At 39.1% G+C, this 536,537-nt stretch overlaps 8 protein-coding genes, 1 long non-coding RNA gene and 1 other non-coding gene across 14 annotated transcripts; 3 read left to right on the top strand and 7 right to left on the bottom strand.

The window, feature by feature from the left end:
- The first annotated feature begins 24,043 nt into the window (after window positions 1–24,043).
- Window positions 24,044–26,400, top strand: LOC148219859 (uncharacterized). Its single transcript, XR_015799668.1, has 2 exons — window positions 24,044–24,354; window positions 25,370–26,400. It is a non-coding gene; the product is annotated as an uncharacterized LOC148219859 (long non-coding RNA).
- LOC148219860 (small nucleolar RNA SNORA47) lies at window positions 25,015–25,143 on the top strand. Its single transcript, XR_015799716.1, has one exon. It is a non-coding gene; the product is annotated as a small nucleolar RNA SNORA47 (small nucleolar RNA).
- On the bottom strand, window positions 26,331–50,572 carry AGGF1 (angiogenic factor with G-patch and FHA domains 1). The gene is given in 16 exon segments (XM_088157214.1): window positions 26,331–27,440; window positions 28,243–28,342; window positions 29,226–29,353; window positions 30,384–30,466; window positions 30,706–30,871; window positions 31,222–31,323; window positions 33,295–33,346; window positions 34,611–34,722; window positions 36,241–36,592; window positions 41,063–41,092; window positions 41,094–41,132; window positions 45,297–45,485; window positions 47,756–47,902; window positions 48,626–48,831; window positions 49,293–49,389; window positions 50,378–50,572. Coding segments are annotated over 16 exon segments (2,184 nt in total). The 5' UTR covers window positions 50,558–50,572; the 3' UTR covers window positions 26,331–27,239.
- Window positions 50,573–84,433: 33,861 nt separating this feature from the next.
- On the bottom strand, window positions 84,434–93,119 carry CRHBP (corticotropin releasing hormone binding protein). Its single transcript, XM_014894309.2, has 7 exons — window positions 92,968–93,119; window positions 92,441–92,534; window positions 91,677–91,834; window positions 89,346–89,556; window positions 87,672–87,820; window positions 86,579–86,696; window positions 84,434–85,160 (listed from the first exon to the last, which is right to left on the bottom strand). The coding sequence occupies exons 1-7, from the start codon at window positions 93,046–93,048 to the stop codon at window positions 85,003–85,005; spliced, it is 969 nt and encodes a 322-aa protein (XP_014749795.1). The 5' UTR covers window positions 93,049–93,119; the 3' UTR covers window positions 84,434–85,002.
- Window positions 93,120–104,643: 11,524 nt separating this feature from the next.
- Window positions 104,644–106,115, bottom strand: S100Z (S100 calcium binding protein Z). The gene is made up of 2 exons (XM_014893273.2): window positions 105,960–106,115; window positions 104,644–104,808 (listed from the first exon to the last, which is right to left on the bottom strand). Exons 1-2 carry the CDS (start codon window positions 106,098–106,100, stop codon window positions 104,650–104,652), a joined length of 300 nt encoding a protein of 99 aa, XP_014748759.1. The 5' UTR covers window positions 106,101–106,115; the 3' UTR covers window positions 104,644–104,649.
- A 20,232-nt stretch (window positions 106,116–126,347) lies between these two features.
- On the bottom strand, window positions 126,348–132,413 carry F2RL1 (F2R like trypsin receptor 1). Its single transcript, XM_014889043.2, has 2 exons — window positions 132,255–132,413; window positions 126,348–128,238 (listed from the first exon to the last, which is right to left on the bottom strand). Exons 1-2 carry the CDS (start codon window positions 132,331–132,333, stop codon window positions 127,130–127,132), a joined length of 1,188 nt encoding a protein of 395 aa, XP_014744529.1. The 5' UTR covers window positions 132,334–132,413; the 3' UTR covers window positions 126,348–127,129.
- Window positions 132,414–157,905: 25,492 nt separating this feature from the next.
- F2R (coagulation factor II thrombin receptor) lies at window positions 157,906–165,834 on the bottom strand. The gene is made up of 2 exons (XM_014888794.2): window positions 165,582–165,834; window positions 157,906–159,386 (listed from the first exon to the last, which is right to left on the bottom strand). The coding sequence occupies exons 1-2, from the start codon at window positions 165,640–165,642 to the stop codon at window positions 158,176–158,178; spliced, it is 1,272 nt and encodes a 423-aa protein (XP_014744280.1). The 5' UTR covers window positions 165,643–165,834; the 3' UTR covers window positions 157,906–158,175.
- A 3,872-nt stretch (window positions 165,835–169,706) lies between these two features.
- Window positions 169,707–294,109, bottom strand: IQGAP2 (IQ motif containing GTPase activating protein 2). Of its 4 annotated transcripts, XM_014888344.2 has the most exons (38): window positions 294,048–294,109; window positions 272,161–272,260; window positions 229,477–229,633; window positions 228,248–228,325; window positions 226,456–226,532; window positions 221,862–221,929; window positions 221,381–221,494; window positions 216,976–217,154; window positions 216,307–216,394; window positions 215,585–215,748; window positions 215,000–215,087; window positions 212,443–212,606; window positions 211,743–211,903; window positions 209,295–209,419; window positions 207,131–207,294; window positions 198,796–198,886; window positions 194,282–194,443; window positions 192,960–193,102; window positions 191,831–192,001; window positions 189,045–189,128; window positions 188,271–188,342; window positions 188,039–188,108; window positions 187,526–187,734; window positions 186,672–186,821; window positions 185,737–185,900; window positions 184,865–185,089; window positions 184,135–184,275; window positions 183,689–183,773; window positions 182,010–182,242; window positions 180,171–180,303; window positions 178,697–178,799; window positions 177,669–177,810; window positions 175,873–175,960; window positions 174,762–174,974; window positions 173,751–173,911; window positions 172,050–172,193; window positions 171,076–171,184; window positions 169,707–170,637 (listed from the first exon to the last, which is right to left on the bottom strand). In XM_014888344.2, the coding sequence occupies exons 1-38, from the start codon at window positions 294,091–294,093 to the stop codon at window positions 170,524–170,526; spliced, it is 4,980 nt and encodes a 1,659-aa protein (XP_014743830.2). In that variant the 5' UTR covers window positions 294,094–294,109; the 3' UTR covers window positions 169,707–170,523. The 4 variants fall into 4 exon arrangements, with proteins under 4 accessions (XP_014743830.2, XP_014743990.1, XP_014744158.1 ...); XM_014888504.2 differs by lacking the exons at window positions 215,000–215,087; window positions 215,585–215,748; XM_014888672.2 differs by lacking the exons at window positions 209,295–209,419; window positions 211,743–211,903; window positions 212,443–212,606; window positions 215,000–215,087; window positions 215,585–215,748.
- On the top strand, window positions 200,410–204,843 carry F2RL2 (coagulation factor II thrombin receptor like 2). Of its 2 annotated transcripts, none has more exons than XM_014888919.2 (2): window positions 200,410–201,058; window positions 202,771–204,843. In XM_014888919.2, exons 1-2 carry the CDS (start codon window positions 201,001–201,003, stop codon window positions 203,856–203,858), a joined length of 1,146 nt encoding a protein of 381 aa, XP_014744405.2. In that variant the 5' UTR covers window positions 200,410–201,000; the 3' UTR covers window positions 203,859–204,843. The 2 variants fall into 2 exon arrangements, with proteins under 2 accessions (XP_014744405.2, XP_088012972.1); XM_088156846.1 differs by having other exon boundaries at window positions 200,621–201,058; window positions 202,777–204,843.
- An 11,117-nt stretch (window positions 294,110–305,226) lies between the features above and the next one.
- SV2C (synaptic vesicle glycoprotein 2C) lies at window positions 305,227–417,867 on the bottom strand. Its single transcript, XM_088157318.1, has 13 exons — window positions 417,714–417,867; window positions 386,707–387,389; window positions 367,826–368,006; window positions 355,761–355,912; window positions 335,927–336,060; window positions 335,682–335,771; window positions 331,331–331,441; window positions 329,519–329,607; window positions 328,997–329,161; window positions 326,186–326,319; window positions 324,754–324,953; window positions 323,734–323,897; window positions 305,227–314,711 (listed from the first exon to the last, which is right to left on the bottom strand). The coding sequence occupies exons 2-13, from the start codon at window positions 387,272–387,274 to the stop codon at window positions 314,528–314,530; spliced, it is 2,172 nt and encodes a 723-aa protein (XP_088013444.1). The 5' UTR covers window positions 387,275–387,389; window positions 417,714–417,867; the 3' UTR covers window positions 305,227–314,527.
- Between the last annotated feature and the right edge of the window lie 118,670 nt (window positions 417,868–536,537).

Genomic DNA, 536,537 nt, shown 5'->3' with positions numbered 1-536,537 from the left:
TCACGTTGCGGCTTACACCCTGCATTTGCTACACACTTGCCTGTTTGCCCACTGCCACGGCGCTCTGCTGGCGGCTATCTTTGAGGACAACCTTGAAGATAGGCTCAGTATAAGTAAAATGAAGCAGACTGTGTTTTATCACTCAACCATGCAGCCTTTCTTGCTGCTTAGACTGTAGTCCTGGGTGAGGCCTCACTGCCTCCCAGAGCACAATGCACTTAGTTGCAGATAAATGTGTCCTGAAACCCCACTTAACAGAAGCAGCCAGTTCTGTGCATTCATTGCAATACTCTCAAGTCTCTCTTCCTTTCTATTAATGCTTGGGAAATTTAAGCTGGGGATTTGAACTGCCTGCCCTACACCACAACTGACATTTGGAAGAGAGCCAGAAGCTCAGGAATGCCACTCAGAACCCATACACTTGTGAGCTACACCCAAAACCTATCAGTTTTGGGTAAGTAGTGTTACCCAAAAGACCTGTAAGATTAGTTGACTATCTAGTCGGAGACTTTTTTCATAGGAATTTACCCACCCCATGTATCAATGGCATTTAGAATTTTATTAAAAGATGTGAACATAAACCATATTTTGACTTTGCAGACTGAGCTTGGTGAATATACTATATCATACCCTAAATGGTTTTGCCAGCTATTCACAGTCCCTTTTTTGAATTAACATAAATTCTTAGATAAGTTATTTTGTTAGTCAGTCAGTCAGGTTTCCTTAATGTCCTAGTATTCCGGTTTCTGTCCTGTTCCCATTGAATTCAGTGAGAATTTTGTTACTGATTTCAGACAGCATTTCAGGAACCTGCCCATTCTCACATGGATTTCCCTTGCTTGGGTATATATTTGAGTTGATGCCAGAAAATAAGTTGTAGGAATAAGAAGACACAATTCTGGAGAACCATTGCTAAATGCAGCCCTCAAGCAGCAACCCTCATGCTGTTTACTTTAGGTTAATGGTGAAAGAGCACAACTAGAGGATGAGCCTCTCTGTGCAATGTGCCAGAGTGCTTGAGAGGAGTGAAGGCTCTTGCAGGATGTGAAACTATGTGGACTGCTGAAAACCAACAGGAAAGTGTGAAGAGTACCAATGCCTGCTTGACAGCAGGATGAAAACATTCTAGAACCAAAGGACAGTTGAGTTTGAAAGGGTCATCTGGTCAAATCTCCCATACACCCAAAAAGGGCCATCTACAGCTGGTTGCTTGGGATGGGCATAACTGGATGTATATTTTAGTATCTCCAAGTATAAAGATGACACCTCTGGACTCCCTGTTCATTCCAGTGTTCAGTCACTCTTACAGTTCCCTGATGATGTTCAGAGAGGATCTCCCATTTTACAGTTTCTTTCACGTCCATTGCCTCTGGGCCTGTCACTGGGCACCACTGGAAGTGTCTGTCTTCTTTGCACCCTCCATTCAGTTTTAGATTGATGAGATATGCTCTGAGTCTGCTCTTCTCCAGGCTCAACAGTCTCTACTCTCAGCCTCTCCTCAGAAGCACGGTGCTCAGGAGGAACTTAGAGAGACAGAACAAGCAAGTGATGATCAGTGTGAGCAGAAGCTGGAGGGGAGCTGAGTGAGTGGCTGCAGAGGGGAAGTATGTTTGTCACTGAAGTAGGAACTAAAGGAAAGTTAAAACACTCCTTTTCCTACCATCAGTGCTCTTTCTGCATCTTGCCTGTGAGAAGACAACCATGGATTTACCAAACAATGAGAAAGAGGGAATATTTAAAGATGGTGTACATTTGCACCACCTCTTATAGCACACTCCAGTCATGCTCCTGAAGTAATCTTGCTGCAGTACATCCTGACTGATGAGCACTAAAGCAGAAGGCCTTCCTGTGAGCAGCATGTGATAACCGAGGATGTACAGAAGGGACAGCTATATTGGAGTAGAATCTGCCCTCACAAATGAATATTTAATATGGTTCCAGAATGAAGTCAGTGCATCCAGGCACTGGAAAATATTCACATGTATCAGTTTTTCCACTACTAAAGAGCCTTTGCAGGCTTTAACTGCAACTTTATAAATCCTAGCAAATTTTATGCCAAAAGGAAACCAATTTTTTACACATGACTAATTTCAGCACGATGAATTTAAGCATATGAGTGATTTTGGAAGCCAGCAGTGGAACCCTGAAGCATCTTGTATTTTTGTTTTCTTCCAGTAGAAAGCAGTGGATATACATTCTCTATGGTGTTTACACCTGCAAATCCCTCCAGAATGAGGAAAATATACTCCTCAAAACTTTATATCCCTTCCAAAGCCAATCATAGACTTCACCCTGACCTCAATTTTAAGGCTTTATGCGATGAGTAGATTGCTAAGTTTATGTTGGTATTATTGGAAGTATCATCTGTAAATCCCAGTTCATTGCAGTAATAATAAACTACTTCAGAGGTCGTATTTTACAGAGACTTGAAAATCTGGTACTTGACAACCCGCTATTGAAGACAGTTACCTCTATTCATGGTTCATTTACTGTAAAACCAGTTTAAGAATGTATAAATAAGCCTGTACAAAAAAAAAAAAAATTGCTAGGCTCTTAGTAGGCTCAACAGTTTCATAGCCCTTTCATATTGGTCCAACAAATTTCTTAACTACAGTAAAAAATAACATCCTGTACACCCAGATTAAAGTCAATGCCTAAAAATTATTTAAATTATCCAGACTACATGCACTGTTTTTAACCTAAACTAGATATGAGAAAAATGATCATGACAGCTAGAATAGAACTTTTCTCTGTACACCTCTGTTTTGTTAAAAAAACCCCATCTTTATAGTACTTTGATAATATATAACATATATAACTTAATGCTTTTACTCATCAACAATACAAGAAATCATGGCACCCGGAAATCAAAAATATAATAAATATAAAAGGTGAAGGTTACTATTACTTGAGAAAGAGAAAAGTATGGTTTTCAGTCCACAAATCCAATGACTCACTCAACAAAGAAATAAAGAGGAATATCACTGACAGCAATGATCTCTCTCAAACTCAACCAAAAAACAAAACAATAATTTTTAAAAAATTCCTGGCCCGAATTCCTTTGATTTCATAACTTTGAAAAATCACTCATTGCAGCAAAACCGTGTTTTAATTTTCCTTGGTTTTGTTACACTGTCTCTGGTACTACTGTGAATAACAGTCACCCAGTCGCAAAATCCCACAGAAAAGATACCCTCCAGTAGGGATTGTTCATTAGAACGAGGTTCCTGGAATTGCTTGCTAATCTCACCATCGAACCTGACTTTGATCTTCCTTTAACAGTCAGATTTTGACGGGCCTGCACAATGCCACTTAGTTCAGTTTTGCCCAGAAGTGCATAAATTATTTTACATTATGGATATTTTGGAAGTGAGGAAAGAAGCCTGTTTCAAGGGAGCAAAGCTGAAGAGGAAACTCAGTCTAGTTTCCTCTCCACTGGCAGCCCTTGCTACTGTATAAGTCTCCAGGCACAAACAGTTCCTAGAGTGCACAGAGGGGCAGGCAGACTTCTTTCACTCTCTGCCTTCTCCATCGCTTGGTGTGCACGCAAGGAAGTTGGACTGGCTCCTGCCCTTCTCTGTCCACAGTTGTTTGTCCCTCCCTACTAGCAGGAGAAGATGAGGTCCTGGTATTTTGCTCCTCTCTGCTGAGAGGTGATGAGCTGCCCCAGGGATGCAGATTCCCTCCTGGGGATGGACACCTGCAGTCATTGCCCCTAGAATGGGCCAAAATGTCACTGTCCTTACTATAAACTTTATTCTGAGACACACAGCAAAGCTTTACTACACCGTTTTGAAGAGGAAGAGTAATATATAGAAACCCATAGCAACAACAGTCTTCAGCCACCAGCACTAGCAATAGGTGTCAGCATTAACCCGAGGAGCATAACTTCTGGCAGGACAGTGGCCACATACTTCAAGTTATGAGCAAGTTTTCTAGAACAACACTGATCACACCACATTTAAAAGGCTTAGGGTGCTGCTCTTGAGCAAACCCTTTGTTTTGCCTTTGGTTGGCTGGATTCAAATAGTTCTCAGCACTCAAAAGTTAAGAAATGCAACTGCAGCTCTCCTGACAGCACTGAACAGTTCCCCCAGGCAGCACTTCGGTGGTCGCTTCCTTACAAGCAGCTTCTTCTTTGCTCGTTATTACTTCAACAGCAGAACTCTTCTCCCTTGATTTATTCCTTTCGGGAATACCCGCACAGCAAATCCCTTTCGGGTGGTCACGGCACCACCGGAAAGGTTGACTCCTTGGCTTTGGGGCTCCGGGCACTGCTGAGCACAACTCCCAGCCAAGCCGAGCCGCTCTGAGCCGTGGGACACATCTCCGCCAGCCCCTCCGACTGGAGCGGGAGAACGCCCGCAAAGTGTCAGCCGTCGTGTCCCGGCTTCGAGCACCCTGGAGCCGGGGGCAGCCTCTGGGGTCGCCTCGCCACCCCCTGACCCTCCCGGCTTCCCCTTACCTTCCTCCCCGGCCCGTTCATCCTCCAAGGAGCGGAAGGGAGCGGCGCCGGAGCGCTGGCGCCTGTGCCCAGGTGAGCAGGGCGGGCACAGCGGCCGCCACCACCTTCGCCGGGGCCGGCCCGCCCCCGGAGCTCCCGCCGCCGCCCCGAGCCCGGCCCCGCTCCGCTGGCAGCGCTCCAGCGGGATGAGCTTGGCCTCTGAGCCTCCCGCGGGGAAGGAGCGCAAAAAGGCTTCCCCGAGTTATCCTGTCCAGCCCCTGCGCTGTGCTGATGGCTGCTTGCGCTGACCGGGAACATTTAGTAATGGGGTAAAGCGCCCGGCGAAAGTAAGGCAAACCAAGTGCCCTGAGGCTAGCATGGTTCACGTGGCTAAGAGTTACACAGCCTTTGAGAGAGAGTGGTAAATCCACACGCAGAGCTGATACCTCGTGGTTGGTGCTTTTCAGGATCCTCCAGCAAACCCAGACTCACACTCGAGGAGAAGGGACACAAATTGCCTGGAGTTGAGAAAGAGTAGCATAACCACGATCTGGAGCAAATCTAAACTGCCACAAGTGGGACTGGAAACATACTTCAAACAGCCTATTTTCATCTTTGAGATGTTCTGGTATACCCCAAGTACGCAGTAGGTGGAAGCATCATCTTTGGGCTTGATTCTCCCACTTTGTTACTTTTCCCCCTCATGCCTTAAAAACAGCCAATGGCTGTTTTTCCTTTTGGAATATTGCTATTTCTGCAGAGTTCATTAATATTGTCTATGCTTTGTAAAGGTACACAAGGCCTCAATAAGGGACCTCTATCAGACACATAGATAACACTATAAAAAACAATCCCTGCTCAAAAAAATCAAAGACTTGCACACAATGCAGAAGAGATCATGTTAATGTCACAAAAGCAGAGCAACATTAAAGATGTCTGAGAGCTTTGGGACAAGTAGTGGTCAAGTCACAGCAACTGTCTAACCAAAACCACCAAAAACCCCAACTACTACACAAAATAAACCTAACACACTAAATCTGTGCAGTAAATTAGTTCTAGACAGAAGAAGAACCAGCATCGATCAGCAAATTATGTCAGATTGAGGCTAGGGACTATGAAGATCTGCCCTATTTCTAGTGAAAAATACACGCAATCAGCAAATACAATCCTTAAGCTCCCCAGAAATGCTAGACAGTGCACATACTGAAATGTCCTCAAAAGCAGGTCAGAACATCCCCTTTTTGTGGCCAGATATCTGCAAGAGCTGTTGTCTGGGAGCTTATGTGACAGAGTGACCTTGACACTCTCTCAAAGGTCCTGGTCCTCCACGGATGAGCTGTGTGGGAGGTTAGCTACAGCCTCAGCTGCACACAGCCGTATTCTTGCATATCTGGGACTGCAGCCCTGATGTGGTCTCAGAGGAGGTATAATTTTTTTTCTTCAGAACTTCTGCAAAAGTGCCAGGTGTCAGTCAGCCAACCAGAAATCTCAGAATCAGCTTTGCCCAGTTATTTCCAACAATTATCAGAGAAGAAAGCATCACAGTCTGCCCTGGTACCCTGCTTCCCCAGGTGGACAAATTCGGGACAAATTAATTAATCTTGCCATTCTGTGCAGCCATGCTGTCTTTGCAATGAACACCCAGAAGTATCTTACCCAGCCATGGCATCACAGTAAGGACAGGGTCCTCATCTGGACAAAGGGACTCAAAAGTACCCCCAGCATGAAGTTTTGGATACAGTAACATAGACTTTTTGCAGTTTCCTCACAGTTCTTTCCCTGCATTTCTCCTTCATTATTTTTTTAATGTGGTCCTTATATACCAGCTGGAATTTACTCTCTCCTCAGATGTTCACACCATCACAAGAACAAACAGGGAAAAAAAAATAATTAAGGGTTGATGTTAGGAGGTGTAGTAAACAGATATCTAACAATACTGTCCAGTAGAGCACAGCTGGATGAATAGAACACCACTTGATGGAGATTTATCACGTGCTGTGTGCTCAGAAAAGTATTGCTTGTGGCTAAGAAGGAGCCGTTTTCTCAGAGAACAAATGACATTCAGTAATATTATTAATAATAATAATAATAATGTTAATAAATGGTAACAATAATTACAGATTTACATTCCCGGACAATTCACTGCTATTTTATATAAAAGACAAAGGTGACAAAGCTGTGGGCTTTATGCTGTTTTTAAGGTGGCAGCTTCTTGGTTACTCCCAGTCCCTCTTCTTGATCCTGGACTTCAGAACCACAGGGGATGAAATGGAATTTCATGGACCCGTGGAATGGATCACTTGAGAGTAAGGGGTGTCAGTTCAAAGAGTTCCCAGGAGATTCCATACAGTCCTGATAGCATTTGACTTTGATAGGACTGCTGACATAAGTGAACGGCTGCAGTGTACTTCACTAATCCTCTTATCTATAGGCTTCAAAATGTATCAATTTACCATAAATGTATTTAATTTTCCATGGTTAATCTTTCACAGTGTGATCTTTGTATGCAGTCAATTCCATAATATTTTAAGTACATATCAGCTGATGTTACAAATTGCATCAGTTGATATATACAGTAGCTTCTTGTCTTGCCTTGGAGTGGTTCATTTGTTGATAGACAATTTATTTATTGTTACACATGTGGTCAGATGGAATTATTTTATGTTCTTATGAATAAAAAAGTAATTAAATATAAAAATAGTATAAAAATAACAGGAAAATTTGTAAATGACAGCGTAGAAAGCCACAAATATCACAGAAGAGAAATACTCATGAGGGATATTACTTCTCTTTAGATTTATCAGAAGAGATAAAGATATTTTTGTCTAGAATAGGGAACATACATTTCACTGCATATTTCAGATGATATTTTCTTACTCTGAAGTATATTTAGGTCACCTAAGGATAGGTCCTTTGGTCATCATGAAGATATCGTTTTGTTCTATCATCCTGCATCATTGGTGGATCATATGGTCCACTCCTGGTTCTGTAGTAAGCTGTGCCACTAATAGAATCAGAGGAAGGAGACATTCTCACTGGGAAGCAGTATAAAGGAACTCACTAATTCCTCACTTGCACTGTATTCTTCAAAAAATAAGGAATTGCAGAGCAAACTCATATTAAAAGTAGTGTAAGATAAAAATCCTCTCTAGCTCAAACAAAGTTCTCTATACTTTTTGCTGTCTCCCACAAATGAACAGTAACTAATATTTTTGTATCTAATCTTTAGTATCTTTAGTAACTAATATCTTTGGGAATTTGCTGCTGAATATTCACTGACATAAATTTTGCTATAAAATAGTATTAGAAGTATTCATCTTAGCCATTGTAGGGAGAATCTTCTCATTTTGGCAGGCTGTGTACTTACTGAGAATATCTTCCATCCTAGAAAGACATGAACATGGCTTTCAAGAGCTACAAATACTTGGCAGAATCCTGTTACTTGGCTGGGGCACAAAAGAAGAAAGCAGCATGAATCATTCTGTGCCTGTAATCGCTCAGGGTAATGCTTCAAACACACAAACATGAATTCACTATTTTAGAGCACTCCACAACAGGACTGTGTTGTAAGCAATCCTTTGTCAAAGATGATTATTACATCACAGACTGTGTACTTGTGTGACACCCATGCATGGATGGACAGGCACAGGGCTCATTCCAAGGTAACTATGATGAATACAAACTCCACATGAGTCACTGATATTTTAAAAACTCATCAGTTCTGGGACAAAAGACAATATACCTGTTCAAAATGTGTGTTGATATGACGTTTACAAATTAATGCTTTTGCACCTGCTAGAATACAAATATTTTAACAGGTGCAATTTAAAACTCTCCAGTGTTATTGCTTAAGATAACACCACCTAGCTCATTGTACAGAAATAATCTACTATTTTCATCTCTTTGCAATACTGCAAACACATGCACAAACACAATCAGTCCTGAACAACTAATGAGACACACACAGCAGAAAAAATCCTTTCTGATGCATTTTATAATGTCTAACGCAGAACCATTGCGCCAAAAAATAATGTATACAGATGTGCAAGTCATGACTTTCTAGATAGGCTCAGTTTAGAAAGTCTGACCCTCTTTTTGGCATTTTTGGTCTCTATTATACATTTAGATTAATTAGTGCAGCACATACAAGAATGAGTTATTCTAGGAATGACTAAAGTGATTTAATCTTAGAAATACAGTGAAGGTTCCTTAGGTCCAGCAGTTGGCAGAAAAAAAAGTGACCAAGCCATTCTATTTCATGTAACATTAAAATTGCATATGCTTTGCACATACATTAGTTGTAGTTACGTCAGGTTTGGAGAAAAAACAATTTCCAGAGGAGGAATTGAAAAGCAGAAACACTTAAAAAAAAACCCAAAAAACCCCCATAAAGAACATAATAAAACATACCAATTTGTGAAGGATCTGGTGGTGGCAGAACTACACATTTCTCTTTGAGCTGCACAGTGCTGTCTTTAGTACAACAGCTGCAATCTGCTTATTTCCCCAAGCAATAATGATGACTTGTGTTGCCCTCCAAGAAGCATTCAAGCAGCATCTTCACTACCTTCTTCCCAGTTATGGTAGTAGGCGTGTTAAAAAACATACCTGCATAAAAGGCACAGAAGGCCTTTGCACATGGCAAATGACAGAATAAAAAACTGTGGTATGTTCAAGGCATAACGCTCTAAGGGCAGCCACAAAGAGGTGCATTTGCCCCTTTGCACCTCAGTCCTGAAGGCAGCCTGAAATTTCATATACCTGGGGGACAGAGCCACTGAACAGCTTGCTGCATACCAATAGTTTTACTCACAACGTGGCAACATGACATCTGCCAAGCCAAGAACTCCCAGTCTGGTCACAGCCTGCAGTTCATCCAGTTTATAGACTCCGCTCGGATACGGGTGGATTGCTGGACGGGTGGTAACCAGTCCTACGTCCTTTGCCATTGTGCTGGGCTGCTGTGTGTGCTTGCAAGGCTGTGTAGTGCCTTTTGTGCTTACAGCAGCTGAATGTTCTCTCCTTTAGGAGACTGGCTGATTTCTCACAGGTCCCCTAGGCTGGAAAATCACAGCACAGACTGTGAGATCTCCAGAAACAAAGCACCCCTCACAGAACTCACAGATAAAGGCAATGGTGCTACTCAGTAGAGTGACAACTTCTGGTGCAAGCACAACAGGTATGAAAGCTACCGTTTTTCCTCAGCTTATTTATGGTAACAGAATAAACACGAGATTGCAGGTCTGGGGGCAGTTCTACCTACTTCTGGAAAACACCTCCTAGAAAAACCTAGGGAAGCAAGACCATTTACAACAATATACAACTCCTTGTGACTTGTTAGCTTACCCAGACAATTTTCATCCACAATACAGGTAGATAAAATATTCTTTATTTGCAGCGGCAAATCACTGTGTGCAATATTTACAGGCTTGTATCAATAAACCAAGTTCAAATCAATTTAAAAATCTGACTTTAAAATGACATAATGGGTTTGTATGAGTGCATTGTAGGAGAAGGATTATTTTTCCGTAGTGGATTATTTCAGATACTAACAAATGCCATAACTTCAGCTAACAAAGGAAACAAATACAAGTAAAAAAAAAATGCTGCCTTAGACTTATGACAGTACCCTTTAATTTTTATTAAAATGTGCTTTTTCAGTGACTACCTGGCTTCGGTTTCCCTTCAAACTTTCAAACTAATCCCATTGCTACTGCCTTCCTTGTGTCTTTTTCCACCTCTGTAAGTATTTTCTCTCTTGCACTTTTTGCTGTTTTGCCCCACCTGTCTACAGGGTCACACCTTGGCTCTCTTTTCCAAAAAACCTTTTCCAAAGCAATAATAGTTTGTAAAACTACTGCCTTTTCACACCATCTTTCCCTCATCTCCAAGATTTTGGAATATGGTATTTTCTTTCTCTACCTAATTTTTCTGTAATTAAGTGGTGACCCCTTTAATCAGCTTTCTGCTCTCTGCTTTCTGGCTAATCCCAAACAGTTCTTCCAAAGGCTGATGATATTCCAATCTGAGTCCTCCATATTGCTGGAAGAGTCAATAAAGGCAGTGATGGTTCACTCACAGGGCAATCATGATTTCCAGTTGATTGAGTACAACCGTAAGTACGATTCTAAATACAAGAAAGATCAACGGGAAAAAAGAAATGATCAAATAAAACCAAGAGAGAAAAATTATCCCAAAGCAGTTCTGCCTTCTCCTATCTGCGACCATCATTACATGTTCATCCTCTCTTATGACCAATAGTAGTAGGATGATCAAAAATAAATTAATCCAACTGCATACATACCATACTTCTGCCCATTGCAAGATTATAATCTACAGCTACTGCTGCTTTTTTGCTCATATGACTCTGAAATAATACTGATCAAAAATACTGGAGGCAGACAGATGACTTTCTCATCTTCCTTTGTAAAAGGAGGAGTTTAGCACTAGTTACTATTTAATAAGACCACAATTATACAGATACATTTGCTTCAGAAGAAGGTCAACAAAACCTCTTTGAAGAAATTGCCATACCCAGTTCTACACAGGAAAATGAAAAAAAGAATCAGAAGTACAATCTCTTCTCAAATTGAGTGAATTCATTGAAACTCTAAAACTCCTTGTTCCCTGAGAAATTACATTCTAACCCAAGTAACTAAAAACTCTGGCTTACTCTGGAATAATTTCATCCACAATATGCCTGCAGAGCTGTATACAGCAAAGGCACTCAATTCTGTATCCATAGGGTGGTCAGGCAGTTTTCTGGAATGCTTTCTTTACAGAGACTTTATCTCCTTTTCCTCACTCATCTTTGAAAATTGCCAATAGGCTACAGTCATACATACTTTTCTTCTTTGGGTGCTCTCTGTCCTTCCAATCCATTCATCCCAGGAATCCCCTTAAAGGTTGGCTTGGTTTTGGTTTGGGTTTTTTTGACCTATAGTCTCTCAAACCAATCTTTAATTAAATAACGGTTCTTTACAGTTTCTTGGCCTATCTTGCAGACTGAAGCAGAAATGGGGAATAAAAATAATATTGTTTGGGTTTTGTTGGCACTGTCAGGGTATGTGGTGTTTCACAGATTACTCAATTACTGCCAAAGCCTAGTTAATCTGTGAGGCTGGTTACTAGCTGTTCAGACGTCCTGATTATGTAAAATTTCCTATCTTCGTCCCTGGAGAGTATAGAAGAGAGTACACACAAAGTTTTTGAAGTCACCACAAATGTTTCCACCCGGTGGAGGTTTTTAACACAGGATGACAGACATTACAGAGTGCAGTGAAATGTACTTACAAAAGAGTGGCAACACTCATCATGCATGAGGCTTATGCAAGTTCTGTGCATTTGCTTAGGCTTTTTATATGGGTGACAGAGTGAATAGTTTTAGGACATGGAATGTCTCCTTGCATGGGAAATGGAAGTTGGTAAGTTTGGAGCAGACATATATGCTTATTTCTCAGAAGGGGACAGAGAATGGAGTGAGGCATGTACTACTGGTTTGTTTACCCTGCAGTGGTCCTGGATTCCTGGATTCTATCACATCTATTTTAATCATTTGGAAGCTGTTGCTTAATGCTGATTTCACATTTGCAGAGTAGTAAGGCATGTCTGGCCATTCAGACATGAGAGATGCAGAAACAGTATTTGTGCTGTGCTGATCATTAAAAATTAAAATAACGCCAACATGATGAAGAACTAAGTAATTCAGCAAGAACCTCCCACCTTACAGAAGCTCTAAATAAAGAGACACAGAGAAAACAAACAAGCAAATAAACAAACCAGCCAAATCAAGCATGAATTAAAGGCATGGCTGGCCGCATAAAAGCCCCACATTCCCGAAAGGACGATTTACGAATTCCCAGTAATTCTGCAATCTGAGCACCCCCTGGTGGCCGAGAGCGAACAGGCCCAGAGAGGAAAACGCGGTCCCACAAGGGGAGGAACGCAGGGGAACGAAGCGTCTCACTCGCTTTGTTTGGATTGGAACACGGGGGAGCAACTCAACATTCAAAACCTATTTAATTATTTATCTTTTTGTGTTGTGTTCCCGGCATTTCCTTAATTTTCAGGTCATCTGACAGATTAAAAACTTCTGTTCTTTTAAAACTATGTTACTAATTTGTTTTAAACTAATTTTCTCTGGAATGTGAGATTAGAATCAAATGGAAAATAGTAAGACAGTATAACAATACTGAGAGGGAGATATGGAAGAAACGGAAGTAAATTTTGAACTGCTTTCCAATATACCAGTGGCATCAAAGTGTATTTGAACTTAATTACAGAACATTTCTTTGGTTTCAGTGCAAGGACGTATTCCACTTGTATTTAACCTGGAAAAATACTGGACAGTGATCTAATCTGTCGTGTTCATACATTACTGCTTTATAGTCCCATATTTTTCAGGAAAAATTTAAACTCAATTTTACATATGTACAAAATATGTTTCATGTTTGCTCTTTTCTGCTATTATTTGGCTTACAGTCTCTTATCAGTTGGGTTCAACATTCAAGAAGTGTAAAAACAGTCTACTGTTTGTCCTGGTTTCAGCCAGGGTAGAGTTAATTTCTTCTCAGTAGCTCTGACAGTGCTGTGTTTTGGATTCCAAATGAGAATAGTGTTGATAACACACCAATGTTTTGGCTTTTTCCTAAGTCCTGTTTATCCTAAGCCAAAAACTCTTTTTTCCCCTTGTCTCCTGCTCTGCCAGTGAGGAGGTAAAAAAAACAAACTGGGAGGGAGCATAGCTGGGATAGTAATCCAAACCGCCCAAAGGGCTGGTCCACATCACAGAAAATAATGTCCAGAATATAAACTAGGGAGAATTACTCAGAAGGGGGACCAGTTTGGGTTTGGGAGGGATGGTCTGGCATTGCTCATTGGGTGTTGAGCAATTGCAGAGTGCAGCACTTGGGGTTATTATTATTATTATTATTATTATTATTATTATCAACCATTATTATTATTATTATTATCAACCATTATTATTGTGTTTTATTTTATTTTCAAGTATTAAGCTGTTCTTACCTAAATATACAAGTATTATTTCAATTCTTCTTCCCATTCCACCAGGATGGAAGGGGAAGAGACAGGAGCTTGAGGGAGTGGCTGCATGGTGTTTCAAGCCTACCTGAACTTAAAAATCTGATATCACATGAGACCTCTTTTTCCTATGGAAATCTCATATATTTACGACAATTCTAGATCCACCAGCCATTATTCCTGGAGACTTTGCCATAATAAAGGCACTTGTAGTTAGGAAGAGTTGAATTAGTGCTGTCAGACACAAATCAAGCTCTTATTTTCTCTCACCTCTACTACAGCTTACCAAGTTAAGTTTCCCACAACATAAAAAAAAAATCATGCATATATTGCTTGGGTTCCTATGGGAAACAATTATATTCTCAGGCTTATGGACTGAGAAGAGAAAATGGAAAATATGTGCCAGATGAAAAGCATGGAAGACAATTACTCTCCTAAGTAATTTAAAAATCCAGGGCAAAATACTACTCCAAAATGGTCAACAGGCTGGAATGTGGAGATCTAAATGCTGGAGTATTTCAGATAGCTCACAAAATATTTCGACCTGCCATAGCTCAGAATCCTGAATACAGGTCCACTAAAAATGCATATTCCTTCTTAACCAGTCATTTACTGAGAGAAAAATCAAAGTGAGAACCCCAGCAAATGTGTCGAGTTACCAATTATCTTTTAGCTTCTCATCTTCTCCTTAAATACAAGAAAGGAATAAATTATACCTTGATTATAAGATATGAAGCAGACGGATCAAAATCTTTGGTGGACCATGTATTTCAGAAATACAAGCAGAGAAAAAATCTTCATTACAACTAATTACAGTTAAAATGGATTTGGAAGAGAAACTATTCATATTTTAAAGGCAGCCATGACAAATGTATTGAGAGCCAGATCCTGACCTACACTTACCCCAGTTTGCACTGGTGCAAGCCTGCTCCCTTTGAAAGACTTTCTCTCCCTTTACACTCGTCCCAGTGAAATGGGAATCAGACCAGCACCCTACCTGCCCACCTTTGCCATGATTATGATGAGAACAATAGTGAAAAATTAATGGACCTGAAGTCAGTATTAAAAATTGCTTGTACCTGATACTTATTTTCCTCATGGCTGTGAAACCTTCTTTTTGATGAGGAGAAAAACAGAACAGTTACCAGCTGTTCACATAATGACGAACACTAATAGGGGAAGACATGCATGTTAATGAGCTGGGGGAGGGGAATCAGAAGGGGCACTCATCAGTGCAGCTGTAAGTGCAAATCATTCCTCCGAGTATTTTGGAAATCTGATGGTATGTCGGCATATTACACTGGCAAATAGACTTGAGACTGAAATCAGCCTCAGGTAAGGAAAGCAGCACTTCTATAGTCTACTTTCACCCCTGGCCAGGTGATCAGACTGTTTCACCATGCTGCTAATGGTATTAGGACAGGTATTCTGTCCTAATGACAGATGACATACAGATGGCCACGAGTCATCTTCTAAAAAATTATTGCAGTTACAAATGAACAGTCAAACTGAGATGACCTCATGGGTCCAGCAGAGAACAACAAGTGAAGAGAGAGATGTGTGGATCAGAGCTAGTGGGGGAATAAGGACGCCCTTTGTATTGTCTGGTCTGTATATCACACAAACAAATTGAAGCTTAAATGCTTGTCTGCATGCAGAGTTGTGGTGTCTTCTTTCAAAGAAGGGATTTAAACCTTGTAGTTTTTCAGTGAAAAGCCAGCAAAAGTCAGTCCTCCTTTAGTTTAAACCCAGCATTTTAATCAAGTTTGGGTCAGAGAAGCACAGACTTATGATAAAATAAGCCATTCAGCCCAAAGCAAAGTCTGCATTTAGGTTTGCAGTACTCTAATTAGCCCACCTCAGTTGTGAAGACAGGATCTGCTCCCACGACTTGTGGGTGTAACAGACATCAGACTACCACAGGTGGAAATCCCTACTTGGAATTCACTTTCTCTGAATTTTCAAAAAGCAGTCTGAAGAAGCATTAGGTTCTTGGGGGACCACAGCAACGTGAGTCCTGGCAGCTTTATCAGAAGGCATATTTGTTCTGTTTGTTCACACTGAATGGTCTTGGGAGCCTAATCATCAAAACTGAGCAATGTAGATCTGGAGAATGAGGCCAACGTTAAAGAAAACCATGCTCCAGAGCTTTTGACCTGCTGAGGATTGCTCAGGCAGGTTCACATATGCCAATCCACATATTCACGAATTATAGTCATACATTGCTAGAGGTAAGATTGCCAATATGAAGGGCAGTGTTTGGTTCCAAAACACAACAGGCGGTGTAAAACTGCATGGCTGGATCTATGCTGATTTACGTGCAAGTCTACATCTATCCACTAAAGATGCCTTTGAGTTTCTAGATGTGTAAATAGGCCTTGACAAAAGCTCACTTTTCAGGTTTTTATTTCTCAGTAACAGACGTGGTACTTCAATCAGTAGTGCAAATTGTTATATCATCCTCCATGTCGGGCTCAGATTGAACACAAGCTGCTAGGGACACATTGTTTCCTGATTAATATGAAGAAAGTTTGTTTTTTTTTTGTTTTTTTTTTGTTTTTTTTACTATTTTAGCTGCGTTTCTACAAGAAAAACGTATGCTACACAGCAGTCAGCACTTCTCAGCAGGAAAAAACTGAGACTAAGAACACAGAGATCTATGAAATCATAGATTAAATGGAAAACATGAGCAAGAGAAATAAATTAGAAAAATAAATTAGAAAAAAAATCGATTTCCTACTAAGTTCCACTTAGTCTCACAGAATACCCTGAAATGAAATGCAAAACAGGAAGTCCAACTCCATCAAGATAGAGTATAGAGGTCAGTGGCATCATGTGAATTCATTTATCTCTGAAAAACTGTTCAGAAAAGTAAGTTCAGAAAAGTAAAGGTTTCTGTTGCTTTAGCAAATGCCTGAATTTGAGGGATGTACCAATAACAGGATGAGGTGGATGGTAAAAAAAGCACACCCAAACAGAAGTGTTCCATGACTTAGAGCTGAAGACAGAGGGCACTTCAAGAGGTGATCTGCTGGCGACCTGACTGACCCCCTACCTAAGTGATCTAACAACTTTACTAGGTTGTTCTTGTACATGCTCCCTGCAGCACACAACAGCTATCAGAATAGGCTGGAAGAAACTCCTGGACATCCACCCTGACCGCCTTCTTGGAAGCAAGACCTTGTGCAAATCAAGAACTCATTGCACATGAACAGCTTTGCAACTTTCTATAATAAAAGTGCATTCTGCCTGGAGATTTCATGACACCCATGAAAGGGGAAAAATTTCCAAATTCAGTCATCTTGTACTACACATTAGACTCATTCATACTAGTTTGTTCCCGCATAAATTTGGTAAACAACTGGTTATCTTTCTCTTGAACACCATGCCTGCAAACTCTTTGTCCATGCACTGTTCTCTTTTTTTTTTTTAAGAACTAATAAACCAAATTTTTTAGCTTGTCATCCCAACTATATTTTCAAGACCTCTAGTCATTCTTATTATGGTCCTGCAGACTACTTCCAACTTCTGGCACAGTAGGAACTGAGAGGAGGATATGCACAGAAAAAGAGGTTTCTGAAGGCCAAATAAATGCTTAGATTATTTAGATGAAGCTGTAAATAATCAGAAAACCCACTGCCATTCTCTTGGTGAAATCAGCCTTTCCAAAATTTCTAGCACTCCTCCTACACGCAGACCAAGGGCTTTCATTCTGCAGAAGCATGAGGACAGAGATGTGTAAGTCACTTTTCTAATTGGAGAAAACCCAGGTCTCATGTCCCTCTGACCATTAGCCAAACAAGCAGCTGAATTTTCAATGGTGGCTGCAATTATAAAGAGTGTTGAAACCACCAGATTGGTGATAGCAGACTCTCTGCATACCTTGAGGGTGCCTCTATCTCAGCAACCTTCAACAGGCCATGTCAGGCTAGTGCAGAAATATTTTCTGCTCCTAGATGTTGTTTGGTTGTGGTCCTCTGCGACATTACTCTGATCCTAATCTCTACTTATGTGGGCATGCTGGAAATAAAGTGGTCTCCACCTTTTGCACTCTTGGTAATAATGTCAGTATGCTACAGGAACAAGGCAATTGCATGCCACTGCATAGCTACAGCATGATCACTTCTGACATGAAACAACAAAGAAAAGCATAGGGAAAGTCTGACACACGAAATTTATCCAATGGGAATTGCAGTCCTCAAGGTTGAAATTTGGACAAATTCTTCCATGTGTGCTGAAAGCCTTATGGAAACTTTAACAGTCCAAAGATCTTGGACTTTCACTCCTTCTGGAAGAGTGCAACACAGCAGTCTTACTGACCATGTATTAATAAGAGCCTTCGAAGATTGGTTTTGTGAATCAAAGCACTAAAGCTTGTTCATTGACTTTATATGTATCAGCTCCCAACATGATAATCAATATGGCTTCATTAAGGGCAAATAATGCCTGACGAATTTGGTGGCCTCCTGCAATGGGCTTACAGCATCAGTGGATAAGGAAATGTCATCTAACTGGACCTGTGCAAAGCATTTGATGTTTTGATGCACACCCTTGACTATACAGTGGAGAGACCTGGATTTGACAGGTGGATCACTCAGTGGATAAGAAATTCCTCAATGGTCCAGCTCAAAGAGTTGTGGCCAATGGCCGATTGAGATTGGCTGATTGAGTGGAGTGACAAGTGGTGCTCCTCAGGGGTCTGCACTAGGGCCATGTCGAGATTGTTAAGGGTTTAGGTCTTCAAAGAGGCAAAAGCAGTTGTTGGTTGCTGTAAAGTTGTTTATATGTAGAGGCACATCAGTCTTAAAGAGTCCAAAGCTATAAAGTCTATGTTAAGACTATTTGGCATAGAGTCCTGAATTAAAGCAGAAGCTGCAGCCTAGTACAGAGTCCTGAGCAGAGGCAGAAACTCCCTGGTCTTTCTTCTTCTGTTCTTTTCTTCTCGTTCTTCCTCTTCCTCTCTCATGTGATGGTAGTAATGATGATGATGGTGAAGGAAAAGAGAGAGCCAGAGCTCTCAGTCCAATACATGGATTTTTATTTACAAATTACCCAATGAACTAAAAACACGAACCTGAAGCATTTCTTCTAAACCTATTAGAATTCTAGTTTATAATACAAAAGTGATGTTAATTCTTACACATAACTTACACATATAGCTCTATCTATTTACACAAATGGTTCTATCTTGTTCTAGCTAAAGAATGGAAGCAACATTCTTACTATGTTTTCATTATGTCTAGAACTAAGTTTCTGAAGTCTCACCAAAGCTTGCTCTTTTACTTACTTAAAACTAAAGCTTACACTTCTACTTCATGTCTGTGTGGCTTAATGTATTTTAATTTCTCTAAAGGTTTTAATGCAAAGCCTGCATTCTGTTCTCTCTCTGAGGGACTCAGGCCTCTATTTTTTGCACTCCAACAGTACAAAGCCTGTGATGGTTCCATGCACGCCCTTGACTATACAGTAGAGAGACCTGGATTTGACAGGTGGATCACTCAGTGGGTAAGGAATTCCTGAATGGTCCTGCTCAAAGAGTTGTGGCCAATGTCCAGGAGTCTGGATCGAGAGGAGTGATGAGTGGTGCTCCTCGGGGCTCTGCACTAGGGCCAGTGTTACATAACATCCTTGTCAGGGACACAGACGGGCATCAGGAGCAGGAGCAGATTGGCTGCTGACACCAAGTTTCGTGGTGTTAAGTGCTTGAGGGTCCAGAACAGGCTGGAGGGGCCTCCAGCATAAGACATGAACCTGCTGGAGCAGATCCAGAGAAGGGCCACAGAACTGACCAGAGAGCTGTAGCACCTCTCTTGTGAAAAGGATGAGACAGTTGGGGCTGCTCAGTCTGCAGAAGAGAAGGTCATGGGGAGACCTCCCAGTACCTAAGGGGGACCTCCAGGAAAGATGGGGAGGTTTTTTTATCATGGAGTGTAATTACAAGACAAGAGGAAATGGCTTTGAACTGAAAGAAGATAGTTTATATTAGTTACTAGGAAGAATTCTTTACTGTGAGGGCACTGAGGCACTGGAACATGCTGCTCAGGGAAGTCGTGGATGCCCCATCCCTGGAAGTGTTCAAGGCCAGGTTAGACAGGACTTTGAGCAACCTGGTCTAGTGGAAGGTTTCCTTGTCCATGGCAGGACTAGGAGATCTTTGAAGTCCTTTTCAACCCATACTGTTTTATGAACCTATTATTCTATCACTCGAAAATAGTGGGTAGCTGATGTGCTTATAGTTTAAATCATAAAAGAGTAATTAATTCAATTGCTTCCACTACTTACTGCAGCTTCTTCAGCTTCATGTTCATGCACTGATTGTAAGTGTGCTGATGTCAAGTGCAGACCAGACAGCACTGGAATCCCAATGATGAAACAGGTCATCCCGGTTTAACTAAGTCTGGTTTTCACTTGGGGAGTGGCTGGTGGTTCCCTGTGGGGACCTGCTGGAGTCAATCAACTGGCTAGTTTTGAAGACTGCCACCCGGTTAGAACACTTAAAAGAGTTGAACATGCCTCTGTGGAGTAGGCATGTAGAATAGGAGACATGACTGGGGAAAGGGAAACTGAATGTAAAAAATCTGATCCAGTTGCCTGCTGCTGAATTCTTTCTGTGCAGATGGCATGAGAATATAATTATACGCTAAATCATGAAGCAAAAAAACTTCATTAAGATGACAGTGTTGGCATCATGCAGTTAGAACAGTCAACAAATGGAAACTATAATTCTTGCATTTTTGCAGCATTTGAGGGCCTTACTGCAACGATAACAGTGTACTCTCCATGTTGATTTTCTTTGTAATGTATCAATGTGCTCAGCCATGTTTTGGCTTTGCTTGCCATCTTGCATTCTGATGATCTAGGGCTAGGAACATATTTCTGTTCTTCTTAATGATAGCATATATTCCAAGTATTGCACTGAACTCAAAGAGGTGTCATCATAAAAAAACCACAATAAACAAATACATGCAACCATCAATGAAATAATACCCTATTCTTACATAATCAACAGAAACTTACAAGAGGAAAGTAGCTGGCAAAAAATGCCATTCTGAAAGCCTAAAGTGAAGACTCTTATCATTGCTTTGCATAAATGGATTTTTTTACTCCAAATGAATCTCATGGATTCCAAGATACACTTTGTAAAATGATTGCTAACTGTCAATTGAGTCACTTCAACTGAAGCCAGTAGAAAAAAATCATGCCAGTGAAGCTGTCAAGACTTAGGTATTTCAAGGCTCTAGATTATTTTTAACAGTATGTAGATCATTAGGTGATGGTGGACAGTGTGCACTCACTGAAGTCATAGTGAAATCCCAGTTGAGGACCCTACCCTTACATTCCAGAATTTGTAGGTTGCTCTTTTGAGCTGCCAAACTCAGGCACACTGTCTAGTGGGCAGAAACCTGTTTCTTTCAAAGCAAAACAAATAAAAACTATGGTGAAAAAAATGACATGACTCATTAGTTAAAATCCCCCAAGAAAACACACTCTTTACCTAAATTAGTAGTGGCAGCTATTAATAATTCTGCCAGCTGTTACAGGAGGCCTTTGAAGTATACTGAGATCTCAAAGGTCTCCTGATAACGCATCTATTGCAGCATTTTAAAAATCAGCCTTGCACTCAGTTAAGCCTTCTTAATCTTTATTTGTAATGACTAAAGTGATTTATCTAGGCTTCAACAGTTCGTTAGGTTTAATGGTGAATACTGGGAATTGGCATATTACTGTAGCCAGGTGTCAGTAGTGTCTGGGGGAAAGAAAATACTTTACTGAAGGCAAGTCACAGGACAGTGAGGAAAGAGGTGAGATCATGTCACATTTTGTAGACAGTTGTTTAAACATTTTTGCAATGTTCTACCATCACTCAAGTATCTCCAAATAAACAGACATGGGTTTTGCAGAAGACCTGAGGAGGAAGGAATGTAGCAGCTTGTACGTACTTCCAAATTGTGAAAGGTTACAAGCTTAAAAACCACATTCAGTTTTCACTCAACTCTGGCTGTGGCAAAATTCAATGTAAATGGGCACTTGAGCAAGCAAGTTGCAGACTTCAATCGTCATCCTAACGGCAGGGTGTCTGCAGGGTGCCACTTGTACAGACATATGGGAAAACAGGTAAAGCGTAAAGTCACGGCTGAAAGTCATCTTTCATATGTATCATCTTTCATATTTCTCCATCAAGTCAAAGCATATAAAGAGTATCTCAGTTTGTAATAAAGCCCCACATATTGCAAATTCAACAAAAATAGTATCCTTCTTTAAATACAGTAAAGACACAGTGGAAAAAGCTATTTTAAGGAACTTGTGAGCAACTTCCAAGTTGAGTCTTTATTGTATAAAGGTGAAAGTCTCAAATGAAGCATTTATATGGTCAAATGAAAAACTGAATGACAGCATAAAAAAATCCATTCCTTTCAAGAACATTTGAGTGATACTCTCCTTCTCATCAAGTGCTTTAAAAAGCTCTAAACTGCTGGATAGGGGACTTGTCTACCCAGTTATGTTGTGCTCAGTCTGAACAAACAGAAGCAGCCCATTTCTGATGCCCCCTGGTTACCATGCTCACATTATGCTGACTTTGTGGTAGATAACAACTGCTCATGGTCAAATAACACACCCACACAGAAGCTCTAGTCTTTCACATCAATCACAACCAAAAAACCCCAAATCTTTTGGTCAACACAGGTCAGAAAGTCTCTCAGAAAGACTTCCAAACAGAAAACGCATCTCAGATATGCCTCAGTGGGGCTTTTTCTGCACTGTCTTATGGAGGATGAGTGCACCTACATTACATTGTGCAACCATGCATTAATAGATAGTTGCATGCAGACCTGCTTCTGAGCAAATGTTTGGGAACAGCAGGACTTTGCACAATGTTACACAACAGAGAATGCCTCTTTAAAAAGCAAGCAGCAACATGCTTTTTAAAAAAACAAAAACAAAAAACCAAAATGGTCCACTGCTGTTCCACTTACTGATTGTATCACCTTTTTTTTTAACCTATATTTCCTTGTTATGCTCAGTAGTGGAACGCTGGACTTGCCAGCCTGACAAACCATTTCCAAAACTCTAAGGTTTCATCCTTACCATTAATCTTTACCATTCAGATTCATCACATGCTTATTGTTCTTGCAACTTAACCTCTGTAGGACCACGAATCCCAGCTTCAAGGATAGCTGGTGAAAGGTAGAGTGGTCAGCAGATTTCTCCTTGCTGGCAAGTCTTCAACTGCCCACTCTCCTTGGGCTTCTTGTTGGTTTTCTTACTATTGTGAGTTCAGTACTTCCTTCTGCTTGCCTAATATGCCTATGGCTTCCACCCTTGCAATATCCACATGCAGTTCCTCACTGCTCCTTCTGTGGTAATCACAGAGTTGCAAAGCAGATGAAGTTGGTTCTGATCTCAGCTGGTCAGAACCTCTGGTGGTCATCTTGTCCAACTCCCTGCTCAAGCAGGGCCACGTAGAACTGGTTGCTTTTTGAATACCTCTAAAAATGTTAGAAAATAGTATTATTTCCAGTGCATAGCTAAAGAATCAAACTGAGATTAGGGATTTGCCAAGGAAGTTATGAAACAGAAACTGTAATTTTAATTCACAATTAGCCTTACTCAGCATCACTGGGCACTTCAGACTATTCCTACCTGGTGGTAGTACAGACTGAGTAAAAAGGATAAAAGGCTGAAAAAACAAACTCAGTGAGCAATCTGATGGTGGTAACTCAAGCATCACGGTTTTACTTAATCACCACTTTGGTTTTTGACGTGTAGAAAGCCGCTAAATGAAGAAATCTGATTATCTAGAAGAAAAAAAAATAAGCCAGAGGAAACAGCAAAGGAACAAAGGACTGAAGGAGGAAAATGTTGGAGGTGTACAGGTTTTTGTGCAAGATTTAAGAGTCCTACACATTCTAGCTTGAATCTGTGAACTTTTCAGTCCCACGAAGTCCAGCAGTTGAGGTTTGGCCAAAGCACACATCTGCAGTAGGGCCCAGGCTTGACCCAAGACTACTAAGACAACACCATTGTTCTTGGACAGAAAAGGGAAGGAAGACGAAGCGAGGGCCTGGGTAGCCTGAGGAGCAGGGGCTGTAAGGCTTTTTATAACAGATGGGCAGGGCATGGCAGATTTAATGTAAGAGTGTGTGTAATCAGCTCTGTGTGAATGTGCTTTGAGACTGCTGCTGTGCTGGCTCCCTTAGTGGGCCGCGCTGGCTCTCCCTGGCATCTTTCTCAATACCACTCCTGAGACGCCACTCATTCATTCTTAGGATAATTTCTAAGTCTAAATGTTAAAAAGCGCCATATAGGTGTACTTTTAAACTACCATCTATGGCTGCCGTTTTCGTTTGTCTGCTTGTCCTCAGGTAATGTGACGCATCCCCTACTCCCTTCACTCATCCCGAGCTGCAGGAGCAGCACAACAGCGGCCAGCTCCGGGGCACAGCCCGGGGGCACATCCCGAGGGCACATCCCCGCGGCCGGCGGGCCAGAGGAAGCCGCGGGCGGGGCGGTGCCGGCCGAGGCCGTGCCGGGCTGGGCGGGTCCCGCTCCGCTCTTCCCCCCCCGCCCTGAGGCCACACAAGATGGCGGCGGGGCGGAGGCCCGCAGGCCGAGCGGGAGCGGCGCAGCGGCGGGAGATGGTGTGGGGCCCGGCTCCCTGCGCGGCCTCCCCGGCACGGCGTAGGCAGCCAGGCTGTGATCCCCGTTTCTTCCCGTACCCTGTTAAACCAGGAGCTGCGGGAGCGGCAGCATGTGTCCTCTCTGCAGCGCTGAAATGGCACCGGGACATGTAGGCACGGAGGAAAGCGGATAGTGCTCTGGTGCGCTGAAAGGCTGAACAAGGATCGCTGCTACCGTAAACCATTATGCAGGTATGTTCATCAGCAGAGAGGCATTGCTGGATTAAAATAAGGTGCAGATGAAACCCGTTTAGAAATCAGAAAGTCGCTGAGGAAAAACATCCCACGTTGAGGTCACAGCACTTGGAAAAAGACCACATAGAAAAAAAAAATCCAGTGGAACGAAAGTTTCAATAGGTCTTGTTGGTAACCAAGATGCTGGTTTTGACCTCTCTTCCTGATGGTGTGGATTTGTTACCCATTAGCAGAAAACCTCAGTCTTTCTCTTCAGACAACCAGCTGCAGCAGCTTTGCTCAAACAAACTCCAGTTTCATCCTGTGGTATGTTTTGTAAAAGCAGTTCATATGCAGATAATTCAGGGCCTTCTACACAACAGACTGCACTCCCTGTTTTTATGTGCCAGCTGGATTGTTCAGCTCTTAAAATAAGAATGTACCTACTACTCTTTAATTTAAATTGCAGAAATATGTTTGCTAAGTTCACAAAATGCACTGTAAGGACTACAGAAAACAGGTTTTTTATATAAACGGATTAATTTTATCCTTAAGAACTTTAGTATTCTATGTATTTACTAGCAGTATTTATATATAATACGAACTGCTGAAACTTGACTTTGGCTGTATAAAAAAGCAACTCTAAGTATCATAAGCTGGGAAAGGCAACAGGATGGTTGGAGGACTGAGAAGGTAAGACAGTTAAACTTTATGCTGTATCTTACTGGTTATGGCCTCCAAAATTATAATAGTGCAATAGCAACTCCTGTTCCCCTTCTGACATGAGGGAAAGCAGTACTGCATTTGCACATAAAGCTTGCACTCCACTGGTGGTTTTCACCTCGCTTGTTTGTACCTAGGACTTTGTAAGAGGTCACTAAGGTAAAGGATGCAAAGTCCTGTTTAGCTCAATACAAGTCTTCCTCCTCAATAAAGGCACACAACTGCTTGATGAGGATTACTCAAACTTGACTTCCAGTTGTTTTTGTTAACAATCTGTGTATTAATGGTACTGCTTTTTCCACTTCCCTAGGCAGCATCAAGAGCACCAACACTGAATCAAGACTGAGCTTCAGCCGTTTACATGGAACTGCTGAAAGAGGAAGTTGCAATACTTGCAGAGAATGCAGTCAGTCTTGACTGCATGAGACCATGTCTCTCACAGAAGGCAAATGATGTCTTATTTCAAAAACTTCATGAAATGCAAACTCATTGATTCACTGTTCTTACAGTTGTTACACTTGAATAACTGGGGAGAAGGAAAGTTATGGTTCCTACTCACATCCAATTAAGATTTATGGTTCGATTTTCTCTGAAGACTACAAAAGTAAAAATAAAAAAATGACAAAAACATTCTTTTAGCATACAGGGGCTTTTTCCTCCTACTAGCAGGAAGATCCAGATAGATATTGATACCAGCAGGAAAATCTAGGTATCTAGATTTTAGATAAATGGTGAACTAAAACTTAACAAGTACAGAACAGAACTTAACATTTTTTCACAGCTAGAAAAAGCCTCTGAAAATGTGCAGTTGCCAATAAAAAGGAATGCAACAGCTAAATACATAATACAGCAATAATAGATTTCTATCAGTGAATCAGTAGAAAACTAACTGCTTACAAAGGCAAGCCGTGACCTCATATTAGTTACGGTGCTCCCTGCATTGAGTACGTATAATTCTATCTTCACTTCTGTCTGGAGAAGTAAAGTGGGCTTCAGGTTCTAAACTTGGGCACTTTTCATGATTGAAATACTGGATGGGACCTTTTGCTTTTTACTGTATGTGTCTAAGACAAACGTGTGGTAACTTGTTCTGGTGTTACTCCACAGTGCTTCGCAGCTGCCTGCGTGATCTGGTAGGACGGCAGAAGTACGACGTTTCCTTGGCCAAATATTGCAACTTCAACTTGAACAAAGTGGGATTTAGTTTTACTCATTTTAGAAGAGCACTCCTATCCAACATATGGACGAAATAGTATGAAGCAGCACACTGCTTAAATTGACAATGATTTATTGTGTTTAGGAACATTCAATAAATACCAATCTTTAGCTTCAGTCTGGAAATCCTTTCCCATCAAAAATCAGTTGTGGGTTTTTTTTCTGGCATAAATTCCATTGCCAGCAATGGATGTATCAAAAAAAGAAGTTAATAAATACAAACAGACAGCAGTTTTCTAAACATACCTCCTCTTTTAAAGGCATCATACAGATTTACTAAACAAATCTCAAAACAAGTTCTTCACAGAAGAAAATTTTGCTACAAGCTGTCTCTGAACATTGTTTTCTTCACTAATGCTGGTATTTTATTTCATTGAGTATGGTACTTCTGAACAGTAATGATGACTCTTTTTAAAAGAAGTCTTTTCCTCCTTTTCCTTTGCCAAATGTATGAGACATGTAGCTAGTACAGAATTGTATGAATTTAAGAGTGGTGTGCCTCTTGTCGAGCACTTAATGGCAAACATGATGAAACAGCAATATGGTACTTTTTACCAGGGATCTGAGGAATTTATTTTTTCATCTCGATTTAAAAAAAAAATCATCTTGATTTTAAACTACTGTTCAAATGTTAAAGGTGTCACATTTAAGAGTAACAGATGTTTTGTGTAATTTTCTGTGAAGTGTAAAATCTTCAATGGAAGATTCCTGCTTGTGATGAAAATAATTTTCAAGTACTTAAATTTGAATATCCCTCTGAACTCCATACCTTATCAAAAATGTGTATAAAAGCATGAAGACTACAGAATACCAATTAACATAACAGAGTTAATCTTGAGTTTTTTCCACAACTGTATTTTACATATAAACAAAACTCCTGCTTTAGCAAAAGCAAAAAGAATAAAAAATAAATTCTCTCTCAATGATTTATACTCAGGAATTACCTTGCTGTGGGACTAGATACTTCAGTCTACAGTCCCTCTAACCCAAGGTGTACTCTTAGGTGTATCCCTTTGTGATTTAGTGTCTTGGAAGTTTTCAGCAAACCTCTCTCTTGCTTTATCCCAGTTCTTTTTATTCTTGCTCTGGACAAGCTGAAGATCTTCAATTGAGGTTGGTCTCCTAGTACCTAAACCTGCATGCTTCTGATGCAACTCCAGTTGGATCTGTCAAAGACATGAAATAGTGTTGTAAGTAAGGTATTCTAAATACTACAAATTCTGTTTTTCTAATACATATTCCATCCCCTCTCCCCAAATACATTTGTGTTCTAAAACACCTGGATCATACACAAGCAGTACCATGAAAATGATGTGTCACATCACCACCTCTGGAACTATGAATAATGTTCCCTGCCACTAACATTACTGTGAAATACACCTCACTGAGTGAGCAGCATATGATCCCTGTGCTGGCTAGTTTGACAACACAGGGCATGGTGTGGCTCTGAGCAGTACTACTGCCAAAAGACAACACATCTCTGGTGACAAAAATAGGGCTAACTTGGCTGCCACAGAGGCCCACAACTTGCTGGCTACAGTGAATTCTGCTAGCTTTTCCTCTCAATGCCCATCATCTAGCTTGATTTTTGTGCTATATCAGCCTCTGAGAAAGAATTCCATGCTAAACTGATCTTTGATTTGCATCAGCTAAATTATTTCAATTTTCCTCCAGACTTTGCATTCAAATATGAAATTACTAATTCAATGGCTAGAAACTGTCTGTCCTCTTTTGCTTAGTTTCCTAATGAATATGCTGCAGTGAAGGGACAACATAACTGAAAAACTTCAAAACACCTCATTATTAAAAAAAAAAAAAAAAAAAAAAAGAGATTAGTCCTACTGAGATTATTCTTTCCTAACCAGGCCTTAGGTAAGTTTCAAGTGAATAGTGGCACACACTTAGATACTTTTCAGTACAAGCACATTTCTATTATTTTTGTTTCAAGTGAAAACCAGAAAGACCTACCGGATCCTTCATGCCACCACCATCCTTTCCCAGACCTTCCCCCTTCTTCCATCCCATCTTCTCCAACATTTTATGTCCTTTGTTGCTGTTGCTGATTTCACTTTGAAGAAAGTTTAAGATAACCGATAAGCAAGAGCTAATATAAAGAGTATGTCTTCAAATACCGAACAACAACAATGTGCCTACATATAGAAACCAGAGATCAGTCCATCAAGAGCTATCCAGAAGATCCTTGCTCCTTTCTCAAGTTCCTCCAAGAATATCTTGGGTTAACAAGCCTCTAGTCAATATCAGCTTTCTGAAAACTCCTGAACTACTTGCTTTCTTCAAGAGTTAAAAGATATATCATGGGTAGGAGGGTATAGATTACACTACGGAAAAGGCAGTATCACTGCCAAATCATCCTCCTGCACCTATTTCATCATCTCACACTTCCATTTATTAATTTACAAGCCTCTACAAATTCATGCTTCTTAAAAAAGCACTCCAACTACAGCTACAGAGGCAAAGTAACAACTTTGGAAGGAACATCAAGTGTCATTTGAGAGGTATGTAAATACATGTAGTATGAGTGTCCTATAGTGACAGTGAGAGAAGCTGCAGGTGAAAAATCTGCATGTGTACTACTACTGGGGCTGAGTAGGAAAAATAAAAATTATCCATTTGAAAAACAGACACCATTGAAGATGTCAGTAGGGCAGCTGGGGAGTTCTTTCCATTTTAGAGTTGGTAAGGAAGTGATCTAAGTGTCCTTACCACCATTCTTAACTCCTTCCATATATTTTTATATGGAAGGTGTGGAGTTAATAAATAAAAGTGCATGAAATGGGAAGTGTGAAAATCTTAACATTTTCCGTCTCTCCTAACAAACTATCTAACAAACTAACAAACTAATCTAACAAACTGCATGCTAGTAACAAACTGACACTTATAATTTTTTTAATATTCACAAGAGAAGGACATGGGGGATATTTTCCACTTACATATGTACAGAAGCTGAACTATCATCTCTCTGGAAAGTTCCTTCACTTCCAACAGTCTCTCTGCGTTTTCCTGCTCTGTCTTTGTACTTTGGATTTTTCACTGCCTTGTTGTCTTCATATTCTGTGTTCTTTCCAAGCAGATTAAATTGCATCAAGACAAAGATAGTGGGGTTTAAATTCTTTATTTTTGTTAACTTCCCTTTTTCCCTCCAAAAGTATGGAAGCTTCAGCCTTTTTTATTAATTCTAAATCTTGTAACAAAACCTGCAGTCCTCACTTAGTATTTTCTTAGCTTACAGGCATACCTTGAAAAACCACATTATTGCCTTCATCATGTAACATTGCCAAATTCAGTAATTTCTCAGAAGCTGTAAATAAAATAACATTATCTTGAATCTTCTCTTGGTATGAATAGTCAATCTCTCCATATTAAGGAGAAAACCATGTGGACGTGCCACTGGCTTTTTATAGAAACATTTAGCCTGTTCCTCAGCAACTACTTTTTTTCAGTAAAAAATAACAGAATTAAGTATGTTTACAGATTCTATATCAGTATTATTTTGGAAGAATTTGATAGAAATTATGGCATTCTGTTTTCTATGTGAATGCTTAGTAAAAATGCTGGAAGCAATTGCATAGTTAAAATTATCCCTACAACACAAGTAATTTGAATACATATATATTATACTGCCTGTATGGTCATGTTGGAATTCTTCTGTGGACTTAAAAACCTGAAAAAAATTCCCATTTACTTCCTTAATTTTTTCAGCTGGTCATTATATTTCCTTATGAAAGATAGGACTGCAGTTCAGTGAAAACTTAATCTACAGAAATAAAAACAGAAGTATCTTGCAAAACCTTAACTTCAAAAGAATTAGGAATTTTATACACTTTGAAAGGCTCTTCTTTCTAATTTTCAGTGGATCTTTCATGCCCCTCTTACCATCATCTTTCTTTGTGGAGGTTTGTAAAGAATAATAATTTACCGTACAAAATCCAAACCAGGCTAAGTTTAAGGGCATTTGAAAAATTCCCTTAATTCAACTAAGTCTGTGGCTTAAAACAGGAATCACAAAGTACTGAAAAACCCCAAAAAAACAAACAAAAAACCCCCCCACAAGATTACAAAAACTTAATCAACTTCTACAGCAAACTCACCTGTAAACCATATTTTACCCGTATTTGTTTTAATGCTTTTCTTCTGACTAACTCTCTCTCTTCTTTGCTAAGTGCTGGACAAACTAAAAGGAAGAATGCAGGATTGAATTTGTAACTGCTAATGTAACAATGTTTTGAATCATAAGATAAATGAAATTATTTTTGTTCTGGTATTATTATACATAGACACATGTACCAAGAAGAAAAGACATCATTATGTACAGTCAGTTGACAAGAAAATAGTATGAGAACTGAACTAATTATTATGTTTATAGAGTAAATAGTCATAATAAAAAATGTATCCTATGATAATATGACTAACCAGAAGACTCTTTCTTCTTGTCCAGGCGAAGATGTGCTCTAACTTGTCCTGGTTCACATCCATCACAAGTATCACTGCCAGGGTGAATGTGAAAAGAAAGCACAGTTTCACCAATCTTCACCTCATCTCCATGCTCCAGGATGTACGGATCACACTTTGTTTTAGGCTACAGCAAAAGAAAGTTTTGGCAGCCAAGTTAACTACTCATGAAGGACACAAACTCTATTTCATGCACACTGCTTACAACTCAGTAGTTCAATTTGGCCTCACAAACGTAGGCAACTGTTTAACTACAGCAGGGATTTCACTAGCAACTGCAACCATAGGGGACTTTCCTAGTATAACCAAACATTAAATACTCCAAGTGGTCCTAGAATTAGAAGGGAAACAAGGCAGGCATTAATGTATGAAAGAAGATATACAATAGCATTTTAAGTGATTTGCTGTAAAACATTTAAAATTACGACAAGATTAGTCTTCTGCAATGTATAGAACACTAAAACAATAGGTACTCACCTGGAAAATCTGATTTCCATTAACGACTGTTCCATTCTGACTGCCTTGATCCACAAGAACGTAATTTTGCAAATCGTGGTCAAAATATACTTCTGCATGAAACTGACAATCAGAAGCCTAAGTTAAATGTTCTTGATAAGTAAATACTTCAAAATTTAAATGCTATTTTAAGTTAAGATTTCAGAATATATTTTGAGACCTCTAAAATGAGTGGCTCTTGTACTCTAAGTAAAGTTTTCATATCTTATGATTTCATTCCTGTGAAATGTAAATGAATGGGCTACAACAGCATGAGCTAATGTATACAGTTAATAATGTAACTATTTTGCTCAGAAGCTGATTCAGTACCAGACAACTATTTTCTTCCAATGTGGCAAGTATGCTTTACTTAAAGAACTGCAAGATGCAGTAATACAGCCTTCTTAACTGTTCTTCTAAATACAGGGCTTTTTGCTCTTAGGGTATTTTATAGCACTCTCATTTAAAAAAAGATCTCATTCTGTTTCCATTTACTTGGCCTTTCATATCTGAAATAACTCCCTAAATGCCATGCTTTCATAACTTTCACATAATTCACCTTCTCCTGCATCTTAATACTTAGGATGCAATCAGTACCAATCCTTGGTTGTTTCTTTTATCTCCTTCTGATATTGAGACTAATAAGGTTTTTGGGTTTTTTGCTTGTCTTGTTGCAGTTCTGTATAGGTATTGCTCCCAAGCCCACACAGACCAGAAAAAGCACAGCTCCTGGCCAAATTCAACAGTATACGCACTACCTCCAAAAAAGGCCACTGAACAAACCAAAGTACCAACTTCTCTAACCTACTAGAACTTCCAGTAAAAGCAGTAAGTCTAGAGAAGTGACTGTTTCAAATTTGACAATTTAGAGCAATTGTAGTTGCTGCTTTCAGTTAAAAAAAAGTAAAAAACAAAAAACTGAAGATTGGCGAGCATTTCTTACAACATGGAACACACTCCCATAATGATGGAGGCTGACTAGGTGGTTCAAAAGATGTTCTATTTTCTACTTCTGCTTTATTGAATAGAACTAAAACTTCTAAAGAGGCTAAATTCTCAGGATGTAGTGTTTTTTAAATATCACTTCCCAGTCAAGAAAAGCAAACACCAAAGCTGACCAGAGCTAAAAAGTAAGAATAGTGAGGAAAACAAACTAGTACATAACTTTTTATTTCTGCAGATATGTAACTTATCTTTTCACCTTTGACTCCTCATCCGAAAAGTGAAGTAACTTCTTATATAAACTGTCACTACCTGTATAAGTACTAAAATGGTAACTTACAGAAAAACAGAAGCCTTTTGGCTTCATTATTTGCCCAGTTTCAAACATATGCCTGAAAAAGTTATCAACAGCAGGGAATTATTTACTTTGGAAATTATTTAGTATGAAACACAACATCTCACTAATGAGAATTATAATTTTAAAAAGACATAGTAAAGTGTGTTTCATGAGATACTTTCATTTACAGATTTTTTTAACCAACTTTTTGTTTGCATGACACAACTTTGTCAATCTACAATTTTCTTTTATTAGGAGTGATATATTTAGGGTCTGTGTTGAAGTATTTAGCAAAACAGAGCACAGAATTCATATTAAAAATTTCCATTCTATCTACCATTGAAAGGAATTCTGTTAATTTTTCCAACTCCCTCTACATAATTTCTACAATTTCTGCTTGGAAAAAATTAAAACCTTTTGTTTTGAGCATAACTGCAAGGTTTGCATTACCTGGTAAAGAAATTCTTACTATCTGATATCAAAATTTTATATATCTTTAGTATTTAACAGGGTTTTTCCTCAAGCTCAATAACTATGAAATTAAAGACTAAAAGGCTTTGAAAAGACACTGTTGTTTGTGTTAAGTTCCCATTCAGTAAAATAGTGTATGTTTTCCTTTTTTTTTAAATTCAAGACTGGCTAAACCCATACCTCATTCCGAAAGTTCTTTCAAAAAATTAATATGATGTTCCAAACTTAAAGCCATAAAATCTAAAGCCTCATTCATACATTTATGTCTTCCGATCCACCTTTCAGCAGACATGAACCAGAGTTACCTTACTGACTCCAACTTCAGGAATCTGAAGTGTGTGTCCAACATCTTTTTCTCTGGAAAGGCAAGTTGATACACAAATCACAATAAAGTAGAAATAGGTCTTATAATTGGCTTATGAAAGGTATATTTCAATTGAAGTGTAATATCATACTTCTCTTCTAAGCTATTATCAATTTTCACAGATAAAAACATTGTGTTACTGTATACACAATGTAAAGACTTGCTTCAGGTCCCTTCTGTCATTTGTACAAACTATACAAAGCAGACAATTAATAAATTATCAAATGGTACCATTAAAGTCTTATCTATAAACCTGTTATTTCTATCTGAAATGTCATGCAGTGCCTTTAAATAACAGTCTGAACTCTGTATCCTTCAGGCTCTTCAGTACATCTTGGCATCAAGTGTTCAATGGTGAAGTTAAATTCTTGGTGGCATTCAGCAGATAATACAAGTAAAGAAAGAGTTATCTGTACAAAGTGAGTTTTGGTTTGTTTGGATTTTTTCTTACCAAAACAGTGCAGTAGGAAGAAGGGATTTGTATATTCAATTCTTATACTAAAGGGATTAAGAAGCAATGCAGCTAGTAAAAGACCTATATGCAAATTTAAAGTAAAGTTGTCTGTTGATCTTCACATACATGGAGTCAACCTTTAAGAGCTGATCAAAACACGTCTATGAGCATTAGACAGAAACAACTTTTCCAGGGTGAGGTTTTCAGTAAGCATGGAAGAAAGCTTTACAACATCAATAAATTCATCATCCACAACGAATAAACCAGATTTAGAACTGTAAGAATGAATACAGTCTAGCACAAACCAATTTATTATCTAAAGCAAATGAACAACACTACTGAAATTTGAATGTATGACGAAGTCTAGGATATGCTTCCTAGTGATTCTGAATTTCTGAAGGGCATTCTTCCATTTCTGAAAAAGAAGTACTTCAGTGGCCTGGGAAAAAATTTACTTACTTTCTAGGAAACAAGTTTTCAAAGAAGGGCTTGCAGCTATGCTGCCATTGGAGCTCAGTCGCAACATCAAGTTATCACTAACAAATTTTCAGGTCTGCTGAGCTGCATTAACTGCATGTGCTGCTACACTATCATGGCAACATGTTGTTATGTGACCCGACTTGAATTTCTTACTGTGGACTAATCAAACTCAGAGTACCTCACAACTGCTGCAGGCTAGGAAGACAAGCATGAAGACTAGAGATAAGCAATCCTAAGTGCTTTCCACAGCTTTCAAAGAGAGGTAGTTTCAAATATATACATATATATGTGTATATATATTAAAAAATGTCATTCAGTTTTACCTTCCAATTGTAGCAGGTTTCACAGCAGTGATAATATAAAGTGACCCGGTCTGTAGAACTGGTGATCTTACTACAATTACTCTGATACAAGGAGGCCAGATCTTTTCTTCATCTAAAATTATATAGGAAAAAACCCACCACCATTACCACCAACACATTACAGTTTTAACTTTAAAGTCCATAATTTTCAAAAAACTGAAGAACATTCAGCCATTACCTGGCCGAATAGTATGAAACTTTTATAAAAAGAAATGTGTAACAACATCTGAGAGAAAACTTTGATTTTTGTTTCAAAGGCTTTCTGACTGCACACAAAGTATACAAATGTTTTCCTAATTCTGGTTTATATGTGCACAACTCTTTAGCTATAGCAGTAAAATATATATATATATTCACAAAAATTTACTAGTATATTATAAATTTATGGATCATTAATTGTAACAGATTGGAAAACAATTTTACCCTGCGAAAGGCAGCACCTCTTTGTTCACATCACAGACCTGCTGCATATCAAACTTTTTATCTGTCAATTTCTATATCAAATGTATTTTTACTATTTTTTTTTCTCTTAGGAGCGCTATTCATCAACATGGATAAGAAAAAACAATAGAACCTAAAGATGCATATGCTTTTTTCCCTGATTATCTATTAAGATACTATATTCTGACAGCTGTATGAATTCTGTACTTGGATGGACATTTGTAGAAACAATCTCCAATGACCTCAGCTAGGAGTAGACATAGATGCGAAGACACTACCTTAAAATATCTTAGGGGAAGAGAAACTGTCCCCAGTTTTTATTACTTAAGTATTACTGCAAAACTGGATATTAAGAAAAGACAATTTAGTCTGAAAGCCTGATAGTAGCAAGCGCATTTTGGTTAGCATTAATCACCTAGAATCTGAGTAGTAAACTGACAATAAACTGTGAGCAGGGCACAGGCGACAGTATGGTTTTCTACAGGTTGTATTTCATTCTGTGATTTAGAATTTCCTTTGCACATCCATAGTTCTGACTGGCTGCATCAAGCTTTTCATAGGTTACCTTCATATTTTAGTTTTTAAGGACCTAGCAGAACTTTTTGGTAAAAAACACTATACAGGTTTCCTGTCTATTTCCATTTCTTACAAGTTGCCACTGGAATATAGACAAAAAAGGATTTCAACTAGAACTGACTGCTCCATATTGCTTTTCACCACTGTACACCCATCTTGCATTCAATTGTAGACAATGGTTTACAAAGAGTATCAAAAATACTGTATATTAAGAGAGTCACTATACAGAATTACTGTGAATTACTGGTCTAGAACCCTTATTTTAGCAGCAAAGTTTCTTTTCGCCTTTCACTTTCCCAATCAAAATAAATTTTTGCAATCCCTGAGGCTTCTACACAAGCACAGATGCTATACTCAATAACAGCTTTTATACTTTTATAAAAATACTACTGCTTACTTTCGTGCAAGTGAAGAGAAGGAAAGAAATGCTGGTAACATATAGCACTTTTTCAGAGTATCTCAAATCATATGCTTTTGTATATTTTTAAAAATTATCCAAACTGTTTTTTTTTAATAGGCTCCTGGAAAAATACAGTAATACCATCAGTAAATACAGTAATCCACAATAATTCACCTTCGTTTTCTGAGTATTCTGAATCACTAGTTTCTTCACTTGTTAATTCCTCCTCACTGTAGGTTTCACGCTCAGAATCTGTAATTTCACCTTCTTCTGGTTCACTCTCTGTGTCTGCTGTTCTACTGTCATCTGGATATGCTGCAGCGTCTGGTGTGCTTTTGTGCAAATGTGCATTTATACCATCCTTAGAAATGGATTCTTTGGCTGTTAGAATGTTACGTGGTTTTGGGTCCATTTTAGTCTTCTTTCTCACGTTTGGACACTCATCTTCTTCAGTAGAACTTACTTGCTCAGTAGTGGAAAAGCAGTTCATACTGTTAGATGATTTGTGCTCTTCTGCATCCAAGTCCTGGAGGGGAGTTATACAATGTTACAGACTTCACAGACTGAGTTTTCCTAAAGAATAACCCTGGAAGTAAATTCTTCACTTAGGAAGAATTACTTTTAGAACTATGAAGAAATAGTTTAATTTCCAGAAAGTTTTACACATGCAGACATCAGAACTTTTACACTTCAGTAAAAATATTTTCACATCCCATTAGATGTGTCTGAGACCATTTTCTGTTTGGGAAAGTGTGACTGCCCTCCTCTTCTAAACTTCACTTACTTCTCTTCTAAACATCACTCTTTTCTCACAGTTTAGAAATGTTCAGAAACTTTAGACTTGTCCTCATTTTCAAACTTGTACATCACTTCGAATATTTTCCTATTTTGCTTTTATGACACTCACTTCTGGCCCTCTCTTATTCAATTCTTGCAACTTGCTTAGAAGGTCTTTAATTGATCTTCATTGTCTCTTCTCCTGTTTTTTCTTCTTTTTTTATTACCAGAGTCCAGAATATCTGAAATGCCCACTCATACTTTAATTATAGACCTGTTCTTTCTCCTTCCAAAATCACATCTTTAACAGAGCCCTTAATCAAGATAGCAGATACAGAGTACAAACTTATCCTGTGCTATGTGGAACAGTTATACAAAAAAATCCATTTTCTACTGCAAAAAATGTCTCAATTTCTCTAATGAATATCAGATAAACTGGATCATCAGACAGGTTCTTCCACTTCCACTTATTTAATCATCAGAAATAAAAAACCCACAATATTTTTAAACTGAGAAATCTAAAGTTTCATATTAATTTTGCCAGAGTACCTTGAAAATATAATTCTCAATCTAGTAGCTTGACAACTATCTTAAAAAAAAAGGAAAAAGAAGTGGAAATAGAGAAAAAAGAATAGAAGCAGCTTTAAAAGAGAAATAAAATCTCAGATTAAATTATGTGCCATTTTGAGTTCAGAGTAAATGCCTTCAATTGCCTTGAATCAATATTGCAATACAACAGGTAAAAAATACATCCTTGACATTTTTCTGTGTGTTAATGTGAATGTTAACATAATGGAAATTAAAGCACTTTTGAATTGTAAAAACGCATCAGTGGCACAGACTACGACAAACACAAGAATTCCTCTCAGCTGTTGGATGGGACCTTCGAAACACCTTCAGAAAGAGCTGGTTCTCAGGTAAAACCAGTGTTTTTTAAAAAGGTTTTCATGCTTTAACTGAAAGACTATCGGTTTGTTCAGGGTCTCCCTATAAGGCTCTAGCCCTCCTTCCTAAATCCCCTGAGTCCTTGAATAGAAAGGAACAGGACAGCAAGGTCACTGTGTAATATTGTTTATTTTAAATAAAAAATGTAGTAATCCTGCCACAAATAAGCCAACAGTTTAGACATGATAAACACATTAATTCCATTAGAAATATATTTGGAAAATCTGATTTTTCCCTTTTTGAGTTATATTTTTCAGTGTTTTTGTCTTTGTCTATATTTATGTTTGGTGTGGGTATTAGATTGATTTGATACCAAACATACCAAGGTGTTCTGCACTCTAAAATGTATTACTTCTGTAATAGGGTAAATTAACAAAATAGCTCAAGATATTCTGATCTAATCTAATCTGAAAACAAAGAAACTACACCATCTGCTCAAATCACAGGCAAGGCAAAACAAGACATGACTGTGATGCACTGATGCCCAAGTACAAGGCTCCAACCAGTTAACTCCTACTCCACAGTTAATCCCAGGATATTCCATTATTTTTGGCATCACTTCAGGTATTTTAAACTAGAAAGTAAGAAAGTGCTGTTTCAAAGTCTGGCTACTAAAGAGTAGACTCTTGGACCTGTGCTGAAAACAGGAACTTTTAAAACACTCTCATATCCAGACCAAGGATTCCACACATACATTCATTCTATGATTTTGCCAATATGACCATTAAGCCTTTTCTCAGAAGTTTCTGTATGTTTTTCAAAATTGCAACATTCAACTGTTAAGAAAGCAAATAAACAGCACAGTTAAGTACTGAGAAAAATGCAGTCTTCACGCTTAGGAAACCCTGTATGAAATAAAGGATTTTAAAACTTAATATGGATTTTGAGCACTTCATGATTTCACAGATCTGTACTACACAGATCTGGACAAAGTGTATAAACATTAAGCATACAGATAATGAATGAACCCTAAAGCATTTTAAACAATCTTGTGGTGAAGAAATCCTTTTCCATTATCTACGACTATATACTGGTTTTGGCTAGGGTAAAGCTGATTTTATTCATAGTGTCTAATGTAAAGCTGTGGTTAGAATTTGTGTTGAAGATATGCCTGATAATACAGAGAAATTTCTTTATTTATTGCTGAGCAGTGCTTACACAAGCAAAGGCCTCTTCCGTTTCTTGCACCACTCCACCAGCAAGGAGGGTGGGAGAGCACAAGGAGTTGGAAGCAAGACACAGCCTGCATTGCTGATCCCAACGTCCACAGGGTATCCCATACCATATGGGATCATGCTTATCTGTAAACGCTGGGGGAGGGACAAAGAAGCAGGAGGGGTGTTGAGAATTTGGCCTCTGTCACCATTACCTGTGCTGGAACCCTGCTTTCCTGGGGATGCTGAAAACCTGCCTGCCCAGGCAGGGAAGCAGTGAATTAATTTCTTGCTTTTTCTTTTGCTTGTGCATGTGGCTGTACCTCAACTCAAAAGTTTTCTTACGCATATCCTTCCAATCCTCCGCCCAATCCTGCTGGTGGTGGATTGAGTGAGCAGCTGCCTGGGGCTCTGCTGCTGGCTGGGGTTAAACCATGGCTGACTACAGTACTAACACCGAACGTGTGTAGCATGTACTAAAGCCCAGTTAGGGAAAGAGCACCTAATGCCTTGCCTCCACATAGTCATCACTTAAACACCAGGAACTGGCAGTAAGCACAACATTTGGTAAGTACCGCCCTGAACAATGCAATAAATTCTAGTAATGCACTTAAATTTCTCAACGACTAACTCTTCATCCCAAACTCATGCCACAAGATATAAAGCATTCAAGTAGACGCTCATTATAACTGTTTTTAACACCATGATATTAGGCACACACATTTTTTCATTGTTGCTTTGCCCAATACATGTAGACAGACACCAACAGTCAGGAGTCAGACATGGATTGACTCAATGTGATCCAGGTTGAAAAGCTTTCTATCTACTGGGTATTACCACACGATCTCTGGGTTTTTCTCACTAAGCTGAAGCTGAGAGGTGTGATCAATCTGATCAATAATAAACTGTTTTTTAACTGCAGAGTTGAATTAGTTCATATTTCTGCATCCCTGACAAAGTCAGCCAAAAGTACTTTGAAATCAGGATATTTATATACCCTATGAGGACTAATCTTATAAGAATAACAAATCATGCTTATTTGAGCGGAATTGATGGTTTTACTTTATAAAGAATATGCCACAAACTACTGACTACAATGACCTTTTGAAATGCAGACCATCCTACCTAGAAAATATATGTTATCATTGTCATTGAACTGTTTTAATGAAAAACTCCAAGTTTTTCATTAACTATAAATTCTGCTTTACTGTTACAGAGAAAGACATTTTGTCTTTCAAAACTTCAATTTTTCTGTACTGACCAACATCCATATTCAGGCAATTCTTCAGCATGCCCATAAATGAGAACTTATTACTGTGAGCATAATTAGTGCAATTCTAAGAACTGCACTGTTTAAATTGTATTTTTTCTAAATTTATTTTATACAAAGCATACAAATATATACAAATACAACTTTTCTCAAATCTGCAGCCTGTTTTTTTATTTGCTAGAAGTTCAGTAGGTGATTTAACAGAATCATGGGTTCTCAGCACTCTTCTACAGGACTGAATAGTACACCTTTAGCATTGACTCTCTCAATTTGAAATATTAATCTGAAATTCAGTATTTTACTAAAGAAGTATTTTCAAACACTTAGAAATAGCTCTTTCACTCAAATGACTAAGCTTTCATGTGCTAAAAGCATTCCACAACTACTTCAGTTACTCTCATCCACCCTACACAATACTCAATTTTTCAGTGTAAAAAATCTAATTAAACGCCAGAAAAAAACCCCTCTTCCTACAGTGTAAAGGAGCCATTTTGTACACTGGTGCACAGCTCTGAACTAAATAACCTTACCTGAAGAATGAGTAGTTTCTTTAGTCCAGACCCTTTATGTTATACAGGGATGCTAAATGCTTCTCTCCCCAAATATTCTAGAATGCCATCAAAGTTTTCTTCAGATGTTACTTACACAGTATTTAAAATCTACAATCTACAATCTTCAAAGCTACTTTGCAGGTGAACGGATTTTGACTAAATAGCATAAAAAAATGATTAAGTCCTTTAGGAAAAGATGTATCTAAACATGAATGACTAGGTATTCTTTTTCCTTTAATAAAAATATCAAGGTTAAAGGCAAATATCCATGGACTAATGTGTGTTTGTCTCAACTCTACCTTTACCAGAAGCTGCCAATCCAAAAGAAGAAATCTTCAGATTAGCCATGGTTTCTGTCAACTGACGTACCTAAAGACGGGATGAATATCAGCAAAAAGTAAACTAATTGTGATAAAAAAGTAAAAACCACTGCTTCAAGAATTCTATGGGAAACAGTACTAAAACCACCTTGTCTCTCCTACAGAAGTAGCTATGATGCATCTATAATGGAAAAGAATATGGCAGAAGGTAATTTTGAGTACCACACTGAAATAAAATTTACTAGGTGGTAGTTTGAAAATTAAAAAAAAATTAAATTTAAGAAGAATTTATGGAAAAAAATAGCATTTGCCAGACCTTCCTTCTAAATTTCTCTATGCATTTCTAATGGCCCCAATGCAGCAAACAGAACTGCAGGATCACTACTGCACACAGTCTCTTCTCCAAACTATATGGAAACCCTCGATCTTGATATTGGACCAGGGATCCTATTTGCACTTATATCACTTTTTTTTAAAATTTTGTACTTATTTAAAGGTTTTTCTTATACAGAAGAAAATACCCCGTTTCCTGTCCCATCTTTTTTCTGACCTACCCCTACAAAAAGATACTAGAACCAATCTATGTGTCTGAAAGTTTCAAAGTATTCTACCAATCTTTTTATATGACCTGCACAGAGGTTAATATTTCATCCTACCAAAAAAGAAAATCCTGATTGTCAATTACAAGCAAGCAGAGAGAGCATACTTGTTTCACAATTAAAAGAAAACTATTTGTAATATAGTTTCAGTTTGTGACTGAAAAGAAATGATGTCCTAAAGGAAAGTTCTTGTATCAATTAGGAACATTCCCCAGGTGACAGTAAGCACACAATTTCCCCTCCGCTGTTTTTTTATAATTAAAAGTACATTCATTTTAGCTGACACTGATGAGTATTTTCTTGTTTGGTTATTCAGTTTGTTGAAAATGCACCAATAATTTAATATATTAATTTTATCCTTTTCATTCTCAGAATTATACTGGGTTTTCTTTAAGAATGCTACAATATTTGTAGACAAGTCGTTTCCCATCCCATTTCTGTAGTGTTAAGTATCCTAATTTACTACTTACAAATAAATACTGTATGTGAGATAGCTGAGCACATGAACTTCCTCACAATAGCTAGAAACTATACCACAACAAAAAACCCTCCTGTGACCAGAAACAGAAAGTTAATGGATTGTTCCATTTACAATAGTTTTTTAAATAAAAAGGTATTAACTTTGGTTTTAATTAAATCATTCAAAAATCACATGCAATTTTGGTAAAATCATTGCTTACCAATACTGTCTACCTAAAAATATATGCTTGATTATCTACACACACAGCTGCTAAATTTCCTTATTTCTTGTATTTGACAATTTTAAAGTAATAATAAATATCTATAAATATTTCTTTACATTTATTCCTTTAACTAAAAAAGAAAAAAACAATTATTATGATTCTGTAAGTACTGCTGTCTTCCCCTGCTCTACATGGATATTCTTACAAATCACCTCAGCTTCACCCAAGAACTATAAAGTTCTGGGGGTGAATGACATGTTCCAGAAGGACACCCTGCTTTCTTAACACTAGTGGTCCACAGCCCAGGCATTAAACCAATCCCTTCTCCTACCTGTATCATCTGTAGAGTAAGAAAGACAAGTAAAACCGACTTTGGTCAAGAAATGAGGCAATGTTGTGACCATTTTTCAGACTAGCAGCACGATTTAATAATCGATTGGGAAAAGCAGTAATGAGGTACTAGTCTTCAAAAGCATTCTCACAGCTTTAACAATCTCAACAGCATTCAGGGAAAAAAAAGGGAGAAGGCTGGGCAGTAAGTTTGGAGAAAAGCATTTCAATAAACAATGCTTCAACTACAAAGTCCTATTTAAAACCAGATGTTTTTAGTTTTATTCTATCATGAACTAATTAGTGCCTTTGCCAATACAAGACTAAACTGGACAATTATACTGCCAAAAAATACCATGCATCTATGCACTTGACTGTGCAGCTTACAAACGAATTTTCCAATTTTACAACAGAAAAATACCATATTTTATTCTAGAAAATCCTAATATTTTACATTAATGTAACATGGTATCTTTAAGCGATTAATAACCACAGTACAAAAATAAAATGTTGTAACTCAGGTACGTAAACTATGCCAGTAAAGTACTTTTTCTTCCAAATCCAGCAGTGCATTTACAAAGAAGTGCATGGACAAAAAGGCATTCTTTCGTTTTTAAAGTTTAAAATGGAGAGTGTTTTATGTTTCTCTCTGTATTCTCCTTGTTTTTGTTTAAAAAAATTAAAAAAGACCATGATTACTTCTTTGACATAGGCTTTCACTCCCTGCTGACAGAAGAAAAAAATCTGTGCACTACAGTATACTTTAAATGTTTTCCCTGTTATTTTGTTGGTCAAACAAATTAATTCACCAACAAAGCAAAGTACTCAGTTCACCATCAATAAAACACAACAAAAATGTGGATGTTTACCTCCTACCTTGTGACTGTGGAACTCTCACAGAAAAGATCTGCTAACAAGACTATTTAAATAAAAACATTGGTATAAAGTAAGCTAAAGACAAACCTCTATTTCTAGTATAATGAGATTACAGAAGCATACTGTGATGGGATTCTAAAAAGTAGTCAAAGTTGTTTAATAGGCTAGCTATACACGCCTTTTAAGTTTTATAAACACTCTGGTTGGTTTAGGTGGCAGTTCATCACAGAACTAAATTTAAGAGACTTACTAATCAGATTATGATAAAGACTTATTCCTACGAGCTTTACATGATTCTTTCCTGGCACACGATGGATAAAGTTCTGTATTGACCAATGCCTTTTGAGAGCAGCAGAATGCTAATTCAGCATTCGCACAGAGCAAGCCCAGAACTTGGGTGCTGGTAAAACTGCACTTCCACTGCATTAGTTCTCTTAAGTCTAAAGAATCATTATGCTTAGTCTTGCTAAGTATCCAGATCAAGCTTTCTGAATGGAAGGGTTCATGTGATGTTTCCTCAAGGAGTAGAAATTCTGGTGTTAGACACAATTTGTTTATAAAATGTCTAATCAGTCAACAACCACTATCCATTTAACCTAATTAACTTTTTCTTTATGTAAATAATTTGCATTTTCAAGTCTTTCAGATGATCTCACTCTGATTAAATTTGTTAACTCTGAATTGATGTTATGTGACTATGATGTACAGGTATCTGGACAGTAACAATTATTTCAGATTTCAACCAAGCTGCATGTCTGAGGCCTACATAATGAAACTGTGTCATGGTTAAAGCAATAGCTTTGAAGAATGCAAACCGAGGAGAACTCCAACTAGAGAAATCAATATATTCAATTTTATCTTAAAATAATAGAAGAAATTGGCAGAACAGAACTCAACATCAGCAAGTGTTCATGATGGAAACGCTGCCTGAGGTTTAAGAGATGTGTTAGTACTTCTTGGCCTTCAGGAGTGAGTGATGTTTTTCACGGCAGCACACCACATGGTGTGCTTTCTTAGCACTCAGAAAATTAATTACAATAGACATTTATTAACATGTACAGCTTATCCACTCACTAATGACAATGAAAATACAGTGACCAAGTATCAACAGGATACCACAATATGTGAACTAACAGAACTTCAAAAACACCAATAGCAAATATAGTAGAGATACAGTAAAATGCCAAGGGACTAAGCTCTGGAATGCAGTCACAGAGGAAAGAGTGTCTATGAGTGTATTTTCAAAATTTACATTTTTTTGATTCATAATGTGAATCTGAAAAACCCAACCAAACAAAAAACCAACACCAAATAAAGCCAACACCAAATCACAAGCCAAAATACCAAACCTAAGACATTGCCACTAACACTGAATTTCTGACGTAAATCCAGCCCACGCAACACTGAATTCATTTTAGTGCGCCTGCTATTAAAAAAACTTCACTGACACTCAGTTTTAGACGCCTTAACAGTTGGGTAGTAATAAAAAAATATTGAAAAAGCAAGGAGATCCAAGATAAAAATTTCATTCTTAATCACTCAATGGGAAAGTTATGTGAACACTACACGTTAGTGACCTGCTGCATATAGTTTAAGTATATTTAAATAGTTAAAAAAATAAGTATATATTGTCTGAATAAAACCAAGTCCCCCAGCCTATAAGTTGCATCATGGACAAAAAACCCAAAAGATTTTGCATTTTCTCTCTGTCAGTTCTGAAGTTACCTTATACTCATCTGCAGCAATCCACTCTGGTTCTTTTCTCTTCTTTTTCCCCTTTTTATCCTTGGTGTGCTTAGTACCAGAGGCCTGGTAAGACTGCAGATCCACTCGAGAATGAAACTGGTATCGGCCGCTTTCCACATCACAGTAGTAATAAATTCCAGTTGCTGGGTCATAATACAGTTGATTCTCCTTTACAAAAAATGAAGAACAATGCTATCATCACTTTGATAAATATATTGTTCAAAGAAACATCTGATTAATAAAGAATCACATTTGAATTTTGATAAAATGAAGGAACTGTGGTGGCTTGATCCTGGATGGCTACCAGATGTCCATCCAACCACTCTGTCAATTCTCCTGAACAAGACTGGGAAAGAAAATTAGATGAAAAGCTCCTGGGTCAAGACATGGAGGTCACCATCATAAGCAAGCCAGATTTGACTCAGAAATAGCTAAAATACATCTGGATGAAAAGGATCAAATTAAAAACATCTCTCCCCGTCTATTTTTTTTCACAAGCTCAACTGTACTACTTCATTCCCAGCTCCTCTCCCTGTCTTCCCTCATGTGAGTGGTACAGGGAAATGAGGAGTAGAGAGATTGAGATCAGTTCATGGAAAGTCCCTCTATGCTGCTACTTCTCCCCTGCCCACCATGGGATCTTCAAGCATGGGCCCTCCACAGGCCACAGCTCCTACCAGGGAGACACGCTATGAGCTCTGGCATGGGCTCTCCACAGGCCAGTCCCCTAAGTGATGCCTTAGGATTTTAGCTTTTATATTTTTCATGTATTTGTAATCCTGCAATTCTTTAGTGAATAACTCTAAACTCCATATAGAGTGTTAGCTACTGCTTTCCCATTTTGGTCAGAAAACCAATTCCTCTCTAGGCCTGGGAATCAAGAACAATTTACAATCTCAGGACACGAGAAACGTACATAAACATGAGTTTCGGGGGAGAGCAAACTTGGGAGAGCAAACTTCATTACCTGAAGCTGTAATTGGAAGATCAACCCCCAAAATGCAAATGGACCAAACTTATAAAAATATGAAAACAAGTGACCAGTTGTCCACTTTGGGTATAGCCCCTTGGGGGGGGGGGCTTTGTCTGCCCTAAATGCACCTGAAGGCCCTTCAATAAATATAACTGCTTTTTATTCCCTTAATTTTGCCTGGCCTGTATTTTTAGGTAGCCAAAAAAGGCATCATAAGGAGCTGCTTCTGTGTGGGATCTTCCATGGACTGTAGCATGAGTAGCTTCAGCGTGATCTGCTCTATGGATTGCAGGAAATGGCCTGCTCTGGTGCTTGGAGAACCTCTTCCTGTTTCTTCTTCTTTGCCCCTGGTGTTCACAGGGTTATTTTTACACTCACCCTCCCATACAGACTCCACTGTGCAGAGTTATGCCCCCTCCTACACTGGTTTCAGAGAGGCACCACCAGCTTCTCTAATGGCTGTGCTGTGCCTTGCAGTGGAACTAGCCATGTCCAGGCAGCAACTGGCCTTCTCTCAGAGAGGCTACCTCTGCAGGCCCCAGCTCCACCATCAGAACCCTGATGCATAAACACAATGCAAGAATATTTCCTGTAATTCAGAACATTTATGTACCAAGGAAAGAGAGTATTTTTGATAGTTCTATCATAAACTGTAATCTATAGACCCAAACATGTATAACTAAATCCACAAACTATGTCAAAAGCAATGGTATCCTTTAAGACCTTAAAAATTAAGTCCAGAAGCATCCTGAAAACAAGCAGTTGTGTACCTCATGCATTTTTTACAGCTGAGTTGAATATAACACTGCAAACAAACCCTCTGTTCTCAGTGTATACTTATCTATCCACAGATCTGTATACATATACAAACACTTCACAGGACAAAAAAGAAAACCTTTGTAAAAGCTATTTAAAAACGTACAGCAAAAAGTAACCGTTAAGAAATTCTGATTCATCATCTAATCTTCTTCTAAACTTCTAAAACACTTCTAAGAGTACTGTTTTCTTTCCGTAGAATCAAACTAGTTGGTAACAGTACTCGAGTAAAAGCATAAACATTTTGTGCATTTTCTGCCAACACTCTTCATTGTGGAGAAGACACCGATTTACTTCAGAAATGCCTTTTTCTAAATAAAACATCTTTAAGCTCAAGCTTTTAGGTTTGAATGAGTTACAGATCAGCTTTAAATAATAAAATTTGTACAATCCCAAGTAACTTAGAGATCTAGAAGACATGAAAAATAACTGAATTAAAATCTAAATTTGTATCTTAGCCTGTTATCTTTAATTTGACTGAAATATTTAAAAAACGGATTAACAAACTTTTGACATTATTTATCTTCAGTAGCCTGTTTTTCAAAACGTAAGATCAGCTTGGATCTTAGTTCTTTGCTCATATCAACTTTTACTAACAAAACTTTCGTGATAGACAAAAAATTCCAAGGATTTTGGAAATGATCCTTACTGAATTGTAGTAGAATCCAGTGCTATGGTCATAATACAATCCTGTATTTTCATCATAAATAAATCCAGTTTGTGAAACAGCAGCCTCTGCAGCAGCTCTCAAGCTCTCTGCCAAAGAACCTTCCGGTAATGATGTTTCTTCTGTTTCCTGATAACAGAAAGTAAGAAAAGTAAATGCTCTATGAACTGGGACTGTTTCAGAAGGCAAAAATCTGACTGTAGTTACTGGTAAACTCCTGCTGATTTCAACAGGACCAAGACTTCAGCCTGTGTCTTTTGTTTTTCCCAGCTTTATTCAAAAATGACTCGCATCAAAAATACACACAGAAAACATCTTTCAGAGCATTCCCAAGACAGATTTCTGTACTCTGTCCCATTTCAGCTGCTAGATGCTAAGACACAAACTCAAGTTTGTGTCAAACTCACTTAAGTTAAGTGAGTGACCTAAGAGAAGGCTGGAGAACGGGGAAGAAAAATAAACAAATAAACCCCACCACCAATGTTCTTTTCCTTACATTGTGCTTCCTTATGTCAATGGAAGAAAAAATTAAAAGCACTATTTAAGAAAATCAGCATGGACATACTGGACATACTGTGCTGATAAAAAAGATCCTGCCTGCAGGCTGGGTAGGATATATGTATGCCTTTTTACAAAAGCTCTCAAACTCCAAGACAGAAAGCTAAGAGCATGCTCCACTTGGAACATACTTCAGAAAGAATTAGTCTTGAAGTACAATGGTATTATCAACACTAGACCATCACAAAAAAATCATTTTGCATAAAGCCATCAGGACTGCAAGCACATATTTTAGATAGAACATTAACAGAGTACTGATTTCAAAACTGGTAAAACTCCACGCAGTCCAAAAACCTGCGAATTCTGGACGAAATTTTCCTCTTCTCCACCTTCAATAGCTTTGGTGCTATCCTTCCTTAGCAGAATATTAACACCTATCTCCGATTCTTCCGTGGAATTATGCTCAGTGCCTTCAGTGCCGTGACTGTGCTGCACTGGTAGTTCAGATGCACAATCTTGAGTATCAGTGTGATTGTAATAATTTTCATAGTAGTAATAATCTGCAGGGGGAGAGGGGGAAGAGAAAGAAAAGTTGAAGTTGCATAAATTAGCACAGCAGTATTTTATTAATAGTTTAAGAATGCTAAATCTTAAACTGGAAATTTATGCAAAGTAGTCTAATGAAAGTCAAATATTAGGTAGGGCCTCTACTTTGAATTTATTCTAATCCTACTGAACAAATTGTCTTGCTTTAATATACTTCAAAAATTGGTAGAGCGTGTATGTTTGCAACATGAGATTACTACCCAACCAATTACAGTGGCATGAATTCTACTAGTCCATGCTATGTATTAGCCTGAATTAATGCCTTGAATAAATAGGAAGCTGTCTGAAAGATAATGTCAGGTTACTGAATTGAATTCAGCAAAGGATACAGACTTGAAATATACTCTGTATTACGACATTTTCACACTAAGATACTGTTCTATATCCCCATTTAAACAGTCACCACCCGCTCTACCTGCTTGTGACCATGCAGCACAGTCCTCTGTCTGTACTTCTACACTAGACGTATCTTTCTGCTTTCTATTATGGATTTCTTTAGTGAGCTCTTCTACCTGAAAGAAAAATTTCATGTTAAAAATACAATACTGCATTTTAGTGGTCTGCCATCTCAGAAAAGAGAGTCAGCCTATTCTACATTCCAGAATTTAGACAAAACATAATGGCATCACATGTGTTTTAAGTGATTTTGTTTGGCAGGAGACAATTTTGTACTTGAATGGTTGACATAAAGAAACATGTAATTTCTGCTCACAAAGGAGCAGAGAAACTTAACCAAGGATATTCCTAAATGGCCACCCTGTAAAGCCAGATTTCAAGTAATGATCACTGCTCTGTAGTGATGACTGTGGCATTTACAAATCACAGAATGTTCTGAACTAGAAGGAACCCATCAGGATCATCGAGTCCTGCAGGACATCTCCAACAATCACACCGTGTGCCTGAGAGCACTGTACAAACGCTCCTTGAGCTCTGTCAGGCTTGATTCTGTGACCACTTCTCTGCAGAACCTCTTCCATTGCCCAAGCATCCCCTGCGTGAAGAACCTTTTCCTAATTTCCAATCTAAAACACCCTTGACACAACTTCAGGTCGTTCCCTCGGGTTCTGCCAGCGAGACCAGTACTGTCCATTTGCATCCCCTTACAAGAGAGCTGTACACCGCGATGAGGGCTCCCCTAAACTTCCCTCTTTTGCCAAAAGCATTCACAGAGAAGTTCTGCCACTCTTCCTTTACCTCACACTTCGTTTAATAAACTTCTTTACCTCTGCCATATGCAATTTTTTCCTTCTGACTGCAAATCTAACCCTGTGGTAGAGAAAGCGTTATCGTTCTCAGCACCAAGCTCTGACTCGAGACCTCAAACCGGCTCTGGCCGCCCGCAGGCCAGGAGAGCCCGGCGGGCTCCGCCAGCCGAGGGACCGCGTGGAACGGGCACGTCGGGTGGAGGGGACAAGCCGGGGAGTGGCGGCCGCGGGGGCTCCGTGCGGCCGGGCCCGGGGGAGGCAGAGGGTCGGAGGCGGCGGTGTCGGGGGGCCCTACCTGCCTCCTGAGCGCCTCGCCGCCCTCCCGCTCCCGGCGGTACAGGCGCTGGGTCCGCCGCAGCCGTCGCCGCGCCCGCTCCAGCTGCGCGCGGCAAGCGCCCAGCTCCGCCTGCAACGCCGCCACCGCCTCTTGCTCGCCCGGGTCCGCCCGGCTCTCGGCGCCCGACGAGGAGGCCATGGCCGCCCCTCTGCCCCTGCGCCGCCGCTCAGCGCCCGCCCTCCGCCGGTCCCTTAGCACCCGCACGACCCCGCCCGCCGGCCCCGCCCATGGCCGTGGCGCCCGCCGGGTGCGAGGGCGGGAAGCGGTGCGGGGCGCTCGCCGCCGCCGCCGCAGCGAGAGCCGTCCCGCGCGGCGCGCGAGGGTCCGTGCCGAGGGGCGGGAGCGCGGCGCGGGGCCCGGAAAGGGAGCGGGAGCGGCCGGAAGCGGCGCGCGCGGCAGGGCGCATGCGCGCGGCCAAGGGCTGCGGCGGCGGGTGATGCTGGGGGCGCGGCGGAGCGGGGGCTCCCGGGGACGGGCCGATACCGAGCTGGGGCCCCTAAGGCGGGGCGGTCTCGGCTCCGGCCGTGCTCGAAGTCAGATAGCGACCTCCACAATTGCCTGCGCTTGGTCGTGCCGGGCAGAGTTTGCTGCTGCTGGGCCTCAGGGTTCCAGCTGCATCATATCACAGAATGAAAAGTAATTCTAGCGCGTACTTCATGCAAAAGTAGAGCACATTCTTGTTTGAGGGGTTTTTTTGTGTTTGTTTGTTTGTTTGTTTTAGAGTGGGGAGGGGGGAGCTTCTTGGGAGTTCTCAGTCAGCAGTGTGGCAAACCACACCATATCCTGGCTAGAAATTGCTGTATCTGGAGGTTGTTGTAGTTGGAGCCATATAAACAGCACTCAGAGTCGGTGCTGAGAGCTGCAGTACTGAAGCCCTGGATACGTTTCTGTTCTTGAGATTTCTAGAAGCAGCTGCTGAAGGTCCTCGGACTTTTCCCCCCGAGCGCGAATCATAATTTTCTAAACTTAACCTCGCAGGCTTCTTCTTTAAAGTGTGCTTTGTCTCTGATCATCACAGTGCTTCTCAGTTTTTAATAAACTCTGTGATACACTCGCTGCTTTTGTGTCTTGCTGCAGAAACGAGAAGTAAGTATGTCATAGTAGGTCATAGCCTAATAGCTTTTAGATCTGACAATAGTGAGTGTGTTGCATACATGGACATCTACATCTGCTTTCAAGTATGTCCTGAATGATGCACCACCTTTGCACTTCGGGTTTCACCAGATTTCTTCAAGTAATGTAATAGTTTCATTTACATGCATATATTTTTAATATATTCCATTTATAAAACTATAGTACAAAGACACCTGAGTTTGAAAACCACAGTACATGGCAGTGCTAGTTTAGCAAGAATGCTACTGTTCTCTGCAAAGACATGCAGTCATGCACTGTTGATGAAGTACTGTTCTGACTGGAAACTACCAGAATCAAATGCCTGGTCTCTGTAAGGTGGGCTACATAAATAGGCAAGAAGCAAATCTACTTCAGTCCATATCCAAACTCAAAGGAAATAGGAAAAAAAATACATGTATTTTGTTGTCCTGAAAGCATTTTGTAAAAGGATGCAAAGCCCTACTGTGGACTCGAGGTCTTAAGAGAGACTAAAATACCTAACAGTTTTAGATCTCCGTTTTTCTTCTCTGTAATTTCTCATTGGAAAGGTATGTCTCATCAGTTGAGAATTAGTGTATTGTCTCTATCAAAAAGTGTAATGGGTTTTGTTTGCATCAGGGTTTCAATTAGCGTGTATAAGTAAAAAAGGACCTGAGTTGGAGGAAGATACTTCCTGAAAGACCAGATTTCATTCACTGCCCAGTATTAAACTGTGTTAAGTTTACGGAATAGCACTACCTTCTTTTTAAAAGACTGACCTTTGATCTGTAAATTAAATATTCAATTGTAAAAGTAATGGATGTTGCAGTTTAGGCAGTAAAAAGAAGATGAAAAGTGACATCAGCTCTCCAAAAAGTACCTATTCCTAAAGGTTTGCAGCAGACAAAAATGGAGAGGGTGGAGGTGACGTGTGTCCCTGCCACCAATCTGTCAATGCCTCTGAATATGCCACTTTCCTACCAGTGCTGTTAGTGGGCCCTGGACGTGGACTGATGAAATGCAGTTGCCACCACCCTGTCCATACTCCTCCTTGATCCTCTGGGATTGGGTAGTTATGCTTGGAAGTATAGGTGGCATCCCAATCCAGATAGACAGAAAACAGATGCTTAGCTCTCGTGCCTTCTGTTTAAAAAGGAGGTGAGGACTTCGGTTGCAGGGGCATTTGCCACCAAAGGACAAAGGACTGTGGAATAAAGATGAAGTGGCTTTTAGGGAGTGGGGACAGCAAGGCTGCTGAAACACAGACTCTCTGGGCAAGGGCATTATCTCCAGAAGGGCTTTCCTCAACAAAAAGTTGTCACGAGCCCAGACCTGCATGAAAGAAAATGCCACAGTGCGTGCTGCCTGCACAAGCCCAACTCTGTCAGACGGGGCCTGGAAGTGAAGGAAGGGTGAAGACAGAACTCTGTTACTGCCTGTTCTTTCCCTATACCAATGCTACGCAGGCTCAACCAAAAGTTGCAGGAACTTGAGCCAGCTCAGCTTGCGTGGCTCCAGGATTGCTCTCTCTGTTTCCCCATTCCCCTGCACCAGAGGAGGATGTGGTCCTCATCTATTCCTTTTTTTAGGTTTCTCCTGAGGGGAGTGCAAAGAAGTGGACGAGTGCTTGAAGCCATCATATCACCTCTGAGGTGGTAAAGAGCTTCTATAAATATGATTACGTGTGTTGTCTATTGTAAAAATGAGCTTAAACATAGTGATTCAAAATTCCTTGAGATTTGTAAGCTTGATGCTCATAGTCCTGTATTCTTGTGTCTTGTCTTCTCTTTCTCCATGTGGGTGCCAGCCCACTGCACTTCAGGTTTTGAGGTATATCTCTGGCTGCTCTTTTCTGGTTTGAGGTTTCTTAGGAAGTGGTGATCATGGGCTTGGCATTAGCCCATTATTCGAGCCTTGCAATGATATGGACATTCTGTAAAAGTTCTTCAGGTGTTTATAGCATACCTTGAGATATGGATTTTCACAGTGAAATCCTCAAAAATCTTCCTGGAACTTAATGGTTCTTTCATCAGCATATCACATTTGATGAGGCAATGACAAATGCAAAGTTCAGTGCCCTAACATCCTATTTACAGTAATAGTAGCACTACTGCACACAGCCTACACATATATCTTAAAGACAAGTCAGCTACAGGGAAATGAAAGAGAAAACCAGATGAAGTAGATCAAGCTGCAGATCTTTTCAGTAGGGAATCCATAGATTTTCTTCACTGCCAGCACTCTCCTTTTCATATGGATGTATATTACTTGAAAACTAGAAGCTTCCAAACTTAGTCTAGGCTCTCTGGTGTGGTCCTAAGCTTTCTTTAAGGTAGGAATATTGTCTAGAGTAGCACTTCTTAGAGAAGAAGTTCTTTAGTACATGCACTGGAGTCACATCGTCTACCTCTTGCCATGATGCTGCTTTGAAGAAGGCATACGGCTTGTGAGTGGATTAAAGGCTCTGTTACTGTAATGTGGAGTCAAAACTACAGGACAGCAGAATGTGTCATGCCAGAGAACTTCGTGCAGTTCCTCAGAGGTTGAGCAGATCACTGGCTCAGCTTTACTCTTATCTGAGGTCCCAGCTGATTGGTGATCAGGGGTCCCAGCATCATCTTCTCAGAGACATGAGGAGTATTTCTGCAGAAAAGCAGCCCCAGAACACTATATATCCAAGCAGAAGACAACTGGTCAGTGACCTCTGTTCTGATAGGTATTGAGAACGTTGTGGCACGGGGGTTTTGTCAAGCAGGTCCAGAAGTGCTTGTGAAAGGCTGCAGGTACCAGCAATTTGAGCTGGAATTCATGCTATGTATACTGTTTCAGCCAGTGTTGACAGCTTATTTTGCCACGCACAGAGATTTCAAATAGAATCAGTGAACTACTTGCTACAATCTTGCTGCAGTAACTTTGAACCAGTTTTAAGACATCAGCATTATTAATAAGGCTTTAAAATTTCTGCATATGAGATTTGTTTTGTACCTGCACCGTGGGTGGCTGTCTCCCTTCACAGCATCTTAAGGCTTCTGGGTTCACACGGACACTAACTGCATATAGTAGGCCTATATCCATTGTCCTACTGCAAGGATAAGCTCCCTGGTTTGCAGCTGGGGTACTGCTCCCATGTTGAGGCATTTGAAAGTGAGACATTACAGCACACAGCACTGCAGAGCTTGAGCTCTATAAACATATTTCCAGTATTACTAGAACTTCTAACCGTGAGACTTTCAGGGGTAAGGATGTGAACTCAGAAAATCCAAACAGGTGACTCCATGCAGTGGTCCTTTTCCATTTGTGTTTCCCCGTAAAGCTGGTATGTTAAAAGAAAATAGCTTTTACCGCTAGGTGGCATTTAAGGATTGGGTTTGGTGGTTTTAGTGTGTTTTTTTGGTTTTGTTCGTTTGTTTGTTTGTTTTGCTCTTTTTGTTGCTTTGTTTTTTGTTGTCGTTTTTTGTTGCTGTGGTTTTTTTGTTTTTTTTTTTTTTTTTTTTTTTAATGCTGTGAAAAACAGTGTTGAAAATTGCCTAATTAGGCTAAGTGGATTGCTAACTTAATTTCCTCCTTCCCTCCAGCTGCTGGAGACAGTTACTGAAGTTGGCTTGTGGCTATTCCTTGGGATGATCTGATTTAGGGCTGCCAGCAGAGTAAAGGAGCAAGATTTGTCTATTGTGTCTATCTTCTCTTTAGGAATCTCTACTTCTGGGAGATACCTGAATCCTTAGTGCTGTAGAGTGACCAGATACCTTAGCACAGCCACCTGAGCAGCTCCAAAGTTGCAATATTCTTTTCTGAACTTACTGTTATTGCAAAGGAATAAATATGGATGTGCCTTTCCTGCTTTACAAGAGATAACACTACATGCATTTTATCATTACCTCCGGAGGAGCTTGTCTCAGCACAAGCACATTCAGAGCATGTGTGAGTCACCATCCACCTGCCAGCAGGGACAGGTCACAGGGACAGCATCAACCTAAACTCTTTGGCTTTGATGTAACTTTGCTTACATGTTTTATAAAGGCTATTCAGCACATTTTTTTCAATGGCATAAAGCTTCTAAATATCTGACATCTTTGCTTAGTGATGTAAATAAACTTTGAAAACTTTGCTCAGTTGCAAAGTTAAAAATAGATGAATGCAGGTAAGAGTCAAAGTTGTAAATGAACGCTGGTCTCTAAACACAGCAGAGTTCAATATCTGGGGCTCAGGCTGAAGATCCCAGAAAAAACATCATCTGATGCTAATGATGCCAAAATAGTTGCAGGTAACCCTCTCGGCAATGCTGCATCCCCATTGCAGAAGGATCCCACTGGCATGACAATCATGATGGATTTGTTAGCTTGTGTCATGCATGCCCCTTTGTCAGTGCAGCAGCAGGAGAGATAGTTCTTACTTTTCTTTGGGGTATGATGGTGTGGTGTTCAATACCTGTCATGTGCTCGCACCTAAGGAGCATGCCTTCCCACTGTGCTCTTTCCAAGGACTCTGTGCAAACCCACTTCATCTGCTCCATCTACACTTCTGCACCAGCCCTGCTGACATTTCTCTTCCTCTTCACCCCTGGCCTCTGGCAAATCTTAGGCTAATAATGGCCAGGCAACAGCAAAGAAGTGTGTGGTTTGCCTGCACATTACCTACAGGGCCTTTCTCATGCCTGTAGCATGACCCCACAATCAAAGATGAAAGTGCTTGTTACAGGAAGAGAAACATTCACACAGATCAATAAAAGGTAGATGGCTAAGACCAGGAAAACTGCCATGTGGATTTTTTTATCATGTGATAGCAGGGCAGAAGGTATGCTCACCTCTCCATGACCAATCATACAGTAAGAGCATGTGAATTTTACACCTGTTTGATCAGCAATTCTTAAATATTCGTAATTGCTACTAATAATAGTACAATACTTATTAATTATTACACATATTTGTGGAAGTTGCAGTATTCCCACTTCCTCTTATCCTGCTATAGTTCGCATAATTTTTAAGTTCTGGTTTTAGTAAAGAATCAAAAGGAATACAGAAATACTAGATGATGTGCAGGTGTGAATTTGAAACACTAGGACAAATTGCTGACAATTAAAAAGCTCTCTTTAAAGGAATTTTGCTTGCAAATGCAGTTTTCCATCTGGGTAACAGTGGGAAAATGAAAAGAAGAGAAGAGAAAAAGAGATAGTTTTGTGAGGGAAAATAGAAAGCAAAGGAAGCAAGTTCATCATTGGGTTAATTAAGCTGGTTTCTTCAGCTGACTCATATTGCATGAGAAATTCTAAAGGTATTATCTGTTAAAAAGTAGCTGGAGAAGTAATCCCAAAACTACTGTAGACATTTATAGCTGTGGACAGACGGATGTAACTATTCATATTGCAGTCTCGAGGCTCTAATTAAGAACAAATCAGGTATGATATGTTTTAATACATATGCCATATGAATTACCTGACATTCTGCTGGAAGCCTGATGAGTTAAAATTATATCAATAGCTTTACTATCTGAATTGGAGCCAAATGGAATTTAGTCTCACTAATACAACAAAAAAAGTCAAATTTTAATATTGATTATTAGATAATTAGTTGAGAACCAAATGCAACTCAATGTCCAGGCTATCTGTGGTTTTGATAAGAAGCCAAATTTTAAATTTTTACATGTCTTTGAGTTAACCTAGGCAATACATCTTCTTTTTATCTAGTATATTTTATTATCTTGCATATTATATATCTAATATATATTTTTTTTCCTGCAAAAATTACCATCTTTCCTATTTTATGGTAAAATAACGTTTAGGATTGTGGAGTTTTTAGCTTTTTTCATTCTCGGCAGCCTCTTGAGTCTTCTGATTCATTCCTCACATCCAGAACAGCTTCCATCCCTGTGGAATGGAACAAAAGTTGTGTCAGATAAGCAATGTTCAACATGATATCCTGTTCCCAATTATACCCCTATGATTTTTCTGTGGTTTCTCCTTCTGGGGGCCCATTTGTCCTGAAAGAGAACATTCAGACTGTTGTATTTTCAGTTTGCCATGTGAAACAGTTCTTTCAGTGTAAACTTAAAAAAGGTATTTGTGAATTTACTGTCAGAATTTGTATCTGCATTTAACTTGTATTTTCATGTCACACACACACACATGAGAATCGAAGAGGATTTAAAGCTTTTATCATGCAAAATGCAGGCAGAATTGAGTCACTCAAACATAGTGACTTAAGGGGCTTATCTTATTGCCCCCACATAATCCTTATCAGAAATATTGGTATCATTTTCCCAGTATATTCCATCAAGTCCTAAAACAGATCTGGAATAGTATTTACTGCAAAGAAAACACAGTGCATGAGTAGGAAGGTTGTGCTTTCAAAGGGACACGCTGTACTTTGGGACAATAGCTGAGGTTCAGCTCCACTCCAAAAACACTGCTGACAAGCCAGGGTAGGGAGATGTACTACATGTTTCAGAGGCTTCCCTCTGCATGATGCTGAAACTTGTGATGTCTTTCTTTTCTCACCACTCTGCTTAGCTGGCTTCTCAAACATCAGTAAAACACAAAAATCAATGTTTTTTTAGTATGAGCAGAGCTCTGAAAATGTTCTTTTCTTGCTGTGCATTAGAAAAGTGCAGCAAGTAAGCAGGAATGCATCTGTGTTTTGAAAACAGGAAGGTAAGTGGTGAAAATTCCACCAAGACCATGGTCCCAAAGCAGTCCTCAATTCGTATGGCTTTTTGTCTTACCCAGAAACTATTAAAATGGTTTCTTTCCACATGGAGTTTCTTCTTAATAATCAGCTGCTTTGAAACTTTTGGGTTTACCAGGCCTTTTTTCTTTATTGGCACCTCAGGGTGAGTGTGTAAAGAAACATGTCAGAGAATGTTATTCCCCAGGTGGCAATGGCTACTTTTCTCTCTTTCGAAACACAAATACACTAAATTCCTTTGCTAGGATTTCCTCGATACTGACTAGCCTGTACTGTTTGTTTGCTACTGTATTATTCCCTTGAATTTCTGTTGAGATTTATATGTGCAAATACACAAATGACCACAAAATTTCTGTCCAGATCCCCATTAGCTGCAGAGCATAACAGCTACCTCTTGTTAATAATCACACGAAAACTCACTATTTGGACTTCTTGTTCTCACTCCAGAGTGCCAGTTCGCCTGCCCAGTTTTTGAAGAGTATGAGAGTGAGACCAACAGAAAGCCAAATTTCTCATTGTTACTACAGTTTTGAATACCTGATCCAGCTACTGAGTTAGTGATGACAAACCAACTTTGAAATAGTAGCAAAACTGAATGAGAGCCTAAATTATATATGAGGTCACTAGCTTTTTTTCCTTCTCTTCCTCTCCTCTTCCTTGCTGCTAGTGTTACCTGTGCCGAATCATTTATCAGTCCTCTTTTTCACTGCAGATGGAGCACAAACACTTCCAGAAGTCACTATTCATGCCCACGATGATGTTCAGAACCCATCTACTCATGTCAGGAATACTGTAGTACTAAAGTGTAAAGCTACTCACTGTTGTGCCTCTGTTCAAATGAGTTCTTGGTCAGTAATCAGCCCCAGCATCTCAACTCTGATGCAAACATCTGTATTTTCCCTCTGCAGAATGAGAGGGTTAAGGAGAGAATTTTATTACTACATTGTAATAAACTAATCATCTCTACCCTGAGGAACGTACTAATAGCTTTTCAGATGAAAGGGGAAAAGAATCTGCTCTGTGCTAGCTAGATTTCTCAAGATACTTTAATAGGAAATAATTAATCATTTGCCAAAGTAGCCATGAGGGACAGAGAGATAAAAATATTGGGTGATTTTGGTGTGAAACTAGACAACAATTAGGAACTTATTTCAACAGCTACAGTGTACTGAGGAATAAATACATTCTCAAACCTTTAAAAGTCTGAGTGGGGCCGGATGGCTGCCAGTGACAAAGGTCTGTGACTTTGATACCCTTGTCCAACAAGGTTTTTCTTCAGAGAAAACTAGAGAATTTCACAACACAAACATTCTTCCTTATAATCAAGCATCTCAGACCACTCTGTTCTGTGGGATGGGAAGTTTCCCCCTGACCACTTGGATCCTTTCTCTCTCTCCAGTCTTTCTGGTACCCTCGAGGTTCTGTGAAGGAACTGGGGAGCTGGACTGCCAGGCCTGACTGCAGGTGGTTACACCTGATGGAAAAGATCTCTGTAGGGTTCAGGGCTCATACCTGCGGCCAGGGGCTAGCTTGTTCAAAAGCCATCAGCAGCAGCTGGGAATCTGGGCCCTCAAGCCTGGATTTGGTGAACAAAAACTGCGAGGAAAGTCAGTCCCTCTCACAGGAGTGGAGAACTGACAGAGCAGGCAAAGACCTCTACTGCAGCAGTGGCTGCATCCTACATGGCCCCAGCCCTCAGCTGCACAGCTCTTTGAGTGCCTCTGGTGTATGCAGAAATTGAATGGGGAAGAGAAAAGCTGGTCCTTGGTGGTTCTGTGCTCCTCATGCTCTCACCTTGGCTGTGGCCAGAGCCAAGAGGCCCTGGCTCCTCTGCCAGCTGCCCACCACTGCAGGACAAGGGCTGGTAGGGTCCTTCCTTCCCGTGCAAGGGCAGTGGGGTCACAGGTACAGCCAGTGTGATGTACAGGTGTGCTGTCCTGGGGAATTGTGCTCCTGGGAATTGTCCCCATATCTGCTTGAATTTGTTAATGGTGATGCAGCTGGGGTGCATCACTATTCAGCCCTCCAAGGTTCTCCTCAGCTTCTGGAGGTACACAAGCAAGCCTACTACTACTTCCCTGCTCTCACATAGCTGTATACAAATACTGAATGTATGTGAGAGGACTTTTCAAGACTCTCGTGACTCTCCCCTCTTGAGACTAGTTGTCTTGAGATGTTGCGGTCAAAATTTGAGATTAAGGAGATTTTTTTCAGGGATTTCTAATAAAATTTGTAGGGGAGGAGTACTGGATACTCTGTCTCTCAGAGAAAAGGGTATTGCTCCTTAGAACTGCAAGATCCTATCATTAGGGCGATGTGCAGGATCTGGTGGCCATAAAGGGTTGCAGCTCAGACCTGAGCATGGTTTTATGTTTGGACTTAGGAAATATCTGTTGCTCTGCTTCATCCATCATCTGTGACTAACCTTTTATGTACAGAACAGTAGTTCTCCCTAACTTTTTAATCTCAAAACATTGCAGACAAACCAGGGACTAACTTGCTTTAAATAGTTAGGATATTATTGTATGCCTACATTCCAAGTCTTCACTCGAGGGAAACCAATACAATACCTCTAGCTGGAATTCAAATCCTTTAGTGAGAGATTTAAGGTAGAGCTAGCTCTTGCTACTGCCTTTAATGTACTTGGATCTGATCTATGCACTAAAATGTAATTTAACTTGGTCAGGTATCACAGTACCACAGCTGAACCACTTCTAGAGCTGATAACAGACACTGCCAGGGCTAGCACTGTGCTTTGTAAATAAACCTGCTTGCTAGCAGCCACTCTGTAAATCCCTAATGTAAGCCACACGGTAGGGCACAGATAAAGCTTCAGAGGCGGGTCTCATAAAGCATCCAGCATACACAAGGAACAGCTGTGATATCCCTTCAGTTGCTTCCCTAACCAGATTAGAAAGTCCATTGTAAAGTACTAAAGACATGACAGACTGTGTGTATGTCTTCTGCATTCGCCTACTAGCTTAAGTACATTATGAAAAGTTTTGCATGCTTCTCTTCAAAACAACAGATGAAGTATGAAGTTACATAGATGGATCTTATTTCATTAGGTTATCTCTACACAGAATGGATATATAAAGGTGGTGATATTCACAAAGGATTGGCATTAAGTGTTGTCCTGTAAATGAAACAGAAACTTCTTTAGTATGTAAGTATACAGTGTTTCTTAAGATACCTCAGAGATACCTGACTACAGTGGTTGAAAATATGGTTGTTCTAGTCTGTTCAGAAAAATCTTTTGATCCTGGTAGGTGCTGGTTGACTGTGGTGCAAGTACATGCCACTAATAGCATGGTTTTCCAAGGTGATACAAGCTTATTTCACCCCTCTGGGTGAGCCCCAGCCCCTGGCCTGTAAGCACAAGTAGAATTGCAGCAGTTCTAATAAGCTTACAGCAGGGTGAGTCATTTGATAGTCAGGCTTATATTTTCTATCATAGCCAGAAAATCTGCCAGTCACTGACTGAAAGAGGAAAAGAGAGGCTGGGGCAGGATTTGAAGGGAAAAGGAATTTCCTATTTGTATGATCAATGGCCTTTGATGTGCAAAGATCTTCCCAGTCACAAGAAATGAGAAGGAACAGTTCTCCTGAAATGCCCCACGGATGCAGAAGATTGGCAGAAACCCAACACGACAAGATGTGGAAGAACACATCAGCAGAGGGTGAAGGTGTCTCTAGCTGAGAGAAGGCATGCTCTACACATGTAGGATATGAGCAGTGATTGCACACTTGAGCCCACATAAGCCGGTGCAAACAGTTCTGTATGCGCCAAGTTTACTGAAAACATTTTTCTCCATTATGTAAGATTTCAGCTCCAGACTGTTCGGGGTTTTTTTCCAAACAAAAAGGCAGGGAAGCTTGAAATCCATCTTAACTATAAGAAGGAAACTTTAGTGTTCAGTACTCTGTGGTGATGTTATCAGCACCTGTAACTCATCTTCTCAGTCACCGTGGTGATGGGTCATGGTAATGTCCCACAAGTTACATATTCTTCCCTATAGCCAAAAATTAACTATGCTAATAAGATGCTTCATCCTGGAAAATCTCATCGTGTAAATGTCTTTCCCTGCATCAATTGTTCTATGAAATCCTTTGAAATAAAAATTTTTAAAATTTAGAGCTGTGGAGAGTTCTTTAGGTGATGCTTCCCCTCGGAATCCATTATGGCAGCATCTGGCATTTTTCTGAGAAGATTTTCAGCTGAAGTGAACCATAAAATTACTCCCAAGTAAACATTCATCTCTACCTAGAAATGGCCTCATTACTCAGCAGGTTGTACATTCATTACTGGTTCTTGTCTCGAGATCTTGCAGAGTCACCTGGAGCCTCGTCTAAGTGTTTTAGCATTGGTAAAAATGGGTATTAATGATTGGACCTAATAGGGCCACATTGTAAGATTTGATTTGAATGCCACTGAGTAACTGGGCCACTTGGAGTTGACCTGCCTGAAAATGTCAGCACAGCATGTGACTATTGAGAGGGTTAGGCACTGCTATTTCGATTAGTCATTTTATGACTCTGTCCTTAAATCCATCCATGCAGCCTTTTTTGGGCTTAAAGCCAACCCCAGCTGATCAGACTGGGAACTGCTTTCTCTTAGGAAGACCAAAGGAAATGAGTTGTGCTGTGTCTATTTGAATCAAAGATCAGCAGGTGAGACTTCCTTCCTGTCACAAGTGAGTTCAAGGCTGTGGGTGACAGGTAGGCCACCACTGTACCTTATGATTGCAGTTAAATCCCCAGCTGCACATTTTAATTGCAGGTTAAATTTGGATATTGTACAAAGAAGGTTCCAGATCTAGGTGTCTTGCTCTCTTAAAATAATCTTTAAAAAGCATCACATGCCTAAACCTCTAGGACGTGCTAAAACTTTTCTGTCAAGCCATGGCAGGTACCAACAGGCTATGCTGCGTCTGAATGCAAATCTGACTCCAACTTTAACAATTAAAAGATGCTCTTTTGAGATAACCATCTCTGGAGTCATCCCTTTTATTTAGAAGTGGAGTTCCACACTAAATATAGAGATCAAAATCATAAATAAAGTGAATTTTGTGAATAGAATGAAGTCAATTGTGGTGACTGATTTCAGGAAAATGTGATCACTTTTCAGCAATAATATCCATATAGTCTCTGTCTGATTATGGAATTGAAGGATAATTCAAGTCATAAAGGGCCTTTAGAAGTCCTTGGAGTAAATTCCTGCCTAGAACAGAGCCAGCAATGAGGTCAAGCCAGATTATATAGGATTTGTCATGTTACTTCAATGTCCATTAGTTTCTGCAAGAGTTTTGATCTTTGCCCTCATATTCTTTCCTCCTGCACAATCTGAGGATCACATAAAGCAAGGCGGTTGGACTTGATGATCTTGGAAGTCTTTTCCAAACTTTATGATTCTATGAGAGTCTCCCAGGTTTGCATATATTGCATATTGCATAATAATGTGAATATATGATTATCCCAAGTTTGCATATATTGCATATGTTGCATATTACATAATAATGTGAATATATGATTAATATATATATGTTAGGAAGGAAGTGAGAACGTAGACAAGTCCTGCCTTAGGCTCGGATTTCTAACAGTAGATTTATTTGAGGTGACCTGAACCCCAAATTGCTCTTGCTCAAGGTCTTAAGGATGGCCAGTTAGGTCTATTATAAAATGAATTATGTGTTGAATAGACACGAGATTAACAGACAAAAGACCCTTTACTACAAAGGATAAACAAAAGAACTACTAGTACATACACAAACAATGAATGATAAAGGTACCTGTATTACAGCGAGTGAAGAAATAGTATAGATTTAGGAAATCAATGTAGCTTATCACTGAAGTAATGGTGGAGCACACGACTTTCCTGTCACTCAGTTCCCAGGAAAGTAACTCAAGACAGGTGTCCTCATTTAGAGGAGAGGTCTCTACACATTTCCAGTGAATGTGCAGAAGACTTCTGCCTTGTGAAAGTTTTGTGTAGCTTTTATGGTTTGTAGAGTGAAGTGTCTGTCAGTCAGAAATGCAAGGCTTACTTCCCTTCAATTTGCTTTCAAGGCAAGATGTTTATTGTCAGCTGGGAGTGCCACCTCCATGGCACCACAGACAACTCACTACTGAAGAGCTGTCCGACCTGGGTTCTCACCAGCTAGCAGATTCACGTGAGGGGGAAATGCCCTGAGTTACTGCACCAGCTGATAGACAAAACACACGAGATCTTCTGTGGTAGAGAGAAAATCCTGCTACAATATATTAGCAAAATACTGGAAATTTGAACTTGAAATGCCTCTGTACTTATTCGTACCTTATTAAGTTGGTTCAGTTCATCCTTAGTTTTGATTCTTGAGTGACCACCTTTCTTCAGCATTAAACAGAATCTCACAGAGTAACAGTCAATTTATGCATTTAAAAACATTTACAAAAATGCACCATGATTTTTGCCAGGTAGCTTCCACTATAATAGGAATGTCTCAAAAAAAATCATTTTTTTATACACAGCAGAATTAAATTTCTGAATTACACACTAGTCAATGGTCTGTTTCAATTGGCTTGACAGCTCTTTCACATATGTCTTTCTCAAATACAGACTTTTTTTGTGTGTGTGATAAAAGATGCCTGTTGTTAATACAGTCCAGCTTGTCAATTGATTACAAGGTTTCAGTACATCATTAATTTTCCTTGGAAAGATCTTAAACAGATGATCATACTCATTTAGGCACTTTGGAAAGATACCTCCATTTATTAATCCGTGAATTACATATCTTTAATGAAATACTGGCAGAAACATTTTCAAATCATCATGTCTGTGCAGAAGCTGATCTTTGAGCAAAACAGAGAATGAGCTCCACCCCTGAAGCAGCCTGGGTGCTCTCCCCTCCTGCTTCAAAGATGCCTTCAAAGACTTGGCTCCCAGATGCTTGCAAATAAGTAGTGTTAATGCTGGAAGTTGCCAATGATGGAAGTTAGGAGAAAGCAGTCACACAACTTCTTTTGCCTATTCTTCAGATTCTATTTACAAGCAAGCTCTCATCTTGGGCTGAAAGCATGACTCAGACCTATGTGAAAAAGCATTTCAAGAAGCTCATGAGTCTTAATCATTATCCTCCACCAGATGTCAGGGAGCTCTCAAAGTTTTTCAGAGACAAAACACCAATTTTTATCCATCTGCTCAGGATTAATTAAAATATGGTCTGGACAAGACAAAAACCTATGTTGAATAACTTAGCACAGGAAAAAAAGTGATAGCAAGACAACTTCTGTGAACAATTAGCACTCTGCAGGCCACAAACATTCAGAGCTATTGTTGCCATCCTTTTGCACAGTAACATTAACAGGCAATCCTTTTGTCTCTGTGCCTGTGAGGAGTGTCTTTAAACGGTCTCATTACTTTTAATATCTATCTACAGGCCCCAAAAGTCCACTTTGGACAACCAAGCCTGAGCTGATATGCGTTGGTAGATTTTCCATAACTTTGCTGCATCATGGTGCAGGCCAGTATGGAGAAGTCTTGTGGGTTTGTCACAGTGCAAAAGAAGTCTGTCATCATTGCCTGAAGGCAGGAAATGTTGAAACAGCATCTAGGAAAAGGGAGCAGTTGCTGAAAAAAATTCGTCTAGAGGAATTGCATTCAAAAACAGAATAATGGAGGGATAGTTTTTGTCTAGTAGGAGTAAAAGAAGAGGCTTTTGTCTTTAATTGTTAGTATACATAAAAATACACATTTTTATGAATATCTGAGAGAGCAAGTAGTCATAATAGAAATCTTTACATAAAATCCAGCTTCTAAGTGTAGAAAATATAATTAGTAAATATAAAAGGTTGTTTAGCCTGAAGAAGAGGAGACTCATGGGACACTTTATCACTCTCTTCAACAACCTGAAAGAAGGTTATAGCCAGGTGGGTGGTGGCTTCTTCTCCCAAGTAACAAGCACTAGGATGAGATATTGGCCTCAAGTTGCACCAGGAGAAGTTTACTGGATAGTAGAAAAATGTTTTTCTAGGAAAGAATTGTAAAATATAGAAACAGGCTTTCCAGGGAAGTGGTGGAGTCACCGTCTCTGGAAGTATTTTAAAGACATGTAGAGGTGGCACTTGGTTTAATGGAAGACTTGACAGTGCTGGGCTAGTGGTTGAATTTCATGATCTTAAGGGTCTTTTTCAACCTAAACAATTCGATGATTCTGTGGTTCTAAATGACGATTCAAAGTGAAAACAATCTGTATTGTTCCGTACAGTAGGCTAAAAAAAGGGATATAAATCACAGAGGATTCACGCTGAAATTTCATTCCGGTGACTCAGATAGTTGTTTCTAGAAGCCCCATACATAAAATGTATGATAAGAGAAATAAACTAATAATTTTTAAAACCTGTAAATTGTAGAGACTCATTTCCCCCTCCTTTCCTTATCTACTTCACCAATGCCATCACAAAGCTATCACCCAGCAAGCAGAGCAGGTAGCACTGCAGCAAATATGTGCAAGGAATTGGGAAGCAGGTACTGTGAAAAAATGTCATTATGCATAGAAAAATAGATTTGTTTTGGGACATTAATATTAAAGTGACAGCTACATCCTAAGAAATACAGCATATTTTTCTAAAATGTGGAAGTTAGAAGTTTCTCTGCAAGATTCTATCTAATGTTGAAAAAAACAGGCTTGATTTCTAGACTAGCTGATGAACGTATGTAGCAGTTTTCCAATTTGTTCTGTGGAATGGCAAGACTCTGGCATAAAAGAGTAAAAATGGAAGATGTATTCAGTAGCTCCTGGGAAAAGTTGGTGTGAGGGCCAAAAAAAAGGGAAATGAGAGAAAAGCTCTGCATTCCTGATGTGAGCTCTGGGCCTTTTTATTTGGATTTTGACTGGCCAGGTTCTGTACATTCTACATGATCTTTCTCCTTAAGGTACAAATTATTAAACCTAAAGGATTCAAAAAGCAATAACTAAATAACTAAATGACTAAATAAAGAATGTCTTTGCTGTATAACTATTGTGATATATTTAATTATATGAAGATACAGCGTTAGCTAATTAGTTGACAAAATACAATTTTTAGAGCTTTTCCTATGGATTTTTTCATGGAACTGAGGATGTTTGTTTTTTCTTTAGTTGCCTAAGAACAAAAGGCTTCAGGAAACGTTCATCAAGAGAATAATGACTATTTGGAATATGCATTTTTCTTCTGAATAATCTTTTCAAGGGAGACTAACATATATCTTACCAAAACACTTCCCATGATTTCCCATGGGGAAATGTTCACTGCCGCATGTGCTGTCTCTACATAATTGCTTGTGTTCGGCTCTTTAGGGAAGTAAAACTGAATCGATCAATTTCATGGATACCTTGATGACTGGTAATACGTGAATATCAGTAAATAGTGGTCTGATTTAGGGTTTTTTTGCCTTAATACGTGAGATAGCAGATATATAAAAACCCAAACACTATGAACTCATAAACATTTAGTCTCATGACAAAATTCAAGAGACAACGTTGGAGAAATGGGCTTATATTATACTTGCAGAGTTCTATTTTATTTCAGTACTCATCTTTCTTGATTCTTCAGAGAATCCAAAGGCATCAGCTGGGATCTGTGGGCTTTGTCATACCTACAGCCAAGTGATTAATTTGAAATTTGGAAGGACTTTCTGGTTGAGTCATAACCTCCAAAGGCACCTCTTCTGCAATGCCAACAATTATTTCCACCTTCAGCATGCAGTCACATATTACCATAACACTGTGAACCTCCAGTTTGAATCTGTCCAACATTTTCTGGCAAGAGCTGGGGAAAAAAAATAAGTTGCTTTTATTCTGCCTCATTTTCCTGTTCTGCTATACAGTGTTGCCCCTGTGTCACTGGGTGGTGGGAAGTAACCAGGTGGGATCTCCAATTCCCATCCCAGATGACACACTCAGTTAAGCCCTTCCCCAGCAGGAAAGATGGATTTCAAAATGTTTTTCCCTTACAGCTGCTTCTGCTGTGATGCAGCCAGGCAGAAGCTGAGATGGTGACTGGACCAGTTACCAGAGCCAGGGGCTGCTAGAAGTCCCATCATATGCCCATGCCCCCCAGGAGGGGATTTGTGTTTACAGCCGTAGGCATGTAGAAGGCAGGTGCAGTGGCTCTCAGCTTGGGGGACCATGCTGATTGCGATGGGATGGAGCCAGGGGCCTGCCTTCCTTGCCGAGGGAATCCATAAAACTCCCATGAACCCGGGGAGGCTGGGAAGAAGCTGGCAAGTGCAGTTATTCTCAGCTCGCAGCAGCTGCCTCCAAATACCACCCCTAATTTCTTCAGCCTCGACTGTCTGTTTATTAAGCCAATTTAATTCAGCCTAAAGTGTAACTTATATTAAGATCTTTTCCCTTTGCAGAAGGTATCAGGTCCCAGAAGTTATCTTACCTGGGGAAGTGTGATTCTGGAGCCGAAAAGCCTCTCTGTCACTATGGGCTTCTTGCAACATGCAAAGTCTGGTTTGCAACTCAGGAAGGTGAGGTGTTGGTCAGAAAAAGGATAAAATGGCTGTTTTCCTGTCACTAATATCAAGGTCATGGCTAACATTTCCTTTTCCAGGAATACAGCTCACTTGTCTTCAGTTTCTTTTCTCAGTCTGCTCTAGAACTTTTGTAATGGTGCTTTCTATACTTTATTACTGACTCATTGGCTTTAAAATGGGACTTTTACAATGATGTTATACTAATATCTAATTGAAAATGTTTTAGTTGAAACTTAAGTCATGTTGACATTTTAACTTCACCTCTGACTCAAATAATTAATACATTAAATGGGCAGTAAAATATCATGAACAACCACTTTTGAAGTAAAGTATCTGAAATTGAAAAGAAATTAAAACTAACTGAACATGACATATCTTTCAGAAATTTGAAGTAATAGCTCAGATGCACTGAATACCAACCCCCTTCCTTCTCCCGAGCACAAAAAGTATTTGTTTCTTTTAAACATCAAAATGTCATGAATGTGCCTTTCAACCACATTTGTTAAGAAATGCACTGAGGGGTGGCTAGAAGTAAACATGAGTTTTAAATGTTCTTAATTGTTTATCCTGCTCATTGTACAGTCTTGGAGCTCGTTCACCCCAAATGAGAAAACAAACAACAGTTATTTCCATGACTCACAAGCACTCAGAAAAAAAAAATGGAGTGTTTAGATACTAATCTGAAATTTTCTTGCTCCTTGAAGTAAAAACATATTCACAGCTAGTAAAAGAACACTTTGGTCAAAGCTCTAGTCATAAAGGACTACTAGCAATTGCATTCAGGAGCTCAAAGTGTTGGTGCTGCTGTTGGCTCTCTCTGCTCTTGTACCCCAGTCTTGGTCTTCGCCAAGGAATGGATAAGACATAATCAAGTTTTTCAGTAAGATAAATAGCCTGCTCTCCCCCTTTGAAAGTTAAATAAGATTAAGGGGATGGAATAGACATCTTTACTTGCTTTGCAATTTGAAAACAATTGCTGTTAATGAACAGCTTTCTTACAAAACACACAAACCACTTTTCATTCCCATTCCTATTCTGCCAATGCAGTAAAAGGCATCTGAAATGTCAAGAATAGTTTTCATTTAATCAACATTAGTATTTATTCAGAAGCTGAGAGGTTTATTAAAGAACTGTGTCTAGAGGAAAGATGAGGGGGGCAGCGGATACATCCTTTTGACTATGAAGCCTTAGACAAGACAAACAAGCAGAGACCTTGAGAGGGAACAGCAGCAAAGACAGAAGCCTCGGTTCCATTTCAGGCATCTCTTATTCTTAACTTCATTGCAAGCAAAATTCAGGTGTAAAGCATTTAAACCTGTTTTTCTGACTTTCTCTGGTATCACAGAGTCATATGGAACTTTTAAAATCGCACATCTTATGGATTTCTGGGTCAAAGGCTCAGCTCACTGGCAAAAGATACAGACTAGGGCATGCTCAGAAGAAGGAGAAAGTCAACTAATGCAATAAAGGAAAAAGATCTGAGATGAGAGAGGACACTCAGATCTCCCACCCCACTGAGGACAGAGCTGTTTCTACAGGAGCTGGCAGCATCTTGCTGAGCACAGTGCCCAGTTCTGGATAGTTTCATATGGTCACTGAGGCCAGCCTCGGAATACCCAGGCCGTCTGGTTCTCTAGGTTTTGGGCGCTCAGTGACCTCTCCAGAGCATACCTGGTACCCCCCAACACATTTGAATACAGGCACCAGCTTGTGACATCAGCTTCTGCAGCATTCTCAGCAAGGCTAGTGTAAAGGGAGCAGCAGAGGTGGGGCAGCATGGAGGTAGCATCTTTTATTGACCTCAGCTGGATGACATCTTCTAGCCACGGGTTTGTTGTCTGTTTTAATATTGGAAATGTTAGTTTAAATTGCAATCATAATGTGGTTTTACAACTCTTGTCCCTTGTGTCCTACTGGTGTCTGATTTTTGGCAGAATAAGCTAGTCACATGCAGGCTGGTCCATGCTGCCTGGAAGAAACTGCTCTCTGAAACATGCACAGGTTTTGTACTGAAGACCTCTGGTACAAAACAGAGGCTGGCAGCAGGTCAACACTTGCCCAGACTAATGGTTCATCAGCCCTTTTTGGTTGCTGGCACCCTCTGGTTAAATGATACAAATATTTTCAGTGAATCTCAAGAATCAGCATTTGGGATAACAAATCTGTGCTGTTCCATCAACATATCCTCCTGCTTCATGAACTTAAGTGAACTGCCAAAAAAAGGGGAAAATACTTCTCTGTGTTTTAATCTCCCCAAAACAGCTGTATTTAAGCATACAGTTTTGACCCATAGAGTTTCTCAACTTGCAATTACCTTATTTGATGAATGCAAATCAGGTTATGGCTTAAAATAATTCTATATTATCTACTTGAAACATCTTTGCTGCTGAAGTCCTGTACCACTAGACTCCAGTTCCTACACACAGTGTACTATCCTCTTCTGCTTTATTTAAGTATCAGTAAAAATAAATGGTCTGAAAAACCTAGTATCATTACAGCTAAAACATGATTTCTCTATGTATCCCTGCAATCATTCTCTTTAAGCCAGTGTGGAGGGAAGAAGGGTGGTAGATTTTGGACCCTTGCCGGGATCTCTGTTAAAGGTCAATTTATTCTTCATTATTTAATAGACACTGTTGAAAACAGAAATATTGGTGGGATAAAAAAAATTATTTATGTAAGTAGCAGTGGGAAAACTCTGTGGTAAACCAAAGGTGAGACTAATCCCCTAAGAGAGAGGAGTGAGTAATCACAGCTGAGTCAGACAGAGCAAAGTTTCACTGGGTCATGAGTGCGTCCGTGAGGAGCTGAACATTTCTATTCCTGTGACAGTGGTCACTACAGGCAAGGCAGGACCTATGAGAGCACCAGAACAATTGGGAGAAGACAAGGGAAAAGGCTGCTTGAATTTCTAGTGAAACCTGACCAAATGGCTTTTTACTGTCTGTGTAATGAGGATTACCACTGAGAAATATGTTACTGGGGGTAAAAACGCTCCCTGTCAGTCCTGCAAGAAAAGCAAAAAAGAATCATTACTATTAATTTCTTTTAAAAGGCCAGATAACCTTTTCAGAGTGCTATTAAGCCAGGAACAGCATGATCTAGAACAACAGACGTATTTCCAATGCTCAGCTAAGATCGTGTCACTTTATAGCTCTTGATAAAGGTGTGCAACATCGGGAGAGAGTTTAGTATGCCATTTCTCAGGGGAGCCATTTGCCTTATGGTATTTGCAGCTTGCATAAATAGAGGATGAGAAGGATGTTGATTCTGAGTCTTTTTCCTAAGTATTAATACTGAAGAAAACAAAACAGGTGGGAGGCTAGGCCCCAGAGTGTGCTCTGAAGATTGCAAAGGGAAATCATTTCCTTTAATATATCCATTTGCAAGCTTCGCTCTAATGGGCTGTCCCTGGAAAGCAAAGGTGTGTTCCAAAGCAATATCAGATCCTTAGCTGGCTACTGTTCCCAACAAACTGGGATGTCTCAGGCTGTTCCAGCAACCTGTCAGTGCCAGAAAGGGGAGATTGTGTTTCCACCCTCTCCCAGCCTCAGTTACTCATGCCTGGCCCTGAATCGCAGTAACTCACTGAGTCTTTTGCTAAGCTGAGCTGTCTTGACAGCTTTGGCAGGAGTGATGTGACAGATTCTCCATGTGAGTGGCACAGAGGAAGGTCAGACAGACTGGAGAAGCCAGAAGGAAGGAAAAGGAGGACATGAGTAATACAACTCCAGCCTCAGTCACCAACATCTTCTGACATCTTAGCAGAGCTGAAGAAACCTACTCTTTTCCTGGCTTCTTTTATTTTAAAGAAGTAAAGGGGCTTTAGACCTTCCCTTCTCCCTGTCTCCACCAAAATGAGGGATGATGATAATGATGATGATTGTTATTGTTGGGGTAGTTGTTGAGATTGAAGCAGGTGAAGAAGCAGGAAGAGCCTTTGCAGGGGTTTTATTTCAGCCATGCGTGTGCACAGTCCAGCGTTCAGAGGCAGAGGCAGAGGCAGAGGCAGAGGCAGAGGCAGAGGCAGAGGCAGAGGCAGAGGCAAAGGCAAAGGCTGGTCTGAGAGCCCAGGTTAAGTACATGGGGGTTTTGGGGCGGGGGAAGTAGCATCAGAGACCGATTATCAGGGACCATGGGGGTGTTACAAGGATGGGATTAGGGCATGGGGGCCAGCAAGGAAACAGGGTGGAGTGACTGAAAGGCTGACAGACAGGGAGAGGCCACGGGTCTGACCTAAGGAACAAGACAGGGATTGTTCTGACCTGCTAGAACAGGATTCATTATCAAAAGAAGACAGCTGAGAGAAGCCTCGTGTCTTCTTTTGGGAGTGCCTTTCAAGGTCTCCACAGATGATAATAATGATGCTAATGATGATGATGATGATGGTATGAACACAACTTACCTGCTGACTTCATTTGCTGGTGTTTCTGTCTAGGCTCCTAGCACCTCCCCTTGGATAGCTTGGGATCTTTGTGCTCCCTGGTAGAGCTGTGGTGCTCACTTACCTTCGTGGCTTCTGAGGCTTATCCAGTCTTGAAAAAGCAGAAGGGTGAAAATAAACCATGCTACAGATTCCAGTCAGATGTTCACTTCTAAACACAGGCTTGACAAATAATGCTCTATCAGTATCAATGCACATCAGTGACTATATTGTTCAGTCTTGCATTTGGGAGTACTTTCCAATTTAAAGCAAATCACTGAAAGAGACTTTCAAATTGGTTTCATTGAAGAAGAAGAAATGAAGGGAAGCTACTTGAGATCTGACAATAGCTGGAGTGATTTGTAAGCATGAAGCACACAAGATAACATTTAATTAACAGTGGCAAAAATAGAACATCACTTTGAATTTACGTAAGTTCTCTTGTTCTACATATGAGCAATGTTCTTTATTTAAGTTCCTCTTTTCAGAAAAATGTATTAACCCTCCATTCCTGTAGATGATATACCAGTCACAGGTTGGGCAACATTTCCCCTCCCTTTTTTGATGATTTCAATATTCTCATGTAGGGTATCCAGACAGTATGTTCCAAAAGATCTCAATCAAATAATTTTCCCTAAAGCAGTGAAAATGACTGTTTGTATAGTAGAAATTACAAATAAATCCCTGTATCTAACTGTGCAAAGACTTGTTTATTAACTGCTGCATGAATTTGAAGGATCTCTGTGTCTTAATCAAGTATTATATCCAGAATATAGAAGCTGAGATGCCTGCAACTCAGATGACAGTCCTGGGCCCCCTGATCATTAGAGCCAAACAAACAGGGTTTTGGTGCCAGTCACCTGATCCATTTTGAATGCCTGCTGTTCCCAGGCACTGTTTCTCACTGCTGACCAGCAAGAGGACCCTGTGTGGATGACTCCAATTATTCAGTGAGACAGGTCTTGGGAGGGTCTTGGCTCGGAGCACACCTCCCAGCCCCGCAATTGCTCCAGCAATCCCTATGGATGGGATCCCACAGGCTCTGCTCAGCACACGGTGTGACAGTACTGCTGTCTGCATCTAATTTCCATCCTGCATTAGAATGTCAGTGTTGAGACACCACTGAAATGGTCGTTAGGCTTGCTCCAAGACTCCCTCCAACCCCTCTGGCCTGCTGCATCTCCCTTTGCTGTGAAGCTGGGCAAGTTGCCTCTCTAAGGACACCATTCCTGCCCACCAGCTTTGAGAGTCTATGATGGCTGATGACAGAACAGCAGCTGTTTAGTAGGACCTATGGTGCTGGACAGGGCGCCTACCTTATTCACTTCTCGTGCAATTCCCTTGTGATGGAGAGGGTTTTAGAATACAATTGGAGGGGCTATATAATGCTGAGTAGCCAGGTTATTGCCTCCCTGTCCATGGAGAACTCCACCCTTCACTGGCTAAGGCCTGGAGCAACTCGGTGCAGCTATGGAGCAAGCACCCAGAGGATGTGTTGGGTCCTCTCCAGACAGAGCATCTCTGAGGGGCTGGGGTCTGCAGTGAGCACACAGCTCACTGGCATTGGAACACGCTTGGTTTTACTCCACTTTTGAGTCTTGCAAGCTTACCTCATACTACACTACTACACCTCTGTATATTAGGAAACACCAAAGAAACCATATTCCAATGTGTAAAATAGCAGTAATTAGTAGAAATAGTAAGCTGTATAGGAATTTATAGTTAACTAACTAGGAATCAATAACTAATTATGCATGGCAATAAATCAATTCTACAAGAAACATGAGCATAGGTGGGATCTATTTCCATGGTCTTATTATTCAGAATTAAGCTGTGCTCCAGTTTTTGTGGCAGTTGTTTTGAGATTGCTGATAGAACTGATGGCTTTTCAATGATGGTGTCCTGTAATCATATCCCTGGGTTATGATGAACCAGCTTTGCCTTTTCCAAATTATTTTCCTTTTGCATTTGATGCAATGCAGGCTCCAAAATCTATTTGACTTTGATGTGTCCTCTGTAAAGTATGCAAATACACATTTGCCACAACTTTTCCCTCCTGCTCCACTATTCCTTAATAAGACAGCTAGAACAACTGTCCAAATCAGCCAAGAGATGGGAGCACACTCTGATGGATCATACTCCTCAATCAAGCTGGTTCTGGATGAGAGTAAGCCTCAACACTGGGACGAGTCCCCCAGGATTCAGACTAGTTCATTCTTCATTTTAGATTAGATCTTCTGAACACTATTTCCCCTGTATCCTCATCTCCCCAAAAAAATGGTACCATTCACTGCCTGTAGAGATTGATAGCTCAGATGAGCTGAGAATGAGCAGGTTTTTTATTTTTGTAATTCCCATTATCTGTGTTCAATCTAACCAGATTATGATAGTACACACAGAGCAATTTCCATTTTTTTGTGAAGAATCTATTTCTAACATGAAAAATACTGTATTTGGGCAGGTAGGGCTGATACAGCTGTAGTGAAAAATGGATCAGCCAAAACCAATCTCCTTCCAAAAATACCTACATGTTTGGATGTAATGAGATGATAAATGTGGGTGTCAGCTGCATTAAGAATGGACTTTACTATGCAGGGATGGCTCTATGAAGCTTTCCAGATTTACTTATTTTCTGCCTCTTATTTTGAGGATCCAATTCTTCCTGCTTCTAGGAGGGTTTTTTTATTTTTGTCATCTCCTCTACTCAAAGGAACCCAAAGGAACTCAAAGTGTACTTTAACAGGAGTCTTTTTTCACCAGTTACACTAGTAGTATTGCTTCTTCTCAGAGCTTCAGCTCAGCCCTGGAGCTTGCAGCAGCATGAAGACAAAGGATTTTTAGTACAATAAGAAACTACCCACACATTCCCAAAGGTGAGGCTGGAGCTTGACTGATTAAACAGTCAGAGACCCTGTTTGGTTACCACTTCATTTGGTATACTTCATTTTTGGCTTCCAATTGATTGTTGTATCTGGCAGGACTGCAGGAGGACTGAAAATTCAAATTCAAGTATGGCAGAAAAATGTCTTATCAATCTCCTTTGCCTTGCAAACTGGCCAAATTTCCAAACTGAAATATTTTTAAGAGAAACAAAAACTTGGGTCTGTGTTTGGGCTTCCTTCAAAGGGTGCCCAGTTTAATGCTCAGTTTACTACAACACTTGAATTTGAGCAGGAATGAGACCAACAGCTACTTAGAGATACTGCTGATTTTGTCATGTCTTGTATCCTCGCAGAAGAGAAAACAAAGTGCTTTGAACCAGTTTGTTGTCCTGTCTGCTTGGTGTAGTCCTTCCAAAGAACTCATCAGAAGAGAATTTTTCCCTTGTAAATATAGACTTTTTAATCAAAAGGTTGTGAAATCTTTCCAGAGAGGTTAAGTTTTGACTGTATCCCTATACACCCATCTCCATATTGAAGGGCTTTTTGGGATCTGCAAAATCCCCATACAGATAGTTCTGATATGAGGAGGTGCCTAGTTTGGGTTGCAGTGGGTGACAGCTATAGGTCATGGAGCTGCATCTGTCCAGCTCCTGCTGAGCCATGCACCTGGTGTGACTTCTCACCACCAGAAGGGACTTTGGGGGAAGCCAGGTAGGGTCACCTGAGACTCTCAGCAAATACCCCCATCACTGTAATTGAACTTCTGACATCTGAACAGAAGAAATCATCACCATCCAGATTCTTTGAGTTTAGTCCATTCTACTGTGCTGTACATATCTGCTGGTATCTGTCACTAAATTACAGCTGAGTTTTCCAAAGACAGTGTTCTTCAGACAAATTCTTGTGATTTTTTATCATCTGCTGTTATGATAATTCTGTAATTTTTTTTGTTATTGTGTAACAACTCAGTTGTACTCAGTCATCCTCTCTACAATTGCTTCATATTGTTTTAATAACTGAGCTTTATATGATGTTTTATTTAAATGCATGCCAGTGCCTGCCCTTATCTGCACATGTCCAAGGTATGTGCAGTGGTCAGTTTGTCCTGATGATGGTCAGACTGAATGATAGAGCAGCTTCTGCTGCTCTACTCCACAAAAAGGAGCTCTCCCCAAGCACCTCCTCACCACTAGCAGTGGGAAGCATGCCAGGGTAGGAGAAATCCTCTAGGAGAAGAGCCAAGATTATCCTTTCTCGTGAGAGCCGGGGATGGCACCAGGGCAAAGGTGGAGAGCTGGGGTGCTGTGCCTGTGAGCTTGAAGTTCAGAAGATGTTTCTATTCCAGCTTTAGGGCATGTGAGCTCTTGGCAGGAGCAGTGAGAAGCGTTTCTCATAAGACTTCTCCTCTAGGCCCTTTCCTTTCTCCATAGCCCTCTTCTGGATGTTCTCCAATAACTTCATATCTCTCTTATGCTGTGACACCCAGAACTGTCCCCAGCAGTCGAGGTGAGGCTGCCCCAGTGCAGAGCAGAGCAGGACAATCCCTTCCCTTACCTGGCTGGTGATGCTGTGCCTGATGTCCCCCAGGACACAGGTGGCCCTCCTGGCTGACAGGGCACAGTGGGTGCCAAGTGCTGGGGCATCCATGAGAAATGTGCCCTTCATGAAACAAGCATCATGAGCTTGACCTGAAGTGGGGGGTTGTCTTCAAAATACTGTGAGAGTCCTAATGAGGGACACTGAGGACACTGAGCACCAGTATATAGATTGAAGGCAAATTTTGGTTATAAATTTGCTTGCTTTCCTGTTGAGGGGCAAAGTTATAAAAAAAAAACTATTAGTCAACACTGTAATTGATGGTTTGATGGTAATTTGCAGCAGCACGGTACCATGAATATCAATTTTATTCAAAAGAACAGATAATGAAAACTTTTCATTTTGTAGTGACTCACGTGTAATACACTGCATTTCCTTTAATAGGAAATGATGTGAGTACAAAATCCCTAGTTGCTATGATTAGTTGTTGCTGATCTTTAAAGATAAGAAGCAAAGTGGGGGGAAAAACTGAAAACTGTGTCAATTTATCTACAAGAAAGTTACTCAGATACCATAAGTAATGAGTCTCTGAATAAAAATGACTATAATGAATCACTTCCTTGAAGTATAATTTAGCTGTGTTTAGAACTGAGTAAGTACAGCTTTGAGGTCCTAAGATGTGTGCATTTCATGAAGAGAAATTTCTTAGAGTCATTAAAAATTAGCTTGGTCTCTGTAACATAATTGGTACTACATATATTCCAGTGAAGGATAATGGAGTCTAGAGCTTTTTGTACCCTATGTGCAAAAAACAATGTAGTCCCTGCAGATACACAAGATCTACTTGGCATGTGAAGCCAGTGAAGTGTGATGGCACAGGAGATGTGTTTTAAATATGTAGGAGCAGATATTAGGTGGGAAGGAGGTTATACAGTCAAACACTTAGTGTGTTCTGCAAATCTACTTTCCTTACTACTTTCCTTTTCCTTACTTTCCTTACTTCCTTTTGTGAAACTCCTCCCTGACTGTTGATTGAAACTTCACCGCAGAGAAAGCAGGGCATGATTTCAGACTCAAAGTTAGCAGAGCAGATATTTAGAACGTGTTTCAGAAGTTGCTTATGCTGCCATTCAGAAAGACCAGACATGCCTTGCTCTGAGTGCTTATTTTCATTGTCAGTTGTTAAAAATAAAAGCCAACATAATTTTAGCAGAAAAACTTCAACTTTAAAGAATTATCATTAATTATCGCAGGGAGTAGCACATTACCACCAATAAATCTATGTTTTTGTTACTGCTTTATGAAGGGAAGAATCTAATTCTGGGAATGTATGATCACTCCACAAAGCAAGAAATCATTGCAATATCTCACTATTTTTGGTCTTTCTAAGTTAAAATTGTTCCTCTGAGTTTTTACCTCCAAAGACAGAAATCAATGGAATTGAAGAATCATAAAATATCCTGAGTTGTAAGGAAGATGCAAGAAACAAAGTCCGTGCCCTGGCCCTGCAAGAGACATCTCTGTGAATCACACCATGTGCCTGAGAACATTGCCCATAAACTTGTTGAACTCCGTTGAGTTTGGTGCTGGAGAGCCTGTTCCAGCACCCAACCACCCTCTAGCTAAAGAACTTTTTTCTAATATCTAACCTAAACCTTCCCTGTTACAACTTAAGGCCATTCCCTCAGGTTCTGTCACTGTCAATACAGAGAAGAGATCAGTGCCTGCCCCTCCCCTTCCCCTCACAAGGAGAGGATGTAGACTGCCATGGGGTCTCCTCTCAGTGTCCTCCAGGCTGAACAGACCAAGTGACCTCAGCCTCTCCTCATACAGCTTCCCCTCAAGGCCCTTCAGCATCCTCATTGCTCTCCTCTGGACCCTCTGTAGCCTTACCTTAGGCTATTGTGGCAGCCAGAACTGTCCCCAGCACTCGAGGTGAGGCTGCCCCAGTGCAGAGCAGAGCAGGACAATCCCTTCCCTTGCCTGGCTGGCGATGCTGTGCCTGGTGCCCCCTGGGACACAGGTGGCCCTCCTGGCTGCCAGGGCACTGCTGACTCATGTTCAACTTGCCACAGACCAGGACCTCCAGGTCCCTTTCCATGTTGCTGCTCTCCAGTCTCTCATAGTTCCTCCAGTCTCTCCAGTTCCCCAGTCTGTGCATGCGTCCAGCCTTGTCCCATCCCAGGTGCAGAATCTGTTGCTTGCCCTTGATAAGCTTCACATGGTTGGTGATTGTCCATCTCTCTCGTTTGTCGAGGCCTCTCTGCCTTCAAGGGAGTCAACAGCTCCTCCCAGTTTAGTGTGATCGGAACGACTTCAATAAAAGATTTCTAATGCACCTTACTTATTGAAAATAACTCTTAACTTCTAAATGGTTTTTTTTTCCCCCTTAAAAATCCCAAACAGCTTGAACAAGTCTATATCTGTTCCTGTATCAAGTCCTATTTTATAAGGCTCTTGGCTGAGATTATCTCATTTCGTTAGAGCACAGTGCAACTTTGTGATCCTTGTGGATCCCTTTCAACTCAGAATATTCTGTGATCTGTGATTGCTCCGTGTTGGTGGGTTCTGTAACAATGTTCCCCTTTCCATTGCTCGAAAACATGTGACAAACATTTTTCAGTTGACTAATTCTTTCAAATGCCTGAAGTCACTTCTCTAGGGACAGATTTTTTTCCCAATACCTCCAGAATATTTCCATCTTCTCTCCTGAATAACACTATTGTTAAGACGTTGTTGTCTTAACAACAAAGACTCTGCACTCTGTATTAAATCTCTGCATTATAATTCACATATTTTGCTTATAGCTGATATAGATGGAAAGAAAGACTCCAGAATTTCAGCTGAAGAATTATTATATGGTTTTAAGTAAATGAGTTTTCATGGTCAAATCTCAGTGGATTTGAGATTTTTTAAGGTGGGAAATTTAGCTTCCCTTTGGGCATTTCACTACATTATTTTTTCTAAACAGCCACCCTGGATTTAATATTGATTCATTAATAATTAAATGTTAATTAAATTAATAATGTGTGCTGTGTCCCTCTGTCTTTGAAGAGGTTTGTTTGAAGTAAGAATCGTTGATTAATTCCTTTCCTTGCAGACAACAGCTCCAGACAGTAGGATCTGTAGAAGCTTTTGGGGTGGTGAAGAGGTTTTCAGTCATTGCTTGAGTGTTGGCTAACCTATCAGTTCAAGTCTTGTGGTTTTCTTTCTAAGTCTAGCACAGTGCTCTTGTGCTATGTCCTGTTGTGGTATCATGACCTCTTTTATATCACTTCCCTAAAAAAAAGTCAATGGTGATGCCAAGTAAAAAAGGTGAAGAGAACTGGTTTATTCTCAGACACTGGAGTCTGCACTAATGCTGTCACTCACACCTTTCCTCAAGGATTTTTTTGGTTTTCTCGTAACTTGTGAGAATTGATGATGCCTGCAGTGATTGATGACAGGGTGTCTAAATACTGGACGTACAATTTGTTTTCAAAGTCAATATTTCAAAACACTTCCTCTTCAAAGACTTTTATTACATTTTTATTGCTAGGGGCTTGATTTCTTTCTTTATTCTTAGGAGGCTTTCCATTTCTTGCCGTTCTCCATTCTGCAACCTTGCTAATTGATAAATGCTTTCCTTGTTTCTTTAAGCAGATATTCTAGTTATTCACCTATTTCTAATCCTGCTTTTTTTTTTTTACTCATTTGCAAAATTTCCAGTTGCCTTATTTTTTATTTTTCTTCTTGCAGTGCTTTAATTGTCTTTTTTCCCTTTTTTTCCACTTATGAGGATACTTATTTCCTTATTTCTCCAGTACTAAACCCTTGAGGATTCATGCCGTTTGACATCTAAGAGCTGGTGTCTTCTGACTGAAGTTCTGCAACTCCTGAAATGATGAGGGCCTCCATAAATATACATACACAGATTGAAGTGACTTTTCTGCATGAAGTAATTGTTAAAGTACAGATCAGAGAATGTCTGGTTGTCTGGGATCCAGGTTTGTCTAAGAGAGCCATCAGAGAGAAGTGATACCATCGATGGTGCTTCCTAAATTTATGTTGATTAAAAGACAGCCAGTTCCGAGGAAACCACTATGTACTCGAGTACTTCACATGAAAGAGTATCAATAGGTGGTGCTGCCCATCATATGCAGAGTGTAGTTTTTCGTTTTCCTTTATCTATGAGAGTAAGTTTTCTAATTAATAAAGTTCACTCTGTACAACATGGAATGTGAAATCTCAAATCTCTTAGCATTAAGAATCATTTCTACAAGGCCTTGGTGTTTTGGAGGTATTTAAGCCATGTTAGTATTGAAAAAAAGTACCACAGGAAGCTGAAAGGTGGAAAATCCCACTATGAAACTGCATGAAGCAAAAGACTCTGCGTTTACCTTCACCACTTACTTAGTCCTCAGCTTTTGGATCTGAAATACGCTGTAGAAGTTTCAACTCCTCTGTTTCCTAGTGGCCAAGGTGTAGTGTTTTAAAGGCCTCTACCTCTTCCCATGAAGAGAGGCGTATGAATGGGAACAGTTTGACATAAGAGCTTATTCCCAAATAGTGCAACCCAGAAACTTCCTGGTTCACTGAAGGGTGCTCAGAAATGGCTGGTGGGATTACTTGCAGTTAGGGCCACCCTGACAATGACAGGCACCCAGAAAGGATGAACACAGCAAGATGTCTGGGGACAGAGATGAGCTGTCACTTCCAGTTTCCTCAGAAAAAAAGCTTTTTTCATTGAGCCCTGATTTTTCTCTCTCTAACTGACCAAATCAGTGGACTTCTATGATGGAGTGACTATATCAGTGGACAAGGGTAGGGTTACAGTTGTTATTTATCTGCTCTTCTGTGAAGTGTTTGACACAGTCCTCCACAACACCTTTCTCTCTAAATTGGAGTGAAAAATTTGATAGATAGATTGTTAGGTGTGTAGAGATTGTCTTGACAGTTGCATCCGGAGTGTAGAGTCAATGGCTCAGAGTCCCAGCATACATCAGTGACAAGTGGTGTCCTTCAGGAGCCTGTACTGGGACCAGTGTGATTTATTATCTTCATTAATGTCACAGATAAAGGGATCAAGTGCACCCTCAGCAAATTTGCAGATGACACCAAGTTAAATGTACTTGATGCCATCCAGAGGGTCCTGAACAAGCTCTAGGACAGGGCCCATGTGCATCTCACGAGGTTTAACAAGACCAAGTGCAAGGTGCCGCACCTGGGTCAGAGCAAGCCTGGTACCAGCACAGGATGGGGATGGACAGATCAGAGCAGCCCTGCCCAGAAGGACTTGGGGGTGCTGTGGCTGAGAGGCTGGACATGACCCAGCCATGGGCACTCCCAGCCCAGAGAGCCAAACGTGTGCTGGGCTGCATCCAGAGCAGTGTGGGCAGCAGGGCAGGGAGGGGATTCTGCCCCTCTGCTCTGCTGAGACCCCACCTGCAGGGCTGCATCCAGCTCTGGGCTCCCAGCACAGGAAGGACATGGACCTGCTGGAGGGAGTCCAGAGGAGACCAAGGTGATCAGAGGGATGGAGCACCTCTCCTATGAAGATGGGCTGAGAGAAGTGGGGCTTTTCAGCCTGGAAAAGAGGTTTAAGGGTGACCTAACTGTGCCCTTCCAGTACCTGAAGGGACCCTACAAGAAAGATGGAGAGAGACTTTATACAAGAGCATATAGTGACAGGAATAGGGGCATGGATTCAATCAGAAAGAGAGTAGGTTTAGATTAGATACTAGGAAGGAATTATTTACTGTGAGGGTGGTGAGGCACAGTAACAGGTTGCCCAAGGAAGCTCATCCCTGGAAGTGCTCGAGGCCAGGCTGGATGGAGCTCTGGGCAGCCTGGTCTAGTTTAAGGTGTTCCTGCCCACAGCAGGGGGGTTAGAACTAGATGACGTTTAAGGTCCCTTCCAACTCAGGCCATTCTATGATTTTAGGACTACAGAATGTGATGTTTCTGATGCTGGGTGGTGACACCAACACTGCCAGCTCTCCAGCATGGCTCAGAAAGCCCACAGTGGTGTGCATGAGGCTGGAGCAGGCATGTAGTGGCCAAGAACCCCCCCACTCGGGAACCCGAGTTGGGGTTGCTTCATGCTGTGGAGTAGCCAGCAGCACTTTTGTCTGTTTTCATTGGAATTAAATGAAACATTCTCACAATCCCCACTTTTTCCATAAACACAGCCCTACAGGGTAGATACTCTCATGTGAGTCTGACCAGTCTGGCAAAGACATCCATCTGTTCATGGGTCAGTCACAAAAACAGGGCTTCCAAAACCAAAAGAGGGAGAGTCTGAGGCATCCTGTGGTTTTCACTCACTTCAGTCCAGGAGATTAACTGCAGAGCTGCTGAATGATCAAGACACTTGATTTTGGATGAATGACTGTGAGATTAAGAGCCATAATTTAGAGTGAAAGATTTCAGGAATGCAGCTGGACTAATTAGGTTTCACCATTAACTGAGCCCTGGAGGAGGAACAGCTTGCTCTTGTTACTGCCAGGTATCACTCCCAGGAAACACACCAGTCGGACCTTGCTCTCAAACCTAGGACACAGCTCTGGTCTTCTGCTGTTCTTGTGCTTCCCAGAGCTCTTCAAGGCTGACACTCTTTTTATGGGACACCAAAGGCCTGGAAAAAAAAAATCTATATTTTTGTATCCTGGCCTTCACTGGTCAGCAGGACACCTGACCAAAAAGTCTGAAAGAGGGAAGGTACCAGTAAGTGTACTGCTGAAACTTACTCTGTGTGGAGGGATAACCAACCTAGAGAAACCAAATCTTTGGTCATAATAGTTCATGGTTTTTCAGCAACATATATTCAAAACCTTCATTTCCAGAAAACTGCACAAGACTTAGGAAGTTTAATCAGAATGTTATAAGAACCCTTCAGAAAAAAATACAACATAAGAACTCTTTGCCAACTCTTTGAATGTATTTATTTATGTTTGGATTTGTGTAAGGAAGTCTCATGCTATAAATTTTTATTAAAAACATGTCATTAGAAATAAATAGTACATTTATAGTCATAAGTAAAACAGTAGTCTTTATGCACACTAATGTTGGTCTTCCACTTACAAAACTGGAGTTGTGTTTCACCATCTTTTTTTGCTTGTTTATACTTGATATAAAAGGATAAAGCTGCTGCATGAAGTTTGTATTTATTGTGGGTTTCATATATCCCCAGACTACGTTTTTTGTCTATTTTCCTAATAATATTTATACAGGAAACACACCTTTCTATTTTTGCTATTGATTTTCGATATGGTAAATGAGCTTAAACATTGCAGAAAGAATATAATGATAATAACAAAGATTAATATACTTGTTGCTTTTTCCTGCTTGCTGATGGGAATGACTGATTTGTATGAAAAAAAGAATGATACTTATAGAAAGGCTCAACACTACCACCTAGTTAAAGGAAAAAATACATTATTATAGAACATCATTTTCATTAGCTATGTGAAGATGTGTGTCCTGGTTTTTCAGATACTAGGAAAGCAGAATTCCTCAATGCTGTTCTCCTTTCTTGTTTCTGTTTCCTGCAGATCCAGTTGATGATACTCAAACGTCACACGGTTGACGTGTTTGCCACTGGAGACCATTCGCAGCACAGTGTTGTCACAGCCAATCTTCATTTGGGCTATTTGGGGAAAAGAGATATAAAGGTACCTTTACATGAGAGAAAGTGAGGGAAAAGAGATGTATAGTGATGGGAATGATGAAGCACCGATACATGCAGTTTTTGGAAATAAAGCAAATTCATGTGTCATAATGGCCTGCTGGCAGTGATACTGCTGATTAACTTTTGTGTTTGTTAGTTTTCCTTTACAGTGCTTGAGTGTTTAATCAAGTATCCTTCCCTCATGCAAATGCTACTCCATGTCTATGTTAGATACCATGAATGATGGGTAAGGGTAATGGCATTCTATCCTGGAGACAGCCAAAATTAGCAACATCGAAATGTTTCCCTTTAGAGGGATAAGTGGGTTTGTGTGTAAGGACATTCCTCACAGGAATAAATGCACGTAAGAGTGCCATCAGGACAAATTCAAATGGTAGTGCCCAGCATGTGGTCTCTGAGAGAAATCGACTGTGTCACTAGCTGCTGCTTTAGGCAAGCCATTTGAGTGGAGGCTTGGTAAAGCCTTTTTGTTTGGGTAACTTGGGGGAACTTCCTCAATTGAGGAGAAATCTGGTATGTCACTGGGAGAGCAGGAGCTGCTGAGATGGATTTTCAATTCCTTCACACCACCAGAAAAACCTATTTTAATCTCATTCCAGTGCTCAGTATTATCATTCAACAGCAGCACTTACCAGTTGAATTTTTGAACAGTGCCTGGACTGTTCAGTAGTGGTGTGATGCAAGGCAAGGAAGACCACAAGGGCCAGGCACATTCCTGCTCTGCAACTCTGTGGAAATGCTGCTTCTCCAGTGCCCTGTTCATACTCCTGAGGTATGACAGGTGTGCCACAGGGGTTAGTCTGATGTATCACTGCCACACTTTGCAGTCTGCTATTGAATATTAGGGAAAATTGAAGTTCTTATTTTTATGGGAAGAAATAAGTTACTGGACTGGTATGACAGCGAAACAGGTTCAGAGCCCCAGCAGGTTCAAAGCAGAGAATGGGAACTCTGAGGTTTCTGACGTATGTGTTACACCTGCAGCAGAAAAGGCCTTGGAAACACTGAGTAAATGAGAGAAAAGCTACTTAACTGAAAATGTAACAATCTGCCTTCGTGTGTTGTGAATTTCCAAACCCTTTTATGTGCTGACCTTCTAACATATATTTTTGTCATAGGACAAGAATTTTTAAAATATGTCTATATATTCTATAAAATTCAGCCTTGTCATAATGATTACTAAAGAGGCAAATGAAGGTGGTCATGGGTGTGCTGTAATGCACAGCCACACTACAGCCTTAAAAAGCTTTTGCTCTCATCGTCTGCTAAATGTGAAGTTCATTAGTCTAGCAGGAAATCCAGATGTATGTGGGGGTCTCTGCATGTCTTAGTATGGTTAACTGTTTTATTATGTGGAGGTAATTGGAAGTTCTTACCAGAACCATGAAAGGAGTGACAAAGGTCAGCTAGTGGAAACATCTTGGATGGGTCTAAGCCAGCTCCTCCAAGAAGCTCTACAAAATCTCCCATGCCTGCACAGCCTGCAGATGGTTTCTTAAAAAGGCAGAGGCTAAAAGTTATTTAACATTCATCTTCAAAATGTAGCAGTTCTGCAGACATTATTGAAGCTAACAATAGGTTTTAGAAATCCCCTGTGCTTAAAGTTGTGCAAAATCAGTTTCTCATCCTGAGCAGTACTACCTTGATTTGACATTAGTAAGTTAATTTTCTTAAGGGGTTCCAAAGAAAGACCTAAGTAGACTCTGAAAATTACTGACAAGTAGAAAAGATTCAACTGCTTTTAATGCAGATAAGCAATCTGGTTCTGGATGCTCAGACATGTAATCAAATTAATGCAGGCATGGGCTGTACGTATGCCTACATTCAGCTGGCAGGCAGGAACTTCAGTTCCACTATACCATACTTATTCCTAAAAATATGCTAAAATGCAATTTTAGCAATTTTTTCTCAATTAAGGGAGAAATTAGCAGAAAGAGTATTTTTTTCTGAAAATAATAGCTTAATCTATATTAAACCCACAATTTTCCTGAAATTAATGTTGTTTGCCAGAAATATCTTGCGTGGACAGCTTGAGCACCTTTGAGCTGTCACCCCTTTGCTGCTGTTTAAGTGCCTGGTTTCTTTACCTTTGCTGATACTTTGCTATTAATGACTCCTTTCTCTCTTCAGAACGTTTGGTGCTTTCATTAATTTAAATACAGACAGACAGTCTTGGGGAGAGTGCTCCTTTCTTTATAACGAAATTTACTTTTTGTTATGGCAATCAATCGTTACATGCATTCATGCATAATTTGGCTGCCATTGCAATATTATAGAGACAATAGTGACAGAGACAGCCCCAGCTCTCCTCTCTGGGAGAAACGAGAGCCCTTAGTGTGCACACAAGAGGTCCAGAGCACCCATACCTTAGCACTCAGTGCCACAGCCTATTCCTGCTTCACCCCTTCCTGTTTCTGTGCCCGGAAAAATTGCACATGCTAATATTTCCTTAGGAAATAAATCTCTCACCTTTAAAAAGAGACCATTCAAATGTCCCAGGATAAGATCAGATATTTTTATCACCACTGGGTAGATTATGGAGAAGCTGCAGTTTCTGTGTTGATGAGGAATGACCATGGTAAACCTTCCTGAGGGGGTCTGAGAGATGACATTGCAAGCTGGGACACAGGAGAAGGTACAAGAATTACTTGTTCAGTCCTCACTGCATGTAGCAAAACCACATAATTACAGTCGCAATAAAGCAGAGATAGTTTAATTGCTGTAAGTTACAACGAAATACTGAAAAAAATGTGTATGGCATTTTCTGAGGTTCTTGCATTGCATTTGTTCCTTAAAATTTAATTCCCCATTGTTTACTATGTAGCATGAGGTCTGGCAGAACCTGAGGGTGAAGCAGTCAATAGAAGAGCTCACACCTGAAATCTGCACATCAGGAGCTCATGCTGTCAAGGGCTCTTACAGTTTGTCAGTTTGCAGGAGGGTAAACATGGGTGGACGGAAGGATTGTGTTTAGTTTGGACAGCTTTGATATTGCCAGCAACCCCCTAAATCCTATTCTGCTCCGCTGAACTGGAGTTCCTTACACTGCAAAATACCTCATTGAAATGAGAGCATGACTTTATCTTTAAGTTCAAACTTTAGAGTTCAGGTAAAGGAGTAACTTACCATCTATGTGAGTAACCCAAGGGATCCCTAACATAGATCTGAGGTCCTGCAGTTGCTTTAGCAGGATGGTGAAAGACATCAGCCACCACCAGCAGCTGGATACAATAATCAGATCCATGGGCATAAAGCCACAGCAGAGTGGGGACCCAGCTTGCAGCCTTAAGTCTGAATAACTTGGAGTAAAGACATAGCAAACACTCTGTCACAGTTTGGGTTTTCTGAGGGTTTTGTTTGTTTTGGTTGGTTGTTTTTTTGTTTGTTTTGTTTTTGTTTTGTTGGGTCACTTTGAATAGTTTGGTAGATAAATCAGACTGGCCTGAACAGTATTTGTTAACTGTCCTGTCCTCTCTGGAAAAAAACAATTCAAGTGAGGTACTGGAACACGTTGTCCAGTCAAGCTGGGGGTGCCCCACTGTTGGAAGTGTTCAACACCAGGTTGGATGAGGCTCTGGACAGCCTGGTCTAGTGTGTAGCATTCCTGGCCATGGAGGGGGAGGAGTTGAAACGACATGATCTTCATGTTCTCTTTCAACACAAGCTGTTCTATGATAATTTGTGCCTCACCAGCTCAGAGGAAAAGACTTGCAGATAGATCCCTGTGATCATATATCTCTCATAACTACCACATAACCATTCAATACACTCATTTTACTGTTAACATTTCAAATATTTTTCCCTCATTGTTCACCCAGATCTAGAAAATGCTGAGATTAAAGTTGATAAATTAATACGATTTGTTCCAGCTAAATGTGTTGGAACATGCCAATATTAGATTGGGAGGAAACTTATTTGAAAGAAAGAACCTTATGGTCTTCATATTGCAGCCTGTGTGATCTCTTAAGCTCCTTTTTTTCTTGGGACACACCCTGAGCCTGAACCAAGCCTGGGTCCACCTGCCTTACTGCAGCCATGGCAGTGCAGATAACCACAGTGAGGAAATTCAGTGCAAAGCAACACCTTCTTTTTGCTTCCTGCCCCAAATTCAAGCCCCTTTGGTGGTATGAAATGCAGACTTACGGAAGAGATTGCTGTTTTTCTTGACTGTGACAGTAAATCCATTGCCCACTTGCTGAATCCTGAAGAAGATCATTGCCACGTTCTGTGATGATCTGATGCTCCTCTGAATATTCCCACTTTCACAGAAGTCTACATATCTTTGAGAAGTGGTGAGCGGATGGTCCAAGGAACTGGGAAATTTCTCTCCCTTGAGTATCCATCCATCAAACACCTACACAGGTTCAATAATATAAAACAAGGTTTTGCTTATTGCTCTGTTAGCAGAGAACAGAAATATGAAGCATAACAGATGCTCTTTTCTTTTGACACCATATAACCTGTTCAAAGCCAAAAACTGAAAACAAGAATTCTTTGTATTTATTGATTTCCTAAAATTTAACTAATTATTCGTGCTTTAACTGACGTTTAGGAAAGAGATACATACAACTTTTAATGTTGTTGTATTGTTTTTATCTGCTTCGGGTGACAACTTTTGTGGGTGTTTTGTTTTTTTTTTTTTTTATTTTGGTTGGGGATTTTTTTGTTGGTTTTTTTTGTTTGTTTTGGTGTTGTTTTTTGTTTTTTTTTCAGGGAAGTATCTTTTTTTGCTTCAGTATCATCATGTTCTTGTTTTTTGCAATTTCAGTGTTACTATGAGAAGTTTTTGACCAGTTTGATTTGGGAGCCACGAGAAATATAAGTAACTTTTTCAAACTCCAGGCATTTTGTCGATTGATCTGGCTTCTAATTTTCCACCATCCTTGCTTTACAGCTTGTCATTAGTGGTCCCAGGGGCCTTCCACAGATATTGGAATACAAAAAACATTGGGGAGGAATTATTGGCAGAGGTATTGCTCTCACTTGTGTCTGCTCTTTCACCTCATCCTAACCACTAGAAAGCAAAACAAGTCCTGCATTATTTGTCTGGACCTTAAGCATCAGCTTTTACAAATCTTTCCTTCATAACAAAAAAGTAACAATTTTCCCTCACCATCTTCAGAAAAATGTGTCAGAAGTAGAAATGTGTATTAGTTCTAGCAGTTACCTATAGAGCTACCTATACAGTTACCTATAACCTATCGATACAGTTGCTTGCCTTGCTGTTTCAATTCCTTCCTAGCTGCTCTCACATGGTAATTCGTTTAACACTTCAGTCAATATTCCCAAAATTCAAGTTTCAGGTTTAGCCATCTCTTCAGTCAATAATTATGAGGTATGTGGAACTTCCTGATGAAAAAACATCAGGATCTGTCTCTGGATTTTCCAGAACTGTAGGTTTATGAAGTAATGAGATGCAGGTGCTCAAATTACATGAGGGAAAAGCTGCCTGTATATATAATCAACATAACAGAGAAATTTGGGACACCATTACCAAAGAGAAGAAATCTCAATAAAACAGAAAATATAACTTGGTATATTTTTCTAGCCCCCATAAGTGACCATAAGTGCGGGTACAAAAGCCTTAGACCCACAAGAGACTGAAAATCAGTCTCTTGTAGCCACATGTGGAGAGATCTCAGCCAAGACACGGAATGGAAGGACAGAATTCTCCAGCGTAAAGGGAGCAGGAGACAAGGAAAGGGCTAAAGGGCAGCTTTCCTCCTTCTCCCTGTCCCTGGACCTCAGCTTGCCCCTGAGGGATGTGGTCTGTTCTGTGCCTTGCCAGTTCAGCACAAAGGGCAAAGTGCAAGGCGAGGGGAGCCAGGGACCATCGAGCCTCCCCTTCTCTCCTTGACTGCCTTCAGATCTTGGTGAATGCTCCTGCCTGCCAGAGAAATGTGCTGGTAAAATTTCTTAACACTAGAATATAAATGGCTCTAAGTCTTGAGCCTCTTTATGTTCGGAGCCAATGTCCTGAAAAATTCTACCAGGAAAATTTTAAAGAAAGCCTGCAATGATCACTATTAAACTCACTATTAAACTGATGCTAAGTGACCTGTGAGCAGAGGTCCCAGAGCAGTAACAGCGATCCAGAGATCTGTATCATTGTCTGCAGAGCTCATGTGATTCACAGTGCAATGAGTAAATCGTACTGACCAAATTCTCAGCCATCCCCCCGGTATGGACACTCCATAGAGGTGCTTCTGGAAAAGCTCAGAAGAGCCAGTACTGTCATCTGGAGAGGGATCCTCGTCCTGAGGATCTGAGCATCTGACCTTGCTTTAGAGGTGTGTGGTGACTGGGGGGACACAGAGTGCCTCAGGGAGGAGAAAGCCACCCCCGAGGTGGCTGCTTTGCGAAAGCCAGTTTTGCACACACAAACACACACAAAACACAGATGTGCACAGGAGCCCACCTGCCCCAGCAAACACCTCACAAGGCAGGGGAGAGCCGAGACTCGCAGCCCCTTACCTTCAGGAAGTCCCCCCCTTGGCAGTCGATGTTCACGAAGTCGTAGTGTATAGTGATGAGCTCCTCGGGCTCCCCGATGAAGAAGGTTGCGCAGTGCAGCTGTGGCTGGTCTGCGGTGAAGGTGAACTGCCCCTCTATACTCAGCATGTCAATGCACCCTGGAGAAGCAGGGACAAAGGGCTGCTGCCTCTGCCTGCTCTGGAGGGAGACTCAGTGCCATCTCCCGCTCTGCAGGGAAGGGGGGATAGGAGAGGCCCCCCCGCTGGGATCCGGCTGGCAGTGAGGACAGGGACAGCCAGCTGAAGCAATTAGGAACCTGCTGAGCATCAGAGGAAACATAGTGACTCGCAGGTGTGAGCACAAACGTGCGATGGGGGGATGAGGGGGATGGCGTGTCAATGCATCTCTGAGCAGAAAACTCTGTGTGTATGTGCACAAGTGCACGAACACTCAATTCTTTCAGATTTCTCTCCAGTCACAGCTGCTAAGCCTGCCCCACCCCTTGGCAATGTGACCCTGCCTAGGGACACGGGTGGGGAATCCCCATCCTACTCCAGTTATTTGGGACCATCAACTGTGAACCCCAATGCTCTGCCTCAAACCACACGTTTCTGCGGGTCTAATGCTTTGTCCTTCTTCTCCCTAGTCTTGCAAAAAGCTTCTGCACCTCTGTCATTCCCAATTAGCCCTTTCTCCGCCCTGAGATACCCCCAGGGATTCTCCCACCTGCCAGTAGTCCCTTCCAGAGCACCAAAGAAACTCACGGAGCGACCGCCGGTAGATCTGTCCTGCAGACAGCTCTCGCTTCAGATCTTCACTGAGTAGTAGGAAGGGGTCATCTTCACCAGCATCCCTCACCTGGTGAAAGATGGAGGGCAAAAAGAGTCTGGGGCAAAGTGAAATGCAGCCCTCTCCCTGCACCTCTCAAGAACAGGCACAGCACATTACATCCCTCCTCCAAGAAACAGTGCAGCTGGAAGAGCTCAGGCAGAAAGCTGCCAACCTGCAGTAGAGGGGAAATAGACCTGGCATCTAAGAGGCAAGCCCAGCAGGTAAGTCCACTGAGAGTCTCTTAAATCCTCAGCAAACTGGCTGAACATAAAAAAATAGAAGGGCAGTACAGAATACATGGGACTGTTGCTTTAATGTTACCCAGGTGTAAGTTTAATGCAGAAGTGGGAATAGGAAAAGGAGAGAGAGTAAAGCACAATGCTTGAAAGCTGAGAGTACAAGTTAGAAGATAGCAGCTAAAAGCACAGTGAGATGTTTAATCATCAGCTCTATTGCTCACCTCTAAGTATCTGGTTTCTCCCTTGGAGGCTGCCAGGAAGATGAGAACGAGGTGGCATTGAAACTGGAAAGCAGACGGCATGCTGACACCTTCTCTGCCGGCCGTCCCGCTGTGGCCAAGTTTCTCCGGGTCTGTGCCGGTATGCAGAAGCCGCTGGGGTGTCTTGGAGCGACTCTTTTTATAGAGCTGTTGGGAGGGGAGGCACTTGGTCCCCGTACTGATAGGGTAACCCATGGTAACTGAATTCCTCTCGCAGTGACACAGTATGTGGGCATGACAAGGGTCCAAATTACAGCCACAAATTTTCAAGACGGTTGAATTCCCCTCTCCGGCAGACGTCTTTCCTCCTTATCTATCTGGTGGAATAGCTGTAAACCTCTGAGGAAGAGAACCCATCCCTGTGCATACGGGGGACTCACGCACTGTATTTATTTCCAGTTAATCTAAAGTGAGCAATGAAGAGCATCCCTGCCTCCTCCCGGGGCAGTCCCAGGTTATTTCAGACCTGCAGGGCTTCCTTCCTACCCTCTGCTGCTCTGTGACATGCAGCCTCTGCAGTGCCTATGCCTGCCTAGGGAGCTTCCTGCTGGCCAGGACTGGGTAGGCACCCCTGCGTCCCGGGCAGGTTTGCAGCCTGTGCCAGCATCCCTCCAGGGCTCTGCAGCGGCACACAGGCAAAAACAGACAGCTCTTCCCATCAAAAACAGCTTTCATACAAAAATTATGAAAACTTGGGCTTCCCAAGGGCATATTTGTCACAGAACTCCTGATGGTGCTTCAGTCTTGGTCCTCAAGTGAAACCTGAGAAGACCTTTAAAAGTTGAGCCTGTGAGTGAAAATTCGTAACTCTGCAGAGTGCTAAACTCTATGTAGGGTATATAGCTGAACTCCATTGAAGTTCCTTGGGAATCACAAGCTTTGCTGGAAAACGGCAGAGTTTAGCCCTATTTGCATTAGAGGATGGCTGGAATGTTAATCAGGAAGGTGAGAGGTGCCTTGGAGACCATGAAGATCAGAAAGAACTTCAGAGGCGCCCAGCCTTACTTGTTATTCTTTTGCTCACTTGCCAAAGAGATTGATAAGGTTAAAATTATAGCTTGATCCCTCCAATCCCTCCGTTGGAAGCATTTTGCAGGATCCAATCCCAAATTCTGGCTGCAGTGTCCCACTTTGCCCTGCCAGTCCCCAGCCCATACCTCAGACGCTGAGTGCTGGGGAATATTCAGCGCAGGTGTGCAGCTGCAGTGAGAGCTCTGTGGGGCAGGAGGCTGAGCCTAAAGGAAGAGGCTGTGAACTGGCAGCCTTTTGAATTCCAGAAGGCCCAGGGACCTGTGGCACCAGCCAGGTGACCAGACACTCAGAGATATAGGAAGAGTCGAGGACTCAGCTGGAAGACCACAGACCTTCACACACAGACTGTGAGGGTGTAAGCCCAGGTGCTCTTTGTTCAGCGTCCCTCTCTGGAGGCAGCAGGATTCTCTTCTGTTGCTGTAGTATTATAAAATTACTTAAAGGACACAGAGGTCTGAGTCTCTGCTGTGGGAAACCTGGGTTTGAACTGGTGAGGGAAGCTGGTCTGCCTGAGTGGGATGTGTAGGGAGTTGAGTGAGCACCCATGGGCTCACAGGAGCTGCCCGCTGTGCTGGGGCTTGGGTCCCAGCAGTTAAAGTCTCCTGTGGTGGGAGTGTGACTGCCTCAGTGCCTCCTGAATGGTCAGACAGGAACATTATCTTGCTGTGAGTCCTTGAAGATGTTCAGTGAAGAACAGCATGTTTGATTGTGTGTGAATTTGTTACAGAAGATTTCAGATTTCAGAACTGAACTCCAAAAATTAGTGAAGGACACATGGCACTGCAGCCAAAATATTATGACTGTTAAATCAGATGTGAGGTGATCTACTCAGAACGAAACATACCAGCAGTGATGTCACTGTAGTTTAAATTCTTGGCTATGAATAGTTCAGATGTGAGCTTAGTGCCACATTCACCCGTGGAGGTGCCCAGAAAAGCAGGAAGCCCCACAGTCTGGAGGCCATGCTGGCAGACCAAGAGAGGGGTCTGTCCTTCTCCAATAAACAAGGCCATGAGAGGGACAGTAGGTTCCACCTCCATATCTACTGTAATTTATTGTTCACACAGCGCCTATAGTGACTTTGAAATTCCTATGCAACACCTTGGAGTTTGCTTTGAGTGTAGAAATATTCTGTGTAACATGGTGCAAAAGTTGAACTTCGATATTCTTTGCTGTTGATGCTGAACTTAATTTTAACAGGTGTGCTAAGTTGGGTTTTTTTCTGCCATTTTTCAGCAGGCTCTGGGCTCAGCAGGAGCTGATGAAACATGATGACATCCTGACCAGCCTCATCACAAAGCCTCCCAGTGCCTGGGGTACCTCTCTGTATCTTCAAACACAGCGTTGCCCTCAGCCCCCAGTCTCATACGCATTCCTTTGTGCAGCTCTAATGCTAAGAGAAAGCAAATATTTAGGATGGAATAGGGAATCACATAAAGAGATGCAGCTGCTGCTGCTGGCTGGGGCTCTGCTGCCTCAGGTTGGAGCTCAAGCAGATAGATCCCCAAAAGGGACCACTCAAAGGGGAAAGAGGGGGTTCATCTCCCAGCCCTGCATCCCAGCTGTCAGAGGGTGAGGGAGGATGTGAGGGCATCTTCTCACTCAGCTCTGCTGCCTCCTCAGTGTATCACAGGTCCCCTTCCCCTCTACCCTCCCTTTGCCTGCTGCAGCACTGATTTTGTTAAAAGTCACTTGCAAAAACTGAGATTTTCAGGATATGAGAATGTGACTAATGAAGCAAAGAAAAATTGCTTTGAACTGGGTTCAAAACACCCCTGCAGCATTTCAGAAGGGAAAAGCACCTTCGATGTGATACAAACCCTTGGTGAATGAGGAGAGTGTAATTTTTCTTTCATGGAGTTGAGTCATGTTAACACTCTGAAGGACAAATTTTTCTGTTAGTATCAAATTGTTTAACACAGTAAAATGCATTCCCAGTGACACCCTGCCACAGGCTAAATAATCCAGTTGATTGGCATCTTGATCTGCTAACAGCTGTAGCTTACCCTGAGAGAAGCCCCTTTCCCTGGCAGAAACGATGGAAAGCCATGGTGCTGGTGAGAGTCCGAGCTGAGTGCAGGGCTCACTCACTCTGCTCTGCTGCAGCTCACGATGGTATTGTTTAGGCACCCCAGCCTTTGCAGAGCCTTGGGCTGTAAAAGCAGTGCTCATGGGTGGGCTTTTCAGGAATGTGCTTTGGAGGACCTGCCTTTCCCACTTGCCCTTGGAGTTTGTTGGTGTCTTGTCAACTATTACAGAAAAGAAGAAATCCCAGCTATTGTAAGAAGTGGAGAAAATAAAGCTGAGTAAAGACAGTAGTGAAACAAACTCCATTTACCCTCCCCTACAGTGATCAAATCATGCTCTGTCCTATAATACAGATAATAAATGCAGTTTCTTCTCTTAAAAAGTAAAAGTAGTTGTTTTACTACTACTTTTACTTTTTTTTGTACAGAAAAATACACATGAAGTGCTCAGTAGTGAAATTTCTTAGCAAGAAGTGCTTGAGCTACAGACAGTCCTTAGGGATCCCTCCCTATAGCAAAGTGGGGCCAGGTTTTATGAATATGAACCCTCCCTGCCCTCAAAAAGGGTCCTGTGTGAGCCCAGCTCATTAATACATTTCATCTTACACCTCAGTGGCAGCCTGACTTCTTGCACAAGCAGCTTGAAGGATCTAGCATCAGGATCTTAAACATGAGTTAATATTTCCCGTATAGACACAATCCCAAGGAAGCTCCACACCACAGGGATCAGTGTGGCTGCTGCATGTCTCAGGGGGGCTCCTCTGCTTGTCTGTGACCGGTGGTTTCTTGAACTGAGAGGAGCAGCACTGAGACTGCACTGCAACTGCTCCAGTGAAGAGGAGCAGTTCTGCCTCAGGCACTCTGTCCTCAGCTGTTCATGCTGATTTCTCACTGCTGCTCAGTGCTGGCCGAAGAGATGCCATGTGGGGTCATGCACAGTGTGAAACATCTGACTGGACTTTAAACTTCATATCATGTCAGCTGCTAAACATTGTGCTGAGCTACATTTATGTCTCTTACGCTCCTTCTCACTCTAACTGAGAAGTCATTTTCAGGGGTTAGCTTTTAATTTCCTCCATAGTGTCTGGGAGATGTAGTATTAGTCATTCCTGTCTTTTTATCGTGTGGCTGCAGGTCTCATACCAATATCAGTGTCTTTGAAGAGTAGGAGGTTGCTACACATCACTTGTAGTTTATTATACATGTTCAACTGTTCGTGAATCCTTCAGTTTATTGTTTCTAAACAATGGAATTGGTTAGCTCAGATAAAGGTGAGAAAAAAATCTGATGTCTCTATAGCATCACAAATGCTACAGTGAAGGCTAAATATTTGTCCCATCTTTCCTAAATCACAATCAGTCACTGCTTAGAAATAACAACACAGAAAAGAAAGCAAGGGGAAGACTGTACAGGAAATGACAGTCCTGAATGCCGTTTGGAAACCATGTCCTTAATATAGACATGCACAAGACTTCACTTCAGACTCTGCCTCAGCTAAAGACAAACATGTAAGAAGCTCCTGTTCCTGGCTCCTGGCTCGGTTTAAGTACCTGGACTATGGACATACAATAGGAAAGGTAGAATTCAGTATGGCTAAAATAAGTAAATTGGCCCTGTCAATTGTTTGAAGATATGTCCTTTTTGCAAGAACCCAATCAGAGTTGCAATGACAGCTGAAGAAGAGCATTTCCAGCAGCAGAAACACAGTCTGAGATCACTTTTTGTGCTTCAATCCTTTATTCTTGTGTTTGTTTCAATATCAGGCCGGCGTCCCAACAGCTCATGATTCAACCTGTGCCCAAGACTCCTCCCTCTGTAATCAGTGGGCATCTCCATCACTGATTTCTGTTGCTACCTGTCTGCCTCAGCTTTGTGCTGGGTATGACAAGCCTCTTCCAAATCTCACCACACATCTCTCTGTAACATCTCTTCTATTATTTCTCTGTGTGTCCAAATTGGCTTTAAATATAGCTGAACTTTCCATAAGGTGAAGTAAGAGTAGGTTGTTAACTCTGGGCAGTTTGACACAAGAGATGGTGTGATTTGTCACATTAAGTGGCTTAGAGGGATGACAAACGCATGTGATTTATGAACTGAAAGCCTATCAGCATCATGCAGGCTTGACGATAAGTGTTGCATTAACTCTATTTATGGCATTGGCTAAAAGCAAAGATTGTGAAACTCACAGTTTAGCGGGTTACAAATAATCAAGCAAACATTATATTCAGACACTGAAATTACCCTGAGGGTGGTTATCACTACCAGCTCTGCCTGTGAGTCAACCAGCATCTACACAAAGCAGTCAGGGCCAAGAAATGGGAGAAAAGTTTTTTCCCAGGAAGGAAAAACAAGATTTAAGAATGGGTGACTGGAAAAAGCACAGCTCTGGTGTTAAGAGAGGTGCTGGATGTTTGTTGAGCTGTTTCATTTTAGCCTGGACTTTTGTCCTCTGTGAATCCTCTAAACACAATCTCTGCCCCCAAGGGTTGCTGCAGGAAAGCTTCCACCCCAGAGTCACACACAGGTGTCAGCATGGCTCCCAGGCAGCCTCTCCAATCCCATCATATTTGCCAGCTGCAGCAGCTACTCTGATCAGAACCAGTGCCCTTGCAGAAGAGCAGCCTCCTTTCCAAAATATGGCACAGTAACTGCATATAGACTTTGCTTGGAAGTGTAACCCTCATGGCCCAGGTCACATCCCGTTCTAGATCTCCTTTCCCACAGCTGCAACTTTCTCCCAGTTACTGTTCCCAAAGCAACAGCCCCTATTCCTTCTCTCCCAAATTTCCTGCTCAGTTTGGAGCTACTAGAACATTTGTCCCCTTGTTTTCAATGCTTAATCAGTTTATACATATATATATATATATTTATATATATATTAAATTATTATTTATCACAGAATATAATCTCAGATGTGTTGAGAAATCCCTGTATTTCCACATATAATGTTCCAAAATTTGTTTAATCTCTGAAGTACAAACTTTGTCTTTGACAAAGCACCACTTTCCTAAGTGATATTTTAAGATGTTTCGGGATTTTTTTATCCAAGAAGGACAAGTATTTCTTAGCTGATATGACTCCCTGAGGAGAATCATTCTCATCCAGAAAAAACTGTAATTCAACACAATTCTGGTAGTATTAGACATCACAGTAATGGACCCAACTTCAGAAATACTATGAAGTGTTGCACAATTCAGGCAGTCAGCATGAGTCAGATAAGAGATGTCAGAATACCCAACATAATGGTATATTTATTCTTTCAACTGCTCCCTCTGTGTAGTCCTTTGTTTTTCATGTGTGTAATTCCTTACCTGTCATCCCCAGTACTGCGCAGCCTGCAGTGCCAATTGGATCAGTTAGGCTCCAAATGTTTTTAGGTAAAAGTACAGGAATATCTTGTGTTAGTGTAAAAATCACATACGTAGAAGGACCTTGGATCACCTGGTCAGCATTTTTGCACCCCTCAAAGTCTATGGGCAGCTTCACCTTTGCTAGAGTAATGTCATAGAGCATCTTTAGCTGAAGTGCAGTAATGGGCTTTTTAATTTCAAACATAAATTATTCTCTTTCCTATGATACTAATCCTAGGGCACCAAAAAAATCCCCTCCCCTGAACGAGAGTTTTTTCCTAAAACTGCAGATTTAGGTCATTAGTAAAAGGGCAAAACCAGTTCTGCTCTCATCTACTGAAGGCATCAATAGTTCAACAGGATGGAACTCTCCAGCCCTGTGTCTCATTCAGACACATCACTCGGCCACAGGGATCTGTTTGCTACTGCCACTTGATGTCCCCAGCCAGAGCTGAGGAATTTACTTTTTTCTGCAGCATTCTTAATCTCTTGCCATTTTTCAGCTCCGAAAAAACAATCTTAAGTAGTGCTCCAGGTGGTTCAGTAACTTTTCTGTCCTTTATAACTTGTTCTATACACAGATCTTTTTCCTGCTATACCTTTCTTCTGTAGTACTTTTCTGAGTTCATGGAACAACTGGGAATGTAAAATCAAAGCAATACATGGAGTTTTAAAGCAGAGTCCACTGACAAATATTTGAAAGCTATACTATGATGATTGCTCTGCACCCCATGCAGTCAAACAGGAACTGAGAGGGCAGCTTAGAATTTAAAGCAAATGTGTAACAGGAACATTTTTCATTGATTTTTCCCCCAAAGACCTGGGCTCTGAGCAACTACTTCTTCCGTCTTCCTCTTTGCTGTCTTGTTGCAATATTTGCAGTTTTACAGACATGTCCTTATTTAGCCAACCAGCTTACAGAAACACAACTTTCCATTGAAGGCTAATTTAGAGTCTCAAGCACATGTTCTCAGCTGCTGCAAAATTATGCCACTGAGTGCAATAGGCACTGTCATTTTATATCAGCTGAGAATCTGCTTGCAAGGGCAAAATAAGTGGATGCAGCTGCAGTTCTCTTCCTTGGGAGTTGCCCCTTATACACAACTGATAGCAGGTGGCTGAGAGTTGGTATTTAAAAATGACAAGTTTTTTGGTGTTTCTTTTTTTTAAATATTTCTGCTGAAGTTCATTCATATGCTCTCTTTGATGGCTGGCCAGGACCTATAGCCTACCATCCTCCAACTCAGAGGAAAGGATGTGGACAGAACTAATTTAGAAAATGGATTTCCAGATAATAAATTAAAAATTCTCTCTCATGCTCTATCATGTGGCAGAAGAAAGATAAAATTGAAAATGTGACCCCTTTTATCTTCAAACAATACAATGCTATTCAACAGACTTAATTATCCCTAAAGACACATGCAATAATTGATGGCCTGCCAATCAAAGCCCTTATTAGACATGCACATGATGTCACATCACAGTCTAAATCTTAATCTAAATCTAAACCTTCCTGCCAGTCAAGAATCTTTATATAGATTAATCTGATTTCAGATACAAATTTTGTGCCTTTTACCCAACCTTTTAAAGGCTGTGATCAGAGAGGAGCTGAATCTTTTATGTGTGCTGCTGAGCTGCTATGATGGACTCTGAGCAGTCCCAGAGAGTTTTTCTCCTGGCCCCGCCCTGATATGCTGTGCTGTGGAGCCTGGAAAAGGGGTATCCCTTGGATGGCTGAGGGACCTGGGGTGGACCTGCACTGCTACGATTGATGGATGGCAATTAGTAACATTACTGGCTACTGGAAACATCACCTGTTCTCCTGGGGTCTCCAGGGTCGCTCTCTTTCCCTTCCCACAACCCCAGGAAACTTTGTCTCTCATCTTTACTGGGAGAAAACAGTGTTGTGGAAGATTGTTTTCCCATGGCACTTGGCACCATCCACACTGTTTGGGATTATTATCCCATTACACTTTCACACCTTCCGTTGAAGAGTAGGAAAGGTGGAGCCTTCCTACTGCACCTAGCTGGTAAGTCACAGCTTGGGGGCACAGCTCCATTACCAGCTCCTTGTCTTCATGGGGAAGGCATACACAGCCTTTCAGGATTGGTAGTTGGATAATGAATCTGAAGAAGTTATAAATTTACCAACAGGTAATGCATTAAGCTTTGTGTTGCTATTTGCACTGGCACTTCAAGTCTCTTTTGAACTGCAATAAAAGCAAATGGCAGACGCTGAGGCTTTCAAGATAATGGAATTTATCTTCTGTAAATCTGCTCTTTAGATGTCAAGCAAAGCAATTTCACAATATATAGAAAATATCTTGTCTGGTGTTGTATTTTTATTGGTGTTTGATGTAACTTGAAAATATTAGGCCATGTTTTGGTGTTCAATTCTCTATAAATTTTTCAGACAGCCTGATAAAACAAATGGAAAAAATGTCTGTAATTGGACGTCATTCTGAAAGCTGAGGGACTATGGAGAAAGCCACACAGCAAGCTTGATCTGCATGTAAAACTTCAAAGTGCTTCCTAGATTCATGAACTACAGAAACTGACTTGAAGTCAGCAGGAAAATGTCAGTAACCAATGAGAAAAAAATCCTGCCTTCAGGTTTGAAGGAGAAGGAAAACCCAAAATGTTCACATTCAGCAGGACATTGTGTTCATGGTGAGGCTGGCCACATATGCATGTATACACATATGTATACCTTGCATAGCCAATGTAAGTGGTTTCAATGCCAACTTCCTTCCTGAGGAGTGCTTACAGAACAGAGGATTGCTCACATTTTTTTCTGGCTCGGAGGCAATTCAAAACTTTTAGGTGATCTTCATATATCTTTCTTAGAAGAAACTCTACTAATGGAATATTAGTTGGCTCCTGTGGGAGAGGAGAGAGGCCACTGGTGCAGTGGGTCAGCCCATATTTAGCCCAAGAATAGCCTTTGTGAGTTTGAGATTTTGAATGTGTTTTGTGCATTTTCTTACTTAACTGCTTGGTTTCTAGTCTTTGTACAAAAAGGTTTCTTTTGGCAGAATAGACAGAGTTTAACATTTGTCCTTGCAGTTAAAACAGCAGCAAGGAACACCTAACAAGACAAGCCAAAAACAGTGATTTACGAAGTTTTATAAAACTTTGTCGGGAAAAAGATCATTTGAGCAATTCTCCTCTGATTCACCCGCAGCTCATCTGCAAGTAAGCGCCTTCCACAGAGCAGTTAGGATGCACACAGTCCCTAGTAAATTCAGCTGATGAGATGGCTCCACTGGCCCTCTCCATCGCAGCAGTGACTCTTGCTGCCTGACTTCAGGGCACATTGTTGCTGCCAGCTGTGACCTACCATAATTCTGCTATGCACAGGGGCTGCCACAGGTACAAGGGTTCATCAGGGATGGGCAGAGGGTTTATGAACTTTCTGAAGCTTCTTTCCAGAAAGCTTCTTGGTCAAATTTTTTTAAAGAAGGAACTGGTTTGTACTGGGATGATCTTACTCCTTTTAGCTTGGAGTTGAAGCTTTAGACTGCTCTTCTTTCCCTTCCTCTTGGAAGACAGGGCTAGAAACAGCCTTGAGAAACCACAAAAATGGTCTTATGTTTTCTGGCTGATACTTTTGCCATCCTAGTCCAACACTTGCAATGATATTGAAGTGCATGACATTAAAGAGAACAAAAAGTTGCCCAGCTGTTGCCAGTTTTACTTTTGTACTTTCTGTCGTGCTGATCTAGAAGATATTCTGTGAATGCTGTATAACTTTGTCGCTGAAGAGTTAAAGCATGCTGTGGCTCTGTCACCACTGCAAAGTTTGCTTTTCTTCTGGGATAATACCATTTGGTGGTGGCCCCTTTCTTAGGATGATGTTTGACCCTCGTTATATTTATTACACCCTGTAAAATTCCCTGCTTATAATAAATTACATATTCTTAATCATATATAATTTCATGCAAATGTACACTTTACTAAATTATGTTTGGAGGTCTGTGAAGGAGAGACAAGTGAACTACATGCCTCAAACGTTGCCTACCAGGGCACATCTTAACTGGGGAGTGGTTTTTTAATAACCTCTTACACAAACAGAAAATCTTCATTTAATTTAGATTCCCTTTATTATAGTTTGAAGTTACCAACAAAATAACAAGGAAATAAGAGAGCTCTCCATGCAGGAAAAAAAGCCATAATATCCTGCCACTGAGGACTTGCAGGGCTTCAGAAGTATGCTTAATTCAAACAGGAGTGTGAAAATACTCTTAACTCAACCCAAGAGCAAACTAACACTGGAAGGGGTTGGCTTGCTCTCTCTTTGCCTGGCCATAGGGTCCAGGGAACCCCACAGGGTGGGGATTAGTGTAAGATGAAATAATAGTTTTTCCATAAGATGACTCACATTACAAAGTTGTACCCTGGAATTTCATCATTAAATCCTCCACAAGTGGTCTTCCTTTTAACCATTCCAGAGCAGTGAAAGCAGAAGGCAATTACACATTTCCCCCAAAGACCCAGTCCTTCCACCAGCCCTCCAAGCCATTTGCTGACAAAATCGTCTATGTATTTGAATAATTCATGATACAAATAGATTAATCTATGCCAAGTGAAGAGGTTGACTACTGGGATACAGCAATACCAACAGAACAAAATTGAAGCTGGAAACATGGAGGAAATGAACTCGTAACAATGGCAAGCGGCATTGTATGCTCCAGCAGCAAGAGACAGCTGTGACCACATCTGAAATATGAGCGTGGGGAGCAGCAGCTAAAAAAGGTTTTAGAATAAGCAGAGCTGAGCTAAAAGAATCTGCTGGTTTTGAGATGCAAAATAAGATTATTATAAAATGGCTGAAAACTAAATTGCAAGTGTTATGTCTCATTCCAAAGTTTTTCCATTCAGAAAGTTTATAAGTAACACTCCCGTATCTTTTACTTTCCACTGACATTGAAGAAATAGAAGTCTCTGCTCGTGCCAAATGATCTGTCACCCCAAGCCCCTGACCTGGGCAACTGATAAAGGCATGTTACAGATGCATGGAGTGCAAAGACTGGAAATATTAAAAGCTACATCTCAAGTAGTGTAAGCTGGCTGTGGTCCAGCTTATACCAGCTGCTGATTAGCTCCATAAATGTCTTAGAGCAGTAACAGTTGGAGGAATTATGGTTTGCATTCACTAAACACCAATGAGGGCTACCTTTGAGGGCATGCTTTGCTTGCATTTGTGGATTGAAGAATGATTACATCAAGGATTTTTAAAATCCCTCATTCTTTAGCTGTTCTTCAAAGAAATCATTACATGCCACAGTCAAAGCAGCAACCAGAATGACAAATTCATTAAAGTCCACTTCATTGTCCTTATTGGAGTCCAGGTCATTCATTATTTTATCAACCAGGAGGGGGTCCTTTTGGCCCTAGAGAGAAAGAAAAGTGACTTAGCTGTGCAGATCTGGAATGTACAATTCTGTCATGCCTGGCACCACTGCTATGTTACAATGCTGGTGTTATTAAATAAAAGGCTGCATCAAATATGCACCTTATGAACAGTAATACATCTCTAGTCACTATAACATCAGAAACTAAACACAGTGTAGCCCCTATAAGGTATATGGGTACTAAATAGGCATTGAAATGAATCAAGCAGATTTTAGGAGATACTGAACATGGAGCCCTTTTGTCAAGATGGATCTGTAAAGCGCATTTCTCTGCATCATCCCTCGACAAACAGTACTTAGATTTCCAACAGAATACTCATAAATGGTCATATTATATATCCCTTCATCACATTCAGAAGACCTCTGGTTGGCAAACAAGCATCCTATTCAGTGGGAGCAAGAACATTGAACCTCATAATAATAAATCAATAGCCAAGATTAAAAGAAAATCCAATCCAAGGAAATGGATAGGATGTAAAGAAAATCCTGCTGGTGGTCATATGGTCCAAATAATTTTTACAATTAAGAGGAAACATTATTTTTAAAGCTTATGATTCCATAAAAACATCTATGCTATGTAATGTAGAACATAACAAACATGCAAAGAAATATTTAAATCACCGGGTTATCACTGAAAGGGTTTTCTTAGCACCTCTCTGCAGGGCACACAAGCAGCAGTACCGTGTGGCCAGTGTGCATAAGCTATTTTCTTGCCTCATGAGAACTGATTGCTGCATTTAATTCTTCAATGGACTTATCTATGCCCTATTATTAAAAACAAACAAACAAGCAAACTGACCTTTATTTAGTATATATCTTACTACTACTTCTCGGCTGGCCTAGCCCTCTTGCTCAAAAGCACTATGGAGTTTGCAAAGCACCACTACCCATGTCTGCTGCCAGTGTACCATGGGAGGGTACTGGGGCTTGACCACCCTCTGAAAACCTATTTCTCAAATGAGATATTTGACATCATATTCTTCTGTACAGCTCCACGAAAAACTGCTATCTGAGAGACTGTGACAGGATGGGACTTGCACAAGGAGGTGCTATTCCTATTCAAGAACTTGGATAGTTGCTTAACCCACCCATGATACAGTCACTCAGGAGGTTCAAAAGCTGCATCTTACTGAAAGGAAGTCAGTGAGCTCACTGGTGAGAAGCTCCTTGAGTTCTCCTTTACTGAGCTTGTTTCTGTCTCCTTCTTTGCCAGAGTAGTGATAGAAAATCCTGATCAAGGTGTCCATTGCATCTTCCAGTGGAGTGGTCATAGCAGTGAGCAGGAAAGCTGTGGGGCAGAGGTACCATCACTGACATTGCATGGAGTCAAACTAAAGGCCAGTCTCTGGGAAGGGAAGGAGGGCCAGATGAAGACAGAGATTGTTACCAGTGCTGAAAAGTTAGCCTTTCAGCTGATCCATCCTCTTAGTCATGTGCGAGCAAGGAGGGACTGTAAGAAAAAACCCCCATTGTCCTGAACTCATAAGAAATTGCTTCAAGAAGGTAAATGGAAAGAAAGAATTTTAATTTAAGAAAATTATCTACTGTGTATCCACTTGATAAAGCTTCTGGAAAAGAAAATCTTTTGTACCCTTACCTGAAAGCACAGGAGGAATGAAGGCATACCTTCCTACCTGCTAATTTAAAAATTTTCTCAAAAAAATGTCTTCAACAAATTCTACCTGTGAGAGCAAAAGTGCATTTATACAGAAAGGTCCACACCAGTTTAAAGGTGGTCAGAGAAATATCTCCTGTAATAAAGGTAAATATAATCTGTCAGTTTCTTTGGTCAGGTTTGCTTGGGCTGAGCCTTTTTCCTATAAATTGCCTGCAGTAAACAGGTGTGAGCTGGTCACCCCCAAGGTTTGCTTGATTGAGCATACAGTAAGAAGGTACACAGAGAAGCAGCATCAAAACAACAGATGGAAATGCAATTACATGAAAAGCAGTGGACTCAAAAAGTAACTGAAAGTAGAAATCAAGTGTAAGTGAAACATTATGTTGAATAAGCCCCAGAGAAAGATTAAAAAACCAGAATGCACTTCAGGGTAGGACTGGAGTCCTGAACAATGTCATCATGCAGAGGTTAAGACTTACCTGCTTTACAGGCTAGTGGAGGTAGCTAGCAAGAAAATACCCAGATCGCAGAAGGTGATGGTCACCTTCCTTTCAAAACCCATGCACAGGCTCTTGTTTATCAGGCTGAGAGGGTGGATTACACAAATAGAGACAGACGTATAATTGTCACAGGGATGATGGGTCTTCTGTTTCCCTCTGCATTTGCCTACTCTGTTCAATAAAAGCCTCTTGCTGTAACTGGGTCACTAAAATATTCACCAGGCAGAGTAGAGGCTGCATTTGGAACACATGGGATACTTGTTATCATTTGACTTTTTCCAAATATGCCCATTCAGAGCCTTGAAGGTCAAAATTAGAAAATGCTAACATCACCAAGTCGATCTAAAACTTCATTTAAAAAAGAACACTTTCTAATCTGTCTTTCATCATTTCTACAGTCTGCCTCAGTGCTGGCAGACAGAGTCCAAAGGTACCTTGGTACCTAGGGGTAGTCTTGTAGGCGAGTTTGCCACGTACCCTTTGAGACATCTACTTTAATTGTCAGATATCTCCATACACCTAAAACATTATCTCTTGCTGAATGAAATTCTTGCTGTAGTAAATGTGTCCTCAGAAGGAAATCAGGGAACCAGTTTCAGTGGAAGGTGTGCCTGGAATTACAGTGTACACTGAACAGCAGTCCTGGCTTCATTTTTATAGTCTGGCACAAAAACTGTAGTCCAGCATCTCTTTCTGAATAAATGACCTTGCCTCAGAAGGGCCATAAGTGACCTCTGCCCCAACCCCAGGAACTTGCTGATGCTGGGAATGATGGCTGAGGCATGCAGGGAACAGCAGCTTCACCATAGTAGTGCCTACTTACCAACCAAAATAACAAATAACTAGAGTTTTCATGACAGACACATGAAACAGAAAACTGCTTGTGAGTTTGCTTGAGGGTTTAGTTTCCCTCAATAGAGCCTTATACCTGCTGCATACACGTGCCCAGCGAGCACAACTGTGCAGATGAGCAGGGCATGGAGCGGCAGCTCCTTCATTTCATTCCAGCCAGAGGGAAAGAAAATGAAGTGGGCAGGGTTTTTAGCTCTGAAACCCCCCATGAACTCCTAATTTTGACTGCTATCATATATCTCAGCCCAAACCTCTGCCTGCCTCCTTTGCCTTTTGACATATTTCTCCTGCCTGTGCTGTTGTGACAAGTTTCCACAACCTGGGAGCCTTGTGTGGGCCTCTAGGGAAAAAAGGAGGGAAGAAGATGGGGTGGAACACATAAAAATAGTAGATGCCAGTGATAAGGGAAGTGACTATGTGTAAAGTGTAATTCCCAAAACAGGCAGGCCCTTCTGGCTAGAGATCCCTGCACGGCATGCAGGGTGCTGTGTGCAGGGCATACGCCTCCAACTGCCATCCCTGTGGCCAGGAGCACTCACCGGGAAAGGGGCTAGCCAGTGCTCAGGGAATTATTATAAAAGGCTAAGGTAGAAACCAGAGAAGCGAAAGGAACATATATCTCCTGGAGTCAGAGAAGAGTGAGGAGGAGAGCTGCTCTCCATACCTCTTCTGTATTTGGGGAAAGCTCATGGGTGCCTGATTTTGTGCAGCTGTCGTTCCTGTGCTCCTGTCCTCCTGTAAGCACTGGGATCTAGCTGGATCATATAGAGCACATGTGAAAAGAACATGAGTGATATCAGGCACAGCGCATCTCTTCCACTCAGTTCTGGGAATCCTCTGTGCCTGCAGATGAGAAGAAAAAGCACGGAGCCCCTTATGTAGCTATAGCCATAGCAATCTCTCTTGCCTGTGATTCATTAATGCTTATAACAGTTGCTCGGAAATATTATTTGGATAAACATCAAAATACTTGGCTTTTTTTCGTTGTTGGGTTTATGTGGGTTTTTGCCATTTATTCAACAGAAGCTTCACCCACAACAAGAAAAAAAACCCTGACTGATAGCTGATTCAATATATAAGCATTAAATCCTTCTGTTTGTCCATGTATTATTACACTGATCCTCTGGCTAATGAATATTGCAAATGAATTATCTAAGCAGAGTCTACAGGAGGTACAACTTCAAGGAAGCAGGTGTAAACTTTCAGAGCTGCCATCCTCAGGACAGAAGAAAGAAGGGTTTCCTCTATTATCTCCAGAACATCAGCTCAATAATTTATACAGTGATATAATATGTGCAGACTCTCTCTACAGCTACTTTCACTCCAGCTAATTGTGCAAGGAACTTTCTTTTCCACACTAGTGGGTGACATACATAAGGGAGCAGCCGCCCTGAGCTGGTTTGTCGAGGGGTCCACACAATTTGCTGTGTCCAGTCCTTTCCTCCCCGGCTACTGCCAGTGACAGCAGATGTCTCACAACTTCTATGAAGGCAACTCCCAGCAGTGTCTACTCAAAATTCATTATTATCTATCAACTGTTATATACATGCTCATCCAACACTCCAGCACAATCTGATTTAATATGGTAACTAGTTGGCACTGAAGATAGCTAAAGTCAGCAGAGACTGCAAAGCAGTTTAGTATCAAGCCAAGACCAAACTCTGTGTCAGCAAACACCATTCTCCCATCAGTCCTCACCCTGCACTCTGGTTTCCAGCAGGTTAGGCACAGGAGCAGCACCAGATGTGGTTGACAGAGAATGTAGGACTGCCTGTAGACATGGTGAAGGATAGTGCCTTTCTCATTCATACCCAAACTTTGTACATCAGAGCCTGCCAAATCACAGCAGTATTGGTGGGAAAGAACCTCTGGAGATGCTTAGCCCCACTGCCTGCTCAAAGCGGGATAATCTCCAGCATCAGATTTGACAGACAGTTTTCTTTAGGTAAATATTAAAAACCTCCAAGAATAGAATTTTCACAAGTTCTTGGATAACCTGCTCAGGTGTTGCAGTTGTAACTATCTCCCTGCCCTAATATCCAGTCTAAACATCCCAAGGTACAGTTGTGAGCATTGGCCCTTTTTGCACCACCTACCACTGCCACAAATACTTCAACTTTATAAATTACCTTCAAATAGTCTTGACTCCTCACTCAAACTCAACAATAAATATGGAAGCAGTCTATCCCCTGACTCACCCAATCTATTTCCATGTGTTACTGTCCCTTTCATGTTATGTCCTTGATCCTTATATACTTTCCAATGAGTATTTCAGCATTAAAGTGTGCACCGTGGAAGTGATGGCTGTCAGAAGGGGAAGGGGCAGAGTTTTTACGTGGCCTGGCACAAATAGTCTGTAAGGCTGAATTCTGACATCTTTTCTCAAGCAAGTGACAGACTTAGGCTAACTAGGCTTAGGCAATAAGTCAGTCACTGTGACTTCCAGAAGGTGATCAGAGGGATGGAGTACCTCTCCTGTGAGGACAAGCTGAGACACTTGAGGTGGTTCAGCCTGGAAAAGAGAAAGCTCTGGGGTGATCTAATTGTGGCCTTCCAGTACCTAATAAAGGGAGCTGATCAGAAGGCTAGAAAAGGACTTGTACAAGAGCATGTAGTGACAGGACAAAGGGTAATGGATGCAAACAGACAGAGGATTGGTTTACATTTGATATAAGGAAGACATTCTTTTCTGAGAGGGTGGTGAGGCACTGGCACAGGTTGCCCCATCCCTGGAAGTGCTCAAGGCCAGGCTGGATGGAGCTCTGAGAAAACTGGTCAAGTGAAAGGTGTCCCTGGCTACTGCAGATGAGTTGGAGCCAGCTGATCCTTAAGGTGCCTTCCAAACAAAAGCTTTCTGTGATTCTGTGATTTCACTGGATGTTGAGAGAAGGGGAAGTTGTTCCTCGCCCTCTAAATCTGAGAAAGGACCTAACATGCAGGACTGTTTCCTTTTATTTTAGTTAAGGTAATGTAAACATGCACCCAGCTGGCAGGTTCTATGGTGCTGTTCCTCCCCTCTTACTTGGAGATGGGGCAATTACACCATAGGTAGAAAATCTTATCACTGGTCTTTGCTCCTAAAAAAAAGAGCAGAGTTCTGACTTGTTTGAAAGTAGTCAGTCTTTGATATAGGTCTATAGTCTTCCTCCACAGCTGGGAAGGCACTTTTTCACCAGGATTTCCCCTTGATCTCTTCTTGAGACAACATGACACAAGCTGCCTTTAAGCCAGAGCAGTTCATAAAGTGCCACTCTAAGCCATAGTAAAATAGTACTCAGCTTAAGTGTGAGAACTTGTACTTAGGGCATCTGGCTCTCAACATTTGCCAGAATGCATGTGGGGAACATTTTCTCAAAAGTAATTATTGCACTGGGAAAGGCAAGTCAGCATCCCACCCACATCCTGTCATTATTTATTTTTCCCAAACTCACACAGCTCTTGGTATGCATATATTTTGAATCAGTGTTGTAGCCTCAAAGTAGGAAAAGGTGAGATTGGAAGCAAAACTGCAAGACTCATAAGGACATTTATACTACAGAATAATAATTTTATATTTGATTAGAGCCTGGATTAGACTAGACTATATTAAATATATTAATGAGATTATGAGACTTATATTTGAGTCAGAAGTTCCTGTTAAATTATAAGGAGCATTTTCTCATTTTGGGATTGTTAACATTTTCATTAATGCTTTGTTTCCATATCTGGGTGGTTGATTGATCTATTCATTTAGGTAAGAAGTATCTCCCTCCCCTGCAGGCTTTTCGGCTCACATCTTCAAAGCTGTTTTAACTGCTGTGATCCCATAGGCAGCAGAATAGCAACGAATAGTTAAATGTCTTGCTAGTAGCTTTTACCACCTAGATTTGTTGATTAAATCTCTAGGTATATTTTTAATGAGTTACACTTCAAGAACTGCCCAACTGAAGTGTGTCCTATTTTGAACAATTAGACACCTCTTTTCCAATTACTTAAGTGCCTTTTTCACTGAACTGTCCATATCACTGAACACTGCTTGCTCCCATAGGGGTAATTTCTCTTGTGATACCCACTTAGGACAGAAATTGGAGCATTGTCTGTATTTGAAGTACTGATTTCAGTTACCACTTACTGCTTTATTCTCCTCCTCATAGAAAATTGTTCACCATTTCCTACCTCTGTGAACAACCATCCATGATTAGCCTGTGAAGGCAACATCTATCGTATATGAATGTACTGTTATCTGTAAAATAGTGTAGAAAACTTTCATTAACCCTAAACTAGAGTTTAGAAGTATTTCTGGCTACAGTTCTTTCTTTCTCTTAGGCGTCTGAAGCAGATGGATCTATCCAGCTGTGTACCAGGCAAGAACTACATTAATTTAATGCTGTCTATCAATGCCAAGGAAGGATGCCAAGCTAGTGTAGAATACCTCGGTGTAGACAGAGAGTCCGAGCCAGTTGTGCCCCAGGTAGTGGCAGAGGGTCCCGTTACAGAGCAGCCTGGTAACCAGAGACCACACACCCAGTGCCAGCTGGCTGTGGCAGCTCACATTACAGTTAATACTTTGCAATACATCACCATCTGAACAAAGCCAGGATACTTACTCCCCTTGCATTCGATCTGCTGATCAGTAGGGCAAACCCATCCCTTGGAGAGAGGGTGGCTGTGACTCACTCATGCTTTATCCTAAATCAAACTCACATCAACATGCAGTAGTCTTCATCCTAATTCACTCCAATGTCTGGTTCCTTCCACAAGGTTTTTGCAGCTAGGTTCAGGTTATGTTTCATAATTATTGGATCTCTCCTTGCAGAGGGTGGTCCTATGTCCCAACATGGTGAGCAAGGCACCTACCAATATGCAGTGGTAACAAAATCTTACACGTTTTCCATGGTCCTAGGCGGGTTGTTGAGTTATTCCTGCCTCAGCTCCTCCTTTCTAGCTTCCAAATACTCATGCAGCAGCTGCTGCTTTGGCAATGGGACTCCAGGGCCTTGTGTGACTAGCTCTCTGTTGCCAAGGAGCATCTCTGAGCAGTGAGAGCTCCTAGCCGATGCAACTACGCATTGGTACATGTGCTTGGCCATGCCATGGTGCGTGGGGTGGCCACCACAGCTCCAGTTGCAGAACTCACTGCATTTTTTCATCTTCTCTACCCTCCCTGTGAGCTCAAGTGGGCCCATTTGCAGATGACTGGCAAATAAACTCACACCTTCTTCATCACCAGTACCAAACTAAATGTAAAAATGCAACAGCAAAAAAAAAGCATTCCAGATGAAATTTATTCAGTATTTCTGGGCACTACTGATCTTAAATCAATACAGAAAAATGAGGCAAATACAGTGTTCTCTTAATTTGTGTGTATATAAGAAAGTAGGAATATTCTTTTGGTCTGGGGCTGCCCCTTAGTGTCCTGCTGAAGAACTGCTTCTTCCAGATCTCAAGCTAGCAACAATTGCCAAAGCTGCAGGAACCAAGGGAGAAAATCTTCCTTCTGTGTGCTCCAAGGTACATATAGATGTTTCACTACTGCTTTATTATCATAAGCTCTGTACTAGGGTCATCATTGTCAACGGCAAACCAATCAAGAAGCATTATAATTAAAAATTATGGAGGAAAGAAATAACCATTGCACACAGCCTTGTTAGCTAGAGGTATAAATTCTGCAGAGAATTTAAGTACTTAATACATGTCAGCGTTAAAATAATGGGATTTAAGCACACGATTTGCTGAAGTCAGGCTTTATATTCCACTAATAGCCCTTAACAACTCATCCCAAACTTACTTGCAGGGGGAAAAAGAATGTTCAGAAGCACTTAAAGTCAATGCTCCTGTTTGGAGGGCAAATGTAGGAAAAGTCTAGAGTAATGTAATGTTCTCCAGAAATGTTACAGGAGCATTCTGCAAACAGCTGCAAATTCTTGTCCAAGTGCAATGGGATCAAGAAACCTCAAGAGGGCATTGAGAGCCAGTAGATGGTGAGGGTATAGAAGGAAGGCTTAAAAAACAAGTAAGGCCGCAGCTGAAAGCCTAAGTAAATATTTTGCTGTGTTTTTACGGTGGGGGAGCTTGGAGAGGTTCCCAGAGGGCAGAGAAAGGGTTGTGTTATAGGATCTGTCTCAGTCTGAAGGGAAGGTAGAAGATATTATAGGACAGATCCTCAAAACAAGAAGTAGCAAGCCAGGATGGGATGGAATCCAGCCTGGAGCTCTAGAAGAACTTGAAGTGGATGAACAATGGGAGCCTCTGGCTCAGGACCACAGCAAGGAAAACTGGCTAGTAAAATGCTAAGTATTATCCAGAGAGTTGATGAACATTCGGTCTGCTATCGTGTTGGATAAGAAGAAGAGACCCACCTGAAAACCAGAAGGGTGGGAACATGACTAAACACAGTATACTGGGGAAAAGTAAAGAAGAGTCATAATGCAAATCTGCTGGCACTCCCTGAAGGAGCTCATGATGACTGACCTCCCTGATTACTGCCTGGTTCCCAGCAAGCATTCCCTCACTCTTAAGGAAATTAGGCTGCCATGGGATGCAATGAAAAGAATCACACTGATTCTTTCAGAATCAGTTAGACGTCTAACTGAAATATAGGTAAAAAAGAATAAATTATTGGGCTTTACAAGGGAACAGAACAAGAAACTGGGTCTCACAGACACAGGTTCTGGAGGTAGTGCTAAAGGTCAATATGGTCATTGGTGATTGGGAAGGAAAGGGAAAGAAGGAAAAGGGAAGGAAAATGAATGGATATTTTTTTGTTGCTAATAAAATTTATACAGAGACAGAAGTTAAAGTTCAGCTGTGAAGGATGCAAGAGGGCCTCATGAAATTAGGTGATATAGTGTCAGATAAATTCAACAACGAAGTGTCATGGGGACATTATAAGCTCTGAGCTGACTATAAGAATCCATGAGAGAGATCTTGGGGTTACTGCAAGTGAAGATATTGCTTCAGTAAGAACCTGAAAACAAACAAGGCTAGGAAAGAAATGGAACACAAAAAAACAGAAATGTTTTCATGCCACTAAGTTCAAGGGAAGCCCATTTATTCAACATCATGGCAGTCTTCCTCGCTTCATCTTACACTCAGTATAGCAAAATTATAAAAGCAGCAAAGAAACAGCTTCTACGTTAGAACGAGCTAAATACACAAGACATCTCAGCCTGCAGAAGAATGTAACTGGGAATGCCAAAGAATTATCTATATTCAACAGTGGCACAGTGAAGGTAGGAAGTAAACATTCATCATTTTGCATACAGTACTCCCTGGATGTTCTTACAGCTATTGCAGCTGTAGTTTCTCTGAGGGATCTGCTCCAGAAAAGTGAATTCCTGATGGTGCTGGACCAACTCTACAGCAGCAATGCATGTCTCAGCAGGACCCAGCTGGAGTATTAGAAGCTGATGTGATTTAAGAGGCAGAGGCAGAGTTAACATACAATTGATTTAAATGTCTTTAAAATACAAGGAAATTTGTTGGTTGTTCCTGGTTTAATGAACACTATAAATGGCCAAGAGATATTTTGCATGCATGTGAAAATCAAGAACAGCTGAGATGGTGGAAGTAACTGAGAAAGTCAACAGGCATAATTTCCTCTTCACACCTTAGAATGTGAGGCTGCATGTTTTCTCACCATTTGGAGGAGAAATTGATAATACACTATGCTGTTTAGATACACTCAAATACACCAGCAAGATGCACCACCCCTTCTGTTGTGCCTCCATCCTTCCCTTTGCAGGGCAGTAGCAGGAGCTCCTGCCTCCCAAAGCCCTGGCAGGTACCACATGCAAGCTGTACCTCATGCAAGCTATACCCGGCCAGTCAGGGAGTTCCTTCATGGCAAACAATGTGATGGTCCCTGGGTTTCCTGTTGGTCCTCTGGTTCACACCCTGGCCACACACTGCCAATCTCATACCACAGTCCTGTGTCACCTGGCATCTCTGGTGCTGAATGGCCAGGTATGAGCTCAGCATGGTGACGGAGAATGCACTTGTACTTGTGTGTCCCTGAAAACAGCACAAACACATTCGCAAGCCTTTGCCAGCACTTGCTGGGTACTGCTGTTCTGATTCCTCTGTTTCACTTCTCCTTGCTTCTGCATCTCCCATAAATAATACTTGAAGCCTTTCAGCCCCTGCATTTGCAAAGGGACTCCCCTGACTCTAGCAGCCTTCATCACATCTCAGTCTGCACCATGAATTTCCCTCATGGGTCCATCCCTCAGGTGCATCATTTCCCATCATCCTGCTACAGGAAGCCTGTTTTCTATGGGTGATCAGTTAGCTCACTTTCAAGTCTGCTACGTTAGATAGACAAAACTAGCATGATTGGAAAAAAATTAGTGTTCCAGCAAAGACCTTCCGTGCATAAAAACAAAGACACAGATGTTGGAAGAGACAAAGCAAACACAGGTGGCTTCAGAACTATTAACCAATATACATCATGATTAAAATATATCATCAAAATTTGGAAAAAATCTGAAATAAAATCACCAAAGTGAGTTAAAATGGATGAGTAAAAGTTTTGAATGATAGAAATCCTACAAAGCAATTACACTGAGAGTGCATTGTCTATGTCCCACTAAAATAAGCCATCATGTCTGCTGCAGGAAATAGAGCAGTCATCCACAAATCCACTGCTCTGTTGTGTTCTGAAAGGATGTTAAGTTTTACTGCTCTTGCTCCATTTCCCAAGGACTTCTATAACAAAGCCTTGAAAAAGCTTGAGTTACATTCACAGCCTCCTCATCTCCTCCCTGCCATGCTGAGTGGTATCACACCTTTTATCAATGTGTCTTCTCTTTACTTCAAAGAGTGACATAACATTGTTTAAACTCCTTCTTAACCACAGGACATTGTACTGGTTGTGATTGCAGTAGATTCTCCACGTCTGTTAGTCCTGAGAGTTTAATAACATGAATATTTTACCTTATAAGAAGCATATATTACTCTGAACAGAAATTCCTTCATAATCAGATTAATGTGAATTTTTGTTATTTGCTTTTCAGATATTTGAAAATATCAGAGTTCCTGAGCTATGAAAAGGAAAATGTCAGTGACTAATATAGTGTGCAACATTTTAAAATTTATGCTCTTAATTCCCCTACAAGTATATTTTTTGCCTTTTTTTTTGCAGTGATTTTAAAGTGACATTAGATTTTACCTGTATGGAAAGTCTTTTCCAAACTACCTCTTTTGCCATCATTTGAAGGTTGTTTTAAAGTTCATTGTCACTCTGTTATTTCCAATGAAAGCAGGACCATACGCTGACACTTATGCAGAGATTGGTGTTAAATGAGATTTTAAGTGTAGTTTTGATGATATAAAGCACTGCCATCCCTGAATTAAAAAGCTTGATGATATCACCATCTCTATTTATTCCCTTTTTCTAGAATATTCTGATTTCTTGGGGTAACTGGCTGGTGGGTTTCCAGGAACAAGTTTATGCTACTATCTTCTTTCTATTGTGTTGAGTTGGATATTTAAATATGTTCATTTTGGTACAAAAGTGAAAGCATCCTTATTTTCAGATAGAAAGAAGCAATCTCAAATTCCTGAGGTTGTTAAGTCTCCTTGGAGTCATACTCTGGCAGAAGCATGTCAGAAGCATCAGTAGTGACTGATGCCTTAACTGTACAGACCTCTAATTATTTATTACCTTTATTAATTACACATGTATCTTCCAGTGGTCATTGACAGTAACAGGCACTGATGTCTTTTATTCTAGGGATTATCTGTGTAAAATTATGCCACCCATGGAATTTTCCCACAACTAAAATTACAGATGTTGCTGATCTGTGGAAAGTTTCTAAATGATATAACAAAGTATGTATTTTTTTTTGTCAGGTGACTTGAGCACAGGTATTCCCCATTCTTCGTTCTTCAGGTCACTGCCAAGAGAAGTGTGCAGTAAAATGAAAGGCAGATGCTCTCATTTCCTCTAATAATGTAATCCCACGAATGGGACAGGTCCAGCACTCTCAGTTGTTCCTGATTCACCTGATACGATGAGTTGCAGCCCAAGAAATGCATCCCAGCCCACATTCTGCCTATGATATCAAAGAGACAAGGACTTGCAGCATCTTGCAAGAATATTACAATTCCTGATTGAAGAAGATGAAAGTCTGGCAAAAACCAGTACATATAAGGCTCTGCTTTTCCTCAAAGATTGATTCCTTACTCAAGAAGTAAATTTTTTTCTTAAGTCTAGTCTTTTAAAGTAGCTTCAGCCACCACCCTCTGCAGTACAGTTATTTGTAACTACAATGAACATGGTAAATATGCATTAAGTTACAGGTGGAAGTTGCGAACAAAGCAATATTTCCACAATGGAAAGCTTCACATGGGCTCAGATGCTCTGGAAATAAAGACAGAAATCAACTATCACTGATAATAAATGTCTGTATGTCATACTATTCCAGAAATCTGAGATTACAAGACTTATACGCAGCACCTCTTCTTGCTTAGATAAGCTAATGCTTAGAAGATTTAGTTTGAGCAGTGATTTAAGTCCAAGAAAAAACGGAGATTAAAAGATATCATGAGAATATTCTGCTTTGAAAGTTACACTCCAGAAGCCCCATATATCCCCAGCAATCTGCTTCGCTGATCCAAACCTAGCAGGGATATTTAATATCACCTGTTAAGTCCTTCTTCTCTTACATCAGATATGTATGTGTGTTTTGAAATGGGGAATTACGAAATAAAGCACAGCACAAGGAAACAGGATTGTCTTTCATGCTTGTGCATTTGTTAAAGAGAGTGCAATAACAGTTAGATCAGAAGAGGGAGCCTTTAATCACAGTATCAGCTCTGCAGATATCCAGAAAGTTAAACAAAGCACGGTCCTGTAACATTTCTTCCCCAGATGATGGACAGTCCTCAGCTAGTTCCTGAATACCACCGACCTCCTTAGGCTTGGACTGACAACTTGTTTGGCGTGTCACACGCACCTCTCCCCCTTCACCGAGAAGCTGTGGTCCTGCACCATGCAGTGTCCCTTTTGTCTGCCCAGACAGCAACAGCTAGGAGGCTGAGATGCAATGGTGGGTGTTCTGGGTGTGGGTGTGATTTCAAGGTGGGCTGTCTACTCCACGGAAACACCAAGAGCCAAAGACCTTGCATGTCTGACTTTAGTGCAATGGCTTCAGCTCCTCATGGGGAAGCAGATGCTCTGGGAGGGAGGAAAGAAACTGCCGGGTATGATGAACTACCTTCTGCAGGTGTCTGCCTACTCATTCAGGATGTTTACATACCGAAGCGGAGATGTGTGTCTTGAGTCCACTTCTGATTACAAACCGTGAGGAGCTCTCACTTTGAAGAAGGAATTAATTGCTCAGGAAAGGGTACCATGAGTTCATAAGGAAAACTGTGCATCAGCTGGCATAGGGTGTGTGCCTTATGCACACTAGAGTGACACCACTACCTAAATAAGAACACAAAGGGTCCTCAAGCCACAGTGCCCTGCAGAGTCCGTGTTCTTCCCAATCACATCTGACAGGTCTGGTTCAGTATCTTTGGGTGCTCCAGCCAGCAAGTGACTCTGGGTTGGCATTCATGCCAAACATTGTCCAACTTAAACCACACATGGAAGATAAAAGGCTCTTGAAACAAGAGGGCTGATGACATCTCTCTTTTCTAAAGGCCTGCTATCTTGATTTGAGGTGTAAGCAGTGGAAGCCATCACCTTAGCAGCAGTCAAGCTCTGCCATGTCCCCATGTCTGGCAGAGGTTATCTCACTCTGTGCTATCCCATGTCTTAGAGACAGAACCTTCTCTATCCACTCGCCCATGCCCTGCTATAGCACAGTTACCAAAATGAAGGTAGCTGAGGGTGCTCTCTCTCTCCACTCTTTCTTGCCATCTCTTCCTCAGCACCTTCTTGGCTCCTGCTGCAGAATTTGATTACACAGAGTTCACTGACTTTTGCTGATGCTGGAGCCATCTCTACACCCTTCAATAGCAAATCTGAACAAAGGCACCTGCATTCTTCAGAGACATCAGACCAAACAGATCCTTGACAATCAGTGCAGCTTTAGAGGCTTCCTTTGTCATCTCCATTGCTGACCCTGCTAACCAAAATACCATGCTTGCTGGAAGTGCTGCAAGGCTCCTCAGCCTTGTCTGCTCACCCAGGCTCTGGCAGCCACTCGGACATTTACTGAGGATCATCTTACTGGCTATTGTTGTAGTATTCATGACTCTGCCTATTTAACCAGTCAACCAGTTACCAGGGAGCTTCCAGGTAACCAGCCTAATACACACAACACAGTCTTCATAAATTATGACAAAGCAGTTCTTTAACTTCCTTTCATCATTTCATTTCACCATCAAATCACTCGTCATAGCAATACCACACTTCACCCCAGCTCACAAATAATATCACCACAATACAGTCACCCCCAGCATTTCCAGCCGTGCTCCTGAAATTAATGGAGACACATTAGTGACTTCAAACAAAAGTGGGCAACTTTATTTGAATGGGATGCAGCACCACTTGCCTCCATGTCCTGAATTAGTGCTAAGGGATTGTCCTAGATACTTTTACACTTTGAACCATGTTGTCCAGCTCATTCATTCACAGAAAGCCAGACTGGGATTTGAAGCTGAAATGTCCAGGGTCATGTTGTGTCAGTCTGAAGGTATGAGTTCTAGTCCTGAGTCACCACCAGCTAAATCCAGGGAACACCACAGAGTGGCGCTCCCTCCCGAGTCAGTGCAGTCATTTTGACTCACCATCTGCTTTCTTGTGTTTTCTTTATATCCCCCTGGCTTTTTTAAGTGTATGACACAAGATACTCTTCAGGACATTAAGGAAACTCCTTCTACCCACCCATCACATTTTATCTTTTCATTTATGTTCTTTAAGTTAATTATTTCATTCATTTGCTTTTATTCAGTGGGTTATCCTCTCCAAATAAGCAGATATCCCTTTGTTTTACCTACCTAAATTACTCCTTTTTCCCACGTGAAAAGGACATATCCAGACACAGACTCCACACAAACAAGCTCTATCTCTCCCCTTGCTGCAGTCCACAGGATTATGTGAAAGCAGTCCACACTGCAGTCATTCAGCTGGGGAAGCATGGACCCAGCTGCTTAACCACAACACATACTGTCCTGAACTCAGGCTCTGTGGAGAAAGCAGGAATACTGCTGGTGTTCCATACTGCTACACTGCCATATAGTTATAGGCAGCATAGCCCAAATGTTCAAGACTTCACCGAATTAAGCCCTTACTATGCAACAGGAACTATATACATATCATGAACTGTGGAAGAGCATTCTCCTCTCCAAGAGATCACATGGATATTAAAAGCCAGGTAAATGCTATAAACAGCGGAAGGGAGGAGAAAAGGTATTGTCAAATAAACAGCACTTTAGACTCAAACATACTGAACTCTGTTCCCAGCAGTTTGTTTCTTGAATGAGAGGCACAAAGCTGGAGCAGTTGCTGAACCAAATGTAGCTGATAACTGCAACAGAGATATCCACTAATGCCACTCATATTTGTTCTCATAGAGCACTCCCTACTTAATGCATGCTTAGCAATTAAAACCCTGCCAGCCTTAAGAATTACTACACATTGATTTTTAGAACTTTCATAAAATACAGACATCCTTCTTGCCTATTGTTTCCCTGTAGGAATCTGTATGAACTGACTGGTCATGGGAGCTGTAATACCTGGAGGTGACCTACTGATAGAGCTGACAGTTTTTATCTAGGCATTTCTCTCAGGTTCCATATGTAGACTGGTCAAATTTAGGCTTTTCTTCTCCTTTCATATTTTGTTGCCTTGCATCATTATACAAGTGCTCATCAATGCTCTTTACTGCATGTTACTAATACTTTTGAAACAAAGGATTGAAGCTTAGTCTATGCTACCTGTAGACCATGTTGTTGACATGCAGAGCTCCAAATGCAGACCTAACTTTTGCAGCAAGACTCTGCTTTACAACATGCATAATAATCCCATGGAGACCAGGTGTAGCAAGCTCTACCACAAAGGTGCAGTCTCTAGGTTACAGCTACATTAGGGCTCTAGCTATGGGTCACGTGATCAGAGATTGCACTCCTCCTCTCCTGTGGACATTCCTATGCTCTGACAAAAAGCAGTATCCAAGTGAGCACCATGCTGACACAAGTGGCATGTAGCACTCAACAGCTATGTGGCAGGGAAGCAGGGTACCCAGAGATACGGGAATGGACACACTAGTTATCTCTGCATTTGGAATGCTGCATCCATATTGAGGCATAGACACTGGAGATTGACTCTGACAGCATTTAGTCACAGATGATACCAGGCACACCTTGGCACCACAGAGCTGTTTGTACCACAGGAGCAATCCCAAGTTCTTTATGAACTCCAGTGCAGTTATGAACCTGCCTATCTCCATGTCCACACAAATAGACCTTTCTTCCTTTTCCTAGCCTCCAAAGAGCTGGCCAGACCACCAGGGAAGATGGTTGTGGACACACCTCAATGACTGAGAAGTCCAAGTCACAAAAGCTAGCACTGGATTGGTGAGTCCTCATGGATGGATGGAAGTTGTCTCAGTATGTCTGCACAGCATTCCATGCATCCTTCACAATCTCTAGTCCCTTTTTCCATTATCTGAAGTATCTCCAGCTCCATTGGCCTGGATGACAGAGAGCTGACTATGTAGCCAGCCTGTTGTACTGGTTCTGCTAGCAAACAGTGCCTGGAGAATGTTTACCTGCAAACCTAAAGAAGGTTATCACTCCTGAGACAAAACATGTAGGTAATACATACTCTCCTAGCTGTTGTTGAATGAAAATGATGACTACTGTGCTTCTGCCATATTTAAGAATGATGCTGTTTATTAACCATGTTCAAAGAGCCTATGACAGATCAAATACATCTGTAATGAAACTTGGGTCCCAAATGGCTGTTATTGTAGGTAGGCATTATGCTGCTTATTTTCCAGGGCAGTTACAACATAATGTGTTAAATATCTTCAATCATCATAGCACAGTCAGACAAAATGAATGCTAAACTTGGTGGGCCCAGGTGGTATTCACTGAGGAGTTATGAAAAAAATTAAACAAAATAGATGAATTAGTAACTGAAGTGTGTTATCTCTTGCCAAAATTATACCTGAATACTGGGAGCCAATGCTGTAATCAAGAAAAGATTCGGATATGTCAAGGAAAACATAGTTCCATAAGCTCAAGATATGTACTGAGCAATTAGTGAAGAATCTATGAAGGGACATCACTATGGAACTTCTTGACCTTTCTGTTAAAGTCACCACTGTTTTTGTAAAGAGAATTTTGGACTTAAAAACTTCGTGGAGTTCTTGGAAGAGGCCAAACACAAGTGGAGATAAGGGTGATCCAGCATATCCAGTCTACATGGATTTCCAAAAGATTTTTGGCAAGATTTCTGATCAAAGACTTTAAAATAAACTAGGCAGCCATGAAATAAGAGGGAAGGTTGCTTTAGAATAACTGATTGCAAGGAAAGAAATGTAGCAGAAAAACAGTCAGTCTTCACTATGCCAGTAACTCACCAGTGTGGTGCCAGACCTGTACTGTTCTGCACGTTTATAAATGGCCTGAAGAGGGTAGAGCACTGAGGAATAAAAGTTTGCTTCTAACATTCTAACTTGGCATATAGAACTACGGCTTGTGAAATGACTAACCAACCACGAGAGAGACGTAATTACAGACAACTACATGAAAACATCAGCTCATTGCTCAGGAGCAGGTGAAAAAAAATTAAACAAACATTGAATGTTAGGGACTATTGGGGAAGCTACACAGTGCAAAACAGAAGTCATTACTGTACAATCCACAGCTCAAATACTATGTGTCATTTAGAGACTGTGTATGGAAATAAGGTCTCAGAGAACGGAAACAAAACTATTGTTGAGAGTGGCTGACTGGGAAGGAACTGGCTATGCCACCTCAATGTGCAAAGTATCTAAAAGGGAACATGATACTGGCTTACAAAATTTCAAGTGGATGGACAAGACAATTAAGGAGTTATTCACACTATCTTCTTTACGAATGAGAGGCCACCCAATGAAGACTGTGGGTCCTGATTTAAAGCGAATAAAGTGAGTTCAACAACATGACACTCAAATTAGGCAGCCAAATTACTTAAGGAAATTCTCATGCTGAATGATCATCATCAGCATGATGTTGAGACAGTATGATGGGGGATGTGATTCTTGGCTGTGCTGGTTTTACTCCTACCTGGGTATCAGCTTTTAACTTCTTTCTCTTGCTGTTACACATGTTCTTAGCCACACATAGTCCTTCTTGGCAGCAGCTTTCCTCATAGGTGGCAAGGAGCTGAATTCCCCCAGCCTTTGTCTCCTCTCTTTCCTGAATGTAAGAGCACATTTAAACTATGCTCCAAAGTGCAGCACAGAAGTGGTGCTGGCCACATCTTCTGTGCATCTGGTATGCTGGCCAGGTGCCTCGTGCAGCCGTCCTGCTGTTTTCTTGACATGTCCCTTGATGTCTTGCTGCCTTGTTGACCTCCAGAGGCACAGGTGAGAAGATTACTCTGGCAGAGCTGGGTCTACTCTGAGTCAGAGTGAGCAGAGCCATTCCTACAGTCATGGGTGGAGGCTTGCTCCCTGCTGCTTGGGAGGTTAGGCAGAGGCTTTGCAGCTACTGTGCTTTGACTTGCTTTGCAGTTGGACAGTGGAAGTGTGTTGGTGGTGACACAGTCTGAGCCTCTCTCTTTTTCTGAACAAAGAGCTCATCCAGCAAAACAACCAAATACTGTTCTAAGACAAAAGTAAACTTTTCACATCCTCCTGGTTTAACTTTAACCCAGAAATGATTCAATCCACCCTAAGGTCACACTTGCTTACGACAGTATGAAGAAACAGCGTGATCACATCGTGGGTTAAGGGAAAGGCTAATCTACCTCTCAGGTGCAGCATAAGCTTAGCTTCTTGTGAAAGCCTGACACAGTGCACATAAAATACACCAATTTTCAACTCCCCGATGTTTTCATGAATGTGGCACTGATTACTTTTTTAGCATCTAAACCCTCAATCAGCAATAACTAGGGAGAGTTTTTTGGTTCTCTTAGTGTTTGAATTGCAAAGCTGCTTAGGAATATATTTATTTCAAGCTGAAGACCATCACCTCTATACCAACCAACCCTACCGAAGGGTACAGCTTCCCCTTCTGCACTCCCCCCCAAAATAAGGTTTAAGCAACCACCTCCACCCTCCTAGGCTACATGTTCTTACCCCACCACTATGTGGCTGCACAGGCACATAATTGCCAATTCAAGGAACTGAATCGAATTAAATGAACAACCAGCCTAGTCTAACTGCTCTGTTAATTGAAGCAACTTAATTAATGCTAAATTCGGAATAAGGATTTGCAACATAGCTACACAGGGAGAAAACGTCACTTAAATGACTGTGAGCTCTTTGAATAGTATTCTCCAAAATCTGTCACACATCGTAGCACCTCATTTTAAAAAGAAAAAATTCTATTTATTAAAACTTCTTTCTCAAGAAGCTTTCAACATAGTACAGTGCAATTTAAGTCTTACTCATGTCATTGGCAGACCTCCACTGTCACCACAGACAAGAAAGATCCTTTCTTGCAGCCTGCTTTGCCAACCTGCAGATGAAGGCTACAAGGGGGAAATGGTCAGGAGGACCAGCACTTTCCTTCATATCAGCTGCAATAGAATTGTCTGATTATTTGACAGGAATGACAGGAAAGAAACAATTAAGGGAGTATAGATATACAAACAGGGCTCAGTGTACTTCTGATTAAATAATGACAAGAAATAAATCTTGTCCCCCAAAAGACAGGCTATATATAGCATATCATATTTTAGACATTTAACAGTCATCTGTGAATCATGAGCAGTCTCTTCGTGGCACTATACAGACACACACTGATAATTTATCATCTTTACAACATACAGCCTATAACCTTTGTACTCCTGACAGGGTACAGGTAGGTCTGTAAGTGCATGAACTGGATGCCCTTTCTTCATATTGCTCATTATGGCATACACAGCAGGAAGCATACTGGGCTGCTTAGCAAATAAAGGGAACAGAATGCAGTAAGAGTTCAGACAGCCTAAATCTCTTCATTCCAATTCTTCTGGTGACCTGTGGCCACTTATGTACGGTTATTTTCCAGTAAGGGTGCTAACACCTTCAGTTCAGTAATAAATATGCAATTATTTCCCTGCATTTGTCAGGAACCAGGAAGAGAAAGCTGTTTATGTCCGAGAAGCATCTGTGTTCCATGTCATTTAGAGCTGTAAACTCCCTGCTCCTTAATGAGACATATGTTAATATACATGGCTACTTTAGCTTGGTCCTCTGAAACACTATGACAAAACATCCTACTTTCATTGCTCTCTAAATAAATGTGTCATTAGGTAAATTTTACTCTACCCATTTAGACATTACAGCTACAGTTGCCACGCTTGTCATTAACTGTTAGGAATATCATCTTCGTTATGTGAAGCCAGGCAAGTTGAACTAGTCAAGTTGAATTACTTCTGAAGTGCATGTAAAAGAACAAAAGAAAGCACCAAACTCAAATGTGTTATAAAAAAAATCTTATTTAGATGTCTTAAAAATACAAGGCACATTTTATAAAATCGAATAACTATCCATCAAAACTTTGTTTTATATCCCCATGTAAGATCATGTACTGGCAAACGTTAAGTAACAGTGGATAATTTCAACTAACATTTTATCCCAGTGCTAGCTGATAACAAGATCAGCTTGTCAGCTCAAATAGGATAACATTATAAGCTTTTGCTATGTTACTATTTACAGCACAGTAACTTGGAAAACAATATATAAATTGTATTATACCAAAGATAATAAGTAGTCTAATCCAAGATGGTGAAATGGTTTCTCTTCTACTTCTCTCTAGGGCTTCAAATAATGTTCAGTGTAAGCAGGTACACAGAGCAGCACACAGTCTGTTCAGATGCCTAATACATTACAGTTACAGCTAAACAAACCAGATTTTTCTGGTAATTAAAAATACTAACAATACTGCATAACATTCCAGAGACATTTTGCTTTTTAGCAACTTTTATATTCAACAAGCATGTCTTCAGCCACAACTCGCTTCTAGGCCAGCAGCATTTTTGCACAGCATCTGAAATGTCTTTTTTTCCCCCCAGTTTCTCAGGAAGATTTATCTGCTTATGATTTCTACACAGAATAAGCAACTGTCAGTTCCAAATTCCAGGCTTCAATGTAATTAAAAGGCAGAGGTGTTTCTTCAGACTCTCCTGTACAAAGTAAGTCTATCGTCACTAACATCCTTTCATCAATAATAACAAAAGTTCACTTTTCTAAGATTAAACTCAGTAGGTTGATTTATTGGTCCTACTTGAGTTTGAAGAATAAGAATTTGATTTCTTGGAGTTCCTGCTTGATGAAAGAGATACTTGCATTCTCTGTGTAGTTCGCACACTTCGGCAAAGAAGAGCATATTTAAGGTTGTCTCTAAAGTCTTTTGAAATGTAATAATAGATGAATGGATCAATACAACTATTCAAAGTGGAAAGACACAGCGAAGTTATGTACCATGCATACAGATGGCTCTGGCTGTAGGCTTTGAGGAGTGAATAGTGCACAATAATCAGCACATTGCTAGGTGTAAAACAGATGAGATACATGGACAGAACAACGATAATGAGTCTGATTGCTCTTTTTCGTTTCTTCCCAGTGCTTACATCGATGATGGAAGCACTCAGGGTCTTAATCATTAGAACGTATGCAACAGCAGTGATGATAGCTGGGATTAAGAAGAGTCCAGTTGCAAGTGAGAGGAAATAACTAAACATATCATGAGCCAAAACATTTTCAGGCAATACATCATGGCAGGTTGTGATGTTAAGGTTTGAAATATATGCTGTCTGATTAACAAGATACAATGGAATGGTGCCCAACAAAATCAGTATCCAGATAGCAATGGAGATGCCCAAAGCAATTTCTGATTTCTTTTTTGAATTCACTATGGGGTTCACTACGACCCAATACCGTTGTACACTGAGACATGTCATAAAGAGGATGGAACAGTACATATTTCCATAGAAAAACCCAACAAATACTTTGCAGAGACCTTCACCAAATAGCCAGTTATTGCCATTTAGATGGTATGAAATCTTCAGTGGGAACCAGACAATAAAAAAAAGGTCTGCCAATGCCAAGTTAACCATATAAATCACAGCCGGATGTTTCTTCTTTGTTCGGAAAAAAAAGACCCAGAGGGCCATGGCATTGCTTGGCAAACCAATTATAAAGACAAAGATATAAACAATGGGAAGAAAAACTGTAGTCAGCTTTCCTGTGAGGACTTCAGCTACAAATTCATCCACTATGTATTCATCCACCTCTTCAGAATTATTTACATTTAGAACCTTCTGGCCAATGAAACTTCTTCCTTTCGGTCTGCTGGATCCATTGTTCTCTGAAAAAAAAAAAAAAAAAAAAGTTGTTGAAGTATAGATTTTTTTCCCTTTTAAAAAATAAACTAGATAGAGTGATTTACTCTGAACATTTACAGACAGCCTTTTCAACAGAAAAATTAAGACTAGTGTTCAAACACTTGACGATTTATCTTCCCTTTCTTTTAAATTTATTATTCAAAAGACAACCTTTACCCCTTTGAGAATTCAAGGATTCTGCCAGAAACCAAAACACTTTTCCATGTCACCAGTAATATTAAAAATGCCTTGTTAAAAGTGCCTTGTTAAAATGGGCTGTCGGCTGCTCCTACTCCCTGAACAGTTACAGTAGAAAGTGCTTTAACTACCCCAGGGCACTATTAGTTTTTCCCACAGCAGTGCCAGATCACCTGAATGCTGGGACTTAGAGAACTTCACAGAAGGCTAATTTAATTGCAGTAGAAGCCTCATCAATTTAGATGCCCCAAAAATCAGGTATGCAGCAAAAAAATGAGAACGTATTACCTTCAGACAAGCTAAAATTAAAAGTCAGTGCACCATATCCAAAGCCACGCACAAATGATCTTTAGGTCACACATTACAGTGTATCTGAACAGAAACTTGAACACACTAACTCTGTGCCTGAAGTTGCAATGTGGTCCTCATCTGGGATGTTCTTCAGGGAAGATGCTCCCTGTGGTTTCTACTCCAAGTATCAGGTGGTAGAACTGACAGCTAAGGCTGCTTCATACACAAACTGCTGTCACTAGAAGCATTGCTCTGCCTCTTGGAACGCTGTGGCAGTTTACAAACCATATGGGTGAGGCAGGTGCACCTGACTGCTGAGTCCTGTAGGACAGACTTTGGACAGCCCAGTTTGGACCCTCTGCACATACAGCACACTCCTCCTCTGCTAACAGGCTAAACTGCACAAGAAATGTCCCAGAATGCACACCATTCCAAAAAGTCAAACATTCACCTACAGGCATCCATGTCCATACAGCTAAACTGTATGGACACGGAAGCTGACTGGTTTATGGAGGATTATTTCTACATTTGGTTTCAATCAATATTTGTGGATTTATTTAGCCAAAGCCCTCCAACTGGAATATAAAGAGTCTTTTTGAGTAACTGAACAGCGAACAACCTTAAACAATGTTGAAGCATGACCTCTTTGTTAATAAATGATACAGTTCCAAATGAAAAAATGCTTCCACCTTACATTTTAAAGAATTCTTACACAAGAAATATGTAAATACATAAGTGTGTGTTTCCCAGTACAGGTTCCCCAAAGTAGCTCACTTTAGATATCTGTTCAAATTTATAGCTGTTTTTTCCAATGTACTGCAAAAGTCTGATGTACAGCATTAGACTCCTGACTAGACTCTGCAATCTTCTGAAGATGTATACAGAAATACGCATATATTGACACTCTAAAGAGTTTTGAATTAAGTTAACTTAGATCCACCTGAGCACTTAAAAATCTCCAGGCCCAAGCAGCCTTCACCAGAAAACTGACATGCAAGGAAAACTTTTTGCCTGTACAATGACATGGACAAATCTTTAAAGTAGAGTGCATGAAGACATAGGCTTAAATTACAGTAAATTCTGCATGAAGACAGAGGCATAAAACCACCATCCTAAAGAAAAGTAATTCAAATGCCAAATAGTAATTTTGGCCTATATGTGAGGTAATTACAACAAAGCAGAATTATAAAAACTGTCCATTCAGACATTCAAGCCCCATGATCACATCAGCAATACTGTTCAAGACTGCAAAGTTTAATTATAATGCAGCAATCCTAGTTCCCTAAACTGAGCTGTGAATAGGAGAACCCATAAAACCAACCTAAAGGACATATGTTACAGACACCAGATACTGAAGTGATAACGAGCTAAGCAACGCAGATTTTCTTAGGCTTACAGCTTAGCTGAGAGAGATCCTGGAGAAGCTTGGAAGCAGACTCTATATACTAAGTTGATACCAGTGATTAGGATAGAGTAATAAAATGCACCATACAATGCTATGTTAAGCACCTATCCATCAGAAAGTGGTTGATACCATCAAATTGCAGTCATGCTATTTTTATTCCATTCCAAAGACTCAAGTTATTGCATGGAACTAGAAGAGTAAGTACTACCACTTTGTTCTTACTAATGTTTTGTGTTCAGATAAAAAATAATGGTTTGCAATTGAAATTCAGAGGTTAGGTAGAAAAAATATAAGCCTCATCAAAAAGTCCTAAAGTGTTAGTGTGAGACACTACAGTAAGAGCTACACTAAAGTGGATGGACAGATACCTGAACCACAGACAGGACTTTGTATTGCAAGAGTGTCAGAACAAAGATTTGCTTTATTGTACTTCGTAAGATAGTGATTTCAGAGATCAAGTCTTGTTTTTATTCTGACTTTAATTCGAGACTCTAAAGTTCTGATTACATATACTGGGCAGCTTTTTTCAGTCCAACTAGCAACCTATACATGTAAGGAGACAGTGTCCTGTTTCCCTGCAGTTAACACTCCCTCACCGTGCAACCAATCCTTTGTTAGGTATGCGCATTCCTACATCCTTTTCTTACTCTTTCACCACTTGCCCTTTTCCATAACAATCGAGCTCTTTTCCAAGACAAGTTTCACCCTGCTTGACTCATATAGAGAGAATGCAGTTGACTTGCTAATCTGCCCACGGGAAAAATGTACTCTCTCCTCCCACAAAAGACTGTTTCAACACCTTTGCCATTTGTCCAGAAGATACAACCACTACATACCAAACACAGGATTATGCCTACCCTGCAGACACAAAAGAGACAGCAGCAAGGAGTACTGAAAAATTAACCAGTTTACTCATGGTAGTAATACTCCCAACAGGACTAAATTTAAGATTATCCTGGCTTTTAGATCTGCAACCTCTCTCCCTTTTCCCCCAGAATTCCAAATTCCTCAGAAAATGAGGCTATTAAATGGCAGTTTAATTTCAGGAACTCCACTCTGAACAACACAACTTGCAGCTACCTAGCATCTGTCTCTTGAGAAAATATGACGCATGCTTGGCTTCAATACCTCTACAAAGTACATCCTATGCTCGGCTTCAATATTTACACAATCTTTACATGTACGATTTTATTAGGTAAATAAGCCCTGTATGAAATATAGAGGGACACAGTGCAAAGGCATGCACAAACATGGCAATGGGGTTTATTATAAAAGGTGGTGAAAAATTAACTTCATGCAGTGAAATATTAATGTGAATGACTGTTTAGGGTTTTTTCCTCAAACCGCACTTATGTTCAACAAGCAATAGCAAAGACTAAAATTTTAAAAAGAATCCTAGCTTTTTAGATCAGGGGAAAAAAATAAGAACATGGTCTTTAAAGATTTTTCATGTTTATCGTAAGGGGAGGGGCGGGAGGGGGACCACAAGAAGGTTGGAGATGGGCTTTTTATAAGGCCACTAAGTGACAGGACCAGACGGAATGGTTTTAAATAGTTTTAGACTAGATCGTAGGGAGAAACTCTCTATGTGAGGGCGCTGTAATAGGTTGCCTAGAGAAGTTGTGGATGCCCCATCCCTGGCAATGTTCAAAGCCAGACTGGACGGGACACTTCGCAACCTGATCTATGGCAAAGTGTCCCTGCTCGTGGCGGGGGGGAAGGGTTTGGAACTAGATGGGAGCTTTATGACCCCATCCAAGCCAGACCATTCCACGGCTCTCTGCAAGGCGGGTGAAGCCAAGCCCCACGCGTCCCACAAGCCCTGAGGGGACTGCTCGCCGCGCCCGGCTGCTCGCCCGCCAAGCGCTTTCCCTCCTCGCCGGGGAGCACTCGCCGCGGGTCCCGACAGCCACACCGCCACCCGCACGAGTTTTCCGACCCGCTCGACTCCACGGAACCCCGCCCCGTCCCCTCCAGGCTCCCCGAGCCCTAGCCAGGACAGACACCTGCCCCGCCTGCGGCTGAGGGGTTCCGAGCCCGCCGGGGTGCCGCGCTGGCCGCCCCGCCGATCCCAGCCAAGCTGGCAGCTCACGCCGCTCCGCTCACCTTTAGCAGTGGCGGCAGCTCCCAGCAGCGCACAGAAGAGCAGCACCGGCAGCAGGCACGACTCACGACGCGCCGCCATCCTCTCACCGCGCTCCGGCCGCCACCACTCCGCCCGCAGTCCCCGCCAGTTTCACCTGATACCTGAGCGGGGCGGGGCGGAGGGCGCGGCCGGGCCCAGGACCAGCCCCGCGGCGGGCGGGGCCAGCCCGGGCCCTTCCCTCACGGCGGCGGTGGTGCTGCTGTCCCCGAAATGGTGGGAGTCGTTAACCGCCCGCTCCGTTCTGCCCGGCGCAACATGGCTGCCGCTGCCCGACGGCCGCAGCCCGGTGGCCGCTCGGGCGGTGCGGGGCGGGGCGCAGCGGCTCCCGCGGTCCCGGCTCTCACCCTGCTCTCGCTGCGCCCGCCCGTCCCCGAGCCCGCCGGTGCGCCCTGCCCGCGGGCGCTGCGCTGGTAACGGCCCCGAGTGCCCGGCACGGCGGAGCGGCCCCGCGGCTGGAGCGGCCCCGCGGCTGGAGCGGCCCCGCGGCTGGAGCGGCCCCGCGGCTGGAGCGGCCCCGCGGCTGGAGCGGCCCCGCGGCTGGAGCGGCCGCTGCCCGTGCCAAGCTGTTGCTGCCGCGGAGCAGGATTGTTCTGGGTCACACGGGCAGGGCCAGGAGCGTTTAGTGGGAAGCTGTTACTGTAGCTGCCTCGTAACATACTGCCTTGTGCGTTCCAGATTTCTTCCGTATTGTAACATCACAGAATCGTGGAATCTTAGAACAAGTCAGGTTAGAAAAGGCTACAGAAAGTAATCTGGTCCAGTCTCCCTGCCCAAGCAGGGTCCTCTGGAGCGCCTTTTTTTTTTTTTTTGCCCTTTTTTTTGGTCTTTTTGTGAGAGTCATGAGATAACAGCTGGGAATAGATGGGAGTACAGAGAGGCAGATTAAGGTGAATGGCACTGGGAAGTTTTGGGTGTCAGAGCTGGTATTAAGGGCCTGTTGATTTTGAGTCTCTGTTAGAAGTTACTGCATACTTAAAACACAGGTCCTGTCTGTCATCACACACTTCACGGATTTCTCATCTATGTCTCAGCCTTCTTGCTAAACACTTGGAAACTCATAACCCATCCCTCCAGCCTCCCTCCCTGTCTCTCTGTTTCACTTTCAATGCTGTTTTATTTACTTAACCATTATAAACCACTTCATAGGCATTTAATCCTGCTTTTAATCACCTTGCCCAGTGAGCTGTAGTCTTCTCATCTGACTTTTTATCTAGCCTCCCTTTACTAGTCTCCAGAGTTTTTCCTCTCAGATCTCTATTACTAAGGAGTGGTCAGTCTTTCTCTCATCCAATTCTGCCATAGCCAGCGCTCTCCTGCCAGTGCCCAGTTACAGTTTTCATTCTTAGTTCCCTCTTGATTTATTCCATCCAGTCCATCTTTTTGTCCCATTTACATCAAAGCAGACAGCTCCTTCTCTCTTTTGCTTGAATCCAGCAACAGTGGAAAGGACTGAGCACACATGGGAAAAGTATTCATTGCTGTTGCTGAGTAAAATCTGGTCCTGGCTGTCCCATGACAGGCCAGAGCTGCAACTGGAGAAGCCCTTGTGGCTTAGTGTAGAAGCAGGTGTCACTGCAAGTGGCATTGCACTGCAAGTGCAGCTCTGGAGTTTGCTTCAGGTGAGGGTAAGGAAACGATGCCAACATAGGTTTGTAATTTGTCTAGTTTCTCATAGAGGTGCCAGAAACAGGTAATTGATGTGAAGATACTCTTCCTTCAAAATCTTATATTAATATAGATTCCCAAACAGAAAAGGCGCTTATAAGAGGGGATGTGAGGTGGCTTCTGTATCAGGGAACTGTATCAAGCTGTCTTATATGAGAGGCCTTATTGCTGCCTTATGTAGAGGGGGCTTTTGAGAAAGGTGGGGAGAAACATTTTACCTGTAGTGATAGGACAAGGGCTAACACATTTAGCTAAAAAGAAGGTACATTTAGATAAGAGATAAGGAAAGAGATTCTTTACTGTAAGAGTGGTGGGACAGCAGAATAGGTTGCCAAGAGATGTTGATGGGACATTTCTGAAGAGTTCAAGGCAAGATTGAATGGGGCTATGAGCAACCTGGTCTTATAAAAGGTGTGCCTGCTCGTGGCATGGCATTGTACTAGATGATCATTTAAGATCTCTTCCAACATCAATTACTGTATGATTCTATAGCAAACTAATGGTCTTTGGCACTTGTAAGCAGTTCCTGGTGCTTTGTCTGTGCAGTGCCAGCCAGGCATTTGTTCTGATTTTGTTTTACTCAATTTATTGAGAAATTAGAATTCCTAGTTTACACTTTCAGAAGGGATAATATTTGTTACAAAGATTCCCCATATGTAGTCTATAAATTAGTTTTTCCTCATGACTTAAAAAGTATTTAATAGAAACTAGAAATGGTCTTACCCTGCTCAAATCTCCAGGACTTCTCAACAGAGCAATATCAAAACTTATGACAGTGCTGAATTTAGATGTCTTTATTGAAGACAACTGATTTGTCAAACCTATTTGCAGCCATAGCATGTCAGTTATCACAGTTTGGAAAGAAAATTTGACAATTTGTAAATAAACACAAAGCAAGTGTGTATTTCTTAACACTTGTTTATCAGTGGATAATAATTGAGATAAATACACCTGCCACAGGAAAAGTAAGTATATGACTGTAGAGGCTTATGAAACCTTAATTCTCTATTACAAATTGGTAGTTTCTTCGGTTTTTTACATTTCTTTTTCTGTTACATATCTATATCTAGATACATCTCTCTGTGTCTGTGTACATATCTATATATAATACATATATATATAAATATTATATATATATATATTTATTTATATATATATATATACACTCCTATTTTATATTATAATGAGTTGGGGAAAATCATCTTTAATACAGTGACTTGAAGAGAGCTTTGACCTTGCACATCATTGCTTATCAAAGCATACCCAAAGCTGACAAAAGATAAGTGAACAGCTCGTAATTCCCTGCTCTGTCAATGTTTGTTTGGAGCATGTTGTCATGAGAGTCTCGTGCATCTTGGGACAAAGGCCATTACTGAAAAAGCACCCTCCCTTGAACTTTGAGTAGCTGATGAGTGTGGTTTAGCACGGGAGCTCCAAAGGGACCTTCTGGGATGTACTCCTTGGGTCTTGAGTAATTTTAACAGCATGGTGATGTCATGTAATCATGATAATGTCTTAGTGCCAAATATACTTGTTACCCCTTTATTAATGAGAAATGAACATGGTTTCATTGCAGGGCACTTGTCAGTTTGTGCTAGAATAAATGGGTGGGAACATTTTTATTATGTAGAGTTTGTTTTGTGTACTTTCTTGCTCCATGGGAGTTTCTGAATTCAGATGACAAATACGTTTTTAGTGTGCAGCTTACTTTAATTATATGGCGTGTCTGTTGTGGGAGAAGGTAAGGGATGGTTGTGCCATATGTCTGACACAAATAGATGGATTTTTTTTTTTATTTAAGGAGCAAGAAGAACTCGGTTTTGGAAGGGAGAAGAAATAAAAATAACTTAAAAATCAATATGTCTTGTAGGGCTGGCACATCACTTAAAATACCCTTCAAAGAATGTGGGCAGTGCAAGTCTTCTTGGAGGGAGGGTGAAGTTTGGGTCAAATGAAACAATGTGAAGAATTTAATTTAAAAAACTAATTTAATTCTTGATTCAGAAGAGCTGATGCATTATCTCTTGGTGCTTTAGCCTGCCCTCAGGCTAGCCACCTGTCTTCTTGGAAACTAGAGGAGTACCTGGGTACTAAGTTACAGCAAGGTTCTGCTTTATTAGTGCAAGAACAGGACTGTGGATATAATAAGGATTTTGGATGACTCATTTCAACCTGGTTAGTTCTTTATAGTTCCTCCTTCTGTATCTCATTCTTAAAATCCTCTGTGCTATCTTAAGTAGTCTCTCTTGCTCATTTTCCTGAGTCTTTGAACAGGTCTCTATTTCCTGCTCAGTTGGTTGGCCTTGCTGCCAGGTACTACATAAGGGTTGTCACTAATGCCCTTGCTCTATATGTGTCCAGCAAAGGAGCCTAAGAAATGAGAGATTATGGACAGCAGCTGTATATTTTCTGTTTCTCCGTGGGCAAGGATCGATTTTATTTCATTCTGTATTTAGGATGTATGTTCCATTCTCTCCCTCACCCCATCTACCCCAAGATTATTGCAGATTTTTAAATTCTGGCCATGGAAAAATATGTTCTTTATAAGAACATATTGTGCTGATGTGTTATTATGTTGTTATTATTTGGGAGTGCCAGTGTGGGTGGCATACTAATTTATAGCATTTTGGGGTCACTGTGCTGGCAGAACATTTATGTAATATTGGTTGTTTTAGGTGATCTCTTAATGGTTACTGGGTACCATCTTGATTTTTCTGCCCTTCTGCCAGCAGTGTCCTGTTTGTTTGGCTTTTAACTCCATGTATTTTCACTTTTCTCAAAAGCAAGATCTATGGATGGGGCTGGAGACACGACAAAGAAATGTGGTTAAAGGTCTACGTTAAAATATTAGGTATTCTCAGTGCCTGAGGGGTAGAAACATACATGGCCCAAACCAGGCTTAATGCTGACACAGAAGTACAGAGATGACTGCTGTTCACCATGACCTTGCAATGGTAGAGACTTGTGCATTTAACAAAACAGTTTGGTCTAAGCAGAACATAAAGCAGTGCTTCTGTACTTGTGTTGATGGTTGTTTAGCCTGTGGTACCTCTGTCTTCAAGTGTCCCTGCAGCTACATGAAAAAAGCATATCAAGGTATTAAAATCAAGCAATTGAAAGTTAGGATATGCTCCAATTCGGGCTTTTGTTCAATCTAAATTTAGCATTCTTGTGCATATGCATTTTAAAAGGGATTTTGTTATAACATCATATTCAGTCTTTCTGTTGTGCACTCCATGGAGTGTGCACGTGAAAACAGGTGATCTGGTACTTGCACCTCTACTTATATCTACAGATACACTTGAAATACCACTGTTCAGCTAGTACTTATTATCCTGCTGCTATTGAAAACTGAGGAAGAACTCTCTCTGCATAGGTAGAATGCAGAGAAAGGGATGCACAGATTGCTCACAACTCATCAGCACAGCCACTAATTTAGGCTGAGTTTGTAAAGTTGTCTTGAAAGGAATTGAAATTTATTTTCAGTATGGGTTTATTACAATTCTTGTCTTGTTTGTACCTTTGTGCTGGAAGGAATATAGGGTGGAGCATATAAAATAACAATTCCTTTTCAGGTAATCTGAATCATTACATAGTGAATCATAAACATACCGTGTGCCCACGGTGTTGCCTTGCATCAAAGAAGTTGTTGTCTGTAACATACTTCTATGTAGTTTCTTTGCTGCTTCATTGACCACCAATGCATTATTTGTTGGATATTCTTTACTCCATAAAAATTTTCCCTAAAGAAAACTGGACAAAGTCCAGAGATGATGTAAACAACTGGAACAACCTGAAGAACATTTGTATTCTAACGACTTTGTTTAATCTAAAGAAGATTGTGGAGAGACCTGATGATGTACCTAAGATATGTGCAGGGCTGTGGCATATTTTCCATGTTCACTGAGTAGGCTGAAGTGTTGGCAAAGCTAGATATTAGGAACAATGTTTTCACAATCAGCACCAGTTCTACTGAGCACTCATTTTCTAAAGAATCTGTAGGATATCCATCACTGACACTTTTAAAGTTTAGACAAGCAGGAATGATGTAGGTATGTCTAGTTCGTCCTGGCAGGAGAATTAGATAATGCCTTGAGCACAGAAGTAATGCCTCCAGCACAGCCATTAATGACTCCACAATGTTTCTAGCCAAATCAAATCCCTTGCACTTTATTGCACTGACATCTGTGGTCTTTCTTTTGTTTAGAATCTGAATACAGTAAGATTTCACATTGTATTCTGCCTTGTGAGTCACCCTCAGTGGTTTCACAGAGGTGTACCTCTGTTAAAAAAAAAGAAGTCATTGAAATACTTCCTAGACCGTGTCTAATCTGATTCTGGCTAGGAACACTTCAGATCTTAAGGTCATGCTCAACATTACTGAGCAATTGTGAGTCAGACGACAAGGAGGAGTCTTGCTGAGATCATCCTGTTTTTACCTTTTGGAAGAGAATTCAGTCCCCTGCATTCTTGCTTCCCTACCATGCAGACAATGACAGTTTCCCGTCAAATGAAAGACCAGGAGCCCAGAGGGAGAAGCACCAGAGGAAGACCACCACCAACTATGTTTCAGAGTCGGAGCAGACTTCTGAGGACTCCCATGGGATCTGTACCCGTTTTGAAGAGCTAGACTACAGGCGTGGAAAAATGCCAATCACAAGCCACAAAGTCTGCTGAACACTGGGATTAACTGCTTTTTGAGTCTGAGATAAAGAGCATGAAGAGAGTGACACGGAGCCACACACACAGTCACTTTCAAAGAGCATGCATCTCATGCATCTAGTTCCACCAGCCCTTTCATGTTTCTCAGTTTACTAGAAGTATATTTTTGAGTGTTGTGCTTCTATTCCACTATTACTAATCCTCACATCACAGTTCTCAGAATTTTTGACTCCTTGTAGCTCATCTGTAGGGGATGACTGTGGAAAAGGAATTCATAGATCAAGGGAAAAAGCAGTGGTTTATGAGTGATGACTTGGTGATACTTTTTTTCTTTCCCTCTCAAGATCCCTTTATCTGCCTGCCAGAATACAACATACTGTGCATCATTTAAGTAAACACACAGCAAATCTGCAGGGCAGAAAAGTGTATGTGGAAAAGCAGGGATGGGCTGAGAAGGAGTTGTGTGAAAGAAAGAACAGTCTTCCTCAGAAGAGTCTCATGAAATCTACACCAAGTTAAAACTGAAAACTTGCTTTAACCTAAGCCATAGTCAGTAAAAGGCAGGTGGTGCTTTACTGCTGAAGTGAACAGCTGATAAAATGTGAACTGTGATTTGTCCAGTGCATTCTGCACGTGTCAGTTTCAGATGGTGTTGGTTTCGATTACCTCAGTTTTGTTGACATTTTGTAATTATCACAGTGTAGGTAAGTCGTAAGACAGCTGTAGGGATTGACGAACTCTGAGAATTGTTGATGGTTCCTTGAACTTCGAGTTTGCCAAAGCAGTAATGCCATTCTCAGTTGTGAATGAATGCCAAGAGTCAGCATCCATTTAATGCAACAATGAAATCCTGTGCACAGCAATTAAGCACTTCCTAATGCTGGGATATGTCTAATCAGAGAATCTTTTTGGATTCCAAATGGTACTTGCAAAGAAAAAAACAGAAAATAATTCTGAGAACTTCATGGAAGATCTCTGTGCCAAGATTTTAGTTCAGCTGAACAGACAAATACGTGACATTCATTCATGACAGGGCTGACTGATGTGAAAATTACATGAATAATATGAATATTGTAAAATAAAGGAGGGCTTAAGGACAAAACTCCTGAATCTGAAAACTTCTGCTCTAAACAGTTTTTCTCTTTGTAGTTGCTTCATCAACTTTCTGTTTTTAGGACCTATCTGTTACTCATTCTTGAAAATTGATACTTGTAATAAATAATTAAAAGTCATAACTTCTAGGAAAATATGATTTGAATCACAGTATCATGTTTAAAATGGAATGAGTCTAAGGTTTCTACTGTATCTGATTATCTTCCCATTTTTATTCTGCAGCCTTTGGAAGTTTATAATAGCTGCTAGTCTGAATTGCCCTGTAAGTTTCAGGTATGAAATACAACATTTTGGCCATATCTCCTAACCAACTGTGAAAATTTAAACAGAATTACTCATTTATTAACTTCTGACAATGAATTTGACTTGACTATTTAGCTGGTATATCTATGTTATATACATATGTTCTTAATTTAGTGATCTAAATAAGATAGGAACAATTGTAATTTTTCTAGTCATCATGATAATGAAATATTGCAACTGCCATCTGGTAGAAGGATAGGAGAAAAGAAGAATACTTGAAAGGCCCTATTTTTTTTTCCTTCATGATGTGCATTGACTTGTACTATCCCATACCATCCCTATGGATTCACCCATAGGCTGGGACAACTATGTAAGAAGCATGGCATACTTATCCGAAGAGAGGAAGAATTTTAACAGCATCAGTTCTCCAGTCTAGTTGATGTCATGGCTGTATTGATGTAAAAGAGCGAGTTTCAGATGTGTGCTTAAAAAGCCCAAGGGCAATGAGTGAGTCAGGCAGTTCACGTGGCAACGGTCCTGGTTTATGATACTTAAAGGATGCATGATGTTAGAGTTCAAAAGGCAAGGAGAAGAAATTATTGCTTTGGCATTGTCTGTTTTGGCAGGGACTAATATCTTGACTATTGCAGTTTTATGCCAATAGATTAAGATCAAGGAAGTTAAGCAATAGACATACCAGTGACTCTTTGCAAGCTACATTGAACAGGATTAAAGTTAACTTCCACAGCTGGGCATAACATACAAAATGGTCACATTTACATTTTAGGCTTTGACAAGAGTCCAACATTATTTATGGCATGTGATAGAAAATACTGAATCACATTTGTATAAGACCTGACTAGGCATCTGGGAACACTTCAGTCTATTCACAACTGGTTCTACACAACTAGGGGCTAGGGTCAACCACTCAAACACTCTGGACCAGGTTCAGATAAAAATCATGGCACAAAGGACATCCAGCAGGTGGGAGACGTGAAATTTTTTGACAAACGATGGTGGGCATACAGGAGGTTTCCATAAATTCCCAGGAAGATGGTGCAACTCTTGTGGATTACTAAAGAGACAAACCATAACTAACTTGTGAATTTCCCTGAGCAGAATATAGTATTTGAGTGAGAGAGTAATTGGGGAAATACCATTTGTGTTTGTCCCCTTTTTCTTTTCTGTGCATATGCTTATGGTGACTGTTGTGGCTGCAGGGGGTCTTCCTTTGAGTAGTATGGTCATTTGCCATAGTTCTGAGGCTCTTCTGAGGTATAGGTTGAACTTAAATACGTGTCATTATGGTTGTCATTCAGGTTCCACTCTGATGCCCTCCATTGCTTCTCTATGTTTCCTTCTGTGTGCCAGCAAAGCCACAATTTGCTGATGGAGAGGACTCCTGGATCCATTCTTTGCTCTCCAGAGAGACCAACTGTATCATGCATTGACAGGATCTGCAGGTTTGGCTGGGCAAGCACCCACAACAGTGGACTGCCATAAAGATCACCATTTGAGAGAGGGGCTGGCACTTTATAACTTTGCAGAATTCCCTCCATCAAAAGTTAACTGTGGAAGGATAGGGCAGATCTGTGTACATGCTGCCTTGTGATAGTCCTTCTTTGCAAACAGATACTGTTAGTTCTGGCTTCAAGATGGGCAAATTAGAAAGGCTGAAGGAGAAATCTATGTGAATCCATGTATCTCCCAGTTCTCTAACATGGAAGAGCTATGTCATTTGGTTTGAGCATATGGTGTTTTCATAGTTTTGGTGTCATCCGGCTCTCTAACTCCAGTCAATGCTGTTTCAACATAATTCAAGTGGTTTGCAGATAACTTTTTTGGGAATTCTTGCCATCACTGTCATTAAGGTGAAAGGGGCCTACTTTTGTCCTACTTAGGGATCATTTATTTAAAAATGCAGAGACTGGAACTATTTCTGTAATTATTTTATCAGTGGGATTGTGGTCTATCTAGAAGCAGAGCCCAATGTCCACAAAGAAATTAGTTTAATGGAAAAACTGTGTCAGTTGACCAGGACGCCTGAAAATTATTTGGAAACTCCCAATACTAAGAAGAATGTGAGGAGGAGATCCATGCAGCTGTGCTGAGTCACAGGCTTTCCACATAGGCATCCTGTCTGTTCTCACAGTGTTTATTCAGTGTGGCAGGATACACCCTTGTCCCCTCCCAGTGTCTCAACCCACCTCCCACTGTCTGCACAATCAAGAAAAAACCACAAACACTTTGTCATATTCAATACTGTTGACTGGCCCAAAATTGAACCCTGCCACCATATTAAAGAAAGCTAGTGTTATGACCAAAAATAATTTTATTATGAATGGTATAACTTCTTTTTAAGTTTAATGAACAACGTAGTAATCATTATCATTTATATTTAGAAAAATATTTTTTCTACTACTCAGCTGAAATTTTTCTAACTTTTAAACTGCAGATACATAATGTGTGTATGTCCTAGATATGTTGTAGATGCTGATTATGAAAATGTTTAGTCAATGCATATTTAGAAGCAAAGTGCTTTCAAAGAAGCAAAGAGCTGTTAGCATTTGCACGTTATTTGCTGCATGTGCAGACCAGTCACTTTCACCACTGAAGAGGTGAAAATGAAAGACTGTTAGAGGTTGGGAAGGACAGAAGACTTCCATCTGCCTTGCTGCAGGAGGACCATGTAGGAATGTCATACCTCCAGACTGTCCCTTGTTCTACCCTGACTTCCTTCGGGGTGGCAGGGAGAAGCAAACCCATGCAATGCTGTACACCAGCAACCCTACCCTGATCACCAGAGCACAGCACAGCAGTACTGGAGCCCACCACAAATGTGGGGCTATTGCTGCAAGGCACAGAATCAGGAAACATTTTTTTTCTCTACTCTTTCTGCCGAGAACTGTTAAATGTCTTTGGGGGATGCACAGGGAGGAAGCAGGACTTGGATGGCTAATCAGCCCCCAGTGCAAGGAGCAAGCAGTTAATTCCTTCAGGAGGGGTGAAGTAGTTTCTTCTGACTGTTGTATTTATTCTGGTTGCATTGGATTGTACCAGTCCCCAGGCAATTTTCACTGCTTTGGTTGCTAAGTGACTATGTGAAGTGAGATGCTTCACCCCAAGATGCAGGCATAAGAGCATTCAGTGAGAGCCTGTCTTCCCCAGCTTCTAGTGAGGAATAAGTCTTGTTTTCTTGATGGCCTGTTGTTTCCAGTTCTCAGGTAGTGGTGTATTTGGCACAAGCCAAGGTCTGTTACAGAGGTTTCACATCTCTGCTTCTACCAAGGTTCTAGTTTAGTATTGACTGCAAGTCTGGGCTTGGCTTCTGCTGGCACAGTTGCTTCTGAGATGCTCTTTCTCACAGAATCACAGAATGGGTCAGGTTGGAAGGGACTCCAGTGGGTCAGCCCAGAGCACACGGTGCAGTATTGTGTCCAGATGGTTCTTTAATATCTCCAATGAAATTCTCCACAAACTCTCTGGTCAATCTGTTCCAGTGCCTGATCACCTGCACAGCAAAGAAGTTCTTTATGTTCAGGTGGAACTTCCTGTGCATCAGTGTCTGCCCATTGCTTATTGTCCTATTGCCTGGCACTATTTCTGCTATGCTTAATGCAACTACACTTACAATTCTGGCTCTTGATGAGTGAGGAGCTGTTTCCCCCTTCTTCCTCTCTCCCAACCAAGTATTGCTGCAGCAGGGGGAGGTCAGAGATCTCCTGCCGGTTTCCCTCACCACTGGGGGAAGGTCCCAGATGAACTCACACCCACCAGCTTCCTTTGCTAAATCCAAGTAAACTATTTACACTACGTTTAATGATTTTACATTGAAACAATATGATGTTACCTCTGTATTGTCTTTTAACAGTCAAGAAATACCTTTTTGCAAAACAGTATAAAAGGCTAAAGTGTAGGAGTGGCAGTACTTGGATTTAAGCTCCCTACAAGTTCTTCATGGTTGTTACACCTACTCAGCTATTGTCACTCGGTTTGATGGCAAATTAACCAGGAGTATGGGTCTGGGAATTAAGAAATGTTTCACAAATGTTTGCTCAGTAAAAGGTATATTCCTAGGGCTGCAAAGGTTAATTCTGAATATTTAATTCCACATATCATTTGATGCTGGCAGCTTCAACACGAGCCCTATTGCTGTGCACTTTACCAAAATGAAGCCCAGTGCTTTTCTACCTACCTACCAATCTGTGGTTCCAGGAATTTGAAATAAAGAAAATGTTGGATTTTATTCTGCCCAGTGTTCTTAGGCTTGTTTAGACTTTAGCAGAAAAGCTGGTTGATCTGGTTTTTCTAGGATGGAGTCATAACTGTATTACCTTTCCTGACCTGATGAAAGATAGAGTTTTTTTATGCATGCATACTGTGGTATACACTTGAAAAGAATTGAAATATGATTAATTTACCTCTACTTATATGGAAAAATTACATTAAAATATATAATTAATATGTAATTAAGTATTCAGTACTGGTCATAGGAGAATACAATGAAGAATTGTATGAAGATCTGAAGGATTTATGAAAAGTATTTAGGTAGTCCAGATAAAAACCTGTTCCAAAGAGATAAAACTCTTGGTATTTGGCTTCCAACTCCCTGCAAAGAAAGTAGTCTTGTTCCTGCCAGCCTCTCATGCTGGGCAGGGCAGCAGGAAGCTGCCCTATCGAGCTTGGACCTCTGGATGAACTGCAGGCAATGCTGTCCCTGCTGGAACAAACTAGCTTCCTTTGGCCTTACTGGGAATTACAGATCCCCTCTTGCGGAAGATTGGTGTGAGTGGAGTTGGGGGAGAATATGCCTGGCTGTTTCTGTTCTGTAAAAGCCTGACACTAAAGCAGACTGCAAAGACAAAAACTACCCCAAAATAGCAGTATGCTTTGGAATGAATGTCCTTACTGCAGGCACTGAGTTATGGCCCTCCATGCCTAAGGGCTTAGGGAGAAGCTGCTGAAAGTAAAGGTGCAGCCTGCTTCATGCCTAAGAGACATCAGGTCTCTAATCCAAAAGATTCTGATTCTGCTTTACCATTGGATGTAGCAAAAAAAAAAAAAAGTTCTTCCTTGCTTTCAACCTTCTTCTTCCCAAAAGAAAATTTACAGAGAAATAGAAGGAAGAGGAACACTGCCCTTTTTTACCCATTACCTTGAGGAGTGAGATATGTAAAGGAGATTTTCAGCTCTTCATCCTAAGAAATGCTCCTATCACCAAGTTAAAAAGTAATATTTGGACATTTTGCATTCTATTTATTAAGAATGACCTGGCAGGATGTGACCTAACACCACAAAATTTACAAAAATGTGAAATAAAAATATGAAGAGTCATTCCCTACATCACTTTCCACATTCTCCGTATCTGCAGCAATGAAGTAAACAATTTAAACATGCAGCAAAATTTTACAATATTATCAGGTTCATCCTGACAGCAGTGAACTCCCCTATTTTATTACTGACTTTGTAACATAAAGGCAAACATGACATCCCCAGACAGTACTTTTTTAGAGTGCTTGTTCATGGAGCTGTAAAATAATGCTTGCCATTCATTTTTACTAGTATATATTTTCCCCTTTTTTAGGCCTCTCGCTTTAGTTCCCAAAACACTACCATCTACCAGGCAACTGGAAAAAAACCCCACAGATCTGTTGAAAAATAGGCCGTGGCAACAGCATGTCTGTAGTTGAGTTATAAAGAAGCTCTTGACAGTCACCACATAGGCTGATACTATTTTGCAAATAATAAACATAATTCTTCATTTATTGTCTGTACTTTAAGCCATTAGAATATATGCAAGTTGCATTTTTAAAGGATGTTTACTTTTTTAGGAAAAGTCAGGACTTTAAAATTTTACACAAAAGCTGGATTCTCACTGTAACTAAGTTCAACATTAAAACTTTAAGAAAATAAAATAATTATCATCCTCATAATAAAACCTCTTGGATGATAATTAGCTCTTCAGGGCAAGGATTGCATAGTGACTTACTCAGTAGGCGTACTGTTTGTGCTTGTTTTTTCTAGGTGCTATCAAAATATACATTCAACTCACTTACTTTTAAGGAAAAACCCATCCTGAAGTGATGAAATTAGGAGGTAGCCGGGAGTGATGCCAGTGTGTGTGCTGATGTCAACACTGAGGTGTTGGCACAGGAGCTCACTGTGCATGGAAGGTAACAAGGATATACATTGCTGCCTATGCCTTTCTCTTTTGTGTTTTCTGTTCCCCGCCCATGTGTAAGTGGTACAGTAAAATGAGTCAGATAATACAATGCCGTATCTGCCCTTGCACAGGATACAGGATCCCTTCCCCACTGGACAAAAGAAAGGACTTGATGTCTCAGTTCACCTAGCGAGCCTGTGCCCAAGGAGACTATCTGCATCCTCTGATGATTTTCAGCAGTCAAATACAACATGACATGAGCTGAAAGATGGGCTGCTGTCGCAGACTGCTAGCTGGTCGGTGGTGGAGTGAGAGCCAGCAGGGCTGCAACCTTCTGGAAGCGCCCCCAGTACAGAAGCCACTCGGTGGCACAGGCATGCACACACCCAATCGCTCAAGCACCCACTCCAGATAGCTCCTGTGCAGTTGGCTGGCAACAAAGAAGCGGGAAGGGTCTTTGTATGGAATTCCAAGGAGGTTTTTCCCAACCACACACAAAGGGATCTAGGGACAAAGACACAATGGAGGGTCCAGGTTTAAATACGGGGAACAGGGGGGTGGAGCAAAGCATCGGGGCCAACGGGCTGAGGGCTCATGGGGGCACAAAGGCGGGGCAAAGGGGGCAGGATGGGGCCAATGGATAGGCAAGGAAGGAAGAACACTGTAGGGAACATACATATTAGGGGAAAAAGGAGTGGAGAGGCCAATGGGCCAACCAGGGAGGTAGAACTGGGGTGCATTTGAATACACAACAAGGCATCTTGGGAAAGGCTCTGTTCAGTCACCCTGAACAGAGATTTTTCTGACATAGGGTCTGTCCCTCCAAGGGACCACAGTAGACCCTTGTTCTGTAGGCCCGCTGGCCTCCACAGTTAACTATTGGACACAATGATATTAAGGGTAATTTCTCATTTAAATGATTCTGTGATAGGCAGTTCTTTTATTTTTATTTGTAAATTCTCAGATTTAAAAGAACAATAATTTGCAATTAGTGTTCCTCTTCAGAATGGTTTATTATTTCACTGTTTTTGTCCAAATGATTGTAAGGTTCCAGTAGATGATAATGGCTAATTTCCATCATGCATGTTTGATACACTAAGCTGAATTCTGACCTGGGGAGAGGCAATGTAAGATCTATGCACTTAAATAGGAGGAGAGTTTGTCAGTGATGCTGAGTGACTTGAAAAATCTGCACTTTCACATATAGTTAAAAGCAGACCTTCTGTAGGTGAAAGGCTCTTCAGTCCTGCTCTAGACTGAAAAGAAGGGGGAAAGTACAGAAAATACCTTGAATGCATAGTTAAAGCTAATGAAAGGGTGAAAATCTCGTGGTTATTAATGATTGCCATATCTTCAATTTAGATCAAAAGATAATTTAAATGAACTAGTAGAGGATGTTTCTATACTGTCAACTTTCTCCAGCCCTGCTTATTTATGGAGTCATAACACAGTGACAAAATGCACAGCAAGAATAACATATGGAAGGAAGAAATCTGCCAAATGGCTTAGTGTTTGGATGGTTATGAAGTCGTGATTCCTACCTGGCACTGAATTTTACATTTGCTATTACGGGGTGAGTGTTGCTCTCAGTTTTGGCAATTCATTGTGCTGAATCTCGCATTCATTGTGGTGAAATAGCACAGTGTAATAACATGCCTTTAATTAAAGAAACAGTTATACTTGATAGAACCAACTGCTACACCCTACACACAAGCCCATGATACCAAAACAAGACACATGCAAAATATGTTGGCAGCGACTGCAGCAGATACCGCAGCAACAAGGCCTAAGAAACTTTTCTGGATAGAACTCTGACTACGCAACAAAAGGAGCTATTAGCAGAGAGAGAGAGCCCTGCTACTCTCTATCTAATGTCTACCTTCTTTGTGCAATTAAAATCTGTAGTGCAATGAACAGAACTGCTACAATAAACATCCAACTGCGTAATTTGTGCCTATGAAAGAGTTGTTCAGAGAAAGCTCTCAGCTATGTATGAGAAGGAGAGCACAGCTATTGGGTGGATGATTATGATTAGATTAATACAACTGATATTAGATTGATACAATAATATTGCCAGGGAAGTATAGCTAAATAACCACTCTGTCATCTACTGCAGTAGACTATAATATAATTAGGTCATTGTCCCTCCTGTTGAGTCACAAGCTTCAGTGAGACCCCCTTACTTCCTAAATTTCTCAGGAAAGTCTACCTGCAGCTAGGTTGACCAGTCTTAAACTGGTCAACAGTTGATCTCTAAAGTGCTGTAATATAAGCAGGGTCGGCTAGAAATTAATAGGTTTAGAATCTTTGGCCTTGCAGAAGACACAGTTTCAAAGCAACAAAGCACCTATGCTGCTACTTTAGGATTTTATGTCTGTATGGTAGTGCTTTTTACTCGCCCTCCAAAAGTGAGTACTGATTGCAGGTGTCCCTGCCAGGGAAGGGGTCCACCCTGAAGCTGTCTGCAACATCAGAAGACAAGTTTGCCCAGTTGACTGTGTCTCCATCAACACTCTACCCTTATGCAGGTTGATGTGCATCAAAGTCAACAGAAAACATCTCAGCTCCTCCATCTCTGGAATACAGTAATTATGCGAACATCCAGACAGTTCTTTCTGCAATACCTGCCTGGCGTTTTTATCTTAGGACAAATCACATTGACCACTAGAGGGAAAGTGGCATGGTGGGGAAGGACACACGTAAAGATCTGATTGTCCTTCTTCATCATCACAGTGAACTGCCTGCAACACTCAATAGGATTTTGGAATAAGCAGTAAATGTACTATATACTGAAAGTTGGTTATAAAACCAGGGCTGTGATAGCAAGCTGTATTGGTTATGACACAAATGAAGCTGCCCTTAATGTGCTTCAATCAAAATATGTTACAATTATAGTAGGTTCTTGTCAAATACAACAAGCAAGAGCCAAAAAACTCTCCAAGCAACCACTTACAGAAAGAACAGCAATGCTATCTATTTGTCCCTACTTTTGTCCCAAAACATTTGTTCAATGACTTTAAGAACCTACCACGACCTGCAAGGACTCACTCATGGTATTTCAGTTTTGTTTACAAAATGAGCTCCAAATGTTTTTCCATGTAGAATTTGTTCCCATTGAACTATACTGAAAGATCATCTTTGAAAATTTAATGCTTTTTTTGCATGTAGTCTCATTGCTGAAGACTGTAACTTGTGGTTTGCTAGAGGGGCCCTGGGTTTAGGCTGTGGGGCTGGATGTTGTTATCAGTGTCATTATGAACAGTGATTGACTCTGGTTTTATGGCTCAGAAAACATCTGCTTCTCTATGTGAGAAAGAAAAACAGGAAATGCCTGCTTGAAAATGCTGCTGTTGCTGTGACAGCAATAAATTAAAATAAAACTGATAAATGACTAGTACATACATATATCGTGCAGGGCAGGGGGCTGTCAGGATGGGTTCCCATCTTGCATACACTCCAGAGTGGCTGTACCTTGTGCTTTAGTAGCATTTGATATGGTTGCTCTATAACCTCACATGCCTGCAGGTCCCAGGCCAGCAGAGAGACTGTTCCAGTTCATTAACCCAAGGGTAATGCCACCTCTAGCTCCATGTCCCATTCCCCTCACATAAGACCTTCCTCCTACTTTCCCCTTGTTAGGAGAGAGTAAGTCTGTGTTGTCTGTATATTGCTCATGCTGGACGAAGAAATAAAAGAAAGCTGGAGGCAGCTAGTTGTTTTTCTTTAGCAGCATGGCCAGGAGAGGTTATTCCTCAGTCAACAGAAACTCCTGAGTTACCCTATTGAAGGTTACTCAAATAGGCAAACCCACAAAATTTTAGGTGGGAGAAGCCTGTTTGCTGACAGTTCATTAAGCTAAGTCTTGTTTCTTTCACCAGAGGCAGCTAAATCTTAGAAGCCTGGTTTGTGGCACAAGCAAGACTATTATCTGCCTGTTAATGAGGACAGCAAAAGTTCCTGCCTTGCATAAGCTAGAGGAACCCCAGGCTCTGCCTGGCTCTAGCAATCTCAGGCACAGCTGTTCCTGTGTTGGGGCCAGAGACTAGGCAAGCTCCTGAACTTCAGAGGAACAGGAGGCAGAGCCTTGCTTGCTGCACATCCTAGAGCTTGTATGCTGCTGCATATGGGCCCAGACTGCAGCAGAGAGCATCAGACGGAGGTATGTGGATGTTGATTCATCCTTCCTGCCTCTCCTCCTCCTCCTCCTCAGTTTGGGTGTGCAACTGTGCTTATGAGAGTTGGCAGATGGGGAATCAAAGGACCATAAGGGCCAGGACTGCCAAGGCAGAGGCACCTGCTGCCACCCCAGCTGTCCCCATGGACCTGAGGGCTGTTTGTCCCCAGTCTGAGCTGGAGGACGTGATGCTGGGCTGGGTAGATGAGGCAATCAATGTAAATGCAAATCATCTGCTTGCTCTGGTGAGTGGATTTGCCTTTCTTTGATGATTTTGAAAATCATGACAATTAAAGAAAATCTAAAATCCCATTTAAGTCTCAATATCGCTATCCAGCCACTACAGGTATCTCTCTCCCTAGAGCACCTCACAAAGCATGCAAAAAAGTTGAAAAGAAAATACCATTAATATATTTATAGAGTTTGCCATATATTCATAAGAGAACTGTAACCCTCATCATGTGGGCGATGCTTTTGTCCTTAGTTTACTCCCAGTGTAAAAAAATAACCCCGAATGGAGAAGTGGCTTTTTCTTAAGTGTCTGTTCTTTGCTCACTTTGGTTCTTATGTTCTGGTCTGGAAAGGAGGAGTGAGGAAGTTAAAAACTAAAACATTTTGTTTCATTAGAGTACAAACAGGAGGTACTGTGATGAAGCAAAGATAAAATACTTTGCTCAAAATATCAGTTGCTCTTAATGACTGATTTTCATGGTAGAAAATACTTTCACTGCTTTTACAGATCGTGTCAGTACACTACTAATACAAGTTCATAAAATAATAAAATACAGACCTGAAAGATACCCAGAATGGTTTGAAGAACACACAACACTGTATTTCTTTCCTACCACAATGTATAAGATATACTTTTAGACAAGCCTGTCTCTTAAGCAGTTTTAAGATTTGAAATGTAATTTTGAAAGAATTGTTAGTGATAATATTCAGTATATCTGCTGTAGATAGAAAAGGTTTAGAAACCATTTAATGAAAAAAGTCCCTACAGTTTAGCAAATTAAAGTATATGTTTTGTCTAGTGAGGGAAATGAAGTAAGTTCTTCCTTACAAAAACTGTACTAACGCCAATATGTAAGTAAAAATAAGAAAAAGAATTAAAGCAAAGTAAGATACCTATGCTGTATTTCAGAGCTTCTGTAAATATAGTTTTCAGTATTAGGAGAACTATATTATATTCTTACAACTCCTAGCTTGTTTTTGAATGACAAAAGCAGAAATCTTCAGCATATTTTTCATTTCCTTGGTCATTAAAGCTATCGTAAGTAACTAGATGTATTATATTCTTTGCTGGGTAGGATTGCATATGTTTTTTGGAGTCAGGAAAAGGACACCAAAAAAGTGTGAAAATAAACTGAAAGAAATGCTAAAAGTGGCACTAATATATAGGTTTACTCCTTATATGACTGTGTTGATTTGGCACACCTGGTTTTTGGTAGCAGTGGGGGCCACAGAGAAGCTGCTGGAAGCTTCCACCATGTCTGGCAGAGCCAATTCCCTGATGGCTCTGAGGATGGACATGCTGCTGGCCGAGCCTGGGCCAATCACAGATGTTGGTAACACCTCTGTTACGACATATTTAAGAAGAAAATCAAGACAGTGCCAGGGCAGTTCTTTCCAGGGAGGGTGAGGTGCTGCCGCCAGGGCCATCTCGGCACAGCCCACGGTGAGTCTTGCCTGCCTGGCCACCCCTAGCCAGCCCTGCTGCAGGCAGAAGGGCCGGGCCAGCAGCGGCTTCTCCTTCCCAGGACCCTGCGTGAAGGGAGGCATTGAACAACACCAGCACCACAGCTGCCACCACTGCCTGCTCGGTGGTGATGGCAATGGAAGCATGGTGAGCGATTCGCCGATGTGGAACCTGGATGAGATCAACTTCTTGGCACTGGGGGGTCCTGCAGGTATCTTTGAATTGGTAGGGACCATTGGCAATGGTACCTACAAGCAGCAATTTTTGTTCTAGTCAGAGAAGAAAAGGAAGTGAGGACATGTGAGGGAAACACCATGGAGACACCAAGGTCAGTGCAGAAGGAGGGGAGGAGCTGCTCCAGGCACTGGAGCTGAGATTCTCTGCAGCCATGGTGAGACCATGGTGAAGCAGCTGTGCCCTGCTGCCCATGGGGATCCACGGGGAATGCAGAGATCCACCCACAGCCCGTGGGGATCCACAGGGGATGCAGAGATCCACCCACAGCCCATCGGGATCCACGGGGGAATGCAGAGATCCATGCACAGCCCATGAGAGAAGTACTCACGTGGGAATGAGTGGATGCTGGAGAAAGCTGTAATCTAGTGGGAGACGTGGTGGAGAGACAGAGCCCTGCTTCCAGGCTGGAGCAGCCTGTCCTTGGAGGACTGCACCTTGTGGATGAGTGACCCATGCAATAACAGTTTTGGGAAGACTGTTTGCCTGTGGGAGGGTCCTTAGGGCACTTGAGTGACAAACTGATGAAACGCCCACACCCTGTCTCCCTGTGCTGTTGGTGGGAAAGAGGGAGGGGCTGGGGGCAGAAAAAGTGTTTTAAAGGCTTATTTTACTTCTCATTATCCTCCTCTGACTCTGTTAACAATAAATTTACCTTATACCTTTAAATTTGAACTTGTTTTGCTCTTAGAATTTTTATTTTCCCCAGTTCTTATCTCAACTCATAAGCCCTTGGTTAATTTTTCCCCGTGTCCTCTGCCCAACTGTAGCAAGAAAGAGTGAGTGAATGGCTTTTGTGGATGTCTGGCATTTGGCCAATGTCAAATCACGACAGTGACCTATAGGAACAGCATTCAAAAAATATTCTTGGAATTATTCAGAAAGAGGGAGAAATATTAACACTTGAACAGGCAGATAAAACAATGTAGAGGTTTGGCTAGCAGCATTTTCTCCCTCTTTGTCTTCATTCTTCCCTGTCTGGGACTGAGTTCTCTGTACACATGCTTTAGGCAACCTGTAAAGGTTTATCCACATTCAAGTTATACAATTACTCTAGTTATGCTAGCTGGCCTGATTATGGAACTTAAATTTCTTGCATTATATGCTTCTGATAAAACATGTCAGATGTGTATTACTTTACAAATCCACAGGTTTACTGCAGGCAGGAAGAAATCTTAAAATAAACAATCCTTACTGCCTATTCAATCTTCCATTGCTCATCAATATTGTTGCAAATAGAAGAATCACAGAACATTCTGATTTGGGAAGGATCTACAAAGATCATCAAGTCCAACCCTTAAGTCAGTGGTCAAAAAAGGAATCCAACCCATGACTGTTGCATTATTAATACGATGCTCTAACCAAGAAAAGAGAAAAATGAGAGGAAAATCACAGGAGTCACCATGTCAGAAAAGAAATATTTGAATCTCTGAGTTAAGTTGTTGAGTAATGACTAACTAGGTGACAGTAAACTCTGTGTGCTTTGAAAGTAGATCTCCCAGACATCTTGCTGTGTAAATAATGATGGGAACTGTGTGGGTTATTGTCTTGGACAAGAAACACTCAGTGTGTAGGGAGGTTTCAGTAAACAGGACATAGTAGGAGGTGGCAGCGACAAAACGCACGCTTCCAGAGCTGGATGTCTGTTTTCAATTAAGTGCTGTTCTGTGAGAAAGAAAGTGTTCAGCAGCATCATTTCCCATCAGTGTTACCACTGGCTTGTGTACCACTATATCTATTTCTAGCAGGTACACAGGGTCTAAGGTCTCTCCATCCTCTGGAGTATAAACTAAGTAGATGGATCTGGATGCCTGGCTGAAACAGAGATTTGAAATGTTTAGTCTTAGGAATATAGCCTGCTTCCTATACTGCTGAAGGTGAATGCTCTTTTCAGTTTGTAAGCAAAAAAATTTCATTATTGAAGCACATATTTGAATGGGGAAGAAAAGAGCATTATTAGGAGTCAAAAGTCATAAAATTTTTAGAGGTGATCTGGCTCTGCAAGTCTATTCAATTATTTTCCACTGTTATGTTCCCTTCTGAGGAAAGCATCTGTAAAAGAAGCCTGCCATCTGTAGAGGAGTCAAAGGGAGAGATGTGGCAAGCCAGCAACAGGGCACTGCAAACCCCATGGAGGCATGAACTGGGAGCCTAGGTACTGTGGCACCATCTTCACTACTGCCCTGGGCACAAGTTGAGTGCAATCCATGAGGATGAGAAAACAAACATACATAAGACCTTCCCAAGAATTGCCAGATCTAGTACATAATAGCACGGTGCAAAAAAATAGTGAAGGAACCAAGTTCCTTCCTAACACAAAACCAAAGTGATCCAAAGGTAAGGACAATGACTTTCTCTAAGGGATGAAAAATTTGACTCAATGTCATTAACTTTTATTTTAGTGAGGGAACCAGCAGGGTAGATTTTTATTGTAGGTTGACATTATCAACTCTGACCTTGATGGAGTTATGTTGTGTGCAATGCACTTAGTGACATGTTTTAAATGTCAGACCCTGCTTTTGAGGACAGAAGCTTGTTTAGAGGCTACAGGCACCACTGCTGTAAGGCTGGTAGCACAAAGATAAGAAAAACTATTTCCCAAAACTTTGCTGAACCTGTTTACAGGTTCTGTTTACAATAAAGCCATTTACTTTTTTAACAAAATTCCTGTATTTTTTCACCTTTCCCGGTACACATAGTGGTTGAGAGGGCTAATCAGTATTTTACAGTCCAGCATGATACTCATATCTGGTTTCTAGTGGTCTCCTCCCCAACAAGTCAAATTACCACAGCTATATCTTGTTATTTTAATGCTCTCTAGTGTTGACTTGGATTATAGCATATTATTTGTTCATCCTCTCCAGCTGTATTAGCAATGACTAAACTATTTCTACAGCATTTGAAAATAATGAGAAAGCATTTATTTGGGTCATTAATTTAAAACATGTTACTTTCATTTTTTAAAAAAATTTGCTCAGCATCTTGTAAGATTAAACTGGTCAGATCAAAAAAGATGAAAATGATCAAAAAAAAAGGCCTTATTCAGGAATTTATTTAAATATTGCACCCAGCATGTTAGACCCTTCTCATTCTTCTCCCAGCTCTTGTAGAGCTCAAGTGCAAAGCTGCAACTGATGATCTACTAGCTGGCTTGTACTTCCTTTCTATTTCTGGCTCCTGTCTAAAGTGGGGAGAGATCCAATGACCTGATGCTGTTTGCCGGGTGCAAAACATTGTTAGCAAACTTTGCGGCCATGCTCACATTTCTGGCTAGGGTTCGCCTAAATAGGGAAATAGAGCTTACAGCCAGCAGACTGTATTTTTTCTGCAGTCAGGCTGCGGGTGGCAGGCTGTAAGGCAGGTGCATGCTCAGCATTACCTGATGCAACTCTTCTAGTGAGAACATACCAATCCCTGTAAAATCCTTGCCATGCAAATTCTCCCATGTGAAATTAGTTGCACCAGTGACAGCTGGTATATGAGGTATTCTACCAACCAAAACCATGTTGATTACAAATCTTGCCTCCACCAATATTGCTGTAACATGCAGCTGGCACAACTGGAAGATTAGCAAGCTTCCTTGCACGTTTAGCACCTGACACATCCTTGTCTCCAAATGTTATACTGCACAAGCTTGTTAGCTTGCTTCATATAGAAAATTATGCACCTTATCTCCAACATTACAGAAAAAAAATGAAGGAAAGACTGAAGAACAGAAGGTAAGGGTAAAATAGTGTATACATAAATGGTTTCACTTCTCTTGGTCAGATGTTTACTCCTTCCTCTTCCCCCTGAAACAAGCTGTTAATTTTCTTTCCCAGCTAGCAGTGCAAAGTGCACTAAGCATGAAGGTATGGTGTATGGTTTGTTTTCCTGTTAACTTAAGCATGTCAGTCTAAACTGCAGTACTTTCCTGGTTCAGTTTATTCAAAAAGCTACTGCATTCTGCTTTGCTACATGGCCATGCTCAGCAGTTCATAGAATCATCAAGTCATAGAATGGCTTGGACTGGAAAGGACCTTACAGATCATCCAGTTCCAACCCCCTGCTGTGGGCAGATATTCCTTCCACTAGACCACTAGACCAGGTTGCTCAGAGCCCCATCCAACCTTGGCTTGAACACTTCCAAGGAAGAAACATCCAGAACTTCACTGGGCAAATAATTTCAATTCCTCACTAACCTCTCAGTAAATTTCTTTCTAAATCTAATTTAAATCTACTGTCCTTACTCCATATCCTATCCTGGAAGGTCCTGATAAAAGTCTCCCTGTCTTTCTTATCAACTTCCTTCAGGTACTGAAAGGCTGCAGTAATGTCACCCGGAGCCCTCTCCAGGCTGAACAGCCCCAGCTCTCTTAGCCTGTCCTCACAGAGAGGTGCTCCATTCCTCTGACTGTCTTCATAGCCTTCCTCTGAACCTGGGCTGAAAAGCATTCTCCAGTCTGTAACGCCAGGAAGCACAGAGGTAATTCTTTTCAGCCAGCAAAGAGTGCGTGTCCATAGTTTCAAGATGGGTTTTGCTGAAAAACAAGACTGTCCCTAATGTGATATTAAACAAAGTGAGAATGTAACTAGAGTATGCCCATTTGTGGGGTCTTAGGCTTTCAAACTACATATACATAAATTTTTATCACTCATGTACTTAAAAATGGCAAAATCTTGAGAACAAAAATCTAGAGAAACCCCGGTAATGCAATAATTAATCATGCTTAAATCCATTAAGGAACAGATGCAAACCAACAAGGGATCATGGCTAGAAAGGCTCTCACTGTCACACTGTATGCAGAAAGATTAGGTCTCGTACCACTTGTGCTGAAGACAGCTTTTTTCCACTGCTGTACTTCTTGGCAGATTTCTGTGGCAAATCCTATAAACAAATTCCTACTTAATTTGATTTCCATTTTCATATACAGTCCTATTACCTACATACTTTCTTCTAAAACTGAATTTCTGTTATTTTTGTTTTACTGTTCTTTGTAGCAAAAGGCTGCTCCATAGACTGAAGTTAGCTATTGATGAGCTAAATACCACAGCCATTTCAGTAGATGTGGACACAGTGTAAAATATGAAAAATGTCCATCCTATATTATCAAGTCCTAAATCTATGCATGATGACTAACCATATGCAAGAAAGCACATTTGGAAGCTGCTAACAAGATGATGAATAGAGCTTTTCCAACGTATTTTTGAAGAGCCATTGATTTACTATGAAACAAAAGCTCACAATTTTGTGAAACTAATTGTCAAAAATACCATATTCCTAACCAAAATGCTCAGCATACACTAATGGTAGGAGCACCAAAAACAAGCTGCTGGAAATTATCTCCCATGTCATACATAGCGCCAAACAATTGCTGGGTTTTGGTTCCTCACATTCTGAAAAGCATACAGACTGTTTTGAAGTGGAATATGTAAAAACATAAAATTAACAATTTCAGTATCCCAAGATTCAAAATAATGCTAAGAAAACAAGTTAATAGATAATTCTAGAAATAATGACATATAGGAGAGGGGAAAAAAATCCTGGAAAGGTATTTTCACTTTTTTTCATGAACAACTGCATGGATGGAGTGATTCCATATATAAGAATTTATTCAACCTGATAGATCAGTTCAAAATACTAAAATGGGATTTCTACAATAAATGGAACAACACAAAGGATTTGTCTGAAATAGGTTTATTTGAAAAACACTCAACACTTATTAATAAGAAATTATTTCCCCCTACATTAACTTATTTACATATACTATACATATTTATATATATCTATGCACATTGACACACAGAGTTTTAATTTGAATTGTGTATTACTATATTGGATCTATAAAGCTACGTATCATACAACAACTTGGTTTAAAGTTTTGCATTACTTGGGTATAAGAGGCTTCTTTTTGTCTGCACCTGTGTAGAAATTAAACAATTATAAGACACTCAATGCATTGCTAGTAATTTCCTGTAGACACTGTTATTCACATTAGTAGTCAATGTAGCCCTTCTACTACTAGTGGTAGACATCAACTGGCCACTGCTGTTACTACTGTTAGGATCGAAAGTCTTTTTACAACTGAAGAGACTGAAAAATTGTCTCTGATACTGAGAAGAAGCATAGTAGTAAATAAAGGGGTCAATGCAGCAGCTAATGCTGCTGATAGAAACACAGAGTAGATAAACAAAGTAGAGGTACTCTAAGCTGTTGTCATACGAAAAATGGATATAATGAATTAAAAGGAGAACATTTGTTGGCCCAAAGCAAATAACGAAAACAGAAAAAACAGCCACACACAAGAGCAAGGCACGTGTCTTCTTGTTTTGCTTTGCAACAATGGTGGAAGAACTAAGGCAGCGAATAATACATACATAACAGACAGTAGAAATTATAAATGGCACTATGAAAAACACAGAAGAGAAGACAGAGAAGAAGTGGACGTAATAGCCATGAAGTTCAGATTCTCCTAGCACATCGTGGCAAGTAGTTATGTTTAACCTGGGTATTTGCATTGTCTGCTCTCGCAGGAGAAAAGGTATAACCCCAGTTATTGCTACCAGCCATATGATGAAGCAGACCAGCGAGGCACGAGGTAGTGTACGCCACCCCAGGGACTGCATGGGGTACACCACTGCTAGGAAGCGATCGAAGCTTATGCTCGTCATCAGCATTATTGAGCAGTACATGTTGCAGAAGAAGGCAGCAGTGATGAAACGGCACATCTGAGGCCCAAAAACCCAGTCATTTCCAGAAAAGTGGTACACGATCTTAAATGGAAGCACACTTACAAAGAGAACATCTGCAAGGGCCAAATTCAGCATGTATATTACAGCTGGCTTTTCAATTTTCATCTTTTTCAGAAACACGAGTATTGCTGTAATGTTCAGAGGGAGACTTAGCACAAGCACTAAGGTGTAAACTGAAGGAACAAAACGAGTCAGCCACAGACTAGTGAGGTATCTTGCTGTTTGAACTGACATCATCATTCGTTGTTCATGTGGAAATGATCCAGTCTGATTGGTGGCACCTGATCCAACTTCCACGTCATTTTCAGTATCGCCATCAATAGGTATAAGATCAGCCTCTGGACTGGAAGAAAGACGTATGGAAAAACTTCTGGGGCCTGGTATTATGCGGCTGCTGTTATTTGGAAAGCCTGGAAAGTAAGAAAGCATTTAGATTAATAGGCCAATATTTAGATGGTATGGGGAAGTGAAAAACATCTTTCGAGAAGGAAAGTTAAGATTAAGGGAAACAAAGCATTAGGTGAACAAAATAATAAGGTTAACTTCTGATTCAAAGTATATGTTGTCCAGAGGTCAGCCATTTTATTTTAGCTCCTCCTGCTACACGTTTGGGTAAGATGTCCTCCTTTGTCATCTATCTGTTAGCTTGAAAGCCTTTATTAATAGTGATTCTAGCTATGGTTAAGGATCCAATCTAATCTATGGTCTCTTTGGGCAACTTAAACACAACAGGGAATTTGCCAGCCTTCACAAATTTTGTAAGAAATGAGATGCTGGCAAAAATACTAGTAGTCATCCACAAAATTCCTACTAGAAGTACTCATCACCAAAATCACAAAAAGTGAGAGTGCAATTAAAACATTGTGGTTTTGAAGTATTTCTGTATGCTCTGGAGACATCTTACTCAACCTGGAGGCTCCCATCAAGAGAAATGGCAGAGGCATTTTCAAGGTAGATGTGGATCGACCTTTTGCTTACAACAGAGAGGTAAGCACGGATTGCACTGAAATACTTCCTGAGTTTTACTTATCCTAACCCACACTGTGCAGGACAGCATGTGTCTGGCGTACCCGTGGGGCACTTCTGAAGCCTACAGTTCCCTCTACAGCAAGGTCTTCTACAGTATGGTTTGGTAGCTGAGTCAGGACAGGGTGCCTCTGCTTTTTGCATATAAGCCAGGAAATCAATGCAACAAAGCATTAAATGTGTGTCAGGGGCTTACTTATGTAAAAAAAAAAGCAAAAACAATCAATCAAAAGATATATTCAGGCATTATTTCAGCAAAGTTGTTTATATGGAGAAATATTTTGTAAGACTGTCATTTTCAGTTTTGGCGTACTCTGCTTTGGCATAGAATAATTCAAGTGTATTGTGGGTAGACAGAAGTGAGAAAGTTACAAGTACTCAAATAGCCAATCACCTGTTTGGCTGTGCAACTGACCCTTTGTTGGATCCTAGACAATTAAAATAAAAATGAGGGTGTCTTAGCTCAGATCTGTGAGCTGAAAGTACGTGGTAATGGTTCACCTGTGTAAGATGCTGCTTGTTAGAAGCAATTTTTTGTTCTATAGTAATTGAAACCAATTTTTTTAACCAAATCATCTGAAGGAGGCAGATGGCAAAGAGAAGAGTGGCTGCAGCTTTAAGCAAGCAGCCAGTTACTTCCCTTTGTGCACAAGCAGTGAGAGAAGGGCCCTACCCGGCATGGATTTTTGTGAAATTCAGACTTGAATGTGGGGGGAGATCAGAGAACTGGTAAGGCAACTTGGTGATTATATTTAGAGTGGCTGTGCTTTATGTACCACACTGTGTCACAGCAGCATTATAGGGGCAGAGAAACAAAAGGGAAGTGTTTGAGAGAACAGTTTTCATATGCAAAGTGACTAGACTGCAACCTCTGCTGGTTAGGAAAAAAGCTCGTTACAGGGACTGTAGCAGAAATGATGTAGTTTGAAGCAGAAATGACAAAAGTGCATGAGATTTGGTGACTGCACAGAAAGGCACAAAATGCATTTATACAAGGGTCTTTTCTGTCTTTTTAAAGAGAACACAAACAGGCAGAACTATACAGCCTTAATCTATAATACTTCTTTATAAGTTTAGTCCAAGCAGTTGGATGGCTCAGAGTCAGCTCTTAGCTTGGCAGTTAAGTTGCAGCACAAGTCCTTTTGTATGACACCTCGAACTTCAGCCTGTGGCTGACATTGCTAAGAGTTTGGAGATTTTCGGTATTTAATGACCATTGCAATAGAAATATATCACAAATAACACCACTGGTCATCATCTCTTTTGGTAGGATTGTAACTGTACTTGAATTAATGTGTTCCCCCCGATTTCGTATGCCCAAAAGCTTGTCTCCATGGTGAAGATATCACTAAAAGTGAGGAAAAATCTGCCAACCATACCTATTGTATCTCTAGTACACGCAGGTTTCATGAATTTAAGACACTGAATTCTCTGAGTATTTCTTTCCAAACTAGAAAATTATTGAAAGAGAAGACAATGATAATTTTAGTCCCCCAAAGTTTGACATGTCCTTCTTGCTTTCTCCACCACTGTAGAACAGTGTGGAGAACCAAAGAGGTGACATGGTTCCATGTGAGGAATGCGTGTTTTTGGGAACACAAGATATAAACAGACTTGAAGAGAGGGAGGGACAAAACCTGGAGTTAGGAGCTGTGTTGCCAAGATTACCACTGCATGACATGGTAACTGAGGCACTAGCACCTCTCTCATCCCAGTATCCCTGAACTCTGAAGAACCTGAGCTGTGCTGCAGTTTCACACTTTTGAGAACTAGCAAGCAACCCAATCAGAGTCACTGGCCTTTAGTGACTGAGGTTAAGTCTCTTAGTGTGGATGTCCTGGGTGATAACCTGATCCACTTTTCATTAATAACTCCTAACTGAGAACAGTATAAAAATATGCTACAAGAAAAATATACTATGATTGAGACGGGTACCTTTTACTGACTACCAGCTGTTGTCTTAGCTATTGCTTACAGTTAATTGAACATTACTAATAATTTTAATTATATCCTGAATTCTTGGAGAAATCTTATTTACAAGTTTATTAGATGAAAGGATTTAGAGTCACTTTTACCCCATTGCAAACATTTTCTAAAAACAGAATCCTATTATAATAAATCAGAACAAAAAATTATAAATAATTTAAGTTTAGTTAAAATTCTCTGGAATACTACTCTAATTTTGTAGAAATATGTGTTCTTTGTATATGCAGAGGCTTTCTAAGTTGAGAGTTGAACTCAACCCCTCCATTCTGTGAATACCACCTCCTCGCTGACTCCTGTTCTCAATCCTGTTCCCATCTTGAACTTAGATGACATGAGGTACTACTTGCAAGCCAGATTTGTGGAAAAATGTAATGGGCACCACACTTGCTATTTCTGCGCCACTTGATAATATAAAGAATGGTGACTTAAACTTACTTGATGAAACTAAATTTAATTTGAAAGCTTGAGAGCCATATATCAGCTCTTATCCTTTGCCAAACCGCTTGTATGGCACAGTGTCTGCATAAGTCTAGAAAAAAACAATACACACTCCATACTTTCTGAAAAAGAAAGCAAGACAGATACTGCCTTTTGCATTCCTTTGGTGCCAGTGTTTATATGAAAAAGCTGAAGATAGAGATTTATTTACAGAAGGGAACAGGATGAAGTCATGTCATATTTTTCAAAGGATCTTAATGAACCTTTATAGCAAACAAAAAGAGGCATTACATTTAGACTGGGTTAGTACAAGACTGCCAATATACAGTAGCTCTACAGAAAAAGTTTTGAAACTACTGATAGCTACAACTACACCAGAATCTGTGAAACAATTCTTTCCAGCTGTTTTCAAGCTACAGATATAATTTTTCTTAAACATATTTCCCTACAGCTTAATTATTTTTAATAATTCAAATAATCTGTTAGGAAAACAGAAGTAAAGCTTGTATAATGATCATATATGTTCAAAGGGTCATCCAGTCATTTTGGAAGAAGACAAGCTTGATTGATTTCTCTTTTTATAACAAATAGTTACTCTGTCGTATCAGCAATGAGACTATCTGCTCTATCAAAACCCTTTAAAATTTAAACAGCTATGAAAGAACAAGATTAGTAAACTAAGTATCAACACAACTAAGAAAACTATGAACAAAGAAACAGCAGGATAAAGCATTGAAGTTTTATCCTTGTGGTTTGTGTAGTCAGGACACTGAATGATAAGCAGAGTCTTTTCTTTGCCTCCAAAAAGTACTTCAAAAGGCAAAAATTATGTAGAATCAGTTGCCCGTAGACACTCAAGTTGCCCGAAATCTTCTTTTAGTCCCTGTGTTTTTTTCATCAGTTCTTTAACAAGGACATAGAAGAACTATGTAGAAAGCTCAGCAAGTTTGTGATTGTTTAATTTTATCAATCCATAACGTGCTATTTTCTATCAATATTTTCAACAATATTACATTTTGTTCATCTCACAATCAGTATACATGTATGATGCTTACCCTGACATTTTTTTAATACAGAGATATAATTTCTTTTCATGTCTACTTTCATATCCAAGAGACTACTCTGCATACCACTCTGGGTAAAAATTAGAGAGCGAAAATACAACAGCTTTGATCAATCTTAAAAAGCACTCTTGAGTTTCAGAAGAAACTTGAAAAATATTTCTGTAGCCCATAGGTATGGACTGGATGTTACAAACCAGCAGGCTTCACGTCCCAAGGGATATCTTTGTCAAGTGAGAGACTGGAGAATGGGTTTCTACACAAGCCAATTAAACACATTCCCCATGTAGACAAAAATTAATGAAGAAATTAATACTGATTTCTGGGCATTAGATGACAGCTGCATACTAGCTTATAACAAATAGTTTTCTTTTATCTCTCCTTTGCATAACCTGAAGTGATAAGCATCTAGAATCTAAATTACTCAGTGGCCCATAAATTAGGCATGTGAAGTCAGACTATGAAGTGCATGCCAGACACAATAATGAGCAAAATAAGACACGATCTTGTAGGAGTGATGACAGTTATTTGCTTTTATAAAAATAAAACTGAATTGTTTATGAGTTCACATCTCCATTTACAGATAATTCATTATTAGATTACACAACTGATGTGAACACATTTTCTTGAACTATTTTCTTGCAACTGGCTGTCTGCTCCTTTTTGCTCTCCTTTCTCATCTCTTTAACTACATATGCTAGCTTCAAACAATAATTGGTCAGATAATCTGTAGGCACTTAGCAACAACCTACTGCCAAACCAGTGCTTTTTCACCAGCCCAAAGGAACAGCACAGGTCGGTAACTGTGCATAGTGAAGGGTGGGAGAAAAGCAGGAGAGAAGCTGCAGGCCAAGGCCAGAACAGACCTCAGGATACAACAGTGCATGGGGAACAGGAACCAAGTACATTGTGGTAAAAATAAGGAAGGTTATCTAGGACAGTGGGGAAATTATATTATTACAGGGGGAGTGTGCACAAGTAGAGCAGAAGACATATTCAGAAAACCAGGATTTGTTCTGTTGTGCATGAAGTAACTGGAAGAATAGCACCCAACAGTGAAATCTTTTTCCTAGCATTAAGATGTATAGTTTGTCTATTACACCACCACCCCCTTTTCTTAAAAAGATCTTTTCCTTAGACTTCTCATATGAACATGATCTCGACAGCTTCATTCCACCTGTCCTTATGCCAAAAAGTTGTCCAGCAAAAATTATTGGCCCTCTCTGATGTTTCCCTTCCAGCATAGCTACAAACACTAGGTCTATCCCCTTTCAGTTTAGCTCAGTAGTCAAAGTATGCTATGCTGTGAAATTTCCTCTTAGCTGCTCATCTAATCAGCCCTTTCACGTATGGAGGACCTGAGACTTTACTTATCTCATGGGACTAAGTTATTTCTACAACAGCACTATCACCACTAGCTGATTGAAAGAAAACTTAAACTGAATCAAGCAAAATAGTAATAGAAAAAAAACCCTGTGCTAATCTCTAAATGCACAATCCTTTGTACAGCTGTACCTCTACCATAAGGTATGAGGTTACTTGCATGCATGTCTCCTCTCACCTTCCTGACCTCAGCATCTCCATCCTCTAACAAGCTCTGAGCTGGACGGATTCATGGGCTCACCGGTTAGGGTACCGATGTGGCTATTAGTGAATAACCATGAAAGTCAACTATCCACTTGGGGTGGATATTCTGAACTGTTTTGTGCTGGCTGATCTTCCGAAGTTTGCACCGCCTAGAAATTCAGCTGGCAGTCCCTTTTCTTACGTTGTTAATGAAAGGTTAAGAGAATCCAGCAATGTCTCGCCAATCTGGTCCGTTCCGCCACCACCTGCTACTGCCCGCCCGCCTCCTTAGCTACGGCGTCACCCCAAGCCATCCTCACCACCAAGAACTGCCTCTCCTCGCCGCTGCCATGAGCACAAAGAGCCCAGGAAAACTGGGGCCGAACTCGTACTGGAACTCCCGAGCGGGAGGCCCGCGCCGATGCTGAGCGCTAAGGACGCTGTCTGATCGCTGTTCCCGGGAATGTCTGATCATTGTTCCGGGAGCACGCCGGGACTCCGGCCGGCCCCCGCCTCCCCCGCACCCACCTGGCCGGGGCGCCGGGCAGCACAGCAGCGCCAGGGCGCACAGCAGCGCCCGGGGCCGCATGGCCGGGCGATCCGTCCGTCCGTCCGTCCGTCCGTCCGTCCGTCCGTGCGGGCAGCGCGGGGCTGGCGAACGCAGCCCACACACGGCTGGGGCTGGCCAAGAGCCGCACCGGGACTTCCTCCTGCCGCAGGGAGGGGGCTGCGCGCCGGGGAGGGGAGGGAGAGGAGAGCAGGGAAGGAAGGGGAGGAGAAGGCGCTGGCGCAGCCCCCGCCGCCCCCCGGCCTCGCCTCAGGGCCCGGCCCGCAGCCCCCGCCGCCCCCCGGCCTCAGGGCCCGGCTGGGACACGGGAAGCGGTGGCGGGCCCGGGCGGGTCCGGAGCTCCGGGACAAAAGGTTATGCTCAAGGAATTATTCTAAGCTAAATTTGCCAAATTCGCAGTCCGAATGCCTCACGGGAGCAGTTCCAAGGCCAGATGAAATGCCTCATTACTCACAGCTGAAAGATCACGCTAGTTCAGAAAAGCCCCTTACAGTTGGTGTACTTCGTATAAAGGAGATGACGTCCAAGCTTGAATTGCATGTATTCAGTAAACTCACTGCTCTACAAACACAGGGCAACCCGAAAGTGATTCATTGGCCAGATCTGCAGCCCTGTCCGCTGTTCCAAAATCCCCGAGAAAGTGGTGCCACTCCCCAGGCCAGTGGCTTGTGCCGTGGACAAACTGGAAAGCTTCTGCACTCCTTTAGAGAGGCTCATGAATTGAGAGATGCTTGAAACGAAACCTACGTGAAGGTTGTACAGGAAAATACTTTGGTAATTTTGCAGCTATTATTTAGATGCTTTGCTTTAAAAACATCTCACTGATGTTTAAGTGCTTCGTATTTATTAAGCCTGTAAGACAGAAGCTTTAAAGTGGGCACTCTGACTTGCTAGGGTGGGTGTGCTATCCATGCCTCAACTGTATATCCTTCTGTTTACAGCAGTACGATCAAAAATAAGAAGGGGAAGGCTGATTTAAACTTGCTTATATATATGAAGTGCCTTTATTACTGCAGAAGTACTGACCTTTGCTTTTAATGGAGAATAAAAACCATGGAAAACAAATTTCCATAATCATAAGTAGTGGTTCCCAGTAAGTTCTGTCTCTGTGGTGTTCCTCTCACAGTGCTACCACTAGTATGGTTGAAGCTGACTCCATTTGTATAGAACAAGAAATAAATAAAAGTTTTACAGCTAACCAGCCTTTCTGCAGCTCCATCATCCCACATGCTCTAGGGAACCTAGAAAAAATGCCTTATACTTAATGGAACTATTCATCTGTTTAGAAAATACCTTAATTAGAGGTAATTATTTAATGTGGGAAGAGAAAGTGAAGCTATTCTTGGTCATTTCTGTGGTCTCACAGTTCTATAAACATACACAAAAGTCGCTCTTATGATTTTCTAAACCCAAAATAGAACTGAACTAAAACAGATAATTGAAAAATTACTCAGGTTCTCAAAATAGCATATATTGCCAGTATTTTTCTTACATTTAAAGAAGTCTTAACCAGTGGGCCAGTGCTTGAGGAATAAATTAGATTACAGAGTTTGTGAAACGTATGAAGAGAAACTCATATTGAACCTCCAGGAAGTATTTTAGTCACAGACATTAGAAACAGTCATAGGGCTATGCCCTTTCATCTTCGCAACCTAGTTATGTAAGCTATGCTTACTAAATTTTATGTCTGCATACGAAATCCAAATTTAAATTTTGTATCCTGCAGTTTTGTGAATCTGCTTGCTCCTTTCCTCTCAAGAGCAACTTATTGTTAGAGGTGAAGAGTTCATGACTTCTGAAGCTTTAGTTTTTTAATTCTACCTCTTGCACCTTTTACAGGTTTTTTTTGTTAGAAGTATGGTACAGAACAAAACTTGTTAAACACATCAAATCTACCAAAAAAGACTGCATCTATCTAGTGAGACTGCTACATCATTAGTGTTTGTGGAAGGAGATCTTTCTTGCTGCCAATACACTGATTACCCTGGTGCACGTGAGAGGTGGGTAGTTACTGCTGAAAGATGAGCACAGAAACATACCTCAGGCAGGGAAATCAGTCATTGAGGTAGACGGTTGTTTATCTCTTTTTAAACTTTTTGGAATCACATGTGACTGTCAGTGTTCGGATTTTCTGGGAAGGAAGGTTGTTGTTTTACTCCTGTATTTTTTAAAAGAGAGATGGACAGCTAAAGGAGGTCTGCAGATCAGTGCAAAGGGAAAGAGCAAATCTAGTGCTTGTGTTGGTGTTTCTGTCTGCCTGGCCCCAGCAGAAGGATGTTGTTCTACAATTTTGTGGATAGTTTTGTATCTTCAAGAGGCCCTTGAAAAGGTTCCAAAATAAACTAAGTTCGGGGCCAGCAGTCTTAGTCAACTCTAAAGACATGTGATAGAAAAATGCAAGCTGCAGGGTTAACAGACTAAGACCAATGCCTATTATAATTTCTCTAGCACCAGTTAAGGAGGACAAAGTTGAGAGACAGGCAAGTTGTCAAAGGAAATATGCATTTTCTCCTGTACTAACAACTGATGCATAGGCCCTATTCAGTTGTACTGGCTTTTTTTCCTCAGGTTTTGAACCAGCAATGCAAGTCTCCATGCCACCATTTCATGCTTGAAGCTGGTTTCAGCAAGTCCTATATAATGTTGAAGTCCCCACATTGCATCTTACAGTAGCCTTTGAAAAGTCTTTCTTTTTTGTTGTACTTCGTATCTGTCAGCAGCACTGGGCAGCAGTGGGTGATAGCAGAATCACTTTGCTCATTTGTGTGGTACTTTGTACTACCATCAATCTCACTTGTAGGTAGAAAACATTCTGGTCAGTCCTGTTCAGCAGGGTTCATGTTATTATTCAGTGACAAGGCCCTAAATGGAACTAACTAATTAAGGAAAAAAGCTTATCAAGGAATTTAAAGCAATTAAATGGAAAGTACTCTTTGATATGCACTAGGAAGAACTGGAAGTCCAGGAAATGGCTGGAAAAGGGGCATGCTGTCACACAGACTGTACCATTCACACTTGTCATTACGTGGGGACCAAAGAAGCTTTTCTAAGCTTGCCTGCTCCAGGAAATAACCAAGGAATGTGCTGTTTGCATTAGAACCAGGCAGGAACTAGATGTGTCAAGTGTATCACACAAAATTGCATATCTAGGAGTGAGTTGCTCCAATAAAGGCTGTGACGTTCTGGCATGTCTCACCAGCACAGCTCTGGGCTTTTGACACATTACTTTAAGAGTCTGTTCCTAGGAACATCATCACACCTGTGGCAGATTTAGTGCTCAGCTAGAGTGTGTTAAGAATATAGCCATTAATCAAGTCTGTTGCAAATAAAAAGGGGAACAAAAGATGGTGAATTTAATTAATATTCAAATAAAATGCACTTCTCTTCTTTGGAAGGAAAAGAGAAGTGCTGTTTTTGCTTTTCTATCCAGCTATTTTAAGTGAACCATGGTATCAATACCGCAGCATTTATGTCATATTAAAATGGCTTATACATAACCAGCTAGAAGAAAAATGGAATCATGTAGTAGTTTTTTAATTCCTTAATTAGGGATATTAACTGTTTTAAAGCAGTCACGTGTTCAAACAATGTCATGCATAAATTGATATCTCTGGCAAATGTAATTATTTTTTCAGATTGTGTAACACCACAGATCAGTCAGCATATCAGCTGAGTTTGTAATCCATACATCTGCCAGTGACTTAACACTGTTCTAATCCCCTACCAGAGTTAATACTTATTTAATATTTGCTTTCATAATTCATTCCAGAATGTCTCACTGTCTATCTTTTGAAGTGTTTGTCACAAGAAAAGTGAGAGAAGAAAGTATTTTCTATTGATCACATTACCTATGGCACAAACTTTTGCTTTGTAGGTATAAGTGATAGTTCCTAAGCAAAATCATCATCACTTTCAATAGCATAAAGGCCATGAAGTCTTCACTGCTGAGCAGCTTTCCCCAAGTGTACTTAGGACAGTCATGCTTAATTACATGCAATTTTATAAACACTGAAGGAAGTTCTTTCAATTACCATCTTGGTTGCAGCTTTAATAATTCCTTGAAATGAAATATAGGGACAAGCCAGTTTAATTAGGTAATGTTTATTTTACATCAAACAATCTCCAAAGAATATTTAAAAAACCCAATCTAAATACTGATTTTATTGCATTTATTTTTCTTAAAAAAAAAAAAAAAGACAGACAGGCACAATTTAGGTATTCATATACTTCAAACTGAACAACTGTTCGCTATTCAGATTTCCCCAATACCACTCCAAAGGCTGTGAAAGTAGAAAACGTCATTTTGCACGAGGCAGTAGTGCATTTAGTAGGTATGAATCGCAAAATATATTTTTGTGAAGCAAGTCGTTATTGTCACTTTATAATTACCTATAAAATTTTTTGAATTGCACAATAAGTTTGCTTTGCAATTGACAACTGCCACAAAATAGGCCTAGTATGTAACTAAATATTTGCTCAAACTATCCCTTAGAAACAAATTAGGTGTTCTTTTGGTAAATACTTAAAGTCTAGTATCAACTATATTATATATCTGAGGTAATTTTAAAATGTTTCAATAAGAAGAGGTTTATATATTTAACTAAATTCAATTTCTGCCTACCTTTAAATCTACACAATAGCTCTGTGTCCTAAAGAATATTTTGATTTGAAAGTACCAACACCAATGAAATCTGGAACTGTTTAAATGCATTGATTTCTTGGTTTTCTGTTTTGTTATCAATGCTGAAAAGGCACTGTGTACATTCCTCTGAACATTTGGTGTTTTAGGGTGTGTCTTTAAAAGTTAACAGGCATCCAACGACAAACTTCAAATGTTTATAAGCAAAAAAATACTGAATAGACTTCCCACTGATTGATGAAGTCCATGATATCTGAAAGTACTCATTTTCCATAGAACTTCTTATTCAACAAGAATATGAGCAAATTCACATTCACTTTAGCTTTATCAAACATTTTCATTACAGCCACACCTTCATACTGCATCTGAAGCAAATCCTGAAATGAAAAAAAAAATCATTAGTGTCTGTCAAATCCATATCTTACAGTGACATCACCAACTCCAGGTTCTTCAAAACTTAAACAATTGTAAGCAATTATTGGGGTACATGTAGAAAACATTTTGTGTCCTCTGGATCCTAAGCTGCAGATGGTCAATAACAGAAAACCAGAAGAAATACTGTTTTCTGTGTATTTCCATTTCCTTTTAGTATTTCCTGCTTGTCACTGAACTAATGTGGTGGTTGATTCCATGTAGTTGTCCCAATATAAGCATTAATTCAATGCATCCTGAAGAAGTTATATAGTTACTCTACACATGAGCTGCTGCTCTGTACTGATTGACTGGTTCATGCATACATGTGAAAAAATACTGAAAAAGTTTGTAGTTACAGGAAATGCAACAGCAGCTATGTAGCAAAGTAACAAAATTCAAACCTGGAAATGGAGCTGCACTTTTTCCATCTCAACGCCTAAAAATTTTGCTTTGATTTCGAAGTCACCCACTTCTTCTCCAGGTGTGATATCAAACATCACGTTCTTAAACCTTGAAACAAGAAAAGTAATTGAATGCATAGGCTGTGCCATTTCATATAATCAAGACAGTTTTGGGGAAAAAGCCTGCAGAACACAGAAGAATTTTGACCACAAGCAGTGTTGCTGGAGTCAAAAGAATCACTCCATCCCTCCCTGCACTGCTCTCCATGCAGTGTCTTCTTAGAGACTTTTTGGTAGTATGAAATACAGAATTTGGAACCCTTTTATATTGGAGAAACAACCCCCCAAAAAAACCCAACCCAAAAAAACCAACCGAAAAAACAAACAAACAAACAAAAAAAACCCCCATGTACCAACCGAAACCGAACCAATAAACAAAAAACAAAACAAAACAGAAAAACCAACCAAAAAAAAAACCAGAAAAAACTTTTCCATGCAGAAGAGAGATGGGAAGGTGAAAAGAATGGAAGACTTTCACTACCACATCCTCAAAATGGAAGAGTACAAAAGGGATGTTAAATCACCATATCCATTCATCCTGCCATAGTGACGAAGAGCAGAAGACCTGGGGTTTACTAAGTTATTTGAAAGTGACTGGTCAATATATGAAAAAAAATTGCTACAACTGCTTATAAAGGTGGTCATTAATAGTGAGTCTACTGCCAAACTTGTACTTGTCCACGTAAGATGATGCTAGGGCTGGCTTGTGAAAATATTTTCCCAAGGTAATCATAGAGCAAAGTACAAAGTAAAAAATTAATTATGACAATTAGACTGTAGCATCCTTCTGAATGCAGAAGTCTGAGGTAATTTTAGCTGTGGCACAGGAAATTAAGGTTTATTTTATCAAAAGCCAGGCCCCTTTAGAAATTGTTGATTAGCAGATGCTCAGAATTGTTTTGTACTGCACTTACTGATTGGTTTGTAGATCTTCAATTTCTAGGATGACACCTTTTTCATGAAGTCTTGCAGCTGTGTACTTTAGTGAGGTCTGTTTCAGCTTTTTGCTTCCCTTCACCTCCTCTTTTCCATCTAATTTAATTGACCTCCGTGAATTTCTGGAAAGAGAACAAGAAAATTGGCTTTTGGTGTATTTGTCACATCCTTAATACTTCAGCCACTCTTCTAGCCATATTTAACTTTCTTGCACTCTTTCTTGAACTTCTCTAAAAAAACAAAATTAACATCCCAAAAAAATCAAGAAAATAAAACATCCCAAAAAGGAGTTAGAGGAATTTTCAGCATGCATTGAATCACCTATATATCTTGCCAATGATTTTGAATCATCTTTTAGCACGTCTTTCAAATCTCTTGTGAAATGCAACTCTAATCCTAAGGAGTCCACAATCCTTAGTTTAAAATAGCAATTTGTAAACTTAAGGTGACTGTTGGGGGTTGAATTGTTCCCTTTTCTTTCTGTGGAATTTTTCCCATTGTTACCCTAAGTATTTGTGGCTACACCTTAGTAGCAACAGTTTTCTCTCACAGGGGGTGGGGATAGGGGGAGACCAGAAAAGGAAAGGTGGGACGGGGCCTGGGCTCTCTCTCGCTCTCTCGCTTTGCTCATGGAGTGGAAGGAGAACAGCCCGTGCTCCGATCCGGCATCTTCCCCGCCATCCTAGAGCCGGGAGCCACGTTCCCTGCCACCGAACACCGATCTGCTCCTCTCCCACTTCATCCTCCTGCCTCCGGACACTCTGCCGAGCACCACGACCGACACCGTGAGGGGGGAGCGGCTCCTCCATCCCTCTCCCCCCTGGGCGCTGCCGCCATCACCCAGCGCCTTCAGCTGCGCGGGCCCTGCCCTGCCCCCAGCACCGGGAACTGAGCGCAGGGAGAGAGGCCTTGGCCAAAGGGACTGGAACTGAGCTGCACTGCTCTGCTCTGTTGTCAGTTTTTATAGCTGGTGTTGTTTCTGCTGTGTGCCTTGTTAGATATCAGTAAAGAACTGCTATTCCTATCCCCATATCTCCTGCCTGAAAGCCTCTGATTTGAAACTTTAATAATTAGAAGGGAAGGGGTTGCACTCTGCATCTCAGGAAAGGGGTTCTCGCCTTTCCTTAGCAAATATCTGTCTTTCAAACCGAGACAGTGACATAAATGGAAAATACTCTGTAATTAGAGTTAATCTTTGGATCAATGAAGCGTACACTAGGAAAACTCCTATTCATGTCAATAAAATGTTTTCATTTCAACACCTTGGTGGCATTGATGGGGGATTGCTTTCAAGTAACTGCATTATACCTGAAAGGTAAAATTATTTGGGCATTTATTTACCCCATTTCCATTCTAAAGACAGACCCCACACCTTTAAAAGAAGGAAGAAACCAATAATTACTTCCCAAAGCTTCATGGCCTCTAAGCATGCAAATGGATCTGCAAAGTAGCACCAATTAAATATACTGAAAACATCTATACATCTCAGACATTTTAAAAGGCGCTCTTAAATAAATACAAGACTTTAATTTCCAGATGCAGTTTACAACTCTCATGGACCTTTTGTAGATTGTCAATCTGTTGGAAGCAAAACTTTAAACTACAGATTAACACCTCCTCTCCCTCTTGATTAAACACACTAAAAGACACATTAGAAAAGAAAGGAAGACTCAACTCACTTTCTTGTTAAGTTGTCCAAGCAAGTTTTTATATAGGTGTTGTAATAATTAATTTGTTCCTCATAAAATGCTGTCTTGGAGTTAAGTGCATTCAAAGTCTGCTGGAGTTTCACCAATTCAGCTTTTCGATGATGTCTGTATCTTCTTTGATTCCGGATATCCTAAATGAATTTATTAATGTAGTTGTTTTACTAATTTTAAATTTTAAAAAAGCCTCAGTTCATTACCGTTCCAGTTTATAATTACAAAATCTGACTTAATTACTGAGAGAAAGCACAAAACTATCATGTTAGTTCTTACTAAGAACAGTACCAGTAGGGAGTTCTACAGTTTGTTTACACGGCAGTCACATTGCTACTCATATATACAAGTGGTGTTGAACTTTTCTGTGCTCTACAGGCCTAGCAGACCCAGAACTCATAAGGAAGATGTCATTGTTGTGCTAAAGAAAGTTCAATATACTAAGATTCTTATGGACAGTATGCATTGTGGATGTGGAATAGGATTTGTTGAGAACAGTCCCCGTGTTTTATCAGCATCAGGATGGGCACTGCATTGGCCCACTGTTCTTCTTGCTTCCTGCCCAACCACAGCAGATTGGTGTTCATACCAATCCAATAATACTTCATGGGGATTTAAAACCTCACCAAGTTTGAAACCTTACCAAAGCCGTTTTTAATGGAAACACCCCTGAGCAATTCTAATTACTGTTAAAATATACAAAGTTACATTGAAACATTATAGGGGAGGAGATATCAGTAGCAAATTCAGTATCAGATTTGGATTACAAAGGTTGCAGTTGTATGTCATTCAGTTCAGACAGGTGTGCAGGAGTGTACTGTCTTTCACTTATTTTGTCTGGAAACAAAAACAGTTTGCTCCTTATGCAGATACTTCACTAGTTTAGGGTAGCATTCCCTGAAACAGATGTATTTTACTTCTCTAATTGGAATGGATTCAGGCTAGACGCTAAACAACATCTGTACATATATAGGGAAACATTCCGTTTACCTTAGCAATCTCATTTATAATTTCTTGGTATTTAGTTGCTGAAGACACTAGTCCTGCTTGTTCCAATGTCCGGAGATTTCTCTGAATTTTCCTTTTCTTTTGTTCTATTGGTAGCTGCCCATCTTCAAAAATAGACTGACTGTGCTTCATTTTCTCTGGAGTTTTGGAATCTAAGATGGCACGTTTTTCTACAAGTTTCAAGTTCTCAGATTCCTGGTGGAAAAAAAAATCCAGAACAGTTATTTTCCAGATCTTGGTAACAGTTAAGTGTTCGAGTACATTGAATTCTGAAAGGAGATTATCAAGAATCAGACTGCAGACTTTACGTCCGATTACCACTTGGTCTCAAAGTACCCCATTTACTGTACCTTTGGACATATCTTAAGTACATAGTGACAACACCTAGACATGCATTTGAATTAATCAAAATGTTTAATTCTGCCAAACTCAATGACTTCACCAAGTTGTGGGAAGACTGTCCAGATCTCACAGGTGTTTCCTACCTATGCACACACTGAGGTTAACTAAAATCTGCATGTTAGTTAAATGCAGTTTTGTGTGTCAGTGTCTACAGGAAAGACTTCTGCTGTGAACTCTTCCCACTTGATTCCCGTACTCAGGGACCTACTGCTATCCTTAGATTTGCTTGTATATATTAAGCAAATAAACTAAAAGGTCAGGGAACATGAGTTACAATACTGACTTTAATTGGGGGGGGGGGGGCGGGTAAAGACAGAGGAGAAAGATTCACTTCAGGCTATTTGATTGAGTTATATAGGAGAGAAAAACCATGTTTACAAAAAACGTAAAGGAAAAAATATTCTAGTCACATTGTAATGACTCAAATACAGCAAGAAAAATATTCTAGTGTAGTCTAGTTCACAGCAAGACATATTTTGTTTCTCTTTGAAACTGTTTCCAATTATAGAGTTAAAAAAACCCCTATACAAGTCTCATATTTTGAAGACTCTAAATCTGAATAGTCTAAAACCATCAATAAACAATTTCATTGTTATAATGTGATGGAGTAAACTGCCAGAGATCTGTGAAGGCTTTCAAATAGCTAAAATAAAACACTTCATTTCCTATTCAGGCACAGTGTAACTCTTACCTGTTGTGCAGTGGCTGGCGTTTCTAATATTTCTAAGAGCGTATCCCCTGGTTGTGTTCTTATCACATCCACAATGAGTCTTTTGGTCCTTTTGAAAAGGATATATGGATATTACAAAACAGTTATCACTAATGACTTGTACATGTCATTTCTTCAACCACAGAAATAGCAAACTCTCCCTTTATTATGGGTTCTTGGTAAAATATGCTTTCTAGCTTTTTATGTTTCACAGCTTCCCTTAATAGTATTGAGTATCTGGTTTCTACACAATCTGAATAGAGAAATACATGTAAGTTTCCCTCCATTTATTTTATAAAACAGATAACCAACTATCACAGTGAAATAGTTACTGTTAATAAAAATACAGGCAACAACTCACATGTGGGTTTTAATTGTGAACATGACAAAACAGCAGAGAGAAATACAATGTTTGAAAAGCCTGAGCTATTCATCATTCCATTAGGGGTCATATTTACTGAATAAAGTGGAAATGCACTCAGAACTGCTGAACTTTTAAGGAATTTTACATTTGATGCAGTGCATTTATGCAAACCACTTAAAGACAGATATTTCTCTAGTGACAACAGACGAGACGCAATTCCTTGCTAAAAAGGGAAGCTGCTACACCCTGATATGTTAACCAGTTCTTTTCTTGGTAAGAATTTATCTCATTCCTGCTGCCTATTTGTACATAATACTTCCAAGAATATCCTGCTACAGAATTCTATTAACTTAGAGGACAGAATTACTGAAATAGCTCATTATTCTTAACAATTAACAGAAAATTAAAGATGCAGCTTAAATTTCCAAGGCAAATGTCTAAATACAGTCAAAATTTCTGTGACAAAACCTAATGGTTTAAAGTGATAGTCTACCTAGGTACAGCTGCTTCTTCAGAAGTAAAACTTCACATCATCAAACAACTCCAGAATACTTATTTCTGATTAAAAAAACCCCAAACAGCTTAATAGATCAGATTTTAACTACAGCCCATGTCTGCCCTCCTAGTTATTGCCCACCTACTTATTGGTGCTACCTTTCCCTTTAATGTGAACTTCTGCCTTCACACATGTGGAGTACGTATAAGCACACTAATAGAGGAGAGGAGCATCCTCTCCTCCTTACTCAGGTGGTACTAGGATCTTGAGTAGGCCAATCCCTTTTCTGGATAGCTTGAAATAACTTCAAAAGATGGGTGACAATAATGTGGAACTAAGTGCTGTTATAAAATTAATATTTACTATAAAGTAGCCTTGTATTCCAGAGTATCTCTGTAGTCATTTTTTAATTTGTTCACCACACAGAATAAACATAATTTTCTTTCCTGAATAAAAGCATGCAGCATGCACTATTCCTGCCGAAGTAACAGTTGCATTCTTTTCAAATGGCTAATGACAGTATATCAGGGAAGTGTTTATATTTGAAGAGGAGGAAAGGACATGGTAATACTGTCTGACCCTTGTAAGTCTAGAGTGCTTTTCATCTCTGCTTTCCCAAGGCTGTGGCATTTTAAAACAGAGTGCTTTTACAGCCTCATGAAAAAGCACTTCCTAGGTTAGATAATGATGCAGTCATGCTCCAAAACACAGATGGCAATATGTTTATTTTTCTGGAAAAACTGACAGTTCTTCTGATTTTTTGAAAAGTTTGAGTGGCACTGAATACAAACTGGCTTTTGAAAACTGAATGCACTCAGCACCTCAGAAATGCACTTAAGCAGGGCAAATGCTTAAAAAGCAATGTTTAAAAACAAACAAACAGCATTGCTGGGATCTGAATGTTTGAGCAAAACTTACTTTATCATCAGACTTTTGAGATCCTGATCTTCACCTTCTCGTAACTCATATTTGCTTGTTAGAGACAGTGAAATCTCTGTTTTTGCAAGTTGATTCAGTGTGCTTTCCCTGTTGGGGTCATTGGGATCAACAGCTCCTTCCCCTAAAAGGAAACATATTTTACTCCAAGTTTTCCAGTTTTCCCATGATCCAGTATATGAAGCAAACAAGTACCTAGGTGCATTATTGTAGGTAATCAGAAATATTAAGCTTATTATATAGCACCTCTATTCCTTCCACTTAGAAGCAGTCTTTTTTTGGACATTGAGTAATCAAAACCATAACTTAGCTATTTATAAGCCTACAATATTTTGGAAATTACACCAATCTTTGCTTTTCAGGCTCCTGATATGCAAAAGACTTTCAATGTCATCTTCTCAAAGAATAATACCAACTATATAACATCCTTTATCCTAACATGCAGTGATAATGAAGAAACAGAAGAGTAGCAGCTATGTTGACAGGCTTTTCACTTGAATGTTGGTGTTATCCATGACTCCTAGCTACTTTCTAAACAGTTTTCTACAACAAATGCAAATTAAGTATCAGTCACATGCATTACTCTCGAATAAATTTGCATTATTTTTAAAAAGTGATTTTTATTTGGCTAATTAAGTATCAAAAGAAAAAATGGCTGGTTTTAGAATTCTCTATATACTTCTTCAAAGTTTCGACCCAACACTAGCAAATCTTAAGATTGGGTTGTTAAAAAAAATAACCCACTTGTTTCCTATCTGCACAACTGGATCATTCGAAATATTACTGATGTTTGGATACTGAATCACACATTAATTTTTAGAGTGAGTATTGCAGCTAGAAAAAGGTTCAATTTTAAGGTGCAATGTTACAATAAGTGTTTGGGAAAGAATTCTGTATTAAACAGAGAAGCAGGAGGTATTGCTCTGAGAGACACAAGAGTATTTAAGTCAAGCCTCTGTTTATTTCTGCCCCTAGAATGAAGTTACCCGTAAAGATAAAAAACAGCATACCAAGGAAAGATTCTATATCAGGAACAGGTCCCAGACCTTCCAGCAATTCATTCAGCAGGTCATTAGTCTCAGGGGCAATGGCATCCTGGTGTTCCAAAAGCAGCTATAAACAAATGTGAATGAAATCATTATCCAAAAGCTTTCCTGATATCATTATACTTGAAAATAAATCTGGAAACTAAATGTTGAAAAACGCAGACCTAGCACGATCAAGAATATGGAGAACCTTCCCAAGGCCAGGAAGCACCCTGGATTCTGGGCTAGAGTTGAGAGTTGCCCATGCTGTAAAACAGCTTGTCTTGCTCCTCCAGCAATTGTCTCTGTGGTGCTAAATATCATGGCTGAGGAGAAGATTTGCAATTAGGACTAACAAAGTCCTGATCATCACAGAATAATCCCAAATAGAGCATTTTGGTGCTGCATCCTTGACACACAAAGGAATAAAGACAGTGTTGGTGATCCATAAAATTTTCTGTATATCCATTCCAGTAGCTTACAACAACATCAGTGATACTTTTCAGAGAGGACTATATTTTCTATGTGAGGAACCAGCTCTGCAGCACCCACTGCACCTAATAGACATGTTATGTCAGTCATTAGACTCATTAAAAGGAGTATTTGATCAGGATTAATGTTCACATATAACTTCTGGTCATTACAGGCATAGGTTTATCACTTCAAAAATTAAAAGAACAGGCACAAGGACAAAACAGAAGTTTTGTTTTTAGCAGATTTAGTTCACTTGAATAAAACCGACTTATAGCGTGGCCTACTGTGAATTCTACCTTTTCCATAGTGTATCTGGCAGTATTTGAGATTCTTTGTGGTGTTTGTGGGCTTTCTTTTGATGGGGGAATGTGGTTGTGGGGTTTTTTCTTGATTTGGGTGGGGAGGACACACAGGGGACATTGCAAGACAAGAAACAGGTAGTAATATCCCTGTTCTAGAAGGAACTTGTGGTAAACATTTAACCTACACCCTATTAAGTCATACTTCAGACTGCAGTTATTCTATTCTTTACCCACAGTAAGAACAGGCACGATACCACAGCATCAGTTTTTCTAAATCAGACGTTTGCATCTGCTTCCAAGAAGTCATGTGACAGAATGCCAGAGCCACAATATACAATTTCTGTTTCCAAAGGCTCTCCTTCAAATTGCTTTCACTTTCTTACCCAGAACAGAAAATTGTTTTAAAGTTAGAACTGTCACATGAGACTAGAACATAATTGTTCTTTCCCCTCATCAGAAAATATTACATACTAATTATTCAAGATGATCCTTTTGCAAGAAAGCAGCATTTGCATTTTGCCTAGGAAAAAAAATCTAATACTCGGCTTTAGAACATTTCAGAGATGAAGAAATTACTTCAAAAGTAAGAATGAAAACTAAGCTTTCCCCAGAGAGTGTTAGATGTAAATATGTGATAATTTGTTTGCTATAGTCCGTTGAGTGGTCTGTTTTCATTGACTTACTGAATGGGTATTGATAATTTCTTCAATGGAGATATATATGACAGGCTTGCTAAGGGTCACCATATCAGAGTATTCATCAATATTGAACTTCTCCTCCGGTTCAGGAACATCACATGCTGCTTGAAAAAAATTCCTAAGAGAAAATGAGAAAGGCTTCAATAATTGTCCCTTAAAAATTCACTTTATTTCGCCTGTATAAAAAAGCCACAGTCAAGTCTTTGACATGCATTATGTTTCTCTTATAACCTGCAATCTACCTCAATGTTTCAAGGAGCCTCTTGAAGTCACCATGCCAATAGGAATGAAGTGCTCTCTTTCCTGGGTAGCTGGTGGAAGGCTGTTTTAAAAGGGTTGGGTTTTTCCCCTCTCCTTATTAAACAAGGAGTTAAAACTTCGTAAATTTTAAGAACTTAGAGAAATATCTATTTAACGCCCTGAAAGTTTTAAAAAGATTTCTCTTTTATTTTATGAAGGCACTTTGCAGTATGAGGCGTCCTGAGAAGGAATTGATTGAAATGGATATACAAAATTTCCATTTGTCCCACAAATGTTTACATTGCTGTCAGGTAGAAAATGAGCTGCTCAAAATGAGAGAAAAATGTAGTATTACTTATAAATATAAGAATCCTGAGAGGTAAAAATGAAGAATGTGGTTGAAGTGTTGGTGAAGTCCAAAAAATAACGGCCAGTAGGGTATGCAATAAAACAGCAGGAAAACTTTCATTTTAATTTGCTACCAAAAGGTAGCAAACTTCTAAATATTGCTACATGAGGAGTTGTGGAGGCAGATGACCTCAAAGACTTAGGAAGGGCGTGGACAAATTTCTGCACAAGTTGATAAACGCCAAGTAAAAGATCTAGGCAGGCTTAATAGCTCTTAGCATATGATTTTAGCATATGCATTTTAGCATATTTAGCTTTTTAGCAATGTTAGCATAGCTAACATTGCTAATATTGTTCCAAAGGGGAACAGGCAGCTAAAGGCAGCCACCATTGCCATCTAAGAAGTGCTTAGTTGAAGTACAGAGCACAGGCATACAGACATTTAAATCAGGTTAATTAGGAGAGGATTTTTCCTTTTGTAGTAATCAAGGTCTGACTAAGGTAGCACTCTTCTATTAGCATTTGTTATTCTAGCTATAACACTTTCTGCCTTATAGCTTCTTCATGGTTCTGTTATGTCCTGAATAATTTATTGAAATTACTAAATTGAATGATCTCTCTGTCCATGGTTGACATCTCTTAAGGAAACCCATTATATGAATATAGTGCATTGGCTTTGATGAAGGGCAGACACTAAAGACAGAAATTCTGAGCGCAAGTTTGTTGCAAAACCCAGCAATACCACAAAGTGATATTAATCGCCCTCCAAAATGGGCAATAACCCCAAAGAACTTGTGTCCCAGAATGTAGGAAAACATGCAGTTTCCCATGACTGCAAGATAAAAGAATAATATCTACAGAATCTGTCGGCAAAGATGACAGAATAAAAACAAACCCTGCAACTTTTTCCTGACAAATATTTTTTCCTTCCTCAGACAAAATGTTCAAAGCAGACACTGATTCTGCTGGATAATGAGTTACCTCAGCCTGTTCTCAGTCTGTGCTTGCAGTAAGGAACTGCAACCAAGACAGCAGAGATGATCTCAAATTAATGCACAAGCTAAAATACAACCTGTTACTCCTGCTCCAGTTTCCTTGTCAGTGAGCATTTCTCTTTGCCATCAATTAACATTTTTAACCATGAACAGGAAGTTCCTATCAACAAGGAGTCCACCTTCCTTACTCATCCTAGAGGAAAGCTCTTACTCTGTAGGTGTGTGTGAGGGCTCTGCATACCTGAACTTCTGGTAGGTCTGTGAGAGGTAAGTGTTCATAGATGACAGATGCTCGCTTTCTCCTTCAAAGAGTTTGTTAGAAGCAGCATGCTGGAGGACTTTTGCCACACAGCCTAGGTTCCTCCTCTGGTCAGGGTGTATCTGGCCCCCAGCTGTTATATCAATTATATCAAAGCCATCAGGAGCAACTATGGCAGGGTTCATGTAGCGATAGTACAGAAGGTTGCCAACAATCTAAGGAAACAGAAAAAAGTTAGGCGATCTTCTCTCTGTGTACAATAATGACACCTTACAAAACATGACCAATCGTTTGTACTTCTAAATTAAACTATAGGAACTGGTGCTAGAAGAATCCTTAAGACACACATTACCTGTGGAGTTAAGTGGAAGAACCTGTGATCTTTTACATGATACTCCTGCAACACCTCTGTGAACATCAATGAGGGACTTTTACAACCACATCTCAATTTGATACTGGCTGTAGTTCAGCTAATGCAAGGCATGGATTTAAATATAGACACAACTCTTCTAAATTTTGCAAGGTTCTGCTCCCAAGGCTCATTATCCAAAGTGCTGCAGATACTGGCAGCATTTAATGTACTTGTTGATAAGGGGACCCATTATTCCTCAAAGACACTGGACTGCAATGCAGTCCTAGAATTGTAGAGAACAGATTTCCCAAATTGCAGTTTCTGTAACAGTAGCTTTTGAAGCTGGCAACTGCAAAGAATTCCTGGTCTCAGAATCAGGCAGGACTTTGCTTTCTGCAATTTGCTTTAGCATGTGTGTATGTGTATGCACCTGTAGAACTTCCAACTTACACATTTAAAGGCTTTCAAGTGGGTACTCCATTTGCTATCTAAGTTTTTTAATGTGTTGAGCAATTTTTTAATCCATATTGCTGGAGTGATGGACAGTGAAGAATAATAGGGAAGTTCTGTTAAAATGAAAACCTTGTACTTTTAGAACCATGTAGTTAAACACCAATAAAAGGGTCTTTATTGAAGTGCAAAATAGTCCTAATTTGACAGGGTTGTCAGTCTCTCAGCTGTTTGGAAGGCTTATAGAGCAATTCCACTAAGTCCTCTGAAGAGACACCATGGCTGTGGTAGGGTAACAACAGCAACTGTGCCAGTACCATACGTATCACTCACACTTTATTTTTCAGTTGGTACAAATTCCCTTTCTACAACTTTTACAAGCATCTTAAGTGTAATGTGATGCAAGTGTAGTATAATCTACTCGAACTTTTCTTTTAGAGACCTTCCTGATTGGATTTAAGTTACAATTTCTTAACACATTAACAACTTTAGATAGGGGGGGGAAATGGAAAAGCACTACAGTGTTCTCAATGAAAGGACTGGTGATGACAAGGACCTTACTACCAACCCAAGTTCCAGGATGATTAAGATAAACTCTAACCTTTTAAGTACAGTTGCTATCCAAAACAGGTTGAGTACCCTCTTCCCTAAGAATTGCTGAGCACCCAGATTAACATACCTAGATTGTGGCAACAGAATTCCCTTCTCCTCTTCCTCAGCCCCTTTGAAACTCAGTAAGAAATACCAAATTCCTTCAATAAATGCTGCTTTCCCAGTTCCATAGAATATTTAGTGTTAATAAAAATCCACTTTGGCATTAAAGCAACAAGCTGTTTGCAATTTGCCCTAAGAAGTCTACCTTTAATAGTTCATCTTCTGTTGCATCCGGGAATTTCTCATGGAGTGAGCTCTTCAGAACTTTGGCTATGTATCTCATTCCATAACTATATGTAGAACAGATAAAAAGGCAAAATATTGGAAAAGGCTTGGATGAAAAGACTTAAATGAAAACACAAACCAATCATTCTAGTCAGCTTAAGTTACTGGCTTTTTGCGCACTCCCTTGAAACATAAGAACAAGTTGATAGCGGAAAAAAACAAAATGTTTCAAGTACAGGGAGAGGTTTGCTGGGCTGCTAAAGCAGGGCAGAGGCAGAGAAAGCACTCCCTCTGCTGGGCAACTTTTTTGAGAGGCAGTATACAAGCCTTTGAAAGCATGGAAAGGATTATAAAGGGTCTCCACCACAGAGGTTCAAGTGAACTATACATGAACTGCCACTTGGAGGGTCCCAACTGAGCACTTACGGCATCATATTGAGAGAAGAAAATATGGATGTGAGAACTTTGTCAGTTACTGCACGCAAACTCTGAATAGATGATTCCAGTTTATTCACCACTTCTGTGTGTGTCAATGCTTGTTCTGTGGTCACATCGTATGGCAGTTTGCTACAAAGCAAAAACAAACATTAAACCAGGTAAATACATTTGAGAATAAAATATTTTTTTTCTTCATAAGGGCCATCAGTGATCAAAAGTCTGAAAAATACAACTGAAGCTGGGTTTTGTTACTAAAAGTCTAAATGCTTTGGCTTCCTCTTTTTGGAGGTAAGTAATTTGCTTAGTTGGAGGTGCACATGTTATCATGTACCTTCCCTTAATAACAAAAACAGAATAAAAATATAAAGCATGCATCTCCACATCCCCATCCCAGCATAGCTCATCAAAAGCCTGGGACACTACTGACATGCTGTTAGTAAAAAACTTGAGAAAAGGACTAAGTTTCATGGCATAATCTATTATACTTATAAAGATTATGTAATTGACTTTGAAAGGTCATGCCCATGAAAGTGATCCTTTCGTTGTTCAGAAGAAGTTAAAGCACCTCTTTGTCAAATATCTCTCCCCAAAATCTCTCTGCTGAAGGAAGATTGAGAGGGGACACAAGTACAATACAGTTTGTCAGAGAAAGAATAGGAAAGCAGAACTGAGGGTTTCCTCACGTGTATGGTACAATATGTCCAGTTTCCTCACTCACCTGGCCTCGCCAGTCTGCATTTCTAGCTGGTTTACCCATGCCTTGTAAACATCCACAGGACTAGTGTTGATTATGAGAGTCTTGTCCTCCATGATTTCCTTCACCACCGGGGCCAGGAGCTGGCGCAGGGTGTTCTGTCCCCGAGCACTCCGATTGAAGCTGACAACCATCTTAATGACGGTGGGGTTTCCAGTGACAATATCCTGAATCTGGTCTACCTTAGAGCTGGAGCAGCAGCACAAGATGCAGTTATCCATATTTTCAAACATGCAGTTTATCCATATTTTTCAAACCCTATTTTAAAAGTACCCTATTTCTATGTTGAAACCTCTTCATATAGTCAATTTCTTAAGGCTTTTATATAAGACAAGGTGATATATAGAGGCTACCATCTGAATTCTGCATGTGTTATAGTAATGTCCTGGAATACAGCATAGTCCATAGCAGCTAATTTTTACCTGATTCAGCTCCAAATACCTGTTCAGCCATTATCTATTAAAATAATAAAATAATATCTCCTTATTTCAGAATAAGCTACCAATCTTCATTTACAGAACATAAGATTACATAAAGAAAGAATACTTTCTCCACCCTTACATACTCAAGCACAAACCAAGAAGTCCTAGCACCTTTTTGCAGGCCGTTTTTTCATGAAGGAGTATGGTCTGCCATAGAAAGATTATTTTTTTCCTGAATGAGCAATCACTTGAGTTTAAGAGTAACACCCAGAAAACAAAGGTATCTTGTAATAAAATTATATATGTAATTTTATGGTAGTTTAAAGATTAACCACCAGTTTCCTTTAAGCACTAATCATTCATTGAGCTATCTAAAACACAAACTAAGTAAATATTTTCTGTGATGGCACATACTTTATTTCCTCTTCTAGAGCAGTTTTGAAAAGTTTGAGAAGCAGATATTCTTCCCGTTGATTGGAGGCATAGTTGTATAGCGTGAAGATGACTGTATCCATAAACTTTGTTGATTTGTTTTGTGGCATCTGGAAAATCAGCTTTGCCAGATACGTGGGATTAGTCTACAAAGCAAAAAAAATTATTTGCATATGGCTGCCCAGAACAAATTCCCCCCACCTGGAGGGGGGCTCTCTACATTTGCTCATGCCTAAAGCAGTTATGTCCACTCCAATATATGTCACTTTTCCACACAGGTTTTACTTTTCTCCATATCCTAGTACATAAGAAACATAGAATACCACACGATCTGTGAGAAGCTCCATTAAGGATTTCATATGTATTTCATATGTACTCTGATATGTAGTCTATGTATCTGATGACAGAATTTACCATATGACAATAGCTATCTACCAAGAAAACTTTGAATATTTCATGCCTACTTTGGAGGGCATCTGCCCTGGGAGGATCTAAAATTCTTCTAGAAAATTGTCAGTGAGATGAGATCAAAAAAGCACGAGAACAGATACATCACATTCTGTGAACGGCATTGTAGACCACTCCCTTCCACCGCATATAATTTATGCTGCTAGTGACAGTAATTTACATGGACTGTATGGAGGCAAACATTTCTCCTCAGACAGAAATGTTCAGTATAGACTAAAGTATACTCAAACAAAAACCAGTCATATTTGCTGCACACTTTAAAAACAATAAATATTCTCTCAGTTACAGAAAGTATAAAAAATTGATGGTAGTGCCTGCTGCAGTTTACATGTTATTTCAAAGTATTTTCATAATCACTACTACAATCATCAAAACAAAAAGCAGTACGATATATTCCTAGTTTTTCTTCAAAAGTTTGCTGTCATGTTAATTTTTGCATTAAAACTTACCTGTAGAAGGTAGAACAAGTGTTGATAAGCCTCCAGTTTTTTTCTTCTCTCCTTACTCAAACCTTTGATGCCCTGTTTGTCAACCATAACCATCTCCTCCAGTTGGCTTTTGCTCTTTTTGTTAAGTTTCTTACTGTGCAGTACCACATCCTGCAGAAAGATGATAAAAATATCTGGATTATATATTCACAAAACAGGCAGATTGGAAAATTGGAAAAATGGAATTTTTCCCAACCACGTTAAAGCACTATTACTTGAAGTGCATTAATTAGCAACTTTGTAAATTTTGCTGGTCTATTCACTACCCAATTTTTTACATCTTTATCTTTCACCACTGTGTCTTGCTAAGATGATTGTATGACACCTGATCTCCTAGACAGACTAAATTTATGATTAATGAGCATTGAACAAGCTGTTCAATAGAATCAAAAGTCTACTCAATTCTAGCACAGAAAAGTGGTAAAATATTTTAAATCTGCCAAGTAATTACTATTGTCCACAGCTAGTAAAACACAGTGATGTACAACTCAGGACAACAGAACAACGTCTAGCACAAGGTAGAAACATACAAAGATAGTGCTTAATTTACCAGGAGTATTTTGACTAATTGAGGGTGACTGAGCACTAGCACAGGTTGCTCAGATTGTGGAGTCTCCATTGCTGGAGATAATCAACCATCTGGACATGGTCCTGGGTAATCTGTTCTGGGTGTCCCTGCTTGTGTAGTGGGTTTAGACCAGATGACCCCCAGAGATCCCTTCCAGCTTCAGCTGTGATCGTGTAACCCTGAATTCCTTCAACATGGGAAGTGCTCAGTGCATGCTACCAAGGGAGCCTGAACAGGGCCTGCTGACCTGAAGAGTGATTCTGTTTTTCACCAGCAATCCAATCTTTATATCCATTAAGTTCAAATCCTTCTCCAGCTGCTGATTGGATCGAATTTTTGTAACCACTTCTTCCCTTAATCTTGTTACTTCCAATTCTTCTTGGAAGTCTAAGTCACTTTGGTCCAAGAGGTAGGCAAATTTGCGCAGAACGGTCAAGGGTGGATTTTCAGCACCAACTGTAAGTGAAGAAAACAGGCGTGTTAGTTGATGTAATACTGAACTCCCCATAAGCCCTCAGGAAATGGATCACATGCAGAAAAGTTTGAAGTTTATGCCAGTTAACCGTATTTTTGGCACACTTTAAAAGTACAGCTGTGCAAAATAGTTCCAGCTGTAGAACAATGTGTTACAAACACTTGCACCCATTTTTGAAGTTAAATTAGAAACTGAGAAATCTCATGTGAAACTTATAAAAACTCCTGACTGAACACAGTAACATACTTTTCCCCAAACGCACAACATTCAACTGTTACTACTTACTTAGTGTTCTGTAGTCCTCCCTGGCCTTGTTTGCTCTAAGAAATGCTTGTATCTTCACAATTTGGTCATTCTGAACAGGATCAAGATTAGGCAAAAGAATTAGTTGTGACACACTTCTGCTCAGAAACATACAGCAAAATTTGCACTCTCTTTCCTGTTTTCCAAAACTGCTCCTGCAGTCATACTACCATACTTCAGTGCTTCATGTTCTAAACGGAGAAAAATCACTTACATGATCCTTGAAGTATTGTAGGCGTTTCCTGTAAGCTCTCCTCGCTAGCCACATTTTGACCCATGACTGAATCTGAAAATTAAATAAAATTTTATAAAAAGTTAAGGGACCCTGCACAAACTTTTGTGTGTATGTTTTAAATTTACTTTTGAATGTCTGCTTCTGCAGGCATGCTGTTCTCATGTGCTGAGGGCCACAGATGACTGTACCACCAGGCTCCTACTGGCCAGTGACCAGATAAAGGGGTTCCCACTAAACCACTAAATCAAGCTGAGTTAAAGTTTTTTCCATCTGTGCGTAACATTATCTTTGAAAATAATTTCTACCTTGAGGTTTCAGGTCTCAATTCTAAACCAGTCTCCCTCAAAACCAGGAGATCCTATAACAATATTCCATCTGTGATCTACAATCCAATCGTGACATAACGGTCCCATTAGCATCTTAGAAAAGTGAGTGCTTTTCAGAGAGACAGATTTGACAGCTTTTAGGGAAATACTACACTGTCATCCCAAATGTTTTCTAGTTTAGCTTTGGAAAGAGAAATGTAAGGAAATCTCTTTCAAGAGCCCCTTAAGTTCTGCAAAGCCAGTTGGAAGTCAAACATGAAGATTTCAAGAAGCAGTTTGCTTAAGCTATCAATTAAAAAACTTTCAATGCCATGCAAATTTCTGGAAAACCTCCGGCCTGTGCTCCTAAATCTGATTCCCAGGTGGTGAAGGACTGCATCAAGGGATAAAACATACTTGGCCCCCAAAACACACTGGGCATTCTTACCTTAACAATAGCAGCAACATTGCCTTGAAGCACCTTTAATCTGTCAACGTAGCTTTTCCTTTGTTTGAATCCTTTCCAGAAAGCCTATTTTAGAGAAGGCAGGAGACCATTATCCCTAATAAGAAACTAATATTTATTAAATCTATGTAACACACTAAAATAATTAACAGTGTTTATCTTGTAGAAAAAAATCTGCCATTGTGATAAAGAGATAACTAAGGTATAAGTAAGCTTGCCTCTATTTTTTAAGGTACCCTAATACATTTCTTGTTAATTTTGACCAATCTCAGCGCACTTTATTGTCCAATGCTATTTCCTTCATCCTCCTGAATTCATTCTTACTCTTATCACCAGTACACCTACATCCTTAGCATCCCAGTTACTGGCTTCATCCCACATAAATTACTTCCAGCTCTTGCCCATTACTCAGCCTCACCTCCCGTTCCTGGAACAGCAATGGAGTGCCTCAAACTGGAGACCATCTCTGTCCACATGGATAACATAGTTACCATGGGTTTGCTAAAGTAAGCATGTAAGGGTAAGGGGAGAGCAGTGGGTATTCTCTACTTGATGTCAGTAAGGATTTCAACAGTCTCTTAACAACACCCTCATAGACAAACTCAGGGATGCGGGCTGCATGAATGGACAGTGAGGTGGATTGAGAACTGGCTGAACAACAGATCCCAGAGGGTCAAAATCAGTGGCACAGGGTCTAGGTGGAGGCCTGTCCCTAGTGCTGTCCCTCAAGGTTCAATGCTGTACTGTTTAAATTACTCATCCCTGACTTGGATGAAGGGGCAGATTCCTGCTCAGCAAATTCAGAGGACACAAAGCTGGGCACAGTAGTTGATACCCCAGAGTGCTGTGCATGCTTTCAGAAAGACCTCAGCAGGTTGGTGAGATCGACAAAGAAGAGCCATCTGAAATTCAGCAAAGGCAAGAGCAGGGTCCTGCACCTGGGGAGGAACAAGCCCAGGCACCAGCACAGCCTGGGGCTGACCTGCTGGGGAGCAGCTCTGCCGAGAAGGACCTGGGGGTCCTGGTGGACAACAAGCTGTCCATGAGCCAGCAGCGTGTCCTGGTGGCCAAGAAATCCAATGGGAGCCTGGGGGGCATTAGGAGGAGCATTGCCAGCAGGTGAAGGGAGGTGATCCCTCCCCTGTACTCAGCTGTGGTGAGGCCTCACCTGGAGTGCTGTGTCCAGTTCTGGGCTCCTCAGGACAAGAGACATGGAGCTCCTGGGGTGGGGCAGCAGAGGCTACAGAGATGATGAGGGGTCTGGTGCATATCACTGACAATGGAAGGCTGAGGGAGCTGGGGCTGTTCAGCCTTGAGAAGAGATGACTGAGAGGGGACCTCATGAATGTCTATCAGTATCTGAAGGGAGGGTGTCAAGAGGGTGGATCAGGCTCTTCTCAGTAGTGCTGAGCAAAAAGGACAGACACTGATGCACAAGAAGTTCCATCTGAATATGGGGGAAGAACTTCTTTACTGTGCGGTGACTGGGCACCAAAAGAGATTGACCAGAAAAGTTGTGGAGCCTTTGGGGACATTCAAGAACCATCTGGATGCAATCCTGTACTCTGGGATAACCCTGCTTGAAAAGTGAGGTTGGCCCAGATGACCTGCTGTGGTCTCTACCAGTCCTACCCATTCTGTCACTCTCTTGCATCCAGAAGTTGTCCATTACCTATCAGTACCCACACTGTTCTTGCCCTGGCCTCTTTTCCAAGTTAATTCCTTCAGTTGACTCTCTGTTTGCTGGCTCAGAAACAAACACTTGTCAAGGAACACAGTGACAGGGATAACAGATACTTCTACTGCTGCTTTTGCCTGTCATCTCTATCAGCCAGTGATACCAGCCTTGTCCTCTATTGTCTTTCCACAAGTAATTTCTGATTTAATGTCAATAGAAAGAAAACAGAGAACAACTTCATTTACCTACATTTCTCCATACTTTGAACCTATTCATACCGCCTTTGAATTTCTCAAAGTATAAGTCCTTACTGGGCTAGGACACCATGCTGGAAAATGAAAAGTCAATCCCAATAACAGCCAGTAGTGGCAAAGCTGTTTGTCATAATGAATTGTTAAATATAGCTCCTGTAGATTAAAAAAATAATTTGTGTATTTTTCTTTTTTTTTTCCTCTTTTGAGAGTGGGTGGTGGAATAAATTGCTCTTCATAGGAGCTGGATATTTCACCATTTAAAACCAGTGTGCATGCCTCTGTTAGTGTTTGTACCCTCAGCAGAACATTTCCTTTGTTCCTTTGAACACCTTTTGGAGTTCAGCAAGCTGGAAACATCCAAGAAATACTGCCAAAGAACACCAGGGCAGCTGCCACTCCCTGTTCAGCTATGACTTCATGGAGCAGAAGAAAACCACTTACAACTAGGGATAGTCTAGTAAGGAATGTATTTCTTAAGTCATGCTTTGCCAAGGAATTTTTGCATCGATACTTAACAAATATCTTCTGGTCTTGTACTGTGCATAGTTAGACACACCACAAAAAAATCTGAGCACATCAGAACAAAGCCAGGGCTGTGCATTAATGAGCTTCCCCAAGTAACTTACACTGGAGGTGGATATGATAGATTATTTTAAAATTGGATATTTGCTATGTGAAATCATTATATTTGCAGATGTAGAATTTCAAACTGCTGCTGCTGAAAACAGGGAGCCAGATCTGCTTGAGAATTTTACCAGTGGTAGTAATCAGTTGTGTCACCTGTTACATGCAAAAAGATGCCCAAACCACATTACCTTCTTGTTCTAGAACAATACCTGTATTTTGATGGCAGATGGTTCCTGGTTTTGAAGATAGGCTCTTCTCTCCTGATAGTTTTTCCTGACTAAGAATCCCCTTGCTCGGGCTTGCAGCCCAACAATCAGATTTTCATTAGCAAGCCACAGCTGCTTTCGATTGTAATCTGCTGTAACTTGCCCAGCAATGTTCTGTTAAGAGATGATGGAAAAAGGTAATTTAAAAGACAAAACCACCTTGGAATTTGGACTGTGTTCTCTCCATCTCTGCAGTTCACCCGACCCAAGTCCCTCTGATTTACCCGCACATTTTAATCAGTAAGAAGAAAGAGCTACATTGTTACTGCTGAACTCTACACAACCAGTAATTGAACTGCTTTCAAGCTTCGGTTATTCAAGTGGGTATCCTATTTTAAGACAGTATTCTTTTATACATTAGCAGGGTTCTGCTTTCCTAACACTCACAAGTGTCTTGTACAACTCAGACATCTAGAAATTCTAACCGAATCAGGAAGATCTCTGCTGAACTGCTGCATTCAGAATTTCAGAAGGACTTACACTGAGCCAAGTTCTTTGTGTACAGCAGTAAGCCTGCAACTTAGATAAGCTGCATCTATATAGAAGAATAGAAGAACAAATTACTCAGAGGCTTGTGTGATCTGCTTTGCTTGAAAGTTATATTTCACACTAGAACAAAACCTTTACAGCAAAGGAGCTAAAATAGCACACTCATCCACTTTAATCTGGAGATACAAGAATGCTGTCAGAGGATTAGATTTAAACAGAAAATGATGGTTCCACCTGCTCACAAATACATAATAAAACTATTTGTTATCGGTCAATGCAAAGTCCTGTAAAATATAAAAGGATATGGAAGCAGTCAGAATTTCCTCCATTGGTATCTGCTGATGGTCATTAAAAGAAATGCTGTAACTTCCAGTAAGGAAACACCTAAATCATGGCCAGACACTAGGCAGGAGGCTGTGCTATCACTGTCTGCTTAGACTTGTTGCTGCTCTTGTCAGAAGCAGATACTGATAAAGTGACCTTCAGTTTTACCCACCACATCCTCTTGATATTTTCATGTCTCACACTCTCTCAAATATTTATATTGCTTTTTGCAATAAAAGACAATGTTTTAGCCACCTACCTGAATTTCTTCACCAGTTAACCATGACGTTTTTGGTACAACTCCTCTGGGGGCAACACAAGTACCTTCCTCAGTTTCCACATTGTAATAGTAATCGTACATGGCTTTCATTACAAGTTTAATCCATGGACTTTCACTAGAACCTAAAAGCAGTGCATACCATTAGTACAGATTTGTGTCCTGCTTCACTGATAAATTGCAGCTCTCCCTACTCATTTCCCCACCTTGTACTTGCTGAGAAGACCTTTGACACACAAAATATCTATCTTGGGCCTTTTTGTAGTAAGGACTTTCAAAATACTCTGCTAGGTGGATGAGTGTCATTTCTCTAGAACAAAATGTCGATAAGGTCAGTGAAACAGCTGCAAGGTTAGTATAGATCCACTACTAGCCTCTCCAAATCCTAACATGCCAACTTAGTGCTCTGAAACTGTGTGTCCTCCATCTTCCATCATCACTCATAAGTGAAACAGACTTTTTTTATAAAAAACACACTATTTTTAAATAAAAAATATTTTTCTTATCTTCTGCCTGAATTCTGGACTTACTGACTCTTACCTCACACACATTTCCTATATCCAGGTAATTTTCTTGTTTATTGCTTTGGTGTGCATCCTGACAGGCAGGAAAAGCCTAATTTCCTTATGGACAAAAGGCCCCAAGATAAAACTAGTAAGGCCTTCAAAATACTCATGTTGCAAAGTGAAACATGCCCATTACTGTAAGAACGGGTACTACATTGACAGTTATTTTTTTGGTAACCATTGTCTAATCTTGGCTGCTGTTAGTTATGACTAGCTTTTGCAGCTCTAACATGACAAAATATCCCATCATCTGCTAAGATCACATTCTAACCTCAGATTTTGTTGGTAACATGCTCTAGCAATGCACAGGTACCATAATTGGGCTGTGTACACTGTCAGATATTGGCTTGATCTTTGACAGCAACCTGTAAGACTGATGTGTGCATCTCTGCATCTGCTAATATGAAAAAAGTTGTCAGTGAGCAATATGGTTTCCTAGTCTAGAAGAGAAGCTGCCCTAAATTCACTCAGAGGTGGGTTTGAGATTCTAGAAAGTCTCAGCTAGACTCTGGTAATCACTAGACCTGCTTCTCAGCAGGTACTGTGGTCTGCATTGTGTGCACAACAGTAAAATGTAATGTGAAATGCACTTGGAAAAGTGTAACATTTGTCAAAAGATTTTAAAGCAGCACTACCTCCCTCAATTTACAGTGATTTTAGGTAAACTTCCTGTTCTAGCTTTCTGATTGCCTCAATGATATGGACATGTGGAACTGTCCTGTTTAGGAAGTTTTTTACCTTCTGTAGTTTTCATGTTCTTGGCTTCAGAGAGGTTCCTGAAGTAGGCTTCAGCACATTCAGGAATGACTCGTAATCCAAACCTTGACTGTAGTATCATCAGGATTTGCTGTGAATCACCTTTCTCCAAACTCTTGTTAATCATTGATATTCCAACAGCCACTAGGGTAAAATAATAACAGAAAAATGAAATACCTTATAGTCTATGTACCCATAACTCTAGCCTCCAGAAACTTTGAAAATGAACTTCTAATGCTGGCACACACAGACAACATGGCATAGACAGCGATTCAGTGCTTTACCCATTTTCAGCCTCCTTCATGCTTGTAAGGACACGTATTCTGGAGAACAGCAAGTGTGTAGGTAGGAAGTGTGTGCTCTACCCGGGCTCAGATGCAGCCACAGCACAACTGAGAGCAGTCTGAGGGCACAGCTGCTCCCCACCAAGTGACAGTAGGGCAGGGGTTGAGGATGGCAAGCACCCACACACTCAGCCTGTCCTAACAGAGAAGCCATCATCCACTGATCACTTGGGAGCCTTCTAGAGGTACATGAAATAATTTGGTTACAAGCTGTAAACACTGACATTCATTTCTACTGTACAAAATGGGAATTAAAACTGATTGCCTTGAGTAAATTCTTGCAGCAAACTAGTCAGTATCCTGACGCAACCCTTTCTTGAACTCACCTCCTCAGGATCCTGTTTGAAACTGATTCATGCCCTCGAATTTGCCAGAGATGTAGCTTTTGCTTCCAGGGCACATAAAAGCACTCTGAGAGGTGATGCTATGAAGCATGTGCAAACTTTGGTGGTATATGGCATTACCCATATTCTGATTCAAGCAGATTCCACCATCACTGAGGGAACAGATTCCACCACACCTGGCAGCTTACATGTGGAAGCATGCCACTTCAAAAGTAGTGTACCCACTAGATGCTTGGGCTGTTTTAGAAATAGCTGCTCTGGTCTTTAAAGGTGTTCCTTCACATCTAAATTCAAGATCCATGCACAGAGGAACAAGTGAATAGAACTAGAACATCCACATTATATATCCTAGCTTGAAGAAATCTGGCTACCTTTGCATCCCACAGCTGCACTTCATGCTGCAGCACCAAACATTCCCTGATCTTGTGTCTATCCACATCAGTATAAAGGAGGTCCCTGCATGCACTCTGCATGCACACTGCATACACAGAGTTGACCCAAAATGCATTCAGTATCAGAAGCCCATGTACAGGACTCACTCCAGGAGACTGAGCAAGCAGGAAAGGATTTCAGTAATAGAAACAGTTTTTCTTTATTGTTAGTTTGACTAAGGTGGAATAGGTGGCTTTGGTTAGGCAGTAGTAGATCAACCAAAAATACTCTGCCAGCCACATGAGAAACACAAAGCAGACGAGCAATATCACCACTGTCTGGATTTCTGTCAGATAGCATCCTGCCAGTTTTCTCTGCTTTGAAAGAGACCTCTGCCCAGCACACATATGTACTGGAGATGTCTTTCTACCATTGCTTTGGCACTGTGATATCCAAGCATCTGGCCTCAGCAGCAAGGAAGCAGAAAAAACTGAGAATACACACTTTACAGCTGGCTGCTGCTGGCCCAAACTCATACACAGTCCCATGTGCCTCATCAACTCTGTTCAGCAGTGTTTGAATGGTTTCCTTCCTCTTTTACATCATGTAATTAAAGGTGCTGAAAAATATTTTTACAAAGACAAAAGAAAACATGAGCTAAGATTCGTTTATGTAGGTCCACTATCATCCGGCTTTTCCTCATCTTTTAATAAATTATGCCTGTATTTTCAAAGGAAAATATAATAAAAGTATTTATTGGGAAAAAACTTAACTCAGCAGAAATTACTCTTTCCAAGTGCTAGCAATTAATACTCTGCTGTTGCTCTAGAGAAAGGCCATTTGGACCCTGGAAAATCATAAGATAACTGGGGATTAGCCATCCCCAACTGCCAGAAAACTTTCAGCTCCAGTCTGCTTCTCTAGCAGTTGGGATGCCAGTACCAGATCAACACTGCAAAGGGCCCTTTTCCACACCCATCCTCCCTTTTAAACAGCTGTGATACACACAGCCACAGCTGTCTGGTGTGATAAGCCTGAACTCTCAACAAGGCCAAAGATCAGCTTTTTCCTATAACTTGGACTCTCTCAGGACACACAGACTTCCTGCTTTGAAAGACTCTTCCTGTGCAAGACTGAAGTCAGTGTTCAAATCTAGTCCTGAAGGCTCTACAGCTGATATTTGGCTGGCCTCTTTTGTCCTCCACTCAGATAAGAAGTACAATGGTTGAACTCATTCAAGAAGTGAAGCAAGGTGATGCAAAACACACAGCAAGGGCCATAATGAGATAGGAAGTGCTCCAGCACTTACTGAACACTTCTTCCTAAATAAAGGTACAAGATACAGAGTCCTTTACTGACAGGGAAGATTGTAAAAGCCTTTCAGAATTTTAATACAGTATCATTTAGTATTTATATAAGGCATGAAAGTTAGTTTGGAAGCAATCAAGACTGTTTCAGTACTGCTGCCAATATCTTCTCTTATTTTACTGCTTATTTTATTGCCATTACTGCAGCCATCTCAAAACCACTTTTTAAACTGAAAAATACATCTTTGACTACCTTGCAAAAGTTTTGGAGTTGTTTGCCTTTTATGAATAGTGCCCGTGTGATAGATAAAAGTTTCTTTCCAAGTTGTGATCAAGCTAAACTTAGCCTACGTGAACACAACATGCAAACTTCCTGAGACAGGATGTGCTGGTTGTAGGAAGTATTAGGGTCTATGCCATGGGGAAATGTTAAATCTCAAGCTTTAGCTGCAAAACTTTAGATCTCTTTAAGAATGTGCTGTGCTGACAGTGCTTCCTTTCAAGCCACAGGGCAGAGTACACAAGATTAGTATTTTTTTCCAAAAAGTGAAATGTTAAAACAATTCCACTGAGCATCCCTGATTGTGTAAAGCTGTGCATTTACTACCAATACAGATAACAAGAAAAGATTTTAGTACAACGACTAGGTAGTAGATGGACCAATGATTTACCATTAGCAATAATGTATGGTATTGCCATATAAATTGTGCTCTCCTAGTTTCTGCAGGCTGCTTAGGGTACATATTCTTAATGCTTTTACACCAGTGAACACAAATGAGGGTGTTTTCAAGTTTCTCTTTAGGTTTAACTCAAATCCGTTTATAAGCTACGCATTTCCTTCCCTTCTCTGAGCTCATGTTTCCTCATGGCTCTGGGAGGCATTTGTGGGAAGCAGGTTTTTCCATAAAAGAAGGTATCAGCACTCCTCAGTCCAAAAACTTGGTCAAGACAATGTGCTTGTATCTGACCCCATCACAGAAAACACGAGCCCAGTGCTTTCCATGGATGTGTGACCTACAAAAATACTTCAGCTATCTTCAGTGTATCTGCCTTGTTACGTGAAGACAACATTTAGTTGTTTAGATCAATTCCAAAGTAGTAGTAACACAGAATGCAATGTTCCTGTAGCAGGGAACTATTTGTGACGGCCAGCTGTGTTCTCGTCCACCCACAGCTTCCCAAGCAGTAACTCCTGACGTGCCTGTGGGCTCACTGCCCCAGGGATGGCTGAGCACAGCGCTGCAGGAATGCACCGACTTCAGCACTTGCATTCACAAGCTCCCGAGGTGCCACGGAAGGCGACACTGACTCACCCAAAGCCAAGTGAAGCAGAAGGCTGACCAATGCCCAGTGCCTTGTCTGAGCTGAGCTGGCCCTGGGCTGGGACAGGCAGGCACATCTCTGTGCTCTCCAACGTGCTCCATAAGCCCAGCAGCATTTGCTTCTACATTACTTGCCAAAGTTCATTATCTATTATGAATAGTTTTCTAAAATTATTATATTCAGCCAAAGCTTTGACAAAAGGTGCTGAGTGCACTCAGTACACAGCACTCTGACAGATTAAGCCTCAGCATTTTTCCTGCAGATTTCCTCTTCCTTACAGATTGGAAGAGCATATACTTTTTGAAAAGACCTAGTATTCCTTGTACAGTGCTTTAAAAGTTAATAAGCTCCTGATTTTTTTTGTCAGCATGTCCATAAAAGACAATATAAAGAAATATGAATAAGCAAAGTTGTAAACATAAAAATTTGCCCTTACAATATACATAAAGATTTTAGTCTTATATATAGCAAAACAAGATCCTGAACAGGATATCCCTGCTCATTCATATATTTCAGGAGCTACAAGAAGATACACTGACATGAGAAAGATTGGTCATGATGTTAACCTGTATAACCAAATCCTGAATTATTAGCCACACCTTAAAGATTACCACTTTAGATAGAACTAACGCCACTCCTGTAGTTTTAAGTCATTTCTGTTTAAGTATGACAAAGAACATGTATTCATTTCTCTTCATGCATTTAAAGGGCTTCCACCTTCCCTGAAGTGGAAGAGATAAATTACCGATTTCAGTTTCCCAAGACCAAGAAAAACAAGAGCAGTGCAGATACAGGTTAATGCTTACAGTTTGCTGCTTCTTTTATGTTGTTATTGCTGTCATTGATTCCTCTTTGTATTTCATCCAGCCACAGGAGCACTGATTCATCTTGAGATTCCTGGAAAAAGGACAGTAAAAAGCCTTGAAAAAACTGAATAGAGTTGTCTCAATATGGTGATACAGCTCCAATATACAATCTCTGTTTTGCAAAGCCCTTGAACACAAAAAGGATTTGATTATTTAAAAACATCAGTGAAATACATTCATATTCTATTTACTGACTTGAAATAGATCCTGTTCAGATACAAAGCTCTGAAAGTTTTGATGTCTAGAACAGGAAAATTTGCGATACTGCTGGCAAAGAATTCATTCTACTGAAGATCAAAAAAAATGGAAACATTTTTGTTTCCGTGATATGTAGGCAAAGTAGTCTGAGTCACATAAAACACACATTATCAGGCAGCACCGTGATAGTAGGATAGAGTAGCAGAAGACTGCAGGAAGTTGGCTTCCTTTCAAAGTCTTATTTGGAAAGGATCCTTGTGTATTTCTAAGTGCATGTTACATTAGAAAATACCAATGAAAACTAATATGAGAAAGACAGCTCAGGTTTAGTAATGATGACTTAACTCATGCAAACATTTGTGTAATCAAACAGCAGAATAAGTACTACTCTTCTTTCAGGCCTGAAGTCCATGACATTAAACCCAAGTTAAAATAGAAGGTGTCGTAGAGGGGGCTCAACATCCCCACTTACCAGCCCTATTGCCCAGGTTCACTGGTGATACCAGCACTTCACCAGATAAAACAGAGTTAAACTAATATTTCTAATCGAATCCATTAGGTGCGTAGGAAATTCAGGCTAAAGAGGAAATAGGAGTGGCAGGCCTATAATAGACTAATGATGAGAGAAGCTGGAATGTGTCAATTGAGAGAGATCTATGGGATAATATACACACAAGTATTTCAGGGAAAAGAAACAGCTAGAAACACATTCAAACTGAAACAGTGTGGACAAAAAAGCAGGTTTGCAATGAGTATGCCTGGATAAGCACTGGACCTCAGGCCAAAGATCTAATAAATCTGATATCCACAGAAACTACAAAGAGAAAACAGGGTAAAAAACCTTAAAGACATACTCTTCAGCTTGCATCATATATGTAAACAAGGTAGCAGAATACATAAATAACATGGACACATACTGCTTATTTTTTTACCAAGTGAGAGTTAGAGTTAGCACTTGAGAGAATGTTTAATAAATTCCTAATCTGTCACTGAATTTTGAGAAAAGCATTGAGAAACTGAAAAAAAATTCTCATCTGGTATCCAGCTTTTACACATTAAATACATGAAGAGACACAAATGCTGCTCTGGAGCCAAGTACAGTTTATGCTGAGCCTCGTGACTAGCCTGGACCAAAACTTGGGCTAATTTTGCTTGCTGAAACAAGTCGTTGTTATTTGGCACTGAAAAGGGAAAAAAAAAAGGAGGAAAAAAGAAAAAAAAACCAAAAAAGGCAGAGAAAAAGGAAGTGATCAATAAAACAGCAAAGGAAAATAGGGGAAAGGTTTTAGAGGCTGCAGTCTGTGGAAGGGTGGAAACTGACTCGGGGAGGCAGTAGGTGGACAGAAGGAGCCAGACAGCTAACAGTGGGTAGGGAGGCAAAAGGCAAAGCAGAAGGCAGTTTTCCTAAGGCATGTTTGTATGTGTGGCTTCTTTCCATCTTCACCTTTTGCTAAACTGAGAGCATCACACGGTTCTGCAAGTCTGGCTTCTCCCTGGAGAAGGGTACAGAGTTCAGCCACGTGACATTTTGGTCTCCGAATTAGACCCTTGGGGATTTACTAAACATGCCCCCCTTTATTTTTCCAGAAAATACTTTTTACTCCAAACACCTTTATGTAAAAATTCCAGCAGAACCGTGCATACCAGCTTCAGGCTTGTGGAAAATTAGGAGTTAAATATTGCTGCTGTAAAGTAATTTTATCTCTGTGTTGGGCTGAGGCTGAAACTGAGTCATGTGTGCATATTTGGATACGTCACACCCTCTTGCTGTAGTAGACAAAGAACAAATTAGCTCCTTACCATAAACCTCATGCTTACAGGATGCTTCTGGAGGACAGATCAATCATTCTTTAGTCCCTTACAGAGGGGAAAAAACCCTCACAAAATGCCTCTTAAGATGAACTAGCACAGCACCATCGTTCAGCTGGCTGGATTTCACACACTACAATGAAGATACTGTTTTTCACTGGACTGCTCTCTCTTACCTCCAGTCTTTGCACTACAGGTGAGTCCTCCGTTCTGTATCTATTCCATATTTTAGTCAATAATGTGGACTTTTTGATAATGCTGTTGCTCTACAAGCTGCAAACTTGAAATGAGTTGTACATACATGTACCAATTACAGAAAACTGCTCCAAGATGTCTCCTCTTAAGCAGATTTTTATTTTCATTTCAGTGACATCTTACCTCTGCCAGTCATTTTCTATAAAGAATTTTATTTAAGGGAACTTTCTGCACTTACTGAATAAATGTATTTTATCTAGTATTTTTGTAACGATATGATAATTTTAAATTTGTCGTGTCTTGTCTTCCAACTTCACAGATGGTGTTATTTAGAAGGAAATGCTCAGATGACTATTGTGATAAAAATAACTAAAGGAAATGATCAAATAATAAACGTGGGGTTTTTTTTTCCTTTCTAGAATTAAAACTGTTTTCAAACCAAGCTCATTTTGAAATCTGGCATACATATATATATATGTATACATATATAATATACATATGCATTTATACCTATATCTTCCTATATATCCACACACACGCCAGCCCATGCAGGTACACGTATGACTTAATGAGTGGTTAAAACTAGCTTTCTGGAGTAACCATCCAAAAACTACTAAAAATTATGCAGTGTACTAATTATAATTTTAAAACATCCTACTGTAAATCTGCCAGTGAATATTAATAAAACTGTTTTCCTTATTTTATTCAAATATGGAGAGGCAAAAAAAGGTCCAAGTATTTTCATCCATATTTCAGTTTGCTTCTGAATTAGTTTCATGGTGCATGCTGTAGGCTTTACAGTAACTATTTTTGCATTAAATGCACATAAGTAAATTGAAGTCACACAAATACTTACACAGTTGTTTACCGTGCATAATCTGTTTTACAACACATGGCTTTAAAAAGCATTTTGAACAAATTTGTGCTTCACGTGGAATTTTCGATGTCTTTACAAATTTCTCTACTAAAGACTGAGGAACAGGTGCTAATAAAATAGTATTATTGTTTTTGCACACGTGCTGACAATATTTACATACTGAAAATTTTCATGCCGCTTGAAAAGTTTTATTCACTTCTCAGTAAATTACACCTAATACCTGCCCAACCATTTGTTTTCAATTTTCAAGACACTGCCCTTGCTCAGGTACGAGAAAAGATCTGGTTTGCTATAGCCAGAAGCTTAAGAATAACAATTTCACATGTGAGACCAAAACACTAAAGGTAATTTCAGGTTTCTAGTTTAAAAGTTTCAGTCTGTGTTAGACTAGATAGTGCTTTTCGCGTCTCTTGTATTCATGCATTTCATACGTGAAGTGACAAGGATGGTAATAGTGTTTGATCAAGCCTAATCAAAAACTGCTTATATGATGAATGACCAACATTCCTTCTACTGGGAAAAACCCTCCACTGGTCATAAGCATTACAGAAGTGTCTGATATTTTTCACCAAAGATTACTGAAAACACCCAAAATGCAGAAAGATCAGCTAATTACATTAATGATGAATTTTCAAGATTTGGTGTGAAATGATAAATGAAGGCTGTTGTTCTGCACATTTGAACACCCAAAGAGAGGAGAATGTCCCCACATCTTTTAAACTTATATTGCTTTTTTGTATAGAGATGATTATCTGTCTCTGTTCCTGCAGGTGAGTTATATAGTTAACACAGTACTTTGTCCTTTTTAACAATTTTAACTTTGTTTTATTTCTAAGCTTCAGAATATTCCCTGAATGGCTCTGCAATTAAAACAGTGTCTCTTATCAAAACTTTTCGTGGAATTTCAGCAAGAGACTATGATTACATCCCCCCTTATGCCATAGAAGGGGAAACAACAACCATCCATATCAGAGAAAATAAATGCACTTCAAAAAAGTCAAATGACTCCACATTAACAGAAGTGAGTAACACCACTCTGGAGTACCTGACCAGCTCTCTGAGCACCAAGCTAATACCTGCCGTCTACGTCAGTGCTGTTTTATTGGGTGTACCATCGAATGCCATCATCCTGTGGATGCTCCTCTTCAGGATCCGCTCCGTGTGCACCGCCGTCCTCTACACAAACCTGGCCGTTTCAGACCTGCTCTTCTGCATCACGCTGCCCTTCAAAATAGCCTACCACATCAACGGGAACAACTGGATATTTGGGGAGACCATGTGCCGGGCCGCCACGGCGGTGTTTTACGGCAACATGTACTGCTCCATCCTGCTGCTCACGTGCATCAGCGTCAGCCGCTACGTGGCCATCGTTCACCCCTTCACCTACAAGAGCCTGCCCAAGCGCGCCTACGCCAGCGCAGCCTGCGCCGCCGTCTGGGCCGTCGTCTTCTTGTACATGCTCCCGCTTGCCATCATGCAGCAAAGCTACCACGTGAAGCAACTGGACATTTACACCTGCCACGACGTGCACAGCGCCTGTGAAACCCTATCGTCCTTCCAGTTCTACTACTACGTGTCCTTAGCTGTATTCGGGTTTTTAGTACCGCTCGCGACTATCGTGTTCTGCTATGTCTCAATTATACGAACGCTCAAGACTCACGAATGGTTCTGGTATGTTAAAGTCTGTCTTTTGATTCTTACCATCTTTGCTATTTGCTTTGTGCCAAGCAATATTATCCTTATTATCCATCACGTCAACTCTTACTATTACAACACAGATGGGTTGTATTCTTTTTATCTAATTGCTTTATGTCTTAGCAGTCTAAACAGTTGTCTTGATCCTTTCCTTTATTTTCTAATGTCAAAAATCAGAAGTCAATCCAATATTTATCTAACAATGGTTAAAATATCCAGGGAAAAATGAATTTATTTCTATTACTGGAATTATGATTTTGTATAGTATTAACACAGACAGCAACAAATCTCAGGTATGACATTTATACTTCAAGTAAAATGTGTTAAAAAACACAATCTCAGTTAAATTTACTTCCCTTAACACAAGGAATATCTCCAAAAATACACTTTTCCAGCTCTGTAACTTTATTACATGTATTACAACACCTGTGTACCCAGATACAGGGAAGTAGATCTGCACCTCCATTTCTTTCTGAGATCACTTTCTGGCCATGGAGAAACTCCCAGAGTATCAGTCACCACAGCCTCTAAATACCAGAAGTGGAGTCAGCATCCAAATAGCACTTCTAAGGCAATTCATGACACTTCAAATTAGCTCTCAGCCAACAATCACTGCAGGAACAGTGATACAAAACCAAGGTTTTGGCCTGGTGAAAATGAGAACAAGTAAAAGCACTTTTCACGTGCCTGGGAGCAGTCAAGAGCAAATAGTGCCCTGGATGGGAAAACAGTAAATAAATCTACAGCCGTGGACACAGACCCTGACTCTTCCAAGGCTACCATGAGGCTGCTTAGCCAGCTCTGCACTGAGACTTGTTCTTCCACTTCGTCAGCGCCTGCACTCCCCTAACCCACAGGGATTGCTGGGAGCTAACCCTTATCAGTGTGAATCCAGGCTTGCTTGGTAAGCAAAACAGGGAAGCTATTTTGTAGTATTCTCTCTTTCCACATCCGCACAGGAAATACCTACAGTGTTACAAATACTGCAACTAGTTACCATTGACTGTTAGTAAAACAATGGGTCGACTTTTACCACTACAGAAACTGAAAGCCTACATATATGCTAAGTTCTTAGAAAATTAGCCCAGTGGTTGTCATTTGAATTTGTAACTGCGGCATGCAAGTGGGGATAAAAATGTTTTACGTTGTTTTGATAATAGCATTGTTAAAAAACTTAAATAAAATAAGCTGCACTGGAAAATGCCTCAAGGGAATTTGCAGCCTGGTGAGGCTCCCCTTTTGTTATTTCTTCTGGTTCTTGATTTAAGTTAGTTTTAATCCTGCTATTCCTTCAAGAATAAATTTTAAAGATAACTCTAAAATAATTCAAATACTACACAACTCTTGAAAATATAAACAATGTGAACCTAACTAAAACCTCTATACTTTTTACACAAAAAAACCTAAAACCAAACATAGTAATTTGGTCCATCCGTTTAGCTTTCCAGTTATCCACAATATGCTCCCTAAAACAGGGTTTTTCTTACTGGGACCTGAATACATTTGGTTTGAATAGGCCTACAGAACTGTTAATAGCTGTGGTTTAAGATTTACAGGACAAAATAAATTCCAGGTTTGCATTTTCAGTTTCAAGCAAGGAACAAATAGATCAGATCTGAGATAAGGACCTGTAATGGGTTCTGGCAAATTTGGGTGCAGACTCCCCCAAATCATCACAGCTATGGGGAAGTGACAGCAAGCTGATTAGTATAAGTAGGTTTGACACATATGTTTTTCCAGATGTTGGGGCAGGAAGTTTATAGGGAGGCCTATCTGATTCTTGTAAATCAAATACTTCCTTTTACCACAGCTCACTCTTAAAACATGCTAAACACAAAGTAAAACAAATCTGATTTATAAACAGGGATCAGAAAAGTAGAAAATAGACTTCAGAAATTGCACTACGTTTACAATTGTGTTTGGAGCTTTTTTAAGGAAATGTTAGTCTAAATCATATTTTTACGAAAACATTGGTCATATCTATGATTGAGCACTGTAACGAATAAGTATGCATCTGAGTGTGTCTTTTGGGAGCACTGTGTCTTGCTCTCTTCTGAAACAGGGCAACATTGGCTCACAGAGAAGGTGCTCTAAGTAGTTGTCAAAAGAGTGGAAAACCAAAATATCCCAGAAGATAAAGGCCAGCAGAAGTCTCTAGGAAGATCAAAAATCCTTCAAAGACTTCAAAGAGATTGTACAATTTTTGTTCCGAAATTTGGAAACAGTAATTTGTTTCCTATGAGCACATTCACACCAGGATGGGAGTAGGCACCAAGTTTGTGCCTGGGGAGCTCTGAGGCAGCTGGCAGGAGTGAACCAGGGTAGGACTGCTGTGTGCAGGCACCTGTGGGCTGTAGGTCTCTGCCTTGGGGACATCCTGGCTCCCTGTGCATACACATGGCATGTTCTGGGTCAGCACTCTACAGCCAGCACCTGCACTGTGCACAAGGACTGACCCTGGCCCATCCAGGACAGGTGAAGTCAGGATGCACAAAACCCTCCCCAGCACACATGCGAGGGAGAAGGCTTTTCAGCACTGAGGGCTCAGTGAAACCAGCCCTTACCTGGGAACCCTGGTGAGAAACTGACTTGTGCAAACACCTCTTAAACGTTCTGACAGCAGATTACAGAAACACATGGTTTCACAGCAGGTACCCCAGGTGACATGACACAAAAATGCTGGAAGATACTTTACAAGCCAAAGTTTGCAGACTTCCCCCAACTCGCCATGTTACCTTAGAGACACACTGTGTGAATTTTAATTATGTTTTCCAGACACTGGACATTTTAAGTGCTGTGCTAGCAGCTTTAGCTAACCTTGTGTTCAGTCACATCCTGCAAGCTGCTAGGCTGATCTTTGTTTATGCTTCCCTAAGCTGTAATGCTAACCAGGCCACTGCTTTTGGGGAAGCAGATAGCAACATCCTGCTGAGATAGGTTTAAACTGAAGGCACGTACAAGATCATCAGCTTGCTATTGCATGATAAAGCTGTAAAAAAAATATGCACAAAACTCCACTATAATAAAACAATTTAACAAAGGAGAGCCCTCAAGATACTTCACAGAGATTTGTTAAATAACACCATAACTGTGACTTCTTTCTGGCAGAAACCTCACTTTCCATCTATATTGTACCTATCTGCCTGGCACAGTCCTGTAACTGTATCCTTACACTAATTCATAACTATGTGGGTATTGCTGCTGCCCATATATTTTAACAGCTACAGCAACCTAGTAGAATTAAAATAAGTGAGATTACAGCAGTAGCAAGACATATGCAAAACATATCTTAATTTTAATACTTTGAGAATTAATCCATTTTGCCAGTCAGAATAAGTTATAGTGCAAAATTGCTTAGTGCCAGTTTGTTGTCACTGGCTTATTTACAACCTCACTGGGCAAAGGCAATGCAAACATTGGGGGACCAGGACAGGGATACAGAAGCAAGTGAAAAGAATTGACATTTCACTTCTCACAGAGGACAAGAGTAAAAATTCTAACCTTGCATTTCTGTGTTTTGGCGTGGTGCAGAACATCTTGATAATGCCTTGCATTTACCGGTCTCACATCTTGCAGCTTGGCTGTGGGCAATAGCAGGGCTTCTAGAGTTTTCTCAGGATTTCCTTGGTCAACTGCTTCATTAATGTGTCCAATTGCAATGATTCCTATGAAACAGGAAAGTTATTAAGGGTGCACTTATCAAAGAAAGTTGCAACTCTTCTGATACCACGTACAAACAAAGCAGTAACATGAAGAACAGAAAAATCACAAAACAAGAAGCAGAGGCAGCAACAGGAGCTGATTTTAAATTATTTTTGTTCTCATATTCATTTGAAGCTATTATGCTATACAACTTTCCTTCCAATCACAGTTATTGATACATCTGAATAAAACTCTTCCTAAAAATCAAAACCATCCGTGACAAAAAAGGGAAAACAGATTTTCCTATTTTTCGGGGAAGAGGCACCTACAGGAAGCTTAAGAAAAAGTTAGGTGTCACGTATTTATCTATTTAACATATTGGCTCACAGCACTGAAAGTTTTATTTTCAAATAATTTCAGACCACACTACTTGAAACCCTGATTTGGACAAATACATATATACTGCACTCCCAGGTAAAGCATTACATAGGAACTTAACCTAATTTCTGGTAATTTCACTGTAAATAACCAAACTGACAATGCTGAACAGTGGCACTCAGTACTTCAGTCAGGAAGTAAGGCTCAGTGTAATTAATAAAACCTTAACTCATTTTCTTCAGACTGGGACCAACAGTTTCAAATTGATTTCTTCCTGCCCCTAAACAGTACTGAAATGCACTGAAATGCACTGCTTGTGGTCCCTAAAGCCATCCCAGAAAGACACCAGTCAAGGGTTTCACCATCACCTGTGAGGGATGACATTCCTGCTCCCAGTGGATCATCTCTCAGTAAGTGTCTCTAGTCCCACCACAACCCCCCTGGTGAGGTCACAGATCCAGCTCATCATAAGGCTTGGGGAATGAGTCGTTTATCCAAGGTGGTCCAAAAGAGGGAATACGCAGATATGGGACTTGCTTATGGAAACAGAGGCCACCCTTCTTCCTCTTCTCTCTGCCCATCTGCCCTCTTTAAACATTCCCAGGCAGAGGTCAGTGTCACTGAGAGCAAGAGCAGCTATTTTGGTACTGAAGACTTTCACTGCTACTAAAGGTCTGTTCCAAGCCCTACTAAGTGCAGAGGTTCAGACAAAAAAGTGACTCTGCCAGTCAAAACTGCTCTGCACCCCACCTTGCCAGAGGGCACACGTGGCAGCCAAGCTGTGAGCATTCACAGCAAGTGACTAGATTTAGGAAACAATAATCCAGGCAGCTCTAGAAATTCTGCAATATAAAATTTCCCTTACCGTATGAGACAGCAGCACGCATGACACTAATGGCAGTACAGGAAGGGAAGGCTCTCAAAGTGCACTGAGACTGCTTCCAAAATGGCAGGCAGTCTGAAAGCTGCCTCTCATTTTCTTGCTCTAGCAAATTTGGCATATCTTGACAGTTTCAAATTTTTACATGCGGTAGTAGAACTCGGTGCTTTAGCTTTTTTGAAGCCCAGATGACCAGCTATCATGTTTAATATAACACCATCCTCTCATGGCAATACAATTACATTCAGCTTCAAAAATAAACTCTAAATCCATTCACATGAGAACATGTGAGCATAAGAAGCTACTCTCGGACAGGAAATCAAGTTACCCAAAAAGAGACCAAGACAGATATTTGGATTGTCTAACTTCTTACTGACTCCCTTGTGAAAAACAATCACTTGGAATCATTTACACAATAAAACACACTTTTCAATGTAACACTGAATTTCCTCCCTATGTCCCAATATGCTCTTCGCTTACAACTGCAAAATCCCCAATGTGAGACCATCCAGAGCTGGAAGATACTGCTAAGCAGGCAGATTTAGCCTGCATTTTTAACTGCAGAAGGCAGGCACCTATGATATCCTTCAGCCTCTGAAACAGACAGGAATATTTCAAGGATATTTAAAGATCATCAGGCTTTCAAAAATTTTAAATGCTCTTCTCTTTTCAAGGTTGTCTGAATGAGGCCACTCAGTTCACAGATTTACATACCAAAGACTTGACTATGACCTCTGTGGGCAATGTGGAGGAAGAATTACTTACTTTCATTTTCTTCTTGAATTTGCATATTAACCATGTCAATGCAGTTCTGGATATCATTCCAGCTTAAATAATCTTGGCCTTGAGATGAAGCCTCTGACTTAATAGACAATAGTGTATCAGCATAACTATAAGAAGATATAAAATACATAAATGTATTTCATATATAAGATAAAGTGCCATAAAGAATTAGTCAGATGTATCATCCATCATTTAGTGACTAGTATTTTTTCCAATGAATAAATTTCAGACAAACTCAGCTCTTGCCATAAATTATATAGACATGCAAGCTGCCTGTTCTACACATGCATTTCAGGATCTGAAGAAACGGCCCTGTAATTTTCTGTAATTCAGAAAACTTTTCTTGGCTATATGGCATGATGGCAATATGAATACATACACATACATACAGCTTGCTGTATGGTGCAACAGATAGATGTGGGGGAAAATTATGGTCAGCTTCTTGCTTGAGGAAACTATTGTTGTCTGCTTGACACTAATTCAAAGACCAGAATTTCAGTCAGTAGTATCAGGTAGCAGCATCTCCTGCTACCTCCATGAGGAAGATGATGAGCCATGGGCAAAAAACAAAAAATAATTATGCCCCTCTTCCCACAACTCAAGATCTTCCAAGGACAGGCTCTGTAGCTTGTGTCTACTCTTCCTAGAAGGCTCACAAATCAGATAAATTGGAAACCTTCACAACAGTACAAATTTACGTGTACCTAAATTAAATAATTTTTGCATTTCTGAATGAAGCATAGAACTGCTAAGCATGCCAGATAAGATACATGTCTTCTATTTAGATCAGAAGCCCGAGGGATGAATGGCTGGCAGAAAACAAAAGTAGGAGAGATTCATAATTTCCTAATCTTATTTGTCTTTTCAGCATCAAGTAGCCTGTGTTTAAGGGCTTCTGGAGCTGGAGACTGTGTATCACTTTAATACTTGCAAACAAGGCTACACACCATTAATTTGCCTGTTCTATTTTAAAATCTTATGTATTATTGAGGAATTAGCTTCACTATGTGTTTTGTGAGATGATAGCTTTAAAAAAAATTAAATTTTATATTTGATAGGGTCCAAATTTTCTTTGTTCAATTCTCAAAAAACTCCAAATGACTAGAGCTATTAGAAGCGAGTAACTGATTCTATTAACCTTCTCCAGAACATGCAGAGTTTTGGAGACTATGATGTATTTCCCTTATGACATAGTTCCCCTAAATTCTCTCTTCCAGAAAACACATTTCCAGCAAGCCTACTTCTTCTGCGAGAAAGCCATTGAACAGTATCTCCCTCTATGCAGTTTGTCTAGCTCTACTTCATCTCTTCTGGTACTGTGCAAATCAAAGCTTCCTGTGATATTCAGCATATGGCTGGCAGCACAGGTTAACATAATGACATATTATAATTTTTTTTACTTGTCCAGTCCAACTAATTCCTACTGTTTCATACATGTTGACTGACAGTGTAATCTAAAGATTGGGTCAGTAACACCACCAGATATGCTGCACTTGGGACACTTTGGGGCCATTTCTGCATATTTATAATATTGCTTCTCTTGCTCACAAACACCACGTCATTAGCTCAGGCAAAATAGATTATTTTTGCTCCATTTTAGGTCATTCTCTCTCTGACCAAAACACTGGCTTCTTAGTCCTAATCTGACCGCCTTCCTTCCAGCTTTCAGACACCCAGCAAAGGCCAATCTCAGATCCATGTTCCCTGACCACCTAGTGAAGATCTTCAGCTACTGTGGTCCCTTTTGCCTACTAATGCCTTCCAGAAGCATGTGGAGGTTTCCACCACCTGTGCCAAGAGACAGGAAGTGGTCCACATTCCCATGCTCTCCATTGCATGCTGGGGGCACAGGTCCCTCGTGTTGCCTGATTTTTTATTGATAGACAAGTCAGCAATTGCAGCAGCAGTAGCAGCATATCTGTGATAAGTCAGGCAAGGGACAGGGCAAGCAGCTGGCAGCCAAGTGGAGGCTATAATGTAATGTTAAACGTGTACACCACAGCACTGAATTCACTTTTCTAGCGAGCAAAAAAGGGCTTGACCATGGCTCAAGAGATCTCCTGGACCCTGAGGCATTAAACACTATCTCATTCCAAAGATCATTTCAGAATTGCAGAGTGGTTAGTGATTAACAGTTTCCAGCTACAGTTGTTTTCATTTTAGTGCCAGCAAAAATTCTTGTCAGATCTTCATGTTTGCTTTTTTGGGGATATTTTCCCTGCAACTCACATCTACAGCCTTCAAGGCTGTGTTATTGCTTATATTTAGATACAGCTAGTAGAGCAATTGTCACACTTTCCCTTATTAAATTAAAACACAGATGTTTACCTTGCAGCTCTTTCAACACAGGACAGCCTGCCCAGAAAAAAGCCTACTTATTTTTTCAGAAGTTGCCAAGTCTCATCCAGACAAGACAAAATGAACCTTTACCGTTGCAAGTTTTCCTCTTCCAGATTATTGAAGCCAGTGCATGGGTCTCTGAGATGATTTTTTATCATTAGGATGTCCTTATTTTCCAAGGTCTGGTTTAGCAACACAACTGCTGACAACATTTCTACTGCAATAGACAGCTCATCATGTGCCAGGTAGTTCTGTAGGACAATAATGTACTGCAGTCAGGAAGCTAAATAAGCAGTGTAACAAATTTAAGTTACACACTCTAGATAGCATCAAGGAGATGGGCTTGTTTTAAGAAGCCTGAAGAGGTTCCTAGTCACAGGCTTGCCAGACTGACACATCAGTGGTGGTGGAGCTCAGTGGGTTTCTATGCCCCATCCAGTCTGCCTTTCCTTCTTTTGTCCCACAGTCTCATCTCTTCCAGTCCTACTCATAACAGGGGATTACTTTTCTACACAATATATGAACCAGAGTTAGTCCTCATTAAGAGCATGCAATAATTTTAAAAAATCAGTTGATTCGTCTAACACAAGAGCTCAGCCAGTTTGAAGTGTGGCATGAAACAAACTCTGCAATTAAATATTTGCCTTTTCAACCAAAATGATTAGTGCAATGCATAGCACCATGGCAAGAGATTTATGTTTGAATTTACACAACAACATGCTATGTTTGTGCTCTTTCATGGTCTGACTACACAGCATCAACGAGCAGACTGTAAGCTTTTCACTCTTACCACAGCATTCTGTTGTTGGAGGTTGAACAGCTCAGTCTGATAGACAGCAGCAGCAAATGAGTGAACAACAGGCAGCTGTGCCTCAGGTTTCATCAGTGCAACCAGTGTTTTACTAGGATCACAGTTACGAATTGCTGAATTGATATTGTCAACCGCTATAAGTTCTAAAGAACAGCAGGGAAAAAAGCTTATTAATTTTCATATGCTGTTTGCTCTTCACGTCATGTAAATGACAACTAGGTTATTGCAAAGAATATAATTTGCTATCATAAGAGGAAAAACATTTTTGTGAAATGACATGACTGCTGAATATTGCAAAAACAGTCTCTGTTAAAAGGTATTGAGCAAATAATTGACTGGAGAACTTCAAAATTTCTGGACTTTTAAAAATGAGAGACTGGTTATTGCACCTCTAACACAAAACAAGGAGCTGACCCCACCCTAGCACAGGGAAAGGTCTAACTCCTCCTGGGTGTGCTTGCACCAGGCACTGCTGTGTTTGTCAGCTTCAGCACCTCAGTCTTGCTTCACTCCAAATGCTCCCTTCCTGCTGCACCACGTTTCCTCCCTCACCTCCTCCTTTGGCATGATCCAATTGAGCTAGCTAAAACAGACCAGTACCTGAAATACCAACAACATTATTAGTGTCTATTTCAGGAGGCCTGGTGGAAATCAGCCAAATGTATTAGAAGGGTGGGACTTTCTGCCAGAAAACCAGTAGCTGAACTGATGGAAAACCTCATGCTGTGGTTTCTAGAACTTCCTCTGCATGCCAACACCTTTTCATTTTTCTCCAGTGTGGAAGATCATTTCTTCCAGGCACTGCCACCTAGAAATGAATCCCTTTGCTACAGCTCAGATTTTGATTTAAACAGACCACAATAGAGGGATATGAGGGTATGAGTGTAAACCTTTTCAGTACCTGAACAACTTGCCTGCTTTGCTTTTTGCTGGACTGACTTTGTCAGGGGTTTGAAGCTCAGCAGAAAAATGCTGAAAAATACTTCCCACTTGGGCAGCTGCAGAAGCATTACAACATCCCTCAGCTTAGTCACTGCCACCATAATTGCACACCTGGAGGAGCCATCTCTGAAGAAACCCAGGCCAGGGCACACCCAGGAACACACTGTACAAAGCACCACTCTGGTCTGGCAGAAAGGGAAGCAACCTTGAAGGTTAGAGCACATGTGGCCAATTGAAGAATAGCAATTATGCAAATGCCTTTTCCATTGATAAGCACTACTCCTCTACCTAATCATATGGCTTTTCTGTGTACTGCTACCCAGGGAACATTTTTAGTTACCACTGACTGCTCAAATCTGAGACAAGACTACTTGTACAGAAGACACCAGTTCAGGTATACAGCAACCCTCAGAGATTGTTCTACAACACAAAGTCTTAGAGAACGTTTTAGCTAGGCTCACCTAAAAAAGCTCCTTGCCTCTCATATTATTTTCTCTGAAGCATAGTCATATGAGGCCATGCTGTCCCTGAATACTCTCTCTACTGGCTATTCCTACAGTTAGAAACCTGGAAAGGCTCTCACAGCTACAGCATGCATACATGCGTTTTTAAAGAAAAAAAGTAAAGGGGAAAGGAGTCAAGGTCCAGAAATGGACCAGGCTAGTTCTGCAGCCAGCAACCAAGCTACTGACTTCTAGTTTTGAAACCCAGCATGCAAACTGCAAAACATATTTTACATTACTCACAGTCCTGTAACAAAAGCCACTATTTTTCTTCCTCTTAAGCAAGACATAAGAACTAAGTTTCACCTTCTTCTTCCTTTCCTTCATCAAGAGGCAACTCTTTCAGAGAAAGTACTCCTCACCATGGCTAACTAATCTGAAACAGGCTAACATTTAAGGTATAAAGTCAAACTTTTCTTCTGACTTAAGCTGACCTCACAATATAGCCTTTAAGGCAGACTACAAAAGCAACCAGCCTGGATTTCAAAGCATTGAATACAGTACCAGAGACAAAATAGCCATGCTCAGATGCAGTATGAAATGACAGCAGATCAACCAAAAGTTAACTTCCTTGCAAAGAAGTTTCCAGTCAAAAGCAGCAACACATGCACTGCAAATTTAGATCCCCTTTAACTATATTTTTTTTACGAACTATAACTTGTATCATGTGGCATTCTTAACAGACTAAGAATAGGTTAGGTTTAGATAATATGTGTCTAAAAGCAAGAATAATTTTTTTCTGCAATGTGATTGCAAAATATTTCTCCATCTTAACTCTACAAGTATGGTCATTGTTCCCAAGTGAGTATTAATACTGCACTGATAAATATTTGTTCAAGCTGTACAGCTTTCAGTTTTTTGCCCCTGTGCTTGCCAGTTATCTCAAATCAGTTATCTCAATAAGAGTACATCCAATGCAGCACAGATTGGTGACTTGGCAATTGTGACACTGAGAAGAAAGATTTTGAGAATAAAATGCAACACATATGGTTTCAGTTGGAGAAACCTTGTTTATGTGCAATAAATGGTCGACTCAATTATCTTAACATAATTAAATGGTGATGGTAAAGAGTATCAAAACAGTTACTCACTAAGTTTGTGAGCCTCAGCTTCCGCATTGGCAACACTAACTTCTTTCTGTATTTCACTTTTGTCGAGCATATTTGGAATGCCTGCTATCTAACAGATCAGAAAAACAAGGTTTAATTATGTTTTTGTTTGATGCGTGATAAGGGATGAAGTCCGGTGATGGTACACTGGGATTTGATTGTACTATCACCTGTGCATCAAATACAAGACTCAGTAAACACAGCATTAATCTTTTCCTGTAATTTTCATCTTACTTAAAATAATATATTTTCTCCTTAAAACCCAATTGGCACTTCAATTTAATGTTAATGATTCAATAGAACTTTTATTTATACTCAAGTTGGAAAGAAAATATTAGGGGCTGCATGTTGTATCTTAAATTTTCTTCTAATATCTTAGTTAGCAAATACTCACAAGGATATCATGCTCTTTAGAGCAAATGCAGCTCTTTGGTGTTGATTTGTACATCAATTATTCTCAAATATTTATAAAACTTTTAATAAATTAAGCTGAAAGGCAAAGACAATTTCTCTCTGGATTAAAACCAGCTGAAAAACTGACAAGTAGTACCTGTTCAGTTCAATTACCTGCATTTTCTGTTCTTTAGAACCACACAATTGCAACAGGTACCATGAGGAATTTTGCGGCAGTACTTCAAGTAGGCTGAGAGCAGGGAGGCTCAAGCCTGCCATCAGTGCCCCTTCATCTTGCTGGTCAATAGCCTCATTCACTCGGACTAAAGCTATGTGAACTGAAATGAAAACAATGCCTATAAACAGCAAATATGGCTTTCATGGGGAAAAAATGTCCATTGCTGTCAGCAGCTCACTTTTTGTCAAAGCCAGCTAGGGTGGCAGTCTTTATCTAGCAGAGAATTACCTCTTTCATGTACAGTCCTATAAAGGGAGTCTCTGGCTCTGTGTGAGCCTGTGTGGAAGTATTTCAACCATAGCTAAGCAAAAGCTTATGAATGAATTTTGGGTCTATATAGAAGAGGGGGTCAAAATTTACAGTATTCTGCACACAAAAGGAACATGAAACAGAGCAGGCAATAAATGATTTGATTCTGAACTGAGGAATCCTTACAGCAAAAACCACAAACAGAAATTAGCTCCCCCCCCCCAAAGATTAGTGGAGAAGGAATAGCAAGACAAAAAACAGTTGTAGAGAGGTATTAGCCACTTGTTCATATTTTAAAAGTTTCCATAGATATATTTTGTTGGTTCAGGTGGACTCAAGTTGTGTTCAGCTGGAATCTGGGAGATCACGTATTTTGTGCATACTTCCACGAAGATCCAGGATAGCTTACTGTTTATTTTATTGATATTGCCTTGAATCTCAGCTTGTGTCAGCAACTCCTCATAGACATCTCTCTCTTCATCAGAAATTGTGCCATTCTAAGAAAACAAAATTGTTGCTAGTTCACACAAAACAGTTTGCAGAGAGAGAAGCTGTTAGCCAAAGTCATTAAAACTGCATCAGCTGAAGCATTTACTGAAGGTATTTGTAAAGGAATTTGTTGACCAAGTGAACTGAGGAAATTAGCACTTTGTTATAGAGACCATTAGCTCTCAGGTAAAAGAACACAGCAAATAATTTCACATTAAGTGTCTGTGGCAGAGGTTATACTTTATACTCTAAAAAGGGTATTATTGTGTTTACAACTTTTTAAGCAGTAAATTTGCTTTTCCTAAAGCAATTAATGGAAGAAAACTAGTCTTTTTTACTATTTAGTCTTCTGGTATATTTAGCCTTTGGGCAAAGTTAAGCTGCATCATTCTCATAGCAATCATATTCTTATAAAAGTGGCTTTTAGCTTGTTTCATTACCATTATTTCTCTCAGTTATCTTAAAAGTCGGGGTTTCTTCCTGATTGCACTAATTTTAAAAATTAAGTTGTTTTTTAAAACAATAACTACAGCATGACAAGAAACATGAAGAAACACGTGTACTAGAAGTACAAATAAAACACCACTACCTTGAGTCTTGCATTTGATTCTTTCTTCCTTTTAGCATCAAAGAGTTCATTCTGATAGTCCTGTGCCAGTTCGTCATCCACGTTGAGCAACATTGCATTTGGGTTCCTCAGGGTCACAATGGTTTGCTCAGCTATTCCCTTCTCAACAGCCTCATTGATTGCTATCACAGCTGCGTGCACTGAAATTGAAAGCACAGCCCTAAACTTCAGGAAGCAAAAAAGTCAAAGCTGTCACTGTTTCTTCTGATTTATTGGAAAAGAGCATTGGATTTATGTTTAATAATTTACAGATTTGAACATTCTACTCCATGTTTCCTCTAGACTGCAGAACTCTGTGTTTATTCAAAGGTGGCACATCACTGTCTGTTCTATGTTCACCCTTTCCCCAAACAGGGGTGTGCTGGTCTCAGCTGGGGTAGGGTTAATTTTCTTCTCATTGGCTGGCATGGGGCTGTGTTTTGGATTTGTTCTGACCACAGGGTTGATAATACAGAGATGTTTTTGTTATTGCTGAGCAGGGTTTGCACAGAGCCAAAGCCTTTTCTGTTTTGGTGCTGCCACCCTTATGAGGGGACTGGGGGTGCTTGGGAGGTTGGGAGGAGACAGAGCCAGGACAGGTGACCCCAACTGACCAAAGGGATATTCCAGAGCATGTGGCACCCAGCTCAGTGTATAAAGTGGGGGAAAGAAGGAAGAGAGGGATATTGGGAGCGATGGAGTGTGTCTTCCCAAGTCACCATCATATGTGATGGGGCTTGACTCTCCTGGACATGGCTGAACCCCTGCCTGCTCATGGGAATCACCGAATTAATTCCTTGGTTTGTTTTGCTTCTGTGTACAGCCTTTGTTTTCCCTGTTAGACTGCCTTTTTCTCAACCCATGAGTTCTCCAGCTTTTACCCTTCTGGTCTTGCTGGCTGGGGAGTGAGTGAGGGGCTGTGTGGGGCTTGACTGCTGGTTGGGGTTAAATCACAACAGAAAATAAAACATGAGTTACATTTTGTCATTCAAGTCCTATCTTACTTAGAAGGCAATCACATATGGGAATTGAAAGTATTTTTGGTAGCTGTGTGTTTGTGTCCATATAAAAGTACTGTCTAAACTGAGTGTATCTGAGAGATGCTGCACAAGAATAAGGAAATTGAAGCTCCATTAAACTTGTCCGCTGGAAAAACACATTTAAGACCACCCCCCCAGCACATGACATTTAAGCCTCCCTGAGATGGCTCTTTGCACATCAAGATCTCCATGAACTCCTAGGCACATGAGATACACTGATGTAATGGTCTCTGGTCCTGTCACCTTCAAAGCCACAAGACAGCAGACTTCAAATGGAGGCAAAAAACATCCAGCAAGCTTTGAAGGGTCCTCAAAATGTTAATACACTGGAAAAAGGGAAAAGAGTGCCATAGGACTCACCAGCCGTTGATCAGCTTAAGTGTTAAGCCTTCCCTTTGAGGGAAAAAAGGAAACTTCATCTACTAAACAAATGGTTGACTCCAAGAATTTAAGAGTCACAAAAGTTCATGGTTTTTCACATGGTAAATTTCGTGAGTATACAAATTCAAAATCGCTTATAGCTGAATTGGGTGTAAAGTAGTAGCTAACACACCCCTCCCAGTTACTCCCTGAGCACATTTGGCCCTAAGATCAGTCTAGATGAAGGACTTGCACTAGAGCTGCACTTTATCTCGACCTTCAAGTCGAGACAAAGAGACCCCCAATGGCTGTCTGGTAGCACATTAGTCTCAAGTACTTTACAAGCTTTACTATACAAAATGTAGAATTCCTGATAAATGTGTATCCAGATCATATCCCAAAGAAGGAACATTGCAGCTCCCCATTTATCATCACAGCAACTTGCCTAGGATTTACTTTCATGCCACCAAGGAAATGTGTGAAGGGAAAACACAGTGACTGTCTTTCCTTACTTCAATATTATTTTCTACTTGGCCCTGCATGGTTCTGCTGAAGTGGAGAAAAGGGTGCAGTAAAAAGACGTTATTTGGATTAAGTTTAACTGAAGGTCTAAATGACTCTGAAAGACTTCAGTTTATCTCAGTTTATGAAAGAAAGTAAAGATGCTTCAAATTTGATGTTTTAGGAAAAAGAAAGGAGTGTACAAATTTAGGGAAGTCAGACAAAAGATCATATCACTAGAACACTCAACAGGGGTAAATGGAGAATGAAGTGAAGCTGTACACCTTCAGATATGGCAGCTACTGGAACTTGCATAGCTATTGGTGGATAATCCATTACTTAGCACTGAGTTTATGCCAGAAAGTTGTTATAAAATTGTTTCATTCTAGCTCAGCACAATAGAGATGGGCAGTAAAAGCAGCTAGCATGGTGGAGGAGATACAAGCAGAGAAGCACACTGGTTTCATTTGTCATTAAACTTTGTGAGAAGACAGAGTTCACATTGAACGTGAGGAAAAGTTTTTTCATTGAGAGGGTGGTAATTTACTGGAACAGACTGCCCAGGCAAATGGTCACAGAACCAAACCAGAAAAAGTTCAAGGAGCATCTGGACAACGCTCTTAGCGGTATGGTTAGTTTTAGGTAATCCCGTGAGGATCAGAAACTTGGACTCAAATGTCCATAGGAGTCCCTTCCCACCTGAGGCATTCTGTGGTTCTGTGTACATCCATATCCACTCTAAGGGACTAAGAAAACTGTCCTTAGACACATATATGATCCCTAGATCCTCACAGAACACATAGGAAGGATGTCATCTCTTCCACAGTTGTGTAAGAGGCTTCACTAACCTAAACGGAGTTAGCAAAAAGCAACCAGAAGATAAGTTCAAGATTGGGAGAGAATCAAACAGATATTGGTAGATGTGAACCCACATACCAAGAGAAACAATGAGGAGCCTGATTGGACTTGAAAGAGCAGGCTGGAAGTACAGAATAAGAGAGGTTTCCTTCCAGAATAAGCTCTCTGTGAAAGCACTTCAACTTATTCTTTCCATGTTGATTTATACTATTGCTGGCAGCAGAGTATGAGGCATCAGCAGTTACTTTCATATCTCCTTTTGCATACTCCACTTAGGAAGAAGGATGGTAGACCCCTTCCTTTGGCAGGATCTCCATTATCCAGCCTCCCTAGTGTGTGAGGGTTCCCACAGCAGATGTTTCCTGCCATGGAACAGAGCATGCTATCTACAGGACAATCCTTGCTCAGAGGAAAAGAACCAGCATCAGGAAACCCTGCTCTTTTAAAACTGAAAACACTTCAAAAGTTAAAGGAAGCCCTACACACTATAATAAGGCTTTCAGTGAAGGATGTTTGAGCCCTTTCATCTTCAGGAGAGGAAGCTCCCTGAGAAAGGTGCTTGGTAGTCACTTAATATCTAAAAATCTAAACTCCTACCACTTAAAAAGGCAGCATTTTAACAGCTAGCTTTGGTGAAGCATGCGCATATTAAGCAGGCTTCAAAAGATACAACACAGACAATGTGAATCAACATCAATTGTGTTTTAAGTCAGGCTCTCAAAATTTCTGCACACTGAGTCATATAACGAATTGGCTTGCCACTTTGCAAGGTTAAATAAAGTTTTGAAAAAGGTTTTGAATAAAGCAAAGACCGTTCTTCTGTTCTTCAGTTTACCCTTCTGAAAAAACTAGAATCTTAAAATAACTAGAGCTCAAATGTTGGTTGAAGTGGACACCCTTGATTTCAATCCCTTTAAATTAAAGCAATTTTTTTGGTAATATATTGTTTCATTTCACAAAAAACCCAGAAGCAATACAGAGAAAAGCACCCATACTTACACATGAATAGTCATGAGCAGAAGAAAAAACATGGAATTCTGTTTTTGAGTGGAAGCTGTTCAAGATAGACTCAAAAAACCTCAACTGTCCAGTAGGAACCACCCTCCAGCATGGTACTACCATGCAGTGGGTCACAGGCCAGTGGTCAGACAGATGAAAAGCTACCCATGGAGGAAAGTTCCAAATATACAACACCATATGTGAGAGAGTTGACTGTCTGCAACAATGACTTGTCCTCACAGAAACATGTTTGGGTGTTTTAGGAAAACTGCAAAAGGCAAAAAATAAAAAGGCACAGAAAAGACACCATGTTCCCATGGCCATGTATGGAGCAGAGGCATGCACAGAAGTCATTATTCTACCTACCAAAACATTATACCCATTAAAAACGTCGTGAGAAATCTTTGCTTCTGATAGCACTTCCTATGGGTCAACGGAGATACCGAAAAACACAGACTGCAAATTTTGAAGAGGCCTTGTAACAAGGAAGCAGGGTGGTACTGAAAACTCATTTGCTTTTCTTTCTAGCTCTTAAGAGGTGGCAAACTCAGTGAATGAGAACACAGAAAATATTTAGTTAGCATTCTGTGAAAGCATTCATTAGAGAACAGAACACGAGTCACACTTACAGGCAGCTTCATCCACTGATAATTCACTGGCCAGAATCCCACCGATTTTACTAAAAGATGGCATTTGTATACCATATTTCTCTAGCTCTTTTCGCATGTTGCTGATTTCTTCCTCTGTCCAGACCAAAAAAAAAAAAAAAAGAAAGAAATATCATCAAAACATAAGCATAACAATTTTACTATGAATAACCATACCCACAAAAACGTTTCTGAAAGCGTTTCTGGCCAGGGCTTCTGGAAAGTTTTCCTCTCCATTTTGAAGGACTCTAAGATATGACAAGTATTCAATGAAAACTCCCCCCTCCTGCCCTGCTGAGACCGACACTCATTAAAAGTAGAAGCCTCCCACCTGTTTAATTTGTAACAGTGTTTGTAACAACGTTGTCAGAGGAGAAAGGCTAAAATAGAAAATATGTACAACGCTAGCAGACTTGCAATGTGAAAAACCAGCTAACATACGATTAGATGAGCATCTTATTACCTGTGAAGTCTACTTTTCCCAGAAGGTCCTGGATCTGTGGAGCTAGTCCTAATTTGAAGAGATATAAACTGCAAAGAAGAAAATTAGGCTTTAAAGTTCTGCATATGGTTGAGCTGCTTGCTTTCTGTTCAAGAGAAAAGCACTTTTATGAAGTTTGTCCTTTAACCCTTGACTTTAGTATGCCAATATAGAATAAATTGAGACTGATTTTCTTTGTTCTGTATTTTTAAATCTCACAGAGAGAGAAATCTTTTATTTCCAAGAAGCATCTTCAAGAAAGAGGCACTGTCAGTGTTATCTCACGTCACAGGGGATATATAAACAAGTAGAAAACCTCAGTGAAAGATAAGTAAAGAAATAGAGGAGCTAGTACTGGTGAAAATCAAGATCTGAAAGCATTTTAGGACACCTTATATCTTCGGATCTATGTTATGGTTTGACTTGCATTAATTCCATCCCATACTAACAGAAGAACACATAAATCATCCTTCTTACTAAGGGTAGAGAAACAGGAACCTGTAAGTGCATCAAACACCATCTCTAAATATCTGTGTCATTACCTACTTTACCCTTGGAAAAATAAAGAAGGTTGATTTAACTTTAAAAAGTTTACTATCCAAGAACTAACACTTTTTTCCAATATAGCATGAAAAATACCTTCACTCATTCCTAGAGCTCTGGGGTGCTATTTGAAAGAAAACAGCTGAATGCATATATATTTTCTCAGTAGCTCCCAAACACAAGGCATGCATTTATCTACAAAAAACTGATGTTTCTATAATTTATAAGTGAAATTCAATAAACAAGTGAGTTCAGCCAGAAAGAATCTAAAAAGATAGGTCTTTAAAACAATACTTAAATAAAACATTCCTTCAAAAGTATTGTTTTCCACCTCTTTTCAAACTTACTTCACCCCAATATCATTCATTGCAAATGTGCTTTGGGGTTCAGGGGTCTTATTTCTGGAGAAGAATATTTCCCTTTTTGTGTTTTGTTGTAAAGGAAATATTTTTATGCTACTGCAAGTTATGGGAGGAGATTTCCAAGGACGTATTTGTAGCTGTTGTATGTAATCAGGAGCATGAGGAATCAGCATTTATCTTCCATGCTGCCTCAACTACTCCTCCGTCCTGCCCCCATCTGGGTGAACACAACAAAGAATCTCAGGTAGGTCAACATGCCTTTACAACCACTCAAAATCATTGCTGAGGCCATTCTTACATTTCAAATCTAAAATGCAAATTCGCTTTTTCATGGGGGGAAAAAGCACATAGACTTTACCAGATTGTAGTAACGAACCAGGTTCCTCTGTTACCCTAGTCTGCCTTCCAGTCTTTCTGGGTAAAAAGAGATTTTGCTCCAAGTTTGAGACAGGGACACAATTCCTGTCTGAAATGCTGGGTGTCAAACAAAGAGTTATGGAAATCAGCAGCTGACTGCTGACTCTTTTTCGGGTCACCACAGTAAAAAGGTACAAGAAGAAAGAGTGCTGTGAATATTAAAGAATATTTTTTTTGCTGTTCAGCACTTCCAGAAGCATGTTGAACCATGTGTGATATTTCCTATACTCCTCTGTTTGGATAAACTTATTAACCACCAGATGGTGCTGAAAATATTCTTCAAGTCCTGCAGAGAACACAAAGACATTCTCTGACTTAAAATACAATTTCACTTGAAACAGCTTGCTTAATGGTTAAGAAAAATGAATGGTTGCCTCATGGTTAAGAAAGCTGAATTCAAGCCACCAGGAGCAGGGGAAAAACAAAGGAGAAAGAACAGTTCCTAGGCGAAACTCCTTTCAATAGAAGGCATCACCCACACAGAACTGCATCTCATATCAGGCAGATGTTCCCAGGACTTGTTTTGTGCTTAGCTCATGTATAACATGATGTGAAAAACAGATCTGAAAATAGCATGTTTTTTCTTTTAAGGCATGCTTGTTATTCTGCTGCTTCCTAGGAAAACAATGTTTTGAAGCTGTCCTGCTTCTAGAGGGATAGGTTATCTAGGATATAGCAGTGATATTCTTGCAAAGGTAATATGAAAACTAAGTTTTTCAGGGAAAAAAAAATATCTCCAAGCACTGCTATTTATGAAGAAGAATCACTGTTAGCATCTTGATTTAAATGAAGCTGTTCTTAACCTCATTTAGTGCAGGAACAAACACAAATCCTCTTTCATTAAAAAAAAATGGTGCAAGTAATAGAATCTATGCCTTTGTATTTTTCAGGTTGGAACCAGAAGTTCCAGTTCTGGTTCTACCACTAATTTCTTCCTGGCCTTTGTCCCTCAATACTTTAAGTATTGGTGTTTCAGTGAGAGAAAAGCAAGAGGTAATTACATTCAACAGGAAAATAATAAGAAATTGTTTGCTAAGTCACTCCTTCCTGGCCAGAGCAGTGTTGTATTTGACAGCATAAGTCATCCCACATGCTTTAAGTGCAATGGTCTTAATTTCAGACTTGAATCAGGACATATCCTAAAACTATATTTAAACCGACATGCTTAGAGTACCCATCTATTTTCCGTCATTCTAGCAGCAAAAGATCAGCAAAACAATAAACAGCCAAGGACTTTCCCTGCAAAATGTTATTATTTCAGATGTCAAATATACGTTTCAGATATAGCTCAGCGTTCCTCTGGTTCCAATCCAGCTGGGAGCACTGCTGCCAAGCAAAGCGCCCCTGTACTTAACTCTATTATTTCCCAAACAGCTTTCAATGTAGCTTGCATGCCATTCAACACTGAGAATGAAGTTTGATTTGAAAGACATCAGTGAAAGACTTCTGGCATGCATTTTAGGAAAAGGTATGGAAATAAATAAATCTCAATCATTGTTTCTTCTATTCTTACATCCTGCACAGGCACAGGGGCCTACAACCTCATGGGAAAGCATCATAAATAAAAGTATTCTAGGCCTATTCCCCTTCACTGTGGCATGACACATTTGATATAAAGTCCATTTCTAAAATAATAGCTCTAAAATAAGAGCACTAAAAAAAAAAAAACAAAACAAAAGCACATTAAGCACAGAGGTACAGAGTGTGTAGATATGCATCAAGAAAAAGTAATTTAAACAGGACAAACTTGTAAGTGAAAGCTGAGATAACACAGAATAATTTTGGTACTGCATAAATCCTGGGGCCTGCCAAGATGAAGAAAGGAAAATTTCTACCATAGGTCAATCTACTGTAAACCTCAGTTCAGGATAAGAATTATTACCACTGCAATGATAAGGCAGATATTAAGAAGACATTCGATGGAGTTGCTGTGTATGTAACATTCAAGTCCACAGTTTAAAATGTCCTATATTTTGCACGAGGGAGCAAACATTAGAAAAATCAAATGCGTTCTTGTGTCTCCTGCAAAATATTTGAGCTGGCCCATAACACAGGTGGGAGATGGGGGTCTCACAGCCCACTGAGTCAGCCTGACCTGGTTAAGGTTACAGCCCCACACATCCTCTGCAGGAAATCACTTCAAGCTTACACAAGACACTTGGTGTCAGAACAGCCTGCACTACTAAGTTACAGGCAAGAACCACTCTCAAATAGTCCTGGTGTCACTTCTCAGTTAATATTACACAAAGTACAGTAATTTCACTCTTGTGAAAGATGGCAAAAGTATACTGAGCTGTCAACTTTGAACACCTGGCACTTTAAGCAAATATGGTGAACTTTATTGGTAAGACCCGTTTATTGGGAGTGAGTGCACATCCCAGAATGCAAGAGTGGGCACATCATTTCAAGGATTAACCCCTAAAAGGTTTCAATAAAGCATGTATTGAATAGTCTCTCTCTGATAGCCCTGGAGCAGCTGATGTGTCTTTGAATACCATTAGAAACTGAGAAGAAAGTTTGGGGGGCAAGTTAATTATGTTCTCTGAAAGATTACTGCCAAAAATATTCAAAAATATTGAAAGGGGAAGGTCCCTGTGTGCAGGAAATGAACTAGAAGAGCCACAGGAGGGTGGGTGGAGCTGTCTGCCAACAGCACTGTCCCTCACACCAGGGACAGCACAGGGCAAATGTTTTTGTGCTAAACATCAAGAAAATCCTTAAGGCAGAACATGAAAAAATTTCAATCACTTCTTTCAATGGTGTAGTCAAAGCCTCTCTGACTTTACATTAAAAGACAACTTGCTCAGAATTTTGAAATATTTGAGAATGTATCTTTTTAACATTAATTACCACAGAATACAGTAATTAATTGCTTCAGATTTGGTACAGAAAGATGCCAGTTCATCATTATTTTCACTCTGATCAGCATATCTGCTCCATGGTTGTACTAATGTTTTGCTAAGTTACTGTTAATTTGTTTGATTTCTGTGGAAGTATGTATTTTGAAACTCTATTTTGCAAGGGGGTGTACTATTGAGAGAGGGATGTGCGTGCTAAATTCAGTAGTCCTTAAGTTCTATTTTGAGAACAATTTGGCCAATAGACCTGACAAAGTTCAACTTTTGTCTCCAACTTAAAACTAATGAACTTATAAATTCTGACAGATTTTGATATACTGGTTGTCCTAAAGCCATTTCAAGACTTACACTCCTAACTTGGCAGTTATGGTAACTTTTACTCCTGTCAGCAGTTACCTTAGAGCGTGAATGCAGTATATCATCCTAGGGATGTTTTTCCTATCATAGACATCCGTAGTCTCTGGATAAAAGATCTAAAAAGCAAAGAGCACACAGTTAAATGAGAAGACTTATTATTGAGCAGAAATGTTTACTCTGCAGAACCATACCTTAAATTTACAGAATTTCAGCTGTTACTTATATACAACTATGAGTCATGTCTCTTCTGATGTTGTTTTAACTTTATCAGTAGTTTTCATAAAGAAGAGCTTAATAAAGCATAAAAGCTACTTAATAAGAGGGGAGAAAAGGAAGATAAGCAGACAGCATTTCTACAAGATTTTTAGAAAATGTCCTTTGGCATAAACTCAGTCAGTAGTGCTTGTCCTCTACAGACACCCAAAACCTGGAATGCAGTTAAAATTTGCAAAGCCTCATTACAAACCAAACCTATCAAGTATGGTTTAAAAATGCATAATTCTAATTGCCAGCACCCCTAACTTTGTGAATACATCATTTACAAAGAAAGATATTTAGAGAGAGGAATATTAAGCAATTTAGCCAAGAAGTCACATCATAAGTTCCAGTTCCGATTCTACCAGTAATTTGTTCCTGGCCTTGGTCCCAGTCACTAGACACTGTTTCTCCACAAAATTATAATAAAAAGACTTAGTTAACCGTGAGAGTTGGCAGCATGCTTCCAGCCCAGGCTGGTCACTCGGGGCTGCACTGTCCCATGGTTAATAGGACCAGACTGAGTAAGTCAGAAGCACAGAGCTCTCTTCATCATTTGCTCAAAACAGCTTTGTGAGAGAGAATTGGGAAAGCTTTAGGCCATGACCATCCTCTGCGACAGAAACACAATCCTTCAGAGGAGGGATAGCAGGGTGGAAATCAGCCAGCTGACAGAGGGCTGAAGGGCTCAACTGGAAAAAAAAAAAGCCTAACCTGGGAAAGGCAGGACCTCTTCCAATCTCTGGCATTTCTCATGGCAGTCATGAGTGCCCTTTTCTGGTTATAGGCACCTGCAGTGAGTTTGCCTGCAGTAGCTGGCCATTAGCCCACTTAGCCCTTCAAGCAGCTGCCCGAGTGTCCCCACCGTGCCTGACCACAGAGCCTCAGGCAGCATGCAGGCACCCTGGGTGGGAACTGCTCACCTCAGCCTGTGCGCCGCTGCCAGAAGGTGCAAACAAGCAGCGAAGGTGTTTGCACACAGCCCTTTGTTAAAGGATTTTCATCCAAAACAGACTCACTGGTGCCCAGAAACAGCAGCAGAGGGGGGAGATGACAAGCGAAGACCCGCAAGGAGGAAGGTAAATATAAGAGGTGACCCAAGAAAGCAGCTGGTGGAAGAAGAGCAGCAGCACAGTCACGCAGATGCACTGAAGGGTGCAAGAACAGTCTGGAAACAGGGTAGAGGCAGAGAAACTGGGGTGTACAGTAAGAGGAAGAGGCAGCAAGAGGCACAATGTGAAGTGGTAACCTAAAAGAAGCAAATATTTAAGTTTTCTGTTTTAAACCATACTCCTTTTCAGGCCCCCCAGAGACTGCACTAGCAGTAAGAGAGCGAGTGTTTGAGCTAGCTCAGACATTGCTAGTGTCCCTGCTTCAGCCCACACACACCAGCAGCAGAAACACAGGACTGACACTCCCACTGCTTTCCACATTACCTTCTCCTCAGATTTTTTTTTTCAATTACCCCTTTCCTGTAGACTGACTGTAAGGAACTGTTTATGCTTAAGCAGATGAAGGGGGATCTCAGTAAGCCAGTGATTTGAGCCACTTTCTTTGCTGAAATTTAAAGGCTTACCTTAGGCAGACCAATGGACTCCATTGCTCTTAACCACTGCACAGTGTTGTCAGTGTGCCGAAAATGAAGGCCAGATCTCTATTGGAAACACAGAAGATTATGAAAAGTCACATTAAGCGAATTCTCTACTTATTGATCGTCCTGTTGTTTCCTAGTTTTATACCCTGAAGCTGAGTTCACAGAATTTTCCCTTATTTGAGCCCAGAGACCAAAGTGTAACAGCTTCAATTTTGCTAATGAAGCATCCTAATACATCAACAGCTCCACACTGAGTTCAGCTTATTCTTTCATGTTACATAAGCCAGATTTGTACCCACCAGGGCAGACTGTGATTGTGATTAAAGTCGAAATTTGAACAGTCCTTCAGTATTCTTTGGGAATAGAAGCTGGATATCAAAGACAAGAAGCCAAAACACAGAAGTAGTAACACTGCTCAGCACTACCATGAAGAACAGATAAGGAAGTCTTGAAACTCTTCAGTTCTAACTGAATACCTGACCTGATCCTCCCTCCCTAAAGCCTATGCCATCAGCATAAGAATAAAGTGGGAAACTATTTTTTCTTTTATTTTCAATGTTATCTCTTAGGGTAAAGAGAAAAAGGAATCTCTCAAGTTTTGGAGATTCTCAAGAGAAACATTTAAATGTAAACAGAATTCTTAAACATACTTTTTTTTCTGCCCCCTCTATATGTTGAGACAGTGCATTCCATAGAGGGACTACTGTGTATGACTGTATATGTATTTGTATTATCAAGGTTCTTGGAGCTAGCAAAATCCTGCACAGGGAACAAGCTAAACTCACTGGTAACTTGCTTTTTGCTTCTTGTTGTTAAAGTTGACAAAATAAACACAGATCTAATGAAGTGAATTTCAAATATGCTTCCATACAAAATGAAGAAAGCTTGAAATAGTTATAAAATTGCTTTTGGCTTCCATTCCTAATGAGAAATAACTTTATAAGTTTCAAAGCTCATGCTCTCCTCAGAGCCAGAAATGTAATTTGTGCAGCTTTAAAAACTTGAAGCAACACCAAAACATTTTTTCTAAGGGTCGAATATTTCCAACTTATCGTACAGGCTTCTTACAGCTGTGCATCTTCCATCTACTCCTATAGCCTTAAAAGAAAGGCACAGAAAGCTAACCAGCCATGCTTGGGAATCTTTAAGAGCTGGAAGACAAACATTGCTGGGTTTTGTCATCCTGGTGAGAGAACTGTAAAAGTTATTACCTTGTAGCGTGCCTGCTCCACATCATAGATCTTTTTGTCTGACACCACATTAGGTGCAAAGAATTTTGCAAGCTTGGCAAGGTAAACACCATTTCTTAAGCCTTCTTCCAGTTCTGTAGTTGGGGGCAGCTCTTCGTCCAAGCAGACCTCCATCCATCTACAGAGACATTTGAGAAACAGTTTTTGGGTTTAAATATGAGTTACAGCTTTTGCCTACAACTATCATACTTTAAATGTCACCACCACAATATTATTATAATAGAGAAGGACAAGGGCTAAGGAGAAAATTTTCACGTTCATTCATGTACCATATCAAAATAATTAAGATATCATATCTGTGATTGTAACCCATCAATAAGCAAACAGCACACTTTGAAGTATTCACACCCTAAAGAATCTAACTCAGATCTTTTGAACAATACCAGGTTTTTGAATAAACAGTAATTTAAGAAGAAAACATGGAGTACTGTGTATTATTGATGTTTGCATTTAAAAAGACCTCTGTGATTTCTATGCCAGTGTTGAACTTCATGAGCATCAAGGACAGCAGTGTTCTGGGTGAGGCAGGTTCCTGTAGCCAACGTGCTGTGCAACACACCCTCACAGCAACGCCCAGCCCAGTACAGAGCACTTCTGCAGGTTACCATCCTTCTACATGGGAGCTCTCCACTCTCACCCATCAAACACAGTACTGGTGCTGGAGGGACGAGTGAGGGTTTTGTGGAAAAGCTCAAAGTAATTTACACATTTGAGGTCTGCCTGGCAATAAGTAGGTTGAAACATGGCTTCTTGTTACTGACAGTGACTAAATCCTCCAAGAAGCTAAAATAGTTATGCACTTGGCACTTAAGATATGGTAGACATGACACTAGACAGAGAACAATATTAATTGAATACATAACCAGTTCAGACGGCAAATAACAGACATGAAACCATATTATCCAGTATGTTTATATTGAGTAGCCAAGAGAAATTGCTTCCAAAGTACTTCCAAGAAAGATTAGTGTCTTAATCACTGGACCAGAAGTTCCTTACATTGGTGGTCTAAGTGTTTTGGCCCTGTGATATTTTTCTTATTTTCAGCAGCTAAATCACATTACAAGAGCTTTAAATCTCCTTAGCTTTCCACAGTATTTTTTTTATATGCTTGGTTGAACTCCCACACTTTTAGGACATTAATATCAATACAAATAAGAAAGCTGAAGGGCAAGAATAAAGTTGAAGACATTAGTTCACTTTGCTTACTGTCACTAAAGCAGCATCACTGTAAGCAAGTCAGCATTACAAATCTAACATCATCTCCACAGGGATGACTTCAGAAACCAGAAACCTTGGATCCAGGTTGAAAGTGAGCCAATTTTCACTCTACCATGTAGAAGAAGAAAGCTCACTACATCATTTTGTTTCACATTAAAACTCTAAACTAATGTTCTACTCCATTCCACTTTTGGATTTGTTACAGGACATACAAAAGTTGTTTCACTGAAGCACAGACTACCCGAATAGCTCTTTAGGAAACCAACATCCATAAATCCGACACAGTATCACACAAAACCACACTAAGCGAGTGCCATTAGGACAGCTGTATTCTGCAAATGAGGAGAATCATATTCCTGACGAGTTTCCCAGCTTTATCCTGCACTGCATGTTCGTGTATTATGGGTCCATGTATAAACTAAATCAATTTATGCATTAAGGCATCACACTTGGCTTTTCCAAAGAAGACAAGGAAGAATATACAAAGAAAGTGTACTTCTAGGCAAATATGACTTTTACCTGAGCCAGTTGGCTTTTCCTATAGAATTTATTTCCTTGAATGTTTCTTCTAGAAAAAGAATTGCACAGATAAGCATCAGGAGCTTTCTGAACCAGCAGGTATTCACCACGAGCCACAGCTGACTCTGCTGTTCAATGGACCATCACCAGAAATATGAACTGTGTGCCTAGAGCAGCATTTTGTACCTTGCACTGGATTCTTCGCACTTCTAATTCTCAGTTTACTGGTGAAAGGGTTTTTCTAATGTCTTAAGTCCAGGGTACCAACAAGGTACTGCACTGGAACTGTTCATGAAGAAGATGCACACATGTGCCCACCTGGAATTTCTTTTCTTCCTTCCAGTATGAAAATTTACTACTTATATACAAAACTGAGTCATTCCCTGAGCTCTAAATGAAATGCTAATCCAAAGTGAAAGCTACTCCTCAGCTTTTCAAACCTCTTGTAATTCAACAACAGTAAAATTGTTGTGGGTCTTTTTCCAGCATAGTGATAAGCCTTTAAAATTAATCTGGAACTCTCTTGTTCTAGTCAGGGAGGTTACTGTTTCTAACAGGTAAATGCAGTACCCTGAGGAACTAACAGGAAACAGTATGAGAATGCAAAGAAATCAGAAAGCAGAAAGAAGAAAAAAGGTAATGTAGAACACAACTGTCAAACCAACAAGTCCAGATCAATATACAAGGGAATAATTATGTTTTGAGAAGGAGAATGTTAGTAATTCAGTGGAAAAAAGAGGGGAAAAACTAGAGAGAACTAAGTGGACAGATCTGAAAGATGCAAAGTTTCTTTCCATTTATAGCCAAAAGTCTAGAAGTTATATCTACTCTAGAAAAAATTAAGGGTCTCCAATAGGGCAAATAACAGCATCTGATAATCAGTGTCCAAGACTGAGAACACAGCTACAGCTGCATTATATATATTATATGTTTTAGCAATGTCTGGAAGTTGCAGAACTTAGCTACAAGATCTACTGTGAAAGGATTTACTGTGTTTTGCACATGTTCAATCAGAGGAAGGAAAAACCTCAGGATTTTAATTAAATCCTGCTAGTATACAAACAACTTTGTAACTTAGTTATGCAACAGCTGGAAGGTGCTGTAAGTATTCCACAGAGCTTTCTCTTTTCCAGGCTGAACAACCCCAACATTCTCAGCCTGTCCCCACAGAAGAGGTGCTCCAGCTCCCTGATCAATTTTGCAATCCTCCTCTGGGACCTGCTGGTCTAAGTCACAATTTTCCTGTGCTGGGAGCCCAGAGCTGGATGCAGTCCTGCAGGTGGGGTCTCAGCAGAGCAGAGGGGCAGAATCCCCTCCCTGCCCTGCTGCCCACACTGCTCTGGATGCAGCCCAGCACACGTTTGGCTCTCTGGGCTGGGAGTGCCCATGGCTGGGTCATGCTGTGCTTCTTGTCAGCCAGCTTAGCCACAGCACTTTTCTCCCCAGTGCTTTTGTGCAGAGGTTTTGTTCCCTTTACACTGATTCGGTTAGAAGGCAATTGTGGTTTTAAACAGAAAGAACCATTAGTTCCAACCTTGTGAGGTTCTGCTTTTTAAGGCATACTTTGGTGAGTTTATGAAGGTTATTATAGTCAACAGGAGCATACTGGACTGAGAAAACCAGAAATGCTTCTACTTTTGTTTCATTAAGCAAAACACACAATATCCACATGACAGTAAGGATTTATAGATACCTTAGGAGCAATTTATTTTGTTTCAAGGCTAAAGAAGCAGCATTGCTTTTGGCTCACCCACTGTTTTCCTGAGCACACAGAACTGCAGCATCAGCATCACCGTTAAGTCTGTTGCAGAAACTGTTGCCCAAAAAAGTAGTTAATATTGTTGATACACATGATGAGGGGTCTATAACTCAGACAGTATGTTTTCCTTCAGTATGAAATTTGTAGAGTAAGGCTATTATAGCTATCAAATGTGCACATGCATTTCTACCACCCGTTTTTAACAATATGATCCCATAACTGTACTTTTAACAACCTTGACTTACTAACTGAGGTAGGTCATGAAAAATTGACACAATGGTGAACATGATGGTTTATCTGGTCACTCATTTAAACTAAATTCAAAGCCTGTTCCATGGTGGAGGGACAAAAGTCAGCCTCAGGAAGCAGACTAAAGCATACAGCATCACTGAAGTCCTGCGTAGTACCCTTCATAACAGTTCGACAGTTACCCAGTTATGCCAGTTATAATCTTACTGTTCGGATAAAACATGCATATACAGGTATTTTCCTAAAGATATATACTTGGGAATGCATAAGTACAGCCCACTTTTATTTTTATAATACTGCAGTACTTGTCAACACAGAAGTAAAGGACTTGCCTTAGACAAAAAAGCAAACCTAGATCTGATCAATGAAAATATATCTCCAAAGCTTCAGTTCCAAAACATAGTATTAGAAAGTCAGCCAGGAGTGAATATTGAGGTATAATTACCTTTTGCTTTGCTCAGTTCTGTTTTTAACTTTTGACAATCCATGGCAGAGCTGTTCAGCAGTGAATTTCTGGCAAGATAACAATGATGACTTCTATGCCAGACTCAAGAGCAGCAAACAGCATACCCCTCACCAGAAGATCCAGTTTCCACATTTGATTATGTACTACAACAGATTGCTCAGAGAGTTTGTGGAGTCTCCCTCACTGGAGACATTCAAGGACTGGCTGGACTTGATACCGTGCAATATGCTCTGGGATGACCCTGCATGAGCAGGGAAGTTGGACCAGATGACCCACTGTGGTCCCTCTCAGCTTTAACCATTCTGCCATTCTGTGAAAACAGCAGCAGTAAAATTAGGTCAGACTGCACTTAAAAAAAAAAAAAACAACCCTGCTGAATCTCATTCAAGGCAAGGTCAAGGGAAGTGGAAGCAGCAGTGCTGCACTACAAACTTAACCAGTTATGAAGATGTCATTTACAGTCTGTGTGGTCAGAAAAGCACACACACAGGTCAAGAGAATGGAAATGCTGGAGTCAATGTTCAGCAGAGAAGAGAGGATATCTTGTACAACCCACCCAAAGCCCATCACATTCAGCAGACAATTGTGCAGTAAAATTTATACTTTTGCTGTTCTGCCCTTTCAGATATATGCCACAAGATGTGGATCCAAGGGCACCAGGTCTGTGGAAAGCACATCTTCAAAGAAGAAAACACAGAACTCCAGAGCCAAAGTTCAGAACACTGCATGCTGCTGTGGAAAAGATGTAGTGAAGAAAAGATGAACATAAGTTACTACTCATTTATTACCTCCCTTGCTCATAACCACAGTCTTTCAATCTAGTTCAGCACAAGTGAAACAGACTGCTGACCTAGAGAGTACAATGTGGCTTTCCAACTTGTTCCAAAGTAAAAAAATCTTTTTGCTAGAAAATAATAGTAACCACAATCAGACCCAAAGCAAAATGTTAGATTCTAGCTTTAAATGCCTGTGAAGTGGTGGAAGTGGTTTAAGTAAAAAATTTTACTTGGAGATATATAGAAATATAGAACTGTCTGAAGCATGTGAACTCATAATTTAAAATTCCATACCATTATGTCTCTAGTTTCTGAATCCACAGATTTGTTAAAAAAATCTCAGCTCTTAAATTTTCCTTTGCTTAAAATAAATAGAATTTTCTTTTAGCTGCCAACGTTCCCTTAAATAATGTTTCATAAAGGAGGGTGACTGCAGCCAAAGCAACCTAGGTGTGTTCCTTGGCTGAGTAGTGGGGTGGTGGTAAGGTTGATTTGTTTATAAGGAAAACCTGTATGTTAACTTTGGAATTTGTTCTCATTATACTGCAAAGTTTGGTATGATACATCTCCTAAACCAGAAAACTTAGGAAAAGGTTATTTCACAAACAGCCACAGGCTACTTCCAGAGGAAGAGCATGCAAAGCTTCCAGCCATTCCAAGAAAATAGATACATAAAATTTGAATACCATCATAGCAAAAACTATTAGCTGTATAAATAAGTGCACAGCCTTGGAGACTTGGAGACTGTAGAGAGTAGAGTGGTTAGCTGAAAAAACTACTTTCCTCACACCCTTTTTTCACCCCTCATGCTCAGGTACATTCAGCCCCAAACCCTTCTAACAGATGGGACCCTTAGCTCAAGTCAGAGCTACAGTTCTAGGAGTTCTTTGCTCCTGGAGCCAGACACCCTGGGCACATCAGCTTCTAAATTTGAGACTCTAAATTTATACTCCAGCGACAGCCTCTACTGCATCTAAAGTTGTACCCATCCTAAGAAAGAAATCAAATTTTGTGATTGTGGGTCACCATAGCAGTAGGGTGAAGGAAGGTGTGATACAGATCACCCCAGTCACCTGTTCTCTCATGTTACATTCAAGAAGTAACAAGAAGGCAGCAACATGGACGACACTACGAATCACTTGGCTACACAAGGTCTCAGAACTTCAGCACATAAAGAAAATATCAAATCCTTTAGTAAAAGATTTTGGGTAAACTTACAGTTGTCATTTTTTTTTACACTTCCATAAGCTGGTCCAAATTCAGCACTGCATATTTTTGAGTCTCCTGCTAGTGTTAGATTTAACAGCATCTCAACTTCCTACAATCATGATTTCACCAGGGATGATACTGACTTTCAGCAAAAGCTACACTGAAAGCTATGAAACATTCATGTGTGGATACTTAGTGCATAGATACAGATCTCACTTCACATTTCTGCATTTAGTTGAGCTGTGCATGCCAGCGTGAAGTTTGTTGCGACATTCATTTCCCTGATCAAAGTCCTTCTGATGCATTTCATGCCCAATTCAGATAAGCAGAAGCTAGGAGCAGTGACGCCTTGCCTGACTTGCACAACACACTAAACAAGCAATAAGTCATGTCAGCAACATTTTTCCACACCAGATTTCTGCTGTCATGACAACACAGCCATATTTACAAAATAGTGTTAAAGGTGTTATAAAATTCTGGTGCACAAGATGGCAGCACAGATTCTATGAGCTGGTTTAATCTGTTTTATTCCAGCCACCCTTTATGTGGGTTAATCAGTGATTAAAGTCCACAAGGCAGGGTGCTGCTCAGGAAGCTGGCTCTGGACGCAGCCCCAGGGCCATTGCAGACTGCATCCAGCAGCAGCCAAGTCCTCTTTGCTCAGCAGTCTTTTGGTGGAGAAAAGACACCGAGACTCTCCACCAACACCACAGATGACAACAGCAATACACCCGTGCGTGTGCTTCAAGACAGTCCTTAACCTTAGCAATCAGCAAGGCTTTGTTTTGCTGCCCTGTCTGTTTGCAGAAACATTGAGATTTAGCACCAGGTATCAACCACAAACTCCAGGACTGCTATTTGACATAATGGTGCTTGAGTGGAGGGCCAACAAAGCCCAGGCTGATAGCCATGGAGATGCCTCGTCTTTTCCCCCTGCTCTTGGCCTAGCTTCAAGCTGCCAAGGTCTGCAGAAGAAAGCTGAAGAGGCAGTAGAAAGAGCAGTGCCAGGAAGGGAGCTCACCACCGTGGTGGAGACTCATCAACCGCAGCAAGTATGTGTCCTTAAGAAACCTCACCTAATTCTTCGAAACAGAAACAACTTTACTCAACACCTGAGCAAATGAGGTGGAATTATTAAGTCTGTGTTCAAAGGTCCCAGGAGAGGAAAAGCATCTTCTCATTGTATGGTCTGAAGCAGCCCTTTTGTATGCAAAGAACTGGATTTTCATTTGAATGAAAAGTGCAAAAAAAGGATGGAACACAATAGCGCAAAAAATCCTGCAAAACCTGTGCAACTAAGTTAACACAACTCAGATTGACATGCATCACCCAGCTGCAGTGTCTAGACCAGTTTTAATAGCCTTCTCTTCCAACAGGCAGCAGAGACACAACAGCAGAAACACAAGTATTTCCTGTGTTAGTCTGGCAGTGGTGGCTCAGTGGCCCCTGGAAAGCATAATTTCAGATAGATGACAGACTCAAATCACTAATGAAATTTTAGGTAGTGCAGACACAAGCTCTGTAATAAGTCCAACATGCAAACACAAACGGTCTCCCAACAAATAAAGCAACGCTTTTCTTTGAAAAGAAGATGAATTTGGCAAACGAATTAATCTAAACTTAGTTTTTCACAAATCTGTATAGACACTGATTTGATAAACAGAAGCAGACACAGCAATAAAAGCATTTATACAGTACATTTATACAACATTTGTATGTGTAGAAATGTTGCAAAACAAGTTATTCCCCCCAAACAGACCATGTTTGCTTTAGGAAAGCTCTGCAGACTGTAAAAACTCTGTAGTATAGACTTTCACATTATACTGTCTTGCTACATGCTACAGCAGTTTGCTTTGTTCTTTTATGTTTTCTATAGATACAGTATGGTAATGCAGTTTAGGGCACCCTCTTAAAACAACATATGGTATTTTAGACTTACCAATTTAAAAGGTTCTGGCTTGGAATAATCTCATAGTCTCCCAAGCAATCCACTTCAGCAGAAGATGCATGCCCCTGGCAAGCCTCAGAAATGTGGCAGTAAAATAACCAATGAGTCCTGGAGATAATCTTCACACCTTCTTCACACAATAGTCCCACTAATCTTAAATCACAGCCTTCACCCAAAGCCCACACCCTGCCTTGGCAGCAATTCCTATCCAAATGCATAGGAAATAGAGCTGTAGTCTCTGTGAAGTGATCTATCCCACAGTCATTTTGATGAAACTTCTACAGAAGCTAAACCATAGCTGTCCCTTAGGAAACATGTATCTTTTGTTAACCCTCTCCCCAAATCCACTGCATCATCAGTGGATGATGATTCTAGCTACTGTTTCTAGCAGCTGTCAAACTAGCCACACATGGAAGAATATCTAAGAACACCATCAAAGTAATACAATAATCTTTACATCAAGGTCTACTGTATGTGTTTGCCCCTTACCACTGCAAAGTGCCTTCCACGCAAGTATTCCACTCAAGGTATCCAGAGGGATGTGCTATGAACTTTCTTTGCAGCTGAGAGGACAGGCATAAACACTACCACCATACCTACAATCATCACACACTTTTCTAGGAAAGAAAAATGATCCAGGGAAGTACTTCCACTGTAGGTTCAACATAGAAGCTTTTACAGTGTGCAAGTGTTAAAGCCAAGGCTATGATTTCAAGACCAGCAGCAGCAGGAGACAGCTCTGCCTGCAGACCTGCATATTGAAAACTAATGCAGCTGGATCAGCACAAAACCCCCAGAGGAGGTACAGACTAAAGACTGCATTGAGGCCACACAGAAGACCTATGGCAGAAGGTGAAATTAAACTTGAGCATGGCAGGATGCAGAGTGCTGTTCTGACTCCTTGAATCAAGTCCACTGGATCAGATGTGGACATTTATATTTTTCTGTCTAATATCTGACAAAGGTTAGTTTTGTGAAAGCAGCTAGCAGGAAGTCTGCAGGTACAGAAATCATAAAATAACCCAAGACATACATCTACTAGACAGGCAGCTGGGACTTTTAAAGAAAGGTGCAGGACAGCAGCCAAATCAGAATTAAAAGCCATGCATGAGAGAACAAGATGTTAAAGAAGTGAAAAGACTGAAAGAGCCAGTTTGTGAAAGGCTGAACTGTTATTCAAAGTGTTTAGTGTTATGTAAACTCTACAAAATTGCAACAAGGAGTTTAAACTTGGTCCCATGTCAAAAAGAAACACAAGACTGAGTAACAAAGTTAAAACCAAGGCATTTAGGTGAGACACAACATGCGCAACACCTACAGTTACCTTTTCCTGTTTACTTTTTCCCATGATTATGCAAGAAATGCTCTCCTCCACTTTCCGTGGCTGGAGAGACAGTCCCCTACCCACTTATTAACAATCTATAAAATTTGGAGAAGCACATGCACACAGATCAAGCTTGCTATAAATGAGGAAAATGAGGACAGGAGTATAACAGCATTTGATAATCCATAAAGAAATGAAAGCTATGACTTGGCACTGGTGAAGAAAAGCAGTCGCTCTATAAGAGAAAACAGGAAAAATATTTACGAGTGCCCTGCAGCCTCACCTTTATCATCAGAAAATAAGCTAATAACTGCTCAACAAAGTTTTGGATCCTCCAGGACTATATAATTTTGCCAGTTTCAAAACTACATAGAATTTTTTTCACAGATCTGAGATAGACAGTTAGCACTGCTTTACACTAAGGGTCATAACCAGAATTTCTATATGATATGTAGATATGAGCTCTTGGTGAAGAACTGGCTGCAATTTTCCCAGTGTAAATTGGAGCTTTTTCTTGAGAACATATAACTTAATGCTACATAAAATGGTAATTGGCATCTTAAAGATATCTTTCTAGATAGCATTTAAGATACAGCAATAAAACTGATCTTTAAGAAAAAGAACTGGAGAAATTAAGTGGTAAAAAAAGAGGTGTTAGATTCAGAACTCTAAAATAGATACTTGGAATGAGGAATGTACTAAGGAATTATATTGAAGTATTAAGGTGGCAGTAGGACAGTGTGAAAGCTAAACTGTAGTTCAAAGACTAGGTTAGGCTAGGAAGAAAAAAAGTTGGTTGTAATCAGCATGGTAAAAATTTAACAGTGCAATTAGTCATGTCACGCAACAAATCCTCAGTGTCTGGTGACTGTAATTCAGTTTAAGGGTTTTGAGATCACCATCCCCAACATCCGTGTACACAAGACAATCTCTTCTTCAAGAGCAAACAGTGATATACCCCTATCAGAGTACTCACCAAGTGATAAGCATCTACCATCTATGCCCTAGTATTCAAGTTACTTAAGTCAGTAGGAGAGGTACAAGAAATACTTAATTAGCTAAGAGCCTTCCAAGTACCAGACAAGATATTAAGGACTGGCAAAAGCAGGCTACTGGACACCATTTGGTTCAAAGGCCACAAACATGTCAATTGGTGTATCAAATCTGGCTTATGGAATCTAGAACCAGTTGAGGACACCCTCCCCTGCCACCATCTTGACTCCAAGTACCAGAATATAAAATGTTTTCTTCTGTCCTGTCAAAAAGCAAATAAAAGTATTTCAGTGTTTTGAATGGGTAAACCATCTATCAACACCTCCCCTGTCGGCTGGCTCCCCTCCCCAGGCAGACCTCACTGTCTGGCTAGCTGACCCAGTAACACAAGAACCACATGCCCATGGCTGACCCAGGTCTGATGCAATGCCATTCCCACTGCAGCTGCCACTCAGGCAAGCCATGAATGCCTCTGGATACTCAGTGTCATCGTGTCAACCAGCAGCAGAAAAGCAAAGAGGCAGGCAATTCCTTGCCAGTGGCAGCCCAAGCCAAGTGGAGCACATAGCAGCTACACAGCCCCAGCCAGAATGCTATCACCATTACTGGTCACATTGTTCAACACAAGATGCCACATGCAAGAAAAGTCTTCTTAAACCCAATTTTGGATGTGTGGGACTACTTACGAGAAACCACAGTGTTTTATGCAGAGTGGTAAATGTAAAACAAAGTTCTTCTTTGTTTTCTTGTTCATGCACAAAGGAAATCAAAACGCAAGAATTTTAAAATCCGAAGGAAAAACTGACAAGTTTTAGAGACTATTTAAAACCATTCACGAAGCTTATGTACTACATCTCTGTTTTCAGTGAGGTTTCAGCATGCTCTAACCCTCTAGCAAATTGTTAGCTTCATAAAGGCTTGCTCATCGATTTCTGTAGACATAATTTCTGAAAAATAAAAACCGCTGCAGAGAAGCTCAATAGAGACTTTTTCAACCAACACAGTCTCCTATTTGGAAATACTCCTGTACCACCTCCAAGAGCTTTCAGGCACAGAAATTAACTTTAAAACTTCTGTATTAGAAAATGGAAGTAGTGACAGTAATTTTTATTTTGAAATCAAAGTAAAACACAGGGCAGACACCTAGGCATTCTTATCAGCCCTCTTTCATTAGGAAACTAATTTTTAGGCTGGTATAGCTCACTTTATTATTGTCACAAAATGACGGTAAGAAAGAATAAACACCAAAATGGTTTACAGGTGCACTTTCCTACTTTTCATCAAAAACAGCAGTAATCTCAGGGCCTCTAATCTGCAGTCAGCTAACAATTTAACACAGACAAAAAAAACCTCTGTACCTATGAACTTGAACCAAAAGATATTTTAAGTCAATTTACCTTGCTGCCAAGCCTATTAATGACCCAGTTACTTTGATCAAGGTAATCAGCAAACCATCACAACTTGTTAACTCTCAGCCCTCCACTGAGACCTAAGCGCCTTAGGTTGCTATTTTGACCTGTGAATTTGCTCCCTTTCTTCCTCTGTCCATTCCTCTACACTTTATCCCAATCAAGTACTGCACCTGCACAGTGCTGTTCATGCACTCTAGGAAGATGCTGCTGCAGTTATACCCAGAAGCCACCACAAAAACTGGACGCCCACTTTCCCCTGTAATTCATAGAGCATGTTTTTTGTATATTCCTAGTAGGACTCAGGTATTCTGAGCTTCTGGCAGCTGCAGCCTGCAGAGCCTGACCGTCATGGGCAGTATGAAGCCTCATGTAAGAGGGCAGTGATGCTACTGGCCCCCATGGCAATCTCTCCTGCAGCATCAGTCAGCCAGCCTGCACAGTGACGAGCAAGGCAGCAAGGTGTGGGCACACTAGTCATACAGCAGCCCTGGGAAAACAACTGCCACAGGGGAGAGGAAGAGAAATGCAACTGTCACCATGCCAAACAGTTCCTGTCAACAAGAGAAATGGACAGGAAGAGCTAACCACAGCAGAAATTAGGTAAGGTAGATCCACAGGATGAACACCAGGACAGAAAGATCTACAGTAGGAAAGAAAAAGCCTGGTAGACAATGATGACTGAAGTTTTAAAGGGGTGTGGAGGGTTTTGTACCTTAGCCCAGGTCAAGAACAAGATGCAGCTATGCCCCAGCAAAAATAAGACTTGCCAAACTCTAAGGAATACGTGAGTTCCCTACCCTCCCATCAACTTAGTTATCAGAAGTCTGAACATGAGCACTGGAAAACATACATAACCAGGGGCAAAAAATTATCTGGGGATCACAGCAGATTTGGCTAAAATAGTGAATCTAAAATTGTTCAAGAGAAACTTATGAAAGGATGGAAGACCCCAAAAGAGAGTGTTAGTATAATTCTGCACATATTCCAGCAGATGCAAGTTGAAACTGAAGGAATACAAAGTTCTAACACAGAGCACCTTCATCCCTAGACATTCCTTTTCACATAAGATTTTAAAAATGTCTTGCAGAACTTCTGCACATTTCCTTTGAAATCCAGCCAAATCCTTAAATAGCATATTTACTTCAGCTTTTTACATGCAATTCAATATAGTCAAAATGTCTCCATACTCTTTTTCCTCAAGAGAACTAATATTTATATTCAAAGAAACTTAACAGCCCAGTTATTCTTAATTTTGAACACAACAGTTATACTCTTTGATTTCAGGAGTGCAAGTGTTTTTGCAATGAGATGAAAAGCCCAGCAGAAGTTCCATGTTCACCAAAGCAGATGTTTCCTATGCAGAGTTGAAAGCTGTTTTTCTCTCACTGGGCTCCAAAAATACCCAAAGACCCTCTCAACAACTCTCATCTACTTCAGATGGGAAAAAAGGGAACAAGCACAGTCCTCTTGCCCTTTTTGTTCCCTCATAACACAGCCAGCCACTAGAACTTCATCTGCTTCTAGCACCAGTTTCTAGTACAATCAGGGAACATCTGTGGAGACAGCCATTTCCAAGTTCCCCAGACTGGTAGTATGTTTTCATCACCACATGACAATAAGGGAATTTTTCCAAAGTGGAGAAGCAGAATTCCACCTAGTTGCTAAATAATACCTTCTCCCATCTTCCATAGTATCAAGTTCTAAAATAGGCCAAATCTTTGCAACTTTAGCATTCAGCTACTTTCAACCCACTTGCTTATCAAGAGGCTGGAAGTTTATCCAAGTGTCAAATGTCCAGTCCCTTAAAATTCAAAAACTGTGTTCAGGATATACCTGCATATCCTTCCTTGCAATGCTGCCACCACCAAGAGGGTAAGCCCTACTGAGACTACACAATAGCGTGCTAAATGCTCTATTTAAAAAAGAAAATAATCAAAACCACATTTCAGCTGTTATGGGTCTGAAGTAGGCTTCACATGGAGGGGGTGAACAATCATTTATACTGAAGAAACCAAACACAGTACTACTGAATTCTATAATATAATTTGTAAATCTAAGTGGGAAGAATGTTTATAGATATGCACATAAAGATATTTAAAGAATTTTGATGCCAGCATAAAAGTACCTGGAAGATGGCAGTCTGGAAAAGGAAATGCAGAAGGACATTCAAGAGCTGAGCAAACTCCAGTGTTGCCTACACAGTGACTCGACATCTGACCAGCCTCTCTCCCTATTGCTCTAGGGCACAGTCTGCAAGCATATCGAGGTGACACTAGGATATAGGCTGGGGAAGCACACAAAAGTTTAAAAAAAAAAGCACACATCCAGCCTAATGAGCCAAATGGGATGCACAACCCCACCTGAGCAGCAGGTTTGATCAGCTTATTTGATAGCTACTAGAAATCAAAATGTTTAACAGCAACTGCTTTTCCACTAATCATCTTACTTCTTAAGTTGCCATTCAAGAAAAAGAAATTCTATTCATGCACGGTAACAGACAGGAACATATCTTTGAAGGAAACACTAGACAAATTCTTCTACCCATCAACTGATCATGGCAAGTACATAATCTTTACTTCTCTTAGTCCCATGAAAAATAGTGGGATGTCCCAGCATGGAGATGGCATAAAGTCCTAACTCAAAAATATCCCCTTCTCTCGGACAAAGAGCTGGAAAATATTCTCTTCTATATATCAGCACAACAGTACATTGTCTTCACTATGGCTGGCCAGGGAAAGAGTGCAAGCATTTATTCTTCAGAAATAAGGGGGTTTTTTTCCTTGCCAATTGATTTACAAACATGTTAAGTGAAAGATAAGCTGTCTTTTCAATATCACTCTGGTGGCAGGTGAAGTCCTAAAATAGAAACAGCCTGTTAACAAAATCCTGAGCAATTTAATTCTACTTTTATAAATGTATATGTTATTCTTGAATTATAGCACACTCCTTCCACACAGCTTACTTTACATAAACATTGCCTCTCTGCTCCATTCTGGTTTTCTTTGAAAAAATACCCTCTCCTGCCACTGCAGCATACCACATATCAGGGTGAAGTATTTGCAACACTGAATAGAGAAACACCAACTGTGTGAAGCAAGAGAGTCAGGAAAACTTTAGATTAAGAAGGAGACTAAACCTAGATTTTTTTCAGAAAGTTTTCAGGTCTTTCTCATGCATTACATTTTTAAACTCATTTCAGGATATATGTATTCTACTACGGACTGTGCACACATGCAAATGATAAACTCCTAATCTCTCTCATGTTGGGTGTTAAGATTAATTAACTTTTCCTACATGCTAATTTTTAGATCATTTGGGGCTCTAAGTCAAACATAAACTTTACATGGACTTTTAAAAAAAATTAATAAGATATTTGCTTACTTGAGAGACAGCACCGAACATTAGAATATTTGCTATATAGCAGTAACCACACATCTGCCTTTACTTTTAGGAGTTTAACTAGAAAATGATGGTGAGCAAAACTTAAAACACTGTCTTTATATTGCCAATTACCATCATTCAACAGTGGCCAGAACTCAAAAGCTGTCCTTGTGTTGTATTAATTTCTGTTATATAGACGAAATAGTAGTATTCTTTGTAAGAATAAAAACTAACCTGTACACAGTTGTAGTTCTTAATTTTAAGGAAGAACTTTCAGTCTCTCCCTAGTCCTCTGTCTAAGGGACCTAAATTTCTATGACAAAATACCTGCACAAGAAAACTTAATTCTCATTTTCAGCAATTGCCAGTACCTTCATCTTGCATCTTCTCAAAAAGTTAGAGGAGGTAATAGTTTGTTGTTTTGGTTTGGTTTTCTTTACAAAAATTTTGAACTCAGTCTACTCTACTTTAACATGACTAAAAGCATATTTATATTATTGTAGCAACTTCTACTACTAGTATGTATGCTTACAGGAACATGCATCAGTCTGCCCAGAAATCTTCCAGTTACTAGTTTTGAATTCACAAATCTAGTCACCATGATACTCCATTCTAAGCACTGGGATCATTTCAGCTCTGTTCAATGCATGTCAGTTTGCATAGCCAGAGTTTTCCAAGGACAAAATGTGCATGTCAAGGGAAAGCAAAATGCTCAAAAGCATCTAGAAATATTGAAACAACGTGGATTCAAGTCCGGGTGAGGGCATGAAATATTTAAACAACAAGAGGAATGCATTACAACTCCTTTAAGTTTTGCATATGCATAATTGGGTCTGTACTTAGCTCTCCTAATGCCTAACATTTTATTTATACTTTGTTTGGGGTTTTTACATCTATATAAACCAGCCATCATGGATATCTCATTGGCAATGCATTTGAAAGACATATGAAGAACAATTATTTGAACCAGGATGAACACTATCCAGTGTTCAATGCTCTTTAGTTACAGGCTGGTGGGAGCATAATCTCTTTTGATAGAACCTGTCACCTCAATGCCTAAATGGGAAATCCCACTCCACAAGTGAAAGGCAGTGAAATCATGAGCCCTTCTAACTCCTTTTAAGTTTTAAGATATCATACGGGTCAGTGACAATTGAAGGGCAAAGATATCTTTCTGAAAGAGTTTTAAATTATGAAAAATTTGAGTTAAATGCTGTGTTTAATGGTCTTACCAGGAACATCTGTTGGTATTCTGGTTGCAATAATCAGGAGCAGCAGAAGCAGCAAAGCACGCTGCTCTAAGGGGCAGAACCAGTACTATATCACACAGCGAAATGAAGCGAATAGACTGAACATTTCAACTTGCCTTGCTTAGTGCTGTGCTTTAATACAGGTGGATCAGTTTACATGCCAGGTTTTATTCACAGTTTGGTTTTAACACAGAGACAGAAATGAAGTAATAAGAAACATGCTGCTCTGTTCATTTATCTTGGGAATACACTGTGTACAATATTCCAGGCTAGGGTCAGACATCTGAAAACATGATGGTTAGTAGCAAGTTAAATTCCACATACGTTCCCAAACCAGCAGAACTCAAATTTATACATCTGCCAGAAACAGGAGAGGAACAGAACAAAAACATAGTGTCAGAAGACTGTTAATTTTCCCACAAAATCATATGTGTTGGCCTCTTTTGCCTTTGACATTTTACAAAGGAAACGCCTTTGACCCTAGTCTTACTTAATGCGTGTTTCATCTGCCTGTGCAGGCCACTGGCCAGAGCTGCATTGCTGTGTGCCAGCATCAGAATGCCCCAAATTGCTGTGACAAAGGACTCCTGACGATGGCAAGTTTCTCCCCAGGGCAACCCTTCTCCAGGTCCCAGTATAGCACAATGAGCACTAAGAGCAAATGGTTTTTTGAGTTGTGTGGCAGGGGGACAAAGGGGACAAAAAGAAGCATCTCGTGCCAATACATTAGATACTTACATCTGAAATTGTCAAACTACCTAATTCAAGTTTACTTTAGGTACAGAAAGATAGCCAGCCACTGAACAAGTCAACATGCTTCTCCTGCTTCCATTCCCATTCGTTTTCCCTTCAATTTTTGGCCACATCAGTGCCCCAGGGGTAGTGGGGAGAGTGGAACCAGGAAACTGATCCTGCTGAGAACTAATGCAACAACACAAGATACATATGTTAGTGTTTGACCAAATCAATTCCCTGATCTGACACAGCTTGGCTGCATGAACTATTGCTAGCACAAGACAACCAGCAGGAGAACAGGATTACCCACTCTGTGGTCATCAGAATACACAGTTCAAGAAACACTGAAGCTTTTCTTTATGCATTTTGCACTATGCCTGTATTTAATAAGCATGCACACAATTACACAGATTTTAAAATTGAGATATGCATCTGATATGCAGCTATTTCCTTTCTGTAGTTGTCAGCCTAATTTCTAAATAGCCTTTGGTTTGTACGTGGGATACTACAGTATCCAGATGACATAATTTTCTGTCAACTACGGCAGGCCTAGCCTGTGAGTCACTTTGCAAAATGTGGGGAGAGCATCGCTAGGGAATTACACATGATTCAAAGGTTTTTATTGTTACAGTGGCCTGCGGGGTCCACAAAAGTTCAGCCACTGCCCAGTACAGAAAAATCAGCTATAAATCTCATTTTTTACCTAAATGAAAAGCAGCACCTTAGAGATCAGGCAAATACAGTTCTACAGTCCCAAACACCATCATTCACTATCATATGCTTGCATGGATTGGTTTGTTGACGGGCAATTCATAGCAGGTATGCAAACACACATTGAGGTACAAGTTACTTTATCTGCTTTTTCCAGCTGAGCATTTCCACAGCTGCAAGCAGCAGTTTCACTAACCCTGTTCACAAGGCAGGGCTACTGGACTATAACAAGGCTTCTCTACTCAACCCTGTCCAGCCCCCCAATTAATCTATCTGGGAAATAGATGGAAAGAGACACAAAAGACTATGGAAACAATTTCTCATTACAGACTGTCTTGAGGAATAATGCTAATTATCATGGAAGTATTTCCAATTCTTCACTGAATCCAGACACTTATCCACCCTGAGAAGAATGTTTCCTCTTTAGTCACTAATTGGATCTTGTTTGTAAAGCCAATCTTTGTTTCTAAGTCTGTCACAGTTTGGGAACAAGGTTGCTGTAGGGGCAGAAGATTTAAATGCCTATCCACAGCTGACAGAGACAGTAGGAATATTGTCCGCAGATAAAAGCGTGGCACACATTAACATACACTACTTTCCTTTTAGCTTTTATTTTGTAGCTTGGGTAAGATCTAACACTAATAACTCTTTTCGAGGTGTACTGGAAGCATTTCATCTACCCTAACTGCAGTCTCATTTCAAGTGTTTGCTAACCAGGACTGTCTGCACACTGAATGAGAGATTTATTAATTGCTTAAAGAGATATGTACTCCAAGAAAGAACAAGCACTGCTCATTGGTGCATATAGGAGCAAGATACAGGTTTGCTGTAGCAAGATCTCCTTGGTTCAGACACAACCGTTTCTCCCCTCCCAAATAATAGTGTTAGCTAAAAACACTCAAAATGCTGTGGTTGAGTCTGTGATGTGTGTCCATCTCCTTCATGTGACACTGGAAACAGACTTCTTCCAGATTTTTCTACCCCGGTCCCTAAAGTAATTACAACTGTTTAAAAGTAACCATAATTTGATGATTTATATCCAACTTATGCACTCTTAATGTGCTTCTGCATTTCATAGCATTAACAAACTATCACAATTACATTAAAAAGCCATCTTCATGTTAGAGTATTGTCTAGTGCTCTCTACTTTTTTTTTAAGTCACCTTTGACTTCAACTTTCTGACCTCTAGTCAAGGAAAGGCCATGTTCTTGATACACTATGTTCTTTGCACTCTAGCAGAGACCACAGCATCCTGCAGTATTTTGTGCTCCAGTTGTGGAGGATGCCAACATCTCCCCCACACAGCACCAAACGAGTTTTCAGACACAGGTATCAGGTGGCCTCCACAGCCCAAGAAATCCTCAGAAGTAAAAAGATACAGGGCAAAGCTGTTGTTAAGCCAGCTCTGACCTGTTGCATCTTCACCCTGCCTTGAGTCACTGAAACATCATTCAAACAGTCCCAGCCTCTCCCCTCAACTGCAGCTGTGCTTCTAACAGAAGAGCAGCAGAGGGGCTTTCACCATCTCTGCTTTTAGAGCTGTGTACAAGAGAAAACTCGCATGTGCTAAGCTGTCACATCACACAGCATCACTCTGCAGAATTGAAAATCTGACAGGTGAAAAAAGGACCAGTGGCCCAACATCCCCCATTGGCTACAAGCACCATATTCAGTTACTGAAAGCACAGATCTTTATGATGCTTTGGGTTTTGTAGCAAATTCAAGCACCGAAAAAATTCCTCAGCTTGACCTATTTTTTTCCTACACTTTGAGAAAGCTACATTAGCAGTATATTTCTCCTAAAAGAAATCATAAAGAAGGCTCTCCAAGCTAAGCTGTTATGCACGTGAGTAATTCTAAAGTTCTGCTTTTAAATGTTAGAAAAATTATTCCATCAACCATGATGGTCTTCTTTCGTGCAGAAATGGAATGGGCTTATCAATACAGTTTGTCTTTTAGTGGAAACGTACATGAGGATTTCTGAATATTGATCATTTTAATACCAGGAAATCCTACTGGTTCTTGAATTTTATATCAAACTATTCAAAACAACATGCTTCAAGACAGAAAGTCAGTGTTTGTTTTCTATCTGCTTTCCTAAAATAAAAGGCTGTACTTCTGGTTATACCACAAAACAATAAAATCACATGATAAGCTAAAAGCAGTTAGAGAGATTTATCTCAAAAAAGATGGGAAAATGTGTCTTCTCTGCACCTGTGAAAACAAGGGGAGAGAATGGCTTTCAAAGTAGTGGGAGAATGGCTTTAATTCCTGTGCTCAGTGAATCTGGATGCAGCAATTACTCCTGCTCTTATTAGGCAGAACAGCTCTTGATTAAAGAGCAATTTCCGCAGGACCTGACTGTCTGGAGAAGGAGCAGCAACCAGTGTTCACCTGGGTGAGTCAAGTCAAGTCAGTCAAATCCATCATACCCACATGTAAACTGAAAACACATAGGAAAAGCGCAGTATTTCTGATGGAAGAACTGGATTTCTAAAAAGCTGGTCCAATCAACCATTTTGGGTTTTATCAATCAGAATAAAATATTGCAGTTCTGTATGCACTTGCTAGGCTTACTCTCAAAAACCAGTACTTCAAACTACTAGCCAGATCTGTTGCCTGTTTCATAAAATCTCCAAATACTAACAAAAGTACTCTTTGTCAACAAAAAATTACATCTGAAATAATTATTTTTAGGACTGGATTCTCACCCATTTATGTGAGCAAGTATCTCTGGTTTAAACAGAGTATGAAATTTTCTCTGAGAAGCGTTTGTCATCATAAGTGTGTTGGGCTTTACAGAGCAAGTGCAAGTTTCTTCTTGCCATCAAAAGACTCAAAGCAAGTAGTTTATGACAATTTCAGTCCTGCATCTAAAAGTTTACCTGAATATGAGAAACATACCAGAGAACATAAACTGGAGTAACAGTTATACAGGCTAGACAACAGACCCATGGCTCCATCCTTTACTTCCCAGCATATCCAAAGAGGAACAAATGTGTGTATTAATCTTGTAATACTTTGATTTTTATTGAGTCTTGGTTTCTCAGAAGTTAAAAATTATTTTAAACATGTGATTTCTCTGTACTACCTACTTCAGAAGGCATAACCAGACCTGGAAGAAATGTGACAGGTTTGTAATGACCTTCTGTTCTGAGTACCATTAGACCTAAAGTTTAGGTACAAGACATCATGCTTCTTTGCACACAAACAGCACTGGACACTATCAAGCGGTTGTTAGAGAGCACAGTCATTTATTCCCGCAGTTTCACTGTGGGGACACACAGGTGTGTGCAGATGGTGCACAAGAAAAGCAGCCTTATCAAGGACTGAAGGCTCAAAGTTACTTGGTTCCCTCCAAAGGCATAAAAATGCAGGAATTAGAATCATGTCAGGCTGAAAGCCAGTTAATACTTGTTTTATTAATGCATCTAGACATTTTTCTATGCATTTACATGGAATGTATGAAGGAATAAGAGGGACTAGTCTAATTAACTTAAGCAGAGCTAAGTTGCTGTTCAACTTTTTTTTTACTAATCTACAAATGACAGCTTTGTGGAGATCAAAGGCTGTCACTGAATTATCGGTCATTACCCCAGCATCATAAAGATGTACATACCTGCTCTTTGTCAGAGATCAGCATGTTTCATTATGAGGTGTAAGTCTGCTTCACTTGATTTGCATACTTGTTATGATCCCCTATGCATCTCCTCTACAAACTGAGGCAATGCCATGAGTCTGAGGACAGTGGTACTCATCACCTTCTAAAACCACTTTGCTTTCAAGGCACAGATCACCAGAGCCACTACATTATTGTGCAGCTGGAGCTAAGTTTACATTTCTGCCTGAATTCTTAGCCCAGGATTTATGGGCCGTATCTGAATTGCTAACAAAACACAGTAGCATCACGTACACAGTGTCTGAAGTTGACCATCTGACACAACAGGTTAGATGCTACAGATGTATGCATGACCCCTTCACCTTTAGCAGAGAAAGCAAGGACAGAAAGGCTGTGTGTCCTTATCACTACCCTTTCAAGTGACAAATATACTGACATGTTGCTTTCCAATAAAATGGTTCACTCTCACTATATATATATAGTTCTATGCTTAATCTCTATTTAAACCTCTTTTTTTTTTTAATCCAAGTGTTATTTAATTACACTCTGGATGGAGAAAATTTTAAAAAAACAAGAGCTATTAAGAACCTGAAGTTGATGCTTCTGAACAATTTCAGGTTTAAAAGGAGAATATGGGTGGCTTTTTGGCTGACTTTAACAGCTCTGACACATCTTCATGATACATTTTCATCTGGTCAATAGTGCTCATACAGAAGTCTTTGATACCTCCATTTCAAAAGAAATAAATCTCGCACAGAGAGGAGCTTGGCAACTCTTTCTAACCAAGAGTGCTTCTTGAACCAAAGTAAAGCAACTAAACCTAATTCATTCTGACCCAGAACAGGCTACTGCTATAACTGCCAGGATTTCTCAGATCTCCACAAGTACCTTAAGAGAACATACAATAACCTCAGACAAGTGATTGGTACCTAGACAACAACCTTAGCATACAGCAAAAAGCTATTTTTGTAAACTTTCATTATAGTTCTTCCATGTGTTATAATCAGCCTTTGCCTCACTGCTGTCTAATAATCTCACTGTATCTCCACTGATATCCACTGTATCAGGGTTTTCCAGTAAAAGGGAAAGCCAAATGTTCCTTTAATATTTGAGACAACCATTTGGCCTGACCCGTGAGCCAGTTGCTCACTCATTGTGTGATGTGTTTATCCAGCTGTGTGCTGGACATTTAGTCCTGAAGGATCCTGTGAGAGACAGTACCAAAAGCTTTACTGAAATCCAAAAAGATCACATCAAATAGCTTCCCCTGATCAACTAGGTGGGTTAACTTGTCATGAAAGGAAATCAGGTTTGATAGGCCAGACTTTCCTCTCATGAAGCCATGCTGGCTGTGACACATGACTGCATTGTCTCTCAGGTGTTTGTCAAAACATTCCAGAATAATCTTCTCCATAAATTTACCAGGCATTGAAGTGAGACTGACAGGCCTGTAGTTACCAGAGTTGTCCCCCTTGCCCTTTCTGAAAACTGGGACAACTTCATCAGCTTCCAGTGAGCTGGGACCTCTCTAGATTTCCAAGGCCACCCAAAAAATCATTGGGAGAGGTATTGCAATGGACTCATCCAGCTCTTAGAGGATTCTTGGATGGATCCCATCAGGCCCCATAGATTTTTAGGGATCCAGCTTAGCAGCAGGTCCTCAACTCCACATATTCTATAATTCTGAGAAATAACACTTACAAATACTAATTAGGCCATGAGTACTGGATGTACACACTTCCTACTTAATTGTATGATATCTAATCAGCAAGTCAATGATGAGTATGTTGACTTAAGCAAGTGTGTTCCTATGGGGAGAATCAGATGAGATCGCAACCTAAAAGGACTGAATACTAATTTGATTTCTAGATGCAATGAAAGCCACAGCCAGCACTATTTGTCTACACTGCCCAACACACTGGCTGAATTGCCACTCACCTTTCTTACATCAAATGCTAAAATGAATACCAAGTAAATTGCAAGAGCTTCCAAATTCAATGATAACAGGCGATCATTGTTCTAATGCCTGGAAATTGTGGAACGAAGATTGACAATGATGAACATCTGGCTACCATCAAATCATTCTTTGAGGATCAGAGAAGAGCATTAGCTGAACCAAGAGTATCTAGTGTTTCTACCTTCATGCACACCAAATGGAAAAATCCTTGCCAGAAAAAGTATCTGTACTGCACATAATAACAAACAGCTGTTCTTAAGCCTAAGCAAGTCTCTTTTCCAGGAAAAAAAGTGTCAGCCAGCAATGAGCACAGCACAGGAGCTGCAGCTGTGCCATGGCAGCCACTTCCTCTGCCAATGCCCAGTTGCTGAAGCCAAGAGGAGAATATCTCTTCCAGGCTGTGTCACACCTGTCAGAAGAGGATGAAAGCTGTTCAGGTCAGGGAGGCTTAGTTTGTAGCAATCAAGACTTGCATGAAAAAGAAACCTCCTGGAAACAGACTACACCAAGGTAGACACATGTTTATTAATAAACAAACCAAATGGCTAGGTGACAAACCTTGACAAATTTTGCACCTCTTAAGCCCAAGTCTGAACATTAAATACGAATCGACAGATGCATATCTGTTTTCTGTGTCATTATGCTTGTTCGTGTGTAAAAAGCAGCACTCTTGAGCTGACAGCGTTATGTCACGGGGTAGGATAGCTTAAAAGGACAAATATTACACAATGATTCCTTTCAAGCACAGCATACTGGTAAACTTCCATCACTTGCAAATAAGAAGTTTGACCTGGGGGGATGAACTTCCATAGCATTTAAGATGTCATTAAAATACATAATTAGGGTTTCTCATTACAGCAAAATCTTAAAATGTGAATGTAACATAAAAGTACCACCAAGTTGCTGAGCACGCAGACAAATTGGTACAGTATTTTAATAATAATTTACTGTCTTAGCAAAACCAAGGAGATGATTCTAAATACTTTTGCTTCTGATGTTTGGGATAAAGAAAGTCACACCTGTTTGGGGCAAAGAAGGGAATGCCAGTAAAAGGTGGGAACCTATTTGACAGTCATAAACAGGAAGCAAGTCTCTCAACTGTCCCAAAGGCAAAGACTGAGGAAGATGCAGTAGTGGGAAGAAATCAGATTGTAAGAAAAAGAGCTTGTAAGAGAATTGCAAAAAGGGAGCCAGAAGAAAACTCCACTTTTTTTAAGCCAAAATGAGGAGGCAGAACAAGAGTTAGAAAATATCATGAAGTTTGGATTTTTCTTTAATTTTTGATTTTTCCCTCCTCATTTTCAAAAATAGAAAGACACTAATTAGGCTTCATCTAGGGTTGGGAACCAGATCGGCTGAAAAATATAAGACCTTATCCCCACAGCCACTTTCTTTCTCAATGGCAAGGTGTGATTTTTTAAGAAGATCCTTCCCTGACCATGCTTTCATTTTCATGCTTGCCATTAGCTAAGAAGTGCTTTTAAAGCATTGCTCAGACTACACATGTAGTCAAGGATTTTCAGTTTGCTTCAGATCAGGCACACCAGTTTGAAGCAGGTGGTAAGTGAAAGACAGTGAGAGAAAACCTTTGCTGCAGGGATACAGAGGGCAGTGCAGTGCATGAGTAAAACTGCATCAGGTAGTAAATAGCAGGCAAGAAACAAGTCTCTAGGATTTTAATATTTCTTAAAAAATGAAAGCATAGAAAAATAGAAACCACATAAAGATATACCCAGTATTCCTGCACAGACTATACTTCTCTCTGTTAAGAATAACTGGTATAAATCAAATTACAGGTCCTATGTTTTGGTCAGGAAACACTGCTCACGTTTGCACAGGATACATCTCCAGTAAGCAAAATGTTTGAGTTTTCTTCCTATGCAAAGTCAAAAGAAGACAGAAAAAGAGGACAACAATTAGAACTTAAGTTTCATATGCACTTTTCACAGACGACAAACAGATCCAGGAGCAGATTCAAAGTTTAGCAGGAGGCAATGAGTGATCAATTAAAACTGACCTAGGAAATACATAACATGAGCCTTTGTCTGGATGAATTTTCTTTTTAGACAGTTCACAGGCCACAGATTTTACTAGGCCAGTACAAAATACTCGCCAAGAAGACTCCATCCCAAAAATGATCCTCACGCCAAGTTTGGATGGCTCCTTACATTTTGTCATCTCTCTCCATTCTAAAACTATTTCACTGGTTTGATGGTTTTTATTTGTACTTCTATATACAGTACAGGTCTCTGGTTTTCAAATACTATTTGGTAAGTCTTGTCCTCTTCACTTTAAAGTCTCTTGCCTATTTAGTCCTTGACAATAAGCATAATGCATTTCTTTAAAAAACTCCACCATAATGCACTTAATGCAAGTGTTTAACACCATGTTCTTAACTGTCAAAATTACTATAGCAAATTACCACTTGATTGTCAAATATCTTGGTTACATGAACTGACATATTCAGAACTTGTCCAATCTAGGGATCAGTGGCTATCAGATCTGAGGCACTCCAAGAAATGCACCACCAAGGAAGGCAGACCTTGTCCCTCTCTCTGTAGCTGAACCCCCACCAAGTACAGAGCTATGATCAAACAATCACTACATAGCTAGCATAATGTGTTGATAGCTATAGTACATCTAAGCGACTTTAAAAGAGCAAAGAACACAGTGTGCTTTAGCAGTTCATTATTAGATGCAAATAATTGTTTACCACATGAGCATACAGAGTTTACAGTTTAACATTTGGATGGAGCAGAACAAAGATCTTCTTATCCTTACAGAAGTGAGCACTCAGCACTTGTTCTGAGCAAAGAGCAATGTTTAAAACTGTACCAAGTCAAAATTTCAAAAATTGCAAAGAATTATTTTTAAAAGAAGAGGATAATCATGACTAATTTAGCTGTTGATAGCACTACAAGAAGTATTAGCACCATACCTTCTAAACAGAGGTTACAACAAAACTATGTCCTGGTTACTATCAGAAACCCACCATAGGGCAAGCCTGCATTACCTGATGGTCCTGCAGGCATCTTCCTGCTCAACATGTCACCACCTGAGTTTTCACCCATCCCGTTCATCACAGCTCTAACCTGACTGGACTCCAACCCTTTCTGCCCACTCAGCAGTGCACCACCTTGCAATCCCATCTGTCTATCCACCTCTTGACTGCATGCTTGAGGTAATGAACAGTATTTTCATCCTCTCAAGAATCAGTCTTCTCCCCTCTTCCAAAATGCTACCCTCAATTCCTCATGTCCTCCTTCACTGCCTTTCCAGTTACTTAGACTGCTTGGCTGTGGCCTGTTGAGGCAGACTCCTGGGAGAAATTTGCAGAGTTTGCTGTGGCTGTTCCTCTTCTCCCTGCACGGGTTACCCCTGCTCCCCCACATCATCCCCCACATCGTGTTTGCTTCTGCTCTTCATCTTGTTCCTTACCTTCAAGTTCACAATTGAGTTCTTTTGATGTCATCCTAGTCTAATTTCTGCCATAAAGACTGTTCCTGACTTTGCCAGTTGCTTTTCCCAGGACATACTCTGAGGCTAAAGGAAATGAACAGCAAGACAAAGTCTCTTCAAATTCAGGAACACACTTTATCATCAGTAGATAGGGAACTGCACCCCCAAATCTGTCCCCAACACTCAGACTCAGCTGATAGGAGAGAAGTGGCCATTCAAATCTCACACTCAGAAGAGCTTTTCATCTTTCCCTTCCCTCTTTCTTTGCTGATAAAACCATTTGGTTATAGTATCATCAGAGGGGGCATCTGAACATCATCTTACCTGTTTCTTTTACCAGTGCACGTCTGTAAATATTGCTATTTCCTCATCCAAACCTCATGCTTTGATTTGACACTCAGTGACAGTAATAAACCATCTGCACTGCACCATGTCCAAAAGTTTTCATTCTCTGCCTGCCTAGCAGAAAGCCATATGTGCTACAGCAGTGCCATACTCGCTGTGCATTGTCTTTTATATAACTGACAGGATATTCACTGTATTCATCCCTAATCTTTCCAAGTAGGTCACTCAGAGTTCAGTGTTGCACACACACCACTGACAGTATCTGGAAAACAGTATTTCCCCAAATATTCTGAAAAAGCATGTCAAACACAAACCTCAATCAATATGACTACCTATAAAAAAACCCCAGATTTAGTCAGAGCAATAGCTTGTCAAAATCTGATCCTTAAAGTCTCCTTATCTGTAGATTTAGATTTTCAGTTGCTAGTAAAGCACTTTTAAAATGAGACCTAGTGGGAGTAAAAGGAAAGAAGTGACAGAACAAAAGAGATTGGTTCCCACCCTCTGCCCTGGTGGGTCCCAGAGTCTGGAGTGCTCACTCAGCTCTGGGCAGTCCCCAGGACAGGAAGGACATTGACCTATTGGAGAAAGCTCGGAGGAGGAACACCAAGCTGATCCGAGGAACTGAGCACCTCTCCTACAAAGAAAGGCTGAGAGACTTGGGTTTTTTCAGCCTGAAAAAGAGAAGGTGTAGGGGTAACCTAATTGCTGTCTTCCAATACCTGTAGGGAGCCTATAAGAAAGATAGAGATTTTTGACAGAAAGATGGATATGATAGGGGAGGAAAAACTGAAAGAACAGGTTTAGATTTGATATTGGGAAAAATTTCTTTATTGTGAGGGTGGTGAGGCACCAGAACCGGTTGCCCAGAGAAGCCGTGGATATCCCATCCCTGAAATTGTTCAACACCAGATGGGGATGAGCATTGAGAACCTGGTGTAGGGAGAAAGGTGCCTCTGCCCAGGTCAGGGGGTTGGAAATTGATGGTCTCTAATGTCCCTTTTAACCCAAACCATTCTATGATTTCAGCAGCTAGCATCACATTTGTATTAAAAGAATTTTAGTTCCTCCAACACAATCAATGGTGAAGACTTGCCAGCTGTAATTCTTACACATCAGAAGAACAGAGTTACTGCTTACTTTTATGAGGCATGCCCAGAAATGAACATGAAGTTAAATCTTTGAGATTGCATTTTTTTAAGTTTTAGAAAAAAGGTATTAATGAGCTCCTTAGAAACCTAAGTGCATGGTTCTTTACTATTCACATCATGGAAAACTGTCAAACCTGCTGAATATAAGCAAGTCAAATCAAACAAAGCTATCAGTCTCCTCTCATGTATCATGGCACTTTCCCAGTGAAAGAGGGAGAAAAGATCTGGATCACTATAAAGCACCTACCTAAGAGTGTTTCTTACACAGTTTTTCTCAGGAAAGGGGCAGGAGTCCATCTTGAACTCACATACAATATGACAAATTTACAATTCAAAGCACTTCTTCCAGTCTCCAACCTTGAAAATCTACTATGCAACAATAAGCAATTTCGCAAGCCATTAGGAAACTTCTGCAGATCAAGTAATAAGTCTGATGTTTCTTGACAGGTTCACATCAATTAATAAATTGGAGTTAGAAGTCTTACCTCTAGGAAAATCTAGTACACTTCACTTATAGCACCATAAGCCAGCACAGCTAACAGAAATTAATTATGAAAAAGGCTCATTTTAATCACCAGCTCAAGCACTTTTGACCTTTAAAACATGACCTCTATTCAAGGCAGAATTGTACTTTAAACTCATTAAGGACATATGTCAGGGTACTTCATCATGATTTCTGAATGTGTGCCTTGAGAGAAACTTTCCAACAGATGATGCAGCAAGAGAAAAGATGCCTGAGGTTATTCAGTTTTTTGGCTCCTTGATCAGACTCCTTAGAGTAATATGGTCATCACGAAAACATTCTGCAAACACTAACTCAATAGTATTTCAATGCTTAAATGTCAAAATTGGATGAAAGCAGTATTGTGCAAAAGCACTAACAACTGTTATTTTAGAAAGTGCTTTATCAGGCATTACCAAAGCTGTACTTCTAAACAAAGCAGTTTTCTTGTTTTACTTGCATGCTCTAATGCTTCCCAGACAGAATTTTTACTAGTAGGCAGGCATGTGAAAGGATTCACTGCCTTGAGGTGATATATCCCATTTTACATGAGACTCATTCTTATTTTAACAGCAACACTCAAAGCTGAACGCTTCACATCATATTTTCAGAACTAGTTCAGGTAACAAATTCGCATGCACTTTTCCCAAATCCTTGCTCCACCAGTCATGAGAAACTAGAGGTTTCTCTCCTAGAGGAAGGAAAACCCCAGCTGCAGATTATTCTTCTGTACCTGCTTCTGCTGCTACAGATGCTCAAGCAAACCCATGCTACCCCTTCCTGCTCTGTCCCAGCACTGCATGTACCAGGACAATTATCTGACCTGAAACACATGGCTAAGAGAAAGTGACCACAGAGAAAGGTCAGGAGCTTTGTTCACTTGTTTCTTTAAATGAATCTGAGAAGTGGAACACCTAAAAAACAAGACCGAGTAATTCCTTCAGTGCCTTTTTAGCACAGACATCAGCCAAGAACACAATTTTTTTTCCAAAAAAACAATGTTCTGTTTTTCATGCCTGGGAAAAGCACAAACCATCGTAACATTTCACTTACAAAAACTTTTTCTTTCACCTTATTCTATCAGTCTTTGTTTTAAGGGTGGGGGGGAGCTCTTTTGGTGTACTGTCTTTCTGAAAGGCCAGAAAGCCATTTTCATACCAGTTTTATTTTCACCAGTTGTTGAGGGAAAAATGTTAAAAGGAATTTGCTTATTCCTGAAAACTCCCAAATGAACCTCATACTCCCTCTCAGTCCCAATCCTTGCCATTCCTGTAAAAAAGAAAAAGACTCAGATAAAATCAAAACATTCTACAAATTTCTTATTATTCCTTTTTGTTGGTGATGAACCATATAAGCCTTTTGTATATTGAAGGAAATTTTTCATTACAGTCACTTGCCCATTCACATCTTGCATCACATAAAAGGCCACACACAGCACACTCAGCGTTAATTATTAATCTAATCGTGTTATCAAAGTACCAGCTAAGCAGGATCTTCAGAGAAGATACAATTCCTCTGGTGACACCTAGCTCAGACAGCACAGAAACATAACCACAGAGCCCTGTGAACTCTGCCCTGAGACAGTAGCTCCTTTTGAAAGACACCAATCTTGACATCGATGTAAATCAGAAGCACTGCATGCATGTTTTCTCTTTGAACTGCTGGACATTAATGGACTGCTGAAAATTCTGTGCTGCAGTGTAGGTATCAATGCTTTTAGGAAGCCTGTAAAGCAATGGCAGAGTTCAACCCTTGGTTTTAAATTCTAAAGTCAAGCCGCAAGAAAGTGAAAGTGCTTAGAGATGAGCAGATCGAATTCTTTCTGCACTAGGCAGAATCCAAACGAAAAATGCATGAAGTAGAATCTTTTGCCGACATACAGATTTTTTACTTCATCTGCTGAAAGCAGAACAAATACAAATAACAGTTTTGCTGACCCCAGTGAATGTTCAGTACATAAGGAGCCCTTTATAGATTTCAGAGAAGGTCTCATTTCAGCAGTCGCAGTCTATTGCCTCTCCCTTGGCATCTCGGGTTATTAAAGGTCAATCCTCCAGTTACCCCTGCTTTCCTAGTCCGTTTTTACACTGCAATGCAAAATTCAAACTTTTGTTAGACACCTTTACAAAGATCTAAAAATGCTGTTTAACATGGGTTTTTAGAATTTATTATGGTCATTATTGCTATCATCATCACTACTATTATTATCATCATCATTATTATAATAATTAAAAGTTTCTTCACCCATAGGGTTGTTGGGCACTGGAAGAGGCTCCCCAAGGTATTGGTCACAACACCTGACAAGCCTGACAGAGCTCAAGTATTTGAATTACACTCCTAGGCAGATGGCATGATTTTTGGGGCCAACCTGTGCAGGGCCAGGAGTTGGACTTTGATGTTCCTTGTGGGTCCCTTCCAACTCAGGATAGTCTATGATTCTATGATTTCCCAAGAAGCAAAATAATTGCTGTTGACATTGAAAATACTGTTGCAATCTTAGACAGTAACCACCACAGCAAATGAATTACTCCCTGCAAGTTTCAGGCACTGAAAACTTAAGCAGACACCTTTTTTCATACTTATATTATTCTCCAACAATACAGAAACAAAAGATGCTACAAAAATAAAGAGAAGTCTCCCTCTACTCCTACCTTGTCCTCAGAGTAGGAGCACATAAGCTCACAAATAACACCTCTGGGATAAATTCTACTCTCTTCTATTGCTTCTCAATTAGAAAAACAACATATGCTACTAACCATCATGTGATACCACTTTGACCCTGAGAAAATGGAGAAAATGTTGAAATTGGAATCACAACAGAACTACATTTACTTAGGAAAAACAGATGAAGGTCTGTGTCAAGACAGAAAGCAGCAGGAATATTTAAAAATATCTCCAACTTTATAAACAACAACAAAAACATGCCAATACCATTCAATACTTCACCTTGCATTTACCAAAACTTCAAGTAAAGTGTAAGCTCTCCCCAAAATAGACAGTAGACATCCCAATATTAAGTATTATGCCAATCACAAGGTTAGATCAGAGCTCTTGTGGGAAGAAAAAAAAAAGGAAAAGATACAGAAACAAAGGATTTAAAAATACTGTAAAAGCATGCTATTAAAAATTCAGAAAACCTGCAAACACAAACATTTATTTCAATGCCATCAGCACTTCAGAGAAAAAAAACAAACCACAATTTTTTCCCCTCTCCCAATAGCATATGTTCAATGTTAAGTGGAATTTTGATTTTTGTTTTTTAAAACAATTGAAGATAGTGTGCCTCAAAAGTTACTGGGTGGGTCAAGTCAACACTTCCCTATTCTGTAGATGTTAAACAGAAAAATGGGAAGCCCTAAACCTCAACTCCAGTCACGAATCCCATTGAACTCTGTTCCAGCAAAGAAACTGCCAGACCAAGGCCTGGCACTCCCCCAAACATGCTGCAAAGTAAATCCCACATGAGCGGGTCTGTACGTTAGGCAAATGCAGATGTACTTGAATAAAGCACACTGTGCTTTCCTTGGATCACGGCAAGGGAGGGGATGCATCTGCAACTTGGAAACTGTCAGGAAAGAAATACATTCCAGCTTTTAACATCTACTGATGTGACATCATTTCACTGCTTTGTTTCTTTAACAGAGAAAGAGTTTGGCACAATGTGTAAATAGATATTTGATTTTTACCCATTTTAGAGCAGCCTGTTTGACAGCCAAGCATTAAAGACAGTCCTGACACAGAATATAACTTATGATGCAATTGATGCTTTGAACCTTTCTCGAAGGTCAGTGACAGGCTGCCCTACGGGCAAACGTGACTGGCATGCAGCAGCATCCTCTGTAACCCCCCGTAGCCTCACAGCCCAGGAACAGCAGCCAGGGTCCATAACCTACATGCAATGGCCCTCTACAGATTCCTCCCATCTTAAGCCTCCTATCTGGGGTACTTTTTGCACATTTCCAGTGAGCTATTTCCCTGTCTTTCCTTGCTCCCACTGCTTCTTCTATTCTATCCACTGGCAAACAAAGCACATGAGTGACCTGAACATAGCTACAACACAGCAAGGCGATTTCTGTGCAGTGGGATATACATGCCTGCAGGAATCACTGTTTTTTATTGCCTTAGTGGGCAAACTCTGCCTTTGGACCTACAACAAGCAGACAGAACAGAATGACAGGGGTAATGAAAAGCATAGAGTTTAAGTCAATTTCATTCATTACAAGAGTTCTTCTTACACTCTTACTACATCAAATTTTATAATGCATGCACTTGCTTTGATGGCAAACAAGTCTTAGAAATAGGTAATGTGCTATAGTTGACAGAAGGGCTCGAGTCGTCAGACTAGCTTTATCACTTCTCTTGTGAGGTGAATACATCACCAATAGCCCATAAGGGAGCAATAAAAGCCAGGATGAGAATATAAGCTCTCATGCTTGCTGCCTTGCAAAGTGACTAGTGTACTCCTGCCTTGCAGGAATTACACATCTCCACAATTGCCAATCCATGAACTCTCATCCTGGGGCAGTCTAGCTGTTTGTCTTCTGGATAGCTGGAAAATTATACATGCCATTAGCCACTAAGCTACCACAATAAATCTGTACTCAATGCCACAGTACAACTCACTTGCCAATACTTATCAATTCAACTCAAATAATTTTAAAAAAGCCTGTAAGATTGTCTCCCCTTTAAGCTAGTAGAGCTGCTACACTTGCAGATTGTGGAGGTGTCTTCTTCCAATCTAGAACCTGCCTAGCATTTACAGACACTAGAAGCTGTATGAAGCACTTCAAGCTCAAAAGCAGCTCCTTCCATTCACTGGAGAGGATTCATTAATAATCCTTTCCCCAGACTCAAATTTGTCAGGTTCAAAACCCATTCACAGCTCAGTCTCTGCTTCTGAAACTAATTTCAGGCCTTAGTTGTCAAGAATGGTGCTACTGTACTACAGTAGAAACAGTGGAGTACATTAAATGTTCGAGGCCATATCCTGCTGCCACTGCTGAAACAGACAACCAGCATCCCACTTCTTTATTTTGTGCCTAACACAAGACTAATTCTGAACACAAGCACCGGATGACAGCAATATTTTGCCTACCATTTCTCTTCACATAAAAGGTAACCCCACAGTTGGTCTTTTGTCTTTCATCTATTTGTGAATTGATATCTAATAGCACCAACCACTTCATATGGGACACCAACCAATTCATATGATTTGAAATTGAAAAATAAAAATCTGGTCAAGAAATTTTTCCCTTGTGTTTTAAAGAAAATATTCAACTGCATTACTTTAAGTTGTACTAATTCAAGAATGCATGCCAGTTCCACAACTCAGTTGAAAAACAGATACATCACTTAAATTTTCCAGGCAGTGGTTTGGCTAAAAGAATCTTTCCCCCTTTTGGTGTTAAATGTTGGATTGAAGAGATCATTCTGAAACTTGTCTTCCTGTACATTACAGAAAGTGCATAAGCAAGTCAAAGAAACATGGGCAACTGGAAAACAGAAACAATGAAGAACAGAGCCATTTTCACAGCTCTCCCTAATTTGACTGAGGTGGAAAGAATCTGAGGGGTTTGCATAACCACACACAGAGGTCTGCACATGCCTGTCTAAATCTCTATCTAAATCTAGCAATAAAAATAGCAAAAGCAATTATGGGAGGCTGTCACACTATCAGCCTCAAATGACAGTTGTTCCAGAGCACCAAGAAGTTCTCTGACAAATGTCCAAGCTCCTATAAAGCCCATATAGGCCCTTATCTCCTTTGGGACACGACTGTGTCTCTGAAGAGAACCTTGAATTTAAATACAAGTGAATACAAAGTCATTTTTATTAAAGCACATGAATCATTGAGACCAGCAGCAATCGAAAGCACCATACAGTGCACACAGCTGAGCCACACAACTTTACAACCGAATCAGCCCAGTTGTAAATCTGACCACAAGTTGCTTTAAAAATCAACCAGACCCCTTGCAGAGGACTGCCACTCATCTCGTGGTGGGGAACACTGGTTGTGCAACAGCTCTATCTACTAACACAGGATTCATATGGTCTGTGGTGAGCAACGTCCACAGCCAAAGCAGTTTCCAGCATAAATCCATTCTTAAATATGAGATACCAACTGCCAGACTGCTTCTTCTCTAGACGGTTGAGACATTTGCAACAGAAGTGATTTTCAAAGGAACCCAGACTACATCCCTCAGAAACTGCCTTATTGTAAGAAGTGCTCACCTGTAGTGCCTAGAGGGCAAAAGCTGGGTGCAACACCTTACCTACACATTCAGTGAGCACTGACCTCTTCAAACCTTGAGCTGCTTTTCCCATCCAGAGCTGCACATGGGTTCTTTCGCAAATCTAAACATTCATTGGACCAATTTTAGGACTTTCAGTCTCGAAGCAATAGCTAAGCCATAGAGATGTGGTTTTCTAGTGTCCATAAAGTGAGAGCAAAAGCCTCCTGCTCTAGTAGCATGTTTCTTATGAACAGTCATTTGTTGTATCCAATACAGTAAGATCCTACACACACCTGTGGGCACCTCACTAGCAGCAGTGGTCAGTACAAAGTGCTGCCATAAAGGTTACCATATATAGCTGCTGCCCCATCTCTTCTGAGCTAGGAAGAGCTATTCATAACTCCCCACAATACTTTCTGCCAGAGTCTGAATAAACACTCCTTACAAAGATCAACAGCTCTCCAGGACACATACGCTGAGAAAGGAGGATCTCAATATGTGAAAAGTACACTCCTGCAAACGAGCTGTTAAGAAGCAAATTCCTTCAGTCCAGGTAATTTCCTCCTCTGGTCCAAAGCAAACAGGTAGATGATGACAAATCTTTTTGAGTGCTGCAATAGGGACATAGCCCAATGGGATATGTGCCAGGGAGAATGTCCCACTCTGGTTAGCTACTCCAGCAGTAAGGCATGCAACCACGCAGCAGTCCAGTGTGGGTGGCATGGGCACAGCACACAAACACTGCCACATTTGCTGTCACTTATTCCATCATTAACACACAGAGAAGCAGAGGCCTTGGCTGCTCTCAGGTAAATAGGAAACGCTGCAGAAGGACTTATCCAAAGGTCAAGAGCAACACTTAAGCCCTTCAACTCTAAGCAAACGATATTCTTCCTTCCCATGGGTACTGTCACAGATCCTTCCCAACAGCACTTTCACATGACTGTCTTAGGCAAAGTGCAAACACCAAGTACCTCTGCTACCTCTAATCCTCACAGTTCTGTTCCTCTCTACATATTTCAGGCCCAAGCTTCCCTTTAGCAGCAGAGTTTTGACTTGGTGATGTACAAGCACCCCTGCCTGTGTCCCTATTCCTTCAGGTGCTCCCTATGGTAATGTAATAATTCAGCCTCTACCGATACCTTGGTGAGGCCCTCTCAGGTCATGTTTAATATTAACTCGGAGCTACCCAGGGTGCAGAATGAAGCCATTACTTTGATCTGACAATTGGGTAGACTTGTGACTGGATTATAAAGTCAGAGAAGCTTTCTAGTTGCACCACAGATAACCCAAGATGTAGAGGGGAAAGTGAAGGAGAAATGAAAATGCTGTGTGCTCTCTTGGTGAAGCTGAGCCTACAAACACCCATACATGGGCAGCAGCACATCAACTAGCTTCAAATTTGTCAGTCTTCCATTAAAAAAAGAACAAAAACCAACAAACTACAATTCCTTTTACAAAACAGTAGTGCCTAAAAAGAAAGGTGGAAAACTGAGAAAGAGAACTGGCTCTGAAGTGACTATACTGTTAGCTTCAGTGCATGCTACAGGACAAGTGCCATATGGTTCAGTCTACAGAAACAAAAGTCACATCCATCATTAGTCAGCATCACTATTCCACAGCAATACACACTGAGCAATGACCCATTACACGTTACCTCAACATGCCAGTAAGCAGGTCAAAGCATCCTGTACAGAAATAGGACAAAAGATTTCCCTCACCTTTAGATCTTACCATCAAGACTTTTCATATGCAAGTATCACTATCCAAGCAATTATTGGATTGGTTGATATCACTGATATCACACTTGCATACAAAAATTCTGGCTTATCCACACAATTGTATAACTCTCCAAAACAAAACAACGTTCTACCAATATCTGGCAGACTAGGTAAGCATGCTGAGGACCAAGATGTGAAACAGCAAGTATACTTGTTGATCAGTACTTCTGCGTGGACCAAGATACTGCAGCAATAGGTATAACACAGCTAAACCTTCTTTGAAGGTCTCTTCAAAGAATTTCACCTCATGACACACCCAAATTTCAAACACTTGACTTTTAGAGAGGTGCTGCCAGCCATGTTCACTAGTATTTCATTTGGCTTAAAGTAGGCAGATGCAGGATACAAAGCAAAGTTCAAAATTTATAACATGATAGTAGACTATCAATCCCAAAAGAATTTTCTGACAAAACCATATGAAACATGTTACTAAGAAATATTTTAACATTTTCTGCCTAAAATTAGGTCGTTTTACAGCTAGATTACAATATTTAATATTTACTAAGGGCACAGGTCTTCACATATTTCCTGTATCTGAAAGCGTTTGAGTAACATTAATGCACTCACCATGCCAGGGCTGAACAGTTCCATAATTTTACTCCTGGAGAAACAGCAACATGAAACCCGGCAGACTTCACTTGCAGTACACCAAGTCTTTATAGGACTCTGGTAGCTTCCTCAGAAACAGTGACCCCCCCCTTAGCCACCTTCCATGATCCCACAGTCCTGGCAACTTGAGTTTTCTGTGTGACGGTACTACAAAACTTCTGGCTTTAACCAAAACCAAGTAAGCAATTCAGGGTTTGACCTTTTAAGTACAGCAAACTCTATGTACACATTTACTCAACAGTTCCTAACTATCATATCAACCAATACTGCAACTAGCCATTGTAAACCCATTAACAAAAAACAATATTATGAAAAAGGTAGGTATTGGAAACAAAACCAGATAATTCATTTTACTATCAAAAAGAAGTTGCAGAAGAATGAGAATTTAATTTTTCAACATTAAAGAAAAAAAGACTTTTCAAAAAGAAATTTCCTGTATCTTTATTCTCCTAATATTGAAGCTAAAGCTTCAATGTTTTACACAAGTTACTGCCTTACTGAACAGCTGAGCAAGAAAAGAAAAGTTCTGGCAGCTCTAGTTATGAAATTGCAGAATATGCTTTATAAAACAAAGCATATTCCACTTCATGGAGGGAGAGTCAAGGCTAGTAAAATGAGGAGTTCCATGGCTCAAATTCAATCTCATCATAACAAGGTATAATCTCTAAAAAGCCAAGAGAAACAGTATCTACTTAACTATGGATGATTATAAGCCTAGCCGGCCACAACACATTTAGTGAAAATTTGCTTTGCTTTAAATGCCAAAGCTTCAATCACAATTTAAATCCTTCAAATTCATATTATCTTTACAGTGCAGTAATTAAACATCTGCAAAGAGACAAGCAACAGCAAAAGCCAAACCCAAGCCAGAATTTGATGTGCTGGGCACTTCCTTTGGAAAGGAGGATGCTGTGGTAAATACTACTTTTGCCAGATTGGGGCTGGGAAAAATGTGAGCATGCACCTGTTAAAATTCACATAATTCAAGAAGACGTGAGGGCTTGTGACACCACCACATGAGCTGCTTATGCCCACCTTGGACCTTTGCTAGTTACTAGTATGATTTTCCAAACTATACTGGATAGGAGTCAGGGTAACATATGGAGGCTTTCTATTGGTGGCCTCCATGGCTACATTTCTTGAAGTGTGGAAATTCCTACTCCTAATCGTATATTCTTAATTTTTTCTTCTTAGAAGTTCAAGGACATGGGATGCTATCCATTTTATTGATATTATTGATATTTCTGTTTTTTTGTTTAGTATGCAAGGAACTTTCCTTAAAGGCAAAAGTAATAAATCAAATGATGTATACAAGCAATCAGAGCTGCATTTATCAGATGTGTAATTTCAGGAAGAAAGGGGCCCAATAATCTAATAAAAAAGTTTTTTTCCTCAATATCAAATATAACACCCTATCAAACTTTACTGACCTCTGCAGATATTACAAGCCTGCTCATTGTGTTTAAAAACCAATTTCCTATGTTGTATAGGTGTAACAGATACAGTGCCTAGGTCAGAAGGTATTTGCAGAAACATCAGCTACTAGTGACAGGATTCTTTTTCCATGTTGAACTTGCCAAGTTTTTATTAAAGCTGGGCTACAGGAATTAAGTATGCAAACAGTGATCCGAAAAGCAGCTGAAAGCACACATTCTTCACCAGTTTAATTAATTCTGGAATTTCAAAATGCAGAGCTATGTAAAATAATGTTTTTGTTACAAATATGGTGAGAAACAAAATATACCTCCTGACATGGTGCTATCCCAGTCGTGTTTTGCCTGATCTTTTGCTATTTATTGTTTATTTCAGTATTTATTACTCTCCAGCATGGACCAAAGCACATTGTATTTGCACACACAGTTGATTATCTAAAATAGTATTTTCTGTCATTTCAGCAGCTGCCAATTGGAAAAACTCGACTTACTCATTCAGTCTGTTCATTGTCATTGATATCCACAGTGTTATGAATATTAGAAAGTCCTCTCCAAGTGCTGAGAACAAAGATTAAATATGTCATGAAGGCAGTTCTCACTCCCCAGATTTACCCAGGAGGGCACTGCTGTGAGCAAGCAGGCGGCACGCACGGCTCTGTGTGGTTTCACAAGCAGCTGCTGCCCCGGGGCTGAAGGCACCATCCCGCCTGCTCCGACCCAGACCCGCTGCCACAAGTACGGCAGGGGAGAAGGGCCTGCACATTCCATGGGCACTGCTCCACAGCTGGGAAGCACCCAACTGGGACCCCTCTGTCCAGCAGCAGCAAAATTTTGGATGCCCCTCCCCTGGGAACGTTTCCTGTGAAAACACTCTCCCAGCACAGCTGAAGGGTAGGACCTACCACGTGTTGTGGAAGAAGCCTACACTCAAGCCTCCCCAGCTGGTCTCATTTGAATTGTGAGCCTGTTGTTCTCTCCATCTCGCTTTCCAGAGTCTGCAGTTTTGTTCAGGCTCCCTAGTGACAGCGAAAACGCTATAATCACGGAGGTACAGACAAGGACTGCACATCAACATGTGTCACCCCTAATCAAGCACACAGAGTGAATAACCATGCAGTGAGGAGTGATACTAAACTTTGTCATGTTTCCCATTTTGCCAGATTGGGGCTGGGAAAAATGTGGGCATGCACCTTTGGCATCCGAGCCTGAGCCTTAGCTCAGCCTCGTTTGACAGCATTAGTCAGCTCCTGGGAAAGCAGGGCTAGGGGCTACACAGCAAAGAAACACAGGCATTTCTACTTGTTTGTGCAAGCTTTTTTGTACCTGCTTTCTGCTGGGTTGTTTTCACAGTAGTAAAATGTCTCATGGTACAACAAAATTACCTCAATGGTTCTCTGTGAAGGGAGAAGTTGCCCCTCACACTCTTTTTCTCACAGCAGCTCTGTCTACCAAAAAACACCCCCAGGACCTTCATCACACCCTACATGATCACTCCTTCCTTCCTAATGAGCACTGGGACCAATGCACTGAGGCAGAGGAGGACATCCAGCAGCACCATGCTGCCACATCAGCTCCATCCACGACAGTCCAATCCCTTAATAAGGGAAGTACAACACTCCTTACACTGCAGAACTCATTCCCATTTATGAAGTAATAACCATTGAACAGTACTAGCATATTCTGATTTTCCAAACAGAGATCCAGAGAAGCTTCCAGGTGCCTAACAGTCCTGGGAGTAACTGTTCTGGGTATGAGGTCCCATCATGAACTGCAGAACTAAAGGAATGCTTCATCTAGAAAACTGCTAGTGGCAAGAATCTCTATCAAAATAAATACAAGGCAGGGGAGGAGGTTACTCATAGCAGATGCTAATTAAAGTCATTAGTTGTAAAAATAACTTCACATTTCTTTGTGAAATATCAAGGGAGCTGATTCAAATTAACTAGAGGACTTAAGTTCAAAGTGACAAGTAGCCCTGGGAAAGGGGAAGGTTGAAGAGAGCTAGGAAGAAAATGTAGTCATAATACTAGTAAAAGAGAAAAGGTTTAATTTGGACAGCAGACACCATAAGACAGCAGGTAGGGGAGTTACAACATACCAAGGAGAAATCTTGAGTGAAATGAAACCTTGACTCACTGAGGTGGACCTGATCCAACATCACCACAAGTGAAACCTGCTCCCTTCCCTCTCTCCAGTGTGCAGCTGCACCCCATGTCCCTTCCTCTTGCTTGCACAGATTCTCCTCTGACCCCTTGATCAGACCAGTCAGCTCCCAAGCCACAGAAAACTAACTCAGCAGAAGAGTTAGGAATTCCCTTAGCACAGCCAGCACAGCAAGCTGTCTCATCTGACTGAGGGCAACCTCTCGTAACTGCAGCAGGGGCAGCAGGAGCAGGTCAGTCCTCCCTGGCAGCAAGAAGACACTTGCCACTTAAAGATCTGAACAGGGAACCACTGCAGGAGAAAGAGGAAGAAACAGCAAAGGAGGCAATGTTTGCTACATCAAGTGGAACAATGTAGAGAAGAGGAAGTAAGAATGGCTAATTTTTATAACAATGCCCCAGGACAAAACCATTAGCAACTATTGAGAAGGAAACTATGTGGATTCAAGGCCCACAGCACAATTTAATAGTAGATGACTGAAATACACTGGTTTACTCCACTACAGAGATTCTATGCTTTGTCTTCACACTAAAGTTTCACAGCTTGCACCACTAATCACAGTTCAAGTATTCTTTTCTCCATAGAAATTAATAGGAAAGTCATTCAAATAGAGCTTTGGATGTAAACTAAAGACACCATCATCAACAAACACAGAGCAGAAACAAGACACTACCAGTGGTGCCAATAACAATAATGTGAGTATAATAGGCACCTTTGAAAAAGTCTCAGACAGACTATAAAATATGCTTTTATACATACAATAATTGCAGCACTTGAAACTACTTCAAAAGCACAAGGATATTGTACCCTGTTTCCCTGCTCTCTAATTATGAAAATGTTTTTGAATATTTGTTTTGAGAATGAAGTGAACATAGCACAGTACATTTGCACAGAAGTGCACATTCATCATAGGCTGCTGCTTCAAGAGATGAGTGCTGCTGACCAATAGAAACTGAAGCAAGAGCAGAGTCCATCTTATCTTACTGCCCTGCCTGCACTTACCATTGTAACACTGAGATGATATCAATCATTAAACCTGTAAGAGCCCAGGTGATTTTCTGCCATCTTAGCAACCTGAGTCACTCCCACAAGAAGGGAGCACAGCCACACAGCCAGGAGCAAAATACTTTCCCCAGCTAGTCACATAAGCCTGACTCAACTTTTCACAAAACCACAGCCTTGTGTTTTAGTATCGAGCCCCAACTTTTGGTGAAAATGGACACCACAGCCAGTTTCGGGATGTTGCCTTGATTATTTCTAAATCTTTCTTAGAACCAGACTTTTCATACTGGGCATTGGTTTTTCATACTAAGTGCTATGATATTCTGACATTAATCCAAGTAATTCAAGATGTTGAATCAAAATTTGTGATACTGAAGAACACAACAGGACTGAACATCCATACTTAAAAGCCAGAAATAAGTGTGCTTTCATTTCCTTACCTTTTTGCTTCTTCTAAGTGGCAGAGATACTCATAAGCAATATTCTGACGCCTCCTCTCATCCATTTCCTCTGCAGAAAGCCTTTCATCATCCACAATAGCTGAAAACAGAAACCCAAACCAAGTTATAAATGAGTCAGGGTGATTTTTAGAGCAATTTTACTTAGAACCTGGGTGAACTGCTGAAGAAGAAAAATTAAAATAGTTCTCTTCTCTTTAAAAGAGACCTTTTATAGTATGGTGCACAAAGATGTGTAGGTCACCAATAGTGTTCTGTTCTCTCTACAGTGAATTCCTCAAGTTTCACTTCTTCAAGACCAAGCATGAATTGCTTTGAGGCCATTGCCTGGTTTGGGGGCAGGATGGAGCACTCAAACATGGGGGGCTGAGGCTGGGAGCAAGCAGAACTTAAGCTTACACATCCTCAGAGGAGTCTGAGGATTCTCATGAGGAAGCTCAAGACAAGGAGCAGGTAGAGCAGCCCCATGCTAACCAGATCCTCAACAAGAGAGACAAGGACAACACACTGCAAAGGTATCTCAAGGACAGTATGGGAGTTGTCTGCAACTTCAGGAACCCGTGAGACTGCAACATGCTGAGCTGCCTCCCACTGATGGAGGCGATGAGGGTTGTAATCAAATGAACCATCTATGGTTTCTCCTACTTACTGCTGCAACCTCATCACCCCCCTTAAAAACACTCTCCCAGTCTATTAAGGATGTCTGTGCACATCTCCAGGTATAAATGACCCCAATTATTTACAGCTACTACCCTGTGATTAGTCTTTCTCTACTTGTAAAGTACAGAGGGGGCTTCTGTGAGCAGTTCTCCAATGCTTCCAAATGTTTCTAGAAGTGAGTCTGAAGGAGAGCACTGTAGTGCTGACTTCTAGATGAATTTCACCCACAGCAGGTGAGACTTTTGTAAACAGCCCTCAGCACAAATCAGTTACCAAAATGACACCCTATATGTATTAAACAGAGTGTTGGACTAGATCATCTTCAAGGTATCTTCCAACCTTGATGATGCTGTGGAAAATGCAGTCCCACATTCTTTCATGTTTTCAGCCACATGCTCACATCACCTCTCATGCTATACCTGGCAACCCAGTGGCTGCATCAGAACCAGAACAAGGGGCAGCTCTTGCTAGAAAGACCTGTTTCTGGGAGGATTGGCTCCCTGATCTGAGCCACTGCACACTTGCAGGCACAATGGTGCAGGCACAAGGGAGGGGACGGAAATACAGGGCTGGGCTGGCTGCTTTCTGTGGCAGCCCACAAGCTGGTTAGCTGAGAACACAATGACACATCTTCAGTAAAAATACAAAGCTCCGGCTCCTCCTGAAATGCACTGTGACATGCTTTGTTAGTTCCATTCCCACACAGACTCGTGCATGCCACGAGCATATTCTCAGCTTTTCTTTGACAATTGCTTCAAGTAGTAGGTAAATACTTTCCGGTAATGGATACAGGTAACTCAAGTAAAAGGCACTTAAAAACAGCAGGACTCTGGGCTTTGTAAGTACTTGCATACCTTGAAACCTGTACCTTAGGGGAAAAAAAAGGCAAGAGAAAAAAAAAGACAGCCAGAGAAATGACCTCACATACGTTTACTGAGGACACAAAAGAAATTACACTACTCACCCACATTTTGGACTAATGCTACCATACATTTGTTAAGGTCTTGTATAGCTGCTTCAAGCTTTGTAGTTTAAGTTTTAATGACCACATGGGAGTTGCTATCTCTCATCTTTCTCTGCTTTTAAGATTGCTCTTCCTAATTGCCTAGATGTTTCATACACCAATCAAACAAATACATGTCTTGCTTAGAGTTTCTTTTAAGTCTGGTAGCTCCAATAAGCATGACTCACTCTAAAATGAGTTCTCAGGTACTGTAATCAGGATATCACTTGCCATGAACCAAAACATTAGTTTGGAGGCAAACATGGGATGCGGATGGTAAAACACTGCGCCTGGCAAACTGGCCATGGAGGCTGCTCTACTACTGCTCTTGTGCTCGCCACCATCAGCACAACCAGACAGGCTGCTCCCACTCCACGACATGGCTCTTCTGCTGCAGAGGGCTCCTGACTTCCCAGAGTGAGGGGAAAGTACTGACAAGCCACCACACTGAAACGTAATATACAATTTTATTGTTCACAACACTGAGACTAAGGGCCCCTTTTCAAAAGCTTTGAGTGCTCATAAATGGAGACAAGAGCTGTCAGAAAAGCCCAGCTAATTGTCCTAGTGGGCTATGGTCCTGTCAGCTGGGGTAGGACAATCAATACCAAGCCAAGCCTTCACCCCTCATGACAATTCCCATGCCTTGTTCCTCATAACTTGTTAAACAGTTGTTTGCTCCTGCCCTCCAAAGACAACTCATCACAGACATAAGCAAATCAGAAAAAAGGCAGCTTGTCTGAAGATAGGTGAACGAAAACCACACGACCCATTTGATAAGTATCAGTCTAGGAATTAACCTGAAAAACACTAATGCTTTACAATCTAGTCCTGGATTTGCACATCCATGGGTGCCTCCCGTCCCCAACAAACCATCCCAGATCAAGCAAACCTGGCCAGCCTCAAATCCTTCATTAAAACTATTTGCAAAGATTGATTCAGAGCATGGATGAAGGCACCAACAAGATACTGTGGAGTTGCAATAGTTGTTCTGCTTAGCAAACACTGCAACAATAAGAGGAAAGGGCAAGATTCAATAACAAGTAACCTGTAGACACTGGGACATGGAAAACCCAGGTCCATTCTAGAGGAGGTATCAGCAGCTCACAAGCTAGAAATGGGACTTCTTTCCTGTCAGGGCCAAAGCAGCTGAAGTTTCTGGGCTGGATATCTGAGCACTGAAAACACAAAGCACAGGGAATGCCAACACCTACAGTGCTAATCCTGGGAGGAGTCTCTTTCAACACCAGCTTCCAATAAGTCTGATTATACACTTACCCTCCAGCATATACTGGCTTCAAAGCAACTGTGCTATCACATCAACAGTGGTTGCAGACAACTTTAGAAACAGAAACGACAACCTGCAGGATAAAGGTGGCCTCAGGACTGAGCTGCAGAGGCAATTACTTTTAATATTTGGGTTCTTAAGGTCCAGTCTATAATAATATATTTAGCAAGGGCTTCAGTCTTTGACTAGAGGCCTGCATACATCTTTCTTCAAAAATCCTGGAAGCATCCATTAAGCCAGCCACACCACGTTCAAAACACAAGCAAATTTGTTTTGGAGACAGAAAGCTCAGTCTTTCTGCTTAAAAGAGCAACTATTAGTCAGAAGACTAGGAAGATTGATGAAAGAATAAATATATTTCTGCTGTATCAGTTACTTTTTGATAATGCTCAGCTCACAAAGGAAGAGAGGGCTGCAATATGGGGTGTTGTGTGGCAGAGTAACCAGGGCTGGGCTTCACCTGAGGACCTCTACCATGCAGGATCATGACACAAAATGTTCCAGCTGAGAAGATCCAAATGCCATGGAACAGGGCTCTACATTAAACCTATACAGAGGTGAAAAAAGGCATCTAAACAATATCTTATGATTAAATTCATTAATGTCATTACTTAAGTTCAAATTGAGAGGAAAAATCTAAAATGTTCCCTTGAAGAGGGAATGTTAAGAGTGCATCTGGACAACCAACAGGAACAAACAAATGCTAGCCATAACACTCTCTATTTCAATTCATTCTAGATGTTGACATCCTGTTAGCCAAGAGTCAGTAGACACAAAATACATGCTAAGGCATTAAGTTCACTCATAGACACTTCTTCATTAAAAAACACTAAAGGACGAGGATGTATGAAACACATGAACCAGTGAGTAGTACTAAAGCTTAAATTGCCACACATTTATTCTGGGGCTCAGTCCAGCGCACCAACTTTCTAATTCTTCCCATAACTGATTCAACAGAAATAAAGTAACATTCTACTGGCAGCTTACTCTGTATGTATATTCTACATATCAAGCACAAAGGTAACTGTTTATCAAGGCGTTTTCCTAAATTGAAGACTTGGTCAACTTCCATCAACTGATACATTGTACTTACACCCACTCTCCTGTTCTAAAATTGTCCTGTGTAAGCAGTATCTAGGACTAATTGATGTTTGGGGTCTGGTTATGAATTGCAAAAACTTTCTGATGTGCCCTGATCCAAGATAGCCACTCCACTTGTTGGCAAATCCTTGGAGCTCTGCCAGTTGCTGCCCAAAAAGCTGACAACTAAACCCAAGGTGTTCCATGCACCTGAAGACAACATGGTGCCTGCAGGATTTACTACATCAGACTCAGCATTAGTAGACAACATGAAAACACTTCAATTTCTGAATTCAAGCAAGTTTTTGGAAATAGAGCCATCGTGTCTGAAGATGCAATATTATTACTGAAACTAGCAATCGGCCCAGGGGCACAAGAGCCACCAGAGCCATGACCTAACTAAGACAATCTGGAAAGAGAATCAAAACTTCAGGTTCACATAGATGTGGTCACTTCACACAAGAATTTAAAAACCAAGTACCGTCTCTGTAAGTGTCATCCAATGCAGAGTTCATCCTCATATTACATCCATGACAAGGATTTTGGAGGTTCCAAGATCACAGAGCTAATGTACATTGATACTGAATTTACTGGAAATCTAATGACTGTTTCAGTGCCTCACCACCTTTAGAGAATTTCTTCCTAATGTCTAACCTAAATCTATCCTCTCTCGGTTTTAAGACATTCCTCCTTGTCCTATCACTATATACCCATATAAAAAGTGCCTCTCCATCTTTCTTGTAGGCCATAATAGGGTCTCCCAGACCCTTCCCTTCTCCAGGCAGGACAACCCAAATTTTCTCAGTCTTTCCTCACAGGACAGATGTTTCAGCCTTCTGATCATTTTTGTGGCCTCCTCCTCTGGACCTGTTTTAACAGATCAGCATCCTTCTTATGCTTGGGGCCCCAGAGCTGGATACAGTACTCCAGATGGGCTGTTATGTGGCTGGAGTGGAGCAGGTATAATCACCTCCCTTGACCTGCTGGTCACAGTAGTTTATGTCAGAATTTACATTAACTAAAAGGTGTTTCACAGGTCTAACTTGGAACAATTTGCATGTCAATTATCTATGGATTGTACTTTTAAATGGTGTTAAATTTAAAATATTTGTAGTATGTACCAAAAGAGCATGCAAGGAAAAGTAATATTTTTTACAATTACTGAATACAAATTAACAGAACACTTTGAGGCATAATCCTTAAGTTATTCAGGTGTAACCATTTACCAAAGAGTTTGTTATCTTGGAAAAACTGAAACTGGAAAAAAACCCCTGCAAAACCTACAACAGCACTTAAGGCTTCCTGGTCATTCATTGTCTCTCATGCACAGGACTATCTGCAACAGTTCAAGAACAGCACGTGGCTGCTTCTAGCAGGCAGACCCTTCAATAAGGCATTTGCCACAAACATACCAAGGGACTTCTTACACTGAAGGCAAAGAAAGGAACTGAGGCTTTTATTTCCCAGGGCCAATCCCCCTCAATTTCCTGCCACCAGAGATTTTTCCCATGGAAAGCCAGACATGAGCAATAAGGAGGAGAGCTCTTTTGGCACCACAACAGGGAAGATCAATGAACAAGACATAACAGACAATGGAGAGAACAAAATCCTCCTACAGTGATAGAATAGAATTTGTAAAGTCAGGGTGGGGTGGGGGGAAAGAAAGAGATACAGGAGTAAATACTGTAAAATGCTGGGATAAAAGTTTTTCACTTGAGTGTTTGAATTAAACATTAGGTAAACCACATTTGGCAGTCTCATCTGTCTGCTGTGCGAGCCACACAGTAAGCAAGGCAAGGCAGTGTTTCAATCCACTGGCAAGAAGTTCTGCAAATTTTATATATGTCTCCCTCACACCTTCCTTCGTCCTCCTCCCAAGCTCATACCCCCCCATCCAATATCAGTACAGTCAAAAGTACTCAACAGAGCCATGCAATAGCAAAAACAAAAGCCAGGGAGCCTTTGCACAAAAACCTTTGATTGACAGTTTTCTGGCCATAGCCAGTCCCAGCTGAGCCCTGTAAAATAGGCTTTAGGCAGCACCCCATTTATGTCTTCTTGCACTGTGAGGACCTTAGGTATTTGTCATCACAACTCAGCACTGAAGTTCAAAGAAGAAGCTAGTTGCATTTTAGGCAGTCGCAGTGACTTAAAACTAATATACATATATATGAACATACAACTATCTTGTCCTAGTTTGAAAGAGGCCAATAAATTCATCTTTTGTGACTTCTTTTTATTCCTAGTAAAATTCATGGTCTCAGGTACCTAGCACCCCATGGGTTCCTGCCTTGGGTAGTTCAGCTCCGTGGCTGCTCCTAGTTTGGCAGTTCATGTGCTGTCCACTGCACCAGTACAGCACCAGCCAAGCCCTGTGCATGCAGCAGGTTGAGCTGGCAATGCTCTGAGGCAGGCTCACTGCTCCCCGAGCTGTCCTCACTGCAACAGGACAGGAGCTCAGAGCACTGCCAGGAAGCTGCAAAATACAGGGAGAAGATACATGTACAGATACCAGAAAAATACTTCCCAAAGCCATGAGGAGATGGGAGTTCCCCTCAAGCCTCCACTCCCAATATCAACTTGCAAGTATCTAATCTAACAGTTTATTAAATATGCAGAAGAAAGCGTGTCAACTATAACTATGTGAACAGAAATAATTCAACAGGCTACTGAGAAAAAATGGCTTTACAGCAGCAAACACCTATTACAGATATTCTGTTATTAAGGTATTTTGTACCTACAGGTCTAATGTGGTTATCCTGGAAGTCGTTTATTTCTGGATGAAAAATTTAAGGCTTTGATGAAAACAGTTTTCTATAGACTTCTGTCAGAAAGTACAATTGCAAGCAACTAGCATGTGTCTCAGCAATGAGACCAGATGGCCTGAACGTCTTTCTGTGTCTCCAGTTAGGGGTATTCAGTTCATTCCCTGAACATTTGCTCCAAAGAAGGGCACTAGACAAAGGCAGACACTGCAAGCACTAAAAAAAACCTACCACAGCTGTGAACTTGAAGGGCAGGTTCACATGAGAAAGTAGACTAATATACTTAATTAAAGAACGGGGGTCTTCAATAAGTAATTTTTCTAACATTTCCAATATTTAACTACTCTCTCCCTTAAAAATGGCTATATCTCTCCTAATCTACTTATTTCATTGTCAAAGCAAGCAGCCTCATATTTTCAAACAAAAATACAGATGTATCTTCTGGCCAGCAGATAGATATTATCCACTCTTACAAACTGTGTGTCACACAGGATCTCCAGGGCCACTGTTCTGGACTACATCCAACTGCCAGACACTGCACAAACAGGGACAGCAAACATGCACCATTAGCATGGGAATGTTGAACACAGACCTTCAGTAAAAAACATCCTGATATAAAATTAAAAATGTTTGCTAAACCAGTCTTTCCCCTGAGCTTTCCCAGAGAGCCTCATTCCTGTGCATTTACTTTCCTGAGTCCTCCTCCCATTTTCTTGATAAAGGTCTTATTTCAGCCTTATGTACATGCTACCACAAGGCCAGCCACATCTATCTACAGATACAGAGCTCTATTGCAATACACGGACCTTGGGACTGTCATACCAGGGGACAGTGATGCAACAGCAACCACATTCCATGCTCCTGGAGCCAACTGTCAAAACCACTTCATTTCAGCCAGACACTGGCAAAAGTCTGTAGGGTTCCTCAGACATGTCTCAAGATACTTCAGCCCCCACAAAGTTCAGAAAAAGTCTCATTTAACCACAGATACAAGATGGTTTTGGCATTGAGCAAGTGACTACTATATGCACTGCCAGAAAGTTTAACATTCAATTTTCTGCTTATAGGCATACATATCCTGTAGTCTGCTTCTAAACCTCCAGCTTTCTACAGTACCATCACATGAGACTTCAGTAGAAGTAAATATTAAAAGACAATAATTAGTTCCCACATTACCTTAACGTTGATGACACTAGAGCATGGATACCTCTTTCCTATTAGGGTCATTTCACCCTGTGCAGGAAAACAATGTTTCATTTTATCTTAACTTCATTATAATTGTTCAGTATGTTTGGAAGAACAAGGAGACAAAGTAATGGAATTGAAGGAAGCAGATGAAAACCCAGCCATATTCATTCAGCTGCAGGTGTAGCCACCTATGACTACAAACAAGGAATGCAATGTATCAGCTTGTTGCTCAGCCACTTCCACCAACATTTAACTGCTGGTCTCACTGTCTCCAGCATACTTAGTGTAATTGCTTAATAAAATTGTAACTGTTTATCTTTGCATACTTTGCTAACATGGTCAGTTCAAGGCACAACAGGTTCTCCCAAGATTCAGGCACTCAAGAAACACTATTAAAACCCTAGCTCCTTTCTATGACCTTAAACTTTTAGGCCAACTCAGACAATTGATCTTACCCGCTTTTCACTCACATTTTCTTTTTTTTTTTTTTTTTGAAACACTCTTCACTCATACTCACTATTTATTAATAAAGCCTCAGCACTGTTTCCCAAAAAACTCACAAGTCTAAGAAAGCACTCGGACTGATGGACCCTGAAGAGGCAGTGAACATCAATTACAAGCCATTTATTTCACTTATAGGCCATACTATCTCCACATGCTTAGTCCAAACACATCAGCACAGCCAAACTTCAAGGCAGCTTTCAGAAAGTTACACTGGTATCACCTCTGGTTGGAAGGTTTATTTAGTTTACATGTGTTTACTGCAAAAATGACATTTTTCATGTGGGTTAAAAAAACCCAACGATTTTTTTGAACACTCAAGGCATTCAAAACAACATTGCACATTTGAACAAGCTTTCATTTTCCAGAGATTAGTTCTTGAGAAAAAGCAGTAAGGTGTCAAGGATTCCTTTTCCACCTTTACCCATTCACTATTTTCATAAATAAAGAACTTGTAATTTGAATTTTGACACATTTACCTTTTGCTTTGTTAATTTCACTGGAATTACTTTAACCTGTTTGCTTTTTATTAGTAATATACATTAAAATCATAAATAAAACAGCCAAAATTTTACCATATGGATTCCATCTCCTTTAATTTTACCTACTGTGACCTCAATTCAACTTAACACAGGAGACTGTAAACAAAATAATGAGAAAGACAGTTTAATCTTGCCAGGCTAGTGAAATGCGCTATGCAACTACAAAAGACAAAAATACTAGCGTCTATATTGTGCCTCGGTATCAACCCTGTAATTAGATTTAGTAAGAAGACAAATGCAAGTCTTTTGCCTAAAAATGCCATAAAATTTATTTCTAGTATTAGGCAGTTTATATTTAATCTCTCTGAAGAGAATAACATGTAAATCAATATGTCAAATGTACACACACATCTATATAAAAGGACAAGTAACTTTTGGGCACAAAAATACTAAAACGCTAAAAAAACCCAAAAAATAAAAAAGCCAATCCAAAAGGCATTAATCCCTATGCAAGCAGTTGGAATCAAGAGTCACAGCAAGTTAACAGGAAAGGTGACTGTGCCTGCAGCCTTCTGCAGAACTCAAAGGCAACTTTCATTGTGTGTAATCACACCACACCACTGCCTGAGACCACAGCCCCACCCGTCAACATTGGTGGCAGGGCAGAAAGCCGCTGCAGAAGTGGAGTGGAAGAACAGGAAAGTGGGGCTGGAGATTGTCAGTAGAAAGGGCAGGGCACAGACAGGACTCGTTACAGTGGCAGTGGGAAATTCAAATTCAGGCTTGTCTGCCCATCATGTGTTCACACATTGCTACCACACCTCTGTGGCACTCCTCCTGGCTTTTGCATAGCAAAATCTCTGGCCTGGCAACAGTAAGATCACCCTAATCGTGTTGTTTAAGACACCTCAGTCAATATACAGGGCCAGAATAAAGCACAAGGCTTACTGTGGCAAAGAGGGACCCCAGGGACTGAGGAAGGCAGGCATGTTTGACAAGAGCTACTGATGCTTCACCAAAGGCAAACTACTTGAAGTCCACAATGAAGAGCACACATAAAATAACACAAAGGCTTTCTGATTCTGTTGTTACTCCTTGATAGGAATTCAAAACACAGACAGCCATTTAAACAGTAGCTAATTAAGATAACACTGCAAATACTGCACAATGCCTGGCTAAATCAGGACCTTGTTCAATTTATGTTTCAGTCTCGAAAATGCAAAAAACAATTATCTCCATTAGAACTTGAGGCCAGGAAAGTGATTCATAAATACATTTGCACCAAACCTCTACAACCCAGGGCTGCTTAGGGAAGGCTACACTTGAATGCAAGAAAAGAGGAAGACAAGAACAGGGATGGGGAAGTGAAAGAGAGGGGAAGGGATGGACAATTCAGACCTCCTAAAACAAGTTTGAGAGGAAGGAGTTACCAAATGGATTCAATATTAAGATAATTGGAGAGCTGAAACCAAAAAGCTTCCTGTCACCAAACTCTCAGTACAGTAACCAGCTGAAAGAAATGTGGTAAGGTGTAGCTTAAAGAACAGAAAATAAGGATGACAGGCAGGAATTCTGGAATAAAAGAGAATCTGCAGGGAAAGCTGTGTCTTGGTCACTAAGTAACTCAGACTGTAGAGCTGTAGGAGTCTTGGTCTGAGCCATGAGACTCCAGAGGACTGAAACACCTGGTTAGGAAAAGCCACAGAGCAAGAGCACCACTTAATCACTGACTAAATTGGAAATCACCATGAGAAAGACTGCAGTGTAGAAACCCTCAGCCTTGACATCTGGTCTTTATTCTTCCTTTGACAATTCATCATCTTCTGATTCTTTCACAGCCAGTCTGTTGCAAGGTCCTTCTAACAAGGTCTGAATAAACCATCTGCTCACTTTTTCCACACTCTGAAAGGAGCTCCAGAAAACACCTGAAATGTTGCAGCACATTTTTCCTTCAAGATACAAATGTAAGCATGTGAATATACCATGAGATTAAACTGCAAGAGCACATCTGCCTCTGCCTGCCTGGGTTTTCACTCCTAAATCATTATTACAGTCACAGTATCTTCGAATTTGTAATTCAAATTCGTTGACTTATAGGCACAATGGATTTTTTATTTTTTGTTTAACCTTACTGGGGAGAAACACTTCTGCATTAGGGATAATAGAACTGAAATTTTAGTTTGCAGCTACAGACCCAGACAATGAGATTGAACGGTTTAAGTATAAAAATGGTTTCAAATTCACAAGAACATAAAGAAATGCTATATGTAGCATAATACTTATATATAGATATGGTAAGTTTAGGTGATGAGCAGGATCCTTGGGCACCCAGAGGCAGAGAAGAACAGAACTACGGCAGTTCCTGTCCTCCCTCCAGCATTCCTAACTGCCCCGGGAAGGCAGCTGAGCTGCTTGTTGAACAAATACAAAAACTGCTGTACATTCAGGAGCTATTTCTACAGCTGATATGGCCCAGCACAGGAACACAAAATAAAGGGTGGAGGCACAATATCAGGCTCACAAGCTAGAATCTCACTCCAAAACCTCTTGGCTTTGTTGATTGGACTCTGTGTGGACTGTGCTGGTCCACACAGAGGCAGAAAGGCACCGTGGGTGGAGATGCACCTTCTTTGTTCCTGCTTCATGGGTGAGGTGATAAATTCTTGCAGGAAGAAGGCCAATGCAGTGTACCTGTGGGGGTACTCAGTCCGGGGGCAGTGCCAGGCCAGCAGTGACCTCAGTTATCACTCGAGGCCTGCTGGCAGCCTTCACTATACAATGAGTGTTTGCAAAAGTACTGGAGCTGATACTGCTGGCTCCAGGGTAACCTCCTCCCAGTACTCCCTGGTAGGTCACTTCAGGACCACACTGCACAGGCAGGCATCGCTTGTCAGGCACTTGCCCACAGGGCTTCTGAACAGGATTTCTCTGACCCTTATTTCTCATACGCATACATATCCAGTTATATGAATTAATTTTTCCTTTATCATCAGGAGTCAGAACCATAGGAGAGAACAAAATCACAAAATGTTTGAGCCTTGAATAACAGACCTTTGAGCAAGGTTTGAAAAGAGCAGACAAATCTTGACCTTTCAAGTCAGTACATCCAGTACGTATTTACTGAAATTCAAAGCTGCTCTGAGTGATAGTGATACATCTACCATTGCATATATCACTGCAAAATCAGATACAGAGTGAGCTAGATATTGCTCCAAACTTATCAATAAACCAAGAACTTTCATCTCCAGGACAAATCTTTGACAGCTGCACCCAAAAGATAAATTTTTACCTAAACCATATACTCACAAGTTTCCAAGTATTAGCATTTGTTCTACTAAATTTCCTCTAACCTGAGAGGAACTTTGTAGCATCATAGCATCTTGAATGATTTAATTTTTCAGGTTATTTGGTTATGTCTACCTTATAATGCAAAATAATTTCTGGGTTAATGGAGCAAGTACTGACCTCAAGACAGCCTCCTCACTACCTTTGGGCACATTTCCTCTCATGAGAGTATCACAGTGACAATGGTAAATATCAGTTGTGTAAAAAATATCAGGAGCATATCAGAAGCTCCCCAAAACAAGTATTTTGCTTGAAACAGCAATATTAAGACCACCAAAATAAAGGAAGCGTAACTAGCATTCTACCACTGTTGTGGCAACATCAATACACGCAATATACATAAACTTAACACCAAACTAAGTCGTGTTTGCCATTTTTGAAGTCTCTATCCAAAAAGGAATTTTGCATGCGTAAGGGCCGGGCACATGATTTTATAATCTTTTGTATAGCTGCAGTTTGTTTCCTTTCTTGAACTGCTTCTTCACAAAAATCAAGACTTCTGCTCAGCTTTTAACAATTCTTTTTCCAAGTTTTGCCCTAGTTTTCAACACACTCTATCGGCAGCTTCCTTATGATGAGGTGTTTACTGCTGCTAGAGGGAGTGGAGCAGAGTAAAAAGATATCTATTTCATCAGCAGTACCTTGCCCAGGTGAGTTTCTACCATTCCTATTCTGTATGGTGACTGTTTCTGTGTAGGCTCACTGTCACAACAAGCCTTATTCCTCACAAATATTCTTCCTCTTCCTAACCTCCACACTGAAGGCTGTGAAGCATGAGCACACATGAAATACTTTCTACCTAATTCATAACGGCTTTCACACAAATAGTCAACTTTCAAGAAAGACTATACTTTATAACTTGAGGAAATTACATTAAAAAAACCTCAATTGCATGTAAATTTGCATCTGAAATGTGCCCGAGAAGCTATTGGAGACAACTTCTGCTACTGCTATAGGAACCTAAAATTCTTAACTGCTCATGGGAGTCCAGAAAGGTCTCTCAATGGGCAGCACTTGCAGGCTGGATAGAAACAGACCACCAGCCAGCCCCTACCTGACATAGTGTCAGGAAAAAGAATATAGATGAACGTTAAAGAAATCCACCTCTGTTTTTATCAAAAACTTCTGCAAACAAAGCTACTTAATTTTGTTTAAGTGTGGCACTAAAACTGATCTCTTCCCCCACCCCCTCCCATCCCCCCAAAAGAAAGAGGAAACTACTAAGTGTTATTGCCATGGTTCAGTGTTATAGGAAACACCAGCCCTAGTTTTGCTTGTTGCTAACCACAGTACTAAGAAAGTTGATTCATTTTGTTCTAGGACGGCTCATATCCGTGTAATCTTCAGCCAAACGATGTTGTCTTACTTCTTATTTTCCGTATGTAGATATAAGTTTGAGCTGGTTTTACAAGTGATAAAAAGCTGCGTATTTTCTGGATTATTCTAACCCATTTGTTAAACATCACTACCATAGTCAGAGGTGATATAAATTGGCAGGCAATCATATGCAGTCCTTGAAGGTAAATTGTCTATCCACCTTCAATAACCAGCCGCCATGCAGCTTCAAATGCCAAGCTGAGGCTGGTTCTTCTCTCAAGCGCCACTAAATTCTCTTCACAGTGAAGAAATCTGTGCTCTGCTGTGGCTTCAAAAGGTTTATTCAAAACAACTTCTTCAGATGTAGTGAAATCATGTTTATTGTGTGCCTCATTTTAAAACAGCTGACATTTTTCTTTGGTAAAAGCTTTGCCCCAGAGTTCTCTAAAGATAATCCCTGCTCTACCCAGGACTACTTCATGTTCCTTTCCAGTTACACCACATCCTACCCATGCTGGTATTTATTCTGCTGTACTGTATTGAGAAGATAGAGAATTTTAGAACTCTTTACCACTGAATAGAAACCATTCAGTCAGCTTGGGTCAGTTGTCTTGAAAAAACTAAAAATCCCAGAAATAAGCAGCACATACCACAAGTTACATCTCACCCCACAGTTTTGAGGCCCTGCAAGTCAAGAGCAATTTTGTCAGCTACAAAAAAAAAGGTTGAAAAAGCATCTTGAATCTCTTTGTGTAAAAAAAAAAAAGCATTTGTTATTCTTTCTTGTTTGTGTAGTCTAGAACTCAAAGTTTCTTCAAGTTTTCTTACCACTGTAGCATTGCCTGGCAAACACTGCCATGCCTTTACTGACGTGGATTTATGAAATTACAGCACTAAAGACAAGATTACCTCAAAAATATTTCTGCAATTCAAAACTCCCTGGGCAACAGAGAGCTGAAAGCAGCCCCAGCTGCACAGGCTGCCAGCAGCACCTCAGCAGAGGCAGCTGGGGACACCAGGGCGATGCACGTGGTGCTCCTTCCTGTGTGCCCCAGTCCACCTTTGAGTTCTGCTTGCACCTTTTCCTGCCCCACCGCATGCACACTTTCCAGATCCCTTTCTGCAGCAGTAGCGCATCTTTAACTTGATCTGCCATTCTTCCAGGTCCTGGTGCTCACCCCTACTCCAGCTACTCCATCATGCTGGCAGACCTGCCTGCAGTCTCATACTGCAAACCAGACTGGGGATCTAATCCAGCCAAAAATAATTCCATGGGAGGAGTCAAGGTCACCAGCAGCGTTGACTGAAAGCACACTCAAACCCACAATTTCAGGGTGCAGTTCCAGAGCAATTTTGACACCTCTAAAATTTTGGCTGCCACAGTCCCACCTGGCCAGAAATTCCCCCTGTCTCAGCAAGCAAGTGAAACTGTGAGACCAGCAGTCATCCCCTGCACAGACCAGAGGTGACTGCAAATCCAGCAATGCAAATCAGCTCTGCTAGGGGAGATTAGCTTCCTCACAGATTGGGTATTCATGCTGGCAAAAGGAAAAGTTGTCTTCAGCAGCATGACAGAGCAGCTGAAGACAAGTTCAGGCTGCTGAAACCTTACCAGCTGCAGCAGTCTGCAACAAACTAGGAGATTGGATCCCAGTGCAAATAATACCAGTTAAAAAACCAGCATCTTATAAATGATGCTAACTCTGGACACAGGTTCATGTTCTCAAAAAATCAGTGTCCTTGTTTAGTCCAAGGTTTTTTTGCCTTGTTTCTAATACTTCAGCCAGAGCACTAGGCACAGATAGCCCCAGTACTGACCTATAATGCTTAAAAACACCTCTGAAACAACGGCCTTAAAACAGAAGTGAAACTTTTAATGGCCTACAGTTCAGCCCTACAACCCTGTGGAAAAGTTGCCTTTATGAAGCACAGCTCTATACAGAGTTTGGGCACTTCCCATTCCAGCTGCCTCTGGATTAATCTGTACTTTCCTCCCAGAAAAGATGCTCCAATCCCACAAATATAATCGGACTACAGAGCAGTTTTATAAATCAAGCACAAAAGCAGGAGGTTATTATTCATTTCAGGAAGAACAGGTAGTAGAGGACTGATAGCAAGCATGACTACAAACTCCTCTGAAACAGCTCTTGCCAGGCTTCGAAGTGTGTAAACACCTTGCTAGATGCCGCAAAAGCTTTTTTTGCGCTTTCAAAGAAGCAGGTCAGAGTCCACAAGAGAGGACTGGCAGAGACCACATCCTTCATCATTCACTTTAGCATAAGCCACAGACTGCATAGTGTGAAACACACAGGCCAAGATAGGCACCCGAGGAGAGGACAGTAGTTTCTAACAGCTCTGGAACCTGGCTGGCAGACAGGACAGGACCACACCTGGAGGCAGAAAATCTTTATGGGCTGGCAGCAGTTTGCCAGCTGCTGTGAGTCAGAGCTCTGAAGTGCTCCTTGAATCTGATTCCTGAAGAATTTATAGCTGGACAACCTCAGCTTGGGCAATAAGTGATAAAGAACTGGCATAATCCCTCTGGATAAGTATTTCTTGCTAGCGCATATTTATTTGAATGAAACAGTAATACAGCGCTGAAATCAGCCACCAGCACAGGTTCTTAATAGCTGTTTATTTGCTTACACATTTCAAGAGGTATTTAGAAGCTAAATGTTTTACTGTGCAGAGTTTATAGGAACACCTTCTGGTTTAGTATCCCATTCCCTCCCTCTCCTGCCACCTTACCAAGGCTATTGGCCACCAGAGAACACACTGCAGACACCACCTGCCCCACCAGCCCTTCACCACCATGGGCTGGGGCATTCTGCCTGTGGCACAGCAACTGGCAAAACTCAACTGGAATAGTGCCAGGGCAAGGTGTTGGTCTCCAGCACAACTCTATCCTTGTGTCAGATACTCAGCAGCCCCCTTCTTCTCCCAGAAGCGAGATTAAGGCAGTGTATGTTCAGCAAACCCCTCCAAAGCCCAGCTGGCACCACTCTGAAGGGAACATTCCTGTTTTCTGAAGGTGAACGTGAGTGCCAAGGTGCAGGAAGTGCTGACCCATGAATGAGCTGTGCAGGACACAGCTCTTGTACCAGTTATCAAGGATCACCAAATGAGGCGTGTACAGCAGGCATCCCTCCCCAGGATGGGGGCACCTGGCCCGTTCCCCCTCAGTCATGATCCCCAGGCCAGGGCAGTCACAACTCCTCCCTTGTCCAGTACCTGCACTTTCACTCCACAACATGCAGTAGTTCAAGGATACCTGTTCCAAAAAAACAACGAAATAGCCTGAACAAGTGAAGCAAACACAGCGGGTTAATCATTTCCTGCAAGGAGCAAGCACAGGAGAGCACACTTGCTTATCATCGCACTGAAATATGACCCACCAGTCCTTCCTGTCACTGACACGCTTTTTTTTTTTTCCCTCTCTTACCTGTAGGGTTATTCCTAGTAAAAGTCAGCTTGAATCAGCAACAGTATCAAGCAAACTTTGAGCTAGAAAAGTTATGTAACTGAAACCCCACTTGACAGAAGAGTCGAGCTAAAAATCTGCATGCTTCCTATTCCCTGCCTCAAGTATTGGACTTGATGTAGCACGCTCGCATGTGCTATAAATCCTGTTTCCAGTGCAATATTAATATTTCCTGTTTCAACAGCATTCAAGTAGCTTTAAGCATGCTGTAACATAGCTCTGTCCTTTCTTTACCAGCAGACTTCAGGGGAGATGAACCTGCTCTGTACAAAAAGCACACAGAGAACCACTCCTACCAAGTGAATTATGCGCACTTGGTTAAACAAAGCAGTTAAACTTTTTGAGCTCTCATTCAGCAGTTTAATTATTAGCAACCTACAAAAAGAGTGGAAGAGATAAACAGTGTATTTGGTTGCCAAATAACACCCATCAATAAAAAAGGAGAAAAGTGTTCTCATAAGTCACAGGCAGTACAAGAAAGCATACACCCAAAAAACCATATATGCATAGGACACAGCAAAACTTTTTTTTAAAGCTCAAAAAAACCAAAAAACCCCCACCAAAATCCCATCTGTTTTCACTTAGGAAAATCCTATGGAACTTTTAGCAAAAGACATTTCCCCCTCTTTAGACTGAAAAACAGCCATTTGTTTCCCTACACTTACTAGACATGCAGACAAATTAATAGTTTTTTCTGTTAAAAGCTTTTTGAAAAGCCACTAGTTTGCAAACTTTCACATCCTGCTGGGCAAAGAAGCTAGATATAGTTTCACAGAGAGGCGTAGGCTGTGTTTTACTTCAGGTTTGCCCTGCCTGTCTCCACAGGCAGAGCAGCACTCCCTCACAAAGCTTCACGCTGCTTATATATCTCATCTCTGAATTCCTAGTGCCAAACAGTAGTAATTCTGGGAGCCAGCACCAGAAGCACAAGAAACGCCCTTAAAGCTGGATACCAAAGTCTGATTTCCCCTTTATTAACCCATCATCCATGCCCAGTGGAACTAGCTTTCTGGCCTCAGCACCAGAGGTGAAGACTTACTTGTGTCTCCAACAGAAGCATCTGCTGATGTTGGAGCACCTAGCTCAGTAGACAGGGACTCAGGGCATATACTAATTCAGCTACTCTGAGCCTTTTCATGCCTAAAATCCTTTTCAAATTCAGACACTCATGGCCTCACTCTGTAGCTTCGCTACGTTCCTGGAAGAGCAGTGAAGCCATTCAGACAGCTCACAAACATTTAAGCATTTGTTTCTGCCCACAGATTTCAGGGAAAACTAGCTATAAAGGAGCTGAGAGTGTCGGGAAACAAGCATTCTCAAGGATACACCATTGCCTGATTTGATATCTTTCCATGTTTAATCTGTGAGGCACATCTGAGATTTATGCTTTTTCTTGTCTTTGTAATCTTCCACAGCACCAAGCACTTCTGTTATAAAAATGGCTCATACCTCTAGTTGTAATATAAGTCCCACTTCTCTGCAGTTTTGTGAACTTCTGCTTCTGATTGTGCTGGGATTGAGAAATAAACCAGGCAACAGCTGTAGCCAGACTGAAAACCATGTAAATTCAGTTGCAGTGTGCCTGTTAACACAGCTTCAGCTGGATAAGCTTGCTTTCTTGTAATTTTATGTCCTCACTTGAATTGGTACTGGAGATAAATATCTATCTGAAGGGCTCAGTGGAGCACCAACAGAAATCTCTTCTGCATCTATTTTAAGCTATCTACAGCAAGCAGAGGTGGAGGCACCTTTCAACAAGTGGTCCAGGAAGCCACAAAACTTTTGCCCTAATAGACCAAGGGAAGGCTCTAGGAGGTTGCTCAAAGCTCTAATTCTCCCGTGAACCATGCTCATCCAGAATCAGGCATCAACCCAGAAAGGGACTGTCTTGTTTGATTTCATTCATCTATTTCCTGCCTTTAAATATGGAAATGATCAGCTCTAAGGTTTTTTTTTCCAGATGTTCTTTGTGTTACTATATCAGCAAAGCTTGTAATGTACAACTACTTTTAAGTTAAGGATAAATCTTCCCAGTTACTCACTGTGCTACAAGGTCTTATGCTCAGGGAGAGTTCTTTCCCCCAGTGGCATCCATCAGTCTATATAAAAAGCAGCCAAAATTTGCTATGCCTTCTTCTCTAGTTATCAAAATAAAATGCCACTCATAACCATGCACCAGTTTATATAGTACCTGGCAGAAAATTATGATAGTAAAATGCTAGCATTCTTCAGAGAAATACACAAACTCTGCTAGGAGCTTGAAGCCAAAGTCAAAAGTCCAAGTCAAGTTAAATGTTTGAAACAGTTCTAGGTCACTAAAGCAAGGGGTCTTAGAAATTTGATAGCCTAACTTGGACAACTTATTAACTCCTTAGGAAATCCAGCATAGATGTGGCGTTTTCAGAACAGGGAACTGTTTGTCAGTAATCCAAGTGAAGTTATGTATTTTAGTTACGTAGGGAACCTGCAACTTACGATGGGCTTTCATAAGAGCTCAGATAACACTAGTGTAAGTTTTCTAGTTAGGGAACCTTTTTTCTTTCGTTGTTTTTTTTGTTGTTTGTTTTTTTTGTTTTTTTTTTTTTTATGGTGCTGGGTCTCTTTGCTTCTCAAAATGGCAGCCAAATGCAGTGCAGATAAAGCATATGTATTTGTCTAGACACAGGCTAAAAAACCCAGACACGCACCTCTACTTGCCACTACAGACAAGGCTATGGCTTGTTCTTTAAAGTATGGAGTTCTCCATGGAGTTTTTTGCTGTATTTTTTAAAAATATCACCATCAGCCTGGCATATTTAAGGAGCCTTTGCCTAGTCCCTTGAAAAGAATGTAATTTCAAAAGTTCCTGCAGCAAATACTGCACTCCAAAACGAAGTGGATGCAGTGTGGCACAGTAGCCACAGCCCCACATTCAGGAAAGGACAGAATAACTACTGGATCCTGAGCAAGCAGACATTGTTGGTCAGGGGGGAGGCACCATTAGAAAAGACAAGTGCACTCTCATCTACTCGTGTACCTGGGGCAGGGAGACCCGATACCAAGAGTGGCTACAACTCAGAACATGAACGTCCCCATGGTAACATGGACAAAATGCTCTCAACTGCCATAGCAAAGCATAAGCACTGAAAGGATAGATGGTATCTTCAAAACTTAAGCATCCTTAACATGGCAATTTTTTCCCATAATTATTGAGGCCTACAATCCTTAAAATATTCTGAGCAGCTCTGGCAATAAGGAAAGTAATCCTCAGCACCCAGGCAGGAACAAGACTCAAAGGATGAGCCCTTTGCTTTAAATCAAACCCTAATCTTTGGCTTTATCAGAAGTCATGACAGACTGACTTCCACCTGTCCAGACCCACATATTCTAAGACCAGCCAGGCCAGACTTACACAGGAAAACCCCTGCTGCAGGAGTCCTGATGGGCACACAACAAGCATTTTTTCATCTCAGGCAAGTGGACAATGTTCAAACTGAGGCTGAAGCACCTGGACACTGCCCATCTACACGTGAAAGGGCACAAGCAGCCGGGAGGACCGGCTTCACCAGCAAAATATTCACCTTTGCTTACACAGTAGCATGGACACTCAGACTACACCTGTAGTAACCAGTGACCACACATCTTTACAAGCATCTCATCCACCTGCTGGGTAAAGTGAAAAATGAAACCTACAGGCAGCTTCCACAAACTGCCCCAATAGAGGGCATCAAGAGGGTGAATCAGTTATCAGTAAGAAGAAATGCTCAATAGAGCATGGCATTCTGCGAGCTGAAGGTCTTGCCGCCGAGCACCGCCTTTTCTACTTGTCCTAGGTGGAGTTAAGGAGCTTTGTGTTTCTTTCTAAAAGGAGGTTCCAAAACTGGTTTTAAACAAAGCTACTGCGATAAGAATTGGGAATCTACTCATTAGACCACAAGATGCCAGGGTCACTGTGAACTTTGAAAATCATTTGTGCGTTCCCATTTTGCAGTGCCTGGAGTATCAGAGGCATTTCTTGTAGGAATGCCACAGCCACAGGCTTGTGCTGCTCTGCCCCACAGGAGCTAGGAAAAGCACAAGCGGGTGCAGATCCCATCAGGGCACAGCACGGGAGGGAGCGAGCAAGAGGAGGTAAGGTGCTTCAGGGGTTTTTCTTAAAACATGCATTTGGGAAGTAAATGCACCCCCTCTGAAAAGAGATGCCTGCACGGTATCTGCACGGTCTCTCCCCTCATCCCAAGTACTTGAGAGTTGCAAAGGTCTAAAACAAAGTTATAAAATTAGAAAGCAAAGGTTTCATTTTATAATCCGAAATTCCGAAGTGATAATCCAAAGGTTATCAAGTTACAACCTGAAACTACAGTCATAACTCAAGTTACGAAGTTACAACACAAGCCCGTACCCGTAACACCAAGTTACAACGCTAAAATCCGAAGCTCGACCTCTAATCTAAAACTCTCGAGCTGCAACGCGGAATTACAGCTGTAATCCATTCACAAAGTTGCAGAACAAAACGCAGCCCCGTGAAGACCTGTTCAAAACCCAGCCGGAGCCGGCTGCGAGCTGACCTAAAAGGAGCCGGAGCGCTGCGCGCTGCCGCAGAGTCTGCTGGGCGGGTTTAATTTCGCCTTTTAGTATTAAGCCGAGAAAGCAGCAAGGGAGCGGGATAACAAAACACAACTAAACAAAAAAAAAAAAAAAACAAAAAACCAAAAAAACAAAAAACAACCCTAAAAAAACTAAGGAAAGGTGGCGAAAAGCGCCCCAGGACCGCACTCACAGCCGTAGCGGGGCCGCTGCAGGGCCGGCAGCTCCTCATGGTGCATCCTGCCGCCGCCGGGAGGGACGGCTCCGGTGCCCGCCCGCCCTTCTTATGCTCGGAGCGGGCCCCGCTGATTCGCTGCGCCCGCGGCCGCGCCCGCCCCGCGCCGCGCCGGGGCCACCGCGGCCACCGCGGCCACCGGGGCGGGAGAGCGGCCACGCCGCCGCAGAGAACCGGGAACAGCCAGGGGGGGAGGAAAGAGGGGAAGGGAGGGAAGAAAGGAAACCGAGCAAACAAAAAAAAAAGAATGTAGAAAAGAGCCAGGTCAGAAGGTAGAAAAAGGAGGGGCGGGGGGGTGGGAAATTAAATCAAAACAAAAAATCGATACCCCCCCCCAAAAATATTAACCGCAGACAAACAGAAAAACAAAATACAACCAAAACCCAAGCCCCAAAGCAAAGCAAAAAAAAGGAAAAAAAATTAAAATTAACAAAAACTCAAAAAAACAACTAAAAAACCACAAAAACCCCCAAACAACAAAACAGCAAACTAAAACAACAAAAAAAAAAACAACCAAAAGCCAAGCCTCAAAACAAAACAAACCAAACAAAAAAAACCACAAAAAGACCCAAATGAACAAAATAAAAAAAAAAAAAAGAGAAAGCCAAAAAATAAAGCAGAAAGAAATTAAACTCATCTCCCCTGAGCTAGCGAAACAAGAAAAAAAATAAAAAGCAAACAAAACAAACAATAAAAGTAAAACAACTTCCCCCCCCCTTCCCCAAAATAAAATAATTAAAAAAAAAACCAAAACAACAAAAAAAAAGAGTACAGAAAGAGTCCCAAAACCAAAAATAAAGAAAAGAAACCCTTCCTTCCCAAATGCAGGAAAGAACCCCAAACCAGCAATCCATGCAAATCCTCTGAGAAAAAGGGAAACAAACTAAAAAACACCACACCGAACCACCAAACAACTTAAATAAACCAAATTCCACAGTGTAGAAGGCCGAGGAACCTCCCCTGTGGTGTTTTGGCAGAGCAGACTCTGAAGAGAGATGAAGAACCAAGCCAAAGACTCCCTCCTGTAGTTTTGCTCTTTTGAAATATTCTCACTCCCCACAAGCTGTGTTTTTGTCAAACCACAAAGCCACCACCATGATCTGTGGGGCACCTTTGGAGTTGGGTGTTCTTGTGTGGACTCGTCCTGTGTTGGTGCTCCTTTCCGTGGGGTTTTGTGAGGGAGCTAGGCACATTTCTCCAATTGAGTCTCTTCTCCAGGGTGTCTCTGTTAGAGAGGGATTTTGGACAGGTGAGGCAGCAAATCCGTGGATCAATGATTCCCACTTTGTGGCCACAGTCTCCCAGGTCACTATGAAATGCCCCTGAAAATGTTCAGAGACAGAAGTTTCTCTGAGGTGTATTATAGGGCAGGACTATATCCTCCTGACAGTCACTAAGCCCTTACCACGACGTTTTATGGAAGACAGGATGAAGTAACGTCTGTGCACAGCCACAGCCTGCCTGTGGGACACAACGCACCTGAGCAGGCTTGTATTTTAATGACAGGTACCAAGGTGACTCTTAATGTGTGTTTGCAGGTTGTCTGGAAGATTGCAGTCATTTGTGTTTCAAAGTAAAACACTGCTGGACATATAGAGTCTCCTCTGCAGTTTTCCACAGGTTTGAGGGTGTCTGTACTTCGTGAGGACTTCGTTTTGCTCATTCCGTTTTTTCTCATCTTTGGATGTTCTGGGCACAGCTCACTGAAGAGGGGAAAGACTCCTCATAGTACTTAAGACATGGATTATTCAGGAAGAAAAGACTGACAAGGTACAAGAGAGAAACAACACCTAAGAGGAAACACTGTTGTTTTTCTTGAGGTGCTTTTGATTTCCTCTGTTCCCTTTTCCTCCATTCCCAGAGATCAGGGAGGATGACTTACAACAGTGGTGTGTGATGCAAGCACCAGTAGAGCTGCAGTCTGCACTTGGCTTTCTGAATGCTATCTTGAGTTTTAAACAAACACCCATTTACCTTCTTCTTTTCTTATGAATGAAAGTAGGTGACCAAACACAGCATGGAAAAGAATAAATCTGCTTCCATAATTTAAAGAGTTTATTGAAAATTTTGCATTTGCTTTAAATTACCATTTCTACAGTCTTTTACACTGTTACACAGCCTAAGTCAAGAATGTATTGCAGAACTCTTTCTCCATCTCTTTTGTCCTTTAGTCAAAGAATGATAGTTCAAAGTTTTCTTTAAAATATATTTTCTGACTAAAATCAAGGGGCTCTTTCCCCCCTGACAAATTTCATTTTGGCACAACTGCATCATGTTTCAAATGACAGCACCTCTCTGAGAAATTCTTGGCCTAGTCTGCAGGTTGTGTAGATGTTGTATGATACAGTGACAGAGCGGTCTCTGTCCTAAAGGAACAATCTGCCAAAGCCTCAGAGGGTCTCTGTGTGATATTGCCAGTCTCTGGTGAATTTTCTTATTCCCTTACCTGCTGTAAAGATGTGTACAAGGATGTGTATGGACATGCTGTCACACACACCTTTGGTGTGTGTCACACCAAAGGTACTGACACCTTTGCTGAGAAAATATTCATCCCTGTGTCTCAGCCTGCAATGTGTCCCCACCCTCCTACCCCTCCTGCTCATGGGTGTCCTTGCTCTAGGTTGGCACCAGCATTTTTGTCACCACATGGGGATTCAGCTACTTGTCCCAGGTTGAAAAATAACTTTTTTCTCTTAGTCGGGTTATTTCTTAGGCCAGCAGTTGGTTTGCTGTTTTCATGCAGCTGCCTCTTGAGCACAAGTGCCAACTTAGAGCAGGGGGCAGACCAGGGTAGGAAATGAAAGGCCAGGGTAGGGAGAAGTGAGAAGGTTTTTTTTGGCAGCAGTAACCTCATGCCTTCATTACAACAGGCATGACAGAAACCAACTGCTCTCAGTGGGAACTGAGACAGGTAAAAGAATATTGGAGTAACAAGCAGCAGCCACGCAGGCCTGCTCATGACATTCTGCATTAGGTTTGTTAATCCCTGGTTTTCTGAGTTTAAAGGCAAATTCCATCAGCTGTTTGTGGTATGAAGATTTAAACACCTCTGGCAGAGACCAGGCAGGGAAATTGCAGCCTGGCCCTGTAAACTGCGGGGTGCTCTGTGTGGAGTGGGGGAGCAGCCCCTCTGCACCTCCCTCCTTTTCTTCCTCCTTCTTGCCCTTCCAAAGTCCTACTGCAGCTGTAACTGCAGTAGGAAAGGTTCCCTGCAAGAAGAGCTGTGCATTCTCCCACTTTCTTATGGGAACCTGAGGGCAGTAGAAGATTTAAAGTCAACCAGTGGTTTTAGGCAGCCTACACCAGAGCTAATACTATAGACACTACATTCTTTTTTTATGAGCATACACAAATATTCTACTTCTATACATTACAAAGAAGTAAGCACTAAAGAAATCAGTGTAGTCAGCTATCTAGAGTAAATGTTTGAATGTGAACATTTCCTGTTCACACTCTGGGTCCTTTAATAGAGCTTAAGATCAATGTCCTCACCATATTATCAAGGACACTGTACTGTGGATAACATGCTTCCCACTGCATTCATACTAACAATCCAGCTCCAACTTCCACACCTACCTGTGAGGGACACTGTGCCCCAGTAGGGACAGAATGTGAGAGCCAGCTAGGAATGAATAGTCTGTATTTAAATATGACAACTGTGTGTTCAGAGGCAGCTCTGTACTGCTCCAGGTCTAAAGAAGGAAATAATCAGAAAGAAGGGAGGGATGAAAATATACCCTTCCTATGTATCATTGCTTGTACTTTGATCAAAAAACTGCCGAGGCCTCTGCTACTTCGTGTTTCCTGACAGTCCGGTTGTGTACAGAGAGATTTTATGTAGTGAAGGATATTGATATTTAAAATTCTTGGGTGGCTTATGTAGCCGTGACGCAAGTACATGCAGGTAATTGGAGACACTAGGCTTTTTGTTGGAAACAGAGGCTTTAATATCACTTTTTCTGTGACATTACCTGAATTTATTGTTAAATCATATACCTTGGCTGGCTTGTCCTACAGAAAGGAAAACTGCATTTGTTAATATAAAAGAGGTTTTGTTTGGTGGCTTTGGTTTTGATTTGTTTGTGGGGTTTTTTGCTGTTTCCTATTAGTTTTTGCAGAGAAAGTCCATATCCTTTTTATTTTTGCAGGAGAGAAAGCCTAGGCTGGTGAGATCGCCCTGGTAAGTGGGAGTGGGGAGCTGCTCCTTGGGCAGGTCAACCTGAATCTCTGCAGCACAATACGGAAGAAGATTAGCTCCAGGCAGGCTCCCAATTACCTCAAGGACTTTTTCCATTGTTTCCTTCTTACAGCTGATTAAAGGCTGACAAGCTTAAGCTGGAGGTGCCACACGGTGCTTGTGCAGACCCAACAGCAGCGTGTCGTAACCAAAAATGTCTTGCTGCCCTGTATGCTGCCAGGTCTTACCCTGACTAGTGGAGGGGACTCTCAGGATGGTGGGAGGGGTCCGTCAGCCCTGCCGGGTACCGGAGGTGGCGAAGTGATGGTGGCTCGTAGGGCCATGGTGGCAGAGCTGGTGTCCTGTGTGCTGACAAGGATACTAGTGGGAGCACTAGGTGAACCTAGAGTAATAATGTTGCATACACTGCAGAGAAAAGGCCATGACTGCTGTGTTTATGAATACAACTCAAAGGTCAAGAGGCTCTCAAGGCTATGTTAGGGAACACAAAATCAGGAAGTGTCCCCAGCGCAGCTGCCTCTACTGTCTGCTGTGGGTCTTGCAAGCAGCTGCCTTTGCAGGGAAAGGGATCGGCTCTGGGAATTGTGCTGGGTTACTGCCTCCGCCTCAGCATCCTCAGTATCCTTCTTATGCATTATTAATTATCATGAGGTAAGTAAACAATTAAGTCATCGCATAATTGGCCACAGAGATCCTGGAGAAAATACAGACTGTGTCAGTGGGGAGACTGTAAGTCCCCCGCTCAGAAAAAGCAAGTGAGCGATATCACTTGCCTCTGTTCCCTTCCTTGTGTGCCTGGAGAGGAAAGGTGATGGTGCAACTCAGCCCAACTCGATTCCCTCATTCTCTTCTCAGCTCCTCCTTTCCAATAAGTGAGGGCTTGTGGTCACAGCAGAAACCTTAATTTAAAATCTATATTAAGCTCAAGATAGACTGGAGCTATGTCAGTCAAAGGATCCTAAAGAAATGTGAGATTTTACAAATGCAGAACATCATGGCGAACTGAATGGCAGATTAAATGGAGACCTGTAACAAAAGAGCTGAAGTACCTTTCTCTTTCAGCAGCAATAATTCCTTCCCATTGAGAAAGTGGTTTTAACTTCTGAACTGTCCTGGCACATGGTTGGAGACAGCACTAAACACCAAATCTTAATATTTAGAGGAACACGTTCCTCAGATTTTATAATGATTGCTAAGGTAAGACAAGGTAGTTAGAAATAGGCCTAACTGAGCTCTATTGAGCATCAATATAAATAAAATTAACCAAATTGTATTCTTATTTGATAAAATTGAGACGTCATTTTTTAAAAGCAAAAGAAATAATTTCTGAGATGGAGGAGAAACAAACACGTAAGGAACTTTGAAAAAACTTGTAGAGAAAGAAACCAGAAGACGTATTAAAAGGCATGTTAAAAGGTAAAGTGTTGCATAAATGTATATAAAAGGGTGTATTTGTATAGCACTGACACCTGAAAAAGAAAATGGTTAGAGAAATTACTTCAGTGTACTTCTTTCTGCACTTGCAAACCTCATGTTTGCCTTAAAGCTGAAGCTGCCAAAGTAAGAAGGTGCTTAAGCACCACACTTCAGTTGTTCTAAGGAAAATAGCCTTTTTAGACCCTGTGTTTTGAAGGAAAACTAGCAAATACAATCCTGGAAATATGACAGGACTGTATGGCAGAACATCCTCCAGCTTTTTCGTCAGAAACAGCTCTTGACTTCCAATTTCCAAGGACTTTCATTTCAAACACTGACAAGCTAGAGAAAGCAATATGGTGATTCCTCAGTGACTCTTCCCAGGCCCTAGATTGCATGTTACAGACTGGAGAAACACCTCTCATGCTGACATGATTGTGCTCACAGGGCTGTCTGTAGGGTCACACCATTATCTCAGTCATGGGACTAAGCTGACTTAATGTTCCTCATTGCTGCCCAAAAGCTGTGGTTTCCTTTTCCAGAAGCCAGCTCAGCTCCCAAAAAGCTGCTTAAGTGTAAAAGAGGCTGGAGTGATGTGTCCTACGCTGGAAGTGAGAAGCAGAAGTGGAGTGGGAATACCAAATTATGCCATAGCTCGTTGTGTCTACTTCTAATTGCCTTAATGTCATGCATCTAACATTACCTAAGGTTCATTTTGGAGGTGTACTTTTATATGCCCTTTCCTAGCACGTGAGGGCTCCCTCTGCTTTCCCCATCTAGGCAAGACTTTGTTAAATCTTGTCTGTCAAGGTACCTAAGAAACCAGTTTCTCTGCTTGAACAGGTTTTTTAAAAAAAGGAGTATTTGTTCAAAATGTCTTGGACAAATGCCCTGGTTCCTGCAAAAGTGGCATGAATTTAGTGAGACAGAGGTGGAAATCTTTCTTCCAGCACCCTGACAGAAAAGAGCTTTCTCCATTTGCCTGTTGGAATAAATATTTATTCATTTAACAGAGTACTTCGGAGTGGAGTGACCCTCCTTGTCTAGACATAATGAATAACCATAAAAATGAATTCAGAACTGTTTGAAAGCAGGGAACATCTGTGGCCGGCTGCAGCTCACAGATTCAGGAAAAAAGCATTCTTTATTGAGCTGGATGTAGCAAAACTAAGATCTTGATTGTTTCCTCACATGTTATCCACAAGTTATAAGTGGTCTGCCTGTGGCAGTGTTTCTTTTGGGGGGGGATTTTTATAGGTTTTGGAGTGGCATTTTTTTGATTTTGTAACACAGCATCTGTGTGCTTCTTTGTGATTGCATGTGCTTAGCAATGTTTCCACTCCACTAAAAGTCTATGCATTACTCACTCATTAATGTTTTATTTATTTATTACTCTTGAGGCACAGCATTAGGAGCTTTGCATTTACAACATACTGAGTGACAGCTAAGGCAACCCTACAACTATTCCTTGCCTGCCAACAGTTGCCCCATAGATAAAGCACAGGCTGAACTCCCATGGATTTCCACTAGATTAATTCTGGTCTTCTTACTTCCATCACTTTTCCACTGGCACAGCTCCAGCCTTTTGAAAAGCTCCTCATTATTCACATTAGTGTAAAAAAATGAAGAACATTTCTAAAAGACTGACAAATTCAGGCTCCAGGAGGCTCGGCCAGGAGCTAATCCCAGCATCCAGGACCCTTCACAGAGAACACAGTGCCAGCAGCCTCCTCTTATTTAAATCAAAATGGCTTCCGTTTGAATTACGCTCCTGGCAGTGTCTTTGTTGTTTTCCGAAAGGAAAACAGGTATTCCTCAGATAACTGGATTCCAAATCACTTGTGTCTGTAGCATTAAAATGAGAATGTGAAAAGTGTGCAGTGGAAAGTTAATCAGCATCTTGTGTAGGTTGTGGAGCACTGGTATCCTGGCACTGGCTCCCTGGGTTATGGCAGCACTGCTTGCAGGGAGGCCCAAAGCTGCTTCCACTCAGGACTTGTTCCACCAAAACAGGTCTGCTGCTGAGCAGTGACAGCTGGAACTCCGGGGCCTTTATTAATAAGGTCTTTCCTGTTCTTTCATTAATTATTTTTCCTGCTCCACCTGTAGGTCAGTTTGGCGATTGCACTGTTTCACTATGGACCAGTTTGTTTTCCATAACCAGATTGCTGATGGTAAAATATGGTCCCTGAACACGGTCAGCGTTAATGCTTTCATGGAGGAAAGATCCTGCGTCACCCTGAACAGGTAATTGCCTTTGGTTTCAACATTCGTTTAACAGTAACAATGCAAAGTAACATAGTTAATTACAGATGACTTCTTAAACAGATGAGTGGTCTTGCTCGCCTCTTTTTTCCCTTGGTTTATGATCAGTCAATAGCTCTGATATGCTTTTGGCACACAGAGTCCAGACCTTTACCCTGGGAACTGGGCACTATTTGACCCTGTATCCCTGTCCTCAATAATTACGTATTCTGTATATCACAAAACATAGTATGGCAGCCCTACCAAAGACACAGAGTTAGAGTTCACATTAACAGTGCGATACTAATATTACTGTAACTCAAAAGCACATAAATAACTTAGTGCTCCTTTGCTCTATATCAGCATCTTTACTAACAGCTGTGACCACTTTTCTTTTCCCTTTCTTTTTTCTTTTTTTAATATTTAAATTTTAAACTCTCTGATTTTAGCTAAAGACTGAAAGGATAAAGTCAAACTCCTGCATACCAAGAATTGAGCTGATAGGCCATAACTCTCAAGCAGCCTGAGCTTACTTTTCATATAATTATACTGAACACTATCAAAACTTATTTCTGTAACTCCTCATGGACTGAATAGGAGAGATGGGGAAACATATTCATAGACAACATTTCCCAGACCTGTTGGATGGGAAAGAAACTTGGGAAAAGAGACCCTAGCTGGTATGTAATCCTACATACCAGGTGAAATGCCTTCCAGATAGTCTCATTCTAACACCAATGCTGCAATGCTCTTTGTAGACAGAATCTGGAAAGGACATGGAGCAAGCATGCAGAGACAGCCAGCCAAAGATAAACGATGCAGCAAATACAGGAGTCCACCAGTGGCTTCACTTCCAGAACTCGTGTGAAGGTGGAGTATTCTTAGTTTTATCTGATTTCTGATTCCTACTCTCTGTAAAGTCCAGTCTAACTGCAAAGCAAAGGATGTTTTTATTTGTAGTTGTGTACACCCTGAAAGTCCTGGGGTTAAGTGGTCCGCAGTCTGTGTGGGCATAGAATAATGTTAAATGCATTATAAACCAGCTGTTGTAAAATCCACATTTCAGGTCTATTGTTATTATTGGCAAAAATATTGGTAAATATTGGCAATTGTTGCCGATACTTTGACAGTTTGTCATTCTGTAACTACAAGTGCAACAGTCTAGCTTTTCTGAAGGATAGTAGAATTTACTCAAGAACAAATAAGACTGACACTGGTTTGTCTTTCTATTTTCACAGCTGGAAACATTGCCTGGATTGAATAGTGTGGGTGTTTCCAAATGTAGTTCAGTCAGGCATGTTTTTCTTCCCAAGCTATTTAGTATGCACAACTTCAGTCTGCTGTAGTTGTGTACACTAAAATCGTTACTGAAGTCCTATCAGATCAGTTAGGTTCACTGTGAGAGCCACAAGCAACACAGTATGAAATGCATCTGCAGAAAGAGTGCATTGCATTAACTGCTGTACTGTGAAAGATTATGTATGGTGACACCAGAAAATATACAGAGTGGTATGACTTTCAGTTCAGCCTAATATTTTTAGGAAACTCTATGTAGAACTTTCAGCCAATATTTCTTATCTCTGTTGCTAGGGTAAAGTGCTATTGAAAAGTTCCAGAGATGAGTAAATTGGTTGGGGAGAAGTTTGGGTTAGATACTGATCTTACATAATGTATAAACTGTGTAACTTTACAGTTGCTACGGGTTAAATACCAATCATAGCCTAGCTAGCATCCTACTGGAAAGCAAGGCATATGGAGGATTCCCATGGTCATTTTAACATTTGTTTTCAGGAATATACTGTGGTGGATACCACAAAATGCCCCCCCCCCCTTAACATTTGCATCCTCGGTCTTTATGCACTCATCTCAAAAAATATGTAAATGGACACGCAAACAAAGTGTTCTGAATTAAATATCACCATTTTGATGGCGTAGCTTTGTCAGCCAGGAATATACATAGACATACACACACATGTATATGCTTCCAAAATTCATTTGGAGGAATGCTGTCCCACAAATGAAGTATCCTTCTTTGCAGCATGATGCCCACCAATACAAGTGATGTCCTTCAACACAAGATTCTCTTCTACTGAAGGCTTTCTAGAGAGCAGGTGATATTTCTGAAAGGTAGCTGTGAAGCATATCTCCATAAAATTGCAGAAAATAAGAACAGTATTTCTTCCCAGAATGAGACTAGAAGACAAAACTCCACTAGAGAATGAGAGAAGTGTACCTCTTCAAATGCAGGTAGATGAGGATGCACATCTAAGGAGACTAAAAATATGAATTAGTACTTCTATTGGTTGTGTTTAATAAATACAGGATGTTATTTTCCATACTGTACCACAAAACAACCTAGTTGCTAAAGGATAGTCACAAAATTATACATCCCCTTTGTAACTGGGTTTTGCAGACAGTGGTCTTGCATGAGCTGAAAAATGTTTCAATTCACGTGTAGCTTAACTTTTCCCTGTTGATGACACAGCTGAAGAGACTCGTATGTTTTGTTTAGTCCATCATCTGTTTAAAATAACCTATATTTGGAAATGTGTTTCCGATTTAGCCATGGAAATGTCAGAATATAAATAACTCAGGATTATTTTGTTATTTTAAAGCTACCATACTTGATCTGTTGATGCTTTTTGGATGTCCAAAAAGCACAAATGCAATGAACTTAATATTGTTGCAGTTCTGTTTCAGTTTTGTGAGTTTCTGGGTTGGTTTTTTTTGTGTGTATGGTAGTTGGTTTTTTTTTTCTTAGTACATGTGTGCTTGGTTTAGTGGTGGTGGAGGGTTTTTTCCCTTTGAATACTGAGTTCTTATGGAACCATAGTTTATTGTATAAGTTTCCACTGGCCTTTCAGATTCATGGATCATTATACTTTGCAGCAGTATGTTTTTCACATCGAGTTAGACTAGACTCTTTTGTTGATAACATACTCCTGCAATGCAGTTATGTACTGGAAGGTCAAGTGTCTATTTTGTGTAATTATGTACCATAAATATATGAATCCCAGATGGCTAACTAAAGAACTTTGCCTCTTACAACCGTAGTAACTTTTACTCTATCTTTTTTTTTCGCAGTCATCTAAACTCATTTGAATTTATTAACTTGTTTTACTATATGTTCAACTTCTATTATGGGCACTAAAGATGAGATACATAGAGAACCACTGTAAAAAAATTACTTAACGTAAAAGAGATGTTTTTTGTATAGTGGGTAGTGTAGTATCTTGTGGACAAAGAAAAACAATATTCTGGTCATCATCACACCTGGTATGTATTCATTGCAGAGAACATATCTTTATTTTAATACAGCAGAGCAAAAAATCATCCCCATTTATTAATCTGATGTACACTAAATAACTTTGCATTTGTTACACAGATGATAACTATTTTGCAGATAAATTTATAAACACTTCCACATTTTATAGATTTATACTGTACACAGTCATCCTACACAGAGCATGCCCTTTCACAAATATACAGACAGCTTTCCTCAGAGGACTTAATCAAAACACTTGGTCAAACATTTTGGAAGCTGGCAATTTGACACAGAGAAGGATACTGGAAAGATGAGTTCACAATTGTACCAGCTGGACTTGAAATGAAAAATTCAGAACTCCAAAGAGAGAATCTATCAAGGCACACACATGCAAACACATATATACAATAATGATGACTGTAACCTGCTTTCCAGGCACACACAGCAGTAAAGGAAACAAAGAAAGAAAGAAACAGAGAGGTCAGGACCATTGCCAAGATCTTGATGCAGATTAGCAGATCTGAATTCGAATTCCCATGTTCAAATGGCAATTCAACTTCAAAGTAGCTTGTTACCCGTATATACAGTATGTACATGTTACCTTGCATTGAGAAACGGAGATTGTCAGAAATAGTAATGATTTTCTTGACAGCATATGCCCACTAGCATACCTGTGTGTTTGTACACCGAAGACTACTTGAAAAATGGGATGGCCAGTTGGCTCAGAGCAGTTGGAAATTTGCGTGGAAGTTTAGAAGCAGGGAACAGAAAATAACTGCAAAAAGCCAGGAATGAATACATATCTTTCTTCTGTTGCTCAGCATTAGAAAATGCTAACAGGTTTTTAAGAAGATCAGTAACACGACAATACCAATAAGTTGCAGTGAAAGCAAAAAACCAACAAGTTTTGAAGAAAATCAGTAGCCTTCCAATACAAATAAGTTGCAGTGAAGGCCAAGAGCTCTACTTGCTGTACCTCATCCTTGATACCTGACTTGTGCATGTCATTACATTGAAATGGAAACTGCCCAATTAAAAAAAAATCTAATTTTATACAGTATATTCCTACATACATTTGAGGTCAAGTATGAGATAGTTGCTAGTTTAGTTGTCACAATTTTGTGCAGCTGAAGGTAATACAGTATCTTTTTAAATTTAATTGGGGTTTTTAATACAATATTCTGTAGAAAATGGTTAAAATATGTTGCCAGTTAATTCACTTAACTTGAAGCATTGCTATTAAAATCCTTTTAATGTTTGTGAAACACTACATTCATAGGAAAAACCAGGATAAAATTATTAATCTTTTAAAAATGGCTGAAAAAATACATTTCTCTCACAATAGCAATTCCAGTATGGCAGTATACACAGTCACAATACTTAATATTTTTGAATGACAAAGCTGGGATCTTGATCTTTAAAAATTGCTTCACTGATTTAAACAGGGATCAGATTACACATACAAAGCTTCTCTCATGTAACACTTTGTAGGATCCTAAACCACTTGGAGGACAATAAATGCAGGCAGACGCTAGCAGCTTGGGGCATTTTTTAATTCTTATAAATGAGCTAGCTTTCCTACAGTGCTACTTTCATGCCTGCTCTCAATTTTTTTGTAAATGTCAATATAGCGTTTCATTACTGAGGCACTAAAGGAATCAGTCACCATATTAGGATTACTGGTGGCAGGAAGAAACAGGTAAGCCCTAAAAGGTTTGTCCACGAGAGATGATGGGAGGTTGTGTTTTTTAAGTAGCTCTTCAAACATTCTCCTTTTTCTTCCAAGCCACTGATCTATGTTTACACATTTGTGTATAAAAGGTAGTATTACCTACTGCTGCTATGGATTTGAATAGCAATTTGCTACTTAAAACTGCCTGTTCATAATCACAGTTAGAAAGTATATGCTGTGGTTTCACTCACTGCATATGTTTTCCCTTTGGGAAGATCTCCTTTCCAGAAGAACTGTCGTGTAAGCCTTGCTACCCTTTCTTAGTCTCCTCCCAAGGGTTTGTTATGCACTGCTATCAACTCATAGGAGACATGAGGATAAAAAAGAATAGCAAGCTGCTTGAATTAGTCGATTTGTTTGTTTTAATCTTATTATAGAACTGGCTTTCCTATAGCAAATATACATTCTTTCCTGTGAAAGGAATGTGCCATTTCTTCTGCTTTCTTACTTCTGTAGCATGAGTGCTTGTCCCCTACCAGAGGAAGAATACTACAAAGAGTGAACATCCTGAAAAGAGCAAAGAAGAAATGTAGCAGATGTCAGAGCTTTTGGAAGAGCTCTTTCCACTGTCAATGGTCTGTGGGTATGTGCTGATATTTTCATCTTGGATTAGTTTGAACTATATTATTCATGACTTTATATGGCACTAATTAGTGTAGAAGATCTTCATGAGTGTTAATCATTAATTGAAAAAACACCCTGGCAATGGCTCTGTTTCAGGCTGGTCAAAAATTGCTGATAAGAACAGTAGCAGATAATTCTTTAACCACATCACTAGAACAACAGCAGCCATATATGCAGAAACAATGAAAAACATACAATACGAAAAATCACAGACATTTTCTCACACATTACACAGAAGTTAGCATGTTGATATCCCCATGGACCATTTTGAAGGCCTTTTGGTTGAATAAGACAAAATTCATAGCTTTTAGGAGTTTATGTATCTGAGAGTGCTGTGTCTCCTAGTCACTGGAACACCAGTGCCTTTGCATGATGTGCTCCTTTGCTGTTTGGCACAGTGTGATGGGGTGGGTTGGGCAGGCAGGGGAAGGCAACAGCTAAGCCAAAGCTTATTTTTCAGACCATTTTAGGAATCCCCTTCCAATGACTGGAAACTAATGGCCAGTTGAGATGACTCTTAGCAACCCAACAATTTTGCACATGAATAAATAAAGGTTTCTGCACAAGGAATGCAGTAGGATGTTATTTGTGTATTATGCACAATGAAGAAAGTCACATTGTCACAGAGAAAGAAATGAGAATGTGGTTTGTAAATTTAACATTTGCCTGTGTTATAGAGGTGAGTGTGTCCATATGTGTGCATATTCACCCACATATGTCTGCATATGTGTTCACTTCTAACTGTGCACTATTTCTTTACAATATACAATATTATATAGCTTCAGGCTAGGATTTGAAGAAAATATCTGAAAAAATAAAAATAATTGAAGCCTATATCTTGAATTTTTCATTGTTTACATTTGATTCTATTTCATTATTTTTCCCAACCCTCTTCTTTTGAAGGATGACCTTTGAACTGGGTAAGACAGACCCATGTAAGAGCCACAAAATAGTTTTATCACATAGCCAGTGGGGGATGGGCATACATATGGTCATACAAGGCAGACATTAAGAGGATAGAAGACATGTCTTACAGATAAGAATACATGCAGAATTGTACAAGAGAAGTGCTAGCCGACAACTCTAGTGCTTGACAACAAATGAAACAGGAGCAACACATATGACACTGGACTCTTGCAGAGTACTCTACTTGAAATGGGCTGTGCGTGCTGTCCTTCAGCATTAAAGCAGTTTTAGCTTACTCGGTCACGACTATTGGTGAAAACTAAATGACAAGTGGTAGATGTCCAAAATCAGAAAGTGGAAAGCTAAGCAAAAAACCAGATCCTTAGGATCCAAGAGAAATGAGCTTAGGTGGCTAGCTGTGGAGAGAGTGCTGAAAGCACCTGCCAGCTCTCTTTCTTTCTCACTTTCTCTCTCACTTGTGGACTGATGTGTCTGGCTACAACTCAAATGTGTTGATGGCCAGAGTAGGGGCAAGGCTTCTACAAATCACCTTGGTTATGTGGCATTGAAATGTATATTCATGACTACCCTGGGTGGAAAGAACAATACTTTCATGTCAGGTCATCCTCACCCAAATACTTCTGTTGTTAAGTAATCTCCAGTCTTTGGTTATCAGACTGTGTACTGGTCTGCAGCGAGCAATATGTTCTAGACCTTTGTTAAAGAGAATAGATTGTTTACCCTAGAAAGCACTGTACTTTTCTCTAAGTGTTCTGGTCCTATTAAATGTGACTAGTGTGTATGTTGTGGGAGGAGATTGCTGAAAATTACTGCTTTGCTCATTTCGAGTTCCACAGTATGTATTCAGAGACCCTGATCTCCATATTACAGGCCAACATCTTTGTACATAATTCAAAACAATGTTTAATAAGAAAAGTAAATAAATCAGGCCAAATCTATTTTTTTCTGCTTTTTACATACTAAGTCACTGCATTAAAAACAGGTACTGAATGTGGATGAAATTCTATATAACAATCTTATACAGCTAGAGTGGGACTTAATAGTGAAGGGTCCTTCCCGTGCAGGAAGAAATTGGAAATTTGCCTCTACCAAAAAAAAAAAAAAAAGTGTAGCTAATAATAGTGAATCCAAATATATTTTGCAGCACTTTTGAAATTATTATAAGAAAGCAAATGGCTGATAGCAGCACATGGACTGGTAGTAGCCTATGTGAGATTAAATGAAGGTAAGTGAGATCTGCAAGTAGCATTATAAGTTGATGCTTTCCATTTAATTCAGGTTTTGAACTGAGTTCCAGATTTTCTGGCTAATGTCTCTTTTAATTCCACATCATTGCTTGAACCGTGTCTTACCTCGAAATAAAAGCAAAAGTCTGTATTTTCATGCTGTGTTTTCTCAACTAGCAGCATTTGAAAGTATTAATGCAGGCAAATACCTAATATTTTACAGTAATTTTAATGAACAAGAATGCAGGAAATACAGAAAAGCACTCTCTCAGATGTGTTTTCTTCTGGAATATGATTACTGAGCATGTGTTTTCTTTCAAAACACCAGAGGAAGTGGAGCATTTCTGTTTTCACTTCTTGTGTCTTTGACCCCCTGAGTGCAAGGATTCATTTTTTAATGTTGTGAAAGAAATTTCAATTGCATTTCCAGGTTATTAAACAGGAAACATGGCTTGTAGGTTGTATTAGCATGATATCATCTTGTTTAGGTAAAGAAGTGCGACTGGATGTAAACATCTTTCTCTGACTAATGAAGATTAACTAAAAAGTCAGAATGGGGAAGAGAGCTAAAGACGAGCACACAGAGGCTGTCCATATGAGGGAATGAGGACTATATTACTTTGCTGAGAATTGGTATCCACTGTTGTGCCTCGAGAGGAGTTTCACAAAGATAAAAGAAAAATGAAAAAAAGAATATAGGATATAATTTTCTCCAAATGGAGCTGAGCTAGGTGCACAGACAAGAAGATTCCCTCAAATCAGGAGGTCAATAGGGGCCATTCTGAGAGGACACCTCTCCTTGTATTAGGTCAGCCTTCCCAATAGGTAGGGAAACATAGAGTCTGGCTGCATCAAAAGGTGAGATTCACACACAGAAAGGCTGCTAAGATATGTAACAAAACTTCTTACTGAATGTTACTGGGAAGTCAGAAGCAGGTGAGGGAGTGTTGACTCTCTTTAAGGCTGGTCCCCTAGTAAGAAAAGTAATTTGGGATGGAATGAATGGAATGGCAGGAAGAGAAAGCAAGCAGAGCTTGAGTTAGCAATCTTAACTTTGACCCATATTCCTAAAATGATAAAGGAGGAGTAGACTACTGGGGCCATCAGGAAGGAAGGCTAACTTTTTTTTCGTCAGTGCCCAACTTTTGTTGTACACAACTCTTTAAGGGAACTGGTTAAAATTAAGCATAGAGGAAGAAGATTTCCCAGTATGTCATCCTTTCCCAATGTTGTTCAGTGCTCCACTGTGAACACCTATTCCTAGTTTCCTTTCTAGAGCCTGTACTCAGCAACCAATGCAATTGTTGCCCAATGTTGTAGCTCATGCTTCCAAGCAACAGGGTGCTAGCATGGATATAACCAAGCTGATTAAAGCATATTAACATAATAAATAGGATGCTTTCAAGAAATTGGAGTCTGCTAAATCGAGTTCTACTATTGGACAACCTATAAGGAGTAAAACTAATTCAAATAAAATTTCCTTGCCAAAAATGAAAACATGTGGTCTCATTTGTGGGCAATTTCCAAACTTCAAAATAGTTGACTGTCATGGTTAACAGCATACTAAATACTGTGAGTCTTCAGTGTTTTCAGGGACCATTGTGCTTTTTGTCATCGCTGCTGTTGGGATAAGCTTTTCAGCTGCACAGAAAATTCCTAGATGTTATATCCTACTTCAAGTTAGACTGACAGGGATTTCTAGTTAGCAGTCAGTCAGTTCTGTGACCAAAACAGACAAATAAGCAGTTTTGATTACATATATTTTGTAACTGTAATACACAAATGCTATCAAGTTTGCTTCTCTCTGGTGTATTAGGAATCTATCCATGCCACTAAGTGATTCTTTGTGTGATATATAAGCAAATAGACATAGAAAGGAAGTGCAGATCCTTCAGTTCAGTATTTATTACCTGTGATTGCTTTGCAGGCTGCAAGAAAAGACAGATTTGCTGAAGACCAGTCAAATTACTTTTGCTTATAATGTGAGTAACATTTGTGTCCAGATCTCCATAGATTTCTGTTCCAGCCTGTGGATGTCACCTATTCATCAAGTTATTTATAGCATGAAATTGCATTCACTTTTTTGTCTTTATGAGATAAATCTTTACAGCACTCAAGCAAAAACTATTGATCATTCAAACAACTTTGATGTTGGCTTGCACATTAGCTTAAATTTGCTGAGTCAGCTAGCTTACCATCTAGGAAAATTCTAACTTTAGGTTTTGTTTCATATGTTGGAATTGTTCTTGAGTTTTTTCTTTGTTCATCTTTTTCTGCCTAAGAACATTTTAATTCTGGACCATGCAGTGTCCATTTTTTAAAATCTCTGGTAATTCCTGTTATTGCTACATTCCATTTCACCCAGACTTAATCACAGACCTATGATATAGTCAGGATTTACAATAAGACCAACACTGAAATCAACATAATTTCACATGTCATGAGATTTTAGAGTGTTAAACTTGAATCATAGCCCTCAAAAGCTGAATATTATTTTCCTGTGACCCGTTTCCTTCAAGCTGGTCAGAAAGTATAATGTGTTGTATCTAAATATTATGGGAATTACATGCAGAGATGGACATTATATACTACTGCAAGAGGACAGTGCATAGCAACACAAAGCAATATTTTACCATTGTTGTTTATGATGACTCCAAATATGTACAGAGGCTTCAGATTTCAAAATAACTTGTGCAGTACGTGCAAAGAGTTGAACATGTGCTATTAATGAACTGCACAGAGAAAAAGGGCTCAAATATAATATTAATTGTAGAAAACAGCCTTAAAATAATAATAAGGCTATGACTAGTGGCCAAAAGCCACAGATGCAAAACTAAGGCCAGAATTTTTTTCTAGAACTTTGTGAAAAATAATTCTTCCCCATCTATTAGCATAGTTTAGAAATTTAAGAGACATGTCTAAGTCAGATTTAAACATAAAATATTTCATCTCAAATATCTTCATCTTAACACTGCAAAATAAACACACTTCATAAACTTTTTTTTCTTGCTATAGCATATATAAATTATCAACATCAAAATAATGCCCTCTAGTTTTCCATACTCATACTTTTTAAATTCTGCTGATTTTCTCATTTCATAGGAGAAAATAACATCTTGGGCTAGCATTTTTTGTGCTACAATGTGTAGCAGAAGCATTTCTTAGTAACTGAAAATGTCACTTCTAGAATCAGTAGATGAAACAGTGAAATCTGAACGTGTTGAATGATCTTATTAGACTTTTACTGATTCTTTTAATATGACAAAGATGATGACTAATAAAGACTGCAGTGCCAAATATTACTACCCAAATCCAAGTTCATATCTAAGAACAACAGAAAAATCAATGAAAAAACTCTAGCTTACTATAAGATGACCTTATTTAAAAGCTTAGTTCCTTGGCAATGATGCATCTACCTAATAAATGCTGTCAGACATAATTAGAAAAAAAAGTATAACATTTTCCATATGTTTTATAGCAAATTTGTTATTTGACATTTGAAACTACAGATAGTTAATCAGCTGATACAAGTTGTCTTAGCTCCACTGAAAGCAATGTCACTTTCTGTCATCAGAGGATCTGCCTCTTTGATAATTTTATAAATGTATCTGTATTAAATTGGTAATGTTGATATTTTAAAGGGATCCCATAACCTTTTGCACAGCATTAGGACTGATGGGGAATTTTCCAGTAATCAGAACAGTCCATAGCATAGAAGGAATATATTTAATACCATTTTCTTTCCATCTATGCACTTGGTCTAATAAAAACATTACCAGTCCCTGCAGCCTTGCCATGGCTTATTTCTTAGTGGCTTTTCAAAGAGACATTTGAAGATATTAAGTGATCAGTCATTCCTGGAACTATTAAAAATTAGTTGAGAAAATGGTTGTATTAACATGTAGAAAAAAAATAATGGTCTTTACATACATAAATTCTGAACCTCTGAAAGATTCTTCTTTATCAATGGCCTGATTCTTCCATTATTCATACTAACAACAACAAGTCTATCTGCATTCATTCATTCCTGTAGTAAGACAAATTCACTGTTTTAAATGGAAAAAATATTCCAGATGGCACAAGTGAGAATAAAACAAGACTTTTCTGGAACATCAGAAGAAAAAAGTTACAATGTTAATTTTGTTATTCTCTCTGCTGGAATCCTGCATCAATTTTTAAAATCCCTGCAGTAACTGTTGCCTTCTCCTCAGCCAGTATGGAGTATAGTTGGTAATCTTTACTTAGATTGAATCTGCCTAAAAATGTTTCCCAAGAAATAGTCATTGCCAAGAGTTTTTACCACCTAAGCACAGCTGCAGAAGGTCACTGTTCCCAGTACTGATGCAATCAGCTGAGTTGCCTGATAAATGCTGCATGCATTGATACATCAACATTCCCTGCACCAATACTGCTAAGTAATTGATTTGCATGTCTGTTACTAAAGCTCACAATTCCATGGTCAAATTTAGAGTGTGTTTTTGAAATAATCTGACTGCTTGCATTTTAAATATCTAATCGGTGACGTTTTTACCTTCCTGGATATGTGACCAAAACTGTTTTAAGAGGTAGCTTTGAGCTTTGAAGTGAAATGGGCTTGAATAGCAAAGTATGCAAGCAAACAAAAGTGAAATTTAAAACTTTCATACAGAGGTTGCTAAATCTCTGCTACTCCAAAATATCTTTTGAGTTTGATTTCTGACATTTGAGCACTCTACTGTGTGTTGAGAATCTGAAGCCTTTGCATCATCAGTCAGGAGAATTGACATTTGTACAAAGAATGAAATAAATAGTGGATGTTTTTTCCTGTTACATCAACACCTGGGTTCTTGTATCAGGAAGCCGAAGTCCTACCAGACCTCCACATACTAGAACAGTAGAAGCAAGGAGGATAGGGATTGCTTTGGTGATACCAACAAGAGAACCGAATATTAGGTTTCCAAGTACAGCTGCAGCTTTGCATAGTGCGTTCAAAAAGCCAAAGCCTGTTGCCCTAGAAGAGAAAACAGAAGAAATTTAAAATACAGGTGAAAGAGTAATGCCTTTGAGACACATCCTCAGTGTGAATAAAATCATACAGCCCCAATACCTTAAAATTTATGCCAATAAGGATTCTGTGCTAATATTCTGTGCTCTTATTTAGAATGCAAAATTAAAGCTCAGCTGCTACAGTATTTCATTGTGGCAATTCATTCTTCTGCCTCAGGGATCAAAATGAGAAAGGAAAGTCTAAACAGGTGAGTTTGCACCTCTAGAGTTGAACATGGAACTTGCAAATGGAAATTCAGTAAGATTTAAATGACTACATTTAGAAAAGTGGATATGTCAAGTAACTCCTGAAGAAGAACTGCTTTGTCATCTGTTTGATGATTATTAATCAGAATTAAAGGATGACCATCTTAGGGTACTGAAGTAAAATGGAGTTTCTTATAGGTGGTACACATGTTGAAATAGTGCTTTTTCAAAGGCTAATGAGACCACCAATATTAATGAATATTCATCTCTTAGAAGTAAAGAAGAGAGGGTATATGAAAACCTGTTGGGTGAAAGAGATATCTGAAACTTTGGACAAAAGGAAAAGGAAATAGATTGCCAATAGAAAGTATGACACCTGTAATGCAGATAGAGTCTTGCATGACAGCGATGTGATTTTAATAGTCTGAAGTACTTTAATTATTTTGTAACTCTTGCATAGATGTATTATTCAAACTGCCATAATTGAAATTGTGTTTTGACATGACTACGGGATTTGTTGATGAAGGAATAAACTTTCCCTACCAAAAGTTTCCTAACAAAGATATCTGTATAATGGTAGAATCTGCACTTCTCAGCTCTCTTATATGTTAAAGAGAGAAGGTCTATGAGGCTGGGATAAGAAAAAATCAAGAAGACAATTGTTCTAATTTTCAGAACAAAATATTTCTTGTTTGCACTGTAATTAAAAGCCCTAGTCTAAACAACAGGAATTACAAGAAATGCTAGTCATCTAGCTTTTAAAGAGTTTTACTTATTCTACTGAAGGACCTGTGAGGGAAAGGGAGAACTCTTATGCTCAGATGTAGACTGAATTCCCAGGAAGTTTGAAAAGCTTCTACTCGAGCTACTAAAGAGGTGCCCAGAGAATCAGCTTGAAGTAAGGACACTGACCCCAGCTGAGAGCAAGGATATAGTGTCTCAATGCTCTTCACAAAACAGATTTTTGCTTTTGAAAACAGCAAACAATGATATCACGGCATGAGAGATCCTCTGTCTGAGGCAACTGACAGACTCCAGCCCGGAGTGTCAGAGTTCACCTCCTCTGCTCTTTGGCAAATCTCTATCTGAATAGTGTAAATCAGTCAGGCCTTTTGGTGTCATGATGCCAAGCTGTATGCTAGGGGACAGGTAAGAGCTTCAGTCCAGGAGAGCTGACGAGGATATAGGGGCTTTCAGCACAGTCCATGCCCCTTCTGGTATACTGTTCAAAAGAATGATGAATAGGTCTAGATCCTTCTTGTATATTTCTAAAACACTGTGGTTTGCTCTAAGAAACATAACTCTAGTTAACCCACAAAGTCAGCTCCATAATCTGAACAAGATTCTAAATGTACCATTTTGAAATAATGGTGTCTTTCCTGTCAAATTCTTAAATCGGTTAAAAGAATGTCTGCAGAACAGAATTAAGACATGTAACATATTAATTAATACACCTTCAAATAGCCTTTTTTCCCATTATATTATATATTTATTCTCCATTGTTGCAGTCCAAGGTCAGTTCCCTTACCTAAAATGTTGTAAAAGTAAACTCAGAAGAGTTGATAGTGTTCTAGTGTCAGCTTTGTGTGTCATGTGTCTTTTCAGAATCTGGGACAAAACACATATTACTTTTTTTAATACTATGTGATTATATACTTATTTATTATTAGTTTGGGAATACTTTAATATCTTCAAAATGTTTGATATTTAGCAAAGAAATTACTGTTTTGTCTGAAGTAAATACAGTTCCTCTTTGTGCAAAGCATGGCATCCATCCCGACAGTGCACGACACTAAGTATTGGCAGTATCTAAAGAAAAAGAGACAGGTCATTTCTATGGCAGAGTAGAAACTACCCAAAAAAATCTGTGAAAAAAAGAGGTAGAAGAGACCTTCATGTCTAGAGTCCTTATTTATTTGTGTTGTCTATATTTGATTGAACCTGCAATAATTTTACAAAGCACGTAGTGCTAAGGAAACCTAAACATTCACATCCTGGACATAACGCTTTTGAAAATGACATGTTCTGCCCTCCGGCAGTCCAGACCCCTGAGGGCTGCCAGAGAGCACATTGCTGAGAGCAGCAGATGAGGAAACTTTGGGAAGTGTTGCCTTTGAACATTTCCGACAGAGAAACATTTGCAGCAGCTCCTTGAGAATACCTCCCTCAGAGAAATGAGCAAGTTAAATCACGCCCCTTCTGAGCACGACCTTTGGAGGAATGGGTCTGAAGGAGGAGCATGAGATACACTAATGGAAGCAGAGAAGAGCCATCCTACTGGGGTGAACTTCCAAAGCCTATGAGAAAACAAGCAAATCTCTAGTATGAGGATATTTGTGCTCCAGGGACATATAAAGCCCAGAATATCTGAAGGAATACAACCCAGGATGGGCTGTAGCTACTGAGAGGTAAAAAGCTGACGGATCTTGTAGGGTTCACAAAATCACAGAGTGGGTAAGGTCGAAAGGGGCCACAGTCACCTGGTCCAAACTCAAAGCTCAAACAGAGTCATCTTAGTCCAGCTCGTCTGTGCCTAGCCTGTACTGGTTATTCTTCCTGAGGTGCAGGACCCTGTATTTGCCTTTGTTGAATTTCAAATGGTTCTTCTTTATCCATATCTCCAACCAGTCAAGGCACTTCTGAAGAGCTGCACAAAGCATGCAAATAGGAAGGAGGTTTCTTGAAAAGGAAAGGATTTTGTTAAAATAGACTGTATTGCAAGCAGGTAGAAAGAGGTTAAAGACAACACAACTGGACTGGAAAACCGATTTTATGTGATAGAATAACAAGAGATGGCTGCTATTCTGGAGAACTCCAGGGAAGAAGGAAAGGAAAAGAGTCAGAATGGTTCTAACTTCAGCCTCATTTATGCACAGAAAGTACTTCTAAAGTTGTGGTGACTGGCTGTGATCAGCATCTGCACATAAATATGATTTTCTTGGTTGCCAATGCTGACGTAAAATCAAACTTAACTCTGAATAACAGTAACAGAAAAACCCATGGAGAAACTAGACACCTAGTCATCAACAGCCTCAGTATATTAAGAGGTACCAGAACTCCCCAAAGAATACATAGATCCAGCTAAAACAAATTTGGATAGATACAGGCAGGAAATCTTTGGAAAACCAATAGCACAAAACATATGGGGATGTTTTACTTATGTTTAGTGTTGTTTTATACTACCTTATAAAGGTAAGCTGTTTCACAGATGTTAGCTGCTTGTATCAACTACTTATGACAGTGGTCTGAATACAATTTTCTGAGCAATTTGAACCATTTCTTTTCATGGTCTGGTCTCTACAGATGCCACTGTTCTTCAGATCTATTATTGATTATATACCAAACATTACTTTATTGAGTTTTAAAGCAATTTTGTAATACATGCAACATCTCTTCTGTCTCAATAAAATAAAGATAATTTTTTTTGCACTGAAAAGAAAGTTCTATTTGTAAAATGGACTTACAGAATTTTGCTGATTGTAAGGGATTTTTATAAGTCTAATCCCATTAGTGTTATCAAATTATAAACAAATAAAAGTAAGAAAAAGTAAGCTCATTTTATTGCCCTTAGCCATCCTGATAATTAAAAAATGAACAACCCAGAAGAAGTTCAATCTTTTAATCTTTAAGCAGATTTCAGGCATGTCCTTTTGCCTAAAATAATCACATAATTGGCATGAACAATAAGATTTTAACAGGCTTAAGTAAATTGTTGTTACGACCTGTACCTGAAAAGCATTGTCACTGTTTAATCTTATACCTTCTTACCCTTCAATTTTAATGCTGTGTTTGAATGTGTTCATACTTATAGTTAGAACAAGGTGTTCAAACCATTGTGGAGCTTAAGGGATAGCAAATTCAGACTGCTTTTTTTTTATAAGTATCCTTCTTAGAACAGTGTTTGTGATTCAAAGCCTTCAAAATCTGTATTAATTCATGCTTTTATAATGAATTCTCCTTAATCTATGAAAACAAAAATAGCCAGAAAATAAATATGTTGCAAATCACACATGTATATGACTACAGTCTTTTGCAGTATTCATACTGTCTCTACTACAGTGTTTGAGAGCAAGAGTGTCAGCAAGTGATCGAAGTTATGTGATGTATCATTTTAGCATCATGAAAAAATTAGGTGAAAAACTCCAAGGTAATTAGGCCATTTATATATACACCCATTTTCTTTGTGTCGATCAATTATTAGACAAACATTTGCACGAAAAATGTGATGTTGACTTCATGAGTAATCCTCATTACTGGTCAAGGGAGATCAGTTGTAAGTAGCAAGAATCCTTTGTCCAGCTAAAGAGTTCACTTAAGTCTTTCAGGCACATCAGTAAGAAAATGCTGGTTAATCAATTTGGGATTGCCTTTAAAAAAACCTCAGATACAGATTTTAGTATTGATTGGAGAAAAATACTTATGTCTTTTATAAAAATGTCAGAATGAAGAGAAAGCTGGATATTACTGAAAAGGAATTTTCCTCTACATACTTTACTTCTACTGCTGAGAAAGCCGTGACAAAGAAAAATGCTTAGCTTCCTTTCATCCAAGGTCCACATAAAAATGGCAAGAGTCCAAATAGTTAAAAATAGAGGGATTATCCAAGCCTTTAGATTAAAAGAGCTTGTTTCCTGATTGCCACATATGTTCCTTCTTAGACCAGGTGCTTGTATTCCCACATAAAATACTTCAGATCCACTTCTCCACTGCTGATAAAATATCTAAAAACTTCATTGTCCTGTGACAGAGTGCTACTAAATGTATAGCACAAATATTTGTTATCTTTCTTGCTGGAGCTATTTACAAAAAAAAATTTGTTACATTTTTTTTTGTAAAATTTTGTTAAAATTTTGTTAGAATTGATAATATGTAAAGCATTAAAAGAGTTTCCAAATGTTCTAGGGACAAATTTCTGATGTCCAGATATTTTATATTCTCTTAAAAAAATATTACAGAAATATATATCATGGCTTGATCAATTATAGTGCATAGTGTACAAATAGAACTGTGGAATTTGCCTTCCTTCCTCGGATTACTGCAAAAAGCATAGGTGTGGCAGGTCATGCCTTAAAAATTTTAACATTTCAGCAAAATGTAGTTGGATTGTATCCACAGGATGAGAGTAGAAAATAGCTGTCAGGAAATCTACTGTAAGTCAATTACTGCTATTATGACTCAAAAGAATAGAAAGTTTCTCTTCTGACATCCACATCAATACAAACTTGGACAAAAGATACTGTGAGAATAATATTTCTTGCTCTGGGCATAGATTGAACCCTTAGGGTTCAAGAAAAAGTGAAACAATTAAATATCATGAACTAAAGATGGGAGACTTATTTCTTAATTATGGCCAAACCCTTAAGAACTTTTTTGAGAGGCATTAAAAAAAGGTAAAACAGGATGACTTAATTTTTTTAGGATGACTAAATTTTTTTTTCATCTTGAATTCCAAGTATTCCTGGACAAGATTCAAACCCAGATCTATGGTAGTCATAATAAAATGATGAATTGTTGGTTATCTGATGCAGTCTGATTTATTCTCTGTGTGGGAGATGATCTATTTCTATTCCATTTTCTATTTAGGTTTTAGTTATTTGTTGCACCATCTCCCTGATGAGAATCTTGGCTTATAATGCTGATGCTTCCCAAGTTCACAAGAAGATACTTACCATTTATGTGAAAGTAAAAATTGCATTTTAAAGTAATAAAAATGTCCTAATGTTCCTCCTTAGGAGAACTTAAGCTTTCTTCCATCCATATTTATATTACAGGCAGAGCTGAGGAACTGTGCAGAGTTATTGCAGGCCCCTTGGGCACACACATTACAACACAAGCCGTAATTACCTCATCACACAATATTTTTTTTCCACATCACTCTGCCAATGCAGAGAACAGAGAGTGCTTGAGGGTAAAATACAGACGTAGCAAAGAAAACTTAGTTTCCCTCATCTACTACAAAAGTTGGAAGATGCACTGTGAATAGATTGGGGACTGCAACATGAGAAAACGGTTTCATGGTTAAGACAGTGGACTGCTGTCACAGAAAAGGATAAAATCCCTACTCCTGTCGCAGAATTTGCATATGATGCAAGCAAGTCACATAAAGCTAACAGAATGGTCTTTAAGCATGCATTTCTTATTTTCTAGATGCTCAGCTTAGCATCTTCAAGTTTATGTTGCTGGAGTGCTAGGCACCTATAGCTGTATTGAAGTTACACTTTCAGCCCATTCCTTCTTCTATAATGCTCAGTCACTGGAATTTTTGGTGTCACACACTAGCCTACAGATTTTCTCTCGTGATGGATAGCAGTGTCCATTGAGAAGATAAAGTAAAAGACAATAGAAAAGACAAGAGAAAACATAAGTTATTTACATTCCTGAGTTGTATTAGTTTACTTGCTTACTGGAAATCACTAGTTTATATGTAGCTATCATGAGTGTCTTCTAAAATTTGTGTATTGAGAAAAAAATGGTACTATATAATGAAAATATTATTCATTACTTCATATGTATCATCTAGAAGACAGAAACCCACTAATGACCAGCATTAGTAATGTTATTTTCCATTTTAACACCATAATCTACGTGAGAACCATATGAAATCTATACATCCTCTGATATCTATTACAGCAATTGTACAAACCAGCTGAGGTTTTACGAAGAGCATGAAAACAAACGCTAACCTAAAATAGGACAAAAATATGGAAGTACTCATTGAGAAAATAGGAAAAACTATGTAGTTACCTCAATTCCAGGAATCAGTAAACTGAAATGTAGATGTGTAGATGAATGTGAATTCATACAGAATCCAAATCTATCAAGATTTTGAAGCAACCATAACTGATGAAGAATAAACTGAAACGTGTGCCCTGTATCACACAGACTGCACATTGCCAAACAGTTCACCACACTCCTACTGGCAAAAAGCCAGTATGATCCCTAAATTCCTGGAGTACGATTTATGAAACACCTTTCATATTACACTGCACAACACCAGCAAAGCCCCTGCAGTTCAGTGCCTGGCTGGTCTCCAGGGGGAGGACAGGGAGGGGCTGCCCAGTCCAGCCTCCTGTGCATGGTAGCATGCGCCAGCCTCCTTCCACCCACCTCTTTTTGAGCCCAACCTCCAGCTACCCTTTGCTGCACATTTGTGGTTATTTCACTGATAGGCTGTAAGAAAATAGTATTAAATACCGACAGAGTGAGCAGGGATTTTGTGCTTAGATTCCGTCTGCAGGAGAATCTGGAAGCCAGTTTCAGGACCAGATTCACTCTGGATGCAGCTTTGTAGCAGAAGAGAGTATCATCTTAAGTATGAAGGATCTCATATGCAAAAAAATCAGGAAGCTTCGTGTTCCACATATGCTGAGAAAGGTTGTTCAGCCCTATAGTTACTAGCAGAAGCTGGAAATTCCCAGCAAACTGTGGCAAGCTGTGCCTGGTTATGGAGACCACAGGAGTCTGAGGAGGAAACACTGGACTATCAGAGGTGAGCAATGCTGGTGGTTAAACTGCAGCTAGTCTGGATAAAAAAATTATCAGAGAATGCCCAAAAGATGGTAATTTCTACAGGATATTTATTAGAATTACATCATAGCATTTGGATGGTGGAAGAATTCTTGCCAGAAGAGCAATTTCCTGAGGCATAATAAAAATACTAGCACTTAATATTAAAGCTTGGTGTTTGGGATTCATATGTAGCTTGATATCATGATTCGATATAATTACAGATGTGGACATCAATTTCTTGTTTGAAGAAACACATAGTTTTAAAATTACAATGGAATGAAAACAGAGAAGCCAGTCTACACTTTTATATATCTTTTCATGGACAACACTGAAGGCAGTGGAATTCCTTCCCAAAGCTACACTTGCCAGCAAGGCATCATGCATTCATAACCTGAAAATATTTTTAACTGCATTTCAAACATCCAGTGAATGACATAGTAATTAGCACTGCAACAGGAGAAAGGACACAATGCCCTTTGTTAGGAATCTGGGCAATTTTACATACTTTTTTTAGGGATTTGATGGGGGAAGAAGTATTTGAGGTTATTCAAAGTAGTGCAGCTTTTACATTTTTGCACTCCCCATACCACAGAATATGACTCAACAGTTCTTCCTTCAGTCCATTAAGTGACGTAAGGTCAGGATTAAAAAGTGCCCTTCATCTGAAAAAAACCCAACCCATGTCACCTAGTGGTAATGCAGTATTTGAGAATTGTCCTGAGATTTCCTGCAAGAGCCCTGAAGAGTCAAGAGCAGTGTCCAAGATAATTTTTACCCACTTAAGGTACACTCCTAGTGGCCTTACATACAAATTATGGCAGACTGATTAGCAGCTCAGGGTGGTTCAGAGAGTGATTTTTATCATGATTCCCACCATTTCACAGTCAACAGACAAATGCAGCTGTACTGCTGGTTTGGATCAACTACTGCCTTCATATACAGTTAAACTACAGGAAATTCAAAGATACTCCATTATTGTTATCAGAAATGCTACTCATTAGCTATGTTTTAAATGAGTGTAGCTGTTAGACCTGTTTTCAAATGAAATGACATTTTATGGTATTTTCCTGATAAGGTGATATTTGATGCAAAATACATACTAAATTGCTCAAAACCCCTCCTTGTTTCCCTTTGCTTTTCATAAGACAAATTATTCTTTTGGTCCTCTCAAAACATGTCTACCTCTGTAAGGCTCATAAAAATTATTTCTATTAGCCATTTCTGCTGGTACATAGTATCAGTAAGGTTAGGAGAGGTGTATGTGTGCATACCTTCTATCTGTAGGATACAGCTCCACAGTAATGACATCTAGGGAGTTCCATGCTGAGATGGTGAGGCCGTTGTAGAGGCACAGCATACCTATCATCATCGATTCACTGGTTCCAAACCACAGGAAAAAACAGCTGATGCCAGAAAGAACCATGGAACCACCTAGGTACAAGGCAGGTGAAACAAACATGTAGTGGACTTACATTTAAAGAATAACCTTTGTTTCGTCTAATATTTCTATGCACACAGTGTAGCTAATTAAGTGACCCAAATATTTGAGTTAAAAACCAAAGTGACCTCCTCTACTGGTAAGGCCAGACAGAAAGACAAATGTTGAAGAAAGGAGGTCACAGAAAAAGAATATGGCTCCTCACATATCCGACATATCACAAAGTATTAAGCTGGAAGGCTCTTTGAATTCCCAGAGCAAGATTCCTGAGAAAAACTACCCCTGTTATTCTTTGTTCATCATCTTTTGCAATTACATGAAACCTATTGATATATTATAATAAAAACACTGTATTCATTTTATTGTATTTAATAGAGATATTATCCTAGAAAATTAACATCATGAACTACCACATAGTTATTTAAGTTAATTGAAAACAGATTTCTCATTGTAGACAATCAACAGGAGATACCTTTCATCTGTGTTCCTATGCAAAATAGATAACAGCTGACATTTTTCAGGAGTGCTCTACTAGCTGAGGGTCACCTGTGCACACCTTGTTTTCTCTCAGGTGGAGCAGAGATGAACCAATTGTCACCCGTCTCCAAAATCTCAATCTAAATGCCGAGGTTATGGTCTTGTAATATCTATGTGGAAGTGCAAGTAGATGTGGCTACAGATTCCTTTTTTCCCTAGAGTTTCCAAACTGGGAGCTTTTACAAACAGTATTTATGAGGCCACATAAATGACATATCTGCAGAAAGATTGTTTTTCCTTTCTCTGAGCCAAATTCCTTGGAAAGAGGACATGTTACTTTTGACGTTCCCTGTATCAAAGTGAAGCCCCTACCTAGCATCGTTAGCCGTCCTATTCTATCCATCAGGAGAGCCGACACAATATTTCCTGGTAACACTGCCAAAGTTCCCAGGAAATTAACAAAGTAGATCCAGTAGGCACTGTAGTCATCATCAAAAGAAATCTGGCATCCTGTCCTGACGTGAAAAAATGTGCAATTTATCAATTCACTGTCAACAAATTTATACTGCTCGAGATCTGTGGAAAGAAGAAAAAGAATAATTTCAGATAACAGCCGACTCCATGTGCAACTTTTGATTAAAAACATTTCCAGTCCAAGCAACTTTAATGACAACTTGGAGCTTTCATAGCTTTGGGAAAAGGTGACTAGTTACTGCTCTTAATTTTGATAGTTTTTTATCTTACTAGAAAAATTTGCAAAGCTCTTGAAAAGGACCAACTAAAGCCTGGAATTAGGAAATTATATTACTGTATTTTACCTTGATTGGACTGTTTTTGGTTAAGACCTTTCAGCACCAGCTGCTCTTACATAAAATGCACTAGGTGTCCACAAGTTCCTATGACTCATTCTTTCTCAGTACCAGGCCTTCTATTTCCTGAAGTGACTGTCAATTGTGCTCAGTTTGATTTGACTTCCTTTAAGTGAAATATTCCTGTGGAATTCAGTTTAAACTGATTTTTGTTTCTGAGAAGGCCTCATGATCTTCAGCTTGTCCATGGATTAATTACTCTATGTAGTTAATTCCTATACCAATACCATTCCAGAGATCTGTCCCTCTATTTCTTTTTTTTTTTTTCATTCCTCTTGTCAGCCCTATAAACCTGAACCAAGAATACCTTTGTTCCACATAAGGGTGGAAACCTAGGTCAACTACTTTTATTAGCTACAGGAAGTGGGAAGAAGTGCTTCATCTTTCCAATAAGCTTAGTTGGCCATGTTCTACTTTCAGTTATGTTTTGTTAAACTGGAGAAGAAGCGAGTTTAAACATATGAAAATATGGATTAATGTTTTTGTTCCCAATATGTAGATTGGGAGCGATTATAGACTAGGTAATTTGAATCCTAAACTCAGATACCCCTGCCACAGCAAGCACAGTGAACAAAGTATTTCACCAGTCCCTTTTGGACTAAGTAAAAATACAGTAGTTAAAGCTACCAGTAAAAAAATTAATGCGTTTTCTTCTCTCCAGACTGAATCTCTTTAGATAGGGTTGAAGTAAAAAATAAAAAATAAATAATTTCTTATATGAATAAAATAAATCATTTTTTATCTCAGTCAATATTAGGCCTGCAGCATCTCTTGTGCAGTGAGATCCTTTCACTTCTCTCTTGTAACAAGACAGTTGCTTTCTCTATATTATTATTCCTTAGAGGAGGATTTCTTGTATGTCTTATTAGAAATCCAGAAATCATAAATGTAAGATGAAAACATGCAGCTGACCAATGGGCATTTGAGGCTTTCTCAAACCTGTGTTGTAGAAGGTGGTATTCACAAAAGTGCAGTTCCTGAAGTATGTGTTCAGTGAAGTAATGTCTTCAAAAACACAGTTCTTAAAGAGTGAATCTTCAAAGGTTACTGATTTAAACTTCATCATAATAAACCTGCCCGATACAAAGAATTGCTGTAAGTCTACCTTCATAGTTTTGGAATAGCAACAGACACAGCTATTTAGATCTAAAAAATCTCATCCTCAGTAACAATGATTCCTTTGATGCATTTTGCAGATGTGATTAATGATTAACTCATTCTGGAATACGATTGTTCAGAAGAAGAATTAGTAAGACAAATAGTTCCACATAGTTACTGGCCCAAACTAGTAATATAATCTATTTGATAATATTTCTGTTGTTACTTGTCCTTAATCATCAGTCAAAACCAATGTCATGACATTCATGAGACAGCCTTGTAAAATCAAAACTGCTAGTAATTTGACATTACACATGGAAACAGAGAGATTATGCTTCAGAAATTCAGTCCCTGGTAATAAATAAGCACTTGCTAATACCAACAACCTGAAAAGAATGAATTTTTAAAAGAATTTTGATTTTTCAGAGAAACACACTGGTTACTGGGTTAGACTCAAATGCATAACATACCAGTATTAAAATTGTTTTCACAAAATGGTTATTACATGAATTAAAAATTACATTGCCAATTACTCTGCTAGACATTTAACTGTATCTCATTAATCCTGTTCCTATGGATGCAATTGCAATTATAATTACTATGTAAATAAAATTGGCATAAACAATTTGCTGGTAGCTATTTTCATTTCTGAACATCCTCCTTCCTACTGAATCCCATTTAACACCTAGATTTTATCAAAATATTAATGGAAAATGTCACAGACAAATTATATTACATACAGCAACTTTTCACCCCAATGTCACTGGACAAAAGCAATGCTTTTTGAGTCATAGTTTTGTTAGTAAAATTCTACCAAATAACGTGATTATGCTAGCAACAGCAACCACAACAAAGGTGTAGAAATCCATAATTATTTTTGTGATTTCTTACATTTCACATGAAGGTGTGGGAAAAAAAGGGCAGTTTGTTCTTCCAAACACAGACCTAGCTGTATTCTAATCAAACCTGGTGTCACTAGCTAAGTATTTTTCTGTAAGAAGGGTAATAATAGGAATAGGAACACAAAAAATACGCTATCTACAAAGGAGCAGGAATTAAACTCTCTCATGAATAAATTTGTTGGAACCACATCTTTATGAGAAAGGAGAGAAAAAGCTAATAGTATTTATCACAGCAAGTGACTTACTAACTAATGAATTCTCTTTTTGTATTGGTCAGAAAAATAGTGTTTTCAGTCCATTAGTTTTAGTTACTATATCATTTCTCATTTGTGACAGACTGATTAAAATCGGGCTGGAATTACTCATTATCATTTTTCATACAGTACTTTCCATTTTAAAATGCAGAGTAATTCCAGAGGAGAACAAAGAAAATATAGTGATTAGATTAGTCAGTTGAAACAGAAATGACAGACTACATATTCTACGTTCTTCAGATGCACTTTTTACCTTTGGACAGGAAGCATGTGACTACATTAAAATCGGTGTCACAATGATTTGAATTAAAACCCAACAGGAAAGCAATGTATTAAAAAATCAAGTATTGATGGATCTTCTCATTAAGAAAGAAAATGAAAGAAACACTGTGATTGAGGGTGAGTGGGGTACTGAAACATTTATGAAGGAAGGATATCTAATGGGTTCATACCTCTTGGAAAATATTTTGTGAACCCCATATAACTGTCAGAGGCATGTTAAATTTGTGCATTTGAAAGAGTAAGTTACTGATCTAGCATAACTTAATGTTAGATTTAGCATTTTAGAAGAATATTTGGTTTAAATTGACACAGTTACTGACAGTTCTTCAATTTTAGAATATCTGCATTCTGGAAAGGAGTGGGATATGGAAGCTATGGCTAGGTTAAAACCTAAATAACTGTATTTATTTCTTCAATGTATAAACCTTTAACTATGTCAAAACTCAAGCACTACTACTATTAAATCATCATAAAATAATCAATTTTATTCACTTACTTATAGATTTTCCTATGGAAATAATAATTACTTATTATCATGACTTCCAGCAGACCGTTCACATGGTTGTTCTGTACATTTCTTAATAGAAACCAGATACTTAAACCATCTGTGTTTAATTTTCCCTAAGTTATCTAGTTATTAGTGAAGTACAGATATAGCTTTAATTTATTTGCCTTTGGCTAAAAAAATCACAAAATGTATTGTCGGAGTGTTGTTTCCCATTTCAGAGCTGTTCATGTTTTTTATTGGTTTACAGTAATGTTTAGCTTTCATTTTTCTGTGATAAGATCCTAACCTCCCAATGTTCAGCCTTTTTACAAAAGTGTCTTTCATCAATAAAAAAAAGAACCAGCAACAGAGATGAAAGTATATCTTTTCCCAGCCCCCTACAATACACTGCATATGTTGGATCTGCAAACCTTTGAATCCCACTGTGAAAGGAAGTAAAATTGACGCAAGATTTTTTGGTCTGTTTTGCAGGACGACAAGGAAGCTGGGTTTGCAAGGTAGATCCTTGCACAGGAACCACCAGGGCATGTACATTTTTTCCCATGCTCATGAGTCATATGGAATTAAGAACAGAAATAAATATTCACTATAAGGTAACAAAACCATCTATCATTACCTCATGGAAAAAACTGAGTTATTAGGATGAGCTTTAAAACATGCATCATGTTTATTCCAACTAAGCTAAGATATTAGGAAACCTCCAAACCTGTCATTGATGTATTCTCCATTGCTGTGAATTTGATTTTCCAGTGTGAAGTTGAAGACAAAATGTGAGACCTCCTCGTTGCGGAAATGTTTCACTCGGGATGCATACTCGTCTGACTGCAGATGTTTAATGACATCAGGAAACCAGACAGATAAACCGTAGTAGCTGTAAAAAACCAGAAAAACTTCAGGCACCAATCTCACTCATTCAGAAATCTGTTCAAGGTATGAATGAGCAGTCCCCTTGGTGATCACTTAGGTGATGGAGTGGTTGCTCCATCAGAATAAATTCCTTCATAATATAAAATTACTGAAAGATGCTGACAGCAGAAGATGTCAGTTTTCCAAAGAAGGTATTCCTGATGAGTCAAGTTTGCAAACAAGAACAGGTTAAATGACAAATATAACATTTTGTGGAAAGATCCTGAATAAAACAGATGATCATAGTGTCAGAAACTAACATGCAGGTGATTTTTCTGTCTGTCAAGACTATAGAAAATGGTTTAATCTTAAACACTCTTACCCAAAAGACAGGGTGAACCACACAGCAGTAAGTTTGATCGTATTATCCTTCACTGGGTAGTTGAAGCACCTCATAAATGTCAACCAAATCTGTAAATCATTATGAAACACATTTATTTACATATCTTGACTTATTTTGAACAATTTTCTCAAAGGCTAGAAGATATTTGATTCTTATTTTTTTGCTTCTTCAGGCCAGGAGAGAGAGCAAATCAGCTGTCTGGCCACACTTCTTTAGATGCAGCCCAGGATGTGATTTGCTTTCTCAGCTGCAAGAACATATTGTAGTCTCATATCTATTTTTTGCAACCAGTGTGGACTGTGTAAAACAATTCAACCTTATTCCAATCACCTCAAACTTTCTTAATCTCTAGACGTCTTCATTTTACTTTCTTAAATAAACCAGGGATTTTCTCAGAAACATTTTCTTCTCACTTCCCAGTATTAGACAAAATATATTCTGTAATTAAAGAGGAATACAATCAGAGTTTGATCTATGGTAACCTACCATGGCTAGAAATTGATACCTGAACTATATGAGGAAAATTTGGGACTACCCCAAGGTCAGGGACAGTATGTGGAGCTGACTGAGAATGGTGTTTTCATCTCTGTCCATCTCTCCTTCCAAGGGAAGGGAAGGGAAGGGAAGGGAAGGGAAGGGAAGGGAAGGGAAGGGAAGGGAAGGGAAGGGAAGGGAAGGGAAGGGAAGGGAAGGGAAGGGAAGGGAAGGGAAGGGAAGGGAAGGGAAGGGAAGGGAAGGGAAGGGAAGGGAAGGGAAGGGAAGGGAAGGGAAGGGAAGGGAAGGGAAGGGAAGGGAAGGGAAGGGAAGGGAAGGGAAGGGAAGGGAAGGGAAGGGAAGGGAAGGGAAGTCCCAATATCCATATGCAATGATGGAAGTGTTCTGACCCATGGTCTAGTCTAGTGAGATAACAAGGATGTGAGCCAGCCAAGCTTCAACTCCTTAAAAGCTGATTTAGTAAGATGACAGATTATAATATTGCAATATTCAAGTGCTCCAGTTTTGATCAGTAATTGTAAAAGTAGACAGTTTCTGGATTTTTTTTCTTTTCCCTGGGGAAAATGAGACTTCCTAGCAACGTAATTTTGAGACAAACCTTGGTTTGCAACACTTCATCATAGTTCTAGAGAGCTTGAAATGACATATTTTTGATAGCTGTGAAAAGACAATTTTGAACTTCAAAAAATTATTTAATGAGGCCTTTTTCAATTTTTGTTGCAAGGCTCAAAGATACTATGTAATTTTGGTTTTACAGAAAAAGTAAAAAAAAAAAAAAGAAATGCAGTACCAGCAAGCTTGTATTAAGATATTAAAATAGCTCTAAATTTTGTTTTCTGGTAAAATATTAGACATACCTAAAATATATGTGCAGATACAATGCCTTATAAAGGCATTTATTTAAAAAATTATTTATGAATTTATCATTTTTAACTAATGTGGCTGCCTCCTGTTCCTCCTGATAATTTTTCATCTCCTCATGTATCACCTCCTTCCATACATATATATTGATGCACATTCTCAATACATTTTGTGCTGTTTATGAATATCACTTTGTAATAATCAGCTAATGCAATGCAGCATTTTCCTCCTCTGAAGCTGGGATAAAGCTCTGTGATTCACCTGCATTTTTTCTGAGTCAGGAGACTAAACCTTTACACTGGCTCCTGATTCCCTCAGTTGCATGGAAAATGTAGCATTGCAGCTATCAACAGCAGGAGCTCAGCAAATCCATTTCATTTCTGAAAGTTAATTAAAAAGGAAGAAGGTAATTACAGAATGAACAGAGTTACTTACACCATACAGCTCTGTGCGGATTCTTACAAAACACCTCCTGTACCAAGTTCCGGTATCACTCTCTATTTCTATGAGCTCATCTATCTGCTTAGGTGTTTTGATTCTGGTAACCTAGAAATATAAACAGAACAAAAATATTTGTAGTTTCTGGAATCATTAACTGCTTATGGAGGCGTATTGGTGGGGTTTATTACACTCCATCTACTAAAAATTAGCAGATACTCAACTGGTGTCTACACTAGATATGTTTTAGATTTATAAAGGAACAATAACACATTGTAATGACGAAATCTTTATGGATGCAACTGTTTCAGAAAATTCTATGTTCGAGGCATGCAGGAAATATATTTCCTCTGGCTACAATAAGCTGTTCCTGTCATATTCTTCTAGAGAGTTGTTGTATGTACCTCTGATGCCTCAAAGGATAAAACATTGATTTAAACCACCAGTTAACCATGCCCAGAATTTGCCTTCAAATTGGTTTTGACTCGCTATCATAACATTGTTGGAAGCCTTTTGATTAAAGACACAATAGTGAAAACAGGAGAATTCAAAATGTCATGAATTAGTAGTTGGACAACCTTTTCATTATTTTGTTATTTTTCCTACTGTTAAACAGAGAACTTAATGAAGAGAGAAGAAGTGAGGTGAAATGATCTGGAACCACACATTTTATTGCTGTTATGAACAATGATCTACTTATTTAAAGTGAAATGAGATAAACAGACATCAGGCAAAAATACAGAATTGCCAGTGATGGAGAATGTAATGCATCCTATAATGCTAATTTTTACTTTTACTCTCCTGTGTAGCAGAACCAGGGTGTGTTACACGGTCTTTCCAGACACAGGACCTGACATGCTTATACTACCATGTGGTTTTTGTTTTAGTTTCAGCTCTGGTCTTGGCTTCATAGTGATATCACAAAAGGCAGTGTATTCACCCACAGTTTATTTTAAAAGAAGATGAGCAGAGAACAGAAAGAAAATTAATAAAATGGGAAAGGGACTGACACAGAAGGAAGGAGGAGAGCAAGAGAATGCTTGTTCAGTGTTTGGCTGCAGTTTCTGAAGTTAGACATGGCTTCTGTTTCTTCTTAACAGAACGACGACACCCTCCCCACCCCCAGATCCAGTGTATCACAGTGGATTATAGGACACCAGGGAATAGCAATATTGATGATAAAGCTCAAGTTTTGAGCCCACTGCTTTCACAGGTGTATGCTGTTTGAGATGCAACAGCAGCCTCATCCCATGAACAAGAACATAGAAAAGCACACTAAGTAATTTGAGGAATAACTGCCCTCGTTTCTGAAGTATTACAGCTCAGTGTTTTGCCAGATCATGACATTTTCAAAAGCCTGAAGCCTTCTTGTCAGGTCTCTTCAAATAATCCTGTCCACATCATTCCACTGATCTCAAGTTTTTCTTAAAGTGCTTTCAGGAAATGTGTTATACAAAAGACTGAGTCAAGTCCTCAAAAATTATCTGATATCTCCTATATACAGAAATCCTTGCATTCCACATCTCTGGGCAGATAAGGGACGCCTTTTGAATCCCACTCTTGTGGACTCAGTTCACCATACTGGGCACCTGACTCAGTTGTAGCTGTGGAGACTGGGGGAAACATATTTATGCTAGGACCACTGTATGTGACTGGAGACAAAAGTTGTCTGGCCTTGGTAGTTCTTTAACATATGAAAAGTCCCATTGAGTCAGGATAATAGTCCATCTGGATCATGCAAATTCAGCATGTCAGTGTATGAAGGATGAAAAAAAAACAAACCCAGAAAAGAAAACCTATTTTAATGAAAATGATGCTTCTGTTTAAAAGCAATGGTTAGAAATATGCAATGTTTAAAATTTGTAAAAAGTCAAGACTTGTTGCAAAGAAAAATAGTTGCAGGAAAAAAGAGTTCATACACGGTAATTGAGCAGTAGAGAAAATGTTGATTTTAAGGATGCAAATATTTTTTTTTTACTTAGATATTTAAACCAAGACATCTAATAAATAGGTATTTAAAAACCATCGAACTCTGGTAGTTCCATGACTGAAGATAATATCAATTTATTGGTGTCTGTTATTTCAGGACAAATTCTTCAAAGTGTGAAGGGCCATGCTGTCAATTAATTCAGGAACCAGAATACTCCATTTTGGATTAACTCTAAACTCAACTGGTTGTCAGTTGATGCCATGTCTTTCTAAAGGCTTGAAGATAATCCCCTCAAGAATATGAGTAACAAGAATAAACATAACATAAGAATAAATTTTAAAAGAATTAAAAGAATTAAAAGAATTAAAGAATTCTTTTAAAGAATTTTAAAAGAATCTAGAAAAATATAAAATCAATATTATTTTATAAGAAAATGCATGAAAGAAAATCACACTATAACTATAGGTACAATGGAGAAAATGTTACATCATCAGTAGAGTCAGAAAACATACTATCAAGATGTGTCTGATGTAAGTAACAGGAAGGAAAATAGTAAAGCAGAAGTAATAGAATGACATTGGATAAGGAGAGAAGGAGTGTGGAAAGTTTAGAAGTATATGAATAAATTACTCAGACAAAATGTCGCAGTATCGAGGACTAATTTAGAAACAAAGAGAAATTAAAAGGATATGTGAAACAAATTATGCATAAGTTCTTTGCTTTCTGGGTTTTATGAGATGAAGTGCTGATGTACAATAAGAAGAGAATGATGCATTTTCTAATCATATTAATGCAAGCTAAAAATAGGGACTTCTATATGTGTCTAACCTTGACACACAGCACAGTATTTCTAATCTCAGCTTGATATATGGAGTAGAGTTTTCATAATGTTCAAGGCAGAAACCAGCAAAATTAATGGCTGATCAATTTACAAAAGTAACTGTAGATAAAGTGTCTGAGTGTCACATTTTAACAGCCATTGAGACAAAGACTTTTTAGATCAAAAGAGCTGGAAACAACAAGCATGTGCTTTGTTTTCTTCTCCACCGCTGCTTTAGGACCTGATTACAATTACGTCAAAGTGACGTGAGAGGCTTATCCTTCCTCCCACATTTTCTCCTAGCACATTACTATCTTCTTCCTTGTGCCTAAACCATTACTAAAGGGGGACAGGGTGAGTGCTGTGGCTGACTGTGAAATCAATCTATGAATATCAATAGTAGCAGAAAACCCCCTCCTGGTGTCACCAGGAGCAGGCATATTCTGCCTGAAAGCAGCTCAGATCAGCAAGAGCCAATTGTGAAATTACACCATAGCTATATGGTGTTAGGCAAATCTCTTTACTCATAAATTAAATCAGAAAATAAAATATTAGACTAGGTGGGATTAGGGGTAGGTCATCAGTGTACCAATAAACGTGGATTTAACATGGCAAATGTGCTAACCAGGCTTCTTTCAAGTTAAATATAGGAATTATTGAGCTTCTTTGTGGAAAAGTTTAAATGGAAGCAATGGAAACTAAATCCAAGGCAGAAAACTGCAAGTCTCAATGGAATATAAGTTATTTGGTCAGATGGTCATTACTCAAGACTGCCTGCAAATGGAGAACCTTTAAGAGGATTTCTTAATTGAGTTGTATGTGCAATACAGTAAGAAGAAAGCTTCTGGAAGAGGAAAAACATCCTACACATGGCTCTGAGGGAGTAGAGTGCACATACTGCTACAGCTCTGCACAAACTGGAGAGGCCGACTGGATTCCAAAGCAAGAAAGTTCTGTTTAATCCTACTGTATCCAGGAAGACAAGATTGCTGTGTATAGTCTTCATAAATAACGAAGATGCCATAAAAAAAATCAACTTTTGAATTGGAAATTTCTCCAGTAGAAACAACCAATCAATACTTTAAGTAGGGTTTTATAATTAGGCCTCAACAAAATGAACTTTGAGAATATTAAATGTTTGAAATTACTATTTCATAGAAGAGAAAATGTCGTCTTTAAAACCATTATTTTACCTGATAAGAACGGAAAAAAGTTCCAAATCCTAAAGACACAACAGCTAACTAATTTGGACTTCTATGTGATTACTGTTGTTACTAAGGGTGAAAACTTAATAAATAAAACACAAATGGAATCCGTTAACTATACTGGTAGGAATCCATTAACTACCTTGGTACACCAGATAAAATCATCCTGCTGTGGCTTCATACACTCATGAATATCCTGGCCAAAGGCTGATTTCTTAGCAGACATTGTATATATAACAATTTCAGTAGGAATTGGCAATACTTTTATTTAGGTATTTAGAGTGCAAAAAATTGGCTTAGCCATTTAGAGTATTAATATTGATTGCTTAAGCCATCCAGACCTCACCAGGCTTGCTGCTGTGATAGGTGATTAGCTCTAAAAGCAATACTCACAGTGAAGACTTTCTCAGGCTGACCACGAGCACGCATGTTTGTGTCATGAATTTGCTTGAGTATCATCCAAGCTTCATCATGTTTTCCAACCTAAACGTCAGAACAAAACATTTAAGTGCAGCATACATACAAATTAAGTTACTCACTATAGACCCTGAATGATCTAAATGCTTGTTTAGTAGATGTCATGATGTAAAACAGAAATAATTTTGACTGGAATCTAGAAACTGTTTGGGAAATTATACCTCCAGCAGGAACCGTGGGCTTTCCGGCATAAAGGTGAGGGCAACCACAGAAGAGACACAAGGCAGTGCACAGACAATCACAAATACTCGCCAGCTGTGGAACTGGTAGGCAGAGCCCATGCTGAAACTCCATCCTGTGGAAGCAGAAATTCACAAAATGTAGACAAATAAGGAGTACTATATGCGTTATCTTATATATGCTGCTTCGTGGAGATGCAAAATGATACTTATAGGTAAGTAAAGCCTGATGGATATATTTCCACAAATGTTGGTCATCTAAAAATTAGTTTCACACTGTGACTTTAAGCCTCTTGCATGTGACTAGTCATGTGGGAAAGTAGTTGCATCATGGATGAAAGACTTCCTTATCCCGGGATGAAGAAGCTTCTTTAAATTCTCTTAGAAAAACTTATATTAAGATAATTATGTGAATCAAACAGGAACATCATCACTATGCATAAGAATATATACACAAAGAAATATTTTTCTATGAACAATGGAGTTGGAAAGACTTAAAACTCTACACACAAATTGTATATTTTAGGGAATTGCCTAGCTTTCCTTAACATTAACTTTTTCTACAAAGTTGACTTCAATACTCTTAATAAGAATCATCCATATGAAACTGGAGGGCTGGTAGTTCAGCTTTTTAATAAAATATCTGGTTGGTTGGTATATTATGAATGGTCTATTGAAATGTTATAATTGTAAGAAAACTATGAATTTATCTTAAGAAATAGAAAAGTATTATTTGAGTAACTACCTGGCCCTTTATTGTGGCTTCAGTACAGCAGAAATTTTCAAGTAAAATTTTTAAGGATAACTTATTAAAAGGTGAATGGAAGATAAGAATAATGGTAAAGGACAGAAGAGGTTACTGGAAGGAAATGAAATTTTGGGTAATGAAAGAACTGATGTACTGGATTAATCTATTATTTGCTGCCTGATTTTTCTAGGCAAAAGATATAGTTAATTAAATCAGTATTAATGTCAGTGTACAACTGGTAGGACATAGTACCAAATGACCTATTAAATAATTCTCTAAAGGAGGTATTTATGAGAGAAATGTAAAACATGGGGTTTTTTAAGGTAAAGATTCTATGTTGTGGATCATAAACATCATTTGCAAAAATTTCTTTCTCATATGAAAGTACTTACGTGCTACCTCATGAAAAATACTGTGAATCAATGATTTATTTTAATCTTTATCAATGACTTGGTGAAACGTCTTGATCAGCAGATGTGGTAACATATTTCTGGTATCCTACAAACTTCCTATATTTCTGAAATTGTATCGGTTTGCCATTTAGCACTGCCACCTTTACCTCAGGGAGAAAGGAATGAAATCAATAAGAGTACTGACAATGATCTTGGAATCCCATGTTACTTTTTTTAAGTAAGGCTCCATATGGACATACTTTACTGTTCAAAATGTCCTTCCAACCTAACAAGGATGTCTAAAAATTAATGTTAAATTTTATTCCAAAGTAAACATGTAAACAAAACAAAAACAAAGACATAAAAGTGTATTAGAATTCACTCTTTATTGATTTTTGGAAAATGCTAACATTTGATCTTATAGAATTTCGAGTCTTAAATATTATGTGTGTATTTTACATTTAAATTACGAGAGGAAGGAAGTAAAGAAAGGTTAACAGAATAATGAAGCAATTAGAGACCACACCTGTATTTGGATACTGTGTACACATTTTATTCTAATAATTAGAATCATATTCTTCATTACATGATTTGGAGTATAGAAAAAAATCACCTGATGTAGGATTTGCAAAATATTTTTTTGGTGAAGTGAATCTCTAGGCAGCTATGCAACTCCTAGTGCTGCAGGGAAGGCAGCACAGGATGGGAGTTTTCATCTTTCAGAATGTTTATTATCAGTCAAGGTACTGGCTTTTGTTGTTACTAGAAACTGCTCGAGAAATACACGAAGCCACTGGTATAGTTAGGCAACAGCTCCAGTTTATGTTTTATAAGATTGAGCTGTACAAAGGGCAGTTCTGCAGTAAATGAAATCAACCTGGCTTTATACCTGTTATAAAGCAACAGCAACATCTTGAGCTCTGTAGCCAGTCCTGGAAAATGCTCTTGGTAATTTATTTTTACTTGTCATTTATTAATACAAGTGAACTGTATTACACTAAATTAAAAGCAATACATGCACTGTTCATTCTGCTGTCATTGTGACAACCTACAAAACATCTTTTTTACTCCTCAAAATACCTGAGGGACATGTCAAGTGAAAAGTTCATTATAGTTTTTATTGCTTTTGTTCCATCTTTTTCATTATGGACTGTATTAGCTGCTGCAATTTATCTTGTGATTTAATATATCTGCTGAATTAATGGTAAAGAGGAATGTCAGGATTATAAAAAGCAATTTGTAGAAAAAATCCTGGAGCTGCAACAGAGCTTTCTGGAGGTTGTTCCTCCCATCTATTCCAGCACCAGCACTAGATCAGCAAAACAAACATGTATTTCAAATGCACAGCAAGTTTGGATTTATTTTTATATTTAACACATCCTTTTTCCCCAGATCATGAGCTAATCTGGATAATGGAGCCATTAGAACAGCTCTGAATTTAGCTCACAAAGTGGCTTTCATTCCTTTTGTACGCAAGTCTTGAAACTAAATGAAATTGTGTTCTTGGCTGTAAGTCAATCTCCTCTGATTTATGGCAAAATAGCAAAGGCACAGCAGCCCTACATGGCTGCATTCAGTGCACTGCTCAGCAACTGGAGCCGACCTTCACCCTTGCTCCCTGGCTATGCTGTATTCGAGAGTCATTAATCTTGAGAACGGGGGCGAGTCCCAATGTTTTATGAATTGCAAAACATTTGGTCCAAATGCACCTTGGGAGTAATGTAGTGTAGAGAAACCCCAAACCTCATGGCTGAATCTGAAGCTCCTGTAGGAAGCTTCGTGCTAAATACCACCCACCTGCTTTCCTGGCTGCTGGAAAAGCCCAAGTGAATCACAGACATGGCAACTGCGATTACAGAAACACAGGAGCACATAGCAGAGCAATATCAAAATGTACAAGGCGCTAATCTGTATCCATTCACCAATTCATGAGTTGAGCACAAAGTCAACAAAATCTTGTCTCACAAAACAGCATGCCATCAGCTCCATAATATTAATAGATCAAAAGGATATAATAAAACTCTTACTCCAAAGGAGAGAAAAGAAAATTTCTCAGAGACTTTCTGAATATACATAGAGGGAAATCTGTGTGCATTAAGATGAATTTTCTGAATGTATAATACTTGATAAACAGCAAGACTCTTCAAGCACAAGGATCCTCTGCTACGGTAGACAACTAGAGAGTAGATTTATGGGGATGATTTGCTAAACTTTCCACAAAAAGGGTTGCAAGGAACATGATAGGTCTCTACAAATTCATACGTTACACTAAATTGCCATGTGAGCAATGAAAAACATGGGTACCAGCAGAATCTGTACAAATACTGACTGGCAAGGAGATAGTTTATGTACACAAGAGGAATAAAGGTGTGAACACCTTAGTAAGACACTAAAATTGGCGAAGAAAATCCAACCAAATATTGTGATTTGATGGCATGGTTAGCTAAAGACTGAGCATTTTGACAATTTTTGTTAGTCATTCAGTATGAGTAAGAGGAACTACTTTAATGACAGTGTCATAAATTGCCCAAATCCGATTTTTCATAGATTTCTGTCTTTTACTAGATCAAAGGAGGGAGTAGATGCAGAAACATACTTAAAAACTGGAGGTCGGGGAGAAAGAGAATCAAGGATCTCACAGTAATTCATAGACTTCACGGATTCTTCCAAAGAATAATTTTCATGCTTTTATAGCTTTTCTTGTTTCTGTTTCACCATACAACCTTTGGTCAGAAGGCAGCTTTTTAGCCTTCATTCTCAATGTTTTTGTTTGAAATATTTACGGTAACTAAGAAGCACGATTGCTCTGAATTGTCACTTGGTGGCACTGTTATCGTACTCAATACAAATAAAGCTTAAAACTTGCAGGAAGGCTTTTACTATCAAATGCTGCTGTTTTGTTGAGTGTTTCCCAAATCTAAGCTAAAGTAAAATTATAAGGACTGGAAATATTTTGAAGCTTGCATCACTTAAACACTGTGGTTATTGCACTTATATTTTTTCTGCCCTGGCATTACCAAGTTTAAATGTCAGCATCATCTAGGATTTGAAACCATATATTGTAGTGCTACTGATTAGAATAAAGGTGAAACATCACTGAAACTGAAATAAAGAAAATTCATTTAAGTTATGTAGCTGAGGAAGATCTCCTACACATTTTTACCAAACTGGATGAAAACCACGATTTTATAGAATTGCAGAAATGATGCTTTCAGAATTCTTCTGTGTTGTATTACTGTGAAATTCCAGTAGCACAAAGTAGTACACTTGTCTTTTCTGTGATTAAATTATTAATATCACATGGGACAAGCATTGTTATTTTTAGCTTGTATAGATAGTTAGATACTCTACAAACCTAATCTCCACAGGCCAGCTGCTGGTAATTTCTAAGAAGGAATTTGGAAATTAAATAGCTGAAGTGTGGCAGGTCATGATGGAAGGAATTTAACAAAGGTGCATGGTTCTCTATAGCTAAATGCAACTAGCCCTTGAGGATTACCAGTTCAATGGAAGAAGAATGTAAAAATGTTCAACAGATGTATTTTGCAAACACATTAGACTCAGATCTGGTCTGCTGACATTTAAAATTATGATGAGAAGAAACAAAGCATTTTCTAAAGATGTATTTCTTCTGTCACAGAGGAAGGGGTTTGTAAGCACAGATACAAGTCACTCCTCTGTGCTGACATTGATATTTATCTGAAAACCTTAGAAAATCAGGTCTGTGCTCATTCCAGTGGCAGTATTTTCTATCTAATGCTATCACTTATATAGGTTCTGTGGAATACAAACAGAGCTGTTAGGTTTGTTTCCTTGACATGGAAATGCTAATGTATGAGGCTTGATAGGAAGAAAAGAACCCATAAAAATTAGTTTAAAGTCAGAATATTTAGAAATGCTGGGGTGGAGGTAGGTGTGGGGAGAAGGTAAGAGAAATTTTCAAGTTGTTGCGTGCATGGTTTGAAATGGTCTGTCTGGAATCTAACTTGCATTCGGCCCTGAAGTATGGCTGTACTAAGATGCCATGACTCACAGTAGTCAGCGCAGTCAAGAAGATAATATTTAAAATTAAGAAGAGATGAACAGACTTTAATAAGAGAATTGAAGCAGTATCCCTAATAAGCGAGCTGCAGGTACCCAATAGTTTGGTCATGTTATCTACCTAACCTTGGCAGAAGCTAGAAGTGGCAAAGGGTGTCTAATTACTGGTCTATTTATGATTATGGAATCAGAATATCTCTTGCTTCCCTAGTAGATAAATACTAAAACCTGCGGGGTCTTGAAGCAGGCTCTTGCCAGTACTGGGCTAATGGGAATGGCATGCCTGTATCTTGAGTTGAACAAAGGAACCTATTCTTGCACTTCAATTTTCTTTACTGGGAAGGACACTGGGCCAACCAAATAAAACACAGACATGAATATGACAATATCACTCATTATCCATTCATATGTTATGGAGCCTAACAGGACAGAAGAGAAGCTATACAGAACCAGAAAGCAAGGACTGCAACCTAAATTGCCCATTTTAAATTTTCTACACATTCACCCTAGATACTCTCCTTCAGGAGACTACCCCAACTATTCAGAGGTCCATAGCTGTTCCAATAGTTATAACAAACAATGGCAAAAGAGTAAAGAGCACTCACAAGAAGCAGCTTAAGCTATTTTCTGAATTGTTTTTGTTTCTTCAGCCCATACTATATGACTGAGAAAGCATGACAGCAAGAGCATTTACTTACAGTTTACAGAGCTGGAAAAATTCCATTTCAACTAATGTAAAGCAGCACTGAAACAAATTATCACCTCTATAGATAAATAGCATATTAAAAATAAACAAAAAGCCCTTGACTTTGTACAGTTTGCAGGAAACATTCTGGAATTAGCTGACATTAAAACAGTTGACAAGAGATGAAGATTTCTCTGCCTGTTAAGTTACCTTGTACAGAGGCATACACGTTGTTTATTCACTCTAGTTTATCTCCAAGCCACCACCCTCCATAATATCATCCAATTATATGGCAAGTTTTTTGCTATCTGTAGTGTTTTATTGTGGTTTTCTCTGCATTTATATGATGCATCTCTATCTAAAACAGGAACAGTAATACTTACCCAGGTTAAATCTTAACTGAGTGCTGTAAGACCTCAGTAACACTGAAGAGGTGTAAAAACAACATATTAATTAAGGGCCAAAATACAGATAGTTTTGGAAGGAACTATACTGTTAAAATCCATAAAGAAAGACATTGACATGAAATGCAAAGCCATTATCCCATGCGGGGAGCAAGAAAATATAGACATCATGTCTTGGGGTGATTGTATGATGACACAGTATCCCCGGGCATCTGCTTCATGCCCAGAAACGGCTGCTGCAGCTGTAAGGATGTCCGGGGTGGGGCGGGGAGCCTTGCGCTCCTGCTCGGTCCGGTTCCAATCCTCACTTCGTGTGCGCTGCGGGCACAGTGGACTGCGATGCTAGATGGTTCCTTCTGTGGGGTTAGTGTTTTGCTACCTTGAAACAAGAAGTTTTGGGTTTTCCCTCCTTCCCCTAGCCTGGAGGTTGTACAGGAATCCTCAGAGAAGCTTTTTTCGTTGTTTTGCTTTGGGCTTCCCGCCCCCCCCCCCCCCCCCCCCCCCCCCTTGAACAACAGGGTTTTTTGTTTGTTAGTTTGTTTGTTTGGGGCTTTTTTTTTTTAATAAACAATTTGCCTTTCTTTCCCCCATTTTCACCCACTGGCATTCATTTCTCATTGGCAAAAGGAATAATTGGAGCCCATCTCTTCAGAGGAAGCACTCATTTCAGAGTGTTTTCTCCTAAATTTGTCTCCAAAATGAGACACATCCAGTTTGTCGAGTTTCTACATCGTTTCTTGATATACCTGCTCTTCAACACTAAGAGATTTAGGGTTGCTATCCAATACCCTTTTGATCCAGGAGATGTGCTTGGCTGATGTGTGATTACCATACAGAACTTTGCAAGCCTTTCCTGGACTGATCCGAGTTTCAACTATTCATTGTACCCAACTATATGACTCTTCATGAAATTAAGGGCTAAGAGTAAAGCATTCCACTTAGAGGAAAGGAACGAAGGAAGCCACTGATGAGGAATGGAGACAGATCTGCAATGCTGCACTTCTGCTTGTTTAACCTTGGCCACTGAGAAGTTTCCATTCTCAAGCAAGGGAGAAACAGTGGAAATGCACCTTGCTAAGACGTCGTGCCACTGTAAAGTCTCCACCACCACACAGGATACAATTTTGCACTTTAAGAATTCTGAACACAATTGTAATGAAACTATAGTATGGGACTGGAAACCTGCCAAAAGAGCACTTCAAAACGGCATTGCAACACCTTGACTTTGATCATCAGTAAGAGTTTTGCCTCTGTCCTGTCATTTTACCAGACTTCAAACACCCCTTACCAGCAATTGAGCCTGGGTAACTTCAACATGGCTTTATTCTGAATGCAAATACCACTATATTCCTTGAGAAGTGCTCACTTGTTAGAGTCGTTGGTTAATGAGCACAGATTTGAAAGCTTGCTAGGGCATATCTCTAATCTTCTGCTTAGTTGTTAAATCAGTGTTTCTAAAACATTCTACTTTGTGCATTCTCAAAATAATTTTCTTCCTCTCTACCCCATAGTTTATAAAATGCAAATCAGAGCAAAATCTCTCCTGAAACTTAAGTGGATTGCATACTCCTGAAATTTAAAATGAGGAATATCATGTAGCTATTTAAACTGAGTAAATATGCATATCACAGACTAAAATGTTCTAAACTTCTCTTATGTGCACTCATGCCCCTGTTCAGAGTAAACTGCCCAAGTCTGCTAGAAATGAGTGTAGAAAAACACAGGTCAACTTTTGTCCAGGGTTCGGATGCAAAGCATGAAAAGAATTATGATACATAATCAAAAGCTTAAATGTTTTATTTTCCTTTAAATGTCTGCTTTTGTTACATTCCTGCACATAAATTTGATTTAGAAAATGTTATCCTTTTAAAGATCTAATATAAAGCTACATTATATGGCACCATTCACAGTCATATAGAAACAAATATTTTTGTTACTACTTTGATGCTCTTTTATATATACATTTTGAATCTTCCTAATGCCTTTGTAATACCATTGACTTAGGGAAAAAAAATAGTGCTGGGATGCTTGTAGGTCAGTGGTTTATATCCTTCCTGAGTTCAAGGACCAACAGACATTTTTCAAATGGATTTGTAGAATACTACGTAGCTAACTAAGGCTAACTATGGAAGAAAGATTTATCTTAAATTTTTTGTGTGTCCATATGGTCTAGAAGCATTTTATGAACACCCTGCTCTCAAAAACCAGCAGTAGCTGAACTTTCTTAGCTTGACAACCAGATAAAAGAGAGCCTAAAAACTGAAATGTATTTTTCCAATATGAGCAAGACGTATTCAATAACTACGTAAAGTTTACAATTGAGACTTAAAACCGTAAAGATGATGTTTCAAGTACTCAGATAGGAATAAATAAATAAATAAATAAATAAAATAGGCCACCAAGGGTTAATATGTAGCTGAAAATCTCATTACAAGGACTGTGGCACATAATTGATCTCACTGTTTGGCTGACTGAGTCAGTGGCCCCAGAGATTTATGTACTCATGCATTTCTACAAAGTCCTGGCTTGGGTCTGGCTCTGTGCAGCTGTTCAATGGAGGCACTTCACAATCTGCAAAACAAAGAGTAAAATCTGCCAGCCACAACACTGACAACATCACAACTTAGAGGCCTGTCAGTCTAAGAAAAGGTTATGTCAAGCTTTCCCGAGATGGTTGATGGTTCAAACAGATGCAATTAATGTCAGAAGTGAGGGAGACAGCATGTTAAGGGATGCTGCTGTCAGGGCTTCAAAATAACATGGCCAATGTTGGCAACAAGACTGTGCAACCAAACGCCACTAAAATGTGCTTCAAACTTTATATGAACTTCACTTGTAAGTAACTTTAAATTTGTGGGTTTTGCCCCCATTCTCATATGTATGTTTAGTAGTTTTCCACTACTTCATTTAAGAATTGAAAAACGGTTTTGTATTAATTTTGGCATCTGTTTGGACAGTTCTAAAGAGTACAATAAGAATAAATAATTGAGAGCCGACAGAATCCACTTCTACAAGAAGAAAATGTAAAATTGTCAAATGCCTCGTGCAGTGGCCATTATGAACAAAGTCTATAAAGAAACACTTGTCGGCAACCAAATCTCTTCATTTTGTTGTCCTACCCATACACAAAATACAGATACAATGATATTTTGTATTCTTGTGTGGTGCCCTACACCATCTATCCACAGCCCTGAGATCACCAATGGTGCAATGTTTGATGTGATGCATTATTGCAGACATTACTAAAAGCAGCAGTTAGATGTGGAAATTAATTGAAAATGTAAGTGTTCTTGTCCTGCTCCAGGACTCCCAGTGATTTATGTGCATCTGGACTAAGGATATTTAAATAATGGGCTCATGGAAAAGAAGGAAAGAGAAGCAATTAATCAAAAAGGACAATCAGTAAAAGGTACAATGAAACACTGTAGCTTATGAAAAGAAAATGGGGCCTACTTATCTATCTTAAGATAGAAACAATACATTAATTGAAATGCTGGAACAATATCTGAGGAATACCAAGAGGACATGTCTTTTACTAGTGATACACATTTTGCTTTTTATGTGCTGCTGCAGTGTAACAACAGAGTATCTCTGCAATTCAAGAAACTCTTTCAAAATTCAATTCTATTATATTTATTTGTTCGAAAGGTGTTGCAAGAGAAATCTTATTTTCAATGACCATTTCGGTGTTATGATTTAAGTCTTATTTCCTTTTTTTTTTTGCTATTTCACTTGCCTCTTGTTTTCTGTTTAAAAAAAAAATACATGAAAAGGAGCAATATCCTATCACTGTGAGAGAGACAGACTAAGCTGGTACTTTATGTGATCAATTTATTAGAGCCAATGTGCATTCTAGGAATTATCTTCTAATCTAACAGCAGTCAATTGAACAAGATTGGTCACATTTCTGGCCTTTCTGTACAGACTGTGAACCATGGGTCAGAGGTCTTGAATTCAAGCCTTGGTCAAACTTCCAACAAAATATTTTTTGCATGCTCAGATCAAGTACTAATGATTCTCAGTCCATCGTAGTTGCAGCACGGAGGTGGATTTTGTCAATGAACAGACTGTCACGGTGTTTGAAATGTAATTATCAAAGGAAACAATGAAAATACCATATATTAAGAGAATTATTTTGCATTCTTTCTTTTATACAGGTTCATGACTTCCTCAAGAGTCTAGAATCATAATAGAATCAACTGTTTGTATCAGACTGAACTAAATAATCTTTCTGTGGGAAATGAAAATAATATAAAATCCTTACCTTGATACTCCTTTATCTGCAATTCCTTACGTGTTTTATTACATGGCAATGCCACTTTCATGAAACAACTAAGAGGGGCACCAAAACTTTCAATGCCTAAAATGGAATTTCCCCAGTACTAAAAAGAAAATACCAACTCAAACTGCAAGGGAAGAACAGTGAGTGGCAGAAAGCAGCATTTCTTCACCTTGCCCAGCACCAAAGCCAAGGAAATTGGGAATAGAAACCTCAGTCTAGAGCTCTCACTTTGAAATCTCAATGCTTATCACTGCTCATTTTATACTGCTTTCTCCTGACATCTTTGTAAGGTGTAAAAACAGAGCTGTCTTGGAAATATTAAGTGCACAAACACTGTAAGGGAGGTAGATCAGGTTTTGTCATATTTTTGTACAAGTTCCTCTGCTACAAGTATAAGCAGAAAGAATAGAGTCAGATGCTGTATTCAGATACTCTGGCATAGATATTCATATATTAAGCATGGATATTTGAATATACTTCAATGGAATTACTCTCACTAAAGCAGGCATGATTTTCAAGAGTAGCATAAAATATTTTCCTTTGAGAAAAAGTGTGAACAAACTTCCTGAAAAAAAAATCCAATGTCATTTGCAATTGATTTTGCTAATTTTATTTTAAAGGCAGCTGGACTGCGAATTGAGAAATTATATTCCAATTGTATATGCAATCCCTAGACAGATTTATTAAAGTGAAAAGACAGTGTTACTAAAAGGACAATCACTAAGCTCTTCAAGGGAGATAGCTTTACAAGCCATAGAAATAATATGGTTGACAAATTTATACTGTCATATTATGCTGCAGAGGAAATTAATGTATTTTTGTACATGTATAATCACATGGATATTTCATCTGTTGTGAAACAATCACAAAATCAAACATAGGTTTTTTTATGATTTAACATTAAAAATATTAACAAAGAAATCCTATCAGGTTTGCATCTTCCTTGTTTCTAAAAGTGCAAAGCAAGGTTAATGCCTGACATGGCAGGTGCTTCTACTGGTCAATCTGAACAGGTTTCTAAGGCAGCTTTAGTAACCTGGAAGAAATTTTCCTTTAATTATACTCGAGGCCATTTCATTGTGTGAAACTGAATTTTCGTTGAGAGAGAGGCTGAGAAGCTGACAATCTTATTGATATAAGAATGATTGACTATTACTATGGTTTCTCTGAAAAATTATATTTATGGCACTGAACAATGATGTTTATGGCAACAGTCTGTTCACCTGTCTATCAGTTCCTCCATCAGCATTCTTTAAAGCCATTAAGCTACTTCAATCAATCAGGCAGTAATAGTTCCAAAGACAGTCACATTCTCCAAAGCCTTGTGAAGTATGCTGCCCAGGCAGAGAAGAGAGAGTCCATTGGAAGATGAAGGAAAAGGCAGGAGATATCAGTGGTCCCTCAGGAATGCTGGAGCCTACCTGGGGATGGGGACTGCAGCATAGCCACCCAATCCATTGGATTTGGCACTGGCCAAGTTGAAATGAGCTGCCTTCTGCCTGAGAGCAGGGCTGTATTGCACCAGAGAGAGTGTGGATATCTGAATGTTTCTTATAGCAGAGTTCTGTGGGAAAGACAGGGGAACTGTAGAGACTATAGCAGAAAGGGATGTAGAAAAAGCAAGGACAAACTAAAAGGATTGGCGTGGTGCCTTGTAAGCAGCATAGGGGAAGAGAGGGCAGAAGGGAGTTTGCCAGGATAAAAGGTGATTGACAGAAACCCCTAGGAAACTGAGCCTCATATCTTCTTTGCTCACGAAACAATTTGCTAGATTTTTACTGAACCTCTCTATCAACAAATTTTCTCCTTTACCCTCAACCTAAAGTGCCAAGGAAAATGTTATATTTGAAGCTCACTAATGAGCATCTTTAGTGCTCATTAAGTAGATGCACTAAAAACTACTTAAACTTCTAGGGTTTGCAAATATAAACATTGAAATGACCATATCAAACTCTGCATTAAAGCACAGAAAATAAAAAACCCTGATAAAGTGGTTTGTTTTGCTCTCCTAGCTAGATTTGCATAAGCAGCTCCTCTAAATTCTGCTGTATTCTGCCATTATTGTTTTTCTTAAAGATGAAGATTTTTTTAATGTACACATTCAGTGTAATCTAATTTAATAGTATTATTTCAAATGAGGAACAATTCACAAGCAGAAGTTGATACCTCAAGTTAACGTTGAAACTGCCTTGAACACACTTTAACAAAGATTTTAAAAAGTATAGATATACTTTCATCTGCAGAATGCCTGATTAATGTAAGTGCATTAAGTATTTGCAGAGGGGAAGCAAAGCACATTGGGGATCAATCACTTTGTCTCTTAAAGGAGTGTAAAACAGATCAACAGATGCTGCGTTATGTAGTAGATGCCTTTATGTCTGATCTATTCCATTTGTACAGCATGACACAGTCTCATAACAAATGCAGATTCAACCTTAACAAAGCTCTAACTTCTTTAAACCTTAAGTGATATTTTTCATTTGTTAAGGCTGATTCTGAAGACATAAGATATATCAGAAAGGAAATTGTATGAGGCAAATTTGAAGATTTGTTCTTGGTTTTAAATTTTGGTTCACATGTTTCCTCTACATGTGTCCTGAAAAAGAGGACAGTATCTTGATTTCAAATTCTGCAGATTTCTTGGTGCATCCATTGGTTTTTTACAGCTTGTAAAAACCCCATGGTTTTCTTCCCCAGGCCATCTTCTTTGGCATTTCTCTTTGTACTGGACAACTGATGAAATTCAGATATCTTCTGCAAAAAATAGAAATTACCGTATAATAAAAAATGGCCTTGGGTTCAGCTTTTTCCCAAGCAGCTGCTGCTATGGCATGAATTTCTTCTGAATTACCATGAAAAAGAAGATCTTTAGAGAGATGTTTGAGGAAAACAATAGGAAAGAAAAACAGTATTAAGGAGTTGGAGTTTTTTAAAATTGAGAGTCCAAATTTTAAAAATTAAAGAAAGATCAACTTATAAATGCCCTTTTCTACCAACCCAAGGTTATTTGGCCAAGAAGTTTTGGTCTTCCATTTGGAGCAAACAGCCAGAACAATTTGATAAACCGGCATTTTCCTGCATGTGCTGGGAATAGTCAATACTCTTTCTAATTCTTTTAAAATTCTGCTTTTTTTTGTTTTTTTCTTCATTTGCTGTTTTCTGGTCTACCCCAACACAGTATCAGTTTAATGAGGGTGAGGGAACTTTGAGGGGCATCCAGTGCATCAACTTTCTTCAAATCAGAATCAACAATGGCCCTTGCAACAGGAATTTCAGTGCCTGAGGTTTCGTTATTTTCATGGCAGTTTCATTTAGATGCTTAACTAACAGATGTTGCTTCTGAGTTTTTGCCTTCTGATCTTGAAACATTCTTTTATACTTTCTCACACTCTCTTCTGAGAGACAGAGGTTGTGTGCATTCCTCTTAGGAGGAAGAGAAATTGGCATATTAACAAGCCTATTGGAGTCAGAGATTCTTCTAGCATTGTCCAATCCAGGATCATTGTTAGATGTCTATAAATAGACATCTCATGTAAATAAAGTTGTCTTTTCCTGTTCACCTAACCTGGTGTGAGGCGTATGTCTGTCTCTCTATGTTCTGTGTGCGTCAGACTGACACCCAGACTATTATGAAATCTTTTTCATTGTTTGTACTACCTTCCTTTGACAGAAATATCAGCTCAGTCTTTAAATCCACACTTAATGGCTCCTACCACTCAAAAGGATCCAGGTCTGCTGACCAGAAGTGCTGAAAGATGGATGCCTCCTAAGATCTTTCTGCTTTCATTGCTCATCAAGTACTAGTACGTGCTGTGCCCTAAGCCTTTAACCTCCAGATAGTATGCAGCATTAGCCTGGGAATTTTTAACCCAGTATCACTGCTGCCATGTGACACTGAGAAACACTTTAGCCCAACAAAAACCCAGATAGAAAAAGGGAGTTAAAAGGTTTTCTATTTTCATTGCTGCTCCACAATTTTAGTCCATCATGTTCTCAGTTAAATCTGCAGCAGGCTGAGAGGTTAATTCCTCCATTAACACTGCCTGATGCTTTACATGCTGTGAGTTGCAGTGAGCCAGTAGCTCTCCATCTCCTCATCTGCATAGCTGCTGCATGCAGCTCGGCTGCCTTGCCTGTTTTACTACAATACAGTTCATGATGCTTTCATGCAGAAATGGATTTCATCGCGGTCTTGAAGATAGGTTTATCTTTTTTATCTTCAGTTGGATGACACAAAAACAGAGCAAATATGACATGGAAAATACAATAAAAACTGTTCTTAAGCCACCATGCTACAAGGGTGACAAAAGGATCGTTTTCATTGCCAGCAGCATTAATTTCTTCAGTTGAATTGAACTGCTTTACAGCAACAATCTTCTGCTACAAACTGAGAAATATTTTTCAGGCCAGTTTGCAAGCCACTTTTTACTCAAAAGAAAAGCAGATTGGTCCATTCTCCTCACATTTGCATTCAGGTAGAAACCGTTATGGATTCTGTGCCTACAAAAAGACTTATCTAATTATGGAAAGTAGAATTAAGAACAGTCAACAGGTCTCCATTGGTAGGTCTAGTGAATTTAGCATGGTTTTAAACTATTAAGGACAGGCTGTAGTTTCATGTGCCCTTGACAACATCCAGTGAATGAAGATTCTGTAAATATATTTGGCAGCTCATGTTAGTACTATGTAACAACTGTATTTAAAACTTAAATTCTATCCTATCTAAATTAAGTCCCAGTTTCTTCCTTTAAACTCATTTAATCATATTGACAGGAGAAAAGTAATAAGCAAAAACCTTCAGAGAGAATAGAAGTGAATATGTTTTACAGACCAGGAAATAAATACAAAAATTTCCAGTACGAGACATAATAAACCTTTTAAAAATAGAAGTTATTGTTAATATTTTAAATACAATGCTTTGCAAGTCAATAGTGAGTGCATTATTTGAACACTTCTATGTCTGTATTTTTAAGTTCTGTGTTACTGTAAAGAACTTACTCTCTCAAAAAAACATATATTCAGGAAAAAATGGCTTTCTCTAGTAAAACTCTAATGACTGAAGTAGAAATATCATTTGCGACTAGCGACTAGTTTATAATATTTAACTGTGACTTCTAGTCACAGAATAAAACAGTTGTTTGCTGATGCAATAGAAAACTTCTGGAACAGAGAACATATTAATACATTCCCACTTACAACCAGAGAGAAACATTACACCTAGCAAGAAATCTTCACTTCTGAAATGGAATGCCATTTCCTTAGACTTTCTATTCCACAGTTTTTTACTCCAAGTTTCCTGAATGATGTTAAATACCTTTCTTATGAACACAAGTAAGCGGTCCTCAATTCAGCAGGAAAAAACAAAACCTCTACTGATGAAAAATGAATACTTTAGGTGAAGATCTGTCATGCAATATGATTACGCTGGTCTGAAGATTTGTTTAAACTTACATCTGATTTTGGTACTGAGTGCATTAGAAAGAAGTATTTTTCCTATTTCCTTGAAATGTTTTAGGGAATAATGGAGCCTAATTTAATTGGAATTTTTTTCATATATATGGAAGTAACGTCTCTGTCTCTAGCCATAAAATGGAGACTTGTTCACTAATGTCATTTGACATGTCTATCTCCTCTCTTCTCTGGTAAATACCAGAGATGGGGTGTGAGAGTCTGGAAAAAGCTTCAGGTTCCACTTGCAGCTTATGCTGTAACAACCTGGATACCTGCATCATCCTGTTCTCTACCTTGCAATCTAATTTCTTTTTGGTCAAGAACTCCTCTTCTTGTTCAAGAATAAGATTTAAGAACCAATAAGGTCAATATTTGTTTATGACTAACAAAATACTCTGGCTAATGTAGCAAATTTCAAAAGATTTCCCTATAGTCCATGAAGCCAGAAAAAGCTTGTATGAATCTTACAGGTGAAACACATAAAATTAGAGATAATATCAAAACGGATAGGCTAAGGACACTGAAATCCTTATCTATCTTTCTTTGATGTTTAATTTTGAGATACATTACAAAAAAATTGAGACTGATTTTTGCAATCACGGCACAGAATATTTTTCTCTTTTAATAACCGATAAAACAACTTTCATAATTCTTTTCAATTCCTATTCTCAGGCTAAAAAATAAACTCAGTTTTAAAAAAATCGTAAGATAACAATATCTGGATTTTAAACTAAAACTTATCTTTCTTAGGATTCCCCATTATTTGAAATGGAACTTTTTAGAAAGACTATTATGATACACAGTTGATGAATTTGACAATCTTTGAATTACTCTACCTTGAAATAGGATGCTAAAACTAAAATTGTACTTGCAGAAGTATTTACAGAATGGTTCTTATTTCTCCCCTCCAGCCTGATATAAACACTGTAGAGAGGAGCTCCCTTTCAGTAGTCTAATCTGGGACTTTTGAAATCAGTTGCCATTAGGAGCATTTCTCTGCAGGTGTTTTTTCTTCTCCACAGCCTGAGCTCCAGTTTAGGGGAACTTGAACAAGTGTACATAAACTTCCACTTTTTAAACTATGGCCAACACATATATAAATCAAAAAGCTTTGCTATAGAAATGTTTTTCTTCCAGGTGATATTAGCCTTTGTATATGTGGTCACTGCAACACTGCATCACACTAATCCCTCACTTAACAACATGCTGATGTCACGACAAGTTATCAACACTTTATTTTGTGTTCCAGGGCATTACTCTTGTTTCAGACTCTGCTATGCTGCTTGAACAACAACAGAGATAAACAGTTACATATAGAGAGTAATCTTCATTTTCTCCCCCAAAGATATGTTCAATGGACAAACAAACACACATAGCTTCACTTGGGCTAGATGGTGTGTACTTATGAATCTAGGACTTTTAAAAAGTGGCTTGTATAAGAAAGAGTACAAATGAAATTAATAAATTGGTAAATGAGGGAAGAATATTCAAAATTATTCTACTGTGTTGACTTGGTATCTTTCTACTAATATAAGAATAATTTCACTGTGCTCAATGACAGTTTATTGCTTTTCATACAGATGGAGCTTCATTCACTGCTATTGGGTAACTTCTGAGTCCAGCTGAGAAAAACAAACACTGTCAACTCCTCAAGCGAGAAGGAGAGAACACAAGAATACCTATGCACTAATATAAATGTAGTTTAAAAGTGGGTGAGTTTTCTATAGTTATGTTTTGCTTCCTGGTCCGTGAAGATGTGAATGATGAGAAGTACAGGAAGTGATTTGGAGGAAAATCTCTATCTCTGCTTAATCCTGGCAAAATAAATCAAGGTAGAAATCATGCAGAAATTGTAAAAGACAAAATATCATAAGAGACAGCTTGAAAACGCTTGTGATACAAATGGTGTAGACACCTACATGGGCGTTTGCTTGACCTGGAATGTTTCTAGGAGAGGACAGCAATGTGTGACATCATTCCCCAAATGCTGGAGCAAGGTTTTCCCGTGGGAGCCCTTGACAACATTGAGAGCTTGGCACAGCGTTATGACTACAAAATAGTTTGCTTGAACTGTAGAGATTTCACATTAGTAGTAGGAACTAAGACTAGGTTTTCAAATTCTAACGTAACAAAAAAAAGTCGGATTTAAAAGTAAATATAGCTTTAAGACCTCATCAAAACCTATAAATGCATTCTGTTTAATTTTGCCAAAATTATGTATGAACTTACCTCTTTCACTGTGAAAAAGGATTCTGTTTATAGCTAGATTTTTTTGCCTTTTTTGATCATTATCACTTACCTTAATAAACTGCAAGTAGTGATTTGTATGTCTAGCACTAAAGCATACTATGTTTTGAAATTGTTTTTTACTTTGTTTTGTCTTATGTTATTTAAAAAATATTTTTGAAAGTGGAAAAAAGCAACAACAAGAACAACAATAAAAAAAACAGTGCAGTACCTCTTTGTTGCTGATATTCTTCCACTGCTAAAGAAAGAAGAAATGCTTTTCCTGTTTACACTGCTTTGGTATAAGTGTACTGTATTAAAATATACTGCCAGGTTCTAAAAGCACCTCAGTAAAGGATATAAAGTTGTTTATATAATCTACATGAAATTAGATAACCTATGTAAATCAGTCTGTCATAACGTTTGCATTTTCCACTGAAAGATAAAGAAAATAAAATAGGAAAGCAAAAAGGTACTTGGCATCCAGAGCAATTTACTACTTGGGGGGAAAAAAATCCATATTGTGCCTTGTCAGCACAAATCCCTCTCTTTGTTTCTAGCAATTCAAAGTCAAAAGGCAAGGTTGAAGACACAGATTCAGGTCGAGTGTACTGAACCCTAAAATTAATTTTAATGCAACAGTCTAGGTATTTGATTAGTCTGCATTATTATAATTTATTTCTGGACGCTATCACTTGCTAAATGTTCCCATCACTTTGGGAAAACCTTCACAATATAGCTTCAATAAACCTCACTGCTTGGCGAAAGAAAGCTGCTTTGGATGCCATCTAACTCACAGTGCTCCTTTACTTCACTTGAGGCCTGACAGAGAGAACTGCTTGAGAAGCTGATTTTTAAGAACGCCTGAGCAGTCTCAGCAACACTGGAGACTTGTGAGCACTTGACTCTTCTAAAAGGCAAGCCCAGGAGACAAAGAATTGAATCTGTACCTCCATATTATATTTAACTATGTCAGGGCAATTAAAGAGCTCTTTGACAAAATAGCTTATATTTCATGTGAGTACAGCTTCAGCCATTGCCCTCATACATCCCTACAGCATTTAAATGTACTGTGTTCTACTTATCTGTTTTTACACCTCTAAAAATATCACTAGGAAACATTCATCACAGCTTTATTTTATGATTAATTTCAGATTTAAGCCCTGCAAAATTTAGGAAAGTTCTTACTCTTCTTTTCAAAAATGTTTAATTGATAATCTTTCCTGTATCAAAAGGACTGCTAATTTGACATCCCAGCAATTTAAAATTTCTCTGATCCATTTTCTCCAGATTTAACAATAACACCAATTACATTTTCATGTGTACAGGTTTGCAGAAATTTAAAGAATCTTACTAAATATGGATATTGGTGAAGTTTTGCACCATGTAATAAACTGTTTCTTATTTGACATACAACCTATTCTCACTATATCCTCTGAAAGGAATCTATTTCTTTTATCAGTTGTGTCAGTAGTTTGAGAACAGACGTGAAGACCCTTCTTCAAGCTATACTTCAAGATCTTTATTTTCATACTAGAAAACCTCCAAATCACAAGGAGATTTTTCCTCTTCTATGGCTTTTCTTACCATAATGGGGAATGATTGCCCAAGCCATTGCAGAAGCGTAGATGCCACCAATCATCCAAAACATACAGAGCCAGCTGAGGTGTTCACCTCGTTTCTCCCGAGCAAGCACTTCCGAAAAATAGGAGAAGACTGTTGGCATAGTGCCACCGATCCTAAAAGGAGATACAGATCATGGAATAAGCAGGAGAGTAACAGCTAGATAAAGTCTGAACAAGCCCATAGCAGCAGTCATCAAAAACCTCAAATACAAGCAGCTTCTCCAGCAAGTGTTTTTTCTCAAATTGTACCATATGTTGGGGAACTCTAGCGAAAACTTTCATCAGTTTGGATGCAATTTTTGTTAAACACTTCCTTGAAAATTCTATGTGCTATTTACTGAATTCAATGTTTCAAGGGAATTGTCAATGTGTCAGTCACTGGCACAGAGACCAGCACAAAACTTTCACCATTACAAAATCATGGCAGTCTACTGACAAGTGTCAAAGTACATTGCTTCTAATGGAAAAATATTAATCATTTTCTCGAAGAGTAATATGTATTTCTCTAAGTCTTACCTCCCATGATTTAGATAACCATGAAGTAACTGTCAATTATTTTTTTTTATACACAATTCAAAATATATTCTACTCAGTTGCACTGCGTGAATTGCTAAGCTCATGCTGGCTTTTTACTTAATTTTTAATGAAAAGCATATGCATTCATATAATATTCATTTTTTTCTCATGGTAAAATAAACATTATCTGAAGGTCAGTTGGAAAAAAAAAAGAGAAGACTCAACTTGGTTTGAGAAATATCAAAAATTAAAGTAACTCAAAATACGTATAACTTTTGGTACTTGGTTTCCAAGTCATCTTTTACTATCTTTACCTGCTCACTATGTACCCAATCTGTCTAATGTTCTACATCAGGAAAAGTGTTTGTGGATTTTATTTTTTCCAATGATGAAAATACCTTCAGATTACATACTTTGACGCAATATATAAAGCATGGTCTGAATTTTCAAGTGAATTTTAAAGATAAATGCATTTATAATGTCATCTGAGAGCTGCCAGACTGGAAGCAAACAGCAAATCTCAAAATAGTTTTAAATAGATATTAATAAGAGAAACATGAATACAGAAATGGTATTTCACCATAAAGAAAATTCAGTGTCATAGCCATACAGTTTATGTTAATATATCTTCATGTACCATGATGAAGTGCTGGATTGAGCTGTTACACTTGTATAGGGGACTTCTGTTTTCTCTTTTCCTTTTTACAGCTCTTGAAAGAATCATAGAATGCTTTAGGTTGGAAGGGACCTGAAAGATCGGCTGATTCTAACCCCTTCATATGAGCAGGGAAACCTTCTCAGGACCAGATTTCTTACAGCTCCATCCAACCTGGCCTTCAACACAGCCATGGAGGGCATGGCATTCCTCAGTAGCTTTCCTCATTACTTTCACAGGAAAGAATTTCTTAATATCTAACCTAAACCTAGTCTCTTTCAATTTGAAGCCATTCCCTTATTCTGTCACTTAATGCTAGTAAAATGTTTCTCTCCATTTCTATTATAGGATCTCTTCAGGTACTGGAAGGTTCAATTAAGACATCCTGAAGAATTGGTTTCTCTGAAATACTGCTGGTCAATATTTAGCTTTACAATGAATCTTTTGCACAGCTGAACCTGCCAGCTCTTAAAGGCTCTGCTGGTAACACAAACATTTACACTTCTAGGAATTCTTGTTATATACTCAGGTAGCAAAGGCTGTATCTCATTTCTTCCCATGAGTGGAAATACAAAAGACAATGTCCTTGGAGCTTCCCCTGGAAGCCTGGGCAGAGGAAAAATTGAGGAGGCATGGCCAAGAGTAGAACCACAACTCATTTTCTTGCGATGGGGAAATCCTGCTGTCTCACTGACTTGCAGAAAATTTAACCTGTGCTTGGTACAACAGTTATTTTCCATTATAGAACTAATATGGTATCTGGTATACTGAACACTGCTAACAGAAACATAAACTACCTCTCAAAGACTTGGGCAAGAGAAGATCAGAGTATCTCCAATCTTCCATCACTTCCATCACAAACTTTTTCCATCACTCTCTTGTGAGGATTTTTCAGATCCTTCAGCTGCTATTGCTATTTATGAAATAACTTCTCAAAAGTTCTTGTTTAAAAAACCCATCACCAAATCACCCAACAGCTGCAAGGAAGAATATAATTTTTATAGTTAAAAAAACCCAAACTGAGGCTAGATTCCATCTTCCCTTGCACTTGTACAAGCCCTTATAATTCAGTGCCTCCAGGTGAGCCCTTCCATACTTATATGGAAGGATGAGAATTTGATTCTCAACATTTTCTTACTGTAAGTTTGAAAGCAACTGCCTCTCTGTTGCCCACCAACATTTTGTGAAATGCATGGTGCAATGCAGAGCAGTAAATTTCAAGTAAAAGTAAAAGCAGAGCTGCTGCTAGTTTTCAGTAGAAAGACTACATCTTTTGTTTTAAGAGAAAAGCAAATGCTATTTTCACACAGGATACAATGATTAAGTCTGTTGGCAATTAATTGGTATGATACAGTGGGCTGTTTGCTGTTACTGTGTTTATAAATTATATGGTTCATCGTAACCTCTAGAAAATAATTTGATACATGAAACTATATTCTTCTCTTGATATGTCTGCCTGTGCAGATGAAAAGCCCAACTGTGTTGACTTGAGAAGAACATTCATTCTAAAAATGGGAAGGAGTTTAACTTTCCTAAACAGAAATTATTCAAACAAGCTGAAGTTTTTATCTTATCATTATTTGTTTCTGTTTTCTCTTCAGTTATCCTAACCAAAGCAGTGGATGTAAACATGTTACTCAGAGACAACAGAGAGGTCCATGCACTACTTCCTTAGGGGGTCACAAAAAGTATGTATCTTGTTAGTGTGCACAAAAACTAAGTACGTTTTTGTACCTTCACAGATAAATTGTGTGGAGTCCAAACATTTTTTAAAAAGATTAAAAAACTCACTGGTCTAAGCCTCTGGGATGATGATCAGGAGTGATATATGTCTCTTGAATAACACATTCTGTAATGAGGCACAATCTAACACCAACAGGAGGCAAAACTTCATTGAGCTTGGCCCAAGATCATGCAATAAGTGCTGTCAATAAATATCAGCTTTTGATGTGAAATAAAAGCATGCATGCATTCAGCCTTGCTTTTTTTGTAAATATGTAGGGATATATGCAAGAGCAGGACTGAAGAAAGAGCAGGAATCTTTTGCTATGGCACATATTGTTTATATGTGGGAGACTGGCATAAATATCAATAAAAAGAATGATAAATATTGATCTTTTCAGTTATTCTTCATCTTACATAATAAACCCCATCAGAAGTAGTCAGGGCAAGAGAGAATGCATATTTATGTATTTATGTACACTCTCAGTTCATGTTTGTTCTGTGAAATTTTGAGAAAGGTGAAACAAAAAGGAGATTTAAGTGATGAACATTAGGAGAGTGGGATTCAGTGAAATAAACAATAAGCTAAGATACATTTGCATTTTCCTTGTTGCAAACAAAGATGATAAATGTCTGTTAATCTACCTTCAGAGCTGTTATTTGTCACAACAGATTTTGGCAACTGCACAGTGTGACAGCTGGGATGAAAACAGGTCTGTGAGGCATTCAGAAACCTCTGGCTTCAGATAGAAGCTATTGTTTATTTGCAGATTCACTAGCCAAAGGGGCTTGAAATGCAACAGCATACAAGGAATAGAGATAATTAGGACAAAAAGCCCTTACAGAATACTAAACATACAAGGTAGGATGGTTTTCTTCTGAAATACCTGGTCTTCTCTTTCAAACTTGAACAGCATCCAGACTAAAAATAGACAGCATTTGCAAGTTGTCACCTTGTTATCTGCTATTTGTTTAAAAGTGATAGAGCTTAAAACACAGATTCAGAGATTTAGAAACAGCCCATCACTCCTTGTCCTTCCATTCAATTGCACATAACATTTCTTCTTAACAGTTTTCTACCCCAGTACCACAAGTCTCATTGAAAAATATCTCTGTTGTTTTCCTTTCAGAACTGCCATTAGACGGGCAAAGAATCTAAGGATGAGCAAACAGATCAACCTTTACCTTCAGAACTGCTGGATAAAGCCCTAGAAAACTGCATCACACTAAAGATTTAACTTTGCTGATCATTGTACCCATTTTTAAATACAAGTGTTTCTTTGGACTGGGAATAATAAGGAAGTTTTCTTGCAGGTACACAAGTGGCCTGTGTGCTATTAATAGCAAGAGAGTCCTTGTAAAAAAGATGCACATGATAATTTACTAAACTCTACAGTAGTCATTCTGATGAAAGATGAATTCACAAATAAATAATTAATTCCACATATTTACCCAACACTATTTTTAAAAATCAAGTTTATTTTACATTCAAGCATATAACAGCAAAAAATTTGTCAGATATGTCAGATAAATTGCCTTCACATATGCCAGTATTGGTAATCACAAAATCACTGCTAGTGAATTCTTTCTTTTGTAGATTTTCTTCTTCATTTTCATTCTTCTTTTCAAGTTTTTACTTGAAAAACAAACACCATGGTCAGTGTGTGCTATAGACCACCAAACCAGGAAGAAAAGGCAGGTGAAATAGTCTAGAAGCAGCTGGAGGAGCTCTCACAACCACTGGCCATTGTTCTTTGGGGGATTTCAACCTATCACATACCTGCTAGAAAATCAACAGAGTGGAGAGGAACCAGTCCAGGAGGTTCCTGGATTGTATGGATGATAATGCCCTGACACAGCTGGTCAGGATGTCAGCAAGGGAGGGCACTGTACTGGAGCTGTTACCTGTGAACAGAGAAGGTCTGGTGGGTGATGTGGTATGATGGTTGGAGGCTCTCTGGGCCACTGTGATCACAAAATGACAGAGCTTTTCATTGTCGGAGAAATAAGGAAGGGTGGCAAGGAGAACATGTGCCTTGAACTTGTGGAGGACAGACTTGGGCCTGTTTAGAAGCCTGATTGAGAAAGTCCCTTGGGAGGCAATTGTGATGGGCAAATGAGCCCAGGAAACACTGGAAATTCTTCAGGAATGAAATCCTAGAAGTGCAGGACCAGGCTGTCACCACGTGCTGAAAGTTGGACCAGCAGGGAAGAAGACCAGCCAGACTGAACAGAGGGCCAAATTCCAGGAAAATAAAAGAGTTTATGACCTATGAAAGAATAGGCAGGCTACTCAGGAAGAGTACAGGGATTTGATGAAGTCATGCAGGATGAAAATCAGGAGAGCAAAAGCCCAGCTGGAACTTAATTTATCTACTGCTGTAAAAGGCAAAAAAGTATTACAACAAAGGTGGGCTAAGGAGAATATTGAGTCTTTTTTACAGGAAGGGGGAAAAATTGACAAAGAATGAAGAAAAGATAGGGGTCTTCTTTGTTTCAATTTTTAATAGTCAGACCTGCTGTTCTCAGCTGAAAGCAGCCTCCTGATCTGTTAGACAGAGAGAAGAAGCAGAATGAAGCCCACATAATCCAAAGGGAAATGTTCAGTGACCCACTACAGCACTTAGACATGCTCAAGTGTGTGGGCCTGCATAGCATCCACCCAAGCTGATGGAAGTGCTCACTGAGCCACTTTCCATAATTCACCAGCAGTGCTGGCCAAATGGGGTGGTGTCTGTTGGCTGGAGGTCAGAGGGTCATCTACATGGAGAAGGATCTGGGAAACGACAGGCCTGATGGGTGTCCAGGAAGGCCATGAGGCAGAGCAGCCTGCACCTTCATATGGCACATAAAGGAGAACCAGGGCATCAGGCCCAGACACCATGGGTCTGGTTTGTGGTCCAGCTTGATCTCCTTCTGTTATAGGGTCACCCACTTCGTGGATGAGGGAAAGATGGTGGATGTTGCCCAACTGGACTTTAGTAAAGCCTTTGATACCATCTCCCAAAGCATTATCCTCAAGAAACTGGCAGCCCATGACTTGGACAGTTGCTCTGTTCACTGGGTAAAAATCTGTCAGGACGGCCAGATCCAGAAAGCAGCAGTGAATGGAGTTACATCCAGCTGTTGACTGGTCACCCTGTACTGGTGCCAGTCCTGTTTAATGACATCATTGATGACCTGAACACGGGGTTGAGTGCAGCCTCAGTCAGTTTGCAGGTGACTCCAAGCTGTGTGGGTTATTGATCTGCTGGAGGGCAGGAAGGCTCTGCAGAGGGATCTGGGCAGGCTGGATCATGGCTGAGGCCAGTGGTGTGAGGTTCAACAAGGCCCAGTGCTGGCTCCTGCCCTTGGGTCACAACAACCCCAGGCAGTGCCACAGGCTGGGACAGAGTGGCTGGAAAGGACCTGGGGGTGCTGGTGGCAGTGACTGACCATGAGCCAGGGTGTGCCCAGGTGGCCAAGAAGGCGAGTGACATCCTGGGCTGGATCAGCAATAGTGTGGCCAGCACGAGAAGGGCAGGGATTGTCCCCCTGTGCTGGACACTGGTGAGGCCAGACCTCAATTCCTGTGTTTAGTTTTTGGCCCCTCTACAGGGGCTGAAGGTCATTTTGATGAGTACAGGAAGGTCATTTTGATGCTGGAATATATTCAGAGAGGGCAACAAAGTTGGCAAAGCATTTGGAGCAAAAGTCCTAAGAGGAGTGGCTGAAGGAACTGGGGGTCTTTCAGATGGAGAAAATAAGAAAAAATTCATATCACTCCCAACAACTACCTGAAAAGAGGTGTAGACAGGTTGGTCTCTCCTTTTCCAATTAACAAAAAATAGAGGAAGAGGAAATTGCCTCAAGCTGTGCCAGAAGAATTGCATAGTAGGAAAATTTTCTTCATGGAAATGTTTGCTAAGCATTGTAACAGGCTGCTCAGGGAAGTGTGGAATGTCCACCCTGGACGGTTTTAAAGTATGTGTAGATGAGGTGTTTAGGAATAAGGCTTAGCGGTGGATTTGGCAGTATTAGGTTGATGGTTGACCTCAATTACTTTGAAGATCCTTTCCAACCTAAATAATTCTATGATTCTATAATTTTTATTCTGATTTTTCTTCTGTCATGCAGGCTCTCTTTATTTACCCTTGTCTAGTCTTTTTCTCCCTTTTGTATAATCTTCCTTTCCCCATAAGAATGCTGTCTTCTTTTCTTGGGGAAGGGAAGGTTTAGGGAAGACCAGTTCTCTCTGAGGTTTAGATTCATCAACCTCTACTCATATCTGAAGCTGCAAGGACTGAATCAAAGCTATTTATGAAGCTCAGACCTTGCCAACTGCTTACTTGGCTTCACTGAGAAACATATATCCCTTTTGGCACAGCCTATCAGCTTTGAAGCCAGTCACCTGCAGAGCTATTCATTAGCTCACAGTGTAAAAACACTGATAGCCCTGGGTGGGATGCAGATGAATGCTGAAGAGGAATCAGAGGCAGAAGATTACAACCTTTTGAGAGTGAGAAAATACAAGGTGCTTTGTGAAAAAGAAGTGGAACAAGTGAATATGAAGAGGTAAAAGATAAATACAACATGATACTAAATACTGATGACATAGAATTATAAATGCTGAATGTTGGTCTAGATATGAAGTTCCTGCTTGTGCAGGTCAACCATCTTGTCCTGTTTCCACATGGTCTACATCTCCGCTGGAATATTTTTGCTGTTGTTATGTGTACAGACTGCTTGTATACCCTTCATGTCACAGTCTCTAAAGGGTCGATATACAACTCTAAGTGTTTCTTGCCACTATGCACAATACACAAATCTGCTGGTGAAAGTCAGCATGTGTGGACTTACACAGAAAACCCCTCAAAACTACAAGTTGTGAGAAACTACATTCACGGTTTTGGATTTTTTCTCACTTTTGATTGCCCATAAAACTATGAAGAATTTGAGAAAAATATATTTTGTGTGTATATTGTGAGTTTTGTTCTACCATAGTAACACCAGCACTCTGTGGTAGATCCAAATAATTAGAAGGAGTACTGCAGGAAGGTTTAGAGATTGTCAAAGGAAGAATGAAGGTAAGTCTCAGATTTAATGAAATATAGTCCAAAGCAGTCTGGAAAAGGAATGCTATGTTAATATATCTTGAGAAAGGCTTTTATTCACAAGGGATAACAAGCAGATGAAAAGCTTCTTAATAGGTTTTAGTTGCATCAGTTAACAATATCTAACCCGTATTTCCTAATATTTCCGTGGGCCTGGAGAAGAAATTCGACCAAATTGGCAATTCTGGCAAAGAAAGAAATATTTGCAGTCTGGAAATACTGCGTGCTTTTAAAATAGGATACATTTATTTGGCATTTTTTTTTATTTTGCTCAGAAGAATCATTTTCTACCAGGAGCAAATATATGAAGTTGTCTGAAAAAATTCTAAATTGTAGTTCACCTCAGGATATTTATTTCAGCTAGTTTTCACTGTATGAAAACTTTCATTTCTTTTGGAAGTAATATTTGGGCCGGATAAGATTGATTTTTCCCCACAAATTGTATAATCTCTGCGTATCTCAAAGCAAAAAAATGAAATTTACTGGGTTAAGACAAATCTGTAGTGCAGTTTTAATCGCTTTATTATACATTTAGTTGTTGCGTTTTTAAAAAACTGCACCTAAAATTATAAGTATTAAAAATATTAAATTAATAGTTTAGATTAATGTTTCTTAGAAATTGGGTGCAATTACGTATTTGAGAATACTATTTCACAGTGAAATTGTCGAACAGACAGCAGGTCCAGCTTCATTCAAGTTAACAACTATGTTGTGAGTCATGCCCTGTATCAGAGAAACCTTCCTTTGATATTTTCATACAGACACAAAAAAGTGCTTTTTAATGATAAATATTTGCACCTTCCCCTGGTGATGAATGACGAATACAACTCACAGTTCCTTTTCTAGATATTTTTGCTCTGTAGGAAACCATGTCCAGAGCCCTCCTAGACCATTATCAGGCTTTTGGATTCAATTTCCATTCGGGTTTTGATTTTTAACTGATCAATGGAAGAATCACAGTAATGGTATTTTCTGGAAAAGGAAATAATTTTGCAGACTTTCCAACATTTTTTCATTCTTTTTTCTAGCTTAAGTTTACCTTTCAGAATTTTTTATGTCTCAATACCCTTTATGCAGCAGTATCTTGATATTATTTATACCAGTTTGCATTCAAAATATCTTTTGTGCCTGCAAAAATTTTATTAGTCTTAAGTTTTTTTCAGATTAAAAATGGGGGGAAAGAGTATTTGAAGGGGTATTTTTTTCCCTGAACATTTTACTTCTGTAAACACATTTTCACTGCAAACGAGTATGAGAATAATATATTTTATTGTAGTTTTTTAATAAATAAAATATTTTATCAGATGCTGGTTCTATCTTTCACAGAATCATAGAATAACTAGGTTGGAAGAGGCCTCCAGGATCATCTAGTCCAACCCATGGCCTAACACCTCAACTAGATCATGGCACCAAGTGCCAATTATGCTTCTTAACAGGTTTTTTATTCTCTAGAAGATAACAGAGCAATTTAAACTCTATATACCTAAATGATTTTATATAATTTGTATACTTCTTAATATTTCAGTGATCTTTAGTTAAAAGAAATTGTCCAGATAACTCTCTGCCCCTTCAGAAAACTCCTACTCCTCTCCAGTCTGAGTAACAATACTATTTTGCCTTTACAACATACCATTCAGTTATTTCCTTCAAATCATTCTAATGCCATAGTTCGGCTCTTTGAATCATACAAAATTACTGGTACAAAGCATCCTCCCTTGAAAACAGAGGTATAGTGGAATGTCATCAAGAAGACTAGGGAAAATGTGCGCCTTTTCCCAAAGGAAACTGGAGACTTGGTTATCTGGATATGGAAAAGGATGAGGCACTCAATTATTTTTCCCCCTCAGTCCTCATTGTGAAGAGCTCTGCTCATGCCAGCTGCAGAAGGCAAGACAGGGGAGCTGGAAGAATGACAACATCCCACTGTAGGAGAAAATCAGGTTTGAGAACATCTAAGTAGCCTGAAGGCACAGCGGCTGATGGGACCTGGTAAGATACATCCATGGGTCCTGATGGAATTGGAAGACAAAGCTCCTAAGCCACTATCCTCCATACCTGAGAAATTGTGACAATTTGGTGAGGTACCCATTGATTGGAAAAGGGGAAAAAACCATCAAGATGAGTTTTTTTTCTCATCTAGAGGGTCTGAGAAACAGATTCTTTTCTAGAAACCTCATGGCTTTCACACTGCTACCCTGATACCATCTGAAGCGGATTATTCAGGGGAAAAAAACAATCTTTAGAGAAAACAGCAAATATGAGCCAGCCATGAACCTCTTTCTGCAGTAATTGCTATGAGGAATTACTCTGCAGTTTATGCTGTCTTTTTTGTTGTTGTTTGATTGATTTGGGGTTTGTTTGGTGTTGGAGAGTCCATTTAAAATATAGTACACGGTGACAAATTATCTATTGAACTATTCATGTAGCTCTCAAAGATGACATAGGAGAACTTTGAACAGAGTGGGGAAAGGCTAAGATACCAATACGAAGGGCCTGCTCTTTCAGCTACCATTAATCACAAGCTGAGTACACAAGAGAACATGGTTCTCAATCAAGGTCGTACATGTATAGCAAGGAAAGTTACAGACTTCTACTGTAAAACTCCTGGACAGGTGAGGAGGAAACGGTGCAGGCAAGTCTCTCATGAGGCATAATAAACACATATTTTGCAGTATATCCCAAAAGGGACAATTTAGGTTAAAGTCAAACCTGTCTGCCAAAAAAAACCCTTTGTAGCATAAGGGTCCAGACCTGCCCCAGAGAACTGGCCAGGCTAAGCAGTAATACAAACTTCTCGACTATGCCAGGATCACAGAACAGGAAAAGTGTCATGAAACATCATCTGTAGTATTTCTCCATGGAGTGAGAAAACATAGCTCCTGGAACTGATGGTGATTTATGATACGGGATTTTAAAAATTTTGTTATTCTATGGGATTTGGAGTTTTTAGGAATTAGAATATTGCCATTTTGCCCTATTGTCTTATAGAGTCATATCTGGCAATCTGATGACAGACTAAGGGGATTCTTCTAGCTAGATGACTCCTCACATTTTTTTCTCTCCTATTGTCCTTTCATTCCTCTTCCTAAATCAGTTTAAAACTAATGAGTGCAATAATAATTTCCTTTTTTGTGTTCATATCGAGCCCTAGCCTCCTTCAGACCAGTTCAAAGGATTTCTCAAAACACAAATATCACACAATTGTATTGCTCAACCATGGCTACGTACAATAAAGGCAACAAATCATAAAAGCATTGGAGTCTATGTGCATGACTTTACAACACAACTGCCGTGCTCTCACCAGATGCTGTCTATTCAGCATACTAAAGACTGAGAGTGGTCTGAATTGGAACTGTAAATAGGAGTCTTAATCAAGCAATAACTGAAAGTGCTAAACTAAGCAGGCTGCAGAACAGAGCTCTTGTTTGTCCTAGGGTGCAGTAAAGGTAGAAGCTTTCTCATTGTAATTTACTTATGTATCTCCATCTTTGGTCACAAAAGTCTAGATTTATAAATTAAATCACTGAGAAGTTATTTAAATTAAAAGTAAAGAAAACATAGGTCCATAAACACCATTCTTTCAGAGAGAGCAATAACATTTGGCACAATTTAGGACCCTGTTTAAATTTTACTATCTTGGTGCAGTGGTATTATAAACAATATTGTGCACACAAAAACATTAGAAACTTTACAAATATTACCAAAATCTTAGTGTACACCTGCGAGGAGAGCGTTATTTTGTTGGCTGAACGAGGTACAAAAAGAAGCTGAGGCACAAAAGAGTTAAACAAATTGATCAAGTTCACAAAACTTATCCTTTGCAATATAAGAACAAACTCAATCTCACAGTTTTCAGTCTGTGTCTTCCCCCCGTAATTATTCTTCCCCTTCAAGTTGTTATTTAAGAGTGTAATAGCTATCTTGCTTAATTCTCTCACCTCATACACAGACTGTATTTCTACACTGAATAGTGTGCTTTTGCAAACAGAAAAGTTTTATTAAAACAGAATTGTGAAAATGAAAAAAACTAGAGGAGCTTACCCAAATCCAGAAAACAAGCGACAGAAGAGGAAGAAGCCATAGCCCTGGACAAAGGATGAAAGGAAGGCAAAGAATCCATTGACAGACATGCATATCAGGAGTGATTGTCTCCTTCCCACCTTGTCTGCCAAGCCTCCCCAGAAGAATGCCCCCACCATCATCCCAAGGTACACTATGCTACCTGTAATACACAAAAATACAAAAAAGAGATGTTTTGTGAGCTACATAATTGACCACAATTGACCATACCACAATCAGTTAACCTTCTACATTTACAAAAAGAACAGTACACAGATGATATTTTTCCTTTCTAACTGAATATAAATTTGCAAATGTATCTAGAGAGAACAGATTTCCTACTGTCTTTGTCATCTGTTACCAGACACACTTAATACAAATATTAAACTGAAGCTTAATATAAATATTGAACAAGGTGCCTCCAGCTAAAACAATAAACAGGCAGGCAAATAAGCCTGAATAGGAGGAGAAAATGCCACTATTTCCTCAGAATTAAAATGAGTTCATGTTAAATATTGCAAAAAATTATTACTACCCCAACAGATACAATTTGTCTGAACATCTCTAGAATATAAACAGTCCTGCAGGGGATTAAACACTGGGATCACTTGGAGTAATATGTGTTAAATCTAGAGAAAGTTGATTATAAAACTAATACTTTCCACATGAGATGTATAGAATCCAGGACATCCATCTTGATAGTTTTTTCTCCCTCCTACTTCAGTGCTTTTTTTATTTAAAAAGGCAATGTCCTTTCAAAGCAAATCACTGTAATGTTATTGACTTGTTATTTTGGGGTTTTTTGTAGTGTTACCCCTTCCAATAATTTTGAACAGATCAAACACAGTTTAGCTATATTTATTAAAATGACAAAGCAAAAAATAATAATGGGGTGATATATTTTTAACATAAATTGTGTTTTCCACATGTACTTTCTCACAGAAAGATCAACTGAAATATTTAACATTTTGACTGTTCACATCTTAGCATATTGTACATAATTTCCTTTCCAAACACCCTGTGGAACCTTTGACAAAGATGTACAACACATTGAGCAGACTGTCAGAAGGAAAAAAGTAATTCACAAGTTTTGGACAGAACCATGAATATTGTATTTTTCTTGATACATGGAATTCTTTTTCCAACAAAAGTCTTGTTGAACTTTCCAGGTTAGGTTTTATATATTCTGCATATTGCTACCATCTCCTACATCTTCTTCAGAGCAGGAATTAATTACAAAGGTTCTATAAGTAATTAAAATACTAGAAAACCTTGTTATGTGTCTCCTTTTGATTGGTCTCAGAAATGGCCAAATTCTCTAGCATCTCTGCTGGACTCTAATTACTGTGAAATTCTGGCCTCCAGAAGCATCACCTCTGCCATGCAGAAGGTAGTTGGATGGTAAAGGAAGCTGAAAAAAACCCATTTAAATGCCTGGGCTTGGTTAAGTGCATATCATTGTAGAGTTTACTCATCAGTATTTCTGTTCTTGGAATTCAAGACGATAACATGTGAAGTGCTGGCATCTGCAGGGTCATATTCATCCTAAATTGTCCCGGTTCCCTCTCATGTTTTTTACAAGTAGTTTCCACTGCTGTTTCCTTATGAGACAGAATTTAAAATAGGATATTTTAAAAATAAGATGCACATTGTGTTAAATGCATATTAACGAAATTATAGAATGAAAATCATAAAGTGGTTTAGGTTGGAAGGGACCTTAAAGACCTTAAATTCCAATCCCCTGCCATGAATAGGGGCATCTTCCACCAAGTCAGATTTCTCAGAGTTGCATCTAATCTCAGGACAAGACAACAGATCCAATGTTGCTCATCGAAGAAGGACTGCTAAAGCAACAAAATCCAAATGAACAAGAGTTAAATGTCTTCTAAAAATTACTTTTGTCAATGGATATTTTCTAGATGTTGCTAGGTTCTTAGATTTTCATCAAAGAATACTGATGATAATGTGGGTAAATCCAGAATTTGCAGAATTACTAAGACATCTTTTTAAACTTTCTTTAGCCCAGGAAGGACACAGGCATTAAAACATTCTTTTTTGGTTTAGACGTGTTTAGAAGCAGAGATTTATTGGATAGCTTTTCCATTCTGATCAGAAATTTTATTCCACTAGTTGAGATTTTCCTGTAAATGCACATGGCTAATGTATTTTCTGGTCCTAAAGAGACAAAGGCTGGTGTATAGCTTAGCATATTCATTCAACTGCTTTAAGATCTCTACTGTGATCAAGGTTATTGTACCATGCTGCAGGTGGATCACTGCTCATAAGCAGTTTAGAAACTCCATCCAAATGATCTGCTGCTCGCTCGTCAATAGCAGTGAAAAGAGCGTAACAAAAATAAGCAAATAGCTGCATTGCCAGCAGACAGATTTCAAAAAGGAAAAAAAAATAGTTAATTTTTATTCTTATGGTGAAATTAATTACATTCTTCCCTGTATAAGAATTATTGGGCTTTCCCGGTCAACACTTGAATACAAGAAATAGAGAAGGCAAATTAAATAGCCTTTTATTTCTTTATAGAGATGACTTTGAAATATTTCTATGCAAATAATCCTAATTTTACCAATTTATATTCCTTGTGATGCACAAAAATATCAAAACACTTTGAAAAATGAAAGAAAAATGTTTCCAAGTCCTGAGTTTAAAAACATTAACCTTTCTTTTAGATGAAAAATCCTTTGGTTGTACTGTGTTTTGGACTCTTATACTGATGTAATTCTCCTAAAGAGCATTCAAAAGATGCTGCTAAAAATAATATTCTCATCCTGTCAATAAACTGCTATAAATAAGCTGGTCTCTGAGCTGCAGCATTATCTTATTCTTTCCCGTTATATTAACTTCCAATTTTTTCCTAATAGCCTTGCAGTCTTTGCACAAACCCTTTCCTTGACCAAAGATCTGTAACCCTTCCATCCTGAACCTAGTGCACGTACCAACAATACATGTTTCGGTGTATTTTCCTGTCTTACTTCTATTTTGTATTTTCTGTCTCTCTTTATTGTAAGAGAATCACAGAAACATAGAATGGTTTGGGTTGGAAGGGATCTTAAAGAGCATCAATTTCCAACCACCCTGCCATGGGAAGGGGCACTCCTCACTAGATCAGATTTTTCAGACCCCCATCCAACCTGGCCTTGAAAACTTCTAGGAGAGGTGCAGTCTCAGCTTCTCTGTACAATCTGTTCCAGTGCCTGACTACCTTCATAACAAAGAACTTCCTCCTTATCTAAACCTGCTGGATTCTGAACATTCTCTAGATTCTGGGCATCTCTCATTGGGACTAGCATCAAAATGTTAGGAGTGGGATAGATTTAAGATCTCCTCCCTGTAATCTTTAGTTTAAACCCTTCCTACATCATGTAAAGGAAGTGCTCTTCCTCTCAACTTCCAAATTTTTCCTTAAGATCGTTTTACCCTGCAGCAATATTCACAGTAAGTCATAAAAGTGACTTATGGCAAAGGAGAACTCTAACTATGTAAAATAGCTGAACAACCACCCAACAAATGCAAGTAACCAACTAGATAAGATAATTTTATTGTCATCAGATTATCATGAGCATTTCCTTTCCAACTTTTGTAGCTCTTGTTTATTATGTTATGCCACTGGTCATAAATCTCTTGTGGACAACGCTAAATTTTTTCCACATCTTTCATAATTCACACATTATATTTTGCATAAATTCATATATGTAAAAATTAAATACCATGTTGATGGTCAGACCTTATACCTCATTGCCTTTAAAGACTGATCACCAAAACAATACTTGTATAGGTGTACTTGTACATATGCATATAGATGACAACCTAGCATGTGATGCTGAGGGTGATACTCCCTTTTTGAACAGCTACTACCAATCACAAGACTGGCTGCTTTTCTTTTTCTTTTCAGTACAGCACACTCATGCCTCTAAAGAAATCAATTGCTACAGTGGAAGGAACACACTGGTTTGACATCCAGTCTGATCTTAGAACATATTTTTAAATATTTTAAAATATAAAGATATTAAAGATATAGTCGAATGATATCTGTATCAAATGTCTTGGATTTTCTCCACAAGGTAACATGTAATCTAAAACTCTATCAATTTATTGAAGAGCACTGAGAAGAGGCAGATGGCAGCTGAAAAGAAACATGTTAAAATAAATAATCTATTTTATTGTTCTTTTAACAATAGTTCCTTTGTTCTTTTGTTTTAACAATAGTTCTATTGCTATTTTAACAAGTTTTAACAAACCTGTATTTACTTTCCACAGCAGTAATCTTACATACTTTGATGATTTTCACCCACTGCACAAACGCACATAATACACTCTTACATCCTCTTCAGACAAGGGAACCCGAGTCTGGAATTGTTTTACACAATGTCCACACTTTGGCTACCAGGTGGCTAGATATTTTTTAAATGGATGTGCACACAGTTTATTTCAGACTTCTAGAAAGTGTTTAGCTTTACAAAGCAGCTGACCAAGAACTCCCTCGGTATCCAAGTGCTAGTTATGGACAATTTAAATAATGACATAACACTAAATGCATAACCAGTCACTTAAGTTCAGTTAAGCAGTGTTTTACTCCTTGTACTGCCATAACTTCATTCATTACATCTATTGTAATTCCAGGCTATCCTGGTATCTGAATGATAGACAAAACCTCCTGAGAAATCAGTTTGTAAGTATATTTAATCAGGAAAAGATATGGCAATGGAGAAAAGTCAGACTTCATTGCAATAGAGAGACTCAGAAGCTATGGGACTCCCTGATTAGCTTTTTGCATTAACATACCTATTATAAATTAGTTATAAAACTAGCATGAAATTGTTTTTTTCCTGTTGTGTTGTTTAGGTAATTCGTCTAAATGAGGAATGCATTTCACACAGTCAGAAAAAGTACTTACGTTATAAAAACAACTTTAAAAATAAGATTAAAATACTATTTATCTTTTGGGAAAAGCAATTATAAATGTAGTGCTAAGGCAGTTCCATAAGAAGCAAAACAATTTTCATAAGATTTATAATGTAATCAGTGTTTTACTTACTTGTACTAGGATCTTCCCATATCTTTTAGAATATAATGATTCATAGTGAAGTACTGCAATGCCTATAAGTAGCTTAATGAATATAAGAATAAGAATAACCAGATTTATCTTTTTTTAACCCCGATAATACAGTATGTTTGGAGTTTAAGGATGATAATCTTTCAGAATGGTATTTAATTAGAATATTTTAATAGTTTTTTTTGAACGGAAAAGGCTTGGAAAATAGTAGCAACTCATACAGCAACTGTAGAACATAACCTCTAATTAAGTGTTTGCAATGGGAGGTAATTGAGTCAAACACTTATCCGTTCAGACAACAAATATAAGGAAGGTGTAATAACTCCAGAATTGACAAAGAACTTTAATTTTCTACGGCCCCTGTCTTTGGATGTCTAAAACGTATGTATTCAGTATGTTCAATCTTCACTTTTTATTTTTAATATTATGCCATTCATCCCCTCAGCTCTATCACGGCTGCAATTCTCATACATAAAGAATTGCCACAAACTAATATTTCTCTGTAATGACTATTTCTTCTTTTCTCTAAATGGTTCTTGCAGTGGTGAAACAACAAGCTCTATATGCATAGATTGTCAAAATTTTAATGTGTGGATCTAAGTGGTTTAAGTAAAAAATTTTTCAGCCATCTGAAAAAACTGACAGGTACTCTCTTCCAATAAACATGTGAGATAGACACCATATCAACTGAGACTAAACTTTTGCATGACTCAAGTTCAAGACTTCTCAAGCCTTGGATTTCCTTCATCTAAATGCTAGCTGTTTCTTGCAGTAATCATTTTGTGTCAACTTCAGATATGACTTGTCTTACCTAATAATATGCAATGTATGCAAATCCCTAAAATGCCACAGCATATCAGGCACTTTCTGTATTACTACTTTTCAGACTAATCCACTCCTCCTGCCTTCCCTTTCAGGACAACTGCAGACAATCTTCGATATGAAGTGTCATACTCTTTAGTGCAGATGCTTAATTACACATCTGTTTTGAAGCTGTTTGCTCTTTGGCTTACCATACATCTACAAACAATCAAGTTTCACTTGTATTATTAGAATAATTTTTAGAAATCAGGGCAATGGGGTTTATCTGATTAAATAGATGAAAGATATAAAGCTATTTTAAAATGAATGCTGAAGCTCCTCATTCTCAGTATGGAAGTTTTTACAGCCCCTATCACGCTGCAGTGATTTGTGGGCCTTCAAGAAGGAAACTTGCTGAACTGCAAGCTAAACTCTGTACTTAGCTCTCTAATAGTAATAATTCCAAAGTGACAAATAGTTGCATGACAAACCATTTTGCTTTTGCATATTTTTTTAGCTGCTTAGTTCACAACACATTCTGGATATGCTTCACAGTCAGTAAAAAAAGGACAACTTCATCTCCATAATAACTAAAGAAAGATATAAACTCAAAAAAAAGAAAAGACTAAATTCCAGTGAGACCCTTGGAAAAAGAAAATACAATCTCATCTCTTCTTAAACTCATGGAGCAATACAGAAACATTAGTGTTTTCAAGAAGGCAAAAAAAAACTTAAAAAAATATTGTTTCAACCCAGAACATATTTTAAAAAATTATTTATTTATTTCTAAAATTCTGTTTCTTTAGTGTTTACATAAGAAAGCAATTCAGGGATGTCCTCTGATGTACAAGCTAAAGAATACATCTCATACAGTTGATAGCTTACTGCAATGAATTTAAAACAATGCAAGAAATAGCGTCTCTACTCCATCAGTGGGAAAAAAATCTCAAACAACCTAAACAAACATTAAACAAAAGAAACACCTACCAAACCAAAGCACCACTTTCAAATATGCCTACAAACATCAGATGACATTCAGTCAAATACCAACCTAGAAATTCCATATAAACAAAAATCAAATTAACTCTATCCAATGTTCACATAAAATGATCCTGTTCTCAAACAATACTGATGAGCTGCAATACAGGATCTCAACCATGAAAATCAAGAAAATGGAATTTAAAGCAGAAACAAGAAAAACAATATCATACTCAGCTGATCAGCATAGACAGGAAAAGAGCAAGTAACTCTACAGCTCTTCATGCAAACCTCTTTAAGACAGTGAAAAAAAAACATTTTTAGTGGCACAAAAAATTTAAAAATACACGTTTGTCATACTATGACAGGCAATTATAATTTGATGAATAATTTAGTAAAAGACAAATTGCTGTGAGGTTGCCTAGTAATATAGTACTAAAGAGAAGTCTCACAAATACAAAACAAAATACACAGTCTAAAAAAATACAAAGCCTGAAATGGAAATTAAAAAGAACACAAAACTGCGGGTTTCTTCAATGTTTTTTCCTTTTCAAAAGAATCAAGTCCAAATTTTCCAGACAACTTATCTTGAAAAGGGAAATAAATACAGAAGCCAATATGGAGCCTCCAATTTTGCTGAAAAACAACTGAAACTATGTGGATAGGACTTCTGGCATATTTAGAAAGCAGAAAGATTGTAATACAAGACAAAATTTGAGAATACATAATTTTATGTCACCAAAACTTTGAATGGACAAATACGTACAATTTATTTGTCTCAAATTAACACTGAGATGTAAGTAAAAATCTCATGACCTGATGTCATGGCTACCCAAATTGATCAGCCTGCTCTTCCAAGGTCAAAAGGTCAAAGGTGAGCCAATTTTTTTCTTAGAAGGAAAGGTGAAGTGACTACTGTTCTATCCTCTCCAATAAATAAAGAAAACAAAATAAAACTAAACCAGAAACAACAACCCAACAAAAGAAAAAGAAAAAGAGAAAGAAAGAGAGAAAGAAAAAGAAAAAGAAAAAGAAAAAGAAAAAGAAAAAGAAAAAGAAAAAGAAAAAGAAAAAGAAAAAGAAAAAGAAAAAGAAAAAGAAAAAGAAAAAGAAAAAGAAAAAGAAAAAGAAAAAGAAAAAGAAAAAGAAAAAGAAAAAGAAAAAGCAACAACAGCAACAACCAGCCCCTAAAGAACCAAACCAAACCAAATCCACTTTTTTTTTCCCCCAGGAACACAGCTTGCATGTCTCAGGAATCTACTCCAATGTGCATCTATCCTGAGCAAAATCACAAAGATTAAAACTCATCACTAGAAATGTTTGATCAAAACTCTCCTAGTCCTCTAACAGAAATACTGTCCCTGTGAAAATCAGAGTCCACAACAATCATTCACACAAATTTTATTCAGTTATTAATAATGTTTTTTTTTTCCTCTGGCATCCCCATGTTATATTTATATAACATAAGCCTAATATGCTTAATTTCGATTAGTTTCCTGCACCTCAATTTTGAGATCTACAACCCGCAGTTCTTGTGACATAAGGCTCAATTTAATTCCATCATGAAGCATTTTCTGCTGCAAGATTTCCCCTCCCAGGGCTAATGAGACTAGTTTTATTTTAAATACTTAGTGCAGACCAAGGTGATATAGTTCTAGACCTTTACATTATCAGTTTATTTTGAAATACATCATATATACACTTTCCTTATTGTGACATTCATCCTACAGTAGATTTAAAATTTACACCAGCAGGTGTGCTGATACTTTTTTTTTAACTAATGAAATAACACTCAGTTTTAGAGTATTATTTCATTACTAACACACATTCTTGTGCACTCAGATATTATTTTAATTGAAACACTGTAATGACAAAAGGAATAACTGCTTCTGGTTATCCTCATAGCCAAATTAGATAAATTAATAAATTAATAGAAGAAGATCAGGAGCTGTAGAGATTGTGACAGGTAATAGATTACTTGCTAGGGTGAGGAATTCTCTTCACAGCTGCATTTTCTGATAAGGCGGCAGTACATTGCCATCATCTCTTCTACTTTTAAATGCTATCGGCCAATAACTTAAGTCATTTTAGAAAGTGCTATCTCCTACCAGATGTTAGCATAATTTTTATTTATTCCATAACAGATTTATCAGAATAAAAATTTGATCAGAGTTATTCCATTTCTTCATTGGAATAATTTATAAACTGGATACTAACAGTCACTATTTCAGCACACAGTATCACACTGCTATTTCATAGAGATATTACTTAGCTAAATATATAAACAATGCATTATTTTAAAAAGACTAAAGCACTATTTCCTTGCTACTTCCAACACATATAGTCCATCGGCATTCAAATTTATCAGCATGGAACTGTAAAAACCAATCAAGATGATAGCTACCAATATGCAATATATAGAGTATAAACTCAGGTAGTCTCAGGTGATGACATGAAGCTGTTGACAGATTCCCTAGGCGCTATCACTGAACACATTATACTCACATTATCTTTTCCTTTGATCCAACAATTCCCTCTAGCACTAGCCAGAAAATCCTAACAGACAAGCTTTGGATAAAACACACCTAGTTAAGCTGTTCTAACCCCTCTAATTCCTGTTTTAGCCCACTGCAACTGTGGAGGTTCCTCTGGATTTTTCTGCTCTCAGATTTAGATGCTAAATTCAATGCACTCTTTGTCCACCTCTGAATTGACCCTGTCATGGTAGAAATTGCTGTGACTTTGCAATTTGAAAGGCACTTCCATGGCAGTTCTGAGAATCAGAATTATTATAAATGCTGCATATACTTGAACAGTACATAGCACTGTGCAATGAGCTAGGATTAATTAAATTTCAAAGCCAAAAGATATATTTCACTAAAGCTTTAAATTGCCCGTGCAGTCATCTACATTAATCATCTCATTTCATATCAAAACTGTTCATTTTGGCTACATGTTTTATTGCCTGAATATTAATTTTTTATTCAACTAGTCCTGCTTCTGACCCTAAATAGAACACAACCCATGAATATCACTAACTTTTAATTAGTGTTGAATTAAAACAAAAATTCCAAACCATAAAAAACTACATTAATAACACATGCATTCAACGCAGTAAATCAAAACATATGATACTAAGAACTAATTAACAAAACCAGAATCTCAGTAGTTTCTTTTCAATATTTAAGTTAACCATTGTTTATCTTTCCAGTGTTCATCTTTTCAATATTTAAGTTAACCATTGTTTATCTTTCCAGTGTTCAATCAGACATTAAATCTCTTTTCTCTAACTGTATCCCAGTGCAGAAGTAAACTTCTTTCCTCGTAAATGGGAGAAAACACCTTTTTATTTTGTTCCATCCATACAGTGGCTGTTACCATCATTGTTCCAATGAACTGGAAGGTCGGGGAAAGAAAAATTGCACTAAAAAAACCCCACCCAAAACTAAATTAAAGAAAAACCCTAACCAAGCAGTTTACTTTCAGAAATATACACTGAATTAGGCTGAACTTGTTCAGAAACAGGTTACCAAAATTAATAAGGGCCGGAAAAATTAAGTGTCTGAAACACACATTTCCCAGTGTCTGACAAGATGCCTGGTCTACCTCACCTTGCACAGAGCTGCATCAGAGTGAAAACAATCTTCCATCCCATGTCTTCTTTCTGCTTTCCAATTTAGAGTCAATGAAACAGATGATTAAATAATCCAGTGTCAGAATTAAGAATAATGGATCAGAATTCTCTTCTGTGTGCTGCCAATACACCTGCAGGTGCTGGTGAAGCTAAACAGACTTTTAAATTATGTATTTACCATAGTACTGGGAGGCACAGATATAATGTGTAAATGGAAAATTTTTTAGATGAGTGAATCTATCAGTTCATAATATCCATTTAACATGACTTGCTGGTGGCAACTTCAGGACCAACCTTGAAAATTGCCCTGAATTCTAATGGATTAGGAAAATACTCGTTCTCTGCGAAAATGAGCAGGTCTGACAAATGCCAGACAAAAGCAACATGCAGCACAATAGAGTCACATATTACATGGGTTGTATTCATCCATATTCTCTCAAATTGATATAAGATTTTCCACTTCTCGCCAGTAGAAAGCAAATAATTTCACTGCAGATAGACTGACATGAAGAAATTTGCAGATAGCCGTATTTGCCTATCACTGAAAATGCAGACCTTTTTAACACTATGGATGTAAAGCCAGTTTCACTTTACACTATTTTCTTAATTTTTCTACGTTATAGTATTCTCCCAAATTTCTGCAATCCCCTCAAAAAGCTATAAAAAACCACCTTTCTGCCTGTTAAACAGTTTTTGTGAGTCTTCGAAAACACTTTGTCCATTATATGTTTATCCTGAGTAAAGATGACTTGCTAAGCAAGAATAACACAACATATGTAATGTGTCATCAAAACTGCTTGGCTTTTTTCCACTCTAGCTGGAGCAGGCTGGTAGATGCTGTGTAAACATGTCTTGGGTTTAGGAGAGCTGAGGAACAGCATTTTCCAGTTAGCAGTATGGAAGAGCCCATCTAGCAGTGTGAGTAGTAAAGTTGATCTGAGTGTAACATCTGAGATTCACTAGATAAAAACAATATGTACAGAACTTTCCTAAGTTACCCATAGTTCTGCTCACACAAATCTGTGAGTAACTCCTCCCAGACTCCTGTGGCCTGTTAGTAGCATGTGAAACTACAAAATCTTACATTTATATTGTTCCCTCATATAAAGACTTGTCATTCTGTATAGGGCTGACAAAGCATTGAAAAATGAGTAGGACTAAATGCAAAAAAGAAACTTTATTATAAATGTCAGTAAATCACAGTATCCAGGACAGACTTATAACTACCATTATAGCTATTGCTGAAAAAGCATCTGCATGCAGGGAAGATTTTAAAAAACATACATATGTCATATTCATTTATGTGTTCTAGCAGTGACTCTGTATTATTCCTTCATCTACATATTTATTGTATAATATTGTATAACCACCACTTTAATTCTGCATCAGCAGAAGTGATATTCCATACATTTGAAACAATCATAAACTGATAATTCAAACAAGTTAAACAAGTGTGTAGAGTGAGAATCAATGCACCCATCACTAGGAAAAAAATTATATCTGCAGTAAAATGCAGTCAGAACACATTCTTAAAATTATTTTTATTCTGTATTTTCCGGAACTGGCACTCCCTTAAACAAGCCAAAGGTCTGGAACAAGAAGCTATTTCAAATGGTTGCTGTAATAACATACAATTTATAATAATATTCAATTTTCTTTCAATTCTTCAACATACTGATAGTGTAAGACAAAAAGACAAGTCAAACTTTGACAGGCTCAAAAATCCTTGACTGATTAAATTCAAGGATTAAATGCATAGGAAGATACTTACTCAGCTGTGACGACCAAGACATTAAATAATGTTTGGTCCATGTCTTAAGGAATTTCATTAACACTTTTTCTGAGAAAATATTTCTTCTTCTTGACAAGGAACTCCTACATTCTCTGTTTCATTTCATAGCTCAGCATTTGATGCAAGATGCAAAATTCAAAGCTACACAAAAAATATGAAAGCTTGCAGATTATACTAAATTCTGTTGCAGAACTAACCAGAGACTTGGAAGAAAGTGCACAATCATATTTTAAATGTTCAGCTTTGCTAAAAAATTCTATTTGACGTATTGATTTAAGAAGTGATGCATTGTCAACCAGGGATCCCATGATAGCTGAGAGAGGGAGGAAAAAGTGAAGGCGACAGCCAAATTAAATTTGTGAAATCAACATGGCCCTCAGGCTTTTCCTTTGGGAAGCATTTCCTTCTTTTGGCTGCTTTTGTCAGACTATAAATTTGTGTGACATAAATGGTAAAATTACTGATCTGTGATGGGATAGGGAGAGCCAGAGAATAGCCTGTCATGACCAAAAAGCAGCCCAAAGATTTTAGATTATTTTAGACAAACTCAATCTCTGAGACAGATTTGAAGAAAACTATAAGCAATAATTATTTAACTTTCATTTTCTATGCACATAAATGGTACAAAAGGCTAGAGAGTAGCACCTTGGAAAGGGATATGGAAGGTCAGCCTGGGTCAGCAGTGCCCTGGCAGCCAGGAGGGCCACCTGTGTCCTGGGGGCACCAGGCACAGCATCGCCAGCCAGGCAAGGGAGGGATTGTCCTGCTCTGCTCTGCACTGAGGCAGCCTCACCTCGACTGCTGGGGGCAATTTTAGGTGCCACAATAAAAAAGACAATAAACTATTAGAAAGTGTCCAAAGCAGGGCAATGAAGGTGATACAGAATCTTGAGGGCAAGCCTTACGAGAATTTTTTAAAAAACTTCAACATGGTTGCCATAATTAAAAAAAAAAAAACCAAAAATATTTTCCCCTGGAATTTTCAAGTGTCTAAGAGTACATTTTCTAGGTCAACACAATCATAAAAATAGAGTAACAGAGCCTGGGTTTCCTTTATTTTACATCACTTGTGGTGCATTGTGTTATACCTAGTGCAGTACCATACTAATAACTGGAATATAACCAGAAGACACTCACTTTCTCCCGTTGTATTTTATGCAGTAACATGTAATAAATCTCATTCATCTCTAATAACCTATACTAATATTTAACAAAAAAAAGACAACAAAGTTATGCACAGATAACTACTTACAGCAGCAGAAGGCATTTTACTCATTGTAATGTAAGGACAGTTTTGTGACAAGCTATTAAAATTCAAACTTCTTAACCAGTAAATAATCCCACTAGGCATGTAGATACATGAATATTTAAAAAATACTCCCTTCAAATTCAGGTTGTGCAGCCCTTTATTCACCGACATTTTGTCACATGCTTCCAGGTTTCTGCCAGATCTCAGGAGGAGAACAAATAATTCAAGCTATATGATTTTGCCTGAATTAATTTAGACACTAGTCTGTGTTCGAAACAGCAAGCCTATGTACAATCCATGAGTTCTGATCCTCTTTTCCTTTCAAAGTTTACTGAAGTGTAACAGCTGCAGCATATGTTTTAGTCATAGGTAAGTGGAAGTATCATACATTTGCAGTCAACTAATCAGAAAAAGTTTTGGTTTGGAGGGACTTTTGAAGAGCTTTATTCTGACTTCTGCTAAAAGCATGGCTGCCTTCAGAGCAAGATTTCTTTGCTTCAGGCCTTCAGTTAACTTTTGAAAATATCCAAAATATCCCACAGCTTCTCTATGCAACATTTCCAGTGGTTGATCCCCTCACTTTGAACTTTCTTCATCGTACCATATGATCCCCAATTGCAACTTCTGATCTTTGTGCTCCTCTGAAAAAAATTTTAATCCACCTTCACTATAGTTTCTCTCAATTTTGCTGCCAAATAGTGCAGAAAGATTCACCTCAGACCCCTTTCCTCCATGCTAAACAAGACCGAGTCCTTTTGCTTCTTATATGCTGTGTATTCCATTCCTCTTGTCACATTCCTGGTCCTCTACTAAATTTGCCTGAATTTTTAAATTTCTCTTCTCAGGTGGTTCCATAACAGTACAGAGAATCCAACATGTGAGCTCACTGTGTTGAGAATATAAAATAATCACTCCTCTCTGCTTACTGGTCACTTTTGCCAATGCAGCTGCAAGGCACTGCTGTCCTAGGTCATCTTGCTTCCTACTGAAAACCACAGATCCTTCTGCAGAGCCATTTGCCATCCAGCATTTTAGTGATAATTCTCTACCAGTGACTTGGGTTACTCTGTCCCATAGAAGGACCTGTATTCATCACTGGTAAGTTTCAAGGAAGGTATTTGTTGAATATAAAGTGCTGAAAATGATCATTGCAAAACCAGAATCAAATTAAATAGCAAGGATCCGGCAAGTCAGTCCTTCTTTAAACTAAGAAGTGGAAAAATTCAGAGATCATTTTGTATTCTTTGCAGAGCTTATAAGCACATTGCATCAGCTACCAAACCTCTGGAGAGAACTTCTTCTAATGCAAAGAGAAAGGACTGTGTAGATTAGAATTATGCATGTTATGTTTGGTAGGTTTTAAGACAGAGTAGGCACGGGAAACACTGTTATTAAAGCAGCCAATGTACAAATTAGTAACCAATGCAGAATTGGTAGGCTGTTGTCCCAGGCTGAGAACTACTTCTGCCCAAAAGACCTAGTTATGTCAATTATATTCTTCTTTCTACAAATGCTACACAAAATTTGATTATTAAATTCAGAAAATAACAGAAAAAAACCCTTAGATCAAGGCATTATTTGACACTAAATATGGGATTTCAGAGAATAATTTTATTTCCAAGATAAGCTGTTTGTTGCTATTCATATTCACAGTACCTGCATTATCAGTCCAGTGATTTACCACAATACTTGTGTTTTTTAGATGGAAGAAAATGTTTGTAGGCTGACTCACCAGCAAATAACGATAAAAATTATTTCTAGGTTTGTTACTGTACTGCCTGTTAACTTGTATCAAAGTCTTGACTGACACATAGGTTAACACAATGGTAAGACAAAACAGAGAAGACTATTCTTCCTCAAGAGATCATTCCATCTAAACTTCATATAGAGGAATTCTAAACAAACCAGGGAGACTTAGTAATCATTGAGGAGAAATTGGCCTCTGTAAAGGATATCAATCAGTAAATAAGAGAGCCTAATGTACACATGCAAAAACCAAAAATAAAAGATTTTGAAATAATCACTAAACCCTGAGATGTTCAGATTTTTTCTACTACAGATGTGGGTAGGTCACTGAGCAACCTTATTTAGTTAAAGCTGTCCCTGCATATATCAGGGATTTGGATTGTATGTCCTCTTAAAGGTCCCTTCCAAACTCAAAGTATTCTATGATTCCATGATAAAGTACTCATATGTGACTTTATAGGCTCTGAGACGTTGCTGGTGATCAATAAACAGTGATCTCAAGCTCATGCAAGGGTCAGTATGGAAGGATTTTGGGAAATTGTCCTTGTGAAAGTGAATTTTTAAAAAGTAAAAAATGCAACAGGGAGGATCAATAAATATTGTCACATGTTTTTAATTAGCTACCATTCCCTAGGAAACCGTCATGGCATGATATATGAGAAATCAGTTTTTACAACTAAATCAATGAATGCTTTTTCAAAAACAAATTAAGATGTTCTTAGTGTGTATCTTGATAGTCTAGAAAATTGCCAGAAAAATAAATATTATGTATGGATACTGATTTTACCTTATAGCTCTTAGCATTAGTCCTGTGATTTTAATACTCTAACAACATTAGAATACTCTGGATTATGGAATTCTAATCATGAAAAAAAGATTTATGCCTGTCTGGAAGACCCCAGTTAGGATGTAATTATAAGGTGAAATCACAAGTGCAATTAATTGAAATGCATGGCCATGAGGGCCCAGTTATGACAACATAAAAAAGCTTTCACTAAGCACTCACTGCTAAATGAATATTTTGTATCAGTGGAATTAAGGTTATGCTGTCTGCAAGCAGTGTATCTACTCTGTTTATAAGCCATAGATAACATTGGTGCACTGATGACTTGCAGCTTATGATATATTTCTAGTAACAATGGGGAAGAAATATATTTTTTTGGTGAAATTATTGCTAAAAGATTCACGTGTACCAATGCCTTCAATACATACTGGGAAAGAAATTGCTTATCTCCATTCTGTCCTGCTTTTTTGTACGTTAATCTTTTAGAACATAATTATTTGTTTGTTAATACCACAATAGAGAGGCTAGTTTCATATTATTGCAAAAGGAAGATACATTACAATTTCTGTACTTTGGGCATGAGAATACATTTCTTGCAGAGCTGAGTTTTCCGGGGCTGTTACCTCAATTTTGTCAACAAGCATCGTTTATACACACACACACACACACACACACACACACACACACACACACTTGTAACTATGAGGTATTTAACAGCTTCTGTACTGAATTTGGTTAAACGTCTACAGAGTTATTCCAGTACATGTCAGGACAGAATTATAGGAACTCTAGTTCTTGACCTGGGTCAGACCCCAACAGGTGGATGTGAATACTCATGACCCCTACTACTGTGGGAGCAATACTCCCCACTCCCAATTACAAATGCCTCCACAATGTTTAATGCAGTTGTTTAAAAAGAACACTATTTGTAGAAAATACAATGCAATATGAATTAATGCAAATATGAATTAATTGGAGATTTGGGGGTTAGCCTTATATTTTGTTGCCCCGGAGAACAAAGACAACTTTGACTGTTTCATTTTTTGAGAAGGGTATGTGTGGTAAAACAAAAGGATTTATCAGTAATTTAAAAATAGGGGTGAGATAAATTTTTAAAAATATAGAAAAATTTTAATAACATAAATTTAATTGCAATATAAAAATTATAAGAATTAAAAAAAAAATTAAAATTACAAAAATTATAAAAATTGAGATGTAGGTTTTAAAGATATTGTCAACTGCCCAGGACTAGATGCAAAAAATCATGCTAAAAAAGCAAGTTGGGCATTCATTACTTTTCTAAGATGCATTGTGTATTATTATCTGCACTGACTCATTGACAATTATCTAGTGATACAGGTTTGCATTGGTTTTGCTTCTCATCTCTCTTTAAGAAGCAGACCTGAAAGTTCACAGGTACAAGCATGACACATACAATGTTGGCATTTCATGTAAACAACCAGTACAAAACAGATTCATTCAGCCTCTTTAACCGTTAAAACTTATTAAAAATAATTTTTTCCCTCCATTTTAAGTGTAATCACTGCATTATATATATCTAGGCAAAGGAGTTCTAATAACAAATGATCAAATGGCAAAGAATAAGGCAAAGGATACAGCCATCTGAGAGCTCCTCACCTGTTTCCACTTATGCTTCTGTCACCTGCAGAGAGGCTTAAAGATATAACTGGAGGAGACTGCAGCCCACAGTACTGAAACCCACAGAACCAAACTGCTGGTATCAATATGTCAGGAAACTAAGCAAAACTAAAATGAGATCTGTTGCAACATAGCCATGTGCTGCAAAGATGGAGGGTACAAGCAGAACATCCGCTAGAAAACAAAGGCTTCTAAACATTTTACAAGAAGACTTCCTTTTCTGTAATAGTCTCCAGGCCCAAATCACTTATCTACAAATATACATTCCAATTCCTGCTCTGTCCCAATTGTCCAGGCTCCTTTCTGCCCTCTTCCTTGGGGAACCATTTCTAAAACTTTTCTCCACAGGCCTGCCACACGAGAGCCTTGTTTTACCTGGTGTGCCCAGGCATGTCCAGGGAAGACAGCATGGACCTGATGGCAGCCCTGTTGCTCTCACCAAACCACACAAGGCTGGCTCAGATTGCCTGTTTCCCACACCACAGGAGGGAATGGGCAAGGGGATGAGACATGGCTCATCCCATCAACAGAATGGACACAAAAAGTACACCTCAGTCCCCTGTTCATTCTTCTGTCACCCTGATCCTAAGTAAACACTATTCTCTTTGGATGGCTTGAGAACAGTCACTGGTATAAAAGGACTAAAGAGAAGGAAAGGTTATAATAAGTGCCGTTTTCACTGGAATTTTTTTAATTTTACAGATCGAATTTCACCTCAACATTGCAAAGGTTTATATGTGAAAATGTTGCCATACAGTTGTATCATCTGCTCTTTATTACATCTATATCATTTCAACAGGACTCCAATTCTCCATCTGTGGGCTGGTCTTCCTATTTTTTTAGATTAGTTCATTTGGACATCAACTCTTGTATATGACAACAAAATTTGTCCCTCTCCTTATTAAGTTTTACAGTGCGGTCTTTCTCTTTGGTGATTCATCTACTGACGGAATAAGAAAACAAGCATCTAAAAATAAAATTACAATATTAATTGCATTCTTAATTAATATAATTAATTTTAATTTAAATAATTGTATTTATATTCAAGACAAACCTATTTTTATATAAGCTTCTGTGTTGACAAATACATATTTAGTCTTACTGTAAACAAATCTTTTAATAACAAAAAGACAGAATGAAGACTTTACTTACCAAGCCATCCTGATCCAGAATTGGGTATACACATATCTGTTTCAGCACTGGGTAACACAAATCCAACCACAAACACTTCAACCCCATCTGCCATTAGGGCCATTCCTAACACAAAGAAGAGGGCCCACTGGAAACGACCATGGCCACATTCTTGTATTATCAATTCATATTGTTGTGCTAGCTCTTCTTCATCAGCTTTCCTCTCCGTTTCCAGTTCACGACGATCCTTGTATTCATCACGCATAGACTGACCTAAGGCTGCCATGTTATCCTTACCCTGCCCCATGTTGGGGATTCCCTGATACTCCCCTTCGTAAATTTCATCATCTTCATCATGTCCTTCAGTTGCTTCACTAGATCCTTCATCATCATTAGCTTCTACACCACGGCCATAGTAATCATCGTCATCTTCCTCATCCTGGAATCGACTGTAGGACCTCTGTGTGTAGCCATCCTGGGCTTTGTCAACTGCTTTATTCACTTTTTTCACTGCTTGCCTCTTCACCTCTTTAGCAATATCTTTGGCCCCTTTCACTAGTGAAGTCCTGTCTTTGTATGTGTCCTCCATCCTGTATCAAAGGACTACTTTGCAAAGGCACCTGCTAAATATTGTTTGGAATGTCTATTGCGAGTTGGACATCAGTGGAAAAAGGCCAGGTACAAATGAAGCTGTAATATTCAACCTGTAAAATAAAAAATAAAAAAAGCTTATACTTCAGTATTTTTAAATGCTTCTTCACACTGATACAGAATCATCCCAATCTTCATTTAAGCACTGGACATCAGAATACAAAGGGTTTCGAATATAAAACCCGGTATTTTCTTCAGAGATACAAATACCAGAGGTAACAAGGAAAATATGCTGAAGATAAATTTAATATCTCTATCAGTCTTCAGAATTCAATTTTTTATTCTCTAATCTCAGATGCCAGGTTTTATTCTGAAAGAAACCAAGCAATTCCATGCATCATGCATCATATTGACTCTGTCTGAAGTATCCTTTCCCATTTGAACACCCTGTTTTGTAAGAAAGAGCTACAAATACTAACCTTTCTCTCAGTGAGTACCATGAAATATCTCTCTAGCCTTCTATTTAACACAAATCCTCTAGGAAGTTAGCATTCCTCCAATCTATACCAGTGTCTCAAAGCTGACTGAATTTGGCCAATGCATTCACAGTGCATTCACACTGAGATGTAGCAAAACAAAATTCCACCCTAAAAAATTCAGTGCGTGGAGCTATGCGGGCAGAAGTGGTGGCACTTTCACACTTTGGAGATTCCCAATACGTAAGTCACGGACAGAGACATTCCTTTCTTCCCTTTCTATACTCACAGCAGGGGCAGAGTGGAGCAACTTTGTACTAGCAGCTAGTGGATCTCCGAGTGTGTTAGTCCAGCACGGCTTCCCACTAACCAAGCTACATGAAAGCACCAAGACATTTTGCCCCAGTTCTCCTCCTGCTCCTCCACTGTAGCTTCCCATCTTACACAGTCCCAAGGTCACAAGCACAGACATGAGTCAAGAGCAGTTTGCTTGTTAGACTGAAGACTAACCATTCCCATCTTCTCTGTGCAGTTTGCAGCCACATTGCAAGACAATTTGCTCAGCACACATCTCCACTTCGGGGAGGGAGACAGAAAGGGCAGCAGCATGCAAGCATACAGATGGAAAAAATGCAGGATCATTCTTTGGCAACAGTCTGCAGTTAGAACAGCTAAAATCAATTACAAAATTGCACCATTACTCATGTGTCTAAAGTAAAGGGAGTCTGCGTGCATCTGTGTATGTATGTGTGTATGTGTGTGTGTGTGTGTGTGTGTGTGTGTGTGTGTGTGTGTGTGTGAATTTGGACACTGCAACAGATTGTAGAAGCCTCCCCTCTGGGAAAAAGTAAGCTACAATATTTTAGCAGTGCTTCTAAGAAAACAGTGCCTGCTTCCAGAGTGGGGAAAAGGATATTTTTACCCATGATCATCTTAATGTTCTATTTTCCAGCATTACCTCAGAAAAACTGCAGTAATGCAACTAAGGGGGCAGGGAGATATGATGCAGGAGTAAAAATAAATGGAAATTTCTGAAGCTAATCTTATTACCCTTTCTAAAGCAATGCGAACTGCCCTCAGAGCTTGATGGGAGAAGACCAAGGAATGGCTTTGGGAAGTTGTCCTTTATTCATTCTGTAGCATATACTGTCTCCAGAAGTATACTCCAGACATAAGTTTTAAGACTGATTTTTGAGGGATAGGAAAAGCTACAGGCTGCATTAGATAAACTAAGGATGTGATGTACTGATACAAGAAAAGGAAGCCTACAATCACACAGACATGACTTTAGAAGCTAAAAGATATTTCCCTTGTTTCTTGATAATAGAAATTCACCTATAGTAAAAAGTCTCTATTGTTAGTATCTACCTCTAGATTAATTTCATACACTTTGAATGTTTCTCAAAGAAATGGGATGTGATGGCACTATTCAACTATTAATGGGAGCTGAAGCACTTACTGGAAGAGAAGAGCAGCCTTAAAAAAGCCCTGATGTAATATTTATGACTGCAAACTGTAGCCTGAGTTTAGGTACATGATGATCCTTTTAAGTAGGTCATCCTAGTGAATCTTTTATGCCAAGGCAGTTTCTCTAATTACAGCTTTTCAGTTTTCAAGGTGCTCCATAGAAGTTATCTTTTTTGTGCTGAATCTGATCCTTACCTGTGTGTGGCTATGGTATCTACCAGCTGTTAGTGAACATGCAGAGCATCAAAACATTCACTGGATCTGCTGAAGCCTTCCACAAACACTTTCCTAACAGGTACTTTTCTGAGTGTTAATGAGTACAGTGTGTTCCTAGATTTTAGATAATTTTACAGTGTCCATGCAACCCATTTAACCTAAACTCTGAATTCCTCTAATTCTTAGACTTATATTTGTTTCTTTTTGTTTTTCCAGTAAGGGTTTTCAGTTATCAAATTCCCTATTACTACAGGGTGTACCTATACATATATATACATACTATAGGTATCTTGAAGAAAGCAGGAGTTTAGGAATACCAAATGAACAAAGAGTCGAAGAGCCAGCACTGATAAAACCATGCTTTACTCTTCTGTAGTACACCTACCCCATGAGTTCAACATATTCAAAATAGACAGATTTGCAAAAGTAACTGAACTTACACTGAAGTTTGTGGTAAACCAGGTACAGCAACAAGGAATTTAACCTGTTCAAACTCATTAAGAGCATAACTCCGCCATCAAAAAAACATACAGATAGAGCAAAATTTCTGTCTAGGCAGAAATCAGAAATGTCTCTCTATCTCGTTTAAGTTTCCAGGCAAAATGCTTAATCTGAACACTGTTCTTTTAAACAGCTTTGCTTTCTCAGTGAGCTGAAATCTGTGCCTTAAGGTGATAAGCACAAAGAGGAATAATTTACAGCCCATGCATGATAGCTTCCCACCCTTTCAATTATGTTGGACTGATTACTACAAGTAAGTAACTGGAAAGTCTGAAACAGTAAGGATTAATGACTACCTGAGCAGCATAAAGCAGCAAAAGCAGAGATGATAGTCTAGCTATATATTCTTCTTTGTACCAACTGATTCATCCAACATGTTTGCTGACTTTCACTGAACCAAACACCACGTTCCTATTCAATTACTTCAACTAAAACAAAAAGAATCTCAGGAAACTAGTGTTTCTGCCAGAAATGGAAATACTCCTTCAGGAAACAAATACAAAAACATTTTGTAAAAATACTCAAAGATACATACACAAAATAAAAATCAAATTGTTCTTTTGGTCTAATATTTAGTCTGATATTTATTCTTTTCCATTCTGTTACATTCATAGATTTCAATATATTTAGCATTCTGTATAGGTTGTGCTACATCTGAAATAAAGGTTGGACATTACAAACTAAACCAGACCGCCCATAAAGATATAAATCTATGACAAGTTAGAAAACTCATTCACATAATGGCTTAGATCTTTGCTTAACATAAGCTGTGAGAATACTCATTGGATACTCCAAAAAGTGATATTAAGTATACGTGTATAAGATAATAAAGTCTTTGGAACAGATCTGGAAGTCACACTCAAATGTGCATTTTATATATTCTTGGGAATTTTTTAAAGCATCTTTTCTGCTATTCTCTTGAATCTGTAATGCCTTTCCAAAGGAAAAAAAGAGTAAAACTCATTTCTAATCAAAGTTTTTGTCTTTTTAAATGCGTATTTTTCTTGACATTTTGATTCTGTTTTTCTACTGTTTTTTTTATTATCAAAGATGAATACAGGTGGTTTGTGTTTTTCAAGTTTATCTGTTGCTAGAAATTAGTCATCATGTGAAGATATAATCTTTGATTAGACAATAACAAGTTCCAGTTTTTCTACCTTGTCAAATGTTTGTATATCCCAGGTTAAATATAGACACCTGAACTATGTTAGTTCACAAACAGAAGATGCTATTGTTGTGAAAGTGTTCTCAGTACTTAAGAAAATAAAACAATCCACACTTGAATTCACTGAGATACCTGCAAAATTCCTCCTCATCTCTTCATGTGCAAAGCTTTTTGTTTATTTTTCATGGGTAGTACTTACTTCAATATGACCTAATAACAAATAGATTCCTCAATAAAGAGTATTTATTTATAGAGGTATACATTTATTTTAAGTGATTTAGAGCTGGCATCAAAGCTCGTGTGAAGCAGATTCATTTTGGGTAATGTTAGTGGATTAAACGCTAAGTTTCTGTATTTTAAGCAAATTTTCTTTCTCTCGTGTTGAGAGTCACACACCCAGGCTGCACTCTTCTAGCTCAGACTGCAGTAGACAGGAGTATTTTACTTGTATATACTCGTGTATAATACTGCGAGGCTGCAGTGCCACCGCCAGTGGCAGTCCCCAGCACTCTCCCTGTTTGGATGGCATTTTCACCACCTGTCCTGTACCAGCACTTGTCACTGCATCCTCTCTGCAGACACAGCACATACACACAAGATGAGCACGGGAGTTTATTTCTCTAGTACACATCAACAATCCTGAGCTCTGCAGAAGCAGCAGCTGAGATAACTGCTTCTGCCCAATATCCTCTACCTCCCAGTTTCTCTAAAACTATTTAACTAATTTAGCTAATTAGAACAAAAGAAGTGGAATTGCTTTTAGCTTGTTTTTACTTGAAATTCGATAACCTTTATCAGAAAAAAAAAAGAACATATTTGCCTGAAAGTAAAATGTATGTAGTCATCCGCCTTTAACAAAAAATATTACCTTTAACTACTCCTTAAATATCACCAAAATCTAATAACTCTAATAATTCTTTCCTATCACAGGCCTAATTCTTCCCCACTTACAAGTGGACATATAAGCAATGAAACCAGGATCTGCAAAAGTTCTCCTTTAAGCAGCACAAACTGGAAATCTAACAGTATGATGAAATCAGACCACCTAAGACAATGAAATCACAAACCTAAGACAAAAGCCATAAACTCTGTCCAGTGAAAATCACGAAATAGTAACTGAATAATCTGTGATAAAAATTCAGTAATATTGTAAAAACAAATTCTCCAAGAAAAGCAGAGTGGAAAATTATAGGTACAAAGTTAGGAGATGGGACATTCTTCACTTTACATTTCCACTATGTTAGTCCTCCATGCATTACTCCTATGCTCTAAATATCTTTCAAAGAATATCCTGAAGAGGGCTGATACAATGCTGGTAAGTTTTATGACCACCATCATCCTAACGTTGACATAGTCATATCTAATTCTGCTCATTCTTATAAAATATGCACAGTCTTTTAAATCTTTGATCCACAGTTCCACCTAAGGTCACAGTCTGGAATGAACACTCATGTATGTTCCACCCTCCCTTATTAAGCCTTTTTCATGCTTTCTTTTGACCTACAAAAAAAAGATTCAATACTGACAGCAAGAGAATTATTGAAGATAATACAGATATTACCTACTCTCTGGTTGTAACACCAACATCTAATCCCTTAGAAGGAGACTCAGTTCAATGCAACCCTAACAGGCTAGACAGTGTTACAAAACTGAAATAGCCATATCTAATGATTAAATTATAGCAACAAAACTATAAAGACCCCACAGTGGAGTGGTCTTTTCCTTCATTTTTTATTTAATCAAAAGCTTGCTTTCCTAGGAAAACGTGACTGAACAAAGCATAGGACATGTTTTGAGAAGTCTTGCTGTCTGTCCCATAGTAAATTGTTTACAGAGATTAGCATATATTAGGAAAACTTTGTTAGTCCATTGTTATTAGTTTGTTTGGGGTTTTTTTTAATCTAATGAATGTTAGTTGTTTTGCCTTACTGTAGGTAAATACCAGAGCTTTAATTGCTTTTGTCAGTTTTACAATCTGATCATTATTTGCTTCTACATGTTTTTACCTGGCAAACACTTAAAAAAAATCATTCTCATTAAAGACAAAGCAGGATAATTTAAATGTTCTTCCAACATTGCGGTTTTAATTTGTTTTTTGAATACTGTACTATGCTTCCTGTGAACTTCTTCAGTGAAGAAGTGCTCCCTTCCAGTCACTTTACTCTTCACTCAAACCACATTTCATTTCCAGGATCTGTGTTGAGTGGTGGGCAGTGAAGTAGAATGCATCAATTTGTTCAACAAGAATTGACAAGAATGATACATCATCAACCCTGAATGACATAAGCTAAGTCTCATCAGTTAAGTTAATGAGATTTCATACTGTAGCCACATTACCTGAAAAATTACTCAAATTTTAGGAAAATTGAAATTTCATTATTTTTTTAAATTTCTTTTTAACTAAACATATTCAAACATATCTCTATACTTTTACGGCTGCCTTATAAGTAGAAAAAAAAATTGCAAAATAAAATCATTCCCTCTGAAGCCAAGGGCTATCTCCCTTCTCATACCTACTTCTCCTGAAAATTCACTTTCATCATCAGTGCTTCCAATCTATTTTGTACTTTTCAGTTGTCAGAATCACAGTGGAAAGCATCATCCTGCATTTCAATAATGAGGGAACATCACAAAGCAGCTGGACAAGCAAGTTTTCATTGCTCAGTATTAGCAATGAAAAAAACAACCCTCTATCAAAAGCATAAAGCCTAACAACTAGCAATTTCTGTCTTGTATCTGCCATTGTCATGTTTGCTGCTGAAGAAAGCAGACAAGTCTTCTCTGCAAGTAAAGGCCTACCAGCAGTCATTAATCATTTGAGATCAAAAGAAGGCAGAAAAAAATTCCACTCATAAGGAAGAAGAGAGAAATCTGGGGATAGATATATATTAAAAAACATATTCTAAAAGCACCAAGACTGAAGTTCTGAGAAGAATAGCCAAGGAGTCCTATCCTGTAAGTAAAATGAGAAAATTATGCACTGTGGAAATTCTCCAGGGAATAAAATCTGCAAATGCAACATGACAAGCCTCAACCACCGAAGTAGCCATTTCTGAAATTACTTTGCACAAATCTGTAATGTGCATGTACTTGGAAACAGCAATTGTGCAAATATTTGACTGACAGATGCCACAGAATAGCACTGGAGCTTAGGGAAAGCTTGGGAAGGTTGAAGGGCATCTTGTAGGGCAAGCTGTATTACAAGCTGGAATTACACGTCTTTCTTCCTGAAATAAAAGAGGCAACCATTCTTTATATTTTAAGAGTAAATACAAGGTCACAGTCTCAGATCCCACTGGGAAAAAAATTCTGAAAACATTTAGCTTTTCATTCTGCTGACTTTCTGCTGGGGTACATCATTCCTGTGCCTGCAGACTGAGAGTCTAAAGACTCTTCTCAGTTCTGCCAATTCTGTCTTTATCTGATGCTGGTTTATATTGGCCTCCGTGTGGGGAATCAGGTACTGTGCTCGATAAACTCTGGTAAGAGGGAAGAGGCTGCTCAGAATAATGCTAAAAGGCCCTGGAACATCCTGGTTGTTTCATCCAAACTCCCTTCCAGTCACTTTTCCATTGATTCAAAGCACATTTTATTTTTGCTTTATCTTTAACATATGTTACTTTTTTATTATTTGTAGGAGGATATGAAACATTGGGAGGAAAAAACCTTTCTTAGATTTCCCCAGGTCTCATTTTCTTTGCTACATTTTCAGGAGGGTGATTGCTGAACTTTATACTTCAATTTTATTTTTTTGTTTCCCAAACTTGACAGTAGATTGATGTTAGAACTGAGAATCTCAAGCTTTCATGTTGACCTGCTCCTCTTTCAGCTTAAGATTGCTTTTCTTAAGCAAACAAACAAACTATATATAATGCTTTTTCTGTCTGAAAGCCTATTTCTTCATTGACCCTTATCAAAATACGTTGTGAAGATAAATAAATACTAAAACCAGGAATAACATAATAAGCTTTTCTGGTAAGGGACTGCTTCAACTATGGAATCTAAGAAGAAACTGAGCATAGACCAATTTGACCTAAAAAGAGAGCAGAAATCAGAGTAATTCCAGGTGAAAATTAAAACTACATGAAAACATGAAATACATCAATCAGTCTAGCTTAAAAAAGCCCCAAACAATAAATAATACGGGTAAAGCTGTGTTTGGCTCCATTAATATACATATGTAATTAATATATCAGGTATATTCTTACATAGAATGATCTCACAGAATCATAGGAATGGGTCAGACAGTCATCTTGTCCAATCTCTCTGCTTAAGCTGGGCCATCCCAGAAGTCATGGCACAGGATTGTGTGGTTCTGGAATTCCAGATGGTTCTGGAATATCTCCAGTGAGGGAGCCTCCACACCCTCTCTGGGCAATCTGCTCCAGTGCACGGTCATCCATACAGTAAAGATGTTCTTTCTCATATTCAGATGTAATTTCCTGTGCATCAGTTTCTGCCCATTTCCTCTTGTTCTACTATATGGTAGTGCTGAGAAGAGCCTGGCCCATCGTCTTGGTACCACCCCTTCATATACTGATATACATTGATAAGATCCCCTCTCAGTCCTCTCCAGGCCAAAGAGGCCCAGTCCCATCAATAAGTGGAGCTTCACTTAGAGCATCTCATAAGATCCAGCCCCCTTGTCACCTTTGTAGCCCTCCACTGAACCCACTCGCCTGTCTTGTGCTGAGGAGCCCAGAACTGGACACAGCACTCCAGGAGAGGCCTCACCACAGCTGAGTACAGGGGAGGGATCACCTCCCTTCACCCGCTGGCAATGCTCCTCCTAATGCCCCCCAGGATCCCATTGGATTTCTTGGCCACCAGGACACGCTGCTGGCTCATGGACAGCTTGTTGTCCACCAGGACCCCCAGGTCCTTCTCTGCAGAGCTGCTCCCCAGCAGGTCAGCCCCAGGCTGTGCTGGTGCCTGGGTTTGTTCCTCCCCAGGTGCAGGACCCTGCTCTTGCCTTTGCTGAATATCACAGGGTTCTTCTTTGTCCATCTCTACAACCTACTGAGGTCCTTCTGAAAGGAGGCACAGCACTCCCAGATTTCAATACATTGCGCATATTTCAAGAACAATTCTACCACTGTCTCCCTAGTCTGTCCTTCCTAAGTGGCATGTGGCCCCTTGTGACAATATTCCAGTCATGTGAGCTGTCCCACCATGTCTCCTTTAACACAGTAAGGTCAAAGCGCTGTGACTGCACACAGACCTCTAATTGCTCCTGCTTGTTCCACTGTTGTAGTTTAACCCCAGCCAGCAGCCAAGCCTCACGCTGCTCCCTCACTTCCTCACTGGCAGGGTTGGGAACAGAATCAGAAAAGTAAAAGCTGGAGAACTCGTGTGTTGAAATAAAGATAGTTTAATGAGGAAAGAAAAGGCCACAACACAAGCAAAACAAAACAAAACAAGGAATTAATTCACTTCTTCCATGGGCAGGCAGGTGTTCAGACATCTCAAAGAGAGTAGGGCCCCTTTCGATGTAACAGTTACTGGGAAGACAAATGCCATCAACTCCAAATGTTCTCTCCACTCCCTCTTCTTCCCCCCACTCTTTATACTGAGCAAGATGCCACATGGTCTGTTGGGGTTAGGTGTCCTGGCTGTGTCTCCTCCCAGTTTAGTAACAAATCATAAGAAACAGCTAACTCTGGATAGAAGAAAATCACAAGATCATTAAAAATATAAATACTTGTGCTTGGTAGGTGCATTGGTCTGGTGTGGCAAGGTTTTTGTAGCAAGATAGCTACAGGGTTGACTTCTGTGAGAAGCTTCCAGCAGCTTCTCCCATGTCCAACAGAGCCAATGCTAGCTGGCTGGAAGATGGATCCACTGCTGGCCAAACTGTCAGTGATGGTGCTAGCACCTCTGGTGATGCCTTGGGTTTGAGCTTTTATATCTTTCAGATTATCTGCTGCTTGGTGTGTAACTCTGAAACTTCATATTAGGTGTTGGTAAGTTCTCTTCACAAGGTAGTTAGACAAAACAATCCCTTCCTAGCTAGAGAATCAAGGACACCCATTACCCAAAAAGCATAAACAATGGTGAAGAGAAGGGGGCAAGCCAGGGGTCTGAGACTTCATAGCCTGGGGCAGTGGTTGGATAATTAACCCCAATATGTAAATGAACAAAAACTTATAAAAGTGTAAAGACTTGTGACCAGGATCCATCTTGGATTTGATTTGGGTGTAGCGCTGGCTGGACTCTTGCACTGCCCAAAGTATTCTTTCAATAAATACCTGTTTTATTCCTTTTGCTCTGTCTAGTCTCTGTTCCAAGTCAGCCTTTCCAGGCATCACTAGGATCATGTATTTCAGAAGGGAGAAAAAAGAAAACCGCAGCTGGAGAACAGTGGTGTGAGAACCTGTAGGAGGAACAGCTCTGCAAGCCCCAAGGTCAGAGGAGAAGGAGGGACAGGAGGTGCTCTAGGCTTTGGAGCTGAGATCCCACTGCAGCCCATGGTGCAACCCATGGAGGAGCAGAGATCCATCTGCAGCCCATTGAAGAGCCCATGCTGGAGCAGGAGGATGCCACTGAAGAAGACTGTGATCATGTGGAGACAACCAAAGCTGGAGGAGTCTCTTGGCAGCACCCATGGCCCCATGATAAAAGGAACCCATCTGTAGCAGACTTACAACAGGATTTGTGACCCCACGGGTCAACAGTGCTGGAGCAGTTTGTGAAGGACTGCAGCCTGTAGGAAGGACTTATGTTAAAGAAGTTCATGGAGGACTGTCTCCCATGGGCGGAACCCCACAGTGGAGCATGGGAAAAGTGTGAGGAGCCCTCTTCCTGAGAAGGAAGGAGTGGCAGAGACAACACTGACTGAAATTCCCAATCTCCATCCCCCTGCTAGGAGGAAAGATGTAGATAAAACTAGGAGTGAAGTTGAGCCTGTGGAGAAGGGTGGGGTGAAAGAGGGTGGTTTACTAATTAATTTCTTATTTTTGTAATTTGATTTTATTTTCAATAAAGTAAGATTCTCAAGTCATGTCTGTTTTGTTTGTGACAGTAGTTGGTAAGTGGTGTCTCCCAATCCTCATGTCAACAAATGAGATTTTTATTACATATTCTCTCTCCCATCCAGCTGAGGAGGAACAGCAGCTTGGTGGGCATCTGGCATTCATACATGGTCAAACCACCAGACTGGCATTGCTTGGTTTATTTGGACTTTGCTATCCCACTAGTCCTAGGAAGCAATGAAGGAAATTAACAGACAAAGCATTCTCTGATAACTATTTTAATAAAAAGGTACATGTGGACACACACATTTAGAGAGCTAGGAAATTACAGCTTGGCAATTCCTTTCAGGCCTGGATTTCTCCTGTCTCTCAGGTCCATTCCCAGGCTGACAAGCTGACTGCAGCTTCAGTTAAGGGAGGCAGTCTCCCAGAGTGATAACTTGGTGAAAAACAGAAGGGAATTCATAATAAAGATTAACACCTGGTGTCTTTCCCGTGGGACATCTGGACATGCTGTCCCAGGGGATGTTTGTCCCAATTCTCCAATGAACTACTGTCCTGTCCTAGCTGCAAGTAACACACTTTAAATACGGGATGTCCGTACAATAAAGTTGGCCTTTTTTCCCCAAAAGAGGTCCTTGTGTGTTGCTGTCTTTTCTCTCTCTTTGCAGTGCAGTAACCACAGGTACATTATTGCCATATCTCATAAATCTGGCTACATCAAAATGGAAATTTAAGATGGGGAATATATTCTTTGAATTACATTAATATTTACATCATTTAAACTTAAGTCACTTCCTTAAATCTGCACACATGGCCCTAAGGATTCAGGTCAATAACAGGCAGAACACATTCCAGCATAACAGCTAGGTCACTTTAGGAGGAATGCTCTCCACTGATTCAAGGGAATAATTCCCCTCTGTGTTGCCACACTGACTACCACATGCACATGCACCTCACTATCACCACAGTCTGCAGAGGATCACTGGAGTGGTTAGAGGTCTGGGATGCATGATGCACAAGGAGAGGATTTTGCCCAGTCTTCAGAGGAGAATTCTCAGGGAGAAATCCCTTCACCATCTCCCATCATCTGATGAGGGATTAAAAAGACAATGAGGATGAGTTCTTTTCAGAGGCAAGGGACTAAAAGAAAAGAGGAAACAGTTGCAAGTTGCAGTAAAGGAATTTCCAGAGAGTTCTAAGGAAGAAATCTTTCATGTTAACTCTCCAGCCATGTGCATGGCTACACAGAGAAGCACTGGGGCTCCCAGCATTGGAGGCATTCAAAACTTAGATGGAAATACTCTGAACTATTTAAATACAGATGTGAGACTAGATAAGCTCCAAATTACTTCTTTCTCCAAATTACTCTATCATTCTGACAGATAAAAAAAAAAAAGGTCTGTTTTCTCACATTAAATGAAGAGCTCTATTTTTATAAATTAAAATTAAGCATCAAGTGCTGAATATGTCAGTACACAAATATATCTTTCACAGAATAACAAAAAAAGTTTAGAATCCAGTCTGGTAAACTAGAGAAAGACAAAAAGACACTTCAGCAGAGCCTAGAAGATGGGTGACAATTTAGGTCCCTAACAGTTAGCTAAAATTGGTTACCAGCCACTGCCTATATGAGAAAACAGTCTTCTGTTTTCACACAAATTTCATTTTGGAGAAGCATTGGGCAAAGATGAGAGAGCTGAACAGATCTGAAATATGTATCAGATTTTTGTAACATCCCTGTCACATGCTATAAAAATGCCAACATTTTTACGATTTTGCTCTAGCTCAAGATGTTTGATCTCTAGTGATTTTGAAATGCAAAAAATGCCACTATTCCTGTTGGTTTTGCTGTATTTTGAAAAGTCAGACTGTAGACAGCATTTATGTTTCTTGTTGCAAATTAATTAGGATATGTAGGAAACATATAACAAATGCTATAGATTGTTAATGTTCAGAAGTGCAATAATTTCTTTTAAGATGAGCTCCTTAGACAAACTACGCAGAGTATTTAATAATTTTCTCTTTCCTACTTTGAAATAGTGGCAATTTAAACACAGAAAAATTAGATCACTTGCCAAACTTGACAAGGGCAGGCATAAAAATATGTTTTAAAATTTGTATTTGGTAATTTCAACATGTTGCTCTTTGAACAGTGTTTTTCCATAAACTTACTACTTCTGAGAGAAAACAGCTCAGAAAAATACAGACCCAAAATAGGAAGTTGTGTAACTAAAAGCTGCATGTGCCAGGAACAGATCACTGCACGTAATAAGGTCATAACAAAGTTGATAAGGAGTATACTTGTGCATAAGAAGTAACAATGACTTTCAGATTCTATGACATGGAAATTCATCAATATGGGAAATCGTCTATAATCAAGAATTACGGAAAAAACATCCATAGAAAACTGTAAGAAAAGCACCCTGATAATATGCAGACAAGAGGTACTTAGGCAAAAGTTATTTTCAGTGTTTTCAAAATATTCATAAGATATATAAGATATATAAATAGCAAAAAAATTGCTGTGAGTGTAACTGAAAAGTGAATTTAAAAGCTTTACATATTATTTTTCCTTCTGAAGTAACTAAAATTTTATGATGTCTCTTCGAGCATCTTGGCATCTCACATAAAAGGAGGTTAAGGAACAGATGATTGTATTTTGAAAGTAGCCTGCAATCCTACGTTGTTTTCATTTTTGTACAAGAGCAACCAAGACTCCTAGACTTCTTTTTGCAGAGTGATTTGCTTTTACATCCACCTTAGATTTTCTCCGTTATTCTTAAAGAACGGGATACATTCTAAATAATTTGGCTGAACAAAACTGTACTGTGTATATTCCAAATCATGTACACCAATCTTTTCTAATTCCTCCTGTTTCTTTAGAGTTTTCCTAATACTGTTTTCTGCACCATGTCTCATGCAGTGTTTTTACTGGAGGACTGTGATCACGGTAATGTATTGCTCGTCTTCAGACATAACCGAGCTATTAAAGATTATGGAACCTGATACTCAAATAAAGTGCCAGTTCTGCTGCGCTAAGAAAGGTGATTCTGCACACTCATAAAATCTTACCTCTCCCTGTAGGGAAATGCAACAGTTTGAGGTGAAATTACTTTTTCACAATGAAGGCTGACTCATTGTCTACCAGGCCTTCAGTAGGTAGGAAAGGAAATCATGTCTGCTCAATGCTCCCTAAACACCAATGGTGCTGCTAAAAACCCAACTGCATCTTACTTAAGGATGCACCAACTTACAACTGTACAAATTGTTTACCTCATTTTATTCCACACTGGGAAAAACAGACTTTGCAACGTTCACCATAAACTCATACTTTAGCCAGATTCAAACTGCATCACGTACTGTCTACACATCTTCAGGGGTTTTTTTTCTGAATCATATCATTATTGCAGGTTGTACAGAGCATGTGTGCCTTAGCACATGCAGTATTCCAGCAGGTGTAAGAAAACTTCAAGTAAATGAATCGAAGTGCCTGCAGGTGTATGGCTCCCATTAAATCACAAATATAATGGCTTAGAAGCTTATATTTTTATATTTTACAGCACTACTTGGTTCACTGAACTCTGTAAGCCTTTATTTTGTGGACTTGATAACACAGGTGAGAAGAAGCTGTGAAACATGAGACTAATATAATGGACAGATGAAAAGCCTGTACTGAAAATGCAGCAGTCCCAAGCTTTTCAGATTCAGTGAGTTAGACTTGTAACAAAATGGGATTTATCTGTATCTCAGAGTACGTTATGCAATCTGAGCACTACCTCAGTGTGACTTTCTTCCCTTGGGTAGAATATGTAGGGATGGATGGCACAATTGAATAAACACAGTGCTCTGCCATTAAAAGCACAAAATAAAGGCAGCAAAATGAAGATAGAAGAGCTGGTAAACATTTTTTTTTTCAATTTCAGTAAGCTTTCTGCAGCTTATTTTGAAAACAACCTACTTGGCAATTTGAAAAACTGTTCTGCTCCTTATATTTGGGTTTGCATAGCAAAAAGTTGTGGTGAGTGGAACCATTTCAGAAATAAATTCTGTCATACAAGCCGTTTTTATTTTATTTTAAAGCAGAATGGCACCCGGCAATCTTTATGCTTTATGGACATGAACAATTCTCTGATTCACTGAGATCCTTAGTATTCCATCTTATTCTTAGCCTAATTCTTAGTCTGGTTCTTAAAATGTTTGACAACCAGCAGTGAAGTTTACCATCTTCCTGGAGATCCCTCCTTTGAAATTGATGGTCCTTCTCTTGTAGAGTTTTAATTGGCTGTCAGGACTACTAGTCCCTCATTAGGCCTAAATCATTTACCCAATATCACCCAGTACCCCTTCCAGTACCCCAGATCCTCTGCCATGGGCTCATGCTCCCTCTTAAGCTCAGACTTGGCCAACCCAAGTCGCCTGAGCTTCACTATAGCTGCACTGTATAGCTTCACCTGCCTCCTATCCCTGCTGTTCCTGACTCTCAGAATGGATTTCCCTGACTGACCACGGATGTAACCCTGCCCTGCTTTGTCTGATGAGCACCAGACTGTTGATGAAACTGTTGCTGTCACCATGCTCTTTCTCAGGACAATGTTCCATCAGTGAAAGCACTGCCTGCCCACGCTGTGGTCCCCCTTATCTCCTGTCCTCTCTCCTCTCCTAGAGCAGTCTCACGGTTGCTGCTCCCTGTCAGCTCTCATGAGGGCTGAAGCCCGGTCTTAACGAGAGGTCCTGGACCAGCAGGCAGAAGGTGCTTGTTTGAGGGTTCCCAGTGAGACTCACAGAGCAAATGAAGTCTATTGGGACACTCAGCATCCTCACAGACAACAAGGTCATATTCCTGATTTGCAGACTGCCCTTTGGACCAGGAAACTTCACTAAAAGCAGCCAGTGATGCTACTGCCAGCAGGCTAAAATTCTCTATATACAGGTCCATCCCTCTACTGGAAATTCTGAAGTCATGTCTAGACTCCAGACACCTAAAATTTGAAAACAGCTTTATCCATACAGAATGGTATACCCAAAATTATAAAGCCTCTTGGGACCAAAACTGCAATCTGGAAGAGCAGCAGGAATAGCAAAAAAACCCCAAACCATTAGCAATCACTGACGACAGCTGTTATCAAAATGATGACTAGTTAGAAACCTCACTTTTGACATATGTAGCAAGTGTAGTTTACAAACAGACATTCTCAGTCCTCCTTTCTGGGCAAGACAAAGGGAACACACTGCATTTCACATGCTGAACTGCACTTTTTAGCATCAAGCCTCTGTTACCTATCTGTGAACTCATTTTTCTGTTCTGCCACATCAAGCAGCAGCACACCCTTCAAGTCTGAAAAGGGTGTTTGCAAGGAACATTAAGGATGAACGTTTCAGACTGGATTGGAATTAATTAAAATGCTTATACTGAAGCCAGAGGGATTTTCAATGAATAGGTAGCACCTTTTATAGAATGATTATCTTCAGTAGTTTGCCAGGAGCGTGTGCCGAAAACACATGAAAAACAAATCAAAATTCTACACAAATTTTAACATTGACTGGGATTATGAATTTATAGTACTTCATCGTTTTTTATATTATGACTTAGCATTCAGGAAGAAAAATGTCATTGAAAGAGACCCTTGAAAGGACTAAGGCTGAAGCAACAGAATCTCTGCAGCACTGCTGCACTCGGGAGCCATGGGCTTGATTTCCTGTGCTGCCATTCAAGTAGCATATTAGATATATTATCAAAGCAGTATCTTCTGTCATCTATAAAGAAGGGACTAGGAGTCATAGGGTGTTTTCTGGAGCAGATGGTGTCAAGGTCTTAAATTGGTTGAGTCTTTGGTATGGAGCACACCAAGAAAAACTGTTAACCTCACAGTTCTGAAGGGGGCATAATATAATACCTCTGCCAGCTGCTAACACCAAATGTTTTAATTTCTTGGTTCACATTAAAAGGGTTTTCATTACAAGGAACCGGAATAAAAATACGGGGGGAAAAATAGCCAAAATTAGTAATAGGTCCTAAATAATGAAAAAATACCTCCACCTTGTTGTATGTGTTCCTGCTAAAAGGAGTAGTTATTTATTACAGCAATGTGAACTGTGCAGGGGAGATACACAGTCATATTACCAGCTTCTTGTAACTCCCAAGGTTCAGTATAATATGATAAATCAAACCATTAAGAAAGAGTGCACCCAGCAGCCTTATTTAATTTTTCATGTCATTTCCATGTTCTAAAAGGTGGAGCCCGCCCTCACTGGTTCAATCCTTAAAAGCCATACATTCCCCAAGAGGTAAGAATTACTTGACATTTTCAGCAGCTTAGTTTTATCTTTTGTTAGACAGTGGTCTCTGACACTGCAAGAAGGTCAAGAAGGTACCATCCTGACCTCTCTGTGTTCTAAAGCAATTTCCTTTGAATTTATGTCTTCCATCTGATTAATCATTATCCCTATCTTCCACTCTGGCTCTTTACTGATATTGCCCTTGAACAGAACCAGTCATGACTCTTCAGCAGATAATCAAGAACAGAAGCCTGCCTAGTGGTACCATGTTCACAAGTGCTTTTTGTTTAACTGAAGATATTGCTACTATTAGTCACACTGAGAAGCAATGCCACATCAATAACATCCCTTGACAAGGGTATCATACCCATATCAGCACCTCAAATACACTCACAGAGCATGTTAAAGGACACTATTTGCACTCTCCAGTGATTCTAATTCACCCTCATGCTAGGGCACACATCATTTAAACATTACTAATAGGCATTTATAAGCATTTAGATTTTTCTCCTCTTCTGACTTGGCCTATTAATTACCACTTTTATTTTATCCAGAAGAAACACTAAGACCCTCCTTATCCACCCACAGTGAGGGCCGTGGATGACTCAAATCAGATAATATATTTTGTTCAAAGACAGCAAATTATCTTCATGCCACCAGTGCCAGCTGACTAATGAAAGAAATTGGTGTTACACTCCAAGAAGGTCTCTTGCATATTTTGTGGCTGGAGCATCTGAAAACAATGTAAGAAGAAACAATGCAATTGTGTGTCTAGAGGTATATATCCAAAACAGGCAAAATAAACAGCACATAAAGTCCAAATTAAGGCCCAGTAAGCCCTAGCAGCCATGGTCTAAAAATAATTTTCTTTTTCTAGGAAAAAAAAAAGGAAAAGACTCAGATGTCATACATTTTTATTTTAATAAGAAAAGCAATTTTAGAAGAGAAACTTTTAGTTTATCAGCCAATTAGTTATTGATTATAATTTACAATCAGCTTTTAAAATGTATCACATTGTGATGGCCTCAGGATATAGGTCATATTAAGTGCTTAGTTCTTTGAATATATGTGCATCAGCTTTCATTGAAAGCAACTTTGTAGATTGTATAGCTAACACAACATTCAAAGTTTGCATCCCTAGAGCAAGGGACTTCCCCTTTAAGAAAGATTTAAATTTAACCCAAAATTTCACAGGAATTTGTGTCAGTGCATCTTTTCTGTCCACTGAATGTGCTCTCCTGGCCTCTCCACAGCTATCAGTGTTCACACACGCACATAAGCCTTGGATTCTGTGCTGTTGTAGCACTCTTAGACCAGCAGGTAACAGGTTTTCTTAATGGTATTTTTAAAAATGGTATTTTATAAAACCTCTAAATGTTTAGGAAGTACAGTAACTGTTTCTTTTGAATCACATCTATTCAATTTATTCTATACGTTTTCTTAGGAAATTGTATTGATTAAAAATAGCTTCCTAATTAAAAATCCACACTACTAAAATATCAAAAGCAGAAGACATCACCAAATTACTGCTTCCACTATTTTAAAATATTAAATAGAATTGATTTTAATATTTTAACAAAAGCAATAATTTAAAGAAAATTGCTAGCATAAAGTTCAGCCAATAAAAGGATACTTAAGCTCACAGTAGTTTATTGTCCCTGTCACAGGAGTGGAGGAAGGCAGTGTACTGGAATCTGTAGCTTACTCCTATTCCAAATATGGAAATACAGATATGCCAAAAGGCTTCCATTTTTTTCATGTGTAAAAGAGACAGTATGAAACAATTTTTCCCAACCAGGAAAAGTATATTTTTACCCCATAAACACAAATAAAATGAACCTAAAGTACATTATACTAAATAAAAAATCGTCAATATTTGACAGAAAAAGTTTTAATTGATAATCCAGCTTCATTTCCTACCAATGTTCCTAGCAGAGACGTTCTCTGTTAGCACTTATTTGCCACAAGATTTCCACTTTATCAACCAAGTGGTCTTATTTTACAAGAACCTCTGCCCTTGAGGAAATAATTCATATAAACAACCTCATAGCAATAAATAAGATTATAGATACATTACATATCTATGTATATATAAATATATAGTTGTACATATATGAGGAACAATCTTCCCTGGATGTTTTCTAGAAATGACATTTCTGTGTTTTGAATTCCCACAATCTGCTTCTGTACAGTATTGGCCACAGAGCTAGTAATTTTTTTAAAATTAAATACTGCATCTGACAACATTATTTTTAAGATTAATCATATGAGAAAATACTGAACAAAATATGCCAAATCTCTTATGACCCTACAACAAGGAAAAACTTTTCAGAAGAGGATGCAAAAATCCTCATGTATTTCTAAGAGAAGGAAATAATTAGCTATGTCTATCACATGTGAACTTGGATAATGAAGGTAAACTGTCTCACCACTAGCCCAAAGCAACTTTGGCTGGTGAAAATCCTCAAAACACTACAGTCTTCATGTTTTCCGAGCCCCAGTTAGGAGATCTATTCAACATATTATTTCCACCTTAGAACTCCTTATTTTGCTTTGAAGTCCAGTAACTTCTACTCAAATTCTTTTTGCGTACTGCTAAGTACAGTTGCCTACAAAGAGAAAAATAGCCAAAAAGCTAAATAATGGCCAGCTATCTGACATTATGTACTACAATATCTCCATAAATTAACAGAGAATTAAATGATTCTGCAGTTTTAAAATTTGGCCTTTAAACAATAGAACAAATAACATAATTTTTCAGCTAAACCCATATTTTGATTAAGGTTGTTATCTGGATTTTGTATCTCAGCCCATGCCAGTACAAGCATTTCTAGCCAAATAAGAGAAATTCAACAAAATACAGATTAACAGGGTGGAGTATTTTGCTCTTGGTAATCAAATTCTCTCTCAAATAATAAATGCTTCACTCCAAGGTGTACATATTCTGAATTTGTATACAGTTGTAAAAAATAAATGCTCATCTTGGCCAGATACTATTCTGATGGGAGTGGAAGGGCTCACAGAGGATGGAGATTTATTGACTTTAAGTACTACACAGTTTTTATACCAGTTGTCTCTTATATCAGTAGAATGATAGGATAATGAAGGTATGAATGGACTTTTGGAGATCTACTCCAGCCTTCTGATGAAAGGAAATTAAAATTGATCGGGTTGCCCAGAGCCATGTCCAGGGAAATTTTGAGCATCTCCAAGGACAAAGGTGTTACAACATGCCTGTGCAACAGCTCTACTACATTACCACCCACAGAGTGAAGGAACTTCTTCCTCTCTCTTATTGAAATTTCCATTCTGTTTCCTGACTCCATCATCTTAATAATCACTCATTAGATGATGGAAGGCAGCAATTAGTTTTCCCTCTCTTCCTTTGGTCTTCTCTTCTAAGCTGAGCAAGTTCACAGCCTCTCCTTACACTTCTTGTGCCCCACCCATGAGCCTTTAAGTCTGTCAGGGTCCTTCTTCACTGGCTGGCATGTATAGTCATTCTATTCTGAAACACTGTACCTGAAGCAAGCATATAGGAAACCTAGAAGATTTAGGAAAAATATTATTCTTCTCTCTACCACAACATCCCCTAAAACACCAAGTGGGATGTTACCACACTTTAGGTCATACCCTTGAGTTCCTCATGTTTCAGCAACTACACGCAATAAAATGACTTTTTGGTGATTTCTATGAGCAAAAGCTACTTTAGATAGCAGTCAATATATGGAAAGGTTGGTTTGCGGTAGTTTCCCAAATACTGGAAAATGTATTTTCTTCCTTTGGACTACAGAGCCAACAGTCAGCATGCCCATTTGTTACAAAAATACAGAAATTAGCAAGTAATTTCTCCAGTGAAAATTTGTTCTTCTGAGAAATTACTTATTTCCTAGAAAGAAACCATTTCCCCATCTGTTAAGATTAAGTAGAATGGCAGCAGTGTGACATTCTACTTAATCATTTTGTACAGCTGGTTACAGCAAGGAATCTTCTATACTGTTTTGCATGACCACATGAATGATAAGTATTTGCTAAAGACAGAAAATAAAAGAACTGAAATCAATTTTCTGACTTCTGGTAGTTTTCTGCCATGAAATTATAGATGAAATTGAACTGAAATATTTAAAATGAGGAGGAAAATTGTAAGTAACATTTAAAGTTTTTTGTGCTACATGAAGCAAAAACAACACACAGGAGGCAATTCAGTCATTTTCTTAAGCAAAAGGGTGAGCCAGGTATGAGAAATAACCGTTACTCACAGGAAATTAATTTCAATCCCAGCTAGGGATCTGAAAGACATTTTCTGAATTTTCATAAATTGAACTCCACTAATATTTTTCTAAAGCATCAGATAGGCCAAGCAATGACTTACATGTATTAGAGAAAAATCACCCTGAATGGGTTACTCTTGAATTGTCCCTTAGTCACTTCTAAGTGACACACCTGACAAAAGATGTCTCAGAGCAATACTCAGTATTTTCTTTTTAGTGCTTGTTGTTCCATATTCATAATCAACGCTGTAATGTTATTTTACAACAGAAAAAAGCTTTTTTTCCTAACATTTAACAAATGTGAACTGAAAGAGAATTTCTGGGAGTCTCCTTGTTTCTTTGTACAAAGGAAGTTTGTACAAAACAAGCAGCACTCCACACAAAACTGCCTTGAGGAGGTAAGGTGTCCAGGACTAAAGCCTTATGGTTGTTTCCAGTCTACTAATGAGTAGTGACACATCTTGAACAGCTATTATCTTCATGAACAGACATGGTCATGGACAGACAGTGGTTAGCCAAGCCATCACTCCAGCAAATACCATATGGGATATTTGTATTTTGTTAATTTGGATCTTAGCTGCTAAATCCTTAAGGAGCAAGCTTTTCTCTGTTCAGTATAGGATATAGTAAATAAAGGTCCTTCATAACAACTACTTTTATCTGATTAACACCCATTTTCTGAACATCCCATTCTTAAAATGTGTTTGGCCAATTGGCTAGAGGCTTTTTTTCCTTCCTTGCCTTCTTGTTTCACTGAGCAAAGACACAGAGCCACATTGGTGGTATGATTTTTCAACCTTTGGAATTTTGTAATTGGCTGGTTCAGGTGTACAAGGACTGATCCTTTAATTATTTTTTAATACAGGTATATGCTGCATTCAACTAGAGTATGTCTTCTAGTAAGAATTTTTGTAAATATGGGCCTAAATATATCTGTCAAGATTTCCAAAGTTTAAGGAGTACATTTATGGAACAGAAGATGGTTAATATCCTCAAGATCATGTAGTAAGTAAAATTTTTAAGACCTTTACAAATATTAAGGGCTTAGATTCCCCCAAGTTCAGATGTGAAGTGAATATGGAATTAAATTTGAAGAAACAAACGTTGAATAAATTTTAATGCGATTAAGCAGATAACTGCTAGCTGTTTCCATATAGGGTCAAACACTTATACCACCTTTATATGTTTTTTAGGAAAAGCAGCCTCACTTCTTCATACCCATATTGCTGGTTTTGGGTTTTTTTTTTCCTTTTCAGTTCATCTAAAGGCAAGGAGAGCACTGGAAAGAAATTAATACTCCAGCTGAATGGACCAAAGAAATTATCAACTACTAACATAAAAGGCTTTTCAGTTTTCTCAACAAGTGGGTTGAATTTTTGCTGCAACAGTCTTGGCCTACCCAAATTAAGAAATCCTATGAAATATGTTAAACTTAGGAATCCGTTTGTTAATTTAGAACAGCAAAGAACGAACTTGTAAGTGTACACTTGCTGTTGCCCATAGGGATCATGTCCTCAGCAGGCAAACGTAGTGTCTATAAAAGGAAATACATTTTTTACTCTTTAAAGGTGAAGTTAGGCCTTTATAACCTTTATAAGGTTTTATAAGGTAGTTATATTCCCACAAAATGGATGTGATTTATTTTATTTATGGTACTGACAACACAGCCACACAAAAATTTCCATGCTAATAAACATGACAATATCTGCCAAGGCTGACCATATAGGTCCTATCTAAATATAAGTTTTAGGTACTACTGAATACTTGGAATCTTAGATGGTTACAAATTTTCTAATAAAGTGTTTATTTATTGATCAATGTAGCTAGGACTATTTAAAATCAGACGGAAAATAATCAGAGAGAAAATAAAAGATCAATTACTTTATAGCCCTTTCTCTCCAATAGTCCTCTATATTGACAGATTTGAAGCCAAATTCCCATTGAATGCAATTGCATTAACTGCATTTGAATTACATTGGGATTTACTGGGATCTAAACTGGGATATGGGAACTTATATATGGGCATGTAATAGGTGTCCCTGCTGTCACAGCTGAGGAGAAGCCACCTGTGGAGGATATCTTTGTCAGCTGACACTTCAGCCATTACATAATACTTGATAGCTCAATGGGACACTTCTCTCCATGCTGTTTGTAGGTAACCATGGCACAAAATATTTTTCATGGAATACCACACTTGAAGAATCATGCACAGTAACATCTTTTTGAGAGATAATGAGAGATGTTTTCTCTAAGAAAAATCAGGTACCAACATCAGTCTTTGGCAAAGGGATCCCATTTTGACTTACACTGCTATACAGCACAGTGTACCCTGTGGAAATGAAGGATAACCACATTCTAGAATGTATTAGCAAAAGTTTTAACCTGAGGCAACATTCCCCTCTGTTTGTCAAGATATGGTTAGATCAGTATGTCCAATTTTGCCCCTCTTACCAATACATTATATACGTTATTATAAGGAAGTAAGTCCTCATAATGAGCCATGGGAATGGTTACACAGAGAAGCCTTGAGGTCCCTATCCCCAGACCTATGCAAACTTTTGTTGTGAAAGACCCTGAGCAAACCAATCTAACTATAAAATTGTCCCTGCTTTTGGAAGTGGACTGGATTAAATAATTTCAAGGAGTACCTTCAAATGTACATTATTTAATGATGCTTTTGCACTGCAGTAATGTTGTGCAGAAACCTTCCTGTAAATTTTAAATTAGTTAGCTCTGAAGGAGGACAATGTATCCGCATCATGATCTGCACTGTAGGGTAGTCTCAAGTATGCCTGTAGTTCATTCAGAGCGTTTCATTGGTGTACTAAACTGCCACAGAATCTCGCTATTTTAAACATCTTCATTATGTCTGCAGTATACTGCAGCCAGTGATGAGACGGCATACCAAGGGAAAGAGCAGATTACATCTGCATAGCAGAGACTCCCACGAGCCTTAATACTCCTTTCATTTTTTTTCCCCGCTTAACAGATCACCCTTAAAACATTTCCAGGCACGGTAAGAAATTTGTTACTTATATGTCTTATATCACTAAGGGCATTTTCATCTGATACTCTCTCTGTTTCCAGAATTTGATTTATTTAATGAATGAATGAATGAATGAATGAATGAATGAATTAAGTAACGGTTGGGTTATTTGAAAGTATGGCACTGCTTACCGGCTGAAAAAGAGTTAAAAGGATAAGTGAGTGAAGTGGCAGTGGCAGACTATCCACCAGCTAGTCATGAAGAGAGTCCGTCTGGTCACAAGAGGTGGCGTCTAGACACCAAGAATATTGCCCAAACGAAAAAACCAACTACACAACTATAAGCTGATACGAAAAACAGAAGAACAAGACATCAAATGTTAACATTTGGTACCTTCATCTATTGCATTCCAGGTGAATATTAAAGTGGAATGAGCCTGAATGGAAAACATGAAACACACAAATCAGTTTAGCTTAAAAAAATTATACAGGTAAAGCTATGTTTAACTCTATTAGTATACATATGTAGTTAATATATTAGGTATACATATGCTCACATAGAATGAAATCACAGAATCATAGGAATGGGTCAGTCTGGGAGGGATCATGGTGGGTCACCTTGTCCAACCTCCCTGGGCTGTCCCAGAACTCATGGCACAGGATTGCATCCAGATGGTTCAGGATTATCTCCAATGAGGGAGACTCTACACTCTCTTTAGTCAATCTGTTCCAGTGCATGGTCACCTGCACAAAGTTTTTTCTCATGTTCGGGTGAACATACTGGGCATCAGTGTCTGGCCACTGACCCTTGTTCTATTGCTTGGCTGAGAACAGCCTGGTCCATCCTCTTGGTACTCTCCCTTCAAATACTTGGATACATCAATGAGTTCTGTCTCACTTGCCTCTTCTCAAGACTGGGCAGGCCTAACTTGCTCAGCCTTTCTTCATAAGAGAGATGTTTCAGTTCCCTCGTGAACTTTGTCACCCTCCACTGGACCCACCCCAGGAGCTCCATGTCTCTCTTGTGCTGAGGAGCCCAGAACTGGACACAGCACTCCAGGTGAGGCCTCACCACAGCTGAGTACAGGTGAGGGCTCACCTCCCTTCACCTGCTGGCAATGCTCCTCCTAATGCCCCCCAGGATCCCACTGGCCATCTTGGCCACCAGGACAAGCTGCTGGCTTGTGGACGGTTCTGGTCTAAGAAGCCATTAATTTCTCAGCCATTGGAACAGTACAGGGAACCACTATTTGTAAGGCTGCAGCCACAACTGCCAGATAAAAGCAAAACCCTCTACAGTTGAGGGATGTGAGGGTGGTACAATACATTTTTGCAAAGACATGTTCTTGGGATAAGTACTGCTACGATTATAGAAAGCAAAGTTTATCCTCCAGCTCTATACAGAAAGAAAATGGTGTCGGTTAAAGATACAGAGGCCCTGTGAGGTGATGTGAATATAGTAATCTCTCTATTCCACAGTTACCATGGTTAAATGGTAAAACAGCGATTCAATAATTATTTTCCATAATGCATCTCATGAAGCTTTTTCCTATACAAACCCTTTTATGATCATTAAAGGGGAAAAATCCTGCAGGATGCCTTAATGCTTCTACCAACTGTATGCACTGTAACATGGACTTTCTGTCAAAAATCAAGACATGCTTGTGAGAAACAGACTTCCACTCTAAAACAAAGAACATAACTAGGCCCATGCAGCCATGATCACAGAAATAACCTGCAGTGAAAGAGAGAACCAGCTACAGAGATGCTGCTTTCTCTTAAAAAAAAAAAAAATCTTGCGGCTGGCAAGGAAACATGAAGCTGCAGCAGCACCATGTTTTTTATGAGTCCCAGATCAATATAAAGCCTTGTGTGCTGAAGCAGAAAAATTATGTGGTAGGTGTCATTAGTATTTTTAATATGGTGCATCTTTAGTTCAATTAGAAATATTTGGATGGAAATCATGAAAGTCTCTGATGTTTTGTTGATGCATAGCAAGTCTTTACTGTCAGCAGTCGTCAGCAGAAATACAGACAAACAGAGGTAAGAATTCTGTTTTAAAAATGAAAGGATGCTAATGATATCCTAATAGTATTACAGTGAACTACACTGTATTACACCTTTAAACAATTTTGTTCATTGTGTATGCAACATTTAAACTTTTATTAGCCTCTCTGGGTGAGAAAATTACTGAGAGTTGGAACCATAGAGAAGCAAGGAAAGTGCTTTATGTTGCTTTACTCCATTTGTTTTGTTTGTTTTTTTTTTTACAAGAGGACAAATGCTTCAATAATAATCATGCTAAAGAAATTTACATTTTATTATATTTCATGCACACTAATTTATCTATTGCTGACATAAAAATGGTAATTTGAAAACAAACCGTATTAATAGATCACTGACCTGAAACATATGTGTTTACACGAGAATATGTACTCTGTACGTTTAGACTGTCTCTAGATGAACTATGTAGCAATATACAAAATCAAAGATGAATTAAAAGCATTAGGTTATCAACCACTGCTTTATGGAAAAAGTGGCCCACCATGTTTTGCAACATACTAGAGAATATGTAACATTTAATTTAAAACTGAAGCAGTTCGCTAAGTTAAAAGAAAAATTTAACTACCTTTTTCTTTGTGATGTTGATACTTTGAGCACAGTTGCAATATTTTTTCCATTATATTGTTTACAGAGACTTAAAAGAATATAAGCTGTAAATCTAGTCCTCTGAGTCATTTTACAAAGACTCCATTCTGTTTTAAATGAAAATGCTATGCCCTACATCATATGAAAGCAGTGGCAGCAGCTGTGAGTTCCCTATCACAGGTTTGCAAACACATTTAATCTAATTGATGAGCTTTTGTTTAAACATGCGTTGATATGCATCCTGTGGTGCGTATGGGTTGCAAAGATTCACAGCATATATAGCCCAAGTGATCTGCCTGTGATGCTGAAACAACTTTTATAACACTGAGAATGTGAAATATTTTTATTTATACTTTTTATACTTTCATTAAAGAAAAAGAACCACAAACAAGCAGACAAACAAGTATACCAACAACAAAGAAAAGAAAAATAAAAAGGAAAAATTAAAAAGGGAAAGGAAAAATAAAAAAGGGAAAGGAAAAATTTAAAAAAAAAAAAAAGGAAAAGGAAAAAAGGAAAAGGAGAAAAACAAAAACAAAACCACACAACTAACCAAAACCCTAGATAATTGTATAGCTAGATTCATTTTATTTCACACTGAAACCTACAATTCAATTCACATGGATTTTACAGAATAATCAGAACCACTGTGGATAAACTTTTGTCAGTTGTGCTTTGGAACACACATTTCAAAAAGCTAATTTGAAATCTGCCAATTAGTGCAAGTAACTTACACAAGCTTATATTCCTAGGCACATACACATTCTACTACAGATTTCATATTGTCACCTGAGGTAACACCATGTATTGTAAACATCACATTTTTTTCATATTATTTTCCTTTTTAGCAAACGTCTTTCTTGCATGTTGCTCAGAACTGAGAAAAAAACTAATACCTTTGCTTTGTTATTATTGAAAAGAAATTAGATTTCCCAAATATATAACCAGAAAACATATGGTTTGATTTTATTTGGTCAAATTTAAATCCATTTTTCCCAAAAGCAATGATGTGTAATTTAACAACAAATTGCCATCAGAGGAACTCTGTGTCAGTCAGTTCCACTGATATTCAGGGTCATTTTTATTGAAACACTGCAGGAATACAGCTGAAGAAATACAGACATTAAACAAATGATTGTTTTTCTTTTTCCTCAAGTATCATTTCAAGATGTTTGGAGGCTCGACGTGAATCAATAATTTTAATTGACTGACAGTCTTTTTCTCTGTATTTGGCCTACGCAAAGCTTTCCTCCAAATCGAAGTAAAAGTCCGCTTGGAACTTACTGTGACTATTTTATCAAATTCTTCATTTCTTTGGAATACAGAAAAGCAATACTTCTTGATCCCACATTAAGGAAACAGATTAAGAAAAAAAAAAAAAAGCCACTAAAATAGTAAGCTATAATTCAGGGAAATTGAAGAAAATGCAATTTCCTAGGTGAGAGAGAAGGAATGGCATTTCGTTTACCATGGTGCTTTGTTCTCCAGGAAAATACTGAATAGATGTTCAGTTGCAGGGAAAACTGTGAACACTTTACAAGATGGTGAAATTTTTGTTTTCATTCCCATGGGGAACTCAACCCATGACAAAAAAAATTGTAAAACTTCTCTTCGGGAGGATATGTGGCACACTTAAAACAGGACCCTTTGACTGAGAGAACTCGGAGGAAAACTTCGAATAGAAGTACACTATTTACAATTAATCCAATCAGAGACCTTCATTTGGTTTGTATGTTGGGTTTTTTTTTCCTGAAACACTTTGCGGCTTACTATGAATTCGTCAGGAAAATCCTTCCAATATTTCCTTACATCTCTACTTCCAGTTCTATCTGCAATTCTCTTGAGAAGCAGTAATTTTTGGCATAGTTTGTGCCACCTTTACAGATGAATTCGGCAGCTCTCTCTCTCTCCTAAGGCAGAAGTTCCTCCGAGCTCCCTGCACTGCAGTGCAATGCAGCCCAAGTACCAGCAGTACCAAGTGTGTTTGTCTGAGTAGGTTTCCCTTGTGTTGTACTAACCTCTGCAATCCATCCCCCCCTCCACCAGAGATACACTCAGCAGCGTCCTAACCCTCTACAGAAAGGAGAGAAGGATACTATCAATCACAGAGGAGCCTGGGTGATCTCAGCATCTTTCGATGAGACAGCCTCCCTCCTCCCCATCTATCTTTATATGCTTCTTCCTTATCTTTCCCTTCTCTCCTCAGCCCCCTCCTTTTTGTACAGATGTGCCGTGGCCACCCCGGCTAGGATGATTCAGCTCCCACCCTCGCCCCCTACTCACACTGCTCCCACACTTTTTACAGGATTAGGCTCCTAAGTCTAATCGGTGACCTACACGTTTAATTACCCACATGTCACCCAGCCCTCCAGTCCCTGGGATGTCCTGCCTCCACTCAGGACTGCCATACCTGTTCCTATGCCTCTTTGAATTCCTCGGGCTCTTCTACCCGGCAATCCTCTTTAAATTAGCTGGGTTTTACCTCAAAAAGTCTCAGCATCCCATGGCTCTTCCTAACCCTAGGACTTGGACTATACTTTTCATCACTGTAACTTCTCTGTTCTCTGCTCCCCCCATATGCCAGAATCGTCTCTGGACCTAAATTCCCAAAGCCCTTGCAAAGCAGGACTTATCTTTTGGAGAACTCCTTTCCTGAAGCTGCAGAGAAGGAAATCCCTCCCTGCCCCTTATGGGTCACGAATGCCAAATTATTTTCTCAACACAGCCAATGTGAGTGACAATTTTTGAAGGAAATCGATAGTGAGAAAAGCAACAGTGTTTAACCACTTAAATTGGTTATTCTCTTTGTTTTATCCCCCCTCCCCCTTCCTTTCTGTTGCAAGGTCTGAAATGCTGGTTGTTCCCTCCTTAACAGATCTTAGAAAGTGTCGGTTCCCTGAGGAACTGGAATTGACAACCTTCCTGCATCTTTGGTTTTCCTCGCCATCCTTACTGCTAGGACATCTGCGAACTTGTTTTCCTTAAACATCTGGAGTCTGCGAACCTCGGCACCCCTGGTTTTTGCTCCCCTAGCGTGCAAAAGTTTCAGCTTTAATAAGCCAGATTCTACAGCGAAGATTAGACGCTCATACCGCCTCAGATCTGAGTAACCCGCTCTCTCTGTGCAAAGACCGAGATCTGGATAGAGCTGGAGTGAACAGCAGCAGAGCACAGACTGCTCACGCTCACCGCGGAGAGGGAGCCCCGCGCTCCCGCCTAGCGCCCGACCTGCCCCGAAGAGAGCTCTGCCCCTTCCCCGGCAAGCAAGACCCCTCTAAGTCCCGTGAAGAAGTTGAAGTCAAGCATGCAAAAAAAAAAAAAATTAATTAATTAATTAAATTTTTAAAAATTAAAAAATTTCAAAAATATAAAAAATTAAAAATTGAAAAAAAAAAGGGGGTGGGAAAAGTTGCTCTCGGGCAGTCGCGGCAGCCCGAGTGCCCGCAGCATCACTTACCGGGGGGCAGGCGGCGGAGAGCCGCGGCAGGTCCCTCCGCTCCCGCTGCTGCTGCCTCCTGCTCGCGGCGCGAAGCTGCGGGAGGGAGCGAGAAGCCTCTCGGAGGAGCCGCTGAGCGTGACAGACCAGAGGAGGGGCGGACCGGAGCGGCTGTGTGGGCTTCGCGTTGCGGTGGAGCCTCTGCGGCAGTGGCGGGGAGAGAGGGGGAGCGGGCGGGCGGCGCGGGGCGGGCGGCGAGCACCATCAATAACCGGGGCGTGGGGCGCGGCGAGGGCGATCCCCGCCGCAGGCAGCGGCCCGAGCCGGCCGGGGGGAGGCACAGAAACGCCCCCCGCCCCTGCCGCCCGCACGGCTGGGAAGCCTCCGCGGAAACAGGGCCCTGCTTCCCGCTAGAAGAGAAAAATTAAAAGAGTGACGCTCACGCATTCACTTTGTTGCAGAAGGCAATGGTTTATGAGAGGTGAGGACAGGGGAGAGCTTGTTCCAGAACAGGTTGCAACAGGCCCGATGATCATCCAGGGATCACTGCATCCCTCCTCTTTACTCTTCTTCCAGAGTGCCATCCGTGCACACTTTGGAGCAACAGTGCGAAGCCGCCTGTGCTCCACACGCAGGGACTGAGTGAAGATCAGTGCTGGTGCAGGAAGTCCCACAAGCAATATTCACTTTCCTGAGTGGAAAAATTCCCGACTGCAAGATGAGTAAAGCATTAAAACAGATTGCCTGAAGAGATAATGGACCCATATCCTACATGGCTCTTAGGAAAACATCAGAAAAACGTGTTTATAGGTGATTGATTGTTTAGGACAAACGTAAAATAGATTAGTTGTGAAGCCTTTTTTTGGACAGTAAGAAGTTATTATGTTTATTACCCTAATCAACTTACATTTAATGTAGTGGCATCAAGGCCTGAAAACTACATCATAACTTTGTCACACTAGATGTTAGATGTCCTTGTAGAGCAAAGAACATGAACATGAACGTCCTTTAAGATTGTATACATTTACCTGCAATTGCATTGGCAAAGTGTGCAATGTGACAAACACCGTGGTATTGCCAAAATAAAGATGTGAGAGAAAGTAAAGAGAACAGGTAGGACTCCATATTAAAGACCAAATATTCAACCAGCTTTATTAGCAAATACGAGATTTGGATTAATCTTTCCAAAATATATTAATCCACAAAATATACCTATAGGAGAAAGGGAGGGTAATGGGCAGGCATCATCATAGCCCCTGTCCCATATTCTGTACATGCCTAGTGTGTGTCTTCTATAGAGTTGAAATTTTTGATAGTCTATCTGCCTTTGTGTCTCCCTGTCAATATTTGTGAGCTTATATGCTTTGAAATATTTTTATTTTCCTCTGTTCTTAAGCAAAAGACTCAAACAGCAAAGGAACGTGGCTTATTGATTTGCTACCCAGGGGAAAATCTGAATGAACTATGCATGGAGTGCTGTCAAGTGTGAAACACAAGTAGAGAAACAGAAAACATCTATTACTTTTCTGTCCCTTTCAGTAGTCCTAGCATTAGAAAATTGAACCCGGTGTTATAAAACAGCACTTTAGTAAATATACTAAACTTGTCACATACAATATACAAAAAGAAAAAATATTCCAAAATTTTCATATGCAACAAAAGAAAAGGCCACTTTTGCTATAGAAATAAGAATGGTGAAAAAATGTCATTTCTATCCATTTGCTGTTGACTCTTTAATAGGAAGACACCTGTATATAAAATGCATCTTAAGCCAATGCTACTGTGTTTTACTGAAATAAACTGATTAGGATAAAGACCTACTCTGTGAGTTCTTGAGCACATATAACAACTATGAAAGAAAGAAATAACACCACATTTAGGTTATGCACATACAGGACTAAAATGACAAGAAAAAGAAATCTCTGGTAAAAACACAATGGACAAACTCAACATTTTTTTTTTAACCTTACCTTCAGATTCCACTGAGAAAGGACTACTACAGCAGGCACCTTCCTCCTTATCTACTGCATTAAAGGGAGGGATATTTGTAAGATAGGTTTGTAGGCATTTTGTAGCAATAAGGAAGATAGATTAAAAGATTACAACAAGCATTTTATCCACAGAAGTAAAAAGTGTGCAGTTTCATAGTAAGGTTAAACTGATGTAACACTGTACTTCTGCTAGAGACATTAGTTCTTCCATTTGCTCTTCATCCTGTCACTTTCTTAGCACCGACTTTATCCCTTGTGTGGCTTCAGGATTAAATGCACTGGTGAGCAGATCTGCCTTCAGAATAACTCCAGAAACCAAAGGAAAATATGTCAAAGTGTGGTGGGTTTTCACCTAGACCAGTGACTGACTCACTTGTCTCAGGCTCAGTTATGACGGTGCTGAACCTCCAACCCATGTGCAGGACTGATTGTGCCAGCTCAGATAGTTTGTTGTGAGGTGGTGAAGCATCATTGAGGTAAAACTGCATAATGTCTCCTTGATCTGTTTTCGATTCATGAGGAATACTTGTATGAAAGCAGAATTTTTTTCCCCTAACACCTCCCCACTGCAGGTTGGCAGGAAGCAGGTCTTATTCTTGCCACCAAGAAAGACATCCTGAGGCTGATTGCCTGCATATTGACAATTTAGATGAAAAAAAAATCTCTCAAGAATTTGAGAATTCTACAGATTACCTCCATTTTTCCTCTTCCTGGATCTGATGCCTTAGCCTTACTGAAATTTGCTCTCAAGAGTACTCTTTCTTATCAGAAATAAAATGTTATCTTTATATGCATTCATTTAAGCTTATGATATCTGTTGCTCGTCAGACTTCTGTAGACTATGACACATCTAGACTTTTGCATTTACAGCTATCACAAACCAAATAATACATTATTTATTGCGAGTGGATGACCCTAGAATATAACCACAAACACATTACATTCCTTCTCCAAAACCAAAGATGTTCTTTCTAGTTGTTTGAAGAACAACAAAACCTAAGTAGCATTACTTTGTAAAGCAATTGAAAAATTCAGACCTTGTGATTCTTAAATATAATTTATCCCATACTGGTTTTAAAACTATATAGCAAATAAATATCTGTGTAGATAGTAGTACTGTATCTATTGAAATACTGTAGATAGTTTGCCATCATTATTATTTTTATTTATTTTAATCTGACCCTTAAACGTTTGTCTGTGACATATTAGCTTTATTACTCTATTATTTCCTTTTCAGGAAATAAATACAGTAACATCTGTCTATAGAACCATCTTAAAATAGCAACCAGAAAAGATTGATGGCATTCCACTTGAAACCAAAGTTAAATTCTTCACAGCACTAAGATCCTACACCTAACTACATGTTCCTTTTGTACAAGTTCCACCTTTATCACTGTTTCAATCCTACAAGTAATTTTCTTGACTTAAATGGAGCAATGGGAAATGAATAGAATATAGATGTAAAGCACATAGAAACATTTAAGGTTAATCTTCAGCAAGGGGTCAGGGACCCACAGGAATGCTCTGAGCTGCCGTGGTAAACAGCTTACCTCAGCCACAAAAGCACTTCAGTGTTCTATTGTACGCAGTGTATAAACCTTTCAGACTTCATCCATGCACACTGACCTGAGGGAAGCATTTGGACACTCCTTTCTTCCAATAACTAACAGCAGGAAAACGCCACGTAAACATACCGAACAAATTCATTATGTCTTCAGGTGACAGAGACATGAAAAAAAGGCCAAAGATTTTCTCAAAAAAAAGAAAAATAATTCCATTTTCTTTAGTTATGCATGAGATACTGTCTGAATTTGATCCTAAAGATTGTGTATCTTTATGTTCAGTCACAGCCAATTGAAAATATTACACAAATATTAAGAGGACTGCAATGAAAGGGAAAAATCTGATACTTCTTTGTCAAATGAAAATCACTTTTTAAATAGTCCATACAGTAGTGGTTCATACCCGTGATAAGCATCTATCAGACCGTGTTTTCTTGTGTCCTCATAAAACAAAGCAAGAACTGTGACAGGTTAAGGCTACCTCCCATTAATCAAAAGATCCTCTATCTCTTATAAAATTAAAGGTGAAGAATCATTAAATAAATCCTCACATAATGGAGGTAGGAGCAACCTGATCAGCTAAGTACTCTACCAACAGGAGGACTATTAATATCTTAATCCTTCTGGTCCTTATTCCCATAGCATTTGTTTTGTTTTGTCTAAATGTGTTTGTTTGCTGTCTAAATTTCAGAATCTGATTTGCAAGAATGAGTGACTTTCTAGACAAGGAATATTAAATATGTGTCTCCAAAATCCAAGTTTAGAGTCTTCTGCTGATTCTCTGCACTGTTATTGAACAGATAATTTTCTCAAGCCTTTGTTTCCTTTCTTGTTCATTGGTGTCCTGTTTATTTAAAATTTTTTGTCTCTACACAGAAGGAATAATATAAAAATAATAAATAACTCACCGCTGTCATGACTGAGTAGTTTAGGTCACTTAAAGGATCACCATCAAAGCTATTACAGAAGCAGAGTTAATATAAATTTGAGAAAGAATAACGAAGCTTGGTGATGAGATTCACTCTTACTGCATGGATGAGACATGCAAAGGAAAAATAGATTCGAATCAATTTAGAATAATCTACCCAGAGTCTAGAAATGGAAAAGAGTAAGGATGCAAGAGGGTAACTGAGACCCTGTTGTTGGAACCTTAGGAGTGGCTGAGTCAATTATCCCAGACTTGGTCAATGGTTTATGTCTAAAGGATTTGGCAGCACCTAATTATTTGTTAATTTAACATTTACAGAGCAATTCAGTAGGATTTACTATGATTTAAAAAGTGGCTTAAATATAGAGATCCAAGATGGCAACATTCATGCTATACCTGTTACAGGTTCTCTAAATTCATTTGTACACACACACACACAGACCTCCCTCGGGGGGGAGGGATGTACCACCACAGCTGAGTATGGAATTGTACAGAAACTCTTCTGCAGTAGGCTTGCCTTTTAGTATGTTACATTGATTTTCTCATACTGGATAACTTTGCTTGTTTGGGTTTTTTAAAATATATCTGTTTTTTAAGAACAAACAAATAAAAATGTTTCTATGGAATGACTGATCAGTGCAAGCAGTTTTAAAGCTTTTTCACCTCTAACATGGCATATAGACTTTGTCATGTTCTTTCTAAATAAAATCCATATAGTGCATTTCCATATTTCCAACAGCCAGTGCTGAAGTACCAGACATTGTCCAATGACCCCATATTTTCATAGCTAGGTATTTGCACCTGCATCCTCAGAGATATATTCTCTGAGACTAGATAAATTGCATGAAATTACAATGAAATTATGCCAGGACTACCTTTTACATGAAAAATATACTGAATAACATATATTATAATTTAAAATCTGCAAACTAATCATGTCTGTAATCTGATGGCTCAATCATGAATGCATATTCTTCCTGCAGACATCTCAATGATGCATATAGTGCCTCAGAGTGCTGATTCTTGCATATGTATTTAAGGAATAATAAAATCTATGTAAATCACTACCTGACTTAAACTTCCCTCCTTTATGATCATCTGAATAGCCTTGGAAGCCTTGTTTCTAGTATGAAGCTGGAACATATCACATAGCTGAAACATTAGTTGGTATTTTAGTTTCAGATAGAATGTGGATCTATAGCAAGTTTAATGGCCTACATTTGAACAGCTTTGTGTATTCATCATCTCGTTTTAGATTTTTTTTTTCAAATAAGGAAGTGCACCAAGTGTATTTGTCTTAATGAATTTCTAAGAAAAAAATAATAATCCTGTAATTAACAGAAATTCCACAGAAGATTTTGGGGGCTTGAGGGTTCCTTCCATTACGTATATGGCTCTATGCTTTGAGATATGTATAATCAAATTAGAGACCAGAATCAAGCCATAAGAAACTTAAGTTCCAAAGACAAAACAATAACAGGAATTATGAAATAGGTCTATATAAAATGCACAGCAGTGCAAATGGATGATTCATTGTGGACTACAACAGAGTTTTTTGTAAGAAGTGGAAGAAAATAAACACAATTAAACACATCAAGTGTGCTTTGCACAGGCATTGCTCATTCTGGATTAAGTTAATGAAATGAATCTGATTTTTCCTGGAACTGTTTTAATCAGCCCAGGAGCTCCAGGAGTCTGCTTAATTCTTTAGCACTCTGAGTATTAAGCACTTCAAAACCTGTACCAGATTATTTTCTGTTATATCTTTAGAACTATCTTGACAGAATTTGAACATTTAAAAGCACCTATATATAATAGGTGATTTTGTGGATGACATTTCAGGAAGTATTTTCATTTAGGAAGAATAATCTATCCCTGAAGGCAAACTATTTCATGATTATTTGGTCCTTTAGGGACCTCTCCTCTCCTCTCCTCTCCTCTCCTCTCCTCTCCTCTCCTCTCCTCTCCTCTCCTCTCCTCTCCTCTCCTCTCCTCTCCTCTCCTCTCCTCTCCTCTCCTCTCCTCTCCTCTCCTCTCCTCTCCTCTCCTCTCCTCTCCTCTCCTCTCCTCTCCTCTCCTCTCCTCTCCTCTCCTCTCCTCTCCTCTCCTCTCCTCTCCTCTCCTCTCCTCTCCTCTCCTCTCCTCTCCTCTCCTCTCCTCTCCTCTCCTCTCCTCTCCATCATTCAGCATCATTTGACTCCAGTGCATCCCAAGGGATCTACTAACAAGAGCCTGGATCACTCTTGCCCTTCTGGGATGGGTCACAACACCAGACTATGAGTGGTGCAGTGGACATCAACCCTTGGACTGCTTTATGCTTTAGGACCAGGAGTCAAATTTTTATGTCTTTTAAACTAACAAAGATTTTGCATTTTGGCAGGAGTAGAGCTAAGCTGCAAATCTGCTTAGGAGTACTTGTACTTGTGTGCAAGTAATGTGTTCCAACAGGCTGCCTTATTTAAAATATAATTCTATAAAACATTTCAAAAATAGAATGAAGTTAGGAATGTCTGTACAGTCCATCTATAAAGCTACTTCTGATTCAAAGAACAAGGAGACTTCTAAATCTTTATCTAAAATTCTATCTGAATCACCAACATAAATCCGAAACATTTTTGAATCCTCTGGTTGCTGTCACAGCTGGAGAAGTAAGCCTGAAATCTGACCGTTTCCCCCTGCATCCTAGAGTTTTATATATATATATTCTTTCCCCAGGAAAGTGGTCATGGCACCATTCCCACATTCACAAGCCTAGAATTACCATGTCATCTTTAAAAGACAAATTTGAAACATCTTGTTTCTCCCAGTGATCAGTTTTTCATATATGGAGAGGGTGCGGGATGTCTAAGTAAATATTCACACGAGTCAAAACTCTCCAACATGACTAGGTTCTTCACACTAGGATTTCTGAAGAATGTTTATTTTTCAGTCTTCTCCTCTTAATGACGTTTTGTCATATCTTTATTATAAAATCATGCCTGGTGACATAGTTTGCAGAATAAATCTAAAAATACTCAGTAAGTCTTTTCCAATGTTAGATAATTAATTTTATCATAATGTTCACAATACATCTATCATGATTATTCTATTTCTGGTCAATATCATTTATTCAACGTCTGCCTTAAACAATTTTTCTAACTGTGTTTTGCAGGTTTTCACTTAGTTTTATTTCTCTGATATTATTTCTGATATCAAGAATGTTTAGTTCCCAAGAAAACTTGTATAAAAAGCTCATCTGAAATCAAATTTATTTTACGTCTAGGGTGTCATAACCAAAACTGATGAACTTGTAATGGAGCATTTAAATTTTATGTAGGTGTCTACTTTTAAACAGAACATCAAAATGGTAATGTAAAATAACAATTATTTGGACCAAAAACACCAAATAGAAAATATTCTCCTGAAGGATTTCTGACTTATGCTGCTGTTTCATAAACAAGTCAAAGATTTTATTTAGATTAATCACTGTTTTTGCAGAGATGTGCAGCTGCAGTTGATCACATCTCCTACTTATCAACTTACAAATTATTGAGCTAATTTCATTTTTGACTGAGATCACATACAAGAAATATAGTAGTACATAAAGGAGATGACAGGAAGAGAAAATTCAGCTTTCTTCATCTAATGATATTTTTCTGAAAACACACATTCAAATTACAAATTTTGTTGCTAGGAGCAACACTATACAAAGTATTTTCCCAGCTGCCTTAGTTATTACAGCTCTGTCTACTTATCATCACATGTATTCTTTACATGTAATGTACTCACTACTAATTTCATTTTCATAACCTTCCAAGTCAAACATTTCTTCCAGAAAGCCCATAGAGACAAACAGCCAAATGGCTGTTTTGTTCCAGTAACACATCCGGAAATAGGATGATGTCAGAGGAGAAGCAAGCAGAAAATATCACAGTTAATAAAAATTATTTTTCTTTTTTTTTCCCAGGACACTGAAAATAGCACCTCTATGCTTCTATTTGAAGTTCTCTGGCTCTAAGGTGGAGGAACTTCTGACTGAAATTGAGCGTGTTGGCAGACATGCTGAATGAATACGCATTCAAGAGCTCATAGCCTGAGTCAGCGGAGTCAACCTCTCTAAGAAAACTCAGGTCACTGAAATCAGAGGATTCTGGGGGTGAAGTTGCTGATGGATAAAATTACCTTAACCTCCATTATTTGCACTTGAAAAATCAGTATAAATCTAATAATTTCTGCCTCTAATTACCTGATTTATACTCTGCTATGAATTTACTAGAAAAGTTCATGTACATAGAGTCATAAAGTATTCTGAGTTGGAAGGGATGCATCAGGACCATGGAGTCCAACTCCTGGTCCTGCACAGGAGACCCCAAAATATAAGGTGCATGAGAGCATTGTCCAAATGCTCCTTGAATTCAGAAAGGTTTGGTTCTTTGGCAGTTTCCCTGGGGAGCCTGTTCCAATCAATGACAAACCACTCTCTGGGTGAAACGTGGTCTTCCTGGTATCCAGCTTAAACCTTCCCTGACTCAGCTTCGTGCTGGTACCTCAAGTGCAGTCACTGGTCATGAGAGTGAAGAGATCAGTGCCTGCCCTTCCCCTCTCCTTCACAAGGAAGTTGTAACTGCAGTGAGGTCTCTTCTCAATCTCGTCCAGGTTGAACAGAACAAATGATCTCAGCTGCTTCCCCTCCAGACCCTGCACCATGTTTGTGGTCTTGCTTTGGACACTCTCCAGTAGCTCTCTATCTCTCTTATATTGTGGCAGCCAGAACTGTCCCCAGCACTCGAGGTGAGGCTGCCCCAGTACAGAGCAGAGCGGGACAATCCCTCCCTTGCCTGGCTGGTGATGCTCTGCCTGGTGCCCCCAGGACACAGGTGGCCCTCCTGGCTGCCAGGACACTGCTGGCCCATGTTGAACTTGCCATCAACCAGGACCTCTGAGTCCTTTTCACAGTGCTGCTCTCCAGCCTCTCATTCCCCTGTCTGTCCATACATCCAGGGTTCTCCCATCCCAGGTGCAGAATCCAGCACTTGCTCTTGTTAAACTTTACATGGTTGGTGATTGTCCATCTCTCTAATTTGGCAAGATGTCTCTGCAGGGCCTCTCTGCTGTCAAGGGAGTCAACAGCTCCTCTCAACTTAATATTGTCTGAAAACTTAGTTAATATTCTTTCAAGTCCTTCAGATACAATAAGGGATAGATCTTAGCCTAAACATGATTACTCACTTTTGGATGTTCAATCTGATGTTCTTCTAGGAATCTGATCATCAAGTTGAGTACCCACAAATCCAAATGAAGGTAAATTATGTCTGTGGTTGGATTTGGATTGAAAAAAATTACTATGACTAATGTCAGGGAGAAGCAGAAGCAGGCTGCTCAGCAAGGGAAACAGGGAGCTAAACATGACAGTAAGGCAGGCAATAGCAGAGACGAGGAACAAAGGCTCACAGCATCCCAACAAGGGGAGCAGAAGAGGTCCAGTGGCAGTAACAAGTTCAGCTAAGAATCCCAATCCTCAGACAAGTTCAGAGCCACAAGGCAGGTCCAAGGTCAAGACAGGAAGTTGAGTCAGCAAGTGAGTGACAGGATCAGATCTGAGGACAGTAAACAAGATCAGCCACAGCCCAGTGACAGACAAATCCACAGAGATTAGATGGGTCTGGGATGAAAGCAGATTGGCAGGTCAGGAATGGAGTCACAGGGGCATGTGGCCAGACACAGGCAGTGAAGACACAGTGGAGACTGAAGGCAAGGGTCAGAGCTTAAAAGGAGTTCCCAAGCAAAGGGGACAGGCTGTCACTTCTCTCAGCGTTATCTCACACAGCAGTTTCTCTGGTGCAAGGCTGGGCAGCTACACTGCAAAGGCTGGCCCCGAGTCCCATCAGCCATCTCACCCAGAAGGGAGAATACGTTCAGTCCCTGCCTCCTAATTTCCACCCCTAGCAGAAAAGTGGGTTTCAGCTGACCTACTGTACCCTATGAATACCCTTATCTTTTGTAACACTTACTCATTATCTACTTTTTGGCTTTAGGATATGTGTTAGAGGAAAAAAGGGTTTTTTCACAGAGCTTTTCTGGAGAAATTTCCAAAGCATGCTTACCTCTAGCAACATATGTTATTAATATATTTGCAGATTTTATGTATTTGATACACATCACACATTCATTACATTTAATACACATGCATAGAAATACATACATATATATTTATCTATATTGCTCATTGTAGACACACCTACATATATTAATGTATAGCCTGACATATATCCAATTTGTGTTAAGGTTTATTCTGAGAATTTCAATTTCTGTGTACAATGGGGAAGACAACCCTTCTTTATACACAGAATCCAAAGCAGTATACTTAAAGCAGAGAGAAGGTCAAAACAAGGTTAATTACATTTCTTGACATTTCACAGAAAATATGAGCTCTGTGCATGGTAAAAGTTTAAAGGAGCAGCTGGCAATACTGGCAGAAAACTACAGAGTTGTGAAAAAATAATCAATATATCAACACAAAAGATAAAAGCTATATGTTAAGAGTAATTAGTAGGGCATTGTAAAGTAGTGGGAATGGTACAATTGCAAGTACAATATTAGCTCAATAATGATGAAAATAACCCAACTGTTTGTTTTGTGAAAGTGATCTTTTTTTTCCCCCTAAACCTACCCTATTTAGAAACTGGAGAGGAGAAACAAAAACAGAAAAAATGATCGCTAATGGCTTTCAAAGCACTACAGAATTCAAAAGCTTAACAGACAGAAACACATGTAATTAAAATGAATAAGCATATTTAAGAGAGTTTCTCCTATTAAAAACCTAATTTTTGTTCCAACTTTTCTGCACTTTACAGAGTAAAGTTGAATTCAAAGAAAAAGAGCCAAAGGGTAAGACTTGGAAACAGCCGTGAAATATTTTTTCATAAGAAAAAGCCTCAAGCATGTTTTCTGGACTACAACATTTTTGACAATTGTACCTTGAAAAAATTTTAGAAAAAAAGCCACAGCTGGGCTTCTAACACATCCTAATTGATAAAGAGCTGCCACCAAGGTCTCCCGTGTGGAAACTATATTAAACTCCGATGTTTTTAGATGCCTTTTGATACCATGTTTCCCCAGCCTCAATGGCAGCTGTCCCTCTGCTGCTCGTTGCTTGCCAAATGGCCATTTTAATGATATCCAAGGGACACTTCTTTCCACTAACTCAGACTGTAATATCAGCAGCCTTTGCAGGTTAGTGGATAGGGTGCTCTCCAGCCACTGAGAATCTGAAACACCAAGCGTGGTGTGACATCCCTTTGAGCAGAATTTCTGCACCAGGAGAAGGGGCAGCTGGTGTTGGGTGGGTAGGCTGCAAGGACTTGACAATAGAATTGAAGGCTGCCACCCATTTGCAGAAGTGTGATACAGTTTACCCTGTCCGCAAATTTCTCTGTGACGCCTGAAAGTCAGTGTCTGTCTGCCATGTACTTCCAAAATGCAGACAATAGCACTCTCCTGCCTGAGTGGGTTAAGGAAGTGGGGGCACCATGATGACTGATACATCCAGATACCACAACGTCTGCTCTGTGTAAGAGAGAAGATTAAATTCTGGTTGTTTGGCAGCACCCTAAAAAGCTCCACTAGCCTAGTGGATGTAACCACTGCCTTTCTTCACCACAGATGACTAGTGCTACAGCACTGTGATGGGCTGAGAAAGGGCTCTGTTCTCACTTCAGGACATTTAGAGATGTCACACTATACACATATCCACTGAGAATTCAGTCTTACCCTTTTTAATACTGGTAGATATGGTATTTCTTGTTATGGAATTTTGAAAACTACTCTGCCTTGCAAAAAGACAAAACTAACAAAAAGGATCAGAAAACTATGGGAAAAATTTAGAGCTAAATGTAGATCATGGCATGTTTTATTTTTTCTCTATCTTTAAGATCATGTACACTTTCCAGAAGACTAATGAACCCAGCTCCCAGTTTAAAATCTTTTCTGGTATAATGAACATACTTTTTTCCTAATTCTATTTAGTTTTAGTATATTCAGCATATCTTTCATATGTATTTTTTAAACAAATCTAATGCCACACTACAAGATTAATTGCTGAATGGGATTACAATGTTGTCTGCACAATTGTAGAAAAAAATTATTGAAATTAAAATAATTTAGTAAATTCCTTATAGCAAAGCTGCAGTTTGTGGATGTGGAATAAGTGGCCTAAGGAAGAATGAGCAGCCAACTACAGATAAAAATAGAAAGTACTGTTAAGTTTAAATGTATTTAAGTCTGTATAACAGACTACTTGTTATTCTATTACAAAAAACTCAGGATAGAACCTAAATCTAATTCTACCATAAACCAGGAAGTTTATCTATAACCAGGCACAAACTATGTTAAAATATCTATTGTGATATTACCTGCACAGAATTACCCACATGGCCTAAACATCATTGGCACTCAAGGTATATGGTGTATTTATTTTGTCTAACTGTACTCAAAATGTTGCATTGCCAGCTAATTAGGTCAAAACAGCTGTGTTCATTAGCAGACAGTCAGGTCTTGGGTAACAGGAGTCTAATTGCAAGCATTATAGCTGTTTATACTTCATTAAGCTGATGCTTAAGGTTTGAACTTTTTCATGGAAGAGATGAACAACTTATTAGACAGGTCAGTAAAAGCAACTGACAGATATCTGAGGTGACACTGAGAAAAAAAGTAATACATAATAATATACTTGGCTTTGACATTATGGCCTTTTCATAACCAATACCTATATTTTGCATAGTATATTTCATATCAAGGCGCTTTTGCACTTCATTATCTTTTAAACTCTGCAAGTCTAATGCGCCCTGTTGATGTGAAGAATTTGGGTCCCAAAGTACAAGAAATATTAATTCTTTTGGAAAAAATCTAGACCTAGATGTAGCACTGTGGTCTGCCAGATGCCATCCAAAGGATGTCCATAGAGTAAGCAGTGAGATTTTATACTCTTGAAAATCAGAAATTACTTCACTACCCTTGCCCAACTCAAACTTCTTCTAAAGAGTTTTGATTAACGTAAATTTAAAAATAGCATAATACACCTTAAAACAATGTCAGTATATCATCAGAAGACTGAATAATAATTCTACCATGAAAATTAGAAGTATGGACCATATTTTCAAATTGGCTTAGCAGCGCACTGGCATGTTTCTGTCTCAGCTTTCCCAGTTCATCAATGCATTCTTCCTCAGCCTATGACAAGCAGCTTTTTAAAGCCCTGACCAAAATATAATGTGTGTGTTTCTTCAATACTCACTAAATGTAACCTGCTTTTGTTGATATGACTATACATAATAACAGGCTTTTTGTCCAGTCATAAAACATCTTTATTGATCACAACCCAATTCAAAAAACAATCACCATATATTGACTACAAATTATGAAACATCACAAAGAGGACCAGTATGCAGAAAGTGCTGAATGTTAAAATATTGACAACACCAAACCATTAAACATCTCAAAGACCTTGACTTACATGCTTAGCAGCATAACTGGCTTTAATATTAATTTTGGTAAGCATGTTCATTTCAAGGCAAGTGCTGGAGAGTGGAAAGACACCAACATAACATCTCCAACCAAACATTAAACAACCATATTGATCTTAATATGAACAAAAAAATAAAACATGACCTTTTTTTCATGTCACAATGGGCAGTGTCATGGAAATTATTTTGAGAGCTTAAATACAGAGGCAAGCAAGGTCACAGTCTTTTCATTTGGGTAATAGCTAGAAGTGCTAGAGCAGATGGAGGATGAAGTAAACATAATGTTCTTTCCCATTCCAGTCACTGGTAGTTTCTTTGATACAATTGTGGTACACCAAGAAATACTACAAGGATAAATTTTCATCACAGGTAATTTTCTTCTCAATAAAAGTTGTACAAATTGGATATTGTTCTGCAGAAGACAAAAGTCAAAGCCATTCTTGATGAACTAATAATAAAAACCCATTTTCTGCAATAAATTAGACCTTCTGCAGCTAAAAGTGCCAATATATGCAATTTATGAATGCTATTTATTTGTTGAATGAATAATTAAGTTACTATATGCAAATGAAGACCTTACTCAAAGATAACACTGCTGAGCTGCTTCTGGAGAAGTAGTTTGTCATCCCAGAAAAACTGTTCTGGAAGCAATCTCAAGATGTTATCTGATCTTACCTAACACGGTGCAGAATCACAGAAGTGTAGAATGGCTTGGGTTGGAAGGGGCATTAAAGATCGTCAGTTCTTTCCATCAAACTATTCCCCCTGCCATGGGCAGGGACCGTCCTTGCTAGACCAGGTTGCTCAGACACCCATTCAGCCAGGCCTTAGGAGCTGCTGGGATGGGGCATCCCCAGCTTCTCTGTGTAACTAATGCCTCATCTCTCTCCCAGCAAGGAATTTTTTAACAATATCTAGCTTAAAACTTCTCTTGTTTGGAATCCATCCTACCTTGTGCTGTCACTACAAGGTCTTGTAAAAAGTTGCTCACCTCTAGGCTGCCTTTAGGTACTGCAATTAGGTCACCCTTAAGCCTTCTATTTCCAGGCTGCACAAACACAATTATTTCAGCCTTTTCTCATAGGAAAGCCTCTAATTCTGCTGGTCTCCTCTGGACTCCCTCCAGCAGGTCCATGTCCTTCCTGTGCTGGGAGCCCAGAACTGGATGCAGCCCTGCAGGTGGGGTCTCAGCAGAGCAGAGGGGCAGAATCCCCTCCCTGCCCTGCTGCCCACACTGCTCTGGATGCAGCCCAGCACACGTTTGGCTCTCTGGGCTGGGAGTGCCCATGGCTGGGTCATGTCCAGCCTCTCAGCCACAGCACCCCCAAGGCCTTCTGGGCAGGGCTGCTCTGATCTGTCCATCCCCATCCTGTGCTGGTACCAGGCTTGCTGGCAGGTGCAGCACCTTGCACTTGGTTCTTGTTGAACTTCATGACATTCCCATGGGTAGGATCAGTGGGATCCATCTCATTAGAGGAATATGCAGATGAATCTAATGCCAACAATGAGCAAGACTCCATGTCCTCCACACAAGCTCCTGGAGGGATTCACCATCGTAGGGTTAAACCACAAATTATTCCACAAAGAAGAAGAAAAGAACATAAGTTAAATATAACTTAAAGGAAGACTGAGAATGAACAAGGCAAGAGGTACACAATTGTATCTTTTAACTTAACTATGACTATGCTGGTTTATTTATTTACAATTTTTTTATGTTATGTGTGCCTTGTATTCCTTGAGACTTTTTACAAATATTTTCGCATGGATGGTATTTAAAATGCAAGTCAAAGTGCATGGAGAAACTATCACAAACACTTTCCATTTCCTTTGACAGGAGGCTCTGAGGGTCATGTTTCTGTGAAGGTTATTAGAGTTTTACAATCAGGATTTACTTCTTGCCAGTACTCTCTAATATTTACTTAATATTTGCTGCTTTCATTAACATTTCAGCCAGCAAGTTTACTTGCTTTAACACTTGCAGAAGCAAATACAAGAAGAGTTTAAACTTAGTAGCACTTAATTCAACTTCAAAAATATTTGACAAAATTGTCAACATTTACTTACCTCTAACACCTTATCAGACTTCATATACTGAAAGAAAAAATAATTCCAAAGCAAAATAAAAATAATATATTGCAATATATAAACACATGAATTATTATTATGCCAATGAGATGGTGTTTAGAAACATTAGCCTGATTTTTTTAAACGTCCATATAATGAGGTCTGATATATAGTGAAACATTTCGGAAAAATCCTAGATGTTACTAACATGGTATTTCTATTTAGATTATAAGCAACATTGATGGGCCCTGTATTTAAACTACAATAATATCCTAGTCTACTCAAAATATGCAAGACCTTAGAGAATGCAAAATTCAAGAATTAAATGGATCATTCTTGTACGTCTCTAGTAACTCTTAGGAAAGAGTCTTTGAATCAAACAAGACTTATGGAAATACATAAGTAAAGTCAGCCAAAAAGAAGTTGAAAATCTGAAAGATGTCATAGTCTTCCCACCAGCATTATCACTAGCAGAAGTATAGAAAGCAATACAATACAACTTCTCTTCTTTTACCCTTCATTCACAATCTGGATAGACCTAAACCTATACATAATCCAGTGACTATTATTTTCATTGAGTTAAAAAACCCAAAAGAACAAAAATTTAAAGTCATCACACCCTATCATATAAAGTCCTAAACTGTGACCTGGAATATGCAGAAGGAGCAGATTAAATGAGTTAAGAAGCTACCAACTCAATATAGTTGCACTTCAATTGGATTTCGTGTTTCCAAGTGTTAGGCAGCATCACAACACATTAACCCCATGTCCTACAAAAGCACTGTTTAAATGAGGCTGCTGTCCACCACAGAATGCTGCATCTGGTTACCATTAAACCTTAAGTAGTGTTAGAGGAATGGAAACCAGAATTTTGGTGGGTTTTTACAGAGACAAAAGATAAAAAGTTGTTGACCTCTAACAGTCTTTTACTGTCAAACGGGGGAGGCTTGGTGCCAAACATCTGAGGACAAAAACTTGGTTACTGAACACTAAAATGTAGGTCACTAGAGATCTGCCAAACTTGTTACATACACACATTTGTGTGGTTAAGATTCCAGGTTACTAAAGAATTATACTAAAGCTACATTCCTGCATCTGCGAGTTTTGTTGCAGCACAACACTTACTGAAAAAAATACTCTAGGAGGCTAAAAAATTTTAGACTCTTTTATTAGTGTTGACTGCTGAAATTGTACTGCATAGTTATTACATACATTCCATATATGTATAGTTTTTCATACAATTTATGCATGGAAGTTGCAGTTTATTAATCTAGACCATTTGTTTTCCCCAGTATCTGGGTATTGCAGTCTCAAACACTGTTTGGTATTGTTCCAAAGAGCTTCTTTAAAAAATGATTCCTGATAAGCTTATAGCTTGAAAAGAACAAAAGCTAAAGATAAACAGTAAAGCATTTGGTCTGAAAATCAGATGCAGGAGAGTGGACTAACGTTGTAAATCACAGAGATGTTCAAGGTTAGGGGACAGCTTGATGGATGAGAAATGGAGGATGAGTTCTACCATTCTGGAGTGTTTTAATCTGTAGAGGAGATCTCTTGTCTTGGTGAACAGCTTGCCTGCTCTTTTTGCTGCAAAGAAAGCCTCTGCAGTAAACCATAAGAAAACATATTACATAACTGTTAGACCAAAGGTGCTTCTAGCCCACCAATTTGGGCAGTGCTCTGAAGGGGATGCTTAGGAATTTTAAAAGGCTTTTTGAGGTTTAATTATTTTAAAGTATAAATGGCGAGAGTAATTGAGCACTGGCACAGATTGCCCAGAGTGGTTGTAGAGTTTCCATTCTGTGAGGAATCCAAAAGCTGTCTGCTAGGAGACACTCAAATGCTGTCTTCAGTGCAACATAATATTCTTATCTTCTTTAAAACTTCTCATACTCCTGTATTTTGAGGAAAAGATGTAATGAAATTTCTAAAATGATTTTTTTTTTCTGTGTGTTTTTCTGAAAAGCCATGTAAAAAGCAAAGATGACATTAATTCAAATTTGTCCTTTCTGGGTTGCTCCTTTGTATAGATGCTTGGTAATGAAAAAACTATTATATATGTAAACAGATAGAGTACTTATAAAAAACATTTTTTCTTCTCAAAGCTATTTCACAAGCTATTCAAGTGCTGTAAAAATCAAAAAGGTATTACTTCCAAATTCTCTTCCTACCAACAATTTACGGTATATGCTGCATAATCACCATGTCTAACTATGAATACTGAAAATGGTTCAATAATTCCTTGAAATAAAGGGCTTCCCCCCCCCCCCAAACTTCAGTTATCATGAATATTTTATCTTTTCTTTATGGAGAATACATTTATAGATGTAACCAAACATCAACATTTTGAATTCTCTTTTGAAATTGAAAATATCTGCTATATAAATACTAACCCTTTCACAACTCTCTCTTAATCACACGAAGAAAGCTTAGATTTTGCATGCATTTGGTTTAATATATATACCTTAGTCATGTATATGTATAATTAACATTCAAATCTAAACAAATCCTCATTCTTTCCATATATTGGAGACTATAAAAAGCCAACAACTTCAAAAATCGTCCTGTTTATCACCATTTTGATAAGGGTATTTTTGGCTTTGACTGTAGCAAATCCCTGTGGAAACAGAGTTCATAGGCCATCCAAGACCAAAAGCCCTCTTAGAATTAGAGGACTGTAATCAGCAACATGTTGAGAAATAAGTGACTGCAGCAAATCTGAAGTGAAATCTGAAGTGTACCTCTTCAGAAACTTAATTTTATCCTTATTGTAATTACAAAAGTTTGACATTAAATTCAGTAAATCTTTGAAAATTTAATAAGTTAGCCCAATGAAACACGAGGAGGTGGTCTGTGCCTGTGTTACTTGCTTTCTCTCAGGGGATTAACTCAAATTTCATGGAGCTCATATGCATCTAAATGCATTTATGTATTTAGCAAAATTAACAGACAATTGGAGAAACAATTTATGAGGACGTTTTTCCTTCTCCACCGTCACCTTAGTTTTGTGCTTTTTATGTTTGTTTATGAAAAGCAACCTTTATAATTGCCTAACCTTGTTCTGAAAATATGAAAGCAGAAATTAATGACATAGTTTCATAAACACTATGAAAGGAATAAATGTCAGGGATTAAAATTGCTGTGTTCATCACTGAACTGCTGTTGCTTATCAGAGATCTGTACCTTGCTTTCAAATTTCCTACAGCACATTTCTGTCATTATCCTACAGCTGTCTCGAAAATACACATTAAAATTGTTCAGACACTAGGACAATTTCAACAAGCTATGGGTACCACAGAAATTAGGCCCCACAGAATTCCTTCCCAGGGGAAGGAAAGGAACATCAACAATCTCAGTAAAAACTGGCTTGTTTTTTAAAGGGTCTAGGTCTTTTGAAGTGGCATTTACACTGCATTTAACCTATGTATGCCCCAATAAACAAATACCATTTCTCTAATACTTCAGGGTGCAAAGACCATCACATTATTCATACACCATTTCAATATTATCCATTTGGAGCAGGTTTTTAAATTTCTACTGGCTGGAAAACTTGAAATTAATTGCTACTTTATGGGATAGAGATTTCTTCAGTTGTTGTCCTGATGTATCATGAAGATCAGGTAACATCAGGGGTATAGGAATTTTTCTGATGCTAAGCAGTCACAATTTCTCCTGGTTGTCCCATGGTTTCAGGCCAGCATATATTCTGAAGAAGAGCCAGCAAAACTTCGTGGTCATTCTTACACTCTCACTGAGGAAATTCCAAATTTCCAAATCCATGCAGGGTCGTTATCTCTGCTAGTGCCTATTATGTTATTTCTAAGGAGAACAATTTCTGTCACTTTGCATCCCCGGTAATCTGGGTATCCCAAAAGGATAGATAAAAAAGTGCCTTAAAGATAAAGTTTCACTTAACATTCAAGTGATTTCTCAATAGGTTGAGGAGAACCAGCACAGAGAACATAGGTTGGGCATGGTGTGTTGTAGCTGCCAACATGAGACATTGTCATGTAAGCCACGCATTCTGACAGATTCACACTGTAGTTCTAAAAATGTAACTGGGAAACGACAAACTTCAATGTAACATTGAAGAAGCATTATTTTTCAAGACAGGAGGCAGTCTACTCGCCCTTGACAAATCATGCTGCAAGATCAACTGAAGAATATCTAACATGCAAGTAAAAAACCAAGGAGTTAAAATTAATTTTCTTCAATCAAAAGGGTAAATATTGTGACCAAAGGAATCTCTGAGATCTTCCTTCTGACAATCAGCATAATCTGTCTTTCATAGCTTCTGTTGTACCCAGTTGATTTGCTTTCTCCTATACTTCTTGGCAAAGTATTGGGCTATATTGGTGGTGTTCTAGAATTATTCTGTGTTACAGAAGTCAGAAAGAAGCATGCAAATTCACACCCAGTCTACTCACTTTCAAATCAGCACATTCTGTTCTTATGATTGTTCAAAAGGGTCATACAGAAAGCTGTCTCTATGAAGCTCCAGAGGTAAGACAGGTATAGTATCTCAGAATGACTAAATACATCCCTTCTCTGCAGACAAAACTAGGACTTTGTCCATCTCTCTCAGACACGTTATTACTAGCTCAGGAATGACTGATTCAAAAAGGTTTGTGTACTCTATATCAATGGCAGGAGAACATCCAACAGTGAGAGAAAGTTGAAAGTTGAAAAGCTGAAAGTTGAAAGAACAGTGAGAGAAAGTTGCTCCTGTCCTGTGTTTTGGTCTAAACCCAGATTTTGCCAAGTCTAGAATACCTCCTGTACTTAGACTCTCAGAATCCTTCCTGTAAGTTTGTTTGGAAAAAAGAAGATTTGGCAGTGGCCACTAATTAACTAAGTCAGGTTTCTTCTGAATTGATCACTGCTGTTTGTCTGAATTTGACAGAGCCATTTATTTTGGTGGGAAAGAGGATCATCACTACTTCAATTTCAGTAGTAAGGCAAGAGAGAAACATCATCTTCCTCAAAAGTTATCCATAAAAGCTTAGTGGCTTAGGAAATTGACACCTTATGCCCCAAGCATCTTCCTGAATGTGGGTGATCTCTTTGGCAGGTGGACTTTTGATCTTTCCTGTAGATTGCTGTATTCCAGTTTGATTAATTTACTTAAACCACTCTGCAAGAAATTATTAAAGACCTACTTCAAAAACAGAGCAAAAAATTCTCAGTGAATGGGATCTTTTCATAGGCTTAGGCAATTTCTGTATTGCAGTGTCTGCTTTTGCTTTAGTTTCACACTTCTAGCCTTCTGCCTAGCTCTGGCACAGTACCTCAGAGAAATCCATATAATAACACTCTCCATTTTCAATGCTTTGATTTATAGATTTCATCTACACTGCAGTGTCTTTTAAAAATCCCATTTAAATCTTAACCAAGATCAGGTACTTAAGTATTTTTAGATGGAGAAATACTACTAATTTAATGTTACTCCTCAAGGAAAAGTCTGTGTAGAGATAAAATCCTCTTGTATGTACAGATTGCATAAAAAGTACAATTGGCACAGCATACAAACATATGGGTGACAAGAAGTCTATAAGAAGACGTGAGAAAAGGAATATTTGGACATTTTCTTTGAGTTGTTACAATAAAGATGGTGAAGTCTTTTAAAATTATGAACCACATTGTTATGACTAAAAACCTTTTGAAACCTTGTTATGATAGGAATTAAAGTATTAGCTAAGTGAAACCTCTGATTCCTGGATGTTTTAGATATGAACTTCTAAAGTTCTGAGGTTATAAATTCTGGGGTTTTTTAGAAGACTCTGAGTGAACTCAATAACCTACAAAGATTCAAGTTAAAACCACAGCTGTCATATTTCCTCACCAATTTTGAAGATTTTCTCACTTTACCTGCTTTAAATGCATGGTCACCCACACAGTAAAGTTGTTCTTCCCCATATTTAAATTGAGTTTCCTGTTCATCAGTTTCTGCCCATTGCCTCTTATCCTATTGCTTGGCACCAGTGGGAAGAGCCTGGCTCCATCCTCTTGGCAGCCTCCCTTTAGATACTCACAGACATTGATGTGGTCCAGCCTGCTGCAGTCCTTCTGATGGGCTGCATGGCACTCTGGGTTATTGGCCTCTCCTTCCCAGTTTTCTGTTGCCAGCAAACTTTCTGAGGAGGCATCTGCTCCTTGATCCAAGCCATGAATGGATAAGTTAAACCACCTTGGGCTCAGTACTGAACCTTGGGGGACACCACTAGTGACAGCAAAATGCTGGACATGACCCAGCAAGGTGCACTTGCAGCCCAGAAAACCAATTGTTTCCCGGCCTGCATCAAAAGCAGCTGGTCAGAGAAAGTGATTCTTCCCAACTACTCTGCACTAGTGTGATCCATCTGCATCCAGCTCTGGAGTCCTGATCTCAGGAAGCACATGAATTTGTTGGAGCAGAGGAGAGTCACGAAAATAAGGGAAGGGCTGAAGTATGTCCCCTGCAAGGACAGGCGGAGAGAGTTGGAGTTGTTCAGTTGGAGAAGACAAGGCTCCAGGCAGACCTTGTAGCAGCCTTCCAATACTTAAAGGGAGCCTATTACAGGATGGAAACAGATATTTTAGCTGGGCCTGTTGTGACAGGGCAAAGGGTGGTGATTTTAAACCAAAAGAGGATCGATTCAGTCTAGATACAAGTAAGATTATTGTGCACTGATGGTGGTGAAACACAGGGACAGGTTGCCCAGAGAGGTTGTGGATGCCCTCTCTGGAAACATCCAAGGTCAGGTTTGATGCCCTGTTTGACACCTCTGAGCAACCTGATCTAGTTGAAGATATCTCTGCTCAGAGATATCATGGGAGCTGGAACAAAGAACATTTAAAGGTCTGCTCCAGTCCAAACCATTCTATGACTCTATGATTACTCGCTTGGTATAATCACCCATACTTGTTTGGTTAGTTTACTTTGTATCAAACCATAACACTTAAATAGGAGAAGTCAATAGGTCATCTGGGTAAGTTATTGTTATACGTCAGTGGAAAGTAATTTTAAGATAAAACCCTAATTTTGTATTTGTAAATTACCAAATCCTCTTAGCATAAAGACATTTGGAAAATATTATTCACTGGGGAAGTAGTTCAACCCTGGAAGATGTTTCACAGAAAGGTTGTATAATATCTATCTTTGGAAATATTTCAAAGCCGTGAGCAACCTGATCTAACTTTGAAGTTAGCTCTGCTTTGAGCAACACATTAAATTCCTGAGGTCTCTCCCAACCTAGATTTCTCTCCATTACTTATTTAAATGAGACATACATGAGCATTTGATTACCAGTTCTTCACCACAATCAAATGCTGTTGTGATTAAATATTTTGGGAGGGATTTGCAATAAACTCAGAACTCTTACAGAGTGCTCACAGGAATTATGTATTTGATTAATTTCTGTTGTTTCTGTTGTTGCTGGTAAAATTCCCAGGGAAATGTGTCCCTATGTCTTTTTGTTCTGCAGATATAGACCTCCAGTTGTCAAAATAAGCTGTTACTGTAGTGTTTGCACGTGGCACATTCAAAGTATGTAACAGCTGTCATCAAGGCAAGTCTTTGGTTCTTAGAGAAGACTTATGTAGAAGAGCTTTGGAGTCTAGTAGGAAACTTTTAGAAACAAGCTGTTTCACAGTAATTGCTCTCTGGTAAAACTGTTTTACAGATCCATGGAACAGTTTCCATTTATGTATTCCATCTCAAATTATATTTGTTGTCACATTGCTTTTGACAATACAATATAGTATGAACAAGGAAGCTGCAGGGGTTGTTTAAGGGGTAAAATTACAACCAAAACTTAAAATGTGAAAAGACAAAATAGTGCAAATGATGAAATATTCTTAATTTTTTTACTGCTTAGCTCATTTGGACTAGACAACTTGGAAGTGCCTCTACTTGTACATTCCACTACTTCACACCCTATTTTTTTTAACATTTCCAGTCGTGTTTTAAACAAGAAATATCTTGCAAATTATTTGTATTAACTTGCCTTTAGCACAAAGAATTTAAGATCACTTTCCAGACAGTCATGAACATTGAGAGATAAGCCACTTCCATTTACTTCAGAATGCAGCTAAGCACAAACACATTTGTCAGACTGCAGCTGACACACTGCAGCATCACTACCAGCGTTAATTTCCAGTAACTTTTCTGTAGTGCTCACATTCATACTGCCCAAGTGCAGGTCATACTGCATCAAATTGATGAAGAACAGCATGTACCCACTCAAAGTATGGGCTCAGTCAGCTCAAAGAGGCATTGTTATTCATGAATATGTATTCAATTATTTTGAGAAGTATTGAATCATTTAACTTCAATTAGACACATTTTAACTACTCCATTTTAAAATAAAGTCAATGTGAGAGATATTTAGCTTAAATGTTTAGTAAGAAGGGAATAACATTTCCAAAAATAATGTGACTAAGTTAAGGTATAGTGGCAATTTTACTGGTTTAATGGGTCTTTGTATATAAATAATATCTTCCTATATCCTGCTAGTGGCTATTAATTCCTGCATCTATTACTGATCATTATTTCACTTGTACTTGCTCCTATAGGTCAGTCCAAAATTATATTGCAAAATTAGATGCCTCAAGTGTTATATAAATACCTGATTTTAACTCCAGTAAATCTCAGGAAAATTCATACCTGTGCTTCATACAGTCAGAATCCCTCCATGATGTAAACTAAACAAGGAAAAAGATTTGAATGACTCCTCTCCTTTTGCTGACTATTGCATCCCTCTTCCTGAAATGGAAGGACATGCTCTTACATCTTAAAATTTTCTTTCCAGTATTTCAAGATTTATAGGTCTTCAGCTCTGGACACGATAGGTAACTAGGAAGATGGGCTCCTTTTGATCTTCTCATCCATCTCGCTCCAATTATCTTCTCATCCAATTCTCATTGAGATGCATTACAGAACTGGAAATGATTATATTTCTCAATATTCCTGCAGTGGATAGATGCCTTAATGCATGTGGAGTGCTTAAATGCTGAAATGCTGTGGGACACAAAAAAATCGGTAGCTGGTGGATGACACTGTGCACCGCACTGAATTGCTTTCTGTAGTTGACTGAAGTCACAGATATGAGGTGAATGCTGCATGTATTAGATACTATAGTTTCAACAGCAAGAATAGCAAAGGTAAATAAACTAAAGTAGGTGTAAAGCATACAACCGAGTCAAAAGATGCCAGAAAGGGCAATAGCTCTCAGCAAGGAAATAAAAATCTGCCTGGATAGCATTTTGTGTACAGAAAGAGACGGTCTGTATAAAACCCTCCAACTATCTTGGTGTCTTGGTGCTGAACTCAGTCAGTTCTTTTAGGGAGTGGTCAAACTGGATGCAGTAGTCAGATGTAGTCTAGTAAGGGCCAAGCAGAGGCATAATCCCTTTCCTTGATATATGGGCTATGCTCCTATGAGTACAGCCCAGGATACCATGGGCATTCTTTGCTGCCAGCGCACACTGCTGGCCCATATTCATCTTGCTGCCCAAGACTTCCAGGGTGTCATGGTTTAACCCCAGGCAGCAGCCAAACCCCACATATCCACTCACTCACTCCCCCACCAGAGAGATCAGGGAGAGAATCAGAAGGGTGAAAGCTGGAGGACTCATGGGCTAAGAAAAAGACAGTTTAATAGGGAAAACAAAGGCTGTGCACACAAGGAAAACAAAGTAAGGAATTAATTCAGTGCTTCCCATGAAGTGCTTCCCATGGCAGGAGTTCAGCCATCTCCAGGAGAGCCGGGCCCCACCATGCCCAGATGATTTGGTTCCTTGGGTAATGGTTACTTGGGAAGACAAATGTCATCTCCACAAATCCCCCTCCCTCTTTCCTGCTTCTTTCCCCCACTTTATACACTGAGCTGGGTGCCACATGCTCTGGAATATCCCTTTGGTCAGTTGGGGTCACCTGTCCTGGCTCTGTCTCCTCCCAACCTCCCAAGCACCCCCAGTCCCCTCACCAGTGTGGCAGCACCAAAGCAGAAAAGGCTTTGGCTCTGTGCAAGCCCTGCTCAGCAATAACAAAAACATCTCTGTATTATCAACCCTGTGGTCAGCACAAATCCAAAACTCAGCCCCATGCCAGACACTGCGAAGAAAATTAACCCTACCCTAGCCAAAAGCAGCACACAAGGCATTTTCTACAGCTTCTCCCACATTAGTCAGCTCCCAGCCTGTCTTCCTAAGCAAAATAATTTTCATTTCCCCTTGCTGATACTAATTAAATCGTCTGTCAGCCCATCCCTGCAACCTGTCTGGATGTTTCTGAATGACAGCCTTGCCTTCAAGCATATAAACAGGCCTCTTATTTTGGTGCCACCTGCAAACTTTACAAGTGTGCACTTTAATCACCTTCAGAACATTGATGAGAGTGTAAAATAAGGTATGCTTCAGATAGATTCCCAAAATAGAAGTAGAATTTGAAGTAGAGCTGAAGTAGAATAAAAGCCATTACCCACCCACCTTAAGGCCTGGTCACCCAAACAGTTTTTAATTCATTGAGCTCCATATCCATGTAGACTGCAACATTTGAATGTAAGAGTATGGTGGGAGAGAGTTTCAGAAGCATTTCTACATTCAACATAAAGGTCACCTACTGTTATCACCTCCACTCACATCAATAGTGGTTCATTATTGATTATTTATTTAATCACGTTAAAATAAATAAAAGTTTAACCAACGGTAATTTAACCAATAAATGGTTACAGACACTTTTTTCTAGGATGGAGTTGTGAGATACACCACCAAATATCAGAAACCTTTTCTCAAACTGGTGGAGTTACTTTCCTTACTTTTCAATGCTTCAGATTTCTAAGAGCTTCCTTAAAACTTGGTGCAAGCTAGGATGTAGTAAAGTAAAACCATAAAAGAAAGTATGAAATGGCAACACTGCAGTTGAAGTGGAAAAATTCAATTCCACTATGGTATTGAATTAGGTCAAAAGTCTTAAACATGATGGACATACTGTTGAGAAGTCTGGGCACAATGGCAACAGAAGGTCAATTCTTAAAATGCCATGTTCCCCTCAGTTCATTTCATCATCTACTTTCTGGAAACCAGTAAAGCTTGAAATTAGAGATCCCAGGTAATATCTGCACTTCTCAGGAAGACAGAATCTAACAAGAAATTCAAACAATTATGGCTTCAAGTCTTACCAAATAGAGTCCTTAATACTTAATACAAGCAATACTTGTTTGTTTATACAACCCAAAACTTACAGAAATTGACAGTATGATACACCTGGACAACACTAATAATATTTGTTAGTAACAACAGATAAAAAAATTCTCATAAAAATCACTGGCAAATGTCAGGTGACACTTTGTACAGATGACCTATCCAATTTTGTTACCTAATTCTCTCTGATTACTATGGTACATACAACTTCCTGGTGGCTAAATAAATCTAACTATATCTTAAAGTCCAAACATCAAGGTTCTTTATTCTCCCAGACAAAATTAAATATTTCAGATTCAAAGATTCAAATATATTAGAGATAATATTTGCAGTTATGAAACCGATCTACCCATTGCTATCCTTTATCACCTGCTAAAGAAAGATGGTGGTGAGAGTATTTCAATTTGCCATTGAACATTTAACTTGAAGAACTGGAAAAAAAAATGTACAAACATTCTCTGAAGTTTCTTTTCCAAGAAGCCCAAGCATGCTGCCCAATAATGATGGTGCCCTCTATAACTGGGCCACCACTTATTGTGAGGAGCTGGAAGCTGTCATTCCCATTCAGGACTCAAATTACAGAACTGAGCGACTTTTAATTGAAAATTGGATAATGTCCTAGGTTTCAGTGATAATAATGCCAAATTTCACTTCCAAATTCCTAGAAGTGAGACTAGTTTAGTTGTACCTTGCATGTGTACACAACTGCTTGTGTGCCCACAAGCACATATATTTATGGTTTTGAGTGCTTCCATATTAACTTATTAAGGAGCAAAATCAGATTTGAGACATCATTTCAAAGACTTAGTGAATTTTACCACAAAAAGAAAAACCTAACACACCACATGCCCACCTCTGAGATAATTATTAGGTAAATAATTACTAAAGTTTATCAGAAGAGATTTTGTCATATTTGAGGTAAGCAATAAGGAAATCTCGTACTTCTCATATGGCCCTTAAAGATGGTTTATTTTTATAAGCAAACAGACACTGAGAAATCTATGCTATGAAATAGAAATTCTGCTTTAGCAAATTTAGAAAAGACCAGAAAAGGGCTTGTAAATAAGAAAGTCATAGATTTTTAAATGAACATATGGTTTGTTTCATCTCATCTATAAGTTATTTAACAGATTTGCATTTCTTATTTCTAAAGAAAGAAAGACAGAGGGAAGAAGCCCTTAGCTACCTTCTCTTTTTCCAATTCCAGAGGGGTATATGACATTTCTAGAAAGAATACACCACACAACAGGAAACATATTCAAGCCAGATTAATTTGTATACGTGCTTGTTAGATAATAATCCAAGCATAAACATCTACAAATGTTCATTAAGATGTCACTGATCAATGTTAGCCTTCCAAAATAAAAATTAGTATTTCAAACCAGGTAGGCTCCAAATTACATTAACACTAGAGAAACTTGATTGCCTTAGAGCTATCTTGGAGTTTATTACTTTTCAAATTATACCTGGCATGACTATTGCTGACAGAGGGGTAAAAAATAAGTGCAAAATAAATTATTGAAAACATTACAATGAATAATGTATCTCTTGCTTTCTTACAAAAATTTCAAGATACACACAGGTTCAAATCAATTCAAGTAATTGTGTGCATTTTCTGCATCCGTGTAAAATAACAGCAGCTTTTAAATAGAATTTTACCTTTTACAAGGCTGTAATGGAAGGATATATATTTAAGTTTTAAAACTCCTCCCTTAATTTGTTTGCCTATGAACACCTCAGTCATTCTGAATTGCAAAATAAAGGAAGAAAAAAAGTTATGGATCATTCAGGTATGGAGAAGTGTCTGTGCCTGGAGGCACCAGGCAGAAGGGCAAGCTTGTAAAATTTCCTTCCTCAGTTCTACATTTTTCTTGGATAATTCAATAAAAATCTTATATAAGATATAAGATATATAAGTGGACACCGGTTTAAGCTTAAAAGAGTTAAAGAGGAGTCTGGACACACATTTGGCATATCTTAGGTTTTGTATTCAAGTACTTGGAGCTGTGAAAGGTGAAAAGGGTGAAAGAGGCCTTCTTTCATATATAATTAAATGTTCCTTTGTTTCCTGAAAAGCAGTGAGGAGGATTTAGAGATAGACTCAAAGAACAGTTTGGGTTGGGAGGGTCCTTAAACACGATCAAGCTCCAACACCCTCTATCAAGGGCAGGGGCACCTTCTTCTAGACCAGGTCATTCAAAGCCCCATCCAACCTGGCCTTGAAAACTTCAAGAGCTGGGTAGTCAACAACCTCTCTTGGCTACCTATTCTAGTGTCTCACCACCCTCATCCGAGACAATTTCTTCCTCCTATCTTGTCTAAACCTAACCACTTTCAGCTTGAGGCCATTGCCCCTTGTCCTGCTGCTACATGCCCTAGTGAAACATCCCTGTCCAGCTCCCTTGTAGGATGCTGTAGGTACTAAAGGCTGCTCTAAGGGCTTCCCAGAGCCTGCTCTTCTCCTGGCCAAACAGCCCCAACTGTCTTCTCATAGAAAATGTCCTCCAGCCCTCTGATCAACTTAATGCCCCCTCTGGGTTTGGTCCAACAGGTCAGTGTCTTTCATGTGTTGGGGACCACAGAGCTATTTACCTTCAAACATCCCACTAATCAGACAGACAGTGAACTAATCAGAGAAGTAGAAAACAAACTTTAGTCTCTTTAGAGACAGATTGAATTGAAATTCAGCCTCACTCACCCACAGTAATCATGGGTTTGATCATGGGTCTTGAGGAAAAATATGGTCACTCCTAGTACAACGCTGCACCAGAGTAGAATACTCTAAGACACCGATATTACTTCCAAACTTTAGTGAGCTTGGATAAAAGCCAGACAACCAACTTCTTCCCGCAGGCAAACTTCAAGATCCTTATGGGTATGCCCACTGACAATTGCCTAAATACTTTGGGAGTTTTCTAAGGAAAATATTAACAGGTACTCATGAATTCAGAAGGAGATGAACTGAAGCTTAGAGAATCATGTTTTCTCCCTCAGCATTCAATTTTTATTTATACATCTAAGCACTGGTACATAAAATAGGGATAAATATATGGAAATTATTAACATGAAGAGTTAGTTATGGAGGTACAAGAGAGAAAAATCCATCAGTCATTTTGATATGAGTGAGAGGGTGATTCTAATAGAGGAAAGTGCTCTCTCTACAATGCAGGAGAAAGAGGTCCCAGTGGAAAGGAGACTAAATGTCAAAGGCACAGCTTTCCAGTGCACCAAATGAGAGAATTACATATTTGGCTTCACTAATTAATACTAATTCAAAATTCCTGCAATAATCTCTGCATACTTCTGTCTTTTAGAATCATTGTTGCTTTTCCCCAGTATTTCTGATGTACTGAGAAACCTAGATATTATACTCTGATCTAGTTTTGAGCAGAGTTACTTTATTTCAAATTACTTGTTAGGAAGACAAGTCTGGCTTCCTTCTGGAAAACACTTCATTCCTTTCATCCTACAAATGGCTCCTAACTGAAGAACCACACTGGGGACTGACAAAAATAGTTACAATTTTCCTGGGCATTGTAGACTAAACAAGGAAAACATGCTTTTCAGTGATGAGGAAAAGACGACTCCCTCTTACAGTTCCTAATACAATTCCCAGGGCTTGGGGTTTGGTTTGGTATGGATAAAGGCAGCCTTCTCTGAGGATGGAAAAGAGCCTTTTATGCTCTAAGGCACTTCTCTCAGTTAAAGGGAGAAGCAAAGAAGAAAAAACTTAACAATCAATTTCTGGGTATCAGCCAAGGAAAGATATGCCTGAATCCATTAGGCTAAGAAGGTTTCATTGTGTAGCTGTTCTAAAAGATTAAGTAGCATGGCTGACTTCAGACTAAAGAACCTGTATTAAAATCACAGCATTCATTGATGTGACTGACAACAGACTGCATATTGTACTTTATAGGCCAGTATGATATCTTGTCATGATGTAAAGGTGACTCAACAGGCCAACAGCCAGAGAACACAATTTAAATATCACAGTTTGTACTGAAGAAGTAAAATTGAACAAAATCAAAAGTTTGATTAAAAATCAAAATATGAAAAAAGGACTTTCTTTTGCTTAGAGACAGGTCTAAATTTAAGGTGTCAGGGCACAGAAGTCATAAGTATTACTGCATTTTTTCATAGCTTACAGTGACAATGGAGAAAATATCCATAATCTCATCAATCACAACTAAAGATGAAATGTTGAAAATCAGCACTGTTTTAGTACAATTTTTTCTCTGTTCCCTGACTATACAGAAGTGAATAAACCCCTCTACATCTGAAGGTAAGACTTCCATATGTACCAAAATCTCCATCAGCTTCCACAGGAAGGGCAGTGCTTTGCTTTGGAATTCTTATGTACCCTTCATTATACACTGTGCTGTATAATCAAATGTAGTAAATGTGAGAGTAGCAAGAGAGAATACTTCATATCTTCACTGTATTTCAGTCCAGGGAAGAAGTCACAGCTTATAATTCCTATGCAGATAGCTAAGGTCAGACAGGACTGGGTCACCTCATCTGATTCAGTGTATCAGAGGATATTACATTTGAGATCTTTCAATTTAAGTCGTCCAACTCAGAAATAATTTCTGTGATGCTTCTTTTGTTATCTGTGAAGGTCAGAACCACACTATTCCAGCATCAGTTTCATTGATAATGCATACAGAGGCAAATAGTCATTGCCCTTCTCCTTGCATTTAAATGATGAAAAATTTCATTTGCATTTTATGACACAGTGTTATCCCAGCAGTCCATATAAAGATATTTGTCTATGAATTTCCTCAAATTTTACAGTTAGAGACTAAGCACATATCTATCCATTTCCCTGTCTCTGGATTCATGATATTATGACTGCCTGTACAAAACCATATTTTGCTTCAAAAGACCTACTTTACCAAGTGATATAAGTGATTATTACTACTATTTACCCTTCCAACTCTTTTAAATAATCCCAGAATGAGATTGTTCCAGGTCACAGATAGAAATGTGATATAGAAATACAACACTTTCAATGATGACTCCCTTCTATATTTTTTGAGATCCACCAGTCAGTTTTTAATGGTCTCTTATATTTGATCTGTCAATACTAAAGAACATTATTTTAACAATATAATATTTTAATCAGGATTCTATTTAACAATGAATTAACCCTTATCGATACTTATTTGTTACAACTATGTCTTTGTTTTTATGAATTTAACTTACAGTCTCCTCAAAAAATTCATGCTTTACAAGATATATTTTCATGAAATTCAAGTTATGGAAATAATTGTATTCTTTGTCATTGGAATACTGTGGCAACTTTTCTGTTATTTTGCGTCAGACTGGGAGAACTTCAGTTGGGTTATAAAAATATTTACATTGTCAATGTATTTTCCTTGAACCAACTAAGGCCTTCTAACCTTCAGTAGTGATTCCTATAGTCAAAAGTCAGACAAGTATTTGGAATGGTAGTTTCCATACCAGGTAGTATTTACTTACAAATCAGTTTAAGCAGAAATCCTGTAATCACTGAGATATCACTCAGTATACAGAGAACAGTGATTTTAATTTAAAGCAAAGGTATTTGGTATATATGGTCTTTTATATAAGCTAATATGACATATAAAAATGTGCATCACTGATCACTCAGCTTTCCTACCTAATGTAGAACTCTACTTCACCCTCCTTATCCTAATATTACAGGATCATCGTTTAAAGTTTATTCTTCCAGAAATATCCATCTCTTCCAAAATCAAATATCAGTTCAAAGAAAGAGAAGAGGGAAAATTAGTATACCTTTTCCTGAAACAGAAGACTGGATTCCTAAGGATAAGGGATGAACTTCACAAAACAGATACAAGTAAATATCTCCACTTTAACCCAGCAGTGCTCTTACTACCCCTGCTAGGAAAATAAGTATGCATCTTTCCCTTAGGGCAGGTGGTCATGTGATGATGTTCCTGTGCTCCAAACCAGAGTTTATCCCCAACACAAAATAGACACTTCTGATCAGCAGTTTGGGGAGGAGGTGCTAACATTGCACACATTCATAGAGACAATATTATGGGGAAACTGAGAAAAACCAAGCAAAAATGCGACATGTCCCTGTCCCATGTCAAAGTTTAAAAAGAATCATTGATTTTTAGCCTAAGAAGAAGCTATTCCTATGATATAACTGTGCTAATGATTCCAATAAAAATTTTTTTTTGAGCTAATGGAAGACAATATTTAACAATTCAGAACATCAGAGGGTGTTTATACAGAATCTTACAGCATTTTGTGGCAGGTATATGCAGATACCATATGCTATGAACAAAAATTAGGAAATAAAACCCATCGTGTTTAGATCAGTAGGCAAAAAATGCCAAAAATATCTCTCTTTGCACTGAGAGAGTAAGAAACACAAAAGATTAAAATGGTTATGAGTCATTGCTAACATACCATTGCCTCTGTGAAAGCCAGATAGGGATAGAATATATGAAAGTCACTAGTCAGCATGTGTGAGGGAAGCCCACACTGAGATAAAACTATTCCAAAACACAAATTCTGTGAAATGCATAAGGAGAAGCTTGGGTCTTTTGCAATACTTGACAGAAATAATCCTACTTAGCTTATGAAATGTACAGTACTCAAGCTGCAAAAACTTCTTTGCTTCTGTAAAGACACAGTGACTTAAAGAAGATAAATTAAAACAGAAACTCATTTCCATCTCTCTGCAAAACTGGTGACATATGTGCTACTCCTAGATTGTATGGAAGTCTAAATAAATTCTACATTCTACAGATATATTTTGCTTTTGATTAAAAAATTATAGCAAGTTTGTCCCTTAAGAGACAGAATAATATTGGTTTGAACTTCTAGTAGAATGGATGGAGTGACAGCATTTCACTTTTGTGCTGATATTTGCTTTCTTCTTCTTCTTAAGTAAGCTTGATTTAGAAGAAGAAGCAGTATTTCATGGAAGTAGTATTAGATGAAAAATGTATTGTCTAACTAAAATGCAGCACACTATCTGAATTCTTCTTCTCTTACAGCAGTGTCCCTTGCACATGGTCTGACTGCCAGAAAGTAGACTAACTACTAATAGGTTTTGATTTGATGGTCCTTAAAGATGAAGGGAGAAGTCTCTGGTCTTAGCCTTCATTTAGTTTCTTGTTGAGAAAATATATCCTTCTCATTAATTCTGCATTGTGGAAAAGGTAAAAACACATGTAGAAGTGAAATATGCATAACAAACACTGAAGATTCTTCTCCATCTGAAAATGTTTATTACTGCAAATTAGATTCATAACCATCTAAGGAACCTGAATGCACCAAGTTTGTGGAATCTGATAAGGTTCATCCACGGGTCCTGAGGGAGCTGGTAGATAAAGCAGGTAAGCCACTATCCATTACATTATTATGTTTTTTAAAATTGTGGCACTCAGGTGAAGTTCACGATGACCGGAAAAAGGGAATTATAACTCCTCCTTTAAAAGACAAAGGTGGAAAACCCAGGGAACTGCAGACCAGTCAGTTTCACCTCTATGCTCTGCGTGAAGCAGATTCTCATGGAAACTATGCTAAGGCACATGGAAAATAAAGAAGTGATTGTAACAGCCAATATGGCTTTACTAAGGGTAAATCGTGCCAAATCATGACAATCATGACAAATTTGCTACTGGTGGACATGGCAGAGCTACTGACATCCCCTACTGGACTTAGGCAAAGTGTTTGACTCTGTCCCACATGACAGCCTTGCCTCTAAATTGGAGAGATGGATTTGAGGGATGGACCACTGGGTGGATAAAGAACTGGCTGGATGGCCAGCCACAAAGAGTTGTGTTCAAGGGCTCACAGTCCATGTGGAGACCAGGGACGAGTGGTGTCCCTCAGGGGTCAGTGCTGGGGCCGATACTGCTCAACACCTTTGCCAGGGACATGGACAGTGGGATCAAGGGCATCCTCAGCCAGTTCCCTGGCAGCACCACGCTGTGTGGGGCAGTGGACACACTGGAGGGAAGGGATGGCATCCAGAGGGACCTGGACAGGCTTGAGAGCTGGGCCAGTGCAAACCTCATGGGGTCAACAAAGCAAAGTGCAAGGTCCTAGAGCTGGGTCATGGCAATGCCAGACACACCAACAGCTTGGGCAGAGAAGTGACTGAGAGGAAGCCTGCGGAGAAGGACTTGGGGATGATGGTTGAAGAAAAACTCAGCAAGAACTGACAGCTTGTGATTGCAACCCAGAAAGCCAACTGTGTCCTGAGCTGCAACTAAAGGACCATCAGAAAACTTGACCACTTCCTCTACAAACACAGGCTGAGAAAGTTATAACTGTTCAGGCTGGAGAAGAAAACGTTGCATGGAGACATCAGAGCAACCTTCCAGTGTCTGAAGGGGCCCATGGGGAGCCATCCCTCATCGGGAACTGTAATGGTAGGACAAGGAGTAAAGGGTACAAATTGAAAGACGGAAATTTTAGGCTGGATATTAGGAGGAAATCTTAACTGTGAGGGTGATAAGACAGTAGTTGTCCAGGAAGGTTGTGGGTGCTCCAACCCTGGCAGCGTTCAGGAGCAGTCTGAGCATGGCCTTGAACAGCCTGGCTTAGTGGGAGGTGTCTCTGCCCATGGCAGAGCGGATTGGGACTAGATGTTTTTAAGGTCTCTTCAAGCCCTTGATAGTCTATGATTCTGTGAAAAGCAAAACCAAGTCAGGCCTATATGCTAGGTGGTTTATCTGTAGTCATCCATGATTCCTTATACAGATGAAGTCTAGTTTCAAAACTAGAACCTAACATAGTAATTGTTGAAGAATTTATATTAAGAGGAAAAGCATATTAAAGTAAGCCACTGAGAGAATGTATAAATTGTAAGAAATTTACTGTGTGAAAACAGTCTCATACCAGGAACGTTTTTGCTGCTGGAAAAAAATAAACATAAAACATAAATTGTTTCAATCTTATTAAGGAGCAAATTACAATGGTCATGGTGGAATGTATGAGCAGCCTGAATGATTGTCTCTTGTTTTCAAATTCTGAAGTCGGGATTTTCAAGTTATCTGGCAATTGAGTCATATTTGATGACTAAGTATTTTGGAAAATTAATGACTATTCACTCTGTATATCTGAAGACTCAGCTGCAGAGGTAACAAACTGAGATTCTTCACACATGACTCTGGATGATGCTGCTCTTGGAAGGAAATCTTGATGACCCTAGAAATCTCTGTACCCTTCAGTGAAGTTAGAGAGGAAAAGCTATCCAAAGAATATGCAGAGGAATTTGTCATTGATTTATTGCCTTACAGAAATGATTTATTCATTCTGATTCCCTGTTGCATCTCAGATTCTGTAACACAATGCATCAATTCAAACAAAAAACTATGAAGGTTACTATTAGAACAATTCTTAGTAGTTCCAAAAATACTCCTTTCATTCCCTAAATGAATTAATCCCCAAAAAAGGGATTTTTGGATCACCATACCTATCGTCCTGAACCAAAGTGTTACATAATAACAGGCATAGATATCGTGCCTATTTTTTTTTTTTTTAGAATAGACATAATTTTCTTATCTAATTCATTCTGGAGTGTTAGGAGGGTCTTTTCAATAAGTAATACAATAACCCTTTTTCCAGTTTAAGTTAATTACTTTTCACCCTGTTCCTAAAGATAAGTTCAGATTTCAGGAAGGGGTCACTGATTGCACTGAATTATTTTAGATCACTGATTTGTATTAGGCCCCAAGTGAGAAATTACAACTGGGTCATTGACACACCCTGAATAAAAGGAACTTTGTCATGCTTTTTACATAAATGCTAATACAAATTAAAGCGGTAATAACAAAACTGAACTGTCTCAGACACTTACAGCACTGATTTGACTCCAGACAGAGCAGCATGAAACTTCCATTACTTTCCTGGCACTCTAATCCAATCACTATTTTATAGTGTCTGTAACACATACATCCCCAGGCACTCCACATAAAAACATAATTAAAACAAACATTGCACTGGATAAGCTTTTAGAAACAAAGTATCCTTTTACTGTCAGTTCCTTCCAGTGGAGAGACATGCAAGGATATATATTTAAAGGATTTACTGTGAAAATGAAACCAGGGAACATTAAGAAGACATGAATCAAACAAGCATGATGTACTAAGTAATATGATGATACTCAATATTCACCATGGGGTAAAGACACTGGTGAATCTGATATATTGACAATATTTGCATTTATTTTATATTAATATTTTAATTCCTGAAGAAATTGACGGGCAATGCAGCTGAAAACAAATAAGAGCTACAGCATCTGGAATAAGATTAGCTTACCTTAACATGAATGCTGCACTATTCTTCATAACTTGGGAAAAAAAGCTAGGGCAAAATCGTAGCCAGACTAAGACAGATATTCATCCATTTAGGCCTTTATTTAATAGGTTTTGATGCTGGCAATATACCGTCTTCAAAATTGCATTAACCCATGTGAAGAAAAGTAGATTTGAAATAAACTGCAGAAGTCTGCGCCCTTAACCAATATTCTGTGTAGTTACAGACCCATTTCTTTTAATCCAATAATTTTGGTTTTAGAAGCCCCATGAACACACTCTAAAGAGGCTGAGAAAACAGAGTCATCTTGCAGTCTGGATATTCTGTTTTAAACCTGTACAGCTTCAAATTCTGTTGACAGAATTATAAAACTGATCAAAGTTCCTGCCCATAATAAGGGAATTCTATATATATGAAAATCAAACAAATAAACAAATCCTAAACAATTGCTACATAAAATTTACTGCATTAACTTGTGCAAGTAAAACCAGTTACTGTCAATCTCCATTATATAGACAGAAAAACTCATTGGATTTTCTCTAGATGTCTGAAATGGCTAAACTATACCTCTAGAAACACAGGATATCAGTATAATTTTGTTGTCCAATGTCTGGATCCCTTGGAAGTGGCCCAATACATAAGAAAAGAGTAAAAATACAAGACTAAATGAAAAGTGAGAATTACAATATAAGAAAATGTATAAACAATAAACAGTCCACCAAAACACAATGGAAAAGTTAATCATCTTGTTGAGAGCAGAAGAATCCAACCTTTTCTGAACTTTAATTCTGTCTCTTTCTGAATATTGTCTTCCCTCACTTGCATCCCCATACCTTCAAAACATAAAACATGCTGGCATATACAAGGTGCAGTCACACTTAGTCAAAAGCATTTAAGTTATTACTTTTGCTAGACTGATATGCTCATGGTTTTCAGTTTGAACTATGTGATTGCCTTGCAGTCTTCAAAACAAAATAATAGTGTTAATCGGTTATGACAATTTCTTTAGATCCTGAAACACTTCCAGATTTTATATAAAAGAGAATCTTAGAAGCCCAAGGACTATGTCAGCAGAGTGACACTTTTAAAAACTGGGTTATTCCCTTTCCAAACCTAGTAAAAGTCAGTTCAACTTTAACTAGTTGTAGAGAAACAAGAAAACTAGTGTACAATGGAATTTTTCACCTCAGACTTGGCAGAATTCCTGGAAAATATTAAATCGTGAAAGGACTAACATTTATTTAAAAGCTAAATTCAGAGTTGATCTCTAAGCTGATCCCTTCTATGTGCAAAGTACTGGAAACAGAATTGTTCAGAGTCCAATTTTTTAAGGCCTGTTTGCCAGAGAAACACTATCGTTCTTGCCCTTAATGGGCAGAGCCTTCACCTTCTCTCACAAATGCTACTAAGTAAGCATGGAAATAAAGACAAATGAGGAATAGCAAAGGCAACATTTTATTCAGAACAGTAATGGGCTTGTAAAGTGCCAGGTCCTCCAACTGATTTGGTAAGCAAGGACAATAGTGTGATCACCTACCAGGGAGCAGCAGAAATTTAAAAGCAGAATATGCAGGAAGAAAATATGGATGTCTCAGTTGTCAGGAACTGTTTTCTTTCTCTGTGGCAGAATTAATGAAAGTATTTGTGATACTGAAATAATCTAGGAATATTTCTCCCCAATTTCCCTTTGGGACTTATGTTCCAGGATTCCTCATTTCTATTATTTTGGTTTAGCTTGCCTGATGTTTGGTTAGTGTCTATGCTCTATTGGTACTAGAATACAAATTTAAATACCACAGGCAGCAGATATCTTTTAGTATGAGCCATAGCAGAGGCCATAAAATAGTATTTCAAGTTCAAATGGCAAAATTAATAACTTTATGTTGAAGCCTGCCTGGAGATCTACGTCTGATAGAACAGAATGTTCAGACCAATGATTGTTTATTCCTTTACTAACATGGTCAGATAGGGCTATTAACTTATTATGACTATGAGAATGTTTCTTTATTGTTTTGTTTGTTTCTGGTCTTCTTTTCAGTCACAGGATCACTTGAAAGAAGTAATTTATAGTCTCTTTTTATGCTTACTGGAGACACTCAGTTGCCTGCATGTTCATGGATTTTGTAAATGTTGCTGTACAGTCATTTCTTATTCCATCACTGTTGAATCCAATTTGATTCAGACTGTCCCTGTGTTAAAAAAAAACAAACAAAAACAAACTGCAGTCATGAGAAACATATTCATAGGTAGGATTCAACTTATGGCTTCTTTTACTGGAGAGGAGAACCAGAATAGATTAACTGGAACTACTGGAATTTTTTGGATGCTGAATCTCCAGCTTTTCAAAATGCAACAACAGGAAAAGCTGCTTTTTGAGGGCAGAAAATATTTTTTATAAGATTTATTCTAATTTTTACTATGAATGTAATCAAAATTATATTTTTAAATGAAGTTGTTTCAGACTTGAGGCAATTTTGCATCTTTTCTGGATTCCTGTCTAGAAGGTTAGTCAGCGTAAAGAATTTAATATAAAAAATGCCAAATCAGTATCTTTCTCAATGAATAGTTGGATGGCCACCTGAAACTGTGTAACAAAATTAATTATTCTTGTTTTCCTTTCCCAACGATAAGGGTAATTTTCCAGCACAGCAGTGGCTGCAGAATTCTGCTCTTTCTTGTATCCTTAGCAACACATCATGCTCCCTTTTTCAGACAGTTCCATGTAATATAAATGTACCATATCCTTTCTACAGGGGTATGTATCACCAATTCCTATCACTCAGTATGCAAATACAGGGAGTAGTTAAAGAGTTCATCGGGAACATAAGTCATTTAGGAGGTCAGCTGGTGTCATAAGTCCAGTTGATATTTTTTAGAGCTACAGTTCCACATGAAAAACTTATCTCCGGGTCTTATCTCTGATAGAGACAGCTTCATTATAAACTACAGTTTAGGACCATATTTAAAATGTCAAACAGATTTTAAAATTACTGTTTTGCTGGGGTTTGTTTTGACATTTTGAAAATTATAGGGGAAAGTAATTTACAAAACTCAGGATCAGTCACAAAAACACTAGCAAGACAGAGCTACCATTAGCTTCCAGGAAAATATGCAAGATTAGTATCTCATGCTAATAATTTCATTCATATTAAATTTAGATGAATATGCAGAATGCAACAGGGGAGTAGTATTGATTTAAAAGATACTAAAAATATTACATTTTTTTCATTGCTTCATACAGAGCTATCATTTTCAGTGAGAAAATTCTATTATTATCACAAGTGAAGAAAAAGTCGTTATTTTTCATTTTATCTCAAGCAAAATCTGACTGATATTCTTTGAAGAGTTATAGAAAACAAATATGGAAACTTGCAGAGTACTGCTATAGGTGTTATTGCTAGCATATGAAATCAAAATGAAAACCTGTGGATTACATTAAGATGCAAGAGTTGGAAAGGCAAAGTTTTACTTTCTTGATATTGTCGGTTCTATGCAAATCTTTATCAGCTCATAACAGTAAGACCATAGCAAACATTTCCTTCCTTCATTGATATTTTTCTTGGTGTGTTTATGGTATTCAATTTTTGCCCTATCTCACAGCTCTTCATCAAGGCAATCCATGGTACACCTCCTTAGAGCAAAATCACCTCTGAGCGTCAGATATCATTGGCATTTAGAGATGCATCCATTGGAAAGATGGGAGAGAAAGCCTTGAAGATTACTGCATTTTTCTTCCTACACAATTAGACTTCCATGATTCAGACCTATCTTTCCACACACGAGCAGAATAAAACCCTACCATGATAGTTAATCATCTATCTCTGACACTGAAGAACTATGGGAAGCATCTCCCCAGAAACAATTATTCAATTTCTGATAACAAACACAAGCTAGAAATCCTAGAAATATTTCAGATTACAGAACCATCTCACAAGCCTTGTTTTTTAGAAAATAAAATAGCTCTGACTTCCCAACTTTTGTCAACTGACCTTACATGCTTACCCAGTCGAGGTTAATTTGCTTGTGGATCTCTGAAGATGCTGTCATGGCAAAAAGAAAAACCACACATGAACTTGAAAGCAGTTGATTTTAAATAGATTTTGTAGTTGATCAGCTCAGACCAGCCACATAGCTCAAAAATTCTTTGACTAGTTCTTAATCACCCTGATTCACAAAAAGCCATATTTGAATAAACATCCTGGTCTTTTCACCTTTGGAAACCTATTTCCACTGGAGTTCCCCAAGAAATCAAAAACGCCTATGGAAAACAAAAACAAAGCCAAGACAAAATCACAAAAAAAACCCATAGATAAAGAGAATTAAAAGCCATAGAACTGTATTTTGGATCTTAATTACATTTTTGAAACCTTCCCTGGCTGCTTCCAGAATCTCTTTCCCTTACACCTAAGTCCATCTGCAGTTACCTAAAGCAGAATTAGACAAACCTGACATGGAATGTCTCCTGTCTGTGAGTCGAAGGCATTCAGTCAGATAAACTGATACTCTCAATGGTTGTCTGACCTGTTCTTCCAAAAACATTCTTCCACTCTAGTCCTGTAATAGGGTCCAATATTTCCGGACAACAGTGACTTGTCCTATCTCCGAAGAATCTGACAGACCATTTTTTCTTATTGTTACCATCATTGTTACCTGAAATCCTCAAAATCATATGTGATACTTACAAAGTTAGTACTGATATTTCCTTATCAATATGAATTTTAAAAGACCCCTTATAAAACACTATTTCCCTTGAAAGAGAGATTCTGATTATCTGGTATTTAAACACATATTCAAGTTCAATAAGTCATTTAAACTTTCCTTTATTGCATGCTTAAAGCATAGTTTTAAAATACAGTTACAAATATATGAAAATTCATGTCATAAACAAAATGAAGAAAATAATGGAAATAGTCCAGAGAGCAAATAAAATGAAGATATAGGACCTTTCTGTGAAATGGTGTTAAAAATGCATTCATGCTTTGAATAATACTATCTAATTGCAATCCATTTTCACATGAAAGAATATCCAAAGAGCATACATATACAACACTTGCTAGATGAAGTACCTTCAACAGTAAGACAATTCTGCCATTGCATAGACTTGAGTTAGCAGAAGAATAAACACATTAATTATCCCAATTCCATTACACCATTAAACAAGTTAACATAAATGCATATTTGATGAAGCAGTAATGCAAAATGTGCAGAAACATTTCCACAAAATGCAAAACCAGAAAATTAACACCTTAGTGAAAGAGTCAGCTTCACAAGGCGTCTTTAAAACTCTATTTAAGAAGTTCATTATAGTCAAACGAAGCCTACTGATCAGTCAGCCTCTCTTTTCTAGATTAAGTTGAAAAACATGCAAGATTGATAAAGTATAGTTTAGGAAGATGGTAGAAAGGAGCATCCACTTAAAAAGATCAATGAAAGGATATGGATAGCTTTTCCAAATGCTCTTTGTTCACAGTGGATTAAATACACCAGAATACAAAAGCCAGAATACAATATCACAAAACAGAAATGTTTTTAGGAAAGGGAGTGGGGAGGCTCTACTGAAATGCTTCTTGTCATAAGGAACAGTCAAGCTATGTACTCAGAGCGGCTTTTCTGTGTAATTGCATTCAGGATGGTCTCCTGACAATTATCCACTACAGATTAAATTTAAGGAAAAAACATCTCTGACGCACTATTCATTATGGCTGCTGGTGTAGCAGTCTAAACTGGAGACAGAAGAGCATACTCCAGAGCCTTGTGTCATCCCATGCCCTATTACAACATATCTTGCCACCTTAGGATTCTGTGCTACATGAGACAGTGGCAGACTATGACAAAAAGCTGACTACAATAAAAAAGTAACCACAAGGTAGTGCATAACACTAGATTACTAAAAATTAGTCAAAAATTTAAATAGTGATAATTCTTACATATTGTTTGTATATTGTAATTGCCAGACACTATTTATCTTCTTCAAAAGACTTCTCAGTACTCCAAAAATATTTAGGTTAGAACTAAAAGAATATCTGGCATCAAATCAATTATTGTGTCCCCCACACAACAAATTCAGAGAACATTGTATTTGAACAGACCTGTTGCAGTATAAAAATACAATGTATGTTCATTCAAGTCAAATATCAAAGGATGAACTAACAAGTGATGCAGACCCTCCTGCTGATATAAGCTGTAAATATATTTTTTGTGTTAAATACATATGCGTGTTGTAATGGGAGATCTGGGAAAAAATGCCTCATTGCATTCTCTACGCCAACTTTCAAAAGCCATAGAAATGTCTAAAACTTTGCATTACATCCTTTTCTTGTTATTGCTTCTCATATGATAACAGGTTGTTATTTGGACATTAGAGAAGATCAAGTTCTACACAAAGAGCTAGATGTCTTATTGCAACTGACTCTTTGGAGAATGACAATTCAGCTCCTAAAGATGCATTTTAGTCTTCCTACAGATAAGAAGGAAAAAGGTCTCACAGTAGTAATGTACAAAGAATAGCTGGCATGTTTGTATGATCATTGTGGAAGGGATAAATACTACTAATAAAAGCAGTAGTTAGATCCCTTATATATTTGTGGGTCATGTAGAATGGTATTTCTATTGGGGATGAGTTCATTCTTCTGTAGAGGTCACTGGAGAATATACTAAGGGAGAAAACTGTTCTCATATTTCCTCAAGGATTCAAGTTTACTGTCAATGTAATGTAATGTAATGTAATGTAATGTTACTGTTCATGATTTCAGAGAACCAATTGATATTAAGAAAATAAATCTGTGAACTTAGAGAACTAACAGAAAAGTAAGATGCAATGTTTGCTTAATAAGGACAGTAGAAAAAATCTGAAGAGGAACAGCTTATTATGCATTTTCTGCTATGGTGGCAATATATCGTAGGCAAGATTATTGATATACATGATGTGCTATGGGCAGATTTCCTGAATGCCCTGTATTTTTTGGAGAATTCTAAGAAAAATGATTCTATTTATGAAAAAGCATGAAAGATAGCACATTCATCTTCCATCCATATAGCATAAAATTTGCTGTATAGATATCTGAAGCAAGGATGTGAGGATTGGGTTCTGGAATTGAACTTTACACATCCTTCAAATTTATGGTATGAGTATGACTTCATTGTGATGATCACGAACTTCTTATGAGCTACTTTCGTCTTTCTCTTATGGCAAGGGAGTTCCATGGCCTTGGTTTGAGCCAAATATGAAGTGAGAAGAAATGAGTAAAACAAGCCCTGGCAAGCAGGAACAGAGTGTAGTGAGCAACAACCAATAGGTAAGGTATATGCAAAGGTATGTAGAAAAATCACCAGGGACCATCTTTATGGTAGTCTCTAGCAGATGTCCAACACCAAGCTAAGACTGCTCAGAAGGAGGGTCACATTTCCTGAAGCTCTGCTGCACTACCTAGTCAGAGTGGGAATTGTGAAAGGTCTAAGTTGATGATATATGCCTGCGTGGGAATATGAATGAGACAGTCTCCTTGACATCACCTTTCACCCACCTAATAAATTTCACCAAATAATTTGAGTGTCATATTGTTTGGTTTGCATCACCTCTTTCTGCACCATCTTTCCACACCATCACTAAAATTCAACCAAATGAGAAGGGCCACTGCTAGACCCAGGCTGCTCTGAAGTTTTCCAGTAAACAAAATCACAGGATCCTCAAGGTTGGAAGAGAACTTCAATATAATCTAGTCCAACCATCAACCCAGCACCATTACAACCACCCCTGAACAATATCCCCAAGTGTCACAACCAGACACCTTTTGAACCTTACAGGGATGGTGACTCTATCACCTACCTAAGCAACTTGTTCCAGTACCTAACCACTCTTTCAGTGAAATTTTTTTTCTAATACCTAATCTGAACCTCCCTTAATGCAACTTAGGAGCATTTTATCTCATCTTTTCACTTGAGACATGGCAGCAGAGACTGACACTCACCTTGCTACAAGGTGTAGAGAGTGACAAGATCTCCCTTGACCCTCTTCTTCTCAAGGCTACACAAGCCAAGATCCCCAAGTGAGGATCCCAAAAGTGAACACGGGATTTGAGCTGTGGCCTCACCAGTGCAGAGTACAGGGGGACAATCCCTGCCCTGCTCCTGCTGGCCACACTATTGCTGGAACAGGCCAGGATGCCATTGGCCTTCTTGGCCACCTGGGCACTGCTGGCTCATGTTCAGCTGCTGTCACCAGCACCCCCAGGTCCTTTTCCTGAGGGCAGCTTTGCAGCCACTCTGCCCCAGCCTGTGGCACTGCCTGGGGCTGTTGTGACCCAAGGGCAGGACCCAGCATTGGCCTTGTTGAACCTCACACCACTGGCCTTGGGCCATGATCCAACCTCCCCAGATCCCTCTGCAGAGCCTCCCTGCCCCCCAGGCTTGGTGCCATCTATGAAGTGATTGAGCAGGCACTCAATCCCCATATCTGTATCATTGATATAGTTGTTAAAAAGGACTGGTACCAGTACTGAACCCTTGTGAACCCCACAGGTGACCAGCCACCAGCTGGACTTGGTTCATTTGCCAACACAAACCTATTAATCTATGCTCATAAGCAAACTATGCAACCTGAAGTATAAAGATAAAAAAAACTGCTTAGTCTCTATATATTTGCTTTGTATAATTGTATACTATCATATTAGTCACATGTAACCTTGGTGACCTATGACAGGAATGGAACGAAAAAAAGTCTATTTTGTGTTTTGTTAGCCTAACATAAAGTAATAAAACTTCTTCTCACTTTCCTCCACTTCTTATTCATAAGGCCTGTGTTTATGCTGTTGTAGTGACTTTAGTATTCACAAAAAAATTCATGTGTTAATAAATTGTGGTTAAGATCCAAAGAGATGGGGAGCATTAATTGATTACTATTGATGGCAATAAATAAAAGTGGCCATCAGCTCCTATCAGCTTAAATGGAAAGTGAGAAAAGCATTCTCAAGCTTCCATGCATTCTCTACAGTCTACATAAAATAAGCTAAAGAGAAGATTTTGTTGAATGAGAAGTCATCTCCTCATTGGAAATCCAGAGTGCTTATACCATGCAGATGTTTGCACAGCATTCAAAATCCTAAATTAAATCTGAGATAGGCATTTTACTCATTCTGGGAAGCACAATATCCATTAATATTTCCTATGAAATCTATGATTGTTTCAATCGACCTTCTCTCTGAAAAAAATAAAAATTTTAATTTAATTCTACTGAAAAAAGTCTCTCAAATTGGTATGCCATTAGTTATTTGATTCCATACACACAAATATTGAAAAAGTAAAATACATTACAAGTTTCAGTCAGATGATCCAAAGTCAAAGATGTGCACTTATAAGTCTAAAATAAAAACTGAATTTTTTTGGTTTTATTTTATTATTATGCTCCTGAAGTTGAGATTTACTCTTTCATGATAATTTTGCCATATAGTATGAAGTATTGTTGGGCCCAGTATGACATTTAGAAATATTCTGTTCTCAAGTATCACAGGGAACTCTTACTGCTGTTGATGAGCTGTGAGGAGTGCAAAGGAAATCAAATCCAGAACCTGAGATTCCTGCTCCTGATACTCATTTTAAAAGACCTTATTTTGTTTCTATGATTTGTGATGCTGCCTACGAGGGTGGGTTGCATCTCCCTAAAAGCTCTAAGGTCGTCAGAATCAATGAAAAACTAGAAACACAGTAATGCCTGATGACTAAGAAGTCCCCTAACACAAAGACTGACAAGTAAAATGGGATTTATGGAGAAGAGGAGGCTCCAGGAGACCTTGCAGCCTTCCATAATCTACAAGAGAGCTGGAGAAAGACTTTTTTGCAGGTCACATAGTGATAGAACAAAGGGTAATGACATTAAATTGAAAGAGAGTAGGTTTACATTAGAGACGTGAGGAGAAACTCTTCACTGAGACGATGGCAGGACACTGGTACAGATTTCCCAGACATGGATTTCTCATCCATGTATTTGTTCAAAGCCAGTTTGGATGGTGCCCTGAGCAGCCTGGTCTAGTGGAAGGTGTTCCTGCCTGTAGCAGGAGGGCTGGAACTAGATAGTCTTTAAGATCCCTTCCAACCCAAACCATTCTATGATTTAATGTCTCGATAAAAACAGACTGGTTGAGGTCAGGACCGATGAGACTCACAAACTTAAAAGTAGTAAAGTATAGTCATCAGGTAAATGTATATTTTGAGTGAAAGACTTCAAGCCTAATACTGGTTCTTTGAAAACAGATAGGAAAGGAAAAAATCACAGCTTCAAAAACAATGTACGTTACTAGCAGAGAAGTGTGTGTAACTTACAGTAAACATACATAAAGGCCCAAATTAAGGGAAGTCTGAATCAGAACAAAATCAATATATATCAGAAACTTGAGGAATTGAAAAAAAACAAATCTTTAGAAAATCTGAAGGAATGTAAGAAAATTTCCATCTGCCCACAAAATACTAAGGAAAATACTCTTAAAAAGATCAAAAAATCTTCTCAAATATTTTCATATCCAAAGTAGGCTTTAAATCATAGGTATACCCGAAAAGAACAGAACTGCTTTGACCTTCTAAATCACTGTGTTGCTGCTTTACCAGGAGCAGCATTTTATTTTTATTTTTTAAAATGTCTACACACCCTTTTGACATCAAAAATTAAAAGCTTTATTTCTCATTGCTTGTTGAGGTGTTCTTTTAGTTTCAACTGGGAGATTCAGGTTAGGCATTGAGAAGAATTTCTTCTCGGGAAGGGTTTAGATACTGGAATGGGCTGCCTTGGGAGGCTGTGGAATCATCATCCTAGGAGTATTTAAGGAAAGAATGCATGTGGCACTCAGGGCCATGGTCTGGTTGACACTGTGGTGTTTGGGCATCAGGCAGACTCAATGATCTCGGATGTCTTTTCCAACCTAATTGATTCTGTGACTCTTTGTGATTGGGGATCTTTCCTTTTACAAAGAGACTAAGCATCCTGAACTTGGAAGAACATCACACTATTTAAAAGGAAAACAACAAAGTTGGATTTACAGTTTCATGGGAAGGACTCTGAATTCTTCATCAGATTGTGAAAATACAGTGTGGTTTGCTCAATTGCCAAATGAAGGACGACCTGTTTGCTCCACATTTTATGGTGATTTGGTAACTGCTAAGAACAGAGGAACTAAACAAAACTTAAGATTGCTTCTCACTGCTTTATAGAGAAATAAACAGTTGCTCTGGACAAATATGAACCAAACAGGCAAATTAATTACCTCTGTTCACCCGAAAATCAGTTCATGTTTTTACTTAAGATATAAAGATCTGGATCCAGCAGATCATGTTCTGAACAATAATCTTCATATGAACTTTCTGCCACAAGTGAATTCATCTTGCCTAATACTGGCATATACATTTGCATTTTTACTGGTTGTGTCAGTTTTCTTTACTGTCAATTAAGGCAAAGCAGGGACAACTGAAATGTGATTCCTCATATTTCTCATTGATACTTATCCCAGGATGTAGTGACTCGCATCCTAGAAATACCTGTCTCTCCCGCAATTATGTACTGAGGGAACTCAGAAAATTAGATTAGACTGACTGAGGTCTGGTGAGATCATCATCAGGTATGGATTAGTGAATCAAGGACAACACAAGATTAAAAAGCTGGAGACTATTTATTGTGCCATATTTTGTTGAAGATTCTAGCAGAAACAAGAAGTTCTAACAAATGACAGAAAGATGTAAAATCGATAATAATACACTGGTATGCTTTGAATTCTGTGTTCTTGAAATGCTTGTATGTCAAACTACACAATTATTTTTGTACCAGACCCTCAGAACATCATTTTGCTCAGAGAAATCTGTCCATGAGAGCTAACACCACCTTCTTCTTTGGTACAGATACAGCCAACCATGTTGCCTGCCTTCTCAGAATTTGATTTTATTTTCTATTGAATGTTGACTTCATATTACTAGTAAATACATCAAAAATGAACACTTTATACATAAGAGATTGCGTATATAAAAATAATCATAATCTTACAAAATATGTAACAAGAAAACTAAAATTAAGGGCATTTGATTCTTTCAATAGGAAGATACAGAAAAGCTATTTTCTGTTTAGTTATGAATAATCACATACTAGTAGTATTCATACTAGTAGTAATAGCTGTATGAACCTCCTCTAATTTTAAGTAACAAGGACCTGATCTCAAGTTTTTTTCTCTAAACCTCATTGTACGATGTCATGAGTAAGCCATAAATAATAGATCTGAAAAGATTTTTCCAGTTATCTACTTTCTTGTTGTCTGAATTTCATAATTACTCTGTAGAATTTCACATGAGAGCCCTGGAAAAAATTCTGAAACAACAGTCTAGAAAAGCTGCTACAGTTTCTGTATTTTCCAGTTAGTAAAATGAAGGATTTTAATCTTAAAATGACAGTGAACTGCATATCCTCAAAAATATGCCTTCATACGATGATAAATGATTCTTGATTTTTTCTGAACTGAGAGGATATAACCATATAATTTCATAAATAGAACTATATTCGGTGTTCAGTTTTTTGGTTGTTTTGGGTTTTTTTTGTATTTCTGTCACTTCTGTGTAATGGAGTTGAACAAATATGCAAATACGACTCATGACTTGCGCAGTAAAGCAAGACCTTAGTCCAAAGTCAAACAACAAATCCTAACCAAAAAAATTACACAGAACTCCCCTGATTATGCAAGAGGGAAAAAGAACAATATTTTATTAGCTTATCTAAAACATAGTATAAGGATAAAAAAGGCATTCTGAAGAATTATTCCTGCTGTTAAGTCACAGAGTATAAATGAATAGATCGACTAGTAATGTCAGTGATGTCTAATTTGCACCTTTAGTGATTAAACCCCAGCTGACAACTGTGTGCCACAGGCCACCACCTAACTCCTCCCCTTCCCCCCACCCCCTGGGGAGTGGAAAGGAAAACTGAAAAAAGTAACCTGAAGGTTGAGATAAGGATAGTTTAATAATTGCAATAATAATAATAATAATAATAGTAGTAGTAGTAGTAGTAGTAGTAGTAGTAGTAGTAGTAGTAGTAGTAGTAGTAGTAATAGTGGAGACATAGTGGAATAAGGCCCAAGACAAACAAGTGATGCACAATGCAGTGGCTCACCACCTGCTGACCAATGCCCAGCCTGTCCCCAAGGAACAACTGTCCCCAGTTTATTCACTGAAGAGGATGTTCTGTGCTATGGAATATCCTTTTGGCCAGTTCAGGTCAGTTGTTCTGAATATGGTCCTTCCCAGCTTCTTGTGCACCTGCTTACTGGGAGAGCATAAGACACCAAAAAGACCTTAACTCTGGATAAAACTATTTAATAATAACTAACTAAAGCATCAGTGTGTTACCAAGACTATTGCTATACTGAATTCAAAACACAGCATGCCAGCTGCTGAGAAAAGAATTAATTCTATCTCAGTTGAGCCCAGGATACCTCAGAACCAGGATACTGGCAGTACCTCAAAACTACACTTGCACCTTAGATAAAAACACTTTTGTCATGTCTGCTATGATAGGTTATAGAAAGATTTTAACTAAATTACTTTGTAAATCCTTACATAAACTTGAACCGTGATGAAAAGAGGTTACTGTTTCTGCTGTAATTGTCTACCATTTCTTTGAGATCAGCATGCTATTAAATAGTTTAAACCCATCCCTGGTAGTAATGAAGATCAGGATGGGCAGAGCTTTGAGCACTCTGATCTAGGGGAAGGTGTCCCTGCCCATGGCAGGGGAGTTGAAACTAAGTGATATTTACCATCCTTTCCAACCCAAATCCTTCTAGGATTCTGTGATACTATATTTATAGAGAGGGTAAAAAACTTCTAATCATTTATCAGTCAGTGAAAATAACGTAAAACTGAAATTCAAGGTTTTATTGTCTTTGACATCCCACATTTAATGAAGCCTAGCATACCCAATGGAATGCAGATTCTGATCTCGATCTATTCTCTGAGCAAAAAAGCCCATATTTATTCAAAAATTGATACATAAACATTCAAAGTAAAAGAATTTTATATTCACAAATATCTTAAAAAGTCATCAGAAGGAGAAGACAATGTGAAGGAATATGCTTTTCTGTTTTGCTTTCTAAAACTGCATTTGTAGCCAGCCAAATGAGCTTTTCATAATTGTTTGACAACATTTACATGCTTTTATTTCACAAGATGATCAGTATGTAACCATCTATATTGCTGGTAGCTTTTTCAATAATTTTGAATGCTGCATGTGAGTACATATTCTCAAAACCATTCACTTGTTTTGTGTAGCTTAAAACTCAAAATTCTTCAGTTCTGATGTGCCATGGGACTAATATCTGATATGCAAAGTTGTCCATTCTTTCAAAATTGATTCTGTGAGGACTTATGTAGATAATCTGATTACAACAAATTTACTTGGGCATAAGATAGATAGGTATATATGTGTGTGTGTGTATATATATGTGCATGCTAAAATGTTTGCAAGTTCTGGGCCTTAGACAACACCACAAAATTACTTGCCTGTGAACTGTTCAAGGATTCTTCAAAAAAATACAACATATTTCTTTACTCAGCTTGGAACTGGTTTGCAAATAAAAGGTTTGTCAGATGTATCAGCCTTTAACTCTGACAAGTGAGGCCAGCAATTAAGTTAGAAAGTTATGGCTTCTCGTGAATGCTTTCAGGTAAAACAGCATATTCTAAGACATGACTCACCATAATTTTTCTACTCCATCAAAATAGAAATAATAGCACAAAATTGAGAGTAGGGGGAAAAAAAATAAGATGCAAGTAAATGAAAAGGAGTCATCATTCCTTTCTTTTTAGATCAAGGCCCTCAGGATACATAAGAGATGTCATGCAGTAGGAGGCCAGAAATAGGTTTTCTGAAGCAGACAGATTTCCTCTCTTCCCTGGCTCTTGCAATGTAGACTTGTCTCTCTTCAGACAATATAGTAATGACTGCTGGATGCATTTCATCTTCTATCCGTAATAGAATTTCAACCAAGCTTGAAGGTTAAAATAAGCCTCATGCCCATTTATATCTAAAGCCAAAATCAATTCCAAGGACAACTAATTTATCTTTTTTATTTTCCTTAGGCCTTGTCTCACTAAAACACCAAACATTGTCATCATCAGTAAATATTTAACAGGGTATTTTCATGCACCTATGTCATTCTTGGTTGCAAAAATACACTGTTGGTATTCTGTAAGTAATCTAAATAAACTACATTTCAGTCTGAATGTTCATAGAATTTCAAAGGGATCAGAATAACTGTGTTGCAAAAATGCCAAAAGCATTAGATATTCAGAAAAAAACCAACACAGACATTACATCCAAATAAAAAATATTAAGCCATTACAAGAAATCTCTCATTTTCTAAAGCAGTGAATCAGCACTGAAATCCCTGTCCAATCTCAGAAACCTTTCCAAGGCGTTCTTTCCAAAGGATATTAATTAGCCTTATAAAAAAATATCTGTTCGATGTTATTTTAGAGAGGAAAATGGTAAGAAAGAATTTTTTTAAAAATACAACATAGACAAAGCATTGTAGGCTCAATCCAGCAGTCTAGAGTGAAGTCATGTATGGTGTATACCACTAGGGGCCATAGCATGGGTCAAAAGTGTTTAGGTTTTGTGTATCAGTTAACACATCTGATAAACCAAGCTTTTCCAACTGAAAAATTAATGAAGAATAAACTACTGGGCTGTCTTTTCATTTCTCATGGTTCCACAGATTGTTTTTTGTACTTCCTGAGACTGCTTCCCTGGTAACCAATACTTCATTGCAATTTCTTGCTACTGTTGTTGGAAATATCAGAGTAGTTTAAAGATGGTTGATGTTGCAGTTGTTGGCATTATTTCAAGTTCTTGAAAATTACAAATCTTGATGTTTGTGCATATGACTTGCCATGTCTATGTTTCACGAGTAAGATCTTTTTGAAGCAAGGCCTTACGAATTAGTGATTCAGCATCACAGTTACTTCATAGAAGCTATAGAAGCTACTATTAAAAAAATTAATGTAAAACTACATTTGATTAATGGTCTTGGAACTCATGAATTATGGAATAAGCTAAAGCTGCCTGAGGAAAGGAAGAATAAACTTACTTGTGCGGATATCTAAAACTAAATTTTAACAATGAATGTATGACTTTATGTGGTTCACACAATAAAAATGAGCTGAGTTTCACGATTTTGTACATGTTCTCTAATGCATCAGTAATGGCTCAGCATAAAATAATTCTGTCATTAACACAGTTAAGGTTGGAAACAAGACCTGTAATTTGGAAGATAGAAATAAGATGCAAGAAATTCTAACTATGCCTTTTGTTTTCAGATTCTTGGCTTTTCTTTATGTCATTTACTCTAAGTTACTGTTTGGTTCTGAGGTTTGATTAGTTAGTTGTAAGTTTTTAAAAAGAAAAGCCATGGAGATCAGAAAAATATTTAAAATAATTTTTAAAAATATTATCAGTTGAATTGTTCACACCAAATAGCAGAATAATAGCAATATCGCCTGTAGAGGACCTTGAGAAGACATCTAGGGTGGCCTCTGGCTTATAGTAGGACTATTCTCATCTTTAGATAAGGATAGCTGTGAATGCCCACAGCCAAGTTTGGGAAATCTGTCAGGACAGAGGTTCTACAAACTTCCCATGGCAAGCCATTCTAGTGTTTCATTAGAGTGAAAAAACTCTTCCTAACACATAACCTGAATCTCCTGTGCCACACTTGTGGTCATTACTCTATGTTACACAAGCTGCCACTATCAAGAAGAATTTGGCTTCATCTTTCAAACTCCCCTTCATGGGGTTGAAAGCTGCCCCTTAGCTTCCTATTCGAGCTGAACAAATCCATTCCCACCATTTCCACACATAAATCAGTGTGTTCTAGGACCCATCCATCCTTGCTGGGCTCTGCTGGACCTTCCCCCCTTGCCTGCATCTGTTTTGAATGGGGCATCCAGAAACAGATGGAGTATTCCAGAAGGTCCAGTCTCACCAATTGCAAAGGTATGGCAATTTCTCTCAGTTCATTTATAACATGCCTCCTAATGTAGCTCAGGATACAACTTGAGACTTATTTGGACTGTGAGCATGCTTGTGGCTTAAATTCAACTTAGCATTAGTTGTGAAACTGATTTGGGCTATTGGTCTACTAGATATACAGCCTATACAAACATCAGATACAGAGCTCTGCGTTTCTTTTCTTGGAATTTTATGAGATTTCTGTTAATCCAAACTTCTTAAGGACTGCAGATCTATCATTAGATATTTAGGCCACTCCCAGCTGGTATATGTATTTTATCTCATCATTCAGGTCAATGGTGAAGAGCAGGCCTCAGTATTGGTTCCAATATACTCTCCTTGATACTTATGGGCTGCCAATCAGATATCAAGCCATTGCCCTCAATTTTCCAGACAATTGTCAATCCATCTGGCTGTCCATTCATCCAGATATACTTTCTCAACTTCCAGAAAATAATACTGTGGATTTTGGTGTCACAAGTCTCATTAAACCCAAACATTTTTCTAATTCTGGATGTTGCTTGGAAATATCAAAAGAAAGTCCATGTGTGGAGACAAAAATTGACTTTTTTGGGTATTATAATGTTAAACTTGAGATTGTCTCAGGATACTAATCATATTATAAGCATAACTGCTTATGAGTATGTGCTTGCTGCTCAACAAATAAAAAGATACTTCAAAGCTGGTAGCAATCACCTATATATAAACAAGTTGTACCACAGTGCTGCAATGACATTTGGTATCATGAAGTTGCTATTTGTCTACCCTTGTACTGGATTTGGGTGGCAAGGTTTGGGGTACTAGGGGCTGGGAAGGGCTGGGGGATGAAGCTACAAGGGTAGCCAACAAAGACAGTGACATCCAGCTTCAAAATGGATCTGCTGCTGCCGGAGGCCCAGCCCATCAGTGACAGCAGAAGCACCTGTGGGATAACCTGTCTAAGAAAGGCAGGAAAAACTGTGCAGCAGCAACTGCAGCCCAAGAGGAGGGTGAGAATATACAAGAGGAAGAGCTCTGAAACACCAAGGCCAGTGGAGAGGGAGGAGCAGGAGATGTACAAGGCACCAGAGATGAGATTCTTCTGTAGCCTATGGTGCAGCCCATGGTGAGACAATGGTGCCTCTGCAGCCCATGGGGAATCATGGTGGAGCAGAGATCCACCTGGAGCCCACGGAGGATCCCATGCCAGAGCAGGTGGATGTCTTCAAAGGAGGTTGTGACCCCATGGAAAACATGAGTCAGGAGGATCCTGGCAGGATCTGTGGACCCCTGAAGAGAGGAGCCCATGCAGGAAGAGGTCTGCTGGCAGATCCTGTACACCTGTGGAAAGAAGAGTTCATGCTGGAGCAAGCTTTCTGGCAGAAGTTGTGACCCCGTGGAGTACCCAGGCTTGAAGAGTGTATTTCTGAAGGACTGCATTCAGTGGGAGGGACTCACACTGGAGCAGTGTGTGAAGAACTGCAGCCCACAGGGAGAAGTCATATTGGAGACTTTTGTGAAGGCTGTCTTCTGTGGGATTACCTTCACACAGGAGTAGGGAAAGAGTGTAATGAGTCTTCCCAGTAAGGAGAAGTGAGCTGCAAAGACAGAGTGTGAGGATTTGGTTACAAGCCCAGTGCTCCAATCCTCTGTGCCACTGGTGGGGAGGAGGTACAAAAAATCAAGAATGAGGTTGATTAGGGGATGGTGGTTTTAAGATTTTTCATTACCCTAGTCTTATATTAGTATCAAATAAAATTATTTGCAGTAAGTTAATAAGTTGAGTCTGTTTTTCCCATTACGGTAACAGGTGAATGATCTCTCTTTATCTCAACCCCTGAACCTTTTGTCATATTTCCTTTCCCCTGTCCATCTGAGGAGGGTAGTGCTGCAGCAGCTTTAGAAGGCATCTGGCAGCCAGACAAGGTCAAGTCAACCCAACACAACTCCCATCCAGGATAGCAAAAGGAATACATTATGATATTTAGATGCCCCATTTTATCTTAATGAACTTTTATAATGATTTAACAAGTATTTCTCAGCTGAGTACATAACAATATTACTTGCACTGGCTATACAATTCACTTTTATCAGGTTCACATCAATAACTAGCCTTGTAATTTCTTTGATTATTGCAACTTCACCTTGCATTTCACTGTTCCTCCAGATTAAATATATTCAAACCAGTCTTAAATCACTTTTAGCTGTACTACAGAAAACACTTTCATTGAGTTAATTCAGTTTGTACCTACCTTGTTTGATGAACCTGACCTGAGTCTCTGGATAAGCGATTTAGTGTTCTTGAAAGGTCAGGATCACCTTCTTTATATTAGACTGCAGGAGAAGAGCTCAATTTGGAGTTCATTAGGCTTCTCCTTGACAAAAGACTCAGTCAAACCACCTAACATAATGCACAGTCCATCATCTCTAACATATATTATTCTTTTCTTCTTCATCTTCTTCAGATAACAGGGACACAAACTCCCTTCTTCTCAGATGTTGACTTCTACTGAAAGGAAATGTGAATGTCTGCCAGAAAAGATCCACAATTCATTTCACACCATCAGGATTTCAAGGTATGACACAGCATATACCTATAATTCAGACAAAAATAATTTTATTTTCATTTCCTTTTGTCAAAGGCCTAATTTTTTTTCTTTCTTAAGAATATGCAATTTGCTCCAAAAAAGCCAGTGCATCACAAAATAAGTACCTGAGAAAGGGCTCAGAGATTACAAGGTTGCAGCATCCTACAGCAGGTGTAATCTTACTGAAATGTTCACTTAGACCCATCCTTTTTCTTCCCTCTGTGCCACAACAGACAGTAATAAGTACGTGGGTGGAAGGAATCACTTGAAGCCTGACAATTTGTTGCAGTTCCTTAGAGCTGCATAGAATTTGTCTTGATTACCAGTATCAGTACTTCATTTCTCTTTGCCACAGAATTTCTCTCAACATATTATAGCCTTTCCAATCCCATGTACTTCAGGGGAAAAGAAAAAAAAATAGACATTCTGATTCCTGTAAGTGGCTCAGAAAAGAGAGTAAAATAAAGAAACTTATACATTTAAATTTCATTTTTATTTCTAATCTCTTATTGTTCTAAGATCTCTTATGTTTCTTAGATTACAAGAGTACTCTATTCACTTCACATTATAGTCTTAGAGAGGTTGAAGCTATTTACCTATTTATTTGATTCCATGAGGATCCATGTTCAAAATATTTCACTTAAAATTCACTATGTAAACCTAGAAGCCTACAAGTTTTCTCATTATATTTGTCAGGATTCTACTGAGCCACCTATGGACTGGGCATGATCAGTTTATCTCATATTGAAATCAATCAGGAGCCACATAGAAGAATTTCCCCACGTAACTTACCTCTGGAATCTAAATTCTATTAGTAGGGCTTAGAAAATTACAAACAGTACCAGAAAACATTGTCAAAAGGGACAGTACTCTGCTTCTTAACTTCCACTGCCAAATAGAGCACTTACTCAGAAGATGGAAGAAGCGGAAATTTCTTCTGTATGTATATAAATCTTTCTTCTGGAAATGCAGCCTCAGTGAAGTTTTCTAGACATCATTCCATATGAAAAGTTTGTGGAGAAAAATTGTTTCAGAACAAACCATATGCAACTCTTATGGCGTGTATCTGACACACAGCACCAATGATGATACACAGTTTTGTTCCTAGTGCTAGAATGCACGACAGCCTCATAAACAAGGGAAATGCACTTCGTGCTTTCCTCAGAATTATAGCACTTCATTTCCACATTTCACCTTTGGACTTCTTCATTCTTTTCAGTGACATTTCATTATGTCACTCGTATGATTTGGAACTAGAAAATTCATTCCTGGAACTCATATCTCCTTTCCACATAGGGTAAGAAATTATTTCTTTTCAAAGAAATCTACAAAGAAAGCAGGAAAATACTAGCTGTGCAAAAAACCCTAAAAAGTAATAAATACATGAGTTTCAAAGAGGCTTTGTTTTTCAGTAGATATACTCAATTGTAAAAATATGACTGGAAGTCTGAATCTAAAGCTTTAGTTCTATTTGTCTGTCCAATAAATTACACAAACACAACTAAATAGAAATAAAAACACCACAGAGAATTGTTGCTTAGTTCCAAGTTAAAACAGTTAGATAGTAATCATGCTTCTGCTCTTCTCAATTCCATGTTGGTAATTCTATTAGTCTTGTTCAATTCTCTCAGTACCTTAAGTTGTACCATTTAATGATGCCTGGAGCCAAGCCTGCCATGACCTTTGCACTCCCAGCCAATTCTTTCTGAGAGGAACAGGTCCAGGAGACCATCTTCTCTAGTCAGCTTATCCATGAAGAAATTTTGTTAAATGTACTCCAGGAATCTCCTGGGTTGCTTTGGCCTCAACATCCTTTAGTAGTTGTTAGAGTAACTCATGTTTCTGACTAGAATTAGGGCCTGCACCTGAAGAAAGCTTTATCAATTTCTTGTTATTAGGTGGTTTGTAGTCAAAGCCCCTCATGAAGTCACTTTAGTTGACTGATGCTCCCTTACCCACAGGACCAATTAGATCTTTGTGCATTTGGCCTTTGTTCCTTTGAGTGTAATGCAACTCCTCCTCCCTGCCTTCCTGATCCATACTGCCTGAGGACTCACTCTCCATTCTTTACAATGCTCTACTCGAGCAAACCATACCTGTGATCCCAACGAGACTGAAGCTCTGCAGCAGCACCTGGATTTCTGCTGCTGTGATTCCCATGCTGTGTGAACTGACAGGCAGGTGTCTGAGATAGGTCTCAGTAGCACTGTCTGCTGGCTGGAAATTGGACAGCCTTCAGGTTGGGTCCCCGGGTACCTCCTTACCTCATCATGCCACCCTGCATCTCTCTTCAGGCTTTGGTCACCATTCTCTAACCCAGATGAAAGTTTTCCTCTCTTGTTGGCAAAGGTATTCCTGCCCCATCTCTCCCCATCATCCTTACTCTTCAAAGTAAACTAAGGAGCCATCAAAAACAATCCTTTGCATGTGACATGAGCTGTTAACCTGCCATTGACAGATTCCTTGCTACTCCACTCACAATCAAGAATGTGAAATGTAGGAACAAATAGAAGTAAAGAAGAAGGTTTTCATTACAACATTTTTTTTTCCCCTGGCTAGTGTGTTTGTCACAAGCTACCTATCTTGTGGCAGTTTGTTTTCCATTGTGCTTTCTGCTTTCTGTGCATCTTCAAAATGAACTCCTTAATTTTTGCCAGTCTGTAAATTTTTTATGGCAACCACTCTAGTGGAAAGACCTCTTTTTCTAAGTACAGAACTAGAAATTGAAAGTAAGAAAGTCAGAAGTGTCAGAAGAATAAATCCATAGGATTTTGAGGGAAAAAAATCAGATCGTAACAATTAAGAAAATAATATTAGTGAATCAAAGTTTACCTCTAGTTCAGAAAATAAAAAGGCTTTTCCTCAGGTCTGCTCTGAATATGTCTTTTATAAAATATGTCGTTATATCAAACTGTTCTTTTTTATTTTTTCTGTAACAAGCTTAAGTTCAACACCGAAGAAGGACTGGGTGCTTTTAGAGACTTTTTTTTTTCTGAGCTGCCTCTTCTAAGCATATTTGCTTTCTTCTGGGTCAGTATAGGAATTTTTAACCTGGAATTAAAATTATTGCCCCATTTTTATCAAAATACGTTTCTGGTGATGCCTTGAGGAGCTGGAACAGAGGCTACACACAGAGTTAAGGAGAATAAAATGGGTATTTATTGTGAGGCCCACGAAAGCCCTACAAAAGCCACACCCCAGCAATACAAGTGCCACAGTCACGGCCCCTGCCTGGATGGCTCCAAGATGGAAGCAAAGGAGGGGTTGGTCACAAAATCTTACACTTTTATAGGTTCTGGTTAATTTGCATGAACCCACCCTCCACCTTTCCACGTAGTTTGTGCTTAGGGCCTGAAGTTTGGAGAAACTGTCCTTGAGTTCTTAACTAGAATAGGACTGTTTTGTCTTCCTCACCCTAGCACATCAGAAAAGCACATCCAAGGAGAACAGGAAAACTTAAAACTAAAGGCATCACTGGGAAGTGAGAGAAGGAATATTGGTGTAGTTTAGAAATTAGGAACCTGATGGTCTGACTATGGTTATACCTGAGTTGATAAAAAGTGACAAATTCGGGTTAAAATTTGCAACAATAAGGTGCTATTTCCCAGATGCTGTGCTGAGTCTTACAGGCTGCTTTCTAAATTTTCCTGCACTAATAATTAAACAAAGTTCTCTTTCAGTCCCCATGCAAGGCATCATTAAATCATTACTTTGAGAGTGAATACCAGTTTTACCTTAGCTGCATTCATCATTAGTTTACTCTTGCTGATTCCTTTGAAGCAAGACAGAATAAGCATTTCACATTCAAAAAGTAGATTGAAACCAACATACCCACCCTTTCAAAGCAGACAGATAGAAACTTCATTTTTAAAAAAATTGCTGGCAGCATTGGTAACAGAGCAGTTCAGGCCAGTTAAGAAGTGCCTCCAACTAAATGAGTACGGATTGTATAGATGGAAGTTGTCTCTAGGCAACAGCAGCCAGGAGTCTTGGAAGCTTCATATTGAAGGTCTGAAAAACAGGGGACCAAAGAGGGGACAATGAGACTGTTGCAAGAAAATCTACTCTAAGTCTATACTTCCAAAAAATCAGAGGAGATTCAGCGTGCACCCACACTTAAGGACCATGGGATTCCCTAAGTCATGTCTCCCGACTTGTGGATATTATCCTTTTCTTTTTCCTCTTTCTTATTCTTTTAGCTCTACTATGACTTACCCGTCATGAAGCATGGCGTTTTCCCTTTCCTACGTCAATCCAAATATTAGTCTTTGCTGCACTCTCTAAGGATAAAACATAAGAAATTCTTCCAATCGCATTATCAATGTGAACATTATTTAATAATACAATCAGAAATAAACTTTTCAGGATTTTTCTCCACAACTTCCAATGATTAGTCAGATCACACATTAGAGAAAAAAAAACACTGCATGCTATAAACTGTACTTGTTTAGGATCACTCTGGTCTCTGGAGATGTTAGAAAAAATCAAGGTACTTCTTTTAGATAATGTCCTAAAAAAAAGACTTAATTAGACAGACATTCACTCTAAACAATTCACCCAGCAATACTATTCCTTTTGATTTGCTTGTGTACTCCAGTTTAATTATTCAATGTTTGTGGATAAGCCTTTACTTCTTGATCGGACCTCGAGGACTGATTAAAGCAATTGCACTGATTATATTGCTCTCCATTTAAAGATCTTTTCAATACTTGTAAATATCTAAATAACAGTTTCCTCTTAGCTTTCTTCAATCTAGGGGACACCAGTGTTTGCAAACTTCTCTTGTAGGTTTTTTTTTTTCTGTTTAAATCCTTAATGCTCTATTTAAATGCACCAGAAAGTTTTACATTTAATATTTGAAGAGGCCTAAGCATGACTCAGTTAGTCATCGGCCTCCCATCACTACCTATCCAAAAGAGATCGTTTGTTTCCAGACTTTCTGAAGTCCAAACACCCTATGACTATCAGTACCTTACATTTTTTAAGTTCAAGTGTTATGGCTCTTAAGCCATATATCAATGATGGGAAAGCCTCAAACTGCTTTTACACAGCATAAGAGGCATCCTGCATATACAATTGTTTGAGTATTTTATTTTTGCATTGCCCACTGCTGATCTTAAATTAAATCTAAACTCATATGCATAAATAGCATATGAAATGCATGCACACAGAGCAGCATAAACCAATGTGCAGGACAGGTGAAGAAAAATGCTCTATTTATCATTACCAGAATGGCTTCAGCTGTAGTACCGTGTTGCATGCTGTAGAATACCTCAAGAAGGACAGAACTCTTTCAGAAAATAAAGTTCATAGAAGAGTATCTTGGATAATTAGAGGCTTAAGAAAAATGTCATAGGAAGGATGACTGGATTGATACAGTTGAGAGGAGACAGAATCAGGACAAGAGTCTTAAAATACAGAAAAAATATTTCTAAAGTGGAATCATAATTTCTCCATGGCCCTATAAAACATACATGAAGTACTAGTCTAGCCACAGTAAGTGAGATTACCTTAAGTACCAGGAAAAATCCCTCAAGGTGAGATAGTGAAATACTGGGACACTTGAACTAGGACTGTGAAATTTTCATGATTGGAGGATTTTTGACAAATATTTTGTTTACACAAATACCTATGAAGGATTATTTATGCAGAATTAATCTTGCTTTGAAGTCAGAAGATGTAAAAATTAACATTCTAAGGTCTTTTCCAGTTCTACCTCACAAGATAAGGCATTTTTATCAGTACCATTAAGAAAACAAACAGCAAACAAGATCAATAACAAGCATAAGACAAACATAAGACATTCAATTTAAAACTTTAAAATACATTTTTTTAGACATAGACAAATACACTACTTTTTGTACTGTGAGTGTTGTCAAACTCTGCAACCCAAGGAGGCCGTGGGATCTCTGTCCTTGGGGATATTTTGAACTGAATTGGATACAGCCCTGAGCATCCTGCTCTTGATGGCCCTGTTTTGAACAGGGCCTTGGACTCAGTATCTCCACAGACCCCTTCCAACACCATCCATTATGTGTATGACATGAAATAAAATATTTCTACATATTTAAACTACTGATTCCCATCTTTCACTCCACTAGTGACCAAGGTTTTGATCTAGCTTTTTAGCTGTAAGTAGTCTTACAACTGGGTTATTCTAGCCTTTGTTATACCCCAACTTGTTTTGTTGAGAAACTGCATGAAATGAAGGGTTTGACAAAGGCCTGAAGTATTGATAATTACAGTCACTTACAAATGCTTCTCATCGTGGTCAGCAAGGAAGCAATCTAAGCATCTAGGCATACAACCACAAATTTGAGAACTGAGTGTTTATTAGAAATTGGCAAATATTCATCGACCTGCTATCAGGTATAACAAAAACTGCTACAGAAGAGTTTTCCCAAAAAAAGCACATATTTGCATTTTGTCATATAGATACTTTCATTATCAGTACATCTTTCTTCATGTGTCTTTTAAATAAGTAGCTATGGAAATCTGAACAGAGACTGTCATTACCATGGAATAACTGCTTAATTAAAAATGTAAATTAAAGTAAGTATTTATCTTTAAACATTAGTGGAAAAAAAGCATAAATATGTCAGTTTGCTAAGTTGTATGAGCAAAAAAATCTCTTGGAAATCTAAAACCCTTTTAGTTTTCTTAAGACATATTGAATATAAAGACTGATATTTAAAAATGATGAAATACATTTATGAATTTCGTGCAACTACTACAATAACTCATAATAACACAGAAACTGGAAAACATTTAAATTCAAGCTAGGGCCTACCTATACTTCATTAAAATATGAATTAAAATTCCTTTTCTTTCTTTCTTTTTTTTTTTTGTGATAATGCTATTTGGTGGCAGCCATATTTAGATAAACACACTAAAAAACTGCTGATAATCAGCTTTTTAACCACCACATTTTTCATACTCTAAACTACAGTATTTAATAATAGTCTATATGAGAATAGGATTATTTTTAGCAGTGGCATACTCTAGCACAATTCTAGAGTTCTGGATGAGAATTAGTCAGAATTGAAACAATTGCTGTTTTTCTAATTGAAAGTGAAGCTTTTTCACTATCCATGGAAAAGGCTATAAACTCATTTGGATAAATTTCTGTAAAGACATGAATATTGTGCCTATCACATACAGTAGTAAGCAAAATTTGAGAGAAGAACCTATCGAAGTCCTTAAAATGGCCAAAAAAAATCCACATCTTCTTATGAAATCAATCTTTCATCAGAAAAGAAAAGCAATATCTACAACACAAAACCTTATTAATTTTTATATATATGGACACAACATTGACCAAAGTCTACAGCTTCAAAGCAGATAACATTAGGCAATAGCATTTTCACAGGAAGAATAATTAACAGTTGGAGCAACTTCAAAAACCTAGGCTGGGTTTTTCATCCTCGACATATTCAGGTTAAGCTTAGACATTGTTCTGAAGTTTGCATAGCAATTAATCAAAGGAAGACTCATAACCTACAATCTGTAAATGTAACTACAAAGGTACTGTCTGGCTTCCTATCCAAGGAACATGTGAACTCTCATGGCTTTTACTGGAAGTTCTTAATGGAAATTCAGCCCTGATTGTTTTGTCAGCAAGAATCCATCCAAGGTGAAAGCATGGGCTTGACAGAGTAAGTGGAAAATCTGCCATGAAACTTGAGGAAATCAGAATTTCACTGGGATAGTAGCCTTTGAAGTACTGACAAAAATGCATGTATCTTTGATTGCTTTCCCTAGCCCCTAAAAGGAGGTAATGTAACAGTTGTTATTAAAATACTACATGTTGAATCAAGATATCGAAGTAACAAGGCAAGGCAGTTTTTTTCCAAAGCAGGACACTGCCTGTAAGAAATCAGAATTAACACTATTTTCTGTTGACAGCCCTGAGAGTCCAGTCATGCTTATTACAATTTTCTGTACCTCATAATTTATAATAATTTTTCATACTTGACTCAGAAATTGGAAATATTCAATAAAACCCATACAACCAACAGGAAGGAACACATAAATTAAAATAAATAAGAAAGATAAAGAAGAATTTGAACTAGTTCTAGGTTCTGAAAGCTTTTCAGGGATATAAAGTAAACTATTTATTAGATGAACTATTCATAGCACTTCCTCTCTGCAGGCAGGTTTATTTGTCAACATGTTTTCTAAATGAATATTCTTTCATTCAGACCTATTTACATATTCCTTTAATTATCTAAAGGTGTAACTACCATTTTTAAATCATATCCCAGATATTTTAATCTTCTTCCACAAATAAGAGGAAATATAAGAATGCTGACATTTCTGACTGGTCCTGTCTGTTATGAATTTATTCCACTTAATACTAACTGGTTTTCTCAGGCACTTCCTTTCTAAGACATCTATAGATTTCTCTATCACTATAGCAGATTTGGCTATTTCCATAATTTAATTGAAGACTTATGTGGGTTCTAGATTTTTTTATTAACTTTTGGGTTTTACTTAATAAAACCAGTTTTAATGTCAGGTTATGATCTGCCCTTTTTCTGGGCATCCATACGTTACTACCAGATTTATGACTTGACTCCTTTTGTGTTCTTTTGTCATCTTTTTGATAGGATCTTTTGTGGGATTTTACTGAAGGCATTTTTTTTTTTCATAATTGCTCATTTCTTCTACCATTAGATGGTTGAGAAGAATTTGTGGTCTTTGTATGGGGACTGAACCAAAGTGCAAAAGAGCTGTAATTTGCTAATGACATGCAATTTGTCTTTTATTCTTCACTTCTATTCTTTTTTCTTTAGAAGAGCAGTAAGAGAATGCATTAATATTTGACTATAATATCTGTGTTAAACCTTTCATTTAAGGCTACAATTTTTTGAACTCTGAATATTGAGCCTTGAAGAAAATATCCCTAGTGAAAAAATATATACGTTTTTCAGAGCACTCCAGCTTAAAAAAAGTTAAACTTTTTTTTAATAGTAGGAGAAGTTCATTTTATAATGCTAGAAAAATAAGTTGAAATGATTCCCTTTTAATTTTCCCATTAAAAATTATCACTCTTGATGAATAACATGTAGGAAATACCAGGAAAATAGCAATTTTTAGGAGGCCATAAATCACTGGAAAAACTTTTGCCTGAGCCATAATTACTTCCCTCTGAGAGCAATGTGGCACTAAAATAAATCTCACCGCCTAATTGTGAGGTAAACTTTTTGTTACACTACAGCTGAAAACATTCTTTGCTCACTGCCAGCAAGCATAACATTTTGTTTTCAGCACCCACCCACAGCTACTCAGAAGAGAAAGCATGTGTACTGCAATTGAACCATTAGCCAGTCAGATAGACTGTGAGAGACTGTTCTGCTCTGCCAGCCAGGCAGAATGGCATTATAATAACTCCTGTTAAGGTATAAATATAACTTTCCTTTCTCTCCATTTGCTGTGAATCTTCACAAGTACTCTAACGCAACAGAATCAAAAGTCAAAAGTGAAGTTACATTGCAGATTTCTTGCCCTTTAAAGGGCAAGGGATAGTATCTGGCATTAAACAGACTACCTGCAAGGATGGTGATTTGAAGTGGAAATTAACTCAGAGCAGGAATTTACAGTAAGAATTCACTGCTGTTATTTTCCTGAGCATTCACGGAAAGATCTAATGCCATTAATGAAACTAAGTATTTTAAGAAACACTAATTGTAGTAAAGGGACAGATTTTGGTGTCACATACAGGCACAAGATTCTAGAAGATATGTTGTAAAGCCAAATATAGGAAATGTCTTTAAATAAACTATGAACCTGGGAGGAGAAACTCAACATTAATGACCAGTCTACTCTAGCTGGTAAAAGCCACTTCAAGATCTTGCTTTTTCTGTGTCCCAAAAAGAATGATAAATTTCCCCTTCAAAATACTAAGATATTTGCAACTTCCCTTTTCCTTATTCTGCTACAACACAAGTGTATCCTGTGCAGGATGAAATAAGCACTCTTGGAACGAATTTCTCTGGACAGCCAATGCTGTTTCAGGTCTCGTAATGCGACAGTGCAATGAAGAATTTGTGTCTCCTACCACCAGCCATTCAGTGCTGCCAGGTTCTGGGTGCTGTGATCTACATACTAGAGGGCAGTATCTTACTCAAGGAACAGCATAAGATGTCTTAAAATTGGACATCACAATGAAAACAGATGATAAATCTGTATTAAATGCCGCTGTATAGACAGACAGTGAAGTTAGAGCAGGTGTTTGTTGACCTAGCCTCACGGCTGTGTTGCTTCCTGTGGTGGATACACTTAACAGGAACAATTATTCTAGAGCCAGTTTAATTTACACTGCTGTTCTTCTCACTGTCTCCCATATCAACCTACCTACAGTTAAAATATTGTCAGCAGAGCTGGATCTTTTACTACTGCCAGTCTCCTCACTGTGGTATAATAACAAAGAGCAGAAATTCTGTCTTGTGTAATAAATTCTGCCTTACAATATTACCTTAGAGAAAATATTACCGTATTTGTAGGTCTAAGTGCAAGTTTCTCTATGATAGGTTTGATAGCAAATCAATACACATAGAGAACATTCATTATATTCCATTTGTAGTGCCTCCTATCTCAAATGAAGAGAATAAAAGAAACCAGTACTGTGCTCATATACCAGGAAATGCTGTAATATTTGCTAAATATTTGCAGGGAAATCAAATTAATTCTTCCTGATGAGTGCTTTCAAGACTTAAAAACTGTGGGGTATGTTAAAGCAGTAAGTAATTATTTAGCAAAACTGGGTAGAAATTCCCATTATGTTCAATGTCCATATTGATGTACCTTATTGACATGAGTAAGGTCTAGCTCACGTTGCTTACTGTTCACTGAGCTTACTGCTCAGTGAATGCTGAACAACATGCTTTCAGTTGCCCTCCATGCTTTTTTTCCTAATCAGATTGGAGTTTCTCTGTTACTGAAATTGAAGTATTGAATACTGAAAAATATGGGAAAACCCATTCTTGATCAGGTTCTTCCTTCCTTGAAAAGGCCTCTGCCTCCTGGAGAGTGTTCTGAGGTTTTCTGCATATTTTTGTGAAGGACTGTATCCAACCTACCTCATTCAAGATATGTCCTTTGACTTCATTTTTGAAAGATGGGGCTGTCTGCATGAGCAGAGATTGACAGGATCAAATCCCTGGTATGTAAATTCTTCAAACTTTTGAAGCCAGCAATGCTAAATGTATGCATAAGTTTTCAGTGTCAACAGAGAGAGCTGATGGACTAACCCAATGTCTTCTGAACATCTCACAGGAAAATAAATATAAAAGCTCCTTGATGCAGCTCTTAAAAATATAAGGACCACAATGTAACTAGCTATAGGACAGCTGTGATAGGAGAGCAGAAAAGAGTCAGAAAGCAAGAAGCAGATTAGAAATTCCACATTGTTTCACTAGTCAATGGGGAAAAAAAAGAGAAGAAAAAAAACCAAATATACATCTAAATATTATTCCAGACCCAATCAATAAGAAAACTGGTAAAATAGAAGGCAAAACATCATTCATGGCTGGACACTGATGGTCTCGGTTCTATCTAACTTCATGCCAGAGGTGAAGTAATAGGTCTCAGGGCAAGTCACTGAATATACTGAAGGGCAAGCAGTCCAAAAAGACTACAGTGTAGGCTACAGAGTAGAATGTGCCAAGAGGGATTGTGTTAATTTCAGCTAGGGTGAATACAAACCTCACCACCTGAGAAGGAGAATCCCATTGAACCTACAGAGATGTATGTCTGCATCATATTTAAGGGTTACTTGGAAAAACAAATGCCATGACTACAAAGACATTCTTCTTCCTTCCTCCCTCAGCTTTATGTGCAAGCATGATGTCGAGTGGTCTGGAATATCACTTGGGTCAGCTGGGGTCAGCAGTGCCAGCTGTGTCACCTCCCAACTCTTTGTGCACCTCCAGCCTCCCCACTGATGGGGTAATGAAAGGAGCAGAAATACTTCAATGCTGCTCAATTGCTGCTCCATAATAAAGAAAACAGCCCTCTGTTATCAGCACTTTTGTAGCACAAATCCAGAACACAGCCCTATACTCTAAAGAAAAGTAACTCTATCCCATCCAAAATTAATCTGGAGATACTCAAAACCTGATTGGGCATGTCTCTGAGCAACATACTCAGCTTTGAGCTGGTGTGGGGGTTGGACTGTGCAATCTCTCTTCAAACCCCACCTCATTTGCAGTTGCATGCAATTCTGCTGGATGTTGTACAGTTATGACTTGACTGCATAAATTCCTAAACAAGCAAGTCTAACCTCACAGCTAATCCTGTTTTGAACAGGAAATCAACCAAGATCTCCTCTGGTCACTTCCAAACTTATCTTTTGATGCTATGCTTGGCAGCAGAGCCAGGTACTGCAGTGATAAACACTAAAGATGAGCCAGCTAAACAGTTTAGGAAGTAACAGCATAGAGAGAATGTAAGCACCTCTCAGAATAGAATGGTTCTTTATTGTACTTCTCAAATGATTCCCTAATGCTCAGCTGTAGAAACTCCACAAGTCACTGCAACACTGCAAATAATTTAATGGCATAGTCATGTCTAAACTTTCTTTTAGGTCTACTATTGTCAAAACACAGCAAACATCAAATATAAAGCAATATATGTGGACCCATGAAAATCAAATGAGACAAATACATGTAGTATCAGCAGACTTCATAGCAAATTTCACAGTAATATTATTTGATGAAATCATATCTGAAATAATTAAGAAAATAAATAACGAAGCAAACACTTACTTATCCCATATGCAAGACATGGTTGACAGAAGATGCAAAGATTATAGTAATATCTAAGAAACGACTACAAGCAAATTAGGAGGTGTACCTTTGCAGGACTTTTTTATTCTGAGAAGCAGCTTTTTGCAAAAAGGTATAAACGGGATAAGTCTTGCTCAATTATATACACCCAAACTCCAGATTTTATAATGTCAAATTTGATGGTAAAAACCAGCCTGTAAAAGGAAGAACAGAAAAAAACCCCAACATCATTGTCTAGTCAAAATGAGAGAGACAGACAACCATGCCCATCAAGTCAAGATAACTGTTTTAAGGAAAACAACTGAAAAATGATCAACAAGTCATAAAGTTTCCCTAATGATGGGACACTGACTAACTAACAGCTTGGCACCCAAAGAGAAATCCCAGTAACAGCTGCCTTTACACCAAAGTGATAAGTCTATGTATATTAAACATGAGCTTAGAGAAAACAAAGTCTGCTTACCCATCTGAACATACCCAACATGAAAAAGGCTTTGGCAAATAGCTTCTAAATCCTTGGTTCATCCTTGCTAGAAAGAAAATATGTTTGCACAAGCTACAGGGGACCATAAAGACCAAATGATACTAGGGGGAAAAGCCACCAAAACTGATTGATCCAAAAGGGTACACAGTCACAAAACCAAAACAGACTTCTGTGTGTTTCATGTGTCTGTATTAGGACAGTATTTTCTGTGAGGGAAAAATATAAGGAAAAAAAAATAGCCAAAAAAATTCCAAAAAACAAACAAACAAAAAACCCAACAGCAACAACAAAATAATTAAAAATTGAAAGTTATAGCTTAGCAAGAAATTGAAAATGAGAAGGAAAACATATCCAAAGTATTCTCCCAAAGGCCAGGGAAAATACTACTGTCATTAAGGAAACTACTCACTGGAAATGTCATTAAGTTCAAAATCCTAAGAGCAGTGGTAAGTAGGGAGACTTGCACAATATTCATGGTTTAAAACATACTCTGAGTGATTCTCATTACCACTAAATCTAAATGATGTATTACAAATGCTACTTGATCAAAACCAAAAATATAAAAAAGTTGCCTGCCACCAACATTTTTTCATATTAAAATAGAGATGAGATATCCTTCAAGAGCACAATAAGCTATACATAACAAAAGCAAGAATATGGTTTCAATTAATACATACCTATTTGAGATGTATATAGTTAAAAAATAAGAAGAAATCAAGTTTATTTCAACTTTTGAAGTTTAGACAGAATGTTCAGATCCATCTTATTGGATATTCATCAGCTCGTCCTACTGAATGTACTTTTACTGGGTATGTTTTTTATCTTCTCCTATACAAGCACCATAGTGTCCTCTAGACAATTTCAGAAATACTTTTGCTTACTACAAATCCACCTTTCTTTTTGAATCCTCATGGTAATCCTTAATAGCCATTTGTCCAGATGAATTTTCAGTTTCTCAATAGAGGAAAAGCATTGTCTAAAATCTGCCCACATATTTATCTCCTATTGGAATAGGTACTCTGTCTCATTCAGATGAATAGTGAAAGAATATTTTAAAATGTATTAGTACAACTACTGTCTACAAATATATCAGACAGCATAAACTGCAGCTTCTGCATGGATTTTGAAATCCAGATTTATTTAATTTAAATTTAAAAGCCTCAACAACATAAACAAAAATGAGCTATTTTAAATGTATTGAAGTAAACTAAAGCTGTAAGGACAATGATTTATTTTGTGAGAATTTAATAAAACAAAAACAATTGACTGCAATATTGTTTTATTTACAAACTAGTACCAATATGAAATAATAATAATGTAATTCTAGCAATTTGTGCCTTCCTGACTTCAAGAAATTAATGTTAAAAAGTAACAAAAAGGAGAGAAGAAAAAAGTATCCTGTGTATCATCATAAGTATCCTGGGTGTCACAGTCATTAGATCTAGGATCTCATGGTCTAGACAAATCTGAGGAGGACCACCTGTTACATGCTAAAATATAATAGAATTATCTCATTAATAAAGATGTCAAAATAGAATTATCACACTGAACTTCAGTTGAATCAATGTTTCACCTACACAGAAAATTTTCAGTGAAACAATTCCCTGAAGTGAAGCTACAAAGTATAACAAACTTATTTTCTAAGAGATTACAAAGCCACAGTACATGTACAATTTACTTTTGTGTAGCACTTGAACTATTTTTTTATCTTCTACAGAATTGCATTACCGTCCCTTTCATTTTTCTTTAAAGTTCCACTGTCTTTCACACGGAAGAATGAATTTTCCAGAGGGACTGTCTGGCTCATCACGAAGTACTGCTGCTATACAGATTGCTTTGGTTGGTATTGTTTGAATGAGTATGCTAACTTGAAAAGGGCTTGGAAAGTCAGGGCATTTTATGAAAAAATGTCCCAGTCTACCTGATAGGTAGAAATATTATAAACCTAAGAGTCTGAAGGAATGAAGTAAAATTAGTATGGGTATTTTTTTCATCTGTGCTCCCTGCCATATGCCTTATGACTTCTTTACATTTAGAAAACCACAGCCATACTCATACTTTTATATCAGAAAACAATCTATCCTCCATTTTAAACTGGATTATGTTGTCCCAGTGAAGATTGCTTCTCTACCCCTGGTCCCTTCTTTTTTACTTTGACAGCTTTGAAAAAAACATACAAGCATATAACAGAAGAAACAGTCTTTGCATTGTTCCCTACTTTATTGACATTGTGGGTCAAATGCCCAGAGAGCTTAAGCTGCTCTACAGAGGCAAAAACCTGGCATTTGCCAGAGCAAAAAATAAAGAATGAAATTTTTTTTATGTTCTCTGCAAACATTCATTCTACAGTAGTACTAAATGAATGTCCTGCCCTTACTTTGAGGAGACTATAAGGTATGATCTACTCTAAAATAGGAATCAGAGATTTTAAGGAGCAGAGTCAAAACCTTCATAGAGAGTCAAAACCTAGCAATTGTTCTTCTGAGCCCATAGCTATTTCTCCTATTAAAACATACTTTATTTTTTTATTGTTAAATAAGCAATTTTTTCTCTGTTGCAAAGAAAAGCAATCACCCTAAATTTCTCCTCACAACAGTTTTTCTCCAAACTAAGAATCATTCTTTGAGCTTGATATCAGTCATTAAAGTTATGGTATTTCCCAAATGTTTCCCTCACTGGGACTTCAGTTTATATTAGCAATTCGTGTAGAATGACTTGGTCTAAAAGATCTGTATTTAGTTCTGTTTCTTTATGACAGCATTCAAACACAAATGGGAAAATGATAAACTTACACACAACTAATAGGAGTGAAAGAGAGAACTGTTCTCAAAAGCACCACTAGAGACATTTAAAGGCAGTAGAGTGCACAGTAGCATAAAAACAATTATATTTGTTCATGACCTACAAACACTAAGAATTCATCCTTTTCTCCAATTTTTTTTTTTTAGTTGGACACCACAAACATGTACCATTTATGAGGAGATGTCTTTTCTTGTTCTTTAACACTTGCCGGCTTCTGTCACTTTTTTCTTTATGTAATGATCCTCACAAAAGCAACAATCTCTGCCAATGCATTTCTCATTTGGAGAACATGCACAGTTTAGTCCTGATTTTGATCTTCTCTTAAACTGATTCTCCTCTGTCACAGATCTGTAAGCCATAAAAATACATGAAACGTTGAAGCGTCATTCAATGCATTGTTAATTTGTAGACAGAGGAGAGAGGCTGCACAATACAACCAAATGTCTGTATCTACTCTGCTGGGCACAAAGATCGAGCCAGTCTCTACTGCAGCCTCAAACCTAAACCAACAAAGCCAGTGCAACACTGATCTGCCAAGACGGGCAGAACCCTGCCAACCATAAAGGCAGGTTTGTGCACTAGCATGGGGGTCAGCCAAGAGCTGCAACTTCCCCCCATTTTTGACTAGTGCCAAAGCTGGAGACTCTTCTAAATTCGGCCAACTGATTATGATGATAGAAAATGAGATGTAGCCAGCAAGTAGAAGCTCCTTGTTCTATGTCTAAACCCATCAGAGATTTCTCAGAAATATGAAAATTGTTAGATATCTGTGCATAGGTTTAACACACACCTACAGTCTATAGCTGGAATGGAATTGAAAGATTTGCACATATTCTCACTATGCACTCTGTCTTAATTTTAAGGTCTGCTGGAGATGGTTGGGCACTTGTATGATTTTCCCCTTGTAAGCATTGTCATAATATTCAGCACACAGTGAATATATTTGTGCTCAGAAATACTTTGCTCTTCCATTGTCACAACACTACATGGAAGATCTTTACTGTTAAATTTTTTTATTTTTTTGGACAATGATTGTGCCGTATGGTTATCTTTGTGTCCTGTACCAGCTTCTACGCACGTGAACATGGGAATTCAACTGGAATCACTACAGGTCTGTGAGCACGACAGCAATTCAATAGCACTAACTGAAGAGAAGGTAGCCAATGCACTGCCCTCAAAAGCGATTGCTCATGATGTGGCTGATTTTAGAAACAAGGTTGTAAGTAAAAGTCATGATTGGTATCCTGAAAATGAAAACACTCCCTATTTATAATGGCGATTTCTAGCTTTTTTCAAGAATTCCTTGCAAATGTCACGAAAAGTTTAATTAAACATTTTTGCACAGACATAAAAATTTCTCTATTTTTCTATATCTCCCAGCTGATAGGTAAAAGAGGAAGCAAATAGCAGAACAGGAGAAAAGAAAAAATAATAAAAATTCCCTGTGTTTAGAAAGACGCACTTTATAAAGCCAAAATTCCGTTCTTTGCTATATAGTTAAGGACTCTAAACTTTCTCATTATAAGCTCTATTTAGAAGTCAATTTTTTTATTCTCTGCAAAGGAATTTTTAAGGCAACTGATTCTGGTGTAGGAGCACTGCTTTTGTAGAAATTGAGAGGACATTGCAATAATAAATCCCTGTTGGAAGCTGATTATATTTGTGATTAGAAGAAACATTGTCCTAGAGATTGTTGTAGGTGGAATTAGCCACCATAAAGGCAGGAAGGTTTAATTACATGTTCTATTATTCTCTTCTGTACAATGTAATCTTGACAGACAGTGCCGATTATAGGTAACATTTCTCTACTTTTATTTTCTGGTTTTTTAATATCTTTTCAGTATACGTATATCATCTGCCAGGAAAAACAAAAAAAACCTCCAACTACAGCTTAAAAAACTACAGCTAAAGATAAGAGTAAGAAGGGGCTGGGAGGCTGATAGTGAAATGTTCCTCTTTCTTGTGTGGAGAGCTGTTGTCTGCTTAGAGTGTGAATACCTTGAAGAACACAATTACTACATAAAATCATAGCCATTTTCTTCTCTCTCCTCAAAGTGAAACACTTTATTAGGGAAGCACATAATTCACATCAGAGGTGTGAATTTGAAAAGGTATTTCCATCATAACCAGAATTTTCATTCCTTTGCTGGGTGTCCCTTCAACAAGAGTTGAAGCTAGAGGATAGTCCAGAGCATCTGCTTGAGAAAAAAATCTCAATGGCTTCATAATGAGAATGAATAAAGATAGATTCTATTCTCATTGCTTTCACAACTAAACCAAAAGCACAGGATATAACACTTGTCCTCCACATCACAGTGAAGCCTGAACACAAAAAGCCATGACACAAAGTAACAACTCACAAAGCAAGGACCTGTTTCAAAAGGTATTAAAGACCTGTTTAAAAGTTATAAAGATCCTACTGGATCCTCAGTAGGCAGCCTAAGAGTCAGGTTCTTTCATGCTGCAAAATAGATTCTGATCATGTCTCATGAGTTCCTAGTCCATCACATGACCATTTTCACAGCCAACACTGTTTTTCTAAAATCACAAAGTACACTCTGGAGGTCTCTGGGAGGAGAGCTGGAAAATATCCCAGAGATTAGACAAAATTATTTGAAGCACATTCTGCAGAGCTCACATACAAGTTTTGATATGACTTTTCAATTCAGAAGTATTGAATCTTCAAAACCAGTCCAAGTGGTTTGAAATACTCCTTCCTATCAAGAATGCATACTGTGTCAGGAATAGCTGACAGATGACCTTTTGCAGTCCACAGTTCAGAATTGCCTAGGAACATTTTTACAAAACCCCATGATTTGGCAGCACACAATTGGGCATTATCTTTTTTAGAAAGCACTCCTAACTTTACTCTCTATTTTGCACAAACACACACAGCCATTTCAAGTCAACCCTTTTTTGTCTTCTAATCACAGTCCTTAATTTATCCCTAGAAGAAAAGTGCAATTTTAAAAATAATGATCTCCTGTGACAGTCTATAGAAATCATTTGAAAATTGGACATTCATTGATGTGTCATGACCAAAATATTAGAAATAACTGCCACTTTCTTTCAAAACAACCATTTTTGCAGTCATTAATGATAACTCTTGGGCACAACAACAATAAAAGTAGTTTAAAATTGCCTGCAAATGTGTCTCACAGTTTGTATATGACATTAAATTTCATCTTCTTTTCATCTTTTAAGATTTCATCAGCTGATTAATGAGTAGAAGCACTTAAAATCAGGAAGGTAACAGACTCACAACAACAGAAATGTTGAAGTATTAAAACAAAAAACAGCCAAAAGTAGAGGGCAGGAAAACAATTTATCCATCTCTGACAAAGGCTTATTTTTATTCACAATACTTTTTTTGACATCAGAAATGTTATAAATTCCATGGTCCACACTACACTGTAGCTATTTAATAAAAAATAATAGGACTCTTTCTGTTAAGTGTATGATGCCCCAAGTGAGCCTTTGGAAGAGATGTCAGCACTGGGCAGTTCACTAGGCTTTTGTAAGGGTAAAATGTTTACATTTTAGCTTTTTATTTCTAGTTACTTCTTACTTAGCAAAATTCTATGTAGAAAGTTTCTTTTTACTTATATAAATAAAAGAATGAATTTTTTAAAATTTCCGCTGATTTCCACATCACCAAGAATACTCTAGAAATATTGTAAGTTTAGTCCTTCACTGGCAGAAACTGGTAGAGTTCGACAGAAGTCTGTTTTTCACATCCTATTAAAATTATTGTTCTTCATATCCCAGAGTTTACTCCCCTAGATTTTGTATGTAGGACAAAATTAATTTCATAATCCAAAGAATTTATAGATTTATATAGTATCAGGAAGGCAAGCTGAAGGATCGCCTGGTCCAGCCTTTCTTGGCAAAAGCATGGCCTCAGCCAGATGGCCCAGCATCCTGTCTAGCTTAATCTTAAAAATGTTCAACTTTGGAAGATCCACTACTTCCCTGGGGAGTTTATTCCAATGGTTGATTGTTCTTATTTTGAAAAAGATTGCTCTTGTGTTCAATCAGAATCTTTTCAGGAGTAACTTGTACCCATCATATTTTTCCATGTGACTCCTTGTAGAAATGGAGACTCCATCTCCTCTGCATCCACTCTTTAAATACTGGAACACAGTGATAAGGTGTCCCAAAGTCTTCCTTGTCTCAAGGCTGAACAAACCCAAATCTCTCACATGTCAGGATTCCCAGGCCTTTGGTCATCTTTGTGGTCCTCTCTGGATGCTCTGCAGCCTGACCACACATACTTTGTACAACGGGGACCAAAACTGCACACAAGATTCCAGGCGAGGCTGGACAAGCACTGAATAGAGCGGGATAACAGCTTGGTCATCTCTGTGGGTGATGTCCTTGGTGCCACCCAGCCTCCTGTCACCTTTCTGTTCCACTGCAGACACTGGTCACTCATACTGAACTTTGTCCCCCAGGACCCCAGGTGCCTCTCCACAGAGCTGCTGCCCAGATGGGTACATCCCAGCCCATGCTGCACTCCTGAATTATGCTTTTCCAGGGGTATGACCTTACATTTCTCCTCGCTGAGCTTCATAAGGTCCTTGTTAGCCCACACTTACAGCCTATCCAATCATTCCTACAGGATGGGTCTCCCTTCCCAAATGTCCTCTTTCCCATGCAGTTCGGTGTCATCAGCAAATTTCATTGGGTCACATTTGATCCTATCTTACAGATCACTTACAGACATTAAACAGCACTGGGCCCAATATCAGTCCTGAGGAACCAAAAGTGTTGCCAGTTTGAAAAGGAGTGATTTACCAACACCCCCTGGGTACTACCTGCCAGCCACTTGCTCACATGCCTCTTGTCTAGACCATAACACAATAGTTTCTCTAGGAAAAGGCTGTGGGAGACCATATTGAAACCTTTTAAGAAAACCAGATAGAACATGTCTACCCCACATCAATCAACAGGTTACTTTGGCATAGAAGGCAATCACGTGTGACAAATGAGATTTGTTTTTGGTGAATCCATCCTGACTTTTCCTGCTCACAGGCTTCATCTGCCTTATGATAGCCTTCAGAAGGGTTTGTTCCATAACTATTGAAGACACTGCAGTAAGAGTGATGGGTCTGTAATTTCCTGGACCCTTCTTTAAGAGCATGTTAATGAGGATGACATCTTCCGGTTTTCTGAGGCATCCTCCAATCTCCACAACTTCTCAAAGGCCATGAAGAGCGTCCTCACAATGATATTAGCCACCTTGTAATGCTCTAGGATAGGTATCTTTGGGGTTCATCAACGTGTAGGGACCAGGCTCCTGCAATGTCTCACCAATCAACTGTTTCACCTCTGAGGTTTGGTTTTGTACCAGCCTGGACAGCTTGGTTCCCAAGGGGCCCAGGGGCCCAGCAGTGCTTGTAAAGGCAGAGGAGAAGGATGTTTTGAAAAACTCATTGTGTTCAGTATTGCTAGTGAAGGATTCACTCTCCTGTTCAACAGCAGCCCTGTTTTTTCCCTCTGTTCCTAGTTGCTTATGTACTTGAAGAACATTTGCTTGTGGTTTTTGATATCTCTGGCCAATTTTAATTTGAGGTCAGCTTTTGCTTTTCTAACTGCACCTCTGCACAAACTGGAAATACCCACTTTTCCATATTTCTTAGCTTTTCTTCTGGTTTTGAGCAGGCTCAAGAACATTAACTGTTTAGCCATTAACATCACAGCAAAGCCAAAGGGTCTCTTGCTCCACTTACTTTCCTTGACCATCAGAGGTGATGAGCTGCCTTTGTGCTTGTAGAAGAACATTCTTTAAAAACTACCAGCAGAACTACTGGCAAGCTCTGATATCCTACAAGGAAGCATGAAATTCCTCCCAGATGAGCTCTGGATGGCATCACGTTTGCTCTTCTAAAACCTTTGTGCTAGTACTAACCTCCTGTACTTGGCTGAATTCCAAAGTCCTCAATATTGTGATAAACTCAGCCTAGGCTATCACTAATCAGGATATTACAAAGCAAGTGTTTTTCCTTTTAAAGTAGCAAGTCCAGCAGCACCTCAGTCCAGGCTCCATTTTCTTGAGGAAGTAGTCTTCTATACATTGTGAGAACTTCATGGATGACATATGAGTTATTCTATTGTTCTTCCAACAAAGGTCTGGGTAGTTGAACTCACCCAAAAGTACCAGGTTCTGCTGATGAATCTTGCATAAGAAACATCATACAGTCATTTATCACAGTTCTCCATTCAGGTGAGTTGTCTTACCATATTTTAGTTATCCCTAAGATACAATGACTCTCTGACAAGGTGCAGAGCTCCAGTTCTCTTGTATTTGCTCTCCAGGCTGTGTGCATTGGTACACATATGCTTGAGATGGTTGGACTTCTGATTTTCACCTTGGGAGGCAGCTAAGGAGCATTTCTCACTGCTCTTGTTGGCTTGCCTTACTCCCAGCTGGTGCAATGGTGTGAGCATTGCCCCTTTGGACCATGCCCCCTACTGTACTTTGGAGGTGCTTCATCTTAGGTCATTTAACTTCTTATGGCTTTTAATATATGAAGTTAAGCAATTATTTCTCAGTTTTCAGACTTCCCTTGCGAGTTTTTTCCTTAATCTTTTCAGTAAGGTGTAAATCTGTCTGTGCATCCATAATAATGCCCATGCAGTTAATGGTGAACAAACTTGATTTTGAATAGAAGACTGTCACATTTGCAAACATTTCACTCCAGTATCAAATTTGCAAACATTTCACTCCTGTACCGCAAAAAAATGATCTGGCATATAATAATTTCAAAGCTTAATCTATATTATATATAAACTCTCCTTGAGTGAAAAAAGTCTCATTATGACGATGACCACATTAACATTTATTAGACGGCTTGCCTTAGAAAGTCCAAGCAAATTAACAGTTTAAAATTTCAAATAATCTCCTCTTCTATTTATTGAGATACTCAGAGGAATTAAAGGCAAATTTATGGCTTCAAAATCAAAAGAAGTTAAACTAATTGATGTTTTTCTGAAGAGAGGCCATTGCATTTAAGAAAATGAAGAAGACAGTTACCAAGCAACTATGTTCAGCCTACATACATTGTCTATTCATAATCCCTAGCACAGTACAGGAAATGACAGGCTGTCACTACAGAAGAGAGAAGTGCTGAATTATGCCATTTCTTTCCTGTGCTACCTCCTACAGGAGAGAAAGCAATTATATCCTACATACATTGATTAGGTCAAATAACTAAATAACTGCAGTAAGTTTGAAATATTTGTCTCAGAGCAGTCACATAATGCAGTGTGAATGCTTCCAAAAATACAGCAAATTACCCCTACAGTATTAGTACCAGATAGGTTGGACAAACATCTCTTGCACAGCTGTCTGGGTAAAGACAAGACTGAATTCCCCCAGAGTTTCAGAGGCAGAATTAGCATTTCAGTTTTGCCCATCAGTGTTGTAATTTACAAGTCATTGTCCCGATCCTGCAATTACAGAAGGTGGGCAGATTGTTGAGACAGCATGAAACACTGTTAACTTCACTGAGGCTCTGCATGCATGTAACCTTCAGCACATGCACAGTAAAATAGAGTACCAGGACCTATGATCACCTTTGCAAGGCTTCTAATAAATGAAAACATAGCACTTTCCTGAATATATGACAGAAATGAAGCCTAAATTAAGTCAGTAAGAATTCCACCATCAGCTTCTATGAAAAGTTTTTAAATTTCTTCATAACCTTTATGCTTTAAAGAGCTATGAGAATAAAGGACATTTTACTTTCAAAATCAAGTTGGAAAAAATACAAAAGAAAAATCCTGAAAGCTGATGTTGCTGCAATTTTATCAGTATGACTGGGATAAAAAGAATTGATTCCTCTGCTGCAATGATGACACGTACTTAGGCAGCATGTTTCTCACTGTCAGCATCAAATAGACATTCTGAAACAGAATTTTAAACTCTGTAAGAACATTTTATTTTATTATATCATATTTTTCCTCTGTTTTCTCAGATAGATTTTTCTTGTCTAGACCAAAAATAAATAAGAAATACAAAAATAGCTTACTGGTTAGTAATTGAAGGAAAAGAAGACACACACACTCTTCTGTATTAGAGAAAACCCACAAAAATCCCGTTATTAAATAACAGAAAGATAATGAAATTAGAATATCAGTGTTTGCTCATCTTTAGATCACAGACTTCACTGTCGGTTTTCATTCACTTTTTCCTTCACTTTTTCCTCGTCTGACTGCAGAAAAAGTCTTTAGAGCTTATTTGCTTCAATCTCCGTATGGGCCACTTACTTTAGAGTCAGGCTTGATGATCTTTGTGAGTCCCTTCCAAACCAGAAAAGTCTGTGATTCTGTGAATCTTATTATTGCATTCATGCAAATTTGTCCAGACAGAAAAAATTTTAATGATTTCTTTGCTTCCTTACCAAAATATAAATTAATAAAAAAACAGCACACCCTCTTCAACTGTAGGAACAGAGGTATTTACCATCTTTTGTACTGAGATCTAGAGATCCCACACAGAATATAGGTTGTGTAAACATCACCATTCAAGTGGTTAGAGAAAGGCCAGTATGGGATCTGTTTAGAGGAGGAACAGAACATTTACTCCAACACAAAATGCTGTTTGCACAAAAAATCTTTTTATTCTCAGGTGGATATAAAAGCTGCTTTACAGGATCCACAAAATGCTGATCAGTTTCTTAGGTCAAGCACGGGGGAAATGCATTTTCTTGGACCCACACTTTGTTCCAAATGATATGACCTGAAAGAAACTGAAATCTACTTGTCATGAATGTTGGGAATATTAAATAAACCTTCCGAGGATAACAGATCAAACAAGGAGGATTTGGGAGGAGGAGAAGCTCAACTGTATAAGGAAGCATTACTTTTTGTGGGGCTTCTGAATTAATTGCTAATAGCAAAGTATTTAGTTTTACCTATTTACTAGTAATTCTGTTTTTCTGGAACTAGCAGAATTCATCATTTACACATACAATGACATCTACTACATGCTTCATTTAACATACAAAAAATCTAAAAGTAGTCTACAGAAGATTAATCCCTGAAAGTAGATCTGATAACACCTGGCTTAATTGCAAGTTTTTTAACTGAGTCATCATAAATTATGAAAGTGAACAACTACATTAGTTTTCATCACCCTTGTCCTCAAAACTAGAGGTATCCCAAATCTTTGCTTGAGCCATTGACAAATCACGGAAAGTGAATGACAATAAATGAATGACAGTGTGGTTTGTTTTTTTTGCACAAAGAATAGGGATAGATCCTAAGGAGGGAAGAATACAAATGAAAGGCAGTGGAAATAACAGAGGCTGCATGTTCAAAGGACGCAAATAAATGATAAAGGATGGTCAAGTTACCATGGACCAGAAGATGAGAAATGGATTAACAAGATAAAGAAACCACCAGTTCCTCATGCACAAAAAATCCTATCTACTTTTTTTGTACTATTTTTGAGATCGAGCCCACTTCAGAAATTCTAAAAGAAAATAAACCTATTTTAAAATTTTTCATGTAGTGTTTTCATTCTTTCACTTTAGTGGCACTGCTTCATGGTCAGCTCCCTAATATAGGCATTAAATAGATATGATGTGTATATTACACAAAGTGGGGCACAGTCCATGCTCTGGAATGCCTCATCAGCACACTTCAGGTTCAGCTTCATTAACTTATTGTACAGATAATGCTGGCTACCCTGAAGAAGCCAAAATGATGCTCCTCAGCAGAAATACTTAAAACAGAGAGAGTATGACAAGTGTTGCCTTTAACCCAGACATTTACAATTTTTTGCTAGTTAGGGTTGTGAGTAGGAGTCATTGAGGAGACTGTTCTGAGTTAGTTGAGATAAAAAATATAAAGTTCCTTTAAGACATACACATGGCTACTGTGTTTGTTGTTCTTCTATCACCCCTATCAAAATATCTTTAAAACTAGTCTTTTACAGACAAATTGAATAAAATTAAATTTCTTAGGTTTACAGAGTGAGACAGATATGTATCCCCAACAGAAAACATCTGGGTAACAGCTGTTGCTATGAAATGACCTGCAGAACAAATTTTTTCAAGCATTTCTTTAAATGGTGGAAAAATTCAGAAGGTATACAAAGAACCTTGGGAAAAAAAGGGCAGAGTAAGAGCAAACAGCAGGAAATGTCTTCATTCTCTGTTTTCATTATTGTTTTTTAAGTTATTACAGATTTACTGCTGCTGAGAAAGTATTTTTTTCTAATTAGAGATGAGCTAGCAGAGTGAATCAATAGCAGCTGTTGCAGTTAGTCTTATGTTGTCTTCCCAGGCAGTGAACTGGAGAAAAAAATAAAATTAAAGATCCTGGAAAGTGTTTTCCCTGCTTTTCTTTTTTAGGTTTCTGAACACCATTTTTGTAGGGGAAAAAACGCATTACTAGGGTTCAACATTAAGCCTGTCTTATCACTCTGGATATAGGGCTGAAGACAAATTGAGCATTAAGCCTTTTCAGAGCATTAGGTCTCCAGCTTAGAGTTTATTTCACTTGACTTGCAGAGAATCCATTTTATCGATAGACTCCTGAAGGCTAATGGTCCCAGATGGAGCTTGGGATTTCTCCAACATACAATGCAGACTAAAAGATTCATAGAATAAGTTTCTCTCTCATTCCCCTTCTCCAGCTTTTTTTGCAAATCTTGGAACTCTGCAGAAGTAGAACTGGAAAGCAGACTGCATGACTAGATTGATCTAAGAATGAGGGACCTCACACATGAAGAGAAAGGAATAGATCATGTACTTAAAACCTCACAGCTTCACAGACTCTATATGAATAATAAGCACATATAATAAGCATGAATTATGTTTTAATATGGCAGCTTCCTAACAGTTTTATTTTTAGTATCATGGAAATGCTTTTAAAAATGAAAGGCAATCTAACAATTAGATATGCTACAAAACTCTACATACTTCTTTCAGCACTGTGAATGCTGTCCTAGTATAAAACCCAATCGAACATCAAACTCTCCAAAACCTGAAAGAAGTTGATTATCTTCAATACCTGAGGAAAACCTTCAGAGAAAGTTCAGTAAAATATAGTAGCAGTTATATTTTTTCAAATCCTATTTTCTGAGTGAAAATGCTGAATCTCTCACAATCATGCAAACTAGTGGAGTGGAGAGTTTTTGCAAAACTATTGCAAATAAACAAACAAACAAACATTTCCCAATTTCTTCTCTAATATGAACTGGGTTTGTTCCACTTCATACGGAAGTGGATACATAATCAGGTCTTTGATCTGCTTTTTGTCTAAAAGCACATGCTGAAGGTGACCTTCGGTTCCCTCTCCATCCAAGCCAGACTCCAGCCAAGCTTAATGCACCATTAGAGCTAGAAGCACAAAACTAGGCTCACATAGGATCTTCCAGAGTGATACAAAACTTTTTCAAATAATTTGCAGGACTGAAATGTAAATGGCAAGAAAGGATTCACAGGAAGACAAAAGCATTCCTTACAAGTGGTCAGTATACACTTTACTAGATTTATACCAATCCTTTAATAAGAAACCCTGATTTTCAGATGTGCCTCTTCCCTTCTATAGGTTTGTAAATGTCATACTATTTAAAGGTCAATCAGTCACCTAGAATGAAACATGATACAAAGGAACAAGGCTGCAAAGTGTCTCTTTGGAAGGTATACACTCCTTTGTTCATGGAAATTAGATGTAAGGTCTGCCATCTTTTAAAGTAAAAAACATTTTTCCAGCAAATTTAATAATAGGATATTATTCATTTGTTCAACAGCATGAAAAAGAATACTACTTCCAAAATAATGAATAATAAAATATGGAACTATGATAAAAAACACTTGAAATATCCAGCTTGTTGGGTGGACTAGGAATAATGCAAAACTGGATTACACCAAATGTGCAGAACACATGCATTCCCGAGAGATGCTGGTCTACACATAGAGTTTTGCAGTGTCAATCCACATTGGGACAATACTCAGGCACATATCACATGTGAGGTTCTTCCTTCTTCATTCCCTTGAGCTGAAAGGAGACCTACATGCAAGGCCTGGCTGGAAGAGAACTGGACCATTTACTGTCTTCTGAGCAGAAAATTGGGACTTCTGCCATCACAGACGATTTGGGCACAGGTCACAATGCTAGAATGTCAGGGACAGAACACAGTGTCATCTTTAAATGCACAGTTTAAGAATACTTCTCTCCAAGGAGTACTACAAAATCATAAGTGTTGAAGAAATCTAAATTTTTTTATCAAATCTGATCTTCCTCTAGATGCTTCATGAACAGATAATAAGTTGAATAACATGATGGAGAAGAGTACTATATAATTACTGCTTTACCTTATAATCTCCAGTACTGACATTGGCTAAATGAATAGCTTATTTGATATGGCATTTCACAGTTCTCAATACATATGAACGTTTCTGAAATGAGAGGGAGTAGGAGGGAGTCCTGTAACTTTTGTGACAAGCTGGTTCAAATTATTTTGTGGTAGAACTTTGTTTATGTCACAGGACATAAAATTCCTATTTGGTTTGCTGCACCCTTTCCTTTGAGTAAAGTGTTTCACTCTGAATTTTAAAATGCATTTTCCCAATTGGTGTCTCCCTGAAAGCCTGAGCCTAAGGCTGGATCAAGTAAGCTTGTTTTACCTCTATGGACTATATAAACATACTTAAAACCAACACATGTAACATGACAATTAAACAAACAATACATTTGCTTGATGGAAAGAAAAGCAAAATACAATCTATAAAATGTAAACATCTAGGCATTGTGCAGAGAGATATACCACAGAGAGAAAAAATACATACTACTTGAAAGCCTGAAAAACTTTACAGCATTTTATAGGTCGTATTGGGCTTTTTTCCTAGTAGATTTGCCAACAGATTCTGGTGCGGGGTTTTTTTACCTTCAGAATTGCAAACATTCAGCAGCTTTGCACAAGTTTTAATTATGATCTAGAAATATTAAATCCTAAACATATTATTATTTTATTATTATTAATGCTAGACAAGGAAGAGTTATGGGAAAGGAAGGCAGCCCAAATTTTACTTGGACTCAATATGCAATGGTAAAAAAATTTCAAGAGAAGAAATCTAGACCAAAAAAATGTGAACCTGTTAAAAAAAGAGCATGTCATGCAATGGAATTTTCTCCTCTGCTAGAGGAATCTTCTGTCATTACTCAGAACAAGGATGATAGTTATAATACATTTTCTAACCCTCAAGAAAATAACATAATTTACAGTGATGGTCTTTTCCATGTTACTTTGCAAGACAGTAAAAATTTCCACAAGGGGGAAAAATTAATTTAACTATGCAGTAGGTAAATATTTTGGTTCTTGTCAGTAAGATACTCTATTAATCAAATTTCCGTGGAAACACTACTTATTCTGGATATTTCAAATTCTGAGTCTGCGTAAAAAAATTTTTATTTTATCTATATCCTGCCTAATGAGATCAATCCAACATAGCTGAAAAAATGGCTCATAAAAATTTGGAAAACAGCAAAAAAGCAAAAGAAGAGCCTGTTTTTTAAAATCTGGACACAACAAAGAATTATCAATCTAAAAACCAAATTTTGAGCCTTATCCTACCAAACCTATACTCTGAACACAAGGGATTTCTGAAAATTAATACATACTGATGGATCTGACCAGTCTAATATCATTGCACGTTGACAGAACACAAAAAAAGAATACTGGGAATTGGAGAACAGGTGTCTGTATCACAAAAGAGAGACAAGTTTGAAAAGGACAGAAGCAGGATCAGATAGCAGCAGAGAACTGAGTGACAATAGCAGGACTTTCACACACTGGTTTCGTATAGGTGCATTATTACATGGATGTTTTTGGACCATGCATTTTTTACCTTTGTTATACAGGAGGTCTTGAGGCAAAATAAACCCTCTGACAGAGAGTCTCAAACCAATTTTTAAGTAAGATACTTTTTAAGTAAGAGACAGTTTTTATATGTCTGGTACATACTTCACAAGCCGCAACAAATGGTTAGGTTAAAAATGAGGTAAAACCCATTCAAAACACGTATACTAACCAACCAAAAATAACAAAATAAGGCGCTAGACATAAATGCAAGGTTTATGCTAGTCATAAACAAAATTTCAAGTTGACAAGTTAAGAAGAGGCAGTAAAATTGTCATAGTTTGTTCTGAGTCCTAAAAAATATTTAATACTGCTATGACAACTCATGAGATCAATCATCAACTACCACTAAGGGAAAGGCAGGAAGGAAAATTATCCCTTCCAGTAGCCTTTTGAATCTTTCTTTTGAGGGTTAACTCTCCAGAACTCCCTCTTGATCTGCAGCCCAGCTTTCACCTTTTTCTTTCATTAAACATACCAGAAACTGTTGAATCCTAATTTAGTTTCAGTCTTCCATCGTTTTCATGACAAAACTGCATTACAGGTACACCACCAAAAACTTTTAAGTGTGCATTTCTAAACCTAAACTACAGTGGAAAAATATAAACCTGAAAAAAACTCTTCAGGATAGAGTAAAAAATACTCAGTAAGATTTCATATGTTTAAATGAAATCTTGTATTTAAATTAAAGCATTACATAAGAATTTGTTCAAGCTCTTTCTAAAGTTAGTGATACAAATAATATTCATTATGATAGTTTTTTCAAATTTCTGCCTAGGGCAAGTGATAACAAGGGAGGCAAACGTTAACTTGATAGACAACATGATATGTACTTTTACAGGACCAGAACCTCTATATGTCGTCCTTTCAATTTTTCTCATTAGCACATTCAAATTCTCATTAGATGGAAGACTGGTCACAAACAAGCATATATGAGCATGCTAGAAGACGAAAAAACCCCTTTCTAAACATTCATTTTACAATTAATTTAATTGCTTTAGCCAAGCCATCATCACTTAGTTGGCTTTATACATTGCAGAACCTGACTAAGCCAATTTTGAGAAGACAACTGGGTGTCAACAAGAAATTTTGTTTTCAACAGCTGTTTATAGGAAAAACATTAGACGGTTGGAATGTTAATTTGACCAAAAAGCGTCTGACAGCTTCATCCAAAACCCAAGAAACAAGCAAGTTAATTCCTCACAAACTCACCACAAAGCTTGATTTCTCAACTCTAATAGTAGTTATCTTAGGTAATATTCAGTTTCCATGTCCCTAATATCAGAGAAAGGAAAAAACTGCATTACAGGACTGAGTGTCACACAGTAAAATCAGTCTATGGATGGATTTCAAACACCAATAATACCCCATTAAAAGCTGAAAGCAGCAGAACCTTGAATACTGTTATTTCACCATAGCATGCCATCTGTCATCGAAAGCAAAAATAATTTCTTGGTGTACCTACTACTTTCTTTTTCCTTCTCACCTCTTTCTCCACATCAGGAATGTCAGAGTTTCAGTAAGAAAAGAAACCTGTAAGAAATACTCTCTATTACAGTTCAGCACTTTAAGAAATCCCTTTCAGATGCCTTTGTGGAAGTAGAAATGCTGACTTAAGAGTTCCATAAAAGGTTCATGTATGTCAGTATTAAGAAGGAAAAACTAAACCAGTATATTATTATCCTACCCAGAAATGGATGAAAAAGTCCTTCAGTTATTATTGGCTATATTTTTTCAATTCTTGCCTAGCGTTTTTGTATTTTAACTAATCCTGTAACTATAAATGATGAATTCTTTGTTACCCTTCTCCAGTATCAGCTGCAATCTTAGTCTTCCACTCCAAGTATGGAACAAGACTTCAAATTAAAAAAGTATATTGAACTTGAATGCCTATGAAATGAACAATCAGTTCCTTTTCTTAACATGCATAAATATTAACTGTTTCCTTCTAGCATGAGATTCCCCACCAATATATTAAGAGAAGAAGCACAAATTCAAAAGTTGTTTAAAATGTCAATATGGTTGTAGTTTCATTGGCAAAATTGACATGCCTGTAATTTCTAATGTATAGCCTTTGAAACTGTCATATTTGACACTGTCATTTGATTTTCACACTGCTATGTAATAGGATTCACATCTCTAAAGTCTGATTTTGATGTTTCTCTCCAGTTTTCCCCTGATAACTGAAGAGCTGACTCATGCCATTTCTATCTCCATTTTCTCATTCTGGGCCATCAAGCAGAAAACTTCATCACAAAAGAAAGGAAGAATATATACAGCTCCTTCTCTCTGAGAAAAATTGACGATTTGCTGCATTGGAATAAATTACCTTCTAGGTAAAAAACAACATTTCATAGGTTTCCAGAAACACAAAATCAACAGATGGTTAAAAATAGAAGTTTCAGAAGCAAAAAAGATTGATGATTACCTCACACAAAGTTATGGGGAACACATTTAGGAAGAAAATTCCAGGCTCCATTATATTACAAAGTGCGTATATGTGAGTGTGAGTGTACATGCACACATGCAAGATTAATTCCTGAACAGCAAATGGAAGGGAAAGAAAACAGCTTTTGTTCCCTGAAGCTGGCTCCTGCTGTTGCAATCAGCACAGGCTTTCATAACACACATAAGTATATAAACACACTGCTGGAGAAAACCTTTTAGCACTCTGGTCCCTTCTTTAGATTTTCAACCAAAAATAAGTGAGAACTGAGGGGGGAATAGAGATAAAAAGAAAGGAAAGACTGGAGGTCTAAATTAACATTTTATTTGCAATTTTTTCCAAATCATGTTTCTCCAAGTCGAAAATAGTGGTGATTTATTACCAACAGAAACAAAACTGCTGCTTCTGAGCCATTTCATGGATCTGACCTCAGGTATCAGTCCACAAGAGAAACAAAGACTACCCTGAATAATTAAGTAGTAGCTATTTGGAAATTTTGGATTTTAAGGGAAATCCTTGCACAGCACTTCCTCAGGCTCATCACAAGGTAAGGAATTGGGTGTCCTGAGAGCAGAGACAGAAAGAGTAAGTGTCACACTGTCACCTTTCAGCCAGGTGCTCAGAATACAAACAGGAGGGTTGACCACCTGGTTCATAAAGTAAAATGTAATTGTATATGAATATGCAGGAATTTCTTGATGATACAGCATAGTGTATACTGCTCTGTACCTCCTGTATTTCCTGATATTAAACGGCTTTATGTGGTTACTTGTATAGTTTACATTGCTTCATACTCAGGGGAATTGTCAGAGGGTTTGTGATGATGATTGAGATATTAAGATATGTACTTTTTGAAGGCTATATTTGGGGCTCACAGACTTCAATCAGCAGCATCACTTTACATGGCACTAGAAGTGTGGTGCCTAACTAGTTAATTTCACTGAGTACAGAGAAAAATCAAAGTTTTCTGTTTTCTGTGTTCATGTTTCCACAGAAAAACCTTTAAAAGAGTAATAGCGTCTAAAGCAAAGAACAAAGAATGGAGGTCTGTGGTGATTATGCAAACTTCATCCCAGTACTTGTATGAAAATAATCAATTATATTCCTATTCTCCAGTCCAGAAAGCACAGACTTTCCATCCCAATTCACACTAAAAAGTTTATATACATTTAGCAATCGTCTGTTTGGTTTAATCTACATTGTCCAACGCAAGACACTAAATTTAGTATGCACCATTCCACTCCAGCATTTTTTGATGTCCAAACCAGGGTTTTTTATTTCAGTGCATCATTAGTTTAAAATCTAAGTGCTTCATACATGAAGTGCCTAAACATGGATATCTAGTGCTATGCTAAAGAACGTATGAGAGACCTGCACAATGCAGTCATATAACACTTTAGCAACTTGACTTGATTGCAGAGCATGTTTCACAGAAATGAATAACGCCCTGTAAAGCCTCAAAATTTGCTCAATGAGACTCATGAAAGAGCTTAGGGTTTTTTATGTACTCTGAGTTAGAGGTAGGGGAGAAATACCAACAAGATGTTCCCAGGTGGTCAAGACAACAAAAAGCTTTACTGGAAACTTCAAAAAATCAGAGAACTTTGGCAAAAGTTTAGAGCAGCATTTGATCAACATAGAACATTTCACAAAGCTTTAACTTAACCCATTCAATTAGCAAACTCCAAGCCCATCTGACTTTATACTACTCAAAACTCCAAAAAGAGGGACATAGAATAAGAAGTAGGAATAGAAGGAAAGAAAGAGAGAAGAAATATAGAAAAAACAAATGCAGAAATCGCTCCTTGTTTCAGCAGTGTTCAGCTGATAGAAATCCCAAGAGGAGATGGGTCAAGACATGCTTGCCTCATGTTCTGGGTTAAGTACACTTTGGCATTCCTGGATCTGTCCCACCTGGGGGAAGGTCATCTGGCCACTGTCGGGCTATATTGGATCTTCCAGGGCAGGTGGAGCAATGCCTCCTGCGTGCCACTGCAGGGGCTGGGATAGAGGCCTGGGGCATGGGGTGTGAAGAGCAGGGCATCATCTCACCGAGCATGGCCCAACCTGCCCCTTCTCCCCAAACACACATGGAATGTTTTAAGCCAGCAGTCATTCCAGCCTCTAACACCTGGGATATTGTGTACATGGTTAAGTCTACCCCTCAACTGTAATTGCACCTGTATGCTGCATCTCTTCCCTGATGACCACAGAGTCAAAAATAATTAATCTGTATGGTGCCAGTCCAGATCTACATGTGACACCTTGACTTTTGCAGCTCGATCCATGTGTCCATTGTGGTGATGCTCTTTAGCAACCAGACTCTTGGGTACATATACATCTATATGATGTACTTTTACAGCCAACTTCTCTACTTGTGCAGCAGTGTCCTGCTGCTGTAGCCCATGTTCACCTTATTTTATTCAGTGTTCCCATGTTCCCCTATGTTTTCCTGAGTTGGTCTGCCCCCAAGTTATGTCCACCCCTGAAACGACCTTATTTGGCATTCCCTGCTCTTTGTCTATCACTGTAACCCTGCCCCTTGTTCCAACCCTTTCCTTGTCCATCATTGTAACCCCGCTCCTTTTCCCAGCACCTTCTTTGTCAGTTGTACCCTGGGCCCATCCATAGTTGTTCCACCCCTTTGGAAACTCGATGTCCATTGGCCCATGTGACCTTTTCTCCTCCCTCTGCTTCCCTCATTGTTGTGACCCTGCCAGACCCTGCCCTCCCCAAAGACCCTTCATTGGTCTCTTGTTTGTACCCACCCCTTGCCCTGTCCCAAATTTAATCCCGAGCACACGCCTCTGCTCGGGGTCTATGTGTGTGAGCCGTGCAGGTGCCGTGAGCTGTGTGGAGCCTCAGAAGCAGAGAGCCTCCCTTGACTCCTTTACCCAGTCCTTGATGGGGGCTACAGTGAAGAGCTGCTACATCTCGAGGTTCTGCCTCCCGGAAAACTCACCCTGGGCAGTTCCCCACACCTGGCACGGCGCCGGTGTGCTCCCAAAGAGCTAGCCTGGGCTCCGGCAGCCTGTGCCATCTTGCCACAATTCAGCAGCCCTGATGGAGCTACCTTTGCCAATCGGTGCTGCCAGTTGGTGTCTTTTTGCATTGTCCCAGCCACCCTTGCAGAGCATTTGTCACCATCCACGAGTCACTGTAGAGGTACTTGCTCTGTCTTGTCCTTGGGTGGCTTGTGTGACTTACTGCACAGGACTGCATACCACAGCTTTACATTCAATGTATCCTTTACAATGTGGCAGGAACCATGAGTGAAGAGAGGGTGTTTGTCACTTCTCATTTTCTGGTAGCAGACTGTATGGAGGGCCTGTCATCTTTTTTTTCTCCTTTTCTGGTAATCTGAAATTTTCACGATCATGTCAATTTGTGGTGATCTCCAAGATCCAAGAGAAATTTTGATTTCCTATCAGACCTCATTTTGTGATGAGACCCACTTACTCTGTGTAGCACTGGTGGCACAATGTGTGTAAAGGACTTCCCCTTTGAATATCTAGCCCAGCACTGGTAGTCATGGTGCCAAGAGGAGCTGTGTTTTGGTATCAATCACTTCTGAAGCAGCTCAGATCTTTTCGTAAGATGCCAGTATGTCTTTTTCAGTTGTTTGGTTTTTTGGTTTGTTTTTTTTTTTCTCCAGAAGAAATTGAGACTATCAGTCTCCACTCTCCATCAGATTTACATATTGGCTATATAGGACTATCAAAGGCTGAGCAAGTCTTGTTGACCACTCCCTGGCTGTCCAGTTCACAAATCATCTCCTGGATAGGGGTCACAGAACCTCAGACCACATTGCCAACAGTGCACTGTGATAGCAATCAGTATTCTTCTACCCTCAGCAGTCCCACAGCAGAAAGGTCCTCTGAGATACCAAGCAAAGTATTCAGCTGTCTCTCCCAAAAGCTGAAAAATTTGGATCCTTGAAATACCCTCTGCTGAAGCAATCTATGCCAAGGATGCACAAGAACTTTGTGTCGTCAAAATGGCACGGTTTTGCCATTCTTTCCTGGTCAGGATCACTTCAGCTTTCAGTGCAGTCAGCTGTTGGGATTCCCGTGTCACCCCAGAAATACAGATGAATTCTGCTCCTACATCTCTTCATGGCATCAGGGAACCTTGTGCCAACAGATCTGCATACTCCAATAGATCAAATTGCCACTTTCCTCCACCTGGCTGGAGGCAGAGATCCTCTAGTTCTGCTCCTAGTACTAGTTGCTCACGTGTCTTAAATATGAATTGGAGGTCCTTTAAGAGGATCAGAAGTAACATTAACCCTCTATTCTGTCTGAAAACTTGCCCACTGAACACTGGATCAGCTTGTAACCTTGGAGAATTTCCTGTGGTGGTTGTTTTCCCTTCAGCTCATGTATTTGTGCTGCTGTGACACAGGTAGGTTTTTCTTCCCACTTCTTCATATCCTCTTCATGGCCACTCTGGTAAAACCACACTTTTTTCACCTTATCTTTTGAGCAGGGGAGAACTTGATCCCAATAGCACTCTGGTGTTAGCAGGGCATAGGACATTTCCTCTCTAGTTTGCTCAAGCCTTTCAACTCTCTCTGTAGTCTCAGACAGTCTCAACAGCTGAGGCACAGGTTGACAGGAAGGAAAAAAGATGATCTTCATATTACGAGAGTTGGGTAGTCATCTGCCCCATGGGCTGTGGGTGGATCTCTGCATCCCCCGTGGATCCCCATGGGCAGCAGGGCACAGCTGCTTCACCATGGTCTCACCATGGCTGCAGAGAATCTCAGCTCCAGTGCCTGGAGCAGCTCCTCCCCTCCTTCTGCACTGACCTTGGTGTCTCCATGGTGTTTCCCTCACACATTCTCACCTCCTCCTCTTCTCTGACTGGTAAAAACTGTGCTTACTTTGTTGTCATTTTCTTCTTAAATATGTTATCACAGAGACATTACCAACATCTGTAATTGGCCCAGGCTTGGCCAGCAGCATGTCCAACCTCAGAGCCATCAGGGATTGGCTCTGCCACATGGTGGAAACTTCCAGCATCTTCTCACAAGAGCCCTCTTTGTGACCCCTCTGCTACCAAAAACCAGGATGTACAAAACCAATACAATGACCATGTTCAATTCCCTATTCATTCATTCATTCAATTCCCTATTCACTGCTATCTGAATCATATTTTCTAAGATATAAACTCCTATATGCTTTGGCTTTCATAAAGTTCTACCCCAGAGAAAGTAAATGAACAGAAGAGAGTGCAACTGTCCACTGTATAGCATACATTTGTTTTCTTTCTAGATCTTTTCTGTTTCACCCAAACACACACCAAGTATAGCTGGTTTCAATTTGCTATCCAATTCTCAATTAAACAAATTTGTTATACAAAATAGGAAGAACAGGCCAAATAATTACTATGTCTATTTCACAGTCAAATAGTGTTGCAAAACAAATGCCTTGAAATCAAAGCTTACATTTTAAAGGAGACTGTCTAAACATTTTTATAAAATAGACTTTTCTTTTTCATAATAGAATAAAGAATTGAATACCAACAATGTAAATTTATTCCTTCACCAAGCTTGTGTCTTCCCTCCATGCATACACACTGCATGTTTCTGTATGGCTCCTCAGGAATAATAAATTGCTGGCAGATACTCAATTTTTTCAGAAAACATCATTTATTTAGGGAAGAAAAGAAGACATAAATACTGTCGTTTTGTTTATGCTTGTTTTTATAAAAAGTGAAACACCTATGGCAACTTACAATACATTATCTTCAGAAGCTTCTTTCTGTTCTGTAGTAACCAATACTCCTCAAAAAGGACTACAGCATTAATTCTAGGCACTCCTAGCTGCCTTGTAAGGTACCCATTTCCATGAATCCCAGCAGAATAAGGAAGCAAAAGGGAGTTCTCTTGACCAATATTTTGCCATTCATTGTCAGAGCTCTCCCTTGAAACTCGTTGCAATTATTTTCCCATCAAAATGTAAGTATTTTCTCTTGAATTTGAGAAGAAATTAAGGCTGGATGTAACAACAGTGCATGGATTTAGTGTCTGGCAGATTGAGGAAAAGCAGCCTACAGGAAAGACAAGAGCTGAAGCCACACTTTGCAAGTCTTGGACCTCCTCATATTGCTAAGACTGTAAGGCTTAAGGTTATTAACTACAGAACTTGTTAGTATCATTACAGCAAAATAACTAAAGAATTGAATTGTATGTGACCAGTTCATTGAAACCAAATCTAACTTGTTCAAGTCAAATAGAGGAAAGAGCTGTAACTAGATCAACCTTTCTACTGAAACTAATCTTTTCAGTGTGCATCATTTGAACAAATTTATCTCATATAGCTAAATAAAGAGCTTCTTCAAAGCTCTCCACAATATACATGGAAAAATACTGGAAATCTTCTGCAGCTCAAAACTTCCATGATCAGTTTGCAGAGATGACATTAATTTTTGAGGTACTTCATTCCTCTATACTGAAAATACACTGAAAACCACATAGGGCTGCTACTTTAATCTAGCATCCTTTATTACTGTATTTTTTACTTAACTTCAATCTGTCAATAAGCTTATGATCTTACACCAGATTTATTACCTCCCTTGCAAAACTCAGTGGAGTTAGAGTAGACCAAAACAGGTTTGATCTGGCAGAAAAATATCAGGCTTTCAATCTCCAGAGACAACCTTTTAGATCATGAACTCCATTATCTCTGAAGTGAACATGAAAGGCTTTTATTTTTCTGTCTTCTCTTCATGGCATGCAGATTAGGTTGGTGATCAAGAACACTAAAGAGTTAATACAGGAATGGGGTTTTTTTTCAGATACATTTTAATGAAAATCTACAGGGTGGGACTTGTTTGGGTGGGGGAGCTGGGGGTGCTTTTCTGGCTTTTTGATTGGGCAAGTGAAACACTTGCTAATTTTTCAGGGAAATTATCATCATTCTAAAGGAAAGACAAGCATATGTTTTGCCTGGACGGGTAAATCTTTGTGTCAGTTTTGCAAGGCACTTGAATATCTTTCTCTATCTCTCTCTCTCACACACACACACACATACACACACAATTACAGTATCACATGTAACTGGGAACAAAGACTAGAGGGAACAGAGTTTAATGGACTGTGATTACTGTTCTGGAACAGATTGAGTCTCTTTATAGCCTATGAGAAGATGATGTGAACTGAATTCAAACAAAGAACTGATAATGGATTTTACTGAAAGCTACACAGTTAAAAAGGACACTCATAATTCATAGCCAGAGAAGGTACCTCAAATAAAAAAGAGGTTTTAAAAACTAAGAGATGGATTACATATAAAATAACAGATTTAAACATTTTATCTCTATATAGTACTTTACCTTCAAGAAAGGAAATCCAAGAATTAATTTAATTTTAAGTATTTTCATTAGTTATGTTTTTATTATTTTGCACTAATACAGTACTGACTCTTTCTTGTTGTTCAGGCAGTTTGTTCGTGTTTCTATCTAACATAAGCCTCTGTTATTACCAAATCAAATCAGCTGTACTTCAACCAATGCTTTAAAAATAAAGCATATTTCATGTCAGCCATTCTGTTTCCCTGTACTTCTAATTCCAAATCAGCTACCCAGACATTTTCTTCTTCTCCCAAGATGAGAGAAGAGGTGATTTTTCAGCTATTTGTAATGATTGTTCTTGACTTGTTCACAGCATGGGGGAGGGAAGCACCTCATCCCTGCATAAATACCTCCCTTTGTGTCATTTCTGATGTGCTATCCTAGGTGTCTCTTTTCTTTAATCTGATATCTCTCCAAGCAGTGGAGGCTGCCTGTTTCTGAGTAAACAGCTTATGAATTTTAGACAGTAGATGAGAAAATCAATTTAAAATATATTAACCATAGTGCTATCTGCTTAAAATTCTACCTATTACTCAAGAAGGGAAACACTGCTTGTAAATCAGAATATGCCTTATTAAAATTCTTACCGAATGAGATTGGAAGACAAAAACTATGCATAGATATTGCTGTGTTGTTACTAGTAAAACTAACCAGTTAACTAATTAAAATCACCAAACATCCCACTTTCTGATTTCTGAGACACATTTTCAAATGCCATTTCAATAATGTCTGTCTTAAGAACTGATCCAGTATTAAAGCTGGACCCCAAACCTAGCCCAAATAGATTAATCTTCATAGTATTTTTTCACTGTATTAGAGGATTAGTTCTGCATATGAACAATTATTTCCATACCTCTAATTACATTGTACAAATATTTTAAAATTGAAATACTGTCAAGTTTGTAATAAGCAAGCTCAAGCTGAAGTTTTTCTAATAGGTAATTTTCTTCTAACTTTGAATCCTCCCACCAGACACCCACATTGTCCTCATCTTTTTGTACTGCCTGTGCTACAGACATCTCCACTAGAAAAGACTCAAACAATTACCTAATGGTGCAGAACTAGCATGACATTGCTTGCTGCTGTGCACCCCATTTCAATGAGAATGTGTTTTGTATGACTCAGAATGAATCAGACTGAGGAAAGAGAACTGCAGTTCCAGAAATAATAAACAGCAGCATACAGTATGGAAGAAAGATCCTATGCTGCTTAATCATCACTGCCTCAGAATTACATGTATTACACATTATATATTGCATGCCTAAATAGGACGCATTTGTGGATGTATGACTGTGTTTAAAATGAGTTGCACAAATAATAATCAAGGCCCTTTGTGAAAATATCAAGCCCTAATCCCTTATAAACAGGTACTGATACAATTCTAGATGCCTCAGCAAAAGACACCAAGACATTAAGTCCCTTGTCATACCCATGCTTCTGCCCCACAGACCAGACCAGTGCTGTGAAAGCACCTGTGAAAGGGGTGCAAATCACTTAGGAGGCCCCAAACCCCTTCTTCCAGCTATCCAGTTCATCAACATGATCAAGATCCTCCAAACTGGAAAATACTTATTCATATAGCCCTTTCACACAGTCAGACTCAAAGCTAGCAGAATGCTGAATGATCTTAGGGGATCAGCTGAGCTTCACAGCAAAGCTACACACGTTATGAGACACTTAACAACATCCATCCTTAGGCACGTGTGTGTAGGTGGGGCACAGCACAGAGGGGCACTGGCAGACCCCCACCTCTGCCGTGACCTCACATGAATCTTCTCTGTGGAAGCACACAATTTACAGACAGTGCTACACCAGAACTGGGCTCCAAGCAGCAATCAGAGCTGTGTAACTTTCAACATGGTCCCCAGACTGGGTCAGATTAGTTTTCTAGAATGGTGATGTTAAATCCATGTAAGACACACACTCTGAAGGTATGCCTTAGCCTAGCCAAAGCTTCTACTGAGTCCGCCAGCTGAGTGCTGCTCTCTCACTCTTCATCACATGTCGGTCAGAATGCCACTACCACCTCTTGGGCACAGATCAGTAACAGCTGCTTTTAAAACATAAAATCATACTCTCTTTCTTCATATAAACAAAAATGAAGAAACCCTTTATTAAAATACTATCAGCATAGAGTACTTTCAGTAGAAAAGAAAATTAAAAGCTCTCTTAAAGAATATAAACAACAGTAAAATTACTACACTACCATATCATCTTTCCTTTTTTTGCTCCCTAAACTTCCATTATTTAGTTTCCAGTAAATAGGTTTGTTTTGCCTCGATTTTTCCTTCATATATTGATGCTTCTAAGATCAATGGCTATTAAGTCTCCTTCCTCCTACATTTATGTAGAAACCTTCTTTTATTCTATTATTTACATAATGTGTCTTGTTTTCATGTATTTTTAGACAAATAGTTTTTTTAGATCAAATTTTAACAATCCACCGTGAAGAGCAATTATCCTCAGTGAAGCCACCAAGTCCAATTCTTTCACTTCTAGGAGGAAGTCCAATATTTAAAATTACTGCACACAATCAAAAATCCTTGAGACGTCCTGTACTGCACCATCTTATGGTCAACTGCATTTGTTTAAAAGACCTTGAAGTACTGCAGTACTCCTTAACTTTTCAAAAGACAACTGCGTTTCCTGAGGTAGTGTCTCAGGGGTGTCACAGCTGCATAGCTTTCCTGAAGAACATTTATTTGTGTTTTCAGTTCATTACCTTTGGCCACGAACAATGTGACTATTTCTTAAATCCCTAGGGCTTTAATCTCAGGAAGGACTTCCCCAAGGGATTTCAGCTTTCTCCACAGGATAAAAAGAAGCCAGGAACATGTTTCTTTGCCAATTTTACTCCAACATTTATTTAATGTTAGCAATTTAAATGTCAGCACCTCATAACTTTCAAATGTGGAAATACTGAATATACAGGATAAATTATCTCAGCAGTCAGCAACCATGACTGTGTTTCTATACTGCGTTTTTATACTCTCTTCAGCAACTTTCTCTTCCATCAGAGACGACTGCCTACTGGTTTTGGTTTTCTATCTAGCTACTATTCTTTACTTCCTTACAAGATAAGAGAAAAGAGATCTAGGACCATCCCAAATAGATAATGGCTCAAAAGCCCCACTCAGAGGTCCCCTTTCAGAGGTTGTATCACTAATTTCCAAGACACTCTCTCTCCATGGAAAATAAAAGACAAAAGATATTGGAAGAACTGTAGTTAGTATACAGGTATCTTAACTTCATTTGTTCTTTTTCTTGCCCTTCACTTTTCTGTCAGGCAATCTCTAAAATATCCAAGAACCAGCTTCAGAGAGTGGTCTGGTGAGTGCAGATATGTTTTGGCCTTTTCTTCTGCAGACCTCGACTGAGAGCACCCCACAGCCTGTGTCACATTAGCCTGCTTTCAGGGAGGCTTTCAGCTTTCTCAGAAGCTTACTTAGGGAGAGAATTAGCAGCAGGGAGAAAATGCAGACCTGGACTGGCAGTGCATTAATCCACCGGACTGTCTGAACACACAGATCCCCTTGGGCACTCAAAACTGAAGTAATATTTGTAGTCTGATTCCTGCATCCCTTTTGAGCATGGCCTTGAGGATAATGCTGGAATTGTTCTGAGAAAAGAGGCTAGACACACAAAGAGAAAATAATTCTTTATTGGCATGTTTTTTATTTAAAATGAGCCAATAAATTTAAATCTAAGTAATCCCAATTATTATTATATTATATATATTATAAGATTATTTTGATCCATATACCCTGTCAAATCAACACTTCTGTGTGAGGAGGCCATGAATTTCACAATAACTAATCTCAAGAGAAAAAATTTATTCTCTGCTAAATAAAAGACAAGTTTCATGACTGAAGGAGACAATTATCATCAGATCTATTGCTTAAGGCAGTTCACTGAACTTCCACGGTGAACTTCCCCAGTGGAGTTGAGCACAGAACTTCTGTTTCAATCTCAGAAAGATATCCAAGTAACTAGGGGAATGGAAATATTATCTACCATGAAGATAGCCGTGAAAAAAAAAAAAAAAAGAGATGGACAGATGCAAAACTTTAAAACTACTTTTTGGGTTGAGATTTCTGATGGAATACTGTAGTGGGCTTTTGTGGACAGGTTTTGGTAATAGTAGGGAATATAGGAGTGGGTCCTATAGAAGAAGGAGAAGCTGCCAGAAGCCTCCCCCATGTCCAACAGAGCCAGTACCAGCTGGCTCCAGAACAGAGCCAAGGCTAGGCCAATCAGAGATAATAATCTGTGATAACAGACTTTAAAAGGAAAAAAAAGCTATTGTGGAGGTGTAGTTGGAGCCAAAGGACTGCAGACTCAGCATTGCCCTGCAGACCATGGTGCAGACCATGGTGAAGCATCTGTGCCCTTGCAGCTCATGTCAGTCCGTGGTGGAGCAGAGATCCACCTACAGCCCCTGGAGGAGTTCCACATCAGAACAGGTGGATGTCTGAGAGGAGGCTGTGGGAAATCCATGCTGGAGCTGGCTCCTGGCAGGGGCCTGTGAATTCATGAAAGAGGAGCTCACGCTGGAGCAGGTTTCCTGGTAGGACTTTTGACCCTTTGAAAAACTCAGGTTGGAGCAGGCTGCACCTGAAGGACTGCACCCAGTGGAAACTGACTCATGCTGGAGCAGTTCATGGAGAACTGCTGCCCATGGGATGGATTCACACTGGAAAAGTTTGTGGAGAACTATCTCCCACGGGAGCAACCCCATACTGGAGCAGAGGAAGGACTCCTCTCCCTGACCAGAGGCATAAACAACATGCGATGGACTGACCCTAACCCCTATTCCCTGCTTTCCTGTGCCACTGGAAGGTGGAGCTGGGAAGGAAGGAGGCATGGGGAAGATGCTGTTTTTAGGATTTGTTTCAGTTCTTATTATCCTGATCTGATTTTGATTAGCAATAAATTCTGTTAATATCCCCGATTCAAGTCTGTTTTGCCCCTAACAGTACTTGGTGAGTCTTAACACATGAACCTTTGTGATATTTTCTCTCCCCTCAAAAGGGAGTGATTGAGAAGCTCTGGTGAGTGCCTGATATCCAGCCATGATCAACACATCACAAATACTGAGGACTATTCCCAGGCTCTGGGGTACAGATATCACAGATTTCTGCAAAAATATTGTCATCCACATCTTAATTTCATGTGTCATTCTATCAGACTCTAACTGCTAGTTCACTGACACTGCCCGCCTCTGTCCACCCAAGCTCTGCCCCCATGGCTGGCTGGTGAGGCAGGGAGCACCAAGAGTGTTCTGTCCCTAGGATCCACAGAAGCCAGAGCACGGGTAAGGCTCAGAGCCTTTGCTGCAGACATCAGCGTCTGAGGAAAGGCGAAGATGAGAGAGGGACCCTTTGCGGTTCCAAGATGAGGTTTATTGGAGAGGTAAGAGGGAAGCAACTACGATCGGGGAGGAGGAACCACAACAAGCAAGGAGAAGGGCTTGACATCAACTTAAATAGGGAACCTCCCCCATGGGAGGGTACAGCGTACAGACCAATAGGGAAGACTTAGGGGAGTGACATAGGGAGGGATTCCAGGTACAGCAAAACATGGGCAGGGATCAGTCAACACTTTTCAATCATTTAACAGATAATCAGTAACTGACAGAGAACTTTCTAGAGCAAAAGGTGTGGCCAGGGAGGACTGACAACTTGGAGGCTGGGTCTAGGATAACCGACAGGGAAGGGTCTGGAAGAAGGGGAGGAGCTTAGGAGCAATTGACAGGGCCAAGGTGGGAAGGATTGGGATGAACCATTTTAACATGGGAAAAGGTAAAAGGAAACAAGATGAAACAGTGCACCACAACAGTTCACTTTAAAGATTTTTTTTATTTAATAGATTAAGTATAGTTTATATTGAGAGAAACACTGTGCCATTATCTACACAAAATATTGGGGAAAATATTTATTTGTACTTGAGTAAGCAGACCAGCATTAAGAGTGTTGAAATTTGAAGAACTATACTTGGAAAAAAATATTAACCATGGACTAAAGATACTGACACTTAGTAGAATCAACTCAAAGACAAAGCTGCTTTGAAGTTAATAACTAAAGAATGGGTTTGAAAAATACATATACTTAAAATGATGAAAAAATATAATTCAGAAAGCCACAGTTCACAAAAAAATTTTAACGTCATCTTTACAAACCTGTGAGACACTGGTCTGTTAATGGTTAATGACTCAAACAATCAGTAGTTAACCTCTCAAATCCACTGCATAAAAAATCTTCACATTTTAGATAATCAGATCTGGAAATACTTTCATCAAGTTAGGAATAAGCTACTGAGCTTAACAATATCACAGATTTGAAAAACCTCTATCTCAATTTCCATCATTCATAAAGAGACCTCCAAAATTTTAGATAACTCCAGTTTCTCATCCAATATATCATACCAGCTGATAAGTCAGAAGGTATCCCTTAAGCTGTGCTTTTCTGAATAATGGAAAGTCCTTTCAGCTTGTCATGTTTGCAAGTGGTTTCATTCATCGGTTTGAGAGGCAAATATGCATTTTGTAGGGATGTTCATCTGCTTTTATAGCCCAAAATGGCAACACAGAAAATAGGAATATACCTCTCACTGCATGATTGTGGACACAGACCACAATTCACCGTTATTGAAGCTGGAGTTTTTTGGTCTCTGGAGGTGAGTATGTGCAAAATCAAGCACTGAAGAAGAATCTGGTCCTGTCATGGTCTCAAGGGCCATGAGGAATGCCTGCAACTTATACCTTGAAAGAACATTTGGGAGTTACATGGGTTGAACTCCAGAATTCCGTGCATATTTTGCCTTCTATGATTTTCCCTTTGTAAAGAACATTTAACTTGTAACCTGTATTTAAGCTTTACAGACAGAATGTACTACTATTATGGTCCATTCTCACATACATGTAGTGGCTCTAAAACTGTACTTTGTAAAGTCGTATCAAGCCTCATCCTTTTGTGATACTAATTATTGTTTGCCTGTCAAGAATCAGCCCTTAACTCAATATCTATTAAAGGTTAAAGAACATAAAAATTATTCAAAATTCGCATATTGAATTTTTTTTTCTTCTGATTTCTAGTACATGGGCACACCATGTACGACCAAGGGAAATTGTCATCCTTCTTTTTTTCTTCCAAGTATTGTGATCTTTGGACTCTGCTGAAGATTATGTCTTAACAAAAACCAGAAATCCCCTGGAACACTAGAATATACTTGTCTGTGTAAACTCCTAAAATACTTCCTAAAAGGTTATTGTCCTGTACCTCTTCCAAATAGGTCATAATGAACATAACTTGGTAAGCAGATTGTTTCAGGAACTACTCTTAAAAGGTAACTTGTACTCAACCATCTTTTGGAGGATAAGAGATCTTGCTGAACTATGTCACATTATTACCTGCTGTTATAAATGAGGCTGGCAACCTGGCGTAGGTTAATTCATTTATTAAATTAATAACTGAGAACGGGGACTCAAGATAAGCCCAAGCCTCACGCAACAACCCAGAGAAAAATAACAACAGTGACAATGATGCACTGGGTGCTCCTTTGGTTTCCACCAGAGGACCAGGTGCAGAGCACCTGGGCAGTCTTCACAACCTCCATCCCTCGCAGATTGCTGCGTTTTTGGATCCTCTCCTTGACTGGTTCCTTTGTGGGCCGCTGGCTGCTCCATAACGAGGTGCAGTCCTGACCAATCATTTTAGCATACTGAGTTCTTATAGCTTAGCTCATCTTCCTACTACAAGTCAAGTTGATGTCCTCACCCCATTAGGTCATTTTCTAGAATGTTCCAGCCATTCAGCTTACCGAACGCCCATTAGTCTTCCACCTAGTGGACACACGCTCACACTGCAGCAACCGCCAGCCACAACCTAGCTGTAACAATTTATCAACAATTCTTACATAACTCTTCATTTAACCCAACATAACTCTGTAACAGTTCCTTAACAAGTTCAGAACTACACTGTATTAACTACTTGCCAATGCATAACTTCATGGCAATTTCTTAACAATTCAAAATTTACATTGTATTAAACTACATTGTATCAACTAGTAACTCATAATCTCCCTCCCAGACATTAACTCATTTATAACATCTGCCAGTTAGTCTGGTGCTTGGGAGAGGTTTTATTCTATTAGTCTAGAAATTGTCTTAATTTAGCCAATGAATTCTTATAATGAAGGTAGAGGTAGCAACTGACATTGTTAATTTCATGGCAAACATTATTTGGGCAGCTGCTGAAAACATTAATAATGAGTGGGTTCCACTAAAGATTCTATATACTGAGAAGTACTGAGTATTCTAAAATCCAACTTCAAGGATAAAAAAGAAGTTCCCTGCAGTGTTCAAGAAGAGAAGATAGGATTAGGCATGAATGTTATGATAATATTCAATAAACATTCAGATATGGTAAGAGAGTTCACTATAGAGTAAACCCTGTATCAGTGAATATAACACATGTTATAAAAGCACTATCAGCAAAAAACTTAATTGCAAATAGTCACACTAGAGAAACACTCTCAAGGAAGGAGTTGAAGAGGCTAATGGGAGAAATAAAGAAAAAAGTATAAGGACGCATCACAACTTTGTCTCTCTTCCTCCTCATGTTTTGCGTCACGTAAAAAACAGCTGTAGCAATGATTAAGAAGTTTGCATCTACTCATGACATTGCAGGCTATACTATATATTTTTTTTTCAATTATCATTTATAGAGTTTTTTAAGTGAATGGATTTTACAGTACATTTTTTCCTCCTTCTTACTTTTAAATATCCAGACATTCCTGCTAGAAAATATGCATTTTTTCTACCAAAAATATTTCTTCAGCAAATTGTTTTTACATAAGAAAGCCGCATTTCTTTGGAAGCCAAATAGTTTAAATAATTTTTTCATTTACTGTTATGAGAACACTATAAAATCCTCTTTTGACTAAAAATATTCCACTGGGGGGGGGGAGGGGAAGTTAAGGCCAGAGCATTTTTTTCATCATTCTTTTGTTCAAGTGTTGGACTGAAACAATTAAAAAGTACCCAGCAATTACATCAGTCAGAAGAAAAAAGAATCCCAAGTCTGAGTCTTGCCATAGTCAGTTGCTATACATTGTCACAGCCAGATGCCTCACTCCAGGTATTTATATCAGCAGAGCTCTGGCTCACTGTCAGAGAAGCTAACACGAAACAAGGAAATGACCAGGCTGAACTTGGGCTAGCTAACTTACTTCTGAAGAAAAGCATTGGCATCATTAAGAATCATACTGGACAAGCTCTGGAAGTTATGATCCCTTCACACAAGAGTTTAAGACTATCTAGAGTGCCAATACCATGTGAGTGAAGGAAAGGGATGGGTTTGGCATATAAACTTTTCTAAATATGATACTAGCTGACAAGCAAGTTTATATTTTCTGTTCAGCTCTACATGCAGTGAGAACTTGCAGCTCCTCCTGCTTTTGAAAGAACCTGAGAACTCAGCAGGAAAACCAACATGAAGTCTTATCCTCAGTGGAGAACCTTTCTTTCTTGTTTATCTTATAATCAGCACATTGAGATGGAAACATGCAAAATTAGCACCAGATTTGAAAACTATGAGATTGGAACTCCCTACATTTCAATTTCTTATACTCTTAAAGCCGAGGAACAATACTGATGAATGATATTTCATTATTTAATAATATTTGAATATCAAATGATGATTTAAACCCGTCACTTGGAGGAAGACAAAGCTTACTCAAAACTTCCTCTTGATTAGGCTGTATTTGTTACACTGGATCTGTCTTTGTGGACATGATCATTTCTTCTTTTTCATTCACTTCTCTCCTTTTTCAAAATGTGGTACAAGTTTGCTGGAAGAATTTGTTTTGAAATTTTACACAGCTTCCCAAGAAAAGCCACCATCCTCTAAACATATCACTAAAGTACCTAGAGGAAATACTATACCACAAATCTTCACAAAAACTTCTGTATGTTGGTATGCAAGATTACATGAAATTATTTAAATGAATAGATAAATAATTACACGGACTATCGAAGAAAATAGAAGTTAAAACCTCCAAACATTATTCCTCTCAGTACCACACTTTCAGGAGCTTACTCATAAGCTATTCTGGGAAGGGAGACAACACAAAGCAAACTACATGAACACTCAGAAGATCTGTATTTGTGTGACAATTCTGAAATTCAAAGGAGACTTTGCAGTCCTACTAAGTTATGCAGACAGGGGAGGAGCATGACACGCTGTAAAAGTGCTAAGACTGCAGCAAACATAACTGAAATACCCATGACCAAATTTGAAGAGCTCCTAATAACAAACATTGTGTAATGGAAAGATAAGCAAGATCAGATAAAAGGATAAATTCAGTTATCTCCCCATATGAAGTATTGTCTACTAGTAGAAACTGTATCAGAATATTCTGGACATGGTCTGATACTACAGAAGGCTCTCCTAAATATGAAATTATTTTCATAAGCACTGGTCTGTTAGGGTAAGATACCACCAGATATTAGTAAAAACAGAAAAATATAGCTTTTGGAAGATGTATTATAGCAATAAACCAACTATTCAATCAAACAAATTATAGCCCTGGATCTATAATAAGTCTTTAGAAATATAGGATAGGTTGAAAAAGAACAGAAGAGTTAATGCCTCTCAAAGACACTAATTAAGAATCCATACACCTTGTAGGTTTCTCAGCCATGAGCAGTGTCAGTCATTTGCTTGGCTTCCCTAAGCTGTCCTTTCAAATTTACCATTTCTCATTCTGTTTAGCTGGTCTCAAGGAGTGGTGTTCATGATCTGAATGTAGGAGTAAATAAAAAGGCAACTGATGAAAAAGTATGTTGGCTCTGATCACTAGTTAGGAATAGAGATTCTTTAACAAATAGGGATACTTTGTTGCACATATTAGTATGTTCTGTTGCAAGGTTTCAAAGCTCTTTACAAACGTATTACAAGGTCAAGGAGCAATCAGAGCTCCTTAATTATTTTCTCAGTCAGGAATATTAGATCCTTCCTTTTATCAATTATTAGTAAGGATAGACAGAAGTATCTCAGGAAATCATGATTTTCTGTACATAAAAAAAATGTCTAAACAGACAGTTATGATGTAAATTGTAGAATCTGTATCACTGAGGGGTTGACCCAAACCTCCATCTCTGATTAAATATCAAGTAACATTCAAGCACTTTAATATTTAAAATTGTCCCTTCAGCACCAGAAATAAAATGAGCTTCAGAGCTGACAGTGTGATGTCTCACCTGCATTCAGTATACAGAAATTCAAAAAAGATACTAACAGTATTTAGATGTCATACATTCTTGCCATATAATGTAAATGGTGATAACATATAACTGTTCCACATTAATGAAATCAGTGAGAAATCAGAGAAAAAAAAAGATGGAAACACTACTTTTTGTTTAACATTGGGTTTTCTTAAGGGTTTCCAAGGCCACCAGCCAGTTACAGTCTTTATGTAATTTACTTAATATTGCATTTCAATTATTCCTTTTAGAAGGAAAAAAAAAAGAGTTATTTTCAAGACATATCAGTATCTTTGAAGAGCTAAAACTGAAATGATAAAAGTGTAGCATGAGGCAACATGAAGAAGAAAAATAACATGCAGTCTTGCAAATAGTGTCTTAATAACTAAAAATGTATGGATTGCAGAACCATGCTTCACAATTACAGCTAAGACAATGTCTTATTTCCTCGAAGTATGTTAAAAGTCAACTTAGATCACAGTCTCTGCTTACTGTACACATAACTTCCTAAATGAGGAAGTTTAAATCTTTGAGCCAATTAAAATTGCAAATTTTAACCTTTAAAATTGTAACATTTTAAAAACTAAATCCTATTAACTTGCTACACTGAAACATATCTTAACTATGTCATCTAACTAGAGAAAAATTTATTACAGTTATTACTCAAATACCTTTTTTATTTCCAGGGTAGAATAAGAAGAACTTGTTCACCATAAAACTAGAATGCAGCGCTTTGCATAACATCTCACAGGAAATGTTCTTGGTGCATTAATAATTTCTATCAGGAATGCTGATTCTACTTCCCTTTTCACTCGAGTCCCAATCAAGGGACTATGGCTTGTCCTTCCTGAATTATGTTTCTTAATCCAGCTCCCAGTTTTAGAAAGATTCCACCTCTATCCCTCAAAAACTATTGTAAGTTAACTGATATAAAACTGACTCTTACTTATCTTTTCATTGTATCTCTGGACAAATTTTAGAAGTTTCAAGTGGGCATTTCAGACACTGGCAAGATTTCCCCATATATCAAAACTTACTTATCACTCAGCTATTAATTTTGCTATTACTCAACAGCTAAACAAAACCCTTTTCCTTCCCTTTCTATGACGCTGTATTTCACAGCCATGATTATTACAGTAACAGTATACCCAGCTCAGAGATATTTTGTTAAACGTGATACACTATCAGAGGGAAAATCAGAATTGAGGCAATTTATTAACAGCATGTAATTAACCAGCAATCAGTGATCTCTATATTTAACATTCAGCAATACAAATAAACCACAATATTAGAAGCAAGCAAAATGCTAATAAACCACAATATTAGATACATATGAAATGCTTATAATATACACAAACAAAAACTGCCTCCTGCAACAACCCACCCAAAATGCTCTAATGACAGACACATAAATACAGTTATATGTGCACATTTTCTCTATTTACAAGTGCACACACCTAATCTGGGCGTGCTTGTTCCCCTCCTTACACATCTCCTGCTAGAGCTGTGGGTAGTCTAGCTTTCCACAGTTCTGTTCAGCTGAATCACACACACACACTAGTGTGAAAGAACACCGTGGCTTCACATGTGCACATCACAAGTGTGGGTATGTGTGGTTGCAGCCTGTTCACTGTCTGGATGCAGACACCTCATGGCATCCAACAGGGAGGATGTTTCTCCCTTAGATGGAGGTTTTAATTCCAACAGAGCAGTTCGTCACTGAGTCAAATGTCATTCTGAATACTGTTGTTTCCAGTACAGTATCTCTCCTCCTCACAAATTTCCATGCTGCTTTTGTATTTCTTTTCAGGCTGTCTCCTTCTTAGAAGAGCCAAAACACATAACTATCTTTCTGGTAAGCTAAAGAAACTATAGTGATCTATCTCCCAATGTAACTTTCCAAGAAAACATGAACATTATGTCTTTGAACTTGAATCTGAAAAAGAAACCTGTTTTCTCCACACTCATCTCTCTCTTCCTGCACCACAGCACAGTAAGTACCTCAGCAAAGAATGGACTACTAATCATTTAGCTTTAGATGTCACCTGTGTCCTCTAACAGGCTTAAAATTTCCCCTTTAGAACAAAACAAATCACATATTTTGGCTTTCAGCTCAGATTTAAGTCTGAGCTTTATAACTGAGCTTTATAAAATTTATGCAAGCAAAATCTCATCCCAAATGTTTATAATGTCTTCCAAATTAACGTATTCTAAATCTGCATGGAGCTTCTTTCTTTTTTTTTTTTTTTTTTTTTTTTTTTTTTAGTGAGAATTTATTTGGTTGCATTTGAATTGGTTTCTGCCTTTGTCCAGAGTGGGGGAGTTATCATTTTTAAGGTTTTCTTTTTCTTGTCCTTTGCTGCATCTTCTCCATTTTTTCTTCCTGCTCCTAACTACAATCCATCAAAGTCAACTTACAATCCAAAAGGAGACCAGCACTAACACATACCAGTACCTTGTGGGTCAGATACATAACTGTAAGCAATTCCAGTTTCCCAGTTTCTGTATTTCAACAGAGTAGATAATCTACTTGAGGCATTCTTTAAAGGTCTGCTTCTTACTACAATCTTTCAGTCACTAAAGACTATATACACTTTTTAAAAATTCTCTTTGTATGTTATTTTTGCAGATTGTCTCCTGAAAAGTCGTTTTCAGGCGAATTTTGAATATTGTTTGATTATGCAATGGAAAGGAAAGCTGAGAGAGCTGTAATACCTTCCTACAGATGGGTGGTATGTTTCCAAGTAATGCAAAAAGAAATTCCCACATAGACTTTAGTGTATGAGCTTGATGGTAAAGAAATCTAATACCGTCAAAGCTGTTCTAAATTATTGTATTCATATTAATAGATATATGTAATTGAATATAAGCACTTCATTTGAATAAAATTAATTCATTAAATTAGTTCTCACTTTCTGCATCCAAACAGGTCCTAGACTGTTGGACAACTACTTTTATGCTCCCACATTCAATAATTCTGCTAAATAATAATAAATCTGTTAAAATGAGCACTACATTGAAAGGATGGATACCTTTTTCCCTCAAGTCTCACATACACAACCACAACATGAGCAAACAGTTGTTTTCCTTTATTTTCTTACACCATGTACAAAGATCCATCTGCATTCACATCACATGCTGGAAAGTATAATGTGCAGTCCTGAAGGAGGGAAGCAGAAAAATGTGAATTACTGCAGTGCTTACCACAGATTTGGCACTACTAGGTAGATATGCTCTCCTATAAAAGAAACACACCGATAACACTTTTCAAAATAGGAAGTCAGTGTTCTTGGTTTTGGCAGAAATACACTTATTGCTCACTGAAGTAAGTGGAGATAGGAAATTAAACAGAATCTAGCAAACTAAACCAAAAAGAGAAGCAAAATAGATGCTTTTGAGGAAGAAAACATCAGAATTGAAAACTAGAAAACAGCAGAGTTGAAGAAAATATGTCCTTTCACTACTTATTCTCCTATTTATAATCTTTACCAGTTTTGCTACAGGACTGACATACTCAAAAATTTTCAACCTTTTTAACCACAGTCCTGAAACTACAATAAGGAAAACTGTGCATCACACATAGAATAAGAAGGAATCACTCTGCCTTAAATGCAATCTGATAGATTTCATATAATTACCTGAAAAATATCTCAATATAAATTGCACACTTTCGTTGTAATTCTATTTTAACACTACCAGGTAAATCTATTATTATTTAAAATTAGCTTTGTTTCTAACATAAGGCTGATTCTTGGTCAGAGCAAGGGCTCTGATTCATCAAGCTTAGTAACCATTCTCCAAAAAGATCACCCAAAGTAAAAAGGGAATAATACAGCACATAATGGGAGTTCACTAAATAATCTAACCTCCAAAAATTTGCAAAATATGGAATTCCTCAGCCAGGGGTAATGTATTTTTCTGTTCAACAGGTATTGGTGGATGTTTCTTCTCTAAATTATTCACTATTCTGAAGGCACATAAAATGTTTTAGAGTGAATTTGTGTAGCTTTTAGAAAAAGATATTATAGACGCTAAAACAAGATGAAGAACCAAGCCTTCTTATCTGCTTTGAAAAATATATTACAGATGAAAAAGATATTTCAGGTGCTAAAACACGATGAAGAATCAAGCTTTCTTGCTTGCTTTGAATGACACTTCTGTTAGCTTCAACTGATGCTAAACATTTTTTTATTGGAAATGAGACTAAACAAGAAATCCTTAATGCACAACCTTCATATCATTTGGGGTTCTTTAGCCCTCTTTAACATTTCCATAGAACAGTCTTTTCTCCAGGGTAAACAGCTCTGGTTTGCCTAATTACTATTCCAATTGTAACATTACAATTTAGATCATCCTTCATCCTTTTCACATTTCTTTGATTTTTTTCCCAGTTTAATTACAGCATTTTTAAGAGAAAGGGATAACAACCGTTAAGACCAAACTCATGTCCTTATTGCAACCAAAGACCTTGTTCCCAAGTAAAGATGGGCAGTTCAAAATCCAACATGGTATTGGCAGAGTTTTGGATGTTTTTATGTACGTAACAATACATTTTAGATAACACTGTATTCAGTTACATTTGCCACCTCAACCTTCAATCACTGTCTCAAAGTCTTCTTGTAAAGATAATTAGAGATGGTCTGTGATTGCTAGTCACCTTGAAATAAGAAAACTTTTTTGTGTGGTAACTTATGAATTAAAAATATTAGTAAGTAAACTAAAGTTTTTCTTGTGGGATTTTCAGAACAGTAGCCTCTGACTTTGCTGATTAATCAACTCATTCTAAAGTAGTCCCATACTCACATTTCACCCTGTCACTGGTTCTGTTGGGCTTCACTCCAATGTCAAAGTTTTTGACATTCTGCCCAAAACACTGTCACTTATCTATACGCACATACCTTCATATCCCTTCCTCTCCTTCTTTCATTTAAGGCTGCAAAAATTTCCGTAAGCACTTTAATTCCCTAATTTCAGTTCACACTCAAGGATTTGGTTTTGCCTGTTTGTCATTCCTTTCATATACACTCTTTCTTCCCGTTCTCTTTCATAATACTGTCTTCCATATAAGTTCCATTTGTCAGTTTACTTATCTGCATGTTAAATACTTCACAAACTTTTATTTAAAACCAGCTATGTTTTGCTTTTAACATTTGTTTTACAAATCTAAAAGAATAAGGCATTTAAGAGACTTTTAACAAAGTCTCTTCCCTTATATTGTTTTTACTATGTTTTTGTAATGTTAATACACTGAACTGAAGTGGAACAGGCACTACCAGACTTATCTCTCACCTGATGTATTGGGAGTTGTGTCTCCTTACTCCAAAATATGGCTGGAATGACTCAGATCAATGTCAAAGCCAGGCTTGTAAAATTTGGATGACAAACTGAAAAAAATTGTCGTTTAATAATCAAATCCTTTGAGAGCCTGTAGTTCCATTTGAAGTACAATTACATTCAAAAGACTGGAATCATCTGAGCAAATCCAAATGTCTAAAATGTATATATCTGAACTAGTTTTCTAGACTCTATAGCCACAACAGAGTAATAAGCACTTTTGTGGTATGATTCATTTGACCTTTTAGAAATGTATGAGATCAACTGAACCCTGTAGGCACTTTCTCTGCTAGGAGTACAAAAGACTAGAAGACTTTCCAGATGAGGCTAGCTCTGATGTCCCTTAAGCAACTATAAGGGGAATCCACAATGAATAGCCCAGAAGATGTCTGCAATAAAAAGACCTGAAGTTGGCAGTATGAATACCACAGGAAACATTTCAGCTTGATTGTCACAGACATCTGAACATTTGTTTGAAAAGCCTTTTAAGAGCAACCAAAGTTTTCATTACAGTCTAAACTGAAGGTGCTAGTCCTTCAAATACCATGAATCTTTCTTTATTAGCAGAGAGAATTTTTTAGTAATTAGGTTCCAGAAAATTTGAAAGAAAAAAAACTGTTGCAACACACAGCATTTTGCATCTTAAAATGAAAGCCAACAGCACTATCTAAAACTTAAAAGGTACCTTTAGTGCATACTCTTACACCATTTAGACCATCTCATTGAATTCTTTTCTTCCTTATATTAAGGGCATTTAACTAGTCTTTGTCAACATTAATATAATAAGACATGAACATAAAAACAATATTTAATTTGATTAAGAAAAAAAACAAAAAAAAAAAAAGGAAGGGACAGCAGATCAGATCTGTACTGACTGAATTTTGCAGAATGCTGCATATGATAAGGGTTTGTGCCTTTAAAACCAGATCACGAGCAGAGCAGCGTGATATGTTGCCACCTGGTGTAGAGGTGATGTAAAACTCCTTGGTGACTCCTGCGTGAGCAAAGGCTGCGTCACTGCAGAGGCACATCTCGGCGTGGCCCATCCCGGCAATGCCGTCAGCCACCTTGCCTGCTGACTCACGTCTCGGGAAGAAATCTGCTCCGAGGACAGTGTCCTTCAGCCCGCGATGAAGCGGAGCAGGCAAGCACAGGGGCTGCAGCCCTCGCCCGACAACGGGGAGAGAGGAAGCGATCCCTGCAGACAAAGGGGCTGAAAGCATTCACACCAGAATGCAAATACACATGTTTACAGCTGCCAACAGCCAACATGCTGATGCTGCCATAAGATGCTGAAGAGATGCTAAAACATTTTGACTACTATAAAAAGGGCTGTCTGCTGCACATGAACAATTTCAAACTTTTCCTGCACTTCATTTGCCAAAAGGGTCTGTGTTTTATGATGGAAATATCATCCAAATGCCTAGTATTCCTTTGTGCACAATTGTTATATAAAAAGATTTTATTTTCCTTAGGAACAGATCATTAATACAATCAAGCTTGGAAAATCTTTTACTTATTTTCAACAAGAACAATTTAATTGCTGCCAACTCCTACAAGAAATACAGTTCTACCTTCCTGTAAAATTCTGTATGCTGCTGCAAGGAACAATTACAAGCCCAGCACTCATTCTTCAGATATGTTTTTCAATAGCATATTTCAGTGGGAAGTCCTACTAGTCTTGGAAGAAGCTGATGCTTTGCCTTTTACAGTCATTCAATACTCCAGATCACAGTGGTGTACTATTGCCCCTGCAGCTCAATATGTCATCACAAAGAGGTTGTACCTGTGCACCTTGTCACTGAAAGATCTCTAGGGATGTTGATCATTTAATATCTTATGACCAGATATTTCATCTGTTCTCTATGGTTTAAAAGGAGAAAATATACACAAATATTTCCCATGCTTTTTGGCAAAACTATTGACAGATCTGTTTTGGTATCACACTAGAAAAAAGATAGAAGTTTGAAAAACAGGTTAAAGTTACCTAAGGTTCTGTAAGAAAAGCATTTTTTTCTTTGTAACTAAAATCTTTATCTAACATGTCAATAAGTAATTATAGCAGAAAAACCATCCTCGCTATTCATGAAAAATTTCTTCATCAATTCTGTCATGATAGGTTGTCACTGATGGGAGAAAGACTGATGACTAACTCATGTCAAAACACTTACTTGAGTGAAAAAACACTCAAATGCCCAGGGAGAAACTTTTAAATACATATGAACATGCTTACTGAGCCTTTCATATTTATAGGCTCTTCAACATTGTCTTGTGTCTGTCAAGATACGAGCTGATCCACCTGTAAAAAAAAAAAATAAGGAGAATATATTTTAAGATAAGAGCAAATACTAGATTCCAGACTATTTTCAATCTAAATATTGATTACAATTCCCATTCCCTGGGAATTTTTTCTGAAAAAGAATATATACTTGATATATGCACTAAATATTATAGAAGAGACAGCATAGACAGAAGAGTATTTTTGCAAAGAAAGAAGGGGATAATAGATAGAAGATAGAGCCCTTTAACACTGAGGTGTTCAATATTCACAAGGTAAGTTTTTTTTCTACTATCAGCATTATCACAAGAAAAAAACGCCACTAATTTCCAAAATACTGGAACTGCACTGCCACATTGCCACATTTTTTGTATAAAATAAGGATTTCAATTGTATCTGAAATAGTGGTATTTTGAAAAACATTTCTGACATGCAGTCAGAACAAAAAATTCATTCTGATGTTTGAAATGAGTGATCTGTCGATCATATATTTCATATTTCTGTTCATGTGGTGAAGAAGAAATGGTCCTCGACCACCAAATTACAACAGTCCCACTGCACAAGGCAGTAGCCATAATGTGACAGTCCTTTGAATGTAAAGCCCCAAAAGATGTAGCTTAGCTCTGTCTGGCTCTCTGCCTCCAGACACTCAACAGTTCTCTTCAAGACCCCTGGAGCCATGGAGCAGAAGCAAGATGGTGAGACCACACTGTACAAGGCACAGATCTACCTAGAAGCCAGGGCTGCATCTAGCAGTCCACATGAGAGAAGACAGATCTTGTGTTCACACAGCGAACACTCAAATGGATAATCTGGTAGAGTCAAACAATAACCACTCCAGTATCCACTCTTAAGGTATAACTAAAAGCCTGGTTTTCCATCACATAATCATGATACATACAGAGGGGAAATAGAAAACACTGGAAATGTGTTCCAGCAACTACAGAAAACACTAAAAATTCATTATTGTTTCACATAAACCAGATTATGTTTATTTTTAACTTTGAGTTCCTCAATAAGTGTTTCAAAGAAGGAAGACTTTTGACACTAGCTATGTTAATGCCATTAGATCAGTACAGCCTCCTTCCTCCCTTATACCTGTCTCCTTCAAAAGCTCAGAACAGCACCTGCTTCAAAATTAATTCTTAGCCTGCACAGATGACCATACTTTTCCTGACTTCAATCACAGCTGCAGCATTTACTTGGCTAGAGCAGCAGATATGTGGTCATAAAAGCACAGAAAAATCTCCTTCCTTCTGTGAAAATAATTGTATTTTCTATTGTACAATAGAATCCAACATGAAAGATGGAAGGTATTTTTTAATGCAATTCAAAATCAGAAAGTTTCAACAGAAGGTTTCATCAGATATACCATAAAATCCCCAGTATGGGAATAGGGTAATTATTGTCATTTGATTGGTCTCTAACTACCTACGATTATCCCTTTATACTAGTAATCAGCTTGATACCATTTGATCTCCTTTGCTTTTTATCCATTTAATTACAAAGCAGCAGTAGACGTTTGCATCTCAAAGACTGGTTTGAGTACCCATTGCAAACTCCTTCCATTTTCCAATGTCTGCATTTTCCCAGAGATGTAAGACTGAAAGCTAAATACATATTTAAAGGCTATGTTTTATGTGCTAATGGTAGTCATGTATTTAAAAACTATTTTATGAAAAAAGATTCATCATATTTTTTACACCAGCAACATGCAAAGCAAGTTAATGTAAAAAGCATGACAGAAGCATATGTCATCTCTCCATTTTGATAAATAAACTTAAATTATTTGGTCTGAGACAAGAAAAGTGCTCTTTTTCTCTAGCATGCACCAGACAAACATTGCAGTAATTCTGCTTTCTTGTGACCTTACATGAAACATACCCCCCCCAAAAAAAGATAGATTTGGAGGCTGCTTTAGTAGTTAGAAGGCTCAGAAGGTCTGGATTCCTTGATTTAAGTTGGTCTTTGGAAGATATTCTCTCTCACTCTTAGCTGAGTGCAGCCTCTTAAAACACCAGGTATGTGTAGAGGAGATCCTGTGATATCTTGCCATGTTTCAGGGCTACAAATGCCACTGTGCCTCCTGCCCTTTGCTATAGAGGCCAACTCAGCTCAGTCACAAAGAGTATTATTGTAGAGTTGAGGGATGATCCAATCCTACAAATTCATTGCTGTTAGGGTACAGTAACAACTCTACGTCCCCTTTGTCCAAGAATACTTTGGTTTTCTGGTTTATTGCAATGTCCTCACTCAGCTATGACCTTTTGGAAAAGCCAGTTGTGGCAAGGGAAAATAAGCTATGGTTTGGTGTGGACATTGGTCACCAATATGATTACAGATGAACGTCAGGTTCAGTTCAGCGCTCAAAAAAGGGGAAGGGACGAGGTCTGAGACCAGTGCTCCTGCAGATCTTACAAAATGCAATTCCTTTTTATCCCAAATTTCACCTTAACTGGAACTGAAGATCCTACCATAGGTATTTGCAATCAATTTTATAAATATGTATTTCTGAAACCATACACTCCTTCATGCTTATTAAAATCCAACGGCAAATGCAGCCCTTCCATTATGCTTTTCTGGAAACAACAACGACCAATGTCTTTGTAGGCCTTAATGAAACACAATGACTGCACAGTCAGTGACCCTCAGGCGGGAATTTTTGCTCATCAAATCATGCTGACCTTGCCAGATGCTGCAGTTAAAAACAACCCTCTATTGCCACTTTGACTAAATGAGAACTTCCAACAAATGTTGAAGTAGGCTTCTGCTATGTGAAAAGGCTCACATTAGGAGGCCTGAAATGCCTCTAAGAGGGGTGAAATTTTCTAGTGGTTTCCTTACTTGCTCAACTGTTCCACAGGGGCAAAAGAGCCAAGACCGCCTTCTGCAGCATTACTGCATTATTTAAAACTCCTGCTCGGGGACGGTTTATAGCTTCATTATTAGCATAGATGGAAGCGTCTAAGAATGAAGGAATTCCACCAAGGAATTCTCTCCCTTCATTTCTGTGGGGTTTTTTAATCTTCATTCTCCACACGAATGCCCGTCAGCAGCTGCTCTCCAACACAGAGACCCAGGCCTCCTCCAGCAAAGCTTTTAATCTGGC

Source organism: Sturnus vulgaris, chromosome Z (assembly GCF_052056855.1).
Source record: "Sturnus vulgaris isolate bStuVul1 chromosome Z, bStuVul1.hap1, whole genome shotgun sequence".
In the NCBI taxonomy this organism is placed as follows: domain Eukaryota; kingdom Metazoa; phylum Chordata; class Aves; order Passeriformes; family Sturnidae; genus Sturnus; species Sturnus vulgaris.
Note: the sequence above shows the minus strand (reverse complement) of the source record. Positions and strands in the feature narration are given on the sequence as shown.

Excerpts from the sequence above, each read along its gene's own strand:
- CRHBP (XM_014894309.2), bottom strand. The coding sequence starts at position 93,048 with ATGCCGTCTGCTTTCCAGTTTCAATGCCACCTCGTTCTCATCTTCCTG. Across the intron at positions 87,821-89,345 it reads GAAAAACAGCAATCTCTTCC|CTTGCAATGTCATCTCTCAG; the intron begins GTAAGTCTGCAT and ends CCTGTGTCCCAG. Across the intron at positions 85,161-86,578 it reads TCACTCCTTTCATGGTTCTG|CCCAAATGAAGATTGGCTGT; the intron begins GTAAGAACTTCC and ends TTCCCCAAATAG.
- S100Z (XM_014893273.2), bottom strand. The coding sequence starts at position 106,100 with ATGACCACTCCACTGGAAGATGCAATGGACACCTTGATCAGGATTTTC. Across the intron at positions 104,809-105,959 it reads AGCTCACTGACTTCCTTTCA|GGCCAAAAGGACCCCCTCCT; the intron begins GTAAGATGCAGC and ends CTTTCTCTCTAG.
- F2RL1 (XM_014889043.2), bottom strand. The coding sequence starts at position 132,333 with ATGGCGGCGCGTCGTGAGTCGTGCCTGCTGCCGGTGCTGCTCTTCTGT. Across the intron at positions 128,239-132,254 it reads AGCTGCCGCCACTGCTAAAG|AGAACAATGGATCCAGCAGA; the intron begins GTGAGCGGAGCG and ends TTTTTTTTTCAG.
- F2R (XM_014888794.2), bottom strand. The coding sequence starts at position 165,642 with ATGCGGCCCCGGGCGCTGCTGTGCGCCCTGGCGCTGCTGTGCTGCCCG. Across the intron at positions 159,387-165,581 it reads CTGCCCGGCGCCCCGGCCAG|GCTTTCCAAATAACAGCAGC; the intron begins GTGGGTGCGGGG and ends CTTACTTTCCAG.
- F2RL2 (XM_014888919.2), top strand. The coding sequence starts at position 201,001 with ATGAAGATACTGTTTTTCACTGGACTGCTCTCTCTTACCTCCAGTCTT. Across the intron at positions 201,059-202,770 it reads CTCCAGTCTTTGCACTACAG|CTTCAGAATATTCCCTGAAT; the intron begins GTGAGTCCTCCG and ends TTTATTTCTAAG.
- IQGAP2 (XM_014888344.2), bottom strand. The coding sequence starts at position 294,093 with ATGCACCATGAGGAGCTGCCGGCCCTGCAGCGGCCCCGCTACGGCT. Across the intron at positions 192,002-192,959 it reads TAACTGGTGAAGAAATTCAG|AACATTGCTGGGCAAGTTAC; the intron begins GTAGGTGGCTAA and ends ATCTCTTAACAG. Across the intron at positions 175,961-177,668 it reads CTCAAAAGTCTGATGATAAA|GACCAAAAGACTCATTGTGG; the intron begins GTAAGTTTTGCT and ends CCTTTTCAAAAG.
- SV2C (XM_088157318.1), bottom strand. The coding sequence starts at position 387,274 with ATGGAGGACACATACAAAGACAGGACTTCACTAGTGAAAGGGGCCAAA. Across the intron at positions 331,442-335,681 it reads AGCCTGAGAAAGTCTTCACT|GTTACCAGAATCAAAACACC; the intron begins GTGAGTATTGCT and ends TTATATTTCTAG. Across the intron at positions 323,898-324,753 it reads GAATAGGACGGCTAACGATG|CTAGGTGGTTCCATGGTTCT; the intron begins CTAGGTAGGGGC and ends CCTGCCTTGTAC.